Below are 576,716 nucleotides of genomic sequence, written 5' to 3'. Positions count from 1 at the left end.
CTCATTCTAGGCATCAATCTAGTAAAGCCTCCTCTGAACTGCCTGCAGCACATTTACATCTTTCCTTAAATGAGAAGACCAAAACTGCAAACAGAATTTGAGATGTGATCCTGCCAATACCCTGTATGGCTGAAGCATAATATCCTTACTTAAATTCAATTCCTCTTGTAATAGAAGTTGGCATTCCATTAGTCTTCTTAATTACTTGCTGTACCTGCATACTAATGTTTTGCGACTCTTGCAAAACACTTCGATCCCTCTACACTCGGGATCCTGCAGTCATTCTGTAGTCAATTAAGTAAAACTCTCTTTTTTTCATTCTTCTGCCCAAGTGAACAACTTCATATTTTCGCACATATATTCTCTCTGCCAGCTATTTGCCCACTCACTAAACCTGTCTAAATCTATCTGCAAACTCCTCGGGCTGGATTCTCCGTCAGCGGGATCCTCCTTTTCGCCGGCAGCGCACTCACGCCCGCGGATTTCGCGACGACGTGGGGGTGCTCACAACGGGAAACCCCATTGGCCAGCTGCTGGGGTGGGGGATCCCGCTGTCAGTGGGGGCGCAACGCACCAGAAAACGGGTGCAGCGAGACAGAGAATCCCGCCCATGTCGTTGTCACAACATACTTTCCTACATGTCTTTGTGATATCTGCAAATTTAGCTCTGATGCCTTCACTCCCCTCATCTAAGTCATTGTTGAAAATTGTAAAAACATTGAGACCCCATCACAGCCATGTACACATGTGCTCATCACGTCCTGCCAATCAGACAATGGTTCATTTGTGCAAACTCTCTGGGCGGGATTCTCCAACCCCCCCGCTGGGTCGGAGAATCCCCGGGGGAGCGGCGTGAATCCCGCCATGCCGCTCCGACGCCGGCTGCCGTATTCTCCAGCGCCGGTTTTCGGGCGGGGGCGGGGATCACGCCACACCGGTCGGGGGCTGTTGGCAGCGGCCCCTCCCGGCAGTTTTCCGGGCCCTGATGGGCCGAGCGGCCGTCGGTTTCTGACCAGTCCCACCGGCGTGAATTGTACATGGTCCCACACGGCGGGAGCTGGCTGGTAGGCCGGCTGGTGTGGTCCTCGTGGGGGGCGCGGGGGATCCGGCCCTGGTGTGGCCTGGCCCGCGATCGGGGCCCACCGATCTGCTGGTGGGCACTTCTTCCTTCCGCGCCGGCCACTGTAGGGCTCCGCCATGGCCAGCGCAGAGAAGACACCCCCCTGCGCATGCGCTAGAATACGCCGGCCGTTCTGCGCATGCGCTAACCCGCGCCGCCCTTCGGCGCCGGCTGGTGCGGCGCCAATCCCTCTGGCGCCTGCCTCGCCCCGGGAAGTGCAGAAGATTCCGCAATGTCTGGTTGGCCCGACGGCGGAGTGGTTCGCGCCGTTTTGTACGCCGGAGTCGGGCCATCGCAGGGATTCGGGAGAATCCCGCCCTCTGTGTTTTTGCCAACCAGCCAAACCTCTATCCAGACTAATATGTTACCCCCTAAACCATGAGCCTTTATTTTCTGCAATAACTTTTGACGTGGCAGCTTCTCAAATGCTACCTGGAAATCCAAGTACAGTACATCTACAGATTCCCCTCTATCCACAGCCCATGTTACTCTTTCAATGATCACTCGCAAATTGGTTAAACATGATTTCCCTTTCATAAATCCATTCCGAGTCTTCCCGATTAACCTGATTTTTTTCTAAGTGCCCACCTTTAACCTCTTTAATGATTAATTAAACAAACGGAACTGGACTAGCTACATTAATACTGTGGCGCGGAATCCTACTGTGAGTAACTCACCTCCTGACCCCCCCCCCCCCCCAAGGTCTGTCCACCGTCTACAAGGCACAAGTCAGGAGTGTAATGGAATATTGTGAGGAATATTGCAAGAGTTATGAGCTTGTGGGGGGGGGGGGGGGGGTTGGTGCCAGGGGCCCTACTCACCCTGCCCGCCCTGAGGAGGTCATGCAGTTTTCTCTGGCACTGCTGGTCGGTCCGGACATTGCAGCCCACAACGCTCCTACCTCTGCCACCTGTGCCCAGTCACGGCAAATGGCGGCGGCTCACAGCCTCCTTCCCGTGCCGGGTTACAGCATCATCTACCTCTCCCATCCACTGCATCCAGGAGGGTCTCCAGCGGCATCTGTGAAGCGTGGGAGTACGTGTCTTACTGCCATCTTGTTGGCTGGTGTGTGTGGGGAGTGAAGTGTGTATATGCGGCTGCAGCTTGTCAGCCTGCGGAGTGTCAATCCCGAACCCAGCGAATTCGGCACCATTTCCGATTGGAATTGATCATGTTCCACGTGGAGCCGGTGCTAGCTACTTGCCAGGAGCAGAATCGGTCCTGTTTTGCTGTCATGGAACTCCATGAATTTTGCGCCGGCGTCAGCACTTAGGGCTGGATTTACGATTTTGAGGCTATGTCCGGTGCATGTGTCTAGTCTTACGCCGAAAAAGTCGGCGCTGCCCCCACACCGGGTCCGTACCCGCCCATGCGCACGGCGGCGACCTACAGCGGTCGCACCGTACAACATGGCACCGGCTCCGTTCAGGCCCGGCCTGCCAGATAACGCCCCCCTGTAACCGCCCTCGCCAACCCCAACCTCCACCAGTCCCCCGAGCCCCCGCCGAAGCCCCCCCGGCCAGCGGAATTGCTCCCCCCTGACCGTGGCACCGCTGGACACAGTCTGCATCCACCGTGCGAGGTTGATGAAACCTCAGACCACAAGTGATCCACGCCATCAAGAGGTCGGCCCATCGGGGGCGGAGCATCGGGGGAGGGCCTTCACATGACGTCCTGAGGCCGTCCCAACGGCGTGCGGCATACTTACCGATGATGTCGTTTTTGAGGGGGCGGAGCATCCGAAAACAGGCGCCGCCCTCGATTTCGCCGTCAGAAGGGATTCTCCGGCCAATGGGCGGATGCGATTTCGGCGTTGACAATCGGAGAATCCCGCCCTCAGTCTCAGAAACAGAGAACCCGCCCCTTATATTTTAATGAGGTCACCTCTCATTCTTCTGAATTCCAATAAGTAGATTTCCAACCTGTTTTACCTTTGCTCATAAGACAATCTCTCCATACCGGGGAACATCCTAATGAACCTTCTCTCAACCACCTTCAATGAAATAATATCTTTCCACATTTGATCCCTTGCCCCCACTATCTCCCCTCCCCTGGTTGTGAAGTTCACAAGAACACTGTTCCCAGCATGGTCCAGGTGTAGACCGCCCCAATGATCCAGCCCCCACCCCCCTCCCCACTAGTATGGCACTCTGTATCACAGTGCCACGGCCAGTTTGCTGAACCACCCTGCGGCCCCCACTCTCATCCAAACAAGCTGAGAGTGCACTCAGATCCTGCGCGGACCAACTGCCGGGTGTGTTCGCCAACATGTCAACCTCTCCCTACTCTGATCCAAGGTTCCCATCTGCTTCAAGAAGACCACTTTCATACCAGTATCAAAGAAGAGCCAGGCAACACGCCTCAATGACTACCGCCCGGTGGCCCTGACATCTATCATTATGATGTGCTTCGAGAGATTGGTCATGAGACACATCCACTCCATACATCCAGAATGCCTCGATCCACTGCAATTCGCATATGTCCACAATCGGTCCACAGCAGACACTATCTCCCTGGCCCTACATCCATCCCTGGAGCATCTCGACAACAAGGACTCCTACATCATACTCCTATTCATTGACTACAGCTCCACCTTCAACACCATAATCCCAACCAAGCTCATATCCAAACTCCAAAACCTAGGACTTGGCTCCTCCCTCTGCAACTGGATCCTCGACTTCCTGGCCCATAGACCACAATCAGTAAGGATAAATAAAATTCACGTCCTCCACGATGTTCTCAATACCAGGGTCACGCAAGGCTGCGTACTTAGCCCCTACTATACTCCATACACACACACACAACTGTGTGGCAAAATTTGGCTCTAACTCCATCTACAGGTTTACAGATGACACGACCATCGTGGGCCAGATCACAAACAATGATGAGTCAGAGTACCTAGTTGAGTGGTGTAACAACAACAATCTCTCCCTCAACGTCAGCAAAATTAAAGAACTGGTCATCGACTTCAGGAAGCAAAGCATCGTACACACCCCTGTCTGCATCAACGGGGCTGAGGTGGAGATGGTTGAGAGCTTCAAATTCCTAGGTGTGCACGTCACCACAATCTGTCTTGGTCCAATCACACTAATAAATTTGTCAAACAAGATCTTCCTTTAGTAAAACCACGTTGACCTGATCTAAACATACTATGATTTTCTAAGTGCATTGTTAAAGCTTCCTTAAGAATGGATTCCTACGTTTTCCCCAACAACTGATATTAGACTAACTGGCCTGTAGTTCATCTTTTTCTCTTTCTTTTGGTATCATTGTGACATGCAGGAAACTTTGCCTTGCTATTTGTCAAATTGTTATAAGGATGCATTAACCAGATTGTGAAGAAGACGGCTCCTGGTGATACCACCTGGATTCAATCCTGCAGCTTTACGAGTGATGTCTATTATATTATTATATATGAAGGGGCTGTCTGGATGCCAGATTTCAATAAACCCAGTTACCTCCTGATTGGATTATTTAGTTTACTGCTGGTAAAAATTATGAAACTGATTAAGACATTAAATTGCTGATTTAGGTCAAAATAAGTTGAGTGAGTTTAAGAAAGTCAATAGAGCATTTGGGATTCAGGTGACATCAGGAAAAAAATAGGGCAAAAAATTAAAGCTATAGGTACTACATCTGAATGCATAAAGCATTTGCAACAATGAATTAATAACACTGGGGAACTTAGAATCATAGAATCGCTACCGTGTAGAAGGAGGCCATCCAGCCCGACCTCCGAAAGAGCACTCTACGCATGTCCATTCCCCTGTCCAACCCATGCTACCCCCGTAACCCCATAACCTAACCTGCACATCCCTGGACACTCAGGGGCAATTTAGCATGGCCAATTCACCTAACCTGCACATCTTTGGAATGTGGAAGTAACTGGAGCGCCCAGAGGAAACCCACACAGACACGGGGAAAACATACAAACTCCACACAGACAATGACCCAAGGCCAAAATTGAACCCGGATCCCTGGCGCTGTGAGGAAGCAGTGCTAATCACTCTGCCACCGTGCCACCCATTAATAGGCTTAATAGGCTTGATCCGAGAGCTAATATGGAGATGTGGCTGAGTGACCAAGATTGGGAACAAAATAATCTTGGATACTTGGCTTGTAGAAGAAAGAGGAAAAGGCAAAAGGGACAGGGGTTGTTCTGAATTTAAAGGGGCGTGGGCAACACAGTGATTAGCACTGCTGCCTCACAGCGCCAGGGATCCGGGTTTGATTCCCGGCTTGGGTCATTGTCTGTGTGAAGTTTGCACTTTCTCCCCGTGTCTGCGTGAGATTCCTCCGGGTGCTCCGGTTTCCCCCCACAGTCCAAAAATGTGCAGGTTAGTAGACTAGTACAAAAGGTGAAGTCACACGGGATCAGGGGTGAGCTGGCAAGGTGGATACAGAACTGGCTTGGTCATAGAAGGCAGAGAGTAGCAATGGAAGGATGCTTTTCTAATTGGAGGGCTGTGACCAGTGGTGTTCCACAGGGATCAGTGCTGGGACCTTTGCTGTTTGTAGTATATATAAATGATTTGGAGGAAAATGTAACTGGTCTGATTAGTAAGTTTGCAGACGACACAAAGGTTGGTGGAATTGCAGATAGCGATGAGGACTGTCAGAGGATACAGCAGGATTTAGATTGTTTGGAGACTTGGGCGGAGAGATGGCAGATGGAGTTTAATCCGGACAAATGTGAGGTAATGCATTTTGGAAGGTCTAATGCAGGTAGGGAATATACAGTGAATGGTAGAACCCACAAGAGTATTGAAAGTCAAAGAGATCTAGGAGTACAGGTCCACAGGTCATTAAAAGGGGCAACACAGGTGGAGAAGGTAGTCAAGAAGGCATACGGCATGCTTGCCTTCATTGGCCGGGGCATTGAGTCTAAGAATTGGCAAGTCATGTTGCAGCTGTATAGAACCTTAGTTAGGCCACACTTGGAGTATAGTGTTCAATTCTGGTCGCCACACTACCAGAAGGATGTGGAGGCTTTTGAGAGGGTGCAGAAGAGATTTACCAGAATGTTGCCTGGTATGGAGGGCATTAGCTATGAGGAGCGGTTGAATAAACTCGGTTTGTTCTCACTGGAACGAAGGAGGTTGAGGGGAGACCTGATAGAGGTATACAAAATTATGAGGGGCATAGACAGAGTGGATAGTCAGAGGCTTTTCCCCAGGGTAGAGGGGTCAATTACTAGGGGGCATAGGTTTAAGGTGGGAGGGGCAAGGTTTAGAGTAGATGTACGAGGCAAGTTTTTTACGCAGAGGGTAGTGGGTGCCTGGAACTCGCTACCGGAGGAAGTAGTGGAAGCAGGGACGATAGTGACATTTAAGGGGCATCTTGACAAATACATGAATAGGATGGGACTAGAGGGATATGGACCCCGGAAATGTAGAAGATTGTAGTTTAGTCGGGCAGCATGGTCAACACGGGCTTGGAGGGCCGAAGGGCCTGTCCCTGTGCTGTACATTTCTTTGTTCTTTGTTCTTGTTCTCATCGAAGACGCGGAGGATTTCCAGACGGCGTTCGCAGCACTGAAAAGTCTCTATGTCCGCCCAGTTAACCAAATCTACGCTCGCTACCAGCTCGCGACGAGACGGCAAAGTCCCGGAGAATCGATGGACGAATTCTACGCCGCGCTGCTGATTTTGGGACGAGCCTGCAGCTGCCCTTCGGTGAACGCAAATGAACACACGGACATGTTAATGCGCGATGCTTTTGTGGCAGGTATTAATTCCTCCCAAATCCGCCAAAGGCTTCTAGAAAAAGAGTCGCTAGGACTCTCAGAGGCCCGGGCCCTAGCAGCCTCTCTAGACGTGGCCGTGCGTAATACCCGCGCCTACGGCCCCGACCGCGCGGCAGCCCATTGGGCTACATACGCACCCGTCGCGACAAACCCACCCCCCCCCCGACACCCCACAGGCTTCCGCGGTCCAAACGCCAAGTCGCAAAACGCCAAACGCCCGCTGCTATTTCAGCCGCCAGGCGAAACACCCCCGGCAGCGCTGCCCGGCCCGCGCAGCAATCTGCAAGAGCTGCGGGAAAAAGGGCCATTTCGCGGTTGTGTGCCGGTCCCGCGAGGTCGCCGCTGTCCCGGGAGAACAGGTAGCCCTGCAAGCCGCTTACGCTCCCCAACCCCCCCCAGCGCCCCATGTACGACCCGCAGGCGCAGCCGCTCTGGGTCCCGACCACCGCGGTCCCGATAGAACAGGGAGCCCTGCACGCCGCTTACGCTCCCCAACCGCCCCCCCCCCCCGTCCCCACGTATGACCCGCCGGCGCTACCAATTTGGGTCCCGGCCACCGCTGTCCCCAGAGATGAGGGAGCCCCGCGCGGTCCTAACGCTCCCCAACCCCCCCAGCGCCCCATGTGCGACCCGCAGATGCCGCCATTTTGGGTCCCGGCCACCACGAGGGGAGGAAGGGCGCCGCCATCTTGGACCACCCCAGACCTGTACGACGCGTGGGGGCGGCCATTTTGTCCACCCCCACCGGCATTTTGTGACCCCCCAGCCATGTGCGATGTATGGGGGCAGCCATTTTGTTCATCCCCGACGCCATCTTGGACGGCAACAACGGACCCCACTCCACTACTACAACCACGTCTCGCTTCAATTACGCTCGATCAAGCTCGGCCCCGGACACTCCAGACGACGACGACAACGGTGCTAATAAACGGGCACGAAACACCATGCCTAGTCGACTCCGGGAGCACGGAGAGCTTTATCCACCCCGACACGGTAAGACGCTGTTCCTTGACCACCTATCCCAGCGCACAAAAGATTTCCCTAGCTGCAGGATCCCACTCCGTACAGTTCCAAGGTTTCTGCATAGTTACCCTAACGGTGCAGGGGAGGGAGTTCAAAAACTACAAACTACACGTCCTTCTCCAACTCTGCGCCCCCACATTACTGGAATTAGATTTCCAGTGCAATCTACAGAGCCTTACGTTCAAATTCGGCGGCCCAATACCCCCACTCACTATCTGCGGCCTCGCAACCCTCAAGGTGCAACCCCCGTCCTTGTTTGCGAACCTCACCCCGGATTGCAAACCCGCCGCCACTAGGAGCAGACGGTACAGCGCCCAGGACCGGACCTTCATTCGGTCCGAAGTCCAGCGGCTACTAAAGGAAGGCATAATCCAGGCCAGCAATAGTCCCTGGAGAGCACAGGTGGTAGTAGTGAAGACAGGGGAGAAACAAAGGATGGTCATAGACTATAGCCAGACCATCAACAGGTACACACAACTAGACGCGTACCCTCTCCCCCGCATATCCGACATGGTCAATCGGATTGCCCAATATAAAGTCTTCTCCACCGTGGACCTCAAGTCCGCCTACCATCAGCTCCCCATCCGCCCAAGTGACCGCAAGTACACAGCCTTCGAGGCAGACGGGCGATTATACCATTTCCTAAGGGTCCCATTTGGCGTCACAAACGGGGTCTCGGTCTTCCAACGGGAGATGGACCGAATGGTTGATCAACATGGGTTGCGGGCCACGTTCCCGTATCTCGACAATGTAACCATCTGCGGCCACGACCAGCAGGACCACGACGCCAACCTCCAAAAATTCCTCCAGACCGCCAAAGCCTTGAACCTCACGTACAACGAGAACAAGTGCGTTTTTAGCACCAACCGGCTAGCCATTCTGGGCTACGTAGTGCGCAATGGGATAATAGGCCCCGACCCCGAACGTATGCGCGCCCTCATGGAATTTCCCCTCCCGCACTGCTCAAAAGCCCTGAAACGCTGCCTGGGGTTTTTTTCATACTACGCCCAGTGGGTCCCCCAGCACGCAGACAAGGCCCACCCCCTAATACAGACCACGACCTTCCCTCTGTCGACAGAGGCTTGCCAGGCCTTCAGCCGCATCAAAGCGGATATCGCAAAGGCCACGATGCGCGCCATCGACGAGTCCCTCCCCTTCCAGGTCGAGAGCGACGCCTCCGACGTAGCTCTAGCGGCCACCCTTAACCAAACGGGCAGACCCGTGGCCTTTTTCTCCCGAACCCTCCGCGCTTCAGAAATCCGCCACTCCTCAGTGGAAAAGGAAGCCCAAGCCATAGTGGAAGCTGTGCGACATTGGAGGCATTACCTAGCCGGCAGGAGATTCACTCTCCTCACCGACCAACGGTCGGTAGCCTTCATGTTCGATAATGCACTGCGGGGCAAAATCAAAAACGACAAGATCTTAAGGTGGAGGATCGAGCTCTCCACCTTCAACTACGAGATCTTGTATCGTCCCGGAAAGCTGAACGAGCCGTCCGATGCCCTATCCCGCGGCACATGTGCCAACGCACAAATTAACCGCCTCCAAACCCTCCACGAGGACCTCTGCCACCCGGGAGTCACTCGGTTTTTCCACTTTATTAAGTCACGCAACCTCCCATACTCTTTAGAGGAGGTCCGTACAGTCACAAGGAACTGCCACATCTGCGCAGAATGAAAACCGCATTTTTTCAGGCCGGATGGTGCGCACCTGATTAAGGCTTCCCGCCCCTTTGAACGCCTTAGTCTGGATTTCAAAGGGCCCCTCTCCTCCACCGACCGCAACACATACTTCCTTAATGTGGTGGACGAATACTCCCGCTTCCCATTCGCCATTCCCTGCTCTGACATGACCGCGGCCACAGTCATTAAAGCCCTGAACACCATCTTCACACTGTTTGGTTGCCCCGCATACGTCCACAGCGACAGGGGGTCCTCTTTCATGAGTGACGAGCTGCGCCAGTTCCTGCTCAGCAAGGGCATAGCCTCAAGCAGGACGACCAGCTACAACCCCCGGGGGAACGGGCAAGTAGAGAGGGAGAACGGCACGGTCTGGAAGACCGTCCTACTGGCCCTATGGTCCAGGGACCTCCCAGTTTCACGGTGGCAGGAGGTCCTCCCGGACGCTCTCCACTTCATCCGGTCGCTATTATGTACGAGCACTAATCAAACGCCTCATGAGCGTCTCCTTGTCTTCCCTAGGAGGTCCTCCTCTGGAACGTCGCTGCCGACCTGCCTGGCGGCCCCAGGACCCATCTTGCTCCGAAAGCATGTGCGGGCACACAAGGCGGACCCGTTGGTCGAAAGGGTTCACCTCCTCCACCCGCAGTACGCTTACGTGGAGTACCCCGACGGCCGACAGGACACGGTCTCCCTGCGGGATCTGGCGCCCGCCGGCAACACACACACCCCCCCGACACCATTCACCATTCACCATTCACCCTTCCTGCCACCGCCGCACCCCGCGACCGCCCCCTTCCCAAGAGGATCGGTTCCCCTCCCCTCAGGCCCGACCAAGAATAAAGCCCAAGCTGAAACCGTAAGGCTCCCGGAGACGACAACACCGGTACAAGCACCACCACCACCACCGGGGCCGAGGCGATCGACACGGACGACCAGACCGCCCGACCGACTCATGGCGTCGATCTAAATCAATATATGGACTTTTCACAAGAACATTTTGCTTTTCTCCCGATACCTTCTGTAAATAGTTGAAACAGGTCAAAATTGTACATACTGTATTGCCATATGAATGTTTTCCTCCCAGGACCAGCCCTGTAAACCCTGACCACCATGCGAAGCATCACCCCGCCGGGTTCATTTTTGACAAGGGGTGAATGTGGTAGTATGTATTAGGGGTCATGTGCGACTGGAAGCCCTAATGTCATTGGCTGACAGATCCCGGGTCCTGGTTGGCCGTTGACCTCTAGCTCCGCCCTGAAGGCGGAGTATAAGAAGCCGGAGTCCTCCCCCGCAGGCCATTCTACTATCGAGCTGCGGGGGAACAGACACGCTTAATAAAGCCTCATCGACTTCACTCTATTCGTCTCACGGAGTCTTTGTGCGCTACAAAGGGTAAACCCACATTTGAAATGTGGGAGTCTTTTCAGGAAAGGTTGATTAGAGTGCAGGACAGACATGTCCCTGTGAAAATGAGGGATAGAAATGGCAAGGTTAGGGAACCATGGATGACGGGTGGAATTGTGAGAATAGCTAAAATGAAAAAGGAAGCGTACATAAGGTCTAGGCGACTTAAATCTGATGAAGCTTTGGAGGAATATCGGGAAAGTAGGACAAATCTCAAACGTGCAATAAAGAGGGCTAAAAGGGGTCATGAAATATGATTGGCTAACAGGGTTAAGGAAAATCCCAAAGCCTTTTATTCGTATATAAGGAGCAAGAGGGTAACTAGAGAAAGGGTTGGCCCACTCAAAGACAAAAGAGGGAATTTATGCGTGGAGTCAGAGGAAATGGGTGAGATTCTTAATGAGTACTTTGCATCGGTATTCACCAAGGAGAGGGACATGACGGATGTTGAGGCTAAGGATGGATGTTTAAATACTCTAGGTCAAGTCGGCATAAGGAAGGGCGAAGTTTTGGGTATTCTAAAAGGCATTAAGGTGGACAGGTCCCCAGGTCCGGATGGGATCTATCCCAGATTACTGAGGGAAGCGGGGGAAGAAATAGCTGGGGCCTTAACAGATATCTTTGCAGCATCCTTGAGCACTGGAGAATTGCTAATGGTGTCCCTTTGTTTAAGAAGGGGAGCAGGGGTAATCCATGGAATTATCGACCTGTGAGCTTGACGTCAGTGGTAGGCAAACTGTTGGAGAAGATACTGAGGGATAGGATCTATTCACATTTGGAAGAAAATAGACTTATCAGTGATAGGCAGCATGGTTTTGTGCAGGGAAGGTCACGTCTTACAAACCTAATAGAATTCTTTGAGGAAATGACAACGTTAATTGATGAGGGAAGGACTGTAGATGTCATATACATGGACTTCAGTAAGGTGTTTGATAAAGTTTCCCATGGCAGGTTGATGGAAAAAGTGAAGTCGTATGGGGTTCAGGGTGTACTAGCTAGATGGATAAAGAACTGGCTGGGCAATAGGAGACAGAGAGTAGTGGTGGAAGGGAGTGTCTCAAAATGGAGAAAGGTGACTAGTGGTGTTCCACAGGGATCCGTGCTCGGACCACTGTTGTTTGTGATATACATAAATGATCTGGACGAAGGTATAGGTGGTCTGATTAGCAAGTTTGCAGATGTCACTAAGATTGGTGGAGTTGCAGATAGTGAGGAGGACTGTCAGAGAATACAGCAAAATATAAATAGATTGGAGAGTTGGGCAGAGAAATGGCAGATGGAGTTCAATCAAGGCAAATGTGAGGTGATGCATTTTGGAAGATCTAATTCAAATGCGGACTATACGGTCAATGGAAGAGTCCTGGGGAAATTTGATGTACAGAGAGATCTGGGAGTTCAGGTCCATTGTACCCTGAAGGTGGCAATGCAGGTCGATAGAGTGGTCAAGAAGGCATACAGCATGCTTGCCTTCAGCGGACGGGGTATTGAGTACAAGAGTCGGCAGGTCATGTTACAGTTGTATAGGACTTTGGCTAGGCCACATTTGGAATACTGCTTGCAGTTCTGGTCGCCACATTACCAGAAGGATGTGGATGCTTTAGAGAGGGTGCAGAGGAGGTTCACCAGGATGTTGCCTGGTATGGAGGGTGCTAGCTATGAAGAAAGGTTGAGTAGATTAGGATTTTTTTCATTGGAATGACGGAGGTTGAGGGGGGACCTGATTGAGGTCTACAAAGTTATGAGAGGTATGGACAGGGTGGACAGCAACAAGTTTTTTCCAAGAGTGGGGGTGTCAATTACAAGGGGTCACGATTTCAAGGTGAGAGGGGGAAGGTTTAAGGGAGATGTGCGTGGAAGGTTTTTTATGCAGAGGGTGGTGGGTGCCTGGAACGTTTTGCCAGCGGAGGTGGTAGAGGCGGGCACAATAGCATCATTTAAGATGCATCTAGACAGATATATGAACGGGTGGGGAACAGAGGGAAGTAGATCCTTGGAAAATAGGTGACATGTTTAGTTAAAGGATCTGGATCGGCGCAGGCTGGGAGGGTCGAAGGGCCTGTTTCTGTGCTGTAATTTTCTTTGTTCTTTGTTCTTTGTACCCGATCAAAAGCCTTCTCTGCGTCCATTACGACCACTACCTCCACATCCCTACCTGCTGGGGGCATCATGATCACATTTAACAACCTTCTTACATTGGCCACCAACTGCCTTCTCTTAACAAATCCAGCCTGGTCCTCCACAATAACGTCCGGAACACAATCTTCAATCCTCGAGGAAAAGATTTTGGCCAGCAGTTTGGCGTCCACATTCAATAGGGATATCGGCCTATAGGACCCACATAGCTCCGGGTCCTTGTCCCACTTCAGGATCAATGAGATCGTGGCCTGTGACATCGTCGGGGGCAACACCCCTCTTTCCCTTGCCTCATTGAATGTCTTCTTCAACAGCGGCCCCAATATCCCAGAGAACCTTTTATAGAACTCCACTGGGTACCCATCCGACCCGGGGCTTTACCCGACTGCATGGCCTTCAGCCCCTCTGCTTCTCTTCCAACCCGATCGGGGCCCCCAGCCCTTCTACCAACCCCCTGTCCACCTTCAGGAAATTCAGCCCCCCTAAGAAGTGCCTTATCTCCTCCAGCCCAGCTGGGGGTTCCGACCCATACAGCCTGCTGTAAAACTCCTTGAACGCCTTATTCACCCCACTGAGTCTCCAACCAGACTCCCGTCCCCGTCCTTTCCTTATCTCCCTGGCTGCCTCCCTCTTTCTAAGATGCTGTGCAAACATTCTGCTGGCCTTCTCCCCATGCTCATAGATTGCCCCCCCTCGCCTTCCTCAGCTGCTCTACCGCCCTCCCTGTAGTTAACTCCAAATCTCTGCCTGTAGCCTCCGTCATTCCCTTAAAAGCCCTGCCTCTGGGGTCTCCGCATACCTCCTGTCGACCTGCAATATCTCCTTTATTAGTCGGTCCATCTCTGCTCTGTCTGCCTTCTCCCTGTGGGCCCGTATCGAGATCAGCTCCCCTCTAACCACCGCCTTCAATGCCTCCCAGAGCACCGCTTCTGAAACTTCACCCGTGTCGTTGACTTCCAGATAGTTCTGAATACATTTCCTCAGCCGCCCACACACCACCTCATCAGCTAAAAGCCCCACGTCCAGCCCGCAGTGCGGGCGCTGGCTACTCTCCCTGCTCACCTGTAGATCAACCTAGTGCGGGGCATGATCTGAGATTGTAATCGCTGAATACCCTGTGTCCACTACCCCCGTCAATAGAGCCCTGTTCAAAATAAAAAAATCAATCCGGGTGTACACGTTCTGCATGTGTGAGTAGAAGGAGAACTCCTTCACTCTCGGCTGCCCAAATCTCCATGTGATCGCGACCCCTCTCGTCTTCGAGTCCAACCCCAAGTGAAAAACCAGTCCAACCCATCCCTTCCTTAACCTGATCTGATCAGCTACTCTAAGGTACGTCTCCTGCAGCATTACCACGTCCGCCTTCAGTCCTCTCAAATGCCCCCTTAACATTCCATGTGATCAGCCTAGTTGGGGGCTCATCGCCGATTAGCCAGCACCTTTCTTGGGCCAATCTCCAGCCCGCGCCCCACGCATCCACCGACCCGCCCCCAGGCAGCCTCTGCCTCCGACCTCCTTTCTGTCCCACAGCAAAAGTCCCTCCCGCGTCAGCAGAACATTTCCCCCCCTTCCCCCTAGTAACAGCACTATGTAAACCAACCCCTTTGACAAGCATAACATCTGCTCACCCCCACTGCGCTTCCGTGAGCTAGCCCGCCCAGCTAGCTTGGTGGCCCCCACCCATGGCGCCAGACATTCTCCCACCTATTGTTCCCTCCCAACCCTCCCCCTCCCCGCTCAGACACACATTCAAACGAAAAACCAGTCCGAACACAATTGCCCTAAAAAAAACGATAAACAAAGAAGAGATCAAACAGGAGATCCAACATCTAACAAACACACCTCCATCCCCCATCAATGCAAATGTAAACTTTAACTCACTCTGCAACTGGCCCCAAATCAATATAGAAGGCATTACAAATAATGTCCGAAGAAAAGAAAAACAAGAAACTTTTTTACCGTGAACGCTGCAGCCAACTTCAAAGTCCTCAGTCCGCCACCAGTCCTTTCCTTCTCGCGAAGTCCATCGCGTCCTTGAGCGACTCAAAATAAAAATGTTGCTCCTCATACGTGACCCAGAGACGGGCCGGATTGAACCCTGCTCTTCTTCTGGCCATCTCTCCACTTCGATCCTGATAGATCCGCAGGATACTGTTCTCCCATTTACAACTCCGTGTCTGCTTGGCCCACTGTAAAATACGTTCCTTGTCCAAGTACCTGTGGAATCTCACCACCATTGCCCTCGGGGGAGTCCCCCATTCGCAGTTTCCTCGCGAGCGCTCTGTGAGCCCTGTCCACCTCCAAGGGTCGGGAGAACGTCCCATCCCCCAGCAACTTCTCGAACATGTCCGCTATGTATGCCCCAGCGTCCGCTCCTTCGGACCCCTCCGGGAGACCGATGATTCTCAGGTTCTGCCGCGGGACCTATTCTCTAGGTCCTCCACCTTCACCAGGAGCCTTTTGTGCTGGTCTCTCAGCATCCCCACCTCCAACTCCACCGCTGTTTGATGTTCCCCCTGCTCAGCCAGCTTCTCCACTTTCTGGATCGCCCGATCTTGGGCGTCCAATCTGAGCTCCAGCCGCGCAATTGATTCTTTAATCGGGTCCAAGCAGTCCTGCTTCTGCTTGGCGAAGCCCTCCTGGATAAATTGCATCAGCTGCTCCGTATACCGCTGGGTCGACAAGCCAGGACTCCGGTCATCTGCCATGCTTTCTCCCGCTGCAGCTTCAGCCCAAGCCTTCTCCGCTCATCTGTTTCTTCCTTTGCGAGCACTTCTAGTCCACCTCTCCGTGCACCGATGTGAGCTCCACTCAACAATTGCCTCTAACATCAATTTTCCAAATCAAGTCCGATAAAAAATCGGGGGGAGAGGTCCGACCCGAGCGGGAGCCACCAAATGTGCGACCTACTCCTTCATAGCCGTCACCAGAAGTCCGAAACCGATTGGCTGTTTAACCACACAATATATTTGACACACTAGAGAGGTTTGTGTTGCTTTGCTACTTGGAGACTGTCCAATTGAAGGCCTCTTTGGAGCTGCAGCATCTTACAGATATTGTGGTTCTTTCTGTTCAGAAACTGCTATGTCCTGTTCGATGTTCTTAATACCGTTTGGAGAAACAAGTAGAACCTTCAGGAAAGATGTCAACTTACATCAACCACAAAGCGAGCTAAATTGGATGGTCCGTCGAGCTCCTGCGCCTGCTTCTGTTCTATAGCTACCCGTCGAGGAACTGGTGGCAAGGACTGTGCCATCGTGGTGGCAAAGTGGTGCCACATGGTGCAGACCCCCGAGTTCTGCAGGGTTCCTCCCGAGCGATACAGGTAGTGGAAGTCTTGTTTCAGCTCGCCAGTGGTGTGCTCTATTAGATTTCACGTGGAAGCACGGCTTTCACTGTGTGCGTGCTGCGCATACCTGCATGGGTTCTGTGTCACAGACATGAGTTCCGACAATAAGGGATAGCTCTTGTTGCCCTGTAGCTGCCCTTTGGTTAGCTCAGTGCAGCTGACAGTGTCAACCGGCACAGAATGAAGGCATTGTGACTGCTGCCAGCATACCAGGCATTGACCTGTATGATTCACTGCCTGTAGTCACACCCCAGACGAGTGCTGTGGGAGCGGAATCCCTTTTTGTATGACATGCGGTGCACACAAAGCTTTAAGCATGTAGTTAGCAGTGTCCTGTGTCACCAGGATATCTGTAATCCCAGCAAAGCTGTATTCTCCATCCACCAACTTTTTTCTAGCAGAAGAGAATAAAATGTTTGATGCGCAATCAATTGCACAAAGACGCAGATTGGGTACAACTGTGGCTTTATTGCAGTCAGGTGCGTGGCCTCCTGCTGCAGCTGGCGAAATGGCAGGGCACTGGAGGTCATGCATATTTATACAGTTCTCAGTGGCCGGAGCCAGCCGGCAGGGGCTACCGGCGAACCTGTAGTGCAGGTCCTACCTTACATCCCCTAATACAGTGGTTCACCACAATGTTGTTAAATTTTGTTGATTAGAGAGCCTCAGGGACTTCATTTAACCAAACTGAAATGCAATCTGTGCCTGGAAGAAGGCAGACACACATATGTTCATTTTCACACTCAGCCTTTGGTAATACCGGCCTCACCCTGCTCTGAGGTTGCACCTTGTGCCAGGTTTCCCGACTGAAGGGCAGATGTCTCACCCATTAAACGTCCCTGAAGTTCAGGACTTCTGACGGTGGCATGTGCCGCGCATAAGGTGGTTCCTCCGAGAATAACTGATCTTTGGACTTTTATGCCCAGTTTCAGGGGTAGTTTGTGGTGAACCCGTGTGGGAAGTCAGAAGGAAGACAAGAAATGTTGAAGACCCAGAAGAAGGGTGCTGGAACGAAGGGGGGGCGAGCAAAGGTCTGCCGTCGAGTGAGGCTGCGAGTCCCGCAGGAAGAAAGATGGCGGGAGCTGGGTCGACGGGTGGGGCCGTTCCCCTCACGGTGGAAACTCTGACCGAAGTGATGTCGGTGGAGTTTGAGAGTCTGTTCGCCAAGCATATGGAGGTGCTTTGGAGGGAGATGATGGCTGCGATGAAAGAGTGGGTGGAGGAGGCGACTGCCCCGGTAGAGGCGGCAGTGATGATGTCGTTGGTCGAGGTGCGGGAGCAAGGAGAGAAGTTGAAGGAGTTGGAGGAGGCATTGTCGCAGCACAGTGGCCAGTTCACCCGGATGGGTGAGGAGCTGCGGAGGGTGGCCGAGGCCAACATAGGGCTCATAGCCGAGGTGTTGGACCTGAAGTCACAACCTGAGGTCGAGGAGGCAAAATTTGAGAATGGTGGGCCTGCCCGAGGGGGTGGGGGCCCGAGGCCGATTGCAAAGATGTTTGCTGAGTTGATGGGGGAGGGGGAAGATCCCTCCTACTAAGAGTTTGTCAGGGCACATCGGTCACTCAGGCCGAAGCCTAAAGCGAGTGAGCCACAAGAGCGGTTATAGTCTGCTTCCACAGCTACCACGTGCAGGAGAAGGTTTTGGGCTGGGCGATGCAGAGACGAGATGTGAAGTGAGAAGGCATTGGTATACAAATACGCCAAGACGTGCTGGCAGAGCTGGCGAGAAGGCTTTGGCCGGGTGAAGGCGGCATTGTAAAACAACGGAGTGAGATTTGGAATGGTCAATCCTGCGAAGCTGAGAGTGACTCGCAAAGGGATTTTTATTTCGAGATAGTGGAGGCGGCAGAAGCGTTCGCTAAAGCTGAAGGACTGGGACTGGGATAGGGTGCAGAGAAGGTTTACCAGGATGTTGCCTGGTCTGGAGGGTGTTAGCTATGTGGAGAGGCTGAATAGACCTCTGAGGACTGAGGGGAAGGTTGGGATTTGGACATGGTTAGTGGATGTGGGGATGGTATTTTTCTCATGGACGGTTTTCTTTTTGATTGGGGTTTCGTTTTCTGTCTCTTGAATGGGGGGGGGGGTTTATTTACATGCTCTGGTTTTTTTATGAGTCTGTTCCGTATTGTTTCTTGGTTTAAGGGAGGTGGGTTGTGAGCGCCTGGGGGCGGGTTACTGAGGAGGGGGAGGGGAGGAGGGGGGACTTTGACAGGGGTCACCGCACTAGCAAATGTAGGGGAGGGGCACGGACATTGGAGCCTGGTCGAGCAGGTTTCGATGGACCTGGGTGTGCGAATGGTGAGGAAGGGGTTAGGGTTAGGGTTAGTTGAGATGTTCGCAAGAAGAAGTGGATGGGGGCATTCTGGGGGGTGAGGGGTTCGGCAGTAACAAAAGGATAATAATAATAATCTTTATTGTCGCAAGTAGGCTTACATTAACACTGCAATGAAGTTACTGTGAAAAGCCCCTAGTCACCACATTCCAGCGCCTGTTCGGGCACAGAGGGAGAATTCAGAATGTCCAATTCACCTAACAAGCACATCTTTCAGGACTTGTGGGAGGAAACCGGAGCACCCGGAGGAAACCCACGCAGACACAGGGAGAACGTGCAGACTCTGTACAGACAGTGACCCAAGCCTTGAATCGAACCTGGGACCCTGGCGCTGTGAAACAACAGTGCTAACCACTGTGCTACCGTGCCACCCTGGATGGGGCGGGCCTGGCAGGGTGGGCAGGGTCTGGGGCAATGGTGATGGTGTATAGGAGGGGAGGGGGGGGTGAGAGATCCCCCGGTCAGAATAGTGACGTGGAATGTGAGGGGGTTAATGTATCTGCTTCCACAACTCCCCTGCAGCACGTTCCAGGCACTCACCACCCTCTGTGTAGAAAACCTGCCTCACACATCTCCTCTAAACTTTGACCCATGGATCTTAAACCTATACTCCCTGGTGACTGACCCCTCCTTCCTGGGAAAGAGTGCCTGCCCATCCACTCTATCCATGCCCCTCATAATCTTGTAGACCTCTATCAGATCACCCCTCAACCTCCGTCGTTCTCATGAAAACAGTCCGGGTCTATTCAGCCTCTCCGCATAGCTAACACCCTCCAGACCAGGCAACATCCTGGTAAACCTTCTCTGCACCCTCTCCACATCCTTCTGGTAGTGTGGCGATCAGAATTGTGCGCAATATTCCAAGTGCAGCCTTACCAAGCTTCTATACAACTGTAGCATTACTTGCCAGTTTTTACACTCGATGTCCCGTCCAATGAAGGCAAGCATTCCGTATGCTCTCTTGAATACCTTGTCCATTTGTGTTGCCACTTTCAAAGATCCATAGACCTACACGGCCAGAACTCTCCGACTTTCAATATTCCTAAGAGTTTTGCCATTTACGGTATATTTCCCCTCGATGTTAGATCTACCAAAATGCATTACCTCACATTTGCCTGGATTAAACTCCATTTGACATTTCTCTGCCCAAGTCTCCAACCTATCTACATCCTGCTGTATCCTCTGACAATCCTCAACACTATCTGCCACTCCACCAACCTTGGTGTCGTCCGCGAACTTACTAATCAGACCGGCTACATTTTCCTCCAAATTGTTTATGTATACTCCAAACAACAGAGGCCCCAGCACAGATCCCTGTGGAACACCACTAGTCACAACCTTCCATTCAGAAAAACACCCTTCTACTGTTCCCCTAGCCTTCTGTGACCGAGCCACTTCTGTATCCATCTTACTACCTCACCTCTGATCTTGTGTGACTTCGCCTTTTGTACCAGTCTGCCATGAGGCACCTTGTCAAAGGCTTTAATGAAGTCCATGCAAACAACATCCACCGCCCTACCGTAATTAATCATCTTTGTCACCGCCTCACAAAGCTCGATCATAGGTACATAGATACATAGAAGATAGGAGCAGGAGGAGACCTTTTGGCCCTTCGAGCCTGCTCCGCCATTTATCTCGATCATGGCTGATCATCCAACTCAATCGACTAATCCTGCTTTCTCCTCATAACCTTTGATTCCATTCTCCCCAAGTGCTATATCTAGCCGCCTCTTGAACATATTCAAAGTTTTAGCATCAACTGCTTCCTGTGGTAATGAATTCCACAGGCTCACCACTCTCTGCGTGAAGAAAGTTCTCCTCATCTCTGTCCGAAATGATTTACCCTGAATCCTCCGGCTGCGACCTCTGGTTCTGGACACACCCATCATTGGTAACATCTTCCCTGCATCTACCCTGTCTAGTCCAGTTAGAATTTTATAAGTCTCTATGAGATCCCCCCTCATTCTTCTGAACTCCAGCGAGAACAATCCCGGCCGAGTCAATCTCTCCTCATATGACAGTCCCGCCATCCCTGGAATCAGTCCGGTAAACCTTCGCTGCACTCCCTCGAGAGCAAGAACATCCTACCTCAGAGAAGGTGACCAAACCTGCAGACAATACTCCAGGTGTGGCCTCACCAAGGCAACAACACATCCCTGCTTCTATACTCGAAACCTCTCGCAATGAAGGCCAACATACCATTAGACTTCTTTACTGTCTGCTGCACCTGCATGCTTACCTTCAGCAACTGGTGCACAAGGACACCCAGGTCCCACTGCGCACTCCCCTCTCCCAATTTACAACCACTCGGGTAGTAATCTGCCTTCCTGCTTTTGTTTCCAAAGTGAATAACCTCACACTTATCCAAATTATACTGCATCTGTCATTGATATGCCCACTCGCCCAACCTGTCCAGATCTTGCTGTAGGATCCCTGCACCTCGTCACAATTCACCCTCCCAACCAACTTGGTATCATCTGCAAACTTTGAGATGTTATATTTTGTTCCCTCATCCAAATCATTAATATATATTGTGAATAGCTGAGGTCCCAGCACCGATCCCTGTGGCACCCCACTAGTTACTGCCTGCCAATTTGAAAAGGACCCATTAATCCCTACTCTTTGTTTACTTTCTGCCAACCAGTTTTCTGTCCACCTCAATACACTTCCCACAATCCCATGCGCTTTAATCATGCACAATAATCTCTTTCTCGGGACTTTGTCAAACGCCTTCTGAAAGTCCAAATATACCACATCAACTGGCTCCCCTTGTCAACTGTACTAGTTATATCTTCAAGTTACTGAGGCATGACCTCCCCTTCACAAAACCATGCTGTCTATTGCTGATGTGTCCATTTGTTTCCAAATGGGTTTAAAAATCCTGTCCCTGAGAAGTCTCTCCAATAATTTACCTGCTACGGACGTGAGGCTCACCGGCCTATAGTTGCCTGAATTATCCCTGCTACCTCTCTGAAACAGCGGTACCACATTAGCTATTCTCCAGTCCTCTGGGATCTCACCAGTAGCCAATGAGGATACAAAGATGTCAGTCAAGGCCCCAGCAATTTCCCTTCCTTCCCTCAGTATCCTGGGGTAAATGCCATCCGGCCCAGGAGACTTATTTATCTTAATATCTTTTAAAAGACCCAATATCTCCTCCTTTTCGATGTCAACCTGACCCAGACGTTCCACACACCCTACCCAGGAATCATCTTCCACAAAGTCCTTTTCTTTGGTGAACACTGATGCAAAGTACTTATTAAGTACCTCGCCCATTTTCTCTGGCTCAACACATAGATTCCCCCCACTGTCCTTAAGTGGTCCAATCCTTTCCTTCACCACCCTCTTGCTTTTTACATATGAATAAAAATCTTTGGGATTCATCTTAATCTTACTTGCCATGGACTTTTCATGACCCCCCCTAGACTTCCTAATTTTCCGCGTAAGTACATTCCTACTTTCTTTATACTCCTCAAGGGTTTCGACTGTCCCCACCCTTCTAGACCGTACAAAAGCCTCCCTCCTTTTTCTTTTTGAAGAGGTTCACAATATCCCTCGTTATGTTAAACGTCCCATACTTATCCTTCGTTCTCTCAGGAACGTGAGTTTCCTGAATCCTAATCAACTGTTGCTTGAAAGACTCCCACATGTCTGATGTTGATTTACCCTCCAACAGCCGCACCCAATCCAAATTCTTCAATTCCTGTCTAATGTTATCGTAATTTGCCTTTCCCCATTTCGGCACCTTAATGCGAGGGTTACCCTCATCCCTGTCTAAAGGTACCCTAAAACTTATGGAATTGTGGTCACTAATCCCAAAACGGTCCCCTACTGAATCCTCAACCACCTGTCCAGGCTCATTCCTCAATACCAGGTCAGTACTTTCCCTTCCCTAGTTGAACTAGTGAGGAGGTTGTTGAATGTGGTGCTTTCTCCGGCAGAGGGAAGGGAGACGGAGGTGGAGTGATGTTAGATGCGGAGAAGGCGTTCGATCGGGTGGAGTGGAGTTATTTGATGGCGATATTGGAGAAATTTGTGATTGGGCTGAAGTTTGTGGCATGGGAGCCGATGGCGAGTGTGCACACAAATAGTATGAATTCATGGTACTTTGCACCGGGGTACGAGGCAGCGATGCCCCACGTCCCCCGTTCTGTTTGCATTGGCTATCGAGCCCTTGGCTACTGTGCAGAGGAGCTCGGGGTTGTAGAAGGGGATAGTTAGTGGGAGGGGGTGGAACATGCTGTATATTTTGGAGCCGAGCTCTTCGGTGGGGATGGGGAGTATAATGGGTTTGCTCCAGCAATTTGAGATGTTTTCAGGGTACAAATTGAATTTCGGGAAAGTGAATATTTTGTGGTCTCCCCTCCGGGAGTAGGAGCAGGGGTGGGAGGGCTGGGGGCAGGGGAGGGGGAGGGGCTGCCCTTTTGACTGGCGGCATCTCATTTAAGGTATTTGGGGGTGCAGATGGCCCAGGATTGTGCAGGGCTTCAGAAGTTTAATTTCACTAGCTTGGTGGGGAGGGTGAAGGCTGACTTGCTGAGTGTCATAATGTACACCAGTATATCATGGTGCAGACACACACTGATGGACACACAGTGGGACCAATGAACACACACAACACTGCAGCCAATCACCAGTTAGAGCACACGCACTATAAAGACAGGGGGCATCAGAGTTCCCGCTCATTCGAGTAGCAGCTAGCTAGGAGGACAGAGCTCACAGCCTGCAGCACAGACATTTACCATGTGCTGAGTGCATCGACTGGTGAGGACAAGGCAAAGGTCTTTAGTTAAAGCTAGTATCGTGTTAACCCACAGTCAGAGTATGTTACAACAGTTAATGATTCAATAAAGTAGTGTTGCACTATTTCAAGTGTTGGTGACCTGTATGTGTTCCACAGATCCAGAGCACCCAACACAACATGATACCAGGGGTTGAGTGTTATTAGCACTTCTTAGACCTACCTGCAAGTGATCTGCCTTCCGCCAGCATTCCGTCATCCTGCAACATGGACAACATCAGCCCGCCGCCACCGCCCCGCACCGCCGGTAACCTAGGGGCCAACTGAAAGATATTCAAACGGCGCTTCCAGCTCTTCCTCGAAGCCACAGACAGGGAGGATGCCTGGGATACCAGGAAGATTGCTCTCCTCCTCTCCACGGCCGGAGACCATGCCATGCACATTTTCAATTCTCTCACCTTTGCGGATGAGGAAGATAAAACAAAGTTCAAGACGGTCCTCCTCAAGTTTGACACTCACTGCAGCGTAGAGGTGAATGAAAGTATTGAGTGCTACGTGTTCCAACAGCATTTGCAGGGTAAGGACGAACCTTTCCAATCCTTTCTCAAGCACCTCCGCATCCTTGCGCAGTCTTGCAGCTATAGGCCCACCTCCGACTCCATGATACGCGACCAGATCGTTTTCGGCGTTCAGTCGGACCCCCTACGCCAGCAGCTCCTCAAAGTACAGCAGCTCACCCTAGAGACCGCCATTGTGACCCGTGTCTTACACGAAAACGCCACGAGTCGCTATTCCCACATCCAAGCGGCTGCAACAGCGCGGCAAGGTCCCCACGAGGCGGAATGGGTCCAAGTGATTGACCCATTCACTTGCAATGTGAATGGGTCAATCACTTGCAGGGTCCCAGCACCCCTTAAGGACCGCCTCAAGCAGCAGCTGCAGGACCTCCAGGACCAAGGAGTGATCTCCAGAGTCACAGAACCAACCGACTGGGTCAGTTCCATGGTATGTGTGAAAAAGCCTTCCGGCGAATTGAGAATTTGCATTGATCCCAAGTATCTAAATCGCAATATCATGAGGGAGCATTATCCAATTCCCAAATGTGAAGAGCTCACATGCGAGATGGCTCCCGCCAAGCTCTTCACCAAACTCGACGCCTCAAAAGGATTCTGGCAAATCCAGCTCGACAAATCCAGCTGTAAACGGTGTACATTCAACACCCACTTTGGCAGATATTGTTACAACAGGATGCCGTTTGGGATCATCTCTGCTTCAGAAGTGTTCCATAAGATCATGGAACAAATGATGGAAGGCATTGAAGGTGTTCGTGTCTATGTCGACGACACAATCATTTGGTCAAGGAGCATGTCAGTCGCCTCCAGCGCATTTTCAAACGCATACGTGAGCAGGGCCTACGCCTCAACAGGGCCAAATGCTCTTTTGGTCAGACGGAACTCAAGTTCCTCGGGGACCACATCTCCCAGTTGGATGTGCAGCCGGATGCGGACAAGGTGGCTGCTATCACAGCCATGAAAACCCCAGAGGACAAGAAGGCGGTCCTCCGATTTCTGGGCATGGTCAACTTTTTCGGGAAGTTCATCCCTAACCTCGCCTCTCATACCACGGCTCTCAGGAACCTGGTCAGGAAGACGACAGACTTCCAATGGCTCCCTTCCCATGAGCGCGAATGGAAGGAACTCAAAACCAAACTCACCACGGCCCCGGTCTTAGCTTTCTTTGATCCAGCAAAAGAGACCAAAATTTCGACCGATGCCAGTCAATCCGGCATTGGGGCAGTGCTCCTGCAACGTGATGAGGACTCATCATGGGCCCCCGTTGCATATGCGTCACGCGCCATGACCCCCACGGAGCAGCGCTATGCGCAGATAGAAAAGGAGTGCCTAGGCCTTCTGACCGGTGTGGTTAAGTTTCACGATTATGTGTACGGACTTCCTCAATTCACCGGCGAGACCGACCATCGCCCACTGGTCAATATAATACAGAAAGACTTGAACGACATGACGCCTCGCCTCCAGCGTATTCTTCTCAAGCTCCGCGATACGACTTCCAGCTGGTATACACCCCAGGCAAAGACCTCATCATTGCCAACGCACTCTCCAGGGCAGTCAACACTCCGTGTGACCCAGCGGGTTTCGTCTGTCAGGTTGATGCCCATGTGGCCTTCGTGGCCTCCAATCTACCTGCCTCGGATGAACGCCTCGTCCAGATTCGCCGTGAGACGGCGGCTGACCCTTTGCTACAGCGTGTCATGCGCCACCTAACGGACGGGTGGCTCAAGGGCCAATGCCCGCAGTTCTATAATGTCAGAGATGATCTGGCGGTAGTAGACGGGGTTCTTCTGAAACTGGACTGCATTATTATCCCGCATAGCATGCGCCAGCTCGTCCTGGAACAGCTACACAAGGGCCATCTTGGCGTGGAAAAGTGCCGCCGACGGGCCCGAGAGGCAGTGTACTGACCCGGCATTAATGAGGACATAGCCAACACAGTGCTCAACTGCCCCACTTGTCAGCATTCCAGCCGGCCCAACCACGTGAGACCCTGCAGCCCCATGAGTTTGTCACGTCACCTTGGACCAAGGTGGGCATCGACCTGTTCCACGCGCTGGGTAGAGACTATGTCCTGGGGTTAGAGTGTGTTTGATTGCAGGGGTCATTTTTTAAATCCGGGCCTGGGTGCTTTTGGCAGCCATAAGGGGAAATTGACAAAGGAATGTGTTTTTTCAGTCTGGACTAATGGACTGTGGTTTAGTGAGAAAGTCCCTGGGGAGTTAATGTGCTTTGCAGCCTGCAGAGATTTGTTTTTCAGCTTGGGGAGATGTGGTCATTATTGGGTGGAGCCAAGGAATGCAGAGAGACATTTTGAAAAGCTTTTGAGTGGCAGTTTTTGGAGAAACTTTGGCGAGAGGAATAGAATTCTGATCTGCCTGACGCTGAGCCCACAATTCTCCCACAGTAAGATCGATTGAGAACTGTATGTTTATTTTCTCGTTGTTTAATGGAAAATTGAGTAGTATTGTTTAAGGGGTAATTGGAAGCTGTTCTTTTTGGGTGTGAAGTTAATACTGTATAATTTAATATTGTATTCATCATGAAGTTTTGTTTTAAAAAATGCCAAAGCTCTATTTCTTCATGCAATCACTCCTGGAGCCAATCATTCTTTCTTCACTTAAAATAAACTAAAATATTGGAGTTTTGTTCTAGTATTCCAGCTACTGTCGGGTCTGGTCTGGGATTGTACTATGTTTCAAAATCCTAATATCACCAGTTATGTAAATCACACTTGATGTGTTGGGTGCTCTGGATCCGTGAAACACATACAGGTCACCAACACTTAAAATAGTGCAACACTATTTTATTAAGTTAGAAACTGTTGAACATACTTTCACTGTGGGTTAACACGATATTAGATTAAACTAAAGACCTATGCCTGTCCTAACCAGTCTATGCACTCAGCACATGGTGAAGATCTGTGCTGTAAGCTGTAAGCTCTGTCCTTCTGAGAGGCTGCATCCCGAATGAGCGGGAAAACTTATGCCCTCTGTCTTTATAGTGCGTGTGCTCTAACTGGTGATTGGCTGCGGTGTTGAGGGTGTTGCTTGGTCTTGCTGTGTGTCCATTAATGTGTGTGTCTGCACCATGATATACTGGTGTATATTATGACATTTTTCCCTTTTATAAAAAAATGTATTGTCTGTGGCAATAAATAATGTGTGGCGATAATGTTCCTAACTACGTGTGGGGTGCAAAGCCATATTTACAGGACTATGTACATGAGAACTAAGCTATTTATATGGGAAGGTGCCTGGTGCAGAAAAGCAGTATGCAACAAGAATAACGAGATCAACATTATATACAAACCAGGGAAACGATCAAACAAAGCTACAAAATAATTCAGAGAGTCCATCAATTCAAAACGTTCATAAATTTAGTCTCTGAGGTGGGTGACAAATTCTGGTTGAACGCCTCAAGGGTGGGTCGAGAGCCGCCGGTTCAGGAGCGGGCTGGACTGTGACAGAGTGAGGAGGATGCAGAGTGACAGGGATCTCTGCATAGTCCATGGCAGGGTCAGCAGGAGGGCGAGGCAACACTGGAGGATCACGTGGCGAGCGTGGAACGAGACGAAGGGCGCGTCGATTGCGGTGCAGAATAGAGCCATCCGGTAGACGAACCAGGAACGAGCGGGGGGCCACCTGCCGAAGGACAACAGCGGTTGCAAACCAGCCACCATCCGGAAGATGGACGCGGACGTTGTCATCTGGAGCCAGAGCAGGGAGATCAGCTGCACGGGAGTCATGAGCCGCCTTGTGCAGTGCACGAGACAGCTGCATCCAGCGAAGGACCGGAACGTGGTCGAGGTCTGGGACATGGATGGACGGCACCGTCGTCCTCAGGGTGCGACTCATGAGCAGCTGGGCTGGCGACAGGCCAGTGGACAGTGGGGCGGAGCGATGGGCCAGCAAGGCAAGGTAGAAATCAGACCCAGCATCGGCAGCCCTGCAGAGGAGCCATTTGACGATGTGGACGCCCTTCTCTGCTTTGCCGTTGGATTGGGGGTACAGGTGACTGGACGTCACATGGGCAAAATTGTACCGCCTGGCAAAGTTGGACCATTCTTGGCTGGCAAAGCAGGGGCCATTGTCCGACATAACCGTGAGCGGGATGCCGTGTCGAGCAAATGTTTCTTTACATGCACGAATAACTGCAGACGAGGTGAGGTCGTGCAACCGTATCACCTCTGGATAATTCAAAAAGTAGTCCACGATCAGGACATAGTCTCTACCCAGCGCGTGGAAGAGGTCGATGCCCACCTTGGTCCATAGTGACGTGACCAACTCATGGGGCTGCAGGGTCTCACGTGGTTGGGCTGGCTGGAAGCGCTGACAAGTGGGGCAGTTGAGCACTGTGTTGGCTATGTCCTCATTAATGCCGGGCCAGTACACTGCCTCTCGGGCCCGTCGGCGGCACTTTTCCACGCCAAGGGGGCCCTCTTGTAGTTGTTCCAGGACAAGCTGGCGCATGCTATGCGGGATGACAATGCAGTCCAGTTTTAGAAGAACCCCGTCTACTACCGCCAGATCATCTCTGACATTATAGAATTGAGGGCATTGGCCCTTGAGCCACCCGTCCGTTAGGTGGTGCATGACACACTGTAGCAAGGGGTCAGCCGCCGTCTCGCGGCGGATTTGGACGAGGCGTTCATCCGTGGCAGGTAGATTGGAGGCCGCGAATGCCACATGGGCGTCAACCTGGCAGACAAATCCCACTGGGTCACGTGGAGTGTTGACCGACCTGGAGAGAGCATCAGCAATGATGAGGTCTTTGCCTGGGGTGTATACCAGCTGGATGTCGTATCGCCGGAGCTTGAGAAGAATACGCTGGAGGCGAGGCGTCATGTCGTTCAAGTCTTTCTGTATTATATTGACCAGCGGGCGATGGTCGGTCCCGACGGTGAATTGAGGAAATCCGTACACATAATCGTGAAATTTACTAACACCGGTCAGAGGGCAAAGGGCACTCCTTTTCTATCTGCACGTAGCGCTGCTCCGTGGGGGTCATCGCACGTGACGCATATGCAATGGGGACCCATGATGAGGCCTCATCACGTTGAAGGAGCACTGCCCAAATGCCGGATTGACTGGCATCGGTCGAAATTTTGGTCTACTTTGCTGGATCAAAGAAAGCTAAGACCGGGGCCATGGTTAGTTTTGCCTTGAGTTCCCTACATTCTCGCTCGTGGGCAGGGAGCCATTGGAAGTCTGTCGTCTTCCTGACCAATTTCCTGAGAGCCGTGGTATGAGAGGTGAGGTTAAGGATGAATTTCCCTAAAAAATTGACCATGCCCAGAAATCAGAGGACCGCCTTCTTGTCCTCTGGTGTTTTCATAGCTGTGATGGCAGCTACCTTGTCCGCATCTGGCTGCACACCCAATTGGAAGATGTGGTCCCCGAGGAACTTAATTTCTGTCTGACCAAAAGAACATAGCCCTGTTGAGGCGGAGGCCATGCTCATGTATACGTCTGAATACGCGCTGGAGGCGACTAACATGCTCCTGCGGGATGGTGGACCAAATGATTAATGTCATCGACATAGACGCAAACACCTTCAATGCCTTCCATCATTTGTTCCATATCCCTTTGGAACAATTCTGATGCAGAGATGATCCCAAACGGCATCCTGTTGTAACAATATCTTCCAAAGCGGGTGTTAAACGTGCAGTTTCCTGCTGGATTTATCGAGCTGGATTTGCCAGAATTCTTTTGAGGCGTCGAGTTTGGTAAAGAGATTGGCGCGAGCCATCTCACATGTGAGCTCTTCGCGCTTGGGAATTGGATAATGCTCTCTCATGAGATTGCGACTGAGATCCTTGGGATCAATGCAAATTCTCAATTCGCCGGAAGGCCTTTTTACACATACCATGGATCTGACCCAGTCGGTCGGTTCCGTGACTTTGGAAATCACTCCTTGGTTCTGGAGGTCCTGCAGCTGCTGCTTGAGGTGGTCCTTAAGGGGTGCTGGGACCCTGCGAGGTGCGTGCACCACAGGCGTGGCATTCGGTTTCAATAAAATCTTGTAGGTGTATGGGAGTGTGCCCATGCCCTCGAAGACGTCATGGTACTGGTTGATAATGGCGTCGAGTTGCGCCCTGAAGTCGGTGTCCTGAAAGGCAGACGCGTCAGCAGGAGAGAGAGTGAACTCTCTGAACTAGGTTCAACAGCTTGCATGCCTGCGCGCCAAGCAGGGAGGCTTTCGAGGAGCACACGATTTCAAAAGGAAGGATGGCTTTGCGTGACCTGTGCGTCATTTCAAGTTGTCATGAGCCGCTGGCAGCAATGGCATTGCCATTCTAATCTAATAGCTGGCAGGCTGATGGCAGGATGTCTGGTTTGACACGACGGCTGTGAATGAGATTGGCGGAGGCACCGGTGTCCAGACCGAATCGTATTTGGGACCGGTTGACCGGTAGAGGCTGGATTCTTTGCTTCGGGGACACCCTGAATTTTGCAATGATACCGACTCAAAAAGGCGCCTTCGGGTCCTCGGTGTCAATATCGGGTAGCAGGTCCGAATCGGGCTCGGTGACCGTGGGTTGAATGGCCCGGACATTCCTGCGAGGCTGGCTGGAGCGACGAGAGTTGGCAGGCTGAGCTGATCTGCATAATTCAGCATAGTGGCCAAATTTGCCACATAGCAGGCATCGCCGGGATTTGGCAGGGCATTGCCGCTTTAAATGGGCGGAGCCACAGTTGCCGCACATTGTGAAATGAAATGAATGAAAATCGTTTATTGTCACTAGTAGGCTTCAAATGAAGTTACTGTGAAAAACCCCTAATCGCCACATTCCGGTGCCTGTTCGGGGAGGATTGTAGCTTCAGTATGCTCGCTGCGCCACCGCGCATGCGCGGCACGGCCGTACGTGGTGCACGCCTGCGTAGTACGTTCTTCGACGCCGCTGTCCCCTCATTCGGTGCACACAAGCGTGGGAGTCTGCGAAAAGCGCGCAAAATGGCCGCCCTCATCCAGGCTGAGGCCCTGGAGTTGCTCGATTGCTTGGACCCGTTCTGCCGCTTGGTTGTGGGAATACCGACTAGTGGCGTGTTCATGTAGCACGCAGGTCTCAATGGCAATCACTAGGGTGAGCTGCTTTACCTTGAGGAGCTGCTGGCGTAGGAGGTCCGACTGAACACCGAAAACGATCTGGTCGCATATCATGGAGTCGGAGGTGGACCCGTAATTACAGGACTGCGCAAGGATGCGGAGGTGGGTGAGAAAGGACTCGAAAGGTTCATCCTTACTCTGCAAACGCTGTTGGATGACAAAGTGCTCAAAACTTTCATTCACCTCAATGTCGCAGTGACTGTCAAACTTAAGGAGGACCGTCTTGAATTTTGATTTATCTTCACCATCAGCAAAGGTGAGAGAATTGAAAATGTGGATGGGCATGATCCCCGGCTGTGGATAGGAAGAGAGCGATCTTCCTGGTGTCTGAGGCAGCTTCCAGGTCTGTGGCTTCAAGGTAGAGCTGGAAGCGTTGTTTGAATATCTTCCAGTTGGCCCCGAGGTTACCGGTGATGTGGAGCGGCGGCGGGCGGACACTGTCCATTTTGCAGGATGGCCGTATGCTGGTGGAAGGCAGATCACTTGCAGGTAGGTCTAAAAAGTTCTAACATCCCTCAACTACTGGTACCATGATGTGTTGGGTGCTCTGGATCCGTGGAACACATACAGGTCACCAACACTTAAAATAGTGCAACACTATTTTATTAAGCTAGAAACTGTTGAACATACTTTCACTGTGGGTTAACACGATGTTAGATTAAACTAAAGACCTATGCCTGTCCTAACCAGTCTTTGCACTCAGCACATGGTGAAGATCTGTGCTGTAAGCTGTAAGCTCTGTCCTTCTGAGAGGCTGCATCCCGAATGAGCGGGAAAACTGATGCCCTCTGTCTTTATAGTGTGCTCTAACTGGTGATTGGCTGCGGTGTTGTGTGTGTTGATTGGTCTTGCTCTGTATCCATCAGTGTGTGTCTGCACCATGATATTCTGGTGTGTATTATGACAACACTCAACTTCGATTATTGCGGCCATGAAATTTGGTTCCGTACTACCTTGATGCTAGCATTAAATCAGGCCTAAACTCATAAGATGTCAGCAAGGATGCTTGCAGCCATGTCAGGGGCAGAGGCCCATTGTTGTATGGGGGCAAACATGGCATTGCCATGCATGCATTGGAAGCATGCAGAGTGGGCTGATCATGACATCAATCAGCTTTGCGTGTTCCAGTTAGCAGTTTCCTAATCACTCGCATCTGATCATGTGACTTCAAACTCAAGTGGCAGGATTCTCCGTTTCACCGGCTAAGTGCCGGCTCAAACGGAGAATTCAAGGGCGTTTTAGGACCCGAAAATCGGTGATGAGCCCTCACCGATTCTGGGACCGGTGAGGAGCTAGCAGCAGCGCTGGGTGAACCTCCCGGCTCCTGCGCTGAAATCGGCCGGAGAATGGCAGGGTCCCTGGCCGTGCATGCGCACGCCGACGACCTGCAGCGGTCACGCCGTACACCATGGTGCCGGCCGTGCACGGACCCGACCCGCCGTCCGCGACCCCACAGGAAACCCCCCTGGCCACCCCCCCCCCCCCCCAATCGCCCCGGCCCTCGCGGCAGCCTCCCCGGCAAACGGCACGGATCCCGGCCGCGTGTGGTGGCGCTGGTCACAGTCCGCAGCCGCCACGCCGGCTCCCCGACCGCTGAGGCCACGCGTCCCCCGCTCGGTCGGGAACTTGGCCAATCGGGAATGGAGCATTGCGGGAGGGCCTGCCGATGATGCGGCAACGCCGTTGCAACGGCGTGCGGCACGCAACGTGATCACGCCACATCTGAGAGGGCGGAGCATCGCTGTCCGACGTCAAACTGGCACAGGCACCGATTTGGGCGTCGGGATGGATTCTCCGTCCGATCGCCGATTACAATATCGGCGACGGGCAACGGGGAATCCCGCCCAAGGTATTTAAAGGGATCACCATGAAACTTTCAGATGGGATGTTTTTGACCACTTTTGACATCTATTTTCTGATGTAGAATTAGTAGACGCACTGTGTTGATTGTAACTGCATTTATAAGGGGGTGGCACTGGATTGTAACAAGGAGGTCAGAGGACGCCTGTCACAGTGATGGGGGCTATAGTTACAATCCTTCTTGGGCTGCTGAGTGACCCGGAAATGGAGCATGGGCACCAGAAAGGAAAAGCTGCGCAGAAATGGAGAAGGAGTCTCTCAGGACAGGGCCCTTTCCACCAAATATTTTTCAGAAACATTTCCCCTATCTCCCACCTTAGCCAAGAGCAATGACCGAGGCACCTTTGTTTCAATGAGGGGGTGGTCCCTGGACTGTGCCTGTCATCCAACCTGTAATCTCTCAAACAGGGAAAGGGTGGTTCTGCCAGTGGCTGTGAAGCTAACCAGCGCGGGAGTTTCAAAAAGCGCGGGAGCTGCGAGGCAGAGGGGACAGTGTAAAAGGGCGCGCTGTGGGTGAGGTAAGTACTGCTTAACCACTTCCTTACCTTGCAGGTCAGCTGTTCGGGAGAGAGAGGGAGCCAGGACCTTGGAAACAGCGCGGGAGTTTCAAAAAGCGCGGGAGCTGCGAGGCAGAGGGGACAGTGTAAAAGGGCGCGCTGTGGGTGAGGTAAGTACTGCTTAACCACTTCCTTACCTTGCAGGTCAGCTGTTCGGGAGAGAGAGGGAGCCAGGACCTTGGAAACAGCGCGGGAGTTTCAAAAAGCGCGGGAGCTGCGAGGCAGAGGGGACAGTTTAAAAGGGCGCGCTGTGGGTGAGGTAAGTACTGCTTAACCACTTCCTTACCTTGCAGGTCAGCTGTTCGGGAGAGAGAGGGAGCCAGGACCTTGGAAACAGCGCGGGAGTTTCAAAAAGCGCGGGAGCTGCGAGGCAGAGGGGACAATTTAAAAGGGCGCGCTGTGGGTGAGGTAAGTACTGATTAACCACTTCCTTACCTTGCAGGTCAGCTGTTTGGGAGAGAGATCAGTTTTGGGAGCAGGCCTATTGGCTGACTGTAAATCAGGAAGGATACAAAGGGTGTGGCTGAAGTGCCTATAGAAACAGAGTGCTGAAGGCAAACAGAGTGTATCTGAGTTTGGGTAAGGCTGAGTTCGGGTAAGAGGGGAGTGACAAAAAAAAAAAAAAAAATCAAGTTAATTAAGTAAAGTAATTAACTAGTTAAGGGAATTTGGTGCTCACCTGAAGGAGGTGCAGAGAAGCAGACCTGTGAGGGAGTCTCTGGAGCAATTACATCACAGCCAGCAGGTAAGTGTTTGGCTTGTAACTGGTAAGTGATTTCTCTCTCTTTGACTTTCTCCTAGCTGTGTAGTGTAGTTCAAATTTAACTTCAGGTTTAAGTCATGGCAGGAGAGCTCAGACCCGTGTCATGCTCCTCTTGTGAGATGTGGCAAGTCAGGGACCCTTCTGGTGTCCCTGACTCCTTCATCTGCAAGAAGTGTGTCCAACTGCAGCTCCTGTTAGACCGCTTGACGGCTCTGGAGCTGCGGATGGACTCACTTTGGAGCATCCGCGATGCTGAGGAAGTTGTGGAAAGCACATTCAGTGAGTTGGTCACACCGCAGATTAAAATTACTGAGGCAGATAGGGAAAGGGTGACCAACAGACAGAGGAAGAGTAGGAAGGCAGTGCAGGGATCCCCTGCGGTCATCTCCCTCCAAAACAGATTTACCGTTTTGGAAACTGTTGGGGGAGATGGCTCACCAGGGGAAGGTGGCAGCAGCCAGGTTCATGGCACCGTGGCTGGCTCTGCTGCACAGAAGGGCGGGAAAAAGAGTGGCAGAGCTATAGTGATAGGGGATTCAATCGTAAGGGGAATAGACAGGCGTTTCTGCGGACGCAAACGAGAATCCAGGTTGGTATGTTGCCTCCCTGGTGCAAGGGTCAAGGATGTCTCGGAGCGGCTGCAGGGCATTCTGGAGGGGGAGGGTGAACAGCCAGCTGTCGTGGTGCATATAGGCACCAACGATATAGGTAAAAAACGGGATGAGGTCCTACAAGCTGAATTTAGGGAGTTAGGAGTTAAACTAAAAAGTAGGACCTCAAAGGTAGTAATCTCAGGATTGCTACCAGTGCCACGTGATAGTCAGAGTAGGAATGACAGGATAGCTAGGATAAATACGTGGCTTGAGAGATGGTGCAAGAGGGAGGGTTTCAAATTCCTGGGACATTGGGACCGATTCTGGGGGAGGTGGGACCTGTACAAATCGGACGGTCTGCATCTGGGTGGGACCGGAACCAATGTTCTCGGGGGGGTGTTTGCTAGTGCAGTTGGGGAGGGTTTAAACTAATGTGCCAGGGGGATGGGAACCGATGTAGGAAGTCAGTGGGGACAGAAACAAAAGGCAGGAAGGGAGAGTGTGTAAAGCATGACCAGAGAAAGCAGGGCAGAGAGCAAGGAAGGTCTACATTAAACTGCATTTATTTCAATGCAAGGGGCCTGACGGGCAAAGCGGATGAACTCAGGGCATGGACGGGCACATGGGACTGGGATATTATAGCTATGGCTGAAACATGGCTAAGGGAGGGGCAGGACTGGCAGCTCAATGTTCCGGGCTACAGATGCTATAGAAAGGATAGAACAGGAGGTAAGAGAGGAGGGGGAGTGGCGTTTTTGATTAGGGAGAACATCACGGCAGTACTTAGAGGGGATATATCCGAGGGTTCGCCCACTGAGTCTATATGGGTGGAACTGAAAAATAAGAAGGGAGAGATCACCTTGGTAGGACTGTACTACAGGCCCCCAAATAGTCAGCGGGAAATTGAGGAGCAAATATGTAAGGAGATTACAGATAGCTGCAAGAATAATAGGGTGGTAGTAATAGGGGACTTTAACTTTCCCAACATTGACTGGGACAGTCATAGCATTAGGGGCTTGGATGGAGGGAAATTTGTTGAGTGTATTCAGGAGGAATTTCTCATTCAGTATGTGGATGGACCGACTAGAGAGGGGGCAAAACTTGACCTCGTCTTGGGAAATAAGGAAGGGCAAGTGATAGAAGTGCTAGTGAGGGATCACTTTGGGACAAGTGACCATAATTCCATTAGTTTTAAGATAGCTATGGAGAATGATAGGTCTGGCCCAAGAGTTAAAATTCTTAATTGGGGCAAGGCCAATTTTGATGGTATCAGACAGGAACTTGCAGAGGTAGATTGGGGGAGACTATTGGCAGACAAAGGGACGGCTGGTAAATGGGAGGCTTTTAAAAATGTGTTAACCAGGGTGCAGGGTAAGCACATTCCCTTTAGAGTGAAGGGCAAGGCTGGTAGAAGTAGGGAACCCTGGATGACTCGAGATATTGAGACTCTGGTCAAAAAGAAGAAGGAGGCATATGACGTACATAAGCAACTGGGATCAAGTAGATCCCTTGAAGAGTATAGAGATTGTCGAAATAGAGTTAAGAGGGAAATCAGGAGGGCAAAAAGGGGACATGAAATTGCTTTGGCAAATAATGCAAGGGAGAATCCAAAGAGATTCTACAGATACATAAAGGGGAAAAGAGTAACTAGGGACAGAGTAGGGCCTCTTAAGGATCAACAAGGGCATTTATGTGCAGAGCCACAAGAGTTGGGTGAGATCCTGAATGAATATTTCTCATCGGTATTCACGGTGGAGAAAGGCATGGATGTTAGGAAACTAAGGGAAATAAATAGTGATGTCTTGAGAAGTGTGCATATTACAGAGGAGGAGGTGCTGGAAGTCTTAAAGCGCATCAAGGTAGATAAATCCCCGGGACCTGATGAAATGTATCCCAGGATGTTGTGGGAGGCTAGGGAGGAAATTGCGGGTCCCCTAACCGAGATATTTGAATCATCGGCAGCCACAGGTGAGGTGCCTGAAGATTGGAGAGTGGCGAATGTTGTGCCCTTGTTTAAGAAGGGCAGCAGGGAAAAGCCTGGGAACTACAGACCGGTGAGCCTAACGTCTGTAGTAGGTAAGTTGCTAGAAGGTATTCTGAGAGACAGGATCTACAAGCATTTAGAGAGGCAAGGACTGATTCGGGGCAGTCAGCATGGCTTTGTGCGTGGAAAATCATGTCTCACAAATTTGATTGAGTTTTTTGAGGGAGTGACCAAGAAGGTAGATGAGGGTAGTGCAGTAGACGTTGTCTACATGGACTTTAGCAAAGCCTTTGACAAGGTACCGCATGGTAGGTTGTTGCAGAAGGTTAAAGCTCACGGGATCCAGGGTGAGGTTGCCAATTGGATTCAAAATTGGCTGGACGACAGAAGGCAGAGGGTGGTTGTAGAGGGTTGTTTTTCAAACTGGAGGCCTGTGACCAGTGGTGTGCCTCAGGGATCGGTGCTGGGTCCACTGTTATTTGTGATTTATATTAATGATTTGGATGAGAATTTAGGAGGCATGGTTAGTAAGTTTGCAGATGACACCAAGATTGGTGGCATAGTGGATAGTGAAGAAGGTTATCTAGGATTGCAACGGGATCTTGATCAATTAGGCCAGTGGGCCGACGAATGGCAGATGGAGTTTAATTTAGATAAATGTGAGGTGATGCATTTTGGCAGATCGAATCAGGCCAGGACCTACTCAGTTAATGGTATGGCGTTGGGGAGAGTTATAGAACAAAGAGATCTAGGAGTACAGGTTCATAGCTCCTTGAAGGTGGAGTCGCAGGTGGACAGGGTGGTGAAGAAGGCATTCGGCATGCTTGGTTTCATTGGTCAGAACATTGAATATAGGAGTTGGGACGTCTTGTTGAAGTTGTACAAGACATTGGTACGGCCACACTTGGAATACTGTGTGCAGTTCTGGTCACCCTATTATAGAAAGGATATTATTAAACTAGAAAGAGTGCAGAAAAGATTTACTAGGATGTTGCCGGGACTTGATGGTTTGAGTTATAAGGAGAGGCTGGATAGACTGGGACTTTTTTCCTTGGAGCGTAGGAGGCTTAGGGGTGATCTTATAGAGGTCTATAAAATAATGAGGGGCATAGATAAGGTAGATAGTCAACATCTTTTCCCAAAGGTAGGGGAGTCTAAAACTAGAGGGCATAGGTTTAAGGTGAGAGGGGAGAGATTCAGAAGGGCCCAGAGGGGCAATTTCTTCACTCAGAGGGTAGTGAGTGTCTGGAATGGGCTGCCAGAGGTAGTAGTAGAAGCGGGTACAATTGTGTCTTTCAAAAAGCATTTAGATGGTTACATGGGTAAGATGGGTATAGAGGGTTATGGGCCAAGTGCGGGCAACTGGGACTAGCTTAATGGTAAAAAACTGGGCGGCATGGACTGGTTGGGCCGAAGGGCCTGTTTCCATGCTGTAAACTTCTATGATTCTATTGCCCTCACCAAGTAGGAGCTAATGACATCAGCGACATCTTACAGTGCACTGTCCATCACTATATCAGAGAGGTGAAGAGGCCCGGTAGAGAATGAGAGGGGACATCATCGTCTTAGTCACAGAGTCATAGAATTGTCCAGCACAGAAAAGATCCTTCGGCCCATCACGTCTGCACCGGTCAAATACAACCACTTAACTATTCTAATCCCATTTTCCAGCACATCTAAATACTTCTTAAATGGTATTTCTCTCTTAAGAGAAAGAAACAGGAGTGGAAACAATGTGCCTTTGCTCAGCTAATAGGTGCAGGGTTCGACCAGCTACATGGCAATGGCTCTGTTGCCCACATATTAATGGGATGATGTTTCACAACCGCAAGACCTATCACTCCAAGGTGCCCATGCCCAGGAGATCATTTTGGTAAATGTCCTGGCAGCAGCCAGGACGCATTAACCCACCATCTTTGAGCCACCGTGAACAACCATAGATAGGAGATTCTGTGGGAAGGAGAGAGACTCGCGGTTGGTGTGTTGCCTCCCAGGTGCCAGGGTGCGTGATGTCTTGGATCCTGTTTTCGGGATCCTTAAGGGGGAGGGGGAGCAGCCCCAAGTCATGGTCCACATAGGTACCAACGACATAGGTAGGAAAAGGGATAGGGATGTAAGGCAGGAATTCAGGAAGCTAGGGTGGAAACTTAGATCTAGGACAAACAGAGTTATTATCTCTGGGTTGTTACCCGTGCCACGTGATAGCGAGACGAGGAATAGGGAGAGAGAGGAGTTGAACGCGTGGCTACAGGGATGGTGCAGGAGGGAGGGTTTCAGATTTCTGGATAATTGGGGCTCATTCTGGGGTCGGTGGGACCTCTACAAATGGGATGGTCTACACCTGGACCAGAGGGGTACCAATAGCCGGGGGGGGGGGAAATTTGCTAATGCTCTTCGGGAGGGTTTAAACTAGTTCAATAGGGGCTTGGGAACAAAGAACAAAGAACAAAGAAATGTACAGCACAGGAACAGGCCCTTCGGCCCTCCAAGCCCGTGCCGACCATGCTGCCCGACTAAACTACAATCTTCTACACTTCCTGGGTCCGTATCCCTCTATTCCCATCCTATTCATGTATTTGTCAAGGTGCCCCTTAAATGTCACTATCGTCCCTGCTTCCACCACCTCCTCCGGCAACGAGTTCCAGGCACCCGCTACCCTCTGCGTAAAAAACTTGCCTCGTACATCTACTCTAAACCTTGCCCCTCCCACCTTAAACCTATGCCCCCTAGTAATTGACCCCTCTACCCTGGGAAAAAGCCTCTGACTATCCACTCTGTCTATGCCCCTCATAATTTTGTATACTTCTATCAGGTCTCCCCTCAACCTCCTTCATTCCAGTGAGAACAAACCGAGTTTATTCAACCACTCTTCATAGCTAATGCCCTCCATAGCCAGGCAACATTCTGGTAAATCTCTTCTGCACCCTCTCTAAAGCCTCCACATCCTTCTGGTAGTGTGGCGACCAGAATTGAACACTATACTCCAAGTGTGGCCTAACTAAGGTTCTATACAGCTGCAACATTACTTGCCAATTCTTATACTCAATGCCCCGGCCAATGAAGGCAAGCATGCCGTATGCCTTCTTGACTACCTTCTCCACCTGTGTTGCCCCTTTCAATGACCTGTGGACCTGTACTCCTAGATCTCTTTGACTTTCAATACTCTTGAGGGTTCTACCATTCGCTGTATATTCCCTACCTGCATTAGACCTTCCAAAATGCATTACCTCACATTTGTCCGGATTAAACTCCATCTGCCATCTCTCCGCCCAAGTCTCCAAACAATCTAAATACTGCTGTATGCTCCGACAGTCCTCATCGCTATCCGCAATTCCACCAACCTTTGTGTCGTCTGCAAACTTACTAATCAGACCAGTTACATTTTCCTCCAAATCATTTATATATACTACAAACAGCAAAGGTCCCAGCACTGATCCCTGTGGAACACCACTGGTCACAGCCCTCCAATTAGAAAAGCATCCTTCCATTGCTACTCTCTGCCTTCTATGACCTAGCCAGTTCTGTATCCACCTTGCCAGCTCACCCCTGATCCCGTGTGACTTCACCTTTTGTACTAGTCTACCATGAGGGACCTTGTCAAAGGCCTTACTAAAGTCCATATAGACAACATCCACTGCCCTACCTGCATAAATCATCTTAGTGACCTCCTCGAAAAACTCTATCAAGTTAGTGAGACACGACCTTCCCTTCACAAAACCGTGCTGCCTCTCACTAATAAGTCCATTTGCTTCCAAATGGGAGTAGATCCTGTCTCGACGAATTCTCTCCAGTAATTTCCCTACCACTGAAGTAAGGCTCACCGGCCTGTAGTTCCCGGGATTATCCTTGCTACCCTTCTTAAACAGAGGAACCTGAATTGTAGCTCCAGTATACAGGAGGTTGAGAGTAGTGAGGTCATGAGTAAGGTTTTAAAGTTGCAGGAGTGTACCGGCAGGCAGGAAGGTGGTTTAAAGTGTGTCTTCTTCAATGCCAGGAGCACCCGGAATAAGGTGGGTGAACTTGCGGCATGGGTTGGTACCTGGGACTTCGATGTTGTGGCCATTTCGGAGACATGGATAGAGCAGGGACAGGAATGGTTGTTGCAAGTGCCGGGGTTTAGATATTTCAGTAAGCTCAGGGAAGGTAGTAAAAGAGGGGGAGGGATGGCATTGTTAGTCAAGGACAGTATTACGGTGGCAGAAAGGACGTTTGATGAGGACTCGTCGACTGAGGTAGTATGGGCTGAGGTTAGGAACAGGAAAGGAGAGGTCACCCTGTTAGGGGTTTTCTATAGGCCTCCAATAAGTTCCAGAGATGTAGCAGAAAGGATTGCAAAGATGATTCTGGATAGGAGCGAAAGCAACAGGGTAGTTGTTATGGGGGACTTTAACTTTCCAAATATTGACTGGAAACGCTATAGTTCGAGTACTTTAGATGGGTCCGTTTTTGTCCAATGTGTGCAGGAGGATTTCCTGACACAGTATGGAGATAGACCAACGCGAGGTGAGGCCATATTGGATTTGGTACTGGGTAATGAACCAGGACAGGTGTTAGATTTGGAGGTAGGTGAGCACTTTGGTGATAGTGACCACAATTCGATTACGTTTACTTTAGTGATGGAAAGGGATAGGTATATACAGCAGGGCAAGAGTTATATCTGGGGGAAAGGCAATTATGATGTGATGAGGCAAGACTTAGGATGCATCGGATGGAGAGGAAAACTGCAGGGGATGGGCACAATGGAAATGTGGAGCTTGTTCAAGGAACAGCTACTGCGTGTCCTTGATAAGTATGTACCTGTCAGGCAGGGAGGAAGTGGTCGAGTAAGGGAACCGTGGTTTACTAAAGCAGTCGAAACACTTGTCAAGAGAAAGAAGGAGGCTTATGTAAAGATGAGACATGAAGGTTCAGTTAGGACGCTCGAGAGTTAAAAGTTAGCTAGGAAGGACCTAAAGAGAGAGCTTAGAAGAGCCAGAAGGGGACATGAGAAGTCTTTGGCAGGTAGGTTCAAGGATAACCCTAAAGCTTTCTATAGATATGTCAGGAATAAAATAATGACTTGGGTAAGAGTAGGGCCAGTCAAGGACAGTAGTGGGAAGTTGTGCTTGGAGTCCGAGGAGATAGGAGAGGGGAGTAGAGACAACCCCGTTAACTATAGACCAGTGAGCCTTACTTCTGTTGTGGGCAAAATCTTGGAAAGGTTTAGAAGAGATAGGGTGTATAATCATCTGGAAAGGAATAATTTGATTAGACATAGTCAACACGGTTTCGTGAAGGGTAGGTTGTGCCTCACAAACCTTATTGAGTTCTTTGAGAAGGTGACCAAACAGGTGGATGAGGGTAAAGCAGTTGATGTGGTGTATATGGATTTCAGTAAAGCGTTTGATAAGGTTCCCCACGGTAGGCTACTGCAGAAAATACGGAAGCATGGGATTCAGGGAGATTTTGTAGTTTCGAGCAGAAACTGACTAGCTGGAAGAAGACAAAGGGTGGTGTTTGATGGGAAGTGTTCAGACTGGAATCCAGTTACTAGTGGTGTACCACAAGGATCTGTTTTGGGGCCACTGCTGTTTGTCATTTTTATAATGACCTGGAGGAGGGCGTAGAAGGATGGGTGAGTAAATTTGCAGATGACACTAAAGTCGGTGGATTTGTGGACAGTGCGGAAGGATGTTACAAGTTACAGAGGGACATAGATAAGCTGCAGCACTGGGCTGGGAGGTAGCAAATGGAGTTTCATGCAGAAAAGTGTGAGGTGATTCATTTTGGAAGGAATAACAGGAAAACGGAGTACTGGGCTAATGGTAAGATTCTTGGCAGTGTGGATGAGCAGAGAGATCTCAGTGTCCATGTACATAGATCCCTGAAAGTTGCCACCAAGCTTGAGAGGGTTGTTAAGAAGGCGTACGGTGTGTTAGCTTTTATTGGTAGAGGGATTGAGTTTCGGAGCCATGAGGTCATGTTGCAGCTGTACAAAACTCTGGTGCGGCCGCATTTGGAGTATTGTGTGAAATTCTGGTCGCCGCATTATAGGAAGGATGTGGAAGCATTGGAAAGGGTGCAGAGGACATTTACCAGAATGTTGCCTGGTATGGAGGAAAGATCTTATGAGGAACGGCTGAGGGGCTTGAGGCTGTTTTCGTTAGAGAGAAGAAGGTTAAGAGGTGACTTAATTGAGGCATACAAGATGATCAGAGGATTGGATAGGGTGGACGGTGAGAGCTTTTTTCCTTGGATGGTGATGTCGAGCATGAGGGGACATAGCTTTAAATTGAGGGGAGATAGATATGAGACAGATGTCAGAGGTAGGTTCTTTACTCGGAGAGTAGTAAGGGCGTGGAAAGCCCTGCCTGCAACAGTAGTGGACTCGCCAACACTAAGGGCATTCAAATGGTCATTGGATAGACATATGGACGATAAGGGAATAGTGTAGATGGGCTTTAGAGTGGTTTCACAGGTCGGCGCAACATCGAGGGCCGAAGGGCCTGTACTGCGCTGTAGTGTTCTATGTTCTATGTTCTAGAATCAGACTGCTGGGTGACAGCGGCCCCATCCATTATACAGCTGGGTCTGGCTCGCCTTCTGCCACCTGACCATGCCTGGACATGGCATCTACATCATGAGTTACACAGTCACCAGGAACACCGTGATACAAATCATCAGAGACCTGAAAGAATGTTTCCACTGCCTACACAGCCCGGGGTGGTGCCAACAGTATTCGCTGGAGAGGTGACCTACCACATCCTGCACAATCTTACTGTCATGAGGACTCGGGCCTTGCCATCAGGCTTTCAGAGGCCATCTTGTGAGGATGAAGAGGAGGAGGAAGAAGTGGAGGAAGAGATGAGGCATCCAGAACTCTGTGGCTCCAAACAGGCTTTCCATTGGCGGATGCTGAACTTCTCGACATCTCCTCATCACAGTTACTCCATAACTCTGCACCTTTCAATCTGCCGGCCATGTTCCGCCACCGTGTCTTCTTGGCCAAAATTCTGAAACAAAAGCTGTGAACAAAAGAACAACTTTCAAAACCAACCTTCAGAACAACTTTATCCAATAATTCCAATAACGCATGCAAAACTCAATTATTTTGTCTGGCGGGTGACTTTGCACTCTCCTGGGGGCCCGGCATAGTGCTACTCGAGTGCCTCCAGCATGGCTGACGGAAGGCTGCTGACTTTCAGTGGTGGAGACTGCAGATGACCTTGCAATACGACCGTCAACTGCTCTAGGCCCTTCAGGCCCAGCTTCAGTCTGCTCGACCTCTGCATGTACCGCAGCAGTCTGGGCTGATTGACAGGCAGAAGCATACGCAGTGGGCAGATTAAAGCCCAAAAGCACCATAGAGCCACTGCCATGCCCCTGGCATGGTGCCAAAGCAACCCTGGTCACCTGCTCACAGATAGGCTGTTGAGCTCCTGCTAGATCTTATATGTCCCTTTGAGAACGGACATGTGTCGGCCTGTTGCCAGCAGTCTGAGCCTGCATAGCAGCAGGCCTCGTTCTCAGAGTCGAGGCTGAGCTTTCGCTACTGCTCTCAGATGTTAGGTCACTCCCACCTGTGCTGTGAAGGTGAAACATCGGCCAACAGACATTGTATCACAGCAAGGGCTGACATGGAGATTTGCCAAAATGTTTTCACAGGATGTGAAAGTTGCTGGCAAGGAAAGTCGCTGAAGAAGTGGTGGGCAGCGCATTGGGTAAGTGGTGTTCTTTAAAACGGCACTCCCAGACTGAGACCACCCACGTGAAGTCATTGAATTAACCAATCTCGTCACCTACTCCCACTCCCTTCTCATGCAGGGTTTGACTTGGGGGGGGGAGGGGGGGGGTGCTTCCTGGCCCCTGCGGAAGCATGCCTTTCCTTCTCCTTTCCACCTCCAGGTCTCCAGTTCCAGCAACGACTTGGAACCTTCTTTTTGTTCTGTCGCTCCATTTATAAGACCATAAGACATAGGAGCAGAATTAGGCCACTCGGCCCATCGCGTCTGCTCCGCCATTCAATCATGGCTGATATTTTTCTCATCCCCATTCTCCTGCCTTCTCCCCATAACCCCTGACCCCCTTATTAACAAAGGACCTGTGGTAGTCTGTGTAGAGGTATTACGGTACCTGGTAATGCTGGAACACCATTGGTAGATATTGTATGTTCCCTATTGGTCATCTGTATGGTAGCTCCGCCCTGCAAGGCAGGGTATAAGAGCCCGTGCTGCCCCAGCAGCCTTCTTTCTGTGCCTGAGCTGCTGGGGGAAACATCGAGCTTATTAAAGCGTTCAGTTGGACTACAACCTCGCTTTAGTGGTCATTGATTGTGCATCAATTTAATGAACTAGATTTAAAAGGATGGCGCTCCGAATCAAGCCGGAGTGTCTGCAACTCAGCCCCCACGCGGCAAACTCAGCGGCAACCTTCAAGCACTGGCTGGCGTGTTTTAAAGGATATCTCGGAACGGCCGAAAACACACCCACGGGAGAACAGAAATTGCTAGTCCTGCACTCGAGGGTGAGCCCAGAAATTTACACCCTCATCGAGGATGCGGCCGACTTCGATGCAGCAATTGAGCTGCTAAAAGGACATTATATTCGCCCGGTAAACAAGGTCTACGCCCGACATCTGCTAGCAACGAGGCGACAAATCCCTGGGGAATTGCTGGAAGAATTCTACCGTGCGCTCCTGGTGTTGGGGAGACACTGCAGCTGCCTGCACGTTTCGGCGAGCGACCACACAGAACCTTTGATCCGGGACGCTTTCGTGGCAGGTATGCTGTCCTCCCAAATCCGCCAGCGATTGCTAGAAAAAGACACTCTAGGTCTCAAGGAGGCACGGGCCCTTGCAGGCTCCCTGGATGTGGCCCCCCGAAACGCCCGCGCTTACGTTCCCAACCGCGCGGCAGCCCTGGGCAGCGTGGAACCCCTTTTCAGCCGACCACGAGACATCCCCCATCCCCCCACAAGCTTGTGCTGCAAGGCAGCCTGGCAACACCGGGGTGCCCCGCTGCTACTTTTGCGGGCAGGCCAAGCACCCCCGGCAGCGCTGCCCGGCCCGCGCATCCACCTGCAAGGGATGCGGTAAAAAGGGCCACTTCGTGGTGGTATGCCAGGCCCGTGCGGTCGCCGCAGTCTCCGGTGGTGAATGCGGACCGCCACCACAAACCTCTCCACGGTCCCCGTGCGGCCAGCGGGCACCGTCATCTTCCTCCTCCAGGGCGCCGCCATCTTGTCCCGCGGACGCCACGTTCGATGGATGGGCGTCGCCATTTTGTGCACCCCCAGCCATGTGCGACCAATGGGAGCCTCCATCTTTGATGGAGTCCCAGGACCCCAGCTCGGCTGACTGCACACCGCCCGAAGAGAACACTCAACTGCTGCGATTAGCCAGGGTGACCCTGGACCAGTCCCGGCCTCGAACACTCTCACATGCTACAACAACAGTACTAATCAACGGGCACAAGACGTCCTGCTTAATCGGCTCTGGGAGCACGGAGAGCTTCATACACCCCGACACGGTAAGGAGCTGTTCTCTCCTCGTCCTCCCCGTTAATCAAAAAATCTCCCTGGCCTTCGGTTCCCACTCAGTAGAGATAAAGGGGTTTTGTGTAGCAAACCTCACAGTCCAGGGAAGGGAGTTTAAAAATGACCGGCTCTACGTCCTTCCCCACCTCTGCACGGCCACAATCCTAGACCTCACGAACGTCTCCTTGTCTTCCCCAGGAAGTCCTCCTCTGGGACCTCGCTCCCGACCTGGCTGGCAGCTCCTGGACTCACCCTGCTCCGAAAACACGTGCGGGCGCACAAGTCGGACCCGTTGGTCGAGAGGGTCCATCTTCTCCACACTAACTCCCAGTACGCCTACGTGGCGTACCCCGACGGCCGACAAGATACGGTCTCCTTACGAGATCTGGCACCCGCCGGATCCCCACGAACATCCCAGCCAACAGTCCCACCCGCCCTCCCACTGGTGCACCTTACAGGAGGATCGGTCCTTCCGCCAGCCCCGTCTAGGCCCCCCCCCCACCCACTGGCACACCCCGCAGACGTTCCCTTACGAGGTCAACCGTTTTCCCCACCAGCGCCATCTAGGGATGTTGAAGCTGCCACAGAGATCGAGGCCACGCTCCCGGAGTCACAGACGCCCGAGCCTTCACCGGAGTCACCGCCGAAGCTTCAACAATCACAGAGGACGACCAGGGCCCCCGATCGACTGATTGCTTCATTTTAAAGTGTATATAGTTAATTGTGAATCTGTAAATAATTACAAAATGTTGTTTGGAGGTATTACGATACCTCCATAACTATAATTTCTACCACGTTACCATGTTGTAATATCAAGTCACCACCCCCGTCGGACTATTTTTTAACAGGGGGTGAATGTGGTAGTCTGTCTAGAGGTAATACGGTACCTGGTAATGCTGGAACACCATTGGTAGATATTGTATGTTTTCTATTGGTCAAGCTGTATGGTAGTTCCGCCCTGCAAGGCAGGGTATAAGAGCCCGTGCCGCCCCAGCAGCCTTCTTTCTGTACCTGAGCTGCTGGGGGAAACATCTAACTTATTAAAGCCTTCAGTTGGACTACAACCTCGCTTTAGTGGTCATTGATTGTGCATCAGAACCTATCATTTGCTTCCCTGCACTTTCCATCCAAGCTTTCCCGAGACTGTGTTGCAGTATCTGCTTTCCCCTGAGTGCCTCTCCACTATAAGAGGTGCCTTTGAGAAGTGGTATCATGTATCATGCTGGCTACACATGCTGCTGGGTCCAATAGTGAGCGTACTGTCAATAGGTGTGATTTACATTGGGCTGCACAGTCCAATCCTGTTGATAAGCAGGCAGCACAAAGTTTGCATGCTGCCCTCCTCCGTGAAACCAGCTTGGCAGTCACGCACCACAATCCGGGCGCTAGCGGACTGGCCAAACCCAATGCCACATTCTCCCACCAGCCCCCACCCCACACACACCCACAACCACCCACCGCCCCACACCGTATACGTGACTATAAGCTTGGAATTAGCGGTGGTACATTATACAAGGGCTCACGTGTTGCTTTGGATTCTGATCTTTGTTCACATTACCAAAGTGATTTTATCCTCAGGGTGTTTTCTTTCTGCCTCACTCTCGGGAGGAAAGGAAACGACAGCTGGGCTTCTGGATTCATTGCCACTGCTGGAGACGCTGGGCCTGGCAGGCAAAAAATATTCAATAGAAATCCCCGAGAAATCAGAATCAGAGGACATCAAAGCTCAGCACTGGACTACAGGGGCCAGAGATTTAATCCATCTAGGCACTGGGTTAAACCGCGATGTCCTTGTAATTACTCCTGTCAGTGCTCAGGCAATTAGTATGTCTGATATCTTCCCTATGACACTGTCAAATATCATTGCACACTCATATCTTATTTACACAGCTTTCTGATGGCTGAAATGTTGATAACAGCAGGCTCAGGGGAAGAAAGACAAGCAGTGTTCTACATGGTAAACTGCTTGCTTTTAGCTGGTTAAATTCTGGCAGGAGCCACTTCATCCATCTGCAAGTTCCAAAGCCAACTAATCTCTCCTTTTAGAGATTCGTGTACGGGTAACTCCTTTTGCTCCTTATTTAGGTAATACTTTTCCAATAGAACAAAATCACCCTCCTACAAAAATACACTCGCTTGTTTTGAAGTTTATTATCAATTATACCCCCATTCACTGCTTTCCTGTACTTCCTCGGTATTAACTGTACCCCAGATTTGGTGTCCCCCGTAAATTCTGAAATTGTACTTCCAATGTCAAGAGTTAAAATTGTTTATGTAAATGATGCGCACAGTGGTCCCAGAAACGACACTTATGAAACACCACCCGTCACCGACAGGGAGAGATAATGCAGTCTATTTCAGGCAAAGAGAGGTCACCCCCTCAGCTCAAACCTTTGCTTCATTGCTCCCTTTAAAGATCTTAACTGACCTGCTGTGTGTTTAGAGCATTTTCCCCCGTGGATTTATCAATAGCTTAGAAACTCTTATGCATGGCAATGGCTTTCTATGTGCATAACACACAGTTAATCAAAATAAGGCAATTAGCAAATGTCCTTTAATGGATAGGTTGCTGTCCATTATGACTGTTTCTTTGTCTTCTTGATTGTGGTGTGTAATAGCAGGTGGTAAGTAATGAGAGGCACGCCTCATTGCCTTGGCAGCCTATCTGCATTGCTCTTCCTGTAATGGTAACACATTTACTAAAACGACAATGGAAGTATCAGGACCTGGAATTAATTTCATTTTCTTGCCATCAGTTTATAACTCGAAAGACTCGTTTATTACGCATTACAAGTGCCCTTAACGTTCCGAATTGGCACCCAAACCAATGTGGTGAATTGAGGAGGGTGCCATATTGATGAGGGTGTCAGTGCACGCAGAGAACACGTCCTCCATTTTAAAGCTCGAGTCTCCAGCTGACGCTGTCGTAAGATGGAAAAACTGAATACGGGTTCAGCAGCTGAAGAAACGCCACTCCCCCTCCCTACTTTAGGTTATTTGCTGCTTGATGTCTTCTGACTGTTTACTGGGGCACAATTCTCTGGAAAAATCTCTGAGTGTGATAACGAGCAGGATCTGCCGCGGGCTTCCCATCGCTCGACCCGGCGAGGCCGGCAAAGCCATTCAACGTTGATTGGTACACTTAACGAGGCCTCCTGGATTTCACGCCGCAAATGAAGGCCCGCCAGCTGCTTCGCCGGGACTGTGCTCGCCAGCGTTCCCCCCGCCCCCCCAGGTTTTTAAAAAGGACTACTAATCGGCGCCAGCGAGACCACTTGCTGGGGAGGCCGCTGAATCACGGGAGGCCATTGGATATGGGGTGGCTCCCGTTAATTGTATGGAAAAGGGGCTCAAGTGGTGCTAATTGGTTTCTCGCCAAGGACTGCACGGGTTCAAGAAGGCATTTCTTTAGCTGCTGAACCCGTGTTCAGTTGTTCAATCTTAAGACAGCATTAACTGGAGTCTCGAGCTCCAAAATGGAGGATGTGTTCTCTTTATGCACTAAAAACCTTCTGAAGGGGAACTAGGGATGGGCAATAAATGATGGTATAACCAGCGATGCCCACATCCCATAAATGAATTTTTGAAAAGTCTTCCACACAGACCAGTCTCCCAGACATGGGCGCACGAGCAGCTAATCTTCTTGGAATGTACCATGACCTCGGGACGAAAAGGGGGACAGACGCAGCAAGACAAACTGCTAGAGGAGAGGGGAGAAGAAGGGGAAAATAGTTCTCAACAGAAAGCCAGATCCACCCGGGGTGCCCGGGGATATCTACCTGAACCGCAGTGAGGGGGGTGTATGAAACATCTGTGCATCAGTAAGGGTGTCCTCACTGAAATCTAACACCAGTTGAGGTCACAATTGCAACCTTGGCTCTGGACTGCATTACCAGTTATTATGAAGACAACCATAACGATGAACTTTTCCATGTTGGGCTCCTTCCAGACTGGAGTTGGACATATTTACAACATCTCAGAATTTCCCACCCACTGATTTTTTAAATATATTTGTTCATGGGATGTGGCTGTCACTGGTTCGACCAGCATTTATTGCCACTCCTAAATCTTCTTGAGAAGGTGGTTATGAGCTACCTTCTTGAACTGCTGCAGTCCATGTTTGTCTGCTGTCCATGGGTAGGTACACTCACAGTTTCTTAGCGAGGGGATTGAAGGATTTTGACCCAACGACAGTGAAGTAACAGTGATACGGTTCAAAGTCAGGATGGTGCATGGCTTGGAGAGGAATTTGAAGGTGATGGTGCTCACATTTATCTGCTGCCCTTGTCCTTCTAGCTGGAGAGGTCATGGGTTTGGAAGATGCTGTCAGAGGGGCATTGGCGAGTTGTCACAGTGCATCTCGTAGATGGTACACACTGCTGCTACTGTGGTAGACGGAATTAATGTTGAAGGTAATGGGTGGGATGCCAATCAAGGGGGTTGCTTTGTCCTGGATGGCGTGAAGCATCTTGACTGCTGTTGGGGCTGCACTCATCAAGCAGGATGCCTGCTGCATAAGGGAAGTTACTGAGGCTTTGTATTGAATGAGAGTTAACTATATTCCATCCTCTGCCAGGCAGGAAGAGTATGCATGTGGTTTGGGTAGGATTGCAGGTGTCTCTGTGTTGCAGAGTGCCATTGACAGCATACACACCACCACATATCATCCCCCCCTTTACAGCAAAGATAAGAGATTCCACTACTTGTTGTCCAGTTGGTGTATGCCCATTAGCAGCAACCCATACAGGTCAGTGCCCAGTATCCTGGCAGCAGTCACAATGCCTACATTCTGTGGCACTCCACTCTTCAGCTGTACTTGAACTACCTCAACATGGGAAGTAATGGGCGAAGGGGACAGTCAACCAATCACTTGGCTGATGCCTCCAGGGTGCTGTGCACACACACACACACACACTGACCATCACAGCGTCTGCTTGGCTATCACCCAAAAGTAAAAGCTAGCACGGTAGCACAGTGGTTAGCACTGTTGCTTCACAGCGCCAGGGTCCTAGGTTCGATTCCCGGCTTGGGTCACTGTCTGTGCGGAGTCTGCACGTTCTCCCCGTGTCTGCGTGGGTTCCTCCGGGTGCTCCGGTTTCCTCCCACAAGTCTCGAAAGACGTGCTTGTTAGGTGAATTGGACATTCTGAATCCTCCCTCAGTGTACCCGAACAGGAGCATGAGTGTGGCGACTAGGGGCTTTTCACAGTAACTTCATTGTAATGTCAATGTAAACCTAATTGTGACAATAAAAAAGATTAATATTATTATTATCCCAAACCACTGATACAAATAAAATCATACCATATTACATTCAAAAGTCAACTGATTGATTGCGTTTATCTGGTGTGTGCCTGTCCCAGTGCTCCTGTTACCCCAGTGGCTGCAGTGTGACTGGTGGCAGATTGCGTTTCATTGGGAGAGACTGCACTTGGCCTTGGAGACTGATTTCAAGCAGCTACGTTGAAGGGTGAGGATTACGCAGCACCAGTCTGAGCAGTTCGGCAGACTGGCAGTGGGACTGTGGGGGCTGTCTTTCCGAGAGTGGACAGCGGGTTCATGTTACGAGCAGCCATTTCCACTCATGCGGCACTTTGTTCCGAAAGAGCGGGAAGTCCACGTGATAGTGAGTGTGGTGCCATCTGTTTGGCTGACATAGTCGAACAACTGGTAGTGTGTGCAACCTGCAAGATGTGAGTATGAAGCTTGCAGCAATGCTAAATGTGGTGAGTCCTGACTGACAGAGACAGTTGATGGATGGGTGAATCAGAATGGTGTGATTTGAGCAGTGTTCTGTCAGGCGCTGAGGAAAGACTGACTCAAGCTCAGCTGCAACATTAAAAGGTTTTATTTACACCTCCTTAACAGAGAGGACAGCAGAGAGCGCTTTGCAATATACCATGGCGCAGTTGGTGGGATGTAGCTTTTGATGGTGCAGCCACTGAACCTGACTGCTTGCAGCACTGTATCCAGGTCGTCAGGGCAAGTCCAGGGGCCTTCTATGGGTCAGGTGTGCCTCAGTTCTCCCTTGGGTATATCTGTGGGGATTGCTTTGGGAACAGACTATGCAGTTATCGACCCACCAGCACAATCCCTCAATAGGCTCTCCCCATGGCCCCTGCCTCTTTGTGGCACTGGACGTCATGATTTTGGTATATGGTTTGGTTCCAGTCCCTGGTTGGGACCACGTACAGGCCATCCTGTATGTGAGTGTATCCTGCCATTTGTCAACAGATGCGGAGCTCCTTCTTGGATTTGTTTCCAGTCCTGGTCCCGGCACCAGGGGTGTTTAAGGTCTTTCTGACAGTCACGGCATCGATCCGCTCGGTAATTGGGGATTGCCATGGTTCCCCCTCCCGGGTGCCCTGCTTGGCCAATTCTTCTGCCCTGATGTTCCCAATTGGGGAACTCTCTGGTGGTCCTTAACATTAATTATGCCGCACCCACGGCCCTGGGTATTTGGAAAATAAATTTAAGGAGGTGTGCAGATGGTAAAGGTTTCCCGTCTGCCCAGATGAATCCTCTAGCTTCCCAAAGTGACAGGAAATCAGTTAAACTATTGCAGGCATACCTGCTGTCCAAGTGCATGTCTGCCGGTGTGGGGGAACTGGTCAGGGTGGCTGACCACGTAAGCTACGGCCGCTAGCTCTGCAGCCTGGGCGCTCATTTGGGTCGGATGTTTTAAGGCCGCCTCCCTCAGGGACCTGCCTTGCTAGTCCTCCACATAGACTCTGCACCCAGGGCTGGATTCTACATCGATGGGGTCCTCTGTTTCGCCAGCAGCGCACTCACGCCTGCGTATTTCCCGACGGCGTGGGGGTGCCCACAATGGCAAACCCCATTGGCCGGCTGCCGGGACAAAGAATCCCACTGCTGGCGTGGGCGCGCTGCCCCAGAAAACAGGTATAGCGAGACAGAGGATCCCACCCCCTGTCTTTCTGCTCCCATCTTCCACAATAGAGAATCCGTCTACAAATACGTTTAGGGCCTGATTATCTGCTCCATGGGTCATTCCCCCTTTTGTTTTGGACAAATGGCCCCTTGGGGTCATTTATTGGTGTAACCTGGCACTCATCATAGATTCCCTACAGCGCAGAAGGAGGCCATTTGGGCCATCGGATCTGTACCGGCCCTTGCTCGGAAAGTGCACCCTACCTGGGTCCAATCCCCCGCTGCTATCTTTGTAACCCCACCTAACCTTTGGGGCAATATCAGCATGGCCAATACACCTAACCTGCACATCTTTGGACTCATGAACTTCATAAGGGTCCCCTCCGTAGCTTAAGTTGTCCACTAGGAAGGTGCTGGTTTGCGTGCACTTTACTGCGATGTCACTGCCCTGGATCACGAGGGTCCAGCGCACTATGCAGTCTTGACTAACCGTCCCATCCCTAATCTGGGCGCCGAACAATAACTGTATGGGGGGGGTGCTTCGTGAGAATGGTTAATGGGTTTCGGCCAAAAATATAAGCAAAACGTTGCACCGCCCAGAAAACTGGTAAAAGGTGTTTCTCGCCAACTGCAAAACCCTGTCCGACTGGGGTTAGGAGCCAGGAGGCGTAGGTCACCGGTCCGAGTCTCCCTTGGCGCTCCTGCAGAGGTACGGTTGCAAGTGTGTTGTCCTACATTTCCTGTGCAAAAGGAAGGCCTGTGCTGGGTACTCGAATTGCTGGGGCCTGTGCTCCGAGACAGCCTGTATGTGGTGCTCGGTCCATTTCCACGGGGCATTATTTTTTTAAAAGGTCTGAAAGGCGGGGGGGGGGGCTTTAGTAGCGAAATTATTGATGTGGTTTTGGCAGTACCCCACCAAGCCTAGGAAAGAGCGCAACAAGCTCACAACTTCTGGCAGGGGAAGGCATGTTACTGACTCAGTCCACTTCTTTTCTATTTTGTGCGTCCTCTCGATCACTATTGTCCCCAAAGGGGAGACTTGTGATTTCAGAATCTGGGCATTCTTCTGGTTGACTCTTAAATACCCTCAAATGGACAATGAATGCTGGACCAGCCAGCGAAGCCCACATCCCGTGAGCGAATAGGTCCAAGAGTCTTCGCTGGCTGGTCCAGCATTCATTGTCCATTTGAGGGTATTGCTGTGGGTCTGGAGTCACGTGTAGGCCAGACCAGGTAAGGACGACAGATTTCCTTCCCTGAAGGACATTAGTGAACCAGATGGGTTTTTGTTATTGACAATTGACATTGGTTTCATGGTCATCATTAGACTCCTTAGTCCAGATTTTTATTGAATTTGAATTCCACCATCTGCAGCGGGGGGATTTGAACCGGGGTCTCCAGAGCATTTTGCTGGGTCTCTGGATTACTAGTCCAGCGACAATACCACTACGCCACCGCCTCCCCGACTGAGATTGCTGATCCAGTGGAATCTTCCAGAAGCCGTTGCTGATGTCGGGCACTGTGAAATACTTGGCGTGTGGAGCCTGCCTCATCATGGCTTCGGGGATAGTCGTTACCATGGGGGCTCTGATCGAGGTGCTTCCCGTACCAGCCTCCCCGAACAGGCGCCGGAATGTGGCGACTAGGGGCTTTTCACAGTAACTTCATTTGAAGCCTACTTGTGACAATAAGCGATTTACAAATTTTTTTTAAAAAAAATTTCGGTTCAGTTCCCAGCAATCGATCGGCATGACCCACCCTTTCTTTTTTACTGGCAACACTGGGAATTATTTCTGGAGGCAACGGGGCCCTGCTGTAGTAAACTGCTAATTACTTGGGTCACTTCCCCTTCGGCGTGCTTAGGGAAGCCGTACTGTCTTTGGGGTTTCAGATCAGGGCCTTCTGTAATGACTTCCCCTATCATCCGGCCCACATTCGTATTTGTGGTTTGTGAAGGTTTGTGTGTGCATCGTAATATTCCCTGTGCCCCTGGGTCGTCCGTCATCTTGGTGGGTTTTATTTCTATCTACGTGGTTCCCCGTGACTACTTCTGTTGGAGATTTATTTGTCTGGGCCATCAACCAGATGCAGTAATTTGCCAGGTCAAAAGCAAAATTGTACTTTCGCATAAGATCCGAACCTCGGATGTGTTCTGCTTTGGGGTGGAGGTTCACTAGGATGGCTGGGTGGTAGCACACCACGTCCCTTATCCTGAATTCCAATTGGTCTGTCTCCACCCCTTCCTGAAATTGGCATGCGAAGCCACTCAACATTATCTTTTTTCGAATGCACCATGTGTTACCCAAGTCGGAGGGTGTATTGAGGGTAGTGCGGGATCCTCCTGTGTCCCACAGGAACTCCACGGGGCGGCCTCCTACCTCTCCTTGTACCAGGGGTCTCCCTACACTATCCCACTTGGTGTTACACATTCAAGTCGGCAAAGCCTGGCACCGTCACACGTTCGGTTCTGTGTCCAGTTGGGGTACAGGCTGTATGGCTTTTCAGGTTCCTCTATGCAGGTTGCCATGGCCTGTCAGACGGGACCCTCCAGTGGTATGGGTCAGGGCCTTTGGTCTGGAAATCGTGGGTGACTGATCGCCGCCTGCTGAAATATCTGCTTGATGGAAAAGGGCGGTGAACTCGACTACTATAAAAAGGAACTTCCTCTCTCGGTCTCTGTGAAGCCAACCAAGCAGATCATTTAACAGCGCATAATGAAACACTTGACCTCAAAATCACTGAGGCAAGAGCTGAGAATAAGGATGTAAAACCATTTGTTGGTGCGGCAAAGAGTAGATAATTTTGTCTGAAATATATTGCTTACAAAAATATTCTGCTGACACATAACACTTTAAATCTCAGTTCTTGTCGGGGACTGACCAAATTCCCGGGGGCTGGAATTCTGCAGTCATCTCAGTGACATTCCTGCTGCCTCTATAGCAGAAGGGTGCCATTGCCAGAAAGGCTGAAAATGAACGAGGCTGAGGCCTGCTGGAGAAGCTATGGCCCTGGCTCTAGGTTGGGACTTTATAAAATGTCGAGCCTGCCCCCATCTCTTACATTTAGCAGGTGGACATGATGTGGAGATGCCGGCGTTGGACTGGGGTGAGCACAGTAAGAAGTCTTACAACACCAGGTTAAAGTCCAACAGGTTTGTTTTGATGTCACTAGCCTCTATAGCAGAAGGGTGCCATTGCCAGAAAGGCTGAAAATGAACGAGGCTGAGGCCTGCTGGAGAAGCTATGGCCCTGGCTCTAGGTTGGGACTTTATAAAATGTCGAGCCTGCCCCCATCTCTTACATTTAGCAGGTGGACATGATGTGGAGATGCCGGCGTTGGACTGGGGTGAGCACAGTAAGAAGTCTTACAACACCAGGTTAAAGTCCAACAGGTTTGTTTCGATGTCACTAGCTTTCGGAGCACTGCTCCTTCCTCAGGTGAATGAAGAGGTCTGTTCCAGAAACACATATATAGACAAATTCAAAGATGCCAAACAATGCTTGGAATGCGAGCATTAGCAGGTGATTAAATCTTTACAGATCCAGAGATGGGGTAACCCCAGGTTAAAGAGGTGTGAATTGTGTCAAACCAGGACAGTTGGTAGGATTTTGCAGGCCAGATGGTGGGGGATGAATGTAATGCAACATGAATCCCAGGACCCGGTTGAGGCCGCACTTGTGTGTGCGGAACTTGGCTATAAGTTTCTGCTCGGCGATTCTGCGTTGTCGCATGTCCTGAAGGCCGCCTTGGAGAACGCTTACCCGGAGATCAGAGGCTGAATGCCCTTGATTGCTGAAGTGTTCCCCGACTGGAAGGGAACATTCTTGCCTGATGATTGTCGCGCGATGTCCGTTCATTCGTTGTCGCAGCGTCTGCATGGTCTCGCCAATGTACCACGCTTCAGGACATCCTTTCCTGCAGCGTATGAGGTAGACAACGTTGGCCGAGTCGCACGAGTATGTACCGCGTACCTGGTGGGTGGTGTTCTCACGTGGAATGGTGGTATCCATGTCGATGATCTGGCACGTCTTGCAGAGATTGCCATGGCAGGGTTGTGTGCTGTCGTGGTCACTGTTCTGAAGGCTGGGTAGTTTGCTGCAAACAATGGTTTGTTTGAGGTTGCGCGGTTGAAGGCAAGTAGTGGGGGTGTGGGGATAACCTTGGCAAGATGTTCATCTTCATCGATGACGTGTTGAAGGCTGTGAAGAAGATGACGTAGTTTTTCCGCTCCGGGGAAGTACTGGACGACGAAGGGTATTCTGTCAGTTGTGTCCCATGTTTGTCTTCTGAGGAGGTCGGTGCGGTTTTTTGCTGTGGCGTGTTGGAACTGTCGATCGATGAGTCGAGCGCCATATCTCGTTCGTACGAGGGCATCTTTCAACGTCTGTAGATGTCTGTTACGCTCCTCCTCGTCTGAGCAGATCCTGTGTATACGGAGAGCTTGTCCATAGGGGATGGCTTCTTTAATGTGTTTAGGGTGGTTTAGCAGGTGGGGCCACACTCCCAGCGCAAGGAGATTCTACAACCCCCAACTCTCAGAGTCACCGGTGATTACAGCAGTCAAGACAGCCAGTGGTGCCAGGTGTAGTAGCTCCTTCATTGACAGGGGTGGAGAACCATTTTAATGGTTAAGGCTCACCTCCCCTCAGCAAAATGGTCAGAATTAAAAATAAACACTCAGCACCATTGTGAAGGGGACTGAGAGGTGCCTGGATTCTCCGTCAGCGGGATCCTCCATTTCTCCGGCAGCCCACTCACGCCCGCGGATTTCCCAACACGGGGGGGGGGGTGCCCACAATGGAAAACCCATTGGCCAGTGCCAGGAGAGAGAATCCGCTGCCGGCAGGGGCGCGCGGGCACCAGAAAACGGGTTGGTGCGGAGGGACAGAGAATCCCGTCCAGGGTCCTTCTGAATATGTTTCCAGGTCACACCCACCCCTGTGCCGGGTTTGACTCAGTGCTGCAGTTCCCAGGCACTGAGGAAAGGTGATGGAAAGGCTATGATGTGCCATTCCGATACCAGCTGGTGCCATACACACTCGCGCATGCACACACACAGCCGCACCCCCCAAAACCCGGATGTATAACTTTGCATATTTGGTCCCTCAGACGTTTGCCCCAATGTGGCTGAATTTCTGAGTGTTCTCAATCATCCTTTTGTGGAAGACAAGCCACGCGGTGTAAAGGGCCATTGTCATGGATTCTCCATGATTTACACCAACATTTTGAGTGATCTGCAAACACTTCCACAGAAATTCTAGGTGAGTGTTGCAAACATGTTTTGGAGAGTATCTCGGCGTTTTCAAATGTCGATCGATTGCTCCTTGGTCCAGTTTCCATTTTACTCACTGCTAGAGGGACTGATTACACAAACACAGAAGGATGTTTCTGGCCCATTTACTTCCTCATTTGGAAGGATACACAGAGGTCTTTCGATGCAGCAGTTTGTTGTGGGTCACAATAACCACAACCGAAGATAAAGAACCACGGTTTACTTCTCCTCGTGTCTTTGAGTGAATTGATGGTCGCATCAATTTAATCAGCTTAAATACAACTATGGAATCAGCCCTCAAACCTGACAGACTGGAACTCGATCCGCAGGCCGCGGAGGGGAAAGAAATGTTTTCGCACTGGCTTCGATGCTTCAAGGCCTACCTCGCCGCGTCGTCCACGCCATCCGTCACTGACGAACAGAAGCTGAGTCTCCTCCACACACAGGTGAGCCATCGCATTTCTGTCCAGCTCGACGAGGCCGCCTCCTAATCAGATGCCCTCGTGCTGCTCAAACGCCTCTATGTGCGGCCTGTGAACGAGGTCTACGCGCGACACGTCTTCACCACTTGCCGCCAACGCCCTGGGGAGTCGCTAGATGACGACCTACACGACCTCAATGCCCTCGCGCGCAACTGTAACTACCAGGCCGTTACGGCTACTCAGCACATGGAGCTCGCCGTCCGAGACGTTTACGTGGCGGGGGTCCGATCGAACTATGTGAGACAGCGCCTGCTCAAAAAAGGGGCCCAGGACCTGGACGACACAGTAAAGTTAGCCACCTCTCTGGAGGTTGCTTTTCAGAGCCTTACTGCGTTCCCGGCCGACCACGCGACCACCACGTGGGCCCCCGACCAGAGACTATCTCAGGCCTGTGCCGCGCAGCTGCCCGCCCATCATGGGGGGGGTTCCCTGCTATTTTTGCGGCCAGTCCCAACACCCCCGACAGCACTGCCCAGCCTGCAACGTGAACTGCAGCAGCTGCGGGTGAAAAAGACACAAGGTCTGCCTGGCCAGGTCTAAGGACTCTAACTCACAGGCCCAATCCTCAGACTCACAGGCCCGCAGACCCCGCAATGTGGCAGCGTGTCTGCTGACTCCGCCTCCTCACAACACGTGCAACTCACGGGGGCCGCCATCTTGGCCATCCTCCCCCACGCGGCCGGCCACATGCGATTCATGGGGTCCGTCATCTTGGACGCCATCTTCCTCACCGCCCACCATGCTCGACCAACGGGGGCCGCCATCTTGGCCACCATCTGCCACGCCACTCGACGCATACAATCTACACGGACAGTCATCGCGGGGCCACCCCAGCACCTCCGATCATGCCGCCCGGTACCCGCAACTCAGTGCGGTCACCCTGGACCAGTCGCAACCCAAGCACCTCCGAAGCTCCATGATGGCCATCCGGGTTAACGGGCACGAGACGCCTTGCCTTTTCGACTCCGGGAGCACAGAGAGCTTCATTCAGCCGGATATGGTAAGACGCTGCTCGCTCCCAATTTTTCCGACGCAGCAAACCATCTCCCTTGCCTCTGGGTGCAAATCCAAGGGTGCACTACTGCAACCTTAGCGATACAGGGTGCTGAGTACGCTAATTTTAAACTATATGTGCTCCCAGACCTCTGCGCTCCTCTTCTTTGGGACTCGACTTCCAATGTAAACTCAGGAACCTTACTCTTAAGTTCGGGGGGCCCTGCCCCCACTCACCATATGCAGCCTCGCAACCCTAAAAGTCGACCCTCCCCCTAACTTCGCAAACCTCACCGCCGATTGCAAGCCAGTCGCCACCAGAAGCAGGCGGTATAGTTAGCAGGACAGGACGTTCATTAGGTCCGAGGTCCAGCATCTCTTGCAGAAAGGGGTCATAGAAGCCAGCAATAGCCCCTGAAGAGCTCAGGCGGTGGTCGTCAAGACCGGGGAAAGGTTCCGGATGGTAATTGATTACAGCCAAACCATTAACCGGTATACGCAACTCGATGCGTACCACCTTCCCCGGATTGCAGACATGGTAAATCAGATCGCACACTACCGCGTGTTCTCCACGGAAGATCTGAAGTCTGCATACCACCAGCTCCCAATCCGCCCGGAGGACCACCACTACACGGCGTTTGAGGCAGACGGCCGCCTTTTCCATTTTCTCCGGGTCCCCTTTGGCGTCACAAGCGGGGTTTCGGTGTTCCAAAGAGCAATGGACCGAATGGTGGACCAGCACGGGCTGCGGGCCACATTTCCGTATTTGGACAATGTAACCATCTGCGGCCATGATCAGCAGGACCACGACGCCAACCTCCACCGATTTCTCCAAACCGCCCAAAAACTCAACCTCACCTACAACAAGGAGAAATGCGTTTTCCGCACAACCAGCCTAGCCATCCCCGGCTAGGTCGTGGAGAACGGGGTCCTAGGGCCCGACCCTGATCGGATGCACCCCTGCTTGCAACTCCCTCTCCCTCACTGTCCCAAGGCCCTCAAGAGGTGCCTTGGATTTTTCTCCTATTACGCCCAGTGGGTCCCCCAGTATGCGGACAAAGCCCGCCCACTATTTAAGGCCACCATTTTTCCACTGGCAGCTGAGGCCCGCCAGGCCTTCAGCTGCATCAAGGCGGACATCGCCAAAGCCACGATGCGCGCGTTGGACGAGTCCATCCCCTACCAGGTGGAGAGCGACGCATCGGAGGTCGCTCTTGCCGCCACCCTCAACCAAGCAGGCAGACCGGTAGCGTTCTTTTCCCGCACCCTCACCACCTCTGAAATCCGACAGTCCTTGGTCGAAAAAGAAGCCCAAGCCATCGTGGAAGACGTACGGCACTGGAGGCACTACCTCGCTGGTAGGAGGTTTACCCTCGTCACCGACCAACGATCAGTAGCCTTCATGTTCGACAATACGCAGCGTGGCAAAATCAAGAACGATAAGATCTTGAGGTGGAGGATCAAACTCTCCACCTATAACTACGATATAGTATATCGTCCTGGGAAGCTCAACGAGCCCTAGATGCCCTGTCCCGTGGCACATGCGCCAGTGCGCAAGGTGACCGACTACGGGCTATCCAGGATGACCTCTGCCACCCAGGGGTCACCCGGCTCGCCTATTATATCAAGGCCCGCAACCTGCCCTACCCCACCGAGGAGGTCAGAGCCATGACCAGGGACTGACAAATCTGTGCGGAGTGTAAACCGCACTTCTGTCGACCGGATAAGGCCGACCTGGTGAAGGCGTCCCGGCCCTTTGTACGCCTCAGTATCGATTTCAAAGGGCCCATCCCCTCCAATAACCGCAATACATACTTTCTCAACATCATAGATGAGTTCTCCCGCTTCCCATTTGCCATCCCCTGCCCCGCGGGATATGACCACTCCAAGTGTCATTAAAGCCCTGCATAGTGTCTTCACCCTGTTTGGTTTCTCCAGTTATGTCCACAGTGACCGGGGCTCGTCGTTCATGAGCGACAAACTGTGTCAGTACCTGCTCAGTAAGGGCATCACCTCGAGCAGGACTACCAGCTATAATCCCAGGGGAAAGGGGCAGGTGGAGAGGGAGAACGCGACAGTCTGGAAGACCGTCCTACTGACCCTGTGGTCCAGGAATCTCCCAGTTTCTCACTGGCAGGTGGTCCTCCCCGGTGCACTCCACTCTATCAGGTCCCTCCTTTGCATGGCCACAAACCAGACTCCCCATGACCGCTTGTTTGTTTTCCCTAGGGGAGCTACCACAGGGGCCTCGCTTCCGTCCTGGCTGAAGACACCGGGACCAGTTCTCCTCCGAAAACACGTTCGGAGCCATAAGACCGGCCCCCTGGTAGAGAGGGTCCAGCTCCTACACTCCAACCCACAATATGCTTATGTCGAGCACCCCGATGGCCGACAAGATACCGTCTCCCTCCGGGACCTGGCGCCCGCAGGCTCCACCACCACCACCGCAGCCCCCACACTATAGCCCGTCCAACCTACCATGACCAGCGCTCCCGCCCACCTGCCACACCGGTCCACAGGAATGAAGCTCCAGAAGAGCCGCTCCCGGAGTCCACGCCTGTGCCCGCACCGGACCCACTTCCACAGCCACCCGGACCGGCTGCAACACCAGTGCTTCGCCGATCGCAGCGCACGATCCGTGCGCCGGACCGGCTGAACCTATGAGCCCGTCACCTCCGCCGGACTTCATTTTTAACAGGGGGTGAATGTGGTGAATGTATAGTGCTAATAATTCACCAGTGCATTTGTATCATGTTCTGCTGTTGTGTTATGTTGTTAACCCTGTGGGCTCCACCTATGGGCCATTGTGTGGCTTCACCCACAGGGGGACATGTTGGGGCATGTATGGGCTCCGCCCATGGCTCCTCCCCTTAAGAGGAAGTATAACGAGCAGCTGACCTGCAGGCAGTTCCCAGTATTGTACCAGTCGCAGGCAGGCACTGTTCTAAGCTGATTAAAACCACGGTTTACTTTTCCTTGTGTCTTTGAGTGAATTGATGGTCGCATCAATAGGGCATGATTCTCTGGCCTCGTTCCGCTCGAGCAAGTGTGCAACAAGGCCGGTGAATAGCGGGAGAGGCCTAACACGAGAACCGCGCTGGGCCCCAAACCATTCATAATGCAACCGGCCTGCTCCCGTAGGGGAAATCGGGATCCCGCTGTAGCATGGTGAGAAACTAATTATCACCACTTAAGCTCTACTTCCATACAATTAACAGGAGATACCCGCAATCCAGCGGCCTCCCCAGCAAGTGGTCACGCTGGTGCTGATTAGTACTCCTTTTGAAAAATGTGAACCTGGACCCCCAGCATCCTGATCTCCAAGGCCCCGAAAAGAACCCCCAACCTCTCCCCAACCTGAACGCATCATGGGAGGGTTCCCCGCACCCCCCGCAACAGGCAACCCCGGCCCAAACACACTTGTGCAAAAAATGCCAGCTGGGCACCTTAGCAGTGCCAACCTGGTACCCTGGCAGTGTCCTGCAAGTTTGCAGTACCATCTGAGCACTTTGACAGTGTTAGGCTGGCACCCACGTGGCACTGCCATGGCGGCAGGCTGACAGTGCCAGGCTGGCTGTGCCAGGCTGGCAGCTGGGGGCCTCTGATCCCCTTTGAGATCCCCACACTTGCTGTTCCGTCTGGTCCCCATTTGGGGGACCAGTACCAAACAGCGCTCGCCCGAGGTCACCGAGGTGAAGGGATTGAATGCAACATGGGAGGGTTCCCCGCACCTCCCGCAACAGGCAACCCCAGCCCAATCATGTATGTGCTAAAAATGCCAGCTGGGCACCTTAGCAGTGCCAACCTGGTACCCTGGCGGGTACCTTGGGAATCTGCACAGTAGAGTAAGGCTCACTGCCTCTCTCTAACATGCAGCTTTGCTATAAAATGATCCTGCCCATTGCATTAAATCCCACGAGGCTTTGTAGCCAGGTAGATCCCGGCAGCCTTCACTGGCCACGCTGCACTGCGGCGAGATGCTTTTCCAGCGCAGCGTGGTCGGGGGATCGAGCCCAAAAAATCCTGATGGAACTGGACAGGCTAGATGCGGGAAGAATGTTCCCAATGTTGGGGACGTCCAGAACTAGGGGGTCACAGCCTAAGAATAAAGGGTAAGCCATTCAGGACTGAGATGAGGAAGAACTTCTTCTCTCAGAGAGTTGTGAAGTTGTGGGATTCTCTACCACAGGAAGCTGTTGGGGCCGGTTTGTTGGATATATTCAAGAGAGAGCTGGACGTGGTCCTTGCGGCTAAAGGGATCAAGGGGTATGGTGAGAAAGCGGGAATGGGATACTGAACTTGCATGATCAGCCAGTCATATTGAATGGTGGTGTGGGCTCGAAGATCTGAATGGCCTGCTCCTGCACCTATTTTCTATGTTTCTATGTCCCCACTCACTACCACATTTAGAAATCTTTCCAGGGAATCATATCCGTAAGCTGCACTAGTGGTCTAAAGGTCTGGGCTATGACTCTAGTGGACGCATGAGTGTAAATTCAAATCCGACAGTGACAGTTTTACAAAATTTGAAGTTGATTTAACGTATCAGAATTTTTTTTAAAAGCTGTGAACAGTAAAAGTGATCTTGAAGCTTTTAGTCAGAAAAATCCAACTGGTTGACAAATGTCCTTTAAGGAAGGAACCCTGCTGTCTTTACCTGGTGTGGCCTATATGTGACCCCAGTACCACATCATCGTATTTGAATCTTAGCAAGCCATTCAATTGCAACACCAACTAGGGATGGTCATAAATTCTAGCCTTGTCAGCAATATCTGGAGATGAATTAACAAAAAAATGTCACATTGCTGCAATGCACATTTATAATGCCGTGGACTAGATTTATGTCTAGGGCAGGGGAACCACCAGAGGGGCACTGAGAGTTGACTTCCACCGACCTAAACACCTACAGAGGTGGAGGATGGCTCCCTGTACTATTTGAACTCACTATTAAGAGTGAGTGGGAGGTGTTAATACAATTTGAAAGGATGAGGGTAGCCATTGGTAAATGAAACAGAAGAGCAGGTTAGCTCTGAAGGCCATGCCACCTTCAAGTTCAGTAACTCTACGCTAAACAAGCTGGATCGCTTGGAAGGAGGCTCAAAATAGGCCACATCCAGCGAAGGAGAAGATGTCCATGACACCTCCTGCAGCCCTCGGGTGGCTACTTAAAATATGAAGTTCAATGATCTCGCCAGGTTAGACAAGGTAAGAAGACACAACCCTGCACTGTTTCTTAGTTATGAGGGAGGAAAATGCACGTTAGGAAGAATGAAGTGGGTTCAGAGCTAGTATTGTGCGATGTCAAAGATGGTGTAATGTTCTTGTCGGATGGCCTGATTTATATTACAAGTACTCTTGTAGCTAAAGCTATAAACGATTCACTAACTGTGGGTCAAATGTATACAAATGAACAGATGAATAACAGTATGAACAAGCTCAAACCACTGTCTCTCTTCCCGCTCCTTCGTCAGTCTGAGGTCACCTGACTCTAACATTTACTTATATACTAATAGGACTCCTAGTGCTAGTCGATGAATTACAACACAGCCATGATATCACTGCAGATGGCAGAGGGGAATCAAAATTCCAGTGGATTTCAAGACCGGAAGAAAATCAGCACACGGCCTCACTGCCCAATTCCAGATATTGGTGGTCTCCTAATCAATCCACAGAAAATAAAATGACTGTAAAATCTACTAAAGAAACTTTCTGTCTTGCAGTTAGATCATCGCACAAGTGACGTTTAGCCGATAAATTCTGAGCAACTTTACGAGGACTGCATCAGACAATTTCCATTTTTATTGTCAGCGACTCTGGGATATTTACTGCTAGGTTGCATTTTCAGATTTCATCCTTTTAAATAAAGGTCTACAGGTTTATGGTGACTAAATAATTAAAATTCCATTTTTATTACACTTATGGCAGAGCTTTTCAGGCAATCTGCCATTACTTTTCAAGTTGTGTTCTAGCCAATTCTCCCCATGAAATCTGAAAATCTGTGGCCTTGCTCGTGGGCACTAATGTCCAAACGTAGTGGGATATCGGCCCTGTGTGTGTTTTGTTTGTCCAAAACAGTCAGCAAACCATCAGCATTTGAACGTTATAAACATGGATTGATTTCAGCACATAGTGGTTTTAAATGCATATTATGGTAATGCACAGGTCATAACGACTTCCAATGGCTTCACCTCTTACGATTATATTTCTTCATTATAATGAAATGAAAAGTTTTTTTTTCATGTGAAAAATGTGGAATTATAATTTGTTTCTGCAGAGCACATGGGTTTGCATTTACAGAGCGATGATGTGACTCTTCAATTTAACATTAATTTATGCAGTATTTTTTTATTTCGATTCCCTGCAGTATCAAAACGTGCAAGAGAGAAGAAGCCATAGCAACTGAAGACTGCTGTAAAGGCAAAACCTGCGTGAAATTTTCTCCCTGTGATTTAGTTCTGATTTCCTCCTGGAGAAAAATTGTTTGCATCAATTTTCCACGGTTTTGGTCTCTGTTATTTTTCCCCGTGCATATTAGGGAAGGAGGAATTAGAGAGAGGCTTCAAATGGAATGAAGCTTCTAATGAAACGTGTTAGATAATATTTAATCCTGATTCCATTGCACGCCTGGAACATGAATCTGTACTAATGCCATGGAAAATGAAATGAGACTCTTGTGTCTTCCGCAGTTACATTTTTTTCGTCAAAGGCTGGTTACAGAACCAATCTCCACCAAACGAATGAAATAAAAATAAAAGAAAGCCTCTCCTGACACCTGGATGCGCCCAAAATCCCTGTCAAAGATTGAGATTAAAAGCAATGGCCACTATCATGAAAGCAAACTGAAAAACATGTGTTTGCTAAATCGCTTTTGTGACTGCATTTGGCCTATGTAATAATACATTAATGCCACCACCAACTGCAACAGCTAGGGAGAGGGACTTGGGATAAATCAATGTGTGCACTGTCATATTTAAAATATATAAAACCAGTTTGCAACTTGACTCAGTCAATCATTGCTGCCACTAGTTTTTGTTCCATTATACATGACTTCTAGCACGGTGTAATACAGCCTTACTCATCACTCCCAAAAGAATCTGCTTGATAGTTGGCCACATTTATGAGATCTTTTTTTTAAATAATCAATTTTAATGAGGTATTTTTGGCATTGCAAACAACAACAGTATAAAAACAATGTACAAAGAACAAGAAACAAGAAACCGTGGGCAGCACGGTAGCATAGTAGTTAGCACAATTGCTTCACAGCTCCAGGGTCCCAGGTTCGATTCCGGCTTGGGTCACTGTCTGTGCGGAGTCTGCACATTCTCCCCGTGTTTGCGTGGGTTTCCTCCGGGTGCTCCGGTTTCCTCCCACAGTCCAAAGATGTGCAGGTTAGGTGGATTGGCCATCCTAAATTGTCCTTAGTGTCCAAAATTGCCCTTAGTGTTGGGTGGGGTAACTGGGCTATGAGGATAGGGTGGAGGTGTGGGCTTGGGTAGGGTGCTCGTTCCAAGAGCCGATGCAGACTCGATGGGCTGAATGGCCTCCTTCTGCACTGTAAATTCTAAGAATAGTGCAATCACGGTCTCCCATCCCGCCAAGACCCACCTAATTGACCCCTTAATCTACACTACCCTAACCCCCCTTCCCCCCCACCCCCCCGCCCGCTTGCTGACGATTAATTATCCGCGAAGAAGTTGGCGAACGGTTGCCACCTCCACGCAAACCCCAACAATGACCCTCTCAAGGCGAACTTAATCTTCTCTAGGCCGACAAAGCTCACCATGTCAGGTAGCCAGGTCTCCGACTTCGGGGGCTTTGAATCCCTCCAAGCTAACAGTATCCGACTCCGGGCTACCAGGGAAGCAAAGGCCAGAACATTTGCCTCTTTCTCCTCCTGGATTCCCGGGTCTTCCGACACCCCGAAAATCGCCACCTGGACTCGGTGCCACCCTTATTTTCAAAACTCTGGACATGACATCCGCAAACCCCTGCCAATATCCCCTAAGTTTTGGACACCCCCAGAACATGTGAACATGGTTCGCTGGTCCTCCCGCATATTTTACACACCTGTCCTCCACCCCAAAGAATCTACTCATCCGGGCCACTGTCATGTGGGCCCGGTGGACCACCTTGAATTGGATCGAGCTGAGCCTGGCGCATGTTGCGGTCGTGTTGACTCTTCTTAACGCGTCTGCCCATTAGCCATCCTCCATCCCACCACCAAGCTCCTTCTCCCACTTACGCCTCTGCTCCTTGGTCTGCGTCTCCTCCACCCCCATGAGTTCTTTGTAGGTCCGAGACACTCCCCTCTCCCACCCATCCCCTAGACTCTACCCTATCCTGGATCCCATTAGTGGCAGGAGTGGGAAGGATGATACCTGCCTGCGCAGAAAGTCCCACACCTGTAAATATCTAAATTCGTTCCCTCTTGCCAACCCAAAATTCTCCTCCAGCGCCCTTCCAGAAACAGGTCCCCCATCCTCTCAATTCCCGCCCTTCGCCATACTCGAAACCCCCCATCCAAGCTCCCCGGGGCAAACCGGTGATTGTCACATATTGGGGACCAGACCGATGCTCCCACTGCTCCAACGTACCTCCTCCACTGACCCCCAGATCCTCAAGGCCGCCACCACCACGGGGCTGGTGGAGTACCTTGCCGGCGGGAACGGCAGAGGTGCCGTTATCAATGCCCCCAGACTGGTGCCCCTACCTGAAGCTTCTTCCATCCGCTCCCAAACCGACCCCGCCCCCACCACCCACTTCCTTATCATGGCTATGTTAGCCGCCCAATAATAATTACTGAAATTCGGTAGGGCAAGCCCCCCCTCCCCCCGATTCCGCTCGAGCATCACCTTCTTCACTCGTGGGGACTTACCCGCCCACACAAAGCCCAGGATGATTTTGTTAACCTTTTAAAAAAGGACCACGGGATGAAAATTGGGAGACACTGAAATACGAATGAAAATCTCGGTAGTACCATCATTTTGACCGTCTGCACTCTCCCAGCCAACGACAGAGCGCATCCCATCTCCGAAACTCGCCCCTCAACTGTTCAACTTTCAACTTGTGTAACCGGCCCCAGTCGTCCGCCACTTGTATCCCTAAGTACTTGAAACTGTCCCCGACCAACCTAAACGGCAGCTCCCTCAGCCTGGACTACGAACATCGCACTCTGTCATATTCAGTTTATACCCGGAAAACCGGCCAAATTCCCCCCAAATCGCCATAATTTCACCCGTCCCTGCCCCTGGATCTGCTAAATATAGGAGCAGGTTGTCCACGCACAGCGAGACTCTTATGTTCCCCCCCCCCCGAACCAGCCCCTTGAAGCTCTCAGAGCAATTGCCAGCGGCTCTATAGTTAACGCAAACAGCAGTGGTGAGAGGCGACATCCCTGTCTTGTCTCCCGGTACAGTCTAAAATAGTCGGAGGTCGTCCTATTCATCCTTGCACTGGCCTCCGGGGCCTGGTACAACAGCCTGACCCAGTCGATAAAGCCCCTACCGAACCCAAATCCTCCCAGCACCTCCCATAGATAGTCCCACTCCACCCGGTCGAACGCCTTTTCCGCATCCATTGCCACAACTATCTCAACCTCCCTACTCTCCGGGGGCATCATAATCACGTTGAGCAGCCTTCTTATATTGGCCACGAGCTGCCTGCCCTTGACAAACCCGGTTTGATCCTCCATAATCACATCCGGCACACAATCTTCAATCCTGGAGGCCAAGATTTTGGCCAGCAACTTGGCGTCCACATTAAGCAGTGAGATCGGCCTAGATAGCTCCTGGTTCTTGTCCCGCTGCAATATCAACGAAATAATGGCCTATGACATCATCAGGGGCAGCACCCCTCTATCCCTCGCCATTGAAAACCTTGACCAGCAACAGCCCTAATATCCCCGAGAACTACCTATAGAATTCCACCAGATACCCACCCGGCCCCAGGGCTTTACCCGACTGCATTGCCTTCAAGCCCTCAACTATTTCTTCGGCCGTAATCGGGGCCCCCAGCCCATTTGCCAGCTCCCTAACAACCCTTGGGAAGGTCAGTCCATCCAAAAAGCGGCTCGGGCCCCGTGAGGAGTTTCGAGCGATAGAGTCTGCTGTAAAAGTCCCTGAACGCCCAGTTTAGCCCAGCCGAATCCCCTACCAAATTCTCATCCCCATCAACCACCCTCTCTATTTCCCTGGCCGCCTCCCTCTCCCTAAGCTGCTGTGCCAACATTCTGCTGGCCTTCTCCACGTGTTCGTAAACGCACCCCTCGCCTTCATAAGCTGCTCCACTGCCTTTCCTGTGGACAGCACCCCGAACTCCGCCTGCAACCTCTGACATTCCCTTAAGAGCTCCACCCCCCGGGTCACCGCATACCTCCTGTCTATCTGTAGGATCTCCTTAACCAGTCGATCCGTCTCTGCCCTATCCGTCCTGTCCCTATTAACCCGGATCAAAATCAGCTCCCCTCTCACCACTGCCTTCAGCGCCTCCCAGACCACCGCTGCTGGGACTTTCCCCGTGTCATTAACCTACAGGTAGTTCTGCATGTATTTCCTCAGCCCCTCGCACACCGCCTCGTCCGCCAACAAGCCCATGTCCAACCTCCATTGCGGGCGCTGGAAGCTCTCCTCACCACCCTGCAGTTCAACCCAGTGTGGGGCATGATCCGAAATCGTGATGGCCGAGTACCCTGAGTCCACCACCCACGCCAGCAAATCCCTGCTCAAAATTAAAAAGTAAATCCGGGAATAAAACTTGTGAACATGCGAATAAAAAGAGACCTCCCTCCCCGTTGGCTGCCTAAACCTCCATGGGTTGACCCCCCCCCCCCCACCCCTCTATCTGTTCCATGAACCCTATCAGTTCCCTCGCCATTGCTGGCACCCTCCCCGTTTTCGAACACGGCCGGGATCGATGACTGTATTAAAATCTCCTCCCATAACCAACTTGTGCGAGTCCAGGTCAGGTATCTTCCCCAGTGCCCTCTTCATGAATTCCACATTTAATAATCCAGTCTGGCGCGTACACGTTAACGAAGACTATCTTCCTCCCCTCCAGCTTACCGCTAACCATGACATAACGGCACCCGCCACCCCCCCCGCCCCCGTCCGAGAATATACAGCCCACCTGAAATTGCACCCGCTTGTTGATTAAAATCGCCACCCCTCTAGTCTTGGTGTCCAGCCCCGAATGAAAGACCTGACTGGCCCAACCCTTCCTTAGCCTGACTTGATCCGCCACTTTCAGGTGTTTCTCCTGCAGCATTACCACGTCCGCCTTCAGAGCCCTCAGATGCGCGAACACATGTGCCCTCTTGGCCGGCCCATTCAACCCTCTGACATTCCAGGTGATCAGCCTACTTGGGGGGCACCGTGCCCCCTACCCCTGCCGATTAGCCATCCCCTTTCCTGGGCCCGCCTCCAGCCCATGCGCCGCGTCTCCATCGGCCCGCCTCCTGGCAGCCCCCAACCTGCTCTGTGTCCCGAAACCTAAGTCCCTCCCTCGTCAGCAGAGTAACTCCCCCCTCCCCCCCCCAGCAACACCACTTTGTAACCTAACCCCTGCCATATATATATATATATATTTAAAAATATTTTTATTGAAGTATTTGTAAAATTTTATAACAATAACAAACAAAAAAAGAACAGTAAACATTGAACATTAACATGGTGAAAAAAATAGATGTTTCCCCATTCGGCTCTATCTTCACACACCACATGAAATAACATAAAACAACACTTAACCCCCCCCCCCCACCCCCCTCTACCACCCTCAGAAAGCTGCTACTGCCGACATTTTAAATTTCTCCAAGAAAGTTGATGAACGACTACCACCTCCGGGAGAACCCTAGCATTGATCGTCTTAAGGCGAACTTTATTTTCTCCAGCCTGAGAAACCCAGCCATTCACTAACCCAGGTCTCCACACTCGGGGGCTTCGAGTCCCTCCACATTAAAAGGATCCGTCTCCGGGCTACCAGGGAGGCAAAGGCCAGAACATCGGCCTCTTTCACTCCCTGAACTCCCGGGTCTTCTGACACTCCAAAGATCGCCACCTCTGGACTCGGCACCACCCGCGTACCTATCACCATGGACATTGCCTTGGCAAACCCTTGCCAGAACCCTCCAAGCTTCGGACATGCCCAACACATATGGACATGGTTTGCTGGGCTTCCCGCACACCTTGCACATCTGTCTTCTAACCCGAAAAACTTGACTCCTGCCATATATTAATCATATGCACACTGTGCTTCCATAGACTAGCTCACCCAGCTAGCCTGGTGGCCGTCGTCTCCGTCGCCAAGAAGTCTCCCACCTATTGTTCCCCCACTCCCCTCCCCCCCACCCATCGAAACCACTTCCCTCATCAAACCGACCCCAAACAATCGCCCAATTACCATAAGAGACAACGCAAAACGAAAAACCCGCAGAGAACCCCCCCAATAGTGCAAATCAAAGTAATAAAAAGTAAAAAGCCCCACCAGCCACCCCCACAAAAACACCGAAAACTCATAGAAACCAAATAACTTTTAGGTCCCCCATCTTCAACCAAACACAAATGGAGAAGTGAGACGACAATCAAAACATATAAACATCACTCAGAAAAGTTACAACTTAAAACAAAAAGTTCTCAGTTCAGCACCAGCCCTTTCTTCTTGGCAAAGTCCATCGCGTCTTCGGGCAACTCAAAATAATGGTGCTGGTCCTCGTGCGTGACCCAAAGATAAGCCGGGTATAGCAGCCCAAATTTCACCTTCTTCTTGAACAGGATCGCCTTAACTTGATTAAAGCCTGCCCTCCTTCTGGCCACCTCCACACTCAGGTCCTGATAAACACGTAAAATACTATTGTGCCATTTGCAGCTCCGCGTACGCTTGGCTCACTGGAGAACACACTCCTTGTCCAAAAACCTGTGGAACTGGACCACCATCGCCCTTGGGGGGGGGGGGTACCCTAGCCGCGGCTTCCTCGCCATCGCTCTGTACGCCCTGTCCACCTCCAACGGTCGGGGAAAAGCCCCCCCCCCCAGAAGCTTCTGAAACATACTCGCCACAAACGCGCCAGCATCAGCCCCCTCAGCCCCCTCTGGGAGACCGACAATTCTTAAGTTCTGCCGGCGAGCTCTATTCTTCAGGTCTTCTACCTTCTCCAGCAGCCTTTTTTGCTGATCCTTCAGCATATCCACCTCCAGTTCAACCACCGTTTGGTGCTCCTCCTGGTCCGCCAGCGCTTTCTCCAGTTTCTGAATCGTCCGATCCTGGGCATCCAGCCAGCGCTCCAGCCGATCGATCGATTCCTTTATCGGGTCAAGGCAGTCCCATTACTGCCTCGCAAAGCCCTCTTGGATGACCTGTATCAGCTCCTCCGTTGATGGTTGGGCCGTCGCAGCAGGGATCCGAACATCAGCCATATTTTCTTCAGCCGCAACTTCCACCCAGCCCTTGCTTATCTTCTTATTTCTTCCTTTTCGATAACTTGGGGTTCTTCATTCCATGCACCAATGTGTGAATCCAGTGCCAAATTGTCTGCGCTTTCAAAGCCAGTGCTCAAAACCGCAAAAAAGTCGGGGAAAAGGGTCCAAAAGTACGGCCAGAGCGGGAGCCACCAAAGGTGCGACTTACTCCCTTACAGCCGCCACCGGAAGTCCGCATTTAGGACATGTTAAAGTCGATGAACAACGTCACACATATTTTTTTCTATATTGGCCATTCATCCCAATAATCCCTGTGAACGAAACGTCAACAAGGATGCTCGCATTGCTCTAATCTTCATACAATTTCACAGCCTGTTGCTACTCCAAGACATTAAAGGGTTTCCCGCACACGACTGTGGTACTGCATTCATCACATGGACTGCAGCAGGTCAAGAACATGGCCCTGAGGGTGACACAAGGTTGAGCGAAAAATTCTCCTCATCCCCCTCCCCAGCACTGCTCCTCCCCCTCCCCATCACTGCGCCTACCTCCCCATCACTCCCCCTTCCCTTCATTGCCCCTCCCCCACCCCATCACTGCCCCACCACATCACTTCCCCTCCCCCTCCCCATCACTGCCCCTTCCCCTCAGCATTATAGCCCCTCCCTCTCCCCATCACTACCCCACCCCCTCCCCAACACTGCCCCTCCCTCTCCCCATCACCGCCACACCCTCTCCAGCACGGCCCCTCCCTCTCCCCATCACTGCCCCCCCCCTCCCCATCACAGCCACTCCCACCCCATCAATGACCCTCCCTCTCCACATCACAGCCACTCCCTCCCCATAACTGCCCCTCCCCCTCCCCATCACAGCCCCTCCCTCCCCATCACTACCCCCCTCTCCCCATCACAGCCCCTCCCCTCCCCATCATTGCCCCTCCCCCTCCCCATCACTGACCCTCCTCACCACTGCCCCTCCCTGTCCCCATCACTGCCCCTCCCCTCCCCATCACAGCCCCTCCTCCCCATCACTGCCCCTCCCTCTCCCCATCATGGCCCCTCCCGCTCCCCATCATTGCCCCTCCCGCTCCCCATCATTGCCCCTCCCTCCTCATCACTGTGTTGGATCTTTCTACTACAGAAGCGGGAAATTATTGACTTTGACAGCCCCCCTCCTCATCACTGACCCTCCCTCTACCCATCACTGCACCTCCCTCTCCCCATCACTGCCCCTCCCTCTACATCATGGCCCCTCCCACTCTGCATCACTGCCCCTCCCTCTACCATCACTGCACCTCCCTCTCCCCATCACTGCCCCTCCCTCTCCCCATCACTGCCCCTCCCACTCTGCTTCACTGCCCCTCCCTCTACCCATCACTGCACCTCCCTCTCCCCATCACTGCCCCTCCCTCTCCCCATCACTGCCCCTCCCACTCTGCATCACTGCCCCTCCCTCTACACATCACTGCCCCTCCCACTCTGCATCACTGCCCCTCCCTCTACACATCATGGCCCCTCCCACTCTGCATCACTGCCCCTCCCTCTACCATCACTGCACCTCCCTCTCCCCATCACTGCCCCTCCCTCTCCCCATCACTGCCCCTCCCACTCTGCATCACTGCCCCTCCCTCTACACATCACTGCCCATCCCACTCTGCATCACTGCCCCTCCCTCTACACATCATGGCCCCTCCCACTCTGCATCACTGCCCCTCCCTCCTCATCACTGCCCCTCCCTCACCCCATCGTGGCCCCTCCCCCTCCCCATCACTGACCCTCCCTCCTCATCACTGCCCCTCCCCCTCCCCATCACTGCCCCTCCCTCTCCCCATCACTGCCTGTGATATGGTACGAATTAAGTAATGGCATGATGGGAAAACTGGTCAATGGGAAGATTGGTCAAAAGGTTTGATACAATATAAGAAAAACTGAAACTACTCATTCCAGCTCCCCAGGCCCAGGTAAAGAATGCTGCCCTAACTATTTTCAGACTAGTATGGCCGTAGGCCAACTCTGCATAACTTCAAGTCTGAAAAGATCAGCGAAGGTCGAGCCATTCCAAAACACCGGACCTCGGCAACTCCTGATAAAACTAACTCGTCATAACCCAGGGCCATAGGAATTTAAAACAAAGATAGTTCAGGAAGAAGCAAGTCTATTCCGACCTTTCAATGTTCCCTCCGAGGACTAAATAATGGTATCAATGATATGACCAAACATGGTCTGGTCTTTGCTTACATTTGTATTTCCGATCAAACTCTTGACCATACAGTTGTCACATAACTTTGATAAAGATAATGCATAAATAGTGAGCTTAATTCTCCACGAAAGCGCGGAACTTGTGAAAGACTCAGCAGTTTTGTTGACTGCTCTCTGGCTTCAAGTTTCAGCCATTACTGCAGGCAGTTGTTTTCGAAAATAAAGCTTGTTATTCTGTCTTAACGAGTGTGTTGGATCTTTCTACTACAGAAGCGGGAAATTATTGACTTTGACAGCCCCCCTCCTCATCACTGACCCTCCCTCTACCCATCACTGCACCTCCCTCTCCCCATCACTGCCCCTCCCTCTCCCCATCACTGCCCCTCCCACTCTGCATCACTGCCCCTCCCTCTACACATCATGGCCCCTCCCACTCTGCATCACTGCCCCTCCCTCTACCATCACTGCACCTCCCTCTCCCCATCACTGCCCCTCCCTCTCCCCATCACTGCCCCTCCCACTCTGCTTCACTGCCCCTCCCTCTACCCATCACTGCACCTCCCTCTCCCCATCACTGCCCCTCCCTCTCCCCATCACTGCCCCTCCCACTCTGCATCACTGCCCCTCCCTCTACACATCACTGCCCCTCCCACTCTGCATCACTGTCCCTCCCTCTACACATCATGGCCCCTCCCACTCTGCATCACTGCCCCTCCCTCTACCATCACTGCACCTCCCTCTCCCCATCACTGCCCCTCCCTCTCCCCATCACTGCCCCTCCCACTCTGCATCACTGCCCCTCCCTCTACACATCACTGCCCATCCCACTCTGCATCACTGCCCCTCCCTCTACACATCATGGCCCCTTCCACTCTGCATCACTGCCCCTCCCTCTACCATCACTGCACCTCCCTCTCCCCATCACTGCCCCTCCCTCTCCCCATCACTGCCCCTCTCACTCTGCTTCACTGCCCCTCCCTCTACACATTATGGCCCCTCCCCCTCCCCATCACTGCCCCTCTGACACTGCATCATGGCCCCTCCCCTCCCCATCACGGCCCCTCCCCCTCCCTATCACTGCCCCTCCCTCTCCCCATCACTGCCCCTACCACTCTGCATCACTGCCCCTCCTTCTCCACATCATGGCCCCTCCCCCTCCCATCATGTCCCTCTGACACTGCATCATGGCCCCTCCCACTCCCCATCGCTGCCCCTCCCTCCCAATCACTGCCCATCCCTTTCCCCATCAGTGCCCCTCCCTCTTCCCATCACTGCCCCTCATTCTCCCAATCACTACCACTCCCACCCCATCACTGCCGCTCCCCATCACAGCCCCTCCCCCTCCCCATCACTGCCCCTCCCCCTGCCCATCACTGCCCCTCCCCATCACTGCCCCTCCCTCTCCCCATCATTGCCCCTCCCCCTGCCCATCACTGCCACTCCCACCCCATCACTGCCCCTCCCGCTCCCCATCACAGCCCCTCCCCCTCCCCATCACTGCCCCTCCCCCTGCCCATCACTGCCCCTCCCCATCCCCATCACTGCCCCTCCCTCTCCCCATAATTGCCCCTCCCCCTGAGCATCACTGCCCTCTCCTGCCCCATCACTGTCCCTCCCCCTCCCCATTACTACCCCTCCCCCTCCCCATCACTGCTCCTCCCCCTCCCCAACACTGTCCCTCACCCTCCCCATCACTGACCCTCCCCCCTCCCTTTCACTGCCCCTCCCTATCACTGCCTCTCCCCCTCCCCATCATTGACCCTTCCACACCCTATCACTGCCCCTCCCTCTCCCCATCACTGCCCCTACCACTCTGCATCACTGCCCCTCCCTCGACACATCATGGCCCCTCCCCCTCCCATCACTGCCCCTCTGACACTGCATCATTTTCTCTCCCACTCCCTATCGCTGCCCCTCCCTCCCAATCACTGCCCCTCCCTTTCCCCATCAGTGCCCCTCCCCCTGCCCATCACTGCCCCTCCCCATCCCCATCAGTGCCCCTCCCTCTTCCCATCACTGCCCCTCCCTCTCGCAATCACTACCACTCCCACCCCATCACTGCCCCTCCCCATCACTGCCCCTCCCCATTACTGCCCCTCCCTTCCCATCACTGCCGCTCCCCATCACAGCCCCTACCCTCCCCATCACTGCCCCTCCCCCTGCCCATCACTGCCCCTCCCCATCCCCACCACTGCCCCTCCCGCTCCCCATCACAGCTCCTCCCCCTCCCCATCACTGCCCCTCCCCCTACCCATCACTGCCCCTCCCCATCCCCATCACTGCCCCTCCCTCTCCCCATCATTGTCCCTCCCCCTGCCCATCACTGCCACTCCCACCCCATCACTGCCCCTCCCCATTACTGCCCCTTCCTCCCCATCACTGCCCCTCCCCATCTCGGCCCCTCCCCCTCCCCATCACTGTCCCTAACAATCACTGCCCCGCCCCATCTCTGGCCCTGCCCCTCCCCATCACTGCCCATCCCCCTCCAGATCTCTGCCCCGCCCCTCCCCATCACTGCCCCTCCCCATCACTTATCCTCACCTTCCCCATCTGTGCCCCTCCCCCTCCCCATCATTGCACCCCCCCATCCTCATCACTGCCCCTCCCCCTCCCCATCACTGCCCTGCCCCCTCCACATTCCTGCCCCTCCCTCACCCCATCACTGCCCCTCCCCCTCCCAATCCATCTCCCTCCCCTTCCTCATCACTGCCCATCCCCCTCCAGATCTCTGCCCCGCCCCTCCCCATTACTACCCCTCCCCTCCCCATCACTGCTCCTCCCCCTCCCCAACACTGTCCCTCGCCCTCCCCATCACTGACCCTCCCCCCTCCCTTTCACTGCCCCTCCCCATCACTGCCTCTCCCCCTCCCCATCATTGACCCTTCCACACCCTATCACTGCCCCTCCAACTCCCCATCACTGCTCCTCCCTCCCCTTCACTTTCCCCATCCTCTGCTCCTCCCATTCTCTTCCTATTCCTGCCACCGCCCTCTTCTCATCACTGCCACATCTCCTTCCCCATCATTAGCCCCTCCCCTACTCATCTATGTCTCCCTCCCTCCCCCAAATCACAGCCTCTCGATTGCCCTCTCCCCCTCTCAATCGCTAGGTGCTGAGAATCAATACCAATGTTTGGATCCCATTACAAAATTCACCGTCCAGAAGGGGACTCCCAATGACTTTCATCCATTGATATATTTGCCAACATCATCAGAACAGGTTTACCATTGCTTGTCTAGTAGATGAATCGCAAAAGGTACAGCAAGGAATTAGGAAAGCTATGGAAAGGGCAGCATGGTGGCACAGTGGTGCAGAAGAGATTTACCAGGATGTTGCCTGGTATGGAGGGCATTAGCTATGAGGAGCGGTTGAATAAACTCGGTTTGTTCTCACTGGAACGACGGAGGTTGAGAGGCGACCTGATAGAGGTCTCCAAAATTATGAGAGGCACAGACAGGGTGGATAGTCAGAGGCTTTTCCCCAGGGTAGAGGGGTCAATTACTAGGGGGCATAGGTTTAAGGTGCGAGGGGCAAGGTTTAGAGTAGATGTACGAGGCAAGTTTTTTACACAGAGGGTAGTGGGTGCCTGGAACTCGCTGCCGGAGGAGGTGGTGGAAGCAGGGACGATAGTGACATTTAAGGGACATCTTGACAAATACATGAATAGGATGGGAATAGAGGGATACGGACCCAGCAAGTGTAGAAGATTGTAGTTTAGTTGGGCAGCATGGTCGGCGCGGGCTTGGAGGGCCGAAGGGCCTGTTCCTGTGCTGTACTTTTCTTTGTTCTTTGTTCTTTGTTTGGTTAGCATTGCTGCCTACGACGCTGGCGACCTGGGTTCGAACCCGGCCCTGGGTCACTGTCCGTGTGGAGTTTGCACATTCTCCCCGTGTCTGCGTGGGTTTCACCCCTGTGGTAAACCACTGTTGCACCTGTATTAGGTGATATACGGTAGGACCTGTACTACAGTTTCGCTGGTAGTCCCTGCCTGCTGGCTCCGCCCAGGAGGCGGGGTATAAATATACGTGTCCTCCAGCCAGCAGCCATTTCGTCAGCTGCTGTGGGAGGCCACACATCTGATAGCAATAAAGCCTCAGTTGGATTCAACTATCGCCTTTGTCCAATTGATCGTGCTTCAATTTATTGCTCTCAGTTTCTAAGGATGGACCTCCGTATCAAACCGGATCGCTTGCAGCTGGATCCTCACTCAAGCGACGCCAGAAAGGACTTCCAGCACTGGCTAGCTTGCTTCGAAGCGTATATCAACGCAGCGCCGACCCCTGTTCCGGAGGCTCAGAAGATTCAAATTTTATATTCCAGGTTGAGCTCCAAAGGCTTCCAACTAATCCAGGACGCGCCGAACTAAGCCGAACCATGACTCTACTCAAGGACAACTTAGCACGGAAAGCGAACACGCTCTTCGCCAGGCACGTACACGCCACTCGCTCTCAATTCCCTGGTGAGTCCATAGAAGACTTCTGGCGGGCCCTAATCCCACTAGTCCGGCACTGTGACTGTCAGGCCGTTACGGCCACGGAACACTCAGACCTCCTTATGCGGGACGCTTTTGTGACTGGAATTGGGTCAGATCTCATACGCCAGCGGCTCCTAGAAGGGGCCAGGCGCGACCTCGCAGAGACTAAAACGCTAGCGCTCTCCATGACGGTCGCCCTGCGCAACGTCCAGTCCTATACCCCCAGCCGCACGGCCCATCCCTCCTACGCTTCGTGGACTCCACAGACAGCCGCTCCAGCAGCTGCCCACCCAATACTCCTGCGCTGCACGCCAGCCAGCGAACCCCCGGGGTCCCCGCTGCTATTTTTGCAGCCAACAGAAGCACCCTCGCCAACGCAGCCTGGCCCGCGCTGCCCTTTGTAAAGCCAGCGGGAAGAAGGGCCACTTTGCCGCGGTGTGCCAGGCCCGCTCAGTAGCTGCTATCGCTCTCACCCCCCTCGGTTACAGACAATGGGCGCCGCCATCCACCCCTCAGACCACGTGCGGCCTGTGGGCGCCGCCACCTTCCCCTCCGCGCAAGACGTACATTCCATGGGTGCCGCCATCTTGTTCCACCCCCGCAATGTGCGTTCCATGGGCACCGCCATTTTGTAACCTTCAAGATCTTCGGGCACCGCCATCTTGTCTACCCCTCAGCACATGGGCACCACCAGCGTTCCAGGACTCGGGCTCATCAGCCGCCCCATTACCCAACGACCAACCAAGACTCGCCTCCATGTCAATCGACCAGTCTCGTCCGCATAACCTGACCAACGCATCCACCAGCGTGAAAGTTGACGAACATGTAACCTCCTGCCTGCTGGACTCCGGGAGCACCGAAAGCTTTATGCACCCAGATATGGTAAGGCGCTGCTCCCTCACGATACACCCCGCCAACCATAAAATCTCCCTGGCCTCCGGATCCCATTGCGTAGCGATCCGGGGGTACTGTACGGTCAAACTCACGGTCCAGGGCATAGAATTCAGCGGCTTCCGCCTCTACGTCCTCCCTAACCTCTGCGCTGCATTAATCCTGGGCCTGGACTTCCAGTGCAACCTCCAGAGCCTAACTCTGAAATTCGGCGGGCCCTTACCACCCCTTACTGTGTGCGGCCTCGCGCCCCTAAAGGTCGACCCACCGTCTCTCTTTGCCAATCTAACTCCAGATTGCAAACCCGTCGCCACCAGGAGCAGACGGTACAGTGCCCAGGACAAGCCCTTCATCAGGTCCGAAGTCCAGCGGCTGCTTCGGGAAGGCATCATCGAGGCCAGCAACAGCCCCTGGAGAGCTCAAGTGGTAGTGGTTAAAACTGGGGAGAAACACCGAATGGTCGTGGACTACAGCCAGACCATCAACCGATACACGCAGCTCGACGCGTATCCCCTCACACGCATATCTGACATGGTTAACCAGATTGCGCAGTACCGGGTCTTCTCAACGGTAGACCTGAAATCCGCCTACCACCAGCTCCCCATCCGTAAATCGGACTGGCCATACACCACCTTCAAGGCAGACGGCCGCCTCTATCACTTCCTTAGGGTCCCCTTCGGCGTCACAAGCGGGGTCTCGGTCTTCCAAAGGGAGATGGATCGAATGGTCGACCGGTACGGGTTGCGGGCCACCTTTCCATACCGAGACAACGTCACCATCTGCGGCCATGATCAGCAGGACCACGACGCCAACCTTGCTAAATTTCTCCACACCGCTACTCTCCTAAACCTCACTTACAACAAGGAGAAGTGCGTGTTCAGCACAAACCGCTTAGCCATCCTCGGCTATGTGGTCCAGAACGGAGTTCTGGGGCCCGATCCCGACCGCATACGCCCCCTCATGGAGCTCCCCTTCTCCCACTGCCCCAAGGCCCTCAAACGCTGCCTGGGGTTCTTTCGTACTACGCCCAGTGGGTCCCAAACTATGCGGACAAGGCCAGTCCACTCATACCGTCCACCCAGTTTCCCCTGACGGCCGAGGCCCAACAGGCCTTCACCCGGATCAGAGCTGATATTGCCAAGGCCCCAATGCACGCTGCAGATGAGACACTGCCCTTCCAAGTAGAAAGCGATGCATCAGACGACGCCCTTCCCGCCACCCTCTATCAGGCAGGCAGGCCCGTGGCATTCTTTTCCCGCACCCTTCATGCCTCCGAAATTCGGCACTCATCCGTCGAAAAGGAGGCCCGAGCTATCGTTGAAGTTGTGCGACATTGGATGCATTACGTGGCCGGTAGGAGATTCACTCTCCTCACTGACCAACGGTCGGTAGCCTTCATGTTCAACAACACACAGCGGGGCAAGATCAAAAATGATAAAATCTTGTGGTGGAGAATCGAGCTCTCCACCTATAATTACGAGATTTTGTATTGCCCGGCAAACTCAATGAACCTCCAGATACCCTATCCCGAGGTTCATGTGCCAGCGCACAGGTAGACTGATTCCGGGCCCTGCACGACAGCCTTTGTCACCCAGGAGTCACATGGTTGTACCACTTCATTAAGGCACAAAATCTGCCCTACTCCGTCGAGGAAGTACGGACAATCACCAGGGACTGCCAGGTCTGTGCGGAGTGCAAGCCGCACTTCTACTGGCCGGACCGCGCGCGCCTGGTGCAGGCCTCCCGCCCCTTTGAACGCCTCAGCGTGGACTTCAAAGGCCCCCTCCCCTCCACTGACCGTCATGCATACTTTCTCAGTGTGATCGACGAATACTCCAGATTCCCCTTTGCCATTCCATGCCCCGACATGATATCTGCCACCGTCATTATAGCCCTCAACACAATCTTCGCTCTGTTCGGTTTCCCCGCCTACATTCACAGTGACAGGGGATCCTCATTCATGAGTGATGAGCTGCGTCAGTTCCTGCTCAACAGGGGTATCGTCTCCAGCAGAACGACGAGCTACAACCCCCGGGGAAACGGACAGGTAGAAAGGGAGAATGGGACGGTATGGAGGGCCGTCCAGCTGGCTCTATGGTCCAGAAACCTCCCAGCGTCCCACTGGCAGGAGATCCTCCCTGATGCACTCCACTCCATTTGCTCATTACTCTGCACTGCAACTAACAGTACACCCCATGAACGTCTTTTTGCCTTCCCCAGGAAGTCCACATCCGGGGTGTCGCTCCCGACTTGGCTCACAGCTCCGGGAACCGTGCTTCTCCATAAGCACGTCCGACTCCACAAGGCGGACCCGTTGGTGGAGAGGGTGCACTTGCTCCACGCAAACCCCCAGGACGCCTACGTGGCGTTCCCCGACGGCCGCCAGGATACCATCTCCCTCAGGGACCTGGCACCAGCAGGTTCCACCCCCACACCCCCTCCGCCGCCGGCGCCACCCTCCCCTCTCCCGTCGCTCCCAACAACAACCCCCCCAGGACCATCCGTCGTCCCCCTGTCCACGCCCGACGATGAAGAGGATTTTGGCACGCTCCCGGCGTCACCATCGACCAGATCAGGACCAACATCACCGACACCACTGCGTCGCTCCCAGAGGAACATCACGGCCCCACGGAACACAGGACAGCACGGTAGCCTTGTGGATAGCACAATTGCTTCACAGCTCCAGGGTCCCAGGTTCGATTCCGGCTTGGGTCACTGTCTGTGCGGAGTCTGCACATCCTCCCCGTGTGTGCGTGGGTTTCCTCCGGGTGCTCCGGTTTCCTCCCACAGTCCAAAGGTGTGCAGGTTAGGTGGATTGTCCATGGTAAATTGCCCTTAGTGTCCAAAATTGCCCTTAGTGTTGGGTGGGGTTACTGGGTTATGGGGATAGGGTGGAGGTGTGGGCTTGGGTAGGGTGCTCTTTCCAAGAGCCGGTGCAGACTCGATGGGCCGAATGGCCTCCTTCTGCACCGTAAATTCTATGATAATCTATGATAAGGCCCCGGACCGGCTAAACCTCTGACCGGTCCACCGGACATCAAAGGACATTTGTTTGCTCAAATCTTGGAAATATTAACTCATTGTTGTATATAGTTATCCACCACCCCCGCCAGACTCAATTTTTAACAGTGGGTGAATATGGTAAACCACTGTTGCACCTGTATTAACTGATGTACGGTATGACCTGTACTACGGGTTCGCCGGTAGTCCTGGCCTGCTGGCTCCGCCCAGGAGGCGGGGTATAAATATGCGTGTCCTCCAGCCAGCAACCATTTCACCAGCTGCTTTGGGAGGCCACACATCTGATAGCAATAAAGCCTTAGTTGGATTCAACTATCGTCTTTGTCCAATTGATCATGCCTCAACCCCCACAACTCATAGATGTGCAGGGTAGGTGGATTGGCCACGCTAAATTGCCCCTTAATTGGAAAAAATAATTGGGTACTCTAAATTTTTTTTTAAAGGATAGCTACTGGAAAGTTGGTTTATTGTGGAGGAAATTGCATACAAGAAAGAACAAAGAACAAAGAAAAGTACAGCACAGGAACAGGCCCTTCTGCCCACCGAGCCCGTGCTGACCATGCTGCCCGACTAAACTACAATCGTCTACACTTCCTGGGTCCGTATCCCTCTATTCCCATCCTATTCATGTATTTGTCAAGAAAAGAACAAAAGTAGGGAGGTTATGCTTCAGGAAACAGGCGTTGGTGGTGCGGTCACATCTGGAGTACTGTGTACATTATTGATGTTCTTATTTAAGGAAAGATTTAAATACATTGGATGCGGTTCTGAGAAGATTTGCTCGGCTAATACTTGGAATGGGTAGCTTGTCCTATGAGGAGAGGGGACAGCCTGGGCTTGTATCCACTGGAGTTTAGAAAGGGTAAGAGGTGACTTGATTGAAAGATAAAGATCCTGATGGGTCCTGACATGGTGGATGGAGAAAGAATATTTCCTCCTGTGAGAAAGGCTAGAACTAGAGGTCACTGTTTGAATATTTTTAAGGCAGAGTGAGATAAATGCTGGTGAAAATACTGATAAAAAATGGTGAAAGGTTATCGAGGGTAGGCAGGATTGTGGAGTTGAGGCTACAATCAAATCAGCCATGACCTTATTGAATAGCAGAACGGGCTCGAAGGGCCGAGTGGCCTACTCCTGCTCCTAATTTTTATGTTCATATGTCTCATATTTTGTGGAAAATTGTTTGACGACATTCCAATAGTGATTACACTTCAAAAAGTATTTCACTGCTAGTGAAGGCCTTTCTGACGTTCTGAGGTGCTAGATCAATGCAATTCTTTCTTTCCTTGAATGATAATGTAATGTGTCAGTACATTGATGTCTCAGCGCACTGTAACTGCTGCGATACAATGCAAGCTATCGTGGAGCCAGATATAGCAATGTCATTTTTATACTTTGTTTCGATCTCTTTGTTTTCTACCATTGATTCTTCTCATTATTTTCCCCTCTCACTACTCACATCTCTCCGGCCAGGAGTTGCAACTCCCTTGGGGGACAGAACAGGGGCTGGCCTGCTTTAAATAATCCCTCTCCGACAGCGTGTCAGTGTCCCGACGCCTGCTGACATGCTGGAATATTTAAAATTAGTGCTCGGTGTGGGGATTTGGGATCACATTTGCCTCGAAATAGCGAATTAACGTCTGGAAGAACTTGTGAACGTGGCCGGGGGGGGGGGGTGGGGGGAGGCAAGAGGGCAATTTTCAATTTGTAAAAATCACCAAATCTCAACAGCCTGTTGCGCATTCTTCAATACAGGCAGGAATTGAAGGTTTTTTATGGGAATGGTGGGGATTTTGCACCAGGCCGTGCACAGCATCTTTTACTTGGCAGTTTGCCCACAGTTGCGCATGTTGATGCTGCTGGCCTCTGAGGGGCTACCTCCTCTCTTCTGCAAGACCGCAGCAGACTCCATCATGGCTGCCGTCTGCCTTCGCCTCTTGGCAGGGAGTTCCTGCCTCCTGGTGACACTCAATGCGTACATGCCTATGTACAGATAGGTCGGCACGAACAACATAGTTGAAGCGTGCTGTCAGCATTTGGAAATCATCCCGAATTGAAAATCGAACCCTCTCCCTCTGTCTGCCATTTATTCTCCCTTTCAATCATTCTGACACATCCCTTTCCCCTCACAGTCTTTCTCTCCTAATCTCCCTTACATTCCTCTTCTGTTTCTAATTCACTTCCTCCTCCAACCTCTTTCCTCCTCACTTTCATTCCCTCACTTCCTTTCGTAGCCAGTTAAAATGGCTAACTCCCGATTTAGAATGGCTAACCCCGATTTAAAATGGCGAATGGAAAAGGCTGATGGGAAAATCAGCCAACAGGACTAAAACAAGCAGCTGCAGGTAAACTGTGTATTCACCTCTGGGAAGGCCAGACAAGATCGATACCTGCAGCCAAAAGCACAATAAAACACCACCCATCTGAATACTAATGAGCAATCCCCGACAACAATGTGCAACAAATTAAACACACAAAGCCAACCCAGACTTTTCGGCGCCAACAGGAGCCTACACAAAGGGAGGTGAACGATCACCTCAAGACCGCCCATCGATCAAGGAGTCGCTCCAGCATTGGAGAATATCGAACCAAGTGATTGGGATATTACCAAATAGATAGGATAGATGCGGGCAGGTTGTTTCCACTGGTCGGGGAAAGCAGAACTAGGTGGCATAGCCTCAAAATAAGGGGAAGTAGATTTAGGACGGAGTGTAGGAGGAACTTCTTCACCCAAAGGGTTGTGAATCTCTGGAATTCCTTGCCCAGTGAAGCAGTTGAGGCTCCTTCTTTAAACGTTTTTAAGAAAAAGATAGATGCCTTTCTAAAGAATAAAGGGATTCGGGGATATGGTGTACGGGCCGGAGAGTGGAGCTGAGTCCACAAAGATCAGCCATGATCTCATTAAATGGCGGAGCAGGCTCGAGGGGCCAGATGGCCTACTCCTGTTCCTAGTTCTTATGTTCTTCTGCACCCTCCTGCGCCCCTTCTGCTAGCCTTCTGCAACAGCCGCTCAAATCGTAAGTCTTACTTCAACGCTCGCTACGAGATAGGCCCTCCTAGCTATTGATCTGTACCAGCTTCGAATCCCGCAGGCTCAGAACCCAAACGAAAGGAAGTAGCTTAGACGTAGAATTTATGCATGAGTATTGATTACTGTATATAATAAATGTGCATTGATTTAACTCTTACTAAGCGGTGTGTTGGATTATTGATCATTACTCGGACTTGAACCACGTGGCGGTATCAGAAAGAAACCTGGCGACTCAAGAGCAAAGGTGATAGAACAGAGCAATTAAACTAAGACGAAAGTTAGCAGCAACATTTGGCGACATCCTGACGGGAACAGATCTAGAAGTGGAAAACCACTCCGGGAGAACCCAAGAATTTGAATGAGAAACCCAATTGGAAACAGAAAACCACAAGTGTTCAAGCAGTTCTGATCAATACCCATAATTCAGAAGTGTGTGTATGCATGCGTAACTAACAGGGCTATAAGGTAAAACTCATAGATTTTTGTTGCGTCAAAACTGTCGGAAGTTTGTACATCAGAAAGTAGCAAAAGCCGTACCCCTATTTACAACACCGCCTTTGCTCCCCTGTTCCAAATTTTAAAGAAGAGGCATTCGGATAGGCAGGATGGCAATGCAGGCAATGCAGCGCCTCATGAACCCTGAGGAATTTGCGGTCGCAGCGACCAGCAGCAGTAGAATGGGACAATGTTCCCATACCAGCCTCCCCGAACAGGCGCCGGAATGTGGCGACTAGGGGCTTTTCACAGTAACTTCATTTGAAGCCTACTTGTGACAATAAGCAATTTTCATTCATTTTCATTTTCATGTCCCATTTGGGAGGAAGAAATCAGGAAATATCTCAAAGGGAAAGGATTGGCCCCTTTGGAATGATTCCTGTGATAATGAGGAATCAGGTCCCGGGAGTATAGGACATACTTGGTGGGAGAACCTGAGCAAGATCCACAAAAAGAGCTTGGGGAAAGCTCGCAAGCCGATGGCAATCGTGTCCTGCTTGGGACAATTGCGAGGCACAGAGGAGGTTGTTAAGACGCTCCGCAAAGAAGTTGAGGGCATACATCGGATGAGTAAGGTCGATATAAACGAAGTAGAAAAGGGGAATATGGAATTGAGGAGGAAATTGGCAGCAAAAGATGGAGAGGTGGATGACGCCAAACGGGCTCACCAGTCTTGTCTGGCGCATTTAAGCAGCTTCCAGTCTCAATACGAAAAGGCCTATCAGGACACGCAATGTGCAGTCCTGGTACGAGAGGAGACAGAAAAACAGGTAGAAATGTTACAGAGACAGTGTAGCGATCTAAAGGCAGCATTAAGAGCACTCCATGCTGCCACCACAGAACAAAGACAAAGCACGCTAGACCACACAAAGTGCCGGAAGCAGATTGCAGAGCTGCAATCACTGCTTTCTGTTCAAAAAGGTTTTCAGGAAACCTTTGGAGAAAGATTAGATCAGGAAGACGGCCCTGATTGGGAAGAATTGAATGAAACAGCGCAGAGATATGTTCAGGGAACATGTGCGCAGGGAAAGCCACAAAAGAGAAAAGCGCCCCAACCCCCCACACAGCAGATAGTTCACGCTCCAATGAACCCTGTAACCACCCACCGCACAGTCACATTGGACGATGCAGAATATCTATATTCCACCCCCTTATCAGTGACCCAATTACGGGACGCGTGCGAGAAGATCACACCGTTCCTCCCCGCCTCAGACCCCCACCATTTCTTTGCCACAGTTAGACATCAGGCGAACATGTACGGCCTGGATGAGCGAGAGCATATAAAGCTCACAGTTTTAAGTTTAGACCCGTCGGTAGCAGCAGCCCTTCCCGACCCACAGAATGTAGGAGGAGGAGGCACCCTTGCAGAAATGCATAGGGTCCTGGATGCGATCGGGTATAACCGGGGTGACCCCGTAGATGGCCTCAACAAATGTAGGCAGAAGAAATCCGAGCACCCCACAGCGTTTGCTGGACGCCTGTGGATCCACTTTGCAGCAGTCTTTGGAGACTTAGACCGTGCCCATTTGTTCCCAGACAACATGGCCAAATGGACCCCCCACAAATCTCCCATGCCACAGAGGCAGGACAGAAAGCCTGTACGAGTTATGATCCCTCAGAGGAGGCCCATAACGAGAAGTGGGTAGTGAAGAGATTGTCCCGCGTTTGGGAATAATCTGTTCAAAGTAAACCCACCGTTAAGAATAGCGAGGAAAAGCAGGCTGACGCAGATATGCAGGCAGTAAAAACACACCAGAACCCCACATGGGTGAATGAGGGAAAGAACAGCCCCCCACCCAAGTCACAGGAGTGTTACAACTGCGGACAGTTGGGACACTTCGCAAAAGAGTGCAATGCCCCTAAAAAGCCACAGAGAGCCCAGCAGACGGGCACTCTGATTAAGAAAAAGACAGAGCCCATTCATAGCGTTAGCGCCCGTTCGGATCAGACGGATTCGACCGGAACGGACTGACGGTGTACGGGCTCCCCCAGTTGGGTCTGCGACACCCTTTGGGATAGGTCAGGACGACCGGTAGTTGCAGCAAAAATTCGGGGACAGCCCATCGAGTTTCTCTGGGACACAGGAGGATCCCGCACCACAATTAATTCCTCCACCATGTTTCAAAAAGACACGTGGCCCACTACAGCCACCATCACCCTCAGCGGCTTTACAGGCCACTCACAGCAGGGACACATCACAGCCCCTGTACCCATTCAAATTGGTAACATCACCACCAAGCACCCCATGTTTTAGTTGACCTGCCCCACACAGCAGAACACATTCTGGGAATTGATTTCATGAATTCCCACAACTTATCATTTGATCCAGTCAACCACTGTGTCTGGAAGATGGCGAAATCCGCAGGAGCCCCACAACGCTCAACATAGGGGAATACATGAATAAAATTAGTGCAGTAGGCGAATTTTGGTTCAACCCGACCATGCTTAGCACGGACAAGCAGGTTAGGGCAGTTCTGCAAAAGAACAGGACAGCATTCGCGACCCACAAGCACGACTGTGGATCGATGACTGGTTCCGTACAGATCACAGGACCTGACCCTAGACCCCAAAAACAATATGGATTTCCCCAAGAGGCAGAGGGAGAAATCTCAAAAGTAATAGAGAGCTTATTAGAGCAGGACATACTTAGATCAGTAGCCTCCACTAATAATGCCCCGATTTGGCCAGTGAGAAAGCCCGACGGATCATGGCGACTGACCATCGATTATCGGGAACTCAACAAAGTCACCCCCGCAGCAGCCCCCACCGTAGCAACAAGCCCCGAGACCATGCTCAAGCAGGGACTCAATTCCCGATTCTTTACGGTTTTGGACGTCAGTAATGGATTCTGGTCCATTCCATTGGCAAAGGCGTGCCAGTACAAATTTGCCTTCACCTTTAAAAATCAGCAGTACACGTGGACATGCCTGCCACAAGGATTCCACAACTCCCCCTCCATTTTCCACCGACAGCTGGCAAATGGTTTAGCCAAATTCTCTCGCCCCGAATGTCTGGTACATAATGTAGACGACCTATTACTGCAGACAGACACCAAGGAAGAGCACATTGTGCTTCTTTCCGAACTCCTGGAGATATTACATTCAATTGGTTGTAAAGTCAACCCCAAAAAGGCCCAGATTTTGGAAGAAAAAGTGATATATTTGGGAACAATTATCACGCACGGTAAACGCGAGATTGAGCACAAAAGGATTGACTCGATTGCTAAATTGCCCCTCCCCCAGAACGTTTCAGCCCTCCGGTCATTTTTAGGACTGGTTGGTCACTGCTGAAACCACATTGACGGTTTCGCGAGCAAGGCAGCGCCCCTCTCAGACCTCCTAAAGAAAGGAGCCTCCTGGGAATGGCTTCCGCAGCATACGGATGCTGTGGGCTCTTTAAAACAGGCACTCATAGCAGCCCCCGCACTACAAGTTCCAGACCTGCTTTCCCCTTACGCAATAGAGGTAGCGACCACAGACCGCACCCTTTCGGTCGTGCTCCTCCAGGAACGGCACGACCAGTTAAGACCCGTAGCTTATGCCTCCCGACTTTTAGATGCTGTGGAGCAGGGTTTTTCAGCCTGTGAGAGGCACCTGCTCGCAGTTTTCTGGGCAGTCCAGTACTTTTCATATATTACCGGACTGAACCCCATCACCACTCTGACCGAACACACCCCTACCCAACTTTTACTGGACGGACGACTCAAGGACGGTACAGTTAGTCAGATTTGAGCAGCCAGATGGACCCTTCTCTTGCAGGGACGGGACATCACTGTGAAAAGGACAAAGACACACACCTATTTAGCCAACAATTTACAGTACCACGGAACCCCCCATGAATGTGAGGTTATCTCTCCACACCACAACACAGGCCCCTTATCGCTAAAACACTCCCCAGAAAGATAGTTCAACCCAGAGTCCCCAGCACACGGACACATGTGAGCCCATAAAGATCTATGTGGATGGATCTTCCACAGACTTGGATGGGAAGCGCATAACAAGTTGCAGTAAATATGTCGAGGACGCGCAGGGACGCGCCCTCGAGGAAATATCGTTAAAACTACCCGGACACTTAGGCGCGCAGGCAGCAGAGCTCGCGGCCATTGCATATATAGTTGAACACCCAGATTCCTTCCCCAGCCCAGCAGACATCTACTCGGACAGCCTCTATGTCTGTAACAGCCTTACGGAATTTCTGCCCCTGTGAGAAGCAAGAGGATTTGTTTCCGCAGACGGAAAACCCCTCCCCTCAGCCCCATTGCTCTATCATATTTTAGAAAAAGCCCAGAACAGGACTTTTGGGATCATCAAAGTCCGCAGCCACCATCGTTCCTCCTCCACTGGAAATGTAAAAGCCGGCGCACTGGCTAAGGCAGGTTCCAGACATGGATATTTTTGGACACCCCTGAAAGCGCACCAGTGAGTGCAGTTCAGGTCTCACAGACTAAGATCGAGGATCTAGTGGAGGCCCAGAAGCAGGACAGCAATCTCGGAGATTTTAAAAGGAAACTAACCAGCTCCCTGTGAGAGATTTAGAAATGCACTGACCACACATGACGGTGTGGTGTTAAAAGACACCCTTTATGTGGTTCCTGAACAGGACAGGAATCAATTGATTTGCTTGTTCCATGACGGTCATGGGCATCAGGGAATCGATCCCACTACAGCCCATCTCAAGCAGCTTTGTTGGAGGCCGAATTTAAAGGAAGATGTAAACCATTACATCGAAAATTGTCTTATCTGCGCCCAGAATAATCCAGACAGATATGCCAAAAACTCAGCCACACCCGACCCGTTAATGGCCCCTGGACTAACCTCCAGATTGATTTTATAGGACCATTGCCCCCTTGCAGGAATGGCTATAAATATGTACTTGTGGTAATTGACACATTTACCAAATGGGTGGAAGCATTCCCAGCCCGCACAAACACTGCAAAAACCACAGCCAAGATTCTAACCCACCACATCTTTACAAGATGGGGACTCCCCCGCAGCATTGAATCTGACCAAGGTTCCCATTTTACGGGACGTGTCATGCAGAATGTCCTCACGATATTTGGCATCACCCAAAAATTCCACATAGCATACCACCCACAGTCGAGTGGTATCGTGGAGCGCATGAATCGGACCCTAAAATCCACCCTCAGAAAAATGGTCCAGCAAAACAACACCACTTGGGACTCGGTCCTCCCTTATGCGCTGATGTTTATACGTAACACGATTTCTACTTCCACAGGTTACGCCCCACACACCTTCATGACCGGACGCCCCATGAAAGGCACAGAATATTTGTTAGTTTTAGACTTGACCAGCCCCGAAATGACAGCCCTCACACACGAGAAAGCCGTGGAGCAATTAGTTGCAAATGTTAAAACGGGTCAGCTAGCAGCCGCAGCAAAATTGGGTACCAGAAAGAAACAGAGCAAGGCTTGTTTCGACAAGACAGTGCATGCGACTGAGTATAGTATCGGACAGCAAGTGATGCTCTCTGTATATAACCCCAGCACATTCGTGTCACCAAAATACTCGGGCCCGTATTCCATTGCGGATAAAGTAAGCCCTTCCGTTTATAAAATAAAGTACCCCAATGGTAAGACTGCGTGGTTTCATATAAACCAGCTGAAGGCATATGGAACACAGACGAACCACGCACACCACGTCATGCTCGACGCAACCCACACCCCGCCCACAGCCAACGTAACCCTACCAACCCCCACCACGACCAGCCCAGCCACGGACTCAACCTCGACTCCACCCCAAAATATAGACTCCGCCCCGGAACGCCCACAGACTGCAGCAGCAGAGACAGCGACTGTGACTCGGACGATAGCCACAGCACGCCTCCCTACTATCCCCATGTAACAGGACCCGGGCAGCAAGGTAGCATTGTGGATAGCACAATTGCTTCACAGCACCAGGGTCCCAGGTTCGATTCTGGGTTGGGTCACTGTCTGTGTGGAGTTTGCACATCCTCCCCGTGTGTGCGTGGGTTTCCTCCGGTTGCTCCGGTTTCCTCCCACAGTCCAAAGATGTGCAGGTTAGGTGGATTGGCCATGAAAAATTGCCCTTAGTGTCCAAAATTGCCCTTAGTGTTGGGTGGGGTTACTGGGTTATGGGGATAGGGTAGAGGTGTTGACCTTGGGTAGGGTGCTCTTTCCAAGAGCTGGTGCAGACTCGATGGGCTGAATGGCCTCCTTCTGCACTGTAAATTCTATGAATTCTATGAAATGAAATGAAAATTGCTTATTGTCACAAGTAGGCTTCAAATGAAGTTACTGTGAAAAGCCCCTAGTCGCCACATTCCGGCGCCTGTTCGGGGAGGCTGTTACGGGAATCGAACCGTGCTGCTGGCCTGCCTTGGTCTGCTTTCAAAGCCAACGATTTAGCCCTGTGCTGAACAGCCCCTGACCCACACCCAGTGATTCCGACTATGATCCAAGTGATCCCTTCCTGATCACTTTCCTGAACAAACCCCACCACCGACCACCGAACCACACTGACGACCCCGATTTTGTCCCCACACAACTAGACACCAATTACTGGCACCGTGACAACTCATACCGACTCGTCCGCAACGACGAGAGCAACCCCAACTCATACCATGCAGCCCTTTCAGCCCTCATCCACTCCAGAGTATGGCACCCGGGAGAAGAGGACGACCTTGGGTCTGACTCCCAAACCGCCAACCCCTTTGCGACCCTGTTCGCAACCGAGAACTGAGGTGTCCAGATGATGCTTTAAAAGGAACCGCTTGGGAGAAGTGTTGTCCTTTCTGATGGAACCAGCAGAATGTTTTATGTTGTGTGTACGTTTGTTAAATGTTGTATGTCCGTCAGGAGAATTCTTTTCTCACTGCCCGATGCCTATTCGGCCGAAACCTCTGAGGACTTGCCTACAGAGACTCACTATGGCCAGACACTAGTTCAGAGGAACTAGCTTGTCTGCAGACACTTGTTCGGGTACCAGACGCCCGCTCGTAACTGCCCTTCTGGTTCGAAGGATAGAACCACTACGGCAGCCCCACCACGATGACTACATTTTTGCCCGTTCTTGTCGGTTGCTCAGGCAGTGGAGAAACGGCTTGAGACCCGCCCTGCCTGGGAACCCCCCTCTGGTCAGCTACGCTTGGGTAGGAGAGACAGTCCTACCCGGGGACTCCATCCAACTCTTACCCGTCGCGGCCCATAAGCACCTCATTTTGGCATTTTTCAGTTCAAAAAGCTTTGTTTGTTTAGGTAACCTTTAGGTTGCCGGCCATCTGCTATTTACATCCTGGAACATTTGGATGCTAAATCAGCACTGGTTCATCATTGGGAAGTGTGTCTTCTCCTAAAATTAGTTTTTAAAAAAATAAAAAATGAGTGAGTCACACATAGTGACCAATTGGGCTAAATCGCTGGATTTGAAAGCAGACCAAGGCAGGCCAGCAGCACGGTTCAATTCCCAGACCAGCCTCCCCGAACAGGCGCCGGAATGTGGCGACTAGGGGCTTTTCACAGTAACTTCATTGAAGCCTACTTGTGACAATAAGCGATTTTCATTTCATTTCATTTCATTATAAAGGGAATTTCATTGGCACAGAAGGACAGACACAGTAGCATACCAGATATTAAACAAAGATAGTTACAGACACTATGCTTGTTTCTACAGAACTCCAGAAGCTCCAGGACCGGAGAAAACAAAGAAAGAAAAGGAAAGAGAACAGCCATGAGGACTTCCTTCATATGGATCAACATAATGTTAATGGACTTTTGGTTGTGCGTGACCGCGAACCCCATGACTTCAAGACCCCCAGCCGTTAATGTTTCACTTTCCCGCAGTACCCAGAGCCCAGTCACCAGCGACACTACATCATCTTGGTGTGCCAGGTTCATAACCTGGTACTCCCTGTCCTATGTGATCGAAACACTGTTAGCGTTGGCGATACTCTGCTGCATCGTGCAGACTATGCGTCTACGGAAATGGAGAAGGAGAGCCTACCGCGCTCGAACCCCGGTATACAGGATCAGATCCCCTATGTTCGGTTACGACCAGACCCCCGACCCCTACGATCTATAATAAAGTACATTCACTTGCGTTTATTGTTATTGTAAATAAAGAGATGTACAGAACTTTTCATGAGCAAACTGTATGATCCTGAGCTTGACTGCCAAGCCAGGAAAAACTGTATGAAATGCTATGATTTTGTTGTATGATTGAGGAAGGTAGGATAATGGAATGTTTAAGTGAGTGTAGTATATTAAGGATAAATTAGAGGTTCCCAGTTTATTGTTTTGTAATGCATGTCCCTGTCTGACATAGCGCCCTTAGAATTGTTAGTTAAAAATTTTTGTGCATAGCTATGGTCAGTGCAGAGGCCATGAAGGAAGTGCCCCCCTCCCCCCACCCCCCCCAGGTCAGGGAATGGAAAGCAACATAATGATGTGATCCTTCATGCTTCGTGTTAGGATCACAAGGATGAGCCTTCTGCAACAGCCGCTCAAATCGTAAGTCTTACTTCAATGCTCGCTACGAGATAGGCGCTCCTAGCTATCGATCTGTACCAGCTTCGAATCCCGCAGGCTCAGAACCCAAACGAAAGGCCATTCGTTTCCCTGACCTGGTGGGCCATTTCCAAGTTAAGTATTGGCCTTTTAGTTGTAGGAAGTAGCTTAGACGTAGAATCTATGCATGAGTATTGATTACTGTATATAAAAATGTGCGTTGATTTAACTCTTACTAAGCGGTGTGTTGGATTATTGATCATTACTCGGACTTGAACCACGTGGCGGTATCAGAAAGATACCTGGCGACTCAAGAGCAAAGGTGATAGAACAGAGCAATTAAACTAAGGCTAAAGTTAGCAGCAACACTTTGACCTTTTTTCCTCATTCTCCCTCTTCTGATTTCATTTTCTTTTTGTGGCAGGTGGGCGTCACTGGCTTCGCCAACAATGGATTAGCCCCAATCCTGATTGCCCTTGAGAAGGCCGTGATGAACTGTTGCAGTGCTGGAGAGCCGGTGGCACAGTGGCATTGTCCACTCGACTAGAATCCAGAGACCTAGGGTAATGTAGCGGGGACTTGGATTCCATGGTGAAATTTGAATTCAATGAAAATCTAGAATTAAAGGTCTCAATGATGACCATTGTTGGTTGCCATAAAAATCCATCTGATTCATTAATGTCCTTCAGGGAAGGAAATCTGCCGTCCTTACCCGGTCTGGCCTACATGTGGCATTTCAGATACTATTTAAGTTGATTCTTAAATCTGTATGTGAAAAGAGGGGCCAGTGATGGGAGCAATCCCAATGTCTCCCTTCCTGCCTGAGGCCCGAGATACATCCTGAAATCCTCCTGCTGGCTGGCCAGAGAGCGGCCTTTAAGTGGCCAATAATCAGCTGCAAGTAGGCCTCCCACTACCTCCCCCACCATTGCTCCCTCCTTACTAAATTCTAGTATTCCCTAGTATTTCACTGAGTTTTCTTAAGTATCACTTAAGTCGCACAGTGGTTAGTACTATGGCTTCACAGCACCAGGATCTCAGGTTCAATTCATGACTTGGGCCACTGGCTGAAATGAAATGAAAATCGCTTATTGTCACGAGTAGGCTTCAAATGAAGTTACTGTGAAAAGTCCCTAGTCGCCACATTCCGGCGCCTGTTCAGGAGGCTGGTACGGGAATTGAACCGTGCTGCTGGCCTGCCTTGGTCTGCTTTAAAAGCCAGCTCTTTAGTCCTGTGCTAAATCAGCCCCTGTGTGGAGTCTGCACGTTCTCCCTGTGCAGGAGAACGTGGGTTTCCTCCGGGTGCTCCGGTTTCCTCCCACAAGTCCCCAAAGACGTGCTGTTCCGTGAATTGAACATGTTGAATTCTCCCTCTGTGTACCTGAACAGGCGCCGTAATGTGGCGACTAGGGGCTTTTCACAGTAAATTCATTGCAATGTTAATGTAAGCCCACTTGTGACACTAAAGATTATTATAATCACATTTTCTAACACTTAACTTTAATTATCCAACTTACGCTCAACATTCATTATTTATTAACTCAAACCTTAGAGCATCGATTTCCTGTTTGCGGTAATAAACTTGGACGTGTGAGTCATTATGTAACGGTCCCAAGTCACACCCCCAGGGCACGTTTATGTAATTTACTCACTGAAATGTTTGTGACGGCTGGCCTTCACAAACCAATATTCATAATCTAATCATTTGTTCAGACACTGATGTATTAACTCAAATCAGTTAGCACCATTTACTCCAATTCAATTTGGATACAAAAGCAGAGGAAGTCAATATCTCACATTTACATATTCCTGTACACAGATTTAAGTTGAGATATGTGCTGACTCAGCAGGTTTGAAGTTTGCTATGTAGATAACCTTTAAATGTATTGAATATAACAAAGGGAAAACTACCTTTCTGAAAAATGCAAAGGAAGAAAGAGTTATATTTCTATACACAGGCTATGGAGCAAACTCAATGGGCCGAATGGCCTACTTCTGCTCCTCTGCCTTATGATCTCTACACAGAAAGATCCCACGAACAGCGATGAAACAAGGCCATCTTTCTTTTTGTGTTGGGCAAGGGATGAGTGTTGGCTCAGACATTCTGTGGCCAGTAACCTACTTCCTGACTCCTCAAAATCTATCCATCATCTAAAAGGCTCAAGTCCAGGAGTGTGATGGAATACTCTCCACTGGCCTGAGTGTAGCTCCAACAACACACAAGAACCTTGAAACCATTCAAGACAAAGCAGCCTACTTAATTGGCACCCCAGAGACTCCCTACTTTGCAGAAGGAGGTCATTCGACCCATCGAGTCTGCACCAACCCTCTGAAAGAGCACCCTATCTGGACAAATGTCCCTACTCTATCCCCGTAACCCAGTAACCCCACCTAACCCTTTGGACACTGAGGGGCAATTTATCAGTCCTTATCTTCCTTAAATACTGATTATCAGTCCCTGGAGATTTCTGAGCCTTTAATCCCATCAGTTACCCCAAAACCATTTTGCTACTAATACTGATTTCCTTCAGTTCCTCACTAAAACTCGTGTTTCTCAGAACTTCTGGCACATTATTCATGTCTTCCTTTGTGAAGACAGAAGCAAAGCACGAATGTAGTTCCTCAGCCATTTCTTTGTTCCCCATTATGAATTCCCCCGTTTCTGACTATAAGGGGCCTACATTCATTTTTGTCATTCTTTTTCTATTTACATACCTTTTATAAATTTTTAAAAAATAATTTTACAGTAACCAATTCATTTTTTTCCAATTGAGGGGCAATTCAGCGTGGCCAATCCACCTATCCTGCACATCTTTGGGTTGTGGGGGGGTGGCGAAACCCACGCAAACAGGGGGAGAATGGGCAAACTCCACACGGCCAGTGACCCAGAGCCGGGATCGAACCTGGGACCTCGGCGCTGTGAGGCAGCAGTGCTAACCACTGCGCCGCCGTGCTGTCGAAAGCAGCACTGAGCCAGACTTAGCTCATAAAAGTATAATGGGGATTATGATCTGAGAATTCAGATTTGCGAGGTGGGTGCTCTGTTTCCAGTCGAGGTACTGCATTCAAGCAAACATCAAAGGCAACATTCAACCAGTTTTAATACAGGAATTGCAGCAAAACCCATGTTGATGAGCAACCTTCCCAAAAGGCTCCATCAGTGAATTCATTCCAGCGAGGCAGATGAACAAATTATTATTTGGTCACTTTAATTTCTCCCCAGCGGAAACCAGCCGCCTCTTGATGCCAAAGCTGAGTAACGAGGCCACAGCAGCCTTCAAAGGCAACAGCAGCTTTTCCAATAAAAAGACAAGGACAAGAAGCTGGTCTCTGGGGCCGGCATTTTCTGCTTCCGATTGGGATGGGCGTGATGGCGGACGGGGGAGCTAGATTTTGCGAGGTTCAGTACCAAGCTCCATAGGCTGCACCGTCTCAGTCCCCTGGGGGGCATGGGGTCCCTCATGCAATCTCGACTGTGCCCACGCCAAGGTCAAGGTGGGGCAAGAGCTGCTTTACGGAAGAGGTCAGACAGGGCTGCAGGAAGGGAAGGAGCTGCAGGACACGGGCTCCATTCATAGAATCATAGAATCCCTACAGTGCAGAAGGAGGCCATTCTCCCCGTATCGGAGTACTTTCTCCCCGTATCTGAATTTGTTTCCTCTGACGTGATATGCAGGTTAGGTGGATTGGCCATGCTAAATTGCCCCTTAGTGTCCAGGGAAGTGCAGCTTGGATGGAGATAGAGCGGGGGAGTGGGCCTAGGTAGGGTGCTCTTTCAGGTGGTCGGTGCAGACTCGCTGGACCGAATGGCCTCCTTCTGCACTGTAGGAATTCCATGGTTCTATGACAGTGCTTCATTGCACTCCACCTTCACATTGCCCTGATGCTCTGTAGGATGAGCACAACTCGAGGGTATGTGTTCATCCTGAGATGAGATGCTACCAGAGGCAGGTGTCCTGGCTTCAGATATCAGCAAGTGCGGCCTCCTCACGCATCCATCCAACATCCCAGTCACAATAGAACCCTCCAAGATGCACGAGCATTTGTATGATCGTCAGTGGGATATTAGCTGCATGACTTTAATCTGGCAAGGCTCCTCATGGAGATCCATCGTGACTAGGTCAGCCATGCAGCACATGTTATATCGGTGATTAGAAAGAAACATGACATGTGGGACAAGGGAGCCGATGAATCTCCTCCGGTGTGACTGCACTTGGGACACTCACTGAAATGACATTCACACCCGGCAGTTTTGCTTTTGAGTTGCTAAATTGTTTTAATCCCAACAATTAGGCAGTGGGTCACCTGAGAATGACAAGGGCAGACACTTACCTGAATGACAGTGAAATATTTCCTCTCACAAACTAACAATGTGTCCTCTTGGCCAGCCCTTGCCCTTGTGAAGTGCAACATGATCAGACAACATGAAGCCCTCAAGGCAAATGTTTTTGCTGCTGAGGAGTCCTGTTCTTGGTCATCACATGCACGCTCCTATCACATTGCTCCCCTGTGCATTGTCAGAAGCAACAATGTGTGATTCCAGAGTATGTCAAAAGGCTGTTGTGCCATCCAGACATCACTATTTGGAAGCTGTATCAGTAATCTCTTCGGGTGTCAAGGCAATGGGATGCACAGTGCTGTCTACCAACTTTGTGATGAGACCATTCCCCCCACAATAGTCACATCTACAGGGTGAGAGGCACTTAAGGTTGGATGTCTCATCACCTACAAACAAGTGTGCCATTGCTTCGTCACGTTGAGGTGGGAACATGCTCCTACTCTTTGCTGAGATCAGCATATTGGCTGTGGGAACGGCGGATAACTGTCTAGCTAGGGAGGCACACAAGAGCTCTGTTAATGGGCTCATATTGTCAAAGCCCGCAGGTGAGTTGGGATGCGGGCTTTTTCTATGTGTGATCGCATAAACACCATGGTCTCCGACGCCAAAATCGCGTTCGGTGATCGGCCAGAGAATCCCTGTTGGCGCCGAAATCGGTGGCGGCGCCGCTTTTGCGATGCTCCGCCCCCTCCAAAATGGCATCCTCGCAGAGTACGTCGCACGCCATATGGAGGGCCTCAGGACGTTACCTGAGGCCCTCCCCCGATGGACCTCCCCGATTGTGGTGTTGGGTTCTCTGGTGCACAGATGAGCCAACACAGTTGTATGTGGTACAACTCTATTTTATTTTAACTCCTATAATACAGTTCGTTCTGGATACTCTGCACGTGCTGTCTCCCTGAGTGTGTCGTGTAGCAGGTCTGTCCTGGTCCTCCTCTCCAGCTAGTACTGACCACCAGGTGTCGTGTTTGTGCTTTTATATCTTTCTGTGTTTGGTTGTGGTGGTGTGTGTTCTGATTTGTCTGTTGGTGTGTCTATCATGATGTGTGTGTTTGAATATCATGACATCCCCCCTTTTTACAAAGATATGTGCCTACGTGGTTATAAATATAATCGTGTCGTGAGTGCATCTAAGAGTGTGTTGTGTACAGCGTGTGTATATGACGTAACTATTTACATGGGGCGATGTCGGGTGCGTCACACTAACAAGGTTGTACCATAACAAAACATGAATGCGAGAAAAAAAAAACTTGAACAGTGGTCCGGTCAGACGATATCTGGAACGATAAACAACAACAGGTTATAATACAGAAGTGTTTGACTTTTTGAACGTATGAACAGCGTTATAAGTCCAGTCTAATGGGTGACCGCCTCAAGAATAGGCTGGTCCTCAAGCCGGTTCAGCTGTGGAGATTTGGGTTCACACTGGTTCACCTTGGACTGTTGGAGGTGATGCTGTTGCCGAAGTCTCTACTTTTCCATTTGTTGTACTTCGTGCAGTGCTTGGTTTTTCATTCGTGCAAATATAACATTCAACATCTTTGTTAGTGTTGCCTTGGCTGTGGTTTGGTTCTGGTGGCGATGGAAGGGGCATGATCCGTGGCATCTCCACGAAGTCATCCTTGGGAACCAGTGGAGGATCCGGCGTGTGCGTACGGTTCAGTTGCGAGCGTGGAAGGCGGCGCAAAGCTCGCTGATTGCGCCTACACACCAATCCATCCGCCCTGCATGCCAGGAACAAGGTGGAGTCTTTTTTGTTTTTATGTTTGTGGTGGACGGCATCTTGTAGCCGATGGGTCGTTGCCATCGAAGTAGCACCATCACTAATATCATGCAAGGCGATGACTGTGCCAGATGTGGAAGTTGGCCGAGACCGTGCACGCTGGTTCCGGCCACCTGCTGTGCCGGAAGGGCGACTCCGCAGAGAAACGTCGAAGCATGTCGCCTTGGAGAGTGAATTGTTGCTCGCATCAACGTCTGGCGATGGCGCGAATTGGTGTGTCCGTCTTGGACCGCCGGTGCTGGTCACCACTGCCGACCCAGTGGGACTGCCACGCGATCCATTCCCTGTCGCCGTGGCATCCGCCGTCACCCTGAGCGTGCCATCACCGAGGCCGCGACACCGCCCGTCCGGAGCAAGGTCTGGCGTGCGCGAATCAGAGTCGGCGCTTGGCTGCTCCCCATCTGGAGTCCGGTCTGCCTTCCGTCGATGCTCCCCGTCCGGAGTCCCAACAGGTTCACTGGAGGCAGCCGAGATTCCCTGAAGCTGCACTTCTGGAGTCGGAACATGCAGGAATGCACCAACCAGTGGAGAGGCTCGAGCCATCGAGGGGGGAAGCGGTGCACCGCCACCGCAGTCGTCAGTGGTCCCACCGTGATCGTCGAGTGCCTCGGTACGCACTAGGCAAGGTCTGTCACCTTGCACCTTTTGCATGGGAAGTGGGATGCTGTCGTCACTCGTCTCACATCCCGTGGATAGATCCTCATTAGCAGCTTGCTGTTCACTAGGGTTGGGTAAATTGTCAGAGTTTTCATCTGGTGGTGCACACCATGTCGGTGGACTGTCATTGTCTTGCCGTTGTCCTTCATTTGGGCTTTTCTTCTTTGGAATTTTAAATCTTCCCCCAGACATTGCAGAACCTTGTTTATTACCCCCAAATTCTCCCATATGTATGGTCTCGAATATAGGATCCAATGTTTCTATCGACATTGTACTATTTTCCAAAGAACATTCCGTTTCACTTTTCTTCTCAGGTACCTCATATGTATCTTTGTCTAATGTACATGCCTTCATGGTCTCTGGGTATGATTTTGCTGGGACTGGCATGGTCACAGTCTCTCTTTTACTGTTCTCAATTGCCCACATTATACTCCCCATACATAACTGCTTAATCACTGGGGTTAGTGTGGTACAATGGATAATCGGGTCGACCTTATCTGCATCTACACCATTAGCGGAAAGCACACTTGGTTCACTTGAAACTGCTGCGGGTTTTAAATTCGTTATCTGGCTACTCGATGTCGGTGTCCTCAGGATTCTTGCTCCAATGTTCTGCTCATTTATCAGTGGAGTGTGTATAGGTTCAATGCAATTAATGTTCCCCTCAAGGTTTGAAGAGTCATTACTGACTAACTGCTGGTCTCCGAAGTTGGGACTTTGCGGCGTTGTGTTGAAGGGAGACATTTGTCCCTGCTGTAGATATGATTCAGGTTGTGTTATTTCCATTACCTGAGGATCAATGTCTTGTCCATTTTTTCGATCCGTACTAAAACACTGGCAATTCTCAGTCTGCTCCTTGCAAGTTAAACATTCAATTAATTTCTTTAGCAAATCCTCAGCATCCTTCTGTGACCGTGCAGCCTTATTAATCTCTGTTCGGCTATAATGATCCTGAAGGTCAGCGCATAAACCTTTTTTCTTCGGGCTTGGAAGAGGCGATTCCTTTGGCTTATCTTCAGTTGGGCTTGAACAGTCTTCAGCGCTGTGCCCTTCATTGTAGCATGAGAGACCGTCATGGTCATGCTGCTGTGTAGTGGAGCATGGTAGGCTGTTATAGCCTTCTTGCTGTTCACGTGAGCATGGCAGACTTGCATCGTCTGCCCCTGGTTGGTCAGGAGAGGTTGCTAGACCCTCATGGTCTTGTTCCTGCAAGGACCGCACATTGGAGTCTTGCGTTGCTTCTATCGTGGAGGCTGTCCACAAGCTCTCTGTGGAGGCTTGTGACACTGGAGTCACTTCTTGTTCGTGCAAGGACTGCGCTCTGGAGTCTTGCATTGCTTCTATCGTGGAGGCTGTCCACGAGCTCCCTGTGGAGGCTTGTGACTATGGAGTCACTTCTTGTTCATGCAAGGACTGCGCTCTGGAGTCTTGCGTTGCTTCTATCGTGGAGGCTGTCCACGAGCTCTCTGTGGAGGCTTGTGACACTGGAGTCACTTCTTGTTCGTGCAAGGACTGCGCTCTGGAGTCTTGCGTTTCTGCAATTGTGGAGTCTCCACGAGCTTGCTGTGGAGGCTTGTGACACTGGAGTCACTTCTGGTTCATGCGAGGACTGCGCTCTGGAGTCTTGCATGTCTTCTTTCATAGAGTCGGGAACGTTGAGCGGGACGTGGACCACGCTCTGTGTGGCAGCAGGGCACTCTCCGTGTGCTTGCGCCGCTCCCTGTCTGTTAATGTCAGGCTGCAGCATCATCCGGTACTGATAAGTTGGGACGTCATATCTGCTGGATTGAAGATCCTCAAATCCGAAAAATGAATCCGCATCTGCATCGGATTCAATGTGGGGGCCGCCAATGTGCAACACGAAAGGTTCGTCCGAGTCATAGTCGTATAGGACCACGGAGCTATCATTGGGCTTGCGAGGTCCGGAAACACTGTAAAGATCGTCATCGAAGTATTCGAGGTCGGAATCATCGGCTTGTGCGTAGGTAACTGCTTGTCGGAGGGTTCTTCGGAGGTCAAATTCATCTCCTGGGTCAATTTGCGGCAATGTGCTGTCATTCCAGGTGAGGGAAGGTTGTTTTACAGCTTTAACAGATTTTTGTTTTTTTGATTTGGGACGTTTCCCTTTTAAATTGGATTTGGGACATTTCCCCTTTAAATTGGTGCGGTCTGGGGCCTCTGACATCCTGACGCTCGGTATGTAGCACGCAGGAAGCGACTGCGCATGCTCAGATCGCTGTTCCTTTACCGATGGCCGTTTTCTTGACTGCGCATGCGCAGCATCTCGCGCATGTGCAAACGAAACTTCCGGTTCTGCGCACTGCTCGCGCAACTGTGCTAGCGTGATACCTTTAGCAAGATGGCCGCCGACCTCGACCCAGCCCTCTCTCAGGCCCGGGATTTCGGCCTCTGGGAATTCGGGCTCCGGGATCCCAGCCACGAGGTGAGTACTGCCGCTTTTCTTACCTTTACTTGCCGATTGGATTGCGTTTTCTTCACAGTACTTGGAGAATTTGTCCAGGACTGCCTGGTAATCGTACCTTTGCTGCCTCCTGAAGAACCTGAACCTTGTGAATATTTCTCTTGCCCTTGTACCGGCGATGGTGAGGAGAAATTCAATTTTTTCATCCAGGTCTTGGAGTTCAGCTGCCACCAGGAACAATTCGAACACTTGCCGGAATCGCCGCCAGTTTTCGTGGAGATCGCCGTAGCACTGGAGCGGCTGCGGAACCGGGAGCTCTATCATTTTGCCTGGGCACTGCTGGTTGTCTGTGTACACTGAGGTATGCCGGCAGGTATCGATCCACTCCTGTACCATGTGGTGTTGGGTGCTCTGGTGCACAGATGAACCAACACAGTTGTATGTGGTACAACTCTATTTTATTTTAACTCTTATAATACAGTTTGTTCTGGATACTCTGCACGTGCTGTCTCCCTGAGTGTGTCGTGTAGCAGGTCTGTCCTGGTCCTCCTCTCCAGATAATACTGACCACCAGGTGTCGTGTTTGTGCTTTTATATCTTTCTGTGTTTGGTTGTGGTGGTGTGTGTTCTGATTTGTCTGTTGGTGTGTCTATCATGATGTGTGTGTTTGAATATCATGACACCGATGGGTTGGGTTCCCGACGGCGTGGGGCTCATGTGCTATTTTTGTTCGGGAACCCGGCATGGCGGCTGCGGACTAAGTATCAATTCACCGGCCGTACCCACGGTTAGGGCCAGGGGCTTTACGCTGCATGCCTGCTGCACAACCCCCCCCCCCCCCCCCCCCCCGCCCACCAGACAGAGGTTCAGTGGACGTTTTGCACCGTTTTTTCGGGAGTAAAACACCACTGTTCCCATGTCGCCGTCAGCACTTTGTCTCCCAAATGGTGAATCCAGCCCCATACCTTTCCCTCTCTAGAATGTGGTGTGATCGGGGGACCCCTCTTCCTTAATGTGTGAACCACACTTTAGAGTAAGGTACAGGCATTACTGATAAGGAGAGTGACGCTGATACGGAACATTCACTGTAATCAGATGGTAAGAGACTGTACAGAATCGAGGCACCGGAGAGAGACAAGAGACATTAATGTGTGCAGGTACCAAAGTTTCACACGTAGCTGACATTAACACAGCTGATCACAAGAAGGAGACACAGACAAGAGGAGACATTGAATAATTGCGAGTGCATTTACATTTATGAACCGTATGTGTTTAACACTCGTGCTCACATTCAGGAACTACACCTTTTTCACTTTCCTTACCCTGGCGCTATTACGGGCAGCATGGTAACTCAGTGAGTAGCACTGTTCCTTCACAGCTCCAGGATCCCAGGTTCGATTCCCAGCTGGGACACTGGCTGTGTGGAGTCTGCACATTCTCCCTGTGTCGGCGTGGGTTTCCTCCAAGTACTCCATTTTCCGCCCACAAGTCCCGAAAGACGTGCTTGTTAGGTAAATTGGACATTCTGAATTCTCCCGCTGTACCCAAACAGGCGCCGGAATGTGGCGACTAGGGGCTTTTCACAGTAACTTCATTGCAGTGTTAATGTAAGCCTACTTGTGACAATAAAGATTATTTAAAAATCTATCTTGGTGCTCCCCTGGCATCCACAGCAAGGGTGGAGACGGTCCACCGATTGCTACACCCTGTTGTCTGTGTTGAATTTGGTGGGTGTCCTCTGGAGGGCCAAAACCTGGAGGGCCCCGGCCTGCTTTGGGTGTTCTGTTGTGGGGCAGATGCACCTTCCTCAGCCTGTGGAGCTGGAGGTGATGGGGGTCACAGGAAGAGGAGATTTGAATCGGCTGGACACTCCCGGAGTCCCCTGGGCGGACGGCCCCAAGGTATGCAGGTGCTGGTCTGCTTCCCTATGGGATCTTGAGGGCCTCTGGCTGACTCCCTGCGGAGAACGAACGGCTGGAGTGAGATCAAGTTGCTCCACAGCCCTCTCGCATAGCCACTATTGGATGCCACTAATGGCTATAGCAATGGAGTGCAGCTGATGCAGCAGTGCAGGACCAAGGTCTCCACAGTAACGATCAACCTACCAGTGTTTACCTGGATGCATTGGCATGCCCGGCGACATCACCTCAGGCTGAAGGTGGACAGACCTCTCCATCATGTGGTTCAACCTGAGCAGGCCGCTGACCCGTGGAGCTCCACCAAAAAGAGGTTGGGAGACCTTGAGCACAGTTCACGTGCCTTTATATAAATAGAGACGGCCAGTCAGGCAAAGACTAGAGAAGACACAGTAGAGAACTACTGGAGCTGGACATAGTAGTTAGTGTTGAATAAATAATTTTGTTTTCTCTACAACTGGGTGTGGAGTCCTTTTGTTGCCCCTTACAAAGGCGCAAAAACCCGCCATTGCGTCCGGCGGGCTCAACGTTTTTAAGCTCACTTCCGCACTTTGCAGTTTTCAGGGAAAATCCCAGGCTAGGATTTCACTTCCAACTTCCATTTCACCACTTCATTTGGAAAATCATTTAAAGAAAGCTTTTTTCTCCCTCAGAATAGCAAAGTTTTTCAAAGATCTGATGTAAATTTGCATGCCGGATGGTGTGGGGTTGTGGTTATGTTAGAGCCAGTTAGCTCAGTTCGCTAGGGTATGCACGGCAGCACAAGCTCAATGCCCACACCAGCTGAAAAGGTTCTTGGGGCCTGCTGCTTCTACTTGCCCCATTGTGATATCGTGGAGACACTGCTGGAGGTAGAGATGGGTGGAGAGCGAGGGTTAGCAATGCTCAGGCATTGCAACCTGGGACAAGTGGTTTTGTTACGAGACTAATAATCCCAAAGTCTGGATTAATGGATTTTGCCCTTGTGAGCGGAGTTAAATGAATCAGACCGTATGAAACTTTAACAAACTGTCCTTTGATGCCACATGCATGTGGGAGAACTAAACTCGGCTGCTGTAACTGAAGCTTAGTCCCAGTCACTCTGTTTGAACAAAGCCCCCACACAATTCTTTATACTGTTTCGTTATAGAGTAATTCAAAATGATTCACCGTGATACGAGTGATTCAAACAGTACAATGCAACCGATTCTCGGTACCGGCAGCGTGATGCGATTACAATCATTCTCGATTAGATAACTCCTAATTGTTTCCGAGATGCATCTAATTTGATGGCAGGTTTAGCTCAGTGGGCTAGACAGCTGGTTTGTGATGCAGAATAAGGCCAGCAGCAAGGGTTCAATTCCCATGCCAGCTGTACCCGAACAGGCGCCGAAATGTGGCGACTAGGGCCTTTTCACAGTAACTTCATTGCAGTGTTAATGTAAGCCTACTTTTGACAATAAAGAATAAAGACTATTTGCAACAGTCATAGGGGACTCTATAGTCAGGAGCACAGATAGGCGCTTCTGTGGACGTGAAGGAGACTCCAGGATGGTATGTTGCCTCGCTGGTGCCAGGGTCCAGGATGTCTCAGAACGGGTAGCTGACATCCTGAAGGGGGAGGGCAAACAGGCAGTGGTCGTTGTACATATTGGTACTAGTGACATAGGCAGGAAGGGGCATGAGGTCCTGCAGCAGGAGTTCAGGGAGCTAGGCAGAAAGTTAAAAGGCAGGACCTCTAGGGTTGTAATTTTGGGATTACTCCCTGTGCCACGTGCCAGTGAGGCTAGAAATAGGAAGATAGAGCAGCTAAACATGTGGCTAAACAGCTGGTGTAGAAGGGAGGGTTTCCGTTATCTGGACCACTGGGAGCTCTTCCAGGGCAGGTGTGACCTGTATAAAAAGGACGGGTTGCATCTAAACAGGAGAGGCATAAATATCCTGGCCGCGAGGTTTGCTAGTGTCACACGGGAGGGTTTAAATTAGTATGGCAGGGGGGTGGGTACCGGAGCAATAGGTCAGAAGGCGAAAACATTGAGGGAGAACTAGGGAATAGGGCCAGTATGACTCTGAGGAAGAGCAGACGGGGAGATGTTGCTGAAAACAGCGGGTCTGGTGGCCTGAAGTGCATATGTTTTAATGCAAGAAGTATAACAGGTAACCATGATGTGGAGATGCCGGTGTTGGACTGGGGTGAGTACAGTAAGAAGTCTTACAACACCAGATTAAAGTCCAACAGGTTTGTTTCAAACACGAGCTTTCGGAGCACTGCTCCATTCACCTGAGGAAGGAGCAGTGCTCCGAAAGCTAGTGTTTGAAACAAACCTGCCGGACTTTAACCTGGTGTTGTAAGACTTCTTACTATAACAGGTAAGGCAGATGAACTTAGAGCTTGCATTAGTACTTGGAACTATGATGTTGTTGCCATTAGAGAGACCTGGTTGAGGGAAGGGCAGGATTGGCAGCTAAACGTTCCAGGATTTAGATGTTTCAGGCGGGATAGAGGGGGATGTAAAAGGGGTGGCGGAGTTGCGCTACTGGTTAGGGAGAATATCACAGCTGTACTACGGGAGGACACCTCAGAGGGCAGCGAGATCAGGAATAAGAAGGGTGCAGTCACAATGTTGGGGGTTTACGACAAGCCTCCCAACAGCCAGCTGGAGATAGAGGAGCAGATAGGTAGTCAGATTTTGGAAAGGAGTAAAAGCAACAGGGTTGTTGTGATGGGAGACTTCAACTTCCCCAATATTGACTGGGACTTACTTAGTGCCAGGGGCTTGGACGGGGCAGAGTTTGTAAGGAGGATTTCTTAAAACAATATGTAGATAATCCAACTAGAGAAGGGGCTGTACTGGACCTGATATTGTGGAATTAACCCGGCCAGGTGGTAGAGGTTTCAGTAGGGGAGCATTTCGGGAACAGTGACCACAATTCAGTAAGTTTTAAAGTGCTGGTGGACAAGGATAAGAGTGGTCCTAGGGTGAATGTGCTAAATTGGGGGAAGGCTAATTATAACAATATTAGGCAGGAACTGAAGAACCTAGATTGGGGGCGGATGTTTGAGGGTAAATCAATATCTGACATGTGGGAGGCTTTCAAATGTCAGTTGAAAGGAATTCAGGACCGGCATGTTTCTGTGCGGAACTAGGATAAATACGGCAAATTCCAGGAACCTTGGATAACGAGAGATATTGTAAGCCTCGTCCAAAAAAAAAGGAGGCATTTGACAGGGCGAGAAGGCTGGTAACAGACGAAGCCTGTGTGAAATATAAGGAAAGTAGGAAGGAACTTAAGCAAGGAGTCAGGAGGGATAAAAGGGGTCACGAAAAGTCATTGGCAAATAGGGTTAAGGAAAATCCCAAGGCTTTTACACATACATAAAATGCAAGAGGGTAGCCAGGGAAAGGGTTGGCCCACTGAAGGACAGGCAAGGGAATCTATGTGTGGAGCCAGAGGAAATGGGCGAGGTACAAAATGAATACTTTGCATCAGTATTCACCAAAGAGAAGGAATTGGTGGATGTTGAGCCTGGAGAAGGGTGTGTAGATAGCCTGGGTCACATTGAGATCCAAAAAGACGAAGTGTTGGGTGTCTTGAAAAATATTAAGGTAGATAAGTCCCCAGGGCCTGATGGGATCTACCCCAGAATACTGAAGGAGGCTAGAGAGGAAATTGTTGAGGCCTTGACAGAAATCTTTGGATCCTCACTGTCTTCAGGTGATGTCCTGGAGGACTGGAGAATAGCCAATGTTGTTCCTTTGTTTAAGAAGGGTAGCAAGGATAATCCAGGGAACTATAGGCCGGTGAGCCTTACATCAGTGGTAGGGAAATTACTGGATAGAATTCTTCAAGACAGAATCTACGCCCATTTGTAAACAAATGGACGTATTAGCGAGGGGCAGCACGGTTTTGGGAGGGGGAGGTCGTGTCTCACTAACTTGATAGAGTTTTTTGAAGAGGTCACAAAGTTGATTGTTGTAGATAGGGCAGTGGATGTTGTCTATATGGACTTCATTAAGGCCTTTGACAAGGTGCCTCATGGTAGACTGGTACAAAAGGTGAAGTCACACGGGATCAGAGATGAGCTGGCAAGATGGATACAGAACTGGCTAGATCATAGAAGGCAGAGAGTAACAATAGAAGGATGCTTTTCTGATTGGAGGGCTGTGACGAGTGGTGTTCTGCAGGGATCAGTGCTGGGACCTTTGCTGTTCATAGTATATATAAATGATTTGGAGGAAAATGTAACTGGTCTGATTAGTAAGTTTGCAGATGACACAAAGGTTGGTGAAATTGTGGATAGCGATGAGGACTGTCAGAGGATACAGCAGGATTTAGATTGTTTGGAGACTTGGGCGGAGAGATGGCAGATGGAGTTTAATCTGGACAAATGTGAGGTAATGCATTTTGGAAGGTCTAATGCAGGTAGGGAATATACGGTGAATGGTAGAACCCTCAAGAGTATTGACAGTCAGAGAGCTCTAGGTGTACAGGTCCACAGGTCACTGAAAGGGGCAACACAGGTGGAGAAGGTAGTCAAGAAGGCATATGGCATGCTTGCCTTCACTGGCCGGGGCATTGAGTATAAGAATTGGCAAGTCACGTTGCAGTTGTATAGAACCTTGGTTAGGTCACACTTGGAGTATAGTGTTCAATTCTGGTCGCCACACTACCAGAAGGATGTGGAGCCTTTAGAGAGGGTGCAGACGAGATTTACCAGGATGTTGACTGGTATGGAGGGCATTAGCTATGAGGGGCAGTTGAATAAACTTGGTTTGTTCTCACTGGGACGACGGAGGTTGAGGGGCAACCTGATAGAGGTCTACAAAATTATGAGGGGCATAGACAGATGGATAGTCAGAGGCTTTTTCCCAGGGTAGAGGGGTCAATTACTAGGAGGCACAGGTTTAAGGTGCGAGGGGCTTGGCTTAGAGTAGATGTACGAGGCAAGTTTTTTACACAGAGGGTAGTGGGTGCCTGGAACTCGCAGCCGGAGGAGGTGGTGGAAGCAGGGACGATAGTGACATTTAAGGGACATCTTGACAAATACATGAATAGGATGGGAATAGAGGGATACGGACCCAGGAAGTGTAGAAGATTTTACTTTAGACGGGCAGCATAGTCGACACAGGCTTGGAGGGCCGAAGGGCCTATTCATGTGGTGTACTTTTCTTTGTTTTTTCTTTTCTTTGTTCTTATTTATTTACATCTTGTCCGCCTGATTTGTAATACAAAAGACCATATCTAAACAATCGGTCCGTGATGGGGTGGTAGCTATTCCATGTTCGTGATATTTGCATGTAGCTAGCTGTACAATGTCTCTCCGAGACAGGCCAGAGCTCGGCTGGTCGTTTTCCAATTAGTTCCTGTCGCTGAAGTGGAAAATGTGTTACCTGTGGCATGCTGGCTTGTACTATGCTAATTTGATTATGTTCTTGGGAACCAGCCCTTTCCTGGTAGGTTTTTCCCTGCTGTCCCAAGTGTACCTCTGAGGTTCCATTTTCCCTACTACAGACGTTCACTGTCGCTGGGGCAAAATCCTGCAAGTGTCTCCTGAACAGCACCTCAGGGATTGCAGCGGTTCAGGAAGGCATCTCACCACCACCTTCTGAAGGGCAACTAGGGATGGGCAATAAATGCCAGCTTTAACAGTGATCACCATTTCCCAAGAATGAACAGCGTGGATCTCACCTTAGTATTCTCTCTAGATTGCAAAGATTAATACCTCCTTAATCTTGCCTCACAGTTTATCTTCCTCACACTCAAGATCATTCCTGGTGATGTTCTCCATTGATCTTCTCTCTGCGTGTTCTTCCACCAGAGCAGTTTCAAACCTCAGCATAAATATGCGGTTTTCCGGCTATATATGGCAACATGGTTTTGTTTCTAAATTGTTTATGCTCGTTGTCCTGACAGCAGTAATAATGGCCTACATTTTTATAGCATCTTTAAAATAAGAAAATATTGCAAGGCACTTCAAAGGGGAGACTTAATACCAAGTAATAACATGGTCAGAAAGGCAGCCTTGATGATTTTAAAGAGAAGAAAAAGTGTTTATTGGACAAATTCCACGGAGTAGGGAAGGTGTCTACAAGCTCTGCTGTCAATGGTGGCTCTCATGGTGAAGGGGTGCGCAGGAAGGCACAGGCTGGGCTATAAGGTAGGACAAGCTGTGAAAGCAGAGAAGGATAGGACCAACATTTGGAAGCAAGGACAAAGATTTTGAATCCAGTGTGTTAAAAGGCAAGGAAGCTGTAAGTTTATAATATTCTCCCCATGGAATATGAAGCCAACAATGCCTCTGATTAGAACACTCCTGATTGTTACATTATTAATGTGTATCAAACTCATGCACCCTAACTTAAAATACAACATACTTAGCAATTAGCAGTGCCCACCATGTTAATTATTCACTTTTTTTCTACTAGATGGTAATCAACTCGATGCTTTCTGTTTTATTTTACTTTTTCAGACAAGAGAGGAGCTCTCATTCAGTGAGGGATGGTCATGACTCGATACAGGCAATGAGAGCCAAGCTATGCAATCCAACAGCACTCCAGAGCACTGGTGGCGTTGGACCAACAGCCCAGCTCATTAATGGAACCAGGAAGAATAAGCCTGTCACCAGCAGGACAGATGCTTCCCACGGGCAAATAAATAGTCACTGTGACCATAGCTGGCAATGCAGCAAAGGCTGACCAGTGCTGTCTATGGATTTAGCTAATGAAATTCTGGGAGTGCCCTGACAAACATTCGGGAGTCCCTAACCCTTGAGCTGCATCAAAGCTCTTCAGACTTAATTAAGTGGATTGGGTTGAGATGAGGACGATGTGCTCTCCACATTGGGTAAAGCTAAACCTGAACCGTTTTGTATTGGAGTCTTGATAGATTGTTTCGGAGTCTTAGGCACAGTAAAATGTCTGTGCGCTTGTCAGGCACTTGAAAGACACAAAATAAACATTTCCAACCTTTGCAGTTTTTTGTTTTTATTTCCACAATTGATTTACTGCCGCTGCTTAACCAATCCCGAAGAAACGCTGCTCCTTTCTTCAGAGTGCTATTCATTTGTCTCTCTTGTCCTGTTCACCGTCAGTGTTATCCCTGTGGCTTCTGGCTTGTGCATCTGCCAAGATCTATTTGCCCAACCATATTTCAATCCAAAGCATCTGCTAGAATTGTCAACCTTCATCTTTCTGTTCCACTCATGACGCCCAAGTGTTCTTACTATTAACAACTCCTCTCTCCACAACTTCATGCCATTGATCCTTTTCATGGTCCATCATCCAATTCTGATGAAGGGTCTCACACAAAACCTTCCCTACATTGTAGGGCAGCACGGTTCACAGCTCCAGGGTCCCAGGTTCGATTCCGGCTTGGGTCACTGTCTGTGCGGAGTCTGCACATCCTCCCCGTGTGTGCGTGGGTTTCCTCCAGGTGCTCCGGTTTCGTCCCACAGTCCAAAGATATGCAGGTTAGGTGGATTGGCCATGATAAATTGCCCTTAGTGTCCAAAATTGCCCATAGTGTTGGGTGGGGTTACTGGGTTATGGGGATAGGGTGGAGGTGTTGACCTTGGGTAGGGTGCTCTTTCCAAGGGCCGGTGCAGACTCGATGGGCCGAATGGCCTCCTTCTGCACTGTAAATTCTATGATAATCTATGACATTACATCGGTGACGACACTTCAGAAGGACTTCATTGGCTGCAAAATACTTTGGCACTTCCTAAGGTAGCCAAAGGGGCGATATAAATGCAAGTCTCTCTTTTCCTCAGCCAATTTTTCTCTTTCAATTCTGACTGGCATTTTGACATTCGGAATTCTCTGCTCTTATTGCAAGCAGTCATAGAAACACTTGCAGCAGGATCAAAGATCCTAGAAGTAAGCGTAATGGGAATGTTGCTGGCTTCTGGTATAGAGATTATGGGGAATAACTGAGCGAAACGTTTACCAGAGATTTGTTCCACAAAAACGGCGCCAAATTTGTGCTCTGTGCACATTTCCATGTAATAACATTATTGAGGCAGAAAGCTCCTGCCTGCATGGTCAGCATGAAGGCTGGTTGGTATCATTACAGTGTGTCCCGACCTGACAATTCAATGCACATTAGTGCTTCACGTCCACATGTAACAGGCTACAAAGACTCTTGGACACTGAACTGTGTACAGTAATAAACTTAAAGGGATCCCTGAGAAAATTCATTGAAACATGCTCAGTTAATTTCTGCAATGTTCATCCATTTGCTTTCTATTTTCTTTTCTGCTGCTACTTAAGTTTTCAGGAGCATTTTTGGTGATTGCTTGGATTTTGTTTCAAAGAGCTGCATTAGTGGAATCAATAGGTTTCCCGACGAAGAATCTCATATATCTGCAATTTTAGGAGGATCGAGTGAAGTTCAAGCCAAGCTCATATCGAAGCTTGGAAACCTAGGACTTGGCTCCCCATCTGCAACTGAATCCTTGACTTTCTGACCCATAGACAACAATCAGTAAGAATAAAAGTCAACACCTCCTCCACGATATTGTTCAATACCGGGGCTCCGCAAGTCTGCGTACTTAGCCCCCTACTATATCCCTGATACACACATTGCTGCGTGGCAAAATTTGGTTCCAACTCCACCTATAAGTTTGCTGATGACACAACCATAGTGGGCCGGATCTCGAATAACGACGAGTCCGAATACAGGAGGGAGATAGAGAACCTAGTGGAATGGTGCAGCGACAACAATCTCTCCCTCAATGTCAACTAAACTAAAGAGCTGGTAATTGACTTCAGGAAGCAAAGTACTGTACACACCTCTGTCAACATCAACGGGGCCGAGGTGGAGATGGTTAACAGCTTCAAATTCCTAGGGGTGCACATCTCCAAATGTCTGTCCTGGTCCACCCACGTTGCGCTACCACCAAGAAAGCACAACAGCGCCTATACTTCCTCAGGAAACTAAGGAAATTCAGCATGTCCACACTGACTCTTACCAACTTTTACAGGTGCATCATAGAAGGCATCCTATCGGACTGCATCACAGCCTGGTATGGCAACTGCTCGGCCCAAGACTGCAAGAAACTTCAGAGAGTCGTGAACATTGCCCAGTCCATTACACAAACCCGCCTCCCATCCATCGACTCTGTCTACACCTCCCGCTGCCTGGGGAAAGTGGGCAGCATAATCAAAGACCTCTCCCACCTGGCTTACTCACTCTTCCGACTTCTTCCATCGGGCAGGAGATACAAAAGTCTGAGAACATGCAAAAAGGGATTCGAAAACAGCTTCTTCCCCGCAGTTACCAGACTCCTAAATGACCCTCTTATGGACTGACCAGATTAATACTACACTCCTGATGCCGGTGTCTATGTATTTACATTGTGTACCTTATGTTGCCCTATTATGTATTTTCTTTTCATGTCTTTTCTCTACATGATCTGATTGAGCTGCACGCAGAACAATACTTTTCCCTGTACCTTGGTACACACGACAATAAACAAATCCAAATCCAAGAGATCCAGGCAGGTCAACCTGCAGCGAATTTCTGTATCCTCATCTAACATTATCCTATGACTTATATCTTCAGGTACTATATGCTTCAGAGTCTGACAGGCTGCGCTAGGCATCTCAAACCTCTGGGTAGTTATTACCAGTGGTAGCTTCATAAATCCTCCAAAGCAAGTGGCAAGCAAGAATGTCAGTCCAATAGTGGCACCTTCGTCCAAGCTGACCTGCCCAGTATCGAGACGCTAATCACTTAAAACCAGCTCTGCTGAGTGAAACATGTCGCTCCTATGCCTGACACCAAACTCCCAAAGCAAGAGCTCTTCTCAGGTTACAGTCACAGCAGGAGATGCCCAGGATGTCCTGAAGGCATCCCTAAAAGACCATAAGACCAAGGAGCAGAATTAGGCCACTCGGCCCATCGAGTCTGCTCCGCCATTCAATCATGGCTGATATTTTTCTCATCCCCATTCTCCTGCCTTCTCCCCATAACCCCCGATCCACTTATTGATCAAAAACACATCTATCTCTGTTTTAAAGACACTCAGTGATTTGGCCTCCAAAGCCTTCTGCGGTAAAGAGTTCCACAGATTCACCACCCTCTGGCTGAAGAAATTCCTCCTCATCTCTGTTTTAAAGGACCGTCCCTTTAGTCTGAGATTGTGTCCTCTGGTTCTAGTTTTTCCTACAAGTGGAAAGATTCTCTCCACGTCCACTCTATCCAGGCCTCGCAGTATCCTGTAAGTTTCAATAAGATCCTCCCTCATCCTTCTAAACTCCAACGAGTACAGACCCAGAATCCTCAACCGTTCCTCACATGTCAAGATCTTCATTTCAGGGATCATTCTTGTGACCCTCCTCTGGACCCTTTCCAAGGCCAGCACATCCTTTCTTAGATACAGGGCCCAAAACTGCTCTCAATACTCCAAATGGGGTCTGACCAGAACCTTATACAGCCTCAGAAGTACATCCCTGGTCTTGTATTCTAGCCCTCTCGACATGAATGCTAACATTGCATTTGCCTTCCTAACTGCCGACTGAATTTGCACGTTAATCTTAAGAGAATCATGAACAAGGACTCCCAAGTCCATTTGTGCTTCTGATTTCCTAAGCATCTCCCATTTAGACAATAGTCTATGCCTCCATTTCTCCTTCCAAAGTGCATAACCTCATACTTTTCCACATTGTATTCCATCTGCCACTTCTTTGCCCACTCTCCTAGCCTGTCCAAGTCCTTCTGAAGCTCGCCTGCTTCCTCAATACGACCTGCCACTCTACAGATCTTTGTACCATCTGCAAACTTAGCAACCGTGCCTTCAGTTCCTTCTTCCAGATCATTAATGTATATTGTGAAAGGTTGTGGTCCCAGCACCGACCCATGAGGTGCACCATTAGTCACCGGCTGCTATCCAGAAAAAGACCCCTTTATCCCCACTCTCTGCCTTCTGCCAGTCAGCCAATCCTCTATCCATGCCAGGATCTTACCCTGAACACCATTTAACTTATTTAACAGTCTCCAATCCGGCACCTTGTCGAAGGCCTTCTGGAAATCTAAATGAAGGGGACAAACATACCCCCTGGTTCGGGGAGGCCGGTACGGGAATGTGGCGACTAGGGGCTTTTCACAATAACTTCATTGACGCCTACTTGTGACAATAAGCGATTATTATTATTATTGAAGGGTTGGGTAGATGAGGTGTTTGGCACTCACTCCGACACCTCGACTTCACCTCTGCGTATTCCAGATGAAATTACTCGATGTCTTTGACGCTTTCCTGAATGACCCTTCCCATTTTGGTTGGTCACAAGCAAGAACCACATACTAGATGTGGCAGAGTCGGCAGGCCACACATTGAGCTTAGCAGCCTTCTCAGAACACATATAGCCTGAGGAGGAAAGTGTCCTCAATCACAAACTGTCTAAGATACAGAGACACAGATCTGCTTTCACACAGGCTCCAATTCCAAAATGGACAGCATATCCAACGACACACAAAAATTAAGGTCTTATGGATTGTAGTGTGAATGGTTCTTTGGAAACACCCCAATCACAGCATTTTATACTTTTAATGGTATTACTTGAAATCATCAGTGTGATTGAGGAGCAATTGGAGCCTGTTTTGGCACACCCGCTAAGATGTGACCGACCATCTCTGCAGGAACTGATGGACTCACCCAGCTGTGGTCATGGGCAATTGACTTCACAGGATCCAGGACTTCAGGGAACCAGATGCAGAACTGTACCATCTGTTGTTTGGAAAGCTCTAGCTAACATACAGCGTAGCACTGCCTAGCTGGGACAAAGCTGCTTGAACAGGCATCTCAAATTTGCTTCTACCTCCTTTTAGTCTTGCTCTGTACTCGGAGAAATTATAAGATGTAATTTCACGCTCATAGATGGTAGGTGGACAATGTTTCCTTAAAAATAATATTTGAACGTTAACACACTTATATTTACCAGGTTCAACTGCAAGGCTCTTCAAAAGTTATGTCTGAATGCTGATTTACAAGTATATATAGATTGTACAATGCAATTTTACAATCCTCGATGTTGCGCCGACCTGTGAAACCACTCTAAAGCCCATCTATGCTATTCCGTTATCGTCCATATGTCTATCCAATGACCATTTGATTGTCCTTAGTGTTGGACAGTTCCACGCCCTTACTACTCTCTGAGTAAAGAACCTACCTCTGACGTCGGTCTTATATCTATCTCCCCTCAATTTAAAGCTACGTACCCTCGTGCTAGACATCACCATCCGAGGAAAAAGGCTCTCACTGTCCACCCTATCCAATCCTCTGATCATCTTGTATGCCTCAATTAAGTCACCTCTTAACCTTCTTCTCTCTAACGAAAACAGCCTCAAGTCCCTCAGCCTTTCCTCATAAGATCTTCCCTCCATACCAGGCAACATTCTGGTAAATCTCCTCTGCACCCTTTCCAATGCTTCCACATCCTTCCTCTAATGCGGTGACCAGAATTGCACGCAATACTCTAAATGCAGCCACACCAGAGTTTTGTACTGCTGCAACATGACCTCATGGCTCCGAAACTCAATCCCTCTACCAATAAAAGCTAACATACCGTACGCCTTCTTAACAACCCTCTCAACCTGGGTGGCAACTTTCAGGGATCTATGTACATGGACACCGAGATCTCTCTGCTCATCCACACTGCCAAGAATCTTACCATTAGCCCAGTACTCTGTCTTCCTGTTATTCCTTCCAAAATGAATCACCTCACACTTTTCTGCATTAAACTCCATTTGCCACCTCTCAGCCCAGTGCTGCAGCTTATCTATGTCCCTCTGTAACTTGTAACATCCTTCCGCACTGTCCACAACCCCACCGACTTTAGTGTCATCTGCAAATTTACTCACCCATCCTTCTACGCCCTCCTCCAGGTCATTTATAAAAATGACAAACAGCAGTGGCCCCAAAACAGATCCTTGTGGTACACCACTAGTAACTGGACTCCAGTCTGAACACTTCCCATCAACCAACACCCTTTGTCTTCTTCCAGCTAGCCAATTTCTGCTCCAAACTGCTAAGTCTCCCTGAATCCCATGCTTCCGTATTTTCTGCAGTAGCCTTATGTGGGGAACCTTATCAAACGCTTTACTGAGATCCATATACACCACATCAACTGCTTTACCCTCATCCACCTGTTTGGTCACCTTCTCAAAGAACTCAATAAGGTTTGTGAGGCACAACCTACCCTTCACAAAACCATGTTGACTATGTCTAATCAAATTATTAAACAACCATAATTGTAATATCCTGCATGGGGTGGGAATGATTACCTTCCCTGTGGTTCTCGTGGAGTATGAGCTCTCTCACTGAAGGGCGGGGTAGCTCCCTCAAGCATTGTATAAAAGGTCAGTCAGTAAGGCACCGACCAGAGAGACCAGTAGGGATCTCCTGGGAAGTGTATATACCATGTTTGTAAATAAATCAAGGTTCTTTATTTCACTTGGTGGGCTCTCCCTATGTTCTTATTAAACTAAGCACCTGATGTTGTATTATGTATGACTCCAGCCACAAGAGTTGTCCCCCAAAACACATTTGACTGCCTTTGTCAGAGCTCCTTGGGATACAGTCAGTCAAACGATGTCAAAGCAAGTCACTCTGAAGTTGCTCTGACCCCACCTCTGGAACTCAGCTCCCTTTTGTCCATGTTCTAGGGAGCGATAAATATACATGTAAGATATATGTGTATAGTCACATATATAATGTATATTTACTTTCTATATATTTATATATAAATATATATTAATGCTATATGTCTTTACATACAGGCACACAGATAAATAGATATAATATAGATAGATAGATTTTATAGATAGACCACTTGGTAATTGGAAGTGGAACAGGGAAATCGTATTGAAATGGGATGGGAAAGAAGGAGACAGAATCCCTCCATTTGAAGCGGTGTAAGAAGAAACACTGAACTAATAAAAGTTTTAGTGGTAATTTAGCTCTGCTCAACTAGCCAAATGCTGATTGATAGGTTGAGATATCCTTCCCCTGTTGGCGATGTTGATCCTAAGTAAGAAAATATGGTCCACTATCACTTACTAAGTGTCAAGGTCATGGCTCTGGGCAACAATTCCTCTTCAGTGTTAAACAGGATAGAGGCTGAGTAACGTGCGCTAGTTTTATCAATATGTCAAGCAGTATTTTGTAAGAAACATCCCTTAGTTTTATGACTGGTTATACTATTCCCCACATCTATTTTGACCAAAGGCTGTCCAATCCTGTGGTTCATTTTAATGCAGTGAATCTTACTACATTAGCAGATCACCCATGGTATTGCTCATGTTAAGTGAACGGCCATACTGTTGAAAGCACAGAAGCATCATACCATGTTACACAATACAATATGCTGCTGTGTGTGGGTGCAATGCACAAAGCTGTTCTATCCAGTCTTGTGCTATAAATAAATACACCCTAAGGTCAATTGTCAGCTAATTGCTGTTGGGTATATCCTGAAGTCAATTGGAGGACGTTTCTTGTTGCAGTTCAGTTTTTCTGAAACCAGCAGGAAGTGACTTGATTCCTTTGTTTTAATGCTTAGGATCATGTTTTTCTAGGCAGTTTGCAGATTGTTCAGCCCACTAATTTTCTCCTTGTGATTGCTCTACCTGTTGTTTTCCGAGGTTTTTTTTGCATACAACAACTATTTAAGGCCTTTCTTATTTTTTAATTTGAACAAAGCTTTTGCACCCCTCTATTGCTTTTTTTTTTACATATGTTGGTGAACCTGCTGCATATTTCCAGCATTTTAAAAATATTTCTGGTTCATAGTATTTAATGATTTGTGTGTTATTTGTAGCCTGCCTGGAAATTTGCAAGGTTCTTATATAGTCTGACAAGCTGTAAAGTAAGTCTACTATTGCTGGCCTATACAGATCCATCAAGTGCATCATAAAGTGACTACGGTTAATCTGCACAGCTCTTTGAAATATTCTGCACTGGTGACACAGTCCAGGAGCCATCTTTGCAGTAATAACAATCTCATTGCCAGATCAGATCCGGCATTTTCAAATGCCGCTTCGCACTATTGTTTGGTTTATTGACGCTTTTTGCCTTTATTTTATAAGCTGTGGAACAAAAGCTAAACTTTAGTTTATTTCCAAATATGCAGCACTGAATTTATCACAAAGAAATGTTTGCATGGGTGTACAGGAAGATTGGTCAGCCTGAAAATGGCTGTGCTACTAGAGTGATTTAGACAGGCACTATCAGGTGAATAAACAGTGGATGGAAAAGATGATTTTTATGAAAGGCTTACCTATCAATTTATTTAGTTACAAAAACATATACATATGTTCAATGAAATATATGATCCAATTTTTATACAAAAAGCAATGTGTGTAGTTGTTATTGCTGGAACCCATGTTAGCCATAAAGACGTTATCATTCACATGTTGGATCCAGTTAGAGTGCCAGACAATGCTGTTCAACGGCTCTAAGTTACTGTTGGGAACAGATCCATGTATGGAAGCAAACGCACAAAACTACAGATAAGCTCAGACAGAGCTATGCAAACCATGTTTAGAGACACTTAAAGGACAAGAATCTTCCCTGATGTCTTTCTGTTAAATTTAGAGAAGCTATCACATGCTGTCTTTTTTCCATAAAGCTGCAAACAGCTGCAGGAACTCTCCCAAGGTAAGCTTTTATAACTGTATGTCTTTAACTCTCCATTTCAAATCATGTGGTATTTATTCTATTAGCTGCAGTCAAGTCAAACAATTGCAGGATGCTGTGTAGCTTCAATAGGCATAATTACAACTGAAATACAAAGTAGTATTTCTAAGTTAATTGGAAATATAGTTAGAGTGAGGCTGGTGTAAAATAGTGACTGCCATCTTTAAAATGTATTGAGCAGATGCATCGTTAATTAGTAAATATTAAGGTCATGCTGATGTTGTATCAGTGAAGTTGCCCAGGAAAGGTCAAGACCAAAAGTAAAATTAAACATAATGTGGCATTGATCTAAATAGAGCTGTGTTTATTTTTTTACTGTGGGACAAAGAAATAGGTGTTATATATTAACCATCTTAACTTTTCCACAGTCAGTTAGTCTCATTTCCACATTTTCTAAATGTAATTTCCAGCATTTAAGTTAATTTCCTTCTTAATCTGTTCCACTATTCTCCTGTGCAATACTGAGGGAATGCTGCATTGTCTGACAAGATGTTAAACCGAGGCCCTGCTGCCTGTTCCAATCATTTGGATACATAGGAATAATCAAAGAAAGAAGGGAATGCCCTCATTATTCCAGTCAACACCTATTTTTCAGCCAAAGGCACCATAAATAGTGTAGCTAGTCATTTGTCTCGCCTGGTAGTGGAACCTTGCAATGAGCAAAATGATTGTTCCATTTGTCTGCAAATTGCTGACACTGGGCTTCGAGATCATTCACCCACAAGAAATGTTTTAAGATGTTTCTGAGGCATGTGAGAAGTTATTCAAAAGCAAACTTTTTTCTTTGTTCCTGAAGATATTGACTGAGGTACAGGCCAATTAACAGCAAGCTTTTGAATAAGTGGCCATTATTCATCTGTAAGCCTAGATTATGATTGTTATTATTCAGGATGTGGAAATGCCGGCATTGGACTGGGGTGGGCATAGTAAGAAATCTTACAACACCAGGTTAAAGACCAACAGGTTTATTTGGAATCACTATCTTTCGGAGTGTAGCTCCTTCATCAGGTGAGTCACCTGATAAAGTAGTTATACTCCAAAAGCTAGTGATTCCAAATAAACCTGTTGGACTTTAACCTGGTGTTGTAAGACTTCTTACTGTCTAATTATTCAGATTAGAGTAACACTGATTTTGCATCAGCCATGTTGCCAAGATGAGGTAGTTACCAAAAGTGAGACCAGACCTATCGAAGGTGATTTCATAATTCGGGCTAAAATTACATCAAATTCTGCTCTGACCCAAAGTCCACTTCAACACACTTTCAAGGAGGAAAGGGTGCAGTGATCAAGAAACCAGAGCGTTGAACACTCTTCCTTTCCCTGATTCAGAACTGTAGAGAGACTGAAGCATCTCCAGATATTGCTGTTGGCAATGTCATTGCTCAATGGATTGATGTTCCCCATTTGTGAAAATCAGGAAGATTAAATGAAATACTGGGAAAATATATAATGGCCATCTGATTGTGAGACTGCACATATAGTGATGACGGAATTGAGGAGAACTATTACCATTCAGGTCTCACAATTCATGTGCCTCGGGCTGTATTGTTGTACTGTGATGGACGGTACAATTGGTCACTTAAATGAAAGGAAAACAAAATCCTATTACTGCACGCAAGTTGTTCACAAGCATAAGAATTTGAAAAACATACCGCCCGGAGATAAACTGGCTTTTTAAAGCGAGGAAGAAAGCAAAATCACAGCAACAGAATAACCGAAGGGAAAACGAAGAGGTTGGGACGTGTTTGGGAAGTTTATACACAAACAAATTGTTCAATAATCGAAACACGGTTACTGTATCTCCAGTTCCTATAAAGCCGTAGAAACCGGCCAATGAGTCACGTGATTGGAGCTTTCTCGTCCTCATGCCTTCAATCTGAATGTAGCAGTTCACGTCCTTCGTGCGTTTCCGCGGGAAAGATTCTAGTTTGGTGCAACAAAATACACGAGGTTCTGGTTAAGCAAGCCCACTCACGTTTTAAACGGCTAGTTGAAACAGGATGGATTTTCTGGCTGCTAGTGCCCCCCCCCCCCCCCCCCACACACACTGCCATGTTGGTGTTGATCTAACGTCTCTTCGAGTTCAGGTTGTAGTAATTCGCAGGCCTGCCAGAGGGCAGAGCTTTCCTCTGCTCCATGCAATCGCCCTGTCCTTGCATCAAAATGCAATGGGAGAGTTTTAAATCTCGTCAGGTGTTGCAGCTGTTTTGATGCTTTCGAGAAATGAAATACAAGCCCTCTCAACGAAGCAGCTGAGCACGGTCTGAGGTGACATGAAGTAATCTTGCGATTAGTGATTTAGCAGGAATTCGGGAGGAGTTGATTAGCGCCAATGCATGATACATTTAAAAAACTTTTTGACTGAGGGAAGTTCACAAGTACTCTACTTCCACACGAACCACTCGACGAATAATTAAAGGACATTTCAAGAAAAAAAGGTATTTTACGAGGCAGTTAGGATCCGCTCCGGGTTCATTGTACAACATTTTATTGCATTAAAGTGATTTCTCTCGAATACAAAATAACTTCAAAAGTTCATATATATATAGCAGAATCAATGTACAGTCAACCAACCGGAAAAGATACTTATTAAGATTGACAGTTTGCATGCACAATGAGACATTTATGTATTGAAGATCGAGAAAGATCTTTCCTTGCATTTTTATGAGAAAGGACAAGCATTCATATAGCGCCCCTCACCTCCTGTCACAAAAGATTTACAGCCAATAAAAGTGTGTTAATTGTTATCAATGCTGACACTCCAATGCAGCGCTGAGGGAAATGCTGACACTCCAATGCAGCGCTGAGGGAAATGCTGACACTCCAATGCAGCGCTGAGGGAAATGCTGACACTCCAATGAAGCACTGAGGGAAATGCTGACACTCCAATGCAGCACTGAGGGAAACGATGGCACGCCAATGCAGCACTGAGGGAAATGCTGACACTCCAATGCAGCGCTGAGGGGAAATGCTGACACTCCAATGCAGCACTGAGGGAAACGCTGGCACGCCAATGCAGCACTGAGGGAAATGCTGACACTCCAATACAGCACTGAGGGAAACGCTGACACTCCAATGCAGCGCTGAGGGAAATGCTGACACTCCAATGCAGCACTGAGGGAAACGCTTACACTCCAATGCAGCACTGAGGGAAACGCTGACACTCCAATGCAGCACTGAGGGAAATGCTGACACTCCAATGCAGCACTGAGGGAAATGCTGACACTCAAATGCAGCACTGAGGGAAATGCTGACACTCCAATGCAGCGCTGAGGGAAATGCTGACACTCCAATGCAGCACGGAGGGAAATGCTGACACTCCAACACAGCACTGAGGGAAACGCTGGCATGCCAATGCAGCACTGAGGGAAACGCTGACACTCCAATACAGCACTGAGGGAAACGCTGGCACTCCAGTGCAGTGCTGAGGGAAATGCTGACACTCCAATGCAGCGCTGAGGGGAAATGCTGACACTCCAATGCAGCACTGAGGGAAACGCTGACACTCCAATGCAGCACTGAGGGAAACGCTGACACTCCAATGCAGCACTGAGGGAAATGCTGACACTCCAGTGCAGCACTGAGGGAAATGCTGACACTCCAATGCAGCACTGAGGGAAATGCTGACACTCCAATGCAGCACTGAGGGAAATGCTGACACTCCAATGCAGCACTGAGGGAAATGCTGACACTCCAATGCAGCACTGAGGGAAATGCTGACACTCCAATGCAGCACTGAGGGAAATGCTGACACTCCAATGCAGCACTGAGGGAAATGCTGACACTCAAATGCAGCACTGAGGGAAATGCTGACACTCCAATGCAGCGCTGAGGGAAATGCTGACACTCCAATGCAGCACGGAGGGAAATGCTGACACTCCAATACAGCACTGAGGGAAACGCTGGCATGCCAATGCAGCACTGAGGGAAACGCTGACACTCCAATACAGCACTGAGGGAAACGCTGGCACTCCAGTGCAGTGCTGAGGGAAATGCTGACACTCCAATGCAGCGCTGAGGGGAAATGCTGGCACTCCAATGCAGCACTGAGGGAAACGCTGACACTCCAATGCAGCACTGAGGGAAACGCTGACACTCCAATGCAGCACTGAGGGAAATGCTGACACTCCAGTGCAGCACTGAGGGAAATGCTGACACTCCAATGCAGCACTGAGGGAAATGCTGACACTCCAATGCAGCACTGAGGGAAATGCTGACACTCCAATGCAGCACTGAGGGAAATGCTGACACTCCAATGCAGCACTGAGGGAAATGCTGACACTCCAATGCAGCACTGAGGGAAATGCTGACACTCAAATGCAGCACTGAGGGAAATGCTGACACTCCAATGCAGCGCTGAGGGAAATGCTGACACTCCAATGCAGCACGGAGGGAAATGCTGACACTCCAATACAGCACTGAGGGAAACGCTGGCATGCCAATGCAGCACTGAGGGAAACGCTGACACTCCAATACAGCACTGAGGGAAACGCTGGCACTCCAGTGCAGTGCTGAGGGAAATGCTGACACTCCAATGCAGCGCTGAGGGGAAATGCTGGCACTCCAATGCAGCACTGAGGGAAACGCTGACACTCCAATGCAGCACTGAGGGAAACGCTGACACTCCAATGCAGCACTGAGGGAAATGCTGACACTCCAGTGCAGCACTGAGGGAAATGCTGACACTCCAATGCAGCACTGAGGGAAATGCTGACACTCCAATGCAGCACTGAGGGAAATGCTGACACTCCAATGCAGCACTGAGGGAAATGCTGACACTCCAATGCAGCACTGAGGGAAATGCTGACACTCCAATGCAGCACTGAGGGAAATGCTGACACTCCAATGCAGTGCTGAGGGAAATTCTGCACAGGCAGCGGTGCCATCTTTTGCTCTTCGGGGGTTACATCGAAATTCAATTTGCCGTCTTTAGAAACAGAAATTCTAAAACTTATCAGATTTGTAGGCATTAATTAAGGTTTGGCGGGACAACTCCCATATTCTTCAAATAGTGCCAAGGGGTAATTTATCTCCACCGGGCCTTGGTCTTACTGAAAGCGTGGCAGCTCTGACAGTGCAGCGTCCTCACAGTACTGCACTGGAGTGTCGGCCGAGAAGATGCGCTCAAGCCTGGGAAGCGGGTTTGAAACCACACCCTTCAGGCATTGGAGGCGAGAGTGCTGGGCCACAGCAAACGATTGGAACAAAAATAATCTTGTATAATGGCTAGGAAACAGTATTTTGTTCAAAACACTACTCATGTTAAAGACAATAATTTCAAGCAAGAACATTTTGTGCTGACATTTTGACTGCTGTTTGAAGGCAGTTTAGTTGAATGGACACCCCACACACACTTCGCTCTTACCTTCCGGAAGGAGGTGTTGAGTTGGGGACTAGTGGGAATACTTCTATCATCTAATTTAATGGACTGGAATTGTACAGTAATTTCTTGGTGATGTCGTAAGGTGGGCCTAGCAGGGAGGGAGACCCGACTTAATGGCCTCTATGCAGGATTGCAGGTAAGGGTTTTTAAATAATCAATTTTAGACAAAAGGGATCAAAGGACATACTTGCAAGTCTCTTGTTTCATATACACGAGTCGAAAGCGTCAAACCTTCCTCTCTTCTGGTCTCTCCTTCAATGGCAACACTGAGTGCAACCATCTTCCCTCCAATACAACAGTACAGCTCACAGCAGTTACTGTACAACCCCAGTACATTATACAACTTATAATAGATGTAACCGGCTCAGACAGTATCACGCGACATTACTGCAAGTTAATGTTTTATTGCATCTTGGGGGGGGGGGGGGGGGGGGGGGTCACATATTTAACCTCCCCTACATGTTCTCAAATATCCCTGTTTGGCTCTGGTCAACAAGCCACATCTGCTTTCCAGCCTTTTTTCTTAACGTGCTATTGTTGAACTATGAATCTGTTTTCCCTCTGGAGGGGTGCTTACTGATATATCTCAACGTGACCAACATTGGATAATGATTTGCCAGACCGCCAAGAAATTTCGAAATCAACCCAGGTGCAAACTAAAGGCTTTAAAGAGCATGGCCGGTTTAAAGACGGGAGGTTCCACGGCCCCTGACTACAGTAAATACAATATTCTTAGACATTCGAAGCTTCTCGGATGACAAGAAAGTCGGAAGTGTTCCAAATGCTGCTGTTACATCATTATTTGATTAATTTTTCAAGAGATTGCTTAAAACGTAGCCGCTTGACTTCCTTCTCACTATTGTCTACTGACTCAATAGAGAGGCATATCATCTTAAGCAAAGTGACACCAGATAGAAATAGAACAGACAATTGCATTGTCGCAATGGAAACTAGCATTTGCATTCTGAGGTATATTACCCATGAACCATTAAGTGTTGGTTAGTGACTTAGAACAAATTCACTGTAACTACCAGGCACGATGTCCATACCTGTTTCCGTTTCAGCACCCGGGAACATGAAAAATAGTTATACTGATGGCCCACTGTTGGCCTGAACACATATAAAGTGCAACCTTATAGGAAATTGACATTGTTTGATTCACACAGATGCTGGTTTATGCTCCAGTTCTTCGTGACAAACTGCACAGGGCAGGAAAAAGCCTTAGAATGGCGTGAGGAAATGAAGAGGATTCATGGAGGTTGATGCTGTGATCTGGATTTTAAAAAGGCATTCTAATTTGTGGATAATTGTTCCTTAGACTTAAGGGAGGTATGTGGTGGTGAGTCCCTACCTCTCGGTTTCAGTGATGTGGAGATGCCGCTGTTGGACTGGGGTGGGCACAGTAAGAAGACTTACAACACCAGGTTATAGTCCAACAGGTTTATTTGGAATCACAAGCTTTCGGAGCATAGCTCCTTCATCGGGTGAGTGAAGAGGTAGGTTACACAAACATGGCGCATATAGACAAAGCCAATGATGCAAGATGATACTTTGAATGCAAGTCTTTGCAGGTAATTAAGTCTTTACTGGTCCAGACAGAGCAACTGGAGAGAGGGGTAATCACAGGTTAAAAAGGTGTGAATTGTCTCAAGCCAGGACAGTTGATAGGATTTCGCAAGCCCAGGCCAGATTGGGGTTAAATGTAGTGAGACATGAATCTAAGATTCCGGTTGAGGCCGCACTCATGCGTGTGGAACTTGGCTATCAGCTTCTGCTCGGCGATTCTGCGTTGTCATGCGTCCTGAAGGTCGCCTTGGGGAACGCTTACCCGAAGATCAGATGCTGAATGCCCTTGACTGCTGAAGTGCTCCCCGACTGGAAGGGAACATTCCTGCCTGGTGATTGTCGCACAATGTCCATTCATCCATTGTCGCAGCATCTGCATGGTCTCGCCAATGTACCACACCTCGAGACATCCTTTCCTGCAGCGTATGAAGTAGACGACGTTGGTCGAGTCACATGAGTATGTACCGCATACTTCGTGTTCTCATGTGAAATGGTGGTATCAGTGTCAATGATCTGGCACGTCTTACAGAGATTTCCATGGCAGGGTTGTGTGGTGTTGTGGTGGCTGTTCTCCTGAAGGCTGGGCAGTTTGCTGCAAACAATGGTCTATTTGAGGTTGCGCGGCTGTTTGAAGGCAAGTAGAGGAGATGGCCTTGGCAAGATGTTCGTCTTCATCGATGACATGTTGAAGGCTCCAAAGAAGCTGTCATAGGTTCCCCGCTTCGGGGAAGTACTGGATGACTAAGGGTACTCTGTCGGTTGTGTCCCATGTTTGCTTTCTGAGGAGGTCGGTATGTTTTTTTGCTGTGGCACGTTGGAACTGATGATCGATGAGTCGAGTGCCATATCCCGTTCTTACAAGGGAGTCTCTCAGCATCTGTAGATGTCTGTGATCTTCCTCCTTGTCTGGGCATATCCTGTGTATACGGAGGGCTTGTCCATAGGAGATGGCTTTTTTAATGTGTTTAGGGTGGAAGCTGAAGAAGTGGAGCATCGTGAGGTTATCCGTGGGCTTGCAGTAAAGCAAAGTGCTGAGGGAGACGCGTGTGTCTATGAATGCAATTGATTCTGGAGAATAGTCCAAGGTGAACTTTTAGAACTCATCAACTTCATCCTGGATCACAACACCTTCAACTTCGATAACAAGTTTCTCATCCAGATACACAAAACAGCCATGGGGACCAAATTCGCACCTCAACACGGCAACATCTTCATGCATAAATTCAAACGAGACCTCTTCACCGCACAGGACCTTCAACCGACGTTATACACCAGATACATCAATGACGTTTATTTCCTTTGGACCCACGGCCAAGAATCACTGAAATGGCTACACAATGACATCAATAACTTCAATCTCACCATCAGTCTCACAATGGATACTCTCCAGAATCAGTTGCATTTTTGGACACATGCATCTCCATCAAGGACGATCATCTCAGCACTTCGCTTTACCACAAGCCCACGGATAACCTCACGATGCTCCACTTCTCCAGCTTCCACGCTAAACACATTTAAAAAGCCATCCCCTATGGTCAAGCCCTCAGTACACACAGGATCTTCTCAGACGAGGAGGAACATAACGGACGTTTACAGATGCTGAAAGATGCCTTCGTAGGAACAGGATATGGCGCTCGACTCATCGATCGACAGCTCTAATGTGCCACAGCAAAAAAATGCACCGACCTCCTCAGAAGACAAAAACTAATACAACCGACAGTACTGGATAATACATCGTCCAGTACTTCCCTGGAGCAGAGAAACTACGACATCTTCTTCGGAGTTTTCATTGATGAAGATGAATACCTTGGCAAGGCCATCACCACACCCCCACTACTTGCCTTCAAACAACCGCGCAACCTCAAACAGACCATTATTTGCAGCAAACAGCCCAGCCTTCAGGAGAACAGCGACCACGACATCACACAACCCTGCCATGGCAACCTCTGCAAGACACGCCAGATCAACATGGATACCACCATTACACAACAGAACACCACCCACCAGGTATGCGGTACATACTCGTGCGACTCGGCCAACTCTGTCTCCCTCATACGCTTCAGGAAAGGTGTCCCGCAACATGATATATTGGAGACACCATTCAGACGCTGTGACAACAGATGAACAGACATCGCGCGACAATCACCAGGCAAGAATGTTCCCTTCCAGTCGGGGAACACTTCGGCAGTCAAGGGCATTCAGCTTCTGATCTTCGGGTAAGTATTATCCAAGTCGACCTTCAGGAAGAACGACAACGCAGAATCGCTGAGCAGAAATTGATAGCCAAGTACGCACGCATGAGTACGGCCTCAACCGGGATCTTTTATTCATGTCTCACTACATTTAACCCTTCACCATCTGGCCTGGGCTTGCGAAATCCTACCAACTATCCTGGCTTGAGACAATTCACACCTCTTTAACCTGTGATTATCCCTCTCTGCAGTCGCAACGTCTGGACCTGTAAAGACTTAATTACCTGCAAAAACTCATATTCAAAGTATCATCTGGCTTTGTCCATATATGCTGTGTTTGTGTAACCTACCTCTCCACTCACCTGATGAAGGAGCTACGCTCCAAAAGCTCGTGATTCCAAATAAATAGTCCCTGTTGGACTACATGCTGGTGTTGAAAAACCTCTGACTGATCCTTTGATATGCATCATTGAGCTAGATTTGGATACACGAGGCATAATTTAAACTTTTGGAGATGACACAAAACCCGTACATACACTGAACAGTGAGGGGGTAGGAGAAACCTTCAAGAGGATATGGATAGTGATGAAATTGGGAGTTGAAATTTAACAGAGAGAAATTAAATATTTTGACAGGAATAGCCAGATTTAATATAAAGAAAATCACACTGTTTTAAAGGAAGTGCAAGATCAAAGACATTTGCAATTGCAAACACAAATCTTAGAGGGTAACGGGACAAGTTGAGAAAGATATTCAAAAATAACGGGGGAATTTGGATTTATAATAAAGTACAAAAGTAGGGACGTTATGATAACCCTTTATGTATCACCGAATCCCAGATGGATTTTCGTGCCCAATTCTAGGCGCACTTCAGGCCTTAGGAGTAGTGCAGAAGAAAATGATTGAAATCACACTAAGGATACAAACAGTTTTACTTGCTTATGGGATATGGGGCCACTATCAACATTTATTGCCCATCCTTAATTGCCCTTCAGATGATGGCGAGTCAGTTTCTTGAACCACTGCAGTCTGTTTGATGTAGGTACCGAAGCAATGTAAAGGAGGTAACCTTCCTTTACTGGAGGGGCTGGTTTAGCACAGGGCTAAAGAGCTGGCTTTTAAGGCAGGCCAGCAGCACGGTTCAATTCCCGTACCAGCCTCCCCGAACAGGCGCCGGAATGTAGCGACTAGGGGCTTTTCACAGTAACTTCAATTGAAGCCTACTTGTGACAATAAGTGATATTCATTTCATTTCATTTCAGTGATGGCTAAGGGACGCCGATATTTTCCCACTCAGAAGAGTGGATGCAAATTAGAATGCAGGATCGGGGGTGGGGTGGGGAGGGGGTGGGGGTTAGGGGTAATGTACTGCCGTGGATTGAGGATTGGTTAATAGTCAGAAAACGAGTCGGATTAAATGGTCCATTCTCAGTTTTGCAGGCTAACAGTACTGGGATACTACTGGGACCAGCACGTGGACCTTAGCTGCTCACAGTTTAGATCAACTGGATGTGGTGACCAAATACAATACGTCCATATTTGTGGATGAGACATAACTAGCTGTGAATGTGAGTTGTGAGGAGGATGCAAAGACTTCCAAGAGGATTTGGGTAGTCTCAGTATGGGCAAGGTCATGGTAGATGGAATATACTATGGATAAGTTTGAGGTTATCCGTTTTGGTGGGAGGAACAGAGGTGCAGAATAGTTCTTAAATAGTGAGAGATTGGGGAATGTTGAAGTCCATGGGGAACTGGGTGTCATTGTTCACTGAAAGCTAACATGCAGGTGCAGCAAGCATCTAGGAAGGCAAATTATATGGTGGTCTTGATTGCAAGATGATTTGAGTACCGGAGTAGAGATGTCTTGCTTCAATTGATTAGAACCTTGGTTCTATACGCACCTGGGGTATTGTGTACAACTTTGGTCTCTATATCTAAGGAGCAATATGCTTGTCATAGAGCGTGTGCAACAGAGGTTCACCAGACGAATCCCTGGGATGGCAGGACTGCTTTACAAGGAGGAATTGAGGAGACTGGGCCAGCATTTTCTAGCATTTAGAAAAATGAGGGGATCTCATTGAAACTTACAAAATTCTTAAGGAGCCAGACAGAGTAATTGAAGAAAGGATGCTTCCCCTGGCCTGAAGGTCAAGAACTGTCAGAATAAGAGCTAGGCCTTTAAGTACTGAGATGAGGAGGTTTCCTCAAAGGGAAGTAAAGCTTTGGAACCCTCTTACCCAACATGGCTATGGCAGCTCAATCATTGAATATGTTCAAGGCAGAGATCAATAGATTTCCAGATACCAATGACACCAAAGGATATTGGCCTAGTACAGGGAAATGTCATTGAGGTAGATTATCAGCCATGATCTAGTCTAGCTGAATAGCAATCACGAGGGGCTGAATGACCTCGTCCCATGTTGCTACATGTACGACTTGGAGAGGACCTTTGAGGTGGTTTTCTAGCATGTCTGCTGCACTTGTTTTTCTACATAGTAAATTTTGCAGATTTGGAGGATGCTGATAAAGGAACCTTAACAATGTGTTGCAGTGCATCTTGTAAATGGTGCACATCACAGCTAGCGTGCTGGCAATGGACAGAATATTTATAGCAGTAGAAGAGGAACCATTCAAATTGGCTGCTTTGTCCTGTGTTAAACGTCTTGTGTTTTTTGAGCTGGACTGACCCAGTCAAGTGTGAAGTACTCCATTAGACTCCTGACTTGTTCCTTATAGATGGTGGAAAGGGTTTGGGAAGTCAGTCGGCAAGTTACTTAACACAAATTCCTAATCTGTGACATATTCTTGGAGCCGTAGCATTTATGTGGCTCTTGCAGCAGCTTAGCTTCTGGCCAATGGTGACCCCCAGGGTATTGGTGTTGAGGTTTTCAGTTACAGTAATGCTGTTAAATGTCAAATGAGGTGGTTAGCTTCTCTCTTGCTGGAGACAGTCATTGATTGCCACTTGTGCAGTATGAATGTAACTTGTCACTCATTAGCCCAAGCCTGAATGTTGCTCTGGTCTTGCTGCATGAAGGCACGGGCTGTTTCATTAATAAGTTGAAAATGAATGCAATTGTCCGCAAATGTCCCCATTTCTGACCTTATGGTGGAAGACAGGCCATTGATATAGATGGTTAGACCTAGGGTGTTGTCTTGAGGAACTCCTGAAACTATTATTGTAGTGTGAGATGATTGACCTCAAAAAGTAGGACCACATTCCATGTACTCCGTATAACTCCAGCCACTGGAGAGCTTGCTCCAATTCCCATTAACTTTAATTACCTCCAGAGACAACAGGAGCTGGGACTGTTCTCCGTAAAATAGAGAAAGTTACACAATTTCTAAGAAATTTAATAGTCCTGAAGGGTTTTGATGAAGGGAAAACTGTTTCCAGTGGTCAGAGCCAGTATCCACAACAAACCAGAAGTGAGATGAGATAATTTTATTGCAACTAGTCGTGATGATTTTGAGAATGTGCTGCCTGGAAGGGTAGTGGAAACAAATTAAATGATGACTTTCTAAAGAAATTCAACCATTTTCAGAGCTGAGAAAACGGTAGGTGAATGGGACTAACTGGAGGCTTTTGAGCCATGATTGATTTACTGGGTTGCTTCACAGGGCCAAGGTCCCGGGTTCAATTCCTGACTTGGGTCACTGTCTGTGGTGAGTCTGCACATTCTCCCTGTGTCTGCATGGGTTTCCTCTGACTGCTCTGGTTTCCTCCCAGAAGTCCCGAAAGACGTTCCTTTTAGGTGAATTGGACATTCTGAATTCTTCCTCAGTGTACTCGAACAGGCACCAGAGCGTGTCCACTAGGGTATTTTCAGTACATTCATTGCAGTATTAATGTAAGCCTACTTGTGACAATAATACTGAAGATTATTATTGTGGAATATCAGCCTAAATTATGAGCTCAAGTCTTTGGAGTGGCACTTGAGCCCAGTCTTCTATCCCAGGCAAGAGAGCAAAGCACAGAGCATAGGACATACAGTGCAGGAGGCCATTCGGCCCATCGAGTCTGCAGTGACCCACTTAAGCCCTCACTTCCACCCTAACCCCTCCCAACGTTTTTGGTCACTAAGGGCAATTTATCATGGCTAATCCTCCTAACCTGCACGTCTTTGGACTGTGGGAGGAAACCGGAATACCTGGAAGAAACCCACGCAGACACGGGGAGAACTTGCAAACTCCACACAGACAGTGACCCAGCAGGGAATCGAACCTAGGACCCTGGTGCTGTGAAGCCACAGAGCTATCCACTTGTGCTACTGTGCTGCCCCAAGGCTACCAGTGAGTCACTTAACATCCATATATTAAAAAATAAGTTATTGAACACATTTTGTGGGACAATAGTTCTCATGAAGCAGTGGCACGCCTACCAATCACTGATTTTCCCAAAATGCATATTTGAATTGTTCACTGGTTAACTACCCATACAAAATGAAATAACATCTATAAATCAGTGCTATCTTGGCGCACACAGGGTGTTCACTTTACCCGAATGGTTCTGATAAATGAAAAAGCATGGAGCTTGAAGTTTGTTTTTTATCAGAAAGAGCAATTTGCTGGTCCCGAACCGTTATTCCCTGGGTATCAAACTTCAAGGACAGGAAACCACTGACTGCATCCATTCAGTGGAAGTTCCTACACTATATAAATCATGTCTCCCTTGATGTACTAGCGCTCCTTTCATCACCAAATGGGCTTTTTTTTTATTGTATTCCTTCAATTTGTAAAAACACGAGTACTCTGTGAGGCACAAGATATTAATTAAATAGTTCCCTTGCAGTGTTTTGAAACGTGCTTCAAGGACAAACAGAAAAGAGATGTCTCAGTGGTCTAATATGACAGCTACTGCACGTACAATTTAGTCTCTAGAATTACTGGCCCGTGGAGAGAAATTAAAGTAATGCAGACCACGTCACAGTAATGCAACAATTTATTGATTGGTATCACATTTATTGTAAATGGGCATTACTGGATCCAAGACTCCAGTAAAATAAAGTCCTTCAACAAGGTTATAAACCTACACACATGTCTGATGCACATGAACATGTCCTCGTGTGCACGTACTATCACGTGCGAATATAACGGAAATGATAAGTCAAAATGGAATTAAATAGCAGAAATTACTTTTCTGCCTGATTTCTTAATCATTTTATCACTGCTGTGGAGATGCCAATTTGAGGCAGTTTACTTTCCAAACGTGAGATTTTATCTCTGCCTGCAACGGGAGACGATACTTTATTGTTTGAGAGATTGGCATCTCATAGTAGTACAAAAAAAACAATAGGAACGACAGATCTCGAATACTCCGGTAGTCTGAAATCATTCGGTAGTATACCATTCATTATGCAAGGGGAGCCCGACATGCTAATTCATTGCACTCAGCCTGGGCTCGCCGGTTGCCGAAGGTTCTCTCTTTAAAAGAAAAACACGTTTTATCGCGAAAGCATTTCTCCTTTTTCTTTTGGATTGCACTTCCCCAAGCAAAGTAGAGAGAGAGCGTTCGTCTTTAAGACAGGCCGGCAGAATGATCAATGGAGTAGGTGGGTCGCACGGAGATAAGAGTCCTGGCAAGAAGCCCATGATGCACTGCAAGCCTGGGCTTTCTCACCATCAGAAATCGGAAAATAGTAATTGCCTTAGACATCCGTAGTGCTTGGGTTGCACAGGACCCAGACGTTTGGTGACCACACTGGTTTTGTTAGGCGGAAATGCTCCACGCATAATAATGAAAACATAATGCGGAGAAACTTTGACCATTCCACATCTGCTCGGCTTCATCTCCGCTTGGTACTTTCTCCAATAACCATCAATATTTTGTCGGGTTATGAGACCGAACGGTAGATAGACTCTATGGCTGGGAGTAGGAGCGAAATCTAGCGGATTTCACTGTCGCTCGCTTCCCTCAACACGATCATGGTCAGAACGTTCCGCTCCTGATTTGCAAGAAAGGCGAACGAAGGCAAGGGCTTTGACGGACGTGATATTCAGGAATCGCCACCGACTTGAACGCTGTGGTATGTTCGACTTGGCTGGTCTAAAATGTAGCTGATTTTTTAAAATATAAATGAGAAGTGGTTCTCATCTCGTACCTTTCCGAGGCTGGAGTTACAGCACTCACTTTCTGTTAATTCTTATTTTAAAATAGAAAACGGATGCATGCACGGGAAATATACAGGTACAACGAAGCGTGTTTAATATATAGTAAAGATGGAAAGACGCGGCTGAATAGAGTGAAACAAGTGGCATGGAAAATTAAAAGGAACTAATTGATTAGCGTGGAAAGGGAAGCCCCCACATTTACACTTCGTGTTGCAACATATTGAAACTGACGTATGTGACTTTGGTCATATTTTAGCAATTAATGCCACTAATGTAAGATGCCTTGAGTTTGATGCCTCACGGTATCTGTGTTCTCAGGCAAGCTTCCTGAATGTCCTCATGTAACTGATGCCGCGATAATAGTATCCACCAGGTACGCTTAACCCTGCTGGCTGCCTGCCTGTACCTTACCGTGTTTTGTTAAAACAAACAAAAAATCAGTGACACCCCCTTCAATGGGACGATGGTAGAAAGGTTTATTGCACTGTTCTTTCTCTATGACTAGCAGGGATTCACGATTATTTTTATTCCCTCCCCTCCCCCTGTATTTCTTTTTAGACGAAGAGTGTGGAAAGGTGTCAATGATGGCCATGGCGAGGTGGTGGAAAGCGGCGAGTGCGGGGTTGACGCTGGCGGTCCTTCTGCTGACTTGCGCGCAGCGGGTGGAGGGCAGCGGGGAAGTGGCCAGCGTGGACACGGCCAACGCCTCGGCCAAGCAGTGCAGCGGCTCGTACAAGTGCAACGAGGGGGTGATCCTGCCCATCTGGTACCCGCAGGACCCCTCGGTGGGCGACAAGGTGGCGAGAGCCATCGTCTACTTCGTGGCCATGATCTACATGTTCCTGGGCGTCTCCATCGTCGCCGACCGCTTCATGTCGTCCATCGAGGTGATCACCTCGCAGGAGCGGGAGATCACGGTGAAGAAGCCGAACGGCGAGACCATCACCACCACGGTGCGCCTGTGGAACGAGACCGTGTCCAACCTGACCCTGATGGCGCTGGGCTCGTCGGCGCCCGAGATCCTGCTCTCGGTCATCGAGGTGTGCGGCCACGGCTTCCACGCCGGCGAGCTGGGCCCCAGCACCATCGTGGGCAGCGCCGCCTTCAACACCTTCGTGATCATCGCCATCTGCGTGAACGTGGTGCCCGACGGCGAGATCCGCCGCATCAAGCACCTGCGCGTCTTCTTCGTCACGGCCGCCTGGAGCATCTTCGCCTACGCCTGGCTCTACCTGATCCTGGCCGTCATCTCGCCCGGCGTGGTGGAGCTGTGGGAGAGCCTGCTCACCTTCATCTTCTTCCCCATCTGCGTCGTCTTCGCCTGGGTGGCCGACCGCCGCCTCCTCTTCTACAAGTACATGTACAAGAAGTACCGCGCCGGCCGCCACCGCGCCGTCATCGTGGAGAGCGAGGCCGAGCGGCCCGCCGCCGCCGCCGCCGCCTCGGCCAAGGTCGACATCGAGATGGACGGCAAGATGTTCAACTCGCTGCAGGAGGCCTGCGCCGCGCCCTGCCCCGGCTCCTCGGGCCCGCCCGACGGCGCCCCGGCCCCCGCCTCCAAGGACCAGGAGGAGGAGTCGCGGCGGGAGATGGCGCGCATCCTGAAGGAGCTGAAGCAGAAGCACCCGGACAAGGAGATGGAGCAGCTGATCGAGCTGGCCAACTACCAGGTGCTGAGCCAGCAGACCAAGAGCCGCGCCTTCTACCGCATCCAGGCCACCCGCCTGATGATCGGCGCCGGCAACATCCTCAAGCGGCACGCCGCCGACCAGGCCCGCAAGGCCGTCTCCATGCAGGAGGTGCGGCCCGAGGTGGACGAGGGCCCCGTCAGCCGCGTCTACTTCGACCCCGGCAGCTACCTGTGCCTGGAGAACTGTGGCTCGGTGGCCCTGACCGTGGTGCGGCGGGGCGGCGACCTGACCAACACCGTCACCGTGGACTACCGCACCGAGGACGGCACCGCCAACGCCGGCTCCGACTACGAGTTCACCGAGGGCAGCCTGGTGTTCAAGCCGGGCGAGACGCACAAGGAGATCCTGGTGGGGATTATCGACGACGACATCTTCGAGGAGGACGAGAACTTCTGCGTCCACCTCAGCAACCTGCGGCTGGGCGGTGGCGGGAAGCCGCGGCCGGCGCTGACCGCCGCGCCTGCGCCCGAGCCGGGCCAGGCACCCGCGCATGCGCCGTCGCCCCTGGCCGGCGGCGGCGGCGGCGACGCCAACGACGCAGCCTCGCTTTCGAGCCCGGCCGCCGGCAGCGCCGCCACCGACGCGGCGGCCTCCGCCGCCAATCACGTGGGGCCCCCCAGCGCCGAGGTCGCGTGCCTGTGCGCGCCCTCCACCGCCAACGTCACCATCTTCGACGACGACCACGCCGGCATCTTCACCTTCGAGGAGAAGTTGACGCACGTGAGCGAGAGCGTGGGCGTGATGGAGGTGAAGGTTCTGAGGGCGTCGGGAGCGAGGGGCGCCGTCGTCGTGCCCTACCGGACCGTGGAGGGCAGCGCCCGCGGGGGCGGCGAGGACTACGAGGACACGGCCGGAGAGCTGGAGTTTGACAACGATGAGATTGTGTAAGTGACAGCCGCCACCCCCTCTCGCCCTACCTCCTCTCAACTGTCTCCCCCCCCCCCTCACACCCAACCCCCCCCCCCTCTCACCCAACCCCCCCTCCTCACACCCAACCCCCCCTCCTCTCACCCAAACCCCCCCTCCTCACACCCAACCCCCCCTCCTCTCACCCAACCCCCCCTCCTCTCACCCAACCCCCCCCTCCTCACACCCAACCCCCCCTCCTCTCACCCAACCCCCCCCTCCTCTCACCCAACCCCCCCCTCCTCACACCCAACCCCCCCCTCCTCACAACCCCCCCCACTCTCACCCAACCGCCCCTCCTCACACCCAACCCCCCCCCTCCTCACAACCCCCCCCACTCTCACCCAACCCCCCCCCCTCACCCAACCCCCCCTCCTCACACCCCCCCTCCTCACACCCAACCCCCCCCTCCTCACACCCAACCCCCCCCCCTCACACCCAACCCCCCCCTCCTCACACCCAACCCCCCCTCCTCACACCCAACCCCCCCTCCTCACACCCAACCCCCCCTCCTCTCACCCAACCCCCCCTCCTCACACCCAACCCCCCCTCCTCACACCCAACCCCCCCTCCTCACACCCAACCCCCCCCTCCTCACACCCAACCCCCCCCTCCTCACACCCAACCCCCCCTCCTCACACCCAACCCCCCCCTCCTCACACCCAACCCCCCCTCCTCACACCCAACCCCTCCCCCCTCCTCACACCCAACCCCCCCCTCCTCACACCCAACCCCCCCTCCTCACACCCAACCCCCCCCTCCTCACACCCAACCCCCCCTCCTCACACCCAACCCCCCCCCCCCCTCCTCACACCCAACCCCCCCCTCCTCACACCCAACCCCCCCTCCTCACACCCAACCCCCCCTCCTCACACCCAACCCCTCCCCCTCCTCACACCCAACCCCCCCCTCCTCACACCCAACCCCCCCCTCCTCACACCCAACCCCCCTCCCTCTCACCCAACCTCCCCCTCCTCACACCCAACCCCCCCTCCTCACACCCAATCTCCCCCCTCCTCTCACCCAACCTCCCCCCTCCCCCTCACCCAACCTCCCCCTCCTCTCACCCAACCCCCCCCTCTCACCCAACCTCCCCCCTCCTCACACCCAACCTCCCCCCTCCTCACACCCAACCTCCCCCTCCTCACACCCAACCCCCCCCCTCACCCAACCCCCCCCCTCCTCTCACCCAACCCCCCCTCCTCTCACCCAACCCCCCCCCTCCTCTCACCCAACCCCCCCCTCCTCTCACCCAACCCCCCCTCCTCTCACCGAACCCCCCCTCCTCACACCCAACCCCCCCCCCTCCTCACACCCAACCCCCCCTCCCTCTCACCCACCCTCCCCCTCCTCACACCCAACCCCCCCTCCTCACACCCAATCTCCCCTCCTCTCACCCAACCTCCCCCCTCCCCCTCACCCAACCTCCCCCTCCTCTCACCCAACCCCCCCCTCCTCTCACCCAACCCCCCCTCTCACCCAACCCCCCCCCCTCCTCACACCCAACCCCCCCTCCTCTCACCCAACCCCCCCCTCCTCTCACCCAACCTCCCCCTCCTCTCACCCAACCCCCCCCTCCTCACACCCCAACCCCCCCCTCCTCACACCCAAACCCCCCCTCCTCACACCCAACCCCCCCTCCTCTCACCCAACCTCCCCCTCCTCACACCCAACCCCCCCCTCTCACCCAACCCCCCCCCCCCTCCTCACACCCAACCCCCCCCCCTCTCACCCAACCCCCCCTCCTCTCACCCAACCCCCCCCTCTCACCTAACCCCCCCTCTCATCCAACCCCCCCCTCCTCTCACCCAACCCCCCCCTCTCACCCAACCCCCCCCTCCTCTCACCCGACCTCCCCCCTCCTCTCAACTGTCTCCCCCCTCCTCTCACCCAACCTCCCCCTCCTCTCACCCAACCTCCCCCCTCCTCTCACCCAACCTCCCCTCCTCTCACCCAACCTCCCCCCTCCTCACACCCAACCTCCCCCTCCTCACACCCAGTCTCCCCCCTGCTCACACCCAACCTCCCCCTCCTCACACCCAATCTCCCCCCTCCTCACACCCAACCTCCCCCTCCTCACACCCAACCGCCCCCCTCACACCCAACCTCCCCCTCCTCACACCCAATCTCCCCCCTCCTCACACCCAACCTCCCCCCTCCTCACACCCAACCTCCCCCTTCTCACACCCAACCTCCCCCTCCTCACACCCAACCCCCCCCTCCTCTCACCCAACCTCCCCCTCCTCTCACCCAACCCCCCCTCCTCTCACCCAACCTCCCCCTCCTCACACCCAATCTCCCCCCTCCTCACACCCAACCTCCCCCCTCCTCACACCCAATCTCCCCCTCCTCACACCCAACCTCCCCCTCCTCACACCCAACCTCCCCCCTCCTCACACCCAATCTCCCCCTCCTCACACCCAATCTCCCCCCTCCTCACACCCAACCTCCCCCTCCTCACACCCAATCTCCCCCCTCCTCACACCCAACCTCCCCCCTCCTCACACCCAACCTCCCCCCTCCTCACACCCAATCTCCCCCTCCTCACACCCAACCTCCCCCCTCCTCACACCCAATCTCCCCCCTCCTCACACCCAACCTCCCCCTCCTCACACCCAACCTCCCCCTCCTCACACCCAACCTTCCCCCTCCTCACACCCAATCTCCCCCTCCTCACACCCAACCTCCCCCTCCTCACACCCAACCTCCCCCTCCTCACACCCAACCTCCCCCTCCTCACACCCAACCTCCCCCCTCCTCTCACCCAACCTCCCCCTCCTCACACCCAACCTCCCCCTCCTCACACCCAACCTCCCCCCTCCTCACACCCAACCCCCCCTCCTCACACCCAACCTCCCCCTCCTCACACCCAACCTCCCCCTCCTCACACCCAACCTCCCCCTCCTCACACTCAACCCTCCCCCTCCTCTCAACTGTCTCCCCCCTCCTCACACCCAACCCCCCCTACTCTCACCCAACCCCCCCCTCCTCACACCCAACCTCTCACCCAACCCTCCCTCCTCTCACCCAACCTCCCCCCCTCACCCAACCTCCCCCTCCTCTCACCCAACCCCCCCCCTCACCCAACCTCCCCTCCTCTCACCCAACCTCCCCCTCCTCTCACCCAGCCTCCCCCTCCTCACACCCAACCTCCCCCTCCTCTCACCCAACCACCCCCCTCCTCTCACCCAACCTCCCCCTCCTCTCACCCAACCCCCCCTCCTCTCACCCAACCTCCCCCCCTCTCACCCAACCTCCCCCTCCTCTCACCCAACCCCCCCCCTCTCACCCAACCTCCCCCTCCTCTCACCCAACCTCCCCCCTCCTCTCACCCAACCTGCCCCTCCTCACACCCAACCTCCCCCTCCTCTCACCCAACCTCCCCCCTCCTCTCACCCAACCTCCCCCTCCTCTCACCCAACCTCCCCCTCCTCACCCAACCTCCCCCTCCTCTCACCCAACCTCCCCCTCCTCTCACCCAACCCCCCCTCCTCTCACCCAACCTCCCCCTCCTCTCACCCAACCTCCCCCTCCTCTCACCCAACCCCCCCTCCCTCCCAACCCCCCTCCTCACACCCAACCTCCCCCTCCTCTCACCCAACCCCCCCTCCTCTCACCCAACCCCCCCTCCTCTCACCCAACCCCCCCTCCTCTCTCCCAACCTACCCCTCCTCTCACCCAACCTCCCCCTCCTCTCACCCAACCCCCCCTCCCTCCCAACCCCCCTCCTCACACCCAACCCCCCCTCCTCTCACCCAACCTCCCCCTCCTCTCACCCTGTCTCCCTCCTCCTCACCCTGTCTCCCTCCTCCTCACCCTGTCTCCCACCTCCTCACCCTGTCTGCCTCCTCCTCAGCCTGTCTCCCTCCTCCTCAGCCTGCCTCCCTCCTCCTCAGCCTGTCTCCCTCCTCCTCAGCCTGTCTCCCTCCACCTCAGCCTGTCTCCCTCCTCCTCAGCCTGTCTCCCTCCTCCTCACCCTGTCTCCCTCCTCCTCTCACCTTGTCTTCCTCTCACCCTGTCTTACTCCTCCTCTCACCCTGTCTTCCTCCTCCTCTCACCCTGTCTTCCTCCTCCTCTCACCCAGCTTCCCTCCTCCTCTCAGCTGTCTCCCTCCTCCTCTCGCGCTGTCTCCCTCCTCCTCTCGCCCTGTCTCCCTCCTCCTCTCGCTCTGTCTCCCTTCTCCTCTCGCCCTGTCTCCCTCCTCCTCTCGCTGTCTCCGTCCTCCTCTCGCCCTGTCTCCCTCCTCCTCTCGCCCTGTCTCCCTCCTCCTCTCACCCTGTCTCCTTCCTCCTCTCACCGTGTCACCCTCCTCCTCAGCTGTCTCCCTCCTCCTCTCACCCAACCCTCCTCCTGTCACCCTCCTCCTCACCCAGCCTCCCTCCTCCTCTTGCCCTGTCTCCCTCCTCTCACCCAGCATCCCTCCTCCTCTCACCCTGTCTCCCTCCTCCTCTCACCCTGTCTCCCTCCTCCTCTCACCCTGTCTCCCTCCTCCTCTCACCCTGTCTCCCTCCTCCTCTCGCGCTGTCACCCTCCTCCTCTCACCCAGCCTCCCTCCTCCTCTCACCCTGTCACCACCCTCCTCTGAACCAGCCCCCCTCCTCCTCTCAGCTGTCTCTCTCTTCCTCTCACCCAGTCTCCTTCCTCCTCTCACCCAGCCTACCTCTTCCTCTCACCCTACCTCCCTTCCCTGCTCTTGTATGTTTCTCTCAGTTTGCAGTCAGTGATGCCATATTATATTGGGTTGAGTGGATTGACTTCTGTTGGGGCGAGTGCATTTATGCTGGCGATGAATCAAGTTCACATTGACAATTTGGTTGTGTTTCCTTTCCACCCAAAAGGCAGCAGTGTGCATTTGCTGTCTCCCTCTCTTTCTAAAGAATGCAAGAAATTTTCAGCTGCTGCTGGTATCTATTAGATATTATTATGAATAACCAGAAACAAAGCTCAGAACATTAAAAAAGGAGGTATAAGCTTTGAAATTGGAGCTAGGACATGCAGTGGTGTTACCAGGAGACTCTTCGTCAAACAAAGAGCAATGAAGACCTGGAACTCTTCCCCCCCTCCTCCTCTAAAAAACTGTCAGATTAGTATTTCATAACTGCAATTGCTGAATCTTTCAACAAAAAATGGTGAAGTCTTAAAGGTTAACAAAACAAATTCGGTACATAGAGTTAAGATAAAGATCAGCCATGATATAATTGAACAGGAGGAAGAGTCATAGGAGTGGATGGCCCACCTGTTTTCCACATATTGCGGAACATTTTACAGAGAAGGGAGAATCCTAAAGTTATTTAAGTTTTACCATGCCCTGAATTGTACTTTGTGTAAATATTTTGTTTTTCTATTGATATGTTGATTAATGATATCGCACCATTTAGTCTTACAACTAAAGTAGCTGCATTTGCAAGCTTGACCTGATATTCATCTGTGTTTCTGGAGCAAGGTGGGTGAACATTGTGGTGGCAGAGGCAGTTACACTGTCAAAATCAGGATGTAGAGCTTACTTTTCTAGTCTTACTGCCTAGTCACCTGACATAATTTCCACTGTGGCTTGGATACAAGTACCAAAGCATCTGATGCTATTTTCACGCACTTTGATGTGACGTGCGACTAATGTTGAACTCAACCAGGAGCGGTTAGAATCTTGAAAGGGGCAGTCACATGAAAATAGATCATTGATTTCTATTTGGTTTGTAGAAGGAGGTTTAATGAGAATGCTTTCTGCTTTTATTTTGTAATTTTTTTTTGCCATCTTGTTCGTTCTCCTTGCACAGAGAGGTGCTCGCATTGTTGTAAAATGAAAATGGTAGTGACCAACTCTTATGAGTTGTCAGAAAAGAAGGAACATGAACAGCAGCAACAGGTGGGCCAGCTTCTGTGAATGGCCCTTCCCTGTTTAACAAGGACATGGGGAGTCCACACCGAGTACAATAACAATGGGCAGCAAGGTAGCACAGTGGCTAGCACAGTTGCTTCACAGCTCCAGGGTCCCAGGTTCGATTCCTGGCTTGGGTCACTGTGCGGAATCTGCACGTTCTGCCCGCATCTGCATGGGTTTCCTCCGGGTGCTCCGGTTTCCTCTCACAGTCCAAAGATGTGCAGGTTATGTGGATTGGCCATGCTAAATTGCCTTTATTGTCCATATAAAAAGAGTTAGTTGGGGTTGCGGGGATAGGGTGAAGGTGTGTGGGGATAGGGTGGAGGTGTCGGCTTGGGCAGTGTGTTCTTTCCAAGGTCCGGTGCAGACTCGATGGGCTGAATGGCCTCCTTCTGCACTGTAAATTCTATGATTCTGTGATTCTATGATTCTATGAATAAGATGAAAGCAAATTACTGTGGATGCTAGAATCTGAAACAAAAACAGAAAATACTGGACAATCAAAGCAGGTCTGGCAGCATCTGGGGAGAGAAAAAGGAGCTAATGTTTCAAAGCTTTGACAAAGTGTTATCCAGACTTGAAATGTTAGCTCCCTTCTCTCTCCACAAATACTGTCAGACCTGCTGCGATTGTCTCGTATTTTCTGTTGTGTGAGTGGAATAACAAACTGGTCTATTTACAATTAAGTTACATACAACTCTCAGTAGATCCCTACGGGCTCTCTCCTCGGTCGGTGCCTTACTGGCTGACCTTTTATTCATGGCTGAATGGAGGAACTTGTACTCCGCGAGAACCACATGGAAGATAATCCTTCCCACCTCGTAATTCCTGTGTACGATATTACAGTCCTTCACCCTGCAAGGGATCCAGGAACAAGGATATTTACTTGCAGGAAGCCTTATCCCATTCATGTGGTCTGTAGCCAAAACTGAGATATATGTGGCTGAGAGAGGTGCAGTCTAGGAGGGTTATCCATTTCTCAGGACAGGCCATGCTTCAGAATGCAACTCACCTGTAACCCACACACAACTTAGACTATTTTCTGTTGAAGTGATCGTCATTGTAACCATGGATTCCCATGAATCATGGTCTTTCGAGGCTAAAAATGGAAACATTTATGACATCAGTCAGGCTGCAGTGCATTTCTCTATAAAGCAGGTGACCAATGTATTTCCAAACAATTTCATGACATTCCTCATGGACCTCAGGAGCTATAGGAACAGTAATGTGACTAGGCCGTTCAGACATTGAACTTGTTCTACCGTTCAATTGGCACCAGCACTTCGGCTGTTGGCACCAGCACTTCGGCTGTTGGCTGCTTAGCCACTGGGGCTGTTTAGCACAGGGCTAAATCGCTGGCTTTGAAAGCAGACCAAGGCAGGCCAGCAGCACGGTTCAATTCCTGTACCAGTCTCCCCGAACAGGCGCCGGAATGTGGCGACTAGAGGCTTTTCACAGTAACTTCATTTGAAACCTACTTGTGACAATAAGCGATATTCATTCAATTAGATCATGGCTGATCTATGTCTCAGCAACCCTTTTTATTTTTCTTTGCTTCACGTTTCTTGATATATTAATAAGAATCTGTTGATATTGAAAATTTCAAGTCACCAGGTGTTCACAATCCTAAGAGCTGCTGATTTCAACAACCTTCATGTGGGAAAGGCAGTTCCTGACTTCATTCCAAAATGATCACCAGAAAGTGACGAAGGGCTTGTAACTATTGAAGGATTCTTACAAGCATGGAGTGATCTCCTTCCCATTTGTTCATCAGGACTCCTGCTCTTGTGATGCCCGGAAACCTTCCACTCTGAACTGTTCTCTGGTGCTCCCTATCCTTGCATTTCCCTCTCCTTGAAGAAGAGCAGGACATCCCAGGCTAGTTGGCAGGAGATAGTAGATATGCTCTGCAGACTTGACTGATGACCCTGCTGTAAAACCTAAGGATAGCAGTGAAAATCACAAATTAAAAGCAATCACATCTGGAGCAAACCAGTTATTAGTGGGTTCTGAAACAACAGATCTGCCACTTGGACTGATCTTGGGCTTTGTTACACCGCAGCTTGATAATAGTGCCAAGATAATAGTGGTGTGCCGCCTACTGCTTATCTTTGCTACTGTTGGCTATAAAATGAGAAAGTTGATGATCTGGAGAATGCAGCAGTGGTAGAAGATCTGCCTACATCTGAGCTGTATGCGCCAACTCACTAACCATCACTTTTTATCACTCACTCTTTTCCATTGCATTTATTTCCCAAGCTCAGCATCATTTGAGCCAGTTCTTCTACCCTTTAGTGCTCCCAGTGATCATTTGTAGACATGCCATCTCTCTTAAGTGAGTACACAGAAAAGCTGCAGACAACTTGTCAATTAAAAGTATCACAGCTTAGTCAAGTTAACAAATGGGAGGCTGTTGATGCTCAGATGAGAGCTTCAAAGATGCTCATGTTTGAGGATGCACAAAGCTTGGGCTAGAGGGAGTCTGTCTGCTGACTGCAGCACTTTGGCTGCTGGTGAAAAATTCTGACCCAATTGGCTTTCTGGAACCAAGACAGACTGATGGAATGCCAGGGGAGCTGGTGTGGTGTTGTTGTGAAAGAACGCAACTTGTGTTACTCCATTTGTTCCAGTGTCACTCTCATGGAATTGAGGCTAAGCACTGTCACCAGCCTGCAGGAACGTTGTTATGCAGCTGAAACCTGTATTGATATGTTCCCTCAGTCTTTTGAAGGCAGTCTGAATTGCGACTGAGCTATGACCGAAGTGCTGGTGCCATTGACCCCTGGTTAAAGAGTGCAGCTGCAATGTCCATTGAGATTACCAGATGCTCTACAGTAGATTACTACATGTTAACCTTGTTCCAGAATGCTACACAAGTTGGAAGTTTACTGCTTGATACTCTCTGACATTGTGCGGCAGCACTTTCTGGGCCTTTCGAAGACCTATGCCCAGAGCTTACACTCTCCTTGTTCGCCCTTTCTAATTTTTCCAATTTCATCTGCTTATACATAGTAGTGCTGAGTATTTGTGCTTAAATTCACAAGAAATAGGAGGAGAAGTGGACATACGGCCCTGCGGATTATGACTGATCTGCCTCAATTCCATTTTCCTACCTTCTCCCCAAATCCCTAGATTCCTTGGGACTTCAAATACCTGTCTGTCTGAGCCTTAGGTATACTCACCCATGAAGTATCCATAACCCTCTCGGGCGGACAATTTCAAAGATTCACAACCTTCTGAGTGAAGAAATGTTTCTTAATCTCAGTCCTAATTAACCCTTATGCCGAGACTCTGGCCACCATTCTAGATTCCCCAGCCAGAGGAACCAACCTCTCAGTTTATCCTGTCAAGCCCCTTCGGAATTTTGTGTGTTTCAGTGAGATCTCTCTCATTCTTCTAAATTCACGAGTATCCAGGCCCAATTTACTCTCATCTCAGGAACCAATCTAGTGAATCTTTGCTGTACTGCCTATAATGCAAGTATATCCTTCCTAAAATTTGGAAACCGAAACTGCAAACCGTATTCCAGTAGCGGTCTTCCCAAAGCCTATACAATTGTAACAAGACTTCCTTATTGTTATATTACAATTCCCTTATAATAAAAGCAAACATACCTTGTGTCTCTCTAATTGCTTGCTTTATGTACCTACACGCTAACTTTTGTGTTCCTTGTATAGGTACACCCAATATATAAATGTTCCACACATTTTAAAAACATATTCTGCTTTTCAGTTCTTACTACAAAAGTGAATAACCCCACCACGTTATATTCTATTTGCTCCCTTATTATCCACTCACTTAATCTGTCTCTATTCCTTTGTTTCCTCTTAACAGTTTACCCTTCACCCTGTGAAGATTCCTCAAATCCATTCCCTCTTCTACTCTGGGTGCTAGTTTCTCTGCTGGTTCATTAAAATTGAGTGAAGAACTGATGGCGCATCATGAATAATGTGGTCCCTCTTCATTCCTTGCAACCGGACCTGGGTTATAGGGTGAACTTGAGAAAAGTTTAGGGCCAGGAACTAATGGGAAATTGGTGCAAAAGAAATACAGTAGCAGATTTTCACAGTTCTATGTGTGATTTATTAACAAAGAGAAAGGGTAAGGTAATTAGGCAGACAACATGCTGTGCCTGGCCCCCAGCTTTCTCACCTATAATGGTTTATCTGCAGTCTGCACCAATTATCTCCAAGGCTTCAGCTGACTGTGGACATGTTAGGAAGCTGGCTCTTCTCTCCACCCCCACCCCCCAACCCCCTGCGCCATCACTACCACCCCTCAGTCCCTATCCATCTGGTTGTCTTGGGGGAAGATAATAGAACATAGAACATTACAGCGCAGTACAGGCCCTTCAGCCCTCGATGTTGCGCCGACCTGTGAAACCACTCTCAAGCCCATCTACACTATTCCCTTATTGTCCATATGTCTATCCAATGACCATTTGAATGTCCTTAGTGTTGGCGAGTCCACTACTGTAGCAGGCAGGGCATTCCACGCCCTTACTCCTGCATGATAATACCTCATCTGAGAAAAAGAGATTGCAATGAAGCTTTGCACCATTGTTATTTGGGTCAGATCATTTAACTTTTTCCAGTACTGTATCCATGTTCTGGTGTTGCCATTCTCAAACATCACCTTACAGACAGACCTGTTGCAGCACCTTACAGAGCATCTTTCTGAGGGGAAGGGGACTTGGCTTCAGATTCTCATCTATCCCATTAGAATTTCCATTGCTGCATTACCGAACCTGGCAGTTCCTTCAGGATACATCTATCACAAGGAGTCCCAAATTCACTACACATTTTGTTTTCAAATTTAAGAGGTCAAAGTAGGCTTCAAGTCTGACAGAAATCCCACTCGCCAAAACTGCAAGATACCAATAAAAGCTACTAATGTTCAGGCAGTTCATTTAAATGAGGCCTGACTATCAGAATGACTTGGTTCTCACGCTACTGACATCAAGCAGGCATCCTGCTCACTGCCTACTTAACCGGCAGTACACATGAAAATCAAACCACTTTATGTTTGAAAGTGCTGTATTTATAGATTCCTTTTCTCAAGTTTTGAAATTAGTTTGTTTGTGTATATACACGTATAACCTATCTGTAATTTACTTGCAGGCAAATTTATTTAATATATAAATATAAATTGATTAATATTTACAGTGAAGCCTGTTGACACTCAATACAGACAATAATAAAATGTTTTATATTATGTACAAAGGTTTAAAGCTGTGATAAAAGAAAATGGAATTATTTAATTTCCATTTGACAGGCTGTTTGAAAATATAGTTTCATTATTGAAACTTTGTTTTGTGGAAGAATAAATAACACACGCACAATGTAGCAAATATAGAGTTACCTATTATTAAGAGCTTGCTCTTGTAGTCTAGACACACAAAAACATAACATGCAGCCCTTTGATGGTATTTGCAGGCACCATAAATAAGACTTTGTGTATTTTAACTTCAGAAGTAAGACTTTTCCATTTCAAAGATTTATGTACATTCATGTAAAATTAATTTGCCTTGTTTTTATTGAATAAAGATGGTGCATTTTTGGTAACACATGCTCAATTTGTCGCATCATTGAGCTTTTATTTAAGGTATGAAAATGCAGGAAACCGGAGTGATTTCTCATTGGGTGGGGAAAATTAACGAGAGCATGGACTTTTGCTGCTGTACCTTTCCTAGTGGCTGTTTCATAGGGTTGTACTCTTCTTGGCTACACAAAGAACTTCATAACTTCAATACAAAAGTAGTTTCCTTCAACTGCAACTGATGCTGAAATAACACGAGAGGTAATCTGAGGGCGAGCATGATAAATGTGTTGTCTATTGTGTCGGAGAGTAAACACTTTGAGACCTGAAGAAACAGTGTGAGGTTGGTGCAGTTTTGTCCCGGCTCTGTTCTAGCATGAATCCAAACAATCTTGCTGTTAGCATTTTCTTGGAGAAGTCAAGGAGCAGGTAAGGATGCCAATCAGATCAAGGGGGGGGGAGGGGAATTAGGAATGAATGATTAGCTGATTCTAATCTTGAGTCTTAAATTCTTGAAGTCTTGAGGAGGGAAGAAATACTAAGGAAAGCTGCATAGTTGTCTAGTTGCAAACTTTGGGGAAAAATGAGTTAGGTTATGAGTCTCGATTCCAGCATAATAGGATATAGGGAGAAGGGAAAACATATTGAATGGTGTGCATGAAGGAATAATCATCGAATAGAATCTGAGAATGGTTACAGCACAGACGACCATGCTAGTTTTTTGCAAAAGCAATTTAGCTAGTCCTGCTTCCTTTCTGTTATACCGTCAATTCACTGTGAGACTGTGAGAACGAGCAAACATTAGGCTTTAATATCCATGAATTCGCCTGCCAGAGCCGGCTGTACAAATGAGTACCACCCACAGGTGGCCGAACTATATATGGCCCCGGTGAGGGCAGAGGCGGATCCAGTACAGTACCTGGAAGGAGTCTGTATCATCACCTCCAGGTCATGGGTCACATCATTATACAGACAGCTCATGCATTATTAGGTGAATTACATTCACCACATTGTCCCTTCAGGTGCTTATGCAAATCTCTTTTGAGAGCCACAGGTGAATTTGCCTCCACAACCCTTACAGGCAAATGCCTGGGCTGGTTTAGCACACTGGGCTAAATCGCTGGCTTTTAAAGCAGACCAAGGCAGGCCAGCAGCACGGTTCAATTCCCGTACCAGCCTCCCTGAACAGGTGCCGGAATGTGGCGACTAGGGGCTTTTCACAGTAACTTCATTTGAAGCCTACTTGTGACAATAAGCGATTTTCATTTTTCATTTCATTCTAGATTGTCACTACTCACTGTAAAAAGGAGTCTTCTCATCTTGCCTTTATTTATTTTACTAATCACTTTAAATCTGTGGTCTCTGGTTCTCAACTCTACTGCCAATAGTCACAGTTTTTTCCCTATTTGATCTGTGTAGACCCCCTCCCTCTTGCCCTGCCATGATTGTGAACATCCCTCAAATCTCCTTTCAACCTCTCTTCTCCAAGGAGAGTAGCCTTTGCTTTCCCTATCTATCCACATGACTGAAGTCTCTCATTCTTGGAACTATTCTTATAGTTCTTTATTATCTTTTCTGCACCCTCTCCAAAACCTTCATATCCTTCCTAAAAGTGGAGTGACCAGGCAGGATTGGATTGACCAGGACAAAGCCATGTTTGATAAAGATTCACCATTGCCTCAGAACAAAGAACAAAGAAATGTACAGCACAGGAACAGGCCCTTCGGCCCTCCAAGCCCGTGCCGACCATACTGCCCGACTAAACTACAATCTTCTACACTTCCTGGGTCCGTATCCTTCTATTCCCATCCTATTCATGTATTTGTCAAGATGCCCCTTAAATGTCCCTATCGTCCCTGCTTCCACTACCTCCTCCGGTAGTGAGTTCCAGGCACCCACTACCCTCTGCGTAAAAAACTTGCCTCGTACATCTACTCTAAACTTTGCTCCTCTCACCTTAAACCTATGCCCCCTAGTAATTGACCCCTCTACCCTGGGGAAAAGCCTCTGACTATCCACTCTGTCTATGCCCCTCATAATTTTGTATACCTCTATCAGGTCGCCCCTCAACCTCCTTCGTTCCAGTGAGAACAAACCGAGTTTATTCAATCGCTCCTCATAGCTTATGCCCTCCATACCAGGCAACATTCTGGTAAATCTCTTCTGCACCCTCTCTAAAGCCTCCACATCCTTCTGGTAGTGTGGCGACCAGAATTGAACACTATACTCCAAGTGTGGCCTAACTAAGGTTCTATACAGCTGCAACATGACTTGCCAATTCTTATACTCAATGCCCCGGCCAATGAAGGCAAGCATGCCGTATGCCTTCTTGACTACCTTCTCCACCTGTGTTGCCCCTTTCAATGACCTGTGGACCTGTACTCCTAGATCTCTTTGACTTTCAATACTCTTGAGGGTTCTACCATTCACTGTATATTCCCTACCTGCATTAGCCCTTGCAAAATGCATTACCTCACATTTGTCCGGATTAAACTCCATCTGCCATCTCTCCGCCCAAGTCTCCAGACAATCTAAATCCTGCTGTATCCTCAGACAGTCCTCATCGCTATCCGCAATTCCACCAACCTTTGTGTCGTCTGCAAACTTACTAATCAGACCAGTTACATTTTCCTCCAAATCATTTATATATACTACAAAGAGCAAAGGTCCCAGCACTGATCCCTGTGGAACACCACTGGTCACAGCCCTCCAATTAGAAAAGCATCCCTCCATTGCTACCCTCTGCCTTCTATGGCCTAGCCAGTTCTGTATCCACCTTGCCAGTTCACCCCTGATCCCGTGTGACTTCACCTTTTGTACTAGTCTACCATGAGGGACCTTGTCAAAGGCCTTACTGAAGTCCATATAGACAACATCTACTGCCCTACCTGCATCAATCATCTTAGTGACCTCCTCGAAAAACTCTATCAAGTTAGTGAGATACGACCTCCCCTTCACAAAACCGTGCTGCCTCTCACTAATACGTCCATTTGCTTCCAAATGGGAGTAGATCCTGTCTCGAAGAATTCTCTCCAGTAATTTCCCTACCACTGAAGTAAGGCTCACCGGCCTGTAGTTCCCGGGATTATCCTTGCTACCCTTCTTAAACAAAGGAACAACATTGGCTATTCTCCAGTCCTCCGGGACATCCCCTGAAGACAGCGAGGATCCAAAGATTTCTGTCAAGGCCTCGGCAATTTCCTCTCCAGCCTCCTTCAGTATTCTGGGGTAGATCCCATCAGGCCCTGGGGACTTATCTACCTTAATATTTTTTAAGACACCCAACACCTCGTCTTTTTGGATCACAATGTGACCCAGGCTATCTACACACCCTTCTCCAGACTCAACATCTACCAATTCCTTCTCTTTGGTGAATACTGATGCAAAGTATTCATTTAGTACCTCGCCCATTTCCTCTGGCTCCACACATAGATTCCCTTGCCTATCCTTCAGTGGGCCAACCCTTTCCCTGGCTACCCTCTTGCTTTTTATGTACGTGTAAAAAGCCTTGGGATTTTCCTTAACCCTATTTGCCAATGACTTTTCATGACCCCTTCTAGCCCTCCTGACTCCTTGCTTAAGTTCCTTCCTACTTTCCTTATATGCCACACAGGCTTCGTCTGTTCCCAGCCTTTTAGCCCTGACAAATGCCTCCTTTTTTTTTTTGACGAGGCCTACAATATCACTCGTCATCCAAGGTTCCCGAAAATTGCCGTATTTATCTTTCTTCCTCACAGGAACATGCCTGTCCTGTATTCCTTTCAACTGACACTTGAAAGCCTCCCACATGTCAGATGTTGATTTGCCCTCAAACATCCGCCCCCAATTTATGTTCTTCAGTTCCCGCCTAATATTGTTATAATTAGCCTTCCCCCAATTTAGCACATTCATCCTCGGACCACTCTTATCCTTGTCCACCAGTACTTTAAAACTTACTGAATTGTGGTCACTGTTACCGAAATGCTCCCCTACTGAAACATCTACCACCTGGCCGGGCTCATTCCCCAATACCAGGTCCAGTACTGCCCCTTCCCTAGTTGGACTGTTTACATATTGTTTTAAGAAGCCCTCCTGGATGCTTCTTACAAACTCCGCCCCGTCTAAGCCCCTGGCACTAAGTGAGTCCCAGTCAATATTGGGGAAGTTGAAGTCTCCCATCACCACAACCCTGTTGTTTTTACTCTTTTCCAAAATCTGTCTACCTATCTGCTCCTCTATCTCCCGCTGGCTGTTGGGAGGCCTGTAGTATACCCCCAACATTGTGACTGCACCCTTCTTATTCCTGATCTCTACCCATATCGCCTCACTGCCCTCTGAGGTGTCCTCTCTCAGCATGCAAATTTATTGAAGGAGGTGCACTGAAGGATGATTAGAGGGATGAAGACCAAGAGGGAGAAAGACAATGATGAACAGTTGAAATTGAAAATAGGAGGATTCTACAAGCAACTGAAGAGAAAAGTGCAAGATCACCAATTGTGGAGAAATGAGCAGGAGACCTGTGCTTAGGCAGATCACTACTATCATTTTTGCTTTTGTTCTCTGCTTCTATTCAAAAAGCCCAGATCCCGTATGTCTTTTTAACCACTTCCTGAATCTGCCCTGGCTCTTTAATGATTTGTGTCCATATACACCCAGGTCTCTCAGTTCGTGCACCCCTTTTACAAATGAAACGTTTAGTTTCTATCGCCACTCCTGACTCTTGCAGGATGCAATGTATCACTGCATTTCTTTGCATTAAATTTCACCTGCAGTTGTTCACCCATTAAAGTTTGTCTATTCCATCAGCCTGTTGAAACCCTCCTGAACTATCACTATCTTCCTCACAGTTCACTATTTCCAAGCTTTGTGTCTTCTGCAAATTCTGAAATTGAGGGACAGCACGGTGGCGCAGTGGGTTAACACGGTGGCGCCGTGGGTTAGCGCGGCTCCGAGGACCCGGGCTCGGTCCCGGCCCCGGGTCATTGACCGTGTGGAGTTTGCCCATTCTCCCCATATCTGTGTGGGTCTCACCCCAACAACCCAAAGATATGCAGGGTAGGTGGATTGGCCACGCTAAATTGCCCCTAATTGGAAACATTTTTTTAAAATCTGAAATTGTACTGTGCAGACTCAAGTCTAGTTTATTAATATAGATCAAGAAAAGCAGTGATCCTGACACTGCCCCTAGGAAAACCAGGGATTTCCATACTATGGGTCATAATCCCTTAGTAGGGACATGGGATGAGATTTTGGTGTTGTAAACATTGAGGCTGTAATAGTGCTGTGGAGCATGAACTATGACCGGCTCGAAGGTGCCACGATATGTGCATGTGATTTATCTCCCCCGGGCTCATAGTTCACTGGGAGGGGAAGGAAGTTAACAAGTTTTGAATGGGAAGGAAGCCTCAGTGTATGTCCTAAGTGCACCCTTTTTTTTTCTGGCTTGTATTTCGCTGGGAGGTTAGATGTGCACCATCAACCATACTGCCAGATTTTGAGAAACGATGTAGCAACATGTATGTGCACATGTCTCATTGAAGCCAGTGAATTAGATAACATTTTTGCAAAATGGCTTAAATGTAAAAATGTAATTAATGTAAACATGATTTTGGTATGTGTAAAGTTAGTGTGCAGTTTAATAATAGAATGGTGAAGGTTGCTATCCTGGCATTTTCTTTTATTATGGCACCAACAACCCTGCTCAGCAACTGTGTGTTAACCTGTCTGTTCAACAACTGAAGGCCACCCCACCACCCCACTTAATAATTCTTGTACACTGCAAATATTTTATTCCATTGGCTCCAACTTTGCTGACAGTTTGATTATGTGGCACTTCATCAAATGCCTTTTGGAAATCCATATTAAACACATCAACTGCATTACCCGCATCAACTTATCAAAATCTCAATTAGATTAAACAGATTTGCCTTCAACAAATCTGTTCTGATTTTCAGATGACTATTAATTTTTTATTTAATTCTAAAAGCTTTCTGAACTGCAAGGTTGAATTGAGTTGCTTATTCTTGTACACTCTTTTTGACCAAGGGTGTAACATTTGCAGTTCTCCAGTTTGTAGACATCAATCACGCCGATAACCAAGGAGGATTGGAAGATTATGGGAAATAACTCCACAATGTTAACCGTTACTGGAATCGGCATCTTCAGATGCGTCTCATCGAGTTCTGGTGACTTATTCAATTTAAGAACAGCCAACATTTCTGGGACTCTTCATTCAGTATTTCAAATATTTCAGCTGGGGGAGCTGCTTAGTTCAGTTGGCTAGATGGCTGGTGCCTGGATCAGATTAATGGCAACAGGGTGGGATTCAATTCTCATTCCGTCAAAGATAGGTTTGGGGCCTGCCTCTTCACCCTATCCATAGTAAAAAATCATGGCACTTTGCCATGGTTCGGCAAGGACCAAGAAGAAGTATTTCAAATACCTCCTCCTTCACTCTGGCAATTCAGAGGGGCACTGACCACAGTAATGAGACTATGGAGAAAGACGAAAAGTTAATATGATAGAAGAAACATTTGTTTTTAGATACCAATTCTCATTAGTGCAAGACTGACAGAGATCTCATTCATGCAGTGTACCGATCCGGGTTTCAGTGAAGTTACAACAGCTGGCAAAGTCCCTAAAGAAATTTCTACTGATTGTGTAGGTATTTGGGGATAAGACTGAAAACCAATAAGCAATTTTGCGCTGGTGGACAGTGTTCCCTTTCATGCACCATCACTGTACACAGCCGTTTGTTGCATTGCATAGTCTTTTGAAGATTGTTGTGCGGTCACACAGGCGTGCTGCTGTGCACCCACGTGGGTAAGAGGTAAAGGGGTGAATTCTCCGCTGTCAGGATTCTCCGTTTTGTCGGCAGCCTGGGGGTTTCCGAAGGTGTGGGGCTGCATCACAATGGGAAATACAATTGACCAGCCGGCGAAATGGGGAATCCCGACAGCGTGCCTCACCAGAAATCTGGTGTGGCGACGGAGAAACCTGCCTAACATTTCTCGTGAATGTCAAAATAAAGTAAGCACTCAGAAGGGATGAAAAGATGGGTATTTAAACACTTAATTAGTGTGCACAGCAGACATCAATTTTTAAATGTAGAAATGAATTCTGATTTGTAATAATCTTCTCATGACTCCAGTATGTTTCACAAAATTGAGTAAACCTGCAATGCAACATGTCAAAAGGAAACGTCAGCAGCTTAGATGCTGACTGATCACTCTGTAGGGTAATTATATATCTACAAAAGCATGCAGAAGGAATGGCCTTGCCTCTACGAGTCATCTTTCAAAGATAATTATCGGATTTTAACATCCAAAAGGTTAATTTTGTTGCTTTTAACATTGATTAAACTGTGCTTTCTCTGGTGGATTTACCGACCACCCCACCCCATGTTTTGGCAGCGGAGGCGGCCCACCAGTGGGATCTACCGGTCCTGCCATTGTCAATGGGATCTCCCGTTGACTGCACCCCTTGTCGTTTGAAAATCCGTGCACTGGTGTGTGACCAGAATTTCCCGCCGGCAGGAACACCCGGTAAATCCCGCCGTTCCCTTTTTCACCTAATATGTTTGGCATTGAAAGACTGACGACCAATTACATTCCTCACAACAGCTGACCCTCCAGCCGCTGTTTCGCTTGCATCAAACAGAAAGGGCAGAATGGGATTCCTCTGGGGTTCTGATAGGGTGCTTCAGTTATTTTATTTGTTCATGGGTTTGCATGCCGCTGGCAAGCCCAGTATTCATTGCCCATCCCTAATTGCCCTTGAGAAAACGGTGATGAGTTGCCTTCTTGAATCGCTGCTGCCCATGTATTATCAAACTTACAATCGACCGTGGATATCTAAGAAAATAAGGGAGAGTATCAAATTGAAGGAAAAAGCATACAAAGTAGCAAAGATTAGTGGGAGACTAGAGGACTGGGAAATCTTTAGGAGGCAACAGAAAGCTACTAAAAAAGCTATAAAGAAGAGTAAGATAGATTATGAGAGTAAACTTGCTCAGAATATAAAAACAGTAAAAGTTTCTACAAATATATAAAACAAAAAAGAGTGGCTAAGGTAAACATTGGTCCTTTAGAGGATGAGAAGGGAGATTTAGTAATGGGAGATGAGGAAATGGCTGAGGAACTGAACAGGTTTTTTGGGTCAGTCTTCACAGTGGAAGACACAAATAACATGCCAGTGACTGATGGAAATGAGGCTATGACAGGTGAGGACCTTGAGAGGATTGTTATCACCAAGGAGGTAGTGATGGGCAAGCTAATGGGGCTAAAGGTAGACAAGTCTCCTGGCCCTGATGGAATGCATCCCAGAGTGCTAAAAGAGATGGTTAGGGAAATTGCAAATGCACTAATGATAATTTACCAAAATTCACTAGACTCTGGGGTGGTCCCGACGGATTGGAAATTAGCAAACGTGACACCACTTTAAAAAAGGAGGTAGGCAGAAAGCGGGTAATTATAGGCCAGTGATCTTAACTTCGGTAGTAGGGAAGATGCTGGAATCTATCATCAAGGAAGAAATAGCGATGCATCTGGAAGGCAATTGTCCCATTGGGCAGGCGCAGCATGGGTTCATAAAGGGCAGGTCGTGCCTAACTAATTTAGTGGAATTTTTTGAGGACATTACCAGTGCTGTAGATAATGGGGTGCCAATGGATGTGGTGTATCTGGATTTCCAGAAAGCCTTTGACAAGGTGCCACACAAAAGGTAACTGCATAAGATAAAGATGCATGTCATTAAGGGGAAAGTAGTGGCATGGATAGAGGATTGGTTAATTAATAGAAAGCAAAGAGTGGGGGTTAATGGGTGTTTCTCTGGTTGGCAATCTGTAGCTAGTGGTGTCCCTCAGGGATCAGTGTTGGGCCCACAATTGTTCACAATTTACATAGATGATTTGGAGTTGGGGACCAAGGGCAATGTGTCCAAGTTTGCAGACGACACTAAGATAAGTGGTAAAGCAAAAAGTGCAGAGGATACTGGAAGTCTGCAGAGGGATTTGGATAGGCTAAGTGAATGAGCTTGGGTCTGGCAGATGGAATACAATGTTGACAAATGTGAGGTTATCCATTTTGGTAGGATAACAGCAAAAGGGATTATTATTTAAATGATAAAATATTAAAACATGCTGCTGTGCAGAGAGACCTGGGTCTGCTAGTGCATGAGTCGCAAAAAGTTGGTTTACAGGTACAACAGGTGATTAAGAAGCCGAATGGACTTTTGTCCTTCATTGCTAGAGGGATGGAGTTTAAGACTAGGGAGGTTATGCTGCAATTGTATAAGGTGTTAGTGAGGCCACACCTGGTGTATTGTGTTCAGTTTTGGTCTCCTTACTTGAGAAAGGACGTACTGGCGCTGGAGGGTGTGCAGAGGAGATTCATTAGGTTAATCCCAGAGCTGAAGGGGTTGGATTACGAGGAGAGGTTGAGTAGACTGGGACTGTACTCGTTGGAATTTAGAAGGATATGGGGGGATCTTATAGAAACATATAAAATTATGAAGGGAATAGATAGGATAGATGCGGGCAGGTTGTTTCCACTGGCGGATGAAAGCAGAACTAGGGGGCATAGCCTCAAAATAAGGGGAAGTAGATTTAGGACTGAGTTTAGGAGGAACTTCTTCACCCAAAGGGTTGTGAATCTATGGAATTCCTTGCCCAGTGAAGCAGTAGAGGCCCCTTCATTAAATGTTTTTAAGATAAAGATAGATAGTTTTTTGAAGAATAAAGGGATTAAGGGTTATGGTGTTCGGGCTGGAAAGTGGAGCTGAGTCCACAAAAGATCAGCCATGATCTTATTGAATGGCGGAGCAGACTCGAGGGGCCAGATGGCCTACTCCTGCTCCTAGTTCTTATGATGCTATGGAAGGAGTTCCGTGATCTTCTCCCAGTGACTGTTCAGGAACGGTAATATAGTTCCATGTAAGGATGATGTGTGACTTGGAAAGAATCTTGGTGTGATCGTGTCCTTGGTGAGTTGCTGAAGTGCAGCCTACAGATGGTACACACTGCTGCCACTGTGTACTGATGGTGGAGTGAGCGAATGTTTAAGATTGTAGATGGAGTGCCAATCAAGCAGGCTGATTTGTTCTGGATGGTGTAGGACCTTTTGAGTGGGAGTGAATTTGTTCTGGCTCAGTGAATAGCTCTCCTTTCTCTGAGCCAGAAGATAGCAGTCCTACTCAAGGAATTGCTGGCTGCAAAAGAACCCAATAATTGGTGCAGGCAAGCCAGCTTGTGTGGACTAGATGCAGCACAGATAAATGGAGAGGGTTTGCTGCAGGAAGGGCATCTGGATATAAAACCATCTGCCAAATCCAAAACAATTATGGTTGATATAAAGGAGTGATCAACCGGCATTGAGGTGACTCCATGTAACATGGGAAAGAAAAGAGGGAGGTGGGGAGCCTCTTATTGGAGCTGCACTCATCCAGGCAATTGGAGAGTATTCCATAATACTTCTGACTTGTGCGTTGTAGATAGTGGCGAAGCTTTGGGGAGTTAGGAAGTGTGTTGGTGCAGACTCGATGGGCTGAATGGCCTCCACCTGCACTGTATGTTCTATGTTCAAAACTAATGCTAATAATAGAGCTGGAGTCAAGGGCTCCATTTGAGGTTCTCTTGAGGGCTACTTTTTACATTTTCACAAACTCCTTTATTAGGTGAATAGTTCTTCCAATTACAGGTTTGCTGGCTGATGCCATGGTGATCCTCCAATCAAAGCTTCTGTCTCTGGAGGAACAGCAAGAGCGGGGGGTCGGGAGCCTGTCATTGGAGGAGCTGGAGCAGCAGCATTAGAGACAGAATCTGTGATTGGCATTGCAGCTGCTCAGATTTTGTCTCCCAAGGCTCGCTTGCTGCTGTTCCTCCATTTACTTGGGTATGGTTTTCCAGCTCTCTGGATCTGCACGTGTGCCTTGAATTCATCATGGAGTTGTGGTTGGAGCCATGTCATACACAAGTATGGAATTGCTGCCTTCATTCAATTCAATGCCTAGGAACTAAATATCCAGGGCTGCTTGGATAAGCCAGGTCATGAGCATATAGTTGTGCAGCTGGTCTACAGTGCTTCACAGATATCCAATTTTGTGCTGCTAGGGCAGCACGGTGGCACAGTGGTTAGCACTGCTGCCTCACAGCGCCAGGGACCGGGTTCAATTCCAGCCTAGGGTGACTGTGCGCACACACATTCTCCCCGTATCTGAGGGGGTTTCCTCCGGATGCTCCAGTTTCTTCCCACAGTCCAAAGATGTGCAGGTTAGGTGGGGTTATGGGGATAGGGCCTAGGTAGAGTTCTTTTTCAGAGGGTCGGCGCAGACTTGATTGGCCGAATGGCCTCCTTCTGCACTGTAGGGACTCCATGATTCTAGATCTGTTCTAAATCTAACCTATTTAGCACACTGGTACTGCCACATGACATAATGGAATGTGTTCTTAATGTGAAAATGGGATTTAGTCTCTGGTCACTCCTATCAATACTGTCACTGACAGATGCATTTGCTCCAGGTAGATTAATTATGTCGAGATCAATGGGTTTTTCCTTCTTATTGGTTCCCGCAACATCTGCTTTATGCAGACGTACCCTTCAGAACATGGCCAGCTCATTCAGTAGTGGGGAAACTGAGTCATTTTTTGTGATGAAAATTAAAGTTCCGGACTCAGAGTACACTCTGTGCCCTTGCTACCTTCAGTGCTTCTGAGTGTGTTCAACATGGAGGAGTACTGATTCATCAGTTGTAGGTGGAGGGTAGTAGGTGACTGTCAGGAGGTTTCTTTGCCCATGTTTGATTTGATGCCTTGTGACTTCCTGGGGTCCTGAGTCAATGTTTAGGATTTCCACAGCAGTCCCATCTGACCTAATGAATACTACTGTGCCACCACCTTTGTTGGGTCTGTCCTGCAAGTGGGGCAGGACATAATAAGGGATAGTGACGGCGGAGTCTGGGAAATTGGTTGCACGGTCTGATTCTGTGAGTATAACTATGTCGGCTGTCACTTGACTAGTCTGTGGAACAACGCTCCCAATTTTGGAAAGGCAGGACAGACATGGAGGGCAAATGTGATTTGTGTGTCATGTGATCTATATATATATATTATATATATTAAACCCTCCTTTATCCCAGACAGTCCTTGTGGGGATATCAGTGGGGGCTTGCATTTGACACTCCCACTGCACAGAATAGGCTGTTACTTAACTTTACTGTCTCTTGGAGGCTGGCGTGCAGACTGCATGTCACCTATTTAGTGGCTTCGCAGATCACTCCTTCAGCAAGCCTTCATGACCACAACCAATGAAGTATACGACGTCAGTCAGTCAACTGTCCTCCTATGTGTCAGGGGAGTGATTGAGGCTATCGAAAGAAGCATCTGCTCAAGAAGGGAGAGAGCCATTTCTCATTGGCATGGTTTCCAAGAGTGCAGAACACCATTGATAAGGCTGCCATGGACTGTACAGATAATTGAGCCTGGCTGTCATATGTTATCAGGCAAACTGCTTCTGTCCTTTAGCCAGGCATGTCAGACTTTCCTTGAATCCATTTTGTGCAGCAACACGCCCACTCGGCCAGCCATTAAACCATTGCTACGCAAGAGGTGTTGTTTTCTGTAACACCCTATCAATTATCCACAAATTCTGTTTCTTGTTTCGACACCTGGGTTTCCTTTCACATCATTAAACCTCTACGTCTTCCTCTCTCCCTGTAAAATCTGACACATAAGTAACAGGAACCATTATGAGGATTGTTTCTCTGAGGCTTTCATGAAAGTAATGGTGAGCAAAACCCTACATAAAACTGTATTCCTGAATCTTTAATGCAATCTTAGAAACCAGTACTTGAAATGCAGGTATTTGTTACAAGTATTCCTATGTGTCGAACAAAAGGAATTATAACAACATGGATAGAAAGTTGGTTGATGGACAAGAAACAAAGGATTAAGGTTAACAGATGTGGCACAGATTTGATTTGGACTGTTGCGAAGGCAGCAGGAGACAGAAATTTGTTGTTAAAAGAAGAATACATTTTTTATAAGTTGCATGGAGGAGATAGACGATTAGGGAATTAGCCAAATGGGAAAAGATGCATGTGGAGAAATATGTGGTAATGCATTTTGAGGGGGGAAATGAAAAATTGAGTATAATGAAGGACATGGATGAAATGGATGAACAAAACGTCCTTGGGTTCCAAGTATTCCTCATGAGTGGATTGCAGGCACTTAATCCATTCAGATGCTGTCCTTATCTGGCTTCTGTGGCTTTGATCTTTACAGGACATCTTGCAGATTAGACAAAAATATTTGCAATTCAGTCTTTGGAAAAAGATCAGTTCCTGCATCAAATTAATTTGATGATGCTTCTGTGTGATGAACGGTTACTGCCTTATCACCATGTAAGGTGATGTCCCCTTTAAGACTGGGCTTGGAACCCTGGGGAGTCTGCCTCTGGCTCCGCCCATCTGTGAGCCATATATAAAGGGCTGCCTTGTGGGCTGTACAGCAGTTAGCACATGTCTCAGCTCTAGCATAGTTCTTAGTCTAATAAAGCCTTCTTTACCGTTTACACTCTAAGCGTCGTTATTGAGGGTACCTCAATTTATTAGACTAAAGTAGATTCAGGCTGGACGCAGGCCTAAAACCAGAGAAGCTCATCCTGGAAGCACGGACACCGGAGGCGAAGGAAATTTTTTAATACTGGCTGCGGTGCTTCGAGGCCTACCTGGACTCAGCAGAGACTCCCATCCTGGGGCCACGCAAGCTGAGCCTACTCCACGCCCGGGTGAGTCACAGAATCTCCGCCACGCTCGAAAAGGCGACGACTTATGAAGAGGCGGTCGAGTTACTCCACAAGCGGTTTGTCAAGCCCATCAACGATGTACACGCCAGGCATCTAGAACATAGAACATAGAACAATACAGCGCAGTACAGGCCCTTCGGCCCACGATGTTGCACCGAAACAAAAGCCATTAACCTACACTATACCATTATCATCCATATGTTTATCCAATAAACTTTTAAATGCCCTCAATGTTGGCGAGTTCACTACTGTAGCAGGCAGGGCATTCCACGGCCTCACTACTCTTTGCGTAAAGAAACTACCTCTGACCTCTGTCCTATATCTATTACCCCTCAGTTTAAAGCTATGTCCCCTCGTGCCAGCCATTTCCATCCGCGGGAGAAGGCTCTCACTGTCCACCCTATCCAACCCCCTGATCATTTTGTATGCCTCTATTAAGTCTCCTCTTAACCTTCTTCTCTCCAACGAAAACAACCTCAAGTCCATCAGCCTTTCCTCATAAGATTTTCCCTCCATACCAGGCAACATCCTGGTAAATCTCCTCTGCACCCGCTCCAAAGCCTCCACGTCCTTCCTATAATGCGGTGACCAGAACTGTACGCAATACTCCAAATGCGGCCGTACCAGAGTTCTGTACAGCTGCAACATGACCTCCTGAGTCCGGAACTCAATCCCTCTACCAATAAAGGCCAACACTCCATAGGCCTTCTTCACCACCCTATCAACCTGGGTGGCAACTTTCAGGGATCTATGTACATGGACACCTAGATCCCTCTGCTCATCCACACTTTCAAGTACTTTACCATTAGCCAAATATTCCACATTCCTGTTATTCCTTCCAAAGTGAATCACCTCACACTTCTCTACATTAAACTCCATTTGCCACCTCTCAGCCCAGCTCTGCAGCTTATCTATATCCCTCTGTAACTTGCTACATCCTTCCACACTATCGACAACACCACCGACTTTAGTATCGTCTGCAAATTTACTCACCCACCCTTCTGCGCCTTCCTCTAGGTCATTGATAAAAATGACAAACAGCAACGGCCCCAGAACAGATCCTTGTGGTACTCCACTTGTGACTGAACTCCATTCTGAACATTTCCCATCAACCACCACCCTCTGTCTTCTTTCAGCTAGCCAATTTCTGATCCACATCTCTAAATCACCCTCAATCCCCAGCCTCCGTATTTTCTGCAATAGCCTACCGTGGGGAACCTTATCAAACGCTTTGCTGAAATCCATATACACCTCAAAGAACTCGATAAGGTTTGTGAGGCATGACCTACCCTTCACAAAGCCATGCTGACTATCCCTGATCATATTATTCCTATCTAGATGATTATAAATCTTGTCTCTTATAATCCCCTCCAAGACTTTACCCACTACAGACGTGAGGCTCACCGGTCTATAGTTGCCGGGGTTGTCTCTGCTCCCCTTTTTGAACAAAGGGATCACATTTGCTATCCTCCAGTCCTCTAGCACTATTCCTGTAGCCAATGATGACATAAAAATCAAAGCCAATGGTCCAGCAATCTCTTCCCTGGCCTCCCAGAGAATCCTAGGATAAATCCCATCAGGTCCCGGGGACTTATCTATTTTCAGCCTGTCCAGAATTGCCAACACCTCTTCCCTACGTACCTCAATGCCATCTAATCTATTTACCTGGAGCTCAGCATTCTCCTCCACAACGCACCGACCCGACACGCCCCCTTCTGACGCGTCATCAGCCTCGTGCGAATCATGGGGGTGGCCATCTTGTCAGCGGCCACCTTCTCGACCCGACATGTGTGACCGACGGCGGCGGCCATTTTACGAGTCCGACTCGGCTGAGGACTCCGACTACACGCGAGTGGGAGCGATCACCCTCGACCAAACTCAGCCAAAACATCTGCAGAACTCTATGATGCAGGTTCAGGTCAACGGGCGTGACACTGCATGCCTCTTCGACTCCAGGAGCACGGAGAGCTTTATCCATCCTGTAACGTTAAGGCGCTGCTCCCTACGCATCCATCCCGCATCCCAAACCATAGCCCTCGCATCCGCGTCTCACTCAGTACAAATCAAGGGGTACTGTACTGCGATTCTCTCGATCCAGGGTGCCAAATACACCAGTTTCAAATTTTATATCCTCCCTCACCTCTGTGCCCCCCTGCTGCACGGACTGGATTTCCAGTGCAGCCACCGAAGCCTGACACTGAAGTTCGGCGGACCCTTGTCCCCCCTCACGGTATGCTGCCTTGCGACACTGAAAGTCGCACCCCCCTCGCTATTCGCGAACCTCACTCCCAACTGTAAGCCAGTCGCCACCAGGAGCCGGCGCTACAGTGCCCAAGATATGGCTTTTATCAAGTCAGAGGTCCAGCGTTTACTGGGAGAGGGGGTCATCGAGGCCAGCAACAGCCATTGGAGAGCGCAAGTGGTGGTAGTCCGGTCCGGGGAGAAGAAACGAATGGTTGTGGATTATAGCCAGACCATAAACCGATTCACGCAGCTTGATGTGTACCCCCTTCCTCGCATCGCGGAAATGGTAAATCGGATCGCCCAATACCGAGTCTTTTCCACGGTCGACCTCAAATCCGCCAGCACCAGCTCCCCATCCGACCAAAAGACCTCCCCTATACTGCCTTCGAAGCATCCGGCCGGCTCTTTCACTTCCTCAGGGTCCCCTTCGGTGTCACAAATGGGGTCTCCGTCTTTCAAAGGGCGATGGACCAAATGGTGGACCAGTACGGTTTGCGGGCTACATACCCGTACTTGGAGAATGTCACCATCTGCTGCCATGACCAGCAGGACCATGACGCTAATCTCGAAAAGTTCCTCCAGACAGCCCGAGCCCTTAACCTGATCTATAACGAGGACCAATGCGTTTTCCACACCACTCTATGGTGAGCTCCAGGTAAATAGATTAGATGGCATTGAGGTACGTAGGGAAGAGGTGTTGGCAATTGTAGGGGATTCAATTGTAAGGGGAATAGACAGGCGTTTCTGCGGACGCAAACGAGAATCCAGGTTGGTATGTTGCCTCCCTGGTGCAAGGGTCAAGGATGTCTCGGAGCGGCTGCAGGGCATTCTGGAGGGGGAGGGTGAACAGCCAGCTGTCGTGGTGCATATAGGCACCAACGATATAGGTAAAAAACGGGATGAGGTCCTACAAGCTGAATTTAGGGAGTTAGGAGTTAAACTAAAAAGTAGGACCTCAAAGGTAGTAATCTCAGGATTGCTACCAGTGCCACGTGATAGTCAGAGTAGGAATGACAGGATAGCTAGGATAAATACGTGGCTTGAGAGATGGTGCAAGAGGGAGGGTTTCAAATTCCTGGGACATTGGGACCGATTCTGGGGGAGGTGGGACCTGTACAAATCGGATGGTCTGCATCTGGGTGGGACCGGAACCAATGTTCTCGGGGGGGTGTTTGCTAGTGCAGTTGGGGAGGGTTTAAACTAATGTGCCAGGGGGATGGGAACCGATGTAGGAAGTCAGTGGGGACAGAAACAAAAGGCAGGAAGGGAGAGTGTGTAAAGCATGACCAGAGAAAGCAGGGCAGAGAGCAAGGAAGGTCTACATTAAACTGCATTTATTTCAATGCAAGGGGCCTGACGGGCAAAGCGGATGAGCTCAGGGCATGGACGGGCACATGGGACTGGGATATTATAGCTATGACTGAAACATGGCTAAGGGAGGGGCAGGACTGGCAGCTCAATGTTCCGGGGTACAGATGCTATAGAAAGGATAGAACAGGAGGTAAGAGAGGAGGGGGAGTGGCGTTTTTGATTAGGGAGAACATCACGGCAGTACTTAGAGGGGATATATCCGAGGGTTCGCCCACTGAGTTTATATGGGTGGAACTGAAAGATAAGAAGGGAGAGATCACATTGGTAGGACTGTACTACAGGCCCCCAAATAGTCAGCGGGAAATTGAGGAGCAAATATGTAAGGAGATTACAGATAGCTGCAAGAATAATAGGGTGGTAGTAGTAGGGGACTTTAACTTTCCCAACATTGACTGGGACAGCCATAGCATTAGGGGCTTGGATGGAGGGAAATTCGTTGAGTGTATTCAGGAGGAATTTCTCATTCAGTATGTGGATGGACCGACTAGAGAGGGGCAAAACTTGACCTCGTCTTGGGAAATAAGGAAGGGCAAGTGACAGAAGTGCTAGTGAGGGATCACTTTGGGACAAGTGACCATAATTCCATTAGTTTTAAGATAGCTATGGAGAATGATAGGTCTGGCCCAAGAGTTAAAATTCTTAATTGGGGCAAGGCCAATTTTGATGGTATCAGACAGGAACTTGCAGAGGTAGATTGGGGGAGACTATTGGCAGGCAAAGGGACGGCTGGTAAATGGGAGGCTTTTAAAAATGTGTTAACCAGGGTGCAGGGTAAGCACATTCCCTTTAGAGTGAAGGGCAAGGCTGGTAGAAGTAGGGAACCCTGGATGACTCGAGATATTGAGACTCTGGTCAAAAAGAAGAAGGAGGCATATGACGTACATAAGCAACTGGGATCAAGTAGATCCCTTGAAGAGTATAGAGATTGTCGAAATAGAGTTAAGAGGGAAATCAGGAGGGCAAAAAGGGGACATGAAATTGCTTTGGCAAATAATGCAAGGGAGAATCCAAAGAGATTCTACAGATACATAAAGGGGAAAAGAGTAACTCGGGACAGAGTCGGGCCTCTTAAGGATCAACAAGGACATCTATGTGCAGAGCCACAAGAGTTGGGTGAGATCCTGAATGAATATTTCTCATCGGTATTCACGGTGAAGAAAGGCATGGATGTTAGGAAACTAAGGGAAATAAATAGTGATGTCTTGAGAAGTGTGCATATTACAGAGGAGGAGGTGCTGGAAGTCTTAAAGCGCATCAAGGTAGATAAATCCCCGGGACCTGATGAAATGTATCCCAGGATGTTGTGGGAGGCTAGGGAGGAAATTGCGGGTCCCCTAACCGAGATATTTGAATCATCGGCAGCCACAGGTGAGGTGCCTGAAGATTGGAGAGTGGCGAATGTTGTGCCCTTGTTTAAGAAGGGCAGCAGGGAAAAGCCTGGGAACTACAGACCGGTGAGCCTAACGTCTGTAGTAGGTAAGTTGCTAGAAGGTATTCTGAGAGACAGGATCTACAAGCATTTAGAGAGGCAAGGACTGATTCGGGGCAGTCAGCATGGCTTTGTGCGTGGAAAATCATGTCTCACAAATTTGATTGAGTTTTTTGAGGGAGTGACCAAGAAGGTAGATGAGGGCAGTGCAGTAGACGTTGTCTACATGGACTTTAGCAAAGCCTTTGACAAGGTACCGCATGGTAGGTTGTTGCAGAAGGTTAAAGCTCACGGGATCCAGGGTGAGGTTGCCAATTGGATTCAAAATTGGCTGGACGACAGAAGGCAGAGGGTGGTTGTAGAGGGTTGTTTTTCAAACTGGAGGCCTGTGACCAGTGGTGTGCCTCAGGGATCGGTGCTGGGTCCACTGTTATTTGTGATTTATATTAATGATTTGGATGAGAATTTAGGAGGCATGGTTAGTAAGTTTGCAGATGACACCAAGATTGGTGGCACAGTGGATAGTGAAGAAGGTTATCTAGGATTGCAACGGGATCTTGATCAATTAGGCCAGTGGGCCGACGAATGGCAGATGGAGTTTAATTTAGATAAATGTGAGGTGATGCATTTTGGCAGATCGAATCAGGCCAGGACCTACTCAGTTAATGGTATGGCGTTGGGGAGAGTTATAGAACAAAGAGATCTAGGAGTACAGGTTCATAGCTCCTTGAAGGTGGAGTCGCAGGTGGACAGGGTGGTGAAGAAGGCATTCGGCATGCTTGGTTTCATTGGTCAGAACATTGAATACAGGAGTTGGGACGTCTTGTTGAAGTTGTACAAGACATTGGTACGGCCACACTTGGAATACTGTGTGCAGTTCTGGTCACCCTATTATAGAAAGGATATTATTAAACTAGAAAGAGTGCAGAAAAGATTTACTAGGATGTTGCCGGGACTTGATGGTTTGAGTTATAAGGAGAGGCTGGATAGACTGGGACTTTTTTCCCTGGAGCGTAGGAGGCTTAGGGGTGATCTTATAGAGGTCTATAAAATAATGAGGGGCATAGATAAGGTAGATAGTCAACATCTTTTCCCAAAGGTAGGGGAGTCTAAAACTAGAGGGCATAGGTTTAAGGTGAGAGGGGAGAGATTCAGAAGGGCCCAGAGGGGCAATTTCTTCACTCAGAGGGTAGTGAGTGTCTGGAATGGGCTGCCAGAGGTAGTAGTAGAGGCGGGTACAATTGTGTCTTTCAAAAAGCATTTAGATAGTTACATGGGTAAGATGGGTATAGAGGGTTATGGGCCAAGTGCGGGCAACTGGGACTAGCTTAATGGTAAAAACTGGGCGGCATGGACTGGTTGGGCCGAAGGGCCTGTTTCCATGCTGTAAACTTCTATGATTCTATGACCCGGCTAGCCATTCTCGTCTATGTCGTGGAAGACAGGGTCTAGGTCCCGACCCGACCGCATGCGCCCCCTTAAGGAACTCCCTCTCCCCCGCAGCCTCAAGGCCCTCAAACGGTGCTTGGGGCTTTTCTCTTATTACGCCCAGTGGGTCCCCAAATATGCGGACAAAGCCCGCCCACTCATAAAGACCACCATTTTTCCCCTCTCGGCTGAGGCTCGATTGGCCTTCAACCGCATCAAGGCCGACATCATCAAGGCCGCTATGCACGCGGTGGATGAAACCATCCCTTTCCAGGTAGAGAGCGATGCATCAGACATCGCCCTGGCTGCTACCCTCAATCAGGCAGACCAGTAGCGTTCTTCTCCCGAACCCTCACCGCCTCCGAGGTTCGACACTCTGCAGTTGAAAAGGAGGCACAAGCCATTGTGGAGGTTGTGCGGCGCTGAAGACACTACCTCGCTGGTAGGAGGTTTACCCTCGTCATCGACCAACGGTCAGTCGCCTATATGTTCGAGAACACGCAACGGGGCAAAATAAAAAACATAAAATTTTGAGGTGGAGGATCGAACTCTCCACCTACACGTACGATATCAAGTATCGTCCAGGGGAGCTCAACGGGCCCCCAGATGCCCTGTCCCCGCGGCACATGTGCCAACGCGCAGGACGACCGCCTGCAAGCTATCCACAATGACCTCTGCCACCCGGGGGGTTACCCGGCTCGTCCATTTTATCAAGTCCGGCAACCTACCTTGCTCAACCAAGGCGGTCAAGGCCATGGTCAGGGCCGGCCAGATCTGTGCGGAGTGCAAACCGCACTTCTAACGGCCAGACAAGGTTCGGCTCGTGAAAGCCTCAGGTCCCTTTGAGCGACTGAGCGTGGTCTTCAAGGGGCCCCTCCTGTCCACCAATCGTTATGCCTATTTCCTCACCGTGATCGATGAGTTCTCCTGTTTCCCATTCGCCATTCCCTGCCCCGACATGACCTCAGCCACTGTGATTAAGGCACTTCACCCAGCATCTTTACCCTGTTCGGTTTCCCCGCTTATATCCACAGCGACCGGGGTACATCGTTCATGAGCGATGAACTGCGTCAGTATCTGCTCAGCAAAGGCATCGCCTCGAGCATAACGACCAGTTATAACCCGCGGGGAAACGGGCAGGTGGAGAGGGAGAACGCGACAGTGTGGAAGGGTGTCCTTCTGGCCCTGCGGTCAAGAGGTCTCCCAACCACCCGCTGGCAGGAGGTCCTACCCGATGCCCTACACTCTATTAGGTCACTCCTCTGCACGGCCACGAATGAGACCCCTCACAACCGATTGTTTGTCTTCCCCAGGAAGTCTACCTCCGGGGTCTCGCTTCCATCTTGGCTGATGGCTCCGGGACCTGTTCTTCTCCGGAGGCACACGAGGAGCCATAAAACGGACCCCCTGGTCGAAAAGGTCCAACTGTTCCACGCCAACCCCAGTTACGCCAATGTTGAGTACCCCGACGGCAGGCAAGATACGGTTTCCCTCCAGGATCTGGCACCCGCTGGATACCCCACCACAGACGCCCGTTCCCGCGCCGCTCCCCTGCAGGACCCGGCCCCCCTTTTACACACCCCGCCGGTGCTGGCACCACTACCCCCGGCCCTGCCTAGTACCCTGGCCCCGACCCGGACCGAAGCACCGACCGTTGTGCTCCCGGATGTGCCCTCAACCGGGACGTCCGTGCCCGCCGCACCATCGCCCGAACTGAGGAGGTCGATGAGGACGATCTCGGCCATCCGAGATGGACCTATGATGGCACTTCACCCCCGCCTGACTCTTTTTAAACAGGGGGTGAATGTGATGAACGGTTACTGCCTTATCATCATGTAAGGTGATGTCCCCTTTAAGACCGGGCTTGGAACCCTGGGGACTCCGCCTCTGGCTCCGCCCATCTGTGAGCCATATATAAAGGGCTGCCTTGTGGGCTGTACGGCAGTTAGCACATGTCTCAGCTCTAGCATAGTTCTTAGTCTAATAAAGCCTTCTTTACCGTTTACACTCTTAAGCGTCATTATTGAGGGTACCTCATTCTGTTTAATATAAATCCTTCTTAGTATTGAAATAAATATGCTGATACAGAAACAGTCAGGACAGATTAATCCATTTACCCGGGTATACTTTGTTCAATATTACTTTTTAATTTATCCAGATCTCAGATAAAGGTCACATTTATTCTGCAAGACTGTACTCTCCCTACTATTGTCCCTGTGAAACTAAATCCAGTGATTTGACCAATAGCCTCTTAAAATAATGCTTCAATCTATCATTTACTTTGAGGGAGAATTTCCACCTTGGCTCTTCTAATCTCCCGTGATAACTTTGACAGAAGATCACCAGGAACCTTGGAGAAATTGAACTGACCATATTCAGAAACTTGTCAGCATTGATCCCCAAATCAAACTATGCACTAAACTACCATTTGCAGGGATCATGGCAGAGCCAATATTTATACACAAAGAAACATGCTTCATTTTGTGGTGTTCTCACCACTCTGGGCTGGCGGATGGTGAGCATTAGTTTCTTTCTCCAAATTATTGTCAGACGTCTGAACCCTGATGCTGACCTGGCTCTACTCTGCCCATTTCTGTTTTTAATGGGGAGAGAGATGACATCCAACCCACTCCAAAGAGAACCAGATAGTAATTTAAGTATTATAATTAGACTGCACAAGTGTTCCACATTTATTCGCCATTCAAGTTTCACTCAAATGACCTATGCTGACCTGAAAGGCAGCAGGAACAGTTGTATATGTGCACTCTGCCTGCACTGTGGCCACTGGTGCACACTATTACAAAGTCATGCTTTAATAAGAAAATGACTTTTTAACATGAATTTCTCAGATGGCAGGGTGTTGCTTCCTGTCATCTGAAGAGTTTTGGGGGACATGTCCCCGCTGACTTGGAGTGCCCCAGAGCCATTTCACCTTTTGAATGTTAAGTGGCTGCAGGTGGGACGTCTGCCCCTTACTTGGAAGGAATACCTGCCTTATAGAGCTGTCGGCCGTTCTGTCATTCTGTCCCATGTAGCAACAGCATGGCAGTGGACAGAAGAAGAAATGCTGGGGGAGGCCAGGCACCAGAGGAACATGTAAGTTCAAGGGGTCCCAGGCCAGGAGAGAAAGGAAGGCCTGGCCAGGAGGGGGGGAGTGATCGGGGTCTCAAGGGGTTGCTGGGATGGGAGGGAATGGCTCTTAACTGGCCAATGATGGGGCAAGAGCAGACTTCCCATCGAGGCATTGCCTGCCCCAGTGTAGAATCGCTGTGGTTCGGGTGGGGAAATCCCGTCCCTTTAATTTCATGCTCCCTCCCTCACCTAAAAACCTGCCCTTGGGGGTGTGTGTCAATTCTGTTCTTCGAATTTGCTGGCAAGAAACCGCAAATTGGATTTTAAAAAGACTAAACCCACATTGCAATGATTTGAAACTGCAGCTTTTCAGATGGCTGGAAATTTGCATCTTTGTACATGCTAAATTCCAAAGCCAAAGTGGATCCAACCTGTCTGGAAAACCCCAGCAGAGACAATCACTTTGAAAAAGTGTGAATGGGATCATTTGCAAGCCCATTCACAAAACACCCCAACAATCATTTAGGTGGGAACTACGCATAGTGTAATCAACCCAGATAATGAAATCTGACTGAGAAAGGAATCCACCACAATCTAATCAAGTTGAAACCATCCAGAATACCATAACCATATTTGGATTACTGCTCATGTGGAGTACATTGTGTGACAAGCCAGCTAACCATTTAGTGTTTAAGAAAATGTTTTCTCCAGACCAGAGACAGAAGCAGTAAAGATGTTGAAGTGGCAAGACGCTTTGCGTGGGCTTCATTCTTTCTCTTCACCCATTTTGCAAGCTCAAACCCTATCTGTTGTTTGATTATTCATGTACCGTACAAGAGAGTTTAAAAAGAACGTACGCCAGCAGCTGCTGCCTCCAGGGGAACAGATAAATCATCTGTTTTCATCTTTAAACTTCCTTGATGCCAAAACCAGGAGGACCATTGAGCCTAGCCTAGATCAAGCCAAGCCTCCCCTGATTGTAATAATACACACATATTCTCCCAACAAGATGGTAGGTGCTTGCCATTTTCCTTGAAGGCTAGCTTAGTTATGTAAAAGGGCTAGTTTAACTGCATCTTTAATCTGCAAAAAGTTATTTTATGAATAGGTTAATACAATGGGCAGGAATCTCCATTTAGGAGACTGTTCTCCTGCCGGAGGTGAATTGCAACCGGTTTACGATCCTCTAGGCCTGCAAACCAGCAATCAATGAAGTGTTCCTTGCTGTGAAAATTCATCTACGGTGTAGAATGCGAGGGTTTCCCAGGGAATCCTGCTATTGGGCTGCCATTTTGAGCGGACTGCCAGATAGTGAGGTTCCGTAGCCGGCCTCCCACTGCCCCCGGATTACCTGTGTGCTCCCCACCCTGGACCCCTGTAATAAGGAGACCCCCAAAAGAACCCCTATAATAGGGCGACCCCCCCCCCCCCCCCCCCCAGGGACTCCCGTAATAAGCATATCCCTCACAGGGAACCCCTGCCTAACGGGACCCCTCCCCACAGATCCTCTCCCCAGAAAAGAGACCCCAGACTGGAAGCTAGAGAGCAGTCCAGACAGGGCCAGTGCGAAGAATTACAGCTGTCATACTTACCTTGAAGCTCCACATGCCCATTCCTCGAAAGAGAATTGCTATGACCTGCACCTGGTTCCTACAGATCCATTAGCTGCAAGCCATTCATCAGTTTCTAGTAGTGGTCTCTGATTGACAGCTTCTACAAACCATCTGCAGCTTTGATTCATTCATCCCCCTTCATGGTTCAGTAGCCTAAGTGATGACACCCCAATGTTTATAAATATTCGCCTCATCAGTAGACGTAAATGCATTCCAATTAGTGTGGTCGCAACTCCTTGGGGGGGTTACCCCCTTGGTCCACCACACTGGTAGACACGAGAACTGATCCATACCCGGCTGGAGTATAGGGTGCCTGGCCTGCTAAATGGATGCAAATGGGCCATTAAGATCCATTTGCATTCATTTATATCCCCCCCCCCCCCCATCCCCCATCAGTGCGCGGTCATGGACCACGTTCCCACTGTCAGCGTGGGGGTGGAGCATCACGATTGCGCCCGGCGTCGATCCCAATTTTGCCCCAATGCCTGACACTGCATTCCATCGAGGAATGCAATCTGGCTGTCCCGGTACGGAGAATTCCGCCCAATATATTTTAACAAGTGATCAAGTTAGAAAGCCTTTGTACAGTGAGTTCCTGAACAGTCCAGTCAGCTCAGTTGGTAATGGTGGCTTTAAACCCCACTTTGGCTGATGACGCTTTTTCTTAAATATTTATATTATTGATTTTACCTCCACAGTTAGAAGCACTAAATGGTTACTGGGGAAAAAATATCTTCTCGTGTTTCCCAGGCATATTGTATTCACTACTTGAATAACCAATTGAAACTATTTGATCAGTCATAGTTGCTCTCTGAGTAATATCACATTTTTTCCATTAACTGACTTTGTTGTAAAGGAGAGCGTTTTGAGACACCAGCTTGCAAGAAATACATAATTCTGTGACAGAAAGCAGAACTGTACTTAAAAGCATCTCTCACTTTAAACAATCACAGGCTCTGACACGTGGCACTGACACTGCACATGCAGGTAGAGCTTCCCCCTAGTGTTGTGGCACAATTAAATGCAGCCTTGAAGTTTAATCCTAAATGGCTGTGTTTCCTAGAAACACAGCAGCTTAAAGCCATACTGGAGACTACAAGGTCAGAAGTTAAACACCTGTCCATTTCCTGCCTGATCCCTGCAATTAAGAACTCTATAATGACGCCCTGGTGTTCTTTGTGTTGCTAAATTCAGGATGGTTGACTTAGTGTTCACAAAGACTACAAAATGGCTTTATCTTGAACAAAGCTCTAAATTTATTAACACTACTTGTTTGGATTTGCCATTTACTCCTATACAATACACAGTTGATAATTAACATATAATCTACCCTCATCTACGACTAATCTCTACACTATTATAAACTATGATCTGCTCTCACTCACACTATCTTCCCTTCAGTCTGTACTCTAGATATCTCCTTCACTTCTCTCTCCACAAGGCTTATCATCAGTTTTATATATTTGTAACTCTAGCTCCCTCTAGTGGCTGATCTAGACATTTATGAACTGTTGCAGTTCTTACATTTATGATAATGTCACAGTCCCATGGTTGAGAAGGTTGACCTCCAAATCCGTTACGCTAGGCATAACTCTAGCGAATGGAGAGTTTTTACCCTGTACTCCATTTATTTCCGGTTTACCAACGCTACTTGATGCCACACTTGGTCAAATTCTGTCTGGATGTTAAGGACAGTCATTCTTGCCTTACCTCTGGAATTCAGCTCTGCTATCCATGTTTGAATTGAGTGGTCCTGGTCAAATCCAAACTGAGCATTTGTAAGCAGGTTTTTGGTGAAGTGCTGCTTGTTAACACTAAATGATACCTTTCACCGGCTTCTTTGGCAATCACCTGCTACCAAGTTTGATTGTCCACCTGAGAAACTCTATGTTACAGGTCATGGATTCTGTGCGTTGTTGCATGGCTGATGAGCCCGATCCTAGAGCTGCATCTTCGACCCCACACTTGGCAGGTGTTTCTGGGAGGTGGGATCGGTCCTTGGACTCTAGATCGTTAGTATTCCTTTCTCCGCCTTCTTTTCCCAGCCTCCTTTTGCTGTGGCGTATCCTCGAAGAATTGTGTCCCTTTAATCAGGAGGTCTCCAAATAGATCTCATCTGAGTAAGGGTCTCCCAAGCATTGACGTCTCTGTTGCATTTCTGGAGGTAAGCCTTTGAAGCACTTTTTTTGTTGTCCTCTAGTTCAGAAGTCTTACTTGAGCTTTGACAGGACTCTGACATCATAAGCACATGGTCGGCCCAGCGGAGTTGGTTTCGGATGATCATGATGCTGGTGCTCTTGGCTCCTTCAGGGACACTGATGTTAGTACGTCTGTCCTCGCATCTGGTGTGGAGAATCCGTCTCAGACAGCATTGATGGTACCTCTCCAGAGCATTGACATGGCGTTTATACATAGTCCAAGTTTCTAGGCCATATAGAAGAGTTGGGAGGACGACCGCCTTGTACACGAGGGTTTTGGTGTCAGCGCAGTTGTGGCGGTCGTTAACGACTCTTGTCGTTAGTATTCCGAAGGAATTGGTCGCGATATGGATACAATGTTGGATCTCCGCATCGATATCAGCCTTAGAGGAGTGCTGGCTCCCAAGGAATGGGAAATGTTCCAAGTTAGGTGAATTGGATGTTCTGAATTCTCACTCTGTGTACCCAAACAGGCGCCAGAGTGTGGCGACTAGGGGATTTTCACAGTAACTTCATTGCAGTGTTAATGTAAGCCTACTTGTGACAATAATAAAGATTGTTATTATAAGATGTGATGGTTAACTGGCGTTACAAAGATGGGGAGTGAGCTTAGGTAGGATACTCTTTGGGAGTGTCAGTGCAGACTCGATGGACCGAATGGCCTCCTTCTGCACTGTAGGGGTTCTATGGTGCTATGTTAGGTCCCCCGTGGGGAAATCGTAAACCAAAATAACTACATTTACTGAATGATCGTCCCGATGGAAAAAATTAACAACATGATTATACTTTTTGTAACTTTTACCACGACTCAGAAACAATGCAAATGAAACATGAATTAAAAAGCAAATGAAACTGCAAATAAAAAAGATTAATTTTACTTTAAAATTTTACCAATGCAACAAGATATTTGACACAACCACCAGCTTTTACATTGCGCCCTGCACAAGTATGACATTATGTAGTTACGCAGTTCCACGATACGCTGTCTTTATTCATGCAGGGTAGGTCAGGAGTCCTATCCAAAAACAGCTTTCAAACCTGAGTTTCACTGGTACAATTATCATCAGCAAGGCAATTTTTTTTTTTGTTTAAATATATTTTATTTGAAACAGTGCAAAAATTTTTACAAACATATAAAAAAACACTCATTCTTTGTCTTTGCAAACGACCCCCCCCCCCCCGCTCTAATTGCCGGCCACAAACGGAACTTTAAAGAAAGCGATGAACAGTTTGCCCCTTGAGTAAAACCCTTCCTCCGACCTCCGAATGGCATAAGTAATCTTTTCCAGTCACGGAAATTCAGCCAAGTCCCCCAACCATGCCAAACCCTAGGTGGCACCACCGACTTCCATCCAAGCAGGACTAGTTGCTAGGCAATCGGACAGGCAAAGGCCAAAGCGTCGGCCCTTTTCCCATTTAGAAGCTCCGGCAAACCCGAAGATTGCCACCGTGGTCACCGTGCAACCTAACCCCCATGATCACCGACATGGTTTCAAAGAATGAGACCCAGAATGTGACCAAGTTTGGGCAGGACTAGAAGATGTGCAAGTGGTTCGCTGGCCCCCTTAAACACTGCTCACACGTATCTTCCACATCGGGGAAGAACCCACTCATGCACACTTTAATCATGATCACCCAATGGACTACTTCAAATAGTATCAAGCTCAGCCTGGTGCAAGAGAAAGTAGAATTTACCCAATGCAAATTCTCACTCTAGGCCTCTACCTCCAGCTCCAAGTCCAATTTCTCTTCTCACTTCCCCTTTCTCTCTTCTAACGGGGCCTTCCCCATCTCCAGCAACTACCAGTACATGTCTGAGATCTGCCTTTCCCCCAGCTCATCACGATAACATTCTATCCGTCAGTGTATGTCTCGACAACTGGGGGAACGAAGAGAGTTCTTTGCCAACAAAGGTCCGTACTTTTACATATCTAAACCCACTCCCCTCGGGAGTTGGTATTTTTCCTTCAGTTTCTCCAGTCCCGAGAACCTACCCTCCTCAATTCCCGTACCAGCCTCCCCGAACAGGCGCTGGAATGTGGCGACTAGGGGCTTTTCACAGTAACTTCATTGAAGCCTACTCGTGACAATAAGCGATTTTCATTTTTTTCAAACAGATCCCTAAACATCCTGATCCCCTCTGTCTTCCAAATCCTGTATGTCGCATCTAATGCAGACATTGCAAATCTATGGTTTCTGCGGATTGGTGACAGTACTCACATGCCCCCTAATCTAAAATGTTGCCTGAACTGTTTCCAGACTTTTAGAGATGCCACCACAACCCGGTTCGTTGTGAATTTGGCCAAGAAAATTGGAGAGGGGCAGTAACCAATGCCCTTAAACACGACCCTACACGAGCAGGGGAGGCGATGGTGTTCCATGTTGAACACCACTTGGAGGAAGCACTGAGGCTGGCAAGGGCGCATGATTTGCTTTGGGTAGGGGGATTTCAATGTCTATCACCAATAGTGGCCTGGTAGTACCTCCACAGCCCGAGCTGGCCGGGTCCTAAAGGACATACCTGCTGGACTGGTACCGCAGGAGGTGGTGAAGGAACCAACAAGAGGGAAAAACGTATTTGACCTCATCCTCACCAACCTGCCTGCCTGCTGTAGAGGCATCTGTCCATGACAGTATCGGTAAAAGTGACCACCATGCAGTTCTCGTGGAGACAAAGTCCCACCTTCACATTGAGGGTACCCTCCATCATGTTATGTGGCATTACCACCATGCTAAATGGGATAGACTTCGAACAAATCTAGTAACTCAAGACTGGGCATCCATAGAATTTACAGTGCAAAAGGCGGCCATTCGGCCCATCGAGTCTGCACCGGCTCTCTGAAAGAGCACCCTACCCAACCGCACACCTCCACCCTATCCCCATAATCCAGTAATGCCACCCAACACTAAGGACAATTTTAGACACTAAGGGCAATTTAGCATGGCCAATTCACCTAACCTGCACATCTTTGGACTGTGGGAGGAAACCGGATTACCCGGAGGAAACCCACGCACACACGGGGAGAACGTGCAGATTCCGCACAGACAGTGACCCAAGCGGCAATCAAACTTGGGACCCTGGAGCTGTGAACCACCATGCTACCCTGCTGCCCTTGAGGTGCTGTGGGCCAACAGCAGCAGCACAATTGTATTCAACCTCATGACCCGGCATATCCCCTATATGGAGGATATGGCATCAAGGAGCCCGAGCTAAACTGGAGTCAATGGGAATTGGGGGAAACTCTCCCTCTGGCTGAAGTCATAACTGGCACAAAGGAAGATGGTTATGGTGGTTGAAGGTCAAATCATCTCAGGTCCAGGACATTCCTCAGGCGTCCCTCAGGGTAGTGTCCTCCGCCCAACCGTCTTGAGCTGCTTCATCAATGACCTTCCTTACATCATAAGGTCAGAAGTGGTACGTCCACAGATGACTGCAAAATGTTCAGCATCATTCGCAACTCATCAGATAATGAAGCAGTCCATGTCCAAATTCAGCCAAACCTGGACAGTATGCAAGCTTGGGCTGACAAGTGGCAAGTTACATTTGCGCCACACAAGTGCCAGGCAATGGCCATCTCCTACAAGGGAGGATCTGACCATCAACCTATGACATTCAGTGGCATTACTATCGCTGAATCTCTCGGAATCAACAACTTGGGGGCTACCATTGATAAGAAACTGAACTGGACTAGCCATATTAGTACTGTAGCTACCACGGCAGTTCATAAGACCATAAGGCAGAGGAACAGAATTAGGCCATTCTGCGCATTGAGTCTGCTCCGTCATTCAATCATGGCTGATATGTTTCTCATCCCTATCCTGCTGCCTTCTCCCCATAACCCTTGATCCCCTTATTAATCAAGAACCTATTTATCTCTGTCTTAAAGACACTCAGTGACTTGGACTCCGCAACCTTCGACGGCAATGAGTTGCACAGATTTACCACCCTCTGGCCGAAGAAATTCCTCATCATCTCTGTTTTAAAGGATGGTCCCTTTAGTCTGAGGTTGTGCCTTCGGGTTCTAGTTTCTCCTATTAATGGAAATATCTCAGTATTCTGTAACTAAGTGGGGTCAAAAGTTGGATTCTCATGGTGAGTAACCCATCTCCTAATCGCCCCAAACCTGTCCACTATCTACAAGGCACAAGTCAGGAGTTTAATAGAATTCTCTCCACTTGTCTGGATGAGTATAGCTCCAACAACACTCAAGAAGCTCAACACCATCCAGGAAAAAGAAGCCGCTTGAATGCTCCACCTTCCAGAAACATTCAAACCCTCCACCACCGACGAACAGTGTCAGCCGTGTGTACTATCTACAAGATGCACTGCAGTAATTCGCGAGGGTTCCTTAGACAACGCCTTCCAAACCTACGACCACGACCATCTAGAAGGACAAGGGCAACAGATACATGGGAACCCCACCATCTGGAAGTTTCCCTCCAAGTCACTCACAAACCTGACTTGGAAATGTAGTGCCATTTTGTCTCTGGGGCAAAATCCTGGACCTCCCTCCCTGTAAGCACTGTGGATGTACCTACACCTCAGGGATTGCAGCAGTTCAAAGGCATCTCACCACCACCTTCTGAAGAGCAATAGGGACGCACACATGCCGCAAATTAATTTATAAAAAAAAGAAGCCACTTTGATTTGCCCTGACCCCGGCACCCCCCAACCTGGTGCACCTTCTCAATGTTCCCCGCCCATTAGTAGAACATTACAAGGATCCCACAATGGTCGGGACCCAGTCTCACATGGCTAAGTGGGTTTAGAACTCACTTAACCGTGCTGAGGGCTGATCTAACCAACTCCTGGCATCTACTGGCTTGCCCAGGGATACTGCAGCTGGCCACCAATTAGTATTGATCCATGCAAACCTGGACCAGGCAGAAGGCACCTGAAGACCTTCCAGGCCTATGGGGGCCCCTGGGACAGAGCCAGTGGCAGCCTGGCTCTCGCCCGGCACCCAGGAACCTCAGCATTGAGATGGCACTGTCAAGGGTTCATGACAGGAGGGATAAGGGGACGGGGTGTGTGAAGGATGTGGGGGGGGGGGGGAGGGGTGGGTGTAGGGCGGGTATGAAGGGGCCTTCGGAACATGGGGGAGGGAGGAGAAAGGTGCGTTTCCTGGAAGGCGGGGGGGGGGTGCCCAAAAGGGGGCATATGAAAGCCTGAATAGGGGGGCCCTCGGCGACCCCATAAAGAGGTGTCCTCACTTGTGGGGCGGTGCGAAGTGCTGCCCATGCGTGTGGTAGGTGACATTGCCCAAGGGTGGCTCACTTAGAGATCGAAGAACCCTTTCAAAATGGAGGTCCCCATCGCTGAGGAACCGGACTGGTCAGCAAGTTCAGCTCCCCAGGAATGGAAAAAATTCCCCTTTTTCTGGACCCCCACCCTTCACCCCCCTCCCCAAACCGGAGGCCCCTTCATACCTGCCCTTCACCACCCCCGTTTCATTTACCCCTCATCCCTCATTTCGTGGCATGGGCCCCCACAGGCCATGACCATCCACAGTGACACTGGCATTGACACCCTGGCAGGGCCATCCAGGCACCTTGGCAGTGCTAATTTGCACAGGTGTTGGGGAAGAGTCAGGTGCCACCCTATCCTGTCCCTGACCACCCAGGGCCCTCGAATAGCCTGGGAGTTTGCGTCAACGAGTACTTATTGGCACCCAGCTGGGGTCTTCCCGAGACGGCCAGTAGATGCTGGGAGCCGGTTAGATTCAGCGCCGATGCGGTTAACAAGGTTCTTAAACCCACTTAGTCATGCAAGACGTGGTCCCGCACATTGTGAGCGGGAACTAGATCGCAACGCCTTGCGAGGCTGAACAGCTATCGGGAAGCGGGGTGCCCCTCTCCCGGTCTCTGAATTGACTGCGGGATTTTCTACATTACAATAGTGGCTACACTTTATTGGTTGTAAAGCAATTAGAGACATCTGGTGGTTGTCAAAGATGCTATTGAAATGCAAGTCATCCTGAATATTCTATGATTATACAAGTCTAATATATTCTTTTCTTGACTGTATTGCTATTTCTAAGCTTCCAAGAGTGCAATTTTCAAATAAAAACATACCTTAAAATAGCATTATAGTAGATATCATCGGAAACTTGGAAGAGAGAACACATTGTTCATTTTGCCAACAGCGGGTAACTGATAATTTATTTCATTGCTGTCTGTGACACCTTGGCGTATGAAAAATGGTTGCTCTGTTCGCTGACACAAATCAGAGGCCAAAACATTCAAAATTAAATTAGTTTATGCAATCAAGAAGAAACTAGCTAGGTTCTCATCAAGAAATGAGATTCAAGTTTATTGGAAGTATACCAAGGGGATTAGTTGGTTATATGGACTGAAGGTCTTTTTCCTGAAACTGCCTGTGTTACTAAGTACTTAAAGATGTATTTGAGGTGTTGGACTGAATTTTACTGAAAAAAAAGATGGGTTTGGGTGCTTTGAGGGTTGAACTTCCTCAGCCCTGTGAGGATGGAAAATAGAGCAGGTGCTGTCCGCAATGGTTCCCGGAACATGTCGTACAGACAGTGAAGTGGGGCCTGAAGAAACAAACCATAGGTTCGATACCAGGTTGGCACGCTTTCTCTTTTCGTATAGGATGGCTCCTCACGCTGTCACAAGGATGGCCCCAACTGGGATGTTGATGGGTCGCTATCAGATATCAGCCTAAAGGTGCGCTGTGCACAAGATTTACAAAGGCATTGCTCGAATAGGCTTCTATGATGTTTCGCATGTGACGAGATGGTCAATGCCCGTAACTTTGGTGAAGGTCCTCGTTGGCTTCCAGGGGTAATTATTCGTCAAACCATTTCATACCAGATCAATGCTCGAGATCAGCTCATGAAGTGTCACCTCGATCATCTTCGTGCTCAGTGGTTTTCCACTCCAGGGGTTCTTCGGGGGAACTCTGCTTCGCTCTGGCCTGCCACTCGGACGGCACCTCGGGGGAACTCCACCCTGTCCTGCCACACAATCTGCACACCTGACTATGTTGTTTTCCTCTCATGACACTGAAATGCCTGGGGTGGGATTCTTCGGTCTGGCAGCTGCATTTTTCTGCGCGGCACACCCTTGCCGGCAGCGGGTTTCTCTGTTCCCGCAGCCGGTCAATGGGGTTCCCTATTCTGGCCACCCCACGTCGCCAGGAAAGTGTGGCTGCGCTGCCGGTGAACCTGAGGATCCCGCCAACGGAGAATTCAGCTGCTGATGTCTGGTGGTCTGATTCTGATGTGGCGACTCACCTCTGGAGTCCCTGACTTGGACATCGTAGTACGACCACCTTCAGACGGTTCTCCGCTCAGGCTCTTCAGCCTCAGCGTCATTCTCCAGCTCATTATACTCCAGCTTATCCGGTCCCACTGTCAGTCAACGAGGTGCCAAGACCAAAGCGCCTGGGTAACCCGCCACCCGGCGGGGCCCCACCGATTTCTTGTGAGTCTTTTGCATGGTTGGTGTTTTTGCCATTGTCTTCTTCATCTGCTCCTGATCATCGTCGTCTTCAATGTTGCCTTTGGAGGTCTTTGGAGTCGGTGGGACAGGGGTGTAATAAGCTGCACGAACACACGGGGCTGAGTTGATTGTTTTCTCCGTGTAGCTTAAAGATTATGAGCTCCCCCACTAACTATAGGCCAATACCATGTGTTTACAAGATCTGCCAGATCGGAACCGACCGACAGAGAGAAGACCCAGTGAAGCCTAAGCTGGCCGTAAATAGTATGTGTAACAAATAAACATCTTTATGTTACTTGTCTGACTCCCTTCGCCTTTATTAAAAAAGGGGACATTCTGTGGATCTGTTCATGAGGTGTGTTGCCAATTGGCACCGGAGACGCCAACAATGTTGCCAATTAATAATGATGCTCTTTAGAGTCGCTAGGTATCAAATGATACTGCCACAAGGCTTTACAGGATATCGATCAAAGGACCATACAACCAGTTAGTCAGTTCAAGTTCAAAGATGGTTTATTTACACACAAGGATTACTTTGACATGCAACACAAAACACTACAAGTTAAACTACACCTAACAACTACAATAACCTATATTTAGCTTCTGGGCAACCGGCTCTATGCAGATGGACAAGGCCTTTGTCCAGATCTCGCGTGGCTGGGTGGAAGAAGTGGCTCTGTTTCTGCTGGGCTCATCCGTCTGGTAGCGATCGTTGGTCTTGAACTTGTCTGTCTGGTCGTTATGCTACACTTGGGTTGGCATAGGCCGGATCCAAGAGAGACCGAGCACACGGCTGTGTCTCTTCTTATCCCTCTGGGATTTTACGCTCTTTGGGGCGGTCCTTAACTTGGACCCAATAATTCGACAGGCTTCGATCACAGCCTTCGATTTTGGCCAATAAAGGGGCGGGTGCCTTGATGGCTGGGCATGTCCTTAGCGGTCATTGACCTTGGCTGTTTGGGCTCCCTGAGTAAAGGGAGTGGCGCCGATTAGTCTGTATCTGTATCGGTTACCTGAGTACAGTTCTTTTGTTCTGGGGAAATGGGCCATTAGAATGCAAACGAGCGGGGGTTTCGATCGCGTCTAGCTATCTGTGTTACAAATGCACACACAAGCTCTGAGTCTGTCTGAGTCGTGGGTTGGTCATAATTCCCTTGGTCCTTTACAGGTGGCCATCTGAGATGGCTACAGGCATCAGACAGAACAAAGCCATTCGTAGAGTCCCAGACAAAGTAGTTAATTGGCCTCAGTTAACATCTGAAAGAGCTGGATGTGGACCAGGCTGGTAAGTCCTCCATCTAGTCCTTTCTTTAGATCAGTCTGTGAAGCCCATTGGGATTTTTATAAAAGCATTATATAAATGTAATAGAAGAAAACTAGTGAAATCGAACCAGAAAATGGCAGCATTTGTGGCCAAAGAAACATGGGCGGTCCCATCCAAAATAAAAGGACCTTTGACTGATCCATCAAATCCTCCGTCCTGCCTGCGATGAATCCTGTGGCGATGAAACCTAACCGGAAAATCCTGGCCAATGTTTCAGGTATATCGTCAGAACTTGAAAAAGTAACTGATTTGAAGAGGGTACAGAGGCGGCTTGGGTAGGAAGGAAAGAATTAAAGGGAAGGCCTTTATAGGATAGGAAGCAAGAGTGATTAAATGACGAAAGGGCTGGTAATGTAATGGTAATGGGCAGCACGGTAGCATTGTAGATAGCACAATTGCTTCACAGCTCCAGGGTCCCAGGTTCGATGCCGGCTTGGGTCACTGTCTGTGCGGAGTCTGCACATCCTCCCCGTGTGTGCGTGGGTTTCCTCCGGGTGCTCCGGTTTCCTCACACAGTCCAAAGATGTGCAGGTTAGGTGGATTGGCCATGATAAATTGCCTTTAGTGTCCAAAATTGCCCTTAGTGTTGAGTGGAGTTACTGGGTTATGGGGATAGGGTGTGGAGGTGTTGACCTTGGGTAGGGTGCTCTTTCCAAGAGCTGGTGCAGACTCTATGGGCCGAATGGCCTCCTGCACTGTAAATTCTATGATAATCTATGTAACAAAAAAATAAACAAAGGAGCTGCAAATGACAATAGCAGAGGCATTACAAGGACCTGCTGCCCACAGAAATAGGAACAGACTATCTGATATGTTGAAATCGGTATTGAGTCAGAAGGTTACAAAATGCCAAATCGCAGGACGAGCTTCTGTTCCATGAACTTCTGTCATGTTTCATTGGAACAGTGCAGGAGTTTGACAACAGAAGGGTCAGATTGGGAATGGGATGGAAAATTAAATTAGCAAGCGACCGGAAGCTGAGGGCTCAGGGCTTTGCTTGCGAGCTGAATGGAGGTAGGTGTTCAACAGATCATCCAATTTGAATGGTTCCTTCAGAATGCTGAATGAGAAGGAGAGAGGACCATGTGTTTCATTGTGATACCTTGTTGGAAATGGCAGTACGTGATCTGTTGAATGTGAATGCTGGTTGGGCTAGATTGAGAAGACCAAATGCAGTCTGGGTGATCATTCTGCCCACAAGCATGACCCAGAACATTTGGTTGTTTTCTATTTTAGTGCTTTGCCTGCCATTGCACTCTCTCTCGCCTCAGCCTTCTACACTGTTCCAATAAAGCTTAACAGAGACTTGAGGACAACATTAATTTTCAGTCTGGGTTCAACATTGAGGCTATGAAGAAAACGTTTGAAGGAAAGCTGGTCGGGTTGAACTAGACTACTGACACCAGCAAAACCATCACCTAGTTTGAATACTGAGAGGATGGAGTTATTGGAAAGGGTATAGCATTTGTGGCAGTGGCTGGATATGATGGCTTTTGTATTTCCATTGTTCAACTGGAAGAAATTTTACTTCAATCAAGGTTGGGTTTTGGACAAGGAACCCACAAGCCAGAGAAAGTAGAGGAGACTAAAGACGTAATTGAGATGTACAGCATTGCCATTTGTCATTAGCCTTCCTGCACAAGGCTCAAGCAGTTATGAGAGTGCAATGAGATGTTTTATTACGTTGAATGAACCAGTAAATGCAACTTATTGTGTGGAGATCATTTAAATGACCTAATACTCTGAAATTCGAGAGGCATAGAGAAGTCTCTCAAAACAATGCAGAGAGTGTGGTGAGATTTTGCAGATAATGGAGAATTGATTTAATTCTTTAAGGGCACACTATTAACCTGTGATTTCACAATTTTATAGTGTCGAGTTGGAAGCGTTGTTGCAGAAGTTGGCTCAACAAAGGTTGCTTTTAACTGAAGACCATCGTGTGAGGTGGGATATTGCCCTTGTGACACATCCCAGTCATGAGGGCAATATCCTACCCTACATACAGCCTGCTAGATTGGAAAATTTCGAATGTATTTCTGGCATTGTTGGGGAAAATTTTGAAAGACTACTTCTCTGACCCTGTAATGGAAGCAGAGAGTGCAATTCTGGCATAACTGCTAGGATCACATTTTCATGGATTTTCTGGATCTGATTTTGTGTAATAATAAAAGCTATGCATCATAAAAGTTTGCAAGCAAAAGGGAACAGGAATCCTTTGATTTGAAATTACCTGTGTGCATGTATATTAAATTGGGAAGTTAAATTTCATAGTTTTGGCATTGAGTCGTGAGTATAGATTTAATGGAGAATGTTGTCTTTGCCAAAATGCTACCAATGGCCGGCGTTTCGTTTCGGATTTTTTTCACGTGTGATTTGGTAAATTTCTTTTGCCAGTTATTAATTATCTGACTATATTACAGTGTAATTTATCCACAAGAAGTGTGTTCGAACCTACACAAAATAATATTTCTTTAAAAGTTAAAAAACTATGTCTCAACTCTCCTGGGGGAATTCTTGGCCTCTTAAAAAAATGAAAGCCATTATAGTCACTAGTTTGCATTGATTAATGGGATAGAGTTGCAAATTACATAGAAGTTTAACAATTCCCTTCGGTACTTTATACAAAAGGCATTCTAAACAGACATGCCATTCTTTACTTGAAACCGTTTTATTACCATATACAGCCAAAATAGTACTGGATGTTGCATTGTTAGTGGATAAAGATTATTTCAGAAGTCCTGTCCGGCTCATTGCTCCATATTATCTATTTCATGACTAATAATATAGCTGCTGGTTTTCAGATCTTAACAGATGCTTTTCCAGTATTGAGCATAAAAGTTTCCTCATCGGGACAAAATCCCTCCACACAAAGTGTGATTTAATGCGCAACAGGCAAATGTTAGACCTGTTTATTACCTCTGCCTTTATACGTAAGATTTCCTCATCACTTCTGAGACTGATTAATAAAGTCACAAAGACACTTTGGAATCAGACTGAATTATCAAATAACTTCAATTATAGATAGAATTCTACAGTTACTGATTGCTAAATTATCTCAAATTACATAGTTTTAAGCTCATTTCTGCGAAACATAAATGGAAACACATCAAGTCAGTTTTTTAAAAAAGTCTTCCTCTGAAGGCATTTTCGCCAATTTGATTAACTCCATGTAATATCAATGAACAGCCAAACACACTGGATTATGTGGCGATTAGGGGCTTTTCACAGTAACTTAATTGAAGCCTACTTGTGACAATAAGTGATTATTATTATTATGATAGTTTGTGAGGTGATGCTATGTTAAGAATTGCTTGGTGTGGCTCAGGACTCTCTCTCTGGCATGGGAATTTCTGCCACATTTACTGGAGAGGAAAATATGGGCTGAGAAGATTCACAATTAGTTGGCCTCTGTTTTATCAGGGCCTTGTTCTCGACCCATTTAACCTTTCCATTTCTGCTTGCCTCGTCCAAACCTTTTACAAATATTCATCCTCCAGAGGTCATGGCCATTATCCAAGTCGTCAGTGTCATCTTCATATCTCACTTGCAGTTGTTCCCATATCAGAGATATGGACACTCTGGAGGTAATGATCCAGTAGTCAGTTCATTGCTGTACAGATGATCTTTGGGTATACAGCCGTCATTCATCTAATGGGCATGGCTGCGCCAATGCAGGCATTGTTGGTCTCACCAACATTAAGTGTGCATCAATGAAATCAGCATATCCCAGGACCTCTGAGTTGGTGATCTTGTTCTCCCAGGAGATGCCAAGGATATGTATGAGACAGTGAAGTGGAAACTTCTCCTACCTAGTACAAGTTGTCTAGGTCTTGCCACAGTACAGGAATGCGCTGAGGACACTGGCGTGGTAGACTAGTAGTTTGGTGTTCTTATTCAGGTTGCTGCTGTTATTTAGTTTGGACATAAGAACTGCAGATTTTGCAATATGTGTGTTGATTTCAGCATCAAGTGACAGATTGCTGATTATTGTAGATCCCAGATACGTGAAGCCATCAACAACCTCCAGGGCCACATTGCCAAAGCTGATAGATGGTGGTATGTCAATATTCTGGACCAGGACATTTGTCTTCCTGATGCTGATGGTCAAACCAAACTCTTTAAAGGCATGAGAGAGTTTGTTCTTTCAGTTGCTGCTGATGTGACATTGTCAGCCTGGAGCAACTCCCTGATGAGGACTTGCACACCTTTATCTTATATCTCTGGCGAGCGAGGCTGAACAACTTTTCATCAGTTCTGGTATGTAAATTGACACCCCCTGTAGATGATCTGAAGGCATAAGACAGTAGCAAAGAGAAAAATATACTAAAGAATATTAGTGACAGAACACAAACTTTTTTTTGACCATAATGTGGCGATGCCTGCGTTGGACTAGGGTAAGAAGCCTTACAACACCAGGTTAAAGTCCCAACAGGTTTGTTTCGAATTACTAGCTTTTGGAGCACTGCTCCTTCCTCAGGTTTTTTTTGACGTCACTGCAGATCTCAAAGCGTTCTAATGTTGCCCGATCATAGTTGAGCGTGTCATAGAAAGAGGGGATCATATTGAGCAGCTTCAACAGGCAACCAAATTTCTCCATAGAAAATAGACTGTCTCTGCTCATATGGTTGAATGCCTTGGTGAGATTGATAAAGATAATACATAGTAGTCTCCTTTGTTCACATCATTTCTTTTGCAGTTTCTGAACCAAGATGATGTGAATTATAGATTTTCCAGTTCTGAAACCACACTAGGATTTGAGATAATAGCATTCAGTCAATACCTGCAGTCTGAAAGGAACAACACAGGCAGATCATTTTCCCTCAGCAGCTCAGTAGGGCGATGCCTCAATAGTTGTTGCAATCGCTGTGATCACCCTTGTTCTTGTACAGCGTCACGGTGAACCATACATATCCTGGGGCATTGTCCCCACCCTCCAGTAGAGACAGAGATGTTTGTGCAGATGCTGCAGGAGTGGTGGTTTCACATGCTTGATGAGTTCAGGTACTACAGCATCCCAGCATGGAGCTTTGCCATGGCAAACAAGTCAATAGCTTTGTTAAGCACTTCCACATTGGTTCAATATTCAGCCCTGGCATGACAGGCAGAATTTCCATAGTGCTGAGAGCCTCCACGGTGACGGTGTTCTCTCCAGAGTACAACTCAAGTAATGTTCAACCTATCTTTTCAGCATTTGGGGTAGGATAGTGGCACAGTGATTAGCACTGCTGCCTCACAGCACCAGGGACCTGGGTTCAATTCCGGCCTTGGGTGACTATCTGTGTGGAGTTTTAAAAAAAAATTTAGAGTACACAATTATTTTCTTTCAAATAAGAGGCAATTTAGTGTGGCCAATCCACCTAACCTGCACATTTTTGGGTTGTGGGGTGAAACCCACGCAGACATGGGGAGAATGAGCAAACTCCACATAGACAGTGACCCGATTCTGTGTGGAGTTTGCATGTTCTCCCTGTGTCTGTGTGGGTTTCCTCCAGGTGCTCCCATTTCATCCCAAAGATGGGCAAGTTAGGTGGATTGGCCATGCTACGTTGCCCATTAGTGTCCAAAGTTTAGGTGGGGTTATGGGGATTGGGCGGGAGAATAGGTCCAGTGCTCTTTCAGAGGCCGGTGTAGACTCAAAGGGCTGAATGGACTCCTTCTGCACTGTAGAGAATTTGTGATTCTGTTTATTATAGCCGGTGATTATTTTTATGCCTTAGTTTTCAATGGAGCCATTTTCTTTACTGATGGACCTGTTGCCTTTATGTATTCCCTGTGTAAAATGACATCTGTATATTCTGACAAAGTTGTAACCAGCACTCATTGGTGCACCTCTTAGCAGTCTATTAGACTGCACTTTGAGCAGCAAATAATACATTCAGAGTCTTCTTGCTTAATCTCTTGTAATTAATGGCAGCACTGCTTTGCTTCATTAACAGCTTCCAGCACTGTGGTGTTAGTCTTGAAAAAGTCAACATCTCTCTGCTTTTGCTTCCTATTTCCTGAGAGTGGTATTGTAGATGGTGTCTCGAGGTATGTTCCATTTCACTTCACACTGGGCAGGATTTTCTGCTTGTTCCCACCTGCAGGATTGTCCGTCCGCTGACGGAGAGCCCCCACCGTGGGTATCTCAGCAGCAAAGGCTGCGAACAACGGGAAACCCCATTGACAGCAGTGGAACAGGAAGATCCCATTGCCTACCAGTGACAGGCCACCTCCACTGCCATAAAACACGTTGCAGGGTGTGGAATCCCACCCTTTGTGTGGGAATGTCAGAGAGCTCCTGTTCAGTCACATTGAGGAACTGTTGATTTTTATCTGAGTGGGCAAAATAGCTGATGTTGACACAAGAATGGCATTTCTGCTGTAATCTAATTTATGAGAAAGTTAAATGGAAACTCATCAATTCAGTTCCTTTTTGAAGTCTTCCTCCTTTGCAGTGTTTCCAGAGATGCACTCTGCCAACAACACTGGATACAGTAAAGGCTATGGATCCTGACTGCTTCCCGGCTATAATATAATATACTCCTGAAAATGCAACTGCTTTCAGTCAAGCTATTCCAGTAGAGTACACCAATGGAATCTATCTGACAGGAAAATATGTGTTCTTTCCACAAAAAGGACAAATCCAATTTGCCCAATTCCTAGTGAGAAGGACCCAAATTCAGAATTTGCAACTTGATTCGTGCCACCTGCCATTTTGATTAGCATGGGAACATGCGGGTCTTGACTCGACATGCACAAAAATAGACATCAGGGCCAGGATTCTCCGATCCCGCGCTTGGTCAGAGAATCGGCGGGGGTGCGCGTGAATCATGCCACGCCACTCCGACGCCTGGCCGCCGATTTTCCGGTCGCCAATCGCGCCCGTGGGGTTGCCGTCGCGCCGGCCGAATGCCCGCCAAGACCCGCCGGCATGGGTTACGTATGGTCCTACCCGGCAGGACCTCGGAGTTCTGGCTGCGGGGGCAGTCCTGGTGACGGGGCGGAGAGATCCGCCTCCGGGGGGGCATCAACGGTGGCCAGGCCCACAATCGGGGCCTACCGATCGGTGCGCGGCTAATTCCGGGGGGGGCCTATGTCCCTCCATGCTGGGCCCCTGTAGGGCTCCGCCATATTGCCCGGGGGCCGACGCGGAGACGGCAACCCATGCGCATGCGCGGATCCCCGCCGGCTGTGGAGCGCATGCGCAGACATGTGTCGGCCGTGGTGCGCCGGCTTTCGAGCACTGGAGCAGCGGACACCACTCCAGCGCTTTTCTAGCCCCCTAGGAAGGGGTGAATGCGTGGGCCTGGAGGCCCGTTGACGCCGGCGTCAGAACTTGGCACGGGATCGGAGAATCCCGGCCCAGGTCTTGCAAGTAGCTGCCTCTCCATAATTCTGTATTGGCTTGAGTTTGAGGTTTCCGTGAAACAAGTGGGTTTCTGAAGATTCTATGAACCGCATCAGTTTAGAATGTTTGTGAACTAGTGGAGGCAATTTCTGTTGTTTGGAACCTTTTGGCAGGTGAATTTCAAAGTTTTTCGCAACTTCATATGTCAAAATTAGATGCTGTGAGGTCATTTAAGTATGTTTTAATGCAGTGATTGATGATAGGATTTAGTTCTTAAAAGTTACATGGCCATTAAATGGATCAGAATGTGTAAGTGTTCAGATGGGGCGGCATTGTAGCGCAGTGGTTAGCACAGTTGCTTCACAGCTCCAGGGTCCCAGTTTCGACACCCGGCTTGAGTCACTGTCTGTGCGGAGTCTGCACGTTCTCCCTGTGTCTGTGTGGGTTTCCTCCGGGTGCTCCGGTTTCCTCCCACAGTCCAAAGATGTGCAGGTTAGGTGGATTGGCCACGCTAAATTGCCCTTAGTGTCTAAAAAGGTTAGAGGTAGTCTAAGGTAGAGGTGTGGGCTTATGTAATGCTTTTTCCAAGGGCTGGTGCAGACCCGATGGGCTAAATGGCCTCCTGCACTGTAAATTCTATGATGCATTAAAGTACATTATCCGAAGGATAAAGTGATCTTCAACAGTATTGAGATGAGTCACAACCAAGTAAAAGCTATTTCCTTCAAGTGGTCCATGAGCTAAGGATTTGTGTGTATGTGTGTAGCCCCATTTTAATTTCAGTGATTCAGAAATAAAATGGTTTGTCACTCTTTTTCAGAGATTCAATTATGTTGTCCAAACATCCTTGAATTTCAAGACATGATCCCTTCTAGAAATAAGGACAGTCTGGCCGACAGCAGTTAGAATCCACAAGAGAAGTCATGTTACTTCTAAAGGCAGGATGATGAGGATGATGAGCATATCAGCCTTGATCGAATGGCAGAGCAGACTTAATGGGCCGAATGGCCTAATTCGGCTCCAATATCTTGGTCCTACTTATAGAAGCCATGTTTTAAGACTCTCTTCATTCATTTTTAAAAGCGATTTTGGTTTGTTATTTTGACAGTTTCATGAACATTAAAGAGTATTAACTTTTTCAAGCGAGTTTGATCAGCAGTTCAATGAGCTGCAGAGGATTAAGATCTTTTGAGATGGTTTTTGAATGGCTTTTGTTTAACTTGATAGTTTCATGATATCTCAAACTTTTAAATTGGACTCATGAGTTCTGTCCACAGTAGCTGCTGGGTAAGTGGGCATGGGGTGCATGGAGATGTGAGATGATAGGGATGTTATATTATAGGATAGGGTATGGAGAGGCAATAGGGGATATGTGGTGGCCTGAGGGGGTCTGTGAGGGAATAGGGGATATGGGGCATGGGCGGTGTGGGCAAGGGTATCCCTCACTTATTTTCAGAACTATGCCGATGTCCCAGTGAACTGAGGCTGGCCCTCTACTCTGCCCATCTCGGCATGCACCCACCTCCGTTTTCCCCAGCTTTTGGAGTTGATGGCCGCAACTCCAATGCCAGGTTGACGATAGCATGGGTTGGTATGGCTACTTGGGAGACGGGATTCCCACTTTGAAGAGGAAATTCCGGCCCCAGGATTCTGTAGAGAGTGATTCACTTCCTGACTCACCAGAACCTGTCCACCACTACAAGTCAAAATACGTCCCACTTTCCGGGAAATGTGCAACTCCAACAGCACTCAAGAAGTTTGTTACTTCCAGTCTAAAGCATCCAACTTGATCGGAACCCATTTACTGTCTTCAATATTTACACCCTGGCACACCATGGCTGAGTCTGTACCATTTATAAGGTGCACTGCAGTAACTTGGCAAGGCTTCTTCAATAGCATCTTTCAAACTTGGGAACTCTACCATCTAGGAATACAAGGGCAGCAGACACAGGTGAACATTACACCTGTTCCCCTCCAAGTCACCACAACTTCCTCATTTCTGGGTCAATTTCCTGGAACTCCATAACTAGCATCACTGTGGTGTATCTACACTCTATGGTCTTAGCAGTAAAGAACGCTGCTTCCCACCATCTTCTCGAGGGCAGTTACGGTAGGCAATAGCTGGCCATGCCAGTAATGCCATCATCCCAGAAACAAATTGTTAAAAATCTTGGGAGCTTAGAGGGTCTTCTGCTAACTGCTGGTTCTAATTCTTTCCACATTGATGGTAGGTGTTCTGATAGGAGAAGGCAAGTTTCATCCTTTGCAGCTTTGTCAAAATCAGAACTGAATAGAATATCAGATTTGAAAAAAATGCATCCTTCTCTCAAAACTTTCCACGCATTCTTATATTAAGAAGGCACTCTGTGGGAGTAATTCTCGTATATAGTATGCAGCCAGCTTCATCAAAACATGTACAATGTCATGTCAAGGATCATCTGGTGGCTGAAGACTGTTTCAGCCAAGGTTATTCTGCAAGAATTTTGTCGTAAATTACTGTCCGGCAGTATATTGGGGAGTGTGCCGGCAGATAATCCTGTGGGACTGCGGGAATGGTTATCTTGCCGATGATTTTGGGGGGGGGGGGGGGGGGGGTGCTGGCCATTGTCTTTGACCATTGTCACAAACTCTGCTCCTTTGCCATCCCTTTCTCTGGCAGCTGAATGAGGTTGAGCCAGACTGTTTGCAATCTTATTGTCAAGTTTGACCTTGATATGAGTTTTCAACCAAAACCATCTCGAGATCATTGTCTGACTTTACCCCTACCTCATCTGCTGTACAAATCCCTCATCTATGCCTCTGTCACCTCTAGAATTAACTATCCAGTGGACTCCTGGCAAGCCTACCACATGTAAAACTCTGCTGTTCCTTCCCTAATTTGCTCCAAATCCTGCTCACCCGGGCCCTGATGCTCACTGAGCTACATTGGCTTTCAGTTATGTAATGTCATAATTTTACAATTTTCATCCTTTTCAAATCTCTCTAAGCTTCACCACTCACTATCTCTGTAATCTCCTCCACCCCCACAACCCTTCAAGCTATCGGCACTCCTCTCATTCTGGCCTGTTGAGCAACTCCTGTTTAGTTACTCCACCATAGGTGCCTGTATTTTTACCTACCTTGGCCCTAAACTCTGGAATTCCATCCTTCAGCTTCTCTGCATCTCTTCCACCTCATTTTCTTCAAATCAATCTCTTATAACCAAACTTTTGATCATTCACCTTAATATCTCCTTATGTATCTTGGTTTCCATTGGAAAGTAACCTTTTGCTGATAGTTATTGGATACATTCTGAACTGACATGACATTCATTAGGTTTTTAATACTATTTACAGCCAAAGTATTTGTTGTGAGTATTATAGAACTTTTACCAATCAGCAAGCTCCAATGATGTGGCTCAGTTCATTGAACAACGTAATGTTTTGTGTAGGGAATGATACAGCATTTCAACAAATAACAAAGAAAAATACAGCACAGGAACAGGCCCTACGGTCCTCCAAGCCTGCACTGACCATGCTGTCCGTCTGAACTAAAAATCCCTACCCTTTTGGGGACCATAGCCCTCTATTCCCATCCTATTCATGTTTTTGAAACAATATTTTCTTCTTTTGTTGGCAATTTATGCCAGGTAATATTGGGGCTATCTTCTATAGCGGCAATGATAATGGGCGAAATTCTCCCTCAATGGCGCGATGTCCGCCGACTGGCGCCAAAAACGGCACCAATCAGACGGGCATCGCGCCGGCCCAAAGGTGCGGAATGCCCCGCATCTTTGGGGGCCGAGCCCCAACATTGAGGGGCTAGGCCGACGCCGGAGGGATTTCCGCCCCGCCAGCTGGCGGAAATGGCGTTTGTTGCCCCGCCAGCTGGCAGAAATGACATTTGTTGCCTCGCCAGCTGGCGCGGAAATGCGGCGCATGCGCGGGAGCGTCAGCGGCCGCCGACAGTTTCCCGCGCATGCGCAGTGGGGAGAGTCACTTCCTCCTCCGTCATGGTAGATCGCGGGCCAGGCCACCGTGGGGGCACCCCCCGGAGTCATATCGCCCCGCGGCCCCCCCCCCCCCAGGACCCCGGAGCCCGCCCACGCCGCCTGGTCCCGCCCGTAAATACCAGCTTTGATTTAAGCCGGCGGGACAGGCAATTTCTGGGCGGGACTTCGGCCCATCTGGGCCGGAGAATTGAGTGGGGGGTCCCGCCAACCGGCAGGAGACCGGTACCGGAGACTTCGGCGGGGGCGGGGGCGGGATTCACGGCGGCCAATGGCCATTCTCCGACCTGGGGGGGGGTCGGAGAATGACGCCCAATGGTTTTGGACATTATGGGCGAGATCTTCTGGCTGTTCACGCCAGCGGAATCTCCTTGTCTCTCCTTGGGCAGCATGGTAGCATTGTGGATAGCACAATTCCGGCTTGGGTCACTGTCTGTGCGCAGTCTGCATATCCTCCTCCTGTGTGTGTGGGTTTTCTCCGGGCGCTCCGGTTTCCCCCCACAGTCCAAAGATGTGCAGGTTAGGTGGATTGGCCATGATAAATTGCCTTTAGTGTCCAAAATTGCCCTTAGTGTTGGGTGGGGTTACTGGGTTATGGTGATAGGGTGGAGGTGTGGGGTTGGGTACAGTGCTCTCTCCAAGAGCCGGTGCAGACTCGATGGGCCGAATGGCCTCCTTCTGCACTGTAAATTGTATGATTCAATGATGCACCCCACCGTGGCTTTCCCAGCGGCATGGGGTGGATTCAATGGGAAATTCCATTGACAGTGGTGAGGCCAGAATATTGCTCCGCCGTCCAATGACAGGTCCCTTCCCGCCATTGAGAAACACACCATGGGGAGGACCACGGGGAGGCCAGAGAATATTTGTCTGTGAAGAGTATACCTCACAAACTAATGGATGGATTTCAACAACGCAGGGCAGCACGATAGCATTGTGGATAGCACAATTGCTTCACAGCTCCAGGGTCCCAGGTTTGATTCCGGCTTGGGCCACTGTCTGTGCGGAGTCTGCACGTCCTCCCCGTGTGTGCGTGGGTTTCCTCCGGATGCTCCGGTTTCCTCTCACAGTCCAAAGATGCGCAGGTTAGGTGGATTGGCCGTGATAAATTGCCCTTAGTGTCCAAAATTGCCCTTAGTGTTGGGTGGGGTTGCCGAGTTGTGGGGATAGGGTGGAGGTGTTGACCTTGGGTAGGGTGTTCTTTCCAGGAGCCGGTGCAGACTCGATGGGCCGAATGGCCTCCTTCTGCACTGTAAATTCTATAAACATAGTGTAGGACCCAAGGAAGAACTTAACGTTTTAGTTCTTAGCAAAGTTGCGGATCTAGATCCTGAAATTTTTTAAAGGAACCATTTGCATTGGGAGATTGGGCGAATTGACGTTTTTTTTTGAATGAGGTTGGTCGTTTTATTTAGGATATTGTTGATTGTTCTGGAATGTTGTGGATTGTCTCAGCTGCTGTGGTGGAATTTGTCACTGCTGTCAAAATGTGATCAGAGTTTTCAGTGCAGGTTGTTAGATGTGGATTGGCCTGAAGCCTCCACAGTAAGATGGAAGCTCTTAAAAATATTATTTTCAGCTTAGCAGTGACAGAGCCTCAACTGGGCAGGGAAATGACTGAAGGAAGAGCTGCATAATTGATCCATCATACAAGGTACGCCCAGCTTCTGTCGCGACACGATGGACTTCCTACAGAAACTCAGCACCCATGGACCAGTTGAACAAGGAACATTCCTCATCACAATAGGCGCCTCGGCACTCTATACCAGCATCCCCCATGACGACGGCATTGCTGCAACAGCCTCAGTGCTCAACACCGACAACTGCCAGATGCAATTCTGCAACTCATCCGCTTCATTCTGGATCACAACGTCTTCACCTTCGACAACAAGTTCTTCATCCAGACGCACGGAACAGCCATGGGGACCAGATTCACACCCCAATACGCCAACATCTTCACGCACAAGTTTGAACAAGACCTACTCACCGCACAGGATCTTCAACCGACGTTATACACCAGATACAAAGAACAAAGAAATGTACAGCACAGGAACAGGCCCTTCGGCCCTCCAAGCCCGTGCCGACCATACTGCCCGACTAAACTACAGTCTTCTACACTTCCTGGGTCCGTATCCTTCTATTCCCATCCTATTCATATATTTGTCAAAATGCCCCTTAAATGTCCCTATCGTCCCTGCTTCCACTACCTCCTCCGGCAGCGAGTTCCAGGTACCCACTACCCTCTGCGTAAAAAACTTGCCTCGTACATCTACTCTAACCCTTGCCCCTCTCACCTTAAACCTGTGCCCCCTAGTAATTGACCCCTCTACCCTGGGGAAAAGCCTCTGACTATCCACTCTGTCTATGCCCCTCATAATTTTGTATACCTCTATCAGGTCGCCCCTCAACCTCCTTCGTTCCAGTGAAAACAAACCGAGTTTATTCAATCGCTCCTCATAGCTTATGCCCTCCATACCAGGCAACATTCTGGTAAATCTCTTCTGCACCCTCTCTAAAGCCTCCACATCCTTCTGGTAGTGTGGTGACCAGAATTGAACACTATACTCCAAGTGTGGCCTAACTAAGGTTCTGTACAGCTGCAACATGACTTGCCAATTCTTATACTCAATGCCCCGGCCAATGAAGGGAAGCATGCCGTATGCCTTCTTGACTACCTTCTCCACCTGTGTTGCCCCTTTCAATGACCTGTGGACCTGTACTCCTAGATCTCATTGACTTTCAATACTCTTGAGGGTTCTACCATTCACTGTATATTCCCTACCTGCATTAGACCTTCCAAAATGCATTACCTCACATTTGTCCGGATTAAACTCCATCTGCCATCTCTCCGCCCAAGTCTCCAGACAATCTAAATCCTGCTGTATCCTCAGACAGTCCTCATCGCTATCCGCAATTCCACCAACCTTTGTGTCATCTGCAAACTTACTAATCAGACCAGTTACATTTTCCTCCAAATCATTTATATATACTACAAAGAGCAAAAGTCCCAGCACTGATCCCTGTGGAACACCACTGGTCACAGCCCTCCAATTAGAAAAGCATCCCTCCAGTGCTACCCTCTGCCTTCTATGGCCTAGCCAGTTCTGTATCCACCTTGCCAGTTCACCCCTGATCCCGTGTGACTTCACCTTTTGTACTAGTCTACCATGAGGGACCTTGTCAAAGGCCTTACTGAAGTCCATATAGACAACATCTACTGCCCTACCTGCATCAATCATCTTAGTGACCTCCTCGAAAAACTCTATCAAGTTAGTGAGACACGACCTCCCCTTCACAAAACCGTGCTGCCTCTCACTAATACGTCCATTTGCTTCCAAATGGGAGTAGATCCTGTCTCTAAGAATTCACTTCAGTAATTTCCCTACCACTGAAGTAAGGCTCACCGGCCTGTAGTTCCCGGGATTATCCTTGCTACCCGATGACATCGATGACATTTTTTTCCTTTGGACCCACGGCAAAGAATCACTGAAACGACGACACGATGACATCAATAAGTTCCATCCAGCCATCAGACTCACCATGGACTACTCTCCAAAATCAGTTGCATTCTTGGACACACTCGTCTCCATCAAGGATGGTCACTTCAGCACTTCGCTTTACTGCAAACCCACGGATAACCTCACGATGCTCCACTTCTCCAGCTTCCACCCTAAACACATTAAAGAAGCCATCCCCGATGGACAAGCTCTCCATATACACAGGATCTGCTCCGACGAGGAGGAGCGTAACAGACATCTACAGATGTTGAAAGATGCCCTCGTACGAACGGGATATGGCGCTCGACTCATCGATTGACAGTTCCAACACGCCACAGCAAAAAACCGCACTAACCTCCTCAGAAGACAAACATGGGACACAACCGACAGAATACCCTTCGCCGTCCAGTACTTTCCCGGAGCGGAGAAACTACAACATCTTCTTCACAGCCTTCAACACGTCATCGATGAAGATGAACATCTTGCCAAGGTCATCCCCACACCGCCACTACTTGCCTTCAAACAACCGCGCAACCTCAAACAAACCATTGTTTGCAGCAAACTACTCAGCCTTCAGAACAGTGACCACGACACCACACAACCCTGCCATGGAAATCTCTGCAAGACGTGCCAGATCATCGACATGGGTACCACCATTACACATGATTACAGTAAGAAGTTTTACAACACCAGGTTAAAGTCCAACAGGTTTGTTTTGATGTCACTAGTTTTCGGAGCACTGCTCCTTCCTCAGGTGAATGAAGAAGTATGTTCCAGAAACATACCCACCAGGTACGCGGTACATACTCGTGCGACTCGGCCAACGTTGTCTACCTCATACGCTGCAGGAAAGGTAGTCCCGAAGGGTGGTACATTGGCGAGACCATGCAGACGCTGCGACAACGAATGAACGGACATCGTGCGACAATCACCAGGCAGGAATTTTCCCTTCCAATCGGGGAACACTTCAGCAGTCAAGGACATTCAGCCTCTGATCACCGGGTAAGCGTTCTCCAAGGCGGCCTTCAGGACGCGCGACAACGCAGAATCGCCGAGCAGAAGCTTATAGCCAAGTTCCGCACACATAAGTGCGGCCTCAACCGGAACCTGGGATTCATGTCGCATTACATTCATCCCCCACCATCTGGACTGCGAAATCCTACCAACTGTCCTGGCTTGACACAATTCACACCTCTTTAACCTGGGGTTACCCCATCTCTAGATCTGTAAAGATTTAATCACCTGCTAATGCTAATTCCAAGCATTGTCTGGCATCTTTGAATCTGTCTGTATATATGTTTCTGGAACATACTTCTTCATTCACCTGAGGAAGGAGCAGTGCTCCGAAAACTAGTGACATCAAAACAAACCTGTTGGACTTTAACCTGGTGTTGTAAAACTTCTTACTGTAATCATGTGGAGTTGGTACAGTATGGCAGAGGTAGGCACTCTGCTGAGTGCCCTCTTCATTTATTGTTGTTGCCTCTATCTTAAAATATCATGACATGTCTGTTCAGCCATTTCAGAAGGCATTATGAGTCAACCCCGTTTTGAGGCATATGAGGAGTCTTTATCTGGGTGAGACGTGGCTGCAGCGGTAGGTCTTTTTCATGAAAGTTAGGTGAATTTAACAACTTTCATTGTCATTCGTTTCAGGAACTAACCGATGAATTTATTGAATTCTGTTTCATGGTGGGATTTGAACTCAACATCTCAAGACAATTAATCTAGCAGTGTAACTACTACACTAACATATTCATTAGTCTGTATGTATGGTGATGCGGAAAAGTAGGTGCAAAATCCAAAACTAGTGAGGTTTCCTTTGCTGAGGATTCACTACATTCTTCTCTGTTATGTTTCCCTGGAGTCACAAATATCAAAATTAAATTGTTGGCATTGCAGTAAACAGAAGATGCTATTGTGCAAAAGCTTATTTCTCTTATGCAGTCATGAAAGCTTCATCCTGTGATTTATTTTGCTAAATCTATTTTCCTTGGCTAAAAGGTTTTGCACCCAAAACGAGTTCTTTCCATGAGTGTAAATTGTTTGGCATAATCAATTGTGAAAGCATGCAAGGTCAAATTTTGTTTTTATGTATCTGACAAAGCACTGATCAAATTAATAAATATTCAGTAAAAACCTTCTTTGGTTTCTCTGCGGTTAATCCTGGACCAAGTGTGGTGGTATTTTCTCCATTTGTGTTTATATGCCTAAAAATAAATTGGTTGGTTGAACATAATGTGTTTCATTATCTTGAGTATATGTAATGCAATATTTTATTTATTTAAATAGAAACCATGAAATAAATCAAATAGTAGGATAAAGCTGCCATAAAAATGAAGACTGTTTACATCGCAGCAATAAATAATAGAAAGTTATTTGCTTAAGGTTGTCTTATTTGAATAAATAGTCACATTGGAACTGTAAAAGTACACAACAATGTACCATTTCTGTATGGTCCAGTTGGCTGTTTGTGCTAATTCTGTAATCATGCAAAACACACAATTTTTCCAGTAATATACTCGGACAAGAATGTCCGAGCTCTAAAATTCCAAGGCGTGTGTTTTTAAAAATAAAATTCAGTTACGGGATGTGGGTGTCACTGGCTAGGCCAGCCTCTATTGCCCAACCCTCATTGCCGTTCAGAACATGACGGTGAGTTGCCTTCTTGAACTGCTGCAGTCCATATGGTGTAGGTACACCCACATTACAGTTAGGGAAGGTGTTCCAGGAATTTGACCCAACGACAGTGAAGGATCGGCGATATATTTCCAAGTCAGGATGGTGAGTGACTTGGAGATGGTGGGGTTCCCACATATCTGCTGCTCTTGTCCTTCTAGATGGTAGTGGTTGTGGGTATCGAAGATGCTGCCTAAGGAACCTTGGTGAGTTCCTGCAGTGCATCTTCCAGATGGTACACATGGCTGCCACTGTTCGTTGGTGGTGGAGGGTTTGAATGTTTGTGGAAGGGGGAGCAATCAAGCGCGCTGCTTTGTCCTGGATGGTGTCGAGCTTCTTGAGTGTTGTTGGAGCTGCACTCATCCAGGCAAGTGGAGAGTATTCCATTACACTCCTGACTTGTGCCTTGTAGGTGGTGGACAGACTTTTGTGAACCAGGAGGTAAATTACTCACTGCAGGATTCCTAATCTTTCACCTGCTCTGGTAGCCACAGTGTTTATATGGCTAGTCCCGTTCAGTTTCTGCACAATAGTAACTCCCTGGATGTTGATAGTGGGGGATTCAGCTATGGTGATGCCATTAAACGTCAAGGAGCGATGGTTAGATCCTCTCTTGTTTAAGATGGTTATTGCCTGGCACTTGTATGGGACAAATGTTACTTGCCACTTGTCAGCCAACCCAGGATATTGTTCAGGTCTTGCTGCATTTATACATGGACTGTTCAGTATCTGAGGAGTCGCGAATGGTCCTAAACATTGTGCAGTCATCAACGAACATTCCCACATCTGACTTTATGATGGAAGGAAGTAATTGATGAAGCAGCCGAAGGTGGTTGAGCCGAGGACACTACTCCTGCAGTGATGTCCTGGAGCTGAGCTGATTCTACTTGTCTCTGAAGGATATAATGTAATTCTTAGGGAATCCAGGGAATTTCTCAGACCCACCTTTCCCTATATTAGTGCAAATAGGCACAGTTATAGTTTGACTAGAATGCACCCAAATGTCTGATCTTGAGGTGGAAATCAAGGTTTTCTGCAGTTCCCTGCCATAGTAAATTAGAGCAAGGTGTGGCATGCTGACACAGTGGTTCGAATCAGCGCCAGGGACCCGGTTTTGATTCTGGCCTTGGATGGAGGTTGCACCTTCTCCCCGTGTCTGCGTTTGTTTCCTCCGGGTGCTCTGGTTTCCTCCCACTGTCCAAAGATGTGCAGGTTAGATGGATTGGCCATGCTAAATTACATCTTAGTGTCCAAAGATGTGCAGGTTAGTTGGGGATGCTTAGGTAGGGCAGGGGAGTGGGTCTAGGTGGGGTGCTCTTTCGGGGAGTTGGTGCAGACTTGATGTGCCAAATGACCGTCTCTGCTTCTGCACTTTATGGATCTACGAAGTGAAACCACTTAGCTGCTTTGAACTCGTCAGCAGCTGTCAATCATAACAAGTGTGATTATAAACATTGTGATGAGGAACAATGGATGGATGGCATGGTTGCACAGTGGTTAGCACTGCTGCCAACGGCGCTGAGGACCCGGGTTTCGATCCCGGCCCCGGGTCACTGTCTGTGTGGAGTTTGTACATTCTCCATGTGTCTGGAGGGTTTCACCCCCACAACCCAAAGATGTGCAGGGTAGGTGGATTGGCCACGTGAAATTGCCCCTTAATTGGAAAAAAATAATTGGGTATTCTAAATTTATTTTAAGAAAGGAACAATGGAGGGCACTTGGGATGCATTCAAGTGTGAAGGAAAAGATAAATTAACAAACCCCCAGCAGCTGTGTCTAAACCATTAAACTGTCAATCACAGGCTAGTGAAGGGTACTGGGGCGTCATTCTCCGACCTCCCGCCGGGTCGGAGAATGGCCGTTGGCCGCCGTGAATCCCGCCCCCGCCGAAGTCTCCGGTACCGGAGATTGGGCGGGGGCGAGAATCGGGCCGCGCTGGTTGGCGGGACCCCCCGCTCAATTCTCCGGCCCGGATGGGCCGAAGTCCCGCCCAGAAATTGCCAGTCCCGCCGGCGTAAATCAAAGCTGGTATTTACCGGCGGGACCAGGCGGCGTGGGCGGGCTCCGGGGTCCTGGGGGGGGCGGGGCGATCTGACCCCGGGGGGGGGGTGCCCCCACGGTGGCCTGGCCCGCGATCGTGGCCCACCGATCCGCGGGCGGGCCTGTGCCGTGGGGGCACTCTTTCCCTTCCGCCGCCGCCACGGCCTCCACCATGGCGGAGGCGGAAGAGACTCTCCCCACTGCGCATGCGCGGGAAACTGTCGGCGGCCGCTGACGCTCCCGCGCATGCGCCGCATTTCCGCGCCAGCTGGCGAGGCAACAAACGTCATTTCCGCCAGCTGGCGGGGCAACAAACGCCATTTCCGCCAGCTGGTGGGGCGGAAATCCCTCCGGCGTCGGCCTAGCCCCTCAATGTTGGGGCTCGGCCCCTAAAGATGCGGAGCATTCCGCACCTTTGGGGCGGCGCGATTGAATGGATGCTTGGGGTTTTAAAGGATCTCAGAGGAGTTGAAGCCATTTCAAGAGTTAAGGCTTTCTAAGAAGGCTCTAACACTTCAAATAGCTGCAGTTTCAAAGGCATAGGATGAGAGCAGATGTTGGGAAAGGGAAAGTGTTCCTGCATTTATTCTTCACTGAACTGCCTGGACTGCTCATCAGCTGTCAGGCAGAGTTGTTCAGGTTGAGGAGCCCACTTCAGAGTTTTAAAAAGTCTGACCAGGATGACATTGTTGAACAGAGGGCTGCCTGAGATCACCATGTCAAGGGTGAGCTTCAGTTTGCCGAGGTCTGGAAGGGGCAGTCCAAACTCGTCAACCCCTCACTCACAGCTCGGGCCCACACAGCCCCCAGGACACTTGGTAAATCGACTATATGATGGCAGGGGGAGTGTTGACAGGGTTTCAAAGTCAAGGGAGACTGTTGAGTAGCCAACCATTTGTCTTCACTTAAAAGCTGGAATCAGGAGGACAGAAATTAGTTTGGGATATGTGGTAGCGGGTGCAGAACTTTTTTTGTTGTTAGAGACATGCAGATTCAAGAGTGGGATAAACACCAAATCAGGGGCGAAATTCTCCGGAAACGGCACGATGTCCGCCAACTGGCGCCCAAAACGGTGCAATTTCAGACGGGCATCGCGCCGCCCCAAAGGTGCAGAATGCTCCGCATCTTTGGGGGCCGAGCCCCAACCTTGAGGGGCTAGGTTGGCTCCGGACGAATTTCCGCCCCGCCAGCTGGCGGAAAAGGCCTTTGGTGCCCCGCCAGCTGGCGCGGAAATGACATCTCCGGGCGGCGCATGCGCGGGAGCGTCAGCGGCCGTTGACAGCTTCCCACACATGCACAGTGGAGGGATTCTCTTCTGCCTCCGCCATGGTGGAGACCGTGGCGGAGGCGGAAGGGAAAGAGTGCCCCCACGGCACAGGCCCGCCCGCGGACCGGTGGGCCCCGATCGCGGGCCAGGCCACCGTGGGGGCACCCCCTGGGGCCAGATCGCCCCGCGCCCCCCCCAGGACCCCGGAGCCCGCCCACGCCGCCTTGTCCTGCCGGTAAGGTAGGTGGTTTAATTTACGCCGGCGGGACAGGCATTTTAGCAGCGGGACTTCGGCCCATCCTGGCCGGAGAATCGCGCAGGGGGGCCCGCCAACCGGCGCGGCGCGATTCCCGCCCCCACCAAATCTCCGGTGCCAGAGACTTTGGCAACCGGCGGGGGCGGGATTCACGCCAGCCCCTGGCGATTCTCCGAGTGCGGAGAATTCTGCACTTTCGGGGGCTGTTGATGCCGGAGTGGTTCGCGCTGGTTTTCCCGCGGGCATGGGGACTTAGTGCCCAGAAAGGAGAATCCCACCTGCTATAAATGGTGCATGAACTGATTTTTCCCCCATCACAATTAAAATATTTTTTGTTAAAAGAATAATTTAAAAATGAGGAAAAGTGAACCTAGGTGACTCGTGTGAAAGCATCACCAGTATTAATATGCCTGCAATTGTGGACTGAAGAGTCAGAGGATTTCAATATACAGATACAATTGACAAGGCAAGAGTGACCACCCGTTATTAACACATATATGGCTAATTGTAAAGTCATAAATGGTGTTGTAATACTACTCACATAAAAACAGGTTTGCACAAGGCTTTTCAATGGGATAAATGCACCTTATATCAAGTTTAACATATTAACAGTGGATAATTTAATCACAATAGAGTGAATTATGTATTTTTTATTTTATATTAAAAGATGTCCAAACTCTTAACGTCGACATGACAAGGTGCTGAGCAAAGAGATACAACTGAAAATCTTTTAATAAAACATATTGAGTAATTTCATGGAAGCCAATTGGCTGGATTCTCTGCCGTAGGGAGCTGGGGCCGGGATTCTCCCCCACCCAGCGGGGCGGGGGAATCTGGCATAATGGAGTGGCGTGAACCACTCCGGCGTCGGGCCGCCCCAAAGGTGCAGAATTCTCCGCACCTTTAGGGGCCAAGCTCTCACCTTGAGGGGCTAGGCCCGCGACGGAGTGATTTCCACCCCACCGGCTGGCGGGAAAGGCCTTTGGCGCCATGCCAGCCGGCTCGATAGGACTTCGCCGGGCGACTCATGTGCGGGAGCGTCAGTGGACGCTCACGGCATCCCCACGCATGCGCATTGGAGGGGGTCTCTTCTGCCTCCGCCACAGTGAAGACCATGGCGAAGGCGGAAGAAAAAGAGTGCCCCCACGGCACAGGCCCGCCCGCCGATCGGTGGGCCCCGATCGCGGGCCAGGCCACCGTGGGGGCACCCCCCGGGGCCAGATCGGCCCGCGCCCCCCCCCAGGGCCCCGGAGCTCGCCCGCGGCGTCTGCTCCCGCCAGTAAGGTAGGTGGTTCAATCCACGCCGGCTGGCGAGGGTTGACAGCGGCGGGACTTTGGCCCATCGCGGGCCGGAGAATTGCCAGGGGGAGCCCGCCGACCGGTGCGGCGCGATTCCCGCCCCCGCCGATTCTCTGGTAGCGGACAATTCGGGACACGGCGGGGGCGAGATTCACGCCAGCCCCCCGGCGATTCTCCGACCCGGCGGGGTGTTGGAGAATCGCGCCAGGGATTCCCGATGCGGCGGAGAATTGGCGTCCGTGGTAAAAACCGATGCTCCAGCCCCTTGCTGGTGGCAGAATAAGGGTTCTCGCCCGTGTGCCAGCAGAGGGTTGAAAATGGGTCTTATTGACTCATCTGCATCCACTTAGCGGGCTGGGCACCATTCTCCAAACCCGCGTGATTCTCCAGTCACCTGGGCTGGGACTCACGTGGGTGGGAATCACTACTGGTATTTCTGTACTGGACCTCGCCATGGGCCAAGGAGGTAACCCCTTAAGGGAGCTGCCTCAAATTCCACCCCAGGGCAATCCCTCCCCCTGACCCCTAATTATAAAGACCCTGCCCCCCCCCCCCCCCTCCCCCCTCGGACCTTCTAAATAAAGATATCACCTGCAGATCTCCTAAATACACACACACAGCTGTGAGCCTTGCTTCATTCATCTTTTTCATGGTTTAGTAACTCTGAAGTGCTCTGACCACAATGTTTACAAATATCAATCACTTCAATGTGAGTAAAGTGCTGTCAATTTCCAGCTGAGAACTTCAAAATCACTCCAGCATGAAAGGGGCCAACGTTGCCTGAATCTTAGAGGATGAGAGATGATCTAATTGAATAACACAGAATCATAGAATCCCTATAGTGCAGAAGGGGGCCATTCGACCCACCATGTTTGCACCGACCCTCTGAAAGAGCACTATAACTAGGCCCATCCCCATCCCGATCCCCATAATCCCACCTAGCCTTTGGACATCAAAGAGGAAATTTACTAATCCACCTAATCTGCACATCTTTGGACTGTGGGAGGAAGCCAGAGCACCAGGACGAAACCCACACAGACATGAGCAGAAAGTGCAAACTCCACACAGGCAGTCACCGAGGTCAGAATTGAGCCTGTGTCCCTGGCGCTGTGAGGCTGCAATGCTAAACACTGTGCCACCGTGCCGCCCCAAAAAACATAAACTTGATGGAGTAGATGATAACAAAATATGTTCCCCAGCTTGGGAATCTAAAATTTGGGATAATTGGATGGACAGCCCCACCTATCGCCAGGATCATCCGGTCCTGACCAAAGTTAATGGAAGCCATGATGTGGAGATGCCGGCGTTGGACTGGGGTGAGCACAGTAAGAAGTCTTACAACACCAGGTTAAAGTCCAACAGATTTGTTTCAAACAGTAGCTTTCGGAGCACTGCTCCTTCCTCAGGTGAATGAAGAGGTATGTTTATGGAACATACCTCTTCATTCACCTGAGGAAGGAGCAGTGCTCCGAAAGCTAGTGTTTGAAACAAACCTGTTGGACTTTAACCTGGTGTTGTAAAACTTCTTAATGTTAATGGACTTTTGGCTGGGCTGTCAAATCTCTCGTGGTGGGTCCTGCCACATTGGTGCTGGAATTTTTTTTTTCTATTCTATGTTTTGTTGCGCCTTACGACTTATCCTGGGGTGCTCTAATAATGTACATAATCTGCATATTGCTTTTTAAAGGCTTCTTATTTGGATTTTGTTTCTTTATTTTTACTTCAGTGGTTTTGATGTTCACCACATGTGGTGTTAAAACATTTTTATTACAATAATGGGTATTTATTCAGGAGTGTAGATAGCTCCCAAGTCAGTAATAGTGTGAGTAAATGAGATTCTAGCAGCCCAGACAAATTACCCCAACTAAAGAAGTTGGAAGATTTTTTGTAAAGGTTAATCAACAGTCTTCCTTGCTTATTGTGATGTTTGAGAATATAACTTTGTCTCAAGTGGCATTTTGCCAATGCTTTCCTAATGCCTTTTTGAAAGTATTGAATAGCGTCTCAAAGAATGAATATGGAAAACACTAATGAATGAAAACCAACATGGACTTGTTAAAGGCCAATTGAGCTTGACTAACTTGATTTCAATTCTCTGATGAAGTAATGGAAAGGCTAGTGTAGTTAATATGTAGTATTGGTATTTGTGTTTGGACTTTCAAAAGGCATTTGACAAATACATATGTAAAAAGAAAAAGATAAGTGAAGACAAATGTAGTTCCCTTACAGTCGAAACTTAAGGGCAATTTAGCATGGCCAATCCACCTATCCTGTACATCTTTGGACTGTGGGAGGAAACCAGAGCACACAGAGTAAACCCACGCAGACAGGGAGAGAATGTGCAGACTCCGCACGGTAGCACAAGTGGTTAGCACAGTTGCTTCACAGCTCCAGGGTCCCAGGTTTGATTCTCGGCTTGGATCACTGTCTGTGCGGAACATAGAACATAGAGTGCAGAAGGAGGCCATTCGGCCCATCGGGTCCGCACCGACCCACTGAAGCTCTCACTTCTACCCGATCCCCGTAACCCAATAACCCCATCTAACCTTTTTGGTCACTAAGGGCAATTTATCATGGCCAATCCACCTAACCTGCATGTCTTTGGACTGTGGGAGGAAACCAGAGCACTGGAGGAAACCCACGCAGACACGGGAGAACATGCAGACTCCGCACAGACAGTGACCCAGTGGGGAATCGAACCTGGGATCCTGGTGCTGTGAAGCCACAGTGCTATCCACTTGTGCTACCGTGCGGAGTCTGCACGTTCTCTCCCTGTCTGCGTGGGTTTCCTCTGGGTGCTCTGGTTTCCTCCCACAGTCCAAAGATGTGCAGGATAGGTGGATTGGCCATGCTGAATTGCCCTTAAGTGTCCAAAAAATGTTAGCTGGGGTTACTGGATTACGGGAATAGGGTGGAGATGTGGGCTTAAGTATGATGCTCTTTCCAAGACCTGTGCAGACTCGATGGGCCAAATGGCCTCCTTCTGCAGTGTAAATTCTGTGATAAAATGGTGGAGCAATTAAACAAACGGCTTTATTTCTGTCTTCATGGAGGAAGACACCGATACCTTCCCAGAAATGCTAGGAAACCAATGGTTTAGTGAGAATAGGGAATTGAAAGAAATTAGTATTATTAAAAACTAGAGCTGGAGAAATTAATGGGGCTGAAAGCCGATAAATCCCCAGGGCCTGATAATCTCCATCCCAGAGTACTAAAGGAGGTGGTCATGGAAATAGTGAATGCATTGGTTGCCATCTTCCAAAATTCTCTATGTTCTGGAACAATTCCAGCAGATTCGAGGGTGGCAAATGTAAGCCCACTATTTTTTAAAAAAGGAGTCAAAAGCCCATCACGTCTGCACCGATCAAAAACAATCATATTCAAAACCCATTTTGCAGCACTTGGTCCATAGCCTTGTATGCCTAGGCATTGCAAATGCACATCTAAATACTTCTGTCAGGCAGTGACTTCCAGACTCCTACCACCCTCTGGGTGAAAAGAAGGGAGGGAGAAAACAGAGAATTACAGACTGGTTAGCCTAACATCAATAGGAGGGAAAATGTACGAGTCGATTATAAAGGATGTGATAAAAGGACACTTAGAAAATATCAACAGGGTTAGACAAAGTCAACATGGATTTATGAAAGGGAAATCATGTTTGACAAACCTACTGGAGCTTTTTGAGGACGTGACTAGCTGAATGGATAAGGGCGAATCAGTTGATGTGGTGTACTTGGATTTTCAAAAAGCTTTTGATAAAGTCCCACATAAGAGGTTAGTGTGCAAAGTTAAATTACAAAGGATTGGGAGTAATATATTGGCATGCATTGAGAATTGGTTAGCAGCAGGAAATAAAGAGTAAGTATAAATGGTTCTTTTTCAGAGTGGCAGGCAGTGACTAGTGAGGTATCACAGGAATCAGTGCTTGGGGCCCAGCTATTCACAATAAGTATCAATGATTTGGATAAGGGAACCTAATGTAATACCTCCAAATTTGCTGATGACACAAAACTAGGTGGGTTTGTGAGTGGTGAGGAGAATGTTAAGAAACTTCAAGGCCAATTAGACAAGTTGAGTGAGTGGGCAAATACATGTTGCAGTATAATATGGATACGTGTGAAGTTATCCACTCCATTGGAAAAACATAATGGAAGAGCATTATTTCAATAGTGATAGATTAGGAAATATTAATGTACAAAGGGACCTGGGTGTTCTTGTACACCAGTCACTGAAAGCAAGTGTGTACTTATAGTAAGCAGTTAGGAAAGCAAATGGTATGTTAGCCTTGATTGCAAGAGGACTCGAGTACAGGGGTAAGGATGTCTTACGGCAGCTGTGCAGGGCCTTGGCGAGACCACACCTGGAATATTGTGTTAAGCTTTGATCTCCTTCCTGAAGAAAGGATATAGTTGCCATCGAGGGAGTGCAACAAAGATTCATCAGACTGATTCCTGGGATACCAGGATTGTCATATGAGGTGAGATTGGATCAACTAGTCTATATTTATTGAAGTTAGGAAGAATGGGAGGGGATTTCATTGAAACTTACAAAATTCTGATAGTGCCGTTCAGACTGGATGCAGGGATAATGTTTTCTCTGGTTTGGGGTCGTCAAGAACAAGGGGCGTCATTCTCCGACCCCCCGCCGGGTCGGAGAATGGCCGTTGGCTGCCGTGAATCCCGCCCCTGCCCCCGCCGAAGTCTCCGGTACCGGAGATTGGGCGGGGGCGGGAATCGGGCCGCGCCGGTTGGCGGGACCCCCCGTTCAATTCTCCGGCCCGGATGGGCCGAAGTCCCGTCCAGAAATTGCCTGTGGATCGCCGGCGTAAATCAAACCTGGTATTTACCGGCGGGACCAGGTGGCGTGGGCGGGCTCCGGGGTCCTGGGGGGGGCGGGCGTGGGGCGATCTGACCCCAGGGGGTGCCCCCACGGTGGCCTGGCCCGCGATCGGGGCCCACCGATCCGCGGGCGGGCCTGTGCCGTGGGGGCATTCTTTCCCTTCCGCCTCCGCTACGGCCTCCACCATGGCGGAGGCGGAAGAGACTCTCCCCACTGCGCATGCGCGGGAAACTTTCAGCGGCCGCTGACGCTCCCGCGCATGCGCCGCCCCGACATGTCATTTCCGCGCCAGCTGGCGGGGCAACAAAGGCCGTTTCCGCCAGCTGGCGGGGCGGAAGTCCCTCCGGCGCCGGCCTAGCCCCTCAATGTTGGGGCTCGGCCCCCAAAGATGCGGTGCATTCCGCACCTTTGGGGCGGCGCGATGCCCGTCTGATTGGCGCCGTATTGGGTGCCAGTCGGCGGACATCGTGCCGTTTGGGGAGAATTTCGCCCCAGATATGGGATTTTACATCGGCACTCAGCAGAAGACTGCCTCTTATCTGACAGTAAAAACTTGCATTTGTGTCGGACCTTGAATGTAGAGAAGTGCCAAAGAACTTTGTAGAAGTGGAATCAGGCAAAATGGATGCCACTGGTGACCAAGCTTAGCCAATAGGAATGTCGTTAAGAATGCATCTTTACAGAAAATGCCTGCATTATTTTAAAATGAAACCCTTTGACCAAAATGGTCACACACTTCAATGTAGCATGAAAATAATACTCCATCGGCGAGATCCTTCGCTTCGCCGGCAGCGCACTCACACCTCGGGATTTCCCGACGACATGGGGGTTGCCACAATGGAAAACCCCACTGGCCGGCTGCTGTGACGGAGGATCCCGCTGCCAGCGGGGGCGTGCCGCGCCAGAAAACGGAGAATCCCGCCCCATATTTGTGAACCCCTTCTTGGTCGATATTCAGGCAAAGCCATGAATAGCCGTGAACAGCCTCCATTATGGAACAAAGTTATCATTGAGGCTGATTGGTGATGGGATAGATGGAAAGAAATGGAGACTTGTGGTAATAAAGCACCTTTCACAATCTCAGAACATGTAAAAGTACCTCACAGCCAATGAAATACTTTTGGAGTGGTGGATTGTTGCAATACAGAAAATGTGGTAGGTAGCCAGTTTGAACACAGGGAGGACTCAAATCAACTGTCTGAAAACAACTAATCTGTTTTTGTGATGTTGATTGAGAAATAGATTTTGGCCAGGACACCCATTCTTTTCTTCATAGTAGAGTCATGGAATATTTTGCATTCACTTTAGGGAGCATACTGGCCCTTGATTAATGTCTCATCCAAAGTACAGCATTTCTGACAGTGCAGCTTTCTCTCAGTACTACATAAGAGTGTTAGCGTGCGATTCTCCGACCCCATTACGCTCTCACTCAAGCTTAACGAAGTCGGTTAATAGCGGAGAGGTGAAAAACGAGATCCACAGCAGGCGCTATACAGTTTGCGATGCGACCGCCCCGCTCCTGTAAGCGAAATTGGGATCTCGCCGTAGTGTGGCGAGAAACTAATTATCACCACTCAAGCCCCATTTCCATACAATTAAATAGAGCGACCCCATATCCAACGGCCTCCTGTCATCGCCTCCACAGCAAGTGGCCACGCTGACGCCGATTAATACTCGAAACGTGAACCTGGTGGAAGGGCTTCTGTGGGGAGCTGAGGAGGTGAGTAGCCATCGTGGGGGTGAAAGAGCCTGGGGGTGCTCGGCCTGCCACCCCCCTGATCAGTGAGGTTAGGGGACCTTCCGCAGGGATGGGCCGCCTTGGCGGGAGGGGGCTGCGCTGGGGAGGGTAACCACTGGGCAACCGCTCGAGACACCACCACGCCAAACCCTGGATCATGTGTACCTGTTCCGGGGGCAACCCCTGTCCCTGCTCATCTGCTCCAACGGCCACCCTTAACCCCCACTGACTGCTGAGGCCTCTGGCTGCTTGGCTTTAGGCTACTACTAATAGGGAATTGCCAATCAGTTAACAGCGCACATGCCAAGTGGATTCCAGAGGGTGGACGGGGCGGTCCCACCCACATCTGAGGTGGAGACAGCAGCTGCTTGCCTCGACCCGTGGCCTTCGATGCCCCTGAAGGTCGTCCTCTGTGGGCTCTGAGGCCAGAGGGCCCTGGCACACTTGGCGGCACATGCACAGCTGTGCCACCCTGTCCCATGTGCTGACTGTGAGTTGCGGTCTCATCAGAGGTGTGAAACTCGGGGGAGCCACACGATGGGACGGGTCTGGCTTGGCACCCAGCTCCTCACGGTCGGTGCCCATAGAGCCCTGGGGTTCACCTTGGGATGGAGGGTCAGCTGGTTCCAGCCCGGGCTGCCCCTGAATCATCTGGTTCTGCCAGCCCTGGTGGTTTCCCATGGTCCACTTCATCGTGTCGACGCCTTTGGCGGTGCTCCTCAATAACAGGGACATGTGCTGTGCAGCGCCTCAGCCATGCCCACCTGTGACTGGGACAAGCTTCGCAACGCCTCGGCCAGTCCCATTTGAGAGTGGGACATGTCCCACAGAACCTTATCAAGGTCAGCCTGGTATTGCATGACATCCCCCAGCGAGTCGGACGATCTGCCGAAGTCCTGTCGTGCACCAGGCTCTCCACTGCGGTTGCCACCTTTGCAGTGTTGGCCTCAGTGCCACTCATTGCCAGCACCATCTCCTGTGCCCCTAGCTATGGATCTGCTGGAGTTATGCTGACCTCTCCCTCTGAATATTCAGGTTGGTCCCTCTTGTCTCTATCAGCTGCGTGTAACTCTGTTCCACAGGCTCAATATCAGGCTGGGACCCAGCTGGGTCCTGGGATCCAGCAGACCTCCGACGGCTGTCTCGCCTGGGAGTTCCTGCCTTCACCTGATGTACATCAGCAACAGTGTAGTGCTCACCAGATTGTGCCCCCGAAGCCCGACCACTAACATGTCCCACCGAGGAGTGTGTACCTGCGTTGGTGGAGGGTGGGGTGACAGTTGTTTCGCGGCTACGGTGCGATCCTCCGAGGTGTTCTCCTCGGAGTCCGGAAAGGGTGCGGCCCGGGATGGGATGGTGCCGTCAGCTGGAGGACCTTCAGGTGAAAAGACATGTAGTTAGTGCGAGGGATAGGTCAGTCAGTAAGGCAATAACAGGTCCCCTGGATGGAAACCCAGTGGTTTTTCACCTCTACGGCGTCCGCCAGCCTCTGCGTAGGTGACCGATCTGTCCTCGGCCAACACTCAGCTCCAGGGCACGCTCCTTGAAGGAAGTGAGGATTATGTCCAGCACCCCTCTGCCAGTCTGGGCCCTCTCCTGACGATTATGGGAGAGCTTTTCCCGAGGAGACACAGAAGGGACATCGTTAGTCACACGCGTGGTTCACAGTGGTTGGAGCGGAAACCCCCGACAATTCCCACTCACTATCACACTTAGACATTTCTTCGAAGATTTGTGCCAAAAGTCTTCATTTTGGTGGTCTCTGAAATAGGTCTTGAACCCAAAAGCTTTTTGACTCAGAAGTGGTGGGGAGTGGGAGGGGGGCGGTCATTGAGGAAGGGCTGAGGGCCGCTTCAGGAGTTGGGGGGTTGGTGCTCCCTTGGGAGGCGGGGGTGGTGTGGGCCGTTGGTGTCTACTCACTCGTGCTGCATAGGTCGGTGACCATCTTCCTGCACTGAACGCCAGTCCTCCTGGTCATACTCGCCAACTGACAGCTACCGCCGCCTCATCCCACGCAGCACTGGTGGGTTTTATGGCTCATCGGGGGAACAGGACATCCCTCCTGGCCTCCACGGCGTCTAGCAGCCTCCTCAGGTCAGCGTCTCCGCATATTGTGGCCGGTCTCCTGCGTGCCATTGTTGCGTTGGCTGAGCAAGTGCAGGTTAAATGCAGCTCGACTTTCTTAAGCGTGGGCTGGCGAGCCTGGTCCTGGCAAATCAGCTGGCGAGCCTTCATTTGCGAAAAGAAGCCCGTGAGGCCTCGTTAAGTGGACCAATTAACGTTAAATTGCGTTGCCTGTCTCGCTGGGCTGAGCACCGGGAAACATTCGGCAATTCCCGCTCGCTACAGCACTGTGATAGTACCAGATAGTGCGGTACCTAAGAGGCTGATGACCATTGGTTAGACCCAGGAGTCTACCATTGGCTGTTGTTACGTAGCTCCGCTCTGACAGGCAGAGTATAAGAAACGGTGCTGACCCAGCAGCCTTCACTTTCTGTACCGAAGCTGCTGGGGAACAAGTTCTAGTAGATTAAAGCCTCCAGTTATGAAATCACTTCGTCTTGAGTGTAATTGATCGCGCATCAATTTCATCTACTAGACTTAAGCTGGAAGGATGGATCTCCGAATCAAACCGGAGTGCCTTCAACTCAGCCCCCACGCGGAGAACTCGGCTGCAATATTTAAACACTGGCTGGCTTGCTTTAAAGGCTACCTTGAGACGGCCGGAGGCAACCCCACAGAAGGACAGAAAATGCATCTGCGCTCAAGGGTCAGCCCTGGGATCTACACCCTTATCGAGGAGGCGGAGAACTATGATGCCACGATTGAACTGTTAGAAGGACAATATATCCGCCCTGTAAATCAGGTCTACGCACGCCACCTGCTTGCAACTAGATGGCAAAGCACCGGGGAATCGTTGGAAGATTTCTACCGGGCGCTACTGGCACTGGGCCGAAACTGTGGCTGCCCGCAAGTTTTGGGGATCGAGCTCACGGAACCTTTAATCAGGGATGCTTTCATAGCAGGTATGAGCTCCTCAGATATCCGCCGAAGACTCCTAGAAAGGGACACCCTGGGACTTAGAGAGGCACGGGCCTTGGCAGGGTCCATGGACGTTGCCTTCAAAAACGCGCAGTCCTATGTGCCCAACCGCGCGGCGGCCCCCTGGGCTGCGTGGCACCCCGCAGCCGCAGCCCCACAGACCTTCCCCCTGACCCCGCAGGCCTGCGCTACGAGACGGCCCGCTAACGCCGCCGGGCCCCGCTGTTTCTTCTGCGGGCAGGCGAATCATACCCGACTGCACTGCCCGCCCCGCACCGCCGCCTGCAAAGGGTGCGGCAAGAAGGGCCACTTTGTGGGGGTCTGCCAAGCCTGCGGCGTGGCCGCGGTCTCCAGCGACTCCGGACCGCCGCGGCAACCCCCCTTCAGGCCCCGATCAGCCAGCGCTCACCGCCACCCCCTATCCTAGGGCCACATGCGACCCACGGGCGCGCCCATCTTGCCCCCCAGACACCACGCTGGACGGGTCGGCGCCACCATTTTGTCCATCGCCGCCGCCATCTTGTTCATCCCCGGACACCATGTGCCACCCATGGGTGACGCCATCTTGGATGGGGCCCCAGGCCCCCAGCACGGCCGACTACACGCTGCTCGATCAGAACTCGCAACTGCTTCATCTGGCCTTGGTGACACTGGACCAAAGTCGACCCCGGACACTCGCAACAGCTACAACGACGCTCTTCATCAACGGCCACGAGACGTCTTGTCTGATTGACTCTGGGAGCACGGAAAGCTTTGTTCACCCTGACACGGTAAGGCGCTGTTCACTTGTAACCCACCCTGTAAACCAAAGGATCTCCTTGGCCTCCAGGTCACACTCGGTGGAGATAAAGTGGTTCTGCCAAGCGAACCTCACTGTCCAAGGCAGGAAATTCGACAATTTCCGCCTGTATATCCTGCCGCACCTCTGCGCAGCTACCCTCCTGGGGCTGGACTTCCAATGCCATTTGCAAAGCCTGCCCTTTAAATTCGGCGGCCCGATACCTCCCCTTACTGTCTGCGGCCTCGCGACCCTTAAGGTCGACCCGTCTTCCCTGTTTGCGAACTTCACCCCGGATTGCAAATCCGTCGCCACCAGGAGCAGGCGGTACAGTGCCCAGGACCGGACCTTCATCAGGTCAGAGGTCCAAAGGCTGCTGGGGGAAGGGGTCATCGAAGCGAGCAACAGTCCCTGGAGAGCTCAAGTAGTGGTGGTAAAGACCGGGGAGAAGCATAGGATGGTCATTGACTACAGCCAGACCATCAACAGGTTTACGCAGCTGGACGCGTACCCTCTCCCCCGTATAGCCGACCTGGTAAACAGGATCGCACAATATAAGGTCCTCACAGCGGGGCAAGTCCGCCTACCACCAGCTACCCCTCCGTAACAGTGACCGCAAGTACACTGCCTTCGAAGCAGATGGGCGGCTCAATCAATTTTTAAGAGTTCCCTTTGGTGTCACTAATGGGGTCTCGGTCTTCCAGCGAGAGATGGACCGAATGGTTGACTGGTACGGCTTACTCGCAACATTCGCGTATCTGGATAACATCACCATCTGCGGCCATGACCAGCAGGACCACGACACCAACCTCTGCAAATTTCTCCAGACCGCGCAAATCCTTAACCTGACATACAATAAGGATAAATGCGTATTTAGCACCGACTGTCTAGCCATTCTAGGCTACGTAGTGCGAAATGGAGTTATAGGCCCCGAACCTGAGCACATGCGCCCCCTTGTGGAGTTCCCCCTCCCTCACTGCCCCAAGGCCCTGAAGCGCTGCCTCGGGTTTTTCAGCTATTATGCACAGTGGGTCCCCAACTACGCAGACAAAGCCTGACCCCTAATCCAGTCCACAACCTTCCCCCTGTCGACGGAGGCCCGCCAGGCCTTCAGCCGCATCAAAGCAGCCATTGCAAAGGCCACGATGCGCGCCATCGACGATTCCCTCCCCTTCCAGGTCGAGAGCGATGCGTCCGACGTAGCTCTGCCGGCCACCCTCAACCAAGCAGGCAGGCCCGTGGCTTTCTTCTCCCGTACCCTCCATGCTTCCGAGATTCACCATTCCTCGGTCGAAAAAGAGGCACAAGCCATAGTAGAAGCTGTGAGACATTGGAGGCATTACCTGGCTGGCAGGAGATTCACTCTCCTCACGGACCAATGGTCGGTTGCCTTCATGTTCGATAATGCACAGCGGGGCAAGATTAAAAACGACAAGATCTTGCGGTGGAGGATAGAACTCTCCACCTTCAACTACGAGATCTTATACCGTCCAGGGAAGCTAAATGAGCCTCCTGATGCCCTGTCCCGCGGCACTTGTGCCACTGCACAAGTGGACCGCCTCCGAGCCCTCCACGAGGACCTCTGCCACCCGGGGGTCACTCGTTTCTTCCACTTCATCAAGACCAGCAACATGCCCTACTCCATCGAGGAGGTCAGGGCAGTCACCAGGGACTGCCAAATCTGCGCGGAGTGCAAACCGCACTTCTACCGGCCAGAAAGGGCGCACCTGATAAAGGCTTCCCGTCCCTTTGAACGCCTCAGCATGGATTTCATAGGCCCCCTCCCCTCCACTGACCGCAACACGTACTTCCTGAACGTGATTGACGAGTACTCCCGGTTCCCATTCACCATCCCCTGCCCAGATATGACCACAACCACCGTCATCAAGGCCCTTCAGGATATCTTGACACTGTTTTGGTTTCCCCGCGTACATACACAGTGATAGGGGGTCCTCCTTTATGAGCGATGAACTGCGTCAATTCCTGCTCAGCAAGGGCAGCGCCTCGTGCAGGACGACCAGTTACAAACCCCGGGGAAACGGACAGGTGGAGAGGGAAAACCGAACGGTCTGGAAGACTGTTCTACTGGCCCTACGGTCCCGGAATCCCCCAGTCTCCCACTGGCAAGAAGTCCTCCCGATGGCCCTCCACGCCATCCGGTCGCTGCTCTGTACAACCACAAATCAGACACCTCATGAACATCTCCTTGTTTTCCCCAGGAAGTCCTCCTCCGGGACCTCGCTCCCAACCTGGCTAGCGACACCCGGACCCATCCGACTTCGGAAGCACATGCGGGCGCACAAGTCGGACCCGTTGGTCGAGAGGGTCCACCCACCCCCAGTACGCCTACGTGGCGTTCCCTGACGGCTGGCAAGACAGAGTCTCCCTTAGGGACCTGGCGCCTGCCGGAACCCCAAGCGCACTCGAACCATTACCCCCACCCTCCCCACAGCAGTGGGAGGGGTCAGTACTCCCGCCGCTCCTGCCTCGGCCCGCCCACCCACCGACGCCCCCTATAGGCGCCCCCCCGTGTCAACCGTTTGCCCCAACAGCGGCGCCTAGGGGTGACGATGCTGCCAGGGAGGTCGAAACCACGCTCCCGGAGTCGCAACCACCGGGACCCCCACCAGAATCACCACTGAAGCCCAGACGCTGTGACTTTAACTGTGAACGAACACTTTGTAAATATCCTCGACAGTATGGTACCCCCATATCTGATCATACCATGTTAAAGGTGACTGTTACCACTGGTCACCACCCCCGCCGGACTCTTTCTTAACGGGGTGAATCTGTTAGTACCAGGTATTGCGGTACCTAAGAGGCTGATGACCATTGGTTAGACCAGGAGTCTACCATTGGCTGTTGTTACGTAGCTCCGCCCTGACAGGCGGAGTATAAGAAACGGTGCTGTCCCAGCAGCCTTCACTTTCTGTACCGAAGCTGCTGGGGAACAAGTTCTAGTAGATTAAAGTCTTCAGCTATGAAATCACTTTGTCTTGAGTGTCATTGATCGCGCATCAAGCACTTCAAAATTTCTCCAGAGATTTGCACCATAAGTCTACATTTTGGTGGTCTCTGAAATGGAACTTGAACCCAAAAGCCTTTAGACTCAGAAGCAATGGAGTTAGCAATTGAGCAACAGCTGGGACTATCTCATCCTGCTACACAGCAAATCCAGCAGCAATTTTTGGGAGCAATGTCTTCCCGAAGACATTAATATGTGAGAAGCACCTGCACCATGCTGCTTCGGTGTGTAATACAGAAGTTCTCCACTGGTACAGATGGAAATCTTTCTTCCAAGTGGTGACGAAGACGAAGGCAATATCGATGATAAAGAACTGAAAAGAAACTCCCACTGCAGCTATCAGATGAAATTTACCACGGAAGAAATGAGTTCATGGGAAATATTGAGGATCAAATGCTCAACAAACTCAAAATACAAAGTTCAATTTGTCTGCAAATGAGTCAGCAAACTTTGTTGATTTTTGTCCACCTAATTCTGTGGGTCAGATAGAATTAAACATTCTGGAGCGAAATTCTCCGGTATCGGCGCGATGTCCGCCGACTGGCACCAAAAACGGCGCAAATCAGTCCGGCATCGCGCTGCCCCAAAGGTGCGGAATCCTCCGCATCCTGGGGGGCCGAGCCCTAACCTTGAGGGGCTAGGCCCGCGCCAGACGGATTTCCGCCCCGCTAGCTGGCGGAAAAGGCCTTTGGTGCCCCGCCAGCTGGCGCGGAAATGACATTGCCGAGCAGCGCATGCGCGGGAGCATTAGCGGCCGCTCACGGCATCCCTGCACATGCGCTGTGGAGGGAGTCTCTTCCGCCTCCGCCATGGTGGAGACGGTGGCGAAGGCGGAAGGAAAAGAGTGCCCTCACGGCACAGGCCCGCCCGCGGATCGGTGGGCCCCGATCGCGGGCCCGGCCACCGTGGCGGCACCTCCCGGGCCAGATCGCCCCGCGCCCCCCACCCCGGAGCCCGCCTCTGCCGCCGTGTCCCGCCGGTAAGAGAGGTGGTTTAATCCACGCTGGCGGGACAGGCATTCTAGCTGCGGGACTTCGGCCCATCCGGGCCGGGGAATCGTGGGGGGGGGCACGCCAACGGGCGCGGCACGATTCCCGTCCCCGCCGAATCTCCGGTGCCGGAGAATTCGGCAACCAGCGGGGGCGGGATTCACGCCAGCACCCGGCGATTCTCCGACCCGGCGGGGGTTCGTAGAATCTCACCCCTGAAACCTTGGGTGCAATTCTCCCATCGGGAGACTAAGTCCCGACGCCGGAGTGATAACCAGAGTCTTTCACTCCGATGTCGGAGACCGTTCCCAGCCCCCTATTCTTCCGCCCCCGGGGGGCTAGGAGCGGCGCCACGTCATTTACGCGCGCCGGGCCTTGGCGCCGCATAAAAGCGACCGGCGCCGTGTAAGTGACGTCACCCGCGCATGCGCGGTTGGCATCCTCCCTCCGGCCGCCCCGCAAGAAGATGGCGGATCGATCTTGCGGTGCAGCGGAGGAAAGGAGGTCCTCCTTCAGAGAGGCCGGCCCGCGATCAGTGTCCACTTTTGAGCCCCTCCGGTGCAGGAACCCCCTTCGCCCCCCCCACAGGCCCGCCCCCGCCCCCCCCCCCCAGCGTTCCCACGCTGTTCCCGCCGACAGCGACCAGGTGTGGATGGCGCTGGCGGGAACCTGTCATGTTGGGCAGGCCACTCGGCCCATCCGGGCCGGAGAATCGGTGCTCGGCCATTACCAACGGCAAGCGGTGATTCTCCCAGCGGCCAGCCGTGATTCGCGCCGTGCTGGTTTGTGGGGGGGGGGGGAGAATCGCGTGCGGGTGTCGGGACGGCGTGGCGGGACTCGCGTGGCGCCCGGGTGATTCTCTCACCCGGCGTGGGGGGGGGGGGGGTGAGAATTCTGCCCCCTGTGCCTGAAAGATAAAATCCTGTGTCCTAGCACTATGTGGCCAGACAAGAGAAAAGGAAGCAGATAACGTGGTTTAGTCTGTTTTTGAAAAACATCAGTTTTTGTGGTTCAATCTTATCAGCATTGTAGCAGCTGGCAGTTCCTTCGTTATTTAGCATAGTAAAAGATGTGCTTCATTTTTGAAGTGATGAATGGCTCTTCACCTATTTTGCATTACTATTGAACAGCAGGAAGCAATTTGTACCAAATTGCAAGGTGGATGACCTGCCGAAGTTCAAAAGCCGACTAAATATGTGTGCTGTAACATTCAAACATTGAGTTTTTGAGTCTTTTCGTTACAGAATTTAAATGCATAGCCCCTGTTATTTCATTGCTACCAGTGACCATTGAAGTCCAAAATTACATCAGTGGCGTACATACCCTCACACACGTCTGCTGCAGGACGTGCTGGACGCCATATGGGTGGCAGTGTCAATGCACCTACAGTGAGCATCTGCTGGAAGTACGTTGTAGAATAGACAGATCATGATGTAATTTAGTGTGTTATGCTGATTTGGCATCAGAGCCGAAATTCTCCCCCAACGGCGCGATGTCTGCCGACTGGCGGCAAAAACGGCGCCAATCAGACGGGCATCGCGCCGGCCCAAAGGTGCGGAATGCTCCGCATCTTTGGGGGCCGAGCCCCAACATTGAGGGGCTAGGCCAGCGGCGGAGGGATTTCCGCCCCGCCAGCTGGCGGAAATGGCGTTTGTTGCCCCGCCAGCTGGCGCGGAAATGCGGCGCATACGCGGGAGCGTCAGCGGCCGCCGACAGTTTCCCGCGCATGCGCAGTGGGGAGTCACTTCCTCCTCCGCCATGGTGGAGGCCGTGGCGGAGGCGGAAGGGAAAGAGTGACCCCACGGCACAGGCCCGCCCGCGGATCGGTGGGCCCCGATCGCGGGCCAGGCCACCGTGGGGGCACCCCACAGGACCCCGGAGCCCGCCCACGCCGCCTGGTCCCGCCGGTAAATACCAGCTTTGATTTACGCCGGCGGGACAGGCAATTTCTGGGCGGGACTTCGGCCCATCCGGGCCGGAGAATTGAGCGGGGGGTCCCGCCAACCGGCGCGGCCCGATTCCCGCCCCCGCCCAATCTCCGGTACCGGTGACTTCGGCGTGGGCGGGATTCACGGCGGCCAACGGCCATTCTCCGACCCGGCGGGGGGTTGGAGAATGACGCCCCAGTGCTGCCATTTCTGAACTCAATGCTCCAGCTAACAGTAATTAACAAAGTAGTTGAAAAATGTATTTATTAACGAGGCAGAAGAAAGGAAGTCCAACTTTTGAATTCTGTTGCAAATTAAAGGGATTATCAACTTCTTTCAGGGGCGACATTCTCCGAACCCCCGCCGGGTAGGAGAATCGCCGGGGGCTGGCGTGAATCCCGCCCCCGCTGGTTGCCGAAGTCTCCGGCACCGGATATTCGGCAGGGGCGGGAATCGCGCCGCGCCGTTTGGCGGGCCCCCCCGCTCGATTCTCCGGCCCGAATGGGCCGATGTCCCGCCGATAAATTGCCTGTCCCGCCGGCGTGAATTAAATCACCTACCTTACCGGCGGGACAAGGCGGCGGGGCAGGCTCCGGGGTCCTGGGGGGGCCGCGGGGCGATCTGGCCCCGGGGGTGCCCCCACGGTGGCCTGGCCCACGATCGGGGCCCACCGATCCGCGGGCGGGCCTGTTCCGTGGGGGCACTCTTTCCCTTCCGTCTCCGCCACGGTCTCCACCATGGCAGAGGCGGATGAGACTCCCTCCACTGCGCATGCGTGGGAAACTTGTCAGCGGCCGCTGACGCTCCTGCGCATGTGTCGCCCGGGGATGTCATTTCCACGCCAGTTGGCGGGGCAACAAAGGCCGTTTCCGCCAGCTGGCGGGGCGGAAACTCCTCCGGCATCGGCCTAGCCCCTCAATGTTGGGGCTCGACCCCCAAAGATGCGGAGCCTTTGGGGCGGCGCGATGCCCGTCTGATTTGCGCCGTTTTGGGCACCAGTCGGCGGACATCGCGCCGTTTCGGGAGAATTTCGGCCCAGGTTAGTTGCTGATTGATTTCTGGGGCGACATTCTCCGACCCCCCGCCGGGTCGGAGAATCGCCGGGGGCTGGCGTGAATCCCACCCCTGCTGGTTGCCGAAGTCTCCGGCACCGGATTTCGGCGGGGGCGGGAATCGCGCCACGCCGGTTGGCAGGCCCCCCCGCGCGATTCTCCGGCCCGGATGGGCCGAAGTCCCGCCGATAAATTGCCTGTCCCGCCGGTGTAAATGAAATCACCTACCTTACCAGCGGGACAAGGCGGCGTGGGCGGGCTGCGGGGTCCTGGGGGGGGGGCGCAGGGCGATCTGGCCCCGTGGGGTGCCCCCACAGTGGCCTGGCCCGAGTAGTCTCGGATGTGGGAGGTCGGTACATTATGGTCAGTGGGAAGCTAGAGAGAGTGCAGGTGGTATTAGTAAATATGTATGCGCCAAATTGGGACGATGTGGAGTTTATAAAGAAGATGCTGGTGAAGATACCGGGCCTGGACCTGCACAGGTTGGTCATGGGAGGGGACTTCAACACAGTTATGGACCCTGGCTTGGACCGGTCAAGCTTGAGAACGGGCAGGGTGCCAGCAATGGCAAAGGAACTAAGAGGGTTCTGATGGAGAAGTGGGGGGGGGGCGGTGGGGGGGGGGGAGAGAGAGGGGGGTTGGATCCATGGAGATTTGGGCAGTAGAGGGTGAAGGAGTTCTCCTTCTACTCACATGTGCATAAAATGTATTCCCGGATTGATTTCTTTATTTTGAGCAGGCCCTTGCTGGCTGGGGTGGTGGACGCGGGGTACTCGACGATTACAATCTCAGACCATGCTCTGCACTGGGTTGATCTGCAGGTTAATAAAGACAGTAACCAGCGCCAGCACTGGTGGTTGGATGTGGGACTTTTGGCGGATGAAGGGGTGGGCGAGCGGCTGAGGAAATGTATTCAGAGCTACCTGCAGGTCAATGACACGGGGGAAATTGCAGCAGCGGTGGTGTGGGAAGCACTGAAGGCGGTGGTCAGGAGGGAGCTGATCTCGATCCGGTCCCATAGGGAGAAGGTGGACAGGACAAAGACAGACCGACCGGTAAAGCAGATACTACAGATTGATAGGAGGTATGCGGAGACCCCAGAGGCAGGGCTTTTAAGGAACGGCGGAGGTTACAGGTGGAGTTTAGCTTGCTGACCACAGGGAGGGCGGTGGAGCAGCTGAGAAAGGCGAGGGGGGCAATCTATGAACATGGAGAGCAGGCCAGCAGAATGCTTGCACAGCAGCTTAGGAAGAGGGCGGCAGCTAGGGAGATGGGGACAGTAAAGGACGGAGACGGGAACCTGGTTGGTGAATCAGTAGGGGTGAATAAGGCGTTTAGGGACTTCTATAGTATGCTGTCCAGATCAGAACCCCCTACGGGGCCGGAGGGGATGAGGCACTTCTTGGAGGGGCTGAATTTCCCAAAGGTGGACGGGGAACGGGTAGAAAGGCTGGGGCCCCAATCGGGCTGGAAGAGATAGTGGAGGGCTTGAAGGCCATGCAGGCGGGTAAGTCCCCGGTCCGGACGGGTACCCAGTGGAGTTTTATAAAACCTTCTCGGGGATATTGGGGCCGGTGTTGTTGAGGATGTTTAATGAGGCAAGGGAAAGAGGGGTGTTGTACCCGACGATGTCACAGGCAACGATTTCGCTGATTCTTAAGCGGGACAAGAACCCGTGGGTCCTACAGGCCGATATCCCTGTTAAATGTGGATGCCAAGTTGCTGGCCAAAATCTTGTCCTCCAGGATCGAGGATTGTGTTCCGGACGTTATTGGGGAGGACCAGACGGAATCTGTTAAGGGCAGGCAGTTGGTGGCCAATGTAAGAAGGCTGTTAAATGTGATCATGATGCCCCTGGAAGGTAGGGAGGTGGGGATAGTGATCGCAATGGATGCAGAAAAGGCTTTTGATCGGGTAGAATGGGACTATCTGCGGAAAATACTGGGACGGTTCGGTTTCGTTCGGGGCTTTATTGACTGGGTCAGGCTCAGGCTCCTATGGCAAGTGTACGGACGAATAGGACAACATCGGACTATTTTAGACTGCACTGGGGGACGAGACAGGGATGCCCCCTCTTCCCACTGTTGTTTACGCTGGCAATAGAACAGTTGGCATTTGCTCTGAGGGCCTCGAGGGGCTGGAGAGGACTGGTCCGTGTGTGGGGGGGGGGGGGGGGGTGGAGCACAGGGTTTTGCTCTATGCGGATGACCTGCTTCTGTATGTTTCGGACCCAATAGAGGGGATGGAAGAATTCATGTGGACTCGAGGGGAATTTGGCCGGTTTTCGGGGTATGAGCTTAATATGGGAAAGAGTGAGATGTTTGTGGTCCAGGTGAGGGGACAGGAGAAGCGACTGGGAGAGCTGCTGTTTAGGTTAATAAAGGGAACCTTTAGGTACATCGGCATCCACGTGGCGCGGGAATGGGACCGGCTGCATAAATTGAATCTGGCCCGGCTGGTAGACCAAATGAAGGACGATTTTCGGAGATGGGACACGCTTCCGTTGACTCTGGCTGGGAGGGTGCAAACGGTGAAGATGACGGTCCTCCCGAGATTCCTATTTGTATTTCAGTGTCTCTCCATCTTTATTCCGCGGTCCTTTTTTAAGCGGGTCAACAGAGTGATCACGGGCTTCGTCTGGACGGGCAAGACCCCGCGAGTAAGGAAGGTAATGCTTGAGCGGAGTCGTGGAGAGGACGGGCTGGCGCTGCCAAATTTTAGCAACTATTACTCGGCGGCTAATATAGCCATGATCAGGAAGTGGGTGGTGGGAGTGGGGTTGGCATGAGTGCGTATGGAGGCGGCTTCATGTAAAGGCACCAGTTTGGGGGCGTTGGTAACTGCGCCTCTGCCGTCCCTGCCGGCACGGTATTCCACCAGTCCAGTGGTGGTGGCGGCCATGAGAGTTTGGGGCCAGTGGAGGTGGCATGTGTGAGCAGTGGGAGCATCAGTCTGGGCCCCAACCTGTGATAATCACCGGTTTCCCCTGGGAGTATGGACGAGGGGTTCCAGTTATGGCAGAGAGCGGGGATTGAGAGGATGGGGGATTTGTTCACAGAGGGGAGCTTTCCGAGTATGAGGGTGTTGGAGGAAAAGTTTGGTTTGGCGAGGGGAAATAAATTCATGTATCTGCAAGCGCGGGACTTCCTTCGTAAACAGGTGTCAACCTTCCCGCTCCTACCGCTAAGGGGGATTCAGGACAGGGTAGTTTCCAGAGGGTGGGTAGGAGAAGGGAGTGTCTCGGACATTTATAAGGAGCTTCTGGGGTCGGAGGTAATGCAGACCGAGGAGCTGAAGCGCAAGTGGGAGGAGGAGCTGGGAGGTGAGATAGAGGATGGCCTATGGGCAGACGCGTTGAGTAGAGTCAACACGTCCGCAACGTGTACCAGGCTCAGCCTGATACAATTTCAGGTTGTTCACCGGGCTCACATCACAGTGTCCGGATGAGCAGATTCTTTGGGGTGGAGGACAAGTGCACAAAATGTGCGGGAGGACCGGCGAACCATGTCCACATGTTTTGGACATGTCCAAAACTTCGGGGATTTTGGCAGGGGTTTGCGGACGTCATGTGTTAAAAACAAGGGTGGCGCTGAGTCCAGAGGTGGCGAGTTACGGGGTGTCAAAAGACCCAGGAATCCAGGAGGAGAAAGAGGCAGACGTTCTGGCCTTTGCTTCCCTGGTTTAGCACACTTGGGGCTGGTTTAGCACACTGGGCTAAATCGCTGGCTTTTAAAGCAGACCAAGCAGGCCAGCAGCTCCCGTACCAGCCTCCCCGAACAGGTGCCGGAATGTGGCGACTAGGGGCTTTTCACAGTAACTTCATTGAAGCCTACATGTGACAATAAGCGATTTTCATTTTTTCATTTCATTGGTAGCCCGGAGACAGATACTATTAGCATGGAGGGACTCAAAGCCCCCGGAGTCGGAGACCTGACTATCGGACATGGCTAGCTTTCTCTGTTTGGAGAAAATAAAGTTTGCCTTGAGAGGGTCACTGTTAGGGTTCACCCGGAAGTGGCAACCGTTCGTCCCGCCGGCGTAAATCAAAGCTGGTATTTACCGGCGGGACCAGGCGGCGTGGGCGGGCTCCGGGGTCCTGGGGGGGGGTGCGGGGCGACCTGACCCCGGGGGGTGCCCCCACGGTGGCCTGGCCCGCGATCGGGGCCCACCGATCCGCGGGCGGGCCTGTGCCGTGGGGGCACTCTTTCCCTTCCGCCTCCGCTACGGCCACCACCATGGCGGAGGTGGAAGAGACCCTCCCCACTGCGCATGCGCGGGAAACTTTCAGCGGCCGCTGACGCTCCCGCGCATGCGCCGGGAAACTGTCAGCGGCCGCTGACGCTCCCGCGCATGCGCCGGGAAACTGTCAGCGGCCGCTGACGCTCCCGCGCATGCGCCGCATTTCTGCGCCAGCTGGCGGGGCAATAAACGCCATTTCCGCCAGCTGGCGGGGCGGAAATCCCTCCGGCCCCGGCCTAGTCCCTCAATGTTGGGGCTAGGCCGCCAAAGATGCGGAGCATTCCGCACCTTTGGGCCGGCGCGATGCCCGTCTGATTGGCGCCGTCTTTGGCGCCAGTCGGCGGACATCGCGCCGTTGGGGGAGAATTTCGCCCCAGGTTTTGCAAGGCTGTAAAGCAATATGCCTGATTTTCCTATATTTTATTCCAATGTCTTATGTATTATTTTTATTATTACTTTTACCCTGCTGAATTCCTCATCTTTGCTTATTCCAGGTGAGCAATTCCTTAATGATTCGAGTTATCGTCTGAAAATTTTGTTCAAGTCCATTGTTGGAGGAAAAGTCGGTTGGAAGAAGTTTTTAGCAGGTTTTTCTTGCTAGAATCCTAGTTATGATTATTCATTTATCCCTGAAGATCACAAAACTAGAAAGAATCGGACATAGTCAAAATATCTCTGTCACTTTTGAATCAATGACCCTATAAACTTGAAATTGAATAAAGTCGCCTTGGTCCCAGTCGGTCATAGGCTGCTTTCCCATTTGAGGGGGAGAGCTGACTGGTGCTGATTTAATCTGAGGATCACCACATCTCAGGCGAGAGGCAAGGTTGAGAAGACAGGTCTTCTTGAATGGAATAGAGTCGCCTGGCTTTCCCTTAAACAATGCTTGGATGAAATTTGGACCAGTAGCATCAATTAAGCCAAATGTTTCTGGTGGGGTGTGCGGCGCCTCCAGCTGGTTCTACCATTTCCTGCGCAGTGGCACACTGAGGATCATTTTTTAGCGCACCATCTGCTCAGCAATAACTGACATGTTTCCACAACATTGTTTGCAGTTAGACTGGGGCATGAATCCTTGAGTACAGCTATTTTTCAATCCTTTATGCACAAGAACTGAATTAAAGGAAATTTTCACAGTAACTTCATTGCAATGTTAATGTAAGCCTACTTGTGACAATAATAAAGATTATTATTATTACCATGAGAAAACTTGCAAAAGGGCACAATTTACAAAAGGACATGGGAGTGAATGGACTACTTTTTCAGAATGTGAAATTTGAGTAATAGATGGAGCATGTCTGATACTGAACTTTGACAAAAATAATGTGACACACAGGCCTGGTTTTTCACAAAGCCGTGGAGATTCTACGGTGTATCCAAAATGGTGTAGAGTCCCTGTATCCGGAGACCCTTCTCCAATTTTTGGCAGAAACCATTTTCACCGGAGGATTGAGCAGGCAAGAGGGTAACATGACTCAAACATGTGGGAAACCAGATCTTGGCTAAATTCATTGCCGAGTTCAAACAGTTCCTATTTTGTTCTGGAGCAAGGGCCTTTTGCCGCAATGTGTAATTTACAGGTTTTTGAGTCAATAGAAATACTCTTGGAGAGCTTGCAAGGTGTGTCGAACTGTCAAGCTGTCAAGTTATTTAAATCCTCTACCTTTCTTAAAACTGGAAAAAGCTGCCGTCCTGTAAGTGAATTGAAACAAAGCCTGTTCAGGCAGTTTCAATAGCTATTTGTTGACACAAAACTCAGTGCTATCATTATAGCACCTTTAATGCTTCACTGCTTTCCACAACTTAGATTATCACAATGGGGCAGTAATTTCACACTTTAATTGACAGTTCCAAGAGGTTATTAAAACATAAGCTTTTTGTTTTTGAGGTTAAGGGGCGAAATTCTCCCCCAACGGCGCGATGTCCGCCGACTGGCGCCAAAAACGGCGCCAATCAGACGGGCATCGCGCCGGCCCAAAGGTGCGGAATGCTCCGCATCTTTGGCGGCCGAGCCCCAACATTGAGGGGCTAGGCCGACGCCGGAGGGATTTCCGCCCCGCCAGCTGGCGGAAATGGCGTTTGTTGCCCCGCCAGCTGGCGCGGAAATGCGGCGCATGTGCGGGAGCGTCAGCGGCCGCTGAAAGTTTCCCGCGCATGCGCAGTGGGGAGAGTCTCTTCCGCCTCCGCCATGGTGGAGGCCGTGGCGGAGGCGGAAGGGAAAGAGTGCCCCCACGGCACAGGCCCGCCCGCAGATCGGTGGGCCCCGATCGTGGGCCAGGCCACCGTGGGGGCACCCCCCGGGGTCAGATCGCCCCGCGCCCCCCCCCGGACCCCGGAGCCCGCCCACGCCACCTGGTCCCGCCGGTGAATACCAGGTTTGATTTACGCCGGCGGGACAGGCAATTTCTGGGCGGGACTTCGGCCCATCCGGGCCGGAGAATTGAGCGGGGGGTCCCGCCAACCGGCGCGGCCCGATTCCCGCCCCCCGCCCAATCTCCGGTACCGGAGACTTCGGCGGGGGCGGGGGCGGGATTCACGGCGGCAAACGGCCATTCTCCGACCCTGGGCGATGAAGTCCCAGAAAACTGAGGTTGGCTGTTTAAACACCCCACCTTGGCACTTAGCAACCCCTGTGGCTACTGAAATTGGTGTCCGAGGCCGGTTGGCATGATATCACCCTGTACCTACCCTTGGAACAAAGATCCTACCATTTGGGCCAGATATTTTCCCAAGCTGTGTCTGGTGGAAATTTTACTGGCTCTTTGCACCCCCCTCAGGAGTGAAAATCCAAGCCAGTGTACCGTTTTTAACGGATATCCTGGAGAACTGGTCAGAGTTAGAGGATACAGTGGCAGAGGGTGCTAGCTGTGGATGTAGTAGAGGAGCGCATTTCTTCAGTGAACGTATTTGGAAATAAAATGTTCTTCCCAGTAACAGTAGGACAAGCGGAGTTAAAATAAAGTCTGAAGATAGATGAAGATGTTTCCCATTTCATCTACATAGCTATATAACTGGAATATCTGCATTAATTAAAACCTTACAAATGGTTTTTCAATTTGCAGTGTAAATGACATGACATTTACAGTGTTAATAGTATGAAGCCACTCTGTTAGCTGACAGAAGTGTTTGTAATATCCAGGATGCAACAGTTTTTGCATATACCATGTTCACAATATCCCAGCATGCCTCTAGTGGTATCAGTATAATAGAAATGTTCTTGTTTATATGCTCGATAGAAATTTACTTAGAATGGAGAATACAGAGAGATGGGGTTAGTGACAGTATTTAAACATTTTGGAGGTGGCTAACGATATTGCTCAGAGTTCAGTTCTGGAGTCATGTCAGTTCACTGTATATATTTGAATATAAATCTAGGAGGAATGGTATTGAACTTTTCAGATGATACTAAAAGATGACGTATAGTCAATGTAGATGATCAAAGAAAACTGCAAAGTAATATAGATTAAATAGAGGAATAGTCGAAGAAATGGCAGGTAGAATTTAATGTCATTAAGTGCGAGGAATACTGAAAACAAACAGCAGTTATTATACAACAGCAGTACCTTGGGTGGGATTCTCCCAGCCCTGGGCCGGACGGAGAATCTACCCCCCCCCCCACCCCGCAATTCTCCGGCCGTAAAAAAAACAAAACGAGTTCTGCCAGCGCCGTTCTAACCTGCTCTGAGCCAGCGGGACCTCGCCATTGAAGGGTCGGGTGGCGTCCCGTGGGGCGGGGGCGGGGGGTCCGACCCCGGGGGCCTCCGATGTGGCCTGGCCTGCGATCGGGGCCCACCAATTCTCTCTGGCTGGGGGCCTCCTTTCCCACCCGCCGGCCCCTGTAGCCCTGCGCCATGTTGCATCGGGGCCGGCGAGTTGAAGGAAGCCACTGCGCATGCGCGGATCCCGCAGCGCCCAGTTCGCACCGGGATCGGCAGCTGGAGTGGCGCAAACTGCTCCAGCGCCATGCTGGCCCACTGTATGGGCCAGAATTAGTCCTGGCGGCGGCCCATTACGACGGCGGTTACGATGCCGTGGACACTCTGCCGTGGGATTAGAGAATCCTGCCCCGTATATTTATACAGCACATGATCAGGTGTCTTGAGTTACTTCACAACAGCATATAAAACACAGTATGACACTGAGCCATGCAATACAATAGATCAAATGACCAAAAGCTTGGTCAAAGAGAGGTTTTTAAGAGCTTCTTAGAGGAAAGCGAGGTAACGAGGTGGATATTTGAAAGGAAGGGAATTCTAGCACTTGAGGCTTTGGCAACTGATGGCATGGCCACCAATTGGAATAGTCAAGTCTAGGTAACAGCAGCATGGATGAAGGCTTGTTTAGTCGCTGAGCTGAGCTAGAGGCGATGTTACAGACATGGAAACAGGCAGCCTTAGTCATGTCATGAATGTGCGGCAATAAAATCAAGGCTGTGAACAGATTCGCTTGTTCTCAGATGTTGCCAGGGAGAGGGATGGAGTTGGACAGTAGGGAACTGAGTTTTGAATAGGGACTGAAAACAATGGTTTTTGTCTTTTCACTACTTAATTTAAGAAGTTTTCTGATCATCCAGTGTTATGCTGTGTCTGTTAGATTACATGTCCCTCCACTCCACCTTCTCTCTCTCAATAGAGTGTTTGGTGCTAGTTTCAGCTGTGAAGTTTTTGCAACAACAGTAACCGTCAATAAATGCATATGCACACAAAGTTATGCTCTTGCTCTATCTGCCAGATTAATCACATTTTTTCTGCCAGAATAAGAGACACTAACATTGAAGAAGTATTTAGATGTACACTTGCGATCCCAAGGCATACAGGCTATGGGCCAAGCGCTGGTAAATGGGATTAGAATAGTTAGGTGGTTGTTTTTGACCGGCAAAGACTAAATCAACCGAAGGGCCTTTTCTGTGCTGTATGACTGTATGATTCTGTATGACTGTGCACATTCCCACATCACTCCCAGTTGAGCTTGAAACAGTAGACACCTACTCTGGAATTTGAATCCGAACACTGTTTGACAAAGAAAATGCTTGCTGACCAACCACAATGATGAAAAAACTATTGAATGTTCTTCAATGACACTGAGAACAGAACGTGAGGGACCAGTGCGGGTGAACACCAGCATAAAACATGGACCAGCTAGGCCCTCACACATTGGATATAAGTTGCCAAATTGATCAGAGTCCTGGGCATTCACTGTAGGAAGAACAAGCCACTTGCTGGGATTTTCTGACCTGGCGTGGCCTTTTGAGCCAGGGTGGATGCGGCGATCCATTGAAAAGTCAATTCACTTTGAAATTCCATTTACTTTGGCATGACCAGAAGACGTAAATGTAAAAAATGTGAAAAGAATCATAATGTCAGCCTTTGATATCATGTTTTGAACTATGTTTTAAATTGACTGATAGCACTGGCTATTTAAAATAAAATGCTGCTTCTCAAAGCTAAATAAAATTAGCACCTGCATTTCCCTCCATTGATTGACATGCACTCTGCTTTGAAATGGAAATGGAACACTATCTGCTCCATCAGTTTCAGGCAATGTAGCTAGAATTTCTTTGTGTGACAGATGTGGCCATTATGAATGCTTGCCTGTATTTCAGAGCCTAATAATGGCATCAGCTCAGCCGATGGTTTATTGAACCAGGAATGATTGACAGTTTTGAAGAGGCAGCAATCATGGAATATGCCATTGATGTGGTTTACTGTTTATTTACGAGTCAAATAGACAATTAAAGGATTTTTAAAAAATGTTGGAGTAGTTTTCTTTCCCAGCATCAATGTTTATGTGTTTGAATTCTGTGTTTTATTCGATTATTTTTTTTCCTCCAGCAATCTTAAACTAATTCCTATTGCTAGTTCATGGTTCCTGCAAAGCAAAGTAGAGGAATGTACGTAGTGGCTATTGGGAGAATGGCTACGAAGATTACATGGGGGGGAGGGCATGAAGGTTGCCTGGGGGATCTGAGTGGGCATAAAAGTTGCGTGAAGGATCTGAGGGGGCAAGGGGATCCAAGGAAACATGGGAGAAGGTGGGTGTGGGGACATGGCATGACATGGGGTGTGGGTGTGGTGGGACAAGGGTTAAGGGGCCTTGAAATAATGTTGGAAACTGAGCTGCTGGTTTGGAGAGCAGAGGCGGGCTTTCTAAATGATCCGCTTCCACTTCGACGTTCCTCATAAACACCACCACAGTTTACAACATGTCCTTCAAACCTGATCCCTTTGTGCAAAGACAAAATCCCAGGCAAAGTCACCCATGGATCCTGTGTGCATTCCAGAAGGTGCAAAAGTGCAGAGTTTGGGTCCTTTTGAGCCCTCACGAAAATCCTAGCCATGGTTGCAAATCTTAGGGGCATTTTAAATAAAAGGGCAGGATTCTCTGATCCTGAGGCTAAGTGTTGACGCCATCGTAAACGTCGTTGCGTTTCTCGACGGCATCAGCATGCCCTCAGGAGCAGCGATTCTGACCCCTGCAGGGGGCCAGCACGGCACAGGAGTGACCCACGCCGCTCCAGCTGCCGATCCCGGCGTCAGATGGGCGCCGCAGGTCTGCGCATGCGCAGTGGGACCGGTGCCGTTGCGCAGTGGGACTGGCGCGATTGCATGCATGCGTGGTGGCTCCCTTCTCCCCGTCGGCCCCGACGCAACATGGCGTGGGGCCGGCGCAGAACAAATGAGGCCCCCAGCCCGAGAGGCCGGCCTGCCGAACTTTTTGTGGTGAGTTTAGTCTGGACTACAGTGCAAGTACAGGAACTTGACACTTTTCAATACACTTGAATGGGAAATCAGTCACTGAAATGCCGCATATGGAGGGGCGATGTATCTCCGGCAGCAACTTCCATGTTATCACTTGAACTGCATGTCTATAGTCGTTTGAAATTGCAATTTAAATTACCAAACGGCCTCTCTTTGTGCTGTAAAACTCAATGGAAAAGGTTTTTCCAAAATTGCAGAGTGCTGGATCAGGCGAGAAAAGCTGTGTGAAACATATTGGCTTCACAGGTGTCTTTACTCATTTGATTTAACAGCACTTTGCAGGTTCTGGCAAAGATCACACAGCTAGTTGGGGGTGGGGTGAGGCTTAAACATGCCATCAAAGCCATGGTTCTGAGATCGGGTCACCATTTTAAAGGGTGCCCCCAACCTCAAAGTTACAATAACAACCCCCCCTCCTCCCCCAAACGCAGTAATCAGGGACCCCTCCTACCCTCCACACAGAGATCAGGACCCCCATGACTGACATCACTGGCACTGTCTCCCTTTCCCAGCAGGACTAATATCCTTGCTGATTATTAGTGCTGTTGGGAGGAGTTTAAACTAATTCGGCAGGCAGAGGGGATGCAGACTGTAAGCAAAATAGGGACACTGCATAACACAGAAAAGCAATCAAGTCAAAGGGAACTGCCTCTTTGCTCTTTGTAAGCGCCGGTGCACTGTAAATTCTTCTGCACTGTAAATTCTATGATTCTATGAATACAACGGTAGTGAGTTTCAAGGGAGTAAGACAAGGCAGGATGGCCCAGAGTATTACAGGTAATACTAATGAATTATGGGTGAGGATTAACACATGGAATTGTAATATAGTAGCCATCACGGTGACATGGTTGAGGGAGGGGCAGTATTGATGGTTCAACACCCTGGGATATAGAATCTTCAGGCGAAACAGAGGAGGGGGTAAAAGATACAGTGCATTATTAGTTAAGGAGTGAGTTACTGCAGTAAAGAGAGATGATGGGCTGGATTCCCTGGTCGGCGATGCCGAAATCGCTTTCGGCGATCGGCTGGAGAATCAGAGTTCCTGACCAAATCGGGGGCGGCGCCGTTTTCGCGATGTTCCGCACTCTCCAAAGCGGTGTACTCACCGGCCTGGTGACATAACCCCAGGATCGGAGAACCAGCCCGATATCTTGGCGGGTATCAAATGAAATTTTGTAGGCAGAGTTTAGGAATAAAAAACGGACAGCCACATTGCTAGGTGCTTATTATAGATCCCCAGGTAGTCAGCGGGAAATTGAGAAACAAGTATGTGTGCAATTTGCAGAGGTGTGTAAAAATAATAGTAGGGTAATTAAGATTTCAACTTCTCCAACATTAATTGGGATAGTCATTGTATCAAGGGCTAAGATGGAGTGGAGTTCTTAAAATGTATGCAGGAGAACATTTTAGCTCAATTTGTAAAGGGCCCAACAAGGGTCGGTGCAGTGCCGAACCTAATTCTGCAGAGTGAAGCTGGACAGATGGTTAATGTGTTGGTTAAGAATCATTTTGGTCATAGCGACCACAACATGGTACAATTTAAGTTTCTTATAGGCAAAGAAATAGACAAGTTGCAAGAAAAGGTTTTGGATTGGGGGAGAGTGACTTTTCATAAAGTAAGGCAGGATTTGGCCATGGTAGAATAGAATGAGTTACTTGTGGGGAAATCTACAGAAGAGCAGTGGGGGAGTGTTCAAAAAGGAAATGGACAGGGTACAGACCCAACATGTTCCCTCTAGGGTAATAGGAAGGAGTAACAAACCCAGAGGACCATGGATGACCAGAGACATTCAGGATACGATGAGAAGGAAAAGAGAGGCTTTTAGCAAATCCAAGGGGAGAAAATCAATGGAGGAATTAGTGGAGTACAGAAAGTGCAGGATGCACTCAGGTAAGCAATAGGAGAGCAAAGAGTGGATATGAGAAAGCTCTGGCTGGCAATAGCAGGGAAAATCCCAAGATATTCTACATCAATGGAAAGAGGATAACCAGGGAAAGAGTAGGGCCCATTAGGGACCAAGTGGGGGAAATCTGTGAATGGAGCCAGAGGATATTGGTAGGGTGTTGAATGAATACTTCACATTTGTCTTCACGCAAGAGGATGAGCAGATGGTCATGGAACTCGGGGAGAGAGATTGTGAGATTCTTGAGCAAATTGTCATGGGGAGTGACAAGGTATTAGAGGTATGGCAGGCTTAAAAGTGAACAAATCTCCAGGTCCAGATGAATTGTGTCCCAAGATGCTGTGGGAGGCGAGGGAGGAGATTACTGAACCTGACCTAATTGAATTTTTGGAGAATGTGACCAGGTATGTGGATGAGGGTAGGGCAGTTGATGTAGTTTACATGAATTTTAGCAAAGCCTTTGACAAAGTCCCGCATGGGAGAATTATAAAGAAGGCAAATGCAGTTGGGACAAAGGTAACTTGATTAAGTGGATAAGAATTGGCTTGGCTGTAGAAGACAGAGGGTGATGTCAGATGGCTGCTTTCGTGAGGCCAGTGTCCAATGGCGTACTAATGGGATCTATGCTGGGTCCCCTCTTGTTTGTCGATTATATAAACGACAAGTAAGTTTGCGGATGTCACAAAGATTGGCCGGGCGGTTAACAGTGAGGTTCAGCGTCTTACGATACAGGAAGGTACAGACGGGAGGGTCAAATGGGCAGAAAAGTGGCAGATGAAATTTAACCCTGAAAACTGTGAGGTAATACACTTTGGAAGAACTAATGTGACAATGAATGAATGGCCTGACACTGGGAAGTTCAGAGGAACAAGGGGACCTTGGTGTGTTTGTCCGTAGATCTCAATGAAGGGCAGGTTAATAGGGTGGTGAAAAAGGCATTTGGGACACTTGCCTTTATCAATTGAGGCATAGATTGAAAAAGCAGGGAGATCATGTTGGAGTTGTATAGAGCCTTTGGTGAGGCTATTGCTGGAGTATTGTGTACAATTCTGGTTGGCACCTTATATGAAGGATGTGATTGCACTGGAGGGGCTGCAGAGGCGATTCACCAGGAATAGGAAACTGAAGATATGAAGACAGGTTGGGTAGGCATGGGCTGTTTTCACTGGACTGAGGGGCGACCTGATTGAGGTGTATAAAATTATGAGGGGCATGGATAAGGAGCAGCTATTCCCCTTAGTTGAAGGGTCAGTTATGAGGAGACACAAGTTGAAGGTGAGGGGCAGGAGGTTTTGGGGGCATTTGAGGAAAAACCTTTGTACCAAGAGGGTGGTGACGGTCTGGAATGCACAGCCTGGGAGTGTGGTAGAGTCGGGTTGCCTCACATCCTTTAAAAAATACCTGGATGAGCACTTGGCACGTCATAGCACTCAAGGCTATAGGTCAAATACTGGCAAATGGGATTAGGTAGCAGGTCAGGTGTCGTACATGCATTGATGTAGACTCAATGGGCTGAAGGGCCTCTTCTGCTCTGTATTATTCTGTGATTCTGTATGGAGTCCACCTTCCCCATCACTGTTATCATCCCCACCCTCCTCTGTAGGGGGCGATTCTCCAAAATGGAGACCAAGTGTTCGTGCCGTCGTGAACGGGCCCGGGTATCTGTCCTCCACAGGGGGCCAGCACAGCGGTGGGATTGTGTCCCAAGATGCTGTGGGAGGCGAGGGAGGAGATTACTGAACCTGACCTAATTGAATTTTTGGAGAATGTGACCAGGTGTGTGGATGAGGGTAGGGCAGTTGATGTAGTTTACATGAATTTTAGCAAAGCCTTTGACAAAGTCCCGCATGGGAGAATTATAAAGAAGGCAAATGCAGTTGGGACAAAGGTAACTTGATTAAGTGGATTAGAATTGGCTTGGCTGTAGAAGACAGAGGGTGATGACAGATGGCTGCTTTCGTGAGGCCAGTGTCCAATGGCGTACTAATGGGATCTATGCTGGGTCCCCTCTTGTTTGTCGATTATATAAACGACAAGTAAGTTTGCGGATGTCACAAAGATTGGCCGGGTGGTTAACAGTGAGGTTCAGCGTCTTGCGATACAGGAAGGTACAGACGGGAGGGTGAAATGGGCAGAAAAGTGGCAGATGGAATTTAACTCTGAAAACTGTGAGGCGATACACTTTGGAAGAACTAATGTGACAATGAATGAATGGCCTGACACTGGGAAGTTCCGAGGAACACGGGGACCTTGGTGTGTTTGTCCGTAGATCTCAATGAAGGGCAGGTTAATAGGGTGGTGAAACAGGCATTTGGGACACTTGCCTTTATCAATTGAGGCATAGATTGAAAAATCAGGGAGATCATGTTGGAGTTGTATAGAGCCTTTGGTGAGGCTATTGCTGGAGCATTGTGTACAATTCTGGAGGTGGCCACCTTCTATGAAGGATGTGATTGCACTGGAGGGGGTGCAGAGGCGATTCACCAGGAATAGAAAACTGAAGAGAGGTTGTGTTGGCTTGGGCTATTTTCGCTGGACTGAGGGGCGACCTGATTGAGGTGTACGAGATTATGAGGGGCATGGATAAAGAGCAGCTGTTCCCCTTCGTTGAAGGGTCAGTTATGAGGAGACATAAGTTGAAGGTGAGGGGCAGGAGGTTTGGGGGGCATTTGAGGAAAAACCTTTGAACCAAGAGGGTGGTGACAGTCTGGAATGCACAGCCTGGGAGCGTGGTAGAGTCGGGTTGCCTCACATCCTTTAAAAAATACCTGGATGCGCACTTGGCAGGACATAGCACTCAAGGCTATAGGTCAAGTGCTGGCAAATGGGATTAGGTAGCAGGTCAAGTGTCGTACATGCATTGATGTAGACTCAATGGGCTGAAGGGCCTCTTCTGCTCTGTATTATTCTGTGTGGAGTCCACCTTCCCCATCACTGTTATCATCCCCACCCTCCTCTATAGGGGGTGATTCTCCAAAATGGAGACCAAGTGTTCGCGCCATCGTGAACGGGCCCGGATACGACTGATTCTGTCCCCCACAGTGGGCCAGCATGGTGCTGGAGCGGTTCACGCCGCTCCAGCCTCCCTTCCCGGTGCCAAATGGGCGCCGCGCCAACCTGAGCATGCGCGGGGGTACTTCTTCAGCGCGCCGGCCCCAACTCAACATGGCGTCGGTGTTCAGGGGCTGTCCGCGCAACAAAGTAGGCCTGGGGTGGGGGGGGGGGGGGTGGGGGGGAAGAGAGAGAGAGGCCGGCCCGCCGATCGGTGGGCCCCGATCACAGGCCAGACCCCATCGGAGGCCCACCCCCGGTGAAGTATCGCTTTTCCCCGCCCCATAGGCTGCCCCCCCCCCCCCCGACCCTTCGCGCAGAGTTCTCGCCGGCAGCGACCAGTGGTGAACGGTGCCGGCGGGACTCTGTCGTATCTGCACGGCCGCTCGGCGCATCCGGGCCGGAGAATCGGTGCCCCCGCCGATTCCAGCATCCCGCGGCCGGCGCCGCATCAAACGCGCCGGTGCAAATAGCTCCGATTCTCCGCACCTCGGAGAATCGCGCGCCGGCGTCGGGGCGTCGTGGCACAGCCCGGCATGGGGCTCGGAGAATTGCCCCTATAGTCTCTGCCCACTCCACCCCAATGGATGCACTACCCTGCCCAACAACCATCAGCTCGCAGCCCCTCCCACACACATAAGGGGAATTTCTTTCCAATGGTGCTCTGTAGAGGTCATGCCCTTGGCAGTGACAACCTGGAAGATTGGCAGTACCAGGGGGCAGTTCATGCCTCTCACCACCCAGGGGCTATACTCAGCTCTGCGCCCCTGTCCCGGTTTATGTGTTGGGTACTCTGGATCTGTGGAGACTGCGTTTACCTTAGCAGTAACATAGACAGGCTACCAACACTTGTAACAGTACAACTCTATTTTATTTAACTAAGAGCTGTTAAACATACTTGCACTGTGGGTCAACACTATGTCAGATTGACTGAAGACCTATGCCTAACCTGACCAGCCTATACTGCTAGCACATGGTGGATGTTTGTGCTACTGACTGCGGGCTCTGTCTGTCTCAGAGGCTGCATCCCGAATGAGCGGGAAAACTAGTGCCCTCTGTCTTTATAGTGACCGTGCCCTAACTGGTGATTGGCTGCTGTGTTGTGTGTTGATTGGTCTTTCAGTGTGTCAGTCAGTGTGTGTCTCTGCACCATCATATACTGATGTGTATATTATGACACCGGTAATCACGATTGGTTCTCGTTTTTGAAATCCAGTAGTGATTCGCGCCGACGTGATGCTGGGGGGTTGATCCAGCGTTGGCGGATATTATGGCATGAAGCCGTTGAAGAAAATGTAAACTTATTAAAATTCAGGAAATCATGTTCATGCCACCGATGGAGGTTTCAAACTGAGACCTCGTCAGTGAAAATCCCGTTATGGTTCCCTCATGAGATTTAGCAGCCATAATGTGATTTGCATCTGCGACGAACTGCCCCTCTAATTTCCACCCTATAACTCTATAAATAACATTGAGTGTTACAGTAATCTCTGACCCATTGTATTTTTTCCCATTTCAGAGAGAAAGGTCAACCGAGAGAAAGCAAGAGAGTGTCAGATAGTGCTAAAGAGGTTTGTTAGAGAACTTTTGCTCTCTTTTGTTAGCGTTAAAAATTCAGAACGGTAGAATGTTTATTTTGGAAAAGTCAAAGTATGTCTTTGCTGAGGATGTGGTTGCACACTTAATATTTCACAATTTGAAAATAGGCTAAAGAACTAATTTACAATATTTTTTAGGTCATGTCTCAGAACAAAATTTTCAAATTATTTTTACTTTATAGGCAGTGGGGTGATAGTAATATCTATCTGTATGTTTGTTTATATTGAGAATTCAAATAGAATCAATGTTTCCACAAAGGTTTGTTTATACAGCTGTGCAAATTATGTATTCATCCCAGTCGTTTCTCCTTCAAAATAGCATAATCTCTGACACAAATTTCGGATTCAGTGAACAGTGCAATGCAAGACCTTCCAGCTTATCGTTCTAGCTAAACATTGGCAGCATACACTTCCTATACGCCATGCTTCAGTCATCAACCTTCAGAATGTCAAATTCACCAAACATTGTTACTTGACTCAAAGTAACCATAATGTGGAGATGCCGGCGTTGGACTGGGGTGGGCACAGTAAGAAGTCTTACAACACCAGGTTAAAGTCAACAGGTTTATTCGGAATCACTAGCTTTCGGAGCGCAGCTCCTTCACCTGGGGCGAAATTCTCCGGTATCGGCGCAATATCCGCCGACTGGCGCCCAAAACGGCGCAAATCAGTCGGGCATCGCGCCGCCCCAAAGGTGCGGAATGCTCCGCATCTTGGAGGGCCGAACCCCAACCTTAAGGGGCTAGGCCGGCGCCGGACGAATTTCCGCCCCGCCAGCTGGCGGAAAAGGCCTTTGGTGCCCCGCCAGCTGGCACGGAAATGACATCTCCGGGCGGCGCATGCGTGGGAACGTTAGCGGCCACTGATGGCATTCCCGCGCATGCGCAGTGGAGGGAGGCTCTTCCGCCTCCGCCATGGTGGAGACCGTGGCGAAGGCGGAAGGGAAAGAGTGCCCCCACGGCACAGGCCCGCCCGCGGATCGGTGGGCCCCGATCGCGGGCCAGGCCACCGTTGGGGCACCCCCCCGGGGCCAGATCGCCCTGTGCCCCCCCGGAGCCCGCCCGCGCCGCCTTGTCCCGCCGGTAAGGTAGGTGGCTTAATCTACGCCGGCAGGACAGGCATTTTAGCGGCGGGACTTCGGCCCATCCGGGCCAGAGAATCGCGGGGGGGGGGGGGGGGGGGGAAACCGGCGCGATTCCCGCCCCCGCCGAATATCCGGTGCCGGAGAATTCGGCAACCGGCGGGGGCGGGATTCACGCCAGCCCCCGGCGATCCTCCGACCCGGCGGGGGGTCGGAGAATCTCGCCCCTGATGTTGTAAGACTTCAAAGTAAGACAGCAGAAAATCAAAATTGAGGAATGTAGAAATCAAAAATTGGCTCGAAAACAACAACATTGTACTACCATTCAGAAGAATCTAGCAATGAAAGAAAACTGAAGGAGAAGAAATTGACTGTTCAATATATTTTCTGCAGTTATTTTACCTGCCTTTTCCCCCCCAGCCCAACTTTTTGACTACTTTAGAAATTTGTTTTCATGAGGTAAATAAACAAGGGCTGGATTCTCCGCTTCCCCAGCCAGGTGTTTCTCGACGTCACACCGTTTGCTGGCTGAGGAATTCTCTGTTCTACTGCATAGCAATGGCATTTCCCGTTGAACCTACCTTACACTGCCAGGAAACCCGCGGGCGGGGATGTGCTACCAGCGGCAACAGAGAATCCTAACGGCCAGAGAATTCCAGCCAAAATCTATTTCCTGTGACTGATTTGGCAAGTGGCAAAGATTAATTGGGGTTTACAGCATGAAAAGATGCGCTTTACCCCAACTTGTCCATGATACCCATCTTTCCCGTATAACTGTTTAAATGTATTTTAAAAGACAAAATTGTACCTGCCTCTGGCAGCTCGTTCAAGACACTCACACCCTCTGTGTGAAAAAATCGCCCCTCTGGACCCTTACGTTTTTCTACCCCCTCACCTTAAACCTATGCCCTCTAGTTTTAGACTCCCCTACCTTTGGGAAAAGATGTTGACTCTCTACCTTATCTATGCCTCTCATTATTTTATAGACTTCAATCAGATCACCCTTAAGCCTCCTACGCTCCAGGGAAAAGAAATCCCAGTCTATCCAGCCTCTGCTTATCTACTCGTGAGGCATGATTTTCCGCTCACAAAGCCATGCTGACTGCCCCTAATCAAACCTTGCCTCTCTAAATACCTGTAGAACCTGGGCTGGGTTCTCCTTCGCACCACGCCAGATTTCTGGTTCAGCATACCCGTGGGATGCTCCATTTTGCCGGCTGGTCAATGGTGTTTCCCATTGTGGGGTAGCCCCACGCCGTCGGGGAAACCCCCGGGCTGCCAGCAAAACGGAGCATCCCGACAGCGGAGAATCCAGCCTACTGTGTCTCAAAATACCTTCATGAATTTAAATAAATTCTAACATTTTGTTCTCTTAAGTAAAGAGGTCCCACCCCCCTATTTGGTTTACTCTTTTTTACTCGGGATCGGTCAGATCAAACAAATGGTTTTTGTTTGTAAAGAAATGTAATTAATGATCTTGCCACTCCCTATTTTTGCAATCTCCTCCAGCTCCATATTTTTCCAAGTTATTTGCTCTCCTTTAATTCCAGCCCTATGCCTGTGTACAGTTAGCGATGCAACCTCTAACCGGCGGCGATAGAAATCTATCATGTGACTCAAGACACCCGCCAGTTGGTATTAAGCCGTACAAGAGGGTAGTCGCACCTAAGAGTAGCTCCATGAGAATTCACTGAATTTATTTAATAGCCATTGTCTGTACTATAGTTTGTTAGTTATCTTTCCATGTGTTTCTTATAAATTATCTTTCTGGGTGAAGAACCAGGGGCGGGATTCTCCCCTACCCGGCGGGGCGGGGCGTACCGGCACCGAGGAGTGGTGTGAACAACTCCGGCATCGGGCGGCCCGGAAGGTGTGGAATCCTCTGCACCTTCAGGGTCTAGGCCGGCGCCGGAGGGATTGGCGCCGTGCCAGTGGGCACGGAAGGGCTTGGTGCCGCCCCAACTGACACGGAAGGGCTTGGCACCATGCCAACCGGCACTGAAGGGCCTCCGCCAGTCGGTGCGAATGCGCGGGAGCACCAGCATGTGCTGGCATCATCCCAGCGCTTGCGCAGTGGGGTTCTTCTCCGCCCCGGCAATGGCGGTGGTTGACAGCAGCTGGCGCGGAGGGAAAGAGTGCCACCACAGCATAGGCCCGCCCGCGGATCGGTGGGCCCCGATTGCGGACCAGGCCACTGTGGGGGCACGCCCCGGGGCCAGATCCCCCCGCGCCCTCCGAGGACTCTGCAGGCCGCCTGTAGAGCCAGGTCCCGCCGGTACGGACCTGGTTTGATTTACGCCGGTGGGACCGGCTGAAAATGGGCGGCCGCTCGGCCCATCGCGGGCCGGAGAATCACCGGGGGGCCGCTGCTAGTGGCCGCCGACCGGCGCCCCGCGATTCCCACCCCCGGCAAAACCCCAGCGGCAGAGAATTCGGCAGCCGGTGTCAGGGCGGCTGGGCAGGATTCACGCCGCCTTCCGCCGATTCTCCAACCTGGTGAGGGCTCGGAGAATCCCGCCACTGATGTTCTGTGTATATCATTACCATGGTCATAACACAGAACACAACAGAGCATCGTAATTTTAATTGCTTCACCAATTGGTAGCTCTGCCTTCAGTTCCTCAGCCTAAAGCTATGGAATTCCCTCCCTTCACTGGACTAGTCATCCAAAGACCCAAACTAATTCCTTGGGGACATGGGATTGGTGGAATTTAAATTCAGTTAATTAATTTAAAAAATCTGTAATCGAAAACTATTTGCTATAATGTGTTAAAATCCCATCTGGTTCACTAATATCCTTTAGAGAAGAAATTCTGCCTTCCTTACCTCATCTGGCCTACATGTGACTCCAGACCCGCTACAATGTGGTTGACTTTGTTTGGTCTAGTGAACCACTCATTTCAAGAGCAATTAGGGATGTGCAACAGATGCTGGCTTTCCCATCAATACTGATACCTTATGGAACAATTAAACGATAAGCAAAGGGCAGCACAGTAGCACAGTGGGTAGCACTGTTGCTTCACAGCTCCAGGGTCCCAGGTTCGATTCCCAGCTTGGATCACTGTCTGTGCGGAGCCTGCACGTTCTCCCCGTGTCTGCGTGGGTTTCCACCGGGTGCTCTGGTTTTCTCCTGAAAGACGTGCTGTTAGGTAATTTGGACATTCTGAATTCTCCCTCTGTGTACCTGAACAGGCGCCGGAATGTGGCGACTAGGAGCTTTTACAGTAACTTCAATGCAGTGTCAATGTAAGCCTACTTGTGACAATAAAGATTATTATTGTATAGTATTTACAGGAGAGGAATAGGTCAGTCTTCTAGAAATTTCAAGGAAAATAATATTGAATTAGGCACACGGACTCACCAAGTAATGTAAGCAAAATTATAGTAATTCTAAAAGCTCAGGAGACCCGAGGAGGTAAATTCAAAGGAGATTTAATTTGACAACAAAAGTAAAGGCCACAACGCAGCTTACAGTGCCAAGGTCCCAAACGAGGCCACCATTCTAGTAAGCCCCTATCCATGCCGGCTTTCCCACCTTCGCCTATGAACGGAGGAGCTCGTATTCTACAAATCCCACGGGGAAATTACTTGGGGTGTCCCTGTGGGTCTCATAAGGGTTATTACAGTAATGAAGAAAACAAATGCTTGCTATGCCACCGAAGCCCACATCTCATGAAGTAATTTCAAATAAACACCTCCCATCTCGCTTTACTTCTTCAGGACACTCCTTAAAACCTACCTCCTAAACCAAGCTTTTGGTCATCTGACTTGCCTTATCTGACTATCTCCTTATGTTGCTTTGTTTTATAAAGCACCTGTGAAGTGCCTTGGGACTTAAATAAAGCATTCTTGAGCAGCCGGGAGGAACGTAGTTCACCCTCCTATTCTGCTAACTTCGATCTCACAGTTTGGGTGCGCTTTGCAGCCAGATTGCTGTCTTTAGTGCAGGGGCTGGTTTAGCACAGTGGGCTAAATCACTGGCTTGTAATGCAGAACAAAGCCAGCAGTGCGGGTTCAATTCCTGTACTGGCCTTCCCGAACAGGTGCCGGAATATGGTGACTAGGGGCTTTTCACAGTAACTTCATTGAAGCCTACCTGTGGCAATACATATTATTATTATTTGTCCTGAAACTTGGCACTAATGAATGTTCACCCAAATGTGACTCCTTTTGCTTTGTATCCTGGGTGTAAATTGTAAGAAATCTTTTTTATACCAGTCACTGCAGACAAAAATTAAAAGATCAAAACCAGGGCACTGATTTAGTTTCCATGAGAAAATGGACAAAATGATGGAACTGAAACCTGGGGCGACATTCTCCGACCCCCCGCCGGGTCGGAGAATCGCCGGGGGCTGGCGTGAATCCCGCCCCCGCCGGTTGCCGAAGTCTCCGGCACCGGAGATTCGGCGGGGGCGGGAATCGCGCTGCGCCGGTTGGCGGGCCCCCCCGCTCAATTCTCCGGCCCGGATGGGCCGAAGTCCCGCCGATAAATTGCCTGTCCCGCCGGCGTAAATTAAATCACCTACCTTACCGGCGGGACAAGGCGGCATGGGCGGGCTCCAGGGTCCTGGGGAGGGCACGGGGCGATCTGACACCGGGGGGTGCCCTCACGGTGGCCTGGCCCGCGATCGGGGCCCACCGATCCGCGGGCGGGCCTGTGCCGTGGGGGCACTCTTTCCCTTCCGCCTCCGCCACGGTCTCCACCATGGCGGAGGTGGAAGAGACTCCCTCCACTGCGCATGTGGTGGGAAACTGTCGGCGGCCGCTGATGCTCCCGCGCATGCGCCGCACGAAGATGTCATTTCCGCGCCAGCTGGCAGGGCAACAAAGGCCGTTTTCGCCAGCTGGCGGGGCGGAAATTCCTCCGGCGTCGGCCTAGCCCCTCAATGTTGGGGCTCGGCCCCCAAAGATGAGGAGCATTCCGCACCTTTGGGGCGGCGCGATGCCCGTCTGATTGGCGCCGTTTTGGGCGCCAGTCAGCGGATCTCGCGCCGTTTCCGGAGAATTTCGGCCCTGAAAATGTATTGAATATTCTCGTATATCATGTAATAACGCATGTGATTTGACAGTCACTGTGGTCAGTAAATACTGTAGTACACAGCATAACTATAAAGCAGAATATTGTCCAACCCTATTTCCAATGGCATTTCTCATGACAAGTTGTGCTGACTTTAAAATTGTGATGAATTCTCCATGTAGTATTATTGTGAAGGAATTTATTGGGCGTGTAAACGCTGTGAGGAACGGCCTGGAATTATTGGGAAGGGAATTGTGGTTTGTAGGTTGAGGGGGAGGAAGTAATAGGAGAAAGATTCGAGGAGAGCTGTAGAAAGTTTAATATGTGACATGAAATGCTGCGAAATATATTTTTGGGTGTAGGTTTTTTAATACTGAATAAAATGTATTAATTACTTCTGTACCTTGTAGATTTTGTTTTGAGTATAGAAGGTAAATCAAATTGTGCTCTAGAATAAAAGAAAGGAAAGTGTAATAAGTAAAGGAAATATTGCAATGCCCATCACCTACCCACCTCGCCTGGTATTTTTGCAGTGGTGGTGTAGAACCCACCCTTGGGCCATTTAAGGTCTAATTAGTGACTGCTTAAGAGCCTCTTTTCACCCTGTGCCCAGTGGAGAACTATGTCCCATGCACCCCCTCTCCTCCCGAAAGCAGCACCCTGCTTGAACCCACCTTCCCAGGACCAGCTTGACTGGCCTTGGCGAGGATTTCCTTGTGCCAGACCTTCCAGTCTGGCCCCTTTCGAGGCTCCTGCTAGGGAACCGACCGCACTCCCAGCAGTGGCCACCACTCCTGATGGTGCTACTGTCATCTGATTGACCAGTAATTCTTGGGAGGCCTTGGGCGCGATTCTCCACTCCCACGCCGGTTGGGAGAATCGCCTGGGCCGCCGAAATTTCCGGGGACGTGGGTCCGAAGCCCTCCCACGATTCTCCCAAGCGGCGGGAACGGGCCGGTCGAGTTTCGCAGGCTGGAGAATCGCTGGAGATACCCAAAATGGCGATTGTCCGGCACCCCCGCTATTCTGAGGCCCGGATGGGCCGAGCGGCCAGGCCAAAACGGCGGGTTCCCCCCGGCGCCGTCCACAGCTGGTCGCTACAGTCGTGAGCGGTGCGTGAACGCTGGGGGGGTCGGCCTGTGGGGGGGGGGCGAGGGGGGATCCTGCACCGGGCTTCACCTTGAATGTGGGGTGGCCCGCGATCGGTGCCCACCGATCGTCGGCCGTCCTCTCTGAAGGAGGACCTCCTTCCTTCCGCGGCCCCGCAAGATCCATCCCCCATCTTCTTGCGGGGCGGATTTGGACAGGATGGCAAACACGCATGCGCGGGTTGGCGCCGGCCAACCCGTGCATGCGTGTATGACGTCCGTTATGCGGCGCCGGCCGCATCATCTATGCGGCGCCGCTTTTAGGCGGGCGACAAGGCCTGGCGCGGGTAGATGACGTGGCCCCGATACTGGCCCATTGTCAGGGCCTGAATCGGTCGGGACCGGGGCCGTTCCGCGCCGTCGTGAACCTCGATGGCGTTCGCGACGGCGCGACCACTTCTGCGTGGGGGTGGAGAATCCCGCCCCATACATCTCTTATGGAGCAGATGCCATGACCTCAGGCAATTACTGTCTGACAACCACAAAATCTGGTTATGGTTTCCTGACAAATGGAAGTGGACTTGCATCATTGTTTTGGGTCGCTGCGTAATGTTTTGGCCACTGTATCAAATAGAATCAGTACTAAGAGTTAGATGTGACCCTCTGGTTGGCAATTTCTGTGTTACAAATTCTAAATCTATGAATCAGAACTGCGGGTGGAAGTGAACCAAATATTAGTAACTGGACTGGGGTTAGATGTGAAACGCAGATTGGAAACAGGCCTAGAGGTAGAAGTGAACTGCGTGTTTACATCAGCCTGAAATTTATGTGTAATGGAATTAGTTTCAGATCATTCTAATACATTTTATTACTGTTTAACAGTAAAAGACACCTGTTGGCAGAGTGTTTTTACAAGAAATAAATGTTGTGGTTACACCAAACACACACAAACACAGTTAAGGAATGCACCTGGGAGATGGGAGAATTGGTGGAGCCTGTAAATGGTTAGAAGTTAAGGGGCTGGGTCTTTGAATGGATTGAGAAGTAATAGCTCTGTCATTCTGTGAGGCTGGGGATATGAAAAAAAAACTGAAGGTAAGAAAGAGTGGGTTAAATTGGGACACAGGGGTAGGTAAAATTTGAAGGAAAACAAGTTATTAAATTTAAAGTAAAAAGTAAATAAACTATGAAACTTCAGAAACTACTAGAACAAAATGGCAAACGGTTCAATGAATCGTAACAGTCCATCTGTTTGTGTTACCTATTGGAAGTAATAGTGGCAGGCCCTAATGTTACATAGGGACAATAAATTTGTCTATGTAACAGTTTGCCATATATTGAGACCAAATATAATCTTTAATTGAAACAAGATTATGGGGAAGAGTACAACTTAACCTCGGCAGGATGTAATTTACTACCTATTTTGATGTCATTTATTCCAGCATTTTACAAAAATAAGATGTGATTTTGTATTATTGTAGTTAAATTGAAAAACTTCAATTAGGGCAGTTGAGAAGTAGAATTGATTGAAGCTCAGGGGCTTGTATTCCAACAATACACATAGCGAAATGCAAAGTCAGCATGTTATGGTGCCGCCATTGGTGGGAGGGTGTAATTACCATGCCACATGTTTACAGAATTTCCTATATAATTGTGCATGTAATCATTTATAATGGAAGTACTCGTAGACAGAAGCTTTTAATACATATAGTCTATATTCCAACTTTTCCCAAGAGATCTTGCTTGCAACCTTTTGCAATATAAACACAAACTTTCACAAAGGGCTATCTATAGCTTTCTGTCTTCTGTTATTCAAACACCTGCAAAATAATTTAGTTTACTTGTAGTTATAGATTTCTTTCCCAAGCAAGTTTAATGTCATGTTCAATATGGTCAGTGATAAAAAACAATGATTGAGATACCAGCTTTCTTAAATAGACTTGAATGATAGTGTATCAAAACAATGGTTATGTTCCTAGGGAAATAGATCGAATTATTCATAACCTCTAGCTTTCATTTTGCTTTTTTGTTTGATTCATGGAAGTGCCCATTTAGTCAAATGTTCTGGCAGAAGTGCTATTGGCTCTTTTCTCCATGCTTTGGCACAGTTCCTTGTTTTGAAAAGCTGCATAAACTACAGCCGTTTTTCCATTACCCTTGGTTTAAAAAAAGTAAAAGAAACATTCTTAGGAAAGAAAACACTTGTTCAACAGTGAGGAAAAAATAAGCACAGTGGTCTCCTCGTTGAACAGTAATTTTGAGATTAAATCATGCTACGGTGCTTTTGTTACTGAAGTAGAAAGTCGTAAGTTTCAAGTTGAAATCAGATCATGCTGTAAAATCAAATTTTATGGCCATGTGATTCAGCTCTATGAGTGCCAATTTTCCTCCACAATGATGTCCGTGATGCATATTAATACCTGATGCAAGCTGTGTTGGATGTCAAGTTGGTGAGGCTGTAAGCAAACATCTAGCGAAAGTATTCAGAGTGGACAGATTGTGATATCAGTCAATGTGCAAAGCTGAAATAACGTGCAAAAATACTGCAGATGCTGGAAATCTGAAATGAAAACAGAAAATGCTGGAAAAGCAAAGAAACAGTGGCCAGAATTCTCCAGTTGTCGGGATTTTCCCTCTGGCAGTGCAACCCCACCAGCGGGATTCACGGCGGAATGGGACGGTTTCAGTGGGAAATCACGTTGAAAAGCGGTGAGATGATAGAATCCCGCCACCAGCGAATGGCCACGCGGCCAAGAAACACGTGGCTGGGGGAGATGAGAATCCCGCCCAGTATCTCTCTTGACAGATGCTGCCAGAACTGCTGGGTTTTCTAGCATTTTCTGTTTTAATTTGTAATGTGTAAAGCTGATTTGGCACCAGCACTGCTATTTTGGACCTCAGTACTCCATGTAACCTGTTATCCTCACACAATTTAATGTATTCAGGACCAAGAAGGCGCTCCCCAAATTCTTCCCTATTTAAAGGGTTTGTTAACTACTTTCAGGTTATTTGCTGATTCATTTCTAAAGCCTGCTGCTATAATTGTGGAAATTAGGTAGATTAGGTTAGGTGGATTGGCCATGTTAAATTGACCCTTGGTATTCAGGGATGCATAGGTTAGGTTATGGGGATAGAGGTGGGTGGGCGATGTGGGGCAGTTTACCTGGGTAGTGTGCTCTTTTGGAGGGTCGATGCAGACTCGAATGTGGACCAGTTGTATCGTAACCTGGGAGGGGGGCTCCCAAGCCATTGGAGACCCTGGGTGATCGCGGACAGGGCAGAGTGGCACCCTGGCTCTCCCTTTGTCATATGGGCACCTTGGCACTGCCACCTCGGTACCCTGGCAGTGACATCCTGATACTGCCAGGGTGTCCAGTGCCACTGCCAGGGTGCAAATATGGAAGGGCCAGGATACCAGGGTGACAGGTTGGCATTGCCTGGAATTGGGCCCGGGGTGGCCTTACCATGTGGGGGAAGGGATAGATCGGGGCAGCCGGATAAAATGACTCCTCGATCTGCCTTTAGCACCGCAGCATGAAATCCCTCTAAGTGCAGCCTCAGCAGATAGAATCTCCTTGAGGCCAGAAAAAGGCAAAAGTGCTGTTGAATAGCGTGATGTTTCTCGGCGCTGAGAAACACCCCACTAAACGTGCCATTCAGCGCACACTCAGGTCTACTGAATCACGCTGCATATTTCTTGGATTACAGGATGACAGGGAGAATGAGCAGTGCAAGAGCAAGAAAGGTTGCTGCAGGTGGAATGAGGAGAAAAGGGAGAAGGATTCTTAGCAGGAGACAATATTCATCCAGTGAGCAATTCTAACCTAAACATTGGCAAGCATCAGTGTGATGATCGTCCTTGTTGAACTTTTCCACCTCAATTTACTGCTCGCTCCATGTCTACCCGTGCATCTACCCACGTCCGATCTGAACCCCAACCTTTCTAAATATCCAGCTCCTGGTATCTGCAACATTGTTGGCAATAATCTGACCTTGCATGACTCGTGTCCGACCTTGCATGACTTAAATCTGAGCTTCCAATAAAGCACCCAGGTGTTGGGTGTGCTGCAATGGAAGCTGAGATATCTGCTGTGTATTAGTTGAGCACAAGTGTGCTAATGGGTTGGCGACCTCTTCCATTGTGCAAATTTCTGTGGTTTGTCAGTGTCTGCAAGCTTCTTTGCTGCAGTTGGTTTTCTGCCGATGCAGCATCTTTATTTTGCATATCAATCAGCCTTTTCTGCACGTCAACCTGTGGTCTTCCTCAATGGAGTCTTTCTCAGTCACATTTGTGTGTGACTGCACTACCTTTGTATCTTTACTTGGCTGCAGGACCTGGTCTTGCCTTTGTGTAAACGTCGCTACAGTCCCAGAGGACTATAGGATGCTCTCCCCTTTGAGAGAGAGCTGACTGGTCGTGTGGGTCACTGCACCTCAGGCGAGGAGCAAGGTAGAGAAGGTTGGGCCTTCATGAATAACCTTAGCTGATACAGGAATTGAATGCACGCTGTTGGCATTGCTTTGCATCATGAACCAGCCATCCAGCCAACTGAGCTAACCTCCCCTACCTTTAACCTATCTTTTAAAGACCGATCAGTGTCAGCATCTGAGCTAGTTGCTGTCAGAATGATTGCCGCTGTTTCTTCTTCATCACGCTCTTCCAGATCTTATTTCTTTCATCATTGTTTGAGCAGCTTGCAGTTCATGGCCATCTGATAGGAAAAAGACACAGGGGTAAGGTTCTGAGAACCAGAGAGTGGGTGGTGTGGTGGAAGCAAAAGGAGCATGCTTATATTGTCTGCAGCTTGTAAATCAGAGGGATGCGGGGAAGGGGTGAGGAGGCAGGTGTGTGACATGAGAAGAAGGATTCACTTCCATTGATTTAAAAGAAACTGCAGCAAAGAGTGACAGTTGATTAAAAAGAGCAGGAAGCCTGAACACCAGGGATTTTAAAAAGGCTGTAGGGAGGTAAACATTTAATTAAATTCACTTATACCTTGAACTAGCTAAAGTAATTGTTAAATAGCGAAAAGAAATAAGCTAAATTGATTAAGTGCATAAATTTTAATTCATTACTTAAGTACAATTAGGCTAGATTGGGATGCCAGTATAGGTGATTTGCCGCAACTCCAGAATGTGAGAGTTTGAACATAGAACTTAGAACATAGAACATTACAGCGCAGTACAGGCCCTTCAGCCCTCGATGTTGCGCCGACCTGTGAAACCACTCTGAAGCCCATCTACACTATTCCCTTATCGTCCATATGTCTATCCAATGACCATTTGAATGCCCTTAGTGTTGGCGAGTCCACTACTATTGCAGGCAGGTCATTCCACGCCCTTATTACTCTCTGAGTAAAAAAACTACCTCTGACATCTGTCCTATATCTATCTCCCCTCAATTTAAAGCTATATCCCCTCGTGCTAGACATCACTATCCGAGGAAAAAGGCTCTCACTGTCAACCCTATCCAATCCTCTAATCATCTTGTATGCCTCAATTAAGTCACCTCTTAACCTTCTTCTCTCGAACGAAAACAGCCTCAAGACCCTCAGCCTTTCCTCACAAGATCTTCCCTCCATACCAGGCAACATTCTGGTAAATCTCCTCTGCACCCTTTCCAATGCTTCCACATCCTTCCTATAATGCGGCGACCAGAATTGCACGCAATACTCCAAATGCGGCCGCACCAGAGTTTTGTACAGCTGCAACATGACCTCATGGCTCTGAAACTCAATCCCTCTACCATTGAAGGTAACACACCGTACGCCTTCTTAACAACCCTCTCATCCTGGATGGCAACTTTCAGGGATCTATGGACATGGACACCGAGATCTCTCTGCTCATCCACACTGCCAAGAATCTTACCATTAGCCCAGTACTCTGTCTTCCTGTTATTCCTTCCAAAATGAATCACCTCACACTTTTCTGCATTAAACTCCATTTGCCACCTCTCAGCCCAGCGCTGCAGCTTATCTATGTCCCTCTGTAACTTGTAACATCCGTCCGCACTGTCCACAACTCCACCGACTTTAGTGTCATTTGCAAATTTACTCACCCATCCTTCTACGTCCTCCTCCAGGTCATTTATAAAAATGACAAACAGCAGTGGCCCCAAAACAGATCCTTGTGATACACCACTAGTAACTGGACTCCAGTCTGAACATTTCTCATCAACCACCACCCTTTGTCTTCTTCCAGCTAGCCAAGTTCTGATCCAAACTGCTAAATCACCCTGAATCCCATGCCTCTGTATTTTCTGCAGTAGCCTACCGTGGGGAACCTTATCAAACGCTTTACTGAAATCCATATACACCACATCAACTGCTTTACCCTCATCTGTTTGGGCACCTTCTCAAAGAACTCAATAAGGTTTGTGAGGCACGACCTACCCTTCACAAAACCGTGTTGACTATCTCTAATCAAATTGTTCCTTTCCCGATGATTATACATCCTATCTCTTATAAACCTTTCCAAGATTTTGCCCACAACAGAAGTAAGGCTCACTGGTCTATAGTTACCGGGGTTGTCTCTACTACCCTCCTTGAACAAGGGGACAACATTTGCTATCCTCCAGTCTTCTGGCACTTAAAGATCAAAGCCAAAGGCTCAGCAATCTCCTCCCTAGCTTCCCAGAGAATCCTAGGATGCTCTTTGTGGAGCATCGTGATCCTGGACAGGTGCATTAAGTGTCTGCTCTCAGAAACGTTATCGCACATGCTCCGCAGTGGAGTTTGCACATTCTCCCCGTGTCCATGTGGGTCTCACCCCCATAAGCCAAAGATGTGCAAGGTCGGTGGATTGGCCATGCTAAATTTCCCCTTAATTGGAAAAAAATGAATTGGGTACCCTAAATTTCTTTAAAAACAAGGAATGTCATCTCAGAGTTGTTTCCTGAAATTCGAGGTGCAAATATTATAGGTAGCAGGGAGGGGGTGAGTTATATGGACACTTTGACATAAAAGACAGTCACACTCATTAGGTTAGTGGACAGGAATGTGGAACTGCTACTCAGTAATGCAGATAACAATAACTAACTATCATATTTATACATTTTAGCTTTGATCTGCCTCACCTGTGGAAACACATTCTCTACATGCACCCTATCAAGCCCCTTCATAGTTTTAAAGACACTTATTAATATTGTGTATTCGGGTTTATTCCTAGTTGGAGCAAGGTCATTTTAAAAGTTCGATCATGTGATGTACTGATGATGTCATCGGCAGTCAGTCTATTCTAGCAGACTGTGAGAAAACATCCAGTAAATCCCTTGTGTGTTTGTACCTTTGTGGTCTGCAGGCGTATCCTTTAAAAATACTACAATTAGATTGACAGAAATGAGCCCTGCTTGTTCAGACTTTCTTGAATATCCTCTTGTTTCAATATCATCCCTTTTTTGCACCATCGCAGTGCCTCCATACTCTGTTCACAACTCGGAAACTGGAACTGTGAATAGTTTTGAGGGCAGTCTCATGAACCTAGTGTTTTGTTTTAGTGGTCTCACTAACCCAGGTTGTTGCTTTTAATAATTTGTGTATCTGTACTCCTTAATTCCTTTGCTCTTCTGTCACGTGAATGCACGTTCTTCCTATCTTATAGTTGTCAGCATTATATTTTGTCTGACATTTCTCCATATTAAATTGATATGAACGTTAAATAATTGGTCACTTCTGGATTAGAACCAGAAAGTGGGCATGAAAGTTGCAGGTCTAAAATCCAAACTTGTTCACTCCTCGGGCGTCATTCTCCGTACCCCAGCCGGGTCGGAGAATGGCCGTTGGCCGCCGTGAATCCCGCCCCCGCCGAAGTCTCCGCTCCCGGTTGGCGGGATCCCCCGCTGGATTCTCCGGCCCGGATGGGCCGAAGTCCCACCCAGAAATTGCCTGTCCCACCGTAAATCAAACCTGGGGCGAAATTTTCCGTTATCGGCGGAAAGTCCGCCGATCGGCGCAAAAAACGGCGCAAATCCCACTTGCGTCACGTCATAAAAATGGGACGATAGTCTCCGGCCCGAAATGGGCTAGCAGCGACGTAACGGGATCCGCGCTTGCGCAGTGGTTCACGCCGTGCAGCGTCATACGCGCTGCACGGCGTGACGGCTCATAAGGCCGCGCAGCTCCCCCCCAACCGACCGGAACACCCGACCGCAACACCCGACTGGATGGCTGGCCGTCGCTCAGCCCCGAGGTTCGAGTCACGCGATGTGGAGGCGCTCCTGGACGCGGTGGAGCAGAGGAGGGACGCCCTGTATCCCGGGCACGGCCGCAGAGTTGCCCCACGCCACAGCCGACGTCTGTGGAGGGAAGTGGCAGAGGCCGTCACCGCTGTGGCCCTGACACCACAGACAGGCACCCAGTGCCACAAGAAGGTGAACGACCTCGTCAGAGCAGGCAGGGTGAGCCTCCCCCATATCCCCCCCTCCCCATATCCCCCCTCCCCCCATATCCCCCCTCCCCCATATCCCCCATATCCCCCCTCCCCCATATCCCCCCTCCCCCATATCCCCCCTCCCCCATATCCCCCCTCCCCCATATCCCCCTCCCCCATATCCCCCATATCCCCCCTCCCCCATATCCTCCCTCCCCATATCCCCCATATCCCTCCTCCCCCATATCCCCCCCTCCCCCATATCCCCCCTCCCCCATATCCCCCATATCCCCCCCATTATCCCCCCTCCCCCATATCCCCCCTCCCCCATATCCCCCCTCCCCCATATCCCCATATCCCCCCTCCCCATATCCCCCCTCCCCCATATCCCCCCTCCCCCATATCCCCTCTCCCCCATATTCCCCCTCTCCCATATCCCCCCTCCCCATATCCCCCCTCCCCCATATCCCCCCTCCCCCATATCCCCCCTCCCCATATCCCCCCCTCCCCCATATCCCCCCTCCCCCATATCCCCAAGTGAATCCAGCCCTAACCTTAACCTCTGCAATGCACGCGCAACCGATGGTGTGCATTCATATACCTGCCTAACACTGTTGCCTTTTACCCCTGCCACCACCCGCCCCCCCCCCCCCCCCCCACAGGAGAAGCGCGCACACAACAATAGGGAGCATGTGAGGACTGGAGGAGGGCCCGCTGATGAGAGGCCACTGACCGTACACGAGGAAAGGGCCCTGGAACTGGCTGGCGGACCTGAGGACCGGGAGGTTGCTGATGCAGAGGTCGGGGGCCCACCAGCAAGTGAGCCACCGACAGCCCGTCCCCATATCCCCCCTCCCCTATATCCCCCTCCCCCGTATCACCTGATCACTGCCTGATGTCTAACCATGCATGCTTCATTGTGTATCAAAGGACCAAACGTCCAGGCACCCATCCCCGCAGATGCACACCGCCCGCAGGATGCCCCTCGGAGACCACGGGAGACGGAGAGACCCGGACCCTCCAGCATGCGACGCCCGCAGGATGCCCCTCGGAGACCACAGGAGACGGAGAGACCCGGACCCTCCAGCATGCGACGCCCGCAGGATGCCCCTCGGAGACCACGGGAGACGGAGAGACCCGGACCCTCCAGCATGCGATGCCCGCAGGATGCCCCTCGCACACCACGGGAGATGGAGAGACCCGAACCCTCCAGCATGCGACGCCCGCAGGATGCCCCTCGCACACCACGGGAGACGGAGAGACCTGGAGCAACAGGGAGACGACACCCCCGTCACGTGCGGGAGCGACCACCCAGCGATGAGGGGGCAGCCACTGGCCCCCGTCACATCCGAGCCAGGACACCACTACCCAGGACACCACTACCCAGGACACCACTATCCAGGACACCCCTACCCGGGACAGCACTACCCAGGACACCCCTACCCGGGACAGCACTACCCGGGACAGCACTACCCAGGACACCCCTACCCGGGACAGCACTACCCGGGACAGCACTACCCAGGACACCCCTACCCGGGAAGACGAAATACCGGACAGTGACTCAGAGTGGATGGGTGGAGACGAACCCCCACCCCAAAGTGCCATGGAGTCAGAGTGGGACGAAGAGCACGACACAACGCCACTGCTGTCACCAACACCCTCCACCATCGCAGAAACACTCACCACGGTTGGGCACTTTAGTGATGAGGCGTCTGGTACACTCACTGGTGCGCACAACACAGCCGTCCCGGTACAGCAAGTGGAGGTAGGAGCAGCAGAGGGACCGGGCGGTCGGAGGGCAGCCCAGGCCAAGCGAACATCTGCCGCCCAGATGGATCCCGGGTTCCTGCAGTTACCACACCCACACATAGATCCGATGCAACCACCGACCCGGAGACGAGCGAAGAGGGTAACGGGCGGCTTGCGGCGGCAGCGGTCGCAGGTGGAGGAGTCCACCCGCGTCCAGGAGCTGGGAGTGGTCCCGGTCATGCGTGCCACCCAGGCTGACACCGCACGGGTGGCGTCCGCGGTGGAGGCAATGGTTGCGACGGTGTCAGACATGGGGAACGGTTTGCGAGGCCTGGGGCCTTCCGTGCAGGCGGCGTCTGTGGCCCAGGAAATGGCTGCCCTCTCACAGGAGGCCATGAGCCAGTGCCAGCGCCAGATGGCAGAGGCGCTCAACGCCATAGCCCAGTCTCTGCAGGCCATGTCCCAGTCTCTGCAGGCCATGGCCCAGTCTCAGCAGGCCATCGCTGAGGGCATCGGCGCCAGTGGCCATGTGCGAGCCGGCGTCGCACTGTCACAGACAGGGTTTGACAACACCCTGGGCTCCATGGCTGCAAACCTGCAGACCCCTGTCGATACCAGCACGGGCCTCCAGGACTGGCAGCGCTAGATGTCGGGGCGACGTCGGATGGCCAGTCCATTCGCATCCCCCACCCATGTAGAGGCCTGGGGGCCATCGGGCACCCCGAGGGAGGAGGAGGTGGTGTGGTCCGTCCCGGCTCCCTCTGTAGGGGAGGTCCCGGTACACCGCAACACCTCGGACTCCCCCCCCCTTCCGTCCCAGGTGCATTGGGTGGGCAACGGGCAGGACAGGCTGGCAGCTCGCCATCCCAGTCGCCCGGGCCGCAGCCTGGCCCATCTAGGCCAGGACGCCCCAGGAAACGGCCGCCAAAGGGATCCAGTGTCAGAGGGCAGGAATCACAGGTGTCCACCTCCAGTTCTGCTGTACCGTCTGGGGAACCACGTAGACGTAGTCAAAGGGCCCGTAAGGCCAAACAATTAGACACTGAGTAAGTTGGCACGGGTGCAGGGCACAGATGAGTTTTAGGGGCTAGGGCACGTGCATGAACTCCTTTGGTTATTAAAGTCAATGTTACACCTACCGAAGCTGCTTTTGTGCTCTGTCCAAAGTGTGCGGGCGTGTCATGTACGTTGAGCGCAAGTGTGTGTGAGAGGGGTGGTCTTACCTCAGCCCCAGGTGAGTCTGCCCCCTTCCCCCTGTGCCGCCATCAACATCCCCCGGGCAGAGGACGGGACCGTGCGCTGCAGTGTCACAGCCGCATGCAGGGATGGTCCGGGTGGATGGTGGTACTGTGGCCATGGGTCAGACATAGTCCAACGATGTAGAGCCAGGAGCTCATCGCAGGGCGGGTTGTCATCATCCTCCATGGCCTGCGATAGACACGCGTCCACCCGCAACTGTGTGAGCCCGGCCCGTTGTGCCGCCGGTGGATCGGCAATGGGGGGGGGGGTGGTGTGCATGCGGGTGGGGTGGGTGGGGTTGGGGAGGGGGGTGAGGGTGCTGGGTGGGTGGATGGGTGGGGGGTGTGGGTGGTCGGCTGTTGCCATGGTGTGCGGTCTGTGGCCATACTACCCGATTCCCACGCCCACCTAGTCAGTGAAGCGGGCGGCTATCAGTCTGTCCCGTGCCCGCTGGGCCAGCCGGTAACGGTGGACAGCCACCCGCCTGTGTCTACCCCGTCTGCCCTGACCATTGCCCCCATCCCCCTCATCTGGGGAGGACTGTGCCTCTTCCTGCTGCTCCTCCACTCCGCCCTCCTCTGCCTGTGGCACATCGCCCCTCTGCTGGGCTATGTTGTGCAGGACGCAGCACACCACAATGATGCGGCCGACCCTATCTGACCGATACAGGAGGGCGCCCCCAGAGAGGTCCAGGCACCTGAAACGCATCTTCAGCACGCCAAAGCACCTCTCGATCACTCCCCTTGTCGCTACATGGGCATCATTGTAGCGGTTCTCCGCCTCATTGCGTGGCCTCCGTATAGGCGTCATCAGCCACGATCGCAATGGGTAGCCCCTGTCGCCCAGCAACCAGCCCCTCAGCCATGGATGGCGTCCCTCGTACATGCCGGGGATGGATGACCGCGACAAAACGAATGAGTCGTGTACACTGCCTGGGTGACGGGCGCAGACGTGCAGGATCATCATGCGGTGGTCGCAGACCACCTGTACGTTCATCGAATAGGTCCCCTTCCTATTAGTGAACACCGCCCTGTTATCTGCAGGTGGCCGCACGGCGACGTGCATCCCATCGATCGCGCCCTGGACCATGGGGAACCCGGCCACGGCAGAGAAGCCCACGGCCCGGGCATCTTGGCTGGCCCGGTCCACGGGGAAGCGGATATAGCGGTGCGCCATGGCATAAAGGGCATCTGTCACTGCCCGGATGCACCGGTGCACCGATGTCTGCGATATGCCGGACAGGTCCCCACTCGGTGCCTGGAATGACCCCGTTGCATAAAAGTTCAGGGCCACCGTAACCTTGACGGACACGGGGAGAGGGTGTCCCCCGCCAGTGCCACGCGGTGACAGGTGTGCCAGCAGGTGGCAGATGTGTGCCACGGTTTCCCGGCTCATCCGGAGTCTCCTCCTGCATTCCCGGTCCGTAAGGTTCTGGTATGACTGGCGGGGCCGGTACACACGGGGCGCCCTCGGGTGCCTCCTTTGCCGTGGGGCCGCGACGTCCTCCTCCCCCTCCTCCCCCTGTCGGTCATGTGTCCCTCCAGCCTGGGCGGCTGCCGCCTGCCCCTCTGCGGCAGCCTGCGCCGCCTCTCTGGCACGCTCCTCCTCCTCTTCCTCATCCAGGGCAACATAGACATGAGCAGCTGCCACCACGGCGGCCAACATCGCTGGATGATCTGAAAACATGATGGCCTGGTGGGTGGGGGAGGGGAACGACGAGATGTCATCATTGCCCATATCCCCTCCTCCCCCCAGCCAGGTGGCATGGACCGCATGGGTCCAACTGTTGGAGGCTGGCACCTGGCCAGGTGGACCAACTCATTTGCCCTCCCATCACCCACCCCGGCACGGACACCCTCCCCAACCCCCAACCTCCACCCCAGCACGGACCCCCCAACCTCCACCCCAGCACGGACCCCCCCCCAACCTCCACCCCAGCACGGACCCCCTCCAACCCCCAATCTCCACCCCAGCACGGACCCCCTCCCCAACCTCCACCCCAGCACGGACCCCCCCCCCCAAACTCCACCCCGGCACGGACCCCCTCCAACCCCCAACCTCCACCCCAGCACGGACCCCCTCCCCAACCTCCACCCCAGCACGGACCCCCTCCCCAACCTCCACCCCAGCACGGACCCCCCCCCCCAACCTCCACCCCGGCACGGACCCCCTCCAACCCCCAACCTCCACCCCAGCACGGACCCCCTCCAACCCCCAACCTCCACCCCAGCACGGACCCCCTACCCAACCTCCACCCCAGCACGGGCCCCCCCCCCCAACCTCCACCCCGGCACGGACCCCCTCCAACCCCCAACCTCCACCCCAGCACGGACCCCCTCCAACCCCCACCCCAGCACGGACCCCCTCCAACCCCCAACCTCCACCCCAGCACGGACCCCCTCCAACCCCCAACCTCCACCCCAGCACGGACCCCCTCCCCAACCTCCACCCCAGCACGGACCCCCCTCCCCCAACCTCCACCCCGGCACGGACCCCCTCCCCAACCTCCACCCCAGCACGGGCCCCTTCCAACCTCCACCCCAGCACGGACCCCCTCCCCAACCTCCACCCCAGCACGAACCCCCCCCCAACCTCCACCCCGGCACGGACCCCATCCAACCCCCAACCTCCACCCCAGCACGGACCCCCTCCCGGTACTCCCCCGGAGCCCAGCCTACTCTAACCCCCCCCCCCCCCCCACCCCCACCCCCCCCGCCGCACACACACACACACAAGCCGAGACACACCTCTCCTCACGCAATCAGTCTGCGGCCACGCCATTTCCTGCCCAGAGCCAACCCCCCAGGCCGTCACTCACCTCCTCGCTGGTCGGCGTGAGCCTGGAGCACCGGGTCACGCCGATGAAAAGGAGGTTTGATTCACGTCGACGTGAACGGTCATCACGTCGACGGGACTTCGGCCCATCCGGAAGGGAGAATATCGGCAGGCCGAAAATCGTCTGCCTTGCGCAGACCCGTGACATTCTCCGCGGCAGCGGCGCCATTAAAGCCCCGCCGACTTTTCTCCCTTCGGAGACTTCGGCGGGGGCGGGGGCGGGATTCACGGCGGCCAACGGCCATTCACTGACCCGGCGGGGGGGTCGGAGAATGACGCCCCTGGTATTTACCGGCGGGACCAGGCAGCGTGGGCGGGCTCCAGGGTCCTGGGGGGGCCGCGGGGCGATCTGACCACGGGGGGTGCCCCCACGGTGGCCTGGCCCGCGATCGGGGCCCACCGATCCGCGGGCGGGCCTGTGCCGTGGGGGCACTCTCCCTTCCGCCTCCGCCACGGCCTCCACCATGGCGGAGGCGGAAGAGACTCTCCCCACTGCGCATGCGCGGGAAACTGACAGCGGCCGCTGACGCTCCCGCGCATGCGCCGGGAAACTGACAGTGGCCGCCGACGCTCCCGCGCATGCGCCGCATTTCCGCGCCAGCTGGCGGGGCAACAAACGCCATTTCCGCCAGCTGGCGGGGCAGAAATCCCTCCGGCGTCGGCCTAGCCCCAACATTCCGCACCTTTGGGCCGGCGCGATGCCCGTCTGATTGGCGCCGTCTTTGGCGCCAGTCGGCGGACATCGCGCCGTTGGGGGAGAATTTCGCCCCTCATGTTTCATAGATTATCATAGAATTTACAGTGCAGAAGGAGGCCATTCGGCCCATCGAGTCTGCACCGGCTCTTGGAAAGAGCACCCTACCCAAGGTCAACACCTCCACCCTATCCCCACAACCCAGTAACCCCGCCTAACACTAAGGGCAATTTTGGACACTAAGGGCAATTTATCATTGCCAATCCACCTAACCTGCACATCTTTGGACTGTGGGAGGAAACCGGAGCACCCGGAGGTAACCCACGCACACACGGGGAGGATGTGCAGACTCCGCCAGACAGTGACCCAAGCCGGAATCGAACCTGGGACCCTGGAGCTGTGAAGCAATTGTGCTATCCACAATGCTACCGTGCTGCCCTTGTTGTTCAACATGGCACGCCCACGCTGCCAAGATGTTCTTCAAGAACCTGTCGCCCCTCTATCTCGCCTGGCCTACATCTGCATATTTATACAACCTGTATGCATACTGTAACCTTTTAAGCCCATGTTTCATTTTTGGAAATGTATGCACCACCTCTTCCCAGAACTGAATGCAGTATTTCAGATGGAGTTTGGCCAAGACTCTGACAAACTGAAGCATAACTTTCTCCCGTTGACGTTACAGTCCTCTAGAGAGAACAGCTAACTTTCAGTCAGCCCTTTTGTCCCTCTGCGCTAACTGTCACTGATTGGTGTACTTGAACAGCCAAATATGTTTGCTCCTCCAGTGTTGTAGTCTCTCACCATTAAGAAAATGGTAGGGAACGCCACATTTCCACATCCTGCCCATCAGTGCCGTTTACACTTTCTGTACTCTGTCTCCTTTCTTACAATCGTTTTTCAACCCACACCCTAAGGTTTCTCCCAATTCCATGCACTCTCATTTTTGCTCAGCAAAAATGGGCAGGGGTGGAGTAGTGGTATTGTCAATGGTCTAGTAATCCAGAGGCCCAGGCCAATGCTCTGGAGACACAGGTTTAAACCCCACCGTGGTAGCTGATAGAATTTAAATTCCGTCATTAACTATGAAATTAAAAAGCTAATCTCCGTAATAGTGATCAAGAATGCATTGTGGAATATTTTTTAAAACCCATGTGGTTCACCAGTGTAATTTGAGGGAAGGAAATCTGACATGCTTACATGGTCTGGCCTGCACGTGATGAAGGGGGTTGTAAAAGGGGTGGAGGAGTTGCGCTACTGGTTAGGGAGAATATCACAGCTGTACTGCGGGAGGACACCACAGAGGGCAGCGAGGCTATATGGGTAGAGATCAGGAATAAGAAGGGTGCAGTCACAATGTTGGGGGTTTACTACAGGCCACCCAACAGCCAGTGGGAGATAGAGGAGTAGATAGGTAGACAGATTTTGGAAAGGAGTAAAAGCAACAGGGTTGTTGTGATGGGAGACTTTAACTTCCCCAATATTGACTGGGACTCACTTAGTGCTAGGGTCTTGGACGGGGCAGACAGGGCAGAGTTTGTAAGGAGCATCCAGGAGGGCTTCTTAAAACAATATGTAGATAGTCCAACTAGGGAAGGGGCTGTACTGGACCTGGTATTGGGGAATGAGCCCGGCCAGGTGGTAGAAGTTTCAGTAAGGGAGCATTTCGGGAACAGTGACCACAATTCAGTATGTTTTATATGTTTTAAAGTGCTGGTGGACAAGGATAAGAGTGGTCCTAGGGTGAATGTGCTAAATTGGGGGAAGGCTAATTATAACAATATCAGGCAGGATCTCAAGATCCTAGATTGGGGGTGGATGTTTGAGGGTAAATCAACATCTGACACGTGATATATTTCAAATGTCAGTTGAAAGGAATTCAGGACTGGCATGTTCCTGTGAGGAAGAAGGATAAATACGGCAAATCTCGGGAGTCTTGGTTAACGAGAGATATTGTAGACCTCGTCAAAAAGAAAAAGGAGGCATTTGTCAGGGCTAGAAGGCTGGGAACAGACGAAGCCTGTGTGGAATATAAGGAAAATAAGAAGGAACTTAAGCAAGGGGTCAGGAGGGCTAAAAGGGGTCACGAAAAGTCATTGACAAATAGGGTTATGGAAAATTCCAAGGCTTTTTACACGTACATAAAAAGCAAGAGGGCAGCCAGGGAAAGGGTTGGCCCACTGAAGGACAGGGGAGGGAATCTATGTGTGGAGCCAGAGGAAATAGGCAAGGTACTAAATGAATACTTTGTATCAGTATTCACCAAAGAGAAGGAATTGGTGGATGTTGAGTCTGGAGAAGAGTGTGTAGATAGCCTGGGTCACATTGAGATCCAAAAAGATGAGGTGTTGGGCGGCTTGAAAAATATTAAGGTAGATAAGTCCCCAGGACCTGATGGGATCTACCCCAGAATACTGAAGGAGGCAAGAGAGGAAATTGCTGAGGCCTTGACAGAAATATTTGGATCCTCACTGTCTTCAGGTGATGTCCCGGAGGACTGGAGAATAGCCAACGTTGTTCCCTTGTTTGACAAGGATAATTCAGGGAACTACAGGCCGGTGAGCCTTACGTCAGTGGTAGGGAAATTACTGGAGAGAATTCTTTGAGACAGGATCTACTCCGATTTGAAAGCAAGTGGACGTATTAGCGAGAGGCAGTACGGTTTTATGAAGGGGAGGTTGTTTCTTGCTAACTTGATAGAGTTTTTCGAGGAGGTCACAAAGATGATTGATGCAGGTAGGGCAGTGAATGTTGTCTATATGGACTTCAGTAAGGCCTTTGACAAGGTTCCTCATGGCAGACTGGTACAAAAGGTTAAGTCACAAGGGATCAGAGGTGAGCTGGCAGATGGATACAGAACTGGCTAGGTCATAGAAGGCAAAGAGTAGCAATGGAAGGGTGCTTTTTTGATTGGAGAGCTGTAACTAGTGGTGTTCCGCAAGGATCAGTGCCTGGACCGTTGCTGTTCATAGTATATATAAATGATTTGGAGGAAAATGTTACTGGTATGATTAGTAAGTTTGCGGACGACATGAAGGTTGGTGGAATTGCGGATAGTGATGAGGACTGTCAGAGGATACAGCAGGATTTGGATCATCTGGAGACTTGGGCGGGGAGATGGCAGATGGAGTTTAACCCGGACAAATGTGAGGTAATGCATTTTGGAATGTCTAATACAGGTAGGGAATATACAGTGAATGGTAGAACCCTCAAGAGTATTGACAGTCAGAGAGATCTAGGTATACAGGTCCACAGGTCACTGAACCGGGCAACACCGGTAGAGAAGGTAGTCAAGAAGGCATACGGCATGCTTGCCTTCATTGGCCGGGGCATTGAGTATAAGAATTGGCAAGTCATGTTGCAGCTGTAAAGAACCTTAGTCAGGCCACACTTGGAATATAATGTTTAATTCTGGTCGCCACACTACCAGAAGGATGTGGAGGCTTTAGAGAGGGTGCAGAAGAGATTTACCAGGATGTTGCCTAGTATGGAGGGCATTAGCTATGAGGAGAGGTTGAAGAAACTTGGTTTGTTCTCACTGGAACGACGGAGGTTGAAGGGCGACCTGATAGAGGCCTACAAAATTATGAGGGGCATAGACAGGGTGGATAGTCAGAGACTTTTCCCCAGGGTAGAGGGGTCAATTATTAGGTGGCATAGGTTTAAAGTGCGAGGGACAAGGTTTAGAGATGTATGAGGCAAGCTTTTTACACAGAGGGTAGTGGGTGCCTGAAACTCGCTGCCGGAGGAGGCGGTGGATGCAGGGACGATAGTGACGTTTAAGGGGCATCTTGACAAATACATGACTAAGATGGGAATAGAGGGATATGGACCCCGGAAGTCTCGAAGATTTTAGTTACGACAGGCAGCATGGTAAGCGCAGGCTTGGAGGGCTGAAGGGCCTGTTCCTGTGCAATAGTTTTCTTTGTTCTTTGTTCTTTTGTTCTCAAAGTCTGTCCAAATCCTTCTGCCGCCCCCTTGCTTCCTCAATACTACCTGTCCCTCCACAGATCTTTGTATCATCTGCAAACTTAGCAACAGTGCCTTCAGTTCCTTCTTCCAGATGATTAATGTATATTGTGAAAAGTTGTCGTCCCAGCACAGACCCCTGAGGCACACCACTAGTCACCGGCTGCCATCCTGAAAAAGACTCCTTTATCCCCACTCTGTTCACTTCTGCCAGTCAGGCAATCCTCTAACCATGCCAGGATCTTACCCTTAACACCATGGTCTCTTAACATATTTAACAATCTCCAATGCGGCATCTTGTCAAAGGCCTTCTGGAAATCTAAATAATTCACGACCACTGGTTCTCCATTGTATAACTTCCTTGTAACCTCCTCAAAGAACTCGATAACAGATTTTTCAGACATGACCTCCCTTTGACAAAGCCATGCTGATTCAGTACTATTTTATCATGCACTTCCAAGTACTCCGCGATCTCATCTTTAATAATGGACTCTAAAATCTTACCAATGACCGAAGTCAGGCTAACCGGCCTATAATTTCCTGTCGTCTGCTTCCATCCCTTCTTAAACAGTGGTGTTACATTAGCTTCTTTCCATCATCTGGTACCCTTCCTGCCTCCAATGATTCCTGGATGATTACCACCAATGCCTTCACAATCTCCTCAGCTATCACTTTTAGAACCCTGGGGTGTAGTCCATCCGGTCTATCCACCTTCAGACCTTTCAGTTTCCCCAGAACCTTCTCCTTAGTGATGGCCCATGCACTCACCTCTGCCCCCTGATTCTCTTGGAGCTCTGGCAGCCCACTGGTGTCTTCCACCGTGAAGACTGATGCAAAGTAACTATTCAGTTTGTCTGCCATTTCTTTTTGTTACTTTTCCAGCCACGTTTTCCAGTGGTCCAATGTTTATTTTTGCCTTTCTCTTTCCTTTTAAATATTGAAAAAATATATCTTCTTTTATATTACTAGCTAGCTTGCACTCCTATTTCATCTTGTCTCCCCCTTATTGCTCATGATTTTGAACATTTCTATTAATTCTCCATTTAGCTTTCTTCTCTCCAAGGAGAGATCTACCTTCATAAATGAAGTTTCTCATCCCTGGAACCATTTTTATTAACCTCTTCTGCACCCTCTCAAATGGGTTCTCCCCAGTGTGACTGCGTCAATGAGCTTCCAGGTTCCTTCACCTGAGGAAGGAGCAGTGCTCCGAAAGCTAGTGATTTGAGTGATTTGAAACAAACTTGTTAGACTTTAACCTGGTGTTGTAAGACTTCTTACTAGGAAAATAAGTAACATTGTAGGGTGACTGGATTTCATGCCCTCTTGCAGATCAGGATCCAAACTCCATGTGGACAACGATGATGCCAGACCATTGTGCCAGAAAATGAGTGCACAGTAATTGAGGAAAATTTGGACACAGAAATATTTTGCCATTATATGTATGCTTCATCGTGGTTTAAAGTGATATTTTGAAAGAGTTTTACTAATGTAATAACAGACAAGTTATACCAGGGCAAGAAATTATCATTATGAGGAAAGATAAGGGAGAAAAAGAAAATGTTGGAACTACAGAGTAGTAAAGAGAAAAGATAGGTTATGAGTTGTTAGTTAGTTTTGGGTGTGTTCCCTTTATCAGACTTTACTCTATGGTTCTCCAGCATTTTCTGTTATGAGGAGAAATGTGACATACTGGGTCTATTTTCACAGGCACAGTTAAAATTTAGAGGAGATTGAGTTTTTAAAATTTAAACAAACAGTTAAGAAGTGCTGTAATGCAGTGAATGTTGTTTATCTATCCCAGTGTGTAAGGAGGGAATAGTGAGGAGATTTGCAAGGTACTCATACTCATTTTGAATAGGTTATTCTTAAAGGGTGACAGAAACACCACAGGCAACTACAAGCTCATTAGTCTTACTTCACTTCTGTGTAAAATAATGGAATCATTAGCAGGAGTAATTATCTGTACAGCACCAATCTAGTAAGTAGCAGTCAGCAAAGCTTTAGGCAAGGTAGATTCTAACTGTATATCCATCATGTTCTGTCCCATGGTTTTTTTTTGGGGGGGGGGAGTAAAGGGGGGGGGGGTGCGGAGGAGGAGGTACATGCACATCATGAATTGATATAGGCATCAAAAGAGGTTTCCAGGGCTCCATACATGAAACAGGCATTAGGTGTTAAGACCATTGTCATTTCCGCACAACTCAGTGCAAAATAAATTTTCCCTGCTGCTTCTCCTCACTTACTGAGGATTTAAAATTGATGGCATTTTGTTGCCAACTTTCTGTCCTGAAGAAAAAATAATTCTCTACTCGCTCTCAACGGTCTCCATAATTTAAAAACCTCAGTTAAGTATCAGTTTGGGTATCTGTTCAGATTGAAATGGTCCCATGATCTCAAATCCCTTCCCAACTCAGTTTGTTCTCATTGCTGTTTTGCCTGACTTGCATCTGCTGCAATATATTGCCCGATATTGTCTGCACCAGCCTTGTTCTTCCTTATAACTTAAGTGGTGCTATTTCACCTTCACCCTTTACTTCACCTGTGCTGAGCCATTTCTGTGAAGCCAGTGATTTGGATTCCCCACCATCAACATTCTTGGGGCCAAATACTGGGGCCAACATTCTTGGGGCCACCATTGACTAGAGACTTAGGACTAGCCACATAAATACTAGAGGTTCAAGAGCAGTCCCAAGTTGGATATTTCACCTCCCACCTCCACCAAGATGGACATAAAAGACATAAACAAGGAAGTTAAAGCAGACCTTTGTAAAACACTGCTTTAAGTAGCATTAAGCACTAGCAATATTGAGCACTCTGAAAATGAAAATCGCTTATTGTCACGAGTAGGCTTCAATGAAGTTACTGTCAAAAGCCCCTAGTCGCCATATTCCGGCGCCTGTTCGGGGAGGCTGGTACGGGAATCTGCTGTATCTGGTATCTGCTGATACATGTATTCAATGAACAGCGTTGGTAGCGCTTGCCGCATATAGCAGTCACGTAAAGCAGCAGGCATTTAACATGCTATCTGTACCGCAATGAAAAGGTGCGGGTTAATCATGGTTTGCAATCCCCACACCCATTTTCAGGTTTTAACCACTTTTAACTCCGCAAAATTATGGAACGATGCAGCATAGACGAAGGCCATTCAGCAGGAATATTGTGTTCAATTCTGAGCACCGAGCTTTTTTCACAGAATTCACAGTGCAGAAGGAGGCCATTCGGCCTATCGAGTCTGCACTGGCCCTTGGAAAGAGCACCTACCCAACCCCACACCTCCACCCTATCCCCATAACCCAACACTAAGGGCAATTTTGGACACTAAGGGCAATTTATCATGGCCAATCCACCTAACCTGCACATCTTTGGACTGTGGGAGAAAACCGGAGCACCCGGAGGAAACCCACGCACACACGGGGAGGATGTGCAGACTCTGCACAGACAGTGACCCAAGCCGGGAATCGAACCTGGGACCCTGGAGCTGTGAAGCAATTGTGCTAACCACTGTGCTACCGTGCTGCCCAAGGAAGAATATCAAGGTCAGAGTGGGTATGGAGGAGAATGGTTTGAATGGAGCTAGGGAATGAGGGACTTGAATTAGTTGGCGAGGTTGAAGATGGTTTTTTTTCTCAGAGAAAAGAAGGTTTAAGAGGAGATTTGTTCAAAATAATGTATGGTTTTGAAATAAGGAGAAACTGTTTCCAATGGCGGAAAGGCCAAAAACCAGAGGGCAGAGAATTAAGGTAATGGAAACAGATAATGCTAGAAATACTGGCAGCAAGCATCTGTGGAGAGAAAAATTGGAGTAATTCAATGGGAAATCCCGCTGCTGTCACTGGTATTTACCATTGAATCCCCTCTATAGAGCCGAGAAACCTGCAGCGGGGGGGTGCTGTTAGTGGGACCAGAGATCCCACTGGCGCTAACAGCCAGAAGATTTTGCCCAAAGTTTCAGGTTGATATCCTTTCAGCTGTTTTTATTTCAAATTTCCAGCATTCGCAGTATTTTGCTTTTGTACAGAATTAGGGTAGTTGACCAGAGACGCTGAGATGAGGAAACATTTTTTGACACAGACAGAGAGTAATTGTCAGCTGGAATGCAAATTCTGAAAGGGTGGTGGAAACAAATTCAGTTGTAACTTTCAAAAGGAAATTGGATAAACATTTGAAGCAAGAATAAGTATTGGGATACAGAGGAAGAGCAGGGGAGTGGAACTAACTGGATTGCTCCATCAAAGAATCAGCACAGGCATGATGGGCTGAATGGCCTTCGTCTATGCTGCATCGTTCCATAATTTTGTGGAGTTAAAAGTGGTTAAAACCTGAAAATGGGTGTGGGGATTGCAAACCATGATTAACCCGCACCTTTTCATTGCGTTACAGATAGCATGTTAAATGTCTGCTGCTTTACGTGACTGCTATATGCGGCAAGCGCAACCAACGCTGTTCATTAAATACATGTATCAGCAGAGCGCTCAATATTGCTAGTGCTTAATGCTTAGTGCTTAAAGCAGTGGTGCTCATGACGTTGGCTGAAAAGTGGTTTGGGCCTTCTTTGTTTTTTCCAATGTGGGGTGGGACTGAACCTTCCTCTTGACTGAACCTCAGAAGTGACCCCTGCCCACTTTCCAGGGTCATGGTCAAAGATAATGAGGCAGGCTTCCTGGAAAGATCCTAGTGTCAGAGAGAGAAATGGGAGAGATATCTCACCACTGCCAACAAAGCAGTGTTAAGTTGTGTGTGATTTGTACACAAATCTTTGAAAGTGGCATAACAGGTTGAGAAGGCGATTTAAAAAGCATATGGATCCATTGACACTTACAAGACAGAAACTGGGAACGTGAAGGAATTCCCTTCACTTGTCCAGATGGATTCAGTTCTAACAGCAACTAAGAAGCTCAATATCATCCAGAAAAGGCAATTTCCTTGATTGGCACCACATCCAGCTCTTAAACATTCACTCCTTTCACAAGGTGATTGCAGTGCATACTATCCGTAAAATGCAATCCAATAACTTGGCAAGGCTCCTTCAATGCACCCCAAAACCTGCAGGCTCTATTTCTTCGATTAAGGACTTATGGGAAATGTTCAGAATACAAATGCCATATCATAATTAACCACTAGCTGGAGTTAGATGCAGAACTATATAAAGCACTGACTCACAGACTTCTAGGAGAAGGCTGGAGAGGAGAAAGTAGGAGTAGTGAGAGATCCGAGTACAGTTATAGATAGAGTGTAGAAACTAGTGTTAGTTGAGTGTTGATTACGAGACTATTGTTTGCTACAGGAGTAAGTGGTCGAACTTTAATAAGTAGTGTAAATAAATGTTAGCTTTGTTAATGAACTTAGCTTCTGTGGTATTTGTGAACACTACAATATGCATCCTGAGATCAAGAATCACAAAGAACACCACACCACGCTCCAAGTCACAGACTGCTTGATTTGGAAATATATCACCGTTCCTTCATTGTCAGTGGGTTAACATCCTGGACCTTCCTCCCTAACATCATGTGGGATTACCTTCACTACACAAACTGCCTTCACCACACAAGATGGATCACCACCTTCTCGGCGGCAATTATGGACGGGCAATAAATCTTTGCATTGCTGATGATATCTCGTAAAGACATTTTAAAAATTCCATCCAACTCCTTGGTCATCGTCCAATGCTGAACCAGTCCATTCACAATCTTGGCATTCTATTTGACATTAAGCTGAGTTTCCGGCCAGGAGTCATATCATCTCTTTCACCAAGACTGCTTGTTTTCACTTCTGGAACATCACTCTTCTCTGCTTCTTCTTAGCTTATCTATTGCTGAAACCCTGACTTCGGCACCTTCAGATTTAAATATTCCAATGTTCTAGTGGTCTATATAGTACCTTGCATGCTGGCTAAACATGAGCTCATTCAAATATCGGCTGCTGTTTGAAAAATGCACTCTGCAGTTCACCCATCACCCTGTACTTGCTCACCTATATTGGCCCCTGATCCAGCAGTACCTCAATTTAAATTTTTTGTTGAATTTCTGCATGGCCTTACCTCCATGGCCGGGATTCTCCCCTAGCCGGCAGGACAGGGGGTCCCAGTGGGATGGAGTGGCGGGAACCACTCCGGCGTCAGGCCGCCCCAAAAGGTGTGGATTTCTCGGCACCTTTAGGGGCCAAGCCCTCAAATTGAGGGGCTAGGCCCGCGCGGGAGTGGCTGGCACGCTGCCGGCCGGCAGGAAAGGCCTTTGGCGCCACGCCAGCCGGGGCCGAAGGGACTCCGCCGGCCGGTGGAAGTCCGCGCATGCGCGGGGGCGTCAGCAGCTGCTGATGTCATCCCAGCGCTTGCGCAGGGGCGGGGGTCACTTCTGCATCGGCCATCGCGGAGGCTATGGTCGAGGTGGAAGGAAAGGTGTGCCCCACAGCATGGGCCCGCCCGCGGATCGGTGGGCCCCGATCGTGGGCCTGGCCACCCCGGGGGCAACCCCCGGGCCCAGATCGCCCCGCGCCCCCCCAGGACCCCGGAGCCCGCCCGCGCTGCCAGACCCGCCGGTAAGGGAGGTGGTTTGATTCACACCGGTGGGACTGGCATGACAGCAGCGGGACTTCGGCCCATCGCGTGCCGGAGAATCGCCGGTGGGGGGGGGGGCTGACTGGCGCGGGGCATTTCCCGCCCCCGCCGAATTTTCTAATTTTCTGTGCCGGAGAATTCGGATGCCGGCGGAGGCGGGATTCACGCCACTCCCCGCAGATTCTCCGACCCGGCAAGGGGTCGGAGAATCCCGCCCCATATCTCTGTAACTGCTTCCAGCTCTTCAACCCTCAGGGGGCGAAATTCTCCCCCAACGGCGGGATGCCCGCCGACTAGCGCCAAAGCCGGCGCCAATCAGACGGGCATCGCGCCGGCCCAAAGGTGCGGAAGGCTCCGCATCTTTGGCGGCCTAGCCCCAACATTGAGGGGCTAGGCCGACGCCGGAGGGATTTCCGCCCTGCCAGCTGGCGGAAATGGCGTTTGTTTCCCCGCCAGCTGGCGCGGAAATGCGGCGCATGCGCGGGAGCGTCCGCGGCCGCTGTCAGTTTCCCGGTGCATGCGCGGGAGCGTCAGCGGCCGCTGTCAGTTTCCCGCGCATGCGCAGTGGGGAGAGTCTCTTCCGCCTCCGCCATGATGGAGGCCGTGGCGGAGGCGGAAGGGAAAGAGTGCCCCCACGGCACAGGCCCGCCCGCGGATCGGTGGGCCCCGATCGCAGGCCAGGCCACCGTGGGGGCACCCCCCGGGGTCAGATCGCCCCGCGCCCCCCCCCCCCCCGTACCTCGGAGCCCGCCCACGCCGCCTGGTCCCGCCGGTATATACCAGGTTTGATTTACGTCGTCGGGACAGGCAATTCCTGGGCGGGACTTCGGCCCATCCGGGCCGGAGAATCCAGCGGGGGGTCCCGCCAACCGGCGCGGCCGGATTCCCGCCCCCGCCCAATCTCCGGGAGCGGAGACTTCGGCGGGGGCGGGATTCACGGCGGCCAACGGCAATTCTCCGACCCGGCGGGGGGTCGGAGAATGACGCCCCAGATCTTTACACTTCTCCAATTCTGGCCTTTTATGCATCACCCATTTCATCATTCCATGGTTGATAATCATGCCAAAGCCCTAATGTCTTGAATTTCCAGGAGAAACATCTGAAATGAAAATGAAATGAAAACCGCTTATTGTCACAAGTAGGCTTCAATGACGTTACTGTGAAAAGCCCCTAGTCGCCACATTCCGGCGGCTATTCAGGGAGGCTGGTACGGGAATTGAACCGTGCTGCTGGCCTGCCTTAGTCTGATTTAAAAACCAGCGATTTATCCCTGTGCTAAACCAGCCCTCGCCACCTCTCCTTCAAGATATTCTTTAAAAACAACATCTTTGAGATAGAAGGGAGGTCTTGCGCTAACATCACTGCCCCTGAACCAGAAGCTCTGGCCAGAACTTTCCTGCCTTCCCACTGGGGATACTCAGGTCCTGCCGATGGCGATCCCACGCCATGGGTTCCCCGGCGCGGGAGAGGAAAAACAACACGAAAACCCATTGACCAATGGCAGGCCACCTTTGCCGCCACTAAATACGCCGAGGCAGTGGGAGGAGGTGTCGTAGTGGTATTGTCACTGGAACTGGACTAGTGATTCGGAAACCTAAGGTAATTTTCTGGGGACCTGAGTTTGAATCTCACCACGGCAGCTGGTGAAATTTGAATTCAATACAAATCTGGAATTAAATGTCCAATGATGACTATGAAACCGTTCCTTTTGAAAAATCTCTTGCGTTTCATTAAGCTTGATATCCGGCTACTTGCCTCGTCAACAGTGAACCAAAGCTTCGTTTTGAGGTGGGGTGGGGGAAGTTGATCACCAATACTCTGGTTATCATAGAATCATGGGGCGAAATTCTCCGTAATCGACGCGATGTCCGCCGACCGGCGCCAAAAACGGCGTGAATCAGTCCGGCATCGTGCCGCCCCAAAGGTGCGGAATCCTCCGCCCATTGAGCGGCCGAGCCCTAACCTTGAGGGGTTAGGCTCGCACCGGACTGATTTCCGCCCAGCCAGCTGGCGGGAAAGGCCTTTGGTGCCCCGCCAGCTGGCGCGGCAATGACATTGCCGGGCGGCGCATGCGCGGGATCGTCAGCGGCCGCTCACGGCATCCCCTCGCATGCGCAGTGGAGGGAGTCTCTTCCGCCTCCGCCATGGTGGAGACCGTGGCGAACGCGGAAGGAAATGAGTGCCCCCATGGTACAGGCCCGCCTGTGGATTGGTGGGCCCTGATCGCGGGCCAGACCACCGTGGGGGCACCCCCCGCGGCCAGATCACTCCGCACCCCCCCCCACGACCCCGGAGCCTGCCCGCGCCGCCTAGTCCCGCCGGTAAGAGAGGTGGTTGAATCCACGCCGGCGGGACAGGCATTCTAGCAGCGGGACTTCGGCCCATCCGGGCCGGAGAATCGCCGGGGGGGGGGGGGGGGGGGGCGCCAACCGGCGCGGCACGATTCCCGCCTCCGCCGAATATCGGGTGCCAGCGAATTCGGCAACCGACGGGGCGGGATTCACGCCAGCCCCTGGCGATTCTCCGACCCGATGGGGGGTCGCCCATGGAGTTTGAAGTGCAGAAGGAGGCCATTCGGCCCATCGAGTCTATACCTCCACAGTAACCCCATCGAACCTGTTTTGGACACTCCAATCCACCTAACCTGCACGTCTTTGGACTGTGGGAGGACCCGGAGGAAACCCACGCAGACATGCGGAGAACGTGCAGACTCCGCACAGACAGTGACCCAAACCGGGAATCAAACCCGGGTCCTTGGAGCTGTGAAGCAACATTGCTAACCATGTGCTACCGTGCCACACGGTTGTGGGAACACACCATCATTTCCTCAAATTTTACTTTCTACTGTTGTGGGGGTACTGTTAATACAAGAACCGCAATATTTCAAGTAAAAGGCTATCACACATTTTTCGGCAAACTATATATGACCTACAAATGTGAATTGCAACAAATTGGACTGAAGGGGGAACTGTAAATGCCATATCAGTTGCCAATTTTGGCCAGGTAATACCAGTTTTTACAATTTAGACCTGTAACTTTCAAAACAGCTGCAGACCGCACGCAGGCAGCCCGACCTCCCCTCTTACTAACCACTTACCTCCTCTTACTGGATATTTCACCATTGACAGCAATCTTTGAGGCTCAGACAGGAGAGCTGTATCTGGGTACCTGAATTAGGATGATGAGGCCGGAGGGCGAAGTTAGTTCAGTCCTTGGCTCTGTCCATTATGGCAAATATATGTTGCCAGAATCCACATATAACTGATAATTCTGGGTGACATATATTGTCGGCAGAATTTAATGGAAACATTTAAAAAAAAATACATTTAGAGTACCCAATTCTTTTTTTCCAATTAAGGGGAAATTTTGCATGGCTAATCCACCTAACCTGCACATCTATGGGTTGTGGGAGTGAAACACACGCAACACGGGGAGAATGTGCAAACTCCACATGGACACTGACCCAGAGTCGGGATCGAACCTGGGACTTCAGCGCTGTGAGGCAGCAGTGCTAACCACTGAGCCACTGTGCTGGCCCAACATTTCTAAATCAATTTGTGGTAGGGAGTTCCCCACTGCTATCAGATGACACCTAGTCATTTTTTTTTGGCCCTGGGGAGTTTCTCGCCAGTTTAGCTCACACTTTGAATTTATTTCAGCATTGGGAAGCTGAACTCAGATATCGGGGCACTATTTTGAAACTGTGCCCCGATTTCGAAGTGAGCTTGTGGGTCCCTCACACCCCACCCGTGGTCAATGTCACCCCCACACACACGGGCACTGCCCCTTCCCCCAAAGTGAGGACACCCTGCCATGGGATCCCTGCCCCCCCCCCCCCCCCCCCCCCCCCCCCCCCCCCCCCCCCCCCCCCCGCTCTTCAGGCCCTTGCAGCCCCTTACAGGCCCCTCCCTTTCCAGGACGCTCACCGTTACCACCCCCTCCCCAGCCTCCCAAAGGCCCTTACATTTCTGCCACCCCCTCCCCCCCCAAACCAACCTCCCTCTCCACCCTCATTTCATGGGCATGCCCGCCCCCACTCCCAGGTACCGCTCCACCTTGCACAGGTTTGTGTGGACCAGTACTGTATGGCACCTTGCTGCAGCCTCACGGGGGAGGGTGGTCGATCCCGGGAGGCTGGGAGATGTCGGGTGAACTCGCCTAAGTAGGTTTAAACCTAACTGATTACACACCTTTTGGATGTGCTTCGGATTCCGCCACCTCGTGGGACTTTGGTAGATCCCGCGAGGCGTTAAGGCTGCCAGGAAGCCTGTGAGAAGCCTCTCCTAGGATCTACCGGCCACGTTGTTCTCGCTCAAGCGCAACATGGCCACAAAATCTCCCCCAGTGTAAATTAGGCTTTATTTTGCAGTATAGTTACAAGGATTTCACCAATTAGCTGATAAAGTATTAGAATGTCACCAATTCTTACCACCTATTAGCTGATAAAGTATTAGAATGTATCATGTTTAATAATCTCATCAGTATAAACATTTTCTTGCTGATTTTGTAGCAGCAAAATAAATATATTGTACGAAACACTATGATTACCTGGTTAATGAATAATATACTATAATGTTTATAAATTTTAATGAATCATTGATTAATTATTTACAGGCAGGAATGCCCATTAGCACAGTGTGGACTTTTGTTTAAGAGTACATTAGGTATCAATGTTAAAACTGTAAAACTGTATTGAGTACCATTTTTAATTTTGTGGAGCTGACTATTGAATTTTGAGTGAACAATATTAATATGTCTCAGATCTATGATCTTATGATACCTTATTCATTATGACTCTTTGGCTTTCCCATAAATATATATTTTTTTCAATGCAGAATGCTTATCACATAAGTTTATTACAACATTTTCTATTTATTGAAGTTGGATAATAAGCAGCTGTAAGTATCTTATTGATTGGACAGTGATAAACCAATTAAGTTGGAAACATTTCAAAAGCTACTCTCATGGTGTAAGATGCACTGGAAACCATAGATTACATTGCAGCTTCATAAAATACTTCTCACCATCCATTATTCAAGATAGTACTGTGTCTGCTTATTCATGCGTTGTAACTTTCAGTGTTTCAAGGTTTATCCTGTTTAGTTTGGTGGTATGTAACGGTGCATATTCCAAAAATATTTTTGAGGCAATTACAAAATGTACCTGGCACACTTGTGCAATAAAGCACTGATACTTTGTCACTTTAGTAGGGAGGAATTGTTTTTATTGAGTGCAGGTACAGGTATACAGAAATGAGGTGAAATAAACCATTCTGTTTATCACACCTGACACAAAGGATAGGTGTTTTGAAAATAAAAATACACTCCTCTACTAAGCTGGTGTATTTTGCAGCACAATTTTTTCAATAAGCATCATTAAAGGGAGCAGTAACTTCTGACTCCTCTTTTAGTGGTACACCATTAAAGGAAAAGGTGTGACCCTGGGGTAGGGAGAGTGGGGGTAGGTGAGGGGGGAGGGTGGTGTTGTGGAGTAAGACCAGAATGGTGGGTTGCTGTGAGATGGGAAAACAAAACCAAATGCATTGTGTGTAAAGAGAAAAACAATGGGCGTAATTCAGCAATCCAGTTGCACCCGGCGCAAATCCTGGTGCAATGGGTGAATCCCACGAGAGCCCAAGATTGGGCTCATCGCCAGATGCCAGACCGATCATGAGTCACCCGACTCGCTCCGCCTGGTGTGATCCGCGAGGGCGAGATCCAGGTGAATGTTTGAATGAGCGGTGCGGCTCAGTTAAATACCCAGAAGCTGGATTTACCCTGGACCTGGGACTCACCGGCTCATCATGGTGCCGTTTAGCGCTGGTCCACACAACCGTGGACCAGTCGTAACGGCATCTGGGGGATCTCCCAGGCCATTGGTGACCTCCGGCTGGTAGTGGACTGGGAATGGCACCCGGCACACCACAGACACCTTGGCACTGCCAGCCTGGCACCCTGACAGTGCCACCCGCGCATTCATTGCCAGGATGCTTGGGTGGCACTGCTGTGGTGCCATGGGTACTGCAAGTACGGTAGCATTGTGGATAGCACAATTGCTTCACAGCTCCAGAGTCCCAGGTTCGATTCCGGCTTGGGTCACTGTCTGTGCGGAGTCTGCACATCCTCCCCGTGTGTGCGTGGGTTTCCTCCGGGTGCTCCGGTTTTCTCCCACAGTGCAGGTTAGGTGGATTTGCCGTGATAAATTGCCCTTAGTGTCCAAAATTGCCCTTAGTGTTGGGTGGAGGTGTTGACCTTGGGTGGGGACCAGGGGTGCTCTTTCCAAGAGCCGGTGCAGACTCGATGGGCCGAATGGCCTCCTTCTGCACTGTAAATTCTATGATAATCTATGCAAGTGTACCAGGTGCCAGGTTTGCACTACCAGGGCTGAGCCTGAGGGCCTTGCCAGGTAGAGGTGGGTTGAGGTGTGTTTTCCCAGGGGCCTACCCAACCTTGGGTTGTGGCGGTGGGGGGGGGAAAGGTAAGGGGGTGTCAAGAGAAACGGTGGGGGGGGGGGGGGGTGCGGGGAGATCTGGGCCGCCGGTCAAAATGGCGACATTAACTTGCGTCGGCTGAATTGTGCCCAATATATTGCCAAAGGAAGAACATGAAATTCTGGAAATACTCAGCAGGTCAGGCAGCATCAGTGGGCAGAGAAATAGGTATCCAATCGATGATCTTTCATCAGAACTGGCAAGAGTTAACCTATGCAAGCGGCTTTTAAGTAGGTAAAGAGGCAAGGGAAGTGGGAGTGTAGGGGAAAAACAAAAGGGAAGACCTGTAGTAAAATGGAGAGCAGGAAAGATGAAATGACAAAAGGACTGATGGTGCACAGCAAAAGACAATAATAACAGGACAAGTAAAGAACCAATGATGGTTTCAGAGCAAGGAGCTGATGAATAAATTTTGGAATTTAATGTTTGGCACAACATTAAACAAGAATTTCAAAGAAAAAATTGATGTTTGAAAAGAAACAACTTGCTGAGCAAAAAAATGTCAAAACAGTGGGCACGATTTTCCCACAGCAGCGCCCAGCACAGCGAAGGCGTGATCCGGTAATCGTGTTTAAATTTTAGGCTAATTTAAATATGCACGGCTGGGCTGAGACCGTATTCTCCCGGCTCCTGGGTGTCACCAACGCACCAGCGAGGCCCCGCCCAGACACCAACTAGTAGTGGAGACCAAGCGTGATAGCCACTCTGGGGGTCTCAGAGGCCATTGGAGCCCACCGGGTAGTTAGGCAGGGCAAGCACCCGGGCCCCTTGGTGGTGCCAACCTGGCAGGGGTGATGCCTATGTCTGCGGGGGGGGGGGGGTCACATTGTCCGTCTGTCAGGGGTGTGGGTTATCCTTAATCTCACTGAGAGATTGGCGCCCCGATCTCTTCAGGAGCCTGTCCGGCCGGCGAGATTAGTTTCCCACTGCAGGAAAAAATTCGAAGTATGGCAAAGAAGAATCAAGTGATTGATGAAGAAGGGAAAAGTAGAGTACGACCTTAAGTTTGCCGGGAACATAAAAACTGTCTGTAAAAGTTTCTATAAGTGAGTGAAGGAAAAAAGATTGGCGAAGACAAATGTAGGTCCCTTACAGTCAGAAACAGGGGAATTTATAATAGGAGACAAAGGAATAGCTGACCAACAAAACACATTCTTTGGTTCGGCCTTCACAAATGAGGACACGAATGACATATCAGAAAGTTGGTGAATACAGTGTTTAGTGAGAGGGAGAAACTAAAGGAGATCAATATTAGTAGAGAAATGGTGTTGGGCAAATTGATGCAATTGAAGACTGATAAATCCCCAGAGCTTGATAATCTACATCTCCGCGTGCTTAAGGAGGTGGCTCTAGAAATAGTGGATGCATTGGTTCCCATCTTCTAGGATCCTATAGACTCTGGAACAATTCCTGCAGATTGGAGGGTAGCTAATGTAACCCCACTATTAAAAACGGGGGTAGTGCCTCAGTGCCAAGAAACAGGTGGCTAATAAGGGGCCTGAACGGGGAACGGGCGGTCCCACATAGCCCCGCTTTTTATAGTGAGGAGCTCCCGGTGATTCTCAGCCAGCAGGTGGCGTGGTTCCCTCATTGGTTCCACCCGCCAGGCACTCGGAGTGGCTCCCTGGCCACCCTGCTGGGGGCGGGGGGATCCGTCAGCTAGGGGGGGGGGGGAGCCTTCAGGACGGCCAGGGTTCTGATCGGAGGCCACCGATCAGCGGGCACGCGCGATCTGGAGGGGGGCCCTATATTGCTGGTGCCGGCTTGCTGTGTGGGTCCGACACGTTGAGCGGACCCGAGGCCGGAAGTGCAGGGCCCCTTATCAGTACCGGAGCTGCGTGGAGCACTCCGGGGCCCTGCAAGCCCCCTTCAAAATGGAGAATCACTCTGGACTTTCTCCAGCAAAGTCCAGAGTGATTCGTGCCCGTTTTCTCGCGGGCAGGGGGACAGAGCCCCATTTTCAGAGAATTCCGCCCCAGGTCTCTGGAGACAAGACAGAAAATGAGACAACTGCCTGGAGGCAGACACCTGGCTTCAGGCAAGGGTGGGACAGCACTCCAGCCAGGCTTAGGGGCAGCACTCCAGCAAGGCTTCGGGGCAGCACCCCCACTCCCCATTATCCTGCTTGCCTGGGATAACCAGTTTGAGGAGGGGTTCTTCCTCCTCCCCCCACCTTCGCCTCCTTTCCTCCATACTCACCTCTCTCCCCCCACTCCTCACCCTCTTACTTCCCTCCCCCTCCAGTCCCGCTTCCCCCCTCTCCTCCACTCTCCCTCTTCCTCTCCCCCACGGCTGTCCCTCCGCGCTATTCCCCGGGAAAATCACAGATGAATGAGAAGCCCCCATACCGTGTGAGCTTCTGACTGCCCACAGCGGGATTCTCCCCTACCTGGCGGGGCGGGGGGGGTCCCGGCGCCGGGGTATGGCGTGAACCACTCCGGCGTTGGCCGCCCCAAAGTTGCAGAATCCTCCGCACCTACAGGGGCTAGGCCCGCCCCGGAGTGGTTTGCGCCCCGCCGGCCGGCAGGGAAGGGGCTTGGCGCCACGCCAACAGATGCCAAAGGGCCTCCGCTGGCCAGCACGAGTTGGCGCATGCGCGGGAGCGCCAGCGTGTGCTGGCGTCATCCCGACGCATGCGCGGGAGGGTTTGTCTCCGCATCGGCCATGGCGGAGGACCACAGCGGCCGATGCGGAGGAATAGAGTGCCCCCACGGCACAGACCCGCCCACGGTTCTGTGGACCCCGATCGTGGGGGGCACCTCCCGGGGCCAGATCCCCCCGCGCCCCCCGGAGGCCACCCGCACTGCCGGTAAGGACCTACTCTAATTTATGCCTGCGGGACTGGCAAAAACGGGCGGCCACTCGGCCCATCGCGGGCCGGAGAATCGCCGGGGGGGCCGCTGCCAGTGGCCGCGATTCCCACCCCCGCCAAATATCCGGCGCCAGAGAATTTGGCAGCTGGCGAGGGCAGGATTCACGCTTCCCCCCGCCGATTCTCCGACCCGGCGGGGGGTCGGAGAATCCCGCCCGTCTCAATTATGCATTTCTTGTCCAAGGTATATTTTTTAAAAATGTTAGTTTGTTGATTGCTGTAACCATCTCCAAATCCTTGATAAAACATTTCACTTTGAACTACCACTGAGCTGTTCTTTACTGGAAATTCTCCTTTCAAGATCATAAATATTCGAAGGTGAAACGAAATGCACGCATTCTTTTCTACACTTCATCCATCCATCCAGCAAACAATTTCTGAGATGCCAACAGAGAAAATAGCGTGGAATTGAAGTTGAAAGGTGTGGAAAAATGATTGAGCTTAGAGAACCGTGCCATGAATGTTTAATGTTGTCGATCAGTCAGGGCATCCCTGTTGCAGGGAAAATACCATATCTGCTGCACTGACATTTTGAAGTAAAGCTAAGACGTTGGCCAAGATATTCAGCTCCATTGGCCAACAATTCCCGCTGCAGGCAGGATGGAAAATTTGACAGACCAGCCAAAGGTCCGTTGACTTTGGGCGGGAATTCCTGGTGGAACTGGAAAATCATAATTATAATTTTGAGAATTTTTCATAACAGTTCTGAAGAGTTAAACCCTCATTAATAAGAATTGCAGAGTTGTTACAGTGCAGAAGAAGGCATCGTGTCTGCACTGTGAATCTCTAATAAGAGGAATTCTAACCATTCGTCATGATTTTTTTTTTTGCGCACCAGTTTCCATGTTAGCTTATGCTGTGAAAATACACCAGGATTCTTTCCATTTGTGGCTGTGTACCTTTCAGTTGGATCCCATAGCTCCTATCTTAATGTATGATTCATGGAAACACGAGATTTATTTGCTTGTCTTTTAAAAAGAAATGATTACATCTTGGTGCAAATATGCTGTCATCAGAACTGAGCCAAGGAATAGTTGTTATCCAACTGATCTCAGATACATTGCTTTAAGTTTTCTGTTGGACACTGAAAACATAGGAACTGCAGTAAATAGATTTTTTTTAAAGGAACTAACATGGGAAAATTGTAATTTAGAAAAAAAAGTTTACATCTGTTTTTATAGTCTTTTGAAGTCCGGCATACCGTCCTCCTACAGTCAAAGGAACAGGAGGATCTGGGTCAAAGACCTTTCCAAATTCACTGGAAACTTTCCTCCTTACTAGCTGAGACAAATCAGATTCTTGTACAGCTATCGGGATCTCCCCATGGGTTTTAACTTCATCTGATGTGGAGTACTCTGCAACGACAAAGCACACCACTATTGACAAGATGGCCCAAAATTGGCCTATTCGCCAAGGACCAGGGCAGCTTGTCTGATAGAGCTCCTAAGTCAAATAGCAGCTGACAAGAGGATTTTGAATGCATTCCAACACTCTTCCAGGGTGCAGAATTTGCTTAGAAGGCATACTGTATGAAGAGTGATTCTGCATGTGTTTCTGGGCTCTGTTACAGGGTTTACAATACATTTCTGTGGTAACAGCATTTTATTCCACAGTGTAATAATTCAAGCAATTATAATATTGTCAGTGCAAATTGGCAGAATATTACCTCATTCATTTTTCCATTCAAGAGCACAACGCACACAATTGTGTGATTCCTTATGGTTGTTCATAAAATGAGTTTAAAAATGAAGCTATTGAGCACCAGGACTTTCTTTCTTTACATGCGTCTCATACACCTATTTTTGACAATTCATGCTTACAGTCGGCATTGGTAATGCCAGAGGTGTTAACATTCAGAACATAGTATGGGTGACCTTACAGATAGCAAAATGACATAGCTTATAAACCTACTCAAAGGTATGGTACCATGCTTATTTTTAATAGTGAACTATACTAGTATACATTTAGATGAAAATGAATGATCAACCCCCCCCCCCCGCTCCCACACTGCAAATCATTCCCCCCCCACGCACCGCAAATCGGCCCCGACCCCCCCCAACCAAGTACGCCCAACAACTTCTCCCCCACATACTGCACATCCCTACCCCGGAATGCACAGCCGCCCCCAGATTGCCTTGATGCACCCCTACCCCCAAGTACAGGGGTGACCCTCCCCATCTCAGGGACCCCTGAAATAAGGGACACCCCAAGGTACCCCTGTAATAGGCCCCCCCCCCCCAAGCACCTCTGTAATAGTGGTTACCCCCCCCCCCCCCCGAAGGAACCTCTTCCACACACAGATTTTGCCCCCTTAGTGCACTCCAATCCTGTCCCTCTGAGGGGGGGGGGGTCTCCCTATCACAGGGATCCCTGGGAGGGGTCACGGAGTGGGTGAGGTGGAAGGGTCACCCTTGTACTTGGGAGTGGGGGTGCATCAAGGCAATCTGGGAGCAGCTGTGCGGAATGCGGGGGAGAGGTTGTTGGGCCGTGGATGGTCTGTACTATCATGGCCCTGGCGTGGTAGACCCTCGCGAGTTCCATTATACCAGGGCTATGATTGTAGAGACCACAAGCGATCCGCACCCACATAATTCCCAGCCATGGGGACTGGAGAATCATGGGAGGGTGGAGCATAGGGCGCCAAACCCACTAAATAGATGCAAATGGGTCAATGCAACACCTTCATGCCACCAGCCGGGGGTCTGAGTCTCGCGTTTGGGTCAGCGTCCGGTGCTGATCCCGATTTTGCCACAAAACCTGATTTACCCTTTCCGGGCGACGGGAGAATCTAGCCCCATGAGTTTGGTCATACCCAACAAAGTGGTAAAATTTGCAAATTGTCTCGACATCATTTGGTCTTTCACGGTTCACCTGGGATTTTCTGCCTGACCACATTTGGCGGGTTTTCTTCTGGTGGATGCAGCGAGCCATTGGCCATGACGGGATCTTCCAGGCCTGCCAAAGTCAATGGAATTTTGCATGGCTCGCCTGCCGCAAAGGGATCGACTTCAGCAGGTGTGGAAGATCCCACCCATGGTGTTCATAGAATTACACACTGTAGAAAGTAGTCATTCATTCAGCCTATCTTTTCTGTGCCAGCTCTTTGAAATAACTTTCTAATCCCCTGCTCTTTCCCAGCCGCCCTGCATTTTTTTTCTATTTCAATTGCATAGTCCAATTCCCTTTTGAGTTATTATTGAACCCATTTCCAAAACCCTTTCAGGTATTGCACATCATCACAACTCGCTGCCTAAAAATACTTCTCATCTTCGCCCACCAACCAGTTTTCGTTCACCTTCAGTTTTGTATTCTGAAGACACCTCAATTTTCTATTGATAATCTTCTTGCAGTAATATCCCACTTAGAACATAGAACATGGAATTTTACAGCGCAGTACAGGTCCTTCGGCCCTCGATGTTGCGCCTACCTGTGAAACCACTCTAAAGCTCATCTACGCTATTCCCTTATCGTCCATATGTCTATCCAATGACCATTTGAATGCCCTTAGTGTTGGCGAGTCCACTACTGTTGCAGGCAGGACATTCCACGCCCTTACTACTCTCTGAGTAAAGAACCTACCTCTGACATCTGTTTTATATCTATCTCCCCTCAATTTAAAGCTATGTCCCCTCATGCTAGACATCACCATCCGAGGAAGAAGGCTCTCACTGTCCACCCTGACCAATCCTCTGATCATGTATGCCTCAATTAAGTCACCTCTTAACCTTCTTCTCTCTAACGAAAACAGCCTCAAGTCCCTCAGCCTTTCCTCATAAGATCTTCCCTCCATACCAGGCAACATTCTGGTAAATCTCCTCTGCACCCTTTCCAATGCTTCCACATCCTTCCTATAATGCGGCGACCAGAATTGCACGCAATACTCCAAATGCGGCCACACCAGAGTTTTGTACAGCTGCAACATGACCTCATGGCTCTGAAACTCAATCCCTCTACCAATAAAAGCTAACACACCGTACGTCTTCTTAACAACCCTCTCAACCTGGGTGGCAACTTTCAGGGATCTATGTACATGGACACCGAGAACTCTCTGCTCATCCACACTGCCAAGAATCTTACCATTAGCCCAGTACTCTGTCTTCCTGTTATTCCTTCCAAAATGAATCACCTCACACTTTTCTGCATTAAACTCCATTTGCCACCTCTCAGCCCGGCGCTGCAGCTTATCTATGTCCCTCTGTTACTTGTAACATCCTTCTGCACTGTCCACAACTCCACCGACTTTAGTGTCATCTGCAAATTTATTCACCCATCCTTCTACGCCCTCCTCCAGGTCATTTATAAAAATGACAAACAGCAGTGGCCCCAAAACAGATCCTTGTGGTACACCACTAGTAACTGGACTCCAGTCTGAACATTTCCCATCAACCACCACCCTTTGTCTTCTTCCAGTAGCCAATTTCTGATCCAAACTGCTAAATCACCCTGAATCCCATGCCTCCGTATTTTCTGCAGTAGCCTATCGTGGGGAACCTTATCAAATACTTTACTGAAATCCATATACACCACATCAACTGCTTTACCCTCATCCACCTGTTTGATCACCTTCTCAAAGAACTCAATAAGGTTTGTGAGGCACGACCTACCCTTCACAAAACCGTGTTGACTATCCCTAATCAAATTATTCCTTTCCAGATGATTATACATCCTATCTCTTATAAACCTTTCCAAGATTTTGCCCACAACAGAAGTAAGGCTGCTTCATTTTATTTCTTTGCCCATCTCTTTGCCCCATCTTCTTGCCTTTATTTAGTATTTCTTTCGTACCTCCATCAGGCTTTCTAGAGGAAGGATGTGCTGGCCTTGGAAAGGGTCCAGAGGAGGTTCACGAATGATCCCTGCAATGAACAGCTTGTTATGAGGAATGGTTGAGGACTCTGTGTCTGTACTCGTTGGAGTTTAGAAGGGTGAGGGTGGATCTCATTGAAACTTATAGGATACTGCGAGACCTGGATAGAGTGGACGTGGAGAGGATATTTCCACTTGTAGGAAAAACTAGAACCAGAGGTCACAATCTCAGGCTAAAGGGATGATCCATTAAAACAGAGATGCAGAGGAATTTCTTCAGCCAGAGGGTGGTGAATCTGTCGAACTCTTTGTCGCAAAAGACTGTGGAGGCCAAATCACTGAGTGTCTTTAAGACAGAAATAGATAGGTTATTGACTAATAAAGGGATCAGGGGTTATGGGGAGAAGGCAGGAGAATGGGGATGAGAAAAATATCAGCCATGACTGAATGGCGGAGCAGACTCAATGGGCCGAGTGGTCTAATTCTGCTCTTATGTCTTATGGTTCTTGCCACAGGGGTGCTTGAATGGCCATGCACACTGCGGGCTCCACAGTGCACCACAGTGTTTAATTTGCTGGTGAGTCTTTCAACTTGACCAAAATTTGCAACTGTCAGTGGAGGACACAGATAGTGCCAACATTAAAACCAAATGTATCCAGAAAAATAGGATGTGGTCACAAGGTCACCTTGGTGGGAAAAGGTCCTGTTCCAGTGCATTTCTGATGGTAATAGACATCAAATAGGAAGGGTTAATCAGAACACTATTTCATGCTCAACGTTGAGTGTCAGATGAGAAAATATCTGTATAAACTGGTAAGAGGTGAGTGCATGACTGGTGTCTGGATGCACAGTGTAATAATTTTAGACCTGGAATGGTCTTTCATGGGATAGTTAAAACAAATATTTTAGATCATAAATGCCAATTAAGTGCTATGATGGAAGTGCAGGATGCTTTGGGAAGATTAGCTCGACAAGCCAATCTTTGTAAACCAGTCCTGCGATTGTACTGGAATTGTATTCACCTTAATAAAGTGGCATTAAAATTACACTGGAAGGCGGATCCTGCTGGGATGGAGAGCAGCCTCTCCACCCAGTGCCCTGGCGTGGCAGGGGGACCTGTTGGAATATTTGACCTTTGAGAAGGTTAAGTTCAAACTAAGGGGAAGTTCGGAGGGTCTACAAGTCATGGGCACTATTTATTATGCACTTTCAAGAACTGGATAACATCGAACATTAGTTGGGAGGGGGATGGGTGGGAGTGTTGGAGGGGGAGGGGGACTGTGTAGATTAAGGATGACTATGGGTAATCCCTGATTTCTTTTTGTCATTTGTTTATGTAAACATGCGGGCTGATGTTTGGGGGTTGGTGGGAGGATGGGAGCGTTGTTACTGATATGGGGATTGACATATCTGTTGCTGGTTATTGTTTATTGTTGGTGGGCGTAAATGCGTGAGAAAATGTGAAAAAGGAGAATAATTTTTTTTTTTTTAAATTACGCTGGAATTGCTTTTCTTCACTCCTTTTTTCTTGTTGATTTTTTCCTTGAGTCTCTTTCCTGAAGGTGATGAATTCTCAGCGAAGTATTACTTGAAAGCCATGTTTATGTTTCAGGAGTGGACTTAGCCAGAGTGTTAGTGGGCTATTTAACAGCAGGAGGCATTGCATTTGAATTCAATTCTGTCCGCTCTAAGTATGCATTTTTAACAAGGTGCTGGATAGTAACTGGGAACAGGCATACTGTTTTTTACCTCGCTCAACGGTACTGCAGCTTGTTAAAAGAACTCCAACCACTGACCAGCTAACAGTGCTTACATCATCATACCTAAATCAATGGATTGAAGTGGAATTTATTTTGCTTTGTGTCCTGCACCAGTTAACCAATGGAACCGTTGAGCGAGGCTAAATCATAGATGTTCACCTGTTAATAGCTCAGCTTACAGTAATTGGCTCGGGCCTCAAGCAGTCAGTCACATTTTGCAACATCATCAGTGTTTTAAACTGCCATCCAGAAATTGAGCAGAAGCAGGAAAGGAATTTGAACAAAATATTGAGTAATCAATAGGTTGAGGGTAGGGAAAGAAAAAGTCAAGTAAAACTGAAAAGAATATAATTGTTACGGCACGACATAAGTGAAGAGGCAGTGAAAAAAGCAAGCCTGGCAATTGTCCCAGAATACTAGAACTTCCTTATGGGACTTGGTGTCGATGAGAGATGGTAGTGAAACTACTGTTGGTGTTCTCAGATGATCTGTCATGAATTTAAGTGGCTAGGCATCACTGTCTTCATATGTTTATAGCATCATGCTGAAGTCAATCTTCAGACATGCAGTTAGCAATTGAAAGTTTCCTAAAAATGTATTAATCAAGGCCTTGGCATATTCTAATGATCTTAAATGAATGGAAATTCCACTTGTTTAAAAAGACCACAATTATGAAAATCAAACATCTTTATTACCTTCAGATGTTGAGCACTAAAATCTTTTGCATGGTAAAGTTCTGTTTTATGCTGCAAATAATAGGATGTTTGTATAAAATTTGTCTTAATAATTGTAATAACAGACTAATAATTAGCATGAATTGTAATCAAGAAGCAGGAATTGTACTAATAGGGGATGAGCATAACCTGCTACTGGGCAGCACAGTAGCATTGTGGATAGCACAATTGCTTCACAGCTCCAGGGTCCCAGGTTCGATTCCGGCTTGGGTCACTGTCTGTGCGGAGTCTGCACATCCTCCCCGTGTGTGCGTGGGTTTCCTCCGGTGCTCCGGTTTCCTCCCACAGTCCAAAGATGTGCAGGTTAGGTGGATTGGCCATGATAAATTGCCCTTAGTGTCCAAAATTTCCCTTTGTGTTGGGTGGAGTTACTGGGTTATGGGGATAGGGTGGAGGTGTTGACCTTAGGTAGGGTGCTCTTTCCAAGAGCCGGTGCAGACTCGATGGGCCGAATGGCCTCCTTCTGCACTGTAAATTCTATGATCTGTTGCATATTATGAATTATTACTTCTAACTGTTCGCAGTGTGAACTACATGCTAACCAGAGACCTAGAACTGGACACAATTAATGACTTTGATATTAACGAGATTAAGTCCTAGACAGTCGATAAGGTTTAAAAACATTCAGATTCCCAAAGACAAATTATACCGTAATATTGAGATTTGGCATGGGGAGGGCTGGCTGCACACGGGCGCCATGGCGCCAAGGACCCGGGTTCAATCGCGGCCCTGGATCACTGTCCGTGTGGTTTGCACATTCTCCCCGTGTTTTCGTGGGTCTCACTCACACAATTCAAAAGATGTGCAGACGGATTGGCTATTCTAAATTGCCTCTTAATTGGAAAAAATGAATTGGGTACCAGAAATTTATTTTTAAAAATTAAAAACAAAAATACTGGAGATTTGTGAAGCATTGACAATCATTCCAAAGGAGTCACTGTCTGGAATCCTGATTTGCAATGGCACAATTAATAAACCCACACCTCAAGTAATCGTCTTTCGGCTGCTCTGTTCCTGTTTTCAGCTTCTTCTTCATGGGTTGTTAACCAGAGGCCCTGGAGTTCACACCAGCACTGCTGGCAGCTGCAAAATTGAGGAATCTCTCGCACGCACAGAACACGTGACTTCAGCGTACGGCGAGAGTGACCTGCTCTCTGCCGCCACTTCCGGGGGGGAAGACTCCAATGTTTGCTGAAAAAAACTTGCCCTGGACAGCACACTGATGTCAGGAGGAGGCGGTCCAGCCGCAGGGCTCCGGGCCTGTGCACTGCTTGATCCGGCACGCATGCGTGGGAAGGTCGGCAATCTTAAAGGTCCGTTGCGGCTGGAATTTTAAAAAGCCGGCCGCAGCTGTTGGGCATTTCTCCCACGATCGGGAACGCCGCGGCTGAGTGCCACTGCCGTCTCAAACCCTGCCCGTGACCCACCCTGAGTTTGAAAGCCCCTGGCCTAGGACTCCAATAATAATTTTAATTATTTTAATTATCCTGAGGAACGCCTGCAGCGATGTCCTGGAGCTGAGATGGTTGACCTCCAACCACCACAAGCATCATCCTTTGTGCCAGGTATGACTCCAATCAACGGAGAGTTCCCCCCCCCGATTCCCATTGATTCCAATTTTGCTCGGGCTCCTTGATGCCATACTCAGTCAAGTGCTGCCTTGATGTCAAGGGCAGTCACTCGCAACTCACCTCTGGCATTCAGCTTTTTTGTCCATGTTTGAATCAAGGCTGTAATGAGGTCAGGAGTTGAGTGACCCTGGCAGAACCCAAACTGAGTGTCAGCGAGCAGGTTATTGCTGAAAGTGCCATTTGATATCGCTGTCGATGATCCTTTCATCACTTTGCTGATAATCAAGAGTAGACTAATGGGGCAGTAATTGGCCGGGTTGTATTTAACCAGATTTTGTGTACAAGACATACCGGGGCAATTTTACACATTGCCGGGTAGATGCCAGTGTTGCAGCTGTACTGGAACAACTTGGCTAGGGGTGTGACATGTTCTGGAGCCACAAGCCATCCTTACTATTGCTGGAATACTGTCGGAGCCCATCACCTTGGCTGTACCTTCAGCCATTTCTTGAGGTCATGTGGACTGAATTGAATTGGCTGAAGACTGACCTTTATAGAATGTAGAAAGAGGCCATTCACCCATTGGGTCTGCATCAGTCCTCTGAAAGAACTCCCACCTAGGCTCACTTCCACTCTATCCCAATAAGCCCACCTCATCTGCACATCTTTGGACTGTGGGATGAAACTGCAGCACCCGGAGGAAACCCATGCAGACATGGGGAGAACGCGCAACCTCCACACATACAGTCACCCAAGGACAGAATAGAACCCGGATCCCTGGTACTGTACAGCTGCAGTGCTAACCACTGTGCCACCATGTCGCCCCTTTTCTAAAGAAAAACTTAGATTTATATAGCGCATTTCCAACTGCAGAAAACTCAATGTGCTTTCCACCCAATAAAGTGCTTTTTCACATGTCATTATTGTTGCAATGTGGCACCGAATGATGAGAGGGAGCACTCAAATCTGAACCGGGGACCTCTTGGGCACGATTCTCTGAAATGGAGACAGAGTGTTCGCGCCGTCGTGAACGCCGTCGAGGTTCACGACGGCGCGAAATGGCCCCTATCCCGACCAATTCAGGGCCTGATAATGGGCTAGGAGCGGCGCCGCGTCTTTACGTGGGTCTTTACGCATGCGCGGGTTGGCCGGCGCCTGTTCGGGTACACGGAGGGAGAATTCAGAATGTCCAATTCACCTAACAAGCATGTCTTCGGGACTAGTGAGAGGAACCCAGGGCACCCAGCTCCTTCATCTGGGGACCTCTGGAGGAGGCTGAGATGGATCATCTACTTAGCACTTCTGGCTGAAGATTGTTGCCAATGCTTCTGCGTTATCTTTTGCACAGCTGTACTGGGCTCCTCCATCATTGGGGATGGAGATATTTGTGGAGCTTGCTCAGGTTGTTTGGAAGTTGGTCTTGGTTGTGTTGTTAAACATTAGGCCCTCTAGACCTCATCCCTCACACTTCCACCCACTCCCCGGCCACAGCAATGCCGATCCATGCCATGCCAAACCATGCCATTCTACCCCATACCCACACTGGCTCTTCATTCCCTCCAACACAGCAGTCAGTATCATCGAATTTACAGTGCAGAAGGAGGCCATTCGGCCCATTGAGTTTGCACCGGCTCTTGGAAAGAGCACCCTACCCAAGGTCAACACCTCCACCCTATCCCCATAACCCAGTAACTCCACCCAACACAAAGGGCAATTTTGGACACTAAGGGCAATTTATCATGGCCAATCCACCTAGCCTGCACATCTTTGGACTGTGGGAGGAAACCGGAGCACCCGGAGGAAACCCACGCAGACACGGGGAGAATGTGCAGACTCTGCACAGACAGTGACCCAAGCCGGAATCGAACCTGGGACCCTGGAGCTGTGAAGCAATTGTGCTATCCACAATGCTACCGTGCTGCCCACTCCATTGCTCATTCCATGCTAATAGAAATGAAACTCGTACCATAGAGATTGCTACAGCTTTCCGTATGACTTACTTCAAGGTCAGTGGAGAATGTCCTTGCTTTGCTGCTGACTGCCATTTCAGCCTTCGGTTAGTCTATTTTCAAGCCAAAATGAGATGATATATTGCGTGCAGATTTTGGATGCTCATGTGACATTGAAACTAGAAAATTGTGGTATACACCTATCTACAGAAACCCAAACAGTTTTTTCAAGAATCTGGGGCGCGATTCTCCGACCCCCCACCGGGTCGGAGAATCGCAGGGGGCCGGCGTGAATCCCGCCCCCGCCGTGTCCCGAATTCTCCGCCACCGGATATTCGGCGGGGGTGGGAATAGCGCCGGTCGGCGGAAATCCCCCAGCGATTCTCCAGTCTGCGATGGGCCGAAGTCCCGCCGCTGTCAACCCACGCCAGCCGGCGTGGATTGAACCACCTTTGGGACGGCGGGACACGGCGGCGCGGGCGGGCTCCGGGTTCCTGGGGGGGGCGCGGGGCGATCTGGCCCCGGGGGGTGCCCCCACCGTGGCCTGGCCCGCGATCGGGGCCCACCGATCCGCGGGCGGGCCTGTGCCGTGGGGGCACTCTTTACCTTCCGCCTTCACCATGGTCTCCACCATGGCAGAGGCGGAAGAGACCCCCTCCACTGCGCATGCCGTGGATGCCGTGAGCGGCCGGTGACGCTCCCGTGCATGCGCCGCCCTGCAAAGTCAGTTTCGCGCCAGCTGGCGGGGCACCAAAGGCCTTTCCCGCCAGCCGGCGGGGCGGAAATCAGTCCGGCGCGGGCCTAGCCCCTCAAGGTGAGGGCTCGGCCCCTCAAGATGCGGAGACTTCTGCACCTTTGGGGCAGGGCGATGCCGGACTGATTCGCGCCGTTTTTGACGCCGGTCGGCGAACATCGCGCCGATATCGGAGAATCCCGCCCCTGTTCTCTTAATTTTGGGAAATGTATATATTTTTGAAGTAATAAGGCAATTGTATATGGCAGGTAATCTGTTGGAGGAATATAGGAGTGCACAAAATGTGAAAAGACTGTGAATCCCGCCCCCGTCGGCTGCAGAATTCTCCGGCGCCAGGGATTTGGCGGGGCTGGGAATCGCGCCGCGCTGCTCGAAGTCCGCTGGCAGCGCCCCCCCCGGCGATTCTCCGGCCCACGATGGGCCGAGTGGCCGCTCGTTTTAGGCTGGTCCCGCCGGCGTAAATTACAATAGATACTTACCAGTGGGTGGCTTCCGGAGTCCTCGGAGGAGTGCGGGGGGATCTGGCCCCGGGAGGTGCCCCCACGGTGGCCTGGCCCGTGATCGGGGCCCACTGATCCGCGGGCAGGCCTGTGCCGTGGGGGCACTCTATTCCTCTGCATCGGCTGCTGTGGATCTCTGCGATGGCCGACGTGGAGATGAACCCTCCACTGCGCATGCGCTGGGATGACACCATCACACGCTGGCGCTCGCCCGCATGCGCCAACTCGCGCAGGCCGGCGGAGGCCCTTCGGCGCCGGTTGGCGTGGTGCCAAGCCCCTTCCGCCCCGGCCGGCGCGGCACAAACCACTCCGGCGCCGGCCTAGCCCCTGAGGTGCGGAGGATTCCGTACCTTCAGGGCGGCCCGATGCCAGATGGTTCACGCCACTCCTTCACACCAGAGTTGCCCGCTTTGCAGATTCTCGCAGAATCCCCCCCCCATTTTAGTCCACCGGTCAGGCCACAACATTCGGAAGGAGAATATATTGTTTGTTCGCCATATCTTCAATTGATTTTCTATGCCAAATTTAAGCTTTTATCGACAAAGTTCACAGTGAATACAGAGCTATTTCTTATTCTCAAATTTTGTGAGCATATTGTATTTCATTCTATCCCTCGGAATCTGTAAAATTATAAAAACAAAATTGATTTGGAATGTTCCTGGTACAAGTTTTTAAAAAATTCATGAGATGAGTGCGGCAAGGTGGCACAGTGGTTAGCACTGCTGGCTCACAGCACCAGGGACCAGGGTTCAATTCCCGGCTTGGGTGACTGTGTGGAGTATGCACTTTCTCCCCGTGTCTGTGTGGGTTTTCTCCGGGTGCTCCGGTTTCCTCCCACAGTCCAAACATGTACAGGTTAGGTGGATTGGCCATGCTAAATTGCCTCTTAGTGTCAGAAAAGTTAAATGGGGTTCCTGGGTTACAGGAATAGGGTGGCGGCGTGAGCCGAGTTAGGGTGCTCTTTCGATGTAGACTCGATGGGCTTCCTTCTGCACTGTAGTGATTCTATGATTCCATATTTCTATGATGTGGGCATTACTGGCTGGGCCAGCATTTATTTACAAGAAACAAAAAACACAGTAACATGGAAAACAAATATTACAATTGGAAAAAACAGAACCAACCATGCAAACCCCCTCCCCCCAAACTAACCTGCGTGCCGTTTCTCTCTCACCCCGCCCCGCCCCCAAACAGATGGTGATTAATTCTTTGAAATAGGAAATGAATGGCCGCCACCTCAGGTAGAACCCTCCAACCGACCCTCCAGATGTAAAAATTCCATAAGGTCACGCAACTGGACCGAGATACTGGGCGGAGCAGAAGATTTCCATCCCAGCAGAACTCGCCTCCGAGTTATTTGCGAGCCAAAGGCGAGAACGTGTGCCTTCACCCTCATCCGCAACCCCGATGAGTCCGATACCCCGAAAATGGTCATCAAAGACCAAGGCTCCAGAGCAATGTTAAGAATCGCTGACATGGCGTTAAAAGTTTTCCATCCTGGGACATGACCGGAACATATGGGTGGGATTAGCAGATCCCAAAGACCACCGTTAACAGCTGTCTTCTACTTCCAAGAAGAAAGTGCTCATCCTAGCTTTAGTTAGATGACCCCTGGAGCTGAATTAGACTAAGTCGTGCACAGGAGGGTGTGGAGTTCATCCTGCCAAGGGCCTCATATCACACCTCTCCATCTAAAACAGGTCCCTGTTCTACAAAAAACAAAGAACAATGCAGCACAGGAACAGGCCCTTCAGCCCTCCAAGCCTGTACTGGTCATGATACCACCCTTGGCCAAACCCTTCAGCACTTCCTGGTGCCGTATCCCTCTATATCCATTGCCTGGACAGATGCCGTTAATGTATCTGCTTCTATAACCTCCCAACAACGTGTTCGTTCCAGGCACTCACCACCCTCTGTGTAAAAAAACCTACCTCACACATCTCTCTAAACTTTGCCCCACGGACCTTAAACCACTGACCCCTCCATCCTGGGAAAGAGTGCTTGCCCATCCACTCTATCCATGCCCCTCATAATCTTGTAGACCATAGAACATAGAACATAGAACAATACAGCGCAGTACAGGCCCTTCGGCCCACGATGTTGCACCAAAACAAAAGCCATCTAACCTACACTATGCCATTATCATCCATATGTTTATCCAATAAACTTTTAAATGCCCTCAATGTTGGCGAGTTCACTACTGTAGCAGGTAGGGCATTCCACGGCCTCACTACTCTTTGCGTAAAGAACCTACCTCTGACCTCTGTCCTATATCTATTACCCCTCAGTTTAAAGTTATGTCCCCTCGTGCCAGCCATATCCATCCGCGGGAGAAGGCTCTCACTGTCCACCCTATCCAACCCCCTGATCATTTTGTATGCCTCTATTAAGTCTCCTCTTAATCTTTTTCTCTCCAACGAAAACAACCTCAAGCCCATCAGCCTTTCCTCATAAGATTTTCCCTCCATACCAGGCAACATCCTGGTAAATCTCCTCTGCACCCGCTCCAAAGCCTCCACGTCCTTCCTATAATGCGGTGACCAGAACTGTACGCAATACTCCAAATGCGGCCGTACCAGAGTTCTGTACAGCTGCAACATGATCTCCCGACTCCGGAACTCAATCCCTCTACCAATAAAGGCCAACACTCCATAGGCCTTCTTCACAACCCTATCAACCTGGGTGGCAACTTTCAGGGATCTATGTACATGGACACCTAGATCCCTCTGCTCATCCACACTTTCAAGAACTTTACCATTAGCCAAATATTCCGCATTCCTGTTATTCCTTCCAAAGTGAATCACCTCACACTTCTCTACATTAAACTCCATTTGCCACCTCTCAGCCCAGCTCTGCAGCTTATCTATACCCCTCTGTAACCTGCTACATCCTTCCACACTATCGACAACACCACCGACTTTAGTATCGTCTGCAAATTTACTCACCCACCCTTCTGCGCCTTCCTCTAGGTCATTGATAAAAATGACAAACAGCAACGGCCCCAGAACAGATCCTTGTGGTACTCCACTTGTGACTGTACTCCATTCTGAACATTTCCCATCAACCACCACCCTCTGTCTTCTTTCAGCTAGCCAATTTCTGATCCACATCTCTAAATCACCCTCAATCCCCAGCCTCCGTATTTTTTGCAATAGCCTACCGTGGGGAACCTTATCAAACGCTTTGCTGAAATCCATATACACCACATCAACTGCTCTACCCTCGTCTACCTGTTCAGTCACCTTCTCAAAGAACTCAATAAGGTTTGTGAGGCATGACCTACCCTTCACAAAGCCATGCTGACTATCCCTGATCATATTATTCCTATCTAGATGATTATAAATCTTGTCTCTTATAATCCCCTCCAAGACTTTACCCACTACAGACGTGAGGCTCACCGGTCTATAGTTGCCGGGGTTGTCTCTGCTCCCCTTTTTGAACAAAGGGACCACATTTGCTGTCCTCCAGTCCTCTGGCACTATTCCTGCAGCCAATGATGACATAAAAATCAAAGCCAAAGGTCCAGCAATCTCTTCCCTGGCCTCCCAGAGAATTCTAGGATAAATCCCATCAGGTCCCGGGGACTTATCTATTTTTAGCCTGTCCAGAATTGCCAACACCTCTTCCCTACGTACCTCAATGCCATCTATTCTATTAGCCTGGGGCTCAGCATTCTCCTCCACAACATTATCTTTTTCCTGAGTGAATACTGACGAAAAATATTCATTTAGTATCTCGCCTATCTCTTCAGACTCCACACACAATTTCCCATCCCTGTCCTTGACTGGTCCTACTCTTTCCCTAGTCATTCGCTTATTCCTGACATACCTATAGAAAGCTTTTGGCAGCACCTCATCTAGCGGGGCCACCTCCATTGACAAGGTTTACACATGGATGCTGGAAATCTCCCCTCAACAGATCCTGGAAGTGATAGGATCCTACTCACGGGGAGGGTTGCAGAGCCAAGAGGGATGTGGGAAAAGACTTCCCAACAAAATCACGTCCCAGGAGGTAACGGAACAAGTTTGTCCCCGGACGTTGAAACTTCGTTGATAATGCTATCTTGTCTTTTCAAAATGAGAGATATTGCGGCCTGGGAGAGTGTAGGGGCAAGGACTCCCGTGACAAGGAATCGTTAACTATGCACACTATCAACGGGGTGAACCGGCTTGCAAACTTCTCATACAATTCCTCACATTCCCTCTAAACCATTCCCGGACCAGCCTCCCCGAACAGGCGCCGGAATGTTGCGACTAGAGGCTTTTCACAGTAACTTCATTTGAAGCCTGCTTGTGACAATAAGCGATTTTCATTTCATTTTAACCTTCGTTGAGTTCAAAAATATTTTTCCACATAGAACATAGAACATAGAACAATACAGCGCAGTACAGGCCCTTCGGCCCACGATGTTGCACCGAAACAAAAGCCATCCAACCTACACTATGCCATTATCATCCATATGTTTATCCAATAAACTTTTAAATGCCCTCAATGTTGGCGAGTTCACCACTGTAGCAGGTAGGGCATTCCACGGCCTCACTACTCTTTGCGTAAAGAACCTACCTCTGACCTCTGTCCTATATCTATTACCCCTCAGTTTAAAGTTATGTCCCCTCGTGCCAGCCATATCCATCCGCGGGAGAAGGCTCTCACTGTCCACCCTATCCAACCCCCTGATCATTTTGTATGTCGCCTCTGATGTTTTTTTGCCAATCTGTGCCCTCTGGTTATTGACCTTTAGCCACTGGAAACAGTTTGGTCGCTATTCTCACCACCCCCCCCCCCCCCCCCCCCCCCCACGCCGGGTGGGAGAATCGCCGTGGCGCCGCGTGAATCGCGCCACGCTGCCCCATGCTGCCCCAACCCCCGCATGCGATTCTCCCACCCCCCAGAAACCAGCGGCGCGCGATTCGCACTGGGCCGCTCGGAGAACCGGCACGTGGCGATTCTCCGGCCGGATGGGCCGAGCGGCCGCGACAACACAAAAGGTACCCGCCGGCGCCGTCCACCCCTGGTCGCTGCCGGCGGGAACGCTGGGGGGGGGGGGGGGGGAGGAGACTCCTTCACCAGGGTGGCCTCCGATGGGGTCTGGCGCGATCGGGGCCCACTGATCGGCGGGCCGGCCTCCCCCCGGGCCTACCTCCCTCCGCGTGCGGCCCCAGATCACTGGCTCCATGTTGGTGAGGGGCCGGCGTGTGTAAGAAGTTCCCCACGCATGCGCAGGATGGCGCAGCCCAACTGCGCATGCGCAGGATAGGGCTGCCCCAACTGGCCCCATTTGGCGCTGCGTAAGGATGCTGGAGCAGCGTGAACCGTTCCAGCGCCGTGCTGGCCCCCTGTGGGGGCCAGAATAGGTTGTGGCCGGGCCCTGTTTGCGCCGTCGTGAATCACAATGGCGTCACGACGGCGTGAACACTTGGCCTCAATATCGGAGAGTTGCCCCTATTACTCTGTCTAAACCCTTCTTGATTTTAAGCACCTCTATCAAATCTGCTATCGTTCTCTGCTTTAAGGAGAACAACTCCAGCCTTTAAAGTCATGGAAATGTAATCCCTCATTCCTGCAACCATTCCAGTAAATGTCTTCTGTGTTTTCTCAAAGCTTTACGCAAAGCTTTTCTCAAACCCTAAAGCGTGTGGTGCTCAGAAGTGAACAGCATGCTCCAGCTGAGGCCGAACTGTTGCTTTATGTAGGTTTAGCCCAACTTCCTGGCTTTTGTGTACTTTGTTTCCCACATGAATTTTGTTTACTAACTCGTCCTGCCACCTTGAAAGACTTGTGCATAAACATTCCCAGGTTTCTCTCTTGCATCCCCTTTAGCTTTTATTGCCTGTCCTAATTCTTCCCACCAAAATGAAGCAAACTTTTGTGTATTGAATTTTATCTGCCATATTTCCACCCATTCTACGAGCCTTCCACGTCCTTTGGAAGTTTCTATTTCTAGCTTGCGTTTTGATTTAAAAATTGTACTGAAAAATCAGGGTGAAACAAGTGAAATTTTACAGTTGGGAAAATTATGCCAATAACATGAATGACGATTCTGTATTAACGTGGTCAGAAATTTGTTATTTTTTTAAAACTTAAGAATACCCAGCTATTTTTTTTTTCCCAATTAAGGGGCAATTTAGCATGGCCAATCCACCTAACCTGCACATCTTTAGTTTGTGGGGGTGAGACCTACGCAGACACGGTGAGAATGTGCAAACTCCACACAGACAGTAACCCAGGCCCGGGATTCGAACCCGGGTCCTCAACGCCGTAGACCCAGTGCTAACCATTGCGCCACGTGTCGCCTGACGTGGTCAGAAATTGAAGAAATATTTGGCTGTAACTGAAACTCCCGAGCTCCCCAGCGTTGGATTTGGGGTGTAACCCAAATGCGCACGAGGGAATCCCTCTCGAACGTTCAAAGGTAAAGGGTTGCATCGCAAATGCTCAGCTCCGCCACTTACCTGGCCAGTGTAGGACCTCCTCAGTTGGGAAGACATACTTGGCACGATTCTCCCGCCGCGCCGTACCGGAGAATCGATGTTTACGCCATTTTCCCGCGCGACACCGGTCCGACGCCGTCCCGCCATTATCCAAACCGGCGGGAACGGCTTCATCGTGGTCTGCACTGCGCACGTCGGAGAATCCGCCGAGAGGGCAACCAAGGCGCTTCACACAGACCCCCGCTATTCTCCGGCCCGGATGGGCTGAGCGGCCGCTACAACACGACAGGTTCCCGCCGGCGCCATCCACCCCTGGTCGCTGCCGGCGGGAACTCCGCGGGAACGCTGGGGGGGGGGGGGGCGGCCTGTGGGAGGGGAGGGGGACTCCTTCACCGGGGGGAGGGCCTCCGATAGGGTCTGGCCCACGATCGGGGCCTACCGATTGGTGGGCCAGCCTCCCCCCGCCCCCGGGCCTACTTCCTTCCGCGTACGGCCCCAGAACACCGGCTCCATGTTGGTGAAGGGCCATCGCGCGTAAGAAGTTCCCCGCGGATGCGCAGGATGGCGCAGCCCAACTGCGCATGCGCAGGATAGGGCTGCCCCAACTGCGCATGCACGGGTTGGCGCGGCGCCCATTTGGTGCCGCGTAACGATGCTGGAGTGGTGTGAAACGCTCCAGCACCGTGCTGGCCACCTGTGGGGGCCAGAATAGGTCATGCCCAGGCCCTGTTCGTGCCGGCGTGAAACGCAACGGCGTTCACGACAGCACGAACGCTTAGTCTCCATTTTGGAGAATCGCGCCCACTGTCCCAGAGGGCTGTCAGCCAATCAAAGGCCGACAATGCTATTGGCATTTGCTTTCAGCAAGGCACTGAGACTTCCGCCAGTGATCATTGCGACATGCATCACTCGAGGCAGCTGAGAGGTCGGGATGTCGGGAAGGGGTTACAGATGGGGCCGCCGACAAAGAGAGGAAGGGTATTCGAATGCAAGGGCATGAATATGTCTTAAAGTAGCTCCTCCTCTCCCTATGCTGGATCCCTCGATCAGACACTGAGTGCCTGTGAACTAGGGTCCCCTCAGTTACGTTTGACATGGAATGCTGTGCATGGCTTTGGGAGGAGCAGGAGACCAGTGTGAGAGCCATTAAATCCATGAGCTACCATTAACTCCGATAGGCTCAGGGATAATTGTTTTAAAGTGGCTTGTCAAATGAGCTGCACTGACATCCAGCCAAGGCCCCTCCCACCCCCACCCCACCTGCCCCACTTATTATGGGACAGTTTTCCTGTTGGGAAACGGACAAGGTGCCTCCTACCCGATGCAGCCTCTAGCCCCTTTGCCCGCTCCAGTGGCTTCCATTAAATTCCGCATCACATTTCAGCTTGATGATCATTCATCAGACAATGGATACAAATAGATATAAGGTATTCAAAACAGTAAACAAAAGTTACATGTGAACTTCATGAATGCTTATTGTACTGAGTTCATGCCTGCCCCCAAATAATAAGGAATAAAAGTAGGAAATGGAAGAAATATGTAGCAGGCCAAGCAGTGATGACAGAAATAACAGTTAACATTTCAAGTCCCTGATGTTTTCTGCTTTGATAAGGTCTTATCTGCATAGAGTCATAGAGGTTTACAGCATGGAAACAGGCCCTTGGCCCAACTTGTCCATGCCACCCAGTTTTTACCACTAATCTGGGGCGAAATTCTCCTACCCGCCCCGCCACATTTCTGCCCCGACCGGCCGGCGGGAGTCTCCGTAACACCAATGGGGTCAATGGGGTTTCCCATTGTGGGGCAGCCCCACGCCGTCGGGAAACCCCCGGGCGCCGGCAAAACTGAGACTCCCGCCGGCGGAGAATGACGCCCCTGGTCCCAATTGCCTGCATTGGACCCATATCCCTCTGCACCCATCTTACCCATATAACTGTCTAAACCGATGCCCTCTAGTTTTAGGCAACCCTACATTTGGGAAAAGATGTTACTATCTACCTTGTCCATGCCCCTCATTATTTTATAGACCTCTATAAGTCCACCCCTAAGCCTCCTGCGCTCCAGGGAAAAAAAGTCCCAGTCTATCCAGCCTCTCCTTATAACTTAAATCATCAGATCCCAGTAGCATCCTAGTAAATCTTGGGCGGGATTCTCCCATCGGGCAGCTAAGTCCCGACGCCGGCGTAAAAGCGGGAGTGTTTTACTCTGGCGTCGGCGCCCATTCCGAGATCCGATTATCCGGGCCACAGTGGGGTAGCACGACACTGGAGCGGCCCCGCGGGGTCCGCCCATGCGCAGTGGCCTTCTTCCCCGCGCCGGCCCCAGCGCCAAATGGCGCAGGGCTACAGGCGCAGAGGAAAGGAGGCCCCCCCCCCCCCCCCCGACAAAGAGGCCGGCCCGCCGACCGGTGGGCCACGATTGCGGGCCAGGTCACTACGGAGGCCCCCACCCCGGGGTCGGACCCCTCCTCTCCCCCCCCCCCCTCTTCAAGGTCGAGGTCCCTGCCGGCTCAGAGGATGTTAGAACGGGACTTGGCTTTTTGTTGACGGCCGGTCGGTCCATCCGGGCCGGAGAATCGGCGTGCTGGCCCGGGCCAGAAAGACGGTGCATACCCCGACCGGCACCGCGCCGACCACGCCGGCCCCAGTGGCATCGCGTCCCGGCATTGGGGCGGCGTGGCACGATTCACGCGGCCCGCCGGCGATTCTCCAACCCGGCGGGGGGGTCGGAGAATTTCGCCCCTTAACTTTTCTGCACTCTTTCTAGTTTAATAATATCCTTTCTATAATAGGGTGACCAGACTGTATACAGTATTCCAAGTGTGGCCTTACTAATGACTTGTACAAATTCAACAAGACATCCTAACTCCTGTATTCAATGTTCTGACCAATGAACCCAAGCATGCAGAATGCCTTCTTCACCACCCTGTCCACCTGTGACACCACTTTCAAGGAGCTATGAACCTGTCCTCCTCGATCTCTTTGTTCCAAAACTCTCCCCAAACCCTACCATTAACCGAGTAGATCCTGCCTTGATTTGATCTACCAAAATGCATCACCTCACAATTATCTAAATTGAACTCCATCTGCCATTCATCGGCCCACTAGCCCAATTGATCAAGATCCTGTTGCAATCCTAGATAACCTTCTTCACTGTCCACTATGCCACCAATCTTGGTGTCATCTGCAAACTTACTAACCATGCCTCCTAACTTCTCATGCAAATCATTGATATAAATAAAAGTGGACCCAGAAATGATCCCTGAGGCACACCGCTGGTCACAGGCGTCCAGTTTGAACAACCCTCTATAACCACCCTTTATTTGCCGTAAAGCAAATTTTGTATCCAATTGGCTACCTCACCCAGGATCCCGTGAGATTTAACCTTTTGCAGCAACCTGTCATGCAGTACCTTGTCAAAGGCCTTGCTAAAGTCCATGTAGACAACGTCTACTGCACTGCCCTCATATATCTTCTTGGTTACCCCTTCAATAAACTCAAATTCGTGAGACATGATTTTCCACTCACAAAGCCATGCTGACTGTCCCTAATCAGTCCTTGCCTCTTTATATGCCTGTACATCCTGTCTCTCCGAATACCTTCAAACAACTTATGCACCACAGATGTTAGGCTCACTGGTCTGTAGTCCCCAGGCTTTTCCCTGCGGTCTTTCTTATGTAAAGGCACAACACTTGCTACCCTCCAATCAGGCACCTCACCTGTGGCTGTCGACGATTCAAATATCTCTGCTAGGGGGCCTGCAATTTCCTCCCGAGCCTCCCGCAATGTCCTAGGATACGTTTCATCAGGTCCCGAGGATTTATCTCAAGACATCACTATTTATTTCCCCAAGTTCCCTAACAGCCATGTCTTTCTCAACAATAAATATCGATGAGAAATATTCATTTAGCGTCTCGCCATCTCTTGTAGATCCGCACATAGATCACAGAATTTACAGTGCAGGAGGCCATTTGGTCTGCACCGGCCCTTGGAAAGAGCACTCTACTTAAGCCCACACCTCCACACTGTCCCTGTAACCCAGTAATCCCACCTAACCTTTTTCGACGCAAGGGCAATTTAGCCTGGCCAATCCACCTCACCTGCACATCTTTGGACTGTGGGAGGAAACTGGAGCACCCGGAGGAAACACACGCAGGCACGGAGAGAACGTGCAGACTCCGCACAGACACTGACCCAAGCTGGGTATAGAACCTGGGACTCTGGATCTGTGAAGCAACTGTGCTAACCATTGTGCTACCATGCTGCCCCTTGTAAATGACCTTGTAGATCCTTAAGAGGCCCTACTCTCGCCACAATTACTCTTTTGCCCTTTATGTACTTGTAAAAGCTCTTTGGATTCTCCTTTGCCTCTGCCAAAGCAACCCTTTTTGCCCTCCTGATTGCTCTCTTAACTCTAATCCGACAACCTCTTTACTCTTCAAGCGATCCACTTGATTCCAGCTGCCTATGCGTGTCATATCCCTACTTCTTCTTTTTGACCAGGGTCTCAATATCCCGAGTCATCCAGGGTTCCCTACTTTTACCAGCCTTTCCCTTCACTTTAAAAGAAATGTGCTTATCCTAATCTCTGGTTAACAGAATTTTGAAAGTCTCCAACTTACCAGCTGTCCCTTTGCCTGTCAACAGACTCCCCCAGTGAAGTTTTGAAAGTTCCTGTCTAATACCATCAAAATTGACCTTGCCCAATTTAGAATTTTTACTTTTGGGCCAGGCCTATCATTTTCCATAGCTATCTTAAAACTAATGGAATTATGGTCACTGGTCCCAAAGTGATCCCTCACTAAGTGATCCCGCCCCTTAGACAGCACGGTAGCATTGTGGATAGCACAATTGCTTCACAGCTCCAGGGTTCCAGTTTCCCCCCCTCTCTTTGCTTCCCTCCCCCCCCCTCCTCTCGCTTTGCTTCCCTCCCCCCTCCTCTCTTTGCTTCCCTCCCCTCTCTCTTTGCTTCCCTCTCCTCTCCTCGCTTCCCTCCCCTTCTCTCTTCCCTCCTCCTCCGCTCTTTGCTCCTCCTCCTCTTTACTTCCCTCCCCCTCCTCTCTTCGCTTCCCTCCCCCCCTCGCTTCCCTCCCACTCCTCTCTCGTCGCTTCCCTCCCCCTCATCTCTCTTCACTTCCCTCCCCCTCCTCCTCTCTCTTCACCCCTCCCCCTCCTCCTCTCTCTTCGCTTCCCTCCCCCTCCTCCTCTCTCTTCGCTTCCCTCCCCCCTTCTCTCTCTTCGCTTCCCTCCGCCCCTCCTCTTCGCTTCCCTCCCCCTCCTCCTCTTCGCTTCCTTCCCCCTCCTCCACTCTCTTGGCTTCCCTCCCACCTCCTCCTCTCTCTTCGCTTCCCTCCCTCTTCCTCCTCTCTCTTCGCTTCCCTTCCCCATCTCCTCTCTCTTTGCTTCCCTCTCTCTGCTTCCCACCACTCTCCCCAAGACTCGCCTTCTCAACCATGCCCCTTGCATGAGGTGTGGCGATCCTCAAATTAAATCACCATCAGCCAGCTCATTCCCCCCTCAAATGGGAAAGCAGCTTATGGGACCATGACGACTTTACTTAATATATAAAGGAAAGTTACACCAGTGACGTTAAAATAGAATCATAGAATTTACAGTACAGGCCATTCGGCCCATCGAGTCTGCACCAGCTCTTGGAAAGAGCACCCCACTCACGCCTCCACCCTAGCCTCGTAACCCAGTGACCCCACCTAAGCTTTTTGGACACTAAGGGCAATTTAGCATGGCCAATCCACCCAACCTGCACACCTATGGACTGTGGGAGGAAACCAGAGCACCCAGTGGAAACCTACGCAGACGCAGGGAGAACGTGCAGACTCCACATAGACAGTGACCCAAGCCAGGAATCGAACCTGGGACCCTGAAGCTGTGAAGCAACTGTTAACCATTGTGCTACTGTGCTGCCCAGATTAACAGATGATTAGTGGGTAAATGTAAGTTGATCCAAAGTGAAGTAACTGTAGCAACAGAAAAGCAAGTTACTCCACTAAGAGGACTGGTGACCTCATCCTAAATGATCCTTCATCCTGAAATGCAGTGCTAGTAAACAACATCAGGGGTGGGATTCTCCGACCCCCCGCTGGGTCGGAGAATCGCCGGGGGGCGGCGTGAATCCCGACACCGCCGGCTGCCGAATTCTCCGGCACCGGGGATTTGGCAGGGGCAGGAATCACGTGGCTGCTGGCAGCTCCTCCTCCCGACGATTCTCCGGCTCACGATGGGCCGAATTGCCGCCCGTTTTAGGCCGATCCCGCCACCATAAATTACAACAGGTACTTATCGGTGGGACATGGCTGCGCAGGCGGCCTCCAGGGTCCTCGGGGAGGCGTGGGGGGGTGTGGCCCCGGAAGGTGCCCCCCACGGTGGCCTGGCCCGCGATCGGGGCCCACCGATCCACGGGCGGGCCTGTGCCGTGGGGGCACTCCATTCCTCCGCGTTGGCTGATATGGACCTCCGCGATGGCTGACGCGGAGATGAACCCACCCTGCGCATGCGCTGGGATGACGCCAGCACACGCATGTGCTAACCCGCGCCGGCCGGCGTGGCGCCAAGCCCCTTCCGCACTGGCCGGCGCAGCGCAAACCACACCGCCGCCGGCCTAGCCCCTGAAGGTGCGGAGGATTCTGCACCTTTGGGGCGGCCCGATGCCGGAGTGGTTCACGCTACTCCTTCGCGCCGGAGTTGCCCGCCCCGCCGATTCCCGCAGAATCCCGCCCCAGATTTAGGATGTGGCATGAAAATGGCACGAGACAGCTGCCAATCAGAAAATGATGAGAGGCAAAGGAAGATGTTGCAGCTCGAAGCAACCACCTTTGATGTTCTTTCTGCTTGTAAAAAATAATAGAAAGTCTGAAGACATTCAGCCATGAAAAGGTACATGTTGTTAACGCCTGGATGGGCATTTTCACAGTGACATCCTGATGCTGCACTGAATGATTCCCAGCTCATTAAGAATTTTGTTTCAGTGTATCTCAATTCCTCAGCTAATCATAGGAGAATAAACAATCAATTTTTTGAATCATACTGTATTGTTAACAATTTCTTGCTGAACTGGATCTTTAAATGGCTCCATCACAGACATATATGATATTGTATTGTCGTGTCTGTAACTGAGTGATTAATAGTTGTTTTTAAAAAATTTACTCTGGAAATATAATGGTGATAAGTTAGGGTCATAATGGAATTTCTAATTTTTACGACTCTATCTATTTTCTGAATTATAACCTACATGATAATACTTCTGCAGGCACTATATTTCGTTAAAGTTACCGAAAAATTTAAAAATGACCTTTTTCAGTTGTGTGCAAAAATGTACTGTAATCATCAAACAATTATGTGATTTTATCTTTGTATAGAGGACAATCTGATACATTAAAACTGCCCTAGTTATCCAGAAGATTGATTTTGATGATACATGCGACACATTAAAATGAGGTTTAAAGCAAGAGTACAGAGTGTTGAAAATTCAGACGCAATTTAGTTCGACATTGGCTGACATTTATGTTGAATTAATTTAACAAAAGACAGCCATGTACATGTGCAGTCCCTTATAAGAAGATTAATATGATTCAGATTCAATCATGAAAACATTGAGTAAATGCTGCAACGAAGATGAAAGGTTTTGCACATTGCATGTACATCACAAGCTGTCACATTCTTCTGTCAGATTTTTCTGTTACACTTGAACATTGATTCTCTTCACTAGAGCTTGACACTCCCAAGCTTAATTTATTCTTTCAGGGGATATGGGGATTTCTGGAAAAGACAACATTTGTTGCCCATTCCTAGTTGTCCTTGCACGCATTACTAAATTTCTTTAAGTGCTTTCTGGGCCATTGAAGAGTTAACTACATTGCAGTGGATCTGGAGACATATGTAGGCCAGACCAGTTAAGGATGGCAGATTTCCTTCCCCAGGGCATCCGTGAATCAAATCAGTTTTTCTAATAATCAAGGATAGTTGTCATGGTCACCATTAATGAGATTCCAGATTTCACTTTACCTTTTCCCACCACGATTGTTCTCCAAGGCACCTTGCGGTCATCTGCCAATCATCCAAATTTAGATGTCTTAAGCTCTGTGATGGTTGTACCTGGAACATTTCCTCTCGCTCGAGACCCGCTCCGTTTCAACCACTTCTATTGTCTGCAAGAATCCACTTTAACTAAAAGTATTAGAAATTACTAATATTTTTCAAAGCACTTAAAGAAATTTAGAAGGGGGTTCGTGCTGACAGTAATGCAGATTTTAAGATCACAGAGCTGGAATCCCCGATTGGAGTTCTCTGTGCGATTGTAGAAAACCCTGCTGAGTGCTTGGCTGTGTCCTTCCAGAAATAGTGCTTGCCACCAGCAGCCCCATCATGGACCCAGCTGTCAAGACCACTACATTAACCTTACTGCCACCAGAATTCCAAGCCATCTTTGATCCTTACATGATACCCAAGGCCTTGAATCCCATCAGCTACAAAACCAAGGGCCCCACAATGCCTTCACCTGAAACTTGTACCTGGACCCTGCAATGTTAAAAACAATCAGTAATGTAGCACCGTTCATAGAATCATAGAATTTACAGTGCAGAAGGAGGCCATTCAGCCCACCAGGTTTGCGCTGGCCCTTGGAAAGAGCACTCTACCCAAGCCCACACTTGCACCTTATCCCCGTGTGGTAGTCACCGCTAGCAGTATTATATGTATTACGGTAAGACACATATACTAGAGATACATGGATAAATCCCTGCCTGCTGGCTCCGCCCAGTAGGCAGCGTATAAATGTGTGCGCTCGCCGGTGCTGCAGCCATTCTGGTAACAGCTACAGGAGACACAACATCTTTGCTCAATAAAGCCTCGATTATTCCACTACTCTCGTCTTTGTGGTAATTGATAGTGGATCACCCCGTAACGTAGCAACCCCACCCAACCTTTTTGGATGTGGAGATGCCGGCATTGAACTGGGGTGAACACAGTAAGAAGTCTGTCAACACCAGGTTAAAGTCCAACAGGTTTGTTTCGAATCACTAGCTTTCGGAGGACAGCTCCTTCCTCAGGTGACCTTTTTGGACACTAAGGGCAATTTAGCATGGCCAATCCACCTAACCTACACATCTTTGCACTGTGGGAGGAAACTGGAGCACCCGGAGGAAACCCACGCAGACACGGGGAGAAGGTGCAGACTCCACACAGACAGTGACCCAAGTCGGGAATCGAACCTGGGAGCCTGGAGCTGTGAAGCAACAGTGCTAACCACTGTGCTACCATGCCGCCCTCTTCAACATGGCTAAAATGTCTTCAAGTGCATCACAGGAACATTATATAACAAAATGTGACAAGTCATGTAAGGGGTTTTAGGGCAAATGATGGGTGACCTGAGGAAGGAGCTGCTCTCCAAAGCTAGTGATTTGAAACAAACCTGTTGAACTTTAACCTGGCATTGTAAGACTTCTTACTTTCTCAAACAGGTATGCTTCCCCTCCCCCACCCACCAACCTTGCTGTTTGCCTCTATCAGCTCTGCTTATGAGTATATTCTTCCTCCACCTTCATTTCTTCTGCCATCTCTCATGGCTCTCCAAAGTTCAGCCTTCATGCCCCTAAGCACTTATGCCTTCCTTTTCTATACTCCATTCTACTGCGTCGCTTCTCTGAATAGGTTTACTTTTCTCTTTCCCTCTGCACAATTTCTATCATCACATGTGCCACATATAACCTAGCTTTTTTCCTTTCCCCTTTCTGCTATGTTTTTTCACCCCCTCTTCACCCTACCAACATCAATAAAACAGAGGGGGATGAGGGAGTCTTGCGGAGTACAGTGGAAAGAAAATGCACAGGCAAACGTAAATTTGGGGAAAAGTAACAGAACACTGGATTGTGGCCGAGGAGGAAGAAAACAGAAATGGATCACAAGAGAAGGGTATTGAGTGTTAGGTAAACTTATATGGAGGCCAGTAAGGTGTCAAATTAAAGTAGTAGGCAGCAGACATAACGAAGGAGGATGAAGAACTCTGGGAGCAGAGCAGTGGGCAAAGTGAGAAGAGGCAAGGGAAATTGGCTGGATGACAAAGCTGAGCTACCCTTGCAGATTGAGCAGGAAATGATTCTGAGGCGGCATTGAGAGGCTAAAATCAATTTCACAAAAAAGTAAAAGTTGGTGAAACACAACATTCTGATGGGCTCCTAGGTAGTTTGCACCACAACACCATCTATTTTTTTGGAGGACTGAAAGTAAGGGAAAAGGGAAGTGTGTAATCTAAGCTGACATTCCTAAGGGCTGGATTTTGACTACTGACGTGGGTAGCTTGAGTTGGAAAATTTCCAAACTCAACAGACCCATCTCATTTTAAAGGGCCTTCTGAGGAGAAGTGGATGGATTAGAGTTGGGCATGCTGATCATAGAAGCATATCTAGCCCTCACTTCCCACCTCATCGTCCCAGTCATTCCATGCCTCCCCATGCCAACTTGAGCCCCCAACCACCTCCATGCTAAGTCATGCCATCTTTGTAACCACTCATAATACAGGCAGACATTAGTAGCTATGTGGAGAGGAAAAAAACGAATAATCTTCTCGAGGCCTCACTTGTGCAGTGTGCAAAAAAGCTCCCATTTGTGAACGCATTCAAAGATTTTAAATCCCCTAAAGTGTAAAATCTGTTATAAAGACAAAGTTCTATTCAGTTACTATATCAAAGACAGCTAATCCTTTAATAGCCTCTTCAAACTGTCAATTAAAATATGAACTCAGTCTCTTTCACCCCCACCCCCACTCTCTGGGATAAGTGCTTTTGGAGCTTTTGAAAAAATAACAGCCCTTGGGCAATATCAGCAGAGATCTCTATTGAAATTGTAACAATAGATGACAATGGTCAGATCTTCAGAATCTATCTAACTCCATGATAAGTGTCATGAGGTTGTGACGAAACAAAGTTCCCACAATGACCCTCCTCTCACTGTCACATCCAGTATCTTCCTTCACACCCTGGTGCCCATCCATCTTACTGCTACCATATATTGAAATTTCTCTCAATGCCACTGCAGCTCAATACCTGACAGAGTTAAAATCGCATCCACGGATCTTTTATGTGTTACTTCTGACTCCCTTGCAGGTAAAGTTCAGGATAGTTTTGATTCTGTTTAACCAGCCATTTTTCTCATTGCTTTTTCCCCGCTTGGTAAGACACCTTTTTAAAAAATCGATAGTTTTGATTATTGAGCTGAAGAAATAAATGTCCTTTTGAGAGGATGAAGTGGAGGCTAATTATCGAGTGGTCCTTCTGTGTTCAGAAAGAGAACTCACAACTGACTTAATTGTGGGTATTTTCTTTCAGAGTTCTGTGTAATTAACTGCATGAATTGGGTCTACACAGACATTTATTTTCCCTTGGTCAGTCAGCACCAAATAAGATCAGAAAAGTGTTCAGTAGCTGTTTACTCATGACTCCTACCCACCAGAATGTAGGCTAAACTAACATTCCAGTACAGTATTGTCATGACTTCAGCTATTTTAAGCAGATTTTAAGAGAAAAACAGCTTTCTGCAAAAGTCTAGAGTGTACCAAGATATGTAATTTGTTGAGGCTACTGATCTGCTTGAAGTGACTCCTTCCACCTGCTAGATGCACTATTACTGAAGTGATCATTGTGTCATATTTGATTTGATTTGATTTATTATTGTCACATGTATTAGTATACAGTGAAAAGTATTGTTTTTTGCATGCTGTACAAACAATGCATACCATACATAGGGAAGGAAGGAGAGACTGCAGAATATAATGTTACAGTTATAGCAAGGTGTAGAGAAAAGATCAATTTAAAACGAGGTACATCCATTCAAAAGTCTGATGGCAGTAGGGAAGAAGCTGTTCTTGAGTCGGTTGGTACGTGACGTCAAACTTTGGTATATTTTTTGATGGAAGAAGGTGGAAGAGAGTATGTCCGGGGTGCGTGGGGTCCTTAATTATGCTGGCTGCCTTTCTGAGGCAGCGGGAATTATAGATAGAGTCAATGGCTGTGAGGCTGGTTTGCGTGATGGACTGGGCTACATTCACGACCTTTTGTAGTTTCCTGCGGTCTTGGGCAGAGCAGGCTCCATACCAAGCTTTGATATAACCAGAAAGAATGCTTTCTATGGTGCATTAAGTTGGTGAGGGCCGTAGCTGACATGCCAAATTTCCTTAGTCTTCTGAGAAAGTAGAGTCGTTGGTAGTCTTTCTTAACTATAGTGTCGGCATGGGGGGACCAGGACAGGCTGTTGGTGATCTGTACACCTAAAAATTTGAAGCTCTCAACACTTTCTACTTCGTTCCCATTGATGTAGACATGGGCATGTTCTCCACTACGCTTCCTGAAGTTGATGACAATCTCCTTCGTTTTCTTGACATTGAGGGAGAGATTACTGTCGTCGCACCAGTTCACCAGATTCTCTATCTCATTCCTGTACTTTGTCTCGTCATTGTTTGAAATCCGACCCACTACGGTGGCGTCATCAGCAAATTTGAAAATCGAGTTGGAGGGAAATTTGGCCACACAGGCATAGGTGTATAAGGAGTATAGTAGGGGGCTGAGGACACAGCCTTGTGGGGCACCGGTGTTGAGGATGATCATGGAGGAGGTGTTGTTGCCTATCTCTACTGATTGTGGCCTGTGGGTTAGAAAGTTCAGGATCCAGTCGCAGAGGGAGGAGCCGAGGCCAAGGCCACGGAGTTTGGAGATGAGTTTCATAGGAATGATGGTGTTGAAGGCTGAGCTGTAGTCGATAAATAGGAGTCTGACATAGGTGTCTTTGTTATCTAGATGTTCCAAGGTAGAGTGCAGGGCCATGGAGCTGGCGTCTGCTGTGGACCTGTTGCAGCAGTAGGCGAACTGTAATGGATCAAGGCAATCCGGGAGGCTGGAGTTGATTTGTGCCATGACTAACCTTTCAAAGCACTTCATGATGATGGATGTCAGAGCCACTGGCCGATAGTCATTAAGACACGCTGCTTGACGCTTTTTTGGTACAGGGATGGTGGTCGTCTTCTTGAAGCAGATAGGGACCTCAGATTGTTGTAAAGAGAGGTTGAAGATGTCTGCAAATACCTCCGCCAGCTGATCCGCGCAAGACCTGAAGATATGAAAGGAATTGATGAAAAGAAAGAATCTGTATTTGTATAGCACTTTTCATGGCCTCAGGATAATTCAGTACTTTTCAATTGCACTTTTGTAGTCTCTGATGTAATGTAAGAAATGCAACACTAAAGTTTCTCACGGCAAAGTCCCACGAAGAACATGTAAAAATAATTGAATAGTCTGTTACAGTAGCTGAGGAATATATATTGGCCAGGGCTCTTGAGGGTTTAGTCAAAATAGTGCAGGACCTTGGTTTAATATGTTATCGAAAGATGGCATCACCAGCAGTTTTAGCTTTTTTCAGCTGAGAGGGGGTATATGCACACATTGTTGAATATAGCAGGCCAGTTGAAGGACTGGTTCAAAAGGATATTAGATCCTGGGTTTTATAAAGAGTATAAAAGCAAGGAAGGTAAGATGAACCATTGCAAAACCCTAGAGTATTGTGTCCCATTCTGGGCACTGCTCTTTAGGAAGGATGTGAGAGCTTTAGAAAGGGTGCAGAAAAGATTTACAAAAAGATGGTTCCAGGGATGAGGGACGTCAGTCACATGAGTCGATTGAAGAAGCTGAGGAGAAACTCTGAAAAGGAGTAGGTTAGGAAGAAACTAATGAGTGGTGTCCAAAATCATGGGCGTCATTCTCCGCCGGCGGGAGTCTCCGTTTTGCCGGCGCCCGGGGGTTTCCCGACGGCGTGGGGCTGCCCCACAATGGGAAACCCCATTGACCGGCCGGTGTAACGGAGCATCCCTCCGGCAGGTCGGGGCAGAAATGTGGCGGGGCGGGTAGGAGAATTTCGTTCATCATAAGTTTACAGAGTGGATAGGGTCAGGAATAAGAGCATTCAGATATAATGTGAATGGCAGAGAAACCAATGGAAGCAAGAGGAAAGATGTTTTTAAAGCAGCAAATGGTTAGGATCTGCAATGCATTACCTGAGAGTGTGATCGAGGCAAAGTTAGTCGTGGCTTTCGAAAAGGAATTGGATAAATACCTCAAGAGAAAGACTTGTAGGGCAAAGGGAAAGGGCGAGGGAGTGGAACTAGTTATGTTGCTTTTGCAGAAAGCTGCACAGACTTGACAGGCTGAATGGCCTCCCTTTGCTGTGATCATTCAATAATTCTGTGTTACCGGAATGGAACTTGAAAGCAAAGCTTTCTGTCTCAAATGAGAGTGCTATCCAGTGAGCAATGTCCAATGTTGTTTAGGGAAGGAAATCCGCCATCCTAACCTGGTCCGGCCTACCTGTGACTACAGACCTATAGCAATGTGATTGACTCTGAAATGTCAGGGATTCATGCTGGGTCCCTTGCTTTAGAGTACATAATGACGTGAAATTAGTAGGTTTGATCAGTAAGTTCGCAGGTGACATGAAAATTGGTGGTGTGATGATTGGATTTGATTTGTTTTATTGTCAGGTGTACCGAGGTACAGTAAAAAGTATTGTTCTGCTTAGTTCGGACAGACTATTCCATACATGGAAAAAAAAACATAGGACATAAATAAATACACAATGTAAATACATCGACACTGGTATCGGGTAAAGCTTACGGAGTGCAGTACTACTCAGTAGAGAAGATGTGTGAAGAGATCAGTTCAGTCCATAAGAGAGTCATTCAAGAGTCTGGTAACAGCAGGGAAGAAGCTTTTTTTGAACTTCTTAGTGCGTTTTCTCAAACTTTTGTATCTCCTGCCTGCTGGAAGAAGTTGGAAAAGTGAATAACCTGGGTTGGAGGTGTCTTTGATTATGCTGCCCACTTTCTCAAGGCAGCGGGAGGTGTAGACAATGGATAGGAGGTGGGTTCTCGTGATGGTCTGGGCTGTGTTCACAACTCTCTGTAGTTGCTTACGGTCTTGCAGTTGCCATACCAGGCTGTGATGCAGTCAGGAAGGCTGCTTTCTATGGTTCATCTGTAAAAATTGGTAAGAGTCAATGTGGACATGCCAAATTTCCTTAGTTTCCTAAGGAAGTATAGGCACTGTTGTGCTTTCTTGGTTGTAGTGTCGACGTGGGTGGACAGGACAGATTGTTGGTGATGTGCACACTTAGGAATTTGAATAGCAAGGAAGAAAGCCTTAAGTTACTAGATGATATAGATGGGGCGCAATTCTCCCATCGGGAGACTAAGTGCCGACGCCGGAGTGAATACCCGAGTGTTTCACTCCGGCGTCGGAGCCCGCTCCCAGCCCCCTATTCTCCCGCCCCCGGGGGGCTAGGAGAGGCATCGTGCCATTTACGCACCGCGTAAAAGCGGCGCCGTGTAAATGACGTCACCCGCGCATGCGCGGTTGCCGTCCTCCCTGAGGCCGCCCCGCAAGAAGATGTTGGATGGATCTTGCGGGGCGGCGGAGGAAAGGAGGTTCTCCTTCAGCGAGGCCATTTGAGGCCCCCCTTTAGGATAAAATATAAAGTTAGATTATTGCTAGACAAAGGGGCTGTTTAGCACAGGGCTAAATTGCTGGCTTTGAAAGCCGACCAAGGCCAGCAGCACGGTTCAATTCCCGTACCAGCCTCCCCGAACAAGCGCCGGTATGTGGCGACTAGGGGCTTTTCACAGTAACTTCATTGAAGCCTACTTGTGACAATAAGCGATTTTCATTTCATTTCATTTCAAGGGCGAAATTCTCCGGAAACGGTGTGATGTCCGCCGACTGGTGCCCAAAACGGCGCCAATCAGACGGGCATCGCGCTGCCCCAAAGGTGCGGAATGCTCCGCATCTTTGGGGGCCGAGCCCCAACATTGAGGGGCTAGGCCGACGCCAGAGGAATTTCCGCCCCGCCAGCTGGCGGAAACGGCCTTTGTTGCCCCGCCAGCTGGCGCGGAAATGACATCTCCGGGCGGCGCATGCGCGGGAGCGTCAGCGGCCGCTGACAGTTTCCCACGCATGCGCAGTGGAGGGAGTCTCTTCCACCTCCGCCATGGTGGAGACCGTGGCGGAGGCGGAAGGGAAAGAGTGCCCCCACGGCACAGGCCCACCCACGGATCGGTGGGCCCCGATCGCGGGCCAAGCCACCGTGGGGGCACCCCCCGGGGTCAGATCGCCCCGCGCCCCCCCCCCCAGGACCCCGGAGCCCGCCCACGCCGCCTTGTCCCGCCGGTAAGGTAGGTGATTTAATTTACGCCGGCGGGACAGGCAATTTATCGGCGGGACTTCGGCCCATCCGGGCCGGAGAATCGAGCGGGGGGGGGGGTGGGGGGCGCCACCCGGCGCGGCGCGATTCCTGCCCCCGCCGAATATCCGGTGCCGGAGACTTCTGCAACCGGCGGGGGCGGGATTCACGCCAGCCCCCGGTGATTCTCTGACCCGGCGGGGGGTCGGAGGATGTCGCCCCAGGTGTTTGTGTGTGTATGTGGGGTTGGTTGAGTTCCAATTGTGTTTCTATTGTGCTTAGAGAGGGTTAAGGCATGAATAATAAATGAAAGGCATAAGCTTGTGAGGGTTGCTCAGCAACTGGGTCCTTGTAAAATACAGAAACCTTTAAGCTTTAGCTAATTTGATTGCAGTTGGAGCAATGTAGCGAGAGAGAAGATAGCTTTCACAGTTCTACTGGAAGCATTTGGTTTAGAAGGTGAGAGAGGGACCGTCTCTCTCAGCTTTGCGAGACAAAAGTCATACCATAGAGTAATGGTTAAGAAAACAAGTGCAGAGATTTGAAGAACAGCTAGTAAAGAAAACTGGAGAAATGAAGAGAAGTATCCAAGAAGTATGGAGTTAAGTGAACAGAGACCAAGGTATTGTTCAGAAGAATTCAAGAAAGAGTAAGCAAAGTGTTCTGAGTTAAATAGACAATTGCAGTAACCAGCATTAAAGTGGGACAACAGCCTTCAAAGGTAAAACAAACATCTGGGGCGGGATTCCCCGATCCCCCGCCGGGTCGGAGATTCGCCGGGGGCTGGTGTGAATCCCTCCCCCGCCGGTTGCCGAATTCTCCGGCACCGGATATTTGGTGGGGGTGGGTTTTGCGCCGCGCCAGTCGGCGGGGCCCCCCCCCCAGCAATTCTCCGGCCCGCGATGGTCCGCAGTCCCGCTGCTGGGATGCCTGTCCCTCCGGCGAGATTCAAACCACCTCTCTTACCGGCGGGACTAGGCGGCACAGGCAGGCTCTGGGGTCTTTGGGGGGGGGGCGCAGGGCGATCTGGTCCTGGGGGGGTGCCCCCACGGTGGCCTGGCCCGCGATCGGGGCCCGCCGATCCGCGGGCGGGCCTGTGCCGGGGGGGGCACTCTTTTCCCTACGCCTCGGCCACAGCCTTCACCATGGCCGACGCGCAAGAGACACACCCCCCCCTGCGCATGCGCGGGGATGACGTCAGCAGCAGTGGCGGTTGCGGAGTCAGACCGCGCCACCCTGGTGGGGGGCCCTTCACCGGGGGGGCCTCACTGATGGCCAGGCTATCGATCGGGGGCCACCGATCCGTGGGCGCGCGTGATCTCTTGGGGGGGGGGCGGGTGGCAGGGCTATCTTTTTGTTGCCGGTCCTAGGTGTCAGTCCGCCAAGTCACGGTCAGCCGCCTTGCGCTTGCGCGGACCCCCGACCGGAAGTATAGGGCCCGTATTGCCGTATCGGCAGGCAGAGCTGTGTGGACTACTTCGGGACCCTGCTAGCCCCCTTCAGATAGGAGAATCACTCTGGACTTAAAGTCCAGAGTGATTCGCCAACGTTTTGACGCTGGCATTGGGGCATAGCCCCATTATTGGAGAATCCCGCCCCTGGTCTGCATTTCAGAATGCAAATCACGAAGAGAAAACAAATTTATGAGAGATTTAAGTGTGTTTTTGTGAGTGGAGTTTAACAACTCTGCCGTGGGGCAGCACGGTAGCATTGTGGATAGCACAATTGCTTCACAGCTCCAGGGTCCCAGGTTCGATTCCGGCTTGGGTCACTGTCTGTCCGGAGTCTGCACATCCTCCCAGTGTGCGCGTGGGTTTCCTCCGGGTGCTCCGGTTTCCTCCCACAGCCCAAAGATGTGCAGGTTAGGTGGATTGGCCATGATAAATTGCCCTTAGTGTCCAAAATTGCCCTTAGTGTTGGGTGGGGTTTACTGGGTTATGGGGATAGGGTGGAGGTGTTAACCTTGGGTAGGCTGCTCTTTCCAAGAGCCGGTGAGACTTCATGGGCCGAATGGCCTCCTTCTGCACTGTAAATTCTATGATAATCTATGAAAAAACTCTCTTGTGACAATCATCTGATGGAGCGATTATGAGGAGACATTCGCAAACATTCACTTGGCGTTCAGAGTGGAGAGTGTATTTGTCCTCAGTTATACGGTATGTTTAAAAGGGACTTTGTGTGCTAATGAGACCATCATAACGTGAGGTTTCTTCAGTAGGTGCTGACCAGGGTGAGTTGTTGAAATAAGTAGGTCAAAGGATAAGCAAGTACAATATGGTTATTGCTATGCATTTCAAAATGTTTCACAAAGTTTAGTACATTTAGTGATCTACTTTTAATTGCAACAAATTGTTGGTTCAAATATTGACAATAAGGATGCTCTACAAAAATATTTAAACACACACAAAAAAGTCTGCTTTCAGATTTAGCCAGTCAGAGGACTGTTAGCTGGTCAGAGGAGAAAGTAGGACTGTAATACTTTAAATACTCAAAGTGTTCCTGAAAATCATGACTTTTAAGTGAAACAACGTTAAATGAATCAGTGTTATAGCCGGAGTTAGGTTCCTTCGGATATTTCTTGCTCGGAAAAAACAGTGTACAGGTTGAAATGCTGGCCGCAGTTAATGCCATCACTCTGGCGAGGCGGGGCTCGGGAACTGCCTTCAAACAGATCGAGCCGCCATCTTTAAAGGACCCCCGACCAGCACTGCAGCCAAATGGCACCCAGGCCACATCTCAGAAGTCTCTGGGCCGTCCCCTGCAATAGTCATCGGCGGCAGATTTCCCCCCAATTGTCTGCTCTCCCCCCACCCCTGCCCCCACACATGTGCGTACACCCCCTCCCCCCATGTGGCACCTACTAGGGTCCTGCCCTGGCACAGGTTGGCACTGCTAGGTTTGGAGGAGTGTACTTAGCTCTGCGGCACAGAGGTATTCCCTCAAATGCCTTACGTGTGGCTAAACCTGTCGTGAACCTCGGCAACGTGATTTCATGTCAACGAGGTGCGATTATTTAATATGGAGGAATCATGTGACGGGGGCCCGCGAATAACATTTAAATTGGTGGAAATGTAGCATGAACCTCGTGACATCACGAGGGGCAGGGATAATTGGGAAATGCAATCTCTCCAGTGAGAGGCGTGTTTTGCATTTCTTATGGGATTTTCCACTCTCGCAGCCGATCCTGCGCACGGCTGTGTGGGCTCAAAATTTCCCCACAGACTTTTGTTACTGTTTTATATCCCTCTAGTAATTGTAATTTTAATTGAGGTAGTACAGTTGTGTTAGGTTTCTATAGCTAGTGTCATGACTCCCTGGCCAGTGTATGGTCAATTCCAGCCCCATTTGACCCGGAGTCGCAACACAAGTGCAATTAGATTTTATTTTAAAGTATTCAAGGTCCTTAGTTTCGCTTATTGTCACAAGTAGGATTCAAATGAAGTTACTGTGAAAAGCCTCTAGTCGCCACATTCCGGCGCCTGTTCGGGGAGGCTGTTACGGGAATTGAACCGTGCTGCTGGCCTGCCTTGGTCTGCTTTCAAAGCCAGCGATTTAGCCCTGTGCTAAACAGCCCCTAGTTTAACACAAGTAACCTTTTATTATAAACAGTATTATAATTAAACTGACAGAAAATTGTAACTGATTATGATGATGGCGAGCTGAGAGTGACTGCCTTTGACATTAAGGCAGCATTTGATCGAGTATGGCATGAAGGAGCCCTAGCTAAACTGGAGTCAATGGGAATCGGGAGGAAAGCTCTCCGCTGGTTGGAGTCATACCTGGCACAAAGGAAGATAGTTCTGGTGGTTGGAGGTCAATCATCTCAGTTCCAGGGCATCACTGCAGGACTTCTTCAGGGTCGTATCCTAGGCCCAACCACCTTCAGCTGCTTCATCAATGACCTCCCTTCCATCATAAGATCAGGGGCGTCATTCTCCGACCCCCCGCCGGGGCGGAGAACGGCGGTGGGCTGCCGTGAATCCAGCCCCCGCCTAAGTCTCCAGTACCGGAGATTGGGCGGGGGCGGGAATCGGGCCGGCCGGTTGGCGGGACCCCCCCGCTCAATTCTCCGGCCTAGATGGGTCGAAGTCCCGCCCAGAAATTGCCTGTCCCGCCGGCGTAAATTAAAGCTGGTATTTACCGGTGGGACCAGGCGGCGTGGGCGGGCTCCGGGGTCCTGGGGGGGAGCGGGGCGATCTGACCCCATGGGGGTGCCCCCACGGTGGCCTGGCCCGCGATCGGGGCCCACCGATCCGCAGGCGGGCCTGTGCCGTGGGGGCACTCTTTCCCTTCCGCCTCCGCCTCGGCCTCCACCATGGCGGAGGCGGAAGAGACTCTCCCCACTGCGCATGCGCGGGAAACTGTCGGCGACCGCTGACGCTCCCGCGCATGCGCCGCATTTCCGCGCCAGCTGGCGGGGCAACAAACGCCATTTCCACCAGCTGGCGGGGCAACAAACGCCATTTCCGCCAGCTGGCGGGGCCGAAATCCCTCCGGCGCCGGCCTAGCCCCTCAATGTTGGGGCTCGGCCCCCAAAGATGCGGAGCATTCCGCACCTTTGGGCCGGCGCGATGCCCGTCTGATTGGCGCCAGTCGGCGGACATCGCGCCGTTGGGGGAGAATTTCGCCCCAGAAGTGGGGATGTTTGCGGCTGACTGCACTATTCGCGACTCCTCAGATAATGAAACAGTCCATGTCGAAATGCAGCAAGACCTGGACAATATCCAAGCTTGGGCTGACAAGTGGCAAGTTACATTTGTGTTACACAAATGCCAGGCAATGACCATCTCCTACAAGAGAGAACCTAACCACTGCCCTTTGACATTCAATGCATTGCCATAGCTGAATCCCTGACAATCAACATCTTGGGAGGTTACCATTGATCAGAAACTGAACTGGGCTAGGCGTATTAATACTGTGGCTACCAGGGCAGTTCAAAGGCTAGATATCCTACGGCGAGTAACTCACCTCCTGACCCCCCAAAGCCTATCCACCATCTACAAGGCACAAGTGTAATGGAATAATCTTCACTTGCCTAGATGAGTGCAACAACACTCTTCAACAACACTCAAGAAGCTCGACACCATCCAGGATAAAGCAGCCCACTTGATTGCTCCCCTTTACACAAACATTCAAACCCTTCACCACCGACGAACAGTGGCAACCGTGTGTACCATATACAAGATGCACTACAGTAACTCACCAAGGTTCCTTACACTAAAACAGTAACAGAAATCTTTAGGGGAGTTTTGACCCCACACAGCCATGCACAGGATTGGCTGTGCGAGGTTCCAAACCCATGAACATTGCCATCTAGAAGGACAAGAACAGTAGATACCTGGGAACCCCACCACCTGGAGGTTCCCGTCCAAGTCACTCATCATCCTGACTTGGAAATATATTCACTGTCACTGGGGCAACATCCTGGAACTCCCTCCCTAACAGCACAGCGGGTGTACCTACACCTTAAGGACTGCAGCGGTTCAAGAAGGCAACTCACTACCACCTTCTGAACGACATCTAGGGATGGGCAATAAATGCTGGCCTAATCAGCGACACCCAGATCCCGGAAATTAATTTTATACACACACACACACAAACAGCAAAAGGGTGGCTGAGAGGTTAAAAAAAAATCAATAAAATAAAAGGGCACAGCACCTTTGCACTAGGATAGCTTCCAGCTAATGACTTTCTGGGGTTCAATCTTTCATTCTGGTAATTCTTCCTTATATTATGAGATGGTTTTCTATGGTGACATCGAAACAAACCTGTTGGACTTTAACCTGGTGTTGTAAGACTTCGTACTGTGCTCACCCCAGTCCAACGCCGGCATCTCCACATCATGGTTTTCTATGGCAAGGTTCTCTAGATTCAAGATCATTTCACGTTTATAGTAAAGATGTGCCAGGCACTCTGGTTTAAAACGATAAAGCACTTTTTTTCACATCTGCAGCGAAAGAGAGACTGCCCATTTCACTTTCAAGATCTAAACACTTCTGCCAAGTTCTCTCAAAAAACATCACACAGGAACCAATCACTGACTGTTGTCTGGCAAAACACTGTCCCTCGCCAACCCACATGTTGCCAGCCAACCAATTGTGGACTTTCTCCACAACCCGTTCCGAAGATTCACTCAGCAACAACGAGTCTGTTTTCTCCTCTCCAAAATATAAAATCTAGGAACACAATATCCTGCCTAGCAGGCTGCTTCAGCTTGAGCCCTCTGCTTAAAGACACATTCCGATTATGCGTCCATGGACCAAAATTAATCAAATATAATAAATAGGAACAAAATAAATAAACAGGAAGGACTCTTACACCTCAATGCCCATATCACAGCGAAATGATAACGTATTCAGTCATTACATCTGTACCAAAAAAAGAGTATTCAAAAGCAAAGCATTTCAAACTTAGCAAATGGTTATAAACGTTAAAGAGGCTATTGACATTTAGAATAAATATATTCGGTTCCTGAAAATTGTCAATTTCAAAATTCATATATTTCAATTTAAGCTTTTGATTAGTGCATTAATTGATCTCATGTTATAAATCCTTTGTGACTGTTTGCAAGTTTTCCACCTTTTTGCCTACAGTAGTGGGATCATTTGGCAGATGTAATGTGATTTTACACGTGTTTTATGCTCATGTTAAGTTGAAAAGTTCACTCGTGCTTTACTTCAAATTAGTTTAACTAGTAATGCTTTTGTCAACCATAAACACAATTACTCATAAATTTTGAGATTGGTACATAAAATTGATTTCAGCACAATGTATTTTCTGTTCTATGTTAGTTTGCAACAAATGCTTAGTGTACATTAACAAGTGGATTTCGGACACCAATTCGTAAGCCAATTTTTATTTGAAGGCCATGCAACAGAAGTATTGACCTGTTTAATTTCTTGCAGTAACAATGTAAATCGGTTATTAAAGAGATAAGACATCCATTATTACACACAAGAGTATTGATATATGTTAATAATCGGGATGCATGGGCAGCCTGTTCCACTTGATTGGCATTCTTGTATTAGCATAAAATCTGGTGACATAATATATCCAGCTAAATTCTTCTGAAATTGGTAATCTAGAATATTTTGTGAAAACTCATGGGAGTAAATTTCCATCTTGATCACCTAGGCAGGAAATATGGTGGAATGATAGCGGAACCCACCTCATTTTCTTCCATTCATGAAGAGCTGAGAATTATCCTGTCTGGTTTTCCTTTCTCCACTCTCGTGATATGTAGTCAAATAAAATGTAGTGAAGATGAAAAGCAACTTATCTATATCCAAGGCTCTCTGTGGGTAATTGTGATCTCTGGTATTATTCAGAACTATACAGAGCCAAGAAGGTGCCAAAATTTAATGGCCTCAATTGGAAAAATCAAGGGTTAGGAAGTGCACTTAAATGTTGTCGGTGTCCCTTGGCTAGCAATTTTTAAGAGTCAACAAGGTCCTGCTCTTGATCACTATTCAGCTGTGATGTAAAGAGTGCAGGGGTGGATGTGAGCATTTGCAGAGGCATAATCAATATAGAATTGAATAATTCATTTTAATTATGCTTTTTGGTGTAAATGTCAGCAAGAGTTAAGGACCAATCCAGTGTAAAGTGGCACATTTAGAGTTCATTGACATATTTTTAAATGAAATGTTTCTTGATGTAGATATTTGAGATGCTTGTCCCTATTTTATTGACTTCAGTTTCTGAGGCCTCAAATACAAAATATAAAATACATACTATAATTTATGGAATAACAGAATCCCTACAGTGCAGAAGGATGCCATTCGGCCCATCCGGTCTGCACCAACCTTCCAAAGAACACTCCACCCAGGACCAACTCGCCCATCGTATCCCCATAACCCCACCTAACCTGCACATCTTTGGAATTTGTGATATCTCCACAGTACTGACGGTCTTGTTTAAACTACTTTGAATTTATGCAAATAGTACAAATTGGGCAGTTAGTGATGGGAAATAATTACCAGCTTATCCAGCAGTGCCCACATTCCATGAACACATTTTTAACAATTGTACTGTTATATTATCCTATCCTGGGAGTTGGAGGGCACAATTTAGAATGAATGTCAATTTCCTAAATTTACACTAGTAAAATGCACATGGTGGGAGTCAGACAACAGAAACCTTATCTGCAGGGACAGCTGCTTTGCTTGGTTTAGTAGTTATCACATCTGCTTTTCCACGCATTCACTTTTCCTTCTGAGGCATAAAAATGGTTCTGTTTATGTAGTGAATGACATGTGAAATGAAGTTCAGAAGTCACTTTTTATACCTAACCCCTTACCTAACCCTCTCTATAATTTTGCTGAAATTCCTCTCCAGTGGACTTTGCAAGACAGTTAGGACATCCAGGGCAAAGCTTCCTGTTTGATTGATATCCATCCCATTCATAAACATTTGATCCTTCCACCACTGACATACAGTATGTGCCATCAACAAGGTGCACTGCAGCAACTCACCAAGGCTCCTTCGGCAGCACCTTCCAAACCCACGACCATTACCATTCAGCAGGATAAGGCAGCAGATACATGGGAACACCACCACCAGGAAGTTCCCCTCCAAGCCACTCACCATTCTGACTTGGAAATATATCACTATTCCTTTCCTGTTCAGGGACGGGGGGGGTCGGAGAATCGTAAGGGGCTAGCGTGAATCCCGCCCCTGCCGGTTGCCGAATTCTCCTACACTGGATATTTGGCGGAGGCAGGAATGGCGCCGCGCCAGTCGGCGGGCCCCCCCGGCGATTCTCCGGCCCGCGATGGGCCGAAGTCCCGCTGCTGGAATGCCTGTCCCGCCGGCGAGAATCAAACCACCTCTCTTACTGGCAGGACTAGCGGCGCTAGGGTCTCCGTGGTCCTGGAGGGCGCGGGGTGATCTGGCCCCGGGGGGGTGCCCCCACAGTGGATGGCCAGCGATCGGGGCCCACCGATCCGCGGGCAGGCCTGTGCCGTGGGGGCACTCTTTTACCTCCGCCTCGGCCACAGCCTCCGCGATGGCCGACGCGGGGATGACGTCAGCAACCGCTAATGCTCCCGCGCATGCGCGGACTTCCGCCACCTGGCGCAGTCCCTTCAGCCCCACCTGGCATGGCGCCAAAGGCCTTTCCCGCCAGCTGGCGGCGCGCTAACCACTCCGGCGCGGGCCTAGCCCCTCAAGGTGAAGGTTTGGCCCCTAAAGGTGCAGTGAAATCCGCACCTTTGGGGCGGCCCGATGCCGGAGTGGTTCACGCCACTCCATCCCGCTGGGACCCCCCGCCCCACCGGGTAGGGGAGAATCCCGGCCCCGGAGTTGAAAGTAGCCAAACCTGAGCAACATTTATTTATAAAGCACCTTTAATGTAGAAGAAATTCCAAGGTGATTCACTGAACCATAATGAAAACAAGCTTGGAGTCCCCAAGAGAGTGGTTCTGTGGCATGACCAAAAACTTGGTCAGAAGTGGATTTTTAACGAAGTTTTAAAGGAGATACTGAGACTGGGTAGCCAGGACGGCTAGGTGGGACTTAAGTGGCTGAAGACATGGGTCGCAGAATGCATAAAGAGCTTCAGTCAGAGGAAAGAGCTGATGATGGATTCTGTAGGACTGGAGAAGGTTACAGAGATAAGGGGCGAAATTCTCCCCCAACGGCGGGATGTCCGCCGACTGGCGCCAAAGATGGCGCCAATCAGACGGGCATCGCGCCGGCCCAAAGGTGCGTAATGCTCCACATCTTTGGCGGCCTAGCCCCAACATTGTGGGGCTAGGCCGACGCCGGAGGGATTTCCGCCCCGCCAGCTGGCGGAAATGGCATTTGTTGCCCTGCCAGCTGGTGCGGAAATGCGGCGCATGCGCGGCAGCGTGCGTGGGAGCGTCAGCGGCCGCTGTCAGTTTCCCGGCGCATGCGCGGGAGCGTCAGCGGCCACTGTCAGTTTCCCGCGCATGCGCAGTGGGGAGAGTCTCTTCCGCCTCCGCCATGGTGGAGGCCGTAGCGGAGGCGGAAGGGAAAGAGTGCCCCCACGGCACAGGCCCGCCCGCGGATCGGTGGGCCCCGATCGCGGGCCAGGCCACCGTAGCCCGGGGTCAGATCGCCCCGTGCCCCCCCCAAGACCCCGGAGCCCGCCCACGCCGCCTGGTCCCGCCGGTAAATACCAGGTTTGATTTACGTCGGCGGGACAGGCAATTCCTGGGCGGGACTTCGGCCCATACGGGCCGGAGAATCCAGCGGGGGGTCCCGCCAATCGGCGGGGCCCGATTCCCGCTCCCGCCCAATCTCCGGTACCGGAGACTTCGGCGGGGGCGGGGGCTGGATTCACGGCGGCCAACGGCCATTCTCCGACCCAAGAAGAGGTGAGACCTTGGAAGGATGCGGATTTTTGCAAGCACCGTGGAACTGGGAGAAATATAAGTCAGTAAAAGGCAGTTATGATCAGTGAGCAGGACTGGGGTCGTATATGATGGGCAGAATTTTGAACAAACTGATGATGATGAGAATAGCGGATGAGAGGCCAGTCTGAAAGTGATAAAGACATGAATGGGTGTTTAAGTGAAAGCAGATCTGAGGGATGGACAGAGTTGGAAGATGTTACGGTGGTGGAAGCACAGTGGTGTGTGCATTGAAAAGATATAGTGGCTATTGTCCAGGCACAGGGCCAGTTAACACCTCTTGAATTTTCTCACGTATGTGGTCGACTCCATGCTTGTGGCTGAAATCCACTTAACCCTCAATACCTCACTCCAATGAGCAGTATCCATATGTGAATCTTAATAATTACGAAAACTGACATCTTATCAATAGAGACTTCACAGACTAGGGCTGATCCCTTTCCCACATGTACTGCCAGTCGAGACTATTGGCAATGATTAGAAATCTGACTTTTCCCCCTCTAATGCAAGGACACAATCCCCAATTTAAGTACTGCTATAACCTACTATCTTAGCAGCATGGGTCAAACACGGATACTTCCTTGTCTACTGTTAGATAAACTTGAGAGAGAATTGTTCGGTAGTTCAGATCAGCGGAAAATCCCATCTGAAGGCTGAAGGATAATTTCAGGTTTGATGCTGTAATTTAATGTCCATTGCTAGAGGTGCCGACGGTATTTCAATGACCTCTAAGCCACCCAGTGCATAGAGCAAAATATAACATTGGACATTTGTTTTGTGCTTGGATACTTTATCCATCAACATAATGCCAAGGATTTTTCTGATCGAATAAATGATAAACTTCATTTGGAAAAGGGAAACTCAAATCCATTAGCGCATTTGAACAAACATATTTGCCTTGTTCTTCCAATATATGCACCGGTATCTGCTGTTGATCAAGAAAGAAATCTGTCAAGGCTATCTTCAAAGTATCACTACATCTGGAATGGGTGAAATTTGGTGAGGGGAACCTGGGGCGTCATTCTCCGACCCCCCGCCGGGTCGGAGAATGGCCGTTGGCCGCCGTGAATCCCGCCCCCGCCCCCGCCGAAGTCTCCGAAGGGAGAAAAGTCGGCGGGGCGTTAATGGCGCCGCTGCCGCGGAGAATGTCACGGGCCTGCGCAAGGCAGCCGATTTTCGGCCTGCCGATATTCTCCCTTCCGGATGGGCCGAAGTCCCGTCGACGTGATGACCGTTCACGTCGACGTCAATCAAACCTCCTTTTCATCGGCGTGACCCGGTGCTCCAGGCTCACGCCGACCAGCGAGGAGGTGAGTGACGGCCTGGGGGGTTGGCTCTGGGCAGGAAATGGCGTGGCCGCAGACTGATTGCCTGAGAAGAGGTGTGTCTCGGCTTGTGTGTGTGTGCGGCGGGGGGGGGGGGGGGTGGTTAGAGTAGGCTGGGCTCCGGGGGAGTGCCGGGAGGGGGTCCGTGCCGGGGTGGAGGTTGTGGAGGGGGTCCGTGCCGGGGTGGAGGTTGGGGGTTGTGGAGGGGGTCCGTGCCGGGGTGGAGGTTGGGGGGGGGGGGTCCGTGCTGGGGTGGAGGTTGGGGGTTGGGGAGGGGGTCCGTGCCGGGGTGGAGGTTGGGGGTTGTGGAGGGGGTCCGTGCCGGGGTGGAGGTTGGGGGTTGTGGAGGGGGTCCGTGCCGGGGTGGAGGTTGGGGGTTGTGGAGGGGGTCCGTGCCGGGGTGGAGGTTGGGGGGGGGGGGTCCGTGCTGGGGTGGAGGTTGGGGGTTGTGGAGGGGGTCCGTGCCGGGGTGGAGGTTGTGGAGGGGGTCCGTGCCGGGGTGGAGGTTGGGGGTTGTGGAGGGGGTCCGTGCCGGGGTGGAGGTTGGGGGTTGTGGAGGGGGTCCGTGCCGGGGTGGAGGTTGGGGGGGGGGGTCCGTGCCGGGGTGGAGGTTGGGGGTTGTGGAGGGGGTCCGTGCCGGGGTGGAGGTTGGGGGGGGGGGGTCCGTGCTGGGGTGGAGGTTGGGGGTTGTGGAGGGGGTCCGTGCCGGGGTGGAGGTTGGGGGTTGTGGAGGGGGTCCGTGCCGGGGTGGAGGTTGGGGGGGGGGGGTCCGTGCTGGGGTGGAGGTTGGGGGTTGGGGAGGGGGTCCGTGCCGGGGTGGAGGTTGGGGGTTGTGGAGGGGGTCCGTGCCGGGGTGGAGGTTGGGGGGGGGGGGTCCGTGCTGGGGTGGAGGTTGGGGGTTGTGGAGGGGGTCCGTGCCGGGGTGGAGGTTGGGGGTTGTGGAGGGGGTCCGTGCCGGGGTGGAGGTTGGGGGGGGGGGGTCCGTGCTGGGGTGGAGGTTGGGGGTTGTGGAGGGGGTCCGTGCCGGGGTGGAGGTTGTGGAGGGGGTCCGTGCCGGGGTGGAGGTTGGGGGTTGTGGAGGGGGTCCGTGCCGGGGTGGAGGTTGGGGGGGGGTCCGTGCTGGGGTGGAGGTTGGGGCGGGGGGGGGGTCCGTGCCGGGGTGGGTGATGGGAGGGCAAATGAGTTGGTCCACCTGGCCAGGTGCCAGCCTCCAACAGTTGGACCCATGCGGTCCATGCCACCTGGCTGGGGGGAGGAGGGGATATGGGCAATGATGACATGTCGTCGTTCCCCTCCCCCCCACCAGGTCGTCATGTTTTCAGATCATCCAGCGATGTTGGCCGCCGTGGTGGCAGCCGCTCATGTCTATGTTGCCCTGGATGAGGAGGAGGAGGAGGAGGAGGAGGAGGAGGAGCGTGCCAGAGAGGCGGCGCAGGCTGCCGCAGAGGGGCAGGCGGCAGCCGCCCAGGCTGGAGGGACACCTGACCGACAGGACGAGGAGGGGGAGGAGGACGTCGCGGCCCCACGGCAACGGAGGCACCCGAGGGCGCCCCGTGTGTACCGGCCCCGGCAGTCATACCAGGACCTCACGGACCGGGAATGCAGGAGGAGACTCCGGATGAGCCGGGAAACCGTGGCACACATCTGCCACCTGCTGGCACACCTGTCACCGCGTGGCACTGGCGGGGGACACCCTCTCCCCGTGTCCGTCAAGGTTACGGTGGCCCTGAACTTTTATGCAACGGGGTCATTCCAGGCACCGAGTGGGGACCTGTCCGGCATATCGCAGACATCGGTGCATCGGTGCATCCGGGCAGTGACAGATGCCCTTTATGCCATGGCGCACCGCTACATCCGCTTCCCCGTGGACCGGGCCAGCCAAGATGCCCGGGCCGTGGGCTTCTCTGCCATTGCCGGGTTCCCCATGGTCCAGGGCGCGATCGATGGGATGCACGTCGCCGTGCGGCCACCTGCAGATAACAGGGCCGTGTTCACTAATAGGAAGGGGACCTATTCGATGAACGTACAGGTGGTCTGCGACCACCGCATGATGATCCTGCACGTCTGCGCCCGTTACCCAGGCAGTGTACACGACTCATTCGTGTTGTCGCGGTCATCCATCCCCGGCATGTACGAGGGACGCCATCCCCGGCTGAGGGGCTGGTTGCTGGGCGACAGGGGCTACCCATTGCGATCGTGGCTGATGACGCCTATACGGAGGCCACGCAATGAGGCGGAGAACCGCTACAATGATGCCCATGTAGCGACAAGGGGAGTGATCGAGAGGTGCTTTGGCGTGCTGAAGATGCGTTTCAGGTGCCTGGACCTCTCTGGGGGCGCCCTCCAGTATCGGTCAGATAGGGTCGGCCGCATCATTGTGGTGTGCTGCGTCCTGCACAACATAGCCCAGCAGAGGGGCGATGTGCCGCAGGCAGAGGAGGGCGGAGTGGAGGAGCAGCAGGAAGAGGCCCAGTCCTCCCCAGATGAGGGGGATGGGGGCAATGGTCAGGGCAGACGGGGTAGACACAGACGGGTGGCTGTCCACCGTTACCGGCTGGCCCAGCGGGCACGGGACAGACTGATAGACGCCCGCTTCACTGACTAGATGGGCGTGGGAATCGGGTAGTATGGCCACAGACCGCACACCATGACAACAGCCGACCACCCACACCCCCCACCCATCCATCCACCCAGCACCATCACCCCCCTCCCCAACCCCACACACCCCACCCGCATGCACACCACCCCCCCACTCCCAATTGCCGATCCACCGGCGGCACAACGGGCCGGGCTCACCCAGTTGCGGGTGGACGCGTGTCTATCGCAGGCCATGGAGAATGATGACAGCCCGCCTCCGATGAGCTCCTGGCTCTACATCGTTGGACTATGTCTGACCCATGGCCACAGTACCACCATCCACCCGGACCATCCCTGCATGCGGCTGTGATACTGCAGCGCACGGTCCCGTCCTCTGCCCGGGGGATGTTGATGGCGGCCCAGGGGGAAGGGGGCAGACTCACCTGGGGCTGAGGTAAGACCACCCCTCACACACACACTTGCGCTCAACGTACATGACACCCCCGCACACTTTGGACAGAGCATAAAGGCAGCTTCGGTAGGTGTAACATTGACTTTAATAACCAAAGGAGTTCATGCACGTGCCCTAGCGCCTAAAACTCATCTGTGCCCTGCACCCGTGCCAACTTACTCAGTGTCTAATTGTTTGGCCTTACGGGCCCTTTGACTACGTCTACGTGGTTCCCCAGACGGTACAGCAGAACTGGAGGTGGACTCCTGTGATTCCTGCCCTCTGACACTGGATCCCTTTGGCGGCCGTTTCCTGGGGCGTCCTGGCCTAGATGGGCCAGGCTGCGGCCCGGGCGACTGGGATGGCGAGCTGCCAGCCTGTCCTGCCCGTTGCCCACCCGATGCACCTGGGACGGAAGGGGGGGAGTCCGAGGTGTCGCGGTGTACCGGGACCTCCCCTACAGAGGGAGCCGGGATGGACCACACCACCTCCTCCTCCCTCGGGGTGCCCGATGGCCCCCAGGCCTCTACATGGGTGGGGGATGCGAACGGACTGGCCATCCGACGCGCCCCCGACATCTGGCGCTGCCAGTCCTGGAGGCCCGTGCTGGTATCGACAGGGGTCTGCAGGTTTGCAGCCATGGAGCCCAGGGGGTTGTCGAACCCTGTCTGCGACAGTGCGACGCCAGCTCGCACATGGCCACTGGCGCCGATGCCCTCAGCGATGGCCTGCTGAGACTGGGCCATGGCCTGCAGAGACTGGGCCATGGCCTGCAGAGACTGGGCTATGGCCTGCTGAGACTGGGCCATGGCCTGCTGAGACTGGGCTATGGCGTTGAGCGCCTCTGCCATCTGGCGCTGGCACTGGCTCATGGCCTCCTGTGAGAGGGCAGCCATTTCCTGGGCCACAGACGCCGCCTGCACGGAAGGCCCCAGGCCTCGCAAACCGTTCCCCATGTCTGACACCGTCGCACCCATTGCCTCCACCGCGGACGCCACCCGTGCGGTGTCAGCCTGGGTGGCACGCATGACCGGGACCACTCCCAGCTCCTGGACGCGGGTGGACTCCTCCACCTGCGACCGCAGCCGCCGCAAGCCACCCGTCACCCTATTCGCTCGTCTCCGTGTCGGTGGTTGCATCGGATCTATGTGTGGGTGTGGTAACTGCAGGAACCCGGGATCCATCTGGGCGGCAGATGTTCGCTTGGCCTGGGCTGCCCTCCGACCGCCCGGTCCCTCTGCTGCTCCTACCTCCACCTGCTGTACCGGGACGGCTGTGTTGTGCGCACCAGTGAGTGTACCAGACGCCTCATCACTAAAGTGCCCAACCGTGGTGAGTGTTTCTGCGATGGTGGAGGGTGTTGGTGACAGCAGTGGCGTTGTGTCGTGCTCTTCGTCCCACTCTGAGTCCATGGCACTTTGGGGTGGGGGTTCGTCTCCACCCATCCACTCTGAGTCACTGTCCGGTATTTCGTCTTCCCGGGTAGGGGTGTCCTGGGTAGTGCTGTCCCGGGTAGTGCTGTCCCGGGTAGGGGTGTCCTGGGTAGTGGTGTCCCGGGTAGGGGTGTCCTGGATAGTGGTGTCCTGGGTAGTGGTGTCCTGGCTCGGATGTGACGGGGGCCTGTGGCTGCCCCCCTCATCGCTGGGTGGTCGCTCCCGCACGTGACGGGGGTGTCGTCTCCCTGTTGCTCCAGGTCTCTCCGTCTCCCGTGGTCTCCGAGGGGCATCCTGCGGGCGTCGCATGCTGGAGGGTTCGGGTCTCTCCGTCTCCCGTGGTCTCCGAGGGGCATCCTGCGGGCGTCGCATGCTGGAGGGTTCGGGTCTCTCCGTCTCCCGTGGTCTCCGAGGGGCATCCTGCGGGCGTCGCATGCTGGAGGGTTCGGGTCTCTCCGTCTCCCGTGGTCTCCGAGGGGCATCCTGCGGGCGGTCTGCATCTGCGGGGATGGGTGCCTGGACGTTTGGTCCTGCGATACACAATGAAGCATGCATGGTTAGACATCAGGCAGTGATCAGGTGATACGGGAGAGGGGGATATAGGGGAGGGGGGATATGGGGACGGGCTGTTGGTGGCTCACTTGCTCGTGGGGCCCCGACCTCTGCATCAGCAACCTCCCGGTCGTCAGGTCCGCCAGCCAGTTCCAGGGCCCTTTCCTCGTGTACGGTCAGTGGCCTCTCATCAGCGGGCCCTCCTCCAGTCCTCACATGCTCCCTATTGTTGTGTGCGCGCTTCTCCTGGGGGGGGGGGGGGGGGGGTGGTGGCAGGGGTAAAAGGCAACAGTGTTAGGCAGGTATATGAATGCACGCCATCGGTTGCGCGTGCATTGCAGAGGTTAAGGTTAGGGCTGGATTCACTTGGGGATATGGGGGATATGGGGGAGGGGGGATATGGGGGAGGGGGGATATGGGGGATATGGGGGAGGGGGGATATGGGGGATATGGGGGAGGGGGGATATGGGGGATATGGGGGAGGGGGGATATGGGGGAGGGGGGAATATGGGGGATATGTGGGAGGGGGGATATGGGGGAGGGGGGATATGGGGGAGGGGGGATATGGGGGATATGGGGGAGGGGGGATATGGGGGATATGTGGGAGGGGGGATATGGGGGAGGGGGGATATGGGGGATATGGGGGAGGGGGGATATGGGGGAGGGGGGATATGGGGGAGGGGGGAATATGGGGGATATGGGGGAGGGGGGATATGGGGGAGGGGGGGATATGGGGGAGGGGGGATATGGGGGATATGGGGGAGGGGGGATATGGGGGAGGGTGGATATGTGGGAGGGGGGGATATGGGGGAGGGGGGATATGGGGGAGGGGGGATATGGGGATATGGGGGAGGGGGGAATATGGGGGATATGGGGGAGGGGGGGATATGGGGGAGGGGGGAATATGGGGGATATGGGGGAGGGGGGATATGGGGGATATGGGGGAGGGGGGGATTTGGGGGAGAGGGGATATGGGGGATATGGGGGACGCTCACCCTGCCTGCTCTGACGAGGTCGTTCACCTTCTTGTGGCACTGGGTGCCTGTCCGTGGTGTCAGGGCCACAGCGGTGACGGCCTCTGCCACCTCCCTCCACAGACGCCGGCTGTGGCGTGGGGCAACTCTGCGGCCGTGCCCGGGATACAGGGCGTCCCTCCTCTGCTCCACCGCATCCAGGAGCGCCTCCACATCGCGTGACTCGAACCTCGGGGCTGAGCGACGGCCAGCCATCAAGTCGGGTGTTGCGGTCGGCTGTTCCGGTCGGGTGGGGGGGGAGCTGCGCGGCCTTATGAGCCGTCACGCCGTGCAGCGCGTATGACGCTGCACGGCGTGAACCACTGCGCAAGCGCGGATCCCGTTACGTCGCTGCTAGCCCATTTCGGGCCGCAGACTATCGGCCCATTTTTATGACGTGACGCAAGTGGGATTTGCGCCGTTTTTTGCGCCGATCGGCGGAGTTTCCGCCGATAACGGAGAATTTCGCCCCTGATGTAGTAGATGTAGTTGTAAAAGAGTAGTATTATTTGAAAGGGTCCGGTGCACTCCCTCAACACCCACCACCAAACAAATTGTGCACAAAAGGGTTAAATGTCCTTATGCCAGCTGCCTGAAAGAGCTACCACTTAATCTTTTGACTTCTTTTCTGTCTCAAGCCCCTTCTTAAAACCATTTAGGGATAACATTGTCACTATTTTGGGCAGGGCTTTCCATTATCTCAATAATATTTGTATTTTTTTTTTAAATCATCATTTCTTCCATTCTCATGATGATGACCTTAAATTTACATGCTCTAATGACTGAGTCTCTGTAGTTTCTGTCAATTTACATGATTAAAAAATATATATTTTTGAATAATTATATCTCCCTAAACCTGTTTGGTTCTTCTGAGAACCGCCCCAATTATTTTAGCTTCTTCTCGAAGCCCTCTCGTCACTACTGTGATCTTAATGGATCTCTTCTGTGCCATCTCGCCATGGCCTTGCTGTCCTTCCGAAAGGGGTGACACCTCACTTGCTGTTTGAGAGATCTTACCTTGTGCAAGTTGGTTGTTTTGCTTGCCTCCATAATAACTGTGTATGTTTCCAGAGTAATTCATTGGCTGTGAAGTGCTTTTTGCCGAGAGGTGCTTTACTTTTTTCCCCGTTATGTAACCCACTGGTTTGTTTATTTCCCCAGTAAGCCATCAAAGAAGTCATGCATGTTTAGAATATTTTGAAATACGACAAAAGTTTGTATTGGGGAATAGGAGTATCTTCATATGTTTTGAATAAGGGTATCTGCAGCTTGCTTAATGTACGTCATGATGAAATTGAGTGATTCGGTGTTTCCATTGGGGAGCCAGACTTGATGTAACATGTAGTTCCAGAATCAACACAAATCGCTTTGTAGTCTTATCTCTAACTCACACTTCATTCTGACCACCAGCTGTGAGCTTGGGATCACTTAGTTAACCCTGAAACCTTGTAGTTTCAAATCATTTTTGGATGTTGCAAAACAATCCTAATGTGAACCACGTGCTTGTATTACGTTGCCATAGTGACAGAGTTGGAAACGAGTGTAAAGCTCATTTTTAATCTCCAAAGTAAATTATATGAACCATTTAACCTTTGCCGTTGTTTAAAACTTCATAGAGTCATAGAGGTCTACAGCACAGAAAAGGCCCTTTGGCCCATCACATCTGCACTGATCAAAAATAACCCAATCCCCAGCATGTGCCCCATAGCCTTGTATGCCTTGGCATTGCAAGCATACTTCTAAATACTTATTAAATGTTATGAGGGTCCCTATCTCCACCACCCTTTCAGGCAATGTAATTCTAGGTTTTATCACAAGAGGCATAGAATATAAATCCAGGAAACTTTATGACATTTTTAAGATCTTGGTTGTAGTAATGTGTGCAATATTGGGTTCCACATTAGAGGCTTTAGCTCATATTCATTGGATGCTGCCTGATTATAAGGTGTAACGACCCCTGGGCGAGTGTGTGGTGAATTACAGCCCTGCTTGACCCAGAATTGCAACACAAGTGAAATTGGATGTTATTTTTAAATACCTGAGGACCTTGACTGAGCCCAACTGAGCTGGTTTAGCACACTGGGCTAAATCGCTGGCTTTGAAAGCAGATCAAGGCAGGCCAGCAGCGCGGTTCAATTCCCGTACCAGCCTCCCCGAACAGGCGCGGAATGTGGCGACTAGGGACTTTTCACAGTAACTTCATTTGAAGCCTACTCGTGACAATAAGCGATTTTCATTTTCATTTTTCATTTCAATTATCTGCAATCACCAGGGGCGCAATTCTCCGGAAACGGCGCGATGTCCGCCGACTGGCGCCCAAAACAGCGCAAATCAGTCGGGCATCGCGCCGCCCCAAAGGTGCGGAATGCTCCGCATCTTTGGGGGCCGAGCTCCAACCTTAAGGGGCTAGGTCGGAGCCGGACGAATTTCCGCCCCGCCAGCTGGCGGAAAAGGCCTTTGGTGCCCCGCCAGCTGGCACGGAAATGACATCTCCGGGCGGCGCATGCGCGGGAGCGTCAGCGGCCGCTGACGGCATTCCCGCGCATGCGCAGTGGAGGGAGTCTCTTCTGCCTCCGCCATGGTGGAGACCATGGCGGAGGCGGAAGGGAAAGAGTGCCCCCAAGGCACAGGCCCGCCCATGGATCGGTGGGCCCCGATCGCGGGCCAGGCCACCGTGGGGGCACCCCCCGGAGCCAGATCGCCCCCCCCCCCCCCCAGGATCCCAGAGCCCGCTCGCGCCGCCTTGTCCCGCCGGTAAGGTAGGTGGTTTAATTTACGCCGGCGGGACAGTCATTTTAGCGGCGGGACTTTGGCCCATCCGGGCCGGAGAATCGCACGGGGGGGCCCGCCAACCGGCGCGGCGCGATTCCCGCCCCCGCCGAATCTCCGGTGCCGGAGACTTCGGCAACCGGCGGGGGCGGGATTCACGCCAGCCCCCGGCGATTCTCCAACCCGGCGGGGGGTCGGAGAATCTCGCCCCAGGTTTGTAAATGTAACAAAAATAACCTTTTTATTATTTAACAATACCATAATTAAACTGATAAAAAATGTAACTGACCAACTAATTCCCCTTCCAACTCACCCTACTATATGCACAGACAATATAGAGGGAAGGGATGGTGGAGAGGAAGGGGAATAATGATTAGATAAAAGGGATAAAGAATCTCTGATGCACTAGGATGGTCTCCAGTTCAAGTCTTTCATTTTGATACTTCTTCCTTCTCGGCTTGAGATGGTTTTCACTGGGATGGCTGTCTGCTTTGTCCACAGATTCAAGATAATTTCAAATATATAGTAAAGGTGTGCCAGGCACTCTCTGGGTTTAGGACAATAAAGCAGTTCTTTACTTCAGCAGCAAGAAAGAGAAAGAGTTCCTTCTTCTTTCAAGGTCCAATTACTTCTTCCCCAACTCTTTCAGAAGCATCACACAGGGACCAATCACTGACTGTTGTCAGCCAGAACGTTGTCCCTGGCCAATCCACAGGTTGCCAGCCAACCAATCAAACCAAATTCCTCCAAAGCCTGTTCTTAAGAATACCCGATGGCGATGAGTCTGTTTTCCCCTCTCCAAAAAATAATTCCTGGAATACAATGTCCTGACTAGCAGGCTGCTTCAGCTTGAGTCCAATGCTTAAGATCACATTCCGATTATCCACAGACCAAAAATAATAAAATAAATAAATGGGAGCAAAGAGAAGTCAAAAAGAAGGACATTAACAAAGGAAATACTTAAATGATGAAATGGGCAAGTTTCCCTTCAAATCATGCAATATTCTGACTTGGAAATATATTGCCATTTCTTCATCGATGCTTGGTCAAAATCCTTGGGCGGGATTATACCTGGGCCGGGCCAGAGAATCCCCGCGAACGGGCCACTCTGCCCCAATGACGGCACGTAATTCTCCGCAGAGTGGAGAATTGGCACCATTGGCGCCGGCGTGGTTAGCGCGGCGCCGGTCACGGGCTGCTCTACGCAGCTGCCCCGCCAATTCTCCTGCCCAGATGGCCGAGCGGCCGTAAGAAAAGTGCCGAGTCCCGCCGCCGCCGTTCTAACCTGCTCTGGGCCGGCGGGACCTCGGCGTGGAAGGGTCGGATGGCGGCCTTTCGGGGGGGTAGGGCTTCTGATGTGGCCTGGCCCGCGATCGGGGCCCACCGATCGACGGGCCGGCCTCTGTGGCTGTGGGCCTCCTTTCCTACGCGCCGGCCCTGCACCATGTTGCGTCGGGGCCGGCGCGTTGAAGGAGGCAACTGCGCATGCGCGGACTGGCGCCGGCTCCACTGCGCATGTCCTCGTTCGCGCCGCGCAACTGCCCATGTGCGGATCCCGCGGCGCTCAGTTCGCGCCGGGATCGGCAGCTGGAGCGGCGCGAACCACTCCAGCGCCCTGCGGGCCCCTGTAGGTGCCAGAATTAGTCGTGGGAATGGCCCGTAAACACCGTCGTAAAACACAAAGGTGTTTACCATGGCGTGGACTCTCTGCCGCGGGATTGGAAAATCCCGGCCCTTGAATTCCGATCTGAAGCACTGTGTGCATACTTACATGGACAGCAGCAGTTCAAGAAGGCAGCTGCTCCCCATCTTCTAAAGGGCAATTAGAGATGGATAATAAATGCTGAGATTAGAGTGGAATTTAATGCCTGGGTGGAAGCATGTGGGATGGGTCTTCCTGCTCAGCCAGTTAGGGGCTTAAAGGTATTCAGCCTTGGAGGATTTACTAGTGGGTTTACCTGTGGCCTTATGAGAGGGGGGATCCCTCATTCTCAGGCACTGAGTACTTGATTGGGGACCCAGCATCAAGACGCAGGGTGGGTGGGGGGGGGCACTGAGAGTCACCCCATTGTATTTTCTTCCAATCATCCTCTTGGTGGCTCTGCTGGTAATAGAGAGCTGCTGGCCTCTAATTGGTTGGATTGGAGGCGGGATTTCCATCTACTACAAGAAGTCCTGGAATGAAATTTCACCCCTGACCCCGGATAAGGGAGTGTACAGGCTGCTGCCCACTTTGGTGGTGGATGTGGAGCCCCATGCTGTCTTCATTAAGAATATGGGACTTAGACTTCTCATTCAGAAGACCAATGTGTTCCATTACCAAGCTCCGAATGCACACGCCCCAGTCCCATTGATTAGGACTCATATAAAGAGTCCCTGGAAAATGTGGAACACTTTCCAGTACCTTGGAAGTTATCTTTCACAGAAGGCTGACATTGACAAAGAAACATAGCATCGCCTGAAATCTTCTGTTGCAGCCTTTGGCCATCTGAGGAAATGAGTTTTTGAAGATTGCAACATCAAACTGAAACCAAACCCTTGATCTACCATGCGCTTGTGATCCCTTTTTTACTGTACGGGGCTGAAACATTAACAATGTACAGGAGGCACCTCAAAGCATCAATACTGTCTACACAAGATCTTGCATATTAAGTGGGAGGATAGACAAACCAACATCAGTGTCTTCTCACAAGCAGGCACCACAAGCATCAAAGCTATCATCATCCACTATCATCTTCATTGGGTTTGTCATATCGCTCAGAAGTCAGATGCCAGCCTCTCAAAGCAGGTATATTTCTCCCAGTTCAGTAAGGACAGATGTACCAGAGGAGGACAGAAGAAGCTCAAGGTTGTGTTGAAAGCCAACATGAAGAAATGCAATATTAGCATCAACTCCTGGGAGGCCATTGCTCTGGACCGAACCCAAAGCAGATGGCAGCAGAGTCTGTGGGAAGCTTGTCAGCATTTTGAGACTCAACAATGACAGAATGAAGAGGAAAAGCGGAAAAGAACATGGTATGGCCCGGACTGATTATACAACAACCAGGTATCCCACATGACAACAAATGCCTGACGTCTGCAGATCCTGATTTGACCTCATCAGCCATTGTTGGACTCATGGAAGACGATCATCGTCGCTAGCAAGGGATATAACTAATAATATTATGGAGCAACATGATTAAAACATTTGAAATTAAGAAAGGGAGAGATAGGATAGATAGATGCAGACTTTTTTGGGTGGTTGAGGGGTCAAACGTGAAGATCCATAGACACAAATTAAATTAAAAAGATTTAGAGGAGGATAGGACATACTTCTTTACACAGAGAGCTCTGAAATTGTGGAATTCACTTGCAGGGTTAGTGGTTGAGGCAGAAACTATGTCAATATTAGGATTAGATTAGATAGGTGAATGCCAGAAAAGTTGCACAGATAAATGCAATTAGAACTGTTTGCTCATGTGGAGAGTAAACGCCAACACGGACTGGTTAGGTCAAATGGCATGTTTCCATATCGTAACTTCTGAGATTTCATTAGGACATCTCAATTAAATTGGAGACTTAATCACTTTAACATCTTCATATTTAAGTAGATTAAAAAGCATATAAATTGTTGTAAGGTCACTGTGCTTGAATGTTAGGTATCAAACCGAATGATCATTGCTATAAAATGAGAACATGGGTATTCCATAAAGCCAAAAAGGCAGAAATAGAACTGAGCAACAATAGGAATGATTAACAAGGATCAATTCATTTAACTTGGTTTTGTATGAGCAAGCAAGACAGTGGGCACGATTCTCTGGCCTCGTTACGTTCTCGCTCAAGCGAAACGAGGCCGGTGAATAGCGGGAGAGGCCAAACACGAGATTTACACCATGCGCCAAACAGTTTGCGTTGCAACCGGCCCGCTCCTGTCGGCAAAATCGGGATCTCGCCGTAGCGTGGCGAGAAACCAATTATCACCACTTAAGCCCAATTTTCATGCAATTAACAAGAGCCACGCCATATCCAATAGCCTCCTATCATTCAGCGGCCTCCCCAGCAAGTGCTCATGCTGGAGCCGATTAGTAATCCTTTTTAAAAAGGTGAACCTGGCGGAAGGGTTTCTATGGAAACAGGGGAGATGATGGCCAATTTTGCTCACAGGCAGCAAACCCGGAGGCGCTGGCCTGTCACCCCAGTGCTTGGTGGGGGGGTGATGGACCCTGGGCTGGGTGTGGGGTACCCTTCACAGGGGTGGGCCACTATGTGAGGGTGGGGGGGGAGGGCAGCGGCTCGCAGTACCACCCTGCCAACCTTGGATTATGTGTACCCGTTCTGGGGGCAACCCTTGTCCATGCCTGTCTGCCCCAACGACCATCCATAACTCGACTGCTGAGGCCTCTGGCTGGGCGGCTGAAGTCTATTGCTAATAGGTGTGGTAGTATGTATTGGGGGTCATGTGGGACTGGAAGCCCTAATGTCATTGGCTGACAGATCCCGGGTCCTGGTTGGCCGTTGACCTCTAGCTCCACCCTGAAGGCGGAGTATAAGAAGCCGGAGTCCTCCCCCGCAGGCCAGTCTACTATTGAGCTGTGGGGGAACAGACACGCTTAATAAAGCCTCATCGACTTCACTCTATTCGTCTCACGGAGTCTTTGTGCGCTACAATAGGTAATTGGCCCTCGTGGTTCCTTGAGCACTTCACACATGCCAAGTGGATTCCTGTGGGTGGGTGGGCCATGTAGCATGCGGGAGTCATTGCCTAGTGTCCCAATCACACCTTGATGCCTGGACATTGTGCTTGAACAATGCGGGAGGCAACACCACACATGCAACATCCGAATACCCAGGGGATGAGACACAGCTCCGGGGACATGTCCATGGTCAGAGGGTGGGTGAGCGCCACAGGGAGGGGGGGAATGCCTTGAGAGATGGGCAAAGGGTCCGGTGGTCAGGCTGCATTGCGGAAGGAAGTGACAGATGCATCATAATGGTTGTGCAAAAAAGTGTTTCCCCACTCACGATGGTGCCGTGCCCGTCCCCCGGTGCCCTCCGTGATCCTCAGCATGCCTGGCCCTCCCAGCTCTACAACTATGTCTAGGTGTTTCTCCAGCATGCACATCTGAGGTGGAGGCTGCCAGCTTGCTATCTCATCCTGTGGCACTCGATGGCCCTGGCAGGCGTCCTTTGGGGGCTCCTGGGCTGGAGGGCCTCGGCTCACGTCAGCGGCACATGCACAGCTGTGCCGCCCTGTCCCATGTGCTGACCTCGAGACGAGGCCCTATCATAGGGATGGAACGGGGTGGTGCTGGTGGCCACTGTCGCCAATCCAAGGGACGGATCTAAGTTGGCATTCAGCACCCATTCCTCCCAGTCAGTGCCCATAGGGGTTCACTTTGAGATCGACGGGCAGCAGGTTCGATCCCCAGGTGCCCCTGCATCATCTGGCTCTGCCAGCCTTGGCGGCTCCCCATGGTCCGCACCATTGTGTCGATGCCCTCACTGGGACATGCTCTGCAGTGCCTCAGCCATGCCCACCTGGGACAAGCTTCGCAGCGCCTCGGCCATGCCCATTGGGAGCGAGACATGTCCTGCGGAACCTCATCAAGGTTGGCCTGGAACTGGGTGACATCCCCCAGCGAGTCAAATATCCTGCCGAAAACCTCAGCCATGGCTACCACCAACTGTGCAACAAGGTGCCCGGGTGGCACTGCCAAGCCAGCAGGAGCACTGTCTGGGTACCAGGGTGGCAGTGCAGAGTGCCTGAGTGGCAGGGTGGCACTGCCCAGGGGCAAGGGGGCCATGCCCATGAAATGAGAGTGGAAGGGGGGTTTGTCTGTGTGGCTTGGAGGGAAACTTGCAGAAGGTGGTGTTCCCACATGCATCTGTTGCACTTGTCCTTTAGGTGTTAGAGGTCATGGATTTGGAAATGCTGTTGAAGGAGCCTTGGTGAGTTGCTGCAGTGAATCTTGTAGATGATACACACGGCTGTCACTGTGTATTGATGAGGAGGGAGTGAATGTTAAGGTGGTGGATTGGGTACCAATCAAGCAGGCTTTGTTATCCTAGATGGTGACAAGCTTCTTGTGTGTTGCTGGAACTGCACTCATCCAGGCAAGTAGAGTATTATGGCAAACTCCTGACTTGAGCCTTGCCGCTGTTGAACAAGCTTTGTGGATTCATGAGGTGAGTTAATTGTTGCAGATGTCCCAGCCTCTTAGCTACTCTTTAAGCCACAGTATTTTTATGGCTATTCATTCATATGGGCAGCACGGTAGCACAGTGGGTAGCACTGTTGCTTCACAGCTCCTGGGTCCCAGGTTCGATTCCCGGCTTGGATTACTGTCTGTGTGGAATCTGCACGTTCTCCCCGTGTGTGCGCGGGTTTCCTCCGGGTACTCCGGTTTCCTCCCATCCCAGAAGTCCCGAAAGGTGTGCTGCTAGGTAATTTGAACATTATGAATTTTTACCGTGTACCCAACAGGCGCCGGAATGTGGCGACTAGAGACTTTTCACAGTACCTTCATTGCAGTGTTAATGTAAGACTTTTTTCTTTATAAGTTTAGAATACCCAATTCATTTATTTCCAATTAAGGGGCAATTTACTGTTGCCAATCCACCTACCCCTGCACACCTTTGGGTTGTGGGGGCGAAACCCACGCAAACACAGGGAGAATGTGCAAACTCCATACAGACAGTGACCCAGAGCCAGGATCGAACCTGGGACTCGGCGCGTGAGGCAGGAGTGCTAACCACTGTGCCACCATGCTGACCAGTGTTCATGTAAGACTACTTGTGACAAAATAGATTATTTTTTTAAAAATTAAAAATTTTCAGGTCAGTGGTAAAATAGAACGGGATTTAGCTATGCTAATTAGTGTACAGGTTCGGTGGGGTTATGGGGATGGGGTGTGGGAATGGGTCTAGATAGGGGATGCTCTTTTGGACGGTCGGTGCAGACCCGATGGGCGAATGGCTTCCTTCTGCACTGTAGGGATTCTATGATTCTATTCTATGATCCTTCTAATGCCATTGAATGTTCAAGGGTCTCAGTTACATTCTCTCTTGTTGGCGGTGGTCATTGCCTGACACTTGTATGGCACGATTGTTACTTACCACTTATCACCCAAGCCTTAATATTGTCCCGGTCTATGTAGACATAGACTGCTTCAGTATCTGAGGAGTCGGGAAATGATACTGAACAGTTTGCAATGAACATCAAACATTCAAGGGCAGTCATTCTCATCGAATCTCTGGAGTTCAGCCCTTATGTCCATGTTTGGACCAAGGCTCCAATTGAGGTCAAGAGCTGAGTGCCCCAAGTGAAACCCAACAAGTGAAACCCAAACTGAGCATTAGTGTGCAGGAATTGCTGAGTAAGTACTGCTTGAAAGCACTGTTGACTTAAATTCTGATGCTTTCTCTGTAATAAAAACTGGAAAGCAACTCCAATTTTATTGTGTTCTACAATTACTCCTTCAACTCCACAGTGTGTAGTCTATCAAACAATAAGTGTGGTCTATTAAACAATTAAAACTCCAGTTAGTGTGTCCATTAATCTGGAGTGTACCCGAACAGTTGATTTCAATGCTGCCCTTGTACGCATAACCTTTCCTGGACCTTTCCACTTGTTAAATCCATCTCTTTTATAGTATGCCATATCTCCATGTTCGAAAATAGTTTCCGATGGCTGTACATTGTTCCTCCAGGCTCTTTGAATTCTTTGAGATTTCTGCTTTATGGAATGTTCTTTTGCCAATGTGCAGTGCATGTAATTGTTCAGAAAGGGTAGAGCTAATCGTAGTCCCCTCCCAAGCTGGAGAATGATCATTCATGACTGAAGGAATTTGGGGATTTCGACCAAAAACCAACTGATATGGGCTGTAGCCCCCTACCAAGCGATGGCCCATGCTAAAGCCGAAGTTAATTTACAATCTGGCTTATCTGCCAAAATTTACAAAGTATTTAATCTATCACAACACGATTTATCTTGCACACCTTGTTACTAAATGGGCTTTCTGCAGCTGTATTCATAACAGTTATGTTCATGTTCTCACACATATCCCAAAATTAATCGTTCACACATTTCCCCCCCCCATTATCAGTGAGAAACCTTGCCTGTGACCCCAGCCCCGATCCAATTTTCTATTATCTGTTCCACAATTATTTTCTTTTCTTTACTATGTACAATCGTCAACTGACTAAACCCCGTTGCCAAGTCTACAAAGTGTCGAATGAAAGTGTTCTTTTCTTTATCCCACACCTTAAGATCCATAGCCACAACTTTATTAAAATCTGTCACTAAGGACATGCACACTCTGGGTTGTGATGATCTGTATTTCTTACATGTGTTTATTTCTTACATGTGTCACATCTATGTCTTATCTGTTCTATAAGTTTGGTGAATTCTTCATCTCTTATACCCGTTTCCCTGAGCAAAATATTTAATATTTGGGAAAATGGATGGGCAAATTGGCGATGCAACTTTAACACAATCAATTTTTTGTTTCTCCTGTTCTCTGGTGCTAACAGCACTTCCTTAATTTCTGTACAAGAAAGATTACGTTTCAGGTAACCCAGTAACCAACCTCACCTAACCCCAAGGGCAATTTAGCATGACCAATCCACCAAACCTGCACATCTTTGGACTGTACATCCGCTGTCTAATACGGCACAACTGAAGGACTCTGCGACCAGCACCTTCATAACTGCACTGAAACTTTGTTACTAAGACAATGCCTTCTCTTTGGTCAATATCTTCCTCTTTTTAGGGATCTTCTGTCTCATGTTTGGTTTCAAACACCTGGCGCGGGATTCTCTCAGCCCCTGCTGGGCCGGAGAATCGCCGGGCTGGGCGCAAATCACGCGACGCCGCCCCGACGCCGGTCCGCCGATTCTCCGGAGAGCGGAGAATCGGCGCCAGTCGGGGGCCCCTCTACGTGGCCACCCCCTGGCGATTCTCCATCCGGAATGGGCCGAGCGGCCGCACAAAAAATCTGAGTCCCACCGGTGCCATCCACATGTGGTCTTACCCGGCAGGACATCGGTGTGCATGCATCCGGGGGAAGCCATGTGGGGGGGAGGGGTGTCCGACCCCTGGGGGGGCCTCCGCTGTGGCCTGGCCCGCGATCGGGGCCTACCGATCGGCGGGTTGGCCTCTCGGGCTGGGGTCCTCCTTTGTTCTGCGCCGGCCCCTGTAGCCCTACGCCATGTTGCGTCGGGGCTGGCGCGGAGAAGGGAGCCACTGCGCATGCGCGCATTGGCGCTGGTTGCAAGCCGCATGCGCACATTGGCGCTGGTCGCACTGTGATTGTGCAGACGCGCGGCGCCCATCTGACGCCAGCGTCGGCAACTGGAGCGGCGTGGGTCACTCTCGTGCCGTGCTGGCCCCCTGTGGGGGTCAGAATTACTACTCCTGAAGGCATGCTGACGCCGACGAGAAACGTGACGGCGTTTACGACGGCATCAACACTCAGCCTCAGGATCAGAGAATCCCGCCCCCGTTTTATCGCTTAGGACAGTTCATTACATCGTGGAATTTTGAATCACACCGAAAACACCGATTGCCACACCCTGAGTTGATTATACTGTTGAAATTTCCCAATTCATTCCTCCTGCAATAATTGTGAAAGGTGTTTCTCACCTTGTTAATTTTAGTTATAAATGGTCTTTCATATTGATGGCCTGTTTCTAGACCACTTCGCCATCCTGCTAACATCGTGTCTTTCATCATGCGTCTTATCACTGATCGCCTCATTTGTGTCATGAAGGCTGCCGGGAATCTTTGCCCAGGAACATTTTAGAGCCTCTGACATTTGGTCCAGCAGGGTGTGTCTTTCTCCAAATCAAACTCCCGTCAAAACCAGAAGCCGATCCATATTTGTAACTTTAGCACAGTTCAATAATTTTAACGCCAGCGCAGATTGAGGAATTTCTAGATGGCCCCCACATACTTACCTTCCAGGGCCCGCCGTGTGTGAGGTGAGTAATCCACGCTGGCGGGACTGGGCAAAACTCCTCAGCCCATCGGGGCCCGGAGAATTGCCGGGGGGGGGGGGGGGCGCTGTCAACGGCCCCCGACCTGCGCGCCGGGAATCCCGCAGGCGCCCGAGAATCGACAGGGGAGAATAGGGAGGCCGGCGTCGTGGCTGGCGCGGCCCCTGCCCCGGGGATTCTCCGACCCGCCGTTCCCCTTTTTACTCACTAGCAGGAACCATTCTTTGCTCCACTGTTAAGCTCCAATAGTATCTCTGTAATAAGAACTAAAAAGAAAACTTTGACTTCTGCAACTGCAATTTTATTGTGTTCTACAATCACTTCTTCTCCAACTCTACGGTGCCACCTGTATCCCCTTTGCATAGGTGTGCAGTCTAGCAAACAATGTGTGGTCTATTAAACCATTAAAGCTCCAATTCTAACTTAAGCATTGGAGAATATTATCTCTTTCCTAACATTGACAACCCCTTCCATCACTTTGCCAATGATGGCTGATGAAGTGTTAATTGCCTGGTTGGACTTACCCTGCTTTTTCTGGACAGGTCATGGATGAGCAATTTTCCACATTACTGGCTAGTTGCCAGTGTTATAGCTGCACTGGAATGAAATGAAATGAAAATTGCTTGTCACAAGTAGGCTACAAATGAAGTTACTGTGAAAAGCCCCTAGTCGCCACATTCCGGCGCCTGTTCAGGGAGGCTGGTACGGGAATTGAACGGTGCTGCTGGCCGGCCTTAGTCTGCTTTCAAAGCCAGCGATTTAGCTCTGTGCTAAACAGCCCCTGACTAGCCCCAGTGCTGCTGTCACTTGACACTTTAACAAGCTTTGCCCATTTCCGTGTGAATTCTGTGTTGAGCCATTTCTATTCTTGGTTTAGTAAAATATGAGTGGTACTTCAGGGGGTATTTTTGGATTTCCTGTATATCCCTTCACCAGATAGATGCAGATGACATTCTCAGCACTACTGTCACTCGTTCGATTTTCCTCTATCTCTCTCTCTCTCTCTCTCTCTCTCTCTCCCTTTCCCTTTCTCTTGTGCTCTGTGTCCCTCGCTCTCGCACTCTCTCTCTCTCATGCTCTCTGTGTGCCTCTCTCTCTCTCGTGCTCTCTGTGCCTCTCTCTCCTGTGCTCTATATGTGCCTCTCTCTCTCTCTCTCTTTCTCTTTCTCTTTTCCTTGGGCTCTCTTTCTGTCTTGAAGGGGCAGTCTATCAGCCTCGTCACACCCGACTCACACCCAACTCCCTCGATGAGGCCAGTAAATCCTCTCGAGATTTACCGGCCTCGTCATATCTTGCGAGGTCTAACTCCATTGAGGCCGGGATTCAGATTTGTATATTCAAGTGAGCAGCTAGTCTCGCGTGAATATGTCTGCGCCGGATCGACCCAGCGGCCGGGACCTAATGGCCTCGCCTCAGACGCCGTTTGGAACTGGTTTCCACAAACGTGGACCAGTCGTACCGGCACTTTGGTGGGAGTGGGGGGTCCCTGGGTGGTTGGCCTCCAGGCAGGGTGTTAGCCTAACACCCCGCTGTATCTCGGACATTGTGGCACTGCCAGCCTAGCATCCAGTGCCAAGGTGCCCAGGTTGGCATCTCGACCATGCCGGGGATCAGTGCCCATATGCTGGGGGGGGGGGGGGGGACGGGACTCAAGGACCCCCTAATTGATAAGTTGGGACATTAGGGAGGTCTTGAGGCCGTGGTGGGGTGTAATTGGCACCCCGATCTCCTCTTGCACTGGCGAGCGGAGCTCGTTAGTGCAGGAAATGTGACTAAGTATGGCCTTGGCGGGGCGTTCCTCGCTGAGGCCCAGAAATGAAGGGTGTCGCTGGTTAGGGCAGCATTTATTGCCCATCTCCAGTTGCCCTCAAGAAGGTGGTGGTGGGTTGCTTTCTTGAACCGCTGCAGTCCCTGAGGTGTAGGTACACCCACAGTGCTGTTAGGGAGGGAGTTCCAGGATTCTGCCCCTGCGACAGTGAAGGAACGGCGCTATATTTCCAAGTCAGGGTGGTGAGGACTTAGAGGGGAACTTACAGGTGGTGGGGTTCCCAGGTATATGCCCTTGTCTTTTGAGATGGTAGTGGTCTTGGGTTTGGAAGGTGCTGCTTAAGGTACTTTGACGAGTTCTTGCAGTGCATCTTGTAGATAGTACACACGGCTGCGATTGTTCGTCGGTGGTGGAGGGTTAGAATGTTTGTTGAAGGGAGAGTAATCAAGCGGGCTGTGTTGTCCTGGATGGTGTCGAGCTTCTTGAGTGTTGTTAGCTGCACTCATCCAGGCAAGCGGGGAGTTTAATTATTCCTTTGCTCCGCTATTGGCTGCTTAAGGCCTAAACACGGAAATTTTCTTCGAAACCTCTTTGGCTTCACTCCTTGTTTAAGATATTCCTTCAAAGCTACCTTTTGGCAAAGGTTCCAGTCATCTGCTCTAATATCTCCTTTTGTGGCATGTATTTAATTTAGATTGCTTCCTGTGACGCACATTGGGTTGCTACACTAAGTTAAAGGTGCTATATCAATGTAAGCCACCATTTTTTAATAATAGCCTAACATCATTTATTCCCTTTTTACTTCACTGTATAATCTATGTTACATCCAAACCATCAGCTTTCAGATCGAATTACTATTGGCCCTGAACTAATATCTTGGAAAGTAATTTTGCATCTTTACTGGGCTCTTCTTCAGAAACATAAATTAAAATCAATTTGTTACAAATGCAGTTTATTCCCTTCCGATCCAGCATATTTATAAACTCTAATTATGCAGTAGATTTATGTTCCAGTGGTAAATTTAGACAGTAAGCTAATGTTGTGTTTGCCCTTATCCTTGCGGAATTTGTAGATTTGTATCTTTAAAACTCAGCGCATTATGAGCAGTTGTTTCCTGACGGAATTGTGCAAACCTGTCAAACCTAATGAATGAAATAAGAATAGTATTTTTGTAAAATTCAAATTCACAATACTTGTTTGGGATTCCAATTTGTCTCAGTAGTAAAGTGTGACAGACAAGTTACAAATATTTCTAATTTATTTTTGCAGTCAAATTACTATAGGCTGAATTTCACAGTTGTTGCTCTTTTTAGCCTTAGTTTTGTTACCTCTGATTCTGTCACCTTTGCTCACGAGTCGCCAGGTATCTTTCTGATACCGCCACGTGGTTCAAGCTCGAGTTATGATTAATAAGTCAGCACACCACTTAGTAAGATTGAAATCAACGGTCATTTATTATATACAACAAGTAATGCTTACACAATAATCCTACTATCTATATAGAAACGTACCACTACTGGCCAATACTTAACTTTAGGAAGGGCCCACCAGGTCAGGGAAACGAATGGCTTATCGAATCGGATCTGGCCCGCGGGATTCAAAAAGGCTGATACAGGTCGATGGCTAGGAGTCTTTATCCGGTAGCGATCGCTGGAGTCAAACTTACAGTTTCTGGTTGATGTTCTTGCGAAGGTCTCGAGCAGGAGAAGAAGGGAGAGAGAGCGATCTGAACTTGGCCCCTCACTTTATAGGGTCCCAGGGCTTCCCGCCTCTTGGGGCGGCCCTTGACCCTGAGTCCCAAGTGATTGGACTTGTTCCCAATCACTGGGTTCGATATATCCAATAACGGAACGATTCCTCGATCGGGGGTGGTCGTTCACCTGTCTTTGTTTCGGCCACTGCAGGCCACTAATAGTCTTGAGTATCGATCTGGGCCGACTTCCCCAGAGCCGAATACGTTATTCTGTCTGCAGCTGTCCGCTTGTGCCCTGTTGGCTGCTTTTCCCATCAGCCTTTTCGGTTAGCCATTTTAAATCGGGTTTTGGTCAAATTAATAGGGAATCAACCATTTTAGGTGGCTACACAGTGAAGTGAGTGTATTGCTCTCCCCCCTCCCCCCGAGTGTAGACAGACGACAGGCAGCAGATAGACCCTTAATGTTAACGCACTAACAGCAGGATAAACAAGCTGAGAATGGGTCTTCCACCCTCAGTGAGTGGAAGTCCCTGTCCTCGAGAGTTACCGGCCAGGCAGGTGTAGGCAGTGCCATTATGGTATTGTTGCAGGACTAGTCAATGCGGAAACCCAGGATGATGCTCTGGACAGATTGTGAAATTTGAAGTCAATAAAAATATCTGGAATTAAAAGTCTAACGATGACTGTGAAACCATTCTCAACGGCCACTGAAACTCATCTGGTTCATTAATGTCCTGGATTTACGAATCGGAAATTATGCTTGAAAGATTCGAAGATGTAACTAGTAGAGTTAATGAGGGGGAGCCAGTGGATGTGGCTTGTTTGGATTTTCAGAAGTCTTTTGACAAAGTCCTACACAAGAGATTAGTGTGTAAAATTAAAGCCCATGGGTGGTGTTTTGAGGTGGATAGAAAACGGGTTGGCGGACAGGAAATAAATAGTAGGAATGAATGGGTCTTTTTCCAAATAGCAGGCAGTGACAAGTGGGTTACCCAGCTATTCACAATATATATATTAATTATTTAGATGAGGGAACTAAATGTAATATCTCCAAATTTGCAAATGACAAAGTTGGGTGGAAGGGTGAGCTGTGAGGAGGATGTAGAAATGCTTCATTGTGATTTAGACAAGCTGATTGAGTGGGCAAATGTATGGTAGATATTGTGGATAAATGTGAGGTTATCCGCTTTGCTGGCAAAAGCAGGACAGCAGATTATTATCTGAATGGCTATGGATTGAGAGAGGGGAAAGTGAAACGAGAGCTGGGTGTCCTTGCACACCAGTCACTGAAAGTAAGCATGCAGGTGCAGCAGGCATTGAAGAAGGCAAACGCTATGTTGGCCTTCATAGCGAGAGGATTAGAGTTCAGGAGCAGGGATGTCTTGCTGCAATTATACAGGGCCTTGGTGAGGCCACACCTGGAATATTGTGTGCAGTTGTGGTCGGTCTGCTTATCTGAGGAAGGATGTTCTTGTTATAGAGGGAGTGCAGCGAAGGTTTACCAGGCTGATTCCTGGGATGGCAGGACTGATATACGTAAAGAGATTGAGTGGGTTAGGATTATATTCTCTGGAGTTTAAGAGAATGAAGGAGGATTTCATAGAAACTTATAAAATTCTAACAGGACTAGACAGGCTAGGTGCAAGAAGGACCAACACTAAGGGCATTCAAATGGTCTTTGGATAGACATATGGACGAGAAGGGAATAGTGGAGATGGGCTTTAGAGTGGTTTCACAGGTCGGCGCAACATCGAGGGCCGAAGGGCCTGTACTGCGCTGTAATGTTCTATGTTCTAAGTTCCCGATGGCAGGGATATCCAGAACCAGGCGTCACAGTCTAAGGAGACGGTATAAACCCGGGGCCCCGGCGAGGCAGCCAGAGTGGCGGTCCGGGACACCGGCGAGGCAGCCGGTGTGGCGATGGGAGGCCCAAGCGAGGCAGCCGGAGTGGCGATGGAGTTCCAGGTGAGGCAGCTAGTGTAGCGATGGGAGGCCCAAGCAAGGCAGCCGGTGTGGCGATGGAGGCCCAGGTGAGGCAGCCAGAATGGCGATTGGCGGCCCGAGTGCGGCAGCCGGAGTGGCGGTAGGGGGCCCAGGTGAGGAGCCAAAGTGACGGTGGGGGGCCCAGGTGAGGCAGCCGGAGTGACGGTGGGGGGCCCAGGTAAGGCGGCCGGAATGGCGGTAGGGGGCCCAGGTGAGGCAGCCGGAGTGACGGTGGGGGGCCCAGGTGAAGCAGCCAGAGTGGTGGTGGGGGGCTCAAGTGAGGCTGCCGGAGTGGCGGTGGGGGGCACAGGTGAGGGAGCCGGAGTAGCAGTGGGGTGCCCAGGTGAGGCATTGGGAGTAACGTTATGGGGCCCAGGCGAGGCAGCCAGAGCAGCATGGCCCAGCGAAGGCAGCAGAAGCAGCGGTGAGGAGCCCAGGTGAGGCAGCTGGAGCTGCGGTGCGGGACACTGGTGAGGCAGTTGGAGTGGCAGTGGGGACAGACCCACCAGAGGTGGCGGCAGAATGGTATATATCGGGAGGGAGTTGCCCTGGGCATCCGACGTCTCCATGTTGAATTTGGAGGAAGTAGTGAAGGTTGCAAGGGTGCAGAATGTACTCTGGTTGGGAAACTTCAATATCCATCACCAAGTGGGGCTCGGTAGCACCACTACTGACCAAGCTAGTTGAGTCCTAAATTGTATGGCTGCTAGACTGAGTCTGTTGCAGGTGGTGAGGGAACCAACAAGAGAGAAAAACATACGCGATCTCATTCTCACCAGCCTGGCTGCTGCAGAAGCATCTGCCCATGACAGTATCGGTAGGAGTGATCATTACACAGTCCTGTGAAGACAAAATCCTCTCTTCACATGGAAGGTAACCTTCATCGTGATGTGTGGCATTACCGTTATGCTAAATGGAATAGATTTTGAAAAGATTTAGCAACTAAAGACTGGGCAACCATGAGGCGTTGTGGACCATCAGCAGCAGCAGAATTGTACCCAGCCACAATCTGAAACCTCATGGCCCAGCACATCCCCTACTCTACCATTATCCCCAAGCCAGGGGATCAGCCCTGGTTCAATCAAAAGTTCAGGAGGGCATGCCAGGAGCAGCACCAGCCATACTAAAAATGTGGTGTCAACCTGGTGAAACTACAACACCTGCGTGCCAACCAGCATAAGCTGCAAGTGATAGAGCTAAGCGATTTCACCAACAAATCAAATCAAATCTAAGCTCTGCAAGTCCTGCCATATCTCGCCGTGAATGGTGATAGACAATTAATCAACTAACAGCAGGAGGAGGTTCCACAAATATCCATATTCTCAATGATGGAGGAGCCCAGCATGCCAGTGGCAATGGCAAGGCTGGAGCATTTGCAACAACCTTCAGATGGAAGTGCAAAGTGGATGATCTATCTCGGCCTCCTCCTGAGGTCCACAGCATCACAGGTGCCAGTCTTTAATAATAATAACAATAATCTTTATTGTCACAAGTAGGTTTACATTAACACTACAATGAGGGGCTGGTTTAGCACACTGGGAGACTCTTAGCAGACTCTTCACAGACAGTGACCCAAGCAGGGAATCAAACCTGGGACCCTGGCACTGTGAAACAACAGTGGTAACCATTGTGCAACCATGCCGTCCAATTTGGTTCACTCCACATGACATGAAACAGCTGAAATCACTGAATACTGCAAAGGCTATGGACCTTGACAACATTCTGGCAATAATACTGAAATAATAATATAATCACTTATTGTCACAAGTAGGCTTCAATGAAGTTACTGTGAAAAGCCCCTAGTCGCCACATTCTGGTGCCTGTTCGGGGAGGCCGGTACGGGAATTGAACCCGCGCTGCTGCCCTGTTCTGCATTACAAGCCAGCTATTTAGCCCCCTGTGCTAAACCAGCCCATAAAGACTTGTGATCCAGACCATGCTATCCAGGACAAAGCAGTCACTTGATTGGCACCCCATCTACAAACATTCACTCCCTCCAACACAGTGGTAGCCATATGTGCCATCTACTACAGGAACTCATCAAAGCACCTTCCAAACCCACGATCACTACCATCTAGAAGGAGAAGAGCAGCGGGAACATCACCACCTGGAGGTGCCCCTCCAAGCCACTCACCATCCTGACTTGGAAATATATCTCTATTCCTTCATTGTCACTGGGTCACAATCTTGGAACACCCTCCCAAATAGCACAGTGGGTTTACTTATAACAGATGGACTATGGCAGTGAGGGGCAGGCTACCTAGTGGTGATGGTGGGGAAGCAGGTCTTGGAGGCCCAATGGGTAAGAACAAAGTTGGAGTGGTAACCGCTTGGAGCGTGGTGCCCCTGATGTGCAGAGGACAGTCCCACCCCCACCGCCCCCTTTCCCGCCTTTTGAGAAACATCTTTCAAAACTGGGCTCCTGCCATAATAACTGTATTATTGTGGACAGCATGAAATAGGTAACAAGCTGAATTTCCAGTTTATTAATTTTTTAAACAGTGGTTACCCACTGTATTACGGGGAACGGAGCAGAGGTAGGTGGCAGGTGATGGGTTTGCCACCCCTCTTATTGTACATGTCCCTTTGCCAAAAATACGCCCGATGGGAGAGTGTAATATCCAGCCCAAAGCACTCTTTGGAGTTTTAAAGCATTCTGTCTAGTGTATTAAATCAGAAAAATTATAAAATAAATCATTTTTTAATAGTCCTTTCATATAAGCGGGTGGAGTGCCTTATTTTTTCATATGATGTCTAACTTCAAAACTTTGCAGTTCTTTTGATGCCAACTATTCATGATGTTTTAGATTTGAGTGGGGTGAAAAGATTAATTAAGATTTTCTCATTGTTCCAGGGTAAGAGCAAGGAAAGAATCTGCTGTCTCCCTACTGCAAACAGTTTCACAAATGGGTGGTGGGAGTGTGTTACAGATCACTCAGAGTGTCTGAGTTACTCTAGCATGCTATGGATGATGATGGTAGAGGCTCCAACTTTCTTTCCATCTCATGGCAGAATCTCTCCCACGCTTACCATCTGTGTGTGCTGGAAGAGATTTGCAGATTATCACCGTTTGCCCATAAGGTAAATGCACCTTCCTCAGTTTATAGGTCCTGGGTTCAGACTCAAACCCAGAGCTTTCTAGCTTAGAGGTACAGATGCTACACACTGCACCATAAGACCTCAATACATTAGACAAAATATTAACAAAGGTAGTTTAAACATGACACTGGGAAGTTCCGAGTAACCAAGGGAGCTTGGCGTGTTTGGTCCATAGATCTTTGAAGGCAGAAGGGCAGGTTAATAGGGCGATGCAAAAGGCATATGGGACACTCGCTTTTATCAATCAAGACAGATTACAAAAGCAGGGTGGTCATGTTGGAGTTGTATAGAACTTTGGTGAGGCCACAGCTGGAGTACTGGGTCCAGTTCTGGTCACCACATTATAGGAAGGATGTGATTGCACTGGAGTGGGTGCAGAGGCGATTCACCAGGATGTCGCCTGGGATGGAACATTTAAGTCATAAAGAGAGGTTGGATAGGCTTGAGCTGTTTTCACTGGAACAGAGAAGACTGAGGGGCGACCTGATCGAGGTGTACAAGATTATGAGGGGCATGGACAGGGTGGCTAGGGAGTAGCTGTTCCCCTTAGTTGAAGGGTCAGTTACGAGGAGACACAAGTTCAAGGTGAGGGGCAGGAGGTTTAGGGGAAATTTAGGAAAAACATTTGTGACGGTCTGGAATGCACTGCCTGGGAGGGTGGTAGAGGCGGGTTACCTCACATCCTTTAAAAAGTACCTGGATGAGCACTTGGCACGTCATAAAATTCAAGACTATGGGCCAAGTGCTGGCAAATGGGATTAGGTAGGCAGGTCAGGTGTTTTTCATGTGGCGGTGCAGACTCGATGGGCCAAAGGGCCTCTTGTGCTGTATTGTTCTGTAAGAAGTCTTGCACCAGGTCAAAGTCCAACAGGTTTGTTTCAAACACTAGCTTTCGGAGCACTGCTCCTTCCTCAGGTGAATGAAGAGGTATGTTTATGGAACATACATATATAGACAAATTCAAAGATGCAAGACAATGCTTAGAATGAGAGCATTTGCAGGTAATTAAGTCTTTACAGATCCAGAGATAGAGGTAACCCCATGTTAAAGAGGTGTGAATTGTCTCAAACCAGGACAGTTGGTAGGATTTTGCAAGCCCAGGCCAGATGGTGGGGGATGAATGTAATGCGACATGAATCCCAGGTCCCGGTTGTGTGCGGAACTTGGCTATAAGTTTCTGCTCGGCGATTCTGCGTTGTCGCGCATCCTGAAGGCTGCCTTGGAGAACGCTTACCGGGAGATCAGAGACTGAATGCCTTGACTGCTGAAGTGTTCCCCGACTGGAAGGGAATATTCCTGACTGGTGATTGTTGTGCGATGTCCATTCATTCGTTGTCGCAGCGTCTGCATGGTCTCGCCAATGTACCATGCTTCGGGACATCCTTTCCGTATGAGGTAGACAAAGTTGGCCGAGTCGCAAGAGTATGTACCGCGTACCTGGTGGGTGGTGTTCTCACGTGTAATGGTGGTATCCATGTCGATGATCTGTCACGTCTTGCAGAGATTGCCATGGTAGAGTTGTGTGGTCGCTGTTCTGAAGGCTGGGTAGTTTGCTGCAAACAATAGTTTGTTTGAGGTTGCGCGGTTGTTTGAAGGTAAGTAGTGGGGGTGTGGGGATGACCTTGGCAAGATGTTCATCTTCAGCGATGATGTGTTGAAGGCTGCGAAGAAGATGTCGAAGTTTCTCCGCTCCGGGAAAGTACTGGACAACGAAGGGTACTCTGTTGGTTGTGTCCCGTGTTTGTCTTCTGAGGAGGTGGTGCGGTTACTTGCTGTGGCGCGTTGGAACTGTCGATCGATGAGTCGAGCGCCATATCTCGTTCGTACGAGGGCATCTTTCAGCGTCTGTAGATGTCTGTTACCTGCAAATGCTTGCACTCTAAGCATTGTCTTGCATTTTTGAATTTGTCTATGTATACGTTTCTGGATCATACCTCTTCATTCACCTGAGGAAGGAGCAGTGCTCCGAAAGCTAGTGTTTGAAACAAACCTGTTAGACTTTAACCTGGTGTTGTAAGACTTCTTACTGTGCTCACCCCAGTCCAACGCCGGCATCTCCACATCATGTATTATTCTGTGATTTAGCATTTCGCCTTTAAAAAAAATAAATTTAGAGTACATAATTATTTTTTTTTCCAATTAAAGGCAGTTTAGCATGGCCAATCCACCTAACCTGCACATCTTTGGGTTGTGGGGGTGAGAACCACGCAGACACGGTGAGAATGTGCAAACTTCACACAGACAGTGATCCGGGGCCGGGTATCGAACCTGGGTCCTCAGCGCCGTAGGCAGCAGTGCTAACAACTGCGCCACCGTGCCACCTGTAGCATTTTAACACAGACCCATAACCTACTAACTCTGGGGTGCCGTAGCTGGGGGTTACCTCAAAAATGTAGCGGGGAAACCACCCCCCACCGGAAGTCACCAGGTAGGAATTGCACAGCAAGTCTAGGAAGTTCAAACTTTCATTGGACATTTGCCCTGCAATGGGAATCATCTGATACCGTGATTGAAATCGCAACTTAACGGTTCCAACTGTGTTATAGTAATAGTTATCCCAAAAAAGTTAGAAAAATTAAAACTACTTCTAACCTCTGTACATCCCTCGTACTGACGAGCCGGCCCCCCGAAAACAAAAACCCAAAAGGGCACTCCCTCCTTCCCCCTGCCGCCGCCATCCATGGAACCCCAACTACCCCAACCCCCCACGGACCCCTTTGACTACAACCCCAAACTCCCACCGGACCATCTGACTGCCCTGCCCACCCCCAACTACCCTCAAAACCCTCAATGGGATGCCCCAACTACCCTCCGATGCCCCCCCCTGTGGAAACACTAACTGCTTCACAAAACCGCCCGACCACTCACCCCAACTGCAACCCCATCTACACTACCCCACTGAGTATCCTCAACAACGCTCTCCACCTCTTCCCCTGACCACCTGATCGTCCACACTGACCACCCCTCTACTGATCACCTCAAAAAGACATCGCCCCCTCAACACAGACCATCCCACTTGCCACCTGACTTTCTGCACTAGCCACCCCTCAGATCACCCCCTTCAAGGCCAAACCTCTCTCCCCCTCGCCCCCCCCCCCCCCCACCTCCACTGACCACCTGAACCCAAAAATTCTTTGGCCACCAAAACTACACCTACTGACCACCCCCCACTAATCACTGAACCATCCAACTGGCCACTCCCCTGCTGACCACCTCTCTTGAGCATCCAACCTCCTCCACCCTTGAGCACCCCACTCCTCCCACTTAGCTTTTACACACTTACCTTTACACTGACTTCTCAAAACTTAAAACTCACCAGCTGTACGGCAGCTGGTCCTGTTAAAATTGGAGCCATGCTTTCCTTACCACCAACTCCGCTGCCCTCAACAGAAGTCTCGGGAACTTGCTGCACTGCACGGTTCTCGCCCCGCCTGAGTTGGAAGGTTGGGCGAGAAAGGAGCGGCTGGATTTCTAGGTAAGAAGTGGCAGTACACAGGAAGTACGGTCTATAATGATATAGCAGTGGTTTGAACCAGAGCTGACAATATCATTTGGAGCTTGTCATGTAAATCAAGAGGCTGCAACACCAACTTGATCACCCAAACAGTAATACAGGATGATTCAAAACAGATCTTTATATTGGTTGAATCCATGGGGCCAGTTACCTCAGTTGGTTAGATAGCTAGTCTGTGGTTCAGAATAATGCCAACAGCACGGGTTTGATTCCTGTTCCGGCTGAGATAGACTTGGGATCTGCCTCCATGTCCTGCTCCTGAGAGTGGAAAGCAATGAAAAACTACCACTGACAAAAACTGCTCAAGGAATGACTCAAAATGATGCATCAGCAGACAATGAGCCAAGGACCTGCTTTTGAGCAGAGCACACATGAATGAATGAACTGGTATTGTTTACTCATCGGAAGCTCCCCAGCTTTATAATAAATGAAGAAATAACAAGTATCAATGGAAATTATTTACTAAAGGTGTGATTTAATGGCCTGGTTGTGCCTGACCTGATGGGACTGGGCCGTGGAAATGTTGCGATCTAGATCTCACCCTCACTGGGCGTGAGCCAGATCTGCATATTTAAATGATCCATTTGGCTAATTTAAATATGCGTTCGTGGGATTCTGTCCGCACCTAGGATCTAATAGCCATGCGTGGGAGACCTCACCTAGGACGCCATTTATTACTGGTTTCTACAAACATGGACCAGTCATTATGGTACCTGGGGGGGTGTCTCCCAGGTCATTAGAAACCCCATGTGGTCAGGAACAGGGCAGGGTGGCACCCTGATATTTCCTGTGACACTTGGGCACCTTGGCACTGCCACCTTCATCCTGGTAAGGGCAAGGGGGTGATCAAAAGATGGGAGGGGGTGGCTGAAGCGGAAGGGAAAGATCAGGGCAGCATTCCAAAATGGCACGCGGATCTGTGAGGAGTCTTTTTTACACTTGTCCGGCCTCGGCAGAAAGAAGGACCCCAAAGCCCAAAAAACGGCAAAGTGCCGTTGGATAACGGGGTGTTTCTTGGCGCTGCAGGTACACCAAAATACACCTCGCTAAACCTGCCCAAAACCGGACAAAGGTTTGTTCCAGTTTGAAAGCTCATAAATAAGATTGAATGAAGGAATATCTTCAATTTGTATAACACCTTAACATAACAATTAAGGAAAAGCTATGTAGGTAAACAGGACATCCAGTTAATAAGTGATGAGGTAGTCTGCCGATTTGGTTGAGTACCGAATGATTAACCAGGAAATCTGTTTCTAATTTTGAGTAGTTTTCCAACAATTCAACACTCAATCTGCATTAGACGAGAATATCAAGGGATGGATTCTCCATTGCCTGATGCTAATATTGGGATTCCCGATTGGGTGGAGAATGGGGCACTGAGGGAAAACAGCTAAACCCCTTGCGATGCTCCCCCGCTGGCGGGAAGATACAAATCCCTGATTTACATCCATTTACATTAATGGACTGGAAGACCAACTTCCAACCCCCAAATCACCTGGCATGCACCAACCCCTACAACAGGAAATCCTCTGGATGGGCTTTGGTGCAAGTTTGCCAAAGCGTAAGCATCGCCCAGATGTGGTCAGTGCATAACTGAGGTGCCCTCCAAAGTCAATTGGAAGGCCCCTCTCCTCGCCCCCCCCCCCCCCCATCACAATGCAAATTCTGTCTCTCCACCCCCTCCCGGCCGACAAGTAGGGGCATTTTTTCTTCTCTCCCCCCCCCCCCCCCCCCCCCCCCCAAAGACAGTAATAACAGGTCATCCCTCCACAGCCTTCCAACTCAGGGTGACCCAACCGCCCCTTCCACAGACACCCCCAACAGTCACACCCCCATGAGACCCTCCCTCCCTCACAGACCCTTATCAGTTACCCCTGTCTGAAATTGAAGAGCAGCCCAGGCAGTAGAGTGAAAAATCACTTCCCTTGACAGCCTTTGAAATGCAAATCTTCCATTCAATTTCACACAGAATACATTGCATTAGCCATTGATTGACAGTTTAGTTACTCCAGGGACAGGTGCTCGGTGGGTTGTTGATCTAGCTTTCCATTCATGCTTGAATGCATCGCAAGTACCCTGCTTTGATTATATCCACAATGTTTAAAAATACTTTAGCTACGATGAAGAGTTCTTCACCACATAAAATGCAGCTACATGCGTTCACCTCATGCTTGCATACTGTGGGAGGTGGACTTATTTTTTCTGTGGTTGGGGGGGGGGAGGGGAGGTGCCCTTACTTGTCCCCCGGGTGGGGGGGGGGCGACCATCAGATCTCGATGTCCGCCCACAAAAAATGGCTGTCTGATACCAGGATGCCATCAGAATCTGGCGAGCTCGTACATGTGTAAATTAGCATGGTAATGGTGAAGGAGAGAGACTTGCACCTGGGCGCCACTCTTAGAGTCAGTGGAGACCAGTAACAATTCTCCAATGGTGGGAGCACTTAGTCTCCAGAATGGAGAATTCAGGCTCAAATCTTTACACGGGAACTTGAACCCACAGCATCCAAATTTAGATGCAATTATGCTACCAGCTGAGATAAGCCAACAGCTTGTATCATTTAAATTGTGTTATTATAACCACCAGTTCCAGCAAGATTCCTTTGAACTTTATGCAGTAAATGCTCCAGATTAGGTGATATAAACTGATTACATGTTACGCCCCCTGCTTTGAGAACTGTGTTGACTATTATCAGTCTTAGGTCTATCTTTCTGATGAGAATGTTTCTAGGAAGTCAATTGTTCTGTGAGTCACTTTTTATTTCTGTGTTTTAGTAATGGGTTAGCTCTGACTTGAATATGAAATCCCTCCAAAAAACTTTGTTCATATAAAATGATTTATAGTGCGTGAAGATGGAACCTCTCAGCCTTTTGCTAGTGTTGGCAGTCCTTGGACTTGTGACACAATTGGTTCCGGGAAACTACATTGTAAATTGAAATGTCATAAGCCAAAACCGAGTTTCCCATAGGAACAATGGTATAAGTGGGAAATTGGTTCCTGAACCAAGGTTGGAAATCATTCATGGCGTGCCCAGCAGTGTAAAATGTTCTCAATCCTTGCCATGTCAAGTCACTGAGGCGACTATGAAATGAAAATGAATATCACTTATTGTCACGAGTAGGCTTCAATGAAGTTACTGTGAAAAGCCCCTAGTCGCCACATTCCAGCACCTGTTCGGGGAGGCTGGTACGGGAATCGAACCGTGCTGCTGGCCTGCCTTGGTCTGCTTTCAAAGCCAGTGATTTAGCCCACTGTGCTAAACCAGCCCCTATTGATGCCTGCGCACCTTCGCATAAGTTCCTCAGTTAGTGGGGGATATAATGAAGCCATCGATCACTGTCAGTTGCCTTGAAACTCTACAATTCTGAATGCATATTAAAACAACGTAATAATCTTTATCAGTGTCACAAGTAGGCTTTCATTAACAATGAAGTTACTGTGAAAATCCCCTAGTCGCTACACTCCGGCGCCTTTTCGGGTTCACTGAGGGAGAATTCAGAAAGTCCAATTCACCTAACAAGCAAGTCTTTCGGGACTAGTGGGAGGAAACTGGAGCACCCGGAGGAAACCCACGCAGACAAGGGGAGAACGTGCAGACTCCGCACAGACAGTGACCCAAGCCGGGAATCGAACCCTGGCGCTGTGAAGCAACACTGTTAACCGCTGTGCTACTGTGCCACCATAAGCATATAAATGCATTAAAACCGTGACAGTTGCGCCAAAAGAAATATACAGAATAAAACACTTGTTTCCAATCCAATAAAGGTGGTTTGACCTGGCAACTCATAACAAGTGGGCGGCACAGAACGACAATGTGCACGTTTGAATGTGTTGGTGTGATGTTGTAAAGGTGAAACTGATGTTGTAAAGTCGAAATGGGGTGTCAGTTTGGAAACGTGAGTACCCTGCGTAATAACTCCAATGGTTCACCATTCAGTATTATGGCCACAGGCCATTTTAGGTTAGAATTGCTGTGCACTATATTGTTAAACAACTTTTAAGAAGCAGTAAAAAAAAACATTAAAGTAAAGTTGCCATAGACCCAGAGGACCATAGGCTTCTCTCCCCTTTGAGGGCAGGAGCTGACTGGTGGTGATTTAACCAGAGGATCACCACACCTCAGGCAAGGAGCAAGGTTGAGAAGGCAGGACATTCATGAATAACCTCAGTCAGAACAGGGATTGAGCCTGCAGCATTGCAATGCATCAGGAACCAGCTGTCCAGCCAACTGAGCTAAACCAGCTCCCAACATTATAGCATTATCAATAGTCATTTCTAATCGTTGAAGACTTTTCAATCTTGATATCTGCACAATGAACCTTGTTTTAAAAAAAATTTAGGGTACCCAATTATTTTTTTCTAATTAAGGGGCAATTTAGCGTGGCCAATCCACCTAACCAGCACATCTTTTGGATTGTGGGGGTGAAACTCACGCAGACACGGGAGAATGTGCAAACTCCACACAGACAGTGACCACAATGAACCTTGTTGCTTAAACCATATTGCTCTACTATAAGTCATGTGTTGTATTAATAAATCATCTTGATATTTTCTGAGTACCTTTGCAGAATATAGCCCCCCTTAAAAGTGAATCTCAGAACATTACAGTACATTAAATTATTGAAAAAATTACAAAGTTTGGTACAACCCAAAATGGGTAATATTGTTAAATATTGCCATTTTTAATTAGGAGCCTTGTACGCCAGCAGGACATTACTGGAATACAAATGCTTCCAGTCATTATTTTCAGTGGAACGTCATGGAAGGGGGATGCACCTCTAAAATGTGCATGTCCAGTAGATCAGGCTGAGCATCAAAAGCACCAGAGAAACTTACTAGAATGGCATAAAACACCAAGATGTTGGTAATGCAGTATCAGAGTAACCATCCCTCATAGAAAGGCGTGCTTGTGTGCCATTAAACCGAGTGCTGCACAAGGCACTGTGCAAGAGGAGCGACACACAAACTATTGAAAACAGTGTTTAGGACCATGAAAATATTTAAATTGTGGGAACCTGTCTGGTTTTTAAAAATTCATTTACGGGATGTGGGCTTCGCTGGCTTGGCCAGCATTTATTGCCCAATCCTAGTTGCCCTTGAGAAGGTGGTGATGAGCTGCCTTCTTGAACCGCTGCCGTACTTGAGGTGTAGGTACACACAATGCTGTTAGGAAGGGAGTTCCAAGATTTTGACCCAGTGACTGAAGGTTGGCAATATATTTCCAAGTTAAGATGGTGAGTGATTTTGAAGGGAACCTCCAGGTGGTGGGGTTCCCAGGTATCTGCTGCTCTTGTCCTTCTAAATGGTAGTGGTCATGGATTTGGAAGGTGTTGCCTAAGGAGCCTTGTTGAGTTCCTTCAGTGCATCTTCTCGATGGTACACACAGCTGTATATGGCTGTTGATGGTGGCCGGAGTAAATGTTTGTGGAAGGGGGAGCAATCATCGACTGCTTTGTTCCAGATGGCACGAGCTTCTTGAGTGTTGTTGGAGCTGCACACATCCAGGCAAATGGAGAGTATTCCATTACACTCCTGACTTGTGCCTTGTAAATGGTGGACAGGCTTAGGGATTCAGAAGGTGAGTTACTCGGGGTGGCACGGTGGCGCATTGGTTAGCACTGCTGCTTCACGGCGTCAAGGACTCAGGTTCGATCCTAGCCCTTGCTCACTGTCCGTGTGGAGATTGCATATTCTCCCCGTGTCTGCAACCCAAAGATGTGCAGGGTAGGTGAATTGGCCATGCTAAATTGCCCCTTAATTGGGAAAAACACTTTTTTTAAAAGTTGAGTTACTTGCTGCAGGATTCATAGATTCTGATCCAATTTTGTAGCCACGGGGTGCGATCTAATGGAAAGGTTTTTAAGTCTCATTTGGGTTGGGTTTTTGGGGAGATTCCTCCCTGGCTCTGCCGGCGAGTTCCCCATTGCTATCTAACCACACTTAGTCATGTTTTTGTTCCCTGGAGAGTTTCTCACTGGGCTATCTCACGCTTCAAATTATATTCATCACTATGGGATCTCTGAGGGCACCCCCCCCTTTTCCTGCCTTCCCATGCCCCATTTCGAGCCCCCCTGCCAGGATCCCTGCCCTTCACATCCCCCAATCTTCCGGAGGCCCCTACATACCGTCCTGCTTCCATCCCCACTCTTCATAGCCCCCCTCCTTAATAGCCCCCCTCCACTCTCCTTTCATGAGCATGGCCCCCCTCAGGCCCTGACCCATGGCTGTGCCACCCTGGCCCCCTGGCAGTGCTCCTGCCAGCTTGGCAGTGCCACCTGGGCACCTTGGCAGTGTCAAGGTGCTCGTTTTCCAGGGGGCGAGCAGAGGCTCACCCTGCCTGACCACCCAGGAGCTTCCAATGGCCTGGAAGACCCTCCAGGTGCCATTTCGCCTGGTCCACGTTTGTGTGGACCAGTACTGAACAGTGCCCGGCTGGGATCTCCCTGGGGAGGCCGGTAATGCCATGAGCCTAATAGATCCAGGGTCAGCACTCCTCAAGAGACTTGGGTAGATCCCGTGAAGTGTACTGGCTGTCGGGAACCCCGTGGGAGGCTCGTCCTGGCATCGACGGATGGTCCATGTCACACTCCCATTCGGACGCAACATAGCCAGTAGATGGCGCCCAGAGCATTTATATGGCTAGTCCAGTTCAGTTTCTTGTCAATGGTAATCCCCCAGGTTGTTGATAGTGGAAGATTCAGCAGCAGTTTATTACTGGGATATATGTGTAGCCCCTAAGACTCGAACCCCAGAACCTTTTTTAGTCTATCTGACCTTTTACTTCCCTCCAGCGCCATCATCCACCAACCCGCAAACAACAGACCTTTGTTGCTACCTGAAATTCTGGCATTCCCACAATGTCAGAAGTGCTTGTAAAACACATAAATTATCTGACCTCCCAAATTCATTTGTGATTATCATATTTCGGGAGGAAGAATAAAAATGGTTGAAGGTTTTAGACGAGGTGGTTCAGCTATGATGAGACAAAGGAAACTAAATCTATCCTCATTGGACAATAATAAAATTAAAGGAAGATGAAGACCAAGTTTATAAAACAGTATTTTTCACATTCTTGTAATATGTAATAGGCATAAATGGCAGCAAAGCACTTGTTTGATCATGGACTAATTAATTTTAATCAAATTATATGAATCTAATGACTATTCCGCAGGATATGAACCTGAATTATAATATTAGCTTTCCATAAAGCCCCAGCAAGTTAAGCCAGAATGTTAGTCAAGTTCCATTCAGCAGCTTCATTGTCATGTACCGGTGAATATTCCAGTGCGTGGCTGAAACGTTGGGCAGGATTCTGGGTTCCCCAGTCACCTGTTTCTCGGCGGCGTGCCATTTGCTGGCGGCGGGATTCAATCTTCCCGCCATTTGTTAATGGGATTGCCCATTGTAACCACCCAATGCCGCCGGAAACCTCGTGGGCGTGGATGCGCTGTCGGCAGGAAAAGTGAATCGGAACGACCGGAGAATTCCAGCCTTTGTCTTGTAATTCAGTCACCCTAACATCTCCCCTCTGATATTAATATTTTAACTTTGTGCCATCCCGCTGTTTTACTTTCAAAACACAGCAGATGAACCCTTTCTCACCTCACTTGTACAGTTAATTCTCAGGGAATTTGTTTACCATGATCTGCAGCTCTGGTGCTCATTCTATCCTTTCAGCAATACATCACAGAGGAACTTAATTCAAACGCTAAGCTTCGTGCATAGAGTTGAGGATTAGTGTGACAATTTAGAAAGGAGATGCTTCCATGTAATTTAAATCTTACCAAGGTTAATTAAAACAAATGCTTTTGATGTCTCCAAATTAGGTTTAACTGGTCGTACAATAATGCTCATGAGCAGTTGACCAGACAAATGGGGGTTGCCATTGCTTTGTGAGATATCAGGAATAAATATGTCAACTTATTTGTTTCAGAAATTCATGAACAGCTTTGTTACAATGGAAAACAAATGAAGTTAACAAGTTCAGCACCAATAGCGCACTGGACAACTTATTCCAACAGAACCAGTGTTGAAAATATTGACAAAGATTTTCCCAGGCAAGGGGTGGTAGGTTTTGGGAAGTGTGGGGAGCTAGACCCCAACCATTGGATGCTGGCCCTATCCCACCCTCTTCCAGGTTTCACTCGGGCAAGATTGAAGGCAAGCGGGCTACAGCCGTGCAGCTTTTGGTTCAAGCTTCAGCTGCAATTCCCAGCCTCCTTCATGCCACGAGGCAGCTTATGCAGTTCCATTTTGCACCTCTGATGAGGGGCAAGACAAAAACACCAATACCGCTACCAACAACAGCTGTCTTCTCCTCAACCACACACCATTCCAAATGACAGAAGGGATGGACACTGCAATTAAGCTGAAAGGAAATACGGACCCTCATAATGGGCCTACAGGCAGAGGACCAGTTCCCCCGCCATGTCTAAGCAGCATGCAGTGCTTCAGGAAGATGAGGCTTTCATGGAAGGTCGTTGCTGACATCTGCAACCTCCTGGAATAAGACATCCTTCCCAGTGGGCTATCACTGGAAGACCTCTCATACCCCACTCCTGTCACCTGTTGCTGGGGATCTGCATCTCCCGAAGAGGTTGTGCATTCTTCTCTCTTCCTCCCTTCTTCTGCAATGCTCCCAACTTGCTGATGGACCCACCATGCAAGCAAGGACTAATTTCAGAAAATTCCATCCATAGTTCGAGTAATATGTATACTGAAATGCATTACAGACATTAAGGGGGCGATTCTCCGAGCCCCGCGCCGGGCCGGAGAATCGCCGCAACCGCGCCACGATGCCCTGAAGCCGGCGCTTGATTCTCCGAGCCGCGGGCCGCTGAAATCGGCGGGGCTGCCGATTCTCCGGCCCAGATGGGCCAAGCGGATACGACAGAGTCCTGCCGGCGCCGTTCACCTCTGGTCGCTGCCGGCGGGAACTCTGCGCAAAGGGTCGGGGGGCGGCCTGTGGGGGAGGGGGGCTCCGTTCCCATGGGGGGCCTCCGATGGGGTCTGGCCTGCGATCGGGCCCACCGATCGGCGGGCCAGCCTCTTTCCCCCCGCCGGGCCTACTTTCCTGCGAGGGTGGCCCCTGAACACCGACGCCATGTTGAGTCGGGGCCGGCGCGCGTAAGAAGTCCCTGCGCATGCGCAGGTTGGCGCGGCCCAACTGCGCATGCGTGGGTTGGCGCACCGCCGGGAAGGGAGCGTGAACCGCTCCAGCGCCGTGCTGGCCCCCTGTGGGGGACAGAATCGGTCGTCCCCGTGCCCATTTCACGATGGTGTTCACGGCGGTGCGAACACTTGGGCTCAATTTGGGAGAATCGCCCCCTAAGATTTTACCAAGATAAATTCTCATCGAATCACTATAGTGGCAGTCAGTTTCAAGGCACAATTAAGTATTCAGAGCTTGAAATAATTTTTTTAAAACTCAATATCTAGCTATATAAAGCATTGCAATATTGATAAAATTCATTTTGAGTTAGTAATTAGAAAAACTGGACCAAATTTGATTATTGCCTACAATTACCTCTTTAATGACTGATGTGTAGAGACATTGGCTGCAAAGTTGGGCTCCGTGGTAGCGAGGTTTTGTTTATTGGTGCCATTTTGCTATGAAAATGACACCTGTAACTTGTGTATACTTGTGGTGCAGCTCATTAAGAGTGTGCACTGGAAGAGTAAATAGAATAGGAAATCTTGATGTCATTCAGCATTCATACTGATTTGACTCGAGCACTGCCATTTTTGATCTTAAAACTCCAGCTCACACCATCTCTTAAACATACAGTTGAACACGTGATCAGTAGGAGTGCCAACAGTGCTATTTAAAGGGAATCATCAACAACTTTTTTTCTTTTAAATATTTTTTATTCTCCCTTTTCACATTTTCTTCCAAATTTACACCCAACAATAAACAATAATCAGTAACGAATGTAATGTCAATCCCCATACCAATAACAACGATCCCATCCTCCCACCAAACCCCACACATAAGCCCGCATGTTAACATACAAAAATGACAAAAAGGAATCAGGAATCACCCGTAGTCACCATTAACACATACAGTCACCTCTCCCCAAACCCTCCCTGCCGTGTTGATTGGGCCTTGGGTTGATGGGTCAGACACCGTGACGTGCGCTGTCCCCGAGTTCGGCAGTTGCCAACTTTGCTCCCTGTGTGACTAATGGGGGTGTCAGCTCAGATGTAATGTTCGGCGCCGTATCCGCCGGCCCCTCCCCTCCCGCTCCTCTGTTCGGTGATGCCTTGTTGTAACTGAAATGCTGTTTGGTTTTTTTTCCCTTGTCATCCAGTGACTGCAGGTTTGCAACGGTTTTCGTCCTCTTCTTTTTCCTCATAATTTCTTTTGGGCTCCTTCTCAGTGGTGGCCCTTGGGCAGATTTTCGGACTTAAGGTGGGGGGGGTAATAACCTGCATGGGACTCATCCAACTGGGGATGATTGTTTCTCCATGCTCATTGGAACTGTGTGCACCTCTGCTGTGGGCAGGGTAGCTTACTCAGCAGAGAGGAAGGGATGGCTGAAGGAGCTCGGAGTGGTTAATTTGTCATATTCTTGCTGTAATCTGCCAGCTGCTCTTCTGCAGAGAGGACTTCCTGTTTTTAGCAGCCAGCTGCTGTGTCTTTGTAATTCATGTTAAGGATTACTATATACATGAATTGAATGCGGAAATTGAGTGGATTTAAATTAGAACTTCACCGAAAATAATTCACTGCAAAAGTAAATGTGAGTCACTCAGTGTATTCTTTGTGTATATTAGGAAGGGCTCCAATTGACTCCTGAGTGTGTATTATTGGGGCAGTAGTTATCTCAAAAAGTTATTGATGGCCATTTACCTGCTCCATTTTGAAAGAGACCTACTGCCAAGCTTCCAAAGCCTGATTCCAGTCGCAGATTCCTTTAAATATGGGAATTCTCCAACCGTTCACTGGCAGCGCCATTCTCTGATCCCACTGGCAGCACACCCCTGCCCCCAGGTTTCCCGGCAACGTGGGGTGGCTTCAATGGGAATTCCCATTGACAACAGCAGAAGCAGAGATTCCTGCCACCTGTGAATGGCGTGCTGCCGATAAACACGTGGGTGAGAGGCTGGAGTATCCTACCCACGGAAACTAAGATCTCCAGGTCCCACCACCGTCAAGATTTCCCATTGAATCCACCCCACGTCACTAGCAAACCTGTGGCGGGGTGCGCCTTCGGCAGGATCGGAAGATCCCGCCGGCGATTACAACTGGAAGATTTCGCCCATTATAAGCTGAAAATGGAACCGTGATTGTAGTAGTGTTCCTGCAGTGAACACTAACAGTGAACTTAAAAAAGGGGCTGGTTTGGCACAGTGCTAAATCGCTGGCATTGAAAGCAGACCAAGGCAGGCCAGCAGCACGGTTCAATTCCCGTAACAGCCTCCCCGAACAGGCGCCGGAATGTGGCGACTAGGGGCTTTTCACAGTAACTTCATTGAAGTCTACTTGTGACAAACAACTTTCATTTCATAATTTCATTTCAATGTCTAACAAAAATAATCTGACTCACTGCTGCTTCCGGATCCCACTCTTTGTGATCACCACCCTGACCCCGAACACATCTTTCCCTGCTGACAAAATCTCAAAGCCAATTTCCAGTGTTCAGTCTAGCACACTGCAGTGTGTTCTTCTCCAGAAAGCCAGGTGGTGAAGGATAGAATTTGAGCCAATCTTTACACTCTCATAAATATGTATTTGCAAGGGTACATGTATTATGACTTGCATCTCCTAATTCAACCACCACTGTTTCAGTCTGTTCCTATTTCCAGGAGAACAAGCGAATCCCTGGTTAATGTTCACAACCAGCATGTAATTACTATACAATCAGCATGTTGGTGGAGAAAGTGTATTCAATCAGCATTGCCGGTATTTTGGAATCTTAATCAGTAGTATCAGTTTGCTGATATTGCATCAGCCACACCGTATACATCGCTCCCCATTTCATTTTCATTTACTGAAGTCCAACCAGAACAGACTTTCTGCCCTTCTCATGCCTCAGGCAGGATTCTCCATTTGGAGGACTATATTTTTTCGCCGGGTCTGAATTGCACCTGATTTGAGCTCACGCTGGGAGCGCAAATAAGGAAGCGATTGCCAATCTTTAGCCATGCAAATATTTCCATGGCAAGGATTGTGAGGGATTTCTCAGGAAATCCTGCAATGGGGATGCCATTTTGAGCAGGTGGACCTATAGTGGGTGGCCCCACGGCTGCTCACCGCAGCGTAATTCAGCACCCCCCTCCCCCCGGGATTTTCTGGGTCCCCCCACCCCCTCACCTCCCGGAGCGACCCAACCCCCCAGCCCCAAGACCCCCCAGAAGAGAGATACCTGTCTGCAAGCCCAGAAGAGAGACCCCTGTCGGGAAGCCCCAGCCATTCACCCCCCCCCCCCTTTCCCAGCAGTGTGGGGATGGCTTCAATGGGAATTCCGATTGACAGCAGTGGGAACAGAGAAAAACATTGCTGGGAAATGTTAACTCATTTTCTTTCTCCACGATGTTGCCAGACCTGTGGGCAGCATGGTAGCACAGTGGTTAGCACAGTTGCTTCACAGCTCCAGGGTCCCAGGTTCGATTCCCTGTCTGTGCGGAGTCTGCACATTCCCACATGTCTGCGTGGGCTTCCTTAGGGTGCTCCAGTTTCCTCCCACAGTCCAAAGGTGTCCAGATTACGTGGATTGGCCATGCTAAATTGTCACTTCGTGTCCAAAAAGGTTAAGTGGGCTTGATTAGGGTGTTCTTTCCAAGGGCAGGTGCAGACTCGATGGGACGAATGGCCTCCTTTTGCACTGTAAATTCTAAGACCTGCTGAGCATTTCCAGCACTTTTCCTTTTTTGTTTCGATTCTAGCATCTGCAGTATTTTCCTTCCATTTTGATGATTTAAACGCACTCCTGCTGCTCATTCACTGAGGCTATTGCAAAGTGTGTTTCCTATTAGTTTGTCCTTTGCTTTACGCTACATGGCATCACCTCTGTATTCTACTTTGACGAAGCTGATGAACCTGAGCTTCCCTCAGTCAATGATTTCATTGGCGAGTTTTCAAACACTTTGCTGAAGATTATTTTGCCATTCAGGCAGTGCATAATACTTCACCAGCTGTGCTACCTGAGGCACCATTGCAGTGCCCCAATAGACTGATAGGAGCTAAGTTGGCACAGCAGTAGGGCCATTCTTTGAAAAGTGAGATTCTTTTTCATGCTCTCTCAACTAACCAGGGTTTTGGGGGTGGGAAGAACTCTTGTTCTGTAGTGATAGTGTGTTATTGGTGTTAGGAGCATTCAGTGTCCCTGTTATCACAAAAGCTTAGCCAAGGTGAATAGCACCATAGCTAACTTTCTCTATCATTCAACCATCTGCACTTCTGAGTGGAGATTTGAATCAGAGGTTTGTAGGATAGCTACAATACATCTTTCTCCGTCTTATCTTTTTATTAAAATAATGAGGGATTTTAACCCACCAGTTCCACATGTTAGATGCTTGATATATAATGTAATAAACATTACATTCCCCTAACCAAATGTGTTGTATATAATACTTTTATGTCAGCTGGATGTAGATTTTGTTGCAACATGGTCTAAAGAAGTCTAAAGTTACCACAATATATTTATACCAAGAGGTAATTTTATAACCACTTTCAGAAAATTGTGGGCACTGTGCCCAAATTTCAGTTTATGCACTGTCGCCAGACAATACTCCTTGTTGGCAGTGCAGGTTTGTAAAGTTGCGCGTGTTGTCATCGACCATGATGTATGAGTTACAGCCAAGGGCTTATTTGCCACATATCGAATAATATATGTATGTTACTTGCTCCACAAGCAGTCCAAATTCTTTATCCATCGCCCTTCAGTGGGCAACGAGAACACAATGGGAATTTTGAAAACCTGCAGTCTCAGAAAAACCTTCACTAGTGACAATTGCCAGTCAGCAAGTTGGGGCTACAATGTTCCGCCCCATCGTTTGCTGTTGCCAATGCATTGCTAGGAAAGGAAACCTGCTATTAAACCCTTTTGTATGCAGTCAATTTATCACCATGGAAAATCCACCAGCGTTTTAAATAAATAGATTTAAAGTGTATAGAAGTGAAAGATGGAACTTAGCCAGTTCTGCTATTATCTAACTCTACCTTGGGACCAAATTGACTTATTATTTACACAGTAAATTTGACTTTTCCTGATAAGAACTTGCAGGAATAAAATATTTATTAAAAACAAAATAATACCATTTCACACAATTTAACGGTGCCCTATTTTCTGCAAAGAAACTTATACATTATTAATCACTTAATTATTCTGTCAGCACGGTATTAATACAATCAAAACACTTTAAATAAAACATTCCATCAAAATATGTGGGCATAAAAATTCAGCTTGTTTCAAAAAAGGGTTAAAGTTGAGTTAATTAGCAGTCAAGTGATGGACTAGATTTTCCACTCATTGAACTGCAATTTCTTGAATTTACTTCTCATCGCGGTTGCACAGTGATCAGAGCATATTTTCTTCCTGAGGGACTCATTGTATTACCAGCCGGGCTCCCAGTGGAAAAAGAGTTTAATCACGGCTATCCAGGGAGGTTGATGCAGTGGTGTTGTCATGGACCAATCACTGCAACGTGTGAAGCACAGAGCTCCAAAGATGTTGGGACAACTTTCAGACTAAGTGGTAAACTGAGTCTGGGCAGTTGGGGTCTGTGATACTGGCCTTGTTAGGCTGTAGCAGTACATCCCTACTTTTTAAATTCCATTCCCCTTGCAGGAAACAACAACATTCCATTTGCCTTTCTGATCACAGAAAATAACCTAGACACCGCTGCGGGGTCCGGGTAGCAGACAACCCCTCCGTGGCCATACAAGCGGTGGTAAATCTGGTAGAAGTGATTCATACTACCCAGGTTTTCCTCAGTTTGGCCTTTAACTAACTTAAGTGTATCTCCCGGTAACCTACGTTCTAGCTGTACTTCCCTTCTCACACGCCCCGTCCTCTCTCTAGTCCCTCTCTCTCTCTCATAGCCTCTTCCTACGCTCTCCTGACGGTCTGATGTTACCTTTATCGCACCAATCTTAACACATCCAAAATCAAATTCACATGTACTCCAAAAACAAGGCAATGTCCATATAATGTTCCCTTCCCATCGCCGGGACCGGTGCAATTGCTTCATGACTCCTGCATTCTCCTTAACTTTGACGACCTTCCATGAGTCGATACCATGTCCTCGTATATGGGGGCAGCGAAGAACATCACCTTTGCATAGGTGATGTATCCTTGTAGATTGGTTGGGGTTACAAATATAGATAATATTCCCCTTTTCCATGTCCATCGCCAATAACACTCCAAGCGAGGTGAGGCCAAATATCACACAGACAGTGTGTAGCCACCCCATCATGCTCCACACCTGTAAAATAGCACTGGAGAAGGGAGGCAGGCTAATCTGTCCAAGAAAATGAGGCCCGTTATCAGAACTCAACTGAGCTGGTCTACTGTACCGGGGAATGATTTCCCGCATCAAAACTTTAACCACAGTAGCAGCTTTATTATCGGTAGTCGGATACGCCTCAACCCATCTGCTGAACCCATCCTCAATGACCAAAACATATTTATAATATTGACACCTTTCCAACTCAATGTAATCCATTTGTAGCGTCTCAAAGGGATCACTAGGCAACGGGGTTTGCCCCATCCCACAAGGGATACCTTTTCCGGTGTTATATTGCTGACAAATCAAACACCGATTACTGATACTCTGGGCCAACCCCTGCATTTTAGGGTGCCACCAAGTGTCCAGCAACAAATCACTAGTCCCCTAAGCCCCATAATGAGTTGCAAAGTGTACACATTCGATGACCCATAAAGCCAGTACATCAGACATACAAGTCTGATGTGCTGGCGTGGTCCATAAAGAGGAAACAGAATCATATGTACAACCTAACCGTTTCCACATTTGTTTATCACTCTCAGGAGCGTCCTCCTGTAACCTTATGACGTCTTGGATGGTTGGCATTGACTTGTCAGAAGCAGACATATTTATAGTAGATCGTTTAGTCTGACTTAACATTTTAGGCACCATCACTTGCTGAATTTGCGCGGCTGTCCGCGCTGCACAATCTGCTTGTTCATTACCAACGTCAACTGGGGTCTTACCATTTGTGTGGGCAGCGCATTTAATAACGGAAATCTGCGCGGGCATAAGGAGGGCCTGCAGTAAGTCATTAACTAAACCCCGGTGGGATATTTGACCACACATAATCATGTCAGGTTGTTCTGACGAAATGTCACTCAAATCGTCCCTTATTGTGGTAGTTTCCTGAATTAAGGCTAAACAGTCGTGGCCAGGTGCGTCTTCATGGACAGGGGGACCACTAAGAAAACAGGCTGGATTGATAGTGGTACAGTGTTTAAATGTCAGACGTGGATTGTTCAAAAGGTATACCTCATACCTATTCTGACGAGCTGCGGTAAGATGCTGAGTCTGCAGTTGCCTCAATAGTGCGATGACCGAGTGGGAACTATACACCGTAATATCCTGTTGGAGGGTGAGAGCATGTAACGGCTATGCGATGGCATTGATTGAATGTAAATCCTGTACTAATCGGTACTGGTCTGGTTTGGCTAGTTTAGGCACAGCAAGTATGGGGGTGTTACATTCTGATTGGCAAGGGACCAAAATACCCTGTTGCAACAGTTCTTGAATTAATTTGTCTATAGACGGAGCAGCTTGGGATTTCAGGGGGTATTGCCGAATGGAAGGTAGCTTTACATGATCCTTAATCGTTACCTTAATAGGTGTAACATTTGTCTTTCCCACTTGTGATGGGTATTCCGCCCAGACCTGTGGATTGACATATTCCAAAACATCATGTCCCCAGTGATGCTGCAGTCGAGTATTAATTGTTTCAGGGTCCTCAAAATATTTTATGGCAGTGCCGTCCGGCATGACTTGAAGTGCATACTCTGTTGGATCCGAATGATCCACTGCCCTCCTTACCATTTGCCCCAGATCCCTGGCATGGTACTGGTCGTGGACCTGACGTGTAATATGAGGGCTTACCGAAGCTGACTGTGGCCATCAATGTGGTGATATTGTAACAAAATCGGCTGTACCTTCTTTTCCCGTGGCTGTAACCTTGACTGGCCATTCGGTCCCAATTAATGGCCGGTATTTGTCCTCCAACTCCCTGTTTTGTCCGGTTCTGTCATAGGCCAGGGTAACGTGATGCAGTGAATGTTCAATGTCTAACGTCCACCACTGGGGGTGATAGAAATATAGCACTGTTGTCTCATCCTCCATGATTGGACCGTTACCCCTTCGTCTCCGTACTCTAGCTGTAGCTGGAAGATACACAGTAAATCTCGGGCCAACAAATTACAGTCCAATCCAGGAGTCACTACAAACTGATGATCTGCAGACTTATTCTCGTAAGTGACTGTCACAGGTTCAGAAATAGGATACTCACACACCTGTCCTTAGAACCCCGACAATTGCTGCGTGTGGTCGGATAATGGTAGTCGAAGTTCTGATTGCACAGAAGACTTGGCTGCTCCAGTGTTGTTTACAAATGAGTGATGTTAATCTCCTATCTGCAGAGAGATAATAGGTTCCCTGTCCGATTGGAGAGTCCTTATGACTAAATTAGCTAGTCAATCCTGTGTTGGGAAAGGGTTTGCCTGGGAGAAGTCAGTGTATCTCGTCTGTCCTCCCCTTGGTGGGTACCCCCTCCTTTGGGTCAGATAATCTCCTTCTGCTGCCTGTCTTTTAAAGGGGCATTCCTGTTGCCAGTGATCTGCACGGTGCCATTAAAACATGCATTGCTCCCTCTATATCTGCCCCGTCCTCTTCTCCCAGTAGACCAATGGCCCCTCAGAGGGGGCAGCGGTTGTAAAGCTGTTGGTGCATACGGTGGGCCATAAAAAGGAGCTGAGGGTCCCTTTGGGTGGGTTTGGTATCCTCCCCCTCGCTGATCCACCCACCCAAAGTCACAATATTGGGGCTCCTGCTGATAAACTACCATTTCTGCCGCTTGTTGGGGTTGCAGATCATCCTTTTTCATTACATACTCAGTCTTAACCTTTGTAACTGAGCCTCCTTCCTGGCCTACGCCCTCCTTCCAATGCCCTTGCCATCTGGGAAGGGTCGTTCTCTGTCCAATTCATGTTATTACATTTCACAGCAGTAGCCACAGAAGGTGGTAGGCAATGCATTAACATAGCACAATATTGAGGGGAATTCTGACCATTTTGATATGGCAAGTCGCCTGACTGCCCACGGTAGATTTCATTAAAACGCTCCAGAAATTCCTCTGGCTCTTCAGTCTTCTTAGGTTTTAGGTCTAAGATAGCAGAAATATTTATGGGCTTTTGAAATGTGCTATTCAACGCATTCAGGATCTGTGTCCGTCTATCGTCGTCTAACGCATGGGCTTGCTGAAGTGCGGCGTGGCTAGCATAATTCAGGTGATTGGTATCTTCCTAATCGGCAACTGTCTCCGAGTCTCACCAGGGGGCACTCTAGCTATTTCCTCTGGTTCTTCCAAGACTTTGGCGTCCCTCCCTGTCACTAGAGGGAGTTCTTTCTCTTCAAAATCATCTGTTGCAGCTCCCTTTGTTCTGAAATTTGCGGTTTCCCCTTGATTTGGAGGGATTTAGGTGGTATGCTTAATTGTTTCTGGTTAGGATCAAGCCCTTCTCTCGCTGTCCGAGATCTGGTCCTACAGTTAACTGGGCTTGCGGAACAGAGCTCCTCTTTCTCTACTGATCGTGAAGATGGTAAATCAGGACCCACACTATCAACGAAAAAGGGCTGGAGTTACTGGCATGATTGGAATCTGGGGAGCAGTGACTGGATATAAATTATTATACTCTGGTGGTTCTGGAATTAGTGCAGACAATGCTACAGGTGCAGTCAAAACTTTTACTGACATTTTTAAATTATTGAATTAATAATTTTCTGTCAATTCAAGGCCAGCCATTGAACTATGTAGCTCATCTTTTGTTTGACCCGTGCCTTTCCTGTCTCTACTTGCGCTTTTTTTTTTTTTCTTGGCAAAACGATTGAAAAGGTTCTAACAGTGTTCTTTTAAAACTTAAAAATGTTTGAAAATTCAAATTGAATTACTGCAACTTGCAAGCTTAGCTCTGATCTCAACTCAGAACTAAATTTACGATTTGCTTAACACAAACTTGTATAACATTTACAACTTAATTAATTCTTTATCTTAACAATTTTTCTTTTAACAAGTTTTTCTTACATTCACAAAAATGTTGGCAAAGTCAACTATCATCTCCAGATTTACACTTTTTAAAATGGTGTCAGTGATCTTCTTTAAGTTTCTATTAATTCACAAATAAAATGAGATAAACATTATTTCAAGTAAGTAAAACTTAAGATTCTGGCAATTTCAATCAATTGCTTTCGAAAATAATAACTTTTATCAAAGCGGTGGAGAAACCCACTGGTTTCCTTTAATTAATTCAAAACGTAACTTTGCTGGAGTTCACTGACTCAAAGGAAAGGTATCCGATTACACTACAGGCTGCTGCTGTTATCTCAAGGCCTGAGTGAGAAGCACTGTCTGTCGTCTTTAACTTTGGCTGCTGCTGTTAACCCTTTGAGAGACTTCTGCTTCAACCAATATGCAGCATTCAGCTGTATGGATGTTCTTGTCTTGAAATTTATCCAAGCAATTCCCCACAATCTCAACTAGTCCTCAGAACTGCGTTTTTCGCCACTACAGTCCAAGGGTACAATTTTTTTTTAGCTTAATCAACTATAGATTTAAAACACTCACACATGGAATTGAATCATCTTCAGATTTAAAAACACTTATACTGGACTGAACCTTCACTACTGAAGTCCCATCAGCCATAAAAACACTTATACTGGACTGAACCTTCACTACTGAAGTCACATCAGCCATAAAAACACTTATACTTGGAATTGAATCATCATTTTAGATGTCCCATCAACCCAAAACCTAACCCAAGCCGAATCAACAATATGAAATCCCATCAATTAAATTTCTAATCCCCAGACTGACCTTTGATTTCGTCGAGACGATCTTTCCGTACCAACCGCGAGTGACCAGACTAATCAGACGATAAGAAGAGGGGAAAAATCAATGCGCGGTCATTTTCCAGCTGTACATTGTGGGCCCTTTTTCCACATCCTCCTGTTCATAATCAGTCTAATTCTGATTTCGCAGTTGGTCAGAACCATCTTGAGAAATCCCAGGTTTTCGGCACCAATTGTCAAATCCCAAATTTCTTTACCCGTCAGTCTGGCCTCAATAAAAGTCGAGATGGATTTGCAGGTACAGCATTAGTTATTTTATTTAGCTTGCAAGCTTTCCTCAATTCTCAGGAGCACAAAGCACATCCTGCTTCGTACACTTCTGGAATCAAGTGAGGCTGTAGAACAAAGGAGTCTGTACTGATACATTCAAATGGCATCAGGTTTCACATACACGATTCCCATAGGTCATCCTATATCCCTCCTGACCTGTTGATATATTCTGCTTGGCTCACTTCCAATCCCTTCCTCTGGCCCCTATTACCCAGCATCCTTTTCTCCTCCTTTGGTGGACACACCTCTTCCTTGCTTTGCCATGCGGTCTGAAATCCTTTGTCTGTGTACTCACCAGAATGAGACTGGCCTATCTCTACATTACAGTAACTAATATCTCTAAAGTAACTATTTTATATCACATTCGTCACCTGCGTACTAACATTTTGTGATTCCTGTACCAAGACACCCAGATCCCTCTGACAAGCCCAGGTCAGTCAGTGCCCGGCCAATGCTCTTCGTGACCTCAGCCATGACCCACTAATGATGGGATAATACTTTCCAGAAGCACGATACCTGTCTGGAGAACAGCTGGTTCCCGGAATCGAGCAGCACTCCAACCGCCCGCTCTTTTCACCAGAAGGTGACACAGGAGCCTCTTCACTAAAATGACTGACCGAGGTGATAGCCTCTGTGATGTTGGAGGGTGCAAGTGAATGCAGTGCCAAGAAGTCGCTGTCATCCTGCAGGATGTGCTGGGGTTGTGGCTGGGGACAAGGTAGCCCGGACAGCCCGACCTGGTCTGATGGTGATCCTGCAAGACAAAAGACCACGAACAGGCGCCGGAATGTGGCGACGAGGGGCTTTTCACAGGACCTTCATTTGAAGCCTACTTGTGACAATAAACTATTTTCATTTCATTTCATTTCATTTCTTCAAAACGAGACACATGGTGAGATCTTGGGAAGGAGTGGTCTGGGGAAGAGGGATTGGATTTGTTTATTTGCTTATTGTCACGTGTACTGAAGTACAGTGAAAAGTATTTTTCTACGAGCAGCTCAACATCATTAAGTACATGAAAATAAAATAAAATAAAATACATAATAGGGCAACACACGGTACACAATGTAAATACATAGACACCGGCTTCGGGTGAAGCATACAGGGTGTAGTGTTGATGAGGTCAGTCCATAAGAGGGTCATTTAGGAGTCTGGTAACAGCGGGGAAGAAGCTGTTGAGTCTGTTTGTGAGTGTTCTCAAACTGTTGTATCTCCTGCCCGATGGGAGAAGTTGGAAGAGTGAGTAAGCCGGGTGGGAGGGGTATTTGATTATGCTGCCCGCTTTCCCCAGGCAGCGGGAGGTGTAGATAGAGTCAATGGATGTGAGGCAGGTTTGTGTGATGGACTGGGCGGTGTTCACGACTCTCTGAAGTTTCTTGCGGTCCTGGGCCGAGCAGTTGCCATACCAGGCTGTGATGCAGCCAGATAGGATGCTTTCTATGGTGCATCTGTAAAAGTTGGTGAGAGTTAATGTGGACATGCCGAATTTCCTTAGTTTCCTGAGGAAGTATAGGCGCTGTTGTGCTTTCTTGGTGGTAGCGTCGACATGGGTGGACCAGAACACATTTTTGGTGATGTGCACCCCCAGGAATTTGAAGCTGTTAATCATCTCCACCTCGGCCCCGTTGATGCTGACAGGGGTGTGTACAGTATTTTGCTTCCTGAAGTCAATGACCAGCTCTTTAGTTTTGCTGGCATTGAGGGATAGATTGTTGTCGCTACACCACTCCACTAAGTTCTCTATCTCCCTCCTGTATTCTGACTCGTCGTTATTCGAGATCTGGCCCACTAAGGTCGTATCGTCAGCAAACTTGTAGATGGAGTTGGAACCAGGTTTTGCCACGCAGTCGTGTGTATACAGGGAGTATAGTAGAGGGCGAAGTACGCATCCTTGCGGGGCCCCGGTATTGAGGACTATTGTGGAGAAGGTGTTGTTTATTCTTACTGATTGTGGTCTTTGGGTCAGAAAGTCGAGGATCCAGTTGCAGAGTGAGGAGCCAAGTCCTAGGTTTTGGAGCTTTGATATGAGCTTGGCTGGGGTTATGGTGTTGAAGGCGGAGCTGTAGTCAATAAATAGGAGTCTCATTAGGAATCCTTGTTGTTGAGATGCTCTAGGGATGAGTGTAGGGCCAGGGAGAAGGCGTCTGCTGTGGACTGGGTGATGCGGTTTGCGAATTGCAGTGGATCAAGGCATTCTGGGAGTATGGAGTTGATGCACTTCATGACCAACCTCCCGAAGCACTTTATTACGATTGGTGTCAGGGCCTCCGGACGGTAGTCATTGGGGCAGGTTGCCTGGTTTTTCTTTCGCACTGGTATGATGGTGGTCTTCTTGAAGCAGGTGGGGACCTCGGAGCGGAGTAGGGACAGGTTAAAGATGTCCGCGAACATATTTGCTAGCTGGTCCGCGCAGGCTCTTGAGTGCACAACTAGGGATCCCGTCCGGACCTGTCGCCTTCCGAGGGTTCACTTTCAGGAAGGCCGATCTGACTTCGGAAGCTGCGATGGTGGGTATGGGAGTGTTATGGGCTGCTGGGGGACTCGACAGTGGATCATTGGTTTTCTGCTCGAACCGAGCATAGAATGCATTGAGTTCATCCGGGAGGGGTGTACTGCTGCTGGAGATACTGTTCGACTTGTTATGTTGTTTAGGCCTTACCACAACCACCGACAGTCTGTCACGCTAGTCTGTGACTCTAGCTTGGTCTGATATTCTCTCTTGGCATCTTGGATGGCTTTGCGGAGGTCGTACCTGGATTTCTTGTATAGGTCAGGGTCCCCTGACGTTAAAACCCCAGACTTGTCCTTCAGTAGGGAGTCAGTCTCGCGATTGAGCCATAGTTTCCGGTTGGGGAACGTACATACTGCTTTCTTTGGCATGCAGTCGTCCACACATTTGTTGATGAAGTCTGTGACGGTGGTGGCATACTCATTTAAGTTGGTCACTGAGTTCTTAACTATGGACCAGTCGACTGGGTGACTTACTTGCTATTGGGACATCATTTTGCAGCAGGGGCACACTTGATTGTGGAAAAAGCCGACCTCCTCCTCGGAGATGGCCCTCTCCTGCATCTCCACGGATAGTGCCATCGCCTTCTTCGAGGTGAGGTTGAGGGCCCGGAGGTTGGAATGCCTCCTCCGATCTTCTCCCACTCCCTTCTGTTATGGGCCATCTTTTCCTAGGATACACATAAAGGACATAGTGAGATGCATGGAGGCGAGTTACACGGGTCTGTAGCTGGTGGTAAGTGTGTGCAGGGCACTTGGCCAAAGAGGACAATATAAGTGTTGGGGTTTGGTGCAAGGTAGTATGTGAGGGCGATGCGGGCAGATGGGTTTTGATTGGCCTCTCTGGGAGTAAAGGTAAGGTAAAGTCCCAGATGATCATATAGGCTGCCTTCCCCTTTGAGAGGGAGAGCTGACTGATGGTGATTTAACCTGAGGATCACCACACCGAGGTGAGGGGCAAAGTTGAGAAGGCGGGACTTCATGAATAACTTCAGTCGGCATGGGAATTGAACCTGCGCTGCTGGCCCCACTCTGCATCATGAATCTAGCAACTGAGCTAAACCGGCCCCGGTGAAGGGCAGGAGTCCTGAAAAGGGGGAGGGGCCCTGAAAGTGGGGGGGGGGGGGCCTCAGCGACCTCATGGCAAGGTGTGCTCACTTGGGGGTGCGTGATGCCTATGTTTTCAGGGGTCGCATTGTCCATGGGTGGGGGTCCTGCACGTTCATTTTGAGATCAGGGCACGCTTTCAAAATGGAGCCCCGGTCTCAGGAGGGTCAGTCTGGTCAGCGAGTATGTTCCTCACTGCTGAAAACATTTCTAAGAATGGGTTAGACTGATGAGAAACCCCCAAGTCCCCAAAAATAACCAAGTTTGGGTGAATACAGGTGTGGATTTCACCCCAAACCCCCCAGGAAACACCCTGCGAAAGACACCCAAAATGAGACTTAGGCCGGTATTTTCCGACCGTTGGGATTCTCTTTTCCCGCTGGCACTGCAATCCCGCCCGCAGGGTTCCCGGCGGCTTGCGGTAACTTCAATGGGAAATCACATTGACAAGCGGAGAGAAGAGATAATCCTGTCACCAGCGAACAGTGCGCCGTCGAGGAACATGCGGCTGGGTGATACGGAGAATCCCGCTTAGTTATTTTGGGGGAGAAATCCGCCCCGCCACTTTTCAGCCTCGACCCGCCGGCGGGATTCTCCGTTACGCCGGCCGGTCAATGGGGTTTCCCATTGTAGGGCAGCCCAACTCCATTGGGAAACCCTCGGGCGCTGACAATACGGAGAATCACGTCGGCAGAGAATCCCGCCCACATGTTTTCATAAGTTACATTCCTGTATATCTATGCATCTTCAGCAAATTTAGAAATCATGGGCGGGATTCGCCCGCAACTGTCCGGATGGCCCAACGCCGGCGGCAAGAGCGGCACGAACCACTCCAGCGTCGGGCCGACCAGAAGATGCGGAATCCTCTGCAATTCCGGGGGCTAGACCACGCCGGAGGGGTTGGCGCCGTGCCAACCAGCAAGTTGGCGCATGCGCAGAACCGCCGGTGTGGTTCCGTGCATGCGCAGACCGGCCGGCTTGTTTCCTGTGCATGCGCAGGGGGGTACTTCTCTGCACCAGCCATGGCGGAGCCCTACAGAGGCCAGCACAGAAGGAAAGAGTGCTCCCATGGCACAGGCCCACCCGCAGATCGGTGGGCCCCAATCGCGTGCCAGGCCACCATGGGGGCCCGGATCCCCCCGCGCCACTCCGAGGACTCACCCAGCCAGTCTACAAGCCAGGTCCCGCCATGATGGACCATGTCCATTTCACGCCGGAAGGACTGGCCAGGAAACGACGGCCGCTCGGACCATCGGGGCCCGGAGAATTGCCGGGGGGAGCCACGGCCAACGGCCCCGACCGGTGTGGCGTAAACCCCGCCCCCGCCCGACTACCGGTGCCGCAGAATACGGCAGCCACCATCGGAGCTGCGGCGTGGGATTCCCGTCGCCCCCGGGGATTCTTCGACCTGGTGGGGGGTCTGAGAATCCCGCCCCATACATTTGGTCCCTTCATACAAGTCATTGATATAGATTATAAATAGTTCAGGCACTCCACAAGTTACAGCTTACCAACCTGAAAAAAAACATTAATCCCTACTTTCTGCTTCCTGTTAGCTAACCAATCCTGTATGCATGCTCTACCCCTACCTCTCAAACCGCGAGCTCCTACTTTGTGATGTAACCTATGACGCATCGTATTGCCAAATGCCTTTAAAACACACACATCTACAGGTTTGCTTTATCCACATTGCTTGTTATTTCCTCAAAGAGTTCTAATAAATTAGTCAAACATGATTTTCTTGTCACAAAACCATTGACTTTGCCTGAAGATTTTCTAAGCACCCTGCTATAATCTCTTAATAATGGTTCTAGCATTTTCTGCAGGACAGGCTTTAAGCTAACATGTCTATAGTTTCCTGATTTCTGTATCTCTCCTTTCTGGAATAGTGGAGTTACATTGGCTATTTTTTAAATCTGATGGGATCTTTCCAAACCTAGGAACTTTTGAAAAACTACAACCAATGCATCTACTGCCCTAATAGCCATTTCTTTTAAAATCCTAAGATGCAGGCCATTAGGTCCTAGGGACTTGTCAGCTTTTAGTTCTGATACTTTTCTCAGTACTCTTTCCTGGTGATTGTAATTGTTTTAAGTTCATCCCTCCTTTTCACCTCTTGATTTAGAAGAAATTCTGGAATATTATTTGCGTCTTCTATAATGAAGACACACACAAAGCCCTGGATTTTCGCCCTGTATCAGAAGCACAAATTCGGGACATTGCTAACCCATTGCAAACCTAACCCAGGAAAAAGTGCCCTGGAAGTTGGGACTTTTGTTCTGGAGTAGCAGGATTTTATGGAAGTTGACCTCACTGCCTCAGGAATGAGTGCAGAGGCTGCAGGGTGTGGAAGCGAGCTGGGTGGAATGCCTGCATCTGTGGTCCAGCACTGCCCCTTAGTGTCCAAAGATTATGTGGGGTTACGGGGATGGGGTGGTAATGTGGGCCCAGGAGGGGTGTGCTTTTAGAGGATCGGTGCAGACTCGATGGGCCGAATGACCTCCTTCTGCACTGTAGGGATTCTATGAAGTTAGAGATAACAGAGATTATTCAGCCGAGTGGTGCATCGCTCTAGTATTCTAAATCATCAATTCTAGCACCTAGATTTTTAATACTCTGCAATTGGCTTCTCTATTATACTACTTGTATTCATGAAGACTCCACCTTCTCAACTCTTTTCCTTGCCTGAGGTGTGGTGATCCTCAGGTTAAATCACTACCAATCAGCTCTCCCCCTCAAAGGGGAAAACAGCCTATGGTCACCTGGGACTATGGTGACTTTACCTTCACCTTTACTCTTGACAAATCATTCCAGACATTTATAATAACAAGAATCATCATCCTTTGTTTGAAAACATTCTTTCTGAAATCTGATCCAAGTTTACTTTTCATTAACTAATCATTCCTGTTCTTATTTTTAAGCAATAAATAAAGTCATTCTGACCAGACTGTCAGAAACTAGGCGACTGAACAGTTAAACGAAGATTACGGGCGTCATTCTCCGACCTCCCAGCGGGTCGGAGAATGGCCGTTGGCCGCCGTGAACCCCGCCCCCGCCGGTTGCCGAAGTCTCCGGTACCGGAGATTGGGCGGGGGCGGGAATCGGGCCGCGCCGTTTGGCGGGACCCCCGCTTGATTCTCCGGAACAAATGGGCCGAAGTCCCGCCGAGAAATTGCCTGTCCCACCGGCGTAAATTAGAGTACCTATTTACCGGCGGACAAGGTGGCATGTGCGGGCTCCGGGGTCTTGGGGGGGGGGCGCGGGGCGATCTGACCCCGGGGGGTGCCCCAACGATGGCCTGGCCCGCGATCGGGGCCCACCGATCCGCGGGCGGGCCTGTGCCGTGGGGGCACTCTTTCCCTTCCGCCTCCGCAACGGTCTCCACCATGGCGGAGGCGGAAGAGACTCTCCCCACTGCACATGCGCGGGAAACTGTCAGCGGCCGCTGACGCTCCCGCGCATGCGCCGCCCCGACATGTAATTTCCGTGCCAGCTGGCGGGGCAACAAACGCCGTTTCCGCCAGCTGGCGGGGCGGAAATCCCTCCGGCGCTGGCCTAGCCTCTCAATGTTGGGGCTCGGCCCCCAAAGATGCGGAGCATTCCGCACCTTTGGGGCGGCGCAATGCCCGCCTGATTGGCGCCGTTTTGGACGCCAGTCGGCGGACATCGCGCCGTTTGGGGAGAATTTCGCCCCAGATATCCACTCCAATCCTGGGGCGAGATTCTCCGACCCCTCGCCGGGTCGGAGAATCGCCGGGGCCTGGCGTGAATCCCGCCCCGAATTCTCCATCACCGGATATTCGGCGGGGGCGGGAATCGCGCCGCGCCGGTTGGCGGGCCACCCCCCGCGATTCTCCGGCACGAATGGGCCGAAGTCCCGCTGCTGGAATGCCTGTCCCGCCGGCGTGGATTACCGGCGGGACAAGGCGGCGCGGGCGGTCTCCGGGGCCCGGGGGGGGGGCTGCCCCCACGGTGGCCTGGCCCGAAATCGGGGCCCACCGATCCGTGGGCGGGCCTGTGCCGTGGGGGCACTCTTTTCCTTCCGCCTCCGCAACGGTCTCCACCATGGCGGAGGCGGAAGAGACCCCCTCCACTGCACATGCGCGGGGATGCCGTGAGCGGCCGCTCCCGCGCATGCGCCGTCCGGCAAAGGCCTTTCCCTCCAGCTGGCGGGGTGGAAATCAGTCCGGCACGGGCCTAGCCTTTCAAGGTTAGGGCTCGGCCTCTCAAGATGCGGAGACTTCCGCACCTTTGGGGCGGCGCGATGCCAGACTGATTCACGCCATTTTAGGCGCCGGTCGGCAGACATCGCGGCGATTGCGGAGAATTCCGCCCCACATTACCATTGGACCACAGTGCTGCACAGACAGCTTATACTATGGTGAATACATTCACCACAGGACCGTAAAATGCGGTAAGCGCCATTTGTTCCACACATCTTTGATAATGTGTAATAAGGGGTTTGTCCTTCTGACAGCCTGGAAACTATTAAGGCATGAAGCAATAATAAAGGAAAATACTGCAGATTCTATAATATAGCAGAAAATGTTGAGAACATTCAGCAAATCCATCAGTTTCTGTAGTTAGAATAGAAAATTATGGGGTGGGGATTTTCCAGCCTTTCTCGGCAGCGGGATCTTTTGGCCCCACCGACGGCGAAACGTGGGGGGGGCGGGGGGGAGAATCTAATTGACAGCAGGCCGCTTCCCACCACTGAGAAACACACCGCAGGGGCGTGCGGAAAATCCCCCCTTGTGTTTAAGCTGCATATCCAACTTCAAAACTGTATTTATTTCAATGTCGTCCCCAACAATCCAATTTTATTGAAATAATTGTCTTGTGTTTCTATTTTAATGGACTTATGCACAGCATGTATCCCCGTGACTGTTAGCATTCTGATTAAAGATTGTCTGATGGAACAGATAGTTAATAGATTATTACCTGGGTATGAATGCAGCCTAAACTTGCTTACTCTGTGGTTACTCTACAGATAGGGCCGATATACCAACCTCAACGTTCTTGTCATGAAATTAAGTTCCATTTCCCATCACTAAAACAAAAAAAAAAATCAACAAAACATGGATGGCTTGATCAACATTGAAAGTAAAGCAAGGTCAAGGCAATAACTTTAAATCGAACTCTAATACAGGCAATATTCATTGTAAAATAGATGCAACCACATGCAATCTCAGCAATAATGGCAAATAAATCATTCAGGCAGATTAGAGTTAAATATTGCTGTTCTAATTTATTTACTGGAGCAGGAAAATATTCCTCCACCTTAAAAGCTTGTTTAACCTTTTGTCTGAAAGATAGACCATGGGCGAGATTCTCCGACCCCCCCCCCCCGTTGGGTCGGAGAATCGCCGGGGGCTGGCGTGAATCCCGCCCCCGCCGGTTACCGAATTCTGCACCGGAGATTCGGCAGGGGCGGGAATCGCGCCGCGCCGGTTGGCGGATTCTCCGGCCCGGATGGGCCGAAGTACCGCCGCTAAAATGCCTGTCCCGCCGGCGTAGATTAAACCGCCTACCTTACCGGCGAGACAAGGCGGAGCGGGCGGGCTCCAGGGTCCTGGGGGGGCGCGGGGCGATCTGGCCCCGGGGGGTGCCCCCACGGTAGCCTGGCCCGCGATCGGGGCCCATCGAACCGCGGGCGGGCCTGTGGGGGCACTCTTTTCCTTCCGCCTTCGCCACGGTCTCCACCATGGCGGAGGCGGAAGAGACTCCCTCCACTACGCATGCGTGGGAATGCCGTCAGCGGCCGCTAACGCTCCCGCGCATGTGCCGCCCGGAGATGTCATTTCCGCGCCAGCTGGCGGGGCTCCAAAGGCCTTTTCTGCCAGCTGGCGGGGTGGAAATTCATCCGGCGCGGGCCTAGCCCCTTAAGGTTGGGGCTCGGCCCCCAAAGAGGCGCCCCATGTGTAGAACTTTCAACATGCTGGCAGGTGTAATACCCAAATCCGAGTCTAAACTGTGATTATAATACTTCATTGGGCTTATAGTTATTCCACAATAAATGTTATTTTTCTCCCTCTTCAACTTATTTGTGAAGGAAAAAAAGCCCCCAAAGAAGTTCATGCGACAAAAGAAATAGGGCGAATTTTCCCCCCCACCCCCCTACGCCGGGTGGGATAAGCACCGGGGCGCCGCGCGAGTCCCGCCACGCCGCCCTGGCACCCGCACGCGATTCTCCCACCCCCCCAACTGGCGCGGCGAGAAACACGGCTGACTGCTGCGAGAATCTCCGGCCCAGATGGGCCGAGCGGCCTGCCCAACAGCTAGCTTCCCGCCGGCGCCGTCCACACCTGGTCGCTGCCGGCGGGAACAGCGCGGGAACGCTGGGGGTCGGCCTGTTGGGGTGGGGGAGGGGGATTCCTGCACCAGGGGGGCCTCAAAAGGGGTCTGGCCCACGATCGGTACCCACCGATCGGTGGGCCGGCCTCTCTGAAGGAGGACCTCCTGGGCGAAATTCTCCGGTATCGGCGCGATGTCCGCCGACTGGCGCCCAAAACGGCGCAAATCAGTCGGGCATCTCGCCGCCCCAAAGGTGCGGAATGCTCCGCATCTTTGGGGACCGAGCCCCAACCTTAAGGGGCTAGGCCCGCGCCAGCTGGCGGAAAAGGCCTTTGTTGCCCCGCCAGCTGGCACGGAAATGACATCTCCGGGCGGCGCATGCGCGGGAGCGTTAGCGGCCGCTGACGGCATTCCCGCGCATGCGCAGTGGAGGGAGTCTCTTCCACCTCCGCCATGGTGGAGACCATGGCGAAGGTGCAAGGGAAAGAGTGCCCCCACGGCACAGACCCGCCCGCGGATCGGTGGGCCCCGATCGCGGGCCAGGCCACCGTGGGGGCACCCCACGGGGCCAGATCGCCCTGCCCCCCCCCAGGACCCCGGAGCCCGCTTGTCCCGCCGGTAAGGTAGGTGGTTTAATCTACGCCGGCGGGACAGGCATTTTAGCGGCGGGACTTCGGCCCATCCGAGCCGGAAAATCGCGGGGGGGGGGCCCGCCAACCGGCTGATTCACGCCAGCCCCCGGCGATTCTCCGACCCGGCAGGGGGTCGGAGATTCTCGCCCCCTTTCCTCCGCCGCTCCGCAAGATCCATCTGACATCTTCTTGCGGGCCCATCCGACATCTTGCGGAGTGGCCTCAGGGAGGACGGCAACCGCGCATGCGCGGGTGACGTAATTTACGCGGCGCAGCTATTATGCGTGCCAAGGCCCGGCCCGCGTAAATGACGCAAAACCACTCCTAGACCCCGGCGGCGGGAGAATAGGGGTGGGAGCGGCCTCCGACGCCGGAGTGAAACACTCCGGTTTTCACTCCGCCGTCGGCACTTAGTCTCCCGATGGGAGAATTGCGCCCATAGTGTTCCAAAATACAAAAAAAGACTTCCCCACGTATAGCACAGTGAGATTTTTTTTTTGGTACAAAAATGCAGTTTTTCACTCTGAATAATGTGTTATGTATTAATGCCAAATTGACTTAGTATGTAGCACTCCTTATTTGGGTATCACTATTCTATGGTCTCAATTCATGCTTGCAGCTGCGAGATGGGGTTCCACATACTCCGTTAAACTTCCCCGTGTTGATACCTACAGCTTCCCGAATGAATGAAACTTACTTTGTCCCGACTTTCTGTATATTTCTTCAGCTGATGTTCCCTCCCAAAATTTCTCCATTTTAAATTATATGTAGCGCCTTTGAGTCTACTAACCTGTTAATGCACTCCAGAAGTCGCATACAGTCCTCTTTGTGGTAAACCATAGTCTCCATTTCTGGCAATACAGATCATTTTGTATATGGGAAGGAGGATCATGACCCCAAAACTGACCCTGGGAGAGACACAAATTTTAATCTCAGTCCAGAAAATATCTATTAACTACGATCTCTGCTTTCTGCCCTGTAGTCCACTTTCTATCCGCTTTGCTACATTCTCCTTAATGTAGTGTTGGGTGTTCTGATGTACAGATGAACCAACACGGTTGTATTTGGTACAACGCTGTTTTATTTCAACTTGTTATTTACAGTTCTGTCTTGATACTCTGCACGTGGTGACTCCCTGTGTGTGATGTTAATCAGGTCCTGTCCTTGTCCTGGTCTCCAGATCTACTGGCCACCAGGTGTCGTGTTTCTTCTCTTATACTGTCTCTGTCCTTGTCTATGATTGGTTGTCATGTTGTGTGTGCTGATTTGTCTGTTGGTGTGTCTATCATGATGTGTGTGTTTGAATATCATGACACTTAATACTACACTTAATTTTATCCACAGCCCTCTTGTGAGACTCCTTATGAAAGACTCTTGAAAGTCCGTGTACAGAGCTTCCACTATGTTATGTTAGTACGCGAGCATTGCCTCAGCACCATACCAATAGGTACTCCTGCAAGGAGACCGAGGTCAAGGCTGAACTCTATGGCATTAAAATCAATAGTGTTCTATAATCTACCTGCTCAAATTACTGCACAAAACAATGTCACCAAGAATTAATTATTTCTAGGTGAAGTGTTCAAACTCATGAGGACCAAGACTGAGTAGATAAAAGAGCAACTGTTCCTATTGATGGAAGGATCAGTAACCAGAAGGCACAGAATTAAAGTGATTTGCAAAAGAACCAAAGGCAACTTGAGGAAAATCTTTTTTACACGAGTAGTTATGATCTGGATGTCTCACACACAAATGATATTGCCTGAAAGGGTGGTGGATGCTATTTAGAATATCACCACCTAATGTCAGAAAATTCACAAAAGTACACTAGCCATTAGCTGCAACGCAAAGATCAAATCCACCTATAAATTATTTGCTCATTTGTGTGTGAGACTTTATGAGTAACAAAATGGTAAACCCATTGTTGATCAGTGTTAATAATTTTACAATATACAGACACAGCTGTCCCCATTTTAATTCAGTCATCACTGCTGAGTCTGTACTCAGTGTATAAAATCAATATTTAATCATCTGCTGAAATTAAAACCATTGCTCATTTTTCTTTTGAAAACTATTAAACCGAACCACTTCCCTGGATACAGCTGCAGAAAGCTGTCAAGCCACCGCTTGACAAATTAGGGCACACTGCACATAAAGTGCTCAATTCCATGATGGAGTATGTGACTTCACTGTGAACAGACGGTCCAAAGAATAACCTTGAACTTTTTGGTTGCTTTTCGAGGTGTGCCAGGAGGAAAAAAATTGTTGTGCTCATAATGTTGATGAACCTTTAGAGTGTTTCTGTTTTAGACATTATTGCATCTGTTTTTCACATTTCACTCATTCGGCCATCTGCATATCTGTGCACTTGATAATAACCTTATGGGCTGCTGTTGAATTGTCTGCTTCAGTTGCAGGTTTGATCACGTACATTGGATGCATTCAGATCCTTGACAAAATATAATTTTTTAATAAATAAAGATTTTAGTTATGACTGATTAAAATTATATAGTACCGATTGCAATCACAGTCACAGTCGGTTACAACCTTGAACCGGTTCCAACTTCCAGCTTTTCTTACTTGAAACTAATGGGTAACAATTGTGGAACTTTATGGTGACCATTGTGGGAATCTAGGCATAATCTGGTATCGGAAATGTAGCATCCATGAATTAGAAGATCCCATAAAACGAGATATCACTTCTTTACATTGTCACTATTCCAACCATCTCTACCTCTGGTGCTCAGGAACCCCTTCTCTTTACTCTGAGCCACTCGTCTTTACATCCAGGTTTCTTTTCACGAAAGTGCTTAGTCAGATTTCTGCAGATGGTGATTAATCCTTTGATTTAATGAAGTAAACCAGTACTAACACCAGGGGCGAAATTCTCCGGAAACGGCGCGATGTCCGCCAACTGGCGCCCAAAATGGCACCAATCAGACGGGCATCTCGTCGCCCCAAAGGTGCGGAATGCTCCACATCTTTGGGGGCCGAGCCCCAACATTGAGGGGCTAGGCCGACGCCGGAGGAATTTCCGCCTCGCCAGCTGGCGGAAACGGCCTTTGTTGCCCCGCCAGCTGGCGCGGAAATGACATCTCCGGGCGGCGCATGCACAGGAGCGTCAGCGACCGCTGACAGTTTCCCACGCATGCGCAGTGGAGGGAGTCTCTTCCACCTCCGCCATGGTGGAGACCGTGGAGGAGGCGGAAGGGAAAGAGTGCCCCCACGGCACAGGCCTGCCCGCGGATCGGTGGGCCCCGATTGCGGGCCAGGCCACCGTGGGGGCACCCCCCGGGGTCAGATCGCCCCGCGCCCCCCCCAGGACCCCGGAGCCCGCCCACGCCGCCTTGTCCCGCCGTTAAGGTAGGTGATTTAATTTACGCCGGCGGGACAGGCAATTTATCGGCGGGACTTCGGCCCATCCGGGCCGGAGAATCGAGCGGGGGGGCCCGCCAACCGGCGCGGCGCGATTCCCGCCCCCGCCGAATATCCGGTGCCGGAGACTTCGGCAACCGGCGGGGGCGGGATTCACGCCAGCCCCCGGCGATTCTCCGACCCGGAGGGGGATCGGAGAATGTAGCCCCATAGCAGCAAGATATATACCTTTCAGTATTATTATTAGGCTTTATACCTTTCAGTATTATTATTGCTAAATGACTGGATTGTGTATGCCTACTTACTGGTGAAGATCCTGAAAAACCTTTGGTTGATGCTCTTCTTCATTCTTCGAAGCTGCTGAGTAAGAGAAGGAATCTTGAGAATGATTATATTTTCCCATTGTCCCTTTATGAATCTTTAGGTTCTGATTATCCCTCTTCCAATAGGGTAACAACTATTAAAAAATACTGAATGGGCTGAGGCTCTTTTCTCTAGGAATGCGAAAACTGAGGGGTGGATAAGGTAAACATAGAAAAGATGTTTCCACCTTGAGGAGTCCAAAACTATAGATTTGAATATAAAATAAAAACAAAAATGCTTAAAAATACATATCAGGTTAAGCAGCACTTGTGGATAAGCAGAGTTAACGTATGATATTCCAAGCTCAGTTTACCAAAGAATTTGTATTCGCATCTCCGAAATGAAATGAAATGAAAATCACTTATTGTCACAAGTAGACTTCAAATGAAGTTACTATGAAAAGCCCGAGTCTCCACATGCCTGTTCGAGCAGGCTGGTACGGGAATTGAACCTTGCTGCTGGCCTGCTTGGTCTGCTTTAAAAGCCAACTATTTAGCCCTGTGCTAAACGAGCCCCAGCCTCTGGATCACGAGAGCAGTACATTTTAATTGGATTTATTCCATATTAAAACATTTAGAGAGTGGTGAGAGTATTGAACTTACTATCATGTGGAGTGATTGATGCAAATAGCATTTAGGCAAATCTATGGCACACTTTAACGTGCAAGAAACAAGAGTCCCGTTTTGGGTGTGTATAGTGGGGCCTTTCCCGGTACCTTTTGACCCCACTCTGAATCCCCACCATGGCCTCCGGACCCCTCCCCCACTGCCCCAGCTTATCTCATCGAGGGCGCTGGGACTCCCCCGCTTCCCCTTTCCACCTCTTAAGAGCAGGGCACCCCCCGGTGCCAATCCCTGGCATGGGCAGCCTGGCACCCAGGCACCTTGGCACAGTCAGCCTGGCACCCTGGCAATGCCACTTGCAGACCCTGGCAGTGTCATGGTTGCACTGTTAAGGTACCCAGGTGGCAGTGCCAAGGTGCCCAGCTTGCAGTGCCAAGGTGCCCAAGTGCCAACAGAAGGGACAGGGTACCACCCTACCCAGACAGAGACCACCGGGGGCCTCCGATGGGCTGAAAGACCCTCCTCAGGTGCCATTACGCCTGGTCATTAAACGGCCCCATGGTGAGATCTCCCAGGCACAGCCCGTAGTTCCGGGGTCTCGGGAGAATCGGGGGCAGACATATTTAAATGAGCCTAATGGCGAGTGACCCAGCGAGGGCGGGATCCAGATCACGATCTCGTTAGATCTTGCGAGGCGTTCCAAGCATCACAAATCTCACAAGAGGTCTCTCGCGAGATTTAACGGCCTCGTTGCATCACCGAGCCGAAGTCATAAAATCGCGCCCCGAGAAACAAAGAATGGGAAACGAAACAGGAGGGTATGTTGGTAGACTGAAATGTAGGAAGGTGGGAATGGTTTGTGTAGAGCATAAACACTGACAAAGAGCTGCTGGGCTGAATGGTCTGTGTCTGTGCTATAAATTTCCACAGAATAGAATTTCTGAGGAGGACCTTGGTGCGTAAAATCTCTCAGTACCACGGACTAACCTGTCCATCAGCTCAATGACAACTGTAAGAAATTCAGATGCATTTGTTCCGTTTTATTATGAGTGTTTCTCTCTGCAATTCTTGGACTTCAACCTCCTTTTCTGTGATAGAGACTGGCTGGTAAGCAACTGAAAATGCAATTTAACTCGCAAACTTCAGATGGTTCTGACAGGGTTCCGCCAATAGTTATTCAGGAAAATGTAGAAGAATTAAAACCCCTTCTAACTTCTGGATAAGTATTGTAAAGACCCAGACCAAACCCCAACAGGACTCCCCTCACACCCCCGACCCTTCACAGGATAAGCACTTCTCCTCCCCTCCCCACCCGACTAACCCTTTCCCCACATATTCCCCAGCCCCCCCCCCCATTGGATTTCCCCCCACTCATACAGTACTCCTCCCACCACCCCATTAGCCCCATTCTCACCCCCACAACCGCTTAATGCATGCCCCTGGAGTACCTGATCAGCACCTTCTTTCCTTTTATTGCATTTATTCAATTTTAAAAACATTTAGAAGATTGTGATCATTGCATTGCACCTACAATTACTCTTAACGAGCAACAGACACATCATAACTAAAAGATAAACATTGCACCACTATTTTGACTCAGCAATCATGAGTGGCACAGTGGTTAGCACTGCTGTCTCACAGCGCCAGGGACCCAGATTCGATTCCAACCTTGGGTGACTGTGGAGTTTGCATATTCTCCCTGTGTCTGCGTGGGTTTCCTCCGGGTGCTCAGTTTCCTCACAATCGAAAGATCTGCGGGTTAGGTGGATTGGCCGTGCTCAATTGCCTTAGTATCCAGGGATGTGCATGTTAAGTTATGGGGTTACGGGGATAGGGTGGTTTGGACAGGGGAACGGAATGGGTAGAGTGCTCCTTTGAAGGGTCAGTGCAGACTCGATGGGCCAAATGCACTGTAGGTATTCTATGATTCTATGATCGATTCCTCTGCCACCTATTAACAACGAAAACTAAAGTTTAATTTGTTTCCAGATCTATTGTAATTTTAAATAGTCACAAAATGTCATCTTTAAATTTCTTTCTCAATTTAACCAACCACAGAGATTTATAATTTAAAAACATTTTTAAAAATTAATTTATGGGATTTGGGCGTCGCTGGTTAGACCAGCATTTATTGCAGATCCTTAGTTGCCCTTCAGAAGGTGGTGGTGAGCTGCCTTCTTGATCCGCTGCAGTCCGTCAGGTGTAGTAGGTACACCCAATGTGCTGTTAGGGAGGGAGTTCCAGGATGTTGCCCCAGCGATAGTGAAGGAGTAGCAATATATTTCCAAGTCAGGGTGGTGAGTGACTTGGAGGGGAACCTCTAGGTGGTGGGGTTCTCGGGTATCTGCTGCTCTTGTCCTTCTAGATGGTAGTGGTTGTGGATTTGGAAGGTGCTATCTAAGAACCTTAGTGAGTAACTGCACTCATCCAGGCAAGTGGAGAGTATTCCATTACGCTCCTGACTTGTGCCTTGTAGGTGATGGACAGGCTTTAGGGGGTCAGGAGGTGAGTTACTCGCCGTAGGATTCCTAGCCTTTGACCTGCTCTGGTAGCCACTGTATTAATGTGGCTACTCCTGTTCAGTTTCTCATCAATGGTAACCCCAGGATGTTGATTGTGGGGGATTTAGCAATGGTAATGCCAATGATCTCGTAGCCTATGTTTGGAATATTCTTTTAGGCTGATTCTCCAACCCTTGTAAAACAGATTGGGCGTCATTCTCCGCCGGCGGGAGTCTCCGTTCTGCCGGCGCCCGGGGGTTTCCCGACGGCGTGGGGCTGCCCCACAATGGGAAACCCCATTGACCGGCCGGCGTTACGGAGACTCCCGCCGGCCGGTCAGCGCAGAAATGTGGCGGGGCGGGTAGGAGAATTTCGCCCATTATTGCAAAATGACAAATCTAGCCACACTGAACACTTAAATTATTTTCTGCTCCACTAGTCTTAGGCAAGTTTTCATGTATCAGCATAGTTGAGAGGGTATTCACTTGTCTTTCAAGCATATTTTTATTTAAAATCCTCTAAATCTAATAATGTTCTGACAATTTAAATACACTTTACAATATATAATACTAATATAAATACACTTATGGTGGCAATCTCCACCATCTTCTGGAGTCTAAACTGCTCCCACCAGCGGAGAAACCAAAGTGCTTTCCACTCGCGCTAGGAGCAATCCTCATGTGCCATTCAGTGGCACTTGGAAATGTTTCTTGGCAAAATTGCCTTTTTCGTGCCATTCAATCGTCCACTGTGCTGAGAGAGGTGGAAGCTAATCTCTCTTGTCAGGTCCCGCACCTCTGAGATCAGAGCGACATTGCTGGAAAAGGAACCCCCGCCTCCATAACACCCCTTTAGCCCTCCCAGGCATCCCCATTAAGGCCCCACCCCTTGGCAATTCCAACGTGGCACCTTGCGTCCGAGGGGTGGTAAGGGGGCGAATACCCTCCCAACAATTGCCGCCAGCGGTCCTCCATGGGAGGTGGAGGTCAGGGGGGTTTGTACTAGGCAGGAGAGATTCAGGTTGTGGGTCTTCCTTGGTTTGGACTCCTTTGGTTACTCTCCCCATCTGCAGTAATTAAAACCATTTATCACCACTGAGTATGTAAAAAGTAATCTTTTTCCATCATTAAGTGAACGTGTTTCCATCTGTACCATTAGGCCCTTTAAAAAGTCTCAGTAAGCTAAGTTTAAATGTCTGCCTCTTTGTTCTCAAGTGAAGAAGCAACCCCCTCAACTATTGTTTCTAGGAAGCACTTGAGAACAAAGGGACCTTTAAACTGGCATACTGACTGGCCTTTTAAAGGATCGAGAGGTACAGAAGGGGTCACTTCCACTTCATTATGGGAAAATGTTACTTTTTACTTACTGAGTGACTGTGATGGGGAGCAATAAAGGAGCCTCATCCCAAGTAAGACCTCTGGCCTGAGCCCCGCCAGCCCAGCATGAACCCCACTGACCTCCCACCTGCCATGAAGGACCACCCATCGGCACTCTGGCAGCAATTGTTGGCAGGGTACTTACCACTTTGCCATGCCTCAGACTGCAAGCCACTAGGTCCACATTCCTCAATACTTGCACCAATTCTCATAAGCAGGTCTGTCTGCTAGGGGGTGCTGAAGCATCCAACCTGGCTTGTGAATGGTACATCCTGCCTGCCAATGACATAGCTATAATGAATTATTTGTATTGTTCCGCCGGTTTAGGGTGGGAAGTCCAGCTGGGGCGTCGGCAAACCCGCCATGGCCAGCAGGGCAGGTATGGAGAATCACAACCAGTTTGCCACCTGGCCCAAATTCCGATTTTGCCTCAATGCGGGATTCTCTGGTCAATTGGGGAACCCCACTTCCAGTGGGCAGACCCGGAGAATACTTCTCTGTGCTTTTTTGACCAAGTCGTATTTGAACAGTTGCCATATTTGCAACTTCTACAGTGAAAGTCTTTACAGAGCAATATTTCTTCATGCTTTGAAAAACTGAGATTTAATATCTGTAATAATAAACTGTTGCAAATTATTCAACTTTGGGATCATAGGAACTTAGGAATTAGGAGCAGAAGTAGGCAATTTAGCCCTACGGGCCTGCTCCACCATTTAATCAGACATTGGCTGATGCCTTCCTGATCTCAGATCCACCTCCTGCCAGTTCTCCATATACCTTTAACCCATTTTGTTTCTCAGAAATATATCTATCTCATACTTGAAACCATGGGCGAAATTATCCGAAAACGGCGCGATGTCCGCCGACTGGCGCCCAAAACGGCGCAAATCAGACGGGCATCGTGCCGCCCCAAAGGTGCGGAATGCTCCGCATCTTTGGGGGCCGAGCCCCAACCTTGAGGGGCTAGGTCGGCGCCGGAGGAATTTCCGCCCCACCAGCTGGCGGAAAAGGCCTTTGGCGCCCCGCCAGCTGGCGCGGAAATTACATCTCCGGGCAGCGCATGCGTGGGAGCGTCAGCGGCCGCTGACAGCATTCCCACGCATGCGCAGTGGAGGGAGTCTCTTCTGCCTCTGCCATGGTGGAGACTGTGGCGGAGGCGGAAGGGAAAGAGTGCCCCAATCGCGGGCCAGGCCACCGTGGGGGCACCCCCCGGGGCCAGATCGCCCCGCACCCCCCCCCCCAGGACCCCGGAGCCCGCCCGCGCCGCCTTGTCCCGCCGGTAAGGTAGGTGGTTTAATTTACGCCGGCGGGACAGGCATTTTAGCGGCGGGACTTCGGCCCATCCGGGCTGGAGAATCGCAGGGGGGGGCCCCGCCAACCGGCGCGGCGCGATTCCCGCCCCCGCCGAATATCAGGTGCCGGAGACTTCAGCAACCGGCGGGGGCGGGATTCACGCCAGCCTTCGGCGATTCTCCGACCCGGCGGTGGGTCGGAGAATTTCGCCCCATTCAATGATTCAGAAAAAAGCAAATTACTGTCGTTGCTGGAATCTCAAGCAAAAACAGAAAATACTGGGAAATCTCAGCAGGTTCAACAGCATCTATGGAGAGAGCTGACGCTTCTAGTCTGGATGTCAATACGATGGGCCTTCTACACTGAATTAGGGTGGCACAGTGGTGAACAGCGCCAGGGACTCCGGCCTTGGGTGACTTTTGCACGTTCTCCCCTTGTCTGCGTGGGTTTCCTCCGGGTGCTCTGGTTTCCTCCTTCAGTCCAAAGGTGTGCAAGTTAGGTTGGATGGCCATGCTAAAATTGTCCTTTAGTGTCCAGGGTTATGGCGATAGAGCGATGAATTTGGCCTAGGTAGGGGGTGCTCTTTCACAGGGTCGGTGCAGACTTGCACTTTAGGGATTCAATGATTCTATGGAGGTAAAAGTGTTAGAAACCTTTGAAATGATTTTTTCACATTCAATTTAATTCCCCTTTAACTTTTCCGAACCTCTGGTCTTGCTGAGAAGCCTAAAAGCTTTGAATTGCATTGTTTATATTCAATTTCACGATCCATTACCTTTTACAAGCCATCTTGATTGACAGGTTCCGGCTATTTCATAGGAAGACTTAGCTTTGTTTATATAGCTCTTCATTAACTCTGAAGTGCTTCCCTTTTGAGCAGATTTTTCTAACCACAGTTTTCTCATAGAGGATTTTTCTTTGTTCTGAAGTAACAAAGAAAGCAGCAGGTGTTGTTTCTGACTGCAGTAAGTATTTTTCTGCTGGGGCTTCCACTATCCTGAAGTCCTTCTAGAAAGATCAGGTGCTCTGTCTGACTTTTATTTCTGCTGGGGTTTCCTCTGTTCTGAACTCCTTCATAAAAAGAGCAGGTGTTCTGTCTGAGTGTTGTCTCCTGACACTGCCCCTGACATCTTGTTACTGCCAATCTGCCTTCAAGAGATGGGGCCTAAAGGTGGTGCTGAAGGGGAGGAGTGGGTCTCGCCTTTGGAGAACCCACAGTGGGGTCTCACTCACCTGGGGGGGGGGGTCCTTGCCAGAGATTGGGGGGCAGGGGCTGCTGTATTGTTAGTCTAAGATTCTTTAAAAACAGAATCTCAAATCTCTGAGGGTTCGGCCTTGCCTGCTTCTTCAACTCCCGTGGCGCGAATCATCCCTGGCTCCTAAAAAAGTTTCTAAGTGTGGGTGGATTGCCAATTCACCCGGCAGGAATCACACCCCTCATTTCCTGCCAGTGACCACACTTAGAAATATTATGGATGAATTGTGCCTAATGATTGTTGAACTTACAATTTAGCGACCTTTTGCTTTGCGCCTGGACGTTTGGCCCTACAACCAGTAACCTGTAGTCGCATGAGATCAACACAACAATATTCTACTGCAACAGTGTATGGTTCTGAATTTGTCCGGGGCTTCTCCTATTCCATGAAGGACGGTGAGGTGCAGAACATGATGGTGGAAAGGACAGTGATAGAGCACTTGAGGAGCATGTATCCCGCAAGATATTAACCTCACAGCCTTGCAGGCCTTGTGATGCAGCCTGGCACCCTGACAGTGCCAAGGTGCCAGGGGAGTGCAAGCTTGCCACCCTACCCTGTCCCCGACCACCCGGGGGTCTCCAATGACCCGGGAGCCCCCACACCCTCCCTCCCCCCCAGGTGCATTATTTATGTGGGGCAGTACTAAACGGAATGCTGGCGAGATCCCCTAGGCGCGGCCAGTGAGTCCCTGCCATTGGGTGAATCCAGCATCCTGGTATGGCTCATTTAAATATTCTGACCTGCAGGACAAGATCTAGATCATGCCGCGCTGTCCTGCCATGGAGGCTGACTTGGGGCTCACATGTGATTCACCTGTTGTACCTGGAACCGCGCTAGGCAGAATGGGGCTGCTGAATCGCACCCAATGTGGCTACAAAAGATGGATTCACACTTCTGTGTTGTTTCTATCAGTTACCACGTGTCCTCAAATACTGACCTTAGGACACAAGTATAATGCTGTTAACCCTTCCTTTTTAGACAGAGCCCTTGATATCTTAATATAATGATTGCAAATCCAAGGCCAACCATCTTTGCAATTTCAACTAATTTACTCTATGCCTTATGCTCAGTGAATCACTTGGTGCCACACCAAGCTTAGGCTATTTATTACTCCCTGGCTGAAAATACTTTGAAGTGTGTAAGCAAATAACACATTGAAGTAATTGTGGATTTGATTTTCTGCAAGGAGTCACAATGCAGGACCTGTGCCGAACGTCATGACAGAGAGTTCATAAAATACGTTGGTACTCAAAAATTGAAAGGGGCAGTGATCTGTCTATAACCTTGCCTACACTTGTCATGTCGTTAAATATTTTCTTGCACTGATCTTCAACCTTGGTGGGGGAGCACAGAGGTTGTATTCAATGCCACTACCTCATTCATTGTTATGGATCTCAACACATTCTTCAGAGATATTCAACTCTGGGCACCCAGCAGTATTTCATCTAAGTATGTCTAACGGCCAAACTCATTGAAGTTTAAGACTGTCCCTCTACCTCCTTCACATAGCTTGCTCTGTTCTTTGGGCCTATCTGCCTCTTTGTCCAGTAGAAGATATTCTTTAACAGTCATCAGATCTCGGATGAAACACAAATTAACATTACATTTGATCTTGGCAAAGCTTGCTCGCCATCTGCTGCTGATAGTTTAAAGAGGTTGCTGATTTCTAAAGGATGCACCTGACATTTCCTTCTGCCCCAGGCACACCACTCCCATATTAAACAGCAGTTGTGCTGCACTAAGACCATTGTGCATGCAAATGATCTGAGCCATAAATAATAAGTGGATCATTTCCGGACTGAATTGCCAGGCACATTTCATCAAGGCAGCTGGATGCATGCAATTTCAGAGTCTTATTATCTAGCTTAAATACAGGTTTGTGTTAGAATGGAATTAGAGTGCGAATCGGCTTTAAAAAGTTAAAACCCTGACTTGAGTGTTTTGCGGGTATTTCTCGGCGTCCGAAGTGCCGTGAATTCACCCCGCTATTCACCGGCACTTTGCCAGTTGTTTGGGCCTCGGGGAGTTTCTCTCTGCCGAGCCACACTTTAGCTCTCAGCTCACCAGCAAGAACTGTTCCTCGCAGATCGGGGCGCCATTTCAGAAAGCTGCCCTGATCTCTAGCCACCACTGCCCGGCTCGGGCCTGACCCCGACAGTGCCAATCTGGAATTTGGGCACTTTGGCACTTAACCTGGCGCTGTCCTGTCCCCAACCACTCAGGGGACTCTAATGGCCTGCAAGAGTCCCGGAAATGCCGTCACGCCTGGTTCATGTTTGTAGAAATCAGGGCACCCTGGCAAGGTCTCGCATGCACGGCCGTTAACTCCCGGGAACCGGGTCACAGAGGCGCCCAGGTATTTAAATAAGCCTAATGGCTCATTTAAATACGCTGATTTGGATCTTGCCCAGCGAGGGCGAGATCCAGCTCGTGCCGAGCAGAGTGAGTCAGGTGACTCATGATCGGCCCAGCGCGGAGTCCGATTTGGCGCTCTTATGGCTTCACCCATTGCGCCCGGACCCGTGCCGGATACAATGCAGTCGCTGAATTGTGCCGTTAGTGTTCAAATATACGGGGGTCGATTCTCCGAGCGCCGGGCCGGAGAATTGGAGCAACCGCGCCACGACGCCGGCGCGCGATTCTCCAAGGTGCGGAGAATCGGCGCCACTTGCGCCATCGCGTTTGGCACGGCACCGGCCGCGGACCGCTGGAATCGGCAGGGCCGCCAATTCTCCGGCTCGGGTGGGCCAAGCAGCCGCTCCAACACGACAGAGTCCCGCCGGCGCCGTTCACTCCTGGTCGCTGCCGGCGGGAACTCTGCGGGAACGCTCGGGGGGGCGGCCTGTGAGCGGGGCGGGAGGGCTCCCTCACCGGGGAGGGCCTCTGATGGTGTCTGGCTCACGATCGGGGCCCACCAATCGGTGGGCCAGCCTCTCTGTCGGCGGGCCTCCTTTCCTCCACCAGCAGTTATATCCCTGCGCCATTTTTGTGCGGGGCAGCCTGGGGGAGGACAGCCACTGCGCATGCGCTAGTTGGCACCTGCCAGAATGAGGGTCTGGGAACGGGCGCCGACGCCGGAGTAAAACACTCCGGTTTTTACTCCGGCGTCGGTACTTAGACTCCCGTTGGGAGAATCCCACACAAAGAAAGGAAGGCTACATGTTCAAGAAGGCTGACAGGCAGCAGCACCTTGGTCTAGGTAGGCATGTCTTGGATAATTAAAGGTTCATTAATCTTCGATATCTTCAATAATCTGGGGGAGGCAGTGGCTTTGTTATATTGTCACTGGACTAGTAAGCCAGAGACCCAGGGTGATCCTCTGGTGACCAGGGTTTGGATCCCAACCCGGCAGATCATGAAATTTGAATTCAATAAAAAGATCTAACAGTTATAAGTCTAATGACGACCATGAAACCATTGCCATAAAAACCAGTATAATTCACTAATGTCATTTAGGGAAGGAAATCTGGCATCCTTACCTGGTCTGGCCTACATGTGACTCCAGACCCACAGCAATATCGTTGACTCTTAAATGCTAAAATTGACCTAGCAAGCCTCTCAGTTCAAGGGCAATTAGTGATGGGCAATAAATGCTGATCTTGGCAGTGACACTCATTCCCATGAATGAATGAACAACAATTTTGTGACCTGCCTTTACCATATGATGCAGTTCTTGGATTTTGATTTATTTTTGTTTGAAGGATCAAGGGAAAAGTAATTACTGAAAAGAACTAAGGAGAAAATCCAGCATTCTAATCCTTATCAAATGACAGTAATTGCAATCATTTTGGAATTTATCTCCGATGGAATCCAAACTATTTATTGACATCCTTTCAATGATTTGTGTGAATTAATTATAGGATCTGTCATCCTATTGAATTATTCATCAATTGATAATTTCCATCAATCTTATCTGAATGTTAAACAATGTTCTGTGTAAGGGCAATAATAGTATCCTTATTTTTGCTTTCTAGAATGTTGCTGTGATTAAAGGCTGAAGCTATTGATTTGTGTAGAATGAGTTTTAACTCTTATCCAGAATACTAAAAGTCCTGACAAAAAGCAATTTTATTTTTATATTAGTTATAGCCTATGCTGCCTTTGTTATTTTTAAGTCAATGCCTTTGGATTTTGATGTAAATGGCAACCATGGAGAGGAAAAAATATATTGTTAGAACACTTACTGGCAGATACAAAATAGAAATAAATAAAAACTTTAAAATGTTCGAATTAATATCATACTCAGAATATTTAAAAGTAACTGTTACTTAAAGTTAATTATATCTAATGAAACTATTCAGACACTATTAAAATAATGCTTCTTCCAGTCAAAACTATGAGATTGATTTTTACACATGACCTGAGGGCAGAAAAGTAGATGGGTGGATGGTAGCACAGTGGTTGGCACAGTTACTTCACAGCTCCAGGGCCCCATGTTCGATTCCCGGCTTGGGTCACTGTCTGTGCGGAGTCTGCACGTTCTCCCGTGTCTGCATGGGTTTCCTCCGGGTGCTCTAGTTTCCTCCCACAGTCCAAAGATGTGCAGGTTAGGTGCATTGGCCATGATAAATTGCCCTTAGTGTCCAGAAAGGTTAGGTGGGGTTACGGGGCTAGGGTGGAGGCATGGACTGCTCTTTCCAGGGGCCGATGCAGATTCAATGGGCCAAATGGCCTCCTTCTGCACTGTAAATTCTATGATTCTATGATTATTGCGATTGACAGTGTGCCAACTGCCGGACCACCCGTCCCCAATGAGCCATGATTTTGTTGGGGGAGGCCTGCGCTCAGTGTGTAATCCAGCAGGTTTAATATTGTTGATCTGACTTGTAGTCGCAACCTCACCTTCCTGTCTAGCCCCCTATAACCTTTGACTCCCTTGACTATCAACAATCTGTCCAATTCTACCTTGAATAAATCCAACGACCAAGCCTCCACTGGGGAAGAGAATGTCACAGACCAACAACCCTCTGAGAGAAAACAATTCTTCTCATCTCTATCTTAAAAGGGAGACCTCTTATTCCTCATCCTTCTGGTATCCATTCTATCAAGCCCCCTCGAGATCTTACATGTTTCAATAAGACCATCTTTCATTCCCATTAAGCTGCAGCTACAAGCAGCAATAGCCCAGGATGTCCTACCTCCAAATCAGCACGTTGCCTTTTGAGAGGCCATTTCATGCTGGTAGGTCACCCACCACATGATAATATAGACTGACCAAGAAAATTACATTGGTCCCATACAGAACCCTCATGGCAGTCGCCGTTAAGGTAACTAATGGCTAACCGTGGCTCCTAAGACAGGAATTAAGTTGGGTGACTGCAGCGATGTCATGATCCTCAAGAGTGAAACTTAAGCACTTATAAATGCTAGTGGAACTGTTAGATTGACTGACTTTCCTCAGTCCTTTGCCAGGCATTTGGCATTCTTTATAAAATATAATTGACAGTGCTGTTTGAAAAATAGATTATTATAAAACTTACCAAATTTATTTTAAGGGATGTGCCAAGGGAGAAAAGGAGAAACTGAAAGAAATGTCAATATTAATGACAAACAGAAGTATATGAAAATAATAGAATTAAGAATTATCGAGCACTGAGTTAGAGTCTCACCTTGGCTCAGTTAGTAGAATTTCAGCCTGAGTTACAAAGTTGCATATCCAATCTCACCCCAGGATGTAAGAGGATTATCTAACTTGACAGTCCATTGCACGTATGTTGCTACATTGGCGACCAAGCCATTGCATTTCAGAGCAGTTCATTGTATGTGAAGTCCTTCATCTACAGTGTTTCTCAGATATGTGATAGGTACTAACTAAATAAGTCTTTCTCCTTACTTGGATGCAAGTACCATTTGATGACCAGAAGATCAGAAAAAGAAAAAAGACAAACGAACAAAGAAAAGTACAGCACAGGAACAGGCCCTTCGGCCCTCCAAGCCTGTGCCGACTATGCTGCCCGTCTAAACTAAAATCTTCCACACTTCTGGGGTCCGTATCCCTCTATTCCCATCCTATTCATGTATTTGTCAAGACGCCCCTTAAATGTCACTATCGTCCCTGCTTCCACCACCTCCTCCGGCAGCGAGTTCCAGGCACCCCCTACCCTCTGTGTAAAAAACAGTCAAACGCGCCGGCGCAACTGGCGTCGATTCTCCGAGTTGCGGAGAATCGGCGCCAGTTGCGCCGACGCGTTTGACGTGCCGCGGGCCGCTGGAATCGGCGAGGCCGCCGATTCTCCGGCTCGAATGGGCCGAGCGGATAGAATCATAGAATCTACACTGCAGAAGGAGGCCATTCGGCCCATCGAGTCTGCACCAGCTCTTGGAAAGAGCACCCTACCCAAGCCCACACCTCCACCCTATCCCATAACCCAGTAACCCCACCCAACATTAAGGGCAATTTTGGACACTGCGGGCAATTTATCATGGCCAATCCACTTAACCTGCACATCTTTGGACTGTGGGAGGATACGACAGAGTCCTGCCGGTGCCGTTCACCCCTGGTCGCTGTCGGCGGGAACTCTGCACGAAGGTTCGGGGGCGGCCTGTGGGGAGGGGAGGGGGGGCTCCGTCCCCGGAGGGGGCCTCTGATGGGGTCTGGCCCGCGATCGGGGCCCACCGATCGGCGGGCCAGCCTTTCTTCGCCCCCGGACCTACTTTACTGCGCGGCTGGCCCCTGAACGCCGAAGCCTTGTTGAGTCGGGTCCGGCGCGCTGAGGAAGTCCCCTGCGCATGCGCAGCTTGGCGCGGCCCAACTGCGCATGCGCGTGTTGGCGCGGCACCCATTTGGCACCGGAAAAGGAGGCTGGAGCGGCGTGAACCGCTCCAGCACAATGCTGGCCCCCCTGTGGGGGCCAAAATCGGTCGTCCCCCTGCCCGTTCCGCGCCGTTGTGAAACGCGACGGCGTTCACGACGGCACGAACACTTGGACTCCATTTTGGAGAATCTCCCCCGTGATCTTTTTTTGCACAGTAGATACAAGATTGAAATATTATTGAGAAAGTGGAAGAGACCTTCAATAACTTCTCCATATTGGTCTTCGGAAATGAAAATTAATGAGATTACATAAGATATATAACACAGAAACAGGCCATTCGGCTGAACCAGTGCATCTTTTTTGCTCCATTTGAGTCTCGTCCCATTTTTTTATCATCTAAATTTACTATCATAATTATCTATTCCCTTTTCCCTCAAATATTTGTCTCATTTCCCCTTAAAAGCATCTATACTATTAATTTCAACCATTCACTGCCGGTGTCTATGTATTTACATTATGTACCTTGTGTTGCCCTATTATGTATTTTCTTTTTATTTTATTTTATTTTCATGTACTAAATGATCTCTTTGAGCTGCTCTCAGAAAAATACTTTTCACTGTACCTCGGTACACGTGACAGTAAACAAAATCTAATCCAAAATAAAATATGCCTTCCAGTTCAATCAAAAATAATTAGAGTCAAAAAAAACTTTACAAAGTAAGAAAACAGATGTAAACATCTAGGACATGATCGAATGACCACGCTGTGCCCGAAAAGCAGCTCATCGTGGCGCAGTGTGGCCGATAGAAGCCGGGAGACTCCCAGGGGATTGGAGGCCTCCATGTGCCTGCCCTTTCGGTAGTGTGGTACACGGGCACTGCTGGTGGCACCCGGGCACCCTGGCAGTGCCAGCCTCAAATGCAGACAGTGCCACCTGGATGCCAGCCTGACACTTGCAAGGTGATGCTGTCAGGAGCACTGCCAGGGTGCTAGATTGGCACTGCCAAGGTGCCAATCTGGCATTTTGTACGCGGTCACAATCGGACCGTGGGTGCTCTGCGTAGGTTTTAGCGAGTGGGGGGGATGCGGGGACCCTCGCATAGTGCATTGAGGCTGGGGGGGATTTAAAAATGGCGTCCCGATCTATCGCTATACTGAGGAGTTCAGGCGAGTGGAGCTCTTCAGTGCTCAAAATGGAGCTATGTGCGGCCTTGGCCGCATGTTCCCCATTGAGGCCCCATGTCTAAGCAGAGTGGCATCTTATAGCGTTGTGTTTCTCGGCGCTTTAAACATGCTCGCTATTGGACTTTGTTCCCAGTTAGTTAAATCTAGCCCCTAATGTGGAAAATAAGAATCATGGGCGGGATTCTGCGGGAATCGGCAGGGTGGGCAACTCAGGCGCCGAGGAGTGGCGTGAAATACTCCAGCGTCGGGCAGCCCCAAAGGTGCGGAATCCTCCGCACTTTCAGGGGCTAGGCCAGCACCGGAGTGATTTGGCCAGGTGGGGAAGGGGCTTGGCGCCACGCCAACCGGCTCCGAAGGGCCTCCGCCGGCCGGAGGGAGTTGGCGCATGCGCGGGAGCGCCAGCATCATCCCAGCGCATGTGCAAAGGGATTCGTCTCCGCACCGACAATGGCGGACCGGTACAGCCGCCTGTGGTAGGAATAGAGTGCCCCCACGGCACAGGCCCGCCTGAGGATCGGTGGGCCCCAATCGCGGGCCAGGCCACCGTGGGGCACCTCCCGGAGCCAGATCCCCCCGCGCCCCCCCGTGGACCCCGGAGGTCGCCCGCGCAGCCAGGTCCCGCCGGTAAGTACATACTCTACTTTACGCCGGCGGGACTGGCAGAAAACGGGCGGCCACTCGGCCCGTCGCGGGCCGGAGAATCGCCGGGGCGGGCCGCTGCCAGTGGCCGCCGACCGACACGGCGCGATTCACGCCCCCGCCAAATCCCCGGCGGGGGGGTCGGAGAATCCCGACCCATGTATTTGCTGACAAGTTGTTGTTTCACTTATTGGTGATTCAAAGTGTTTGACCATGGAATTAATATGAAAAAAAAAAGTGATATCATGTTACAAGACAGAATATGGATATTCAAATAATAATATTGCAAGTGCGGAATTTTTAAAGTTGCTGTAATTGGTCACACAAACTGTAAGTTGTACTGACCCCAAGTGAAAACAATTCTTTAGCATCAGATGATTACTTTTAGTTGAGAAGAAATTAATTTAGAAGAAAGAGAGGGGATCTGATTGATGTATATGAAATACTAAGAACGATTGATAAAGTAAACTTAGACCAAATGTTCCCCCATGTGGGGCAGTCTAGAATGTGGGGCGAAATTCTCCTACCCGCCCCGCCACATTTCTGCCCCGACCGGCCGGCAAGAGTCTCCGTAACACCGGCCGGTCAATGGGGTTTCCCATTGTGGGGCAGCCCCACGCCGTCGGGAAACCCCCGGGCGCCGGCAAAACGGAGACTCCCGCCAGCGGAGAATGACGCCCCAGATGTCACAGATATAGGTTGAGAGGCAGTAGATTTAAAACTGAGATGAGGAGGACGTATTTGCAGAGGGTGGTGAATTTGTGGAACTCACTACCCCATATTGCGTTGGAGTCTGAATCATTAAATGGTTTCAAGAAGGAGAATCGCCGGGGGCTGGCGTAAATCCCGCCTCCGTCGGTTGCCGAATTCTCCACCACCGGTTGGCGGGGACCCCCCCCGTGATTCTCTGGCCCGGATGGGCCTAAATCCCGCCGCTAAAATGCCTGTCCCGCCGGCGTAGATTAAACCACCTACCTTACTGGCGGGACAAGGCGGCGCGGGCAGGCTCCGGGGTCCTGGGGGGGGCGCGGGGCGATCTGGCCCTGGGGGGTGCCCCCACGGGTGGCCTGGCCCGCGATCGGGGCCCACCGATCAGCGGGCGGGCCTGTGTGTGGGGGCACTCTTTCCCTTCCGCCTTCGCCACGGTCTCCACCATGGCGGAGGCGGAAGAGACTCCCTCCACTGCGCATGCGCGGGAATGCCGTCGTGGAGGATAAAAATCCATCCTAGCCCTTTCCTCAGGGAGGCAGACTCATCTCCCAGTGAATATACAGTACTCAAGCCAGTATCCAGCTACATTTAAACTTCCTCCATACGCAGAGCTGGGTTTTTTTCATATCAAGCCCGCCCCGAGACTATAAATTACCACCTGAGAGCCACAATTTTCCAAAAATTCCAGAGTGCTGGATCAGGCGGCAAAAGCAGCGCAAAATTCACTGGATTCATGGCTGCCTTTTCGAACCATACCAGACGGCACTCTGTGCAACTTCAAAGTGCTGGCGAGGACTGCACAAGCAGCTTGAGGCGGAGGGGAAGGTGGGCCTAAACCAATGGGCAAAGCTGGGGTGCCATTTTGAAAAGGCGCCACGATCTCAAAGTAAAATTAAAGGGGCCCTCTCCTCCAGATATCAGGACCGCTGGCAGACAAGAGGAACACCCACAATTCTGTAACACAGAGGGTCAACCTCCTCCCTACCACTCAATCGTCGGGTCATGCCCACCACCCCACATCACACTGGTATCAGGGTGACGCGACCCCCCATCTTTGCTTTTTTTGGAAAACAGTAGCAGGGTAGCATTTGACATTTGAACGTATTCTAATTGATTGAAATCAGGGCGTGAGCCTGATAGCATCATCGGGCAGGACCCGGGACCATTACACTTGGAAATCTCTCCGGTGCAAATCCCGATATGGCCCTCTTGCGAGTGATAATTACCCCTGAAAATTACCCCTCCCCAGGTCAAAGATTATTTGAAAGGTTCCGTTAAATTTTCCATTCTGCCCGCGATGATTCCTGCAGTGGGCGGGATCAGAAAATTTACCCCACAATATCTGACTCCACCAATTAATCTGATGGATTGCACCAAATATTCACCACCCTTTAAGAGTATTTTTCTACTATCTGTTAAATTTAATTTAATTAATTTGGCTGGACTGACTTGCCTTGTGGATTCATCTTATCCATATACTGTTGAATATGTCAATGAGCCACCCACCTCAATTTAGTTCCTGACTAGCAATGAAGGTTGAAGGTAGTGATGATTGAATGTTGTCTGAATTATCAGTTCGCTGAAGTACCGGAATCTGGAACTGGCATACTAATGGAGCAAACAATGAATTAATGATATTAGAATTAAGTTTATGTAGTCAGTCTGGTATTTAATGTAATTTTGAGAGGGAGTGGGAAAGGAAAACTTTTGAAGAGCTTTTATGAAACAAATGTAATGATTGTTCAACTCCACGATGGATCAGATTGTAGAATGAGGAGGGGTAATGTAGATTACATGGTACAATTTTAAAGGTTATACATGAACAGAGAAAGCTGGAGTTCACAAACTCAAATCTTTTGATATGGCAGGACAAGTTGAGAAGGCTGTTAAAATTGCCAGATCCTTAGTTTTATAAATATGGGCATAGAGTACAAAAGTAATTATCACTATCTCGGCCTCAGCTGGAGTAATGTGTTCAATGCTGGGCTCCACACTTTGGGAAGGATATCATAGCCTTGGAGAGGGTGCAGAAGAGGATGGTTCGAGGAATGATGGGTGTCACATCTCAGGCTCAAAGAATAATACTCAAAACCACAGATTTAACTGCAAGAACAACATCATTTAATCTGCTATGCTGACTAATACTTAACATGTATTTTTTCTGACCTTCAACCCCCAGATCAGACGACCCCATATGTAACACAAGAGTATACCTTACAGTATCTTGTCGGAGTACTGTACTGTATCTGATACTCAAATCCATTCACACAATCAGCTATCATCATGACATTCCTCCCTGATTAGACTATGGAATCAAGGAGCCCTAGCTCAACTGGAGTCAATGGGAATCGGGGAAATCTCTCCGCTGGTTGGAGTCATACCCGGCACAAAGGAAGATGGTTGTGGTTGTTGGCGGTCAATCATCTCAGCTCCAGGACACCACTGCAGGAGTTCCTCAGGGTAGTGTCCTTGTCCCAACCATCTTCAACTGCTTCATCAATGACCTCCCTTCCATCATAAGGTCAGAAGTGGGAATGTTTGCGGATGGCTACACAATGTTCAGCACCATTCGCGACTCCTCAGATAATGAAGCAGTCCATTTCCAAATGCAGCAAGACCTGGACAATATCCAGGCTTGGGCTGACAAGTGGCAAGTTACATTTACACTACACAAGTGTCAGACAATGACCATCTTCTACAAGATAGGATCTAACCATCTCCCCTTGACATTCAATGGCATTACTATCGCTGAATCCCCCACAATCAACATCCTGGGGGTTATTCTTGATCAGAAACTGAACTGGACTAGCCATATTAAAGCTGTGGCTACCAGTCAGGTCAAAGACTAGGAATCCTACGGTGAGTAACTCCTGATCTACCCCAAAGACTGTCCACCATCTAAAAAGCACAAGTCAGAAATGCAATGGAATACTCTCCACTTGCCGGGATGAGTACAGCTCCAACAACACTCAAGACCTCGATACCATCCAGAACAAAGCAGCCCGTTTGATTGTTCCCCCTTACACAAACATTCAAACCTTCCACCACCGATGAACAGTAGAGCCGTGTGTACCGACAACAAGATGTGTCGTGTTATTCACCCTGGGGTAACATGGACTGCAACTGGATGCAGTTGTACTGGAAAGCAGACACCAAACTTAGACGTTGGTTCAATACGATTTATTAAACTTCTGTAACAATGCACACAACTTGCTGTGGGTTGACACTCTACTATTCTAAGTGTGCTAACTCTAACTAACTAGACCAGACTAGCTCTGATCCACGTGTAGAAGGCGCTGACTGATATATACACCCTGACTGTCACTACAGTTGTCACCAGTGGGAAGAGGCGGAGTGCTAATGCCTCGTGTGTTTTATAGTAGGAAGCCCCCCTCTAGTGTTCTGTCTGGTGATTGGTTGTATTCTGTCCTGTGTGTTGATTGGCTAACCTGGGTGTCTGTCACTGCCTGCCTTTACCTCATGATGTGCATGAGTGCATATTATGACAAGATGCACTGCAGTAACTACCCAATGTTCCTTAGACAGCATCTTTCAAACCCACGACCACTACCATCTAGAAGGACAAGAGCAGCAGATACCTGGGAACCCCACCACCTTGAGGTTTCCCTCCAAGTCACTCACAAAACCTGACTTGGAAATACATCGCCACTCCTTCACTGTCACTGGGGCAAAATCCAGGAACTCCCTCCCTAACAGCACAGTAGATGTACCTACACTTCAAGGATGCAGTGGTTCAAGAAGCCAACTCACCACCACCTTCTGAAGGGCAACTAGGGGACAGGTGGGGCAATAAATGCTGGACTAACTAGTGACACCGGTGTCCCGTAAATGAAATTTATAAAACTAAAACATTTTTCTGCTCAATATATGGAGCTTAGAATCCATCCCTTACTAAACAGAATGCAATAGATTTTGCAAACAAACAACAAATCACTGTTTCCCTGACTGACTGAGTAAATTAACTTTTTCAATTATAGATGTCAGGTAACTGGTGCATCACTCTTCAATATAGTTTGAGTCTTTTGTTCAGTGTTTCAGTTTCTGGAACTGCTATATCTGTTTCACTATTTAGCTGTGGCATCCCATGTGATAATCATCAGTGTACAATTCGATGCAGCTCAATGATCCATGCAAATTGTTTTCTCATGTACTTACAAACATTACAAACAGGAATTTCCAAATCACAAGGGCAGCATTTTTTGTTTTGTACATAATCACGGCACAATACTCTAGGCACATGCATTGCACCACAATTTGCTGTTTTTCACCTTAAAATAACCTTGTTTTAAATCACAAATTGTTGCTGCAAACTTACTTCCACTTTCGCCTTCTGTCTCTGAATCACACAAAATCACATCGCTTTAATGGTCTCCTCTCATACTGTGCTCCGTCTCCTGTCTCAGGAACCTAATCATTGCATCAGGATTAGGAATTATCATTGTCCCTTCTGGAACTGACAATTTTCCTCTGGCTAGCAAGCTGCCTGCCTGCCGTCAACGTCAGTGGTTTGAACTCCCGAATTGCTAGATATCAGCTTCACCTCAGCCCTACGTCTGGTTCATTTGCTGCTCTGACTTTGTCACCGTGACACTATGAGTCACATCAAGAATTTCACAGAATCACAAAATCCTTACAGAAGGAGATCATTCCATCCCTTGTGTTTGCACTGACTCTCTGCATGAGCCATTACCCTTCCTCCCCATTACCCTGCACATTATCCCTTTTCATATAACAACATAGTTCTCCTGAATGCCTCAATTGAACCTGGCTCCACCGTGCTATTAGACAGTGCATTCCAGACATTGACCACCCGCTGCGTGAAAACGTTTTTTTCTCACATCACCGTTGCTTCTTTTGCAAATTACTTTAAATCTGTCCTCTCAGTTTTGAACAAGCATTTAACACGACTTTTCTCTGTCCTTCAACCAACTTTTTATCTCAGCTGACTTTTTATCTAAGCTGACATTGACCTTCTATTCCCTGAGCCTCAATTTTGTGAACCAGCCTTTTATGTGGTACTTTTGTCAAATGCATTCTTAAAGTTCACAAAGACAACATTTGTTGCATTCCTTTCATCAACCTTCTCTGTTACTTTATCAAAGTAGTTACATTGATGCAGTTACATTAGACTATGGTATTATGTAAATACTGCTTATGCATTTCCACTGGATTATACCATCCATTTCATATGCTGATAGTGTAAGATGAAGTAATCTTGGAGGAGGTTCAAGTGGAGTACAAACACTCATATAGACCTGTTTTTGGCAGGGGGGGATAGCTGCTGAAAATTCTGAATATTCTATATAATTATACAGCATGGAATCCTAATATCGGCATACTTTCTCACCACAAAATGTTGGACCGAGATTGTGCTCTCAGTAACAGTTGTTGGAGATGCAGTGTATTGTTTCGATTTAGGGGCTCTCTGTTTTCCATACCTTCCTTGGAGCAATACGTCACGCTGCTACTGGGTGACTAAGACCATTATTTTTAAGTCTTAAGTGGCAACGACATGAACATTGTTTAAATGCATAATTACCATTGATTCCAATGGAAGAAGACCGATAATAATTACCTTGTAACTGCTTTTGGCAAGGTCAGTGGCAACCAGCTCCAAGTCACAGAAACCCCACAGTTTGGAATAATTGATGACACAAATCTCTTATTCCATAATTCCCTCTTTTATTGCACTGTTCGAAGCTCCCAGTCAGAGAGATTAGTGTAGATTGTCAGGAAAAGAGACATTATTCCAACTTGTCCCTTAGTGTGCTAGTAGGTATAGTTCAGATGTGAAACAACACTGTTCTTATTATAATAAACTATGTTAAGTAATTTAGGTTTAATGCCGCACTTTAACCTTTTACTGGGAGCGATGGCCAGCATGCCTCTTGATTGTAATTATTGTATGAAAACATCATATTAGAAAAGCAGGAAGAATTTAGAATATTTATGAAGTGTTTTCATTATCATTATCAGACACACTGAAAAAGTGGACTCTCACCAATGTTTCCCATAAAAACGACAGAGAACCAATTTAGTATGCTTTTAATTAATGGGAGAGCCATATGCATTGAGTGCTGTATCAGAAATTGTAATGGATGGCATGGTCCCTAGCTCAAAATCGAACTTAGCAGCCCAATTCCATCTTCTTTCCTCTACGTAATTTTATTGAGGTCTTCAGAATGGAATTTGTTGCTTCTTCAGGGAAACAGGTGAGAGTTATACCATTCAATGCAAATTAGGGTCCTACTGCAGCAATAGGAACCCATTACAATTTTCAAGTCCCACTTGGTGGACTATGCGGTGCACGAAATCTCCTTGGTGATTTTGGACATAGAATGCCCTTTGAAAGAACTGCTCCAAGAATGGAACAGGTAGGTTTTTTTCCTGGACTTATTCACTTCAGTGCGCCTCCTAGCCCCATGAAAATCACCCCCTATCTCCCACCTAAATGTCTGACCAACCCCTCCCCACCCCTGCACCATTGTGAGATCACATAAACTACACTCCCATGAGAAAATACAGGCTCCACAACAATAATGAGCCACCAGTTGCCCCTCCCCCTCCCTCTTCCATCCCACCAGCGAGCTGGCAGCCAGCACTCAAAACACAGATGCAGCTCCCCAGGAATATCAAATTAAGGAACATGGGAGAGAATATTAGGACCCTAAACAACTGAAAAAGGCTGCTCCCTGAGTTAACCTTTCCCGTTCACCAGGTCCAGAGCTTTAGTTTGAGGATATTTAAGTTGGCTTTTCCAAGCTGCAAGGGAAAGAAACATCAGCAAGTGTTTTACAGACCAAACCACATTTAGATTTAGTCAGGGGTTGGAAACGGAAAATGGACAATTGCAGCAGGCCTGACAGCATCTGTGGAGAGAGGAGGGAGCTAATGCTTTGAATCTGGATGACTCTTTATCTAGGCCCATTGTGGTCCAAATAATGTGCGCAAGTCATGGTGTGGGCCTCAACATGAAATCTCTCATGTTCGTGATGCAGAAGTCATTTTGAGCTAACAATAAACATTTAGCAACAAGGTAACTGAAAGAATCACTATCTCTTGACACTGAATAGGCACTGCCCACCTTCATGCAAGGAGTGGTTACGATTGCCCCAGGAGGGTAATGGGGGAGCAGTCAGTGGTGACCCTGTTGGTTACGAGAGGAGGGACATCCCAGTTGGTAGAGGGAGGTAGCAGACACCATTACTGCCCACCGTGTTCATCATTCTTCATCGCAGTCAGTCCTGATTTCAAGCAAGGTTACAGAGTAAAATCCCAATCATTAATCTGTAAATATCCCAAAGCTTGGAAATATCTGAAGTTGATGCTTCTACGGACATAGCCAAGAGTGGCATTCTTAACCAACATTACTCTGATTTAAGCATAGAGCTCCAAAGCTCCAGATTGATCTTTGTTTCCATCTTGGCTGTTATTCTCCGGCTGCTATGATTCACTTTTCCCACCGGCAGCACACCCCCACCCACGGGTTTCCCCACGGCATGGGATGGCTTCTTTGGGAAATCGCATTGACAATCGGCGGGAAGACAGAATGCCGCCACCAGCGAACAGCACGCCGCTGAGAAACACACTACTGGAGAATAGGAGAATCCAGCCCCTTCTTTCAAAATTACAATTTTAAAATAAATGGCAAGTATAAAATATTCACCAACTATTCAGTATATAATACACACTGTTAAATATAATAAATCCTTTGCCAGTGTTTAACTGTGCATTTTTAAGCTGTGAAAAATGCATTTGTTTATCTTTATTCGTTCATGGGACATGGGCGTTTTTGACAAGGCCAGCATTTGTTCCCAGTCCTAATTGCCATTGAACTGAATGTTTCAGAGGTCAGTTAATCACATTGCTGTGGGTCTGGAGCAACATGTAGGCCAGACCAGTAAGAATGACAGATTTTCTTCCCTCAAAATCCCCCCAGTGAACCAGATGGGTTTTTAAAACAATCAATGATAGGTCACCATTAATGAGATTATCCTTATATTCCAAACATATTAATTTAATTTAAATTGCACCAGTTGCCATGGTGGGATTTGAATCCATGCCCCTACAGCATTGGCCTGCGCTTCTGGATTACTAGTCCAGTAACATTACCACTACGCCACCAAACGTACACGTATAGAGGCAGATTGAGAAACGTTGAAACACCATCCCAACACTAACGTTTCTTGGCTAATAAGGTATGAACATATCAAACATCATTAATACAGTATTGTATCGTAAGAAAATCTAAAATTGAAAAACTTGTAGACGTGTTCAAACTTTTTAATTAACGAAGTAGGCAGAAATTTGAAGAGAGCATTATTAGTAGTTGTCAGAACAAGAGTATTCAATTGAGGCATTATAATGATATATCTGTGATAACTTGTTATTACTTGTCATTCCATGATTGATCATGTTCATGTCATGTCAAGTAGTTTTTTTTCTTGCTCTTTTATATTTGATGATGCATAACTTTGTTTAAAATGTTTTGGTTTAACTTGGCCGTGTATTATTTAAGATCCCCCCCTCCCCCATTTCACAAGCAGTCCGAAATGGAATAATAATATAATGTTGTATAAAAGGTGCAGGTCATTCTTAAAATTTGGTCCTGAAGCCCTCTGTGCATTCATTATGCATTGATTGATACATGACATGGGCAGGCACCTGCTCATCACATATAGGCTACAAAAAAAGTCAGAGGTTCTTGCTTCGCCACAGCACCTAAACAACAGTTGTAGACCAGTTTCCGTATAGGTTAAATGTTAGGTTGTTGCTATTCCTAAAAGGGAGTAAGGCCAGATAGCCTCATTATGAATGCTTGGCTGAGTTCCAGGAATGGCTATTGCCTTTATCCTAGCAGAGGGTGGGTGCAAGTTTTGTTTGATTAACACCTCCATTATCTTGTAATAAGTTATTCTGTCTTTGAAGAGTCTTTTCAATGCCTGTCTGTTTATTTATGCAACATTAAGAGGTGTGAAGTGGGTAATAGCTTTGTATTTGATATTATGAATAGTTTTGATTGATTGGTAACTTTAGAGAAGGTAAGAAGGGGCAGTGTATTTCAAAGGGACTGTTTTTCTTGGTTTCTGATTTGGGACTAGGACTCCCCAATGGTTCACAACTCCCCTGAGAAGATCTGAACTACATTTCCCCCACAATGAAACAGGAAGCACAGGAATGCTGCACAGTGAAAATTGCTGGAAAAGACAATAGGGATGGGAATCCAAGAATTGTGTATACGCCAGCCATTTTTAAAGGCCTCCCAACTTTGTCTGACTCCACAAAAACTGGGCCTTTGTATCTCATCTGTCGGTCTTGGCTAAAGGAATTTTAATTGAGCTCAACCTAAATGGAGCCAGTGATTGATGCACTAGTTTTGGAGAAGTAAGGGCAAAACCGGAGGAGCTTACAAAACTAAAGAGCGCGATCCAATGCGCCAAGAAAGCAGTGTGCCGCGCGGTGCAGCATGGCTAAAAGAAGCCGAGAGACCCCGCTCCTGGGATCTACTCGGCTTGCAGCGCCTCACGAGATTCAACGCGATCTCGCAAGACGTTGCTATGTAAATCCCGCCCATTGTGGGATCTGCATATTGGAGCGAGACGCGGAGCTCCCAGGCGTATAAAACGGGACTATGTGTGGCCTCGGCCATATATTCCGCGCTGAGGCCCCTTATATAATGCGAGTTGTGTTGTATAACCATGTGTTTCTCGGCACTGTGAGCGCCGGGAAACACAGTGCTAAACACTCTCGCTATGGAACTTTGTTCCCATTTGGTTAAATCGAACCCAAAGTGTCCTAAATGATGGTTGTTTGCTGTAACCTCTCCCACCTTGATATTAGCCAGGCAGAAGAGCAGCAACAGCAAATGCTGATAGGATTAAATGAAGAGGGGTAGCAGGAAGCTCATGTAGAGCATAAACACTGACACAGACCTGCTGGGCTAAATGGCCTGTTTTGTGGTGTTTTTGTGCTGTAAAACTTTATGTGCTAAGTATGTATTCCAGTGGCAGAAGTCCTTGAAACATCATGAGGTTAACAATCATGAACACATCTGCAAGGCCTTGTAAAATAAAGTACCTCCTGCCTCCACTTCTTAAAGTCATCCCTCATATCCATGAAAACAGAAATATTTCTCCACAATTACCTTAATTTTCATCCTTCTAAAAGAATGCAGGTCACATTACAATATATTCATTCCAATTAATAATAATGTAATAATCGCTTATTGTCACAAGTAGGTTTCAATGAAGTTACTGTGAAAAGCCCCACATTCCGCTGCCTGTTCGGGGAGGCTGGTACGGGAATTGAACCCACGCTGCTGCCTTGTTCTGCATTACAAGCCAGCTATTTAGCCCACTGTGCTAAACCAGACCCAATTTTATACCAACATAGGATATGGTGCAGATCTGTTACTCTCAAGGAGCCTTTCCCTTACAGTGAGAGTGTAATGCGCAGTTTTATTTTTCAAAGTAATGTGCTTTTCACTCTTTCTCCAATGGGAAGAGACAGTCTTAAATCGCTGTCAGTGTTTGTCTTTGGGGATGTTGGCGGACTAATGTCTCTTTGTCAGTAAGAGACCCCAAAGATACAGACACCATTGAGATTGATGTCTGGCTTCATGGGCGTATGCTGCATGGAGCATTTCTGCAGATGTTTTTTGGGGGAGAGGGTTGTATTTCGTGCATGTGTGTGATCTCAAATGGCAAACAGAGGTGCAAAATCCTACAAGAGCTGGAAATTGAGAATCTTGCCGGCACAATCTTGTTTTCCAATTATCCCCATCCCCGCCAATGACCTAACGAGAGTCCCGTCCAGGAAGGACGGGAAACTCATTTTGATATATTTTGATACCATTAGCGGGCTCTCCCGCTGCATCGCCCCATCCCCCCACATTAGGAATTCCCCCATTGCCGAGGTGACGTCACATTAGCGAGGTTTACAACTGTGTTTTAAAAATAGGAACAAACTGAGGGGAACCCGCCAGTGGTGCACAGGGTATTATAGAACCCCCCCCCCCCCGGGGGGGTGGGAAGGGACATGGCTGGGCAGTACATTGGCACTTCCCCCTGTCGCTGGCCCGACACTGCCTCCGGCATCCTGGTATCGCCCTCGGCGCTCCTGTCTTTTTCATTGGAAATTGGGGTGCCCTTTAAAAAGGGTGCCCCGATTTCAGGACTCCTAATGTTGCCCCTCCAGCATGACGGCGTGAGCCTCGCCTCCATTGTCTTTGCACAGAGTGCCGCACAAGCTGGTGAGAAAAGTCGGCTGTGTACCTGGCGAGCTGCGCACCAGTTTCCTCACCTCAGCCAACACTCGTGCAGGAATGGGAAAGTTCCATCCATGAACAAGATATAGCTCTGCCCTGAGGGACAACAGCCAGATCCATCTCTCATTATGTAAAGAAATGATGGGTGCAGAACATTCTGCTAATTCCTTATTAGCTGTTTTGTGCTGCAGCAGAAAACCAGTTTCACCCACAAAGGTTTTCAGTATAAGACCATAAGACATAGGAGCGGAAGTAAGGCCATTCGGCCCATCGAGTCCACTCCACCATTCAATCATGGCTGAGTATGTGTCTGTTCTCCTGATTTTTATGCCATAAGGTAAACTTTCATCGATTCTGTCCTACCCCTACCTTTGGTTTCTTACTGGGCATCATGGTACTCACGTTCAACACTGTTTGAAATTGACCATCAGTCCCCATCACATTTCACCATGCTGTTCCTGGCAACACTGCAATTGGTACTGTCCAGCTCACAGATTCAACGGAGGCCTTTTAGCCCATCGAGTCTGTACCGAGTTCTTGAAAGGGAACCCTACTTAGGTCCACTCCCATCCACCCTACCCTGTCCCGTAACCCCATAACCTAACCTGCACATCCCTGGACATTAAGGGGCAATTTAGCATGGTCAATCCACCTAACCTGTACATCATTGGACTGTGTCAGGAAACCGGAGCACCTGGAGGAAACCCATGCAAACTCCACACAGTCACCCAAGGCCGGAATTGAACCCTGGTCCCTGGCGCTGAGGCAGCATTGCTAACCACTGTGCCACCATGCCGAGCACTTGAATACAAATCATATACTTCATCATTTTCTAAGGATACATATCTCTCATAATGGAGCTATCTCCTTAACCCTTCGATAATATTTAATGCTTTTCAGATTTTCCAGATAGAACATGCAGTTCAATCACATTCTCCATGATTTCATAGCGTGGACCTTCCAGACCTACTACCAGAAAGTCATTAAAGATTCTCATTTTCACCTATTTTTAAAAAATTATTGTTTGTAGTGTATTAAATATCACTCCTATATACTATATATACCGTTGATATATTGTACATTACTTTATATTTAGTGTGTAATCTTATATTAAACTATGAGTTTTTATGCATGCAGGGTGAACATTTATTGCCCAATCCTAGTTGCCCTTGAGAAGGTGATAGATAACAGGCTTTCTTCTTGAATCCTTGCAGTCTGTGGATTAAGTTACTGTCATGATGCTGTTAGGCCGAGAGTTACATGACCACAGACGATGAGGAACAATTATATACATCCAAGTCAAAACGGTGTGCAACTTGGAGGGGAATCTGGAGGTGCTCATGTTTGCATGTATTTTCTACCCTTGTTCTTGTAAGTGGTGGAAGTCACAGGTTAAGGAGGTACAGTCAAAGAAATGTTGGTGACTTGACTTGCTGCATCCAGTTTCCTTTTGAAACCATTGATCGTTTCTGCTTCCATCACCCTCATGGGCAGCGAGTTTTCGGACATTAGCACTCATTGGGTAAAAAAAGATCTTCCTCACATTCCCCTGCATCTCGCCCAAAATCATAAATCTATGTCCCTGAATCCTTCTATCATCGGATAACGGGAAGAGTTTTTCCATGTCTACATGATCTAATCCTGTCATAATCTTGTACACCTCCATCAGATCTTCCCTCAATCTCCTTTTCTCCAAGGCTAAAAACCCCATCCCTGGAAACATCCTGATATATCTCCTCTGTACCCTCTCAAGGACTTTTCCAAAGTGTGGTAACCAGGGGCGTCATTCTCCGACCCCCCAGCGGGTCGGAGAATGGCCGTTGGCCGCCGTGAATCCCGCCCCCGCCGGTTGCCGAAGTCTCCGGTACCGGAGATTGGGCGGGGGCGGGAATCGGGCCGCGCCGGTTGGCGGGCCCCCCCGCTCGATTCTCCGGCCCGGATGGGCCGAAGTCCCGCCAAGAAATTGCCTGTCCCGCCGGCGTAAATTAAAGTAGGTATTTACCGGCGGGACAAGGCGGCGTGGGCGGGGTCCTGGGGGGGGGAGGCGCGGGGTGATCTAACCCCGGGGGTGCCCCCACGGTGGCCTGGCCCGCGATCGGGGCCCACCGATCTGCGGGCGGGCCTGTGCCATCGGGGCACTCTTTCCCTTCCGCCTCTGCAACGGTCTCCACCATGGCGGAGGTGGAAGAGACTCTCCCCACTGCGCATGCGCGGGAAACTGTCAGCGGCCGCTGACTCTCCCGTGCATGCGCCGCCCCGAATGTCATTTCCGCGCCAGCTGGCGGGGCAACAAACGCCGTTTCCGCCAGCTGGCGGGGCGGAAATCCCTCCGGCGTTGGCCTAGCCCCTCAATGTTGGGGCTCGGCCCCCAAAGATGCGGAGCATTCCGTACCTTTGGGGCGGCGCGATGCCCGTCTGATTGGCGCCGTTTTGGGCGCCAGTCGGCGGACATCGCGCCGTTTGGGGAGAATTTCGCCCCAGAAGTGCAAGCCAATTCCAGTTGGGGTCTGACAAGAGCCTTACAAAGGTTCAGCATAATTTCTCTACTTTTGTACTTAACGCCTCTATTTTAAAGCTCAAGATTCCATACACTTTGCCAACTACTTTCTCACTATGAGAGCAGATGGCACGGTGGCACAGTGGTTAGCACTACTGCATCACAGCGCCAGGGACCCATCGTTCAATTACAGCCTTGGGGTGACTGTGCGGAGTTTGAACATCCTCCCTCTTTTTGTTTGGGTTTCCTCCGGGTGCTCCGCTTCTCTCTCACAGTCCAAAGATGTACAGGTTAGGTTGATTGGTCATGCAAAATTTCTCCTTAGTATCCAAAGATCTGCAGTTAGGTTACAGGGTTGCAGTACAAGACTAGGATACTCCTTCGGCGGGTTGGTGCAGATTTGATGGATCGAACAGCCTCCTTCTGCACTGTAGTGAATCTATGAATATATACTGCCACCTTAAAGATCAGTATATATGCATCCCTAGGTTCCAGTGTCCCTGCAAACTAATTTGAACGGTGTCATTAAGTCTATGAGTGCGATCTAACCAAATTGCAGCAGAGTCCCTTGTCGAGCACGTTTAGCTGGATGTTTCCCAGCACTCTCAGTGCCAAGGAAACCACAGTATCTAACGGGACTTTGTTGTAATCCGGGCCTCAGCAGGGAACGCCCCATCGAGGCTGCACTTAGTCCTGTTTCCTGTATTGAGGAGCTCCACTCGCATACCTCAGTGGAGGAGAAGATCAGGAAGCCATTCTTAAGTGGCGTCCCGATCTCTCAAAACAATCCCCGGACCCCCCCCCCCTCCCCCAAAGCTCCAACTCATCTATGACTCACCTTGAGGCAACCCCCACCCACACACACATACACACCCTACCTCACATCATGGGCAGGGTCCCCTTCGACCCAATCCCTAGTTCAGAAAAAAAGCCGGCCTGGTGCCCTGGCAGTGCCCCTGCCAGCTGCCAATGCCACCTGAGCACCTTGCCAGTGCCAGACTGGCAGTGCCCAGAGGGCAATTTCCTGGGGGAGGCTGAAGCTCTCAGTGACGCCCGCAAGTGCCAGTGTATCTGGTCCCTGTTTGTGGGGACCAATACTGAACAGCCCTCGCCTCAGGTCTCCGACGCAAAGAGGTTGGATCCCAGGGCCTCAGATACCTGTCCTTCTATTCAATAAGCCTTAATTTTAATAACCAACCTATTACATGGTCTTGTCAAGTTCTTCCTTAAAAACCATACGTATCACTTCAACCGTATTCCCTTTATCACCCTTCTGCTTCATCAAAACAAATTGATTAGATTAGACAAACACAATCGGCCTTTTACAAACTGATGTAAACTCTCCTTATTTAGCTCAAACACCTCTGAGTGCGTTATATTTTTTCCCTGATTATGCATTCCAAAACCTTGCCACCACTGATACTAAACTAACCGGCCAGTCATTGCGAGAACTGTCATAGAATCATAGAGTTATACAGCACAGAAAATCCCTTACGGCCTTTCTTGAATAAGGATGTCACATTTGGGTGTGTCTTTGTTGCTGCAAATGCCTAGGTCACAGCCAAGCGGTCATCCTTCCAGTTTTATTATTCTTATTGCTTTCGGTAGCAGTTTAGCACAATTGAGTAGTTTTCTAGACCATTTCAGGGGGATGTTAACTATCAACCCTGTTGATGTGTACTGCAGGAGTCACATGTAAGGCAGACATATCGGAGTTTTCTCTTCATGCCAAAATATGAGAGAACCAGATGAGTTTTTACAACAATCTTAACAGCTTCATGATCACTGTTACTGGTAAAACACTTTTTCTATTGTAGCTTCACTAAAAATTCTTCACACGAAATATCAGGCCAGGTAATAGAGTAAACACTTGAAGAAAAGTAACATTCAGCATGAAATCGGATGTTTGTCTGGTAGAGTTATTGAACATGTTTTAATGAGCCACTTTGTACATAGGAAAGAAGAACATAGGAAGACGAGTAGGCCATTCAACCCATCAAGCCTGCTCTGCCATTTAATACGATCATGGCTAATCGGACACTTCAATGCTTTTTACACCCACTATCCCCAAAACCCTTTACGTTATTGTGAACCAGAAATCTATCAATCACTACCCTGAACACACACAATAACTGAGCTTCCACAGCCTCTGGGGTCTTTTCTCATTCTTGACCACTCTTAGAAGCAAGCCTCGAGTTTTTAAATATTTTACCTTATTCGGATCGGATTGGATTGGATTTGTTTATTGTTAAGTGTACCGAGGTACAGTGAAAAATATTTTTCTGCGAGAAGCTCAAAAGACAGTGCAACTTTAGCTAACTTCTTGTAGATCATTTCTGTTTTCATTTGTGAATTGCCCTGAGGGCAGTAAATGCACTTTGACATGAGAGGGGGTGTAAAACCTAAAGTATATGGCATCACATGACTGAAACTATAATATTATGAGTGTTTCATTATGGCAGCAGATTACTGCTAATGTTTTCACAGTTAATGATCATTTATGGATAAGTTTACATTTCATGTCTATATAATTGAAAATTATTAGCAATTATTTAATACTGAAACTGCAAATTTGCCAAATCTGCAAACTAGACAGATACTAAATTTAATATTTTAGATAGCTGTTATTGTTAAAATATGTTTTATTACATTATATAATTGTTGAATTTCAATTTTAGCCTTTTCTGAGTTAACAAAAATATTTACTCAATGCAAGTTGTGATATTCAATATTTAATGAAATGGTGAAATAAGTAGGTACAGTGTAGTACAAAAATTAAAATCCATTAACACACACAGGCATGCTACTTTATACTGCACATGTGGCTTGGAAATGAATGCCAAGATCATTAATTTTGGGAAATCTCAGCAGGTCTGGCAGCATCTGTAGGGAGAGAAAAGAGCTAATGTTTCGAGTCGAGGACGCTTTGTCAAAGCTTTGACAAAGAGTCATCGGACTCGAAACGTTAGCTCTTTTCTCTCCCTACGGATGCTGCCAGACTTGCTGAGATTTTCCAGCATTTTCTCTTTCGTTTCAGATTCCAGTATCCGCAGTAATTTGTTTTTATCATTAGGTTTGGGGGCTACCGAGAATAGTCTATTCATATTACTCCCCATGATCATTGCACACCTATCTGGCTTGTAAGGAAATGTTTCAGGTCCTATAATCACATTTTTTTATATATTAAAATAACTGACTGGTATTAAATAAATTAATAGTTTATCAATCACATTATTCAGTTGAAAATACAACTCAAATAATTATATACATGCGTATAGAATGAGAGGTGCTGCGGAAACTGGAAACATTTTTGATACTTGACTGGTTTGCTTCAGAATGAAAAATGGCATAAAGAACAGTTGGTTGAGGAAATAACATAACCCGATTTTTAAAGTAATTGTGTTACATGGCATTTTCATTAACAATTCTATCTAATATTGGAACAAAACGTTGGTTAATACTGTGTCCCAGCTGGAATTTTTCACTTGGCCAGGTCCTTGTGTCCTGGTCTTCCTAGCCCATGGCCTCTTTTCTGTAGCCCTAATTGACGATTCTTTAACCCAGTTTCTCCCAGCACTGGTTCTTATTTGTTAACCCGATTACTTTCTTCTGAGTCCTGATTACCATTACCGAACCTAGTCCCTGCTTATGTTACCCTGGCTCTCGTTTTCTAAGTCTCAGTTTATGTCACCTCCAAATGCATCAAATCTCTAAAGTGCCAAATGTCCAGGTTTGTTCCAGTCCACGCTTTACTTAATGTGCATTTTGTGTATAGGATTTTGGGGTAGTTTGTATCACTGTTCATGAGATAAAACCTACTGTTGTTCACTCCACTTTATGGTTTACTCCACTTTATGGTTTAGAAAATAGGAGTAGTTCTATTCTCCAGGTGTATATTTGAGATGTTATCCTAAAAGCATGAGATACTAAAACAAACTTTTTAAATAAGATACAACAGTCAATTGTCTCCTGTTCTCTCTTTGTTCTTAATTCTTACTTTTTTCCCCAATTCTTTTCTTCTCTATTTCAGCAAGACAATAGAAATCAGAGTAATTGATGATGAGGAGTATGAAAAAAACAAGAACTTCTTCATTGAGATTGGGGAGCCACGCTTGGTGGAGATGAGTGAGAAGAAAGGTGGGGTACCTGCTCAGAGCTAAGGCCTTAATGCCATGCCTGAATGTCACTCAGGGATGCTCGGCACTATCAGATGCCCAGGACATAACGCACACATTTAGATATGTGTAATGGGGTAAAAACTTTGTAAAAGCCAATGTATCAATAGGAAATTGAATACAGGATGCAAACTTCTTGTAGACCTTTTGGTTGCAGCTTCAAATATCCACATGCAACCTTTCAAATGGCACTCTGTGTTTTCCCATCTACTGATTAAAATTAATAACCAGAAAGTACTTTAAAAATGAGTACCAATTCAAAACATAATGTTACAAACTAATAAAGCATATAAAAATCCAAAAGGTATGAGTATTTTAAATGACAGATTAACTCATTGAGCTTTACAGCAGCAGTAATAAGTTTATACCCTATTACATATTAATGTTATCTGAATGTGATGCAGGTTCCCTTCCTTCATAACATCTCACTAACCATCACTTAGTTTACTTAAGCATGTGTGACTGTGATGGACAACTCCAATCCATTGTTTGCCTTTGTCTTATGTTCTTACAGGAAAACCATTACCATTAATATAGTTGACCGTGGGGAATATGAAAGACAAGGCAGTTTCTTCATTACACTTGGTGAACCTGTATGGATCAGAAGAGGAATGAAAGGTGTGAGAGTAACAAAAGACATTTTGAGAATTGTTTTCTTCTCTGTTTGTGTCCTACTCTCACACTGACTTTCTCCTCTTACTTTACTATCTAAAATCTTTGCCATCCCAGACTGTTGGGCGTTTTTTTTTCTGTGTTGTTTTTTCCCATGATGAATGTCGAACTGTCTTTGTACTGTACAGATTCTGCAGGTCCAGTTTTCTATTTTTATGCACAGTGCAACTAGCTCGTTCTATTGAGGATAGTTTTTCTCTCTGGAGCACAAATAAAGATTTTTTCAAATAAATTAATATGATCACAGGAGGCATTCTTAAAAATTAGTTATATTTCTGTTGGGGGTGTAATCAAAATGGTTAGCATTTTTAAAAGGGGTATGCTTGTAAGGTATGTGTTATGCTTACTCAACCGAATACAGAGGTACTTTTATTTTGGCAATCTTTTTAGAAGTCACAGAAATTGGGCCATGGGAAGAGTTATCCATTGCTTAGTATCTGCACATTTGTTCCCTGTACTAAATTAGTAAAAATTTATAACACTGCCCTGCACATTGTTGAAAAGCCATTTCACATGTCACACCAATGCTATAGGGTGATCGAAGTTGTAGCTCAAACACCTGTTGTTTTTTTTTGTAACCCTTCCATTGTTCCAACTTTAAGTTCCTTATTTGTCTTACTTTTCTTTTATACATTTGTTCTCTTTACAGCTTTGTTGTTAAATGAGCTAGGTAAGCTTCCTTAACTTCTTTGTTTCTGTTTATCTCATGCATTAGCTGTTCCATGCTAGCAATCGATGTGATATAGAATTGTAGAGATTTGTAGGAAGTTGCTTGGCTTACATTTACAAAGCACATCTTAACCAGTATTCCTTTTATAGTTAAACCTATGATACAAATTATTAATTATTACAATAAAGCTTTCCATGATGCCTGAGTGAATAAATACACACTGTAATCTGGTATTAGAAATAGAGAACAGAAAGGGCTGAGTTTTGGATATTGGCAGTGCTTTGTTTGGCAATTTCAACCACCGAAGGACATAACTGGTGGCCATCAACATTCCCAGGTTAGTTAGGGACGATTGGTCAGGCTGAGCTGTCCAATGTTGAAACTGTGCAGGAGTGAATTCCATATGAGGACAGGACTAGGCTAATGTGTGCCTATGATCAAATCACCTGGCAAGCCAACAACTGTCTCCGATTCACACATTATTAGCATGCACGTAGATTTTGACCCCCATGTCCTGTGTTCACAAACCTTTGGGGCCTTCGGGCCCCAAGATATTAGAGGACTTTAACCCAATTGAAACTCATGCCATATCACTACCTTGAGGTTTGGGGAAAATTTCAGAGGGAAAATAAATTAATTGATTAGAATTAACTTGGTTTTGTTTGAACTTTGTTTTATTTTTCAACACACCATCAAATGGATGAGTTTAGGACCATAATTCTGTGGTTCTGAGTGTGTCGTTCAACTGAATACCTGGGATTAACTTCTATTTCTGCTGATGCCGGCTCCCTTAAATCTCGACTTGCTCCTTCTGGCAGATTGTTCCCAGTGAATGCTAATCATTTTCATATGTGCGTCCATGCCACACAGCTTTATCTTTCCATCCAGTTCCTTTAATGACCATCTCTGTGCTGTTATAGCGGCTGTTGGATATTAAACTATGGATGAGTCAGAATCTCATCTAGCTCAATGCAAGAAAGACCAAAGACATTGGGCTGGATTCTTCTCCCCATCCTCCACAAGAACGCCACGGGCGAAATGCCGACAACGGAAAAATCCATTGACCTTGGGCGGGATTCTCTGGTTGCCGGGGGAATGCGGCCGGAGAATCCCGCCCATTATTTCTAGCTTCTACCACAAATTCCACTATCTTGCTAAGACTCCATCATCCTCTTTGACCACTTCCTGAAACTAAATTGAACTGTGCAAAACCTTGACCTCTCCTGTTTGACTCGAAACTTAACATCAAAACCTCACATGAGGTTCCAACATCCTCAAACTCCCTCCCTAATAGCATAGTGTACCTACACCTCAAGAACTGCAGTGGTTCAAGAAGGCAACCCAACACCTTCTGTCGGGCAACTAGGGATGTGCAATAATTGCTGGCCTAACCAGCGACACCCACATCCCTTAAATGAATTTAAAAAAACATGCTGTCGAGTTCCCAGGACTTTTTATTTCATTATTCACAATGTTGCCCATCTCGGCCCTTAATTAAGACCCTTTGCCACTGAAATCTTACCCTGATTTAATCACCACTACATTCAGTTTCCCTCTGTGGTCCTTCTATGGTCTTGCTCCACCATGTCTCTCCAGTCTCCTCCAGTCGTACAACTCCTTCTACGACTTTCAGTCCTCTGAATTTTGTATAAATTATTCCGCAACCCCCTCCCCTGCACCTCACCATCTCCTTGGCCATTTATTGGTAGCAGAACCTTCTACTTCCTTGGCCCCATCTTCTGAGACCCCCTTCACCTGTCCTTCTGTATCTGATTCTTTAAAACTTTCAGTCTATTCAACCAATCTTCCAGTCATTCTTCTTAACCTCTTTTTCCCAGGGTAGAGGGGTCAATTACTAGGGGGCATAGGTTTAAGATGCGAGGGGCAAGGTTTAGAGGAGATGTACGAGGCAAGTTTTTTTACACAAAGGGTAATGGGTGCCTGGAACTCGCTGCCAGAGGAGGTGATGGAAGCAGGGACGATAGTGACATTTAAGGGACATCTTGACAAATACATGAATAGGATGGGAATAGAGGGATACGGACCCCAGAAAGTGTAGAAGATTTTAGTTTAGACGGGCAGCATGGTCGGCACGGGCTTGGAGGGCCGAAGGGCCTGTTCCTGTGATGTACTTTTCTTTGTTCTTCTTCTTCAGCTTGGGAGTCCATTGCTGAATTCCTAAGGGCAGCAAGGTAGCATAGTGGTTAGCACAATTGCTCCACAGCTCCAGGGTCCCAGGTTCGATTCCCGGCTTGGGTCACTGTCTGTGCGGAGTCTCCCCGTGTGTGCGTGCGTTTTCTCCGGGGGCTCGGTTTTCTCCCACAGTCCAAAGATACGCAGGTTAGATGGATTGGCTATGCTAATTTGCCCTTAGTGTCCAAAATTGCCCTTAGTGTTAGGTGGGGTTACTGGATTATGGGGATAGGGTGGAGGTGTGGGCTTGGGTAGGGTGCTCTTTCCAAGAGCCGGTGCAGACTCGATGGGCCGAATGGTCTCCTTCTGCACTGTAAATTCTATCTTTTCCTCCCCGTCCTCCCCACTCCCCTGCCGTTGCAGTAAATCATCATGAGATGTTTATGTTGAAGATGTAATGCTACATGATGTTATTTGTTGCTGAAAGGATAAATGGAAGTCTATTAAACATGCATTATAACTTTTTGAAAAGGCATTGATGGTTTTATAGATTCTTGTGATAGCACTATGGATAGATTAAGGGACAGCTTGGCAGAACTGCCAGCCAAGCGCATTAATTTCCACTGTAATTTGGTGACAGAAATAAATCCAATTCTACACTGACCTTATCGTGGCTCCTTTTTCCTTCCTCCATCCGGAATGGCGGGAATACTCCTCAGTGAGTTTTTTTGTTAAGAGCTTGAAACAGTTCCTCACTTCCCAAGGAGGGAACCATGATTTTATAATGCCAGTGAGCCAGTAAAAATTGTCAGCTGATGCCGAGACTCCATTTAGATGTTGTTTGAGTATTTCTACATGATGGTAACCACAAGGAATGGAAAGAAAGAGAAAAGTCATCACAGGCCCTACCAAATTTAGTTTGATCATATGGCTGGAGGAAAAGAAGGAATGACTCACTGAGGAGTACTCCAGCCAATCCAGATGGAGAAAAGGGTGCTGAGATAAGGTCAGTTTACAGTCAGATTTATTTCTGGCACCAATTTCTTGTGGAAATTAACAGTGTTGCATATCAACTAGGAAATTCAGATCAGGTTGTCTTTTAAAACCGTGCCAAGAAAATTGTCTGCCATAATATAAATATTATATTTTGAAAAATAACAATATTTTTGATGTTATCACTATTAGGACCCTTCACAAAGACAGGTATGACACTATTTATTGGATTCTTATTTCTTTAAATTCCAAATGCAAGTTTTTAAGTTCACAATTATTTTACAGTTGTTCAACTACATTTTTTTCTTGTTTCCCTTTTTACCCTCGTCTCTTTAATTTTGAAGCAAAATACTTCAATGGTAAGACTTTGTAAAATGAATTTCCAGTGCACTGTGTAATATTACTCACAAGTTAAATATAATGGCACTTTATATCATTTGCACTAGAAGTCTCAGGATATAAGATTTTAATAATACCGTCAAACCTCTTACACTTTAGTGTCTAACATGGAGACAATAAAGCGCAAACATTTAAATGATCAACCGATACCAATTAACCCAAAATTTGATACTAATAAGATGAAAATATTTGTGTTTTTTATTGTGAAGGAGTTCTGAACAGGAAAGTTATTTTATGTTGTGGCTCATTCCCATGTTTTTAGGCCATGCTATCTACAGGAAGGTTCATTTTAGGGACAATCCGATTCCATCTACTGTCATCTGCTTTGCAGGTATAATGAGTACTTCTGTGTTGTAAATCACCAGCTGCACTTCAGTTAACACAGAGAATTTGCACTTTGTTTAAAGTTGAAGAAGCATTTTTGACATATTCAGTCATCTACATTTCACATCTCACTCATTAGAAGTAATAGCCTGTCGAAAGGGAATGAAGCACCATAATTACATCAATGTTCTAAAAGTTCTGCTGTGAATATAAGCTGCTTCTCTGCACTTTGTAATTGTCATCTTGTTATAGTGATAGTTACTAATAATTGTTGCTAAAGCCACCGGACCAATCTTTTAATTAACATTCAGATTTGCATGTACTTGCCGATTGAGCATTAACCTTATTGAATCATTCTACTCACTAGTAGCCCAATCCTGCTGTTTACAGGATTTATGTATTTATTTTACTCACGTGCTTCAATGTCAAATTCCAAAATAAAAGTGTAGAGTAAATATACTTACAGTAGATTATCATAGAATATATAATATATCTTAAGTTATGGCATTACAGACTGCTAATTTCTGCTATCACTTTCTCCCCCCCCCCCAATCATTTCTTGTTCATGGTTCAGCTTTGCCGACAACACTATGGGGGCGATTTTGAGCCCTCTCTGTCCATGAGAAACTCGGAGAGAATCGGAAAACGTGATTCTCTCCGGCGTGATCGGGTTTTGGAATTTTCCCCACCCTTCTCCAGTGGGATAGTAAGAACCGTGCCATGAAGTCTGAGAACCTCATTTTACGACATTACCGTGTCATTAGTGAGCACTCTCTCCAGACCTCCTCCCCCCCCCAACTCCACAAACGGAATCCTGACCTGGTCACGCCAGAGTAATTTACGTCAAGTCTGGCCATGCATGTGGCAGTCAAGGGGATCCCACCGGGAGTTGGGGTGGGGGGTGGAAGAAGGGTAGAGGGATATGTCTGGGCAGTGCCCTTGCACTTCCCTGGCACAGGTTGGCACTGCCAGGTTGGCATTGCCCGGTGCTTCTTGGCAGTGCCAATTGTACCAAAACAGGACCTTAGTGGGAGCCCCATTGGGGAGAGTTGTATATGTGTGGTAGTTGGGGGGGGATGTGGGGAGTGACATTGGCCGGTGGGGTGTTTGCATATCTGCTAGTGATGACTGTCGGGCTGTGGGCAGGGGAAACTGCCTGTGATGACTGGTGGGTGTGGGATGTGCCGGCGATGACTGTCAGGGTGTGAGCTCCGAGATGTGGCCTGGGTGCCTATCGGCTGCAACGCTGGTTGGGACACCCTTTAAAGATTGCTCCCTAGGGTAGCATGGTGGCGCAGTGGTTAGCACAGCTGCCTTACGGTTCCGAGGTCCCTGGTTCGATCCCGGCTCTGGGTCACTGTCCGAGTGGACTTTGCACATTCTCCCCGTGTTTGCGTGGGTTTTGCCCCCAGAACCCAAAAGATGTGCAGAGTAGGTGGATTGGCCACGCTAAATTACCCCTTAATTGGAAAAAATTAATTGGGTATTCTAAATTTATATTATAAAAAAGATTGCTCCCCAATCTGTTTGAAGCCAGTTCCCTGCTCTTAGAGACATCGCCCCGCCAGAGTGACAGCGTTAACTACGCCCATTCAACTTTTTTTTTTAAGTGGCTCAAGATTCTGTGAGAGATCACTCCGTTTTTCTCACCATTTTATGGTAAGATTTTGCCTGATGAATTTTATGAATATTTTAAAAGTGCAGCCTTTGATAAGCCTTGCAAAAGTTATTATAGCATAGATAGGTTTAAGAGAAAGTTAGGTAAATACGAGCGAGAATATACAAATTAAGTTCGATGAAGAGGGCAGGAGGAGATTGATGAGAAATATTAACACGGGCATAAATCACTTGGGTTGAATGACTTGTGTCTGCATTGTAAACCCTGGAATTTATAATTATTAGCCACTGATACTTAATGATCCTATGGCCACATTTCATTGCAGAATTTAGTGGTTAAGAGTTTTTTTTGTATAATTTTTTCTATTATTCCTTGATTCCAATTCTGTTGGAACTAATTTCTAATATACTTGGCATTCTGATTACAAATGCTGTCACTGATACAAACCTTCTATTCTTCAATGATTTACAACTCTTTAATCCTAATGCATTTTTGCAATCTGCACACTTTAGTCCCATTTGAAATATGCAAAATGTGAAACTTACAAAGGGACTGAATAACTTAATTCATGTTAGAAACGTAATCTAATCTAATGCATGCAGCAAGACCCAGACAGGCTTGGGCTCATAAGTGGCAAGTAAACATCCACACCACAGGAAATGACCATTTCCAGCAAGGGGGAATTTAACTACCTCCACAACATTCAATGACATTGTCATCACTGAATCCCACACCATCAACATCCTGGGGAATTAACATTGATTAAAACCTTAACTGAGCCAGCAGCAAAAATACTGTGACCACAAGAGCAGTTCAGAGGATGTATATTTTAATGGTGTGCACCACCTCCTGATTGCCCAGATTCTGTCCATTGTCTACAAGGCACAAGTCAGGAGTGTGATGGAATACTCTCCACTTGCTCCCGGAGTGAGTGCATCTTCCAACACTCAAGAAGTTCCATCCATCCAGGACAAGGCAGCCCGCTTAATCGGCACTAATCCACTACCCTAAACATTCACTCCCTCCACCACTGGCACACAGTGGCAGCAGTGTACACCATCTACAAGATGCATTGTGGCAACTTGCCAAGACTCCTTGAGCAGCACCTTCCAAACCCACTACTTCTACCATCCAGGATAAGTGCAGATCTATGGGTATGCCACCACCTGCAAGTTCTCCCCCAAGCCACACAGCATCTTGACGTGGAACTATATCAACATCCCTTCCCAATCTAACTGCACTGTTGAGTTTGCCTATACCACAGGAATTGTAGCACGTCAAGAAGACGCTCATCAACAACTTATTAAGATGACAATAGGTAACATGTGCTGGCTTTATCAGCAACATTCACATCCCAAGAATGAATAAAAAACAATCTGTTGATTTATCTAAACTCTCAAATCATGTTTCTTTTGTAAATGGAGATGAACTTTTGTGAGGGCCACGAAGAATCCAGTACAAGTTTGTAGAGTCAAACAGGGAGGACTCAGAGACTAAGTGCAATGTACAAAAGTAGAAAGTGCACATTTTTTCTGAAAACAACTCATTTGGGGCCCTTCTAGCTTGCCGCACTCAGTGTGGTGGAGGATTCGGGCCTGGAGGGCAACTGTCCGAAGGCCGTCAGCCGCCCAGTGTCAGGAGCGGAGAGTGCATATGAGGCTCTCTGCAAGGCACCTGGGGTGCAAGGCTCACTCGTGCCTGACAGTGCGTCGCCCCTCCCCTTCTCTGGGGGACTCCCATAATCTGGCACATCATAATTGAAGGTTCTTTTGTTTTTCTGCCTCCATAGATAGTTCAGGAAGTGCCCTATTGGGCCCCCCCTCCACCAACACTCTGACTCCCTCCCTCCCCCCTCCTTTCCCCTCTCTCCCCACCATCCCCCCCTTCCTTTCCCTTCCGTTGGTACAGAGGCAAGGGTAACTGATCTCTCCAGCCCAAAGTTTAGTGCTCGTACAGTTTGTTTTTTAGTACAACTGTGTTGTGAACTGTTTTAATCCTACCCTCCCTCCCCATAAATTGGTACTGAGGGGAGGGTACCCTGTTTCTCCAACACAAAATTAGTGTTTGTACTGTTTGGCCTTGTATATATTTTTTACTGTTTTAATAAAAAGAAATGGTGCTGCTTCTCTTTGGCATTTTTAAGATATTAATTTAAGGTGTTCCAACTCTGGACAGACATATCACATTTGGGGCAGCATGGTAGCATTGTGGATAGCACAATTGCTTCACAGCTCCAGGGTGCCAGGTTCGATTCCGGCTTGGATCACTGTCTGTGCGGAGTCTGCGCATCCTCCCTGTGTGTGCGTGGGTTTCCTCCGGGTGCTCCGGTTTCCTCCCACAGTCCAAAGATGTGCAGGTTAGGTGGATTGGCCATGATAAATTGCCCTTAGTGTCCAAAATTGTCCTTAGTGTTGGTGGGGTTACTGGGTTATGGGGATAGGGTGGAGGTGTTCACCTTGGGTAGGGTGCTCTTTCCAAGAGCTGGTGGAGACTCGATGGGCTGAATGGCCTCCTTCAGCACTGTAAATTCTATGATAAAAAATCAACAGTCTCAAAATTTTGTAGGAATTGCACATAAAATGGCCTGCATTTCCTAAAAACAAAATCAAAGGGCCCTGAACTAAAACATTGAAATCTAAGGCTGAAGCACCTTTACTATAAATTGATGCTGCAGCATTCAAATAATCTCAAGTACCCGACCATAACTCTTATAAAGTTAATGGCATAATCTGAACTATTATATTATACTTTGGGTGTCTAATATCTTATATATAATGCCTCTTAATATTACATTAATGAAACAGTTTATAACATGTGCCTTTGGAAACAGTCTTGGGCCAACGGGAAGAACTGGAAAATTGCGGGATTCGTCATTCCAAGTGAATTTATACGATAACTCTTCATGTGTAATGTGTTTCTAGTTATAATGATGGGGCTACAATCTACTCATTGTGCCAAATTCACACCTGCCAATATGCTTCAACGTGATCTGCACAGGGTTTTGGGAGAATCAGAGGGAGGTTACCTAATTGATTTGGGATTGATGGGGGCCTATATCACAGGCATCCACCTGCCTTGTCAAGATCTGGGACTAGATTAGGGGTGTTTTCAGGATGTAACATAAAATATGTTAGTTGACCAGCCTTCTGTCTTCTCGCCCACCCCTTACATAGTCCCCATCAAATGGAGGGAGCGTGGATAAGGTACCAATTATTGTCCACTTAAGGCCCTTCATCCACCACCACTGCCACAATACACAGGGCAGTGGTAGACAGGCCATTTTTTAACAACTTCATTGAAAAGGCAGGAAGGAAGAGGGGGGTGTTATTTGTGGGGTGCCTTGTGTTCATCAGGGGCTCCCTCTGCACTGAAGATGTTACCCCCACTTTGTGACTCCCCACCTGGCATCCCTGCCCTCCACCCCTCTGCTACCTTCCTGAAATTGGCCATTCTCTTCCTGCTCTAAAAGCCAGGACTTACCTTGGACCATGACTCTTCTTCATGGAGATGCTGTTAGTCCCAGTGGCGCGCGCTACTGAGTTCACAGCTCTCAATGGCCGGATTGCCTTTCCACTAAGGAGTGGAAGAACAATCATCAACTTGATAAGGCATGTTATGGCTGCAGGGCGGTGTTATTTAAAGTTGGTCAGTTTGGAACTGACTTTTTGAACAGGGAGTGAGTCATACGACCCACCCCCCTCCCCATAAAATTCAGCTGCTGGTACTTGCCTATCATGAGAGAGGAATTAGTCGAACCCCCTCCATCTTAATGGGATCTTAATGTGCCCTCCCAACCTATGGGCAGGGAGGCTGTTACATTATTTATTAAAAATAATTCCTTTTCATTCGGATTTCCCAGCCTTGACACTATTTTTGAGTTGACGAGGGCGCATCTGGAGGGTTGTATGCTTCATTTCTCCCAGAGTATTGATTTCCTTTAATACACTGGTCTAAGCTTAGCGGCAAAGTGAAAACCTTGAGAACCTTCACCCTTTCGCACATCGTGCATGGGGTGAATGGAAGATTCCCCCATTCAAAAGACAGATCACAAAATTCCCGAATTTGAGGAGACCTAGCATAACGAGATCCCTCAGAAGAAACCTAATAGATAAATAGTGTGTTCTCCAAAATTCTGAGAGAAATTCAGCCGTGAAAATGAAAAGAACTCCCACAAAGTTCAATCAAAGTACAAGCACACTAATGATCTATTAATAACCCCCAAAAAGCATGTTAATGGAAGATAAACAATCAAGTTCACTTACTTGGATTATGGCTTGAGAAATGTTGCTGTTACAATACCCCAACATTTTAATGCTTTTTTCTGTGAGCTAATTTTAAATTAAATGTACAGTGAGTAAATATTTCATAAATATGCAGCTGGATCTATTTATGCACTTGAAATTTAAAAACTTTGGAACATTGAAAAATTGCACTTATTGTTCAGTAAATTATGATGACTGTTTTCCACTTGAAGAAAGTGATCTAAAGATTTTAATTTGCAGCTGCAGAAATCACACAAAGTGGCCCAGAGGAGGATAGCTTTTTTATTCATTCGTGGGATGTGGGTGTCGCTGACTAGGCTGGCATTTATTGCTCATCCTTAATTTCCCTTGAGAAGGTGGTGGTGAGTTGCCCCCTTGAACCACTGCAGTCCATGTGCTGTAGGTACACCCACAATGCTGTTCGGAAACTAATTCCAGGATTTTGACCCAACGCCGGTGCAGGAACAGCAATGTTGTTCCAAGTCAGTTAATACTCAAGCTACCCAGAGGAAGAAGGTTTGAGTGAAAGAGAATTAGCCTGAGGCTCAATTCTTGGTCTTTTCCTTTGGTAATCCAGTACTCGGCCTCTTAAACTGTCCACCTTTTGGATTGTATCTAAGTGGGTTTGGAAACTCCTTTTCAAAGGTGGCCTGTAGTTGACACTAAAATAAAAATAAACGTCAAGCATTATGGTCACACACTGCGCATCAATATTTCATCGGAATTTGAAACTAAACATGCTACACTTTAAATTTGAGGGGCGTGATTCAGCGGTCTCGTTGTACCCGACTTGGTGTTGGGACAAGGCCATTGAATCTCGCGAGAGGCCTTCATCAGGAATCGTGATGCTCAAAATGTCTTGCAAGATGGGCAAAATCCAGGCGCATATATTTAAATGAGCCGCTCACCCACTTCACCCGAGGCCCGGGATTTAGTGGCCTCCCCGGCGAGGCCTCAACGGTGCGCCATTTGGTACTGGTTTACAAAGGCGTGAACCAGTCATGATGGCACCTTGGGGCATTTCGCTGGGGAGTTGAGGCGCCAGGGTGGTGGGGTACTTGGCAGGGTAGCACCTTGGCACTCTTCCTGGCACCTGGGCACCTTTGCACTTCCAGGCTGGCACTGTGACCTGGACATTCTGGCAGTGTCACCCAGGTGGCATAAGAGGTGGAGTGAGGGGGACTCGAAAACCTCAGAAACGGTAATTTGGATGAAGCGGGGGTCCTAAGGCCGCGGTGGTTGTGCTCAGGGGAGTCGAAAGATCGGGGCTGCCTTTAAAAATGACGGCTCGATCCACAAGTATTCTTCCACTGAGCTCACCAGTGCAGGAAATTACTTAAAGAATGGCCTCGACGGGGAGTTCCTCGCTGAGGCCAAAAAAATGAAAAAGTCCATTTGAATAGCGAGGTCCTTTCAGCACTGCAGACAGCGAGAAACACCCCTCCAAATGCACCATTCAGCGGTCTTGAACTCGAGTCCACTGAATGATGCTCCTGATTCAGCTTATTGTTTTCAAAACAAATATTTTAACGTAATGTTCCAGGTATGTAGTTTAGTTGTTCATGTCACATTGGACTTCATCCCCATGAAGATCATGGCCTAAATTTTCGCAACAACAGAGAGCATGTCCATCATGAAAATGTTGGAAGAGGCTGAAATCCGCAAGTTCTGTCTCTGAACACAGCACGTTTAACGTGAGAAAGAATGAATCCGGGAAGACTAAACTTTGTGGAGTCCTTTGGAGAGGTGGGTTCTCTTTTAGGGAGGTAGCATACCTCTTTTGATATGGACCTGGGACACCATTGGGTGAGGTCAGGCCCCCTTGGGGGAACGTGAGGTGCCGCTTGAGATTGTTAAAAGTTGGCATGAAAATGGACATTCATGAACTGTCTAGCCATTGGAATTATCAGAAGACTCAAACCGAACTAGCAAAGATAACTATCAAAAATATCTAAATAAACTGTCAGAGGCACCTTTCAAACATAAAACCTCCTGACCAAAAAGATGCCTGGAATCTTAAAAAAGAAGCATTTCTTGCAATTTCACTCTAGTGTTGACATAAGCCAGGGGGGCTCCAGTAATCGATTAGGGCTGAATGATTGAATTCACAACTTCCCATTATCACAGGGGGGTGCCTTCCATTTCACAATTTGATTGACAGCAGAAATTACAGATGGTTTGAAGTGGGACTATGAATTCCAATGTTTGTTTTTATAAAGATGTAGTTGAAGGAAGGTAAATGTAGTGAATGGGTTTTTATTAATTAGTATTTTTTATAATGGCTGTAATAGACACTTAAAACATTGTTTTATTTAATCTCAGCATTGGTCCGGAGGATTGTCCATGGTGGATACTGGATGAGTTGGCATGGTAGTAGTAAGGGCGATGGGTGGAGATATTGATTAGCATGATCAGCCCACCACCGCAACCAGCAGCCTTGACACTGGTTCCTGGGGCGACAGACCCAATCAGAACCCCATCACCCTGGTACGGAAATCCCAGCTTTTGGGGCACTTTCTCCCAGGCTGGATTTCCAGAGCCGGAAATTATCCCATCTATGCTCTCTTTTACCAGTAAGCGAAAATTCAGATTCATTCACATCAGAGAACAAAAGGCAATTCAAAAGAAAAAATATTTGCCATAGACTTCACCTGAAGCTGTCCACAGTTCATAAAAGATGTTTCCTCACATTTACAATTCAAAACACATGCTTTGTATTAATTTTATTTTACGTAACATTTCATGTCGACAGAACACATAATGAAAATTGTGTCATGTGATCTATTTTTCACTTTTGACACTGACCATAACTCTCTTGTGACTTTGATCTTTATAAGTTACGAGGTCAGCTTTCTCTGGGTTATAACTTACAACCTAAGACCTAATATTGCATCCACTATCAAGTGTTCAGGCAAATTTGTCTTATGGATGTCATTACATATTTGCCATAAGTAGGATAAGCTCTTTACATAAGAGCCCACATAAGTGGGATAAGCTGTCTGCCGGGGCAGGTTGGTGGCACAGTGGTTAGCACTGCTGCCTCACAGCACCAGGGACCCAGATTCAGTTCTGGCCTTGGGTGACATTCTCTCTGTGTCCGTGTGTGTTTCCTCTGGGTGCTCCGGTTTCCTTCCATAGTCCAAAGATGTGCAGGTTAGGTTGATTGGCCATGCTAAATTTCATGTGTTCAAGATATAGTTAGGTGGGTGTTATGGGCCAGGGTTTAGAGAACCCCAAAGTGTATCATGGAGTTCACCTGACCCACAACTTTTGACATAATGTGGTATGGGGAGCACATGGCCCACCCTACAGGTGTGGTACAGCAGAAATGGAAAAGTAATTTTTAAAGCAAAACAATGTTTATTCTATGAACTCAAGTTAACCTTTTTGAAACATACAGTGAACATCTTAGCAACCATCAATCAATTCAAATACAACCCCCAAAGAATACAACACTAAGTAATCCTTAATAACTTCCCAAACAATATCCAGAAGACCGAAGAAACACCTTGCAACAGAAGCACATTAGGTTTACATTCACTACTGAGAACATTTATAATTCTGAATTCACCAAATGATCAAGAGATAGTCAGTTGATGGCAGAGAGAACAGCAGTACACCTGCTTGGTCTGGCTTCAGCTCCAACACTGAAAACGAAACTAAAACACACCCTGCAGCAAACAGCCCAAAACAAAAGTAAAAAGCTGACAGACAGCCCAGCTTCACCCACTCTCTGACATCACTGCAGTAATAAACACCCATTTCTTAAAGGTACTCTCACTACAGATATTTATATACAGACCCATTTATAAACACCCATTTTTTAAAGGTACTCTGACATGACATGGGGTTATGGACATAAGGTGCGGGAGTGGGCCTAGTTGGGAACTCTCTCAGAAGATCGGTTCAGACTAAATGGGCCAGAGGGCCTCCTTCCACACTGTAGGAATTCTATATTCTTAACCTATCGATTTGACATATGCTTGGGTGGAAAAGATCACCTGGGTGTAGCTTATAGAAATAGTTGGGAAAGATTGCACACATATATTGAAGCCTGCCAAATTTTCCATCTGTTAATTTAAAAATGAATAGAAAAATAGACATGGGACGGGATACTCTGGCCTCCCAGCCGTGTGTTTCTCGCTGGCAGGAGGCAGCGGACCATTCGCTGATGGCAGGATTCTCTGCTCCCACCACTGTCAATGGGAATTCTCATTGAAGTCACCCCACACCATCGGTGAGGGGACCAGAGAACCCCGCTGTCAGCAAACAGCCAGAAAACTCTAGGCATGTTCTATTATGCACATCTCATTTTCGTCAGTACGCTGTAAGATGAAAATCGAAAATCTGCTGATGTGTATGGATTGGATATTTATACAATAATGATGTATAATAATAGTAAGCTGCTATACATCTTTCTTTTATCTGTTTGTTTGTACGAGGGAATGTAACATCCCACAAATATCCTGCACAGATATTAGCAAGCAGATAAGACTGAGAAGAATGGAAAATGGCTTTGAGAAAGGTATAATTTCAGAGTTTTCCACTGGCAGGTTCATGACAGACACAGAAAAGGACCAGAAGAGCATAGAAGCTTCATTATCAATGCACGTGCTAGTTTTATAAGCATATGATAAAATTAAGTGCTTTGATACTTAAGAGGCTTTTCGTTAAGTGTTTATCAGTCATCTATTTTGCCATCCATAAACATCTTTCATCATGTCCCAGCCTGTCCATATCAGAACTTTTGATTCATTCTTCTCTGATCTTTTGTGCAAGACATTTCAATTCTAATCTGTCCTTTATGAAAAATGTAGTGTCATGTCTCTTTCTTGATCTGGATCTTCCTGTTATCCATGTCGTTTGTTTCTTAGATGTGTAATTGATAAAAATTATGGCATGACCCTATGACCCCTTATTGAGAAATATTATAATATGACATCTTCATGCTAGACAGATTATTTGTAAGGTATTTTTGACATGCTAATAAAAAGATCCATTATTTGTAAGAATATTATAATTTAACAATTATATAATTATATAAGGGCAGCACGGTAGCACACATGGCTAGCACTGTGGCTTCACAGGCCAGGGTCCCAGGTTCGATTCCCCGCTGGGTCACTGTCTGTGTGGAGTCTGCACGTTCTCCCCGTGTCTGCAAGGGTTTCCTCCGGGTGCTTCGGTTTCCTCCCATAGTCCAAAGGCGTGCAGGTAAGGTGGATTGGCCATGCTAAATTGCCCTTAGTGTCCAAAAAAGGTTAGGAGGGATTATTGGGTTATGGGGGTAGGGTGGAAGTGAGGGCTTGCGTCGTCGGTTGGTGCAGACTTGATGGGTCAAATGGCCTCCTTCTGCACTGTGTGTTCTATGTATCTATGTATGTTTGTGCCATGTAAAATAAGATTAAAGTTGGGAAAACAATTTCAGATATGGTAAGTGTAGTAAAGTCTATGTGGAATCACATAGAACTTGGTAAAGTTTTGGCATGTAGAACTAGACATTTTCAAGTTTGATGAGGCAGCATTTAGTCTTAAAGTTCTCTCCACAGTTTATTTGTTTCTATTGATATCTAGCTATGTGATTGTGTTACAGGTGATACCGAAGATAATCAGGCCATAGCGAGTAAAAATGAGGAAGAACGGAGGATAGCTGAAATGGGCCGTCCTGTCCTCGGAGAAAATACAAAGTTAGAAATCGTAATTGAAGAATCCTATGAATTTAAGGTACCAAATGACACTGTCATACTTGTGGCTCTCTGATCAAAATGTTCGTCTAAATCATTGCTATTACATTCAAAAAAGCAAGACCAATGAACGCAAAGAGATTGTGACTAAGTTTTCCAAGTAAGACCATAAAACGTAGGAGTTGAAGTAGGCCATTCGACCCATTGAGTCTGCTCCGCAGTTCATTGTGATCAAGACTGATTTGGTAATCCTCAACTCCACTTTCCTACCTTATCCCCTTATGTACCGTCAATTACCACGAGACGAGAATGGTGAAACAATCGAGGCTTTATTGCACGAGATGTTGTGCCTCCTGCAGCTGGAACCAGACTGGGAGCAGCGCAGGAGAGCACACACTTTTATACACCGCCTGCTGGGAGGAGCCAGCAGGTGGGGATTTACTGTTGTACCTGTCACACAGGGGCAGTACCGTAATACATGCAATGTTACTAGTGGTGTTTACCACATCCCCTAACCCTTGATTCTCTTACTGATTAAACATCTGTCTATCTCCGCCTTGAACATACTTTACAACCCAGCCTCTACAGCTCTCTGTGGTAAAGAATTTCCCAGGTTCACTACTCTCTGAGAGAAGAAATTCCAGGAATATAGGAATTAGGTAATTCAGCCCTTCGAGCCTGCTCTGCCATTCAATCAGATCATTGCTGATCTCTTCCCCCTGATCTCAAATCCACCTCCCTGCCTTTGCCCATATCTCTTCAACCCTTTTTTTTAAACAGAAATATATCTATCTCCTTGAAACCATTTAATGATACAGACTCCACTGCAATATGGGGTAGCGAGTTCCACAAATTCACACTCTGCGAGAAGTAGTTCCTCCTGATCTCAGTTTTAAATCTACCACCTTTCAATCTGTGACATCGCGTTCATCTGTCTTAAATAGTCGACCCCTTACTCTGATATTATGCCCTCTGGTCTCACAAGGGGAAACAACCACAGAGCCTTGCATTTCCTACAGATGGTCTCACATCTTCAGAAATGATGCTATTTATGTATTTCCTACATATAAAACATGTAGGGCGGGATTCTCCGTTTCTGAGACAAAGTGCTGACGCCAACGCAGAATTTGTGCACTTCCACGACAGCAAAACTGGTGCGGCACCTGGAATGATTCCGCTACTGTTAAGGGGCTAGCACTGGTGCCATGTGGAACACAATCGATTCCAATGAGAAACTGTGGGGTTCGCCGGTTTTGCGATTGACATTCAGAAGGCTGACAAGCTGCAGCCGCATATACACGCTTCACTCCCCACACACACACCATCTCAGCCAACAAGATGGCAGCAAGACGCACGGTCCCACGTTTCGCGGAGGCAGAGCTTGAGACCCAGGTGGCAAGATGGGTGGGGTGGGTGGTGGAGGATGCGGGGTGGGGGCACCCATATGGCCATGTCACTCTGCAGAACCAGGGGCGAAGGTGGGTGGTCAGTGTGCAGCATGATGGCTGCCTTACAGGCTGCGGTAATGGCGTTTCTTGCCTGGGCATCACCCCAGTAACGTGGGAGGTCACCCCGGCCACTCAGCATGTTCCCCCATCACCCCAATCCAGGCAGGGCCCCTCCCTCCACCCCAGCCAGCTCGGTCAGTGTCCGGCCCGGCAGCCCACAGTCGCTCCTGTCTGCGTCCTACCTCTTCTCTCTTTCCCTCATAAGCCATGGCTTCATGATTTTTAAAAGCACAAGTGAATCGCGCCATCGGGAACTCGGCCCATCGGAGGAGGAGAATCGTGGAGGCCCCAGAGAATACCGAGTCGGGCCAGCTAATGACATGCAAACGTTGTTTACTGGACGTGCGTTCCGGTACGAATTGACACCGCTGTTGAGGTGCGATTTGGTGTCAAATCGCCGCCCGCCGTGATTTTGGAATTGTAACCTATTCTCCGCACAATCGTGTTTTGGGATTTTGGCGTCAGCCAACGGAGAATTCCACCCCTTAACTTCAAGAAGTACAATTTTTTACAATGGAATAGTTGTATATATTTCAATTAAACATTAATTGCAGAAATGTTTGGAATGTGTATTGATCTGTACACAGATATTGGAGTAGATTTTGAGGTCAATTATCTGACAGAAACAGTGAGACAGCTGCCAACAATAGTGGAGAATGACTAAACAGGTAATTCCTGACTTTATCTGCGGGATTCTCCGCTGGCGGGTTTCTCCGTTTTGCCGGCGCCTGGGGGTTTCCCGACGGTATGGGGCTGCCCCACAATGGGAAACCCTATTGACCGGCCGGCATAACGGAGAATCCGGCCGGCGGGTCGAGGCTGAAAAGTGGCACGAAGGAGGCGGAGAATCCAGCCCTATTTAGCGCAGGTAATGTTCCTTAACTCGAGTTAGCGATGCCAGAGTGGGAAGAGAAGCCATTTTGGGTAATTCTCTCGTTGTGGCTAGATGGATATAATAAAACCAGGTGAGGGCAGCCCCCATCTAATATGTTTTTTATGAGTGTTGTTTCAGTGCTGTGACGGGACCAGAATTTAGAGGAATTCCAATATAGAACTGTGGGAAAGATGGACATAAATTTGGGAGGCAACAACACATTAGGAGCTTGGAGAGGAGTGGGAGGTTGGAGATGAGGGATCGATGGTTAGTTTTTGGAGAGGACGGTGCTGTCCGACTTCAAGATGAGGAGGGATAGTACTTGAGAAGAAATGATTGACAACATGATGCCATGGAGGGAAGTTGAGTGGTCAGCAGATTACTCATCGGCTTTTGACATTTTAGCACGACTTTTGCTGATATTCCACATGGCAGACTGGTCACGAAAGTAAAATCCCACGGGATTTAAAGCAAAAGCAGGAATTCTCCAGCCGTTCGCTGGTGGCAGGATTCTCTGGTCCTGCCAGCAGTGCACCTTCGTCCATGGGTTTCCCGGCGGCGTGGGGGGGGGGGTTCAATGGGAAATCCCATTTGCAGCGATTTGCAGCAGAAAATCCCGCCGGAAGCGAATGGCACGCCAAGTTCTCAGATTAATCCAAAATTGGCTCCGAGGCAAGATACATAGGAACAGAGGACGCACGGGCAGGACCAAGCCATTCAGCCCTACAAGCCTGCTCCATGATTGAATCAGGTCCTGGCTGATCTGGTTATGGTCTCAATTCAACTTTCCTGTCTCCACCCCATAGCCCTTGACTCGCTTGTCTGTCAAAAATCGGTTCAACTCTGCCTTGAGTAAATTCAATGGGCTAACCGCCATTGCTTTCTGGGGAAGAGAATTTCACAATCTAAGGATCCTCTGAAAGAAAGAATTCACGCAGTCTTTAAAGGAAGACATCTTCGGCGTGATTCTCTGATAATTGGGCCAAGTGTTGGCGCCGTGTTAAACGGTGGAGCGTTTTATGACGGCGTCATCTGGCCACTAGGAGCAGCGATCATGCGCCGCACAGGGGGCCAGCACAGCATTGGAGCGCTTCACGCAGCTCCAGCTGCCGATGCGTGCCCCAGCACAGCTGGCGCGGGTCCACGCATGCCCCCATGCAACATGGCGGAGCTCTACAGGGGCCCGGCGTGGATGAACATAGGTCCCCCCTCTGAATTGGCCCACCCGCCGATCGGTAGCCCCCGATTGCGGGCCTGGCCACTGTGCAGGCCCCCCGGAGTCAGATCCCCCCTCACCCCCCACCAGGATGGTCCCCGCAGCCAGAACGGCGAGGTTCCACCAGGCAGGACCACACGTGGACGACGCCGATGGGACTCGGCCAAACCCGGCGGGCATTCGGCCCATTGAGCGCGAAGAATCGCTGGAACGTGGCCTCCGACAGGCGACGCGCCCGTCGGATCAGAGAATCCCGCCCCCTATTCTTCAATGTTGTCTTCCGACAAGTGAAAACATTATCCTGGTATCCACCCTATCAAGTCCCCTCAGGATCGTATATATTTCAATAAGATCACCTTTCATTCTTGGGCTGCGAATGTGGACAAGGTGCGGCGGTGGTGGGAAGGAGAAGGGGTAGAGTGGGTTAGGATGGAGGAGGAATCTTGTCAGGGGTCTAGTTTGAGAGCTATGGTGACGACAGCGTTGCCAATGGCTCCGAGTAGGTAATCAAGGAGCCCGGTGGTGCAGTCCACAGTGAAGATATGGAATGAGCTGAGGAGGCATTTTAGGGTGGAAGGAATGTTGGTGCTAAGGCCGCTGTGCGAGATTCATGAGTTTGAGTCGGGAGGGATGGATAGCGTATACAGGAGGTGGAGGGAAGTAGGGCTGGTCAAGGTGAGGGATCTGTATTTGGAGGAAGGGTTCGGCAGTCTGGAGGAGCTAAGGAAGAGGGTAGAGCTGCCAAAGGGGGAGTGAGTTCAGGTATCTGCAGGTTTGGGACTTTGCACGAAAGGTCTGGAGGGGGTTCCCTCGGTTGCCGGGATACACCCTGCTGGAGTGACTGCTGCTTCCGGATGTGGAAGGGAAGGGAAGAATTGGGGAAATATACAAGTGTCTGGGGGAGCAGGGAGGCGAGCGGGTGGTGAAGATCAAGGAGAAATGGGAAGCGGAGTTGGGAGAGGAGATCAATTGGGGAGCATGGAGTGAGGCACTACGTAGGGTAAACGGGACCTCCTCTTGTGCAAGGATGAGCCTGATACAGTTTAAGGTGATACACAGGGTGTATATGACTCGGGTGAGAATGTGTGGGTTCTTTCAGGGGGTAGAAGATGAGTGTGAGAGGGGTGGGCGGGGGCCAGCGAATCAAGTGCACATGTTTTGGGGTTGTGAAAAATTGGGAAGATTCTGGGCGGGAGTGTTTGCGGTCTCAGCCAGGATAGTGGAGGAGGAGGTGGATCCGGACCTTTTGGCGACGATATTTGGGGTCTCAGAGAAGCCGGAGCTCATGGAGAGGAGGAAGGCCGATGTCTTGGCCTTCGCCTCTCTGATTGCACGGCGGCAAATTTTGCTGGAGTGGCGATCGGCATCGCCACCGGGGGTAGCGGCTTGGTTGGGTGACCTGTACGACTTCCTGCGATTAGAGAAGATAAAGTATGAGTTAAGGGGGTTTGAAGAAAGGTTGGGGATGGTTATGACCATGTTTGAGGGGCTGTTTGTCACGGGGGAGGGTGGCATAAAAAAGAGGAAAAATCTGTACAGACTGTATAGTTGATTGTAGGGAAGCATGTTTCCCGGGTGTTTGTTCGCTGTAACCTGTTTTGTAATAAAATACATTGTTTTAAAAAATGAAAGTGAACACGGGGGAGATTTACAAAGCTGCTGTCTGAACTGGAAACTTTTAGTTATGACAAAATCTTGTCTAGGCCAGTGTTGTTTTCTTTGGAATGGGGAGGCTGAAGGGAGACTTGAAGTGTATAAAATTATGAGGGGTCTAAATAGAGTGGATAGGAAGGCCTTATTCTCATTGTTTGAGGTGAGGAATCTGTAACCAGGAGGCATAGATTGAGCACAAGATGTTTAGAGGGGACTTAAGGGTCAGGGATCTGGAATTCATTGCCTGAAAGGATGGTGGATTCAGAAACCATCAAAACATTCAAAAATTACTTAGATGTGCACTTGAAGTTCCGTAACCTGTAGCTGGAAAGTGGGATTCGGCTGGATGGCTACTTGTCGGCCATGATGCAGACATGATGGGCTGAATGGCCTCTTCACGTGCTGTAAATTTCTATGAATAGGGTTGAGGGATCAGAAAGTGGGTGTTTTGGACAAGAGGCCTGGATTTCCAGGCTCCCTCTGGCAGATGTGGCGAACCGTTGGACACCAGTAGTATCCTCCGGTCCCTCTGAAGCTTACAGGCTTTTGTGGGGCTCGCCTGCCCTGCTGCTTTGGAATCTGCTGCAGTGGGTCGGCGATGGCGGGACTGGAAGATCCTGTCAGAAGGAAGAGCTGGAAAATCCCACCCTTAGTCTTTAAATGCAGTTTGTCTACTGCATCAAAATCTCCATTTGTTGTATCTCTCCTTTCCTTCTCAAATCTGGAATGCTTGGAGCTATGTCATTATTTTTTGTTTATATTTGCCCATTGTAACAGCTCCGTTTATGATGCTGTCTTATCCTTGAAAAACATGTCTGGTATTCTGGGACTTGTGTTTACACATAGTAGAGGTTGGACAAGATCAACAATTCTCAAGTGGCTGTTGCAAGAATGTCAGAGATTTAATCCTGTAAAGATCTTGTGGCTTTTCATGTTTGGATTACAGCATATTTATTTGTACATACAGAATAAACTACATTAAAGGAATAGCAATTTTATCAAGCTAGCCAGGCTGACCTCGTCATTCTGCACCTCTTTCAGTTCTCTGGGCGGGATTCTCTTGTCTCTTCCATGGCGGGACCCGTTGCGAGCAAGAACAGATCCGAGCTGCAAAAGAGGACAGAGAATTTTGGCCTCTTATGTTGCTTCCTTATTCAGGTCTTATATCCAATCCAATGAGATCAAATTTGTCATTCCATGGATCTGCCTGTTCACAGCCAATCCATGGCATAGCTTCCTAACTAGACCATTCCTCATCCCATCATATTCATCTGTAGTTACCAGTCTACAGCAATCCAGTTGCAGCTCGTGGGCTGTAATATACAATTACAAGGCATCCACACCACCCTTTGCAATTGCTTCATTTCTTTTCGGGCTGTTCTTCCAAATAATACCCAATAGCTGCTTTGGACAGTGCCATCCAACACCATCCAGGTTCCACTGTCTTTGTCAGGTTACATCACAAAACACCATAAAAGCAGGTCAGTAGGGCATTAACTTTATAAGCTTTTCCTTTTCACATTCCATTGTATGTTGCTGTTTCTCCTGAAATGTTCTTGCATGTCTAAAATATTTCCAGATGACTCTCGCAACTTCTCTCTCACATCATCCTGCACCAATCATAAAACTTCCCAACTATGTAATTCGCACCAGCCCCCTCACCATCACTTATTCTTCAGTCTTCCTGCCAATCTGCATTCCTTCATCTGCATCCTTTATCACTCTAACCCTTCAGCTACTCCATTGATTCCCTACAAGTACACAGAACAGTACAGCACAGGGACAGGCCCTTCGGCTCTCCAAGCCTGCGCCGACCATGGTACCTGTCTAAACTAAAACCACCTGGCTAAACCGCCTGCACAAAGGCTTTGGGCGAAATGCTCCGTAATCGGCGCGATGTCCGCCGACCGGCACCAAAAACGGCGCAAATCAGTCCGGCATCACGCCGCCCCAAAGGTGCGGAATCCTCCGCATCTTGAGTGGCCAAGCCCTAACCTTGAGGGGCGAGGCCCGCGCCGGACTGATTTCCACCCCGCCAGCTGGCGGGAAAGGCCTTTGGTGCCCCGCCAGCTGGCGCGGAAATGACATTGCCGGGGGGCGCATGTGCGGGAGCGTCAGCGGCCGCTCACGGCATCTCCACGCATGCGCAGTGGAGGGGGCCCCTTCCACCTCCGCCATGGTGGAGACCATGGCGAAGGCGGAAGGAAAAGAGTGCCCCCACGGCACAGGCCCGCCCGCGGATCGGTGGGCCCCGATCGTGGGCCAGATCGCCCCGCGCCCCCCCCCCCCCCCCAGGACCCCGGAGCCCGCCCGCGCCGCCTTGTCCCGCCGGTAATTCCAGCAGCGGGACTTCGGCCCATCCAGGCCGGAGAATCACCGGGGGGGGGGGGGGCCCGCCAACCAGCGCGGCGCGATTCCCGCCCCCGCCAAATCTCCAGTGCCAGAGAATTCGGCAACCGGCGGGGGCGAGATTCACGCCAGCCCCCGGCGATTCTCCGACCCGGCGGGGGGGTCAGAGAATCCCACCCTTTGATTCTGTTTCTCCATGCTCATTTAAGTAATGTGCAATAAGTGGGTGTGACAGCTTGGTGTCAGCGTCATTCATTTAGTTGTACTCTTTCCACAGTCAGAAGGTTGTGGATGTTGCCTGGTATGGAGGGCATTAGCTATGAGGAGAGGTTGAATAAACTTGGTTTGTTCTCACTGGAACGAAGGAGGCTGAGGGGCGACCTGATAGAGGGCTACAAAATTATGAGGGGCATAGACAGAGTGGATAGTCAGAGACTTTTTCCCAGGGTAGAGGGGTCAATTACTAGGGGGCATAGTTTTAAGGTGAGAGGGGCAAGGTTTAGAGTAGATGCACAAGCTAAGTTTTTTACACAGAGGGTAGTGGGTGCATGGAACTCGCTGCCGGAGGAGGTGGTGGAAGCAGGGACGATAGTGACGTTCAAGGGGCATCTTGACAAATACATGAATAAGATGGGAATAGAGGAATACGGACCCCGGAAGTGTAGAAGATTGTAGTTTAGACGGGCAGCATGGTCGTCGCAGGCTTGGAGGGCCGAAGGGCCTGTTCCTGTGCTGTACGTTTGTTTGTTCTTTGTTGATTCAAACCTCATTGTAAACTTAAACACAAAATCATGGCTGACAGTTCAGTGTAATACTAAGGATTCACTGCAGTTGCGGAGGTGTTGGGCTGGATTCTCCGCCGGCAGGATGCTCCATTTTGCCGGTGCCCGGGGCTTTCCCGATGGTGTGGGGCTGCCCCACAATGGAAGACCCCATTGACCGTCCAGCGTAACGGAGCATCCCACCGGCGTGGTGAGGCAGAAATGTGGCGCAGCGGGGCAGAGCATCCTGCCCGCTTTCTCTCAGCGAAATGATTTTACTTGTTCTTGCATGGCATGTGAACGCTGCTAGCAAGGCCTAATTGCCCTTGAAATGAGTGGATTGCTAGGCCAATGCAGAAGGAACTTAAGAGTCATCCACATTGCTGTAGGTCTGGAGTCACATGTAGGCCAGAGCAGGTAAGGATGACAGATTTCCTTCCCTAAAGGACATCAGTGAACGAGACATGTTTTTAAAACAATTGACAGTAATGGTGTTAATTGTTGACACCAATTTCATGGTCACCATTAGTTTCATGGTCACCATTACTGTCAAGCTTTATACTCCAAAAATATTCCAGATCCAGATATAAGGATCCTTGATGTGCATATCCACAGATCTCTGAAGACAGCAGGACATAAGATGGTTAAGAAGGCTTATGGGATTCTTGCCTTTATAAACTGAGGCATTGACAATAAGAGCAAGGAGGTTATGTTGGAGCTGTATAAAACACTGGTTAGGACCCAGCTGGAATACTGTGTGCAGTTCTTGTCACCACACCACCAAGTCTTCGGCCTTGTTGCGCTCTCACTCGAGCGAAGCGAGGCTTATCAATAGTGGGGGAGGCTGAAAACGAGAACTGCGCCAGGCGCCAAACCGTTTACGATGCCTGCTCCCGTTGGCGAAATCGGGATCCCGCCGTAGCTTGGCGAGAAACCAATTATCACCACTTAAGCCCTATTTCCATACAACTAATGGGAGCTTATCCAACGGCCTCCCATGATTCATCGGCCACCCCAGCAAGTGGTCACGCTGGCACCGATTAGTACTCCTTTTGAAAAACGTGAACCTGGCTGAAGGGCTTCTGCAGGGAGTCGAGGAGGTGAGTAGCCGTCTTTGCTCACAGGCAAAGAGCCCGGGGGCGCTGGACTTGCCATCCCAGTGCTCGGAGGGCGGGGTGGGGAGGCCCTCCCCTAGTGGTGGGTGGGGGAACCATGGCTGGGAGTGGGGGACCCTCCGTAGGGGTGGGCCGCTATGGGGGGGTGGGGGAGAGCTATTGGGGAGGGGAGGGGTGCGGCAAACACGTGGCACCACCATGCCAACCCCTGGATCATGTGTATCCGTTCCGGGGACAAACCTTGTCCATGCCCATCTGCCCCACCTACCACCCATAGCCCAGACCAACTGCCAAGGCCTCTGGCTATGCGGCTGAAGGCTATTGGTAATAGGGAATTGGCAATCGTGGTTAAGAGAGCACTTCACACAACCCAAGTGGATTCAAGTGGGTAGGTGAGCCATGTAGAATGTGGAAGTCATTGCCTAGCATCCCAATCAGACTGTGATGCCTGGACACCGTGCCTGAACACTGTGGGAGGCAACACCACGCACGCACACACACCCACCCACACACACACACACAGCAGCTAAGATCCGAACACCCAGAGTCTGTGTCACATCACCCCAGGATGCTGGAACTGTGTTGGCACTGTCAACGGGTCACTGTCGAGGACAGGGGGGGTGATGATAACCTGCAGAGATCTGAGCGCTAGTGCTCCTCAATCTATGCCATAGTCTGACCCCTGCCTGTCTGCTGAGTCCGTGCTCACACCCATCACCTGCATGCAGTGTGCCCGGGGATGGGAGAGATGGGCTAAGGGTCCGGAGGTCGGCCCGAATTGTGAAGGAAAGTGACTGAGGCATCATACTGGTTGTGTTATACAATTCCCCACTCCCCTGATGGTGCCCCCCCCCCCATCCACCCTCCCTGCCCCCCCTCACCCCCTATCTGTCCCCCCTCAGTTCCTACCTACCCATCCTCCTCCAGTGCCCTCAGTGACCCTCGATGTGTTTGACCGTCTACGTCTAGGTGTCTCCCCAGGCTGCGCATCAGAGGTGGAGCAGCCAGCTGCTTACCTCGTCCTGTGGCCTTCGATATTCCTGGCGGGCGTCCTCTGGGCCCCGGCTCACTTGTTGGTGGCTCATGCACAGCCATGCTGCCCTGGGCCTCGCCAAGCGGATATGGACATTTTGGTGTCACTGACATCTCCCTCTGAATGTCCCAGCCGGACACTAACATCTCCATCAGTGCCTGAATGGCCTCTTCCACAGGCTCAACATCAGGCTGGGACCCAGCTGGGTCCTGGGATCCGACTGCTGCCTCGCCTGGGGGTTCCTGCCTCCACCTGAAGAACATTAGCAGCTCTGTGGTGCTCACCAGATTGTACCCCAAAGCCTGACCACTTACGTTTCCCACCGAGATACATGTATCTGCGCTGGTGGAGGGAGGGGATGACAGCTGTGATGCCTTGATCATGTCTTTCTCGGAACTCCCCTTTAAGATGGTCTCCTGGGAGGATGGAGAGAGGGCCACCCGAATTGGGCAGGCGCCGTCAGCTGGAGTACCTGTGGGAGAATGCACATGCGGTCAATGGGAGGGATGGATTAGTCAGTAAGGCAATAACAACTTACATTTGACAGGTCCTTCGGTGCCAGTGGTTCCTTACCTCTACGGCTACTGCCAACCTCCGCAAAGGTGACCGCCCTGTCCTCGGCCAGCCCCGTCACCTCCAGGGCCTGTTGCTTGAAGAAGGTGAGTATTCTTGCGTCCAGCACCCTGCCGCCAACTTGGCCCTCTCCCAAAGGTTATTCAAGAGCTTTTCCTGAGAGGGCATTAGAAGCCACACGCATTGTTCACAGTGGTGGGACAGGGGATGTGAAGGAAGGGTTGGGAAAGAGTGTTGAAGTGGGGGGGTGACAGGAGGGTTGGGAGCCGCATGGAGATTTGAGGGGGGGGGGATGCTCGCGTGGGGGCGGAAAGATCTTGGGGGGGGGGGGGAGGGGGGGGGTGGCGGCAGGCGTTGGTGTCAACTCACTCATGCTGCTTGGAGTAGGTCGTTGACCTTTTTTCGGCACTGGAGGCCAGTCCTCCTGGTCACACTCCCGGAGATGTGAGGGAAAACCTTGGGCTAGATTCTCTATTGCCCAATGGCGATATTGGGCGGAGAATTGACTCCGACACCTAAACGGGGCAGTCGCCGGTCTGACGCTGGTCAGCCATGCTCCGGCCCTTTTGAAATGGCCTCATCGCGCTGTGCGCCACGTGCCGTTGTAATGACGTGTCATTGGCCTGCCCCCTCCCTCGGCGATACTCCGCCCCGATAGGCTGAGTTCCCGACCGTGCAGGACATGTGTGGTCTCAGCGGTCGGGAACCCGGTGTGGCAGCTGCGGACTGTGTCTAGCGCCCCCACACTTGGCCGGGATCCGTGCCACTGGCCGGGGGGACTTCCGCAAGACCTTGGGGTCTGGTGGGCTGTGGGGTCGCAGATGGCTGGTCGGGTCCACACACGGCCGGCGCCATGTTATACGGTGCGACCGCTGCAGGTCGTCGCTGGGCGCATGCGCAGCCAGGATCCCGGCCATTCACCAGCCGTTTTCAAGAGCAGGAGCCAGGAGTTTCACCCGGTGCCGCTGCTAGCCCCTGGGTTAGGGTTGGGAATCTTTAACTTATTGTCTGAAAGGGTGGTAGAGGCAGGAGCCCTCACAACTTTCAAGAAGTATTTAGATGAGTACTTGAAATACCATGCCATACCAGGCTACAGGCCAAATGCTGGAAAATGGGATTAGAATAGATCGGTGCTTGATGGCTGTGATGCATGATCAATTGCACAAAGACTAAAGACAACTGTGGCTTTATTACAGTCAGATGTGTGGCCTCCTGCTGCAGCTGGCGAAATGGCAGGGCACTGGAGGTCATTCATATTTATACAGTTCTCCGTGGGCGGAGCCAGCCGGCAGGAGCTACCGGTGAACCTGTAGTGCAGGTCCTACCTTACATCTCCTATTACAGTGGTTCACCACATTCACCCCCTGTTAAAATGAGTCCGGCGGGGGTGACGTGAAACTATATCCAATTAGTGCAATTATGTACAGTGGCAGGGCAAGAAAACTCTACATTGATGGTCCAGAGTCCGTCAAAGGTTCAGCCGGTCTGGTGCTTTGGTGCTTCGTTGGGAGCGGCGTAACGGTGGCGGCAAAGTCGGTGGTGGAGGTGGCACCGGTGGTGGCGGTGCTGATGCTGGCCAGTCATCGGGGAACTCCGGGAGTATGCAGAAGTCCTCTTCGTCCTCTTGTGTGGAAAAGGGGAGGGTGGGTGGTCTGGTGGGGTCAATATTGGCGGCGAGGTGGGGGGGGGGGGCGCATTGGTGGGGGGGGGGAGTGTTGGTGTGGAACTTGACGGTGCCAGGTCCCTGAGTGAGACAGTATCTTGGCGGCCGTCGGGTAACTCAACGTAGGCATAGTGAGGGTTGGCGTGGAGCAGGTGAACCCTGTCCACCAAGGGGTCCACCTTGTGGAGTTGGACCTGCCTATGGAGAAGGATCGGTCCTGGAGCAGCGAGCCAAGTCGGGAGCGCCACCCCGGATGTGGACTTCCTGGGGAAGGTAAAAACACGTTCGTGGGGTGTGTTATTAGTGGCAGTGCACAATAGCGGCCGGATGGAGTGCAGAGCGTCAGGGAGGACCTCCTGCCAGCGAGAGGCTGGGAGGTTCCTGGACCGCAGCTTGATGGCCCTCCAGACCGTCCCATTCTCCCGTTCTACTTGCCCGTTTCCCCAGGGGTTGCAGCTGGTCGTCCTGCTGGAGGCTATACCCCTGCTGAGCAGGAACTGACGCAGCTCATCGCTCATGAAGGAGGATCCCCTGTCACTGTGGATGTAGGCGGGGAAACCGAACAGAGCGAAGGTGGTGCTGAGGGCCTTGAGGACGGTGGCAGACGTCGTAACGGGGCATGGGATGGCGAAGGGGAATCTGGGGTACTCATCGACCACACTGAGAATGTACATGTTACGGTCGGTGGAGGGGAGGGGCCCTTTGAAATCCACGCTGAGGCATTCAAAGGGGCGGGAGGCCTTCACCAGGCGCGCACGGTCTGGCTGGTAGAAGTGCGGCTTGCACTCCGCACAGACCTAGCAGTCTCTGGTGACTGTCCTTACTTCCTCGACGGAGTAGGGCAATTTGCGAGCTTTGACCAGGTGGTACAATCGAGTGAAACCCTGGGTGACAAAGGCTGTCTTGTAGGGCCCGGAGTTGGTCCACTTGTGCGCTGGCACATGTACCTCGAGAGAGGGCGTCTGGGGACTTGTTGAGTTTACCGGGGCGATACAAGATCTCGTAATTATAGGTGGAGAGCTCGATTCTCCACTGCAAGATTTTATCATTTTTGATCTTGCCCCGCTGTGTGTTATTGAACATGAAGGCTACCGACCGTTGGTCCGTAAGGAAAGTGAATCTCTTACCGGCCAGGTAATGCCTCCAATGCCGAACAGCTTCAACGATAGCTCCTTCTCGCTGGATGAGTGTCGAATTTCAGAGGCATGAAGGGTGCAGGAAAAGAATGCCACGGGTCTGCCTGCCTGGTTTAGAGCGGCGGCAAGGGCGACATCTGAAGCATCGCTTTCTACTTGGAAAGGCAGTGGCACTGCATCCCGGCCTTGGCAATGTCTGCTCTGATGCGGGTGAAAGCATGTTGTGCCTCGGCCGCACGGGGGAATTGGGTGGATTGAATGAGTGGGCGAGCCTTGTCCGCATAGTTTGGGACCCACTGAGCGTAGTAGGAAAAGAACCCCAGGCAGCGTTTGAGGGCCTTCGGGCAGTGGGGGAGGGGAAGTTCCATGAGGGGGCGCGTGCGCTCGGGGTCGGGCCCGAGAAGTCTGTTTTGGACGACATAGCCGAGAATGGCTAACCGGGTCGTGCTGAACATACACTTCTCTTTGTTGTAGGACAGGTTGAGAAGAGTGGCAGTGCGGAGGAATTTATCAAGGTTGGCATCGTGGTCCTGCTGGTCATGGCCGCAGATGGTGACATTATCTAAGTACGGAAAGGTGGCCCGCAAACCGTACTGGTCGACCATTCGGTCCATCTCTCTTTGGAAGACCGAGACCCTATTTGTGACACCGAAAGGGGCCCTAAGGAAGTGGTAGAGGCGACCATCCGCCTCAAAGGTAGCGTATGGCCGGTCCAACAACCGGATGGGGAGCTGCTGATAGGCGGATTTCAGGTCAATTGTTGAGAAGACCCGGTACTGCGCAATCTGATTGACCATATCAGATATGTGTGGGAGGGGGTCCGCGTCGATCTGCATGTATCGATTTATGGTCTGGCTGTAGTCCACGACCATCTGTGTTTTAACCACTACCACTTGGGCTCTCCAGGGGCTGTTGCTGGCCTCGATAATACCCTCCTTAAGCAGCCGCTGGACTTCGGACCTGATGAAGGTCTTGTCCTGGGTGCTGTACCGTCTGCTCCTAGTGGCAACGGGCTTGCAATCCACAGTTAGGTTGGCAAAAAGGGAGGGGGATCGACCTTGAGGGTCACAAGGCCGCAAATGTAAGGGGGGGTAAGGGCCCGCCGAATTTGAGGGTGGGGCTTCGGAGGTTGCACTGGAAGTCCAGGCCCAACAGGAGTGCAGCGCAGAGATTAGGAAGGACATAGAGGCGGAAGTTACTAAATTCTACCCCCTGGACCGTGAGGGTGACTGTACAAAAGCCTCGGATCGGGACGGAGTGGGATCCGGAGGCTAGGGAGATCCTTTGATTGGCAGGGTGGACCGTGAGGGAGCAGCGCCTTACCGTATCTGGGTGAACAAAGCTTTCGGTGCTCCCGGGGTCCAGCAGGCACGAGGTCGCGTGGCCATTGATGTTAACCGTCGTCGACGCGGTGGCCAGGTTGTGCGGGCGAGATTGGTCCAGCGTCATCGAAGCGAGCTGCGGGTAGCCATCGGGTGCTTCGGGTGGCGAGCGTGTGCGGTTCCGATGTCGGGATGTCTGGAGACCCTGTGGGGGACAAGATGGCGGTGCCCATGGTGCGCACATTGCGGGGTCGGGACAAGATGGCGGCGCCCATAGTGCGCACATTGCGGGGTCGGGACAAGATGGTGGCGCCCATGGTGCGCACATTGCGGGGTCGGGACAAGATGGCGGCGCCCATTGGTCACACATGGACCCGGGAGGAGAAAATGGCGGCTCCCATTGTGCGTCTGGCATGGGGAGGGGCGATATCGGGCGTGATCATAGCAACTGCGCGGGCCTGGCAGTGTTGGCGGGGGTGCTTCTGCTGACCGCAGAAGTAGCAGCGGGGACCCCCGGGGTGCGCAGATTGACGTGCGGCGCAGGCGTATTGCGAAGGCAGGGTCCCGGCTGAGGAGGTCGTCGGTGGGGTCCATAAGGGGTAGGAAGGAGTAGAAGAGTGGGCAGCGCGGCGGGAGAGGTTCGATTGTACGTTACGAGATGCGACCGTCATGGAGAGCGGCAAGGTTTTTGTCTTCGCCAGTTCGAGCGTAGCCCCTTCCAGCAATCGTTCTCGGATGCGGTTCGACGCCATCCCCGACACGAAGGCATTGCGCATGAGGAGATTAGCGTGTTCAGCGGCCGTGACGGCCTGACAGTCACAGTCCCGGACGAGTGGAATTAGGGCCCGCCAGAAGTCTTCGATGGACTCACCAGGTAGTTGCGTGCGGGTGGCAAGTACATGCCTGGCGAAGAGCGTGTTCGCCTTCTGCGCGTAGTGTTCTTTGAGGAGTTCCATTGCTTTTGTGTTATTCGTGGCTTCTTGGATCAACGGGAACACGCTGGAGCTCAGTCTGGAGTACAGGACGTTTATCTTCTGAGCCTCCGTTGGTGCGGGGTCCGCCGCGTTGATGTAAGCCTCGAAACATGCTAGCCAGTGAGTAAAGTCTTTCCTGGCGTCGGGCGAGTGCGGATCCAGCTGCAGGTGATTGGGCTTAATTCTGATATCCATTCTGTGGAAAATCTGACTGTAATAAATTGATTCACGATCAATTGCACAAAGACTAAAGTTGGGTACAACTGTGGCTTTATTACAGTCAGATGTGTGGCCTCCTGCTGCAGCTGGTTAAATGGCAGGCACTGGAGGTCATGCATATTTATACAGTTCTCCGTGGGCGGAGACAGCCAGCAGGAGCTACCGGCGAACAAAAGAACAAAGAACAAAGAAATGTACAGCACAGGAACAGGCCCTTCGGCCCTCCAAGCCCGCGCCGACCATACTGCCCGACTAAACTACAATCTTCTACACTTCCTGGGTCCGTATCCTTCTATTCCCATCCTATTCATATATTTGTCAAGATGCCCCTTAAATGTCCCTATCGTCCCTGCTTCCACTACCTCCTCCGGTAGCGAGTTCCAGGCACCCACTACCCTCTGCGTAAAAAACTTGCCTCGTACATCTACTCTAAACCTTGCCCCTCTCACCTTAAACCTATGCCCCCTAGTAATTGACCCCTCTACCCTGGGGAAAAGCCTCTGACTATCCACTCTGTCTATGCCCCTCATAATTTTGTAGACCTCTATCAGGTCGCCCCTCAACCTCCTTCGTTCCAGAGAGAACAAACCGAGTTTATTCAATCGCTCCTCATAGCTTATGCCCTCCATACCAGGCAACATTCTGGTAAATCTCTTCTGCACCCTCTCTAAAGCCTCCACATCCTTCTGGTAGTGTGGCGACCAGAATTGAACACTATACTCCAAGTGTGGCCTAACTAAGGTTCTATACAGCTGCAACATGACTTGCCAATTCTTATACTCAATGCCCCGTCCAATGAAGGCAAGCATGCCGTATGCCTTCTTGACTACCTTCTCCACCTGTGTTGCCCCTTTCAATGACCTGTGGACCTGTACTCCTAGATCTCTTTGACTTTCAATACTCTTGAGGGTTCTACCATTCACTGTATATTCCCTACCTGCATTAGCCCTTCCAAAATGCATTACCTCACATTTGTCCGGATTAAACTCCATCTGCCATCTCTCCGCCCAAGTCTCCAGACAATCTAAATCCTGCTGTATCCTCAGACAGTCCTCATCGCTATCCGCAATTCCACCAACCTTTGTGTCGTCTGCAAACTTACTAATCAGACCAGTTACATTTTCCTCCAAATCATTTATATATACTACAAACAGCAAAGGTCCCAGCACTGATCCCTGTGGAACACCACTGGTCACAGCCCTCCAATTAGAAAAGCATCCCTCCATTGCTACCCTCTGCCTTCTATGGCCTAGCCAGTTCTGAATCCACCTTGCCAGCTCACCCCTGATCCCGTGTGACTTCACCTTTTGTACTAGTCTACCATGAGGGACCTTGTCAAAGGCCTTACTGAAGTCCATGTAGACAACATCCACTGCCCTACCTGCATCAATCATCTTAGTGACCTCCTCGAAAAACTCTATCAAGTTAGTGAGACACGACCTCCCCTTCACAAAACCGTGCTGCCTCTCACTAATACGTCCATTTGCTTCCAAATGGGAGTAGATCCTGTCTCGAAGAATTCTCTCCAGTAATTTCCCTACCACTGAAGTAAGGCTCACCGGCCTGTAGTTCCCGGGATTATCCTTGCTACCCTTCTTAAACAGAGGAACAACATTGGCTATTCTCCAGTCCTCCGGGACATCCCCTGAAGACAGCGAGGATCCAAAGATTTCTGTCAAGGCCTCAGCAATTTCCTCTCCAGCCTCCTTCAGTATTCTGGGGTAGATCCCATCAGGCCCTGGGGACTTATCTACCTTAATATTTTTTAAGACACCCAACACCTCGTCTTTTTGGATCACAATGTGACCCAGGCTATCTACACCCCCTTCTCCAGACTCAACATCTACCAATTCCTTCTCTTTGGTGAATACTGATGCAAAGTATTCATTTAGTACCTCGCCCATTTCCTCTGGCTCCACACATAGATTCCCTTGCCTATCCTGTAGTGCAGGTCCCACCTTACATCTCCTATTACAGTGGTTCACCACAGGCTGGCACAAATGTGATGGACCGAAGGGCCTTGTTCTGTGCTGTAAATCTCTATCGACTCTATTAATTGAATTTAAATTCCAACAGTTGCTGAACCCAAGACCCCAAGCAATAGCCAGGGTCTCTGGATTGCTAGTCCAGTGACATGCTGTTGCAGCTATCAACTTTCATAGGCAAATCCAACAGCATATGCAACTTGTGCGATCATCAGTTAAAACCACTTCAGGGTATTAAACATTGCCAAAGAGATTTTGACTGTCCCATGTTAATGAGGCCCTAGCCCTGTCTGTGACAGAGGCCTTCATCAAAACTGAAACAATGCCGTTAAGATGGCGGCTGAGGGAACGCACCAAGAATGAAACCAGAAAGTGGCAAACTGCCATTGTAACTGCCCATCCACTCTGACCCATAAGGCAAGCAGGGTTAAAATCAGGCCTTAATGGCCAACTATGTAGTGCAGGCTTAGAGTTATTGATAGCGCAAAACAGTTTGCAATGGTTCCTTTTTCTGAATGAATCATTTGTATTTTTTAATGGCAATCCAGCAGCTTTTTTGGTTGTGCTTTTAAGTGCTAATCCATAAACTACTTTATTAAAATTAATGTGAACTCACAACCTTAAATCTCTCATTCTGTGATGTGACCAGTACATTTCCCTATCTGTTCACAGTCGGCTGTATACAGGTTTTTCTAAGGAAATGAGTGATGTTAAACTGGATCTTTTGCCATGATGTCTAACCTATAAGGCAGTGAAATACACTTAACTCTTACAAGTGTTTCCTTTATTGCTGCAGAATACTGTGGACAAACTGATCAAGAAAACAAACTTAGCCTTGGTTGTGGGGACTAACAGTTGGAGGGATCAGTTTATTGAAGCTGTCACTGTGAGCGCTGGTAAGTGAAAGACATTTCCTTATTATGCAATTTTATAAGGCGCATTGCTTCATGCCAATGCAAATGTTTTTTATGAGTAACATTGAGTAAAACATTAGGTGGGTATTTTTAATCCCTCCAAATAAATGGGTTTGAGTTGGGTGGAATGGAGAAAAATGTTACAAATCTGAAACTGACCACCACTTTCAGTTTTAAAGGGTGTCAGGACAGGGGACAGGCAAACAATTTGCTCACAGGAGGTGAGTTGGTTAATTAAATATTATTACAGAAGCAGTCCAGAACTAGGGGTCATAGTTTGAGAATAAGGGGTAAACCTCTTAGGACTGAGGTGAGGAGACATTTATTCACCCAGAGAGTGGTGAATCTGCAATTCGCTACCACAGAAAGTAGTTGAGGCCAAAACGTTGTGCAATTTCAAAAATGAATTAGATATAGCTCTTGGGGCTAAAGGAATCAAGGGATATGTGGGCAGGACCAGGTATTGAACTTGATGATCAATCATGAACATAATGAATGGTGGAGCAGGCTCGAAGGGCTGAATGGCCTCCTTCTGCTTCTATTTTCTATGTTTCTATGTCTAAATTCAACAAGACCTGGACAATATCGAGACTAGGGTTGAAAGTGGCAAGTAACATTCAGGCCACAGAAGAGCCAGGCAATGACCATCTCCATCAAGAGAGAATCTAACCATCGCCCCTTGACATTCAGTGGCATTACCATTGCTGAATCCTCCGCTATCAACATACAGGGGGTTACCATTGACCAGAAATTCAACTGAACTAACCATATAAATACTGTGGCTGTAATAGCAGGTCAGAGGCTAGGAATCCTGCAGCGATTAACTCATCTCCTAATTCGCTAAAGCCTGTACTCCATCTACAAGGCACAAGTCAGGAGAAAAAGCAGCCTGCTTGACTGGCATCGCTTCCACAAACATTCACTCCCTCCACCACCAATGCACAGTAGCATCCATGTATACCATCTACAAGATGCACTGGAGTAATTTATCAAGGCTTCTTAGACAATGCCTTCCAAATGAACAATCACTACCATCGAGAAGGACAAAAGCTGCAGATACCTGGGAGCAACACCACCTGCAAGTTCCCCTCCAAGCCCCTCACCATCCTGACATGGAAGCATATCATCGTTCCTTCACTGCTGCCGGGTCAAAATCGTGTAAATCTCTCCTGAAGAGCACTGTGGGTGTACCTACGCCTCATGGACTGCAGTGATTCAAGAATCCATAGAATCCCCACAGTTCAGAAGGAAGCCATTCGGCCCATCGAGTCTGCACCGACCGGGCAAAAGAGCACTCCACCCAGTCCTGTCCTCCCGCCGTATACCCACAATGCTGCACATTGGTCATGGCTCACCATCATTTTCTCCAGGGCAATTAGGGATGGGCAATAAATGCTGGCTGAACCAACGAAGTCCACATCCCTTCAATGATTAAAAAAAATGAGCCTGCTTGGATGCCTCTGAATGAGCCACCATTTAAAATTTAATCCTGACCAGCCGGGTTTCCCAGGCCTTGGGAAACTCAGGAAGCTAATGGCAATGGCTGCTGGAGCCATCAAGTAAGTTCCTTTTGACCAGTTAACCTGCTTCACGCTGCAATTGGACATGCTCTCCACAACGCTTCAATCTCTCACCCACCAATTCCTCCAATTTCCCCTTTCCTGATCTTTCCCATCTCCCCTTCCCTCCCACATTCATCAGATCTCCACACCTGCCTAACCCTCTGGCCTCCGATCTGCCCTCAACTTCAGCCTTTTTGATTTCTACTTCTGCCCCCACCTCGCCATTCCCTGATTGAAGTCAGCTTCTGAAGGTCTACCAGCACAACAGCCAACCAGCCTCTCAATCTGCCTGGCCATGGCCAGGAAATAGGGGCAAAAGTTAGTCAAGACAGCGGGATCTGACGGAAATCCATTCTTCCACATTTCCGAACTACAATGTTGGTTTCCTGCTCCCTCGCCATCTCCCAGATAAGATTGGCAGTAGTATGACAAATGCAGTGCTTCGGTAAATGTATTTTTACTGTTATTCTTCGATGCTGTTCCTTTATATTTTTCTTGAACACAAGTGTGCATATTTGCTTATTATGGGAGCAGATAGTAAGGGAGGAAATGAATCTCCCTTTTTTTATTTGTTCCCCTGAAAATTAGTTTTGCCATTAAAAGTACATATTTTCCCATAGAACCATACAATCAGCAAATAACTGCAGCACAGGAGGAGATAATTCATCCCATTGTGTCATGCCAGCTCACTGCAGGATCAATTCACAAAGTCCCACTTCCCTGTCTTTTCCCCATAGACCTACAAATCCTTTCTCTCCAGATAATGATCAGTTCTTTTTTGAAATCTTTGATTGAATTGCCCCTCCCCCAAAATCTCTTGCTGATTATCACGTAACGTCTTCCCTCAGCAGATGAATCAGTACTCCCCCATGTTGAACATTACTTGGAGGAAGCACTGAGGGTGGCAAGGATTAAGAATGTACTCTGGGTGGGGGATTTCAATGTCCAAGAGGGGTTTGGTAGTACCATCAAAGACCGAGCTGGCAGTGTCCTAAAGGAAACAGCTGCTAGACTGAGACTATGGCTGGTGGTGAGGGAACCAATAAGAGGGAATTAGAATTATTCGAGGAGGGAACAAGGAAGTTAGACAAAGGAGAACCAGTGGACGTGATCTATTTAAATTTCCAGAAGGCCTTTGACGAGGTGCCGTATAGGAGGCTGTTAAATAAGTTTAGAGCCCATGGTGTTAAGAGTAAGCGGCATGGATATAAGATTGGCTAACTAGAAGAAAGCAGAGAGTGGGGATAAAGGGGTCTTTTTCAGGATGGCAGCCGGTGACTAGTGGTGTGCCTCAGGGGTCGGTTCTGGGACCACAACTTTTCACAATATACATTAATGATCTGGAAGAAGGAACTAAGGGCACTGTTGTTTGGTTTGCCGATACAAAGAAATGCAGAGGGACAGGTAGTATTGAGGAAGCAGGGAGTGCTGCAGAAGGACTTGTTCAGGCTAGGAGAGTGGGCAAAGAAGTGGCAGATGTGGATAAGTGTGAGGTTATGCACTTTGGTAGGAAGAATTGAGGCATAGACTATTTTCTAAATGGGAAAAGGCTTAGGAAATCAGAAGCACAAAGGGACTTAGGAGTCCTAGTTCAGGATTAAAGTGCAGGTTCAGTCGGCAGTTAGGAAGGCAAATGAAAAGTTAATAATCATGTCGAGAGGGCTAGAATACAAGAGCAGCAATGTACTTCTGAGGCTGTATAAAGCTCTGGTCAGACCCTATTTGGAGTATTGTGAGCAGTAACCTCATGGTCCGGCATATCACCCACTCAACCATTATCTCCAAGCCAGGGGATCAACCTTGGTTCAATGAAGAGTACAGGATGACATGCAAGGAGCAACACCAGGCATACCCAAAAATTAGATGTCAACCTGATGAAGCCACAACACAAGATTACTTGCTTGCCAAACAACATAAGCAGCAAGTAATTGACAGAGCTCAGCAATTCCACAACCAATGAATCATATCGTTCCTTCACTGTCGCTGGGTCAAGATCTTGAAGTTCCCTCCCTAACCGCACTGTGGGTGTACCTGCACCTCAGGGACTGTGGCGGTTCAAGAAGGCAACTCACCACCACCTTCTGAAGGGCACTTGGGGATGGTCAATAAATGCTGGGCTAGCCAGCGACACCCACATCCCGTAAATGAATAAAAGAAAACACACACATTCTCTCAAGCAGTGCAGTCCACGTCCGAACCACTCACTGGGTAAAAGGCTTTACCCCTTTTCACCATCACCTTTTTACAAATCAACTTAAATGGGTGAGCTGTGGTATCTCGAGCCTTCTCGAGTTGAAAGAATATTAAGAGATCATGATATTGATTTTTCTTTTGTGAAATCCTTACCTTTCAGCCCTCTCTGAAGACAAGTGAGAATAAAATGTGAATAAATTAGCGGCAAACAAATGTGTGAGAGTAATTTTGATTTATGTGCTGGACCACATCAACTGTGTTCATAAACACCATTACGTATTCCTAAATGTTAGAAATGTTGGTGATGTTGGAAGACAAACGGCTTAGGGCATTAATCTTTTTGCTATTTTAATGGAGACATTGGACGTGATATTCCCACCGTGTCATGCCCAGCACTGATACCGCTGCATGAGAGCATTGCGGCTGAGGCCCAATTTAGGCTTTGTGCTGGGCCCAACACCACCCTTGGGTCACCCAACCCGCGGTGCCCGACAGTATGGATCACGCCCTCACTGGGCGTAATCCAGGAATTATATTTAAATGAGCCATTTGACTTATTTGAATATGCATGCCAGGGTTGAGGCCTCGTGCTCACACCCAAGTGCTGACCAGTAGTGGTCCCCACAAGTGGAGACCAGGTGTGATGGCCACTCCGGGGGTCTCAGAGGCCATTGATGTTTCCTGTGTGGTCTGGAACAGGGCAGTGTCCTGCCAGGGTGCCAGGTTGGCCAAGGAGTGGGGCCTGAGGGGGGCCATGCCCCTGAAATGGAGGGTGAAGAGGGTATGAAAGGTGGGGGGAGGTGAAGGGGGTGTATGAAGTGTAATCATGAAGGTTGGGGGAGGTGACGGGGGTGCCTGAAATGGGGAGGCCCTAAAAGTGGGAGGCCATCAGCGGTGGCCAGAGGATCACACCCGTGGCTTAACCAGTGAGAAACTCCCCAAGCCCCATAAAAATGACTAAGTGAGGGTGAACGCAGGTCTGAATCTCACGCAAAAAAAACCCACGGGAAACACCCCACCAGACTCGCCCAAAAGGGCATTTACTAATTTTGGGGAGAATTGCGCCCATTAGCACCTATCTTTTGAACGTTAATACGTCTGTTAAAATAGCAGATAGAGGAATTCATTAAAAGTTTAACAGCAAAGATCATCGACAGTAATTTTTAACCTAAAACATATTTGTTTGTTGAATCAAGGTCATATGCTCTCATTGTTAGGACTTTGCGAGAACCCCAACAATTTTCAATTTGTAAGACTGTGAGGGAAGACGACTAAACAACAGGAGTGATAACATTGACCAATAAGTATCTTTTATTGTAAAACAAACTTTAATTTAAACAGAGAATTAACCATTTTAATAACAAAGAAATAGATTTACAATTAATAGTTAAAACAGTTCTCAAATAAAAGGAAAAAGGGGGCAATTCTCCAATATTGAGCCCAAGTGTTCGTGCCATCGCATTTCACGATGGCGCGAACCGGGCCCGGGTACGACGGATTCTGGCCCCCAGCACGGCGCTGGAGAGGTTCACGCCGCTCCAGCCTCCTTAAGTGGCGCCAAATGGGCGCCTCACCAACCTGCCCATGCGCAGATGGCCCACGCCAACCTGCGCATGCACGGGGGACTTCTTACGCACGCCGACCCCGACCCGGTGAAGGAGCCCCCCACAGGCCGCCCCCCCACCGTTCCCGCAGAGTTCCCGCCGGCAGCGACCAGGAGTGAACGGCGCCGGCGGGTCTCTTATATCAGCTTGGCCCAGGCTGGCCGGAGAATCGGCGGCCCCGCCGATTCCGGCGGCTGGCGCCACGCCAAACGCCCCGGCGCAAATGGCACCGATTCTCCGCACCTCGGAAAACCGCGCGCCTGTGTCGGGGCGTTGTGGCGTGATTGCGGCGATTCTCCGGCCCAGCGCAGGGCTCGGTGAATCGCCTCCAAAACTTTTACTTACTATCTACACCTGCCATTGTATTTTCCAATTAAGCAACCCAATATAGTTCAAAAGGTACTTACAAATAAAGTTAACAATCAGGATTACTTGCTTCTCTCTGAAGACCTTTTGAGAGAGATTTTCTCAGGAACAATTTGAAAATCCTTCTGCCTTGTCAGACATTTATTTTCAACTTAAAATCCCATAGCAGACTGCAAAACTATAGAAAGACTGAAGGGTGGTGGCTCTTTCTATTAATTACATCGCCTATATCCTTTGTGAGGTTATTCACTATGGAAGCAAAAGCAGGAAGGCAGATTACTACCTGAATGATTGTAAATTGTGAGAGGGGAGTGCGCAGCGGGACCTGGATGTCCTTGTGCACCAGTCGCTGAAGGTAAGCATGCAGGTGCAGAAGGCAGTAAAAAAGTCTAATGGTATGTTGGCCTTCATTGCGAGAGGTTTCGAGTATAGAAGCAGGGATGTGTTGCTGCAATGAGACATGGCCTTGGTGAGGCCACACTTGGAATATTGTGTGCAGTTTCTCTGAGGAAGGATGTTCTTGCTCTCGAGGGAGTGCAGCAAAGGTTTACCAGACTGATTCCAGGGATGGCGGGACTGTCATATGAGGAGAGATTGACTAGGTTGGGATTGTTCTCGCTGGAGTTCAGACGAATGAGGGTGGATCTCATAGACACTTTTAAAATTTTAACGGGACTAGACAGGGTAGATGCAGGGAAGATGTTACCAATGATGGGTGTGTTCAGAACCACGGGTCACAATCTGAGGATTCAGGGTAAACCATTTTGGACAGAGATAAGGAGACATTTCTTCACACAAAGAGTGGTGAGCCTGTGGAATTCATTACCACAGGAAGTAGTTGATGCTAAAACTTTGAATATGTTCTTTTTTTTTGAAAATTTAGAGTGCCCAATTAATTTTTTCCAATGAAGGGGCAATTTAGCCTGGCCAATCCACCTAGCCTCCACATCTTTGGGTTGTGGGGGCGAAACCCACGCAAACACGGGGAGAATGTGCAAACTCCACACGGACAGTGACCCAGAGCCAGGATCATACCTGGGACCTTGGCACCGTGAGGCAGCAGGGCTAATCCACTGTGCCACCATGCTGCCCTAAGTTTGAAGATATTCAAGAGGCGGCTGGATATCGCACTTGGGGAGAATGGAATCAAAGACTATGGGGAGAAAGCAGGATTAGGCTATTGAGTTGGATGATCAGGCATGATCATGATGAATGGCAGAGCAGGCTCAAAGAGCCAAAAAGCCGCCTCCTGCTCCTCTCTTTTGTGTATCCTAAGCATAAAGCATTCTCCAATCTCCTCCCATTAAGGTGTCTCTGGGACTAAACACAATCCCTCAAATTATCTACACCCCAGGGAAACTTCGAAACATTAACAATATTCCATTAGCCATCTATATATAAACTGGTGAATGGTTAAAATCAATGATTACCTCACCTTTCCAATCCCTTAATCACAGCTGTATGTATTTGGACCTGGGTTTTTTAATAACAATATTGCAACATATATAATATATAACAATGTCCTACATTTATCACAGTTCCATATTATCTACTTTTTAAAAAAATACAGTTTTTTAAAAATACAATTTTAGGACCCTGATTTAGTTTATTATAGGATACACTGTACAGCCTTTCAGTCCATGTCTGTGTCCTGGTGACTCTTGATTGGATTAATGGATGACTTTCTGTGTTTCACAGCACCTGAGGGAAATTAGAAGGATTCACATTTAAATTTATAAGCTGCTGATAATTCAAAATTATCTTCACAATTCAGTTGTGAACCATTTGTTTTTCTGCTCCATCTGCTGTAAAGAGTGTGTTCTGTTTCCCTTATCAAAAACTCTCCCTGAAAGTCCATTTAAACTTCTAGCCCTCTGAGACCGTTCCGTTCACAGTTCAGACAGAATGTACTGAATTATAAACCAGCTAATTATCTCTGCAGATAAATTAATTTCATTCAAATTTATATTACAAAAGCTGTTCCCATAAAGTAGTTTTTTTGCTTCAATTTTGTGGAAGTATTTGCCTTAAACTATTAATCAATTCCTGTCATTATTAAATCCCTCGGCAGCCTTTCCCATGCCTACCTCTGTGACCTCTTCCATCCCCTTCGGACCAATATTCGTTTTTCCCCGTTTTACTGTTTGTTTTCTTCTGGCCAACTGGCCTCTTGTGTATCACCAGTTTTGAGGACTCCAACTTTCAGCTGATGAGACCCTAATTATGGAATTCCTTCTGCAAATCAGTTCACTCATGTACCTTTTTCTCGTCTTTTTAGATGCCCTTACTTCCATCTGTCCAGTATTTCCGTATATAAGAAATAGGAGCAGGAGTAGACCACATGGTCATCGAGCCTGCTCCGCCATTCAATACCATCGTGGTTTATTTTCAACTTCAACTCCACGTTCCTGCTTGTTCCCCAAATCCCTTGTTTCCCCAAGAAACCAAAATTCTATCTACCCCAGCCTTAAATATATTCAGCAATTGAACTTCCATAATCCTCTGGGGTATTGAATTCTAAAGGTTCACAACCATTTAAGTGAAACATTCTTCTTATAATAATTTGGGCAGCACGGTAGCACAACTGGCCAGCACTGTGGCTTCACAGCGTCAGGGTCCCAGGTTCGATTCCCCGCTGGGTCACTGTCTGTGCGGAGTCTGCATGGTCTGCGTGGGTTTCCTCCGGGTGCTCCGGTTTCCTCCCACAGTCCAAAGACGTGCAGGTTAGGTGGATTGGCCATGATAAATTGCCCTTAGTGTCCAAAACGGTTAGGAGGGGTTATTGGGTTTCTGGGATAGGGTGGAAGTGAGGGGTTAAGTGGGTTGGTGCAGATTCAATGGGCCGAATGGCCTCCTGCACTGTATGTTTCATAGAATTTACAGTGCAGAAGGAGGCCATTCGGCCCATTGAGTCTGCACTGGCTCTTGGAAAGAGCAGCCTAACCAAGGTTAACACCTCCACCCTATCCCCATAACCCAGTAACCCCACCCAACACTAAGGGCAATTTTGGACACTAAGGGCAATTTATCATGGCCAATCCATCTAACCTGCACATCTTTGGACTGTGGGAGGAAACCAGAGCACCCGGAGGAAACCCACACACACACGGGGAGGATGTACAGACTCCGCACAGACAGTGACCCAAGCCGGAATCAAACCTGGGACTCTGGAGCTGTGAAGCAATTGTGCTATCCACAAGGCTACCGTGCTGCCCCAAAAGGATGGCCTGCCTCTGGTGTGGAGAGTGCTTGGCGTGAGCAGTCTCTGCTGGCCGCAAAAGCCTACTGCACCTGGTATTCCCAGGCGGTCTCCCATCCAAGTACTAACCAGGCCTGAGTCTACTTAGCTTCCAAGATCAGACGAGATCGGCCGTTTTCAGACTAGTATGGCCGTAGGCCATGTTCTATGTTTATATTCTATGAATAAGTTTCTCTATTTCAGTCCTAACCACCCCTTTTCCTGAGACTGTGTCCCTATGTTCTGGATTCCCCAGCCAGCGGGAACAACCTCCTTTTGTCCACCTGTCCAATCCCTTCTGTATAATGTATTTTTCAATGAGATTGCCTCTAACTCTTTGAAACTCCCAAGGAGATAAACCAGGGGCTGGTTTAGCACACTGGGCTAAATTGCTGGCTTTTAAAGCAGACTAAGGTAGGCCAGCAGCACGGTTCAATTCCCATACCAGCCTCCCTGAACAGGTGCCGGAATGTGGCAACTAGGGGCTTTTCACAGTAACTTCATTTAAAGCCTACTTGTGACAATAAGCGATTTTCATTTCATTTACCCAGCCTGTCATTATAGCACAACCCTTACATCCCAGGAACCTGTCCAGAGAACCTTCGCTGTACCTTCTCCAATAGAAGTAAATCCTTCCTTAAATATGAGACCACAATTGTGTGTAGTTCTAGTCTCCACAAAGTCCCAGTGCAAATGTTGCGAAACATTCTTCTCATAATAATTTTGCAATCATGACCAAACTGCCATTGGCCTTCCTAATTTCATGCTGTACCTGCATGCTAACTTTCTATGGTCCTTGTATGAACCTATATAGATTGGCAGCTAAACGTTCCAGGATTTAGATGTTTCAGGCGAGATAGAGGGGGATGTGAAAGGGGTCGAGGAGTTGTGCTACTGGTTAAGGAGAATATCACAGCTATACTGCAGGAGGCCACCTCAGAGGGCAGCGAGACTATATGGGGAGAGGTCAGGAATAAGAAGGGTGCAGTCACAATGTTGGAGGTTTACTATAGGCCTCCCAACAGCCAGCGGGAGATAGAGGAGCAGATAGGTAGACAGATTTTGGAAAGGAGTAAAAGCAACAGGGTTGTTGTGATGGGAGACTTTAACTTCTCCAATATTGACTGGGACTCACTTAGTGCTAGGGGCTTTGACGGGGCAGAGTTTGTAAGGAGCATACAGGAGGGCTCTTAAAACAATATGTAGATAGTCCAACTGGGGAAGGGGCTGTACTGGACCTGGTATTGGGGAATGAGCCCGGCCAGGTTGTAGAAGTTTCAGTAGGTGGACATTTCGGGAACAGTGACCACAATTCAGTAAGTTTTAAAGTGCTGGTGGACAACGATAAGAGTGGTCCTAGGGTGAATGTGCTAAATTGGGGGAAGGCTAATTATAACAATATTAGACGGGAACTGAAGAACATAGATTGGGGGCGGATGTTTGAGGGTAAATCAACATCTGACATGTGGGAGGCTTTCAAATGTCAGGTGAAAGGAATTCAGGACTGGCATGTTCCTGTGAGGAAGAAGGATAAATATGGTAAATTTTAGGAACCTTGGATAACGAGAAATCGTGCAGGCCTCGTCAAAAAGAAAAAGGAGGCATTTGTCAGGGCTAGAAGGCTGGGAACATACAAAGCCTGTGTGGAATATAAGGAAAGTAGGAAGGAACTTAAGCAAGGAGTCAGGAGGGCTAAAAGGGGTCACGAAAAGTCATTGGCAAATAGGGTTAAGGAAAATCCCAAGGCTTTTACACATACATAAAAAGCACGAGGGTAGCCAGGGAATGGGTTGGCCCACTGAAGGACAGGGGAGGGAATCTATGTGTGGAGCCAGCGGAAATGGGTGAGGGTACTAAATGAATACTTTGCATCAGTATTCACCAAAGAGGAGGAATTGGTGAATGTTGAGCCTGGAGAAGGGTGTGTAGATAGCCAGGGTCACATTGAGATCCAAAAAGACAAGGTGTTGGGCGTCTTGAAAAATATTAAGGTGGATAAGTCCCCAGGGCCTGATGGGATCTACCCCAGAATACTGAAGGATGCAAGAGAGGAAATTGCTGAGGCCTTGACAGAAATCTTTGGATCCTCACTGTCTTCAGGTGATGTCCCAGAGGACTGGAGAAGAGCCAGTGTTGTTCCTTTGTTTAAGAGGGTATCAAGGAGAATCCAGGGAACTACAGGCCGGTGAGCCTTACGTCAGTGGTAGGGAAATTACTGGAGAGATTTCTTCGAGACAGGATCTAGTCCCATTTAGACACAAGTGGACGTATTCGCGAGAGGCAGCACGGTTTTGTGAAAGGGAGGTCGGGTCCCACTAACTTGATAAGAGTTTTTCGAGGAGGTCACAAAGATGATTGATGCAGGCAGGGCAGTGGAGATTGTCTATATGGACTTCAGTAAGGCCTTTGACAAGGTCCTTCATGGCAGACTGGTACAAAAGGTGAAGTCACACGGGATCAGAGGTGAGCTGGCAAGATGGATCCAGAACTGGCTAGATCATAGAAGGCAAAGAGTAGCAATGGAAGGGTGCTTTTCTAATTGGAGGGTTGTGACTAGTGGTATTCTGCAGGGTTCAGTGCTGGGACCTTTGCTGTTTGTAGTATATCTAAATGATTTGGAGGAAAATGTAACTGGTCTGATTAGTTAGTTTGCGGACGACACAGAGGTTGGTGGAATGAGGACTGTCATAGAATATAGCTGGATTTAGATCGTTTGGAGACTTGGGCGGAGAAGTGGCAGATGGAGTTTAATCCGGCCAAATGTGCGGTAATGCACTTTGGAAGGTCTAATACAGGTAGGGAATATACAGTGAATGGTAGAACCCACAAAAGTATTGACAGTCAGAGAGATCTAGGTGTACAGGTCCACAGGTCACTGAAAGGGATAACAAAGGTGGAGAAGGTAGTCAAGAAGGCATACAACAAGCTTGCTTTCATTGGCCAAGGCAGTGAGTATAAAAATTGACAAGTCATGTTGCAGCTGTATAGAACCTTAGTTAGGCCACACTTGGAGTATAGTGTTCAATTCTGGTCGCCACACTACCAGAAGGATGTGGAGGCTTTAGAGAGGGTGCAGAAGAGATTTACCAGGCTGTTGCCTGGTATGGAGGGCATTAGCTATGAGGAGCGGTTGAATAAACTCGGTTTGTTCTCACTGGAACGAAGGAGATTGAGGGGCAACAAAATTATGAAGGGTCTAGACAGGGTGGATAGTCAGAGACTTTTTTCCAGGGTAGAGGGGTCAATTACTAGGGGCATAGGTTTAAGGTGTGAGGGGCAAGGTTTAGAGGAGATGTACGAGGTAAGTTTTTTACACAGAGGGTAGTGGGTGCCTGGAACTCGCTACCGGAGGAGGTGGTGGAAGCAGGGACGATAGTGACGTTTAAGGGGCATCTTGACAAATACATGAATGGGATGGAAATAAAGGGATTTGGACCCCGGAAGTGTAGAAGATTTTAGTTTAGGTGGGCAGCATGGTCGGCGCAGGCTTGGAGGGCCGAAGGGCCTGTTCCTGTGCTCTATTTTTCTTTGTTCTTTGTTCACCCGGGGGAAGCCCACGTAGACATGGGGAGAGCATGCAGATTCTTCACAGACAGTGACCCAAGCTGGGTATCGAACCTGGGACCCTGAAGCTGTTCTTATTAGAAAGACAGAGGTCGAAGGGTGAACTGATAAAGGTTTACAAAATTATGAGGAGCATGGATGGGCAGGCATTCTTTCCCAAGGTGGAGGGGTCAGTCACCAGGCGGCAAAGTTTAGAGGAGATGTGTGAGGCAGGTTCTTTATGCAAAAGGCGGTGAGTGCCTGCAATGTGTTGCCAGGGGAGGTTGTGGTAGCAGATACATTAACAGTGTTCAAAAGGTATCTTGACAAACACATGGTGCGGGATTCTCTGACCCCCGCCGGGTGGGAGAATTCCACCCCGCCGTCCTCCCAATTCTCCCGCTCCCACCAAACCAGGGTGACGTGAGTCGCGCCGCCCGCCTCCGAGAATGGCGGGGTCCAGCGCGACTCAATGGGCCCCAGGGCTGTCCGGATTCTCCGGCCCCAGATGGGCCGAAGTCCCGCCCGTTCTATGCCGATCCTGCCGGCGTAAATTGGAGTTGGTCCCTTACCGGCAGGACCTGGCGGCGTGGGCGGGCTCCGGGGTTCATGGGGGGTCGCAGGGGGATCTGGCCCAGGCAGGTGCCCCCACGGTGGTCTGGCCCACGGTCGAAGCCCACCGATCCGCAGGTGGGCCTGTGCCGTGGGGGCCCTCTATTCCTTCCGCACCGGAGGCCATGGTCATCCGCCATTCCCGGTGCGGAAGTGGCTCCATGAGCGCATGCGCGGGGATGAGGCCCTTCGGTTGCCGCAGCCCACTCCGTGAACTACACTGGCCATATTACCCGGAGGCTTTCCAACCACTTGATTTCAGTTATTACCTTTACAAGCAATGAGTATGAGACTGGCCGTGCCCTAAAATATTTTGGTAAGGCATTGGGATCCACATAAATCTTGGCCGTTGCTCCCTTTATTTTACCGAGGTCCTGTTGGAATACTTTGAGGTATTTGCCAATAACCTTGTACAATCCATCGATCCCTAATTAAAACAATTCCAGCTAGTCCAGTCAGATCGTCTGAAGCCAATTCCCTGCCCATGAGACTAGGCCGTGATCCTCGCACGACTGAGTGGGAGTCGGGCCAACAGTTGTCCATGAGCTCCCAGGGCTATCATAGTAACCTACAGTGCAGAAGGAGGCTATTCACCCCATCAAATCTGCTCCAAACCTAAGAGCACCCTACCTAGGCCCATTCCCCCACCCTATCCCTGTAGCCCCACCTAACCTTTGGACACTAAGGACAATTTAGCATGGCCAATCCAACTAACCTGCACAGCTTTGGACTGTGGGAGGAAACCAGAGCACCCGGTTGCTGTTGCAAGAACTGGTTGGAGGCTGGGAATTCTGTGAAAGGTAAAACTCACCACCTGATTCCTGTCCACCATCTACAATATAGAAGTCAAGTGTGTGATGGAATACTCTCCACTTGCCTGAATGAGTGCAGCTCCAACAAGTCTCAAGAAGCTCAACACCATTCAGGACAAAGCAGCCTATCCACCACCCCCAACATCCACTCCCTCGACCACCAAAGCACCGGGGAAATAGTGTATTACCTTCTGCAAAGTACACTACAGAAACTCATCAAGCCTCCTCATTCCAAAGCTGCGACCTCTAAAACGGCAGCTTCTATCATTTTGCGAATGACTAAGAGTAGACGAATAGGGTGGTATTTTGCCGGGGTGGATGTTTCCTGTTCTTTGGGCATTGGTCCACTTTGTTGGGTAGAGGCTGGGATTGGAACAAGTTGGCTATTGGCGCGTCTAGTTTTCAGCATTGCAGCAGGCTATTTTTCAGGGACAACAGCCTTCGCAGTATCCAGTGCCTTGAGCTGTTTCTTGATGTCATGGGAGAGTACCTTTAAGAAATGGATGTGTAAGCAATGTACCTTTAAGAAAACAGTGATGTCAGAGAGTGGGTGGAGCTCAGCTCAGTTCAGCCATTTTGAAGTTTCAGTTTGGAAAAGTGCCTGGCTGGTTTTGCCGAGAGCAGCTAAAAAGTGCCTGGCTGGTTTTCCTGAGAGCAGTTTAAAAGTGCCTGGCTGTTTTGCTGTGAGCTGATTAAAAGGAGAAAGCCAGTTTGAGACAGCAGCTTAAGAAGTTCTGGTTTGCTGTGAGTTGATTGAAGGGAGAAAGCCAGTTTGAAAAAGCAGCTTGTGTGTGTCTGTGTGTTACTGTTTTGAAGGTTTGAAGCCTTTTGGATGTTTGAAGGAACATTTTGAGGGATTATTTAGTGGTGTATTATTTTCAGGGTTATCTTTCAAGTAATGGGTGTTAAGGGATCCAGTGTTTATTTAAAAGGTTAAGTTGAGTTCATAGAATAAACATTGTTTTGTGTTTAAAAACCCACGTGTCCATAATTGTAATCCCACACCTGGAGAACAAGCCGTGTGCTTCAAAAGCAACAATCCATTTAAGGGGGATGTTGGTCGAACTCCATGATACATTTTGGGATTCTGAAAACGCCTCGCACATAACAATTGGGGGCTCGAGGGGGATAAAAGTCTATCTATTGGATTGGCTTTTGTGAACTTAAAGACAGTGAAGGATTATTGTTTTTCCGGTGTGGTATTTTAGTTTAAGTCGGGAGAGCGTTGTGAACAATGGCCTTTCGGAGGCTCAAAGGTTTTTGGGGTTGGACGCGATAACATGTGATACCTTATGGACAGAGACTCAAGACAGACTGTCAGGTTTGGCAAGAGCATTGCAGTTAACACTGCCTAGCAAAATACAAAAAGATGAGGTACTTAACACGGTATCTGCGCATTTAAGTTTGCCTGTGATACATTCTGACTCGTTAGATATGGCAAATTCCAGTTGCAGATTAAGCAATTTGAACATGAAAAACAATTAAAGCAACTTGAACTTGAAAACGAATTAAAGCGGCTTGAATATGCAATGAAAGAAAAAGAAAGAGATAGAGGTAGAGAGGAAAAAGAAAAGGAGAGAGAAGAAAGAAACAAAGAATGAGATAGAGAGGAAAGGGAAAAAGAGAGAGTTTGAACTTCGGAAAATGGCTCTGAAACATGAAAATCAGTTGAAATTGGCAGACGCAAAGGGACACGGACAGTTGGAGGAGATGGATGAGGATAATGAGACAGAGCGTCATAGTCGAAGACATGGTGGGGATCTATTTAAATATGCCCAAGCATTGCCAAGGTTTGACGAGAAGGAGGTAGAAGCCTTTTTCATTTCATTTGAAAAGGGAGCTAAACAAATGCAATGGCCACAGGACATGTGGGTATTACTGGTAGGTAGGGCTAGTGAAGTGTTTGCATCATTACCGGAGGAGGTATCTGGAACGTATGAGGAGGTGAAGAAATCCATCTTAAGTGCTTATGAGCTAGTGCCTGAAGCTTACAGACAAAGGTTTAGAAATTTAAGGAAAGAATTTGGTCAAACATACATGGAGTTTGAAAGGCTCAAACAGAGTAATTTTGATAGGTGGATAAGGGCTTTGAAAATAGACCAAACATATGAAGCTCTCAGAGAAATTATACTTGTGGAGGAGTTTAAAAATTAAATTCATGATGGAGTGAGAACTCATGTGGAAGAAGAGGGTTAAAACTGTGAGATTAGCAGCGGAAATTATCATAGAATTTACAGTGCAGAAGGAGGCCATTCGGCCCATCGAGTCTGCACCGGCTCTTGGAAAGAGCACCCTACCCAAGGTCAACACCTCCACCCTATCCCCATAACCCAGTAACCCCACCTAACACTAAGGGCAATTTTGGACACGAAGGGCAATTTATCATGGCCAATCCACCTAACCTGCACATCTTTGGACTGTGGGAGGAAACCGGAGCACCCGGAGGAAACCCACGCACACATGGGGAGGACGTGCAGACTCCGCACAGACAGTGACCCAAGCCGGAATCGAACCTGGGACCCTGAAGCTGTGAAGCAATTGTGCTAACCACAAGGCTACCGTGCTGCCCCTGTGGTAGATGGCAGATGGTTATGAATTAGTTCATAAATCAAAGCTTGGTTTCCGACATCAGTTTCAGCCTGTGAGGGATTGAAACTGGGGACATGAGATATACTCAAGTGGTAAAGGTAAAGGTGATCTGATGGGAGACAATAAAGAGAGTGTACCTCAGATTAAAAAAGAAATCCAGGAGGGTGGAAAAGAAATGAAAAGTTTCAAATGTTTTTACTGTAATAAACTAGGCCAAGTAAAGTCACAGTGTTGGTGGTTGAAGAAAAGCACTGAAAAGGCTGATGTGGTAAAACAGTACGAAGTCTTACAACACCAGGTTAAAGTCCAACAGGTTTGTTTCGATGTCACTAGCTTTCGGAGCGCTGCTCCTTCCTCAGGTGAATGAAGAGGTCTGTTCCTTCATTCACCTGAGGAAGGAGCAGCGCTCCGAAAGCTAGTGACATCGAAACAAACCTGTTGGACTTTAACCTGGTGTTGTAAGACTTCGTACTGTGCTCACCCCAGTCCAACGCCGGCATCTCCACATCGTGGTTAAACAGGATGAGACAGTGGGATTTGTTAGAGTGGTAAAAGAAAGCCCAAGGGAAGCGAAGGAGGTGCAAACGATTCTACAGCCTGTTCAAGAAGTAATTGTTAAGAAGGTGCCAGATGTCTTTAAAGAATTTACTTGTGTGGGTGAAGTTTACTCATGTGTATCAGGAGGAGCAGGTAAAGAAGTCACAATTTTAAGAGATACAGGAGCTAGACAGTCTTTAATGGTAAGAGATGAGGAATTATATAGTTTGGGAAGAATGTTGCCAGAAAAGGTGATGGTGATATGTGGCATTCAGGGTGAGAGGAGTAGTTGTCAAATCCCAAATTTCTTTACCCGTCAGTCTGGCCTCAATAAAAGTCGAGATGGATTTGCAGGTACAGCATTAGTTATTTTATTTAGCTTGCAAGCTTGATTCATTTCACAGAGGCATATGACACATCCAGTCTCCTACACCCCGGAAAGCGAATGAACAAAGCGACAAAGGGATCTCTGCAAATCAATTCAAATGGTATCAAGTTTCACATACACGATTCCCATAGGTCATCCTATACCCCTCCTGACCTAGTCAGACATTCTGATTGGCTCACTTCCAATCCCTTCCTCTGGCCCCTATTACCCAGCATCCTTTTCTCCTCCTTTGGTGGACGCACCTCCTCCTTGCTTTGCCATGCGGTCTGAAATCCTTTGTCTGTGAACTCACCAGAATGAGGCTGGCCTATCTCTACATTACAGTAACTAATATCTCTAAAGTAACTATTTTATATCACATTCGTCATAGTGTTTCATTATATAAGGTAAGGTTGGAAAGTCCAGTGAAGAGTGGTGAAATGGTAGTAGGAGTAATAGATAAACTATCTTGTCCAGGAATACAGTTTATCTTGGGTAATGATTAGCTGGATCACAGGTGGGAGTGATGCCTACTGTGGTTGATAAGCCAGTGGAAAATCAGACAACCGAAGGGTTGAAGGACGAATATCCTGGGATTTTTCCGGATTGTGTAGTAACAAGGTCGCAGAGTCACAAGTTAAGACAAGAGGAGAAATCAAAGAGTGAAGATGAAGTTGAAGTGCAATTATCAGAAACGATTTTTGATCAGATGGTTGAAAAAGAACAAGAACAGGTGGAGGATGAGGCGGATATTTTTAATTCAGGAAAATTGGCGGAGTTACAACAGAAAGATGTAGAAATAAAACGGATATATCAGAAAGCATATAAGGAAGAGGAATCTGAGAGTATACCAGAGTATACCGTAAAGGTGATGTCTTGATGAGAAAATGGACACCTGTACATATGCAGGCGGATGAAAAATGGGCAGAAGTTCATCAAGTAGTATTGCCGGTAGGGTATAGAAAGGAGGTGTTGCGAGTTGCACATGAGGTACCAGTGGGAGGTAATTTGGGAATAAGGAAAACTCAAGCTAAAATCCAGAAACATTTTTATTGGCCTGGACTACATAAAGATGTAGTTAAATTTTGTCAATCATGTCACACATGTCAAGTGATAGGGAAACCTCAAACAGCGATAAAACCAGCGCCCTTAATACCCATTCCAGCATTTGAGGAACCTTTTACGAGGGTCCTAATTGATTGTGCAGGACCGCTTCCTAAAACAAAAAGTGGGAATCAATATCTTTTGACTATAATGGATGTGTCTACTAGGTTTCCAGAGGCCATTCCAGTACATAATATTACAGCTAAAAGGATTGTGGAGGAGTTACTTAAATTCTTTACTAGATATGGACTACCCACAGAAATTCAATCGGATCAAGGATCAAATTTTACTTTAAAGTTATTCAAAGAAATTATGAATAGCTTAGGAATAAAACAATTTAAATCAACTGCATACCATCCAGAATCGCAGGGAGGGTTAGAAAGGTGGCATCAGACATTAAAGACAATGTTGAGGGCGTATTGTCAAGATTATCCAGAGGATTGGGATAAAGGAATCCCATTCGTATTGTTTGCAATTAGGGATGCACCTAATGAGTCTACCAAATTTAGTCCTTTTGAACTAACTTTTGGTCATGAGGTAAGAGGACCACATAAAATGATTAAGGAAAAATTGGTAGGTGAGAAATCAGAAATTACACTATTGGATTACGTGTCAAATTTTAGGGAACGATTAAATAGAGTAGGTGAATTGGCTGGACAACATTTGAAAGTTGCACAAAATGTGATGAAACGGATAGCGGACAAGAAATCCAAAGTTTGTAGTTTTGCCAGTGGGGATAAAGTTGTAGTGTTGTTACCAGTGGCAGGTGAGCCTTTAAAAGCTAGGTTTTGTGGACCGTATCAGATTGAAAGGAAATTAAGTGAGGTGAATTATGTGGTAAAAACACCAGATAGAAGGAAGACTCACCGAGTGTGTCATGTGAATATGCTTAAAAGTTACTTTGAAAGGGAAGGAGAGAAAAAGGAGGAGGTTTTAATGATTCTAACTCAAAGTGACGAACCAAATCCAGATGACTGTAAATTTGACAGACCTCAAATTAAATTGGAAAATGAGGATGTTCTTAAAAATTGGGATAAATTAAGTTACCTTCCAGAGGAAAAGCGAACTGACCTGAAAGAGTTATTGATATCACATGGGCAAGTTTGGAGAGATAAATTGGGAAGTACTAAAATGGCTATACATGATGTAGATGTGGGAAATGCTGTTCCGATCAAACAACATCCATATAGACTTAATCCTTTAAAATTGGCACAGGTTAACAGAGAGATTGAGAGTATGCTGAAGAATGGCATAATTGAAGTGGGTTGCAGCCAATGGAGCTCGCAAATAGTGATGGTACCTAAACCAGACGGTACTCAACGGTTGTGTGTGGACTATAGAAAGGTGAATGCAGTTACAAGAACAGACTCTTACCCTATCCCACATTTGAAGGATTGCATTGAGAACGTGGGACATTCTGCTTTTATTTTCAATTTCCAGACATGGAAAGAACATTTAAAACATTGTATGGTGTTCTTCGATCGACTTCAGGTGGCGGGTTTGGTGATGAACCTAGCCGAAAGTGAATTTGGAGAAGCCCGATTCACTTTCCTATCGGAGTTTCCGATACCCTCAAGACAAAGGGAAATAATGCGATTTCTTAGCATGAGTGGATTTGATCGAACATTTGTGCAAAAGTTTTGTGGCGTGATTACTCCACTGATGGACTTGCTAAAGAAAAGTCAAAAATTTCAAGGGACAGCGGACTTTCAACAGGCATTTAACTGCCTGAAAGCTGTGATCACCAATGCTCCTGTATTGGAGAATTGCAAGGGACTCTGTGGTCAGATTGAACTAAATTATCTGATTCTAAAGAGAAATACCGAGGAGTAGAAGAATGGATGGATCGTGCAAAGACTTTGTTCAAAGAGACTGCCCATCGAGAAGGATTTCGGTTGGAGGAAGAAGAACAAAGAAAAATGGACTATATTGTTATATCTGTTTGCGTGTGTTTTTTTTCAAAACGAAAAGGTATATTTACTGTGTACATTTCTTAGTGGATGGTGCAAAAGTGAAAAATGAAACCATCTTGAAGTTAATGGTTTATTTTTTTTTCTTGGGGGGAGGTGTCATGTGAGAGTACCTTTAAGAAATGGATGTGTAAGCAACATACCTTTAAGAAAACAGTGATGTCAGAGAGTGGGTGGAGCTCAGCTCAGTTCAGCCATTTTGAAGTTTCAGTTTGGAAAAGTGCCTGGCTGGTTGTGCTGAGAGCAACTAAAAGGTGCCTGGCTGGTTTTCCTGAGAGCAGTTTAAAAGTGCCTGGCTGTTTTGCTGTGAGCTGATTAAAAGGAGCAAGCCAGTTTGAGACAGCAGCTTGAGAAGTTCTGGTTTGCTGTGAGTTGCTTGAAGGGAGAAAGCCAGTTTGAAAAAGCAGCTTGTGTGTGTCTGTGTGTTTCCAGAGAGCTGCAGGAAGGAAAGCAAGGTGCTGGAGCTGAAGTCAACCAAGTTGATATAACTTTGCCACTCAACAGAAAATATATATATTAACTGTGACTGGTGTGTTACTGTTTTGAAGGTTTGAAACCTTTTGGATGTTTGATGGAACATTTTGAGGGATTATTTAGTGGTCTATTATTTTCAGGGTTATCTTTGAAGTAAGGGGTGTTAGGGGATCCAATGTTTATTTAAAAGGTTAAATTGAGTTCATAGAATAAACATTGTTTTGTATTTAAAAACCCACGTGTCCATAATTGTAATCCCACACCTGGAGAACAAGCCGCGTGCTTCAAAAGCAACAATCCATTAAAGGGAGAGGTTTGTTGAACTCCATGATACATTTTGGGGTTCTGAAAATGCCTCGCACATAATACTTGACATCACATGCAGTAAATGAAATTGGATTTGAGAGGAGGCAGAGATAGATCATCCACTCGGCACATCTTGCTGAAAATGGTTGCAAATGCTTCAACCTTATCCTTTGCACAGAAATGCTGGGCTCCCCCAACATTGAGGATGGGGGTGTTTGTAGAACCTCCTTCTCAACTGAGTTTAATTGTCCACCATCATTCATGACCGGATGTGGTGGGAATGTAGAACTTACATCTGATCCGTTGGTTTGTGGATCACTTAGCTCTGTCGCATGCTGCTTACTTTGAGGAAGTAACAAGGAAGTTAGACAAAGGAGAGCCAATGAACTCGATTTATTTAGATTTCCAGAAGACCTTTGACAAGGTGCCGCATAGGAGACTGTTAAATAAGTTAAGAGCCCATGGTGTTAAGGGTAAGATCCTGGCATGGATAGAGGATTGGCTGACTGGCAAAAATAAGAGAGTGGGGATAAAGGGGTCTTTTTCAGGATGGCAGTCGTGACTAGTGGTGTGCCTCGGGGATCGGTGCTGGGACCACAACCTTTCACAATATAATTAACAATCTGGAAGAAGGAACTGAAGGCACTGTTGCTAAGTTTGCAGATTATACAAAGATTATGGGTGGGATTCTCCGACCCCCCGCCGGGTTGGAGAATCGCTGGGGGCTAGCGTGAATCCCGCCCCCATCGGTTGCCGAATTCTCCGGCACCTGATATTCGGCGGGAATCGCGCCGCGCCGGTTGGCAGCCTCCCCCCCCCCGGCGATTCTCCGGCCCGGATGGGCCCAAGTCCCGCTGCTAGAATGCCTGTCCTGTCGGCGTGGATTAAACCACCTCTCTTACCGGCGGGACAAGGCGGCGCGGGCGGGCTCCGGGGTCTTGGGGGGGGCGCGGGGCGATCTGGCCCCGGGGTTGCCCCCACGGTGGCCTGTCCTGCGATCGGGGCCCACCGATCCGCAGGCGGGCCTGTGCCGTGGGGGCACTCTTTTCCTTCCGCCTTCGCCACGGTCTCCACCATGGCGGAGGCGGAAGAGACCCCCTCCACTGCGCATGCGCGGGGATGCCGTGAGCGGCCGCTGACGCTCTCGTGCATGCGCCGCCCGGCAAAGTCATTTCCGTGCCAGCTGGCGGGGCACCAAAGACCTTTCCCGCCAGCTGGCGGGGCGGAAATCAGTCCGGCGCGGGCCTAGCCCCTCAAGGTTAGTGCTCGGACGCTCAAGATGCGGAGGATTCCGCACCTTTGGGGCGGCGTGATGCCAAACTGATTCGCGCCGTTTTTGACGCCGGTCGGCGGACATCGTGCCGATTGCGGAGAATTCCGCCCCTGTAGAGGGACAGGTAGTATCGAGGAAGCACTTGGACAGGCTGGGAGAGTGGGCAAAGAAGTGGTAGATGGAATACAATGTGGAAAAGTGTGAGGTTATGCATTTTGGAAGGCGAAATGGAGGCATATACTATTTTCTAAGTCGGGATATGCTTAGGAAGTCAAGCACAAAGGGATTTTGGAGTCCTTGTTCACGATTCTCTTAAGGTTAATGTGCAGGTTCAGTCAGCAGTTAGGAAGGCAAATGCAATGTTAGCATTCATGTCGAGAGGGCTAAGAGTACAAGACCAAAGATAAGGCTATATAAGGCTCTGGTCAGACCCCATTTGCAGTATTGTGAGCAGTTTTGGGCCCTGCATCTAAGGAAGGATGTGCTGACCTTGGAAAGGGTCCAGAGGAGTTTCACAAGAAGGATCCCTGGAATGAAGAGCTTGCCGTATGAGAAACGGGTGAGGACTCTGGGTCTGTACTCGTTGGAGTTCAGATGGATGAGGAGGGAACTTATTTTAACTTACAGGATACTGCGACATCTGGATAGAGTGGCCGTGGAGAGGGTGTTTCCACTTGTAGAAAAAACTGGAAGCAGAGGACACAATCTCAGCATAAAGGGACAATCCTTCAAAACAGAAACGAGGAGGGATTTCTTCAGCCAGAGGGTGGTGAATCTGTGGAACTCTTTGTCACAGAAGGCTGTGGAGGCAAAATCACTGAGTATCTTTGAGACCAAGATAGATAGGTTCTTGATTAACAGGTCGATAAGGGGTTATGGGGAGAAGGCAGGAGAATGGGGATCAAATAAATATCAGCCATGATTGAATGGCGGAGCAGACTCAATGGGCCAAATGGCCTAACTCTGCTCCTATGTCTGATGGTCATATGCTGTTTATGACACAAATACTCCTTTGCTGTAGGCCGGTTTAGCTCACTTGACCAGGCAGCTGGTTCATGATGCAGAGCAAGGCCAGCAGCATGGATTCAATTCCCGTACTGGCTGAGGTAATTCATGAAGCCCTGACCTTCTCAACCTTGCCCCTTACCTGAGATGCGGTTATCCTCAGGTTAAATTACCACCAGTCAGCTCTCCTCCTCAAAAGGGGAAAGCAGTCTATGGTTATCTGGGACTATGGCAACATCATTTACTTACTAGTCCTGTGTTGTAGTTTCACCATGTTGGATCAGCCTGAAGATGGTTGCAATAGTCCTTTTATTTGCACTGCTTTACTGGGCTTCTCCATCGTTGAGGATTTGTGGGAGCCTCCTTCCAACTGAGAGAATTCAGCTAGCTGGTCCCAGCTCCACTTTGCATTGGAAAACTGAACCTTTAAAGCCAAGCACTGTCACTACAACTTGCAACAGAAACACTATTATTCCGTTCAGATTTCATTGTCAAATTTACCATCTTAAAATGATTTGAGAATAATGTACAGAAGATTAAATGGATAATATTGGGTATCTGAAAGATTCTCTTCCTGCACTTAGAGACATATAATGCAAATGAAACATATGCTTTTATCTGCTGTTGAAGCTAGTTATTCAAGGAGCTGGTTACTAGCCTATCACTAGAGCTTGAAGCGTACCACCCAGTATCAAGAATGCCTGACCAGAAGACTCAAAACCAGGGACTCTTAGTGCCTGCCACAGGTGTATTACCATATTATGAACACGCTTTTCATGGCCATCAAGTCCTGAAGTGGGACTAGAACCTGGGTCATTTGACTAAGTGGAGTACATTGCTTTGAATTATTCAGGTAACATCGAAAACAATAAGAAGTTTCTCGTTACCTCTGAGTCATAGATTTCATCGCTGTGAAGTCATTCTCGTTCTTTTTATCAGATATATTTTGAGCTCTATTTTGGGTACGTTATTGCTGACATTTGCTGACATTAATGGATGCTGCAGCCTATAGCACCCGGATTGAGGAATTCATTACTCTGAGTAACCACTGCGGATTACTTCAGTGAAATTCAATCGCATATTACCAGAAAATAATATTGCTTGTACTTGCTATACTTGTAAAAATAACAATATGATTATAAATTATTGAATAATAATTGTAATAAAGGAAATGATAGTTTGTGATGAAATGTAGACTCGGTATCACTGGAGGAGGACTATGCCATGCCTTTTATGGGATACAACTAACGTGTTTTCTATTTGTTTTGTCAAACATTAAGTTGATAACTTCCAGCCCCACTTCAGCAGAGAAGACTTTCCAATAGGTTAAAATCATAGGTGATAATATGAGTGTGGACTTGGTAATACCTGAATACTGTATGACAGATGAGAGTGGGGAATATTTGACCTGTGTGGTACCCTTCTGGAAATGTTCGGTGGATTCTCTGGGTCCGTTAGCTGGCAGTGGGCTTGGCGGTGGCATGTTGAATTGGGCGTCGGGCAAGAAATAGGTTTCACGTCAGACGCCAAACACGTTGCGAGTCACAAATACTGCGCGATCATTCTGAGCAGCTAATCTTGCCCAGCTAGACAACAGCTCCACCTCCCTATTTGTCTTTCAAAGCGTCAAGAATGCAAACCTACCATAACCATGGCAGCTTGTAACAGATGTGAAACATGGAACCTCCAGCATCCAACGGTAGCTGCTTCTGAAACAGAGCACCTTTTAAACTTAGCCCACCACGAGCCTAGTCATCCCACCCAAACTGTCCAGCCGGCGGTATGACAGCAGGCTTTACTCACCCACCGGAAGCCTACTCACATGGGAGAAGGGAGAAGGGCTGCCCGACATTCACAGGCTGAATAGCCTCCTTCTGCACTGTAGGTTTCTATGATAACCCTGGGCGCTCATGGAACAGGTTTCACGCCCAGACCCAGTGAGAAAATTCAAATACCTCATTAAAACTAATTTTAATATCATTATTGAGCTGGAAGCCCGATTTACCTGCCGCCTGGGATGCTCCAGCCAGGGTTCCCATTGGCATAAATTTGTGCAAGTCCTGAGAAACGGAGGCCTGGTAGCTTGAGCTCTGAGGGGCGGAAAGACCGTCAGTTTTCTCCCTATAATTGCCTCCAGAATGCCGAAGGGGTCCTTCAGGGGAGCTTGGGCTGGATATGAGGGTCTCAGTTCGGGGGGGTATTCCTGGGAAGAGAGCCGTTTGGCTGGTCTTCCATCTGCAGCCTTTAAACTGTCTGTCAGCATGTCAAAATGAAAGATCTCTGAGAATAAAGTGAAGGTCTTCCCATCTACAGCCTTAAAAACTTTACAGGGTAAAATGAAAGATCTGTGAGATGACAGTAAAAGTTTACATTTTAATGTTGTGGAAACCTTTGAAGTGTTTTTTCACCGTCAATTTGATTGCCTTTTAAATTTTTCATGTCTGTGTGCATACCTTGGAGCCTAAAAGCTTTGAACCGCAGTGTTTACATTCAGTTTCACGGACCATTGCCGTTTAAAAGCCTCTTGATTGACAGGTCCAGGCAGTTTTAAGGAAGGATTACCGTAATTTATTTATACATCTCTACAGGGATCTATTAACTCTGAAGTACTTCCACTTTTGAGCAACTGTTTTTTCTAAACACAGTTTTTAAAAAAGAGGCCATGTCTTTGTTCTGAAGAGCTCCCTAGAAAGACCAGATGCTCTGTCTGTGTGCTGCCCCCACACCTGAGCCCCTCCAGCCCAACCTAAGCCCTATGACCCTCACTTACCCTGAAGGACCCCAACCCCTGAAACGCTGGAGACAAGTGTAGGGAGGGTACTCACCCCCTTACGCCCCCTCCCCCAGCAGAGTGCAAGGTGCCAGGTTGGCACTGACAAGGGCAGGGCCTGAACAGAGGGAATAAGGGGGTCCTTGGCAGTGATTTGGGGGAGTCGGGGGGGCCTTGCCATCAATTTGGTTGGGGGGATGGATTAGGGGCTGCAACAGTATTCAGAGATTGAGACTAGCACCTGAAAAGCGGGACCTGTCAGCGGGTTTAGTCCCTGCCCCACTCGGCCAACTTAAAGCCTGATTCTGGGGGGACAAAATTCTAAGTGCCATTGGATGGCATGTTAGCGTTGCTCATAGTGCCAGCGGAAACCATTCCGGTTTTCCTGCTGATGGGAGGATTTAGTCTGCAAATAGAGAATTATGCCGCTATGTCGGGAGGATCTCATGTTATTGGTCATAAATGTTTCCTATTATATTTTTTCAGCCTATTTCTCTAATCACATGAAGTTGTTGACGTATTGCTATTACTGATCATTACTGATCATCCTCTGTTCCCCAACCAATGCTCATTCCTCACATGTAAACATAATCAATATAATCAGGCTTTCACCCTTAGCAGCATCACCGCCTTCCTATTCCTGTCCCTCACACAGAATTTACTCGCACACCCAACAGACATCTTTGCATTGTGATCCACTGTTCGTCGGTGGTGGAGGGATTGAATGTTTGTGGAAGGGGGAGCAATCAAGCCGGCTGCTTTGTCCTGGATGGTGTTGAGCTTCTTGAGTGTTGTTGGAGCTGCACTCATCCAGGCAAGTGGAGAGTATTCCATTACACTCCTGACTTGTGCCTTGTAGGTGATGGACAGGCTTTGGGGATCAGGAGGTGAGTGAGTCGCCGTAGGACTCCTAGCCTTTGACCTGCCCTGGTAGCCACAGTATTAATGTGGCTAGTCCAGTTCAGTTTTTAAATATTCGTTCAGGGGATGTGTTGTTCATTTGTTTCCCATCCCTAATTGCCCTAAGGGGGCAGTTAAGTGTCAACCACATTTCTGTGGATCTGGAGTCACATGTAGCCCAGACCAGGCAAGGCGACAGATTCCCTTCCCTAAAGGACATAAGTGAACCAGATGGATTGTTATGACCATCAACAATGGTTTCATGGTTATCATTAGACTTTTAACTCCAGATTTTTATTTTATTCAAATTTCACTATCTGCTGTGGTGGGATTTGAACCGGGGTCCTCGGAGCATTACCCTGGGTCTCTGGATTATTCATCCAGTGACATTACCACTGCACCACTGCCTCCCTTAATCTGATCAATGGTAACCCCCAGGATGTGATGAAACAGCCCTGAACATATTTAATCACGGTTGGCAGCCCGACTGCTGAGGCCTCTACCCATACTCCTTCCCGCCCGAGGCCTGAGCAGGCTCACTTTCCAGGTTTACCCCCTGCTCCTGAATGCCTTCCCCCAGCCTGGAAATTGAAGATGGGTGGGAAACAGTGGTCATTCATTAGTCACATCAGGGCCCGATCGGGACTAGGACAGATGGGCTGGCCAGGATCTCGCCCCTCCAACTGTAAAATTGGGGAAAGGTTGGGGCGGGTGGCAGGCTAGTGCCCCCCCCCCCCACACACACACACACACACACACACACACCACACACTCATCTGCAAACCTGCCAGTATGGGGGATGTAAAATTCTGCTCTTAACCTTTGATAAACCAGTGCAATCAGACATTAAACCAGAGCGCAATTGTTTCTTTCCTCCTTTCCATTAAAGAGTATTCCTTGATGTATTTAAGGTTAGTAACCTGGTGCAGTTTTATTATCACAGCTGAAAATGTTTTAGCAGCAAAAATAAAAGGTAGAAAATTGGAGAATGCCTACAGCAGGAAACAAGCTCACAGCGAATAAGCAGCCAGTTTTTCACTGCGTCCGATCTTCTTTCCTCTGAAGTTCACAGAACTTTCTTTCTTTTGAGCATAAGCAACTAACAACTTTAAAACGACATCAATCTGCTGCATTGACAACTGCAGCAATAATCTTTTGAATCATTTTGTATGAGCTCCCTAATTGTTGAAATAACATTCAAAAGTGTTTCTTGTTTGAGGATTTGCTATGTCACAAACATTTTAAGACTTACTTCCCTGATGTTTACATAGACACAATTGCTGGATTGTGGCAACAAAGAGGACAGCAGGATGATTTGTCCCAATCTCAGACAAAGGTTATCAGGGTCGTTATAGTGCACCTATTACCTTCCCAAATGTGATCCGTTTTCTTGGTCCCCATTCATTTTTAACACATACCTGAGAAATGCTGTAGTAAGTCAGTCTGCTATGGAAGTAATTCATTTTATGGAGGACAGTTGATAGAGATTTGTATACCCAGCAGATTTGAATTGATATCAATTGCTTCAGGTAAACTTCATTTAACCTGGCTGCCACCAGATTTATTTGTATCTTTAGCATTGAATGGGCTACATCCATATGGAGTTTCTCTGAAGCTTAATGTCAGCACAATTTAAAAACAATGCATCTAAGTCACCCTGTAAATAAACATTCATTTTTAACCAGTGCCTCCTTGGTAATGCAGAATATAGAGCTTAGTTACTACGCCACAACATCTCTGTATAACATGTACATTAGGGCTTAATCTCCCTCTGGGCCCCAAGAAAACCCAACCTGCAAACTTCTGAGCTCTCAAACTGCATATCCGATGCAGGTGAAATGTCATTTTTCTCTTTTCACACTGCACCGGGTTCATAGTGCAGTTTGTGAACTACGCTGGAGTGCATGAAGAGTGTGAGTGCAGAGGCAGGCCGGTTAGAAGGTCCACCTCGGTTCTCCCTCAATGTCCCAGATCTGTCATGTGAGAGTACCTTTGAGAAATGGGTGTTTATAAATGGGTGTGTATATAATTATCTGTAGTGAGAGCACCTTTAAGAAATGGGTGTTTATTACTACAGTGATGTCAGAGAGTGGGTGGAGCTGGGCTGTCTGTCAGCTTTTTACTTTTGTTTTAGGCAGTTTGCTGCAGGGTGTGTTTTAGTTTTGTTTTCAGAGCTGGATAGCTGCAGTCACAGCCAGAAGGTGTATGAATCTCTCTCCGTAATCTAAAGACTGTAAATCGATCCTGGTGATTTAAAACTAATAACAGTAGTGACTTTAACCTGATGTGCTTCTGGTAAAAGATGTTTTAAGTCTTATGGATGTTAAAAGGGTTAGCACAGGGGCTGGTTTAGCACACTCTGCTAAATCGCTGGCTTTTAAAGCAGACCAAGGCAGGCCAGCAGCACGGTTCGATTCCTGTACCAGCCTCCCCGAACAGGCGCCGGAATGTGGCGACTAGGGGCTTTTCACAGTAACTTCATTGAAGCCTACTTGTGACAATAAGTGATTTTCATTTCATTTTCAAAAGGAAAGCTTAAAGGATTACTTAGTGTTGTATACTTTGGGGGTTTGTATTTGAATTAATGGTTGCTAAGATGTTCACTGTATGTTTTAAAAAGGTTAACTTGAGTTCACAGAATAAACACTGTTTTTCTTTAAAATGAAATATTTCTATTTCTGCTGTACCACACCTGTAGAGTGGGCCGTGTGCTCCCCATACCACAATCTATTAAAATTTGTGGGTCAGGTGAACTCCATGATACACTTTGGGGTTCTCTAAACCCTGGCCTATAACAGATCTAAACAGTCTTTAAAGGGCCCGAAGCCTCACCTCTCACTGCCATTCACCCAGTACTTACCCACACCCCTCAGAATGCCAATGACACCCCATTACACCTCTATGCCGTCCATGTATGCTCCATTGCCACTCACCCCACGTGTACAATATGCAGTCCGAGTAATGGAAAATATTTTACCTCGTGCTTGCTCTGGGACTTTGTTCCCATTTGGTTAAATCGCAGCTATAGTAACCTTTTGGGGCACTGGGGTGTTTATCACCGGTTTAGCCCACGCAGAATTATTTTCATCCTTGGGGAGCTGAACTCACTGGCCAGACCAGCTTCTCTGAGATCGGGCCGTGTTTTAAAAGGGTGCCCCAATCTCGAAGTGAGCTTGTGGGTCACCCACACCCCCTACCCATGGGCAATGTCACTACCCCACACACATGGGTATTCCCCCCCCCCCCCCCCCCCCAAGTGATGACACCCTGCTATGGGGTCGCTGAGGCCCCTTCCCCCCCGCATTCAGGCCTTCCCATCCTCCCTTTCAGGCCCCCCACCCTTCACCCCCCCCCCCAACCTTCCAGAGGCCCCTTCATACCAGCCCTGATTACGCACCATTCATACCCACATGGGTATGGTCCCCCCACGGGCCCTGGCCTTTGGAAGTGCCGCCTTGGCACTGGCAACTTGGCAGTGCTCCTGCCAGCTTTGCAGTGCCACCTGGGCACCTTGGCAGTGTCAGGTTGGCATTGCCGGGGGAGGGTGGCAGTTTTCCAGGGGGCCACCCTACACTGCCTACGCCCACCCAGGGACCTCCGATGACCTGGGAGACCTTCCCCCTCCCCCATGTGCCGTTCCGCCTGGTACACATTTGTAATGACCGGTACTGAACAGCGCCCAGTTTGGGAGTCACTGGGGAGGCCATTAGATGCCGAGAGGCCGGTAGGCCCCGCGTGAGTACACTTAGTAGGTTTAAAATGTACTTAGGCGTGTGTAGCGTCACGCCCATTGTGGGCAGATCTTGATCGTTCCGCCTTGCAGAGGTCTGGGTAGATCTCGTGAGGCGTACTGGCTGCAGCAACGCCCGAGAGACGCTTCTCCCAGCATCTACCGGCCATGTCGCTCTCCCATTCTTGAAACTATCATTCATCCTCAGAGGAATGGAATGGTGTTTAAAACCCATTAACAATTGAAACTCAGCCCACTCTCTGAGGAGGAAAGAACAGACAGTGCTCATTTCACTTGCAAAGCAGAATGCCTGTCAATCCCAAGTGAGAAAACCTGAATGTAAGGGAACAGATGGTTAGATTTTTTTTGAAATGTCAAAACCTAATCACCCAGAGCCATTTAAACCACAGCAGAAAAGAAGACAGCACAGACTGATAGGACTTTTCATTTCTACATTGGGAAAAAACACAGTTTGTAGACAAAGCCACAAGGTAGTTAATGTGAGAGTCAATTTACCTTTAAAGGATGGTCCCTATGATGAATCAAGCATTAAAACATATCTACATTATAACACAGCGCCTAATAGTGACATTTGAAGCTGTGGAAACAGGTTGCACTTACCTTTCAGAATGTTCCTGACTCCTCATTTGGATTTCCATTCCATTCACAAACTCTCAAATCTAGCATGCTTTTAATGGGTTTCCGAAACCCAGCACCACCAGACGAAAATAGTGTTCGAGAATAAATCTGATGGTTTTCCCCCCCATTTAGAATGGTGAACTTGACCTCAGTGGGGAAGGGACGGAGGGTGTATTTTGCACATGCGGCATTCCCAATCTACAAAAAGGCCATAGAAAAACGATACAGGGCCAGGAATGGGGAGGAAAGTCTGACTTCATCAAAAAAATCTAAATGTGGTCATTCGTGCAACGAAGCACGCCTCCGCAACCAGACGCGATGAAAATCAGCCCAATATGATAAAACATACAAATCTAGTACTAAATTATTCTTTGTTACATATGTTTCTACTGCCAAATGATTGTAAATAGCAGTGACATCATGTAATGGGCTCTTGATATGATCCCAATGATTAACTTGATTTCCTTATGCGGCTATCAGCAAAATCAGCGTTACCTTTCAAAAACATGGGGGGGTGCGCGTTCTAATTTCAAAGAGCAGGTGGGCAGTTAAAAGTGCTGAAATGGATTGTGTACCATGTTTAACTTAATGCTTTTGGCTGCAGGAGAGAAGTCCCATCGGGAGAGGTGGATTGTCAATTTAATTATCTTACTATCTCAATGACAGCTATTTTAGCATGGGAGTTTCGACAATTGGGGGGAACTGAAGGAATGACAGAGAAAAAATCCATTGCTGCTGAGGCCTCACATCTGTTCCCTTGTCGAAGTGAAAAGTTTCTACTTATAATACTGGAAGTCTTGTGGTGCAGCGGTAGCATCCCTACCTCTTGGTTTGAGTCCCACACTCGGACTTGTTGGTCACAGCAGGAGTGTTCGTGGCTTTGCTTAAAGGACTGATGATCAGACTGGGAATCCTTCCACCAACTCCCTAATATTCCCCAAAGAAGAAAAAAGTGTGATTGAAGAAATGCAAAAAATAAAACACATTGGGTGGGATTTTCTGTGCAACCCACCGTTTGTTTCGCGGAGGTGAAATGAAATGAAATGAAAATTGCTTATTGTCACAAGTAGGCTTCAAACGAAGTTACTGTGAAAGCCCCTAGTCGCCACATTCCGGCGCCAGTTCGGGGAGGCTGGTACAGGAATTGAACCGTGTTGCTGGCCTGCCTTGGTCTGCTTTCAAAGCCAGCGATTTAGCCCAGTGTGCTAAACCAGCCCCATTAGGTGGCCTACCATTGACCAGAAGATCCCACCCTTGTCAACGGCGATGTGTTGGGTGTTCTGGATCCGTGGAACACATACAGGCCACCAACACTTAAAATAGTGCAACACTATTTTATTAAGTTAGAAACTGTTGAACATACTTTCACTGCGGGTTAACACGATGTTAGATTAAACTAAAGACCTATGCCTGTCCGAACCAGTCTATGCACTCAGCACATGGTGAGGACCTGTGCTGTAAGCTGTAAACTCTGTCCTTCTGAGAGGCTGCATCCCGAATGAGCGGGAACTCTGATGCCCCCTGTCTTTATAGTGAGTGTGCTCTAACTGGTGATTGGCTGCGGTGTTGTGTGTGTTGATTGGTCTTGCTGTGTGTCCATCAGTGTGTGTGTATCTGCACCATGATATACTGGTGTATATTGTGACATTCCCCCTTTTATAAAAGAACATATGTGTGTGGCAATAAATAATGTATGGTGAGAATGTCCCTAACTACGTGTGGGGTGCGAAGACATATTTACAGGACTACGTATATGAGAACTAAGCTATTTACATGGGAAGGTGCCTGGTGCAGAGAAGCAGTATGTGTGGTAGTATGCATTAGGGGTCATGTGGGACTGTGAAGCCGTGATGTCATTGGCTGACAGATCCCGGGTCCTGGTTGGCCGTTGACCTCTAGCTCCGCCCTGAAGGCGGAGTATAAGAACCAGGAGTCCTCCCCCGCAGGCAGTCTACTACTGAACTATGGGGGAACAGTCACGCTTAATAAAGCCTCATCGACTTCACTCTATTCGTCTCTCGGAGTCTTTGTGCGCTACAATTTATTAAGCGTGACTAAAGGACTATGGAGCTCAGGATCATCCCGGAATGCCTGAGGATCAGCCCCCACGCAGTGAACGCAGCAGCAGATTTCAAGCACTGGCAGACTTGTTTCGAGGCCTACCTCAGAACGGCCCCCGGCCGGGTCACAGAAGACCAAAAACTACAGGTCCTGCACTCGAGGTTAAGCATGGAGATTTTCTCTCTCATCGAAGACGCAGAGGATTTCCAGACGGCGTTCGCAGCACTAAAAAGTCTCTATGTTCGCCCAGTAAACCAGATCTACGCTCGCTATCATAGATTATCATAGAATTTACAGTGCAGAAGGAGGCCATTCGGCCCATCGAGTCTGCACCAGCTCTTGGAAAGAGCACCCTACCCAAGGTCAACACCTCCACCCTATCCCCATAACCCAGTAACCCCACCCAACACTAAGGGCAATTTTGGACACTAAGGGCAATTTATCATGGCCAATCCACCTAACCTGCACATCTTTGGACTGTGGGAGGAAACCGGAGCACCCGGAGGAAACCCACGCACACACGGGGAGGATGTGCAGACTCCGCACAGACAGTGACCCAAGCTGGAATCAAACCTGGGACCCTGGAGCTGTGAAGCAATTGTGCTATCCACAAGGCTACCGTGATACCGTGCTATCAACTCGCAACGAGACGGCAAAGTCCCGGAGAATCGATAGATGAATTCTACACTGCGCTACTAATTTTGGGACGGGCCTGCAGCTGCCCGCCGGTGAACGCAAATGAACACACGGACATGTTAATGCGCGATGCTTTTGTGGCAGGTATGAACTCCTCCCAAATCCGCCAAAGACTTTTAGAAAAAGAGTCGCTAGGACTCTCAGAGGCACGGGCCCTAGCAGCCTCCCTAGACGTGGCCGCGCGAAACACCCGCGCCTACGGCCCCGACCGCGCGGCAGCCCATTGGGCTCCGTACGCACCCGTCGCGACAAACCCACCCCCCCACCCGGACACCCCACAGGCTTGCGCGGTTCAAACGCCAAGTCGCACCGGGGGAGCCCGCTGTTATTTCTGCGGCCAGGCGAAACACCCCTGGCAGCGCTGCCCGGTCCGCGCAGCGATCTGTAAGAGCCGCGGGAAAAAGGGCCATTTCGCGGCTGTGTGCCGGTCCCGGGAGGTCGCCGCTGTCCCAGGAGAACAGGGAGCCCTGCACGCCTTTTACGCTCCCCAACCCCCCCCAGCGCCCCATGTACGACCCGCAGGCGCAACCACCTTGGGTCCCGACCACCGCTCTCCCCTGAGAACAGGGAGCCCTGCACGCCTTTTACGCTCCCCAACCCCCCCCCTCCGCGCCCCATGTATGACCCGCCGGCGCTACCACTTTGGGTCCCGGCCACCGCTGTCCCCAGAGAAGAGGGAGTCCTGCGTGTTCCTAACGCTCCCCAACCCCCCCAGCGCCCCATTTGCGACCCGCAGGCGCTGCCATTTTGGATCCCGGCCACCACGAGGGGAGGAGGGGCGCCGCCATCTTGGACCACCCCAGACCTGTACGACGCATGGGGGCGGCCATTTTGTCCACCCCGCCGCCATCTTGTGACCCCCCAGCCATGTGCGATGTATGGGGGCAGCCATCTTGTTCACCCCCGACGCCATCTTGGACGGCAACAACGGACCCCAGCGTCGACGGCTCCACGGGGTTCGAAGAAGACGCTCAACCATTACAACCACGGCTGGCTTCAATGACGTTGGACCAAGCACGGCCCCGGACGCTCCAGACGACGACGACAACGGTGCTGATAAACGGGCACGAGACACCATGCCTGGTCGACTCCGGGAGCACGGAGAGCTTTATCCACCCCGACACGGTAAGACGCTGTTCTTTGACCATCCGTCCCAGCGCACAAAAGATTTCCCTAGCTGCAGGATCCCACTCTACAGATCAAAGGCTTCTGCATAGTTACCCTAACGGTGCAAGGGAGGGAGTTCAAAAACTACAGGCTCTACGTCCTTCCCCAACTCTGCGCCCCCACATTACTGGGATTAGACTTCCAGTGCAATCTACAGAGCCTAACCTTCAAATTCGGCGGCCCAATACCCCCACTCACTATCTGCGGCCTCGCAACCCTCAAGGTTCAGCCCCCATCCTTGTTTGCAAACCTCACCCCGGATTGCAAACCCGTCGCCACTAGGAGCAGACGGTACAGCGCCCAGGACCGGACCTTCATTCGGTCCGAAGTCCAGCGGCTACTGAAGGAAGGCATAATCCAGGCCAGCAATAGTCCCTGGAGAGCACAGGTGGTAGTAGTAAAGACAGGGGAGAAGCAAAGGATGGTCATAGACTATAGCCAGACCATCAACAGGTACACACAACTAGACGCGTACCCTCTCCCCCGCATATCCGACATGGTCAATCGGATTGCCCAATATAAGGTCTTCTCCACCGTGGACCTCAAGTCCGCCTACCATCAGCTCCCCATCCGCCCAAGTGACCGCAAGTACACAGCCTTCGAGGCAGACGGGCGATTATACCATTTCCTAAGGGTCCCATTTGGTGTCACAAACGGGGTCTCGGTCTTCCAACGAGAGATGGACCGAATGGTTGATCAACACGGGTTGCGGGCCACGTTCCCGTATCTCGACAATGTAACCATCTGCGGCCACGATCAGCAGGACCACGACGCCAACCTCCAAAAATTCCTCCAGACCGCTAAAGCCTTGAACCTCACGTACAACGAGGACAAGTGCGTTTTTAGCACCAACCGGCTAGCCATCCTGGGCTACGTAGTGCGCAATGGGATAATAGGCCCTGACCCCGAACGTATGCGCTCCCTCATGGAATTTCCCCTCCCGCACTGCTCAAAAGCCCTAAAACGCTGCCTGGGGTTCTTTTCATACTACGCCCAGTGGGTCCCCCAGTATGCAGACAAGGCCCGCCCCCGAATACAGACCACGACCTTCCCTCTGTCGACAGAGGCTTGCCAGGCCTTCAGCCGCATCAAAGCGGATATCGCAAAGGCCACGATGCGCGCCATCGACGAGTCCCTCCCCTTCCAGGTCGAGAGCGACGCCTCCGACGTAGCTCTAGCGGCTACCCTTAACCAAGCGGGCAGACCCGTGGCCTTTTTCTCCCGAACCCTCCACGCTTCAGAAATCCGCCACTCCTCAGTGGAAAAGGAAGCCCAAGCCATAGTGGAAGCGGTGCGACATTGGAGGCATTACCTGGCCGGCAGGAGATTCACTCTCCTCACGGACCAACGGTCGGTAGCCTTCATGTTCGATAATGCACAGCGGGGCAAAATCAAAAACGACAAGATCTTAAGGTGGAGGATCGAGCTCTCCACCTTCAACTACGAGATCTTGTATCGTCCCTGAAAGCTGAACGAGCCGTCCGATGCCCTATCCCGCGGCACATGTGCCAACGCACAAATTAACCGCCTCCAAACCCTCCACGAGGACCTCTGCCACCCGGGGGTCACTGGGTTCTACCACTTTATTAAGTCCCGCAATCTCCCATACTCTTTGGAGGAGGTCCGTACAGTCACAAGGAACTGCCACATCTGCGCAGAGTGCAAACCGCATTTTTTCAGGCCGGATGGTGCGCACCTGATTAAAGCTTCCCGCCCCTTTGAACGCCTTAGTCTGGATTTCAAAGGACCCCTCCCCTCCACCGACCGCAACACATACTTCCTTAATGTGGTGGACGAGTACTCCCGCTTCCCATTCGCCATCCCCTGCCCTGACATGACCGCGGCCACAGTCATTAAAGCCCTGAACACCATATTCACACTGTTCGGTTGCCCCGCATACGACAGGGGGTCATCCTTCATGAGTGACGAGCTGCGCCAGTTCCTGCTCAGCAACGGTATAGCCTCGAGCAGGACGACCAGCTACAACCCCCGGGGGAACGGGCAAGTAGAGAGGGAGAACGGCACGGTCTGGAAGACCGTCCTACTGGCCTTACGGTCCAGGGACCTCCCGGTTTCACGGTGGCAGGAGGTCCTCCCGGACGCCCTCCACTCCATCCGGTCACTACTGTGTACTAGCACTAACCAAACGCCTCATGAGCGCCTCCTTGTCTTCCCCAGGAAGTCCTCCTCTGGAACGTCGCTGCCGACCTGGCTGGCGGCCCCAGGACCCATCTTGTTCCGAAAACATATGCGGGCGCACAAGTCGGACCCGTTGGTCGAAAGGGTTCACCTCCTTCACGCGAACCCGCAGTACGCTTACGTGGAGTACCCCGACGGCCGACAGGACACGGTCTCCCTGCGAGATCTGGCGCCCGCCGGCAACACACACACCCCCCCCGACACCAATCACCCCCTTCCTGCCACCGCCGCACCCCGCGACCGCCCCCTTCCCAGGAGGATCGGTCCTCCTCCCAGGCCCGACCAGGAGTGAAGCCCAAGCTGAAACCGTAAGGCTCCCGGAGACACAACACCGGAACAAGCACCACCACCACCACCGGGGCCGAGGCGATCGACATGGACGACCAGACCGCCCGACCGACTCGTGGCGTCGATCTAACACTACAATATGTGGACTTTTAACGAGAACATTTTGTCTTTTTCTCCTGACGATTACTGTAAATAGTTCGAAACAAAAAAAAACCTTGTACATACTGTAATAACATGCGAACGTTTTCCTCCCAGGACCAGCCTTGTAAACCCTTACCACCATGCGAAGCATCACCCCACCAGGTTCATTTTTAACAAGGGGTGAATGTGGTAGTATGCATTAGGGGTCATGTGGGACTGTGAAGCCATGATGTCATTGACTGACAGATCCCGGGTCCTGGTTGGCCGTTGACCTCTAGCTCCGTCCTGAAGGCGGAGTATAAGAACCAGGAGTCCTCCCCCACAGGCAGTCTACTACTGAACTGCGGGGGAACAGTCACGCTTAATAAAGCCTCATCGACTTCACTCTATTCGTCTCACGGAGTCTTTGTGCGCTACAGTGTGCAACAAGAATAACGAGATCAACACTATATACAAACCAGGGAAACGATCAAACAAAGCAACAAAACAATTCAGAGAGTCTGTAAGTCCGCAAAGTTCAGAAATTAAGTCTCTGAGATGGGCGACAAATTCTGGTTGACCGCCTCAAAGGTGGGTTGGAGCCGCCGGTTCAGGAGTGGGCTGGAGTGCGTCAGAGTCAGGGGGAGGCAGAGTGACAGGGAGCTCTGCATAGTCCGTGGCAGGGTCAGCAGGAGGGCGAGGCGACAGTGGAGGATCACGTGGCGAGCGTGGAACAAGACAAAGGGCGCGTCAATTGCGGCGCAGAATAGAGCCATCCGTTAGACGGACCAGGAACGAGCGGGGGCCACCTGCCGAAGGACAACAGCGGTTGAAGACCAGCCCCCGTCCGGAAGATGGACGTGGACGTTGTCATCTGGAGTCAGAGTAGGGAGCTCAGCTGCACGGGAGTCATGAACCACCTTGTGCTGTGCACGTGACAGCTGCATCCGGCGAAGGACCGGAACGTGGTCGAGGTCTGGGACATGGATGGACGGCACCGTCGTCCTCAGGGTATGACCCATGAGTAACTGGGCTGGGGACAGGCCAGTGGACAGCGGGGCAGAGCGATAGGCCAGCAAGGCAAGGTGGAAATCGGACCCAGCATCGGCAGCCTTGCATAGGAGCCGTTTGACTATATGTACTCCCTTCTCAGTTTTGCCGTTGGATTGGGGGTACAGGTGACTGGATGTCACATGGGCAAAATTGTACTGCCTGGCAAAGTTGGACCATTCCTGGCTGGCGAAGCAGGGGCCATTGTCCGACATAACCGTGAGCGGGATGCCGTGTCGAGCAAAGGTTTCTTTACATGCCCGAATGTTGGCAGATGAGGTGATGTCGTGCAACCGTATCACCTCCGGGTAATTCGAAAAGTAGTCCACGATCAGGACATAGTCTCTACCCAGCCATTGGAACAGGTCGATGCCCACTTTGGTCCATGGTGACGTGACCAACTCATGGGGCTGCAGGGTCTCACGTGGTTGGGCCGGCTGGAAGCGCTGACAAGTGGGGCAGTTGAGCACTGTGTTGGCTATGTCCTCATTAATGCCGGGCCAGTACACTGCCTTTCGGGCCCGTCGGCGGCACTTTCCACACCAAGGTGGCCCTCGTGTAGTTGTTCCAGGACAAGTTGGCGCATGCTATGCGGGATGACAATGCGGTCCAGTTTTAGAAGAACCCTGTCTACTACCGCCAGATCATCTCTGACATTATAGAACTCAGGGCATTGGTCCTTGAGCCACCCGTCCGTTAGGTGGCGCATGACACACTGTAGCAAGGGGTCAGCCGCCGTCTCGCGACGAATTTGGACGAGGCATTCATCAGTGTCAGGTAGATTGGAGGCCGCAAATGCCACATGGGCGTCAATCTGGCAGACAAATCCCGCTGGGTCACATGTGTTGTTGACTGCCCTGGAGAGCGCGTCAGCAATGATGAGGTATTTTCCTGGGGTATCTCCCAGCTGGAAGCCATATTGCCGGGGCTTGAGAAGAATACGCTGGAGACGAGGCGTCATATCATTCAAGTCTTTCTGTATTATATTGACCAGCGGGCATGGTCGGTCTCGACGGTGAATTGAGAAAGTCCGTAGACATAATCGTGAAACTTAACCACACCGGTCAGAAGGCCCAGGCACTCCTTTTCTATCTGTGCGTAGCGCTGCTCCGTGGGGTCATCGCACGTGACGCATATGCAACGGCGGTCCATGATGAGGCCTAATCACTGCCCCAATGCCGGATTGACTGGCATCGGTCGAAATTTTGGTCTCCTTTGCTGGATCAAAGAAAGCTAAGACCGGGGCCATGGTCAGTTTTGCTTTGAGTTCTCTCCATTCGCACTCGTGGGCAGGGAGCCATTGGAAGTCTGTCGTCTTCCTTACCAGGTTCCTGAGAGCCGTGGTATGAGAGGCGCGGTTAGGGATAAATTTCCCTAAAAAATTGACCATGCCCAGAAATCGGAGGACTGCCTTCTTGTCGTCTGGTGTTTTCATAGCTGTGATGGCAGCTACCTTGTCCGCATCCGGCTGCACACCCAATTGGGAGATGTGGTCCCCGAGGAACTTGAGTTCCGTCTGACCAAAAGAGCATTTGGCCCTGTTGAGGCGGAGGCCATGCTCATGTATACGTCTGAATACGTGCTGGAGGCGACTAACATGCTCCTGCGGGGTGGTGGACCAAATGATTAATGTCATCGACATAGACGCGAACACCTTCAATGCCTTCCATCATTTGTTCCATAATCCTATGGAACACTTCTGGTGCAGATATGGTCCCGAACGGCATCCTGTTGTAACAATATCTGCCAAAGCGGGTATTAAAAGTGCAAAGTTTCCTGCTGGATTTATTGAGCTGGATTTGCCAGAATCCTTTTGAGGCGTCGAGTTTGGTGAAGAGCTTGGCGCGAGCCATCTCACATGTGAGCTCTTCGCGCTTGGGAATTGGACATCAAAATTCAATTACCTGTTCTCAAATGATAACTGGAACAGACCTGAACTAATTAGGTCCCTCTGGAAAATACAACAAGCAAAGTATTTAAAGGGAACGCCTCTCATGCAGGAGAGAGAAAGAAATAAAAAGGACAATGCTGTCCTAAAACAGGCCTTTGGGGCATTGTGTCCCTTCTCTCCCTCTCATCCTGGAAGTAATGTGCCTGGTTTGTAAAGTGACTATCCTTAGAAGAAACCAATTGCAAAAAAGATACTGGATTCGCCGATTCTGGGGCTGTGTCCTCCCGCCGGCGTGGGAACGGTGGCGTTGTGCGCCAGAACAACTGGCGCAAAATGGTCACCGATTTCCCCATTTTGCTGAAGGCTAGCAGGACAGCAGCGTAGAGCACCCGGCTCTATCTGCCGGTACGTTCCGGGAATTGCCGGGTCCGTGGACGCGCATGCGCACGGCGGCGGCCTGCTGCGGCCGCGCCGTGCAACAAGGCGGCCGTCGCTCGTGGACCCGGCCCGCAAAATAGTTCCCCCTTCAGCTGGCTCGTGCGCCCCGGACCACCCCACCACAGTGCCCCCAGCCCTGAATAATGTCCCCCCCGCCTGTGGATCGGCCCTCCGCCGACTGTGGCGGTGCTGAAATGAGTCCGCAGCCATCACGCTGAGTTCCTGACGGGTGAGACCACACGCGACCCACGCCGTCGGGAACTCGGCCGGCCGGGGGGGGGGGGGCGGGCCTCAGGCAATGTCCTGAGGCCATTGACACTTAGTGCGGTGTGCCCCCAATTTGGTTGGGAACTGTGATTCTCCAGACGTTCGCCATTTCGCCGTCGGCGGCCGGAGAATCCAGCCCAAGATCCTTTAACATGTGGAAATCTGATCTGTCCGACTGCATCCAGGAGAACAGCTAGGTTGAATGCTTACAATATCGAATCGGTGCATCAAGTGTGTGATGATCCAGGAGACACGAGCAGGAAGACTAACGCAGTTTATTTAAAATACAAAAGTACAGCTGCTATCCCAATAGAGTCCCAACCCAGAATACCACCATTGACTCCAGGTTAGGGCCGGCAGTGAAAGGGCTCAACCAATGAGTCCCCGGTGGGCCTTAAATGTTTGGAACACCCATTTGGCTAGGCCGTTTGAGGATAGATGATAAGATGTTATATGGATGTGTTTATAGACTCATGGAACTTTACAGCACAGAAGGAGGCCATTCGGCTGATCATGTCTGCACTTGCTCCCGAAAAAGCTACCTAGCTAGTCTCAACCCCCAGCCTAATCTTAGTAGCATTCTAACTTTCAAATATATAGCCAGCTCTCTTTTGAAAACTCCTATGGAATCCGCCTCCACCACTCTCCCAGGCAGCACATTCCAAACCCCAACAACTCTGAATACAAGGAGTTTCTCCTCATCTCACTCCGAGCTCTCATGCTGACCAGCTTGAAATTGTGGCCTCTAGTCACTGACTTACTAACTAGTGGAAACCGAATATCCTTCTTTACCCTGTCAAAATTGTGGCTTCACAGTGCCAGGGTACCAGGTTCGATTCCCAGCTTGGGTCACTGTCTGTGCTGAGTCTGCATGGTCTCCCAGTGTCTGCGTGGGTTTCCTCCAGGTGCTCCGGTTTCCTCCCACAAGTCCTAAAAGATGTGCTTGTTAGGTAATTTGGACATTCTTAATTCTCACTCTGTGTACCCGAACAGGTGCCGGAATGTGGCGACTAGGGGCTTTTCACAGTAACTTCATTGCAGTGTTAATATAAGCCTAGTTGTGACAATAACGAATATTGTTAAATCTCCTCTGCACTCTCTCAAGGGCTTTTACATCATTCCTTAAATAAGGTGCCCAGAACTGAACACAATATTCCAAATGTGGTCTGACCAATGATTTGTAGAGGTGTAGCTTCACTTCCCTGCTTGTATACTCTATGCATCTATTTATAAACCCTAGAGTCCTATAAGCCTTCTTAAAACTGTTTCAACGTACCTGGCCATCTTCAGAGAATTATGCCCTTGAACCCCGAGATTCCTCGGCTCCTGGTCTCCCCTCAAAGTTGTACCATTGAGCCTGTATTGTCAACCAATGTTTCTTCTCTTAAAATGCATTACCTCATATTTCTATGCAGGGTAGCACAGTAGTTAGCACTGTTACTTCACAGCACCACGGTCCCAGGTTCGATTCCCGGCTTGGGTCACTGTCTGTGCGGAGTCTGCACTTTCGCCCCGTGTCTGCATGGGTTTGCTCCGGGTGCTCCGGTTTCCTCCCACAAGTCCCGGAAGACGTGCTGTTGGGTGAATTGGACATTCTGAATTCTCCCTCAGTGTACCCGAACAGGCGCCAGAAAGTGGCGACTAGGGGATTTTTACAGTAACTTCATTGCAATGTTAATGTAAGCCTACTTGTGACTAATAAAGATTATTATTAAATTCATCTGCCAGCTGTCTGACTGTTGACAAGTCGCTCAGCATCAACCTCACAATTCAATATTCTCCCTAACTTAGCATCATCTGCAAATTTAGGCATTTTGCCCTCAACACCCATCTCTAAATCGTTTATGTAAATCAGAAAAAGTAAAGGTCCCAACACCGAGCCCTGTGAAACACCATTTTTAATTTGTCTCCAGCCTGAGAAATGCCCATCTATATCTACCCTCTGTTTCCTATCTCTTAGCCAACTTCTAATTCATGCTGCCAAGGACCTAGCAATGCCAAACATTTCTCATTTTCTAACCAAAGGTACCCAAGGCACTTTATCTTTCTTGCCTGAAACACACATTTTTCTCTTTTAAGCCGTAAGGCTTCCTCCAAATTTTCCAGGTGTTTCTTCTCGGTGGCTCTTGAGATTAATATGTCATCCAGGTATTTTGCCACTCTGGACAATCCTTGAAGGACGTTTTCCATCACTCTCTGGAAAATATTGCATGTCGATAATACTCCAAAAGTAGACACGTATATTCGGATAATCCTTTGTGGTGTTCATAGTGACGTATTTTCTAGATGCCACATCAAACACCAGCTGAATGTATTCATGGCTCATATCTAGTTTTGTGAATATGTGGCCTCCATCCAGTTTTGTGTATAGGTCCTCGATGTATGGCTTGGGGTAATGGTCTAGGCGGGGGAGGGGGCTCTGTTGATGGACATTTTATAGTCATCACAAAGGCAGACCAACTTGTCAGGCTTCGATACTGGGACCACTGGCGCAGCCCATTCTGTGAATTGTATTGGGCATATGATGCTTAGTTCTCCCATCACTTCAATAAAGCCTCTATTTGGTGAATAGGGTGTCGATGGCTGTGCCCTGAGGTTCTTGGGCAGGGCCTCCAGGTCTACATACGTTTTTCCGAGGCCTTCCTGAAATAGCTCACAATACTTCCCTACGATTTTGTATAAGCTTCTACTGTCCATCTTAAAATCCTGTTGCCGATCCAGATGGATTTTGTGCAGCCAATCTCTTCTCAGACAGATGGGTCCTCATAGAATCATAGAATTTACAGTGCAGAAGGAGGCCATTCGGCCCATCGAGTCTGCACCGGCCCTTGGAAAGAGCACCCTACTTTAACCCACGCCACCACCCCATCCCAGTAACCCCACTTAACCTTTTTTGGACACTAAGGGCAATTTATCATGGCCAATCCACCTAATCTGCACATCTTTGGACTGTGGGAGGAAACTGGAGCACCCGGAGGAAACCCACGCAAACACGGGGAGAACGTGCTGACCCCACACAGACAGTGACCCAAGCCGGGAATCGAACCTGGGATTCTCGAGCTGTGACGCAACTGTAATAACCACTGCTACCGTGCTGCCCTGTCCTTGTACTATTGTTAAGAGGAGCCAGACCATCTGCTGCCCATGTGTGACCGGGGCACGGTGGTTCCTACGATGCATAATGGTTCCCCTGTCTGAGGGGTGAACCTAGCCCTGGTATCTCTCAGGCCCAGGGGGAAAATGCCCTCTCGGAGTCGCCTGAAAATCTGTTCCCCGATAATGGAAATGGTGGCTCCTGCGTCCCCTTCCATGTCCAGGGGATGACCATTGATCTGGGTTGGGGCTACTTTGGGGGAAGTGTTGCGATTCAATTGCATTAGCTCTTCCTATTCGGGCTGGTTGATTTGTAAAGCCCTGGCCTGAAGTGGCTTTGTCCTCCAGCCTGGGCGATGCGCATTCTGCTGATTCTGGCAGCCTTGCCTTGGGTGTGCCATATGACCACAGGTGTAACAGCTCTGTGATAGCTCTCCGTAGTCTTCCAGGAAGGTTTCCCATCTGTTTCTGGTGTCTCACGGCCGTCCATCCCTCTCCTTGTATATTGTGCCTGATTGTTGACTTGGTGGCGGGTGAGTCATGTGAGTACTGTCCATGAGGAAACTGGTTCTCCTGTATGGGCTGAGGTCACTATAATCCATGGAACCCTGGGGTTCAGGACCCCTTTTCAGTATTTTCGCGAGACAGTGCCAATTTTATGGCTCTGGGTAGATTCCGCCAGCAGTTTCCTATGGGTTACAGCATTATGTATCCCACATGTCGTTCCTGAAGAATCTCTGGGATGGACGGTCCATACAGTATTCCTCCAATTTCCAAAGTCTTGTCAGGAATTCCGTTACAGGGACAGCACGTGGCACAGTGGGTTAGCATTACTGCCTACGGCACTGAGGACCCGGGTTTGAATCCCGGCCCTGGGTCACTGTCCGTGTGGAGTTTGCACATTCTCCCCATGTCTGCGTCGGTTTCACCCCCACATGTGCAGGTTAGGTGGATTGGCCATGCTAAATTGCCCCTTAAATAAAAAAATGTACAATTGGGTACTCTAAATTTTTTTTAAAGGAATTCCGTTACATATGTTCCGGGGATTCTTCTGGCTGTGTTGAATCTATAATTTTAAGGAGTGGGAGGAGGAGTTGGGGATGGCGCTGGAGATGGGGCTGTGGTATGAAGTGTTGCAGAAGATGATTGCCTCAGCCTCGTGTGCAAGGCTGGGGCTATACTACTGGAGGTAATGCATAGGGCGCATCAGACGAAGTCGAGGATGAGCCAGTTGAGGATGAGGGGAGGATAGTTGTGAACGGTGTGGGAGGGGCCCAGCCAATCACGTACATATGTTCTGGTCGTGCCCGAAGTTGGAGAAATTTTGGAGATCATTCTTCAGCACCATGTCGATGATCTTGCATGTGGATTTAGAGCCTAGTCTGCTGGCTTCATATTTGGGGTATCGGACTTGCCGGAGTTGCAAACGGGAGCAGGGGCAGATGTTTTAGCCTTCACCTCATTGATTGCTTGCAGGCGGGTCCTGTTGGGATGGAAGTCAGCTTCTCCACCCTGTGCCTCGGTGTGGCTTGGGGATCTAATGGAGTTCTTGCACTTGGAAAAGGTACAATTTGGTCTGAGGAGGGCGAGTGAGGGGTTCCGTAAGAAATGGAGTTTGTTTACACTGCATTTCAAGGCTCGGGTTACCGTCAGCTGCGGGGGGAGGGGGGGGGGGGCGGGGGGGGGCTTGGTTAGGGTGTCGGGGGGTGGGGGGGGGCTTAGGGTTTTGTGTTGGTTTTATTTTGTACTGTTGTGTTCTTAAAATGTAAAAAAACTTCTAAATAAATCTATAACTTTGCAGTATCACAGATGGTTTAGGGTCATAGTGATTCGCCACTTGGTCTATCAGTTCTTCGTGCCTGGGGTAGTTCAGGCTTTTAATGATGCGAACGTTGGGACTCCACAAATGGACAGGAGAATCACCTTCTGTCGGTCTTAGCCTTCTATGCCGTTTGCCAGAAAGGCGTATCGCATTCTCAGTATACTGGAGCCAATCTTCCACGGCCGCATCATATTTTACCAAATAGTGGCATTTTCAGATTCTCTTCGTCTTTTTCTTACTGGAATTGTTTGCCTATAGAAAGGCTGTCCAGAGTCTTTTTCTAGATCCTCGTTGCCTGTGTGATAATCCAGGAAACATGAGCAGGAAGGCTAACTTATTTTATTGACAATACAAACACAAACATTGGTCCCTTTGTTCAAAAAGGGGAGCAGAGACAACCCCGGCAACTATAGACACCGGTGAGCCTCACGTCTGTAGTGGGTAAAGTCTTGGAGGGGATTATAAGAGACAAGATTTACAATCATCTAGATAGGAATAATATGATCAGGGATAGTCAGCATGGCTTTGTGAAGGGTAGGTCATGGCTCACAAACCTTATCGAGTTCTTTGAGAAGGTGACTGAACAGGTAGACGAGGGTAGAGCAGTTGATGTGGTGTATATGGATTTCAGTAAAGCGTTTGATAAGGTTCCCCACGGTAGGCTATTGCAGAAAATACGGAGGCTGGGGATTGAGGGAGATTTAGAAATGTGGATCAGAAATTGGCTAGCTGAAAGAAGACAGAGGGTGGTGGTTGATGGGAAATGTTCAGAATGGAGTTCAGTTACAAGTGGCGAACCACAATGATCTGTTCTGGGGCCGTTGCTGTTTGTCATTTTTATCAATGACCTAGAGGAGGGCGCAGAAGGGTGGGTGAGTAAATTTGCAGACGATACTAAAGTCGGTGGTGTTGTCGACAGTGTGGAAGGATGTAGCAGGTTACAGAGGGATATAGATAAGCTGCAGAGCTGGGCTGAGAGGTTGCAAATGGAGTTTAATGTAGAGAAGTGTGAGGTGATTCACCTTGGAAGGAATAACAGGAATGCGGAATATTTGGCTAATGGTAAAGTACTTGGAAGTGTGGATGAACAGAGGGATCTAGGTGTCCATGTACATAGATCCCTGAAAGTTGCCACCCAGGTTGATAGGGTTGTGAAGAAGGCCTATGGAGTGTTGGCCTTTATTGGTAGAGGGATTGAGTTCCGGAGTCAGAAGGTCATGTTGCAGCTGTACAAAACTCTGGTTCGGCCGCATTTGGAGTATTGCGTACAGTTCTGGTCACCGCATTATAGGAAGGACGTGGAGGCTTTGGAGCGGGTGCAGAGGAGATTTACCAGGATGTTGCCTGGTATGGAGGGAAAATCTTATGAGGAAAGGCTGATGGACTTGAGGTTGTTTTTGTTGGAGAGAAGAAGGTTAAGAGGAGACTTAATAGAGGCATACAAAATGATCAGGGGGTTAGATAGGGTGGACAGTGAGAGCCTTCTCCCGCGGATGGAAATGGCTGGCACGAGGGGACATAGCTTTAAACTGAGGGGTAATAGATATAGGACAGAGGTCAGAGGTAGGTTCTTTACGCAAAGAATAGTGAGGCCGTGGAATGCCCTACCTGCAACAGTAGTGAACTCGCCAACATTGAGGGCATTTAAAAGTTTATTAGATAAACATATGGATGGTAATGGCATAGTGTAGGTTAGATGGCTTTTGTTTCGGTGCAACATCGTGGGCCGAAGGGCCTGTACTGCGCTGTATCGTTCTATGTTCTAAAGCAGTGATCAGAAATAGAGTCCCAACCCGGGACTACCAGCATTAGGTCCAGGTTGGGGCCGGCATTTAAAGGGCTCAGTTAACGAGTCCCAACTGGGTGGGCCTCCACCTGCTACAAGGGAAACTTGCACTCCACAAGCCGCACGGGGAGATCTATTTGTGATCCCTCATGGTCCTTGTGGGGCTTGTCACAAAAAACAATCAAGAAAACCTAGCTGTATATTTCTTCTTCTTATGAACTGTAAAATCCTTATAAGCCGATATTGTTACTTTGCCATAGGTGCTTGAGTGTGCCTGGGCCCAGATGAATATATGTGACCATTTAGATGGTGTGTTTTTATTTTTTTTTAGCTCGGGAAGTTTATAAACTCACCCCATTCTTTGTTTAACCGAAGGAAACCTGTCTGAGTAATTCTCTGCAATCTTGGCATGCAATTTGTGGGACACTTACAGAATTGGAAAAGCAGAACTTCACTGAAGTTTTTTTTAAAAACCTGTTGCAGTCAAATGAGAAGTGGGATAATAGGGGAGTTATTTCACCCGCCCCACGTGGTCGTAACAACATTTATGGGGCTGGATTCTCGGTCGGTGGGATTCGCCGGGATGCAGAATCCCGCTGCCGGCAGGGGAGCGCCGCACCAGAAAGAGTGTGGCTGGACAGAGAATCCCGCCCATGATATTTTAGGATGTTCTATATGATGCATACGCTTCTGCTGGACTTGAAAAGAGAAATCGCACATAAGACAAAGAATAATCAGTGTCTCGCTTTGTACCTTTTCAAAACGTTTTATATTTAAGACTTAAAATTCTTGAAACGATGCTCTGTGTCTGGTGATGTACTGATGCTTATTATGTGCACATGATGTTCTTACATTAAAAACTGCAACAGAGGCATTAAACAATTTATTTTCAATTTTAAAAAATCCTCTGACATTTTATTTCAGGAGAAGATGATGACGATGATGAATGTGCTGAGGAGAAACTGCCTTCGTGCTTTGATTATGTGATGCACTTTCTGACTGTCTTCTGGAAAGTTCTCTTTGCTATTGTACCACCTACGGACTACTGGAATGGCTGGGCCTGCTTTGTAGTATCCATTTTGATGATTGGCATGCTAACTGCTGTCATTGGTGACTTGGCTTCCCATTTTGGCTGTACCATTGGACTGAAGGACTCTGTTACTGCAGTAGTGTTTGTTGCACTGGGAACCTCAGTTCCAGGTAAAAAAGCTTTCATTGTTCTTTGAATATTTTTAATACTTTGAATATCTTTTGGATGCCAATTAATTTTTACAAGGCAAGTATCTATTCTAAACTCTCAGTCAAGAAGGCAGTTGTTTGCAATTCTTCACATTTCTGGTAATTAAGGGTAGAGTGGTTCAATTCGCTGTTTAAATGTTCCCTGAATTTGGCTTCTAAGTTATAAATATCTTCTCAACATTTTTCCGTGGGTATATAGATTCATCAACCTGAAACGTTAATCCAGCATTTTCAGTTTCTTTTTCAGATTTCCAGCATCTGCCCGCAATATTTTGCTTTTGTTAAATTTATTCAATCGTAAGCAGAGCATCCTGCGGTGATAGAGTTGCTGGAAAGTCAATGCCTTAAAATCAAAGAAAAACTGGAAATGCTGGATATCTGAAATAGAAGTACAAATGAATTGCCGTAAATAAGAGGTGTGGGCTTTCCACCTAGTCCCACATCCAAACCTATGATTGGAGCATATTTTGAGGGGTGAGAGTTCAAACATACACTGATGGACCATATATTTTGTAAAAACGTCTTCACCTTAATCTAAACCTCACTACATTATCCACCTGCTGTGTCAGTTGCTCGTTCTATAATTGTGTCTCGTTATATGATAATCTGTATATAATTCATGCTACTGAAATCCCATAATTTTGGTCACGGTAAGTCGGAGAATTCTCTTACCTGCCTCGGACGTGCTATCTTTTCTGTCACCTTCTGCTGTCTCCCTCTCTCTCTCTTTGTTGTCTCTCCTCTTACTTTTCTCCTTTTTCTGTTCTGCCTGTCTTCTCTAGCATATGTCTGCCCTTGGTGAGAGTTGCTGATGGTGTAATTTGGAAGGTGACATTTCTGGTGGTGGTGGTGGTTACAGGGCATTGAGCATTAGACACATTATGAACCACAGATTACAGGCAGGGAATGTAAGAACAGGCAGTTGTCTTTGCTCCCATATCTCTTGATATATTGAGCAATCAATCTGAGTGCTCAAAATTTCCAGCAGTTCAAGAAGGCAGCTGACCACCACCTTTTGAAGGGAAATTAGGGATGGACAATAAATGCTAGCCGAGCCAGCGAAACCCGGATCTGTTGAATGAATAAAAAATAAATGGACCTGGCATTTGCAGCTTTTTGGGGGAATGAGTTCTACATTTTTGCCGCTCTTTGTGTAAAAGAACAGCTTCCTGATATTAATCCTAAATGGCCTTGTTGTAATTGAAAGATTATTTTCTCCTCTTCTCGATTCCCTTTCCAGGAAGAGGAAGATACGGCACAACCCAACTGCGTCATTTAAGTTGCAGGTCATTTACAATCATATTTACTGGTGGTGAATGTGGGATTCTGGTCAGGGAGAGATCTGGCTGAAGCAGGAGGAGATTTTGAGTCTTTCCAATTTAAATAATACCCATAGTGACATGTAAGCTCTTAAGGGAATTCCTACCCTGTTGTTCAAAAGACCATTCTCAGCTGAACAGTGAGTTCTCACTTCAATACGTTTGTCTATTCTCAATTAGACTGTGTCCCTGCAGGCCCTCTGAGAGACTGTTTAGCATTATAGAGGAAATTGATCTGTTAAGTTCAAAGGTTCCATACAAATTCAAATATTCCACGGGAGAGGTAAGCCAATTTGTTAACCAATAAAAACAGAAGATTCTGGACCAATAAGCCGAAAGCCAACATGGATGTGACGGCCTCCTGTGCTGTACCCATTCTCTGATTCTACTCAGCAGGTCAGGGCAGATCTGCAGAGAGAGATTCTGCCTGGCCATGTAGAATATTTCCAGCCTTTTCTTACTCTGTTTCAGATTTCCAGCATCTGCAGCAGTATTTTCCTTTTATAACATGGGAAAGGATTTTAACAATTTTTTTCAAAAATGCTCCAGGCCAGTAATTTCTTAATGCTTACAGATTATAAAACTTCAATATGCTCCCATACATCACAAAGCAGTTTTCTCCCTCGGATCTTTGGAAGCCCTTCGCACCTTGTGGGCTCAATATACTTTTTATTGACAAGCTCTTCTTTGCATTCCAAATGTAATTTATTTTCACCATGGCTTGTATCAGTTTACAGTGACTGGCTGTTTTGTAGTATCTTCCTAAGGGAAACAATTACCACTGTTTCTAACTGTATTTAACTCTTATGCTGTCAAATAGCATGTCTCAGAGGTCACTATCTAAATCAGAATCCAAACTCCTTGACTTGCAATATTTCTCTGCAACTGCAGATGAGAATTTGTCTGAGAGTTAATCTTAGTTACAATTTTATTTTTGAAGTAAGAATTCATAAAGTCACAAGAACGAGGAGCAGAAGTAGACCATTCGGCCCTTCGAGCCTACCCCGCTATTCAATAAGATCACAGCAGATCCAGTTGTGGCTTCAACTCCACTTTTTTGTCTCTCCCCCTGCCCTCCCATAACCCTTGACTCTGTCGATCATAAATTTCCCTAATTCAGCCTTGAATATATTCAATGATCCAGCCTTCACTACTTGCTAGGAGGAGAGAATTTGTGCTTTGCATGCTCTAACTCACACCACGTTCTGTTCACCCATCACCCCGATATTCGCTGACCTATGTTGGCTACTGGTTAAACAAAACCTTGATTTTAAAAGACTCATTCGCACTTTCAGATCCCTCGCCCCTTCCTATCTCTGTAACCTCCTCCAGCCACACAATTGTTATGACACCCTGGACTAGTGCACAGTCAATTCTTGACCCGGAATCACAATACAAGTGAATTAACCAATGATTCTTAGTAAAATACCCGGGGTAGGATTCTCTGTTGGTCAGCGGCAAAATCATGAAACGCGATTTGGCGGAGAATCGGTTCCGATGTCAAAATCGTGGCAGGCACTGATCGTCACCGCGACAGCGGCGTCAATGCGTACCAGAACACACGTATAATAAACACCGTTTGCATATCATTAGTGGGCCCGACCCGGTATTCTCCTGGGCCTCCACGATTCTCCTGCTCCAATGGGCTGAGTTCCCAATGGACGCAGTTCATTTTTGCTTTTAAAAATGGTGAAACCAGCATCGTGGCTGATGAGTGAGAGAGAGTGAAGGTAGGACACAGAGAGACGCGACCGTGGGCTGCCGGACCGGAAACTGGCCGGGCTGGCTGGGGTGGGGCGGGGGGCCTGCCAGGGCCAGGGGATGAATGGGGTGACGGGGGAGGGTGTTGTACCTAAATGTTCACAGTATACGGAACAAGGTAAATGAGCTTGTTGCGCACATCGAAATTGGCCGGTACGATGTTGTGGGCATCACAGAGACGTGGCTGCAAGGGGATCAGGGCTGGGATCTAAATATCCAAGGATATATGTCCTATCGAAAGGACAGGCAGATGGGCAAAGGGGGCGGGGTTGCATTGATAGTAAGAAATTAAGTTAAATCGATAGCAAGGAGTGATATAGGATCAGAAGGCATAGAATCTCTGTGGGTAGAGTTGAGGAATCGCAAAGGTAAAAAGACCCTGATGGGAGTTATGTACAGGCCCCCTAGCAGTAGTCAGGATGTGGGGCAGAAAATAAATCAGGAGATAGAAAAGGCATGTAAAAACGACATTATCACAATAATCATGGGGGACTTCAATATGCAGGTGGACTGGGAAAATCAGGTTGGTAGTGGATCCCAAGAAATGGAATTTGTGGACTGTCTAAGAGATGGTTTTTTGAAGCAGCTTGTGACAGAGCCTACTAGGGAACAGGCAATTCTGGATTTGGTGATGTGTAATGAGGCAGACTTGATTAGGGAACTTAAGGTGAAGGAACCTAAGAGGTAGTGACCACAATATGATAGAATTTACCCTGCAGTTTGAGAGGGAGAAGCTGCAATCAGATGTAACGGTATTACAAATAAATAAGGGTAACTACAAAGACATGAGGGAGGAGCTGGCCAGAGTTGATTGAAGAAGGAGCCTAGCAGGGAAGACAGTGGAACAGCAATGGCAGGAGTTTTTGGGTGTTATTAGGGAGGCACAACAGAAATTCATCCCAAGGAGGAGGAGAAGGCATCCATGGCTGACGAGGGATGTCAAAGACAGTATAAAGGCTAAAGAAAAAGCATACAAAGTGGCGAGGATTAGTGGGAAACCAGAGGATTGGGAAGCCTTTAAAAGCGACCAGAGGACAACTAAAAAAGCAATAGGGGGGAGAAGATGAAGTACTAGTGCAAGCTAGCTAGTAATATAAAGGAAGATAGGAAGAGATTTTTTCAATATATGAAAGGTAAGAGAGAGGCCAAAATAGACATTGGACCATTAGAAAATGTGGCTGGAGAAGTAATAATAGGAAACAAAGAAATGGCAGATGAACTGAATAGTTACTTTGCATCAGTCTTCACGGTGGAAGACACCAGTGGGATGCCAGAGCTCCAGGAGAACCAGGGGGCAGAGGTGAGTGCAGTGACCATTACAAAGAAGAAGGTTCTGGGGAAACTGAAAGGTCTGAAGGTGGATAAGTCACCTGGACCGGGTGGACTGTACCCCAGGGTCCTAAAAGAGATAGCTGAGGAAATTGTGGAGGCATTAGTGATGATCTTTCAGGAATCACTGGAGGCAGGAAGGGTCCCAAAGGACTGGACGGTGGCTAATGTAACACCACTGTTTAAGAAGGGAGGGAGGCAGAAGATGGGAAATTATATGCCGGTTAGCCTGACTTCGGTCGTTGGTAAGATTTTAGAGTCTGCTATTAAAGATGAGATCGCAAAGCACTTGGAAGTGCATGGTAAAATAGGACTGAGTGAGCATGGCTTTGTCAAAGGGAGATTGTGTCTGACAAATCTGTTAGAGTTCTTTGAGAATGTAACAAGCAAGTTAGACAAAGGAGAACCAGTGGACGTGATTTATTTAGATTTCCAGAAGGCCTTTGATAAGGTGCCACATAGGAGATTGTTAAATAAGTTAAGAGCTCATGGTGTTCAGGGTAAGATCCTGGCATGGATAGATGATTGGCTGACTGGCAGAAGGCAGAGAGTGGGGATAAAGGGGTCTTTTTCAGGATAGCAGCCGGTGACTAGTGGTGTACCTCAGGTGTCTGTGCTGGAACCACAACCTTTTACAATATACATTAATGATTTGGAAGAAGGTACTGAAAAATGAAATGAAAATTGCTTATTGTCACAAGTAGGCTTCAAATGAAGTTACTGTGAAAAGCCCCTAGTCGCCACATTCCGGCGCATGTTCGGGGAGGCTGGTACAGGAATTGAACCGTGCTGCTGGCCTGCCTTGGTCTGCTTTCAAAGCCAGCGATATAGCCCTGTGCTAAACCAGCCCCTCTGTTGCTAAATTTGCAAATGAGACAAAGATCTGTAGAGGGACAGGTAGTATTGAGGAAGCAAGGGGGCTGCAGAAGCTAGGACAAGCTAGGAAAGTGAGCAATGAAGTGGCAAATGAAATACAATGTGGAAAAGTGTGAGGTTATGCACTTTGGAAGGAGGAATCTAGGCATAGACTATTTTCTAAATGGGGAAATGCTTCGGAAAGCAGAAGCACAAAGGGACTTGGGAGTCCTTGTTCATGATTCTCTTAAGGCTAATGTGCAGGTTCAGTCGGTAGTTAAGGAGGCAAATGCAATGTTAGCATTCATGTCAAGAGGACTAGAATACAAGACTAGGGATGTACTTCTGAGGGTGTATAAGGCTCTGGTCAGACCCCATTTGGAGTATTGAGAGCAGTTTTTGGCCCCATATCTAAGGAAGGATATGCTGGCCTTGGAAAGGGTCCAGAGGAGGTTCACAAGAATGATCCCTGGAATGAAGGACTTGTCATATGAGGAACGTTTGAGGACTCTGGGTCTGTACTCGTTGGAGTTTAGAAGGATGAGAGGGGATCTTATTGAAACGTACAAGGTACTGCGAGGCCTGGATAGAGTGGATGTGGAGAGGATGTTTCCACTTGTAGGAAAAGCTAGAACCAGAGGACACCATCTCCGATTAAAGGGACGATCCTTTAAAACAGAGATGAGGAGGAATTTCTTCAGCTAGAGGGTGGTGAATCTGTCGAACACTTTGCTGCAGAAGGCTGTGGAGGCCAATTCACTGAGTGTCTTTAAGACAGAGATAGATAGGGGATTAATAAGGGGATCGGGGTTATGGGGAGCAGGCAGGAGAATGGGGATGAGAAAATATCAGCCATGATTGAATGGCGGAGCAGACACGATGGGCCGAGTGGCCTAATTCTGCTCCTATGTCTTATGGTTTATGGAGCAGGCCGAGTGGCCAGGGGTGACCCACCAAGGGACTGGGGCGGTGCCCAGGCACGGACCACCGTTACCACAGCCATCTTACTGCGCACTCCACTGACCGCTCACCTTGGCCCCTGGTTCTGCAGCGTGACACCGGCTGTATGGGTGACCCCATCCTCGAACCTCTGCCACCCACCCGCCCCCTCACCCACCCGGGACAATACCCACAGTAGCCCCTACCTGGGCCGTTGAGCGAACCCCTGGTGAAGACTGTGCAAGCGGACGGTACGCCTGGCATCAGGGACGGGCTCCAGGGCCAGAGGCCCCATGGTGCTGGCCACCGACGGGGCCAGGGTCACGGGAATGAGGTGAAGGGGGGGAAGATCACGAGGGCGCAGAGACTGCAGTTCCAACCTGGTTGGGCACGGGGATAGGCACCATGCTAACATGTCGGCCTTTCATCTTCTGCAGACAATGGATATTGGAATTCAACCCGTAATGGTGGCCTTCCTGCTAGTCACCGCAGCCCTGGGGGATGCCCTGCGGTTGTACGAGCTGGAGCTGCTCAAGGAATAATAATAATCACTTATTGTCACAAGTAGGCTTCAATGAAGTTACTGTGAAAAGCCCCTAGTCGCCACATTCCGGCATCTGTTCGGGGAGGGAATTGAACCCGCGCTGCTGCCTTGTTCTGTATTGCAAGCCAGCTGTTTAGCCCACTGTGCTAAACCTGCCCCAGTATAAGCTGCAGCAGCGGATCATGCCACAGGGGGACAGATGGCAGCCTCCCATGATGGACAGTGAACTGCCAACAGGCCGAGAAGGAGGAGGTGCCAAGGAGGAGCCGCATGTACTGACACCGCCTGTCATTCGAGGACCTATCGGACCAGGTATACTGTTGAAGACTCCAGCTGAGCAGAGAGACAGTGCAACGTTTCTACCAGATGATGGTGTACCTGGCAACACGGGGTTATGGGGGAGGACATCTGCTCCCGATGACCGTCAAGGTGACGGTGCAGATGACAGGCCGCTCTACACCAGCCGAAAGAGGCAGCACTCGATGAATATGCAGCTGACATGTGACTATCAGCTATGCATCATTCACCTCTGCACCCGCTACCCGGGCAGTGTGCACGACACCTTCATCCTGGCACACTCGTCGATTCCTGACATATTCGAGACCCCCCACCCCCGGCTGGGAAATTGGCTCCTGGGCGGCAGGGGTTTTGCAATGCGGCCATGGCTGATGACTTCCGGAGGCCAGAGATGGATGAGGAGACCCGCTACAACGATGTCCGCCCATGCAGCGACCAGGAGCGTAATCGAGCAGTACTTCAGGCCCCTGAAGATGTGGCTCAGGTGCCTGGACCACTCTGAAGGGGCCCTCCAGTATGATGCTGGGAGGGTGCCCACATCGTGGCAACCTGCTGCATCCTCCACAACATCGCGCAGCAGACGGATGACGTTCTGGAGGAGGAGGATGAACACCAGGCCTCATCCGATGAGGAGGATGTGGGGGAGGGCAAGGATGGGCTGGACATGGGACCCAGGCAGGCACGAGAGGACACACAACTTGTGCGCCAGGGCCAACACGCTCTGATCATCTCCAGGTTCACTACTGGGGGGGGACAGGCCAGGGGCAATGGACACTTTATCCCACCCCCTCACTCCCACAGCTGGCCACCCCCCGCCAGCAACCTCCATTATACATACCTGCTGTGCTATGGGTGGGGGTCCTGGATTGTCACTAACAGGGGTCTGGTCCATGCGATGGAGGCTGATGACAACCCGTTCTTGGATGAGCTCTGGTGCTCCGCATCATATGCCAACGTCTGACTCCTGCCCACGGTAGCACATTCCACCATCTTGGTGGAATCTCCAAGATTGCTGGGACTGTTCGTTCCAGAAGCCTGAAACCCGTCTGGATGGCAGCTAGTTCCTGGGGTCGGCCTGCCCTCCGACTGTTCGCCCCCTCGTGAGTTCCTACCTTCTCCTGCTGTACCGGTGAGCACCAAATAGTGTCCCAGAAGCCTCTTCACTAAAGTGCCCAGTCGAGCTGAGTGTCTCTGGGATGGTGGAGGATGTTGGAGACAGCTGTGACGGAAAGTCAGTGTCATCCTCCGACTCAAGCTCCAGGGTCTCCTGAAACTGGTGTCCGAGCTGCTCCCATCGCTGCTCAGCTCACAGAGGGGCTACGGCTGTGGCACTGGCTGGGCTGGGGGCGGGGGACACCAGATGGATGCGCCCCATCACCAGCAGGTCCTGTAAGTCACAAGACGCATGATTAGACCGGGGGGGGGGTTTGAGGGTGATGTAGGGGTGAGGGTGGTGCGGGGTCGAGGGTGGTGCCCTCGGCGACCTCCCTTTCCTCCCGTCTGCCACCCATGTCCAACGCCCTCTGCTCTGCCATGGTTAGGGGCTGCTGGTCCGGCAGTCCCTCTCCTGTCTTATCCCGCTCTCGTCGGTTCTGCGCGGCTGCCTTCTGAGCGGGGGGACGACAGACAACGACAATGTTAGACAGTCCGACGATGCAGCCCAGGGGGTGGGTAGCTGCTGGCCTCGGTGGCCAGGACACTCGGCCATAGCTGCCGGTATGGGAGCCAGCATGTGGTGCAGGGTGATGGTTCGGCCGCCCTCCGAGTGGGGAGGGGGCGTAGGTCTCGGGTTACAGGATATTAGTGTCAGGGGCACAGTGCTGACTACTCACCCTGGCCGCCCTGAGGTGGTTGTGCAGTTTTTTACGGCACTGCTGCCCGATCCGGACGGTGTTGTCCACAGCGCTGACAGCCTCTGCCACCTGTGCCCAGGCACGGTGAACGGCAGCAGCTAGCAGCCTCCTTCCCAGGCCAGTGTATAGGGTCATCTCCTCCACCACCTCCAAGAGGGTCTCCAGTTCAGCTTCGATAAATCTCTCCTGGCTGCCATCTTGTTGGCTGGGATGATGTGTGTCGGGAATGAACTGTTTATGCGGCTGCAGCTTGTCAGCCTCCTGAGTATCAGTCGCGGAACCAGCAAATCCGGCACCGTTTCTCATTGGACCCGATTGTGTTCCACGTGGCGCCAGTGCTAGCCCCTTAACAGTAGTTCAATCATCCAGGTGCGGCGCCAGTTTTGCTATTGTGAAAGTCCAATTCTGCATCGCCGTCAACACTTAGACTCAGAAACGGAAAATCCCGCCCCTGAAGTCTTTGGCTCTTGGCTGCCCAATAATTACAGTCACCAGCTTTGTAACTTCAAACACAATTACTTTTTATTAATAACATGAAGAAAATCTGCAGCACATATAACTAGTTAACTATTATCTAATTCCTAATCCCACCCCCACCCCCTGTTTTAACTTGCCCCCACCCTTAATACACACAACTCAGACAAACACAGAGAGGAAGTAAAGGATAAAGGAAGTAAAAAAGTATTTGTTTCAGATGGGTGTTTCCAGTACCCTGCTCCTCTTCAAATATTACTTTCAGTTTGAGATTTTTACTGTAGCTTCATTCAGGCCTCAATAGTTTTAGAAACTTACAACACCAAGTTAAAGTCAAAGTCCAACAGGCTTTCTGGAATCAGTACCTTTCGGAGCGCAGCTCCTTCCTCAGGTGAGTCACTGATGAAGGAGCTGTGTTCTGAAAGCTTGTGATTCCAAACACACCTGTTGGACTTTAACCTGGTATGGTAAGGCTTCTTACTATGCCCTGTCCGTCGCCGGCGTCTCCACATCATAGTTTTAGAAATACAATGCTCACAGCCTTTCTGGCGAGAGAGTGTGTGTGAGTCCTGGTCTTTGGCTACATCCTGTAGTGGTTTTCCCTGTAGATTCATTCATCCAGGTTATCTGCAGTCCCAGGAATACAACATTCTCATTCTGGAGAGAGCGAGTAAGCATAACATTATCTTACTGTGTCCAGGAGTTAAACTGAAACATTCAGGTCTCTGAGAACCATCCCACTGGGATATAGTCCAATCACCACCTGTTACCGGGCAGAATACCGCCTTTTCAGCCAATTCATCGGCTCCCAGCCAATCAATCAAACCAAGTCCCAGCCCATCTCTCTGGTGCCATTAAGTCTGAAGCTCGTGTTCAAACTAGCACAGTGTTCTCAATTCCCTATTATCTCTGCTGCTTGACTCAAAGATACGTATTAATTAATCACCCATGGACTAAAAATGATAACGGCAAAATAAAAGAAAGGGGAAATAAGGAAATAAAGAGGAAGGACGCATACAACTCCTCTAACACTCTAATCTTGGATGTCCCAGTTTCAATAACTTCTTCATTAGTAGCCATGTCTTCAGTTGCCTCGGCCCTCATGTGTGAAATTCCCTCATCTAAACATCACTGCCTCTCTACCTCTCTTTCCTCCTTTAAGGAACTTCTTAAAACCTGTTTATTTGATCAAGCCTCAGGTCATCTATCACAAGGCTTTATGTGGCTTGCTATCAAATTTGACTTTATTACATTGCTCGTAGCACTTAATCATGGGAGAGACCATGGCCTGGATTCACCAGTCCCCCAGCTGTGTGTTTCTCAGCGGCACGGCGTTCGCTGGCAGCGGGATTGACTACTCCCGCCGCTTGTCAATGGGATTTCCCATTGAAGCCGCCCCACGCCGCTGGGAAACCCGCTGGCGGAGTGTGCCGTTGACGGGAATAAGAAATCCCAACAGCTGGAAAATTTCAGCCCATGTGTCCGTCTCCCAGTGGTGTGAAAACATCCAGCGATTAAGTTAAAGGTGGGAATGGATCCAATGGGGGAAACCCGCCAGCTCATAGTAAGATATCAGTTAGGCTTACCAATGAACTTATTTATACCAATTATCCACAAGCCCACTAGAATTTAATGGTGGCTCAGGGAGTCAAATGAATTACCGGTGCCTCCCAGGGGCTGCCCAGCAAACATTGTTGGGATTGCAAGCCGCTTAGTGGGGGTTGGGGGGTTGTTCAGTGGCAGGCACTCTGTGCCCAATCGAAGAATCTAGCATCAGAAGGAGGTGGTTGGGAGGTACTGAAAGTCACCCTCCATCTCGCCAGTGACCCTCCCCTTATGACCCCCATCCCACCCTCGCTGACCTGAGTCCAGGGATCCAGCAGCAACCCCTTGTAAAGTTCCTGGAGCACTATTAACAGCAGCCACCAGCACTCCCCATGGCCCTGCCCACAGGGAAGCACTGCCAGCTTCTGATTGGCGTCATAAACCCTGGTGGGAGCCGGGGTTCTGGCACTAAATTTGGTCAGTCCTCCCCCCCCCCCCCCCCCCCCCGACAGAGGCGACACGTGTTTTTCAAAGGACCTCAAAACAGTGAGCGAGACCCACATCGGGAACATTATGTACAGTCCACTGCCTAGTTTTTCTCAGAAAGTGCTTCATGCTACCTGTCTATCATGGAATTTTCCGAATCTTAGATTGGAGGTAGGTAACTGTTGGACATCTATGTAAAGGAAGAAAATGCTTGAAAAATATAGTGAAACAAAAACTAATTGCTGTCAATTCCAAATGATTAATTGATGAGCTATAGAGGCTTTCACATGGTATGTTTTATTCAATACATCCATCAATGATGAATCCTGCAAAAAGCATATTCAAATATTGCGTTGCACATAGCTGAGGCACATATATACATTGTATAATGTGTGGAGTTATACCTAGCACAAAGGAAGATGGTTGTGGTTTCTGGAGGTCAACCACTCAGTCCCTGGACATCCCTGCAGGAGTTCCCTAGGGTAATGTCCTCGGACCAACTATCTTCAGCTGTTTCATCAATGACCTTCCCTCCATCAAAAGTGGAAATATTCGCTAACAATTATAGAATGTTCAGAAATATTCACAAATCCTCAGATACTAATACAGTCCATTCCCAAATGCACAAAAAAATAGACAAGATTCCGGGTTTGGCTGATAAATATTTGACCCTCACATGTGGCAGGCAATACCCATCTGCAAAAAGGGAGAATCTAACTATTCCCCGTGATATTCAGTTACATTACCATAGCTGAAAGCCCTACAATCAGTAACTGGCCCTGGAATGGACACTGCAGCTTCACGACAAATATTAACACAATGGACGGGATTGTCCGGTCCCTGATGCTGAAATCGCGCTCGGCGATCAGCCAGAGAATACCCGTTCATAACCAAATCGGGGGAGGCACCGCTTTCACAATACTCCGCCCCCTCCAAAGCAGAGTACGCCGCGCACGGTATCGACGGCCTCAGGACGTTACTTGAGGCTCACACCCCCCCCCCCGATGCTCCACCCCCTCCAAAGCAGAGTATTCCGCGCGCTGTATCGACGGCCTCAGGACATTACTTGAGGCTCCCCCCCCTCCCGATGCTCCACCCCCTCCAAAGCAGAGTACGCCGCGCGCTGTATCGCGGCCTCAGGACTTTACCGGAGGCTCATCCCTCCCCGATGCTCCACCCCCAACCGGCTGAGTTCCCTACGGCCTTGGTCGCATGTGGTCTCATCCGTCGGGAACTCGGTGTGACGGCTGCGGACTCAGCCCAGGCCCGCCACAGTCGGGGGAGGGCCGATCCGCGGGCAGGGGTAACTTTGCCAGGGGCTGGCGGCACTGTTGGGGGATGGTCTGCAGCGTGCGAGCTGGCCACAGTGGGGGCACTATTTCGCAGGCCGGGTCCGCGAGCAACCGGTGCATGCTGCAGGTCGCCGCTGTGAGCATGCGCGGCTACGGAGCCGGCAATTCTCTGGGCCATATCGGCAGCTAGAGCCGGGTGCTCTATGCTGTCTTCCTGCTAGCCCCCAGCCAAACAGAGGATCGGTGGCCATTTTACCCCATTTTTACTGTAGCAAAACGCCACCGTTCCCACGCCAGCGTGGGGACATAGCCTCAAAATCGGAGAATTCAGTCCAACACATGGTACAGCAGTTACAAGTGATAAGCCAAACTTTGCGTTTCGAATGGGTGCCTCGGACTGTCTCCAAAGGTGGGAGGGACCTTCCTGGCCATTGCTCAGCCACCTTCTACATGAAGTCAGGCAACCCTGACTGGTAAGGTGCTGACCTACCACAGTCCATGTGCTTTAATGAGTGCTTGGAGCTTAAGAGTGTCTGCTCAACAAGTGGAGGCAATTCACCGTAACAGGTAAACAAACAAAAAGAAAGATGATATGAAATGAAAATCACTTATTGTCACAAGTAGGCTTCAAATGAAGTTACTGTGAAAAGCCCCTAGTCGCCACATTCCGGCGCCTGTTCGGGGAGGCTGGTACGGGAATCAAACCGTGCTGCTGGCCTGCCTTGGTCTGCTTTCAAAGCCAGCGATTTAGCCCAGTGCTAAACAGCCCCTGAAAAATCGCTTATTGTCACAAGTAGGCTTCAAATGAAGTTACTGTGAAAAGCCCCTAGTCGGCACATTCCGGCACCTGTTCGGGGAGGCTGTTACAGGAATTGAACCGTGCTGCTGGCCTGCCTTGGTCTGCTTTCAAAGCCAGCGATTTAACCCTGTGCTAAACAGCCGTCTGCCAACCCTTTGGCTCGCAAACTGAAACATCAAGCCCATGGACATAAGATTTCAGCTGATCAATGGCTCATGAGAGACAGCTATGATCAACATGGAGCTTGATACATTGAACCTTGACATAGCATCCCTACAAGGGGGTCACAGTGGTGTCATGGTAACGCATCCAGTAATCCAGAGGCCCAGGCTAATGCTCTAGGGACATGGTGGGATTTTAACCCAGCTAATAAATCTGGAATATAAAACTAGTTTCAGTAATGGTGACCATGACTGATTGATTGTTCATAGAATCCCCACAGTGCAGAAGGAGACCATTCAGCCCATCAAGTCTGCACTGACCAATGAAAGATTACTTCACCCATGCTCACTCTGCCGTCCTATCCCATTAACCCCCCTTAATCTAACCAGCACACCTTTTTGCTCAGTTCAATTAGTGGTGGGCAACAAATGTTGGCCTTGCCCACATCAATTGAATGAAAAAGGAAACCAGGCTAGCTGAGAATAGATCACTGAAGGAAAAAGCATTGGGCGGGATTCACCGAGCCCGCGCCAGGTCAGAGAATCGGCGGGGGGGGGGGGGGCGCGAATCCTGCCACGCCGCTCCGACGTCGAGCCAACGATTCTCTGGTGACTGGAGAATCAGCAGCATTCGCGTGGACCCACACCGGCCGCTTAGGGCCAGCTTTCGGCGCCGGAGCAGCACACAGCACTCCGGCACCCGTGCTAGCCCCCGAGGAAGGGGAGAATGACTGGGCCTGGAGGTCCGTTGACGCCGGCGTCGCTCGCACCGGTTTCGACAGAGATGAAAGACTACTTCTGTGAGGAGCTTGACACAGCTATGAGTAGAATCCCTAAATCAGAACACCTTTACTTGCAAGAGTGGCTGCAGACCAGAAGACATGGCCCTTCAGTCTCAGACATTATGGCCTGTGGGCCAGTTTAGCTCAGTTAGCTAGACAGCTGGTTCAATTCCCGTACTGGCTGAGGTTATTCATGAAGGTCCGCCTTCTGAACCTTTCACCTTGTCTGAGGTGTGGTGATCCTCAGGTTAAACCACCACCAGTCAGCTCCCCCCCCCCCCTCAAAGGGGAAAGCAGCCGATGGCCATCTGGGATTATGGTGACTTTACCTTACCTTATATGGCCTGGGAAAAATAAATGAGAACAGACCGACTACTTGGGCTTTGCTGCTACCACCAGATTTGTGTGACTAACACCTTTCAGAACAATGCATGCCATAAGGCGTCCTGGAGACACAAGATCAGAGAATTGGCATCATCTGGATCTGATCAATACCAGACATAACTGTGAACAGTATTCTCAACACATGCAGTTACCACAGAGTTGATGCAATACAGATCACTTCCTAGTGTGCACCAGGGTTAGAATGCAAACTTTGAAGTTTTTTCTTCAATAGCAGGAATTATTTGATGTATCAACATCAGCCATACTGCCTACCCAGATAAAAACCAATAGTTCTTCGACTCAATTGAAGAGACACTCTCCGGCATTCCCACACAAGAGTGCAGAAGTGGAATGTAACCTACCTCAAAACACTGTTGGAATCACAAGGAGTCCCGAAAAAGTTGGAGCCAGATTGCAAAGCTGCAAAGTGGCGAGGAGTGCATCTAGTACTCATGTGAGCAGAGACCGTCAATTTGAGCTGCTGGAGACAAGTGGCTGCCTGGTGAATCTGCTCAATGTGATCTCCTCTTTCCATGATAACATGATGGGTAAGGTTAGATATGACAGGCCAACAATAAAACCCTCTGAGATCCATAGTGGGGTAAAACAGGATTGTGTTCTGACACCGATATTCTTTGGCATATTCTTCCCTTTGTTGCTGTCGTACGCCTTCTGGTCACCTACAGAGAATGTCTGCTGACATACCACAACCGGCAAAAACTGTTCAACCTTGAGGCCCAAGACAAAGATGCACAAGTCATCATCAGAGAGTTTCTCTATGCTGATGATGCTGTACTAACATCCCATACTGAGGAACACTCAGGGGCCCCAGCTCCGACCCAAACCTCTTGGAGAACTCGGCCGGGAACCCATTCGGACCCACGGCCTACCTCCTCTGCATCGACCTCACGCAATTCTTTACCTCCCTCAGCCCGGTCAGGGCCCTCAATCCCTGCACCTGCGCCTCCGCCACCCTCGGGAACTCCAGCCCATCCAAAGAATGCCTCATACCCTCATCCCCCCACCAGAAGCTGTGAGCTATACAATTTCCAGTAGAAAGCCTCAAAACACCCCATTCACCTCCGCCGGCTCCATTACCACCACACCCCCGCCATTTCTCATCCTCCCAATTTCCTTCACCACCACCTGCCTCCTCAACTGATGCGCAACCATCCTGCTGGCTTTTTCCCCACAGTCATATTTGCCTCCATGGCCCTGCACAGCTACCCCACAGCCTTTCCCGTGGGCACAAGTCCAAATTCCACACGGAGCTTCTGTCCCTCCTTCAGAAGGGCCTCCTCAGGAGCCGCCGAGTACCTCTGGTCAAACTTCCAAATGGCGTCCATTAACATCAACCTCTCAGCTCGCTCATCCCTCTACTTGTGCACCCAGATTGGGATAAACTCCCCCATACCTCCGCCTTCAGTGCCTCCCACAACGTGTAGACAGAAACCTTCCCCATCTTACTATGCTCCACATAACTCTGGATAGCTACCTCAACCCAAACCTGACCTCCACTGCAGCCGTTGGGGACTCCATTTTGCCACCCTCAAATCCACCCAACGCGGCATGTAGTCAGACAGCACAACCACCGAACACTCCAATCCAATCACCCCCACCAGTAGTACCTTGTCCCGGACAAAGAAATTAATCCGGGAGTATATCCAGTGGATGTGCGAGAAGTACGAACGTAAATTCCTTCGCATCGGCCTCTCAAACCGCCATGTCTGCCCATCGCATACGCCCCATACACCCCGACAGTTTCTTTGCCATAGACGACACCCTCAGGGATCTGGGGCATGACCGGTCCAGCCTAGGATCCAGCACCATATTAAAATCCCCCCATAATCAGCCAGTGCGTGTACAGATCTGGAATCTTTGCCAACACTTTCCTCAAAAAGTCTACATTGTCCCAATTTGGGACATACACATTCACCGGCACCACGGGTACTCCAACCTACCACTCACCATCACAAATACCCCCAGGGTCTGCCACTATGCTTCCCACCTCAAAGCCACCCTTTTAGTGATCAACACTGCCAGCCCCCCGGGTCTTCATATCCAACCCCGAATAGGATACCTGCCACACCCGCCTTTCCTCAGCCTTGTCTGGTACCCCACCTTCAAATGCGTCTCCTGAAGAAACACTGGGCGGGATTCTCTGTAGCCCGATAACAAAATCATGTTCGGCGATCGGGCGGAAAATGGGCTCCGAAATTGGGGCCAGCGCCGGATTGACATCGGTCAGCCATGCTCCACCCCTTCAAAATGATGTACATTCGTAATTCCAATAGCACCTGATCGTCCGGCCCACCTGCAATGTTCCGATGGGCCGAGTTCCCGGCTGCGCGGGACACATGTGGTCACACAAATCATGAACCCGGCGTGGCGGCCGCGTACTGTTTCCAGCGCCGCCACACTTGGCCGGAGTCCGTGCCGCTGGCCGGGATGGCTTCTGCGAGGGCTTGGGGGACTGGTGGGGGTTGGCCAGGGGGTGGACTGTGGGGTCGCGGATGGTGGGTTGGGTCCGCGCACGGCAGGCACCGTGTTTTATGGTGCGTGCGCTGCAGGTTGGCAGTCGTGCGCATGCACGGCCCGGGACCCGGCCATTCTCCGGCTGCTTTTGGTGCGGGAGGCAGGAGTTTCAGCCAGTGCTAACCCCTCACCTGTACCGGAATCAGTAAGTGGTTCGCGCCGATTTGCCGGTCGTGAAACACCATGGTTCCTACGCCGATGTCAGCACTTAGCTGCAGAAACGGAGAATCCAGCCCATCATGTCCAAAACCCCTCTTAAATCGGCCCATTCAACCCTTGAACGTTCCACGTGATCAACAGGATTGGAGGGGGAGGGGCCTCCCCTCCCCACCCCACCCTCCCTCCCTGATCAGCCATAGCTCCTTTTTAACCAGCTCCCCCAGGTCCACAGCTCGCCCACCCTCTATCTGCCGATATGTCTGCCGCCACCTCTCCTTAACCAACTGCACCACACCAACTCTGCGCACGTCAGCATCCCCACTCCTCCACCCCCCGCAAAAAAACATACCAACCCACCCTACCTCCCTCCCCACACCCTCCATGGATCATCCCCCCACTTCACTCCCGTTAATTAGCCTACCTGCTAGCATGTGGCCCCCACTCAAGGGAACCATCTACCCCCCTTCCCCTCTACCATCCCTCATCCGCAATTTCCTCAAAACAATTGAACGTACTTGCCCGATCCACATGTGGCAAATACAATAATCCGCCCGACCTACACAGCCACATTCCCCATATTAGCATCGTCAAAGTTCAGTGTCCTCACAAGCCTCCCAGTCCATGGTCTCTCATAAAACTGATCGCCTCCTCTGGCACATCGAAATAAAATTTCTGATTCTGGTGAGTGACCCACAGATGAGCAGGATATAGCACCCCGACCTCATTCTTTTCTTGTAGAGGGTCATCTTGACCCTGTTGAACCCAGTCCGCCGCTTGGCCGACTCCGCACCCAATTCCTGGTATATACGCACCCCATTTCCTTCCCAGATACGTTCTCTTGTCTCCTTTGCCCATTGCAGAATCTTCTCGTTATCCAGGAAACAATGCAACCGCACCACCATCGCCCTTGCCTGCTCCCCTGCCTTCGGCCTCCTCAAAGCCCTGTGGGCTCGATCCACCATGGGAGGATAATCAAAGACCCTCTCCCCCCACCAGCTTCTCAAACATCCTCACCACATACTTCGTGGCCAGTGTTCCTTCAATCTCCTCAGGCAGCCCCACAATCCAGAGATTCTACCTACTCCAGGTCCTCTGCCTTTTCCCTCAGCCTCCAGCCTTTGCTCCACTCTCTCAATAGCCACCCTGATCAGCTCTGCCACCTTAATATAAATATATATCTGTCATTCTCTGTGTTAATAAGTGCGGCTATGGTTGCACCTTTTTTAGAATCTATTTCACTTTTTGGGAAATTTAATAGATGTACAGATAAACCAAACATTTGCTGTAAATAACAAAACCGAAGATTGTGGATTAATTATATGATTAATGTAATTTCCTCAACCAAGCACAGGGAAAAGAACCAAGGTTAGTATAATCAGATGTATCTGTCTAAAGTGTGAAACAAAAGGTAGAGTTTAGGCAGATGTGTTTTATAATTGGCTCTAAATGTCAGAAATGGCTAAGTAACAGGCTTCAGACGTAGTATTAGAATTAGTTATTTATCATTTTTGTCAGTATACTTGGGATTGATTTCCCCTCTCATCTTCCAAGAAGTGAATTATAAACTCTGCAGCCAAAATTTGACAGCATACCCCTTTTGGCATCTGCGGCACATTGTTAGATTCATCCTAGTGGCTGCACACACGTTTAATCCTCTGCAGTCATCCTTCTTTCAATAGCAAGGCCCTTGAGATCTGGCTTTCAAATCTATTCAGTTGAGAGCAAATATCTCCTGACCTTGCAGTTGGCAAGATCTTTTTTATCTTTGTCCCCAGATTCTCCTATCCACTCGTGCATAGCACATCACTCGGTTAATGCACTCCCTTCTGCCTCACTCACTAATTTCCCCCCAGATGCCTGTCTCTTGACGAATGCTCAAGAAGGAAGGTGAGTAACAAAGCACTGATGCACTAGCAAGACTGATTGTTCAATAGGCTGTTTTAGTCCTAGCAGCGTCTGCCGATAGTGCTGGCCACTGCCAGAACTACAGACAGCCACTAGAGCCGGACACCAAGGTAAGTGGTGGTGGATGATTTCCGGCAGGGTCCCGGCCAGGGGTACGGGGGTTGGAAGGGTACATGTTTGCGAGATCAGGGTGAGAACATAAGAACCAGGAGTAGGAGTGTAGCACAATCAATCAGTCACGAGACGAGATGAGAAGGAGTCGAAAGATTGGCTTTATTACGCAGAGATTTCTTTTGATTTCTCGGGTGGATCGGAAGGGAACAGCCTCTTACCGTATCAGGATGTATAAAACTCTCCGTGCTCCCATAGATGATCAGGCAGGCGTCTCGTACCCGTTTACGAATATCGTTGTTGATGCCGTTTGGAGCGTTCAGGGCCGCGACTGGTCCAGGGTCACCGAAGCCAGTCGTAATTGTTGCACAGGGGCGTTTTCTTCAGGCCACGTGTGGCCATCCATCCCGGGGTCCTTAGACGTCAGCCAAGATGGCGGCGTCCACGGGTCGCACGTTGCTGGGGGGCGGGGCACAAAATGGCGGTGTCCATCCCTCCCGCGTGGAGTCCGGGACCCAAAATGGCGGCGCCCGTTGGCCGCACATGGATCACTGGGGGGTTGAGTTTGGGGTTCTCTCCCGGAGATTGCGGCTACCCCCCAGGCCTGGCACTCAGCGACGAAAAGCCCCTTTTTCCCGCACCCTTTACAAGGTGTTTACCTTGCCCGCAAAAGTAGCAGCGCGACCCCCCGGGTGATCTGCTGCTCTGGCAGCGCAGACCTGCGGGGGGGGGTCCCTGCGGTTCAGTCGCGACGGGGGTCCACGGTGCCCAAGGGCCTGCTGCGCGGTCAGGGGAGTAGGCGCGGGCGTTCTGTGACGGCACATAGAACGAGGCCGCGAGGGCCCGTGCCTCTTTGAGGCCTAGTGTGTCTCTTTCAAGCAACCGCTGGCGAATTTGGGATGAAAGCAGACCTGCCACGAGCACATCTCGGACCAGCAGCTCTGTGTGTTCATTCGCTGCAACCGATGGGCAGTTGAAATTTCTCCCCAGTATCAACAGTGCATTGTAGAATTCATCCAGCGATTCCCCGGGGATCTGCCGTCTCGTCGCAAGCTGGTGGCGTGCGTAGAAGTAGACCTGGTTGACTGGCTGAACGTAGATTCCAATTAGCATCGCGATCGCTGTCGGGAAATCCTCCCCATCCTCTATCAGCGTGTAGATATCAGGGCTCACCCTGGCCTGCAGGACCTGGATTTTCTGTTCCTCTGTAGGTATGCCGGGGGCTGTTTGGAGGTATCCCTGGAAACATGCTAACCAATGTTTAAACGTGGCCGCTGCGTTTGCCGCATGGGGGCTGATTCGCAGACACTCCGGCATGATTCGGAGCTCCATGTCCTTAAAAGTTTGCGTAATAAATTGTAGCACAATCAATCACTCACGAGACGAGATGAGAAGGAGTCGAACGATGGCTTTATTACGCAGACTTGTTCCCCAGCAGCACAGTTACAGAATGCGGCTGCTGGGAGAACCCGGGCTCTTATACTCCACCTTGCTGGGTGGAGCCAGCAGGCGGCCTGATCCAATCGGGATCCAGTGTCTATCTACCAATAGCCTCTCGGCATCCCAGGATACCTTCATACCTCTAATACATACCACCACAAGGAGTAGGCAATTCAGCCCCTCGAGCCTGCTCCACCATTCAAAAGGATCACAACTGATCTCATCTCAACATCCTCGTCACCTTCCTGCCCACTCCCCATAATTGTTCACCCTGCTACTAATTAAAACCTATCTATCTCCTCCATACATCTGTTTAATGTTCTGGCGTCCACTACACTCCGATTGGCCGGAGAATCCGTTTTGATGCTGAAAGCGGGGGCGGCGCCGTTTTTAAGATGCTCTGCCCCCTCAGAAACGGCCCCATCGCTGAGTACGCTGCACCCTGTTGGGACGGCCTCAGGACCTCAGGTGAGACCCCAATGCTCCGCCCCCCCATGGGCCGGTTTCCCGACGGTGTGGAACACGTGTTCTCACAGTTTCCCGGGACCTCGCATGGCGGCTGCGGATTGTGTCCAGCGCCGCCACAGTCGGGAGGGGGCTGGAGCCATTCCCCTGGCCGAGGGGACTTCGGCGGGGGCTGGGCAGACTGGTGGGGGCTGGCGAGGGGATTTACAGGGGGGCACTCTGGCAGGCCGAGTATGGTAATACCAGGTATTGCGGTACCTGAGAGGCCGACGCCATTGGTTGAGACCTTGGAGTCTACCATTGGCTGTGTGAAGTACCTCCGCCCTGAAGGCAGGGTATAAGAGATGGTGCCGTCCCAGCAGCCTTCACGTTCTGTTACGAAGCTGCTGGGGATCAGTTCTAGCGCATTAAAGCCTCAGTTACAATACCTTCGTCTCAAGTATATTAATTGCGCATCACCGGGTCTGCACGCGGCCGGCGCCATGTTATACGGCGTGACCGCTGTAGGTCGCCGCCGTGTGCATGTGCGGCCACGAACCTGGCAATTCTCCGTCCATAAGTTACTTTCAGTACAAGGAGTAAATGATGTGTTTCATGATCGAGTCTGCTCGTAAGTCCTGATGAAGTGCAGCCAATATCGAAGATAATTGGAGAATCAATATTACAGTGTAGTAGCCCGATCTCCATTTGTGTTTCTTTTCAAGTACAGCTCCCAGTAGGGTGCATGGGAATGATGATTTGCTTTTATGAGAAATCCTGACTGCACATCAATCTCAGTCTTTTCCACAACTATTCCTTAAAGGAAATTCCATCAGCAATATCACACAAGATCAATTGTACATAATGATATGTTCATAGTACATGTTATGACCCTCCTGCCTTTATAAGTCAACTCTTCAGAACCAACATCACAGGAGAAAGATTTTTTTAAGTTGAACGCACTGTTCTAGTTTTAGTTCATAGAGGTTTAAAATTCAGAACCACTACGTCTGAATTTGAAGTGCAAAACTATCACAAAGCCAAATAGAGCTTGATTCAACTAAGCTCTCACGTGGATACTTAGCTCCAGGTTGCAGGGAAAACAGACGTATTCACTGGCAAAATGCCTCACTGCTGATGCATGCCACACATCTAAACAAGCTGGAACTCAGCCCATTTTGAAGCTGTTTGTATTCCTTTTTCAGATTCGATTCTAACAATTCACTGTATAATCAATGCTGGAAATAGCTCACCATTTAGTAATATGTGGCTTCTCCCAGGTGATCAAACATTAGCCCAATTATACCATGTAGTTAGACCCTGTTTAGTGGTTTTAAGTTTTTTAGGTTGAAAAAAAACTTCCTGGTATACTGTTAAAAAGCTACCAAGGAAAAATCTAATCATTTATTTTTGAAACATCATGTGAAACGAGACATGAGGAGTGATTCAACAGGAAAAAAATCGAAGCCCAGCTTTGGGCGGGTTTAGCGGGGTGTTTCTCGGCAGCTGCAGATCCGGTGAACACCCCGCTATTCAACAGCATTTTGCTGGTTTGTTTTGGTTTCTGAGAGTTTCTATCCACCAAGCCCCCACATAAAGGGCGCTATTCTCCCAAAAGGGAACAAAGTCCCCTAGCGAGCGTGTTTAGCTGCATGTTGCCTGGCGCTCGCAGTGCGAGGATCACATGGCTATTCAACGTGACTCACGTTGAATAAGGGGCCTGAATAGGGAATGCCCCGTTTTGTACAATGGGGAGTTCTGCTTGCCGGAACTCCCCATTGTCGCGAGAGATAGGGGCTGGATTCTTCGCACCCCAACGCCGAAACCGCGTCCGGCGCCAAGGCGGAGAATCCACTTTCACGCATGGAATCGGGACCGCGCCGGTTCCTCAATTCTCCGGCCCTGAAAAGTTGTGTACTTGACGTATCAAGTATGCGGACTCAGTCCGCGGCCGCCATAGTCTGGGCGGTCTGATCGGAGGGCGGGGGGGGCTCATATGGGACCGGGCTATTTTTGGGCAGGCGGTCCAGGTCGGGCTCACGGCCGATCGGGGGCACTATTTCCGCAGTCTAGCTCCACGGTCTGAGTCTGCCACGGAGCACGGCGCAGCCTCTGGAGGCTCTCCCCCTGCAGGGCTATGAATATGTGGCCTTTTCATGCCAGTTTTGCTGGCGTGTTATGCCACAGTTTTTATGACAGAGTGGGGACAGAGTCCCTGAAATGGAGAATCCAGCCCATGGTATCCCAATCTCCAAGGCCCTTAAACAATCCCCAACCTCCCCACCATCCCGCCCTCCCCTCCCCCCCAGCCTGAACACACTATGGACCGGATTCACCTCACAACATCTCGCGAGATCGCTTTTCAGGTGCAACGTGGCCTTTGGATCACGCCCACAGTATCTCGCCACCCCCTTCGCCTGGTAAAGGCCCTCCTAGGCCAGATCCCTGGCAGTGCCAACCTGGCACTCGGCCACCCTGGCACCTTGGCAGTGCCCCTGCCAGCCTGCAAATCTCACGAGATTCAACATCCACGTCCCAACACCAAGTCAGGCGCAACAAGGCTGTTAAATCGCACCCATGGACTAATGAACTCAGTAAAATAGTACCCGGAATGTCTTACACCTCCAACATCTTTGTGGATGTGGAATACAGAATTGCATAATGGATTTCTTTCCTCCTCTCATTTTTCCCCATGACTTGTTTTGAAAGCACAGGATATTATAAATCCCGTGGTTATATTCTGGCCCCATCATGAAGGGACTCGCTGGGAGAGATTCGGCAACCCAGTCAAATGTCCATTGACTTTCGATGCGACCAGACATCCTGACAGTGGGGGAGGGGGCAGTGTGTGGAACATCCTGCCCCTTACAGATGTAGACATTGTGAGATGGATTGTTTAATTCTGATGTAGAATCACAATATTGTTACAGCACAGAAGGAGGCCATTCAGTTCATTTTGTCTGTGCCAGCTATCTGGAGGAGCAATTTTCCAAGGGACACTCCCCTGCTTTGTCCCTTTAGCCCTGTCCTTCCTTTTCAGATAACAATCAAATTCCACCTTGAATGCCTCGATTGACCCTGCCTCCACCAGGCTCACAATCAGTGTATTACAGATCCTAACCATTCACTGCATGAAGACAATTTTGCTCAGCTTCTTTTGCCAATCACCTTAAATCTTTGCCCTCGCGATCTTGAGCCTTCTACCAATGGATGTAGCTTTTCTCCAGCTACGCTGTCCAGGCCTAAAGGAAAATAACTTCACAACTTTTGTCTCTCTCCCCTCGCACCTTAAACCTATGCTCTCTAGTTCTAGAATCCTCTACCTTTGGGAAAAGATGTTGACTATCTACCTTATCTGTGCTCCTCATTATTTTATAGACCTAACTAGACAGGACACAGACAGGAGCGCGGTGGCAATCCGACAGTGATTACCACGCTTTGGAATATTTGGCCTAACTATTAGCCTTTTTAAACTAGAAGACGGAAAACATTCACACATCAATACATTTATTCACAAATCTATGTAGCACGATTTCAGTCCCTATGTTTCTTATCCATGAACCAATATACAGTCAGGATTCAGGATTATTTTGTAGACCTAACTCACATTCCGTGTTCTCACTGTGTGTAGCTCCATACCAGCATCCAGTGCCAGAAGTTGAGGAGGTTGACTTAGATCTCTTTTCCTGCAAAAAAAATCAATGAATTATTTAATGAAGTTAAACAAAAGTATCAAAAAGGGGAAGGTTTGCATGATGTCTACGTGACCATAAATCTGATATACTATTGCAGTTGGTCTTTCTCAGACTGTATTTTCATTAAAAACCATCAGGTTCCTCCACAACACTTAGGAAACACATTCTTGCCAATTATAATTAAACAACTAGTGACTGTCCTTTTCAGGAAAAATTGGTAAATACGATTTCTACGATTAATCGTCGACAAGATGAGTATAAACTGAGGCAGTCATCCTCTGTAGCAGACTCAATAGTCTAATACATGAAGTACAGTATTATAGGGCACAGTTTATGATTTCCCAGACACTGATTCAGTAATGCTGCCTAGGAACGTGTGATTCTTTTTTGTATTATTTCACAGGATGTGGGCATCACTGGCTGGGCCAGCATTTATTGTCCATCTCTAATTGCCTTTGAGAAGGGGTGGTGAGCTGCATTCTTGAACCACTGCAGTCCATGAAGTCTGGGTACACCCACAGTGCTGTTAGGGAGGGAGTTCCAGGATTTTGACCCAGCAACAGTGAAGGAACGGCGATATATTTCCACATCAGGGTGGTGAGTGACTTGGTGGGGAACCTCCAGGTGATGGTGTTCCCATGCATCTGCTGCTCTTGTCCTTTTAGGTGGTCGTGGTTGTTGGTTTGGAAGGTGCTTACTAAGGAACCTTGGTGGGTTCCTGCAATGCATCTTGTAGATGGTACACACGGCTGCCACTGTTCGCCCGTGGTGGAGCGGGTGAATGTTTGTGGAAGGGGTAGCAATCAAGCATCCAATGAGGGTGGTGTGTGGCTTAGAGGGGAACTTGTAGGCGGTGGTATTCTAAACAAGATTTGTGTTTTTGTGAATAAGCAAATGCAATAGTGATACCCTTTATTATTTTGTTGGCAGTGGTAAAGTATAAGTAGTAGGAAGGAACACATTTCGATTTTGAAATAGATTGGAGCCTGGGAGAAGAGCCAAGAATGGAATTGAGAAATAAATTACAATGAGAAAATTATGAGTGGAATATTCACTGAAGTGGGAGACCAAAGTGTCAAATGAGATTCAAGAAAATGGGGGGAAAAAGCTTGCTTGAATTGAGAGGCAAGTTCTGGTGAGAGCTATTAAATACAAAGCTTGTTCACAACTTACTTGGTTCATACAGTAGTGGGGAAGATTAAAAAAAACACCATTAGAGGCATCCACTGTGCCAATTTTATTATCATTTGATTCAGCTTATAATGTAGAGATTAATTAGGAATTAAGTAGCATCTAAAGTGATGTATTTTTATTCAGCTATTATTTAATTAATGGTGAATATATCTTGAGGTGAATACAGATGGTACATTTTAACATACGAACAGTTGGATTGGATTTGTTTATTGTCACGTGTATCGAAGTACAGTGAAAAGTATTGTTCTGTGAACAGTTCGGACAGATCATTTCATCCATGAAGAGAAAATACACAGGGCAAACAAAAAATACAAGATGAACCAAGATTCCTTAGGCAGCGCTTTCCAAACTCATGACCATTACAATCTAGAAGGACAAGGGCAGCCGATATCCGAGAACCCCACTACCTGGAGGATCCCCTCCAAGTCACTCACCATCCTGACTTGGAAATATATCACCGTTCCTTCACCGTCGCTGGATCGAAATCCTGGAACTCCCTTCCTCACAGCAATGTGGGTGTACATACACCTCAGGGACTACAGCGGTTCACAAAGACAACTCACCACCTGATGCACGATCAATGACCACTAAAGCAAGGTTGTAGTCCAACTGAAGGCTTTAATAAGCTAGATGTTTCCCCCAGCAGCTCAGGTACAGAATGAAGGCTGCTGGGGCGGCACGGGCTCTTATACCCCACCTTGCAGGGCGGAGCTACCATACAGCTTGACCAATAGGAAACATGCAATATCTACCAATGGTGTTCCAGCATTACCAGGTACCGTAATACCTCTACACAGACTACCACATTCACCCCCTGTTAAAAAAGAGTCTGGCGGGGGTGGTGGCCTGATATTACAACATGGTAACGTGGTAGAAATTATAGTTATGGAGGTACCGTAATACCTCCGTACAGGGTTTTGTAACTATTTACAATTCTATTTACTATTTACAATTTATGATTCATAATTAACTAATCAGTCGATCGGGGGCCCTGGTCATCCTTTGTGATCGTCGAAGCTTCGGTGGTGACTCCGGTGGAGGCTAAGGCTTCTGTGACTCCGGGAGCGTGGCCTCGATCTCTGTGGCAGCTACGCCACCCCTAGACGGCACTGGTGGGGAAAACGGTTGACGTGGGAAGGTAGCGTCTGCGGGGTGCGTAGGTGGGTGGGAAGGCCTAGACGGGGCCGGCGGAATGACCGATCCACCTGTAAGGTGCACTGGTAGGAGGGAGGGTGGGACTGGTGGCTGGGGTGTGCGTGGGGCTCCGGCGGGCGCCAGGTCTCTTAGGGAGGCCGTATCTTGTCGGCCGTCGGGGTACGCAGTGTAGGGGGTTAATGTGGAGAAGATGGACCATCTCGACCAACGGGTCCGACTTAGGCGCCCGCGCGTGTTTTCGGAGCAGGATGGGTCTGGGAGCTGCCAGCCAGGTCGGGAGCGAGGTCCCAGAGGAGGACCTCCTGGGGAAGACAAGGAGACGTTCGTGAGATGTTTGGTTAGTTGTGGTACAAAGCAGTGACCGGATGGAGTGGAGGGCATCCGGGAGGACTTCCTACCAAAACGAGACAGGGAGATTCCTGGACCGTAGGGCCAGTAGGATGGTCTTCCAGACCGTTCCGTTCTCCCTCTCCACCTGTCCGTTACCCCGGGGGTTGTAACTGGTCGTCCTGCTCGAGGCAATGCCCTTGCTGAGCAGGAATTGACGCAGTTCGTCGCTCATAAAGGAGGACCCCCTATCACTATGTATGTAAGCGGGGAACCCGAACAGTGCAAAGATGCTATGGAGGGCCTTCATGACAGTGGTTGCGGTCATGTCGGGGCAGGGGGTGGCGAATGGGAACCGGAAGTACTCATCAATCACGTTCAGGAAGTGCGTGTTGCAGTCGGTGGAGGGGAGGGGGCCTTTGAAGTCCATGCTGAGGCGTTCAAAGTGATGGGAAGCCTTTATCAGGTGCGCTTTCTCTGGCCGGTTGAAGTGCGGTTTGCACTCCGCGCAGATTTGGCAGTCCCTGGTGGCTGTCCTGACCTCCTCGATGGAGTAGGGCAGGTTGCGGGTCTTGATAAAGTGGAAAAAGTGAGTGACCCCCGGGTGACAGAGGGCTCGGAGGCGGTCCACTTGTGCGTTGGCACATGTGCCGCTGGACAGGGCATCAGGAGGCTCGTTTAGCTTCCCGGGACGATACAAGATCTTGTAGTTGTAGATGGAGAGTTTGATCCATTATCTTGCCCCGCTGTGAATTATGGAACATGAAAGCAACTAACCGTTGGTCAGTGAGGAGAGTGAATCTCCTGCCGCCCAGGTAATGCCTCCAATGTTGCACAGCTTCTACTATGACCTGGGCCTCCTTTTCGACTGAGGAGTGACGGATTTCGGAAGCATATCTACCAATGGTGTTCCAGCATTACCAGGTACCCTACTACCTCTACACAGACTACCACACCACCACCCTCTCAAGGGCAATTATGAATGGGCAATAAATGCTGGCCTAGGCAGCAACACCCATGTCCCAGAAAATGTACAAACATACAAATTAGTGGTAGGCCATCCGATCCTTTGAACCTGCTCCGACATTCAATAAAATCCTGACTGATCTGATTGTGGCCTCAACTCCACGTTCCACTGACCCCCAATAACCTTGTTATTCAAGAATCTATCTACCTCTGCCTTAAAAACATTCAATGACCCTGTCTCCGTCCCTCTCTGGGGAAGAAAGTTCCAAAGATTCACGACTCTCAGAAACAAAATTACTCTCATCTATGCCTCCCTCATTTTTAAACTAGTTGTGGTATGTATAAGTTGTAGCCCAATCTCTCACAGTTGATACAAAGAATACCCAACTACAGGTGAGCTTTTTTCATGTTGGATTCTTTTATATGAGACCCAAGACTACTCTGAAGTACTGACTCCTTATATCATTGGAGCACAGAATGGAATTGTGAAATAAGTTGGCCGAGAGTCTCCAAGCCGATGCCGGGTCGGAGAATCGCCGGTGACACGGAAATTTCCCGCGACGCTGGGACGCATTTCTCCGGCAACTGGAGAATCGGTGGCAATCGCGCCCACGCGATCGATATGGCGGCGGTCAGGGGCCGCTGAAAGAGGCCCCCGCGGCAATTCTCCACGGTCGACCGGCCAAATTCCCGCCGGTGTGGTTCCAACCTGGTACCACCCGGCGGAGGCTCGGACCCGCGGCCGTGGTGGCCGTCCTGGTGGGGGGGCAGGTGATCTGAGTCTGGGGGTGCCTCCATGGTGACCAGGCCCGCGATCGGGGGGTGCCCGCGATCTGGAGGGGGCCTACCTCTTTCTTCGCGGGCAAGTCTCACCTTAATGTGAAGATTCCCAAGGCACTTGAGGTGTGGGATCTAATTCCTTCGCCTCAGAGACCTCGGGTGAGCGCTGTTCAGTACCGATCGCCACAAATGGGGACCAGGCGGAATGGCACTCGTGGGGGTCTCCCAGGGGATTGGAGGCCCCCAGGCACATGCCCTTTGGGGAGGGTGGTACCCTGGCACTGCTGGTGCCACCTGGGCACCCTGGCTGTGCCACCTGGGTGCCAGACTGGTACTGCCAAGGTGCCAAGCTGGCATTTTATTCGTGGTGATGATCCCAAGCGGGTGTTTTTTTGGGGGGAAGCTCTCATAGTGAATTGGAGCTTAGGAGGGGGTCATGGGTTGCTTTGGGGGCCCGAGAGATTGGGATGCCATTTAAAAATGGGGTCCCAATCTCTCGCTATACTGAGTTCAGTAGAGCTCCTCAGTGCACAAAACAGGGCTATGTGAGGCCCGTCTGCACGTTCCCCGCTGAAGCTCTTATCTAACGCGGTTGCTGTTTTATGTTGTTTCTTAGCGCTACGAGCACTGGGAAACAAGCAACTAAACGTTTTCTCTATGGGACGTTGTTCCCATTTAGTTAAATTCTGCCCTATGCACTTGATTGCGCTGTATAGATTTATGAGGAGAAGAGATAGGGTGGACAGGATAAAATTGTTTTCCTGGTGGAGAATTCTAGAACCAGGGGAAAGATAAGTGGCAGAAGTTGTAGAGGGGACATGAGGAAGAACATTTTTACTCAGTGGCTAGTGAGAGTCTGGAATTCGCATCCTGAGTTGGTGGTGGAGGCAGAGACCCTAAACCCTTTTAAAAAGTACCTGGATCTGCACTTTTAATGCTCTATTCTACAGGGCTATAGACCGGGTGCAGGAAGGTGGGATTAGAATGGGCACCTATGCCATTACGCCTAAACTCAAGGCCCTCCTCACCGCACCTTCCACCCCACCCCTGGGGGACCTTTACATTTAGCCCTTGTTCTCCATGAGGCTGAAAATACAGCATTATAATGAGGATAACTTCTGTTAGAATTATTTTTTTCATGGGAGAGAAGTGGAGGCAAAATGTTTTGCAATCCGAGGTGTTGGAAGAACCATTCTTGAAGTGAGATACTAAAACTGAGACTCCATCTGCCTGTTACTTTTTTTTTTAAATTTTAGAGTACCCAATTCATTTTTTCCAACTAAAGGGCAATTTTGCGTGGCCAATCCACCTAGCCTGCATACCTTTGGGTTGTGGGGACGAAACCCAAAGGTAGGGGAGTCTAAAACTAGAGGGCATAGGTTTAAGGTGAGAGGGGAGAGATTCAGAAGGGCCCAGAGGGGCAATTTCTTCACTCAGAGGGTAGTGAGTGTCTGGAATGGGCTGCCAGAGGTAGTAGTAGAGGCGGGTACAATTGTGTCTTTTAAAAAGCATTTAGATAGTTACATGGGTAAGATGGGTATAGAGGGTTATGGGCCAAGTGCGGGCAACTGGGACTAGCTTAATGGTAAAAACTGGACGGCATGGAATGATTGGGCCGAAGGGCCTGTTTCCATGCTGTAAACTTCTATGATTCTATGAAACCCACGCAAACACGGGGAGAATGTGCAAACTCCACACGGTGACCCAGAGCCGGGATCGAACCTGGGACCTCGGTGCCATAAGGCTGCAGGGCTAACCCACTGCGTCACCGTGCTGCCCTCATGTGCCTGTTCTTAAAGTTCAGGTGGATACTGAAGATCCCATGGCATTTTTTGCAAAAACGGAGTCCTGGTCAATGTTTCTCCTTGAAACTGCTAAAGACAGGCTAATTAGTCATTTATTTCTATTCTATTTGTGGGAGATTGCCATGTTCTAAATGGCACAGTGACTGAAGTTCAGAATAATGGACGGTATTCTCCGACCCCCCGCCTAGGGCTCGGCAGCTCAACATGCGGAGGATTCCGCACCTTTGGGGCGGCGCGATGCCGGACTGATTTGCGCCGTTTTTGGCGCCGGTTGGCGGACATCACACCGATTATGGAGAATTTCGCCCAATATATTTTACTTTGAACACTTTGGGGCTTATCCAACAGTAATAATCGGGCAAATAGCTGCAAGTCTCTGTTTATTGGAGCTGATGAGATAATGTTAATTAAATGAACAAGTGACACCAAGGAATAGAAATTTTGCTCCTTCATTTCAATACCTAAATTGGAAAATTATGCCCCTCCTGTGTGATTCTCATTCTTCAAGGTTATGGTCGTGTCCCTCTCTATCGATCTCTCTTTGTCTCTTTCTTTCTTTCAATGTGCTTTCTGCATTTATATTTCTCGCCTGCTCTCTTCAATCTCTCTCGTTTCTGTCCATCTCTGCTTCTTGCAGCCCCCTCTCTTCGGTGTGTTTCTCATTTTCCTGCCTTACACGTGCTCCGAGGTAGAAATTGGTTTATATTCCCCTGCCCCCCTGTTTTTACAGGTGTAAACCGGGCTGATTTCAGGAGTCCCTGTTGCTGTCTGAAATCAGAGCTGGCCCAAATTAAATCTGAAAGTCAGGGTCCTGCATCTGGTTTGTACATCAGAAATCTAAAGCACTTCCCTGGACCATTTTCTGAATTTGCGGCGGAAAATAGTGCTCAGAAACTAAGCGTAATTGTGGCCAACAAAGCCTTGCTAAAATTAACAATTATTATTTTCCTCAGGTGAGAGAATTTGTTCCACAGCAACATGGAAATTGTGGCGATAACAACTCGTGAATTAAAATAATATTTCAAGTTGTAAAAAGCAATGAAAATGGATACTGTGACTTGATCCATGGATAATCTTACAATTTAGCTTGCTTTTTGTTTTTGTCTCTTTTACAGATACCTTTGCCAGCAAAGTAGCTGCAATTCAAGACCAGTATGCTGATGCTTCTATCGGTAATGTGACCGGGAGCAATGCTGTGAATATTTTCTTAGGAATTGGTGTGGCCTGGACAGTTGCAGCAATCTATTGGAATGCTCAGGGAAAGGATTTTATAGTGCTGCCTGGAAATCTGGCCTTTTCAGTCACTCTCTATACCATATTTGCTTTTATAAACTTTGGTGTGTTATTGTACCGAAGGAAGCCAGAAATTGGTGGTGAGTTGGGTGGACCACGGACTGCCAAGATTTTAACCTCAGCAATGTTCACTATGCTTTGGTTAATGTACATTCTTTTGTCATCTCTGGAGGCCTATTGCTATATAAAGGGCTTCTAATAGTCAACAGAACATTGAACAAAGTGGACGTTTAGTATTTCACTCACCTGCTGATGGAATGCTAACCTCTGAGCGGATTCCTTTTACTAGGTAGAAGTGGATCTCACAGTGTTCCATCTGCAGGGGCATCATCACAACAAAAGGCTATGAATGTAGGGCTCAGTCCGCTGCTGTACTGATAAATATACCAAATGGGAGATATTTTTTATTGAGAATAAAGAGCCTAAAACAATATCTATGGCACTTTTACCCACAGTAGCATTGCCCTCATCCATTCATGGAATGATGCCTCTGTACTAATGTGACTGAGATCAAGTTGCTTAACACACCAGAAACATGGCGGGTCCCGTTATTTTGTTTTGTTTTTTGGGATCTGTGTGCCCTACACTTCATTTAAGACAATGTGTGCTGACAGCTCCTGATTAAAATCCAGTGTTGTCAACATTTTGGAGTTTTTGGTTTAATTTAATTTGGGTTCCTTGGTAAAAATGCACAGAATATGTGTAACTGCTAGCCATTTATCCATACACTGTGTCATTTGTTATTTTTGTACAATAGTGTTAAATGTGATGCTGTAATGCTGTGCATGGTTAAGACATGTGTCCTGTATGTAATATAAATATGTCACCAATCTCAAGATCTACCATGTATTGTTTATTATTAGGAATTGCTTGTTGCATATAGTGAGGAGAAAGAGCTGTAGCTTTCACCTAAAATATACCACGTTCACTTCGAAGCGTTTCTATGTGGTACTGTTGGAACTCGCACCTTCACAAAAACATATTTGATCTATAAATATTACTTTTTTTAAAAATTTAGAAGTCGAATGACGTGTTTTAAAATTGTTCAGGGTCATTTGTTAGAGCTTTATTTAAAATGTCAGTATCGTTATTTCTGTTGTCTGGCTGCTTTTGTTGCTGTCAGTGTTGTGGCACAATAAATCAGGAAGACAGTGTAATTGGGATGGTGCATTTAAATTAACCCGAGCAGAAAGACAATTACTGCGTATGTTAAAAATCATTAAGTAGGCATCAAGAATATTGCTGTAGCAATCAAAAAACTCATTACCATCACCAGCTTTTAGAGTAATTCTTGTAAATTCTGTCCAAACCATCAAATGCCAATCTACAACCTTCTGGCAGAGGTTCTGGTACAGGAAACGCACGTTCCAAAATGCTGGCGGCACCACGTGGCATTAGATTTTGCAAATAAATACTTCATTCGAGCTCTTGATTGAAAAATTGCAGACAAGTTACGTGTAGAATCAATGATATATGCAAGATAGGAATTAATTATGAATCTTATTGAAGCAAAAAAAGTTATGCAAACTTTTTCTTGTGAGCCACTACTCCAGATTTATATGGCTGAATGAATAGAGTTGAGTGCAATGTTACCTGCACGATGTACGTGTGCACAGCACCCCGAAAGCTCCTGAGTAGGTCACGGACTAGTTGGCCCCTTTAAGTTACCACCCCTGTAAAGCCGCGCAGAATAGAATCCCGTAACAGCCTCCCCGAATAGGCGCCGGAATGTGGCGACTAGGGGCTTTTCACAGTAACTTCATTTGAAGCCTACTTGTGACAATAAGCGATTTTCATTTCATTTCATTCATTTTCAATTGAAAGGTCCTGCCCGCTTAAATAAATCACCAGCTCACTCCAAAAACAAATTACAGGGGCAATGTCGTAAATGTTTCCACATCTATCTTTAGTTCGTTCTGTACTTCAATGACACAAAGATAAACATTCAGATTTGAGTCAATTGGTCATTTGAAGGCAGGTTACACTTCATAACTGAACTTTAATCATCTTTATTTGGGCATTTAATATTAGTTTTACATAATGGTCACAGAAACATACAGACAGATACACCCTAAAGTTTATAATGTATCATTCTATGCATTATTTATACACAACTCAAGCAAAAGGACTCTAGTGTGTGCCACCTTGTTGCTTTTTGAGTGACCAGTTTACCTTGCGATACTTAACCCTCATCTCTCAGAATAACTATTTCCCCCTTAAAACTGATTGTTCCATAATTAAAGAACATAACTTCAGAAAACAGTCTGCGATTTTGTCAGAGGGCTGCTGCCTTTCCTGTATAATTTTTAAAAAAATAATTGGAATTTTTCCTCTCTACTACCTATGTGTGTACGCATATATCTTCAAAAATAACTGGGGAAACCAATTATGATACAATTGGCTTTCTGTCTATGATAACAGGAGTTCTGCAGGCAATGTCATACCGCTCCTCTGTGAAGAAAGGGAAAGATCATTTTGTTAAATTCCTTCATGTGGGCAACATCAGCATTTGTTGCCCATCCCTAATTACCCTTGAACCAAGTGGCTTGCTCGGTGATTTCGGAGAGCATTTGAGTCAACTAAATTGCTGTGAGTCTGGAGTCACCCCGTAGGCCAGATTGGGCAAGGATGGCAGATTTCTTTAGTGAACCAGATGGATCTTTATGAACGATCAAAGATAGTTGCCATGGTGACCATTACTGAGACTAGCTTTATATTCCAGATTTATTAATTGAATTGCATATAAATTCCAGCAGCTTCCTTGGTGAGATTTTGCGTTAGCCTGGGCCTCTGGATTACGGGTCTAGATGACCACAACATCTCCCCACATTTTGTTGTATCAACATTGATGTCTGTCTAAAGTTAAAGTCACTTCAGCCAGCCTATGATCCGAGATTCATTTGGCAGGGCCGCCACTGACTTAGGGACTGAATAGGTCTTGGGGATCGCATTCCGTGGCTCCATCCATTTTTCAGTGAAACTGTAAACCATTGGCCCTGATCATCAGAGTTACTACACAAAGCACCGTCACTCAATATATATTTGCTCTGATCCGACAATCACAAATGTTTCACAGCACCCTTATCGATTACAAGCAATACAAATCCACTTTAAACATTTTACAGCCGATGGGTCTCATGAAAAGTATGAGCCATTGTTACTTCTCACGTTCAGTACAGAAAACTAATGGTCCTGTCTTGCAAAAGAGGTCTTAGGGACAAACATTATTTATTTTGATGACAGAGTATGTTATTGTTCTTCACATTCAGTCCTGCAGACCTTGATATTCAAATACATTATTGCTGACATCAGTCTAATTTTATTCCGTTAATGAATATTCACATATTTCTCACCTTTGCTGATTTGTTGCCTGAAATACATCATCGAGAAACTATAAAGGGAGAACTCATAAGGATCATTTCAATCCTCAAGAAAAGAACATTTCATTTTTGACTGGGAGGGAATGAGTGAGAACCGTAATGGTGTAAACTAATTTGTCTAATTAAGGACAAATGTTAAGTGATTTAAGCAAAAATACATGCAGGTTGGATGGTTCCTGTGCCTTGCAGCTAAATTTGACAGTACTTGGCATCAGGTTTTTATTCATTCAAGCTTATAACATGAAGAACAACCATTTGAATGGCGCAATGGAGGGCTGGCAGGGCCTTCAGAAGAGCCCTTTGCCTTTTTTGTTGGGACATTGTGCACGTCCAAACCAAGTGCCCTGAGCTTGGAAACCTGTCCTTTTTCAATAGTGCTGCATAACCAGACCCCAAGAAAATGCAGCCTGTGGAGGAAGCATTTTATTTTTCCCATCTTTCTCCCCTCTCGTTGGGGAAAGTGATTTACTGATGCTCAGCAGCCCTCCTGGTCACGCACTCGGGACTGATTGCGGAGATGATTCTCAGGCAATCCTACCCGTCCGTGGGGACGCGCCATGCCAGTGCGCCATTGTGTTGTCCTATTATAGGTGTAATTTGGAAGTTTGTTCATGGAGAACAATATTGTACCTTATTGATCAGTAGAAGTACATCTTCGGCATGCTGTTGGTAAAATAATGGCACAGACAAGTAAAATAATTTAAATGAATAGTTAGCTTAATTTATTTTTGTTTGCTTTTCAGGCATGGTCATTTATTTAACTTTCACCCAATTGAAAATTAAAGATCTGGGGCGAGATTCTCCGACCCCCCGCCGGGTCAGAGAGTCGCCGGGGGCTGGCGTGAATCCCGCCCCCGCCGGTTGCCGAAGTCTCCGGCACCGGAGATGCGGCGGGGGCGGGAATCGCGCCGCGCCGGTTGGCGGGCCCCCCCGCGCGATTCTCCGGCCCGGATGGGCCAAAGTCCCGCTGCTAAAATGCCTGTCCCGCCGGCGCAGATTAAACCACCTACCTTACCGGCGGGACAAGGTGGCGCGGGCGGGCTCCGGGGTCCTGGGGCGATCGGGCCCCGGGTGGTGCCCCCATGGTGGCCTGGCCCGCGATCGGGAACCACCGATCCGCGGGCGGGCCTGTGCCGTGGGGGCACTCTTTCCCTTCCGCCTCCGCCACGGTCTCCACCATGGCGGAGGTGGAAGAGACTCCCTCCACTGCGCATGCGTGGGAAACTGTCAGCGGCCTCTGACGCTCCCGTGCATGCGCCGCCCGGAGATGTCATTTCCGCGCCAGCTGGCGGGGCAACAAAGGCCGTTTCCGCCAGCTGGCGGGGTGGAAATTCCTCCGGCGTCAGCCTAGCCCCTCAATTTTGGGGCTCGGCCCCCAAAGATGCGGAGCATTCCGCACCTTTGGGGCGGCACGATGCCTGTCTGATTGGCGCCGTTTTGGGCGCCAGTCGGCGGACATCGCGCCGTTTCCGGAGAATTTCGCCCCAGGTTTCAGCATGACAGGCAAACATAAAAATGAATGGGATTTGTTTGTATCAGATTAGTGTGTTGGATACAGTGTCGGCAGCCTGACCATAAGTCTGTCAAGGTGCTCGTGTCTGGCCAAAGCCCAATGAATTAGTTGCTTTAATTTATGTGGGTCTCGCTATTTATTGCCTTTTCATCAGCATGGGATGTTTTATTGAACCAAACTGAAAATGAACAGAGGGTTTCAATAGCACGTTAAAATAAAATGCTTCCTCCACAGGCTGCATTTTCTTGGGGTCTGGTTATCCAGCACTATTTGAACTGAGCAATTAAAATGAATTGTGTTTCAGCAAAATTTCCTTCTGTTTACTACCACTTTATAACATCCTCTTAGCTTTACCCATGAGAAGGCCTTTAAAACTGAAAAGATCATATACATGACTTACCCCATCTGGTCTATGTGCAAAGGATCAGCATGTAGAACAGTAAGTTAAATCAACTGCTCAGCAGAGAAGATTAGCTTCGTTATATGAAAATCAATTAGATGTTAATTCTATTTTTCTAATTAAAAATACACAGAGCAGGCAATATAAGGAATATTGAACACTCCCGAGTTTATGTTTGTAAATTTTACACTGTAAATCAAGTTGCTAAATCTGCCTTTTTAATAACGGCTTGCACTATTTCACATTTCACTATTGTTTTTGACAGTTGCAGTATTATTTTGTGTGGATGATTTAAGATATTATTCTGTGGTTTAAGTAATCTTTTTGGTATTGTGTAATCTGATAGCGCCCAAAGGTACTTCTGACCATGTCGTCAGTGGTTAGCACTGCTGCCTCACAGCAGCAGGGATCCAGGTTTAACTCCGCCCTTGGGTGACTGTCTGTGCGGAGTTTGCACTTTCTCCCCGTGACTGCGTGGGTGTCCTCCGGTTTCCTCCCACAGTCCAAAGATGTGCAGGTTAGGTGGGGTTATGTGGATAGGACAGGGGAGTGGGCCTAGGTAGGGTGCTCTTTCAGAGGGTCGGTGCAGACTCAATGGGCCGAACGGCCTCCTTCTGCACTGCAGAGATTCTATGTGCTTACCTGTTACCGAATTACAGATTATCTGTTGTAATTCTATGGCTGTGCTGACTCAGTACTTGGCTTTTGGGATGATTAGTGGTGACCTGCTGTACTGTAGCATGTGAATGGATGGGACTTGCAACAGTTTTCATGGTGATTTTGATATTGAATGGGTGTGGTCTGCTATGTGTAATGTCAGTGCTCTATTGTTAGATCTTGAATTAGAGGGAGACTAAATTGGTACCAGTACTTCTCTTAAACCTCTTCAAGAAAAGGCTGCAGCATTCTTGCACCACAACAAATGCACATGGGAAGTTTGACAATTTTCTAATTCTACTTGGACATATTCAATTCCAGATCCACATTCTAAAATATGCAATACTTTGATAACTGTGCATAAATATTCTTGAGAGATAATATGGAGAAACTGCCTCTGAGCGAAGTGAAGTTTTGGATATGGTTGATTTGTTTCAATTAACACAGTTTTCTTAAGCTTGTCACAAAATAAACAATTTAGTGATTTAAAGAATACCAAGTCAATAAATTATGATTGATAATATTAACGATTGAACTCAACGCACTCTTTCCCGATCTGTTATTTTAATACAGGAGTTATCTCCTTTCAAGTATTCAAGAGGTAACTCATACAAACCTGTTACCACCGCCAGCCAGAAAAAAACACCAGCTCATCTCTAATTCCTGTGCAGGATAATGGCAAAGCAAGCACTGCAGTGGTCAGGTAGCAGGAAGACTAGGCTGGTATTGCAGCAGGAAGACTGCAGGTTTATTGAAGTCTACAAATCTAATAGCAATGACATGGATTGGGTTCTAAAACATAGCAGATCAAACGGTGGCACAGTGCGACTACGCGGGCTTCCGTTTGGCTGCAGCAGGGAGGAAATTGTTCAGTTTTTCACAGCATTGGAAATCGTGCCAAATGGGATGACTTTGCCGAAGAGTAGGCTGATACCACAGAAGAAGACTAGTCTGGTACTGCCGCAGGACGATTAGGCTGGGACAGCAGCAGGAAGACTTGGCTGGGACTGTAGCAGGAAGACTTGGCTGGGACTGCAGCAGGACGATTAGGCTGGGATAGCAGCAGGAAGACTTGGCTGGGACTGTAGCAGACAAATAGGCTGACTCTGTGGCAGGAAGACTACTCTGGAACTGCAGCAGGAAGACGACTGGGGCTGCAGCAGGAAGATTAGGCTGGGACTGCAGCAGGAAGATTAGACTGGGACTGCAGCAGGAAGATTAGACTGGGACTGCAGCAGGAAGATTAGACTGGTACTGCAGCAGGAAGACTAGGCTGGGACTGCAGCAGGAAGATGAGGCTGGGACTGCAGCAGGAAGATTAGGCTGGGACTGCAGCAGGAAGATGAGGCTGGGACTGCAGCAAGAAGACTAGACTGGGACTGTGGCAGGAAGATTAGACTGGTACTGCAGCAGGAATACTAGGCTTGGACTGCAGCAGGAACACTCGACTGGGACTGTAGCAGGAAGATTAGACTGGGACAGCAGCAGGAAGATGAAGCTGGGACTGTAGCAGGAAGATTAGACTGGGACTGCAGCAGGAAGACTAGACTGGGACTGCAGCAGGAAGACTAGAAAGGGACTGCAGCAGGAAGTCGAGACTGGGACTGCAGCAGGAAGTCGAGACTGGGACTGCAGCAGGAAGTCGAGACTGGGACTGCAGCAGGAAGTCGAGACTGGGACTGCAGCAGGAAGACTCGACTGGGTCTGCAGCAGGAAGACTAGACTGGGACTGCAGCAGGAAGACTAGACTGGGACTGTAGCAGGAAGATTAGACTGGGACTGCAGCAGGAAGATGACTGGGACTGCAGCAGGAAGGTGAGGCTGGAACTGCAGCAGGAAGACTAGGCTGGGACTGCAGCAGGAAGACAAGGCTGGGACTGCAGCAGGGAGACTAGGCTGGGACTGCAGCAGGAAGATGAGGCTGGGACTGCAGCAGGAAGACTAGACTGGGACTGCAGCAGGAAGACTAGGCTGGGACTGCAGCAGGAAGATGAGGCTGGGACTGCAGCAGGAAGATTAGGCTGGGACTGCAGCAGGAAGATGAGGCTGGGACTGCAGCAAGAAGACTAGACTGGGACTGTGGCAGGAAGATTAGACTGGTACTGCAGCAGGAATACTAGGCTTGGACTGCAGCAGGAACACTCGAATGGGACTGTAGCAGGAAGATTAGACTGGGACAGCAGCAGGAAGATGAAGCTGGGACTGTAGCAGGAAGATTAGACTGGGACTGCAGCAGGAAGACTAGACTGGGACTGCAGCAGGAAGTCGAGACTGGGACTGCAGCAGGAAGTCGAGACTGGGACTGCAGCAGGAAGTCGAGACTGGCACTGCAGCAGGAAGTCGAGACTGGGACTGCAGCAGGAAGACTAGACTGGGACTGCAGCAGGAAGACTAGACTGGGACTGTAGCAGGAAGATTAGACTGGGACTGCAGCAGGAAGATGACTGGGACTGCAGCAGGAAGGTGAGGCTGGGACTGCAGCAGGAAGACTAGGCTGGGACTGCAGCAGGAAGACGAGGCTGGGACTGCAGCAGGAAGACTAGACTGGGACTGTAGCAGGAAGATTAGGCTGGGACTGCAGCAGGAAGATGAGGCTGGGACTGCAGCAGGAAGATGAGGCTGGGACTGCAGCAGGAAGACTAGGCTGGGACTGCAACAGGAGGACTAGGCTGGGACTGCAGCAGGAAGACTAGGCTGGGACTGCAACAGGAAGACTAGACTGGGACTGTAGCAGGAAGATTAGACTGGGACTGCAGCAGGAAGATGAGGCTGGGACTGCAGCAGGAAGAAGAGGGTGGGACTGCAGCAGGAAGAAGAGGGTGGGACTGCAGCAGGAAGGCTATACTGGGACTGCAGCAGGAAGACTAGGCTGGGACTGCAGCAGGAAGACGAGGCTGGGACTGCAGCAGGAACACGAGGCTGGGACTGCAGCAGGAGGACTAGACTGGGACTGCAGCAGGAAGACGACTGGGGCTGCAGCAGGAAGACAAGGCTGGGACTACAGTCGGAAGATTAGGCTGAGACTGCAGCAGGAAGATTAGACTGGGACTGCAGCAGGAAGTCTAGACTGGGACTGCAGCAGGACATCTAGACTGGGACTGCAGCAGGAAGTCTAGACTGGGACTGCAGCAGGAAGACTCGACTGGGACAGCAGCATTAAGACTAGGCTGGGGCTGCAGCATTAAGACTCGACTAGGACTGCAGCAGGAAGACGAGGCTGGGACTGCAGCAGGAAGACTAGGCTGGGACTGCAGCAGGAAGACTAAGCTGGGACTGCAGCAGGAAGACTAGGCTGGGACTGCAGCAGGAAGACTAGGCTGGGACTGCAGCAGGAAGACGAGGCTGGGACTGCAGCAGGAAGACGAGGCTGGGACTGCAGCAGGAAGACTAGACTGGGACTGCAGCAGGAAGACGAAGCTGGGACTGCAGCAGGAAGACTAGGCTGGGACTGCAGCAGGAAGACTAGGCTGGGACTGCAGCAGGAAGATGAGGCTGGGACTGCAGCAGGAAGATTAGCCTGGGACTGCAGCAGGAAGATGAGGCTGGGACTGCAGCAAGAAGACTAGACTGGGACTGCAGCAGGAAGACGAAGCTGGGACTGCAGCAGGAAGACTAGGCTGGGACTGCAGCAGGAAGACTAGGCTGGGACTGCAGCAGGAAGATGAGGCTGGGACTGCAGCAGGAAGATTAGGCTGGGACTGCAGCAGGAAGATGAGGCTGGGACTGCAGCAAGAAGACTAGACTGGGACTGTGGCAGGAAGATTAGACTGGTACTGCAGCAGGAATACTAGGCTTGGACTGCAGCAGGAACACTCGACTGGGACTGTAGCAGGAAGATTGGACTGGGACAGCAGCAGGAAGATTAGACTGGGACAGCAGCAGGAAGATGAAGCTGGGACTGTAGCAGGAAGATTAGACTGGGACTGCAGCAGGAAGACTAGGCTGGGACTGCAGCAGGAAGATTAGACTGGGACAGCAGCAGGAAGATTAGACTGGGACAGCAGCAGGAAGATGAAGCTGGGACTGTAGCAGGAAGATTAGACTGGGACTGCAGCAGGAAGACTAGGCTGGGACTGCAGCAGGAAGTCTAGACTGGGACTGCAGCAGGAAGATGAGGCTGGGACTGCAGCAGGAAGACGACTGGGAATGCAGCAGGAAGACTAGACTGGGACTGCAGCATTAAGACTAGACACGGACTGTAGCAGGAAGATTAGACTGGGACTGCAGCAGGAAGATGAGGCTGTGACTGCAGCAGGAAGATGAGGCTGGGACTGCAGCAGGAAGACTAGGCTGGGACTGCAGCAGGAAGACTAGGCAAGGACTGCAACAGGAAGACTAGGCTGGGACTGCAGCAGGAAGACTAGACTGGGACTGTAGCAGGAAGGTTAGACTGGGACTGCAGCAGGAAGATGAGGCTGGGACTGCAGCAGGAAGACTAGGCTGGGACTACAACAGGAAGACTAGGCTGGGACTGCAGCAGGAAGAAGAGGGTGGGACTGCAGTAGGAAGGCTAGACTGGGACTGTAACAGGAAGACTAGGCTGGGACTGCAGCAGGAAGACGAGGCTGGGACTGCAGCAGGAACACGAGGCTGGGACTGCAGCAGGAGGACTAGACTGGGACTGCAGCAGGAAGACTAGGCTGGGACTGCAGCAGGAAGACTTGGCTGGGACTGCAGCAGGAAGACTAAACTGGGACTGCAGCAGGAAGACTAGGCTGGGACTGCAGCAGGAAGACTAGGCTGGGACTGCAGCAGGAAGACGAGGCTGGGACTGCAGCAGGAAGACGAGGCTGGGACTGCAGCAGGAAGACTAGACTGGGACTGCAGCAGGAAGACGAAGCTGGGACTGCAGCAGGAAGACTAGGCTGGGACTGCAGCAGGAAGACTAGGCTGGGACTGCAGCAGGAAGATGAGGCTGGGACTGCAGCAGGAAGATTAGCCTGGGACTGCAGCAGGAAGATGAGGCTGGGACTGCAGCAAGAAGACTAGACTGGGACTGCAGCAGGAAGACGAAGCTGGGACTGCAGCAGGAAGACTAGGCTGGGACTGCAGCAGGAAGACTAGGCTGGGACTGCAGCAGGAAGATGAGGCTGGGACTGCAGCAGGAAGATTAGGCTGGGACTGCAGCAGGAAGATGAGGCTGGGACTGCAGCAAGAAGACTAGACTGGGACTGTGGCAGGAAGATTAGACTGGTACTGCAGCAGGAATACTAGGCTTGGACTGCAGCAGGAACACTCGACTGGGACTGTAGCAGGAAGATTGGACTGGGACAGCAGCAGGAAGATTAGACTGGGACAGCAGCAGGAAGATGAAGCTGGGACTGTAGCAGGAAGATTAGACTGGGACTGCAGCAGGAAGACTAGGCTGGGACTGCAGCAGGAAGATTAGACTGGGACAGCAGCAGGAAGATTAGACTGGGACAGCAGCAGGAAGATGAAGCTGGGACTGTAGCAGGAAGATTAGACTGGGACTGCAGCAGGAAGACTAGGCTGGGACTGCAGCAGGAAGTCTAGACTGGGACTGCAGCAGGAAGATGAGGCTGGGACTGCAGCAGGAAGACGACTGGGAATGCAGCAGGAAGACTAGACTGGGACTGCAGCATTAAGACTAGACACGGACTGTAGCAGGAAGATTAGACTGGGACTGCAGCAGGAAGATGAGGCTGTGACTGCAGCAGGAAGATGAGGCTGGGACTGCAGCAGGAAGACTAGGCTGGGACTGCAGCAGGAAGACTAGGCAAGGACTGCAACAGGAAGACTAGGCTGGGACTGCAGCAGGAAGACTAGACTGGGACTGTAGCAGGAAGGTTAGACTGGGACTGCAGCAGGAAGATGAGGCTGGGACTGCAGCAGGAAGACTAGGCTGGGACTACAACAGGAAGACTAGGCTGGGACTGCAGCAGGAAGAAGAGGGTGGGACTGCAGTAGGAAGGCTAGACTGGGACTGTAACAGGAAGACTAGGCTGGGACTGCAGCAGGAAGACGAGGCTGGGACTGCAGCAGGAACACGAGGCTGGGACTGCAGCAGGAGGACTAGACTGGGACTGCAGCAGGAAGACTAGGCTGGGACTGCAGCAGGAAGACTTGGCTGGGACTGCAGCAGGAAGACTAAACTGGGACTGCAGCAGGAAGACTCGACTGGGTCTGCAGCAGGAAGACTAGGCTGGGATTGCAGCAGGAAGATGAGGCTGGGACTGTAGGAGGAAGACTAGGCTGGGACTGCAGCAGGAAGAGTAGACTGGGACTGCAGCGGGAAGAGTAGACTGGGACTGCAGCAGGAAGACTAGACTGGGACTGTAGCAGGAAGATTAGGCTGATTGCAGCAGGAAGACTAGGCTAGGACTGCAGCAGGAGGACTAGACTGGGACTGCAGCAGGAAGACTAGGCTGGGACTGTAGCAGGAAGACTAGACTTGAACTGCAGCATGAAAACTAGGCTGGGACTGCAGTAGGAGGACTAGACTGGGACTTCAGCAGGAAGACTAGGCTGGGACTGTAGCAGGAAGATTAGACTGGGACTTCAGCAGGAAGACTAGGCTGGGACTGCAGCAGGAACATTCGACTGGGACTGCAGCAGGAAGACTAGACTGGGACTGCAGCAGGAGGATTAGACTGTGATTGCAGCAGGAAGGCTAGACTGGGACTGTAGCATTAAGACTAGGCTGGGACTGCAGCAGGAAGACTAGGCTGGGACTGCAGCAGGAAGACTAGACTGGGACTGCAGCAGGAAGACTAGACTGGGACTGCAGCAGGAAGATTGGACTTGGATTGCAGCAGGAAGACTAGGCTGGGACTGCAGCAGGAAGACTAGGCTAGGACTGCAGCAGGAAGACTCGACTGGGACTGCAGCATGAAGACTAGGCTGGGACTGCAGCAGGAAGACTAGGCTGGGACTGCAGCAGGAAGACTAGGCTGCGACTGCAACAGGAAGACTAGGCTGGGACTGCAGCAGGAAGAATAGACTGGAACTGCAGCAGGAAGTCTAGACTGGGACTGCAGCATGAAGACTAGGCTGGGACTGCAGTAGGAAGACTAGGCTGGGACTGCAGCAGGAAGAGTAGGCTGGGACTGCAGCAGGAAGACTAGACTGGGACTGCAGCAGGAAGACTAGGCTGGGACTGCAGCAGGAAGAGTAGGCTGGGACTGCAGCAGGAAGACGAAGCTGGGACTGCAGCAGGAAGACTAGGCTGGGACTGCAGCAGGAAGACTAGGCTGGGACTGCAGCAGGAAGACTAGGCTGGGACTGCAGCAGGAAGACTAGGCTGGGACTGCAGCAGGAAGACGAGGCTGGGACTGCAGCAGGAAGACGAGGCTGGGACTGCAGCAGGAAGACTAGACTGGGACTGCAGCAGGAAGACGAAGCTGGGACTGCAGCAGGAAGACTAAGCTGGGACTGCAGCAGGAAGACTAGGCTGGGACTGCAGCAGGAAGACTAGGCTGGGACTGCAGCAGGAAGACGAGGCTGGGACTGCAGCAGGAAGACGAGGCTGGGACTGCAGCAGGAAGACTAGACTGGGACTGCAGCAGGAAGACGAAGCTGGGACTGCAGCAGGAAGACTAGGCTGGGACTGCAGCAGGAAGACTAGGCTGGGACTGCAGCAGGAAGATGAGGCTGGGACTGCAGCAGGAAGATTAGCCTGGGACTGCAGCAGGAAGATGAGGCTGGGACTGCAGCAAGAAGACTAGACTGGGACTGCAGCAGGAAGACGAAGCTGGGACTGCAGCAGGAAGACTAGGCTGGGACTGCAGCAGGAAGACTAGGCTGGGACTGCAGCAGGAAGATGAGGCTGGGACTGCAGCAGGAAGATTAGGCTGGGACTGCAGCAGGAAGATGAGGCTGGGACTGCAGCAAGAAGACTAGACTGGGACTGTGGCAGGAAGATTAGACTGGTACTGCAGCAGGAATACTAGGCTTGGACTGCAGCAGGAACACTCGACTGGGACTGTAGCAGGAAGATTGGACTGGGACAGCAGCAGGAAGATTAGACTGGGACAGCAGCAGGAAGATGAAGCTGGGACTGTAGCAGGAAGATTAGACTGGGACTGCAGCAGGAAGACTAGGCTGGGACTGCAGCAGGAAGATTAGACTGGGACAGCAGCAGGAAGATTAGACTGGGACAGCAGCAGGAAGATGAAGCTGGGACTGTAGCAGGAAGATTAGACTGGGACTGCAGCAGGAAGACTAGGCTGGGACTGCAGCAGGAAGTCTAGACTGGGACTGCAGCAGGAAGATGAGGCTGGGACTGCAGCAGGAAGACGACTGGGAATGCAGCAGGAAGACTAGACTGGGACTGCAGCATTAAGACTAGACACGGACTGTAGCAGGAAGATTAGACTGGGACTGCAGCAGGAAGATGAGGCTGTGACTGCAGCAGGAAGATGAGGCTGGGACTGCAGCAGGAAGACTAGGCTGGGACTGCAGCAGGAAGACTAGGCAAGGACTGCAACAGGAAGACTAGGCTGGGACTGCAGCAGGAAGACTAGACTGGGACTGTAGCAGGAAGGTTAGACTGGGACTGCAGCAGGAAGATGAGGCTGGGACTGCAGCAGGAAGACTAGGCTGGGACTACAACAGGAAGACTAGGCTGGGACTGCAGCAGGAAGAAGAGGGTGGGACTGCAGTAGGAAGGCTAGACTGGGACTGTAACAGGAAGACTAGGCTGGGACTGCAGCAGGAAGACGAGGCTGGGACTGCAGCAGGAACACGAGGCTGGGACTGCAGCAGGAGGACTAGACTGGGACTGCAGCAGGAAGACTAGGCTGGGACTGCAGCAGGAAGACTTGGCTGGGACTGCAGCAGGAAGACTAAACTGGGACTGCAGCAGGAAGACTAGGCTGGGACTGCAGCAGGAAGACTAGGCTGGGACTGCAGCAGGAAGACGAGGCTGGGACTGCAGCAGGAAGACGAGGCTGGGACTGCAGCAGGAAGACTAGACTGGGACTGCAGCAGGAAGACGAAGCTGGGACTGCAGCAGGAAGACTAGGCTGGGACTGCAGCAGGAAGACTAGGCTGGGACTGCAGCAGGAAGATGAGGCTGGGACTGCAGCAGGAAGATTAGCCTGGGACTGCAGCAGGAAGATGAGGCTGGGACTGCAGCAAGAAGACTAGACTGGGACTGCAGCAGGAAGACGAAGCTGGGACTGCAGCAGGAAGACTAGGCTGGGACTGCAGCAGGAAGACTAGGCTGGGACTGCAGCAGGAAGATGAGGCTGGGACTGCAGCAGGAAGATTAGGCTGGGACTGCAGCAGGAAGATGAGGCTGGGACTGCAGCAAGAAGACTAGACTGGGACTGTGGCAGGAAGATTAGACTGGTACTGCAGCAGGAATACTAGGCTTGGACTGCAGCAGGAACACTCGACTGGGACTGTAGCAGGAAGATTGGACTGGGACAGCAGCAGGAAGATTAGACTGGGACAGCAGCAGGAAGATGAAGCTGGGACTGTAGCAGGAAGATTAGACTGGGACTGCAGCAGGAAGACTAGGCTGGGACTGCAGCAGGAAGATTAGACTGGGACAGCAGCAGGAAGATTAGACTGGGACAGCAGCAGGAAGATGAAGCTGGGACTGTAGCAGGAAGATTAGACTGGGACTGCAGCAGGAAGACTAGGCTGGGACTGCAGCAGGAAGTCTAGACTGGGACTGCAGCAGGAAGATGAGGCTGGGACTGCAGCAGGAAGACGACTGGGAATGCAGCAGGAAGACTAGACTGGGACTGCAGCATTAAGACTAGACACGGACTGTAGCAGGAAGATTAGACTGGGACTGCAGCAGGAAGATGAGGCTGTGACTGCAGCAGGAAGATGAGGCTGGGACTGCAGCAGGAAGACTAGGCTGGGACTGCAGCAGGAAGACTAGGCAAGGACTGCAACAGGAAGACTAGGCTGGGACTGCAGCAGGAAGACTAGACTGGGACTGTAGCAGGAAGGTTAGACTGGGACTGCAGCAGGAAGATGAGGCTGGGACTGCAGCAGGAAGACTAGGCTGGGACTACAACAGGAAGACTAGGCTGGGACTGCAGCAGGAAGAAGAGGGTGGGACTGCAGTAGGAAGGCTAGACTGGGACTGTAACAGGAAGACTAGGCTGGGACTGCAGCAGGAAGACGAGGCTGGGACTGCAGCAGGAACACGAGGCTGGGACTGCAGCAGGAGGACTAGACTGGGACTGCAGCAGGAAGACTAGGCTGGGACTGCAGCAGGAAGACTTGGCTGGGACTGCAGCAGGAAGACTAAACTGGGACTGCAGCAGGAAGACTCGACTGGGTCTGCAGCAGGAAGACTAGGCTGGGATTGCAGCAGGAAGATGAGGCTGGGACTGTAGGAGGAAGACTAGGCTGGGACTGCAGCAGGAAGAGTAGACTGGGACTGCAGCGGGAAGAGTAGACTGGGACTGCAGCAGGAAGACTAGACTGGGACTGTAGCAGGAAGATTAGGCTGATTGCAGCAGGAAGACTAGGCTAGGACTGCAGCAGGAGGACTAGACTGGGACTGCAGCAGGAAGACTAGGCTGGGACTGTAGCAGGAAGACTAGACTTGAACTGCAGCATGAAAACTAGGCTGGGACTGCAGTAGGAGGACTAGACTGGGACTTCAGCAGGAAGACTAGGCTGGGACTGTAGCAGGAAGATTAGACTGGGACTTCAGCAGGAAGACTAGGCTGGGACTGCAGCAGGAACATTCGACTGGGACTGCAGCAGGAAGACTAGACTGGGACTGCAGCAGGAGGATTAGACTGTGATTGCAGCAGGAAGGCTAGACTGGGACTGTAGCATTAAGACTAGGCTGGGACTGCAGCAGGAAGACTAGGCTGGGACTGCAGCAGGAAGACTAGACTGGGACTGCAGCAGGAAGACTAGACTGGGACTGCAGCAGGAAGATTGGACTTGGATTGCAGCAGGAAGACTAGGCTGGGACTGCAGCAGGAAGACTAGGCTAGGACTGCAGCAGGAAGACTCGACTGGGACTGCAGCATGAAGACTAGGCTGGGACTGCAGCAGGAAGACTAGGCTGGGACTGCAGCAGGAAGACTAGGCTGCGACTGCAACAGGAAGACTAGGCTGGGACTGCAGCAGGAAGAATAGACTGGAACTGCAGCAGGAAGTCTAGACTGGGACTGCAGCATGAAGACTAGGCTGGGACTGCAGTAGGAAGACTAGGCTGGGACTGCAGCAGGAAGAGTAGGCTGGGACTGCAGCAGGAAGACTAGACTGGGACTGCAGCAGGAAGACTAGGCTGGGACTGCAGCAGGAAGAGTAGGCTGGGACTGCAGCAGGAAGACGAAGCTGGGACTGCAGCAGGAAGACTAGGCTGGGACTGCAGCAGGAAGACTAGGCTGGGACTGCAGCAGGAAGACTAGGCTGGGACTGCAGCAGGAAGACTAGGCTGGGACTGCAGCAGGAAGACGAGGCTGGGACTGCAGCAGGAAGACGAGGCTGGGACTGCAGCAGGAAGACTAGACTGGGACTGCAGCAGGAAGACGAAGCTGGGACTGCAGCAGGAAGACTAGGCTGGGACTGCAGCAGGAAGACTAGGCTGGGACTGCAGCAGGAAGATGAGGCTGGGACTGCAGCAGGAAGATTAGCCTGGGACTGCAGCAGGAAGATGAGGCTGGGACTGCAGCAAGAAGACTAGACTGGGACTGCAGCAGGAAGACGAAGCTGGGACTGCAGCAGGAAGACTAGGCTGGGACTGCAGCAGGAAGACTAGGCTGGGACTGCAGCAGGAAGATGAGGCTGGGACTGCAGCAGGAAGATTAGGCTGGGACTGCAGCAGGAAGATGAGGCTGGGACTGCAGCAAGAAGACTAGACTGGGACTGTGGCAGGAAGATTAGACTGGTACTGCAGCAGGAATACTAGGCTTGGACTGCAGCAGGAACACTCGACTGGGACTGTAGCAGGAAGATTGGACTGGGACAGCAGCAGGAAGATTAGACTGGGACAGCAGCAGGAAGATGAAGCTGGGACTGTAGCAGGAAGATTAGACTGGGACTGCAGCAGGAAGACTAGGCTGGGACTGCAGCAGGAAGATTAGACTGGGACAGCAGCAGGAAGATTAGACTGGGACAGCAGCAGGAAGATGAAGCTGGGACTGTAGCAGGAAGATGAGGCTGGGACTGCAGCAGGAAGATTAGGCTGGGACTGCAGCAGGAAGATGAGGCTGGGACTGCAGCAAGAAGACTAGACTGGGACTGTGGCAGGAAGATTAGACTGGTACTGCAACAGGAAGACTAGGCTGGGACTGCAGCAGGAAGAATAGACTGGAACTGCAGCAGGAAGTCTAGACTGGGACTGCAGCATGAAGACTAGGCTGGGACTGCAGTAGGAAGACTAGGCTGGGACTGCAGCAGGAAGAATAGACTGGAACTGCAGCAGGAAGTCTAGACTGGGACTGCAGCATGAAGACTAGGCTGGGACTGCAGTAGGAAGACTAGGCTGGGACTGCAGCAGGAAGAGTAGGCTGGGACTGCAGCAGGAAGACTAGACTGGGACTGCAGCAGGAAGACTAGGCTGGGACTGCAGCAGGAAGAGTAGGCTGGGACTGCAGCAGGAAGACTAGGCTGGGACTGCAGCAGGAAGACTAGGCTGGGACTGCAGCAGGAAGACTAGGCTGGGACTGCAGCAGGAAGACTAGGCTGGGACTGCAGCAGGAAGACTAGGCTGGGACTGCAGCAGGAAGACGAGGCTGGGACTGCAGCAGGAAGACGAGGCTGGGACTGCAGCAGGAAGACTAGACTGGGACTGCAGCAGGAAGACGAAGCTGGGACTGCAGCAGGAAGACTAGGCTGGGACTGCAGCAGGAAGACTAGGCTGGGACTGCAGCAGGAAGATGAGGCTGGGACTGCAGCAGGAAGATTAGCCTGGGACTGCAGCAGGAAGATGAGGCTGGGACTGCAGCAAGAAGACTAGACTGGGACTGCAGCAGGAAGACGAAGCTGGGACTGCAGCAGGAAGACTAGGCTGGGACTGCAGCAGGAAGACTAGGCTGGGACTGCAGCAGGAAGATGAGGCTGGGACTGCAGCAGGAAGATTAGGCTGGGACTGCAGCAGGAAGATGAGGCTGGGACTGCAGCAAGAAGACTAGACTGGGACTGTGGCAGGAAGATTAGACTGGTACTGCAGCAGGAATACTAGACTGGGACTGCAGCAGGAAGACGAAGCTGGGACTGCAGCAGGAAGACTAGGCTGGGACTGCAGCAGGAAGACTAGGCTGGGACTGCAGCAGGAAGACTAGGCTGGGACTGCAGCAGGAAGACTAGGCTGGGACTGCAGCAGGAAGACGAGGCTGGGACTGCAGCAGGAAGACGAGGCTGGGACTGCAGCAGGAAGACTAGACTGGGACTGCAGCAGGAAGACGAAGCTGGGACTGCAGCAGGAAGACTAGGCTGGGACTGCAGCAGGAAGACTAGGCTGGGACTGCAGCAGGAAGATGAGGCTGGGACTGCAGCAGGAAGATTAGCCTGGGACTGCAGCAGGAAGATGAGGCTGGGACTGCAGCAAGAAGACGAAGCTGGGACTGCAGCAGGAAGACTAGGCTGGGACTGCAGCAGGAAGACTAGGCTGGGACTGCAGCAGGAAGACTAGGCTGGGACTGCAGCAGGAAGACTAGGCTGGGTTTGCAGTAGGAAGACTAGACTGGGACTGCAGCAAGAAGACTAGACTGGGACTGTGGCAGGAAGATTAGACTGGTACTGCAGCAGGAAGACTAAACTGGGACTGCAGCTGGATGACGACTGGGACTGCAGGTGGAAGACGACTGGGACTGCAGCAGGAAGACTAGACTGGGACTGCAGCAGGAAGACTAAACTGGGACTGCAGCAGGAAGACTAGGCTGGGACTGCAGCAGGAAGACTAGGCTGGGACTGCAGCAGGAAGACTAGGCTGGGACTGCAGCAGGAAGACTAGGCTGGGACTGCAGCAGGAAGACTAGGCTGGGACTGCAGCAGGAAGACTAGGCTGGGACTGCAGTAGGAAGACTAGACTGGGACTGCAGCAGGAAGATTAGACTGGGACTACAGCAGGAAGATGAGGCTGGGACTGCAGCAGGAAGATGAGGCTGGGACTGCAGCAGGAAGACGAGGCTAGGACTGCAGCAGGAAGACTAGGCTGGGACTATAGCAGGAAGACTAGACTGGGACTGCAGCAGGAAGACTAAACTGGGACTGCAGCTGGAAGACGACTGGGACTGCAGCAGGAAGGCTAGACTGGGACTGCAGCAGGAAGACTAAACTGGGACTGCAGCAGGAAGACGACTGGGACTGCAGCACGAGGCTTAGACTGGGACTGCAGCAGGAAGACTAGGCTGGGACTGCAGCAGGAAGACGAGGCTGGGACTGCAGCAGGAAGGCTAGACTGGGACTGTAGCATGAAGATTTGACTGGGTCTGCAGCAGGAAGATGAGGTGTGGACTGCAGCAGGAAGACTAGACTGGGACTGCAGCAGGAAGACTAGACTGGGATTGCAGCAGGAAGACTAGACTGGGACTGCAGCAGGAAGACTAGGCTGGGACTGCAGCAGGAAGACTAGACTGGGACTGCAGCAGGAAGACTAGACTGGGACTGCAGCAGGAAGACTACGCTGGGACTGCAGCAGGAAGACGACTGGGACTGCAGCAGGAAGACTAAACTGGGACTGCAGCAGGAAGACGACTGGGACTGCAGCAGGAGGACTAGACTGGGACTGCAGCAGGAAGACTAGGCTCGGACTGCCGCAGGAGGACTAGACTGGGACTGCAGCAGGTAGAAGCGGGTGGGACTGCAGCAGGAAGGCTAGACTGAGACTGTAGCATGAAGATTAGACTGGGATTGCAGCAGGAAGATTAGACTGCGACTGCAGCAGTAAGACTCGACTGGGACCTCACCTGGAAGACTAGGCTGGGACTGCAGCAGTAAAACTCGACTGGGACTGCAGCAGGAAGACTAGGCTGGGACTGCAGCAGGAAGGCTAGGCTGGGACTGCAGCAGGAAGACGAGGCTGGGACTGTAGCAGGAAGACTAGACTGGGACTGCAGCAGGAAGACTAAACTGGGACTGCAGCAGGAAGACTAGGCTGGGACTGCAGCAGGAAGATGAGGCTAGGACTGTAGAAGGAAGACAAGGCTGGGACTGCAGCAGGAAGACTAGACTGGGACTGCAGCAGGAAGACTAGACTGGGACTGCCGCAGGAAGATTAGACTGGGACTTCAACAAGAAGATGAGGCTGTGACTGCAGCAGGAAGATGAGGATGGGATTGCAGCAGGATGATGAGGCTGGGACTGCAGCAGGAAGACTAGGCTGGGACTGCAGCAGGAAGATGAGGCTGGGACTGCAGCAGGAAGACTAGGCTGGGACTGCAGCAGGAAGACTAGGCTGGGACTGCAGCAGGAAGATTAGACTGGGACTGCAGCAGGAAGATGAGGCTTGGACTGCAGCAGGAAGATGAGGCTGGGACTGCAGCAGGAAGACTAGGCTGGGACTGCAGCAGGAAGACTAGGCTGGGACTGCAGCAGGAAGACTCGACTGGGACTGCAGCAGGAAGACTAAACTGGGACTGCAGCTGGAAGACGACTGGGACTGCAGCAGGAAGACTAGACTGGGACTGCAGCAGGAAGGCTAGACTGGGACTGCAGCAGGAAGACTAAACTGGGACTGCAGCAGGAAGACGACTGGGACTGCAGCAGGAGGACTAGACTGGGACTGCAGCAGGAAGACTAGGCTGGGACTGCAGCAGGAAGACGAGGCTAGGACTGCAGCAGGAAGGCTAGACTGGGACTGTAGCATGAAGATTTGACTGGGTCTGCAGCAGGAAGATGAGGCGTGGTCTGCAGCAGGAAGACTAGACTGGGACTGCAGCAGGAAGACTAGACTGGGACTGCAGCAGGAAGACTAGGCTGGGACTGCAGCAGGAAGACTCGACTGAGACTGCAGCAGGAAGACTAGACTGGGACTGCAGCAGGAAGACTAGGCTGGGACTGCAGCAGGAAGACTAGACTGGGACTGCAGCAGGAAGACTAGGCTGGGACTGCAGCAGGAAGACTAGACTGGGACTGCAGCAGGAAGACTAGACTGGGACTGCAGCAGGAAGACTAGGCTGGGACTGCAGCAGGAAGACTAGACTGGGACTGCAGCAGGAAGACTAAACTGGGACTGCAGCAGGAAGACGACTGGGACTGCAGCAGGAGGACTAGACTGGGACTGCAGCAGGAAGACTAGGTTCGGACTGCCGCAGGAGGACTAGACTGGGACTGCAGCAGGTAGAAGCGGGTGGGACTGCAGCAGGAAGGCTAGACTGGGACTGTAGCATGAAGATTCGACTGGGATTGCAGCAGTAAGACTCGACTGAGACCTCACCTGGAAGACTAGGCTGGGACTGCAGCAGTAAAACTCGACTGGGACTGCAGCAGGAAGACTAGGCTGGGACTGCAGCAGGAAGGCTAGGCTGGGACTGCAGCAGGAAGACGAGGCTGGGACTGTAGCAGGAAGACTAGACTGGGACTGCAGCAGGAAGACTAAACTGGGACTGCAGCAGGAAGACTAGGCTGTGACTGCAGCAGGAAGACTAGACTGGGATTGCAGCAGGATGATGAGACTGGGACTGCAGCCAGAAGACTAGACTGGGACTGCAGCAGGAAGACTAAACTGGGACTGCAGCAGGAAGACTAGGCTGGGACTGCAGCAGGAAGATGAGGCTAGGACTGTAGGAGGAAGACAAGGCTGGGACTGCAGCAGGAAGACTAGACTGGGACTGCAGCAGGAAGACTAGACTGGGATTGCCGCAGGAAGATTAGACTGGGACTGCAGCAAGAAGATGAGGCTGTGACTGCAGCAGGAAGATGAGGATGGGATTGCAGCAGGATGATGAGGCTGGGACTGCAGCAGGAAGACTAGGCTGGGACTGCGGCAGGAAGACTAGGCTGGGACTGTGGCATTAAGATTAGACTGGGACTGCAGCAGGAAGACTAGACTGGGACTGCAGCAGGAAGAGTAGGCTGGGACTGCAGCAGGAAGACTAGGCTGGGACTGCAGTAGGATGACTAGACTGGGACTGCAGCAGGAAGACTAGACTGGGACTGCAGCAGGAAGATGAGGCTGGGACTGCAGCAGGAAGATGAGGCTGGGACTGCAGCAGGAAGACTAGGCTGGGACTGCAGCAGGAAGACTAGGCTGGGACTGCAGCAGGAAGACTAGACTGGGACTGCAGCAGGAAGACTAAACTGGGACTGCAGCTGGAAGACGACTGGGACTGCAGCAGGAAGACTAGACTGGGACTGCAGCAGGAAGGCTAGACTGGGACTGCAGCAGGAAGACTAAACTGGGACTGCAGCAGGAAGACGACTGGGACTGCAGCAGGAGGACTAGACTGGGACTGCAGCAGGAAGACTAGGCTGGGACTGCAGCAGGAAGACGAGGCTGGGACTGCAGCAGGAAGGCTAGACTGGGACTGTAGCATGAAGATTTGACTGGGTCTGCAGCAGGAAGATGAGGCGTGGACTGCAGCAGGAAGACTAGACTGGGACTGCAGCAGGAAGACTAGACTGGGACTGCAGCAGGAAGACTAGACTGGGACTGCAGCAGGAAGACTAGGCCTGGACTGCAGCAGGAAGACTAGACTGGGACTGCAGCAGGAAGACTAGACTGGGACTGCAGCAGGAAGACTAGGCTGGGACTGCAGCAGGAAGACTAGACTGGGACTGCAGCAGGAAGACTAAACTGGGACTGCAGCAGGAAGACGACTGGGACTGCAGCAGGAGGACTAGACTGGGACTGCAGCAGGAAGACTAGGCTCGGACTGCCGCAGGAGGACTAGACTGGGACTGCAGCAGGTAGAAGCGGGTGAGACTGCAGCAGGAAGGCTAGACTGGGACTGTAGCATGAAGATTAGACTGGGATTGCAGCAGGAAGATTAGACTGCGACTGCAGGAGTAAGACTCGACTGAGACCTCACCTGGAAGACTAGGCTGGGACTGCAGCAGTAAAACTCGACTGGGACTGCAGCAGGAAGACTAGGCTGGGACTGCAGCAGGAAGACAAGGCTGGGACTGTAGCAGGAAGACTAGACTGGGACTGCAGCATGAAGACTAAATTGGGACTGCAGCAGGAAGACTAGGCTGGGACTGCAGCAGGAAGACTAGACTGGGATTGCAGCAGGAAGATGAGACTGGGACTGCAGCCAGAAGACTAGACTGGGACTGCAGCAGGAAGACTAAACTGGGACTGCAGCAGGAAGACTAGGCTGGGACTGCAGCAGGAAGATGAGGCTAGGACTGTATGAGGAAGACAAGGTTGGGACTGCAGCAGGAAGACTAGACTGGGACTGCAGCAGGAAGACTAGACTGGGACTGCCGCAGGAAGATTAGACTGGGACTGCAGCAAGAAGATGAGGCTGGGACTGCAGCAGGAAGATGAGGATGGAATTGCAGCAGGATGATGAGGCTGGGACTGCAGCAGGAAGACTAGGCTGGGACTGCAGCAGGAAGACTAGACTGGGACTGCAGCATGAAGACTAGACTGGGACTGCAGCAGGTTGACTAGGCTGGGACTGCAGCAGGAAGACTAGGTTCCGAATGCAGCAGGAAGACTAGGCTGGGACTGCAGCAGGAAGACTCGGCTGGGACTGCAGCAGGAAGACTAGACTGGGACTGCAGCAGGAAGACTAGGCTGGGACTGCAGCAGGAAGACTAGACTGTGTTTGCAGCAGGAAGACTAGACTTGTACTGCAGCAGGAAGACTAGGCTGGGAATGCAGCAGGAAGGCTAGACTGGGACTGCAGCAGGAAGATGAGGCTGGGACTGCAGCAGGAAGACTAGGCTGGAACTGCAGCAGGAAGACTAGACTGCGACTGCAGCAGGAAGACGAGGCTGGGACTGTAGCATGAAGACTAGACTGGGACTGCATCAGGAAGACTAGACAGGGAC

At 49.6% G+C, this 576,716-nt stretch overlaps 1 protein-coding gene and 1 non-coding gene across 8 annotated transcripts; one reads left to right on the top strand and one right to left on the bottom strand.

The window, feature by feature from the left end:
* Window positions 1-122,807: 122,807 nt before the first annotated feature.
* On the top strand, window positions 122,808-552,813 carry LOC140411058 (sodium/calcium exchanger 1-like). Of its 7 annotated transcripts, none has more exons than XM_072500053.1 (11): window positions 122,808-122,867; window positions 138,717-140,733; window positions 433,347-433,453; window positions 434,813-434,833; window positions 438,152-438,169; window positions 438,304-438,318; window positions 438,621-438,689; window positions 450,153-450,283; window positions 469,421-469,520; window positions 518,935-519,210; window positions 551,701-552,813. In XM_072500053.1, exons 2-11 carry the CDS (start codon window positions 138,740-138,742, stop codon window positions 552,075-552,077), a joined length of 3,108 nt encoding a protein of 1,035 aa, XP_072356154.1. In that variant the 5' UTR covers window positions 122,808-122,867; window positions 138,717-138,739; the 3' UTR covers window positions 552,078-552,813. The 7 variants fall into 7 exon arrangements, with proteins under 7 accessions (XP_072356154.1, XP_072356158.1, XP_072356153.1 ...); XM_072500057.1 differs by lacking the exon at window positions 138,717-140,733 and adding an exon at window positions 245,311-245,362 and having other exon boundaries at window positions 122,838-122,867; XM_072500052.1 differs by lacking the exon at window positions 122,808-122,867 and adding an exon at window positions 137,484-138,073.
* Window positions 478,543-478,661, bottom strand: LOC140415371 (5S ribosomal RNA). Its single transcript, XR_011944482.1, has one exon. It is a non-coding gene; the product is annotated as a 5S ribosomal RNA (ribosomal RNA).
* Window positions 552,814-576,716: the final 23,903 nt, after the last annotated feature.

This window comes from Scyliorhinus torazame, chromosome 4, assembly GCF_047496885.1.
Source record: "Scyliorhinus torazame isolate Kashiwa2021f chromosome 4, sScyTor2.1, whole genome shotgun sequence".
Lineage (NCBI taxonomy): Eukaryota > Metazoa > Chordata > Chondrichthyes > Carcharhiniformes > Scyliorhinidae > Scyliorhinus > Scyliorhinus torazame.
The sequence above is the reverse complement of the archived record's forward strand: the minus strand, read 5'-3'. Positions and strand labels throughout refer to the sequence as shown.

What these genes read in the sequence shown, in the direction of transcription:
- LOC140411058 (XM_072500053.1), top strand. Translation starts at nt 138,740, where the DNA reads ATGATGGCCATGGCGAGGTGGTGGAAAGCGGCGAGTGCGGGGTTGACG. An exon ending in TTTGACAACGATGAGATTGT is followed by an intron (nt 140,734 to 433,346) that starts GTAAGTGACAGC and finishes TCTCTATTTCAG; the next exon opens with CAAGACAATAGAAATCAGAG. An exon ending in AAGAATCCTATGAATTTAAG is followed by an intron (nt 450,284 to 469,420) that starts GTACCAAATGAC and finishes TTATTGCTGCAG; the next exon opens with AATACTGTGGACAAACTGAT.